Source organism: Tympanuchus pallidicinctus, unplaced genomic scaffold (genome assembly GCF_026119805.1).
Source record: "Tympanuchus pallidicinctus isolate F22 unplaced genomic scaffold, pur_lepc_1.0 scaffold7, whole genome shotgun sequence".
NCBI classification, from domain to species: Eukaryota; Metazoa; Chordata; class Aves; order Galliformes; family Phasianidae; genus Tympanuchus; species Tympanuchus pallidicinctus.
Window position 1 is genome coordinate 23,298,381 of NW_026294791.1, and position 429,868 is coordinate 23,728,248.

A 429,868-nucleotide genomic window follows, 5' to 3' on the forward strand; every position below is an offset into this window, starting at 1 on the left:
CTATTGATTGAATCCATTGAGTGTGAAGGGCTTTTGCAGGCTAACAGCTCAGAGCACTGTTGTCTCATCCCAGCAAGCAGGCGCTGGCTCCATGAGCTTCTTAGGAAATGAGCAGCCCACTGCAGAGCCCCCAACACCTCCAGTGCTTTGTTACGACAACTTGCCAAGTTTTAAATGTTGCTGTTGTTGTCATGGAGATGACTACATCTAATTTTGTTTTTAATTAAAGAAAACCTGCAGAGGTTTAGAGTATGTGCTCCAGGCTCACAGGGAGTGCAGAGTAGCCAGATGCTCACAATCAAGATGACAGTCTTCAGTTCTTCTAAAAGAAGATTATTTCTTCATGAGGAGGTTTCCAAGAAAGTCAGTCAGTTGCTGTTGGCCAGGATGCCCCAGTCTATCAGACTCATGCTGCTGTAACACTGCCATCCACGGCAATTCACAGAATCCATCTCTGGACAAGGCTTTGGTATGCTTGGATTAAATTTCAGAAGGCAAGTAACAGTTTGTCAAAGAAGCAAATGAAATGTAGCTTTCTTGGCTCCTGCAGTTAATGTCTCTCTTGGTAGGGCCATGCTCTCTGCAGTCAGGTTTACTTGAAATTGCTGCTGCACAAACACCTCTGTCCTCAAACTGTTGTTAACTGCCATCCTAAACCTTTGCATTTACCAACTGCTGGTGCATCTCAGATTTAGCATAGCCCTGACTCCATTTTGAATATGCAGTATCCAGGCTAACAGTGACAAAATGGAGTGTGTATAGGAGTTGTTTCATCTCAGGCACAGCACGTGAGGCTGAGGAGGCAGCTGTCCCTTGTCAGTGGCCCAAGGAGGCACCAGTGATCTGGTGGTTCGTTAGGCTAATGCGACTGGGGCAAGGTAGCCTTGGAGTTTTTTTTTTTTGAGCCTGGACTTATGACTACAAGAAAGTATAGTTTCTGCTAGACCCATTCACCAAGAGTGAAATGTTTTCTAAAAAAATACTCTTCTCAAATCCAGACTCTTAAACAGCTTTGTGTTAGGAAAGTGCAAACATCGCTTATCCAGTTATGATTCCATGTGGCAATGGGCACTGATTATCATGGCTCCGGGCAATAAGGGAGCTAGAAACACATGGAGGAACAGAGAAGCAGCGTCTCTCTGTTGCTACCCCAACAAGGCTTCATCTCAGATCCTGAGAAGGACTCGGGGTGATCCAGAGGCTGTGCTCTTACCTTCACTGGAGCTCTCTGCTTGTTTGGAGCTGCTGTCCCAGTGCTGCTTGGTGCACAGCAATCCACATGCTGGGACATTCAGGTTCCCTGCTCTGATGTGGAATGGTCATGTCCAGGAGGAGGAAGAGACACTGCCTCAAGCTGATGGAGACCTGTTGGGCAAGTGGAGGCCAGCTGTGGCTTGTGGTGTCTGTGCCATGGTCACCTCAACCACAGCTGAAACCCAATGGGCTTATCTCTGGCAGTTTAAAGTTACTTGCATTTGGGCCAGATCCCTGGGCTTTGTTTGATCCAGCACACCATACCTTCCTTGCTCCAGGCAGGATGCAGGATTTGTCTTGTACAGCTTGCTGCAAGCAGTTTTACCTCCTTAAGTTGCCACAGGCCTCTTTGCTCTGCCCAGCTCCTTCAGCCCTGCACACTTTACCAACACTGCTGGAATAAATGGCTGCAATAAATATGTCCTTATGCCTGAGATCAGAATATGTTGTACAGAACACAACGATTTCAACTTACTGTTCAACTCATCAGTATAATTACATGCCCTTTTAGCACTTGCTACCTGAGTGTACAGCTCTCTGGTTTGGCCAAACAAAGAAATAGGTCCATCTTGGTTTGCATGCGACTGGATCACCAACAAGCAACTCTAAAGAGTTAAACATTAGTTTGCACCACAAAAAAGTGCAGTTCCTTTATCTAAAGTTGCCATTCCCAAGTCCACTGAGATACAGTATCTCAGCAGGACATTTTCTTTTGATTTGAATCTGGCCCAAATGCAAGTAACTGTACACTGACCAGGGCTAAGCTGTGCTCCTGGGGGAGTCGCTGACACGTGCCGTCTGCAATCTCCATCTACAGCATCTGCAGCAGGGAAAGGCAAGCGTCAGCCACCCACAGCAGGCACAACAGGCTGTCAGGGGCCTCTGTCCCTCCTCCTCGTGGGAGCACAGCATCTGGGAAGCCTGGAAACAGTGAAGCTTTAGTCTTTGAAGGTAAGATCTTTTTATCTCTTCAGTTCCCACTCTAATCACTAGGCTTTTCTCTGCACATCATATAGGTTCATGCTGTGAGGAGGCCACAGCAGCAGAGTGAGCAGGAAACCAAAACTGGCTTTTGGTCTGAAATCATCCTTTAAGAAAACCTAGGATGCATAATGCCACCAGCTGGGGTACAGCACCCTCCATCTTCACCAGCTACACTCAGAGCATATGCCAGTGCAGAATGAAAACAGCACAGGGTTGAGCAGCTTCTTTAAAAAGTCACCCCGTGAGCTGATACCAAAGCATGTGCCAAAGTTTTCCAGCACAAAAGCTCCTGCACTCATCACCAATGCCTTCTGTACCCAGCAGACTTTAAGAAGAGCTACTTGAAAACCATGAAGTTCAGAGTCCCATCTCCAACAGTATTTTTAATAAATACTTCTGAAGAATGTAACCATTTCTGTAAACGATTTAACACTATAAAACACCCCTAAAAGAGAACTTTGTGCCTTACAGCACTGATGCCGGCTGGCAGACAGGAAAGCAGCAACGCTTTCTGGGTTGCTGTAGATAATAAGGCTCTAGAATTAAAATATCAGCCACTTTCTACCTGTTCCCCTCTCAGGACCTTGCCATACTATAGAGGTAAAGCAGTGAGTGTTGCCCCCAGGCCAGAACAAATTCTTCAACAACCCAGAAAGAAGAACAAAAAAAAAAAAAAAGTAGCTTGTGAAATTCAATCTGGTCCCATTCCCTCTTACCTGGGAGGTGAAGCAAGGCCAGAACCTCTTGCCTCTTGAACAGCCTGCCGGCTACAAATGCCACTTTCTGTACTCCTGAACTCTGCTGAGGGCTTTTCAGCTACTATCTGATGACAGCAAATTCCACTGATGAGAGATGCAGCAAGGTAAATCAGCCCCAACTAAGCAGTGTCAGACCTGGCTTGAATCTGAGCACAGTCTGTGTGTTGTCAGGCTCCTTCTACACATGATACAAATCTCCTCTGCTCGTCTGCTCCCAGAGCGGCCCTGCAGCAGCTTGCTCTCACTGTAACCTTCCTACTATAAAAAATGTTTTGTTCATACCTTTCAAAGAACAGGCTGGAATCCTGATGCTGCACTGTACCTCCAGTTCATGTCTGTGCAGTTCCCTCTGATTTATCAGTATTGTTTGTGAGATATCCCTTCACTGTTTTCATGTGAGAAAAAAAATAAATCAATAAAAACATCAATTTTAAACTTTTTAAAGACTTATTCTTTATATACTTCTCTAGCACCTAAGACAAGAACATCTTCTGAATATTATATTAAATTCCAGATTTTATCTTCCACTCAACACCACTGGGTCAAACTTACTTGAAATCCAGAGGGAACTACTTACAGATACTTGAGCTCAGATGGTCTAGTGAGGTTAGCTTGCAGAGAATTCAGAGGTTTAGCTTGAAAAAAGTGGTCAGAGCAGCTGCAATGTGTTTACAATTGTGCAGATTCATCAGTGGAGAGACTGCTACAACCTTCTTAGGTTTTTCACTCAGCACAGAGTCAGGGGCTGCTGGTGCATTAGACATCTTACAGGAGCCTTTTGCAATCTCTGCTGTTCAGAAAGTTGGAAGTTCTTCCTGCTGATGCTAAGTCAAAGGCATTTACAAGAACAGTCATGGTGGTCAATGAATTCAGATACAGTGACGGAATCCCAGCAGCACATCCCTCCCTCCAACACCTTGGATGTGGGGGGTCTCCCAGGAGCTGAGGCTTCATGGAGCATTAATGGCTCCTTTTGAGAAAGAGTAGATAGACCCTTCCATTGAAAAACAGCACACATTCATTTTGTAGCCAGAACTTTTATTTTCTTTATATCCAAGCTTATCATTGACATCTGAAAATAAAATCTTTCATTTACAAATGGACTAGTGCAAATTAAAGATAAATTTGGACAAAGAGAAGACAGACTGCATGTAACAACAACAACAAAGTGTGTGTTAGGCTGATCTTCCTGGAACGGCTGGAGGAGGTCGCCTAGGAAAAAGACAAAAAATAACCCAAAATTCGTGGGGAGGGGAAGAAGAGATTTAAAACAAAAGCTCAAGATACAATAAAATGACTCATATACAAAATTATCTTAATAAAATGAGTTAAGAGGAAAAGGCACAGAACATGCACAGTGAGGAAAAGAGCAAGAACGAGATCAGGATCAGCTGGCTATCAGCACAGCCTCAGCTTTCATCCTCACCGCTTCCCATCTGACATCCTGGCGCCAGAGAGCTGGGACAGTCACACTGAACAATCACACTGGACAATCGCATCGCAAGTGCGTTGCTGCTCAGAGGCTTTCTAATTTTCTTGGAGGAAATAATATCCTCCAAAAGAGCCTTTCCCCAGCCAGCCTTAAAATTTGCACTGCTATATGCTTCAAACGCTGTTCTCACTTCTACAAGTGAGATTCTGATGAAATCAGGAGTGATAAAACAAGATGGATCTATGCGCTCGTGTATCTGGAGGGGGGGGGGGGGGGGGGATTGCTCATTGCTCAGGAAGTTAGAAGCTTGGGTGATGGCACTGCTGTGAATCTGCTGCCAAAATGAGCAGGAGTGACCCCTGGCAGCGGGTGCCTCAGTGCCTCGGTTGGAGGAGAGTGGCTGCTCATCCCATTTCCAGCATACAGCACCTGTGTGTTGCTGGCCAGCATGCCAGGAAGCAGCTCACACAGCAGTATGTAACATAACGCAGGCAGAGACATGCACGTGACGTGGCTGTTTACCAAAGGAGGCTGCACAGACTGCCTATGACAAAAAAAAGGTTCCCAAATTTGCTGTGAGTACAATGGGGACGTGAGTGCTTTGCTCATCCCACCTCTTGTTCCCTCTTTCCCAAAACTTGAAGAGCAGCACGGTGATGGTTTGTTGGGAAATGCCCCCTGCTGTCATGCTGTTATAACTGTGCCATGCAGATCATCTCTGAGCACCAATTTCACTTACTTGGCTCACACTAACCTAAAGGAGGAACTGAGTAATCAAGGCATTTTGAGGCAGCTGCATGTGCACATACAACCGCTCTGGGGGGAAATCCTTTCCAGGCAGGACATGTCCACATGCACAGTTTTACTCCAACTCCTGAGAAGTTGCTCTGGCCCTGCACTCAGCTTTCAATCTCCCCCCAGACACACTTTTCCCAGCAATGAAACAAACAGCATGCACTGCCTGACAAACATTCACTTAGCAAAATACCCCTGCAGCTCTGCAAGCCCCTAGCAGGGCTGCATGCTGAAAGCTTCCCATGGGCTGCTTCTCTTCTGTCTGCCCCTTCCACGACATGTGTATGATCTGAGCTGCAGCACACACCTCTCTGGTCAATCCTCACCGCAGTCCCAACAGAGGCAGGGTGCAGAGTGCCAGATTGGAGATCGCTCATGCGCATCAGAAAGTAATAATAAAAGCCCATCAAGAGTTACAGTTTATTTCAGGTTCAGAAATGCAGCATAACATGTTTACAACAGGTGTATGCAATGCTCAGTAATGACCATGGTTTCGAGAACCGACTGGCTGTGCTCAAAGATCAACACCAGATACCATTTACAGACTACGAAACCAAAGGCAGATGTTTTGGTTCATATGAAGCAGGGTATTAACGTACAGAGCAAAATTCAGTAAGAAATCAAGCGTTTGCTTCTTACAAAAAGAAGTCATTGTTTACACCATCCTGGAAAAGTAAAGAGACAGGAAGTAAAGCAAACGGCCAGCAAGACGGGACAAATCATATATCAAGCAAGAGTGGAGGACTGTCTGGACGGGAGGAGCCATCGGCATCAGCTCGCCTGCAGACAAAGCAAGAGGAGAGACAGGCAGAGTAACATTCATTTACACAAGGGAGTTGTTCTGCAAGAGCCTGGGGGAGGAGGTTCAATGCCACCGTGGGAGGAGGTGTGCCATGAGCACACCAAGGAGTCGATGCCTCCCCAGTGCCACATGTGCAAAATTGGTCTGCTTAGAATTCAGGAGGTTTGGACTATTTTAAGACAGAAAGACAGAACTAGGCAGTAATCTTAATATGCTGTACACATCATGTAGTGTAGCTGTCTGCAATACAGAGTATAATATTTTCTACGTTATACTTCAACATGAAATGCTATAACCTCTAAAGTACCTCCTTTAATATAATTACCTACTTTTATGAGGCTTACTCAGAAAGTGCAATGAGATCGGCAATAAAACAAACATACATCAACTATGTACAAAAGCCTTTTCTTCAAACATACAATCATTTTAATCCTAACACAAGATCCCTGGACATTAAAGGCCAAGAGCTATTTACAGTGTGAGCAAGCTCCTCAGCTGCTGGTCAGCCATATGAAGGTGAGGTGGAATGTGTTCTCTGGGCACAGGCCCAGGCTTAGCCTCCATGCAGAACTAGATAAGCACCTTCCTGCAGCTTTGCTGCCTTCGTCATCCAGCTCACTAAGCTTGCAAACCCTGCTGTTGCTTAACGGGAGTCTCCACTGCTCCCTGGCAATCTTCCCTTTGCCTGAGGGTATCAAACAAATGGAGAGCAACCCGTGCTTCTCTGTTATGGGAGCCCAGGCTCAGCTGTCCCTGGGTAAGGGTACCTGCAGAGGGGCCGGGGCCAGTCCCAGCCAGCCGGTCCCCCTAGCAGATCCCTGAGAATATACTGGTGAGCTCTTCCTCCTGTCCTTCAGGCACAGAGCAAGCTACTGCCAACTTGCTCCTCTGAGAACAAGGGATGGGAGAGACACAGCTTACCAGAATCAGGAGCCAGCAGGACAAACAAACACATTCCAGGCACTGTACAGCACGAGGAAAATGGGTCAAAGCTAGGGAGGAGAGTATGTAGTCAATTGCAAGTGGCAATTTCTTGGGAAGCAATTAGCATGTTTCCTAGGAACGATTCTTTATAGTTTATTCTAAAAAGTGTATATGCAATACATTCGAGGTGAATTCATCAATCCATGGATCTGTGCTCAACACCAGTTATTAGCTTACACGTCTCAAAGCTCTGTATTTCAGGAGCAGGTTCCTATTTAGATGTGATGGAGATGTAGAGGATGGGAAGGCTGCGCAGCCTCAAATGAGCTCAAAACTGCGTGCAGAATGCACTGCTGCTGACACTGGGGCCACTGCACTGAGCTGTGCTATTTCCTTACTCTTGACAGAAAGGGTCATCAAAGTAAATTAAGGAGTCTCAAGTACAGAAGATTTAAGCACACCTTTTTAAGTCAAAACCTACATCATTTAATTGAGGCTCCTAACTTACCGGCATTGCCACCCTCATCTTCCAAGCAATTACACCAGTCTGAGTCATCCCTTCTCTTTCCACAGAACAAATGGGAGAGCTTGGACAACTCAGCCAAGTGCTTAGGATAAAGTGGGATGAACACAGCCCATGGGCTCGCCGTAGCACTGAACGAATACCAACATCTGGGATTAAGGTGACTTTCTGTGGCTGAGGTGGAACAATGCGGTTGACTTTACAACCTTTTCATCCTTGAAAGCTGATTCTGTGTGCTCCGCGTGGAGGATCTAAGCCTACTCCCCAAACAAACAGCAGCCATTTAAGCAATCTTCTGAGCTCACCGAGATGCCGGTGCTCTGACAAGTTTCCCCGTGCTTCAGATGTTGACCTCAGCTCCCCAGGTGTGTGTCACAAGTGTGTGGTTGACAGGAAATTAAAGTCAGGCTAGCATACAAATCACGATGCTTTCCCGAACTCGTTTCTCTTCTACAAGCAGAAACACGATTTGCTTTGGTAGTGAACGTAACTGTTATTCAATCAGCGGCCTGGGAATATTTAATGGGCAAAATCCCCACTGGTTGTGGCTCCTTGATTGGATTCTTCCTAACCACGGGGCTGCAGCATACTGGAGCCCTACATACAGCTTCAATAAGTGAATTTATTAGACTGATTATAGCGGGGGACTTTGAAACCACCAATCGCTTTGCCTAGGGATCTGTAACCATAATTGCAATAACAGCAATTAATATTTTCTGACTACACAAGGCCAACTTCATCTCTGTTTTAATCCTGTCAACTCAAGAAGTTTTAAATTACAGGGGTGTTGCTGAGCTTAAGTGTTTAAAGTTAAGGAACGCAGTTAAGACAAAAGGTTTTTTATATTACATTAATACACAGTGTAAAACAGGCAGAGAACTTCTGAAAGTGAACATCTGCTAAAAAAAATGCATGGCCAGGATGCACAGCTGAGCATTTCTCAGCACCTTTTTGGATACAATGACTCCTAATCTGAAGTGAGTAGAATGTCAAGAGACACAAAGGGAAAATACTTAGTGGACGTTGTGGAACTTTATCGACTGGTGTGAGCAAATATCTCAAACCCAAATGGGATCCCTTGGAAAGCCCAGATGCAGATCTAGGCCATAGCTCTGAACTGGCTCCCACAGTGGGCCCATGTACAGCTGTGCATATATTTATACATATATACATCTCTCAGTTCTCTGGACCCTTCCACGCAGCATATATATACATATCACATGCTCTCACTTACACACAAGGCTTCACATGAGTTCAGTGGGAGGACCGATGTGAGTGAGCGCTACCAGAGGACAAAGCAAGCTGGCACAGCCTGCTCTGTCACACACTGGCTCTTCAAAATGCCCTTCTCAAATCTTTGCTGCAGGGTGAGCCAGCTCCACAGCTTACAAGCCGGGGTGCTGCAGCCTGCTCCTTACCTGCCACCCAACCAGCTCTGCTATCAGTCAGCAGAGGGGAAGGAAAGTGAAGCACACACTGTCTCACACACATCCTTCTAGTTTAGCAATATTCCTTATAAACTTAGCTGCAGATCAGAAAAAATGATAGGAGAAGCAGCGTTCCAGCAAACTCCTTGCAAGAGAGATGAAAGCGTGAGGCCTTCAGAAGAGCTTGATAAGAAACCACGCTTTTCTCTGCCCAGTTTAGCCATTAACATAGAAAGTGGGCACAACTGTAAAACACCACGTGACAGAAAACATGAAAGGTACAAATAAAAGCAAGATTTCGGCAGGTAAGAGAAAAAGCAGCAGCTAAAATCAACACGTGCACAAACACAGACTCAAGTCTTCCTTTGACTGTATAGGATTGTGAGCACGGGTGCCTGGGTGAACACGTGTGTCAGTACATTAGCTAACATCAGCTACTGCAGAAGGAAAAGTCAAGACAGCACAGACCTTCCCAAAACATTTGAGAGCTCATAAACAATGCAGAATGGACAGAGATATATCAGTAAAATTGGTTACTTGCCTATGGACGTCCATACATGCGACTATACATTGGTTATTGCAACAGTTATCAAGCAGTTTGCTTCCACATATTTGGTTAACAATGAGTGGCATGCCAGAAACTTCATTTAGTCTAACAGGGATGAATCTAATGGACGAATTACAGTGGGCCGAGTAGGTGAGGGGGGTGGTCTTCGACTGGAGAAAAAGAGAGAAGAAACAGTAAGCACAAACATTAAGAGCAAACTCTGCACCTTTCGTGGTTGCTACATGAACCTGCACATGCACCCAAACACAACCATTTCCATGTATACTGGCACCCACAAGGAAGAAAGCAAAGGGTTTGCAGCATGCATACCGTGGATCAGTTCCCTCATGTATTTGACAGCTCTCTTCTCCAGCTCACAGACTGCTTAACCTCTGAACACAGCCACTCTCTTCTGCCAGGGAAATCAGCAGTGGATGATCATTATTCCTATTTTCTCAGGGGTCATCCCAGCCTGGCCAGCCACAGAATGGATTTATGGGCACATGTGAGGGTCGTCAGATGCCTTCACAAAAGCAGCCTGCAGTGACTTCTGCCACTGTATGCAGAAGAAAAATCTGTGGCTTCTTACACAGTTGGTCTTACTGGGACCACAGCACAGAGAAGTGGTGGCACAGAACTGGTTCTCCTCCAGTCTGTTAAAGGGGACACACAGACCCTACTAAAGTTGCAGATAGCTTATCTTTGGTCACAACGCAACTGCCTTTTGCATTTCTGCTTATATTTAGGGTACACAATCCACATCAGCATGGCATGGAAATAAATCAGGTTATTTCCTGATTGTTAGGTGGAGTGTTTTTGTAAATATTCCTTTTCCCCTGGGCTCAAACAGCCCTCTGCCATGCAGAGCCTTGCTGAGAGGTACGTACCTGTTTGGCCTTTAGCTCCAGCACTGGTTCAGACACCTCTGCCTGGTGCTGCCTTGTTCTCTATCTCCTTGCTACTCTGCTCCCTCAGTAGCTATTCAGCTCTCTCCAGCAGCAATCTACTGCTCCAGTTTATTCCATGCCATCTCTTAGCACAGTGTTTTTGCCCCCTAGTTACTTGAATGGGAGGTACAAATGCTCTCTCTGTTCCTTAATCTGACAGAGATCATCATAAGAGCATATATCTGAGCTTGTGATCTGAACAAAGGAAGCCAAGGGCTCTTCAATTCTAATCCAGCTTTGGCAGACTCTATCAACGACCCTAACAAACCACAGAGCCCTCTCCTACTCCGTCCTCTACCTGTCAAAGTAGGAACTGCCTGTCTCTGAAGAATATTACAAAGAAAATTTGTCTCGTTCTGTTAAATAAAATTAAATAGAAGATGAAAAGAATACAACAATGTGTTAATCTTCTTTGAACTGGAACATAATACACAAGACAAATTTACACTTGACCAAAAAAAAAAATCTTGTTTGGCTTAAAGTGCATCTTGTATGACAATATTCTCTTTTGGTGAAGAAATGAGAATTTTAATCCCTAACATGCAACAAACAGAACGCATGCCAACCAAGGCGTTCAAGTAAATCAGCAAGCTAAAACAAAATAGGCAAAATATAATTTCTTCATGGTGTATTTTTCTTACAGAAAAATGTTACTGTCTTAACTATTGTTCCTTGTGTTGCTCCAGTGTAGGTCTTCTGGACCCATTTCCAAAATTTGTAGTTTCATAAAGAACCACTTCTAAGGCTCTGTGTTTCTGCTGGGTTGCATTAAATTATTCCTTTGTTGAAATGCCTCACATTGCATTGTTTAGCGCTTACTGAAAACATCATATCATGTGTATACAATTTACAAACAAGGGAAAATGCATACAGCTGTCTTCATATCAAATTTAAAAGTTACAAGCCAAAGCATGCATTTTAATATGAGGTTGAATGCAGCACAATGAGTTCAAATAATGTAATTTAGTCAAATTGCTGTTTAGCCCAGCTGGATCAGAAACTGGAGGGCACAAGGGGAGGTTATCCTGGATTTAATCACCCAAACCAAACCTGAATCAAAATCAGGCCTGAGCCCTCTTTTCTCCTTGACCCAGGGCTGCTGCTGCACTTGGACAATTATTTTTTATTTTCCTTCAAGCCCAATCCAAAACTGCTCAGGAAAATACAGGGATGCAGTGAGGCACAGGCAGACCTCCTCAGCCCCATTCCTCTCCTCCATCCCATAATGGTGCTGCCTTGCTCCATGGGCAGTGCAGCTGCTCAGAGCTTCCTTCTGGCTCCACGATCACACTATGGCTGGGGGAGCGGGATGTGCCCTCTGCAAGTCAGAAGCACCCTCCAGAGGAGGCAGATATGTCATAGAATAGAGTCATGGAATCATGAGGATGGAAAAGACCACTAAGATCACCTAGTCCAACCATCTGCCCACCCGCACCATGCCCACTGCCCATGTCCCTCAGTGCTACATCTCCGTGGCTCTTGAACACCTCTAGGGACAGTGACCCCACCACCTTCCTGGGTAGCCTTTGGGAAGAGGCAAGGCTTGGGGAGACCTGCAAAAGCACCGTTCAGTCTCCTGGGCGCATGCCTGTCATGCAACAAGATGGGCCAAGGACCACTGCCTCAGGCATGGCCCAGCACAGAGCTGCAGCTTGGGAAGAGACCTGGCCTTCATTAGCCACCAGCATGCAGTCATGATGGCATGAGCTGGAGCTCAGGGCAGAAAGTGAGGGAACGGACAAGCCCAGAAATTGTCTGTCTCTAGATTTCCCTACCAAGGTGACAAGCCACTACACGACCATTTTTTACTCTGGAAGCACAATTCAGACCTCTTTTTCTCCTTCTAAAAGAGAAATCAACCCCAGGCTGAAGGAGAAGCCTACCCCCATGCCTGTCTCTCCCTGCATCACAGCTGGATGTGCTGGCTGCGATGGAGCAGTGCAGAGCCTGGCACCCAAACTGCCACCCCGGGATAATGGAGCAGGCACCTCCAAAAGCACAGATCTGAGGAAGGCTGGCTTGGCTTTGGCACAGCTGCTTTCCGAGCCTGAAGTCGAGCAAAGGTTAAATAAATGTGTACTGCCAGTCTCTTCAAATGGCAGCCGTGCAGAGGCCGGCAAGCAGAGCAGCAGAGGGAGCTGCAGCCTGCCTGTGGCCGTGCAGCTGGGGCAGCCGCAGCACAGCAAGCCCCCGCAGGTCCGGCTGCACTGGCTGCCATGGCAGCGAGGAAATATGTGACTAAGCCGTATTAAATGTTTAGTCTGGAGCCAAAAGATGAGACACGGAGAGACAGCACAGAGCACATTTTCTCTGTGTTATCAGAGCGATTCCATCAGCAGCACCAAGCTGCTCCTCCTAGGCTGCAAGGGGCTGCTCTGGATTCATAGAAAGCTCTGTCTTATAAAAACTGCACTTCTGCACTAATTCCTGTTTGCTTATTGTCTCAAGCATTTTCACTGTGTGTTGCAGTTGTGGGGCCGAGTCCCACTGCTCAGCCCCTCAGCCCCTTTATCACTCTGCTATTTGCCTTCTTTTTTTCTTCTTCTTTTTTTTTTTTTTCTTTTCCCCTTTATTTTTAGGGTAAAAAAAAAAAACGAAAAACAAAACGGGAAACAGTGTTTGTAAAAGTTAGTGCTAAAGGGGCAGGGGATCATAGGTCCCTAGGGTTGAGTAAACGAGTCTGCAGAAAGAATCAGTTCTTCTAACTAGCACACATTAAGCAGACATAAAGAATTTACCAATGAAAATTGTGGACTAAGTATGTATTTAATAACTCCCTGATGTTGCTGCAGAAACTCCTCCTTTGAAGAACTCAGTGGGATTTTGAACGGAGGATAACTCTTACCCCCATGCAAAAACTTTTTTAAAAGGAAAAGTTTTCTATTTATTTTTAACCTAAGCAGCACACCCCGTTTTTTTTTGATTTAGAGAGAAGTCCCCAAAAGCTTCAGCTAGGCAAGTACAGAGCGAATGAAACTAAGTAAAGCAAGTCTAGACTTAAAATGCGATCAGAAACATATGGGAGCTCTTCAAACATTTGCCTTCTGCAGAGTGCTATCACTCCCCACACAGAGTCCACAAAATATGCTTTCAGTAAAGCAGAGCTGTAATTACCATGGGAGGCCCCGTTCTCAGAAGATGGCTTCTCTTCTCGGAGCACAGCTAGCATGCTTCTAAATAAAAGGCTTGCGTTTCCACTTACGTTTCACATTCTTGTTTGCTTGTGACCACCAGAGAACACTTGCGGAAGGCATGCACATAACTGTATTTTATGATACATTCCTATAGATCTGAAGCTGTAAACAAAAGTCCATTATTCTCTCCCTTTTCCTCGATCTCAGTTTCCCTATAACGCAGGCCCCTTGGAGTACCCCGTGATGTGATATTCATTGTTTTTGCAGAATCTAACAAGAAAACAGTCTTAAAAAATCTCTAAATGGCTCTAGGTCTGACTGAAGGCAGATTTTAATTGAGGTGACAATAAAAATCTGGATGTGAGTCACTCCAGAACAGAAAAGTGGCTTATTTCAGGTGAGAGATAAATATCAAATCTCATTGATGTGATTATTCAGAGGTACACGTAGCCTGTTTCCGAGGCCTGTCCTTGGGAGAGTAACGGTGCCTTGACTCATCTGACTTCTAGATGACTTTCTCAGTTTCAGTAAGATTCCAAAAGACCCACACAACTTCGGCCCTGCTTTTCCCAATTCTTCTATCAATCTATCTTTATACATTCCATCTTGACCTTCACCAGCTTCTGCATTTGGCAGAAAATCCAAACAGAAGTGAAAGGGCTGTAGTTTAGCAGGGGGTTGGACTAGATGATCTCCAGAGATCCCTTCCAGTCCCTCCACTTCTGTCATTCTGTGTAGCCATGATGGCTGAAGAATAGAGGCGAGATACGGTTTGCAGGTCTGACGAGCTTGTCTAATGTCTGTGCTTACTTAACACTCTTCCTGGCCTGTAGCAGAAGCAGCATGGCTGCTCTGGAGACTCCAGAACATCAGCTCAGGAGTCAGATCTTGAGTAGAAGCAGGAAGATCATGAAGAGGAAAGCAACTTAATACCAGTGACAGGTCACAGGAAAATAGGAAAAGCAGAAAAAGGATGAAAGTAAGAGTGGTTCAGCAGAGCCATAGACAAAAATGGGTAAGAGATGTTATGGGAGAAATGAGAAACAGCCCTCAGTGGTGATGAAAGGGGAAAGTAGTGGAGGAACGCTTGCTTGTAATGGTCCCTTACCTCAACACTATGGTCCAAGAGACTGAAAGTTTCTCTCATCTGTTTCTCTACTGAAAACTGTTGTTTTCCGTATTGAACACGAAACATTGCTAGTCAGCATGCCAACAGGATTCTTCTTGGAGGGCAAGTCAGGAATGGAAGAACTGAGATGCATAGCATGCGACTGCCAGGTTCTGAAGCAGCCCTCCAATAGAACATGTATGTATCAGGCTCCACGAACATAGAGAGCATGCTGTATTGCCAATACTTGCACTATTTCACTATTTCAGATGACCCAAACAATATTCTGTCAGTGGAGTTTTTGTGTTTAGTATGATCAAGTTAAAGTAGTTAGATCAAGTGTTTTTATCTGATGCCTATTTCTCTTCAGTGAAAGAATAAAAAACAGCAAATGGGAAGGATGTGTCCTTCCACTAGACAGCATAAAGCAGCAATCTAAATCTCCTTCAATGCAAATGCTAGCACTGTTTCAAAGCATTAAGATTACTGTGGTTCCAAAGCATGTGATTTTATATAATGTGGATATTCCTTTCAGAGGCAAAGAGGTCAAAATATGATACTCCACGAGATTAATTTCTTTGCAAATCAAACTGGGTTTTCTGTATGACCATCACAAATTAACATCTATCACAGACATAAACTTGTCTGTATGTTTAAGAGAATGCTGCATTTTGAAATTAGTCATTTTAGGGAATTAACGTGTCATATGGAAAAAAACAGCTTGAAAACACAAAAAAAATAATTCAATGGAGCAACCAAAAAAGACTATTATTCTAAACAGTGTGTTCTTATTTGCCCTTCAGCAGGGAACACGACAAGTTTGCAAGCTTGCTAAACATTAGAGGAGGTCTGTCCCAACCCTTTGGAAATCCAAGGTCAGAAAAGGATCAAAAATCCATGAGGAAGAAGAGAGATTTAGGAATTCTTAGTGATACATTCTGAATGCTGCTCTTCCTCTGTCCATCTGCAGCAGATGATGACAACAGAAGGGTCACAAAATCTGGAGGAGGAACATATGATCTTTATGTAGTAGCTCCAATCTTGTGTACTGGTCTGTGTTCAGCTGTACTGTCCCATGTCAGTGTAAATCATGTATGAAGTCTTTGAAGGCCGCAGCTACTTCTGCTCACTCTGTTCTTTCTTCCTACTCACACTCCATCCTCCTTTCCCAGTTTGTCTGTCTCTTCTCTACTTACCTTAAAGGCAAGAAAGGGAACAAGCATTGTGGCTATTACGTCTAGCTGGACTAGCACCTCTTCTTGTCCACGATGACAACAACTAACATTATCCATATCAACCTTGCTAATGCAGCCATTGAGTGCCCTGTTTTTCAGTAATGATCCAATACAGCTTGTGGGCACAGGAAAGTTTCAAAATGCCTGCAGGTTCAGGAAGTTCAAATCATCACTACTTTCTTTTTAAAAGTACGTCACACATTTTCTCTTGCAGCATAAGGAAGGCTAGGAATGTACTACTGTTCAATCCACTCTTTCAAATACGGCCAAAAATTTCCTGTTAAACACCCTTGCTTTAATCCTATATAACCTTCATGTTGTTAAATTACTCTTTTATGAGACTGAATAAATAACTGAGACCAGAGCACATCTTTGGATTCCTGTCTGTATTTCTGGCAAACAGCATTTGCTATTGTTTGACTCTACTTTCCTTTTTCAAGTTGAGAGATGCTAAAAATAAAAACCACTTCCTTTTATTGATAGTATATTGATAGAGAAAAGGCTAAGGAGGCAAAAACAAAAAGCAAACAAGCAAAAAATTACTGAAAATACCTAACTATAAAATTAGTCATTCATGCAGTTCACCAGCTGACAATCCCAAAGCTGCAGCTGTATTTTGGTTGGGGACTGCAGTCACAATATCATTTTTATCCTAGAATGACTTCTAACAACTCTCTTTAGGTTACTTATTTCTCTGTCTACCTCTCTCCTGCATAATTTTTCATTACCCTTCTCCATCACACGGGACTGGTCAACGCTAAGAGTAATGAAGAGCCATTTCAGCTGATCCAGTTATAGCTGAATTGCAAAAGTAACTCACAATGGTCCCAAATGAAGTGGCTCTCTCCTGATTCACCTGATTTTAAAAACAATTTTTGTTGAATAAGTTTTTTGGAGCAAGTAGCTCAGGAACAATACTAAAGACAATCAAAACTACCTGAGTTACAAAAAGCAGATTAAACCTAAAAGCCATGTAGAACAAGCAACTCTTCACACATTTGTTCAGCTGTCCTAGTGCATTGCCAACCACAGCACATAATAAAATTCCAGCACCACTGAACGTGCAAAGTGGAGAGCCTTTGGCTGATGAAGGGAGATGCTGATGGAAGTGAGATTCAGAGGCAGCAGATGTAGCACCTAGGCTGCAGTGTCTGCCATCCCATGAATTTCGTTATAGCTGGTCTTCAGGACAGTCATCTGCAGGAGGAGCACACGGAGGAAGGTGGTGAACAAAAGGCTTTTGCAAGTCTAGGAGTCAGCCGTCCTCTTAGGGTGAGCAATTGCTGCAGCTCCTGGAGCAAACTCAGGGACACTCCTGCCTCTGACGGCGTTAAGTACAGGCTGCTGAAGAGTCTCTTCTGCCCATTTCTGCTTCAGATTTCTCGCAAGAACAGTATTGAAGAAATATAATGAAACCACAGGAGTTGTTATATTGTGATATGTCACAGGTTTTTAAAAGGTTCTGCATCCCACTTTCTGGCCAACCCCTCCAATGTTTATCCTCATTCAAAACATTACTTCTTTCATTGATTCTATTAAGAATGAAGCTGCCAGGTGACCATATTCCTCAATTTTTTTTTGCCACGTGGTATGGCTACCATAAGCAGTGTAGCTAGAATTTCTAGAGGTTGTCACGGCCACTAACACCAAGCTGCTGTTAGAAAAAATTGCCAGATATTGCATTTTATGGTTTGAAAACAGGATGAAAAGCTTTAAAAGAAGACAGAAATACAAGGAGCGGGAGACAGATTTACTAAGGTGCCAGGGAAGGGATAAGTTGGAAAGAAACCAACAAAAGACAGTGAGAAGGAAAGGGGGGAATATGTGGGGAATGGAGACAAATGTTCTAGGCAGGAAACCAAGAGAGGGGAGAAGGTGAAAAAAGAAGTAGACAGGATGGTCAAGAAAGGGACAGCAAGAGACGTGTAGAAAAAAGGAAAAACAAAATAGTGATAAAGGAGTCAGTGGAGGAGGGGGGGAAAAGCAGAGTTACTTTCCAACAGATAAAGGGAAATATAATCTCCAGCTGGAAGCAGCCAGTAGCTGAGTCTATTCCTGGGTGTGCCTTTCAACAAGAACTGTAATTGAGAATGGTAACAAATAGCACAGGGATGTCTTCCCATAGGGGAGAAATCCCAGAAAGAATAACTGATATTCTTGTAAGTCTTGTGATCTGGGGCTCTTTGGACAGGCAGAGTTGGAAACCTACTGACTACAGAAGAGCAATGTTCCCTCCTGTGATGGGCTCTGGCTTTGCATCACCCATGTAGCTGTAATATTCTTCTGACCACAGATGTGAAATGCAGAACTGAAGTAGTTATGTTTTGACTTCCATTTTCCCTTTAAATTCAGCAGAATTTTGAAATCCCTCAGATAACAGTTTTGCCCCTTTGCTTACAAGAAACATTCCTAATTACCAATTATGTCTTGTGAATCATCTTCACTGAAGGTACATTCAGAGAGAACAAACAGATTCTACTGTAAAACAAAGCTGTACTCTTCTTTGTGAGTATTCAGACTAAGATCATCCAAATCAGCATGCAGTAACTTTAAAGCTAGCACCTATTCACCCTGCCATAAGAGTCTGAAGCAATGGCTATTTGATTATTATTTATATTCCATTAAAAAAATAGTGGTAAGTTTTTAGAGCTGCAAGAGGAAGATGCCCAGACTAACGTAGGCTAAACCATCTGGCCTTATCTGCGGATGCATTATGACAGACTTTAATAAGAGGATTTGCATGCAGTTTTTGCAGTGGATCCTCTTGTTGTTCAACACACAGTGTTGGATGTTAACGCTAAATGTTTTGAAAGAACACTAATTCATAAAATCCGTCACAGAAAAGTGACTTAGTGGCTGATGTTTGGCGATTGAAGAGCTGAGTTCAGAGCCTGCAAACCAGGAAATGTTCGGCAGTGATACTTTCTGCAGTGCTTCTGGCTTTGTCTGGAATTGTCTGACTGCAATTACTATCAAGTATAAGCACTTTTTTAATTCTGGATTGGCAGAAGTACATAACGATGGCTAACAATGCAGATTAGCTACGAACACAACTGGTCATATAATTAGCCTTAGTGAAACAATAAAACATAGGTGGATGGTAGCATCTTCTGTGTTGGTTGGCTGTGGATTGATGTAAATTGTATGAAGACAGCTGAAAGAGGAGGCAGGGAGATTATGGGACCACTGCTGAATGGCATGAGATGAATTATGAATTCTCTCTCTGCTCTGCTTGCCTCACGTGTAAAGATTATCCTCAACCCCAGGGGTTGTGCACCAGCAGCCCTGAGCACAAGTCACAGGTGCTTGAAAGTATGTATATTCCTGCCTGTTTGAATGGACACTGAAGCCTTTCAGCTCCTCTGTTTAACCAGGTCCACATAAGACAGGGTTTGAATGGCAAAGTGAGTCTTAATCTTTGGCTCTTTGTTGGGGAAGCCTTCATGAAGCCATAGGGGCACTGCCGAGCACAAGACAGAGGGGAAAGGGGAGCACCTTCCAACCCTCACTGACACCAGGGGCCCTGCTGCCAGGAGAAAAACATTTCCAATTCAGTTGTTCTCCCTGTGGCAAAGCTGAGATTCCCGTTCAGGACATTTAAAAGCCATAAATCAAAGCATCCCACAGTAGAACTAAATTGATCAAGATCAGGCTTCCCAAAGAGGCAGGCAAACACACATCACGGTAACTAAAGAGGCTCCGGTGCCTGCTTCAAGCAGTCCTACCAAAGTGAGTGCACAGCTGCATTTTCTTTCAAAATACTACTGCAGCCTTTTAAGAGAGAGAGGGAATAATCTCAATTCTGGCAGCAGAGAATATTTCACAAATCATATATGCTTTGGCATCAAGCCCTTAACAAAGCCAGGGGCCTTTACTCACAGGCTTTGCTGGGAGAGATCCACCCACCTCAAGTGGGATTAATTAAAAGAGGCATGTATCATGCAAATAGTTTCTGTTTCCTTACAGAAATATTCAGAGCACATAACCCGAAACAGCTTTAGAATCAGAGCGAAGCAAGGAAGAAAATTATTTCCTGCTCCCCTAACCGCTTTCCTTTCCCTGTACAGTATGCAAAGAATAGTGAGAAAATGCAGAAAGCTCACAGTTTCTGGACAATTCCTTTGAATAAATGCTAATAAAAGCTGAAAGGGAAGGGGGGGGAGTGTGGTTTTATTTTTTTAAAAGGCATAGGCAATACCTCACTATAAAGTAGCAAACTCTCCAAACTAAATGTGTGTTCAGCCCCTCATTGGAACAGGATGGTTCCAATCTTACTCCTGGAAGCGACCTTTTATCTTAAAGTGGAACACAAGAAAAATAGAATGCTACTTCTTTGTGTGTCAGGATTTTCAGCTCCATGTGATAGTGACGGGGCTGCAACCAACCAACCTATGGAAAGCTGGATGCTAACCTATTCCCTGGATGTGACAGATCCCAACACTTGAAGAAACAACACAGCAGCAAACAGCGGCAGCACAATCAGAGCATGGAGCCTCAGCTCAGAAAGAAATTATGGAGAAAGGTGAGGTTTCCTCAAGAACTCTTCCTCAAAATGATTTCTTTTTCCTTTTAATATCTCAGACCCATTTTCTGAATCAATCTCCTATGATCCTGCGAAGGCTGTGATTGAAACCAGACCAAGCGTAGCAGAAATTCCAGGGCTCAAAAGGACTTTTAATAGGCACAGGAGCCTGCCACACTGTCCCCCTCAGGTGATTTCCCCTGCAGCCCCTTCCCTGGGATTTCCTCTCCCGGAGTTTAGTCAGCAGGAGAAACCTGAAGTTTCAGCAGAACGGCAAACCCTTCCTGCATTCCTTAGCATCTGAGAATTTTAAGTCTGAGGCTTTCATAGCTCTAAAAAAAGGGGACTAGGATCCAGTCCAGAAGATGTGTATTGCAGATATTTTTTTCCACAAAAATGTCAGGCACTCGTACATTCAATTATGCATCCAGCTACAGCATTTTAAAAGCACTGACCTCCTTTATCAGGCCCTGCTTCGCCTGCCACCAGTGGCTGTCATAAACTGAGTTGTTCACAGGCTGCTTATCCCAAGTGTCTGTGAGCTTGGAAATTCCTTTCTGGTCTCCATCCCACCTATCACTTCGGCATCAAAAAGATGGTCATCAGACATGCTCTTGGCAAGCCACCTCAGGAAAGCAATGCTCATGCAGAATCACAGCCAGGCTGGACAAAGGACACATGCTGTTCTCAAGGCAAGGTGAGAGACACTGGAGAGCTATGGTTCTTCCCAGTAGGACAACTGATGAAACGCTGGACCTCCTGTCCACATCTGGTACATCATCTGTCCACCTATGGCACAGTGGGAACACCCCTGCCAGTGCCCTTCAAGCTCTCCCAGCGGGGAACCTGGGCTTCTTTCTTTCCAGTGTGAAGTTTAGTACCCAGAAATGGTGTTTCTCCCTAATGCAAGCTATGGAGTATCCACTGAGACGAAAGAATGACTTTCGTGATTAGGCAGTGCAACTCCTTTTTCATAGAAAATAGATAAAAATGCTTCATTGATTTGATATACCCTCTTTAACTGATTTATTTTTCATATTATAATGGTCATAATGATATATAAGTGCTCAACTTCAGAAGTAGCAATCACCCTCCAACAGCGTGATATGCATCTCCATACTGTATAATATATAAATGGTGATGTTAGAAAAACTGGGCATCACATTCAAGTTGCTGACAGCTACCACTGATCTCACTTATTCAAAAGAAAGTATTCAATATTTTTTCTCCAAAGGCAGGTTACGGTTTTATTTTCCATTACTATTTCTAAAATTAAGAATGTACACATTTTCTTTTTGTTTCTGTTTAAGTAGGTTTTTTTGTTTGCTTTTCTCCAAACTGTGACTAAGCCTAATATAACAGTTAATTTATTAAAATTGGAGAAAGATCTTTGTTCCAGCATGGCCTAATGTGCCCATGCCTCTCGTAATTGGGGAAGTTACTGAAGCTGTAGGAGTTAGAGCCTTTCATATATGAGTGATTAAGTGTGTTATGTCATAGTGAAAATAAATACTAAGGACAAGTTTTTCATATAACTTATATTAAAAAGTGGTTAATGCCACACAGAATTATAACATATGAAAAGCTACTTTTAAAAGTACTGATAACTGCAAAGTTGTCAGAAGGAAACAATGTGATCATTAAAATCCTGTTCCTTAACTAAGCATGTTGTGCTGTGTGACCTACACTGTTAGACAGCTGCAAACTGTTTTCAACTGGCTGTAAATTATTTGCCTTGTGGAATAAAAATCAGATTCCCATCAGTTTGTTCCACTGATTCTACAAGGCCTTGCTCTTGTTCTCTCCCCAAAGAGCTGTTACTTCCTTCAGTGAGCACTCAAAATGGTGAAAGTGAGCTATTTGTTGCACCACTGCCCATGTTCTGGTGGAGGTCTAGAGGACTTGACTCTGTGAACAACGCCTGTGATCATGATAGCACGTAACCACAACAGGGGCTTTTAATGTAATATAATCTAGTTTCTTCGAACTGACTGACAAGAAAATGCTTTCTGCCACAAATACAAGAATCTTTCCAAAAAGTCTTATTTGTGCTAGAAATCGGTTCCTCACAACACCTTTGACTCTCTGCAGGGAACACACGGTTGTGTTCTGTTACTGGACTCACTCAACAACAGTGCTTGACTTTCCTGGGTCGTGCAGCATCTGTCTGTTATGCTACGGGAAGAGAACCATGCCCACCACCAGGAAGCTGAGACATCTTACCTTGGGACACTGGGAGGAGCCCGCGTCGGCCGGGATGGAACTTGGGGAGGTCCTCCATGGGCTTCACCACCACTTGAAAATGGTGGCAACGGTCCTGGGCGGAACGGGACTGGGGGAGCCCCTGACTGAGGGCCTGGAGATGGGATTGCAGGAGCAGGTCCTCGGCCAGATAAAGGTCTGGTTGGGGGATTATTTAATGTAGGCCTCCTCTGAGTTGAGGGACTTGGAGGAGGTGATCTAGTGAAATACCAGAGATTGAAGATGTTTGCTACAGTGCGAATATTTATTTAAAAAAAAAAAAAAAGTTAAAATATTTTTTTTTCTTTGCACCCCCTTTGCTGCCAGTTTCAGACCTATATGTATACCTAACATATACCATTCCCATAGACAGCACGCTCTGAGATAGAAAAAATGGAAATACAGTCAAGGAGCTAATATGTAATGGATTGAAATGCTAGAATTCTAACAGTGTTGTATGAAAAGGATTTGCTAGGACATGCAGCCTGAAGGACTGAAGTTTAATAAAAGCTTGCAAGAAAAAGCCCTGTGAATACACAGTTGGGGTTAGATTGCAGAGACAGGTGGGATTTCTTCAGTAAAGGAATCAAAACAGTATTTGGTGGCAGAAGTGGCTGCTATTTGAAGCATCAGACAAGCTGTAAATCCAACATAAAGTATTCTAGCAGACAAATGTCTTGTCTGGTGTTTATATGCATACCCATAGAATGTGTATATGTGGAAAAAGGTTTTTAAAAAATAAACATGTAAATGGGGACATGCAGCATGCATGCAGGTTCGCATCTGCTCTGGAGCACAGTATCTGGATTTCTCGATTTGGCCTCCAGCTAGTGTAACATGGTAGCACACAAAGCTCCTGGCACTTTAGGTAAAATGCAGCTCACTGAAACTAGAACTAGAAGCAGATTTTTCTCCTAGCCGGGCTTAAACAGAATACAGGATGCTGGGAAAAAGGCTGATGGCTTTACTAGAAAGAGCTCATGCGTGTGTCTGTCTTGAGTCAGGTATTCTAAGCAGCATGCAAGAAAATAAATCCGCATGTTCTTTATCTTAATGTACTCTAAGCAGCTCAAAATAGCATCTAAATAATACCAAGATGTCTGATTTCCCTCACAAGTGTCATTAAGACCTGCCTAAAACACAGGTAAGAAGGGAGGTGCCAATTCTAATAACGTCTGCCAGTCCTAAATTTCATTGCAAAGCAAATGAAGAACCTCACCTGCGGGCCTGCTGAAGCCAAGAGTCATCTACAGGAGGTGGTGCAGGGGTTGACACAGTGCTAGTGCTGATATCGCCAATGATTGCTAGGGCTTCCTTTAGAGCTTGGTACATGCGGAGCATTTCATCTCGCCTCTGTGCCTGCTCAGCTGATTCCTCCATTAGAGTATTTTGGTCCTCAGAAGAATACAAGTGAGCCAGGAGCTCAGCGTTGATAAATTCTTTCACCTATTTCATTGCACAAAACAAATGCACAAATAAACAACAAGAAAAATCGAAAATAGAGCATTGAACAAGTACAGTGGGTGACCCACAGAACCAGGAGACAGACCTATCTAAATTGAAGCAGTTTTTCCCACTGCTTTGTTTACATTGAGTCTTGGTCGTGCAGCTTTTTGTTAGGTCTAGTGAGGGACTCAAAAATGCTGAACTCAGAATGATCTGATGGTGCAGCAGCCTGGGGGGGGAGCTGAGACCCAGGGAAAGGCTGGCATACAGCTGGGCAGAGCAGCTGGAAAGGGATGGACTGGACATTTTAGCAGCTGTCTGCACGTAGATGGGTTTAAAACAATTACAAAGCTACATTTTGAGATCGCTATTCACATCTGAGAATCAGACAGTTTTGTGCAGTCCCTCCACAATGAACTGTGGACTTTTTTTCTGTCTTGGAAACATCAGACATGGTTGGAGTTAACACTGGTCTTTGTCTCTAACACTTTACAGCATCTCTGTCAATTATTTTCTTAGCAATGATATACCTTGCTGTAAATGATGCTCTTCATCTCCAGCAATTTTGCCAGATTCTAAATATCCCATGCACACACATTCAAGCTGAAGGAAGAAGTCTCCAAGTAATCTAATTCAATATATTGATTTCGTGCTGTGCCTGCCCCAGTTATGGAAACCAGGGCCACAATAAGATAAAAAGCTAGAGGTGTTCTGATTAAATAAGACTTTGGTAAATAGACCAACTGCTGACCTACTAAATCCTTGATTTGAGCCTTTTGTCGCTGTTCTGATCTATGTCTCATTTGGTTTTTTTTTTGCTCTCTAAAGGGTTTGGAGTTGTTTTGAGCTGGAGATACTACTACTGGGAATACACTCCCAAGATTCTGATTACATAAACCTGAGTTCCATTTGCACATGGGTTTGTGCTAGTCAGCTACAATGATATAAATCCTGATGAGTCTATGGCAACGTTTGCATTCATATGAGGTCAGCTGTGCAAATTGTGCAGGACGGTGAGCAGAAGGTCAGGACAGATCTTACAGGGAAACAAACCCATATTGACTGAGCTTGGCTGTCATTTCCCATTCATAGATGATAAGAGATGCTCAAAGTCTTAGCAGAGCCTGCAAAACTTTTTCATGAGCCTCATGCTGTTTTCCAGTAGATGGTACTGATCAAGAGCCAGAGTACACTACTTTCCTCATGATTGCCAAAGACTCCACATTAAAAACAGATATCACAGTTAAACAGCATCACATTCTACTTGATGAAATGAGCATTTTAATGGCAACACTTCAAAAAAAAAAAAAAAAAAAAGAAGTCCTAAAATTAGATTAAGGCCAGAGCTGATTGTAAAAGCATTGCTAAACCGCAAGTATCTCTTGGGAAAAAAATAAAAAAATCCTGTGATGTTTATCATGAGATCCCTGCCTGCCACAAGCACAAACTCAAGAAACTCGCTGCACTCTTCTGAAAAGGAAGACTACTGTATTAAGACTGGTTCTTGAATCAGCCTCCTTCCTTTACTAGATAGAGGAAGGCCTTCCTAAATAGCCACTTTCTCTGGCTTGGGAAAGGAAGAGAAAGTGACACTTTATGAGCCTTTGCCTTTTTATAAAACAGAAACATTCACCACAATGTTTTAAAATGTTTTCCCTTACAGACTTCAAACCAACAGTCAAAGCTGAATCACAGCCAGCATCCAGAACACCCATACTGCAAAGCCTGCCCTGTCCCTCTAGAATGGGGTAAGATGGGCTTGCAAAGAACTCTGATTTATCAGTGGGCAGACTGCAAGCAGCAGAAAAGCCTCAGAAAATTAATTCCTTAAGGTTGGTAGTAACAAGAACTCCTGAGTTTTCCTGCTCAGCTGAGATGAATATTAGCACTGGTATAGAGCATGTATTATCTACTCCAAGACCACCCCTCTTGAATAATCTGCAATACCTAGGCATCAAGAACTAATGGTGAGAACTCTGAAATGTGTGTTTTGTTTGTGCATGTTTGAATTTCTAATGGTAACTCAATGCAATTCCATGCGCTGAATGTATTTTCTTTTAGGGTAATCAACATCCACCCCTAAGGGAAGAATAAGGGATGCATTTGGAATACAACAATCTAAGTTTAGGCCTCAAAACATGCTTAGGGATATCATCTAATTATTTGCTGTATGTTGAGTTTGAATTTGATACTTCCTCTGAATTGAAAGTGCTCATTTACAGGCCCACAAAGTGGAAAGGAAGTTCTAGGAGGACTTGGGAGGTAACAATTGTCATGGAAACAAATTCCTTGGGATCAATCTGTTTCCAGACTTTTGAAGGCAATAGAAAGTACAGACTATTATCAGCCAGAGGAAGAGAAGATATTTTCTCTTAACTCCAAGTGAGTAGGTTGGACTCCTGAAGGCTCCAAGGAGCACACGCACTACTTAATGGGACCCACCTTCCCTCACAGCTGCACTTCTTTCCAGGTCTTTGAACAACTTTTTGACCTGCTTTAGCAATCTTAATTCAAGCATTCCTTTCTCTTTTTAATAGCTCTGCTTTTTGAAAAATTCCTATTTCAGTTATTATATTTAATGTGGTATTTACTGCCTATGCTGCAAAGAAAAAAAAGTGCATTAAAGTTTTCAGTCTCGTTCTTTACAGTCTTTTAAAAACTTTTGACTCTTTGCCATGAATTTAAATTCTAGGATTGAGGCTTGGTTGTCAGATCACTAGCAAGTCCAAACACAGCTATGGACTATGAGGTCAACTGAAAGGTGGATGATGTGGTAAGTATGCTGTTTCTATGTGCCACTGTCAGCCAGCATGGCAGGTTTCTACCAATGTAACAGTTGATGAGATTGCAAGTACAAAATCTTCTGAGTAAAGCAAGCACTTCTGAGACCCTTAAACTATTCCATATGAGGAGGTGAGTGGCAGAAAATTTAATGTAAACTTTCAAAAGGAGCTGCTCACCAACTCTGCAGTTCATGAAATGAGAGCTGAAAAACAGCCCTTTTAAAAGGCACTGAAGTTGTGCTAAGTGGAAGAAGCAAGTTGCTAGCTATGACCTGGAAAGAGCCGAGGGAATACGCTCACCTTATAAATTCTAGACCACGTCAGATTTCAGGTGGAGAAAAAAAATAGGCAGCTCCATTGTTCCCGTGCTCTTCTGCAAAAACTCACCCATGACTGGAACATAATTTGGAGTCTGACTTCCCTAAACTTACAAGAATTCAACAGAGTATCTCTTGTCCTCTTGCAAAAATTCTACTCATATTGTCTTTCCCTGGAACTGCCAATGAAATTTCCTGTCCAGCCACCTACCTCTCAGGTGAAACACAAATTCTACAGGGCTAATGAAATTCATCAGCGTAAAAACAGAGGTGACTTCAAGTCGAGAGAAAATTCCTTTCTTACCAGATTTGTGTAACAACACACTTGTATTTGTAACAACTGATTGGCAAAGGTACTACCCATAACTAACAGGAACTGTGCGCTCCACGTTAATTCTTATGGCAGCAACGGCTCTAATAGCCAGCTCAGTTCAACAAGGTCCATTCAGTACTCTGCCAAAAAGGAAAGGCTGAGATTCTAGCACAGTGGAAAAACAATGATATTTCAAAGCCATTTCTTTAATCAAATAATCTTCAGATCTAAGAAGGACACACACGATAAATCAAACAACCACATCTGCTTATCTAAACAACGGTGTCCAAAGCTTCTAGATTTATTCCTTGAAAATGGTATTCAGAAAATATAAAGAAACCCAAATAAAATAAGAACTGCTTTAAGAAACTGTGACAAAGGACTACTGAAACTGAGACTGAAAATCAAGGAAGCACTGCTCCACTCCTCTCACAGACTGCCTAGATGGAGCTCCCAACCCCCTTTTCCCTGCTAAATCAATAACAGGGCAGAAAAAAAAGGATCTTTAATTTACCTTTAAATAATAACATATTCTGATTAAGACATGAATTCCATCTTCAGCATGCTGGAATTAGCACTCAGGGCACTGTGCCAACTTTCAGAAGGCTGCGGGACTTTGTGCTACTGAAGAAGAAAGGAGTATTTTGTTTTGGAGCGTGACATTTATGGGATCGTGTTCTTCTCCTCAGTTTGTACTGTTGTTGCTGTCTGTTCAAGAGGTATGTTTGTACATGTGCAAGAGATTTAACAGACGTTGAAGTAGTCTAGAATCGTGGCTGTTACTTACATTATTGATCATAAGGTGCATGATTGTTTTCGGTATCAAATCTCGGATACATTTGTTGATAATAGACATGTAGGAATCCACCAGATTTCGAATTGTCTCCACCTGTCTCTCCAACTGGGGGTCCATTGAAAAATTGTCCGCTTGGCCATTCTCATCATTTTCAGTCTGCATGGAAGAAGAAAGGAAAAATCAAATATTTCAGATTACAGCAAACTGGAAATATACTGGGGGGAAAAAATAGACTTACAACGTAGTAAACCAGTAACGCAACTCACACAAAGAATGTCTGGAGGTTTTCAGGTGAAGAGGTATGAAGGTAAATGAAACCCCAAGATACTATTTCAGATCACCGGTTGCAATATTTAATGTCAAATCTTTTGCCATCCAGATCCTGCCTGCCTGACTCATGCAGCGCTGTAAGTCTGGATATTGAATTTTACCCTCTTATGGGGACAAAACTTCCTTGTTACCCAAAGCTGACTCAATTGTGACAAATTCTGCATTTCAGTCTCAGACTTGTTAGATGTGAATAGCACCTATCTAAACAAAGGATTTTTTATGATGGATAACAGCAAAAACATCATTGGTTCCAATGCTCATAACATAAGCTGGTTTATATATTAGAGATCTCTTTTCCATTGGACAGAAAAAAACCTTCTTTGTATGTAAATAGGTGACCTAATTAAAGAAAATACAAGGAATTTTAACTGGAAGCTAAAAGGTATGCACTTTGCTTTGGTCTGGCCTGCACAAACCCAAGAAAACTGAGCAATAAAAAGAACAATATCCCTTTGACAAAAATCACACTGCTTTCTGAGGCTCAAAGACGCCAAAAGAAAGGAATTTCAACCTGTGAAGTAAAAGGGCAATGTCCTTTCCACAGACTCTGACACATAATAGTTCTCCCTGAAAACTAAGACAGCGAGCACTTCAGCCATGCTAGCATGAACTAAAATCCAAACCTGTTCTGTGGATAGCATGAGGAAACAGTAATTACTTGCAAAAACTAATAAACTATAATAGAAACTAGTTATATACCAGCCAGATATCACTACCAGCACAATTCCATTGACAACATAGCACTGAGCTAAACTTTGCACATCAGCAGTCCTTTACAGACTCCTCGATCAGTTGCAATTGGTAGCCAACCTGTTAGCAAAAGCCCATTGGAGCTGGAAAGAGGCCTCTCCTTGCACAAAATGCTGAGCCACAATTACCCTGAACCTGATTTGGAATACTTTGTTGTGTATACCAACTACAGTTTGTCCATGTATTCTTACTTCTGCTGCTGCTGGTTTATTTTTTTCTTTCTCCTTGTTTAAAAGATAGATTACAGTAAGATTCTTAGCTTGCTAAGCAGCGAAGTGACAGATGTTTATCATTATCCTCATCAAGAGAATGTAAAGTGAAAATAGTAATTAGTCTCTGATCTTAAAGTCAAAGAGTGATACGTCTGCAAACATTTAACCTTTTATATACAGGCACACAGGTGATATTTACAGAGAGTGAGTAATACTTCAGGAGTCCATGTCTTGTTTGAAACTGTAATGGAGCTGATTTTATACTGTTGATTTGTTTTCTCTAAAAATTAGAAAGTAATTTACTTTTTAATAAATTACCTTCAGTAATTTATTACAAAAGCTCTTGACCATAGCATTCCTACTGACCGGCCATCCCAACTGAAGGCTTTTCGTGCCAGCAAGCACTTTGATGCAAGTGTTGGCATCACACCCCACACCATGGAGATGTTTGCTTCTAGCAGCTTTCCCTGTTACTGCAGTGCACCTATAAATGTCATCAGGCTTTTCTCAGTGCCAAGAGCAGCACTTGAGAACAAGGGTGCTTGTTAATGCTGGGCATCATAACAAGATAGAAGTGATGGACACACCACATTCCATTTTCATTCCATTCTGTCAGAATGGTTGGGTTTGTGCTAGAGCATCACGGTGACTCTAACTCCAGCTCCAGACACCCTTCAGCCCACTGCACGCCATCTGCATTCTGAAAAAGCATTCTCAAGTCTCCGAGTAACAGCAGTGTTTTGCACACACTGCACAGCATGCTGGCAGAAGCTGGAATGTAGGCCAAGAGGTGTCAGCATACTGAGCAGAAAAGGAAGAAGCCTAGAAATGGGTTTCTGTGCCTCTATTCCCAAGGGTCAGGGCAGCCACCATCCCCTTTCAGTGCTCATCACCCACAACTTGTTAATCCCAATGGCAAAGCTTTAGGTGCCAGCATCAACACAACTATAGTCATTTTAGGAGCTTTTTGAAGCCTACAGCAAAGAAACGATGGAATAAATGAGAGCTAAAAATCAAGTAAAGAAAATGAGATTCGCCCATGGAAAGTGAAATTGAATATCAGATGAAAATACACAAAGCTAGATATAAGAAATAGGAGAAAAAATACATAGAAGAAGGTAACGTGGAAACCAGGATGCTGCTTTCATTTACACATAGAACACATTGCCACAGAGAGTAAAGAGACAGTCCTTCCTTTCAAAGTTCTCCATATTTGAAGGAATGAAAATAATCTCTCTTCCTTCAGCTCTGCAGAAGGTCTCACCTTTCATAAGCTGCCTTACGATCCTTGCAGGACAAGCTGGCAGTGAAACACCAAATACACAGCATTGCTACTGTATTACAACCACTCTTCTGTACTAAAAACGTATTAGGATTAATTAAAGCGTCACACAAGAGATAACTGAAAACTGCATGTGAAATTCAAACCCCTTAAGTTTGTGGGAATTTTACTGTTAGCTGCAGTGGGAAAAGGATTTCACCCTACGGATGCATTTTGACCAGAAAAGTTATCAGTCTTCTCTAGACTGTAAACTCCTTGGTGCAAGAGTAAAGATTTAATGTGGTGCAAAGGGAAGGAGGCACGAGTAATTACACGCAATCCAAAAAAAGGAACAGTACCTCAGAACAACAGGATAATTTTTCTGATTGGGGGAATTATAAGACTGTTGAAGAGTGTCTCCAGAAATATCCAAGAGAGCTAATTCCTTCTGAAATTCACAGTAAAGCAGGGCAATACACTGAAAACAGTCCTGAGCTGGCCACACAGAGAGCAATACTTCTAATTTCCATGATTTCATTACATTCAGGGCAGCTGCCAGCATATTTAAGAATGTCTTGTATAACATTCCTGATGTCAGTTCCAAGAAGGAGCATTTGTCTAGCATTTTCATTAGAACAGTGTATCAACCAATTTTGTGTAATCAAAAAGGCATTCAATTAAAAATGACTGAGGGGAAGCAGATTTGAAGGTGACTGATGAAAGGGTAAAATCCAAAGCAGCAGCAAAGCAATAGTCCGCGTGCTACAAAATGAATCCATGGCTGCTGTGAGAAACCAATCATTTAAAAACAACTTTCATATCTTTCATTTACAGATGCAAGCTCATAACAACAACCACCTGAAAAGGAATTATTCCCTCCAGTTCATATTTATGTTTGAATTCACAACTGCTGAACACATAATCTGCTTTTATCTTCTCTTGTCCAAGCAGGATTTTTCTTTAATGCAGCACCACTCAGAAAGTTGCATTTGTCCTAAAGCCCCCTGCTTTCTCTCAAGTCTTTTCAACTGATTCTTGATATTCTCTCTTTGGTGCCTGTCTGATGCTGTATATGCAATGTAGCTAATATGCCCTCAGCTGCACACAGCGTGGCTTTTGCCAGAGGACTTCTGAAACCACATGACAGCTTCACGCAGGGAGGTTTTCTTACTGGAAGGAACCACAAGTAAATGACAATACATTGCTGTTGTGTATGTACAACAAAGCAAGCAGCAGAAAAAGAACATTTCCTGGGTAGCTTGGAAGCTGTCCTTTCCCCTCAGAGAGGGTAACTGCCACTCTCTTCATGCTTTCAGCATCTCCTGACTGTGAGTCGCTGCTGCCTTTCCTGAGCCACCCACAGGCTGCCCCTTTCAGCAGCGCTGCCTTCATTTGCAGCCCCGCGCTGCTCCGCACGCAGCTTATGATCCAGGTTTCCCTTGCACCTGGTCTGTCTCACTTCACACCCATGCAGAAGATTGCCAGTTCAATTTGATTCAGAAGCATTTAACTATCTGGATTAGTTTAAACAATCGTCTACTTGGATTCTTCTTTGTGGTTGCAGACATTGTATAGCACAGACCACGAGCTAAAACGTTCTGCTGAATCCACATACTGGTCCCCAGATATTTACATAACTTTAATGATCCCAAACGTTCAAAATCTACACTAGGCTCTCCCTGCCTCCTTTAATCAAGAATCTGATTTGAAACCATGAGACTGAAAGGAATGATGTATTACCAGACACATCCGGCGTAACTTTTGTCTTCTAGTTTGCAAGCCTTTAGGGTAGTTTTTGCAAACTTCAGCCATTTTTCAGCTTAGTGCAGCTGAAGGAAGTTCTTCTAGACTTAAAACCAAGAGGCAGAGAATGAAGGCAGGTCTCCTCCTGGTAAGACTGTGAAACAAAGCACTTGACAAAAAGACACAAGGAACAACCAACGAGGATGTCGAGTAATCACATCAAGTCGGTCCAATTTCCTTTTAGAGCAGAGATTTGGATCTTATGGGCATAAAGCCAGATGCCACATATTTCAGACTTCGGCAAAGCTTTTTGACACCATTATGATGTTTTCATAAAAGGAAGTGTGCTCCCTTTGCAATTACTGGATTGGGTGCACATTTCCATAGAAAAGCTGTCAGTGGCTCGCTGTCAAACTGGAAAAGTTTATAAAGGGCACTTCATATGGGATGTGTTAGTTAATGTGGTTATTAATGCTTTAATGCTCAGGATGGTGGGTTACAGCCTATGCTTATTACACTTACAGATGAGAAGAAACTTGAGGGAATGCAAATATGTTAGATGACAGGACCAGAATTCACAATGATCTAGAGAAACAGTTTAAAATCTAAATGAAACCCATTATGAATAGAAAATATTTGACTTAGGAATAAATCAGTTATAAACACACAGCATGAGAATGGCCACTTAAGTAGCTCTTCCGCAGAAAGGGAACTGCATCTGCAGCGGAACATAAACAGAATATTAGTCAACAATGTCCTGCTATTATGAAATCAGTACAAGAATTATATATCCAAGTTCATTTGTTACAATATCAGAAATTTGCGGCACATTTTAAGAGTGGTTGGAGGAAACAGAGGAGCAGAAATCCTGCTTTGAGGCAGGGGAAAGAGCTGGACAACCTCTTGCAGCCCTTCCATTGGGTGACACTGGGTGCAAAGCAGCATGAAATTATGAGCTGGCAACGCTGCAACAGGAAAGAGCTTTTCTGACAATACAAAAAAGCAACAGCGGTATCTTCTACTCTACTGTTTGTTCTTTACAAAAACCGAGTAAATAAAAAACAAAAAGCTAAAGCATCGCCACAAATAGTAATCTCCCCTCAAAGAATCTGTGCTCCAATTTCACCATTTGCTGCCATGTACATCGCTAACACAAAGAACTTTTACATAACCCTCCCTGCACTGCAAGTTTTGAGTCCGGGCCAACAGCTGCCTCATGCCTTTCAGAACAGGCTGCTGGACAAGCAAAAGCAGAAAGAGGCTGGCATAAGGAAAACAGCACCTTTGTTTATAAAACAAATACTACTTTGGAATTTGCAAACTTTTCAGTCAAAGAATTTCCTTGTCATAACAACAGATGAAGTGCCTCATATTTATGGGAGCACATTAGAAAAGAAATACATAGATGGGAGATATCATTGATGTAGCATTTGCCATTATTTTAGTGCAGAAGAAGGTCAATGGACTTGGTGAAGTCTCAAATGGCAGCAAGTTACCCAGGAACTCAAATCATGATAAAGACTCCAAATGTGATGATCAGCTCAGAAGATGTAACTGTGCTTTTGTAACATGGCACATGAAGCAAACTCCAAAGACAATAGCCTAAAGCAGCACTGGACTTATCTGTAAAGAGAGCAGAATCAAGAGAGGTTGCTGTTGGAGGATGCAATCAATGGGTGCAGGCATCAGCCAGATATGAAGATTAGGGTTGTTGGTAGTAGTTTGTAGTTCCGCCCAGAACAGAAACAAATAGAAGTCCTGCAGCTTCTACCAGAGAAGATGGCACTTACAGCACTGATCAGAGGAGTAGTAAGAGTCCTCATAAAGACTGAAATTAACACCTTGCCATCCACCTTCATTATATTTTCCTCCTTACCAAAACTGTTCTTAAATGACTGTTCCCCAAACGTTGGCAGAAATGATTGATACTCAGGACTTTTGCTTAGCAGTATCCATGCAACACAGGATGACTAACAAAGCTTTCCTTGTTCCAGCAACAGTGCATCAGCTTTGGCTGGAGGACTGCACTACCTCATGGGGTTAGAAAAAGGCACAGTAAGTGTGCAGTGTGTGGATGGTGCATTGGTAAGGGCAAATCTTGAAAAATATTTTGCCCCAAATTATGCATTTAAAACATAGTTTATGACCTCTTGTGCCTGTATAGAAGAGTTGTGTGCTTTTCACAAATGTGGTCATTGTAGAGGTAGAAGAGAGAACAATAAGAATAAAAACCACAATTTTATTCCTAGATCTTGTACCGAGTGCCTATTCCGTGGTCTTCCTTCATTTCTCCCAGCTTTCCAGGCTGGTTTAAATGAATCTGCATACAGAGAGAAGCAGGGCAGAATGTATATCTCCTTGCACCCTGGAAGGGAAGGACTTGGGGGAGGCCTCGCAGTGGAGGAGCTCTGTACAGCATCCAATGCAGGGACCCTATAAATTACAGCCTCGCCTTTCATTTTTAGCTGATCTAATGCAATGTGTCACCTAGAACTGCACTTTTTTCCATAATTGATGATGTCTAGGAAAATATTCTGAAACTCCCCACTGATAAGCACCTAGACAAAATTGTTTCCTCTCTGAGAGTTTCCTCTCTGAGAGGCAAAAGAGGATGTTGAACTGTTCTCACCCCCATGTCCCCCGAGTCATGAGAAGTACCAGAGCTGTCTCCTGGGCCAGACTAAGCCCTGCTTCACCACAAACCCAGTGCAGTACCGACAAATGATCTCCATAGTAAATGATGCAAATAAGAAATGTCAGCATGTTCCAAAATTCCTCACTTAATCTTATTGCCAGTTGTATAGTCTGGATAATCAGTAAATAAATTTCTCTAACTTTGCTCAAATCCTTGGGGGCTGAAAACACAGAGAGTGCTTTCTAATTCATTCTCATTAACCTTCCCAGCTCTAAACAAAGCTATTTCCTACTTTTCTTAGCGTCTGATTTTTCCAACTGGCCTCTGCAACACCTGAGTTAGCGGCAATGATTTCTCACTTGTGATTTCTGTTTTGAGCTGGTATTGTTCTTTCTCCTCACACATATGCTTGCTGGAATAGCACGAATCAGCAAGATTTAAAACCTCTCATTCTCAAGTTTGAAGCCCCTAAAGGGAAATTGCAGTTGTGATGCCAAGGAACACAGTCGTACGTTATTTGACTTTTCCTCAGCCAGGCTGACAGCAGAGGGGGGAGGGAGGGAGGAAGGAAAGGGGAAGAGAGAGGAAGATGGCATTTTAATAGCACCCACACTGATTTCACACAGTTGGATCACTGTGCTCCAGAGCAGCACCATTTCCTTTCCCCTTTGCCTTGCATTCAGTCAATATTACTAAGCCAGACTCTATGGGAAGGATTCTCAATCTTTTTCTCCCAGAATAGACCACATCTTAGTAGGGAAATCTGTCAAGTAGACACCTCCCTCCCAGGCTAGCTGGCTAGCCCAGCTATTACCCCTCGTTTGTACAGACTATTACCAGCTGAGGCTTTGCACAGACCACCCCACCCGAATCCCAGATGTGACTAAATGGGTCAACATTCCTGCCATGACAAGATGGATTATCCCCTGTTTCTCACCCCAAGTTTCATAGTCTCTGTAGAATCCACACTAATTGGCCATCTGAAAAAAATAATAACCAAGAGCAGGTACGTATTTAATCTAATTGAGCAAGTGAACGTACAAGAAGAACCAGAATCTTACGCGGATAATCTACCTTTCCCACATATTAGTCAGATGTTAGCCAGAGGCATCTTGGCCAAAGTTCTGCTCGAAAGATTCAGATTGGCAACTTGGGTCCTAGGAATGGGTTTTCCATAAGCGCCCTGTCAGGCAAAGTCACAGTGGTCTGAGTCCTGGCACATGCTGTTATGCCAGTAGGGCACTGCTGATTCCCACCATGTAAACTCCCCATTTAAGAAGTCTAACTTTGAAAGTGAAAATTTGAGCTGCAGCATTCCTGTGGCAGAACTGCCTCACAGCAGAACAGGAGAGGAATCTGAAAACACAGAGAGCTTTATTGAAGTGTAACAAATATCGCTCAACAAAAGAAATTCACCCATAAAGGAGCACTTGGGTTTCATACGACAGGAACAGAAACTGAACATTACTGGGCAAAATTACTCTCAAGAGAAGAACAGATCTGTGAGCAACTATGCTGCTACCTATAACCCTAGATCAAATTAAATTTGGTACTGCTTTTTGGCGTGGCTTCCATTTTGTATAAATAGACCCAAACCTTTCTTAGTATTCTACAAAACTAGTAGAAAGTGAAAGATTCTTTTTCTTTCTTCCGAAAAAAAAATCAAATTGTGTTTAAGAGCCAGTGAGATTCTGAACAAATACTTCACAAGATCATGCTCTTGTTGGCAAAAAACAACAAGCTGTAAAGTTTAAACCTGAAATCAGTTTGATTTTCTCTATTTGGTGAAATTTCAGGGCACCGGAGATAGCACCTTGCCCCGAGGGCCAAGCGCACACAGGATGGAGCTGATCAGTACAACGGAGACCATCTGCATTTACTGGTGCTACAACGACCTTCTGCCAGTCAGCTTTGCAGTGACCTGTAGCATGCTGATCAGCAACAAAAGGTACAGTAAAACCACCTGACTTCTCTGACTGTTTGGCTCCTGCACTGCACCATGCACGCAAGGAACCCTGTCCCTGTGGCAGCACAATGAAAAGGCAGACTTCCTTCAGACATGGCGCAGTCGCTCACACTCGCACACATACATTAGAAATTCTTTTGTCAAGAGGTAAAAAAGCTGCCACAACACGAGGGCTCTCCTCTCCCTGTTCAGAGGGTTGCTGGCTGCTGAGCAGAGATGGGCAGTCCAACCAGTGGTTTATCACATCACCCCTATATCTAAACAACTTGCAATACAGCTATAGACAAAGTTTCACTCTTCTTCCCCCATGGTTCTATTTTAAAATGTTTTCTGCAGTAAAATTACTGTGAGACAGCTAAATCCAAGGGCGGGCGAGGAACTCGAACCCATGGCCTTCTGGCTTAGAGGTGAGACTATTCCAAACGGAGCCAAAGTGACACACACACAATACGCTTTCAAGGTTTTTCGAGAGCTCTGTCATGATTTAAAAACACTGAGTCTTTGTGGTACAAACCACAGCACAGGAAAGAACTGGGGCTCCCTTTTTACTGCTAATTTTAGCTGATGAATTGTTTATAATCTCCTGCAAAATACATACGGCCTTATTCTGCCTTAAGCGAGGAGGGAACAGCCTTTCAAAACTGATTCTTAATTATAGCATTCCCCAGTGCAGGATGGAATGGAGTCAGGTTCCAAAATTGTGTCAGAGTATATGAAGTGATAAAATGAGGATGGGTGAGCTATTTTTAAACACACACAAAGACTTTGAGGTCAAAATCCCTGAATTTATAGCCTTACAGCCATATTGAGGCTCATGGGTTATTAAGACCTGCATGGTGAGACTCAAGCAGCAATTTATTTGAGACACTCTCTGGCTTCAGCACATGTGCTCCCTACCGGTGTGCTGCCAAAGTGGGGCCCCCCAGGGAGCAGCCTTTAAGCACAGATATATTCCCATGTCCACAGGTACTTGGGAGACAAAGGGGATCAGATGCTTCCCTAGCAGTGTACCCCCTCCTCTTCCTCTCTTTTCCCAGGACATTTTGCAAGCCAGAGGCCTGTGCTTCCAGATGGGCAGGAAGCAAGCGGGTCAGAGATAACTTGAGGAACATGAGACAAAAGCACAGGATTTTTCCTTACTCTACCCAGCCTGGAAAGCTAGAACAGCCTGGCCCCACTGACATCCCCTCCTCACAAGCATTACCTGGGGAGGAAGTGCTGCTGCCTTTGCCCCACAGGCTTCTCAGCACTGCCAAGTGATGCTCCTGATCCCAGTCTGACTCGTAGGAGCACTTGGCTATGGAAAAGCTGTTGCCCCCTATACATACATTGGTTTCTTTTCGATCACAGTCCATATACACCATGTCATTTTAGTAAAGGACAAAAGCTACCATTGAGGACAAACAAACAGGACAGAATTTTCATGCTTTACAAGTCAAAATAGAAACAGCTCTGAGGCCCTCTTCCCTACCCTTCGTGACAGTCTACAAAGCTTTTGCAGTGTCTTCCTCTGGAAGGTGCAACTCATCTTGAGGCCCAAGCAGAGGCAGTAAAGATATCAGGGTTCCAAGGACACAGCAAAATAATGTGCACCACTTACACTGTTCATTTTGTAAATGAAGAAAGGCTTTACAGGAAGCTGTGGCAAAGTGGTGAGCAAAAGAGATGTATTATTTTTGGAAAAGACCAGACGGAGGTTTGGAGCATCAGAGAAAAACAAAAGGCTTTAAGAGCCACTTTCAAGTGAGTACATCCACTTGTCCAAGTTGTGCAGCTGCATTCATCTAAGTATCACCTAAACTTGCCTTTTTTTTCTTTTTTTTTTTTTTTTCCATTTGGACTTCCAGCTAGTGGCTGAACATAAAATTCTAATGAATTGTAGATGGCCAATGTGAAAATAAAAACATTAGTCAAAACTTAATTTTTTTCTTATGGATTACTGCTTATGGATTTGTAAAGCAATAAAAACCACAGTGTTCACCAAACTAAAGCCTAGTAATGAAAAAAAAAGGTTTAGTACAAAAGGACCTAGTGAGCCTTTTAAAAAAGAATCTAGTATTACTGGTTCTGTTAGTAATTCATGTACCCTTAGGTGCTGATCAAAAAGGACCTTCTGAAGTAGAATCTGTATTATTAGAAGACTATGATGCACATATTAGCTTCAGAGGTTCTCCCACTTGGAGCAACACTGAAGGGATTCGTGCTCCTTTACTTAAGGAATACCTGCATCTTTTTTACAAATCCATGGATCTATACCATCCTGTAAGCATTAAAGACTCATTCATTCCTGTCCTCCTGAAAACCTTTGCCACATCAAAGTGATGCACTCTGAGGTACTTTTGCTCCTATAGCAAAGGACGTCATTCGTATTTCCCCACAGATGCTCATTATTTATTTGAGAATTGTTACCTTCAGGAATTTGGCCTCATTTATCTCCAGCTGAAGTCACTAGGCATCTTCCTCCTGAACTCCACCAGCATTTAATCAGACTACAACAAGGGCTTCCTTACGCTGCAGGAAAGGCAAAACCATTTTTAAAGCTTTTCCTATAGGTGCCCTTCTTAAGTTTGATTTCCAGGAATACAGAATTCCTTAACTCTGCTCTGCACCACAAATCATCCTGCAGCTACATCCTGTACAACTGCATACAACTCTGCTCTCAGAGAAGCCCTTGGAACAATTCCCACCAAGTTTAATAGTTACGTCCTATTCCCCCCCAGTTCCTAACTAAGGTTAATTTCTTCTCTCCCACTATAAACAGAAATCAGCAGGTAAAAAAGTTTTGTCTAATGTGGCACCAAGGCTGTGGAATTTACTCCCATGTGAGAATGGCACAATAAAGTCATTTGTTTAAAAGTAAATTGAAAACATTCCAGTCCTCTCAGGCTTACCACTATTAGCTTTAGTTTCTGCACAGCACTGTAGAATGTCTGGCATCAAAGGCACTTTGTACACTGCACTGTATTGGACACTGTTAGTGGACCATTAATCACTGCAAACAAAGACCCATGCAAACACAGAAAAAGTACTGGTTTTTCACATGAAAAGGTTGACAACACAGTTTTCTAGATACTATGCATTTTAAGATGTGAGGTGTTGACAAGGCATCCTAAAGGGTGCAGATTTTTCAATTGATAATTACATATTCCAAATTAAACAACTCTCATTTGTGCCTAATAGTCTCTAGAATTAGAGAGAAACGTATCTCAGCATAAATTAGCACCTTTAAATTCACAGATGTCTATAAACTCACATGCTTCATTAAACCCCCACACAGATAACATGCATACGTGCACAGGTAATGGTTATGGGTAAGAAAACCTTCAAGGATATGAACTCGTAAACCATGGTTGAAGAAAGCAAAGGCTTATATGAAACATGCATTAATGGAAAAAATAGCCTGAGGGAATATGCTTGCATGTTTGGAAGTGCTGGAAGAAGAATCGGAATGCAATCAGTTCCTATAGAAATGCAAAAATCTGAGAGAAAACCAGTTCATGGCCGGGCAAGAAGCAAATAAGGAAAGCCCATGGTCTGGAACCACAGGCTGTACTTCAGGGTGCAACTTACTGATGAGATCAAAGGAAAAAAATGCTGCTATATCACAAGAGTGTGAATTACTGCGTTCAGCTCCTCATCATTGCCATAGGCAGTTTCTTCCCATCCACAGCAAGAGAAAATCTGAGTCAGCAGCCCCAAAGATTGTTATATATCATGAAGATTTCCATTGAGTTTCTCAAAGCAAAGTATTTTGTCTCTCAAGGAGAAAAGCTATTGTATTCTTTTACCAACTGTCCCAGGTGAAACACAATCCACAGTGCAAGGAAATACAGGTCTAAGTGTAATGGCTGCAAAGCTTTGGAACATAATTTTAAAGACAGGCATACCAAAATAAACAAATAAACAAACAAGCAAGACATCAGACTCAGTCAGTCAACTGATGTTTTGGAAATTTTACAGGTCTTAGTTTCAGTAGAGTTATAAGTGATATCTTTAGAAGACTGGTCATTGAGTTTGTTAGGATGGGTATTAATGAAAAGAATGGTAGTCATAAAGTAACAGATAGGTACACGGCAGCATGGCGGGAACAACTAGCAGCCTTAAAGGGTTTCATCATCAAAGTGTCCAACAGATAGTCCAGCTGGAAGAAAATAGCATGAACTTGCCAGGTAATGTTGTTTCTGCCCATAACACAAGACTGAGGTACTGTCAGTACAGTGAACAATAGAAAGGTGTCCTGCAGGACACGGTAATGTCAAGGACTGGAAAAACAGAAGCAGGATTAAATACAAGTTACACAATGGCAGACTAATGACAGCTGCTGTGCTGGACTGAGGTTCATCAGCTAGCAGTAATAAAAGAAATCCCGAGCACCTTTAACAAAGCATCAGGCAATTCTAAGGCAATACTATCACACGGCCACAAAAAGGCTGAATGCGTTTGCCTCTGTTATGAGCAATGCAGGTCCAAGAATGGAAACATCTTTTTTTACAGTACAGGTGTTATCATCTCCAGATCACTGAGGGAGGAGGTTATATGCCATCTGGTGAAAGATAACATTCTATATTTCCCTTGATTCCAGAGATGCTGCATACTTCACTAATAGTCAAATGAAACTGAGTGGCCAGAACAACAGGATTTTATTGCAATTGCACCGAAGCTGCTTTTCAGCATCTATAGGATAGAGCACTGCAGTTTTCAAGAGGGCTAGACAGTTAAATTGAAATATTTCTGCATCTTATATGAACTGTATAGCCTTTTTCCTTCCTCCCTCACAGGGTTCTTGTCCATGTTCCAAAGCATGCTCCCTGGTCTCAGAGCTGGAACAGGCTCTGCATCAGCACTCCCATTAAGCCGGAGAGTATATCTGGGAGGAAAGAGTGAGGATATTTGATTAGTGGTCTCGGAAAATTCCCAGGTACACACTGATCATCCCAAAGCTGCTCCTGCTGCTCACGGAGCCTGGGAAAAGATGAATGTGGCCTTTGGAAAAGACCTCTCTTAAAAACCCACTGGGCATGGAGATTGTTTTTTGATCACTTCCTTCAGGGAGGGCTGGAGAATGACTGCATGTTCCACAGGTCTGTGAAGAGTGATTTAGAGAGCCTGATGAGACTAGAGGAGAGAAATGGTATAAGAAAACAATTTCTGCCCTTCCGGGAATGATTTTTTTTCCATTATTGTCTCAAAACTGGAATATCAGTCCTGCGTATCTTCACCTTCTTCTTCACGTGGAGGAGAGGGACCAGGCTGTAAGAAAGAGTGATCTGAATGGCAAAAGGAGCAAACAAACTGTCACTGCCAGTACAACAAGCTGGTCCCACAGGCTGACTTGGCACCTTCTGTCACCCTTCCTAAGCCTTAATCCAATTTGGTAAGAGCACATGTTGTTTGTGAGAAAAGAGCAGACTGCTGAGAAGGCAGCTAAACAGCTGATGAAAGATACTGATGCTACCATTACCATATAGGTTGCTGGTTACAGCTTTCTTGCAATGGAGAGGGGGAGGAAAAACTTCATGTGAGACCCTAAAATTAACTTTTGAATTACTAAAAGCACATTGGGCTAAGCCTTCAGTAATGAGCATCAGGTATGATGCAATCAACACATCAACAGCTAACCTCGTGTAGCAGAAGGATGCCTTAGAGTTATCAAATGACACGCTGGAGAATCTGCTACTCCAACTAACTCTCTGTATGTGTCAGGAGAACTTTTGGGGTGTTTATCAGAAGGGGAATAGTAGAAAGGGGTGAGACAGAGGTGAACTCCTTAAAATATAATTTATTTTCTGGCTACCTTCCTTTCGTAAGGGGAAAAAAAAAGTTCAGCTTAAATTACAGGCATGCAGGCAAGCTCTTTCAGCCCCAGAAATTCATCCTACATGTTGATTAATAGTCAAACTATTACAGCTTTAACATGAAAAATGGGAAAGGCTTCAACTGAAGACTGCCTGTAGCTAATGATGCAGTGGAATGAACGTTTTCGTTCCAGCTAAACCATTCCTGTTCCTGTAAAAATAAAGAAATCCAATCCTGGCATATGAAAAAGACTCAAAGAACTATGCATGTTTATTGGCCTAAAATAATGCCATGCACGTATGGGATATTTTACCTGTTCAATGAAACATATGAAATTGCATACATGTACACACAGAATATACATAGCTGAAGTGAGACAGATATCTATAGTGGGTGCAGAGTGCAGAAGACAAGTTGGTAACCATAACCTGGAATTTCTCTGTAGGCGCTTCACAGAGCTAATAGATTTTAACGTAGCTCCTGTCTCAGGCTAAAAAAATTAAAATGCAATAACCAAAACACCGCAAGGAAGTGCAGTGGGCTGTATAGAATCTGCCTGGCAAGGCAGCCTGACACACGCAGGACTTGCTTGGAGATCTCCCTGCGGTTCAGCCCCTGGCGCCATCAGTTGGGCTCAAAATCAAAAGCAGTGGAAGGAGGTAATTAAAAGTGACTCTACACCGCTCTCCTGGCAAAAGACGACTCCACTGCAGCCACTGAAGGAGGGTGGGAAAGGATTCAGGGGTATGTAAGAGAAGGCATGTGTCTCTCCAGCTTTAGTGATTTCCATTATGGAAAAGCAGCACTTTCCAGCTTTTAACCTTTACGCCGCTGAAGTCAAACATCAACTTTTTGTTTTAATTTCAGCATGTAAAAGACAAACTCCAGTTTGGCTAATGTCAACAGCATGCTCTCCCTAAGCTGTAAGTAAGGTGCGGAGCTGAAAAAGCCCTACAAGGCAAAAAGCTGAGAAGCAAAATGATAGAGAAGCAGCGATTGCCACCAGCACTTCCACTGGCTGACTTGGCCCAGTGATTCTCAAGGCTATGGGACACAGGGTGAAGGGAAAGGCCAGGAGGTTCAAACCATGCTGTTGGCTGCAGGAACATCCATTAAAAGAAATTAAGAGCAAAGTCAGACCCCAGAAGGAGCAGAAGACACTGTGTTCCAACTCTAACCAGCTGAAGGAAAGTTTATATAAAAACAATCCCTTGGTCAGTGAGTCATGAGGAAAGAATTCCTAAGCTTTCTTCAGGGAAACCCCAGTAAATAACATGTCTAAAAACACATGAAGATGGTGTTGTCTGTTTCCTTACGATACTTGGTCTACATGATAAAACCTTTGGCAGCAAAACAACCTACCGAGAACAGATCTCTTTGGGAAACCCAAAAACCAGTAAGAACTGCTGTGGCTCCTTGCAAAGCCTGTCTCTCTTCTAGCTCTTGTATGAGTTGTCTAATGCAAACTGGGAAGAAACATGAAAAGAATGCTTTTCCTTACAGCTTTGGAGAGTGCTTCTCCGTCGATTGCATGCAGTCGTACTCTCAAGATACATAGATGCCTGGATTTCAGTACATTCTGCATCTAAGTGCTTTGGACCGAAATATCTTGCTGTACTACGCCCAAAGAAACTGAATGAAAAGCTCTCTGCATGCACAGCCTGTCTGGAATATGTTATCAGACACGCAGCAGGCTGTGCAAGAAATAGTACTCTAGCAAAAGAAAGGCTGGATGGCTGGATTTCAATTCCAATGTAAAACTTCTTTGGCTATGCGCATTTTTTCATCTTTTTTTTTTTTTTTTTTTTTCTTTCTTCTTTTTTAATTATCACAACATTTTAGAAGCATGTTACGTGTTTTTAAGCATATCTTCCAGCAAAGAGATTTTAAAGTAACCTAACGTAGGCTCAGAAAAATAAGAGATTGCAGTGGTTTCCAGACAAATGATCAGAGCTGAACACTGTGCCGCCTGAATTTGGACTGACTAAAAACTACTGTTGGAGATTCCAGGTAGGAATATTAACTAAAGCACATATATTCTGTGTCAAGCAGAGCTCACACTCTGTAGCAACGCTTCTTAATTGTTGCAGATGCCCAGGACAGACTCATTTTACCTCTCCCCTTAAGGAGTTTTTAGCTTATTGAGTGTGAATGTGAACGTTTTGGTTTGCACTGGAAGCTTCGCCTGCCCAACGTAAAATTCCTTTATGGATTTTATTTCAGGTTATGCTGCTCCCATATTTTCAGCTGCTATAGATCCATAGCAGACTCCAGAAGTTTTCCAGGATATAGCCAGAAACTTGTCAAGAAAAAAAAAAGGAAGGTTGGAAGCATTACAGGGTAATTCCCAAGGGGCTGTGGAGTTACCATAGTAAAAGAGTGTTTTTACCAAAATGCACAGAAACAAAAGAGGTAGCTTCACTGATATTTGAATTGTAATTTTCCATGCTTTGAATGAATAGGGCATTTGTGACCATCTTTCAGGTACCTGTGACTAACTGTAAACTCTGGGAGATAGCTTAATACTCCTCTGTGTGAAGAAATACATGATGAAAAATATTGCTTAAAAGCTGTGAAGGATCAGCCTAAAGGCTATCGGTACTGACAAAGCACAAGCTTTGCACAGAGAAAATGCAGACGCACGATAAAAGGAACTCTTGAAAATAGGAGCATCTTTTAGTCCCGTTAAACCAGTCCATCATCCAAAAGATGAAGCCAGAAAGAGCACAGGTGGAAAGAACTTTTTCTCAAAACTCACAGAAGTGGGATAGGTGACACTGAGAAGTGCTGCATCCTTTCATCTTACATGGAGCGGCAGCGCTCCTGAGCCTCACCAGAGAAAAGATGTGTATTTAAGTGCTTCATCGTAATCTGAATTCTGTTGCTTAACTGTCACGGTGCTGGTAGACAATTAATCAGGAACCTTAACAATTACACACAGGTATCAACAGTCAAGAGATCCAGACACAGAAGGAAGAACCACAGATTATTCTGGACACAGATGCCTGGAAATACATGCAGTTCCCCAGTGGGGCATCATCCAAAAAGATCTGAATTGCGACAGGAAAATGTTGGCACTTGTACACGTAAAGCAAATACATCCAGCATATCTGAGCAAACACACCAAACCTCTCAGGATGCGCACACACACACACGCACACACACACCCTCTTGACTCAGGTAAAATCGTTTCAAACAATTCCCCACAGTTTTTCATTCTACTCTTCATTAAACCAGCAAAAGGATGAAGAGTCTCATACACACCTGGGTTAGTTAATAACAATTACTGACTTTAAAGACTTCAACAAGTGACCTAACAAAACTGCTTGAGCAAATTTCCAGTCTTACTTTAAGCTGAGATGCTTCTGGTTCCCCAGCTAAGGGGACACTCAAATTAACTGAAATCAAATTAGGATTAATCCATCATTGTTGATTCTTAAATTCATCACTGTATATGCAGATGATATAGGAGTGAGGTATTTTTAAAGAGCAAAGACGAAGATGTTTTGCCAAACCTGCTCCAAACACCAGAAATAGTGCCTTCTTAGGCTTGAAGAGACAAGTCCTGTAGAAAGAAATTATGCTGCTGCTCTACAGAATTCCTTAATCATATAATAATCCTAAAGCCCGCATCGCCTGCTAGTCAGACCAGTGACAAACAGGTAGTTTGTTCTGAGACTATCAATTTCCACAGATCTCAATGGCTAGTGACAAACCTCTAACCCAAAATGCAGACAGGACAATGTTCAGTAATTATCCACTGATTCTCTCCTGTCATTCTTTGACTGTAAGCTTTACAAGCCAGGAACCACGTTTTTATTTTACATTTGTAAAATGGGATCTGGGTCCACAACTGCAGCTTCTAGACAAATAGTATCTATTCACAATATTAACAACAGCTGCTGGAGAGGCATCATGCTGTGACTTACAAAAGAAACTGTACGAATAAGATGGAACTAAATAAGAGAAATGCAACATGGGGCAGAAATCACAGTCCCAGTTGGACAACACCAGGACTGGTTCTAGGAAAGGAGGATTTTAGCAGAACACTCACCAGACTACAGTAAGCAGGGAAAAAAACAGCATTCCACTAAAAACATACAGGATGAAGCAGAAGACGCTCAGTCACAGCAGATGAAATGCTAACCCTCCAGACATTGATGGGAGCTTTACAATTGACTTCATCATGCCCAGTTTTCACTCATGTTCCAGTCTTTTTGCTACCAATGCTGGTTGCAGTTTAATTGTTTCTGAGCATATGCATCCACTCATTGGTTTTTATTCTACACAGCAGTATATAACAGAAACCATAAAGAAAAAGAGTTATGTTTTCAAACTCTTGGAGATGACAAGTGTCCTAAAGCAATGGCCCATGATTTCCATCATACCAAGGGCAAGACACTGTTGAGGACTGCACACAATGCTGCATTTTGCTCTTGGTTAACTTCCTAAGCTTTAACACTGAAACTAGCAGTGAGCCCTGAATTGGAAGCCATTGATCCAGAAGAAAAGAAACCCGACAGATAAAGGTAAGCTATGCATTCGAGGTTGCTTGCTGGTGTCCTTGTTCATAGAGTCAGATCATTCCCTGGGTTGAAGCCCTCAGCTGAGGAGCAGCGGGTACAGAGCCCCTGCTCACTGAACAGCTCAAGAGAATACTGTGACAAATAAAGATGACTGAAAAGTTTCATTTTCTGCTAATGAAAAGGTCCAACGCAGCCCAACACCTTGTGTAACAGCTTGTGGGAACTTTCTGTCTACGCATCACAGAGCTTTCATCCAGCCAGATAATTTCACATACGTCATTTGAACTGAGTGCAATATTCAGTGATGTATTATTCTCTCTTTGAATTATAAGTAATTTGACTTGAAAATGTTAGGTTTAAAAAGAATGAGAGAAGGTAAAGGTGAACCAAGTAAAATCATTTGTTTCTCCACTTTGGGACCAGGAACAACAGTAGGTAAGGCACCAAAGTGGAAGAGAACCACAAATCAAATACCACAAGTGTCCACAGCCAGCTTTTCCTAGGGTCAAAACTCAGTTCTCCAGAATCAGCACAGTTAGAATAGCAAATGTTCTCCAAATCCACCAAACTAGGAAGGACAGAGAACACACTGGTCAATGAAAGGCCACAATGGAACTGGGACACAGGTGCAGGAGGGGTGACCACAGAACAGGAACAAATGACATCATGAGTGCTGTGAGGAAAGAATGAAATTTCAGAACAGGGAATTTCACACCCAAAGCATCGTGTGAAATTGACTCCATGCGGACAGTAATTATAACCCTACCTCCACCAAAAGAAAGGTAGGGTAAGCTAAACAAATCCAGGATAAAACCATGCATCAGAATAGACATTGCATGTCTTTGCTTTTGTCCAAAACAGAATGAGAAAAAAACAGCATTCAGTTTCTCTTAATGGTCTTGTTTTCTCTTACAAGTGAGAGAAAAAGAAGGATCTGGCTGTTTACCAGCTGCCCTCCACCCTCCTGTCCAATGACTACATTTCCTGCTACACTGTAAATGCTATGGAAGTGACTCCGGTGACATTTTTGGCAGAAAAAACTCACATTTTTATTTAGACCCAATTACTTTTTTTAAAAACCGCTACTCAGGAGTAGTTTTTTGTGCAGGAACTGACTTGGAGAACAACAAAAGAAATTGCTCAAGTCTTGTGGTATCTGAGTGCGTTTCCCTCTCTATTCAGTTTTGCACATGGGTGACATGGTGGAGCTGCACTAAAGGGGTTTGGAGGCAACGCGACCTTCCAGCTATGGCTGTCCTGAGACCAGGGGGCACAGACACCCAGCCTGCAGTCTCAAGGATCTCTGTAGGTCTGAGTAGTGCAGCAGAGCCCAGAAGCACCCTCCTGTGCCAGCCAACTCTTAGCACTCATTGACCAGTTCTAGGAAAGGATCTGCAGGAGTTGGCTTTCTTTACTGTCTTCCCCAGGGCAGATCTCCCTCTCTTTTCAATAGCAATTCATGTCCAGAACATGGCTGACACTCCATGCTCCATCATCTGAAACTTCACAGCCAGAAAGTTTTCACCTTTCAGTACAGCTTCAATAAAATCCTTCATTAGAGTGGAAGTGGTGCAAAAATGAGCTGCACCATAAAAAATGAGAATTTAAAAATATTTTCAAGGTGCAGGTGTCTCATGGAAAGCAAAGAGCCCACCACGAAGACATTGCAAACATAATAATAATAATAAAAAAATCTGCTCCATTCTAAATTTCCTGGAGCTTGCTTAATGTCAGCAGGTTTGTTTAATAGCAGAAATGTAAAACTGTGACAGCTATTGAACGGCTGACCCCTGACACAGGCAGTTACCAGTTTGCTGGGACTGGTTCTGAAATCCTTCAGTTAGCAAGGCTGCATCTTGTTACAGTCAGAGCAACTGATGCAATGCTCTGGATCACTTTCTCCCTTGTACGTTTTTAACTCTCTTGTGCCAACAATTATTTTACTCTTAGAGAATATAAAAGAGGGCTGCTCTGTGTTTCAGGGAACAGGAGTGCCTCTAGGTTTGGTTTGAAGTAGTAAATACTTAGAAGGATGATTTTTATGGAGGGGTGTTTTTGCATTCATGAAAGCGTAAGGCAGCACGGAAGGCACTGACAAACAGCCATTTCCTTTCCTCCCTCTGCTTTGGACTGCTGCTGACCCTGTGGGGACGCGCATGCACGCACTGCTCTGCTCCGTCACGCCGTCACTTCATTGTAAAACTCAATTCATCTGTTTGAAGCAATGACTGAAGCACCGTCTATAAAATTATGGCATTTTTCCCGCTTTAAAAAGTATTATAACACTTCTTTCATTTGAAAGTTATTTTTAAACCTCCTTGGCCTGAAGCCAATTTTAGTCATAACTGAAGTGGATTCTTCTTTTCCTAGAATTCAGTGCCTTCCTTTCCTAGAATATAGTTGTCTGGGTGTTGTTTTTTTAAGTTAAAAAAAAACAAACCAACAAAAACAAAACAGTAAATGCACAGTTTTCATTTCCATCTACGCTGCTTTCCCTCTGACACATCAGCACAAGTTGCTGTTCAGCCTGCTGCTACACAACAAACACAAGCGAGTCCTTACTTTTTTTAGCTTAGGACCTTAAATTGAACACCACCCTCAGCAGTCTGGGAGCAGAGGCACCGACTCTCAGTTTGAGCCTGGCTGGGAACATTACTATGGCCAGAGTCAGAGCGTGATTTGCAGGTAAGTGCAGACACTTCAGAAACACAGCTGGATTTGGTAAAACAAGCATCACAGCCCTGTGCAAAGATGCACGTGGCTTCTGGTGCAGTACCTGCGTAGAAACGTCAATAGCCAGGCATGAAATAGATGAACTGAGAGAGCTGCTGTCATACACTTAGGTAGGATGAGTACCCTGACTTCACTCACTCTAAGTTCCCACTTTCCAGGGCTGTCTCGAGAGGGAGTAGGACATCTGGTCTTCTTAATGAAGTAGCTGATCTGGAATCTGGGTTCGGTATAACTACTCCCATTCCTTTTCCCCTCCCCCTCCCAAAAAAAGAGACTGAAACTAAGCAATTAATATGTCACCAAGAAGTATTTTAAGCAATAACATGCAAACTGACCTGGCAGGGACATTATTTTCCTTTTCTTTTCAAAGGAAATTCTGTTTTTCTCAGGAGAAAATTCAAACTAAATTTTACTAAGTGACTTTGTATTCGGTGAATGCTCGTATGCTCAGTGTTATCCACACTGAGACAATTCCACTAACCAAGATGCAAATTTTGTGTGTGTGTTTTATTTTTGCTAGCTCAGCCTATGGGGTTTGGGATGAGAATTTCAGTAGGACACAGCACCTAGTAAATCTTCTAACCTAACAATGTTGGGCACATACAGAAAACCGCCTATGTGAGAATTTTGTAGGCTTTGTTGCTGTTGTTATTTTCAAACAGCAGGATCTGGAGGGCCGGTGTTTTTTGCTTTTGTTTTTAAACAACAAGAGTGATGAAAATGCACGGGGGAGGAAGCGAGTTCACAAAGATGGATTAAGACACTGAGTCAGTGTCTTCAGCATCTGGACCGAAGCTACAAGCAGCTTCCCAGCGCTCTGTGCAGCTTGGCACAACGCTCCTCTCATCCTGCTTCTGCACAGGACTGCAGAGCAGAGTTCAGTTTTAACTTTAGTAAGATGTGGCTTGCCAACATGTGCTTGCTGAATGAGGTAGGTCTCCATTACCTCATTCTAAACGACCCCTTTTACAGATCTTTGAACAAAGCTTTGAAGATATATTTATTTTTAACCATGTGAGAAATCTCACTTACAGTAATGATTGTGCAACAATAAAAAGTAAAAATAACAATGATTAGTAGTCCACTGATGACCATAAACCCTTTTCTTTTCCCTCCCCCTGCTTTTTCTTAGGACCTCATTACTCCAATGTTTATTTTTACTTTGCAAATTGAAGAGGCAAAGCTAAGGGCAGTACCCATTCAGGTTGTGTGGGCGGTTAGGGAATCTTTCCACATGACATGAGACAGTGTGAAAGCCCTAGCAGGTAATAATAATAGGAATTTTAAAGCCTTGCTAGGTACCCAAGTAAATCCATACCAGGACAGTAAGGAAGGATTCTGCAGGTTTGAAAACCCCGGGATCTACATTCTGCAGCTCCTCCTTTCTCCCAGCCACATCTCAGACTCTCTTACTGCCTCTCAGGTGCACCCACTTCATTTTCCATACAACTAGGTACAGAAGTCTCAAGATGTCTGCGGGCTTTGAGCCACTACAGGCAGCTGCAGTTAGTTCTGCCTGCCTGACTGGGATTCATAACCTCCTAAAATCATACAATCATAGAATGGCTTGGGCTGCAAGGGACCTTTAAGATCATCTAGCTCCAGCTCCCTGAGCATGAGCAACTCGTGTGAAAGAAGGGAGGGGACACAGATGAGGATTCAATGATCCTCACCAGGATCTGGGTTCCAAGAGAAAGATGAGGATGGCTGTCATGGAGATTTGTTTTGGAATTACCTTCTGGCTGACATCCCAAGGCCAATGGGGGAATTTCTGCGAACGTACAGCAAAAGTCACCCATTGCTCACAGCATAAGGAAAGCTAACAGATCCAACAAGCCTCAAATCTCACAGGTTTCTCCTATACCTGCTTAAATCTATCCTATCTTTTGCTAGCAACTGAACTCCCCGTCAGACACTACTACTGGTCCTCCCTCCCTGGAGGTGCCCCACAGCTCAGGTCACTGGAGAACAGTGCTTGTCCACATGCATCCTGACCCCTGTTTCTGGCAGCACCAACAGATCTCTGGTGCCCCATCTCACTTGACAGAGCATCTACAGTCTAACTCCTCTCATCAGGAGATCAGCTCAGTACCCAGCATAGCAGCAAAGCCTTAAGTCAGCATATCGTAAAGCAACATTATAAACATTACCTTGATATTTCAGTGTACACAGTTAACATTTACATTTCACACCAACTCCTGCATACAGTCCCTCTCTCTATGCCATCAATTCTTAACCCTTCACCACCCAACAGGCAAGCCAATAAAACACAACATTTTTGGTGCTTCTGAGCCCAGTTACCGTGGAGACTGCAGCAGACAAAAAGTGATAAAAATATCAAAATTAAAAGCAGACAAATTCCCACATCTTCAGACAATTTTAAGTGCACCTGGGTCTTTCCCAAATAGCCAAGAAATGTTAGAAGCTCACAGTGAGATACTACACGCAATATTTCAAGGGACAGTTTCAACATTTGCTATGAAGCATCCTTTGATGCTCCAGATACATCCTCCTAAGGGTTAATGTGTCAAAACAGGAAAGAAAAAAAATGCAAAAGCCGTGTAAATTCTTTCTGTAGCATGACAAAATCTCTTTGCATCATGTTCCAAAGTGTGAGATGTGAAATTTTCATTCTTAAGTAAAAATGGTAGAAAAAGTACAAACCCTGGGAACTACTTAATTATTAGTTTATCAGATCAGCATCAGCAAAACTATCTTTTTATGTGTTGCTCAGTTTTAAAAACCTACCATGCATATTTCAGTTCTCCCTCTCTACACCCCACACCCTTCTGCTGCTGTCCAGCTGGAACACATCAAGGGTCTAGAAGCCAAGTCAAATGTTGACCCCACCCTCCTCCATCCATTTTAAGGCACCTTCAAAGCCACTACACTGATCTAGTTCAGCTTAGCCAACAACGCCAGCAAATCTGTTATTTAAGACTTTAGTGCCGGGTTTTTATAACTGCCCATTAATACAAGCTTTGATGTATGGTCAAAAAATCCATCTGTAATGAGTTTCATCAGACTGTAGCAACCTTTCCTCAGAAGGTCTTTATTACTATACCTTCATAATCTTCGGACCCAATACTGTTTTATAGTATCATTCTCACTGAACTGCCTTAAAAAACAACACTTGGCATCATTTAACATATCACCTTCTGCAAAATTAAAATACAAAGATCTGTTCATAGTTTCATAGAAGACATTTTTGTACCTACGTTTCCTCTTAGAAAGAAGCTAGGAGTTTCCTCTTAGGAGTATGCAGGCAACAATTGTGTGAAAGAGAAGATAAAGTGATTTTTATGACAAAACCCTTGAGTCAGGATACAAAAGGATTTTGTAAAAGCACAAAGAACTTACTCTGTTGTTCCCCTTTGCAGGATGCAGCAGGGAGGGAAGAGGAAAAAAGAAATATTAGATACATATATTTTACATACATTCAGTCTAACTTGTGCAGTTCTGGAAGTAGCTCAAACCAAATGAACTGACTCAAAGTACATTCACAGAATCCTTTAGTCAGGCAGCTTCCTGAGGAGCACAGGACATTCACGAAGGATCTGAAATGGCCAGCGAAGCTGTAAATTCACACTGCTTTTCAAAATTTCCTCTCTACGCAAACTTTCAGATTCTACTTTTGCTTCCTCCAGTGTAAATTAGGAGCAGCTCCAGGGAAGTCGGTGGACACTAAAACAAGGGTGAGGGAAACGAGGCTCAAAATGATCTAGGGATGGGACCAAAGCCAGAGGGATTTTCGTGCATCGCTAATACTGAGCTTCCAGTACGCAAAGCAACCACTAAATATGTCTGCTTACCCTTTCATGACAGCCACTCCCTGCAAGATGCCAATGAATGGAAAGTTTCACGATCCAATGCTTTTAAAAAGCAAATATTGTACGTTTAGACTAGTAATGAAAGTAAGGAGGAGATGGCATTAGGGAAAGGGGAACGGGAATGGATGGTTGGTGCCAGCCAGGTAAAGTGTGCTGAACAGCTTACGATGAACATCTGTGCTTTCTTTTCTTTTCTTTTAATTACAAGTTTTGCCATGAGCTGGCATGAACAGTGTATATTATCCAGTGGGAAGCTGGCCAAAATAAAAACCAGCCGAGTTGAGAAATACAGTCTGGAAAGGTTAGTCACAAAGTTGTAGCCATTTTTTAGAAAAGGAGGTTTGGACGCCTCAATACAGAAACCCAGCAGTAAAGTCAGCTGGTAAATGGATATCCTGTTTCAAAGTGAACTGGCCACAGTGTGATTTATATCAAGCAAGCTGCCTTGCATATGGGTTGGAATACTAAAAACACTGATTCATTGCTATCTGGGTGGCTGTCGAAGCTCACGTCCTGAGAAACGCAAATCTCTGGGGAGGGAGGTGACCTGGAAAAGTCCAAAAGAATTCAGGGGCTCAAAGAAAAACTCTGAAGGGTGGTTAAAGATAGCTAACAAGTGAATGAATACGTGAACGTACATCTGCACACACTGAGGGATGGAGAACACAGGCAAAAGGAAGCAAGAAGATGGAGGAACGGGGTGTTAGATGGTTTAATGAGTTTTGTTTAGGCACAAAAACAAAATGTCAACAACCTTAGACTTTGCTTAGGGTATTAAAGTACTACTTCATAGCAGTAGTGGTAAGTACCAAGCCCCATTACCACTGTCATCATTCAATTTTAAGTAGTACTACTAGAAAAACAACAGAAAAACAAATATTCTTAGTTGAGAGATTTGCTCCTGGTGAGAACTTGAAGCAAATCTCTTTAATTCAGTGACAAATTCCTACTATTCCTTTCATTGCAGAAGTAAACCAAGTAGGGGCCAATGCGTTGGGCTTTATATCAGCATTCCCGTATGCGAGCAGCAGAGCTGTTAATGAAAGCACACAGCTTAACTTCAGATTCCAGGCTGTGCACACTCCTCTGGCAGTTACAGAAAGCAGGCCAGCCTCACCACTGCAGCACTCCAGGTTTACAGCACTATTAATCTATTTTTCATTTCTAAGCAGCAATTTTTCTACTTCTGGTGCCAAAGTCTTGGATATTCAAAGTTACCAGCTGCAACTTGCACATGAAAAAGAATGAGAAGGTCATCCTGTGAAGGGGCTGGGGTACCTCTTTGCATTTTTAACTGTGGGACTGCTAAGCTGTTAAGAAAGACTGAAGCAAACACAACTTGCTGCCATTTCCTAACAGCATTTCTTGCATGAAAATGAGGTCTCTCAATCTTTGAAGAAGAGTAAAAGACTGGTGGGCATCTCAAAAACTATTTTATGTTGCCAGGCAAAAGTGCAGAACTGAGGAGTGTGCATATGATTATAATGAAAATTCTGTCGAAGTTCCCAATGTGCCCTGAGTGCTGTAGCTTTTGCTTTACAAAATACAGAACTTTAACTGCAGGCTTTCATTACACATTTGAACCTACAGTCGTAGTTGTAGTAGGAAGAAAATACTCTGCAAGATTAGAGTAGCATGAAGGATCCTTCCTGCACAGTTTGATGAGCTACAGCATGAATTTCAAACTGGAGGGTTTGGAACAACAATATTCACTCTTTTTTTGTGATGTAAAGGTGATTCCAGCCCAGACAACAACTGAGTTTTGACTGCCTCCTAACTTTGTCTTTTAAAGACGACTTTCAATCTTGTTTCTGAGATTCCTTCAACAGACAAACTTTAAAAAAAAAAAAGGTTCTTCAGAAAACCTATTTTGAATATAAAATATTTTTAGGGAGATAGGAAAAACAAAGAGACAGAACATAAGTTTAGAAATCCAGCCAGTGTGCCTTTTTTATCAATAAAGGATCAGGTATATGAAGAATATGGCAAACATGGCAGATTCGATTGGCTGGTTTGACACCATAACCTGAGCAAAAAGTCAAAACGATGCAGTATTTTGAAAGTAGGAATTTCTTAGATAACCTCTTATAACTAATCCTTGTAACATGACTTCTGGTAGTCCTAGATAAGAGCTAGGGGACAGGCACCCTACTGGAAAGTCATTAAGAATATTTAAAAAAGAGTGCCAGATATTTGGTAGGTCTCCTGCTGAATTTGTGTCTGACCTATTAAAAAAAAAAACAACACTGTTATTATAATCACTGGTCATTTCTACAATAACTGGAGAATCCCACAGTTCAAGTATTCTGATTTGGCTTTTGCTGGTAGCCTCGACAGTGTTTACACAGAGTACAGGGAGCGTTTCCTGTGCGTGTAAATAGCAGCAGGAAGAGATGGAGAGAGGATTATAGAGGAAGATGTACAGGTATCACAAAAATAAGGGAAGTATGAGGAAGACGATGAAAATGGAAGACATCACAAGACCCTGGGCTCAAGGGACCTGCCCTTGTCATGGAAAACAAGCAGGAATAGGAACAAATTCCACCAAAGTCAAAGCATTATTTCTCAGAATAGATTCTCCTCTGAAGGTATCCATGCGAAAATTACTCTAGAAAGATGAGCTATGCATCAGAGAGTCTTTAGTGAATACTGAAAGAATTTAGTGAATATTGAAATACTGAAGAATTTGTCAATTCAAACTAGTCAAGCACAGAGCACAGGGCAAAACAAAAAAAAGAAGAAAACCCCAATACTGATTGAATCCCATGGAAGCTCTGACACGACTGAGAAAAAGTTGTGGTTACTGTAGGTTTGTCATGGGTAATAAAGGCCTTTTAAAATTGAAACCTTAACTGTAAAACAGAGTAGCCATAATCTGAATGGTCTTAAAGCAGCCTCACTGCTCAGTGCCAAGGTTTTGTTCTGATGCTGCAGGCCTCTGATGCTCCAGTGCCTCACCAGGGCCTCAGCTACGCAGGCACTTGAGGGAGCTGGACTTCAGGAGCTGAGCCAACTCCCTCGTCCCAGACTTATGTAAATGACAAAACACAAAATGACAATGTCCAAAAAGTACAAAATGGTAGTTGGGCATATTCCATTTCCCAGCATTTTCCTTTTTTTGTCTTTTCTGTTTAATTTAGAGGCTGTTTTTCTTGCTGTTTCCTGTTCAATTTGCTTCACATGATTAACACAGTAAAACTGTGTTTGGAAAGGTTTAGCATGTGTTCCATGCACAAAAACATGCAATGATTCAGTAAAATAAATACACGTGATTGCCTCAAATGCTTCTGTCAGTTCTGTAATACAGAGCTTGCAGGAATAAGCTTATTTTCTTTAGAAGATATTCATAGAAGCAATGAAGCACAGAAAACCTCACTTTGCTGAATGCTTTTACTAAACTGTTCCAATGAATGACATTTTGGAACTTTCTTTTTTTTTTGAATTGATGTCTGACACACAAATTAACTGTAAAGTATTTCATTATGAATATTAACCAATTACTTCATCAGGCTACAATGAAAAGGCTACAATTTCTTGAGATATCTGCGGATGTTCTGTTCTCCCAAGTGATGCAATTGGTTTTCTGACTCAAAAAGAGCAGCTACTGAAACCGAGTGAGCTGTAGAACTTACTGAGGATTTATCAGGATAGACACCGGCTCGTAGCAGAGATGCCTTCCAGCTATCCACCTCTTCTTGGGAGTCACAGGCTAGTTCAAGGAAACGGTAATCCTTGTAAACATTCCTAGGACAGAGAGCAGCACACTGTAAAACCAGAATTTTACTTCTTTGTATCACGCACACAGCATATTAACAAAAAATCCTTTGGGATCAGAAATAACTTGGTAATTGTTTCGGACAATGGCGTTTATGAGACAGGTGCTTGTTTAATAATTACATGGAGTACTTAAAAATATCTTACAATGCTACAACACAGCTCTGGAAATAACAATTATCTGAAAGTGCTGTGAAACTGCTTCAAATCAATTTTCCAGCTTTTGCTTCCAAAATGAGGCACATTTAGGAAAAGTAAAACTGTTGTGATACAGAGGACAAACACAGAAGACATTCCAACAAAGCTGTATTTTGAAGCTGATTGCTGCTGTAACCAATAAATATCAGAATAACTAAGGATGCAACTTTTTCCCATGCTAGATCCTTTTGACTTTCAGACACCATCAGTAAAATGGGAAAAAATACAATGACAATTAGAATTTTTTAAGAATTCCTCTAAAGTCTGCCACAATCATACGAAAACTAGGATGTGTTTAAATAATACCTACTGCAGGTAATTAATGGAACTAGATAAATATAAGCATTAGGAATAGGGAATCACATAATGGAAGAAAAGAGAAAGAAGGAAAAATACATTATATGTAGGAAGGTGGTACTTGTAAATTCTCCAATAAATAGAGCAGATTTTCCCCTTACGGTTTAGCCATTAGTTTCCGAATTCACAGTCTATATACCGACCAGATTTGCTATAAATTTGTCAGCCAACAGTCTTTTTAGGAAAGGCCACAAGCTTTGCAGACAAAGGTTATGAAACCACATTTTGCCAGATCTTAAAAGCTGCACAGGAATCGATCTTCCATTGCAACCAGACTGTTTTCTTTCCTTAGCAAGCTATGCAGAGGGGGGAGCGAAGGGCAGCAAGGAGGACTCAGAGAGATTATTCAAGCTTCAAAGAGAGCTTCAAAGAGACAAGGGGTTCTTATAGCTCCGTTATGCAACAAAAGATGTGATTCCTGCCACATATTTTGAGGAAAAAAAGAGTGAACACCTTATAGAACTTGGAGATTATTATTATCATCACTGCCCGGACAGGTTTCTGTAGCATTCAGGAGCTGGTGGGATTTCACCTTCATGCTTCTGGAATACACCTGAAGATGTACTGCTGACTCAAACCAAGGACAGCCTCAGGCACATCTGCCAGGCAGGGCAGCATGCCTGCATTTCCCTCCTAGGACAACCAGACAGCGCACAAAGAGGCAGAGAGGCACTAAAGGTCACATCCCACAGCTTGGACACAGCCACTGGCAGAAGGAATGATTGAAAGCTCTACGTATCTTTTATTGATTAGAAATTTGAAATCAAACCATTTACTTCTTTGGCTCTAAATGCACTTATTCTGCCTTAATGCAAAGAATGGCCTGGACAACCTCTTCAGATTCCGTTACCTTGAAGTGATGATAAAACACTTGAATCTTAATTGATCTGTGGAACTCTGAGTCAAGATTTACAGAATAAAAGACTGAATGAAAACAAACAAAAAAAGATCAATACGGAATCACTAAAGAAAAATTAATTTTTCTTAATGTCTTAATGTCTTAATTTATTGTTAGGAGAAACGTCTACTGAGATAAGTTTTTTGGCTGAGATAACTAAGCAGCTATAAGGAAAAGGAAGGAAAATGAAGAGAAAGGGAAGCTAAAATGGTAACAGGATAGCCTCAGAATACTAAAAATAACAATAGAATACATAAAGACTGTAAAATATAGTGATAGGGAAGTTCCAAAAATACTTATCTGCAAGAGCAAGACAACATGACACCAGCTTATGAAAACATTTTTTCAGGATTGTCATGACATATATTAAACTTCTTGGCATTTTGTGACTTGCTACAGCAAGCATAGCTGTGTGAGAGGGAATTTTAGCTGACTGCTTTGAACAGATGGGAGCTGGCAGTCCTGCACTCCCTGTCATCATATGAAGAGCCTTCCTAGGCGTAGGGACACCCGATGAGCAAGATTCTGGGTGCCTCTGACCCTCTGAGGCCTCTCACTGCAATATGTGAGTGCTCCATGACCACTACAGAAGAACACAGGTTTCTGCTTCACAGAGTAAATGAGGAGCTAAAGGGCACACAAAGCTTGCCTCAGTGCGGGTAAACAGACAGTGCCTCCCAAAACAGCCTCCTTGCCCTTAGACTTCTTTGTCTTTCTCTTCCAGAAAGGCTGACAGGCACAGGAGCATTTCAAAGGAAAAAAAAAAAGCCAAAGCAACTCCTGAAGAGAGCTTGTCCTTTTACTAGCAGAATCTTACCAAAAAAACCCATACCATTAACATGTTTTACTCATTAGGAATCCACTGGCATCTCATGGAAAGCTGTAAAAACATTCTTGAAAACAATTCAAATTTTCTGTTTTGTTCTCTCTTCTACTTTTAAAAATTGCTAAAGATAATGGCACAGAAACAGTTACTACTCAATCCTTACCTACTTGTTCCATATGGAATACAATGAGATCATGCTCTCATTGTCATCTCCATAGCAGCTACATACTTTAAAGAGTGATATAATACAGGATACCAAGAAGAAAAAAGGAACTCTCAAAAATACAAGTTTTGTTGATATTCAGGCAAGTTTAAGGGACTGCAGAAACAAACAGATGCAATACAATAAATGCGAATATGCCTAGCAGTAAAATTTGCATGCCACATTTCCCTTGGACATTTAACATTTTTTAAGTTTGAGCACTCAAACAAGGGAGCTGTGTGCAAAGCTGCATGCATGTACCACATCTAACTATACTGCTTCCTTCTGCAGAGTTCATAACTAAATATCCTGTGTAGTACTTGAAAATAGATCCCAAGAGGGAAAAATATAAAAGATTACAATTTATTATCTGCAGGTTTTGTCACACTCCAAATACACACACCTCAGGATGTGCACTGCAGACAAATCAAAGCACTGCTTCTGGTGATGAGCAGCCAATTGGACTAAAGGTGCCCAAACCAAACGCAGTGCTCCAAGTAAGGCTGCACGGTGGCCTTAACCCCTTTAGCTCCTCCCACTGCAGAAGAGTCCTAGCAAGAAAAGGCAGTAACGGATTACGAGATCTGAAAGCATTCCATAGGAAACAGAGTAGTGGCAGTAAGGCTGGAAAGTGAGTCCAGTGGTGAGTTACTGAGATTCCTGTCCCACCAGTCCTAGCCTAGGCTTGTCAGCACTGCTCAGGGAGGGTTCCATTGCCTATGCAACAGCAGAGCTATAGGAACCAGGCCCAACAGTGGAATAATGGAGGGCTGAAAATCACAAAGAACTTTCTGGATACCTGCTGTAGTGGAGGCAATAGGCAATACCAACAGAGTTCCACAGCAGCTGCGCACCAACACTGCTTGCTATCCGAACAAGTGCTGTATCTCAAGACATGTAGCAGTTCTTGCAACTCCTTAACACCAAGATAAGGTTAAATATTTATCTCCAACAAGCTTGGAAAGATGTTAAAGGTAACCAGTCTATACACATTACAAATCCTGTTGATATGCATGCATATAAATAAATGCATATCCACACACTAACTGTATGCACAGACAGCTTTCAGACTGAGTTGGATCTGGAACATTTCAGTAGACAAAGCTGTACTGTATGTGCAGGTGTTGGGTTTTTTTGCTTTTTCTTTCTTTTTTTTTTTTCTTTCTTTTTTTTTTTTTTTTTGAGAGAGAAAATACAAACCAAGATTAAATGCAAAAGCATTTGTTCTTCCCCATAAACCTTCCTACTGATTTATAGTAGGAGACAGAACAGGAATTAGAGAATGAGAATATTACTGAAATTTTAGGATTGTGCCTATAGGACAATTTATCTCTAATCTTGCAAAGAACACAAAGCACACATAACTTAAACAGTGACACTGAAGCAGTGAAAGCAACTCATAGGCTGACAGGTCAAGGACTGTCCTCCTTTACAGGGATTTGAAACACCTGAAATGACTGTTGGTGAATTTCTCATCTTTTTAGGAGGATGCAAGCAAAATTTAAAATCAACACAAAATCTGGAACCAAATGCAATCTGGCCCAATTTTATTTCACAATAAATGCAAAAGAATGAATTCTGAGGTATCTTTGATTGAAAATGAGCTTCATACTTAGTGACTTAAAATAAGGAGAAAATAACAGAATCCAGATACACCAAACACGCATGCACAACAAAGATAACCTCGAATAAAACTCCACAGATATCCTTTGCTTATTCAGTCTGCAGCTCCACTGGCTATATTCTGCTTCTCTGACCTACTCTTAGTTTGCTATTTTAAACACTTGCAATTCCACAACGTCTGGTTTGACTATATGCACGATTTTTCTTATAAGAAAGCTCTACTAAAGGCTCTGTAAATCATATATTTTAAAGAAACTGACCATCTGCTATGAGTTAACTGCAATGACTAACATTTTCTATCAAGGCATGCCATTTCAGATCAGTACAATGTGAACGTTAATTAAAATTAATTACACATGTCTCTGAAGACATTTTTCTTAATATCCAGAAAAGCCAAAGAGACAATCTCTGAGACAATGTTGAGAAATAACAGCACTTAAGGATTTTGCCGTTAACTCATATAAGTGATCTCCCAGAAGTATAGGGATGTCTTCAAGTTTACACACCCAAATACAGACACAAATGAACTTAAGGTGAAAATGAATTGAGAGATGCTGATTAGCATATAGCCAATCCTGAACAACCAAGTGTCTCAATTTCTATATGAAAACCAGAAGAGAAATGTAGCCATGAAGGGCAACATCTGTGTGGTAAAAGTAAATGGCACAAAAATACTCTGTAACTCCATAGATAAGAAGGCTCAGTTACTGTTGTGATAGGTGATGAAAGGCTGATTTGGAACCTGCCTTGAGGGCCACACAGATACAAAAGGAGCTCCCAGTTGTCAGAGCCCACCACGTACCTCTGCTTCCACAGATGTGGCAGTGATGCACTTTCTGGGTCACACTGAGCAAGGAAGGAGAACTTGTCCTGCAAGCTGAGTCCAGTTTACCAGCCATGACTTGGCCATGCTTACAGCACCTGTCTGTCTGGTAGAAGATCCTACACAATCCTTCAGGGAATTTTCTTGGAGTGTAACTCACATATAAGATATGAGTTTGCCATTCAAGTTTCTTTCCCTGAGAGTTCCCTTTTGCTCCTTAATGCTGGTTTTAGACCACCTATCTCCCATTCTATAATATAAATGTTGTGCAAAGAATTCTTGTCAGTAAAGGCAACAATGAAATATTCCAGAATTATTATTATTATTATTAATGGAATGTAGTTGGGGCACAAAGACTAGCTATTCTTTGAGTTTGTATATTTTCCCCATTCTTAGACACTGTACTCACCAGCAGCTTATAGTTTGTTTACAAATCCCAGCAGCTTTTTTTTTTTTTCTGGGTTACATTTAGATATGTATTTTTTAATTAAATAGATTTTATTTCTTCCTTTTCTAACAGAGAGAGCTGTGAATAGTTTACAGTCTAGTTCTTCCTGAGGCTTAGTTTTCTTAGCAATTCAAAAACAGTAACTAACATATATCTCATCTTAGGCTTTCTCCTTCAGCCTGGCTTCCATCCAACAGCTCCTCTGACCCGGTCTCCTTTCACTAGTTGCCTTTATTTTGGCTGTTTCCCAATTTCCCCTATATATGGATTGCAGTTAACCACTTGTTGTTTGTAAGAAAGAATTCAGTACTTAAGGTTCTAATGCATCTGGAGTCTTAGAGAAGAATTATGCTCCATTCCTTTTTAGAGCAAAACTTAGCCAACAACAGGCACCCAAAATAAAAGGTGTTGTACCTTTCACTTATCAAACATCGCATTCTTTCATGGGTCCTACAAGGTAACGTCGTTTCCTGGGCACTACAACTCCTGACAGTAAGAGCGTGCTCAGGAGACAACAGCTCTATTTCTAGCCCTGTTGTGTCCCTTCCACATTTTCTTTTGATGACTCTCCCCTTTGCATTCATCTGTTTCTCAGATTAAGTATTTACTTCTCCAATAAAACCGCCCCAGACAGTCAGCTCTCATGCAGAGCTGTTAGCTCTGTCACACTGCTTCACAATTACTGAGGAGCAATTAAGTCGCAGGAAACTATTCTGCTGAAGATAAATAAAACAATGGCTTAATAATTGAATTCATTTTCTCACATCCCCCTGCTATACAGAACCATAGAAAGGTGACTGATAAGTGACTACAGATCCTGAAGGGAGGCACAGTTAAAACTATGGTTCTTGTCCCAAACCTCCGTACTTAAAAATGCAAATTGGTAAATTTTTATGAGAAATGCACGAGAATGGGCAAAGGATTTGAACTGAAATCCTAGAAGGAAAGTAAATTTCCCGGGATGGGAAGAATTTGTTTGTTCTTGAACTCTGTCCAAGAGTCTCACACATCCATCAGTTTTGACGGTGAAGGTGAATCTACATGAGCACATGCAGTGACAAAATCTTCTCCATTCTTAGCTCTGCTTCATAAAGTTAATCAGTACTACGTCTACACAACAACTTTGCTAGCACTTCATCTCTTCATACCAAGAGGGAAAGCCTTATCTTGCCTTGTGTTTTCACGAGAATCAAAAGCTGGCTCCAATCCTTGAGCTCCATCCCTATGGGAATACTGGGCAGAACTCACAAGCAGCACCATGGTGTACCTCACTGCATAGTGAGGACTAGCCAGAACTCAAGTTCTTCATAACATTTTTTAATAATCACTGTTTTCAGAGCACAATTACACTTACTATCACTCTGCTTCTCATAAGAGCGAGCAGAAGCGCTCAATTTCACATTACGTTTGACAGCAAAACTGCATTCATTAGTATTGATATACAGAATGGTTCTTTTCAAGTACTTTGAATACACTTGATCTCTTTTCCAGTCTAAAAGACTTGCTAACAGCTTGCTGTGGAGATAGAAGGAAAGGAGAAAAGGATGGTCAACATAAAATAGCAGTCTCCTTCTTGAGAGCCTGAGACACGCACTGCTCAATCCTGCAACCCCACTTCAGTTGCTTGCACGTAGATTTGCATAGACAGACACTGCCCCAAACGATCCGGGAGTCAAAGGACGCTTTCTCTGATGTACTTGGCTCTTAGTGCTGCTAAGGTAAGTGAACTAGAGAAGCCCATCTACAAAGGTCTTCAATGACCTCTATAAATTAAGTGCGCGCACTCAAAAACTTTGAATAAATCATTAAGTTTGCTGAAAAGCGTAACTGTAACCCTCCCACAAACCTGTTACTTAAGCAACACTCCATTTCACACCAAGAGTTTCCTTTTTAAAAAAAATATATATATATTTTTTTTAACTTTTAATTAGAAAGTAACGAGAAAAGAATTTAATTATTTCACAATGCTGGCTTTTCATAGCTGCACAATTATGTACATTTCATGAGAATTTATCTTCACTGTGAAATCAATCGTCACAGTCTCCATTTACTATACATTACCAAGTCACATTTGATTCCTGTCACAGAACTGTTGACTTCTGCAGTAAATCAAAATGACAAATACTGTTAAGTTTCCTTCTGCCTCTATCCCCTCAACTCCTAACTCAAGACGGTTTTTCCTGCTACGCAGTGAAATGAGCATTTTCCTGGTAACTGTATTTCAGAACTGGAAAGGTTTTCATAAATGGAAAAAATGCAATGCATAATCCAGGAAACTATTGAAATGTACAGTATCAGAAACATATGGCTGTAGCAAAATACCTATGCAATGAGGGGCTGGAAATGAAAATGAGAACAAGCTGATTAAAATTCTTCTCCTAAACAGATATTCCTTGAAAATTAAAATATTTTAGTAGGACATTCAAAAAACTCACAAAATCAAGGGAAAAAAAAAAAACACCCCACAGATTATGGAAAAAGGAGATTTGGAATAATCTCCATGCTATCGTCAGTCGCTCTGGAGCAGATGATTTTGCCTTTGTTCTTTAATGATCCACATCTTAAACAGTAAAATGTTTCCATAACAAGAACCCTCAGTGGGCAAACTCAGAAAACTGATTTCTTTCCCAATTACAAGGTTTTAGAAAGAAAGTAGAAACTAAGCTAATCATTACATTAATTTTGACAAAGCAAGCAATATTTGGTGCCCTCTATACTCAGGAAGCAGATCAACGTAGTAGCATAAAATAAAACAACAGAAAGACTCCTCATTTCAACAGATTTTTACCATTTTTTTGTTTCAGTTTCCCCAGGAAACTGGGAAGGGAACACGGGCCCCAGCTGAGTGCTGGATCGCTTTGCTCAACTTGCAGTATCCCTACTTCTGCTGAAACAATCTATGAATGTAGGAGACACTGCAAAGCAAACTGATACTCAACTTGTTTTGACTGATTTGTGCCAGGAGGCAAATTTTTGTAAATATGAAAAAAATCAGTTGCTTCACAATAACAGAGGGGCTGCTGTTCTAATTAGAATTCAATAAACGTTTCTTCAAGAACAAGTTCTGCCTCCTTTTAAGTTGGAGGAGTGTCTTTGTAAACAGCCACTCCCAAGACAGTTATTCTGTGGTCTTATCATCATGCTGTCACGTCTCAACATGCCCATACAGACACACGGGTGTTTTTAGAGCAGCCTGCTGATGCTGGAGGCTCTACTCGCAGCCCAAATGGGCACGGTTGTCACAGACATGGCAAGCATTTTAGACATCTGACTTTGAGATCTTTGCTGTCTGGTGTGCGTGAAGATCCAGTGAAAATGCAAATGTGCAAATAATGCTCAAAGAAATCCCAAAATTGCCAAAGGAAATGCATGCTTACCTTGGATTTTCATGGCAGTTCAGTGATTGATATTTAAGATGATGAAAGCATTCAAATGTTAGTCAAGCAAAGGAGAAACAATGAGGCTAAACTTAACAGATTTCTCATGGAAGGCTGACATCAACCCACCATGACAGCCATCCTTCCTGACGAAAGTATGTGCAGTGATGGGACAATGGACAAATCACACAGCTACAGTAGAAAATCATAATTACATTAACTTCCAGCATCTGAAGAGAAAAGATGAAAAGTTTTGCAAAGTTTTTTTCTGTGCTCCAGAAATGCTTGCTGAGAATAAGATTTCAGAGACATACTTTCAAAGGACATCTCTTGGCAAACAATGTCCACATGTGGGCTAGCTGAGATGTCAGCAAATGTAGGCAAAGCCTCCTTGGGGCAGTTCAGAGTGAGACTCACATTGCGTCCTCATGTTTCTGGAGCCAGCAGAAACTTGACAGCCCAGAAATCCTGTGCTTTGCTTTTGCTTTGCACAAGGGAGGGACACTTGTAGCTTCTGAAAGAACTATTTCTAGCCAGTTCAGGAGCAACAACAGCTGGCTCTGCAGGGAGCCACATCCAGCCCTCATCATCTTGAACATCTGATTGAATTGCCTAGCTTTAGTGGCTGGGGGGGGTAGATGTGAAGAGACTCAGCAGAAAAGAAGAAAACAATGGCACTGATGAATACTACCTCTAAAAGACATTCTACTTATTTTCCTGAAGAAGAAACTACAGAACTTGCATTTCATTGGCTGCAGTGCAATTCCACTGATCTAACTACAAATGCAGTAATAAATCAGTAAATAAATTAACAAAAATGCAGGTCATTTATATGCCTTTAAGTGTTCTCATGTTTTCCTGGCTTAGTTGTGCAGTTATCTGAATTGGCTCTGCCCCCTCGGTGGGCTTCCTCAGAGTGACCAATCCCTCAAATCAGAGGACAGAGTCTGAAAGAAAAGTCTGAGGCAAAACACTACAAAGCAAAGATTCCAGTGAATTGAGAATGCAGAGGATTTGTTCTCCATTCAGCTGTATTTAAACCCAAACAAACAATAAAACGATGCTCAAGAATACAGACAAGCAAGTTTTTCCACTGGAGAAAGTGGAAAGCAATGACGCGTTGGTGATTTACACCAGTTGAATCTGGTCACAAGGTACAGAAGTCATGAATGTTTTGGTAAGCCTAGGAGACTGCCAAACAAAACAAAAATAGGATCAGGAGATGATTATTCAGCCATGCAGAAAAACTAAATGACGAATCACGGAGCATTTCACCCCATGAGTGGCCAGGAGAACGGACACTAACCTTTCAACCCATCATTATGCAACAGCAAAAAAGCAGATGAATCGAGAGTATCAACATTTTGTTCACTCAACACAGTGGAAATAGCAGAACTGCACTCCCAGTTGTTAAAATGCTCAGTCAGATACACCTTTATGCAATTATCTGCAGAAAAGCACATTCTCTTACCTCTGCTCCGTGTTAAACAATGCAAAGATATGTTTGCTAGACATGAAGCTCTTTTCAACATCACGCACTTTCAAGTTGTCCAGAGGAAGCATGTACTTCTTCTCTTTTTCCTAGGAAAAAACAGATCAAAACAGCACTGTGTAAGAAGACTCAAAGAAGTCTGACACCAACATGCTCTGATCAGTCAGCGGTATCTTCAGTACTTTTATTATAAGAGTATATCTAAAATCAAAATGGCTCGTTATCTTTCACAGATATAACTGCAAGAGAAATGAAATGTCAGTTCCAGTTGTTTTTCTCTGATCCTATTGAAATGTTTCCTAACAAAACCAAAGTAATCCACCAGAAATAAATAAGCATCTACATTTATTCTTCTCCCTTCCTCTGAATTCTAAGAAGACACAGATTTGACTAAAAGGAATCTAATCAATACAGAACACTCCTGCCGTGTCTGTGCAGCGACTGGAGTAAGCTGTGATATAAAATTAATCTATTTGGAAGTACTATTATCAGATTTTTTTGGCTGGCATTTGATGCTTCCTGGATAAAATTTCTTTCCACTAGTCAAGCATATCAAATCACAGAAAATCAAATATATACATTGCACATAAACAAAACTGGACTCCACTCTAACCAGCTCAGTGTCCATACAACAGACATTATCTACTCTCTCTTGCTGTTGTGAACTATTCTCTTATTTATTCTCTCATGTATCGCACTCTCATTAGCAGCACAGTCTCATTTACAGCACAGTTGGTACAATTTCTAGGTTGTAAGTTTCTGGCTTCGTCCACTCTAAATTAAGGACTAGTAACACCGACAAGCTAATTTATGATGCCTCAACAAAAGGGTCCTAAGATTGCGAACCATTCCTGTTGTGTTTAGCTTCATTGAAGTCCTGCTACTGATAGAGAAACCAGGGCAGAACTCTCTGTTCTTCTCTGCTAATACAGTTCATGCTAAGTAGATGTCATTTAAAGACATCTTGCAAAACAAGAGGGACATCACCTGCATCAGAACATTTATGCCCTGAAACTTGTGCATCAGAGCATTTATGCCCTAAAACTTGTGCAGTGAATACCAGATGATCTTCTCCTGAACTTAGCTATTCAACAACCCCATGGAAGAAGTTCAGTTAATAACCAAAGGAATAAAGCTGAGGATTCCTTTACAGTTCCCTGCCCGGCATCACAAACTAAGACAGTCTGAAAATGACCATCATTAGAACTAACTGTGAAATCTTGTACCCATTGCACTTGCTGAAGAGGACTGAACAGGACGCTGCTTGGTAAGAAACATTCATGTGGTTTATTGTACCATGAAACAGAGTAAAAGGACCAAATTCAGCTAGCAATTGTTTTTAATTTGTACAAATTCCCTTGTCACTTCCATAAGTAATACACAAAAGTAACTTCCATGCAAAGAACTGGAAGAAGTTCTAGCTGTTCTGCAGTGTGTGAGCTGGGAGGGCAGAAGCAATAACACTTGGCTAAGCTTCAGCAGATTGCAAAACTAAACTGGATGGGAATGTATCTACAAGTGAAACTGTAAAAATATTATAGTGATGTGTCCAGCAATGGCTCACTTTCCTAGACAGCTTTATAACAGGCCTCAGTAGAGGAAAAATGCATATTTCAAAGGCCCTTCTGGTAAAGCTTGGCTACTACTGTTTTGTCAAATCCAGAGTGGAAGTATTACATAAAAGTTATCTGATGCATTTTCAAACTGTCTAGATCAGCCATCTTAGAAAGTGTACCCAGCTAAATATGTAAAGGTCACATACAGCATATTCTACACTCTCCCATCTAATGAGTATTCTAATGAAAGACCCTTTAGGTCTGTCAGTCTAAGCTACTTATCAGAGGTAACCTGTGAATTAAAGATAAATTATAGCTTTCAATTGAAACCTGGACTAAATTGTAACATAAGGGGTGAGGTGCTGGAACTGGCTGCCCAGAGAGGCTGTGGATGCCCTGACCCTGGAGGGGCTCAAGGCCAGGCTGGATGGGGCCCTAGGTAATCTGATTGGGTTGGAACTGGATGATCCTTGAGGTCACTTCCAACCCAAACTGTTCTATGATTCTATGAATCATTTATGATTCCATTACCAGAAATGTGAATGCTTCAGATGAAGAGCTTGTTTAGACAGACGCTATTTACTGATAAACCAAGCAACAGATGAGTAAAAATAGCACCCGATGAAAAAACTACACCAAGATTCTGATTGTCTATTCAGAAGTAGGAAAGTTTTGTAAATGTTTGGTGCCAAACTGTGAGAAAGTGTTTGTTCTGTAGCCACCAGGAAAAAGGAAATGCCTATTGAAGGCTAAGAAGTGGTTGGTATTTATTTACATGGCCTTCTACCCACATGCTGAGACAGAGCAGTTTCCAAGAAAGGGAAATCATAGGGTGCCTGCGCCTGGAATTCTAACAGAGACAGCATGTCACACATGAGAGATCAGACCTAAATGTTGCCTAATTCCAGGAGAGAAGTATTACTGCAATATTCAGGCATGGCAGCAAAACTCAAAGCTTTTTTTTTTTTTTCCTAAACAAGAAGAAATATATCCGTATAAGACTGTGTGTGAGCTAATTTAACATAAGATGAATATAACAACATTTCAGCCTCAGCTCAGTTAATACTGTATTACAGCAGGGCAAAAAGTCTCCAGCCAGGACTGTATCTGTGCGTGTTTCTTGTCTTGAGAAGCTGACAGCACAGAAAATAGGGAATGTATGAAGCCTGGGAGGAATGGGGCTAGGCACACTTCTACAAGTGACGACATGCACATAGCTGTGGGTCCAGTTTGTCCCCTCAGCATTTGTTCTTCTTTATTTATAGATTTTTATTTTTACAATGGAGCAGAGAACTTAAGCATGACATGAGGGGAAAAATGAAGTGTAACGTGAAGGGAAAAACCAGCACATGCTGATCTCATGTACAGACTTTGCTTCTCTTTTTCCTATACAGTGTAGAGGAGCAGAGGGAAAAAGTGGGAGGCAGCACAGCGCATTCCTGTCTCTCTGACATAAAAGAAATGCCCATAATGCACCTTAGAAAAACAAACCAACCTGCAAGCCTGCAAGGCCTTCCGACCCTTGAGACCATGTTTCACCACCCGTGGGCATAAGTAGCACTCATGTCCTTAATGGACTGGTTCTCTCCTGCACTCTGACAGGCAAATAGGCTGCCAGGAACTGACAGCATGATGTAAATATGCCATATTACAACTGGCCCTTCCTTCTCCAGTGTTTAAATGTACTAAAAATAAATACTGCTGAAGTCCAAGATGGCACAAGGGATTGAAAAAATACAAAAGCAGCTCCCCTCCCCCAGCAATGTTTCAGCCAGTACTTCCCATCCAATGAACTTCATTTTCTTTCAGCCAGAGGCAGAAATGATGTAAAACTACATTCCCCCTCGTCTCTGCTTTTGCAGCTTTGTAGGTTCTGTCAGACCAGCAGAAGAAACCTTGGACGCAATTTCATCTAAGTGGCTTTTTCAAAGAGATTGTTTACTTCCTCATCTTCCAGTTATCAAAGTGGATTCTCATTTCTCACTTCAGGATGGTTACTGTACAACAACATGCAGGACAAACTGCGCTCCCTGTTTTACATCCTGAGGAACAGAAGCAGAATTCACAGGACAGGTCACATACACGATGCTCAGGTTGTGAGATACGTTTTAGTCTGAACGTTGGCCTAACACCTTCAGTTATGTCACTGGGAATTAAGCCAGTTTGCTGACCCCTTAATGCTTTTTGGAATGCCAGTGACACCAAGACCTGTCTACACTACCTGGGAGGACTGCAAGTCCAATGAAATCAGACTCTCAAGTGGAAGTGCAGACAACACTGGCAAAGCCTGATGAGAGCTATTTTACAGCAAGGTTTATTCTGTACGTTTTGTCCTGAAAGCACAGCTCTCGAGAATTATTACTGCAATTGCACACTGACAGCAAGTACAAGGTATCCATGAAAGACAACTGTCAAAACTGTTATGCATGATGAGGCAAAACAGTGACTTAAACTCATAAACTGAGGAAGGACAGATATGAATGAAGGTCTGTGAGCAGCCGACAAAAAGGCCAGCACTTGTATTTCTGAAGCAGGTTTCCCCACCAGCACGGCACTGCTCTCTGCATTAAGTTCACCATCAGCACCTCATGCCTAATGCTAACCTGACCTCGTGATCATCGTCTTTAGGAGCAGCTGGTGATGGCAGGCCATGATTAAGGCATCCTTCAAGCAGGGTGCTAATGCAGTTCACCTGAACACCAAGGCCAAGCAACCATTCGGCGAAGCAGTTAAGCAGCAGAGGCACAAAATAACAGCTAAACGATGTCCTAGAGCACTGTACTCTTGGTTAGCTGGATCGTTACCCCAGCTTTGCAGACAGGAACAAGCACAAGAAGTGGTGGCTTGTGAACCTGCTGTACCAGGGTGATTTGTATTAGAGAAAGAATACGAACAAGAAAGTGTGAGGAAATGCTGGTGAAGTGTGCTGAAAATACACCCCCGTATCTCTGGAAAAGGCACAGACTTATTTACATCTATGGGAGATGCATGCATTGCCAATACAGAATAGAGCACTCTGAGGGATTTGATAAAAATGCAGACTAAAAGTTTCAAAGCAACTTTCATAGAATTTAAATCTATTTCCAGGAGTTACCCGTAATCTAACTATATCCAAAAGCATTTTACTGTCCTTTTATTTCAGCTTATTTTTCTCAGTTTAGAAAGCCACAATGCATCTTCACAACAGTCTTTGCTTGATCACACTTGGCTTTAAAGCATGCTCTGAAAAAATGAAGCATAAGATACTTGCAAATTACTCCAAACCCTTGTAGAAAAACGAGGCAAATAATTTTGTTACAGACAACTCATTGGAATTCAAGCCTGGGTACAGCTGTAGGAAACATAACTGAAGTGTCTATAAAACAAAGAAGGAACTGCTTTAACAGAAGAGCAGTGCATCCATAAGCATTCAACCGCTGTCACAAAAAGCATAGCAAAAGAATACTTAGTGAATTGCAGATGACAAAACCGTGTTCCTTCTACCTATGCACTCCTCCCTGCAGCCTTCCACCACCAGCCCCTACATGGCCTTAGCTATCGATGATAAAGCACTGACATCAAGAACTTCTCCAAGATTTTCTGTCCTTTGACCACTGAAACCAGATCAGTTTTAACCACCATGCAGATCATCTTTTCCAAGAAAGAACCACATACTTAACAGCATTTTTGACACAGACAGCTGACTTCTGTTGAATAAAAGGATGTGTTTTTTTTTTAATTTCCTGTTGCAGTTGCTGAGAGTTTGCCACCATAGATCCTAATTCTTCAATGATGTCAGTCGCCCAGGCATCAAGAAGCACTATCATATATATACAAATGATCCCCTAAGTGCTCAAGCAAAAGTTTTCAGGCAAAAAATAAAAAACAGCTTGAGTATCTCCTCCCTTCCCACCCTCCCTCCCCCAAACCCCCCAGTCTCTGCAGGCAGGCAGGCAGGCAGGCAGACTGTTCCCCTGCCCGCTCTGCTGGCAGTGTGTGCCTAGGGACTCTCTACCTTTACTACACCATCATGGATGTACCTTATGCAGAAAGCAGTATTGTCACATCTATCTATATTGACAAGGATAACTGAGTATTAGAAAACTTTCACATACAGATATATACATAATCAAGTATTAACAGTGATGTAGAAGAACCATCATATAACGTTTATAAGAACCAACTTGAGGAAAATGCTGGAGAATAAATTGAGAACTCCAGACCGAAAATCTCAAAACAAAAACATGAGTAAGGCTTAGGATGATAACCCAGACTGACAGAAGGAAGAAGCACAGAGCACAGAAAAGCACAAATACCAGATCTTGTGCTTCTTGAGTGTTACAAGACTTTATCCTCTGCCACGTCAGACCTGAAAGCACAGCTCAACAGGGGAGATCTGATGGTAGAATTGTTTGATTTCAGATTTGAGATGTTCTTTTTACATTTTGCATTTGTAATATTTTTAGGCAACCGTGAGCATTCCTGGCACTTCTGATTTTAAGGCAATCTATTCTAAACTCTTCTTTATACATCCCCTTATTTTTCTCAGTCTTTTGGTGCCTTCTCCCACAAGGTGCTATTAAAGAAAATAATAATCAAGTGATTTGTTTCATATCTGGTGTTCCTTCGGAATTCAGCTATGGTATTACTCATGATGCTGATGTGCAAGCAGCCCTTAGACTGGTCTTGTCATTCACATCACAGTATGACATTTATTTCCCACAGAGTACTTTTCTCAATAAGAACCTGTATTATATTTTTTTCTGTCACTTTCCTTCTGCTCAAACTCCTTCAGGAATGGAACCATAAGACTTCACAGCTCTGTATTTGAAATACTTCATCCTTTTGAGAAATGGTCACTGCTGCCTTTCTGGGAAGAGTTCACTGTTTGCTACTTCTCAAGGCCTCACAGAATTGCCTGTCAGCTATTCTTTAATAATACATTTCTCACTCTTGTGCTTTACCTTATCTTGCCTATTTTCCCAGTAGCTGCAGAGAGCACAGCAAGATGTGAGTATACAGCACAAAGCAAACACCAGATCAAGCGACTGCACCTCCACTTCTCTCTGCCAGATCCTCTCAAAAGTTACTAATTTGAACCAATAACACCAGGAGACATTTGCATGGTGTTCAAAAGAAACCTTTGTGAAACTCTTATCAGCAGAGGATCACAACCTCTTGACCCAAATGAGGCACAGATAGTGAGCCAGTTTCTGGGTGATAAGGATTGCTGGGTGATCCTGCGTGCTCTGTCTCCTCCAGCCCTTTTCCTACCAACCTGAGCTCGCCTGCAGGGTGAGTATCTCGCTGTCCTCAGGGATCATAAGCCCCAGCCCAGGTTGCAGTGCAGCAAGACACTGAAAGCCTTCTCCTGCAGCCCAGCCACACTGCTAGCATAGTACAACCATCCTCCCTGCAGCCTAATTCCCAGCTCTAGAGCTCTTCTGCCATTCTTCTCATCCCTCCCCTTGTCTCTTATGGCAGGTAACTGCATCCCTTTGTATTGATGCAGACCTTAAACAGCTGGATCAAAAATAAAAATTCCAGTTATTTCATTGGTACTCCCTGTGCCTTTGCACAATCACTGCATCCAGCACAAGTATAACAGTTTTGGGAATACGGAACAACTTCAACATGATTCAAGATTGCTGCTCTTCAGAAGAAGAGTTTGTTATCACAGGTGGAAGGTCTTTTACTGGTCTGTGCTGGGTGATCTGCTCTGAGTAAAAGGATCAATCCAAGAAAGCTCCTGATGAAGAGGAAATCTCTGTTTAGCTCCTATTAGTTAGAATCTTGAAAGGTCATTTTGAATTTGGGAAATCTTGTCTGGGAAAGAAGCCAGCTCTGCTCTGAAGTGGTGCTGGCATTTAAAATTGAGAGGAAGCCCCGACTGATGAACCAGTTAACAGTCTGGAAAAATTCTGCTTGGATGTGTCTAGTGACTGCTCAGAAGGGGGGTGGGGAAGACTATTCTGACCTTTCTATCCCTTGTAATGAAGCCTGCTTATGACAGCTTGTTTTTCTCTACTGGTGCTCAAGTTTGTATTTTTCTCTCCTCATCTACTGCAGACCATCCATCAATCACTTTGTGCTTTGGGGGAGCAATAGCACAGGCTGGAGGCATTGCTGCAGCATGGCAGAGGGCACAGTGACAAGGACGTACCAGTGACTGACTGTGAGATCTGACTTTTCTGTTGAGTAAGGCTTTCCATTCATACAGTTTAAAGTTTTGCTAGCATGTGTGTACATACATATACGTCTTTTCTTCTTTACAGAATAAACATAATTCTTGAAAGCTGTTCTCGTTAAAAAGATGTGATGTTCATATGTCAGTTTTGAAGAGCGACCATCTAAGCGAGTAACCTCTCCAGGTCCAATGATCTCTTGCACTAGGAATATGAAGTTAACACTTAAGAAACCCCAAACAACAAAAGTTCATCTGCATTTTCAGCTTCTTTAGCCCCCTCAGGTTGCACATGAAGAGAGCCCTTCAAGCCTCCTGAAATTCTCTCTGGGTATATGAAGAAGATATACCTTTGCTATAGTACCCTTTTTTTCCAGTGGGATTTCATTTGTTAAAACTGCTTCTGGCTTTTGAATGCATTTCAGTTTCTTTAAAATGAATTCAATTGAAGCTCTGGCTCAGGAGGCCAACATATACTTTCCTCAGGTACCAGCTGAAATATCCAAGACAAAGACAGCTTCCAGATCCTTTGCATGCACATAGGCACACAGGCATTTGTGCACACATACGTGAAAAGAATTCCTATCAAACAATAAATATTCAATAACATAATTATGTAAAAAAATAGTAAAAATAATTAAGCAGGATTTTCCTGAGGCAACGCATCTGTCTCCGCTGGACTCCTGAAGATGCAACAAAATACACACACATGCAAATGAGCTCATGGCATTTGTGCTGCCCTGCTTGCTTGTTATCACTAAAAGCTTTCAGACAGTAATCAATTTCACTGCGGTGGAGATTACTGCAAAATGCATTAAGAAGTTCACGCCTGTGGCAATGGTCACTGAAAATATTTTGGAAAGTATCCCAGAAGTATAAGACTTTTTCCAGACATCCGAGAGAAACTCTGGTATGACAGAGCTTCTGGTGTCAGGCCTTCTCCCCCACCGCTCCTCCTTTTTCTTCTTTCTCCTCCCTCTCCACCTTTTTTTTAATTCTCTCTTTTATAGCAGCATTTTCAGAAGCTACATTTCAGCTTCTCTCTCCCTTTTTCATTCTTTTTTATTATTTTTTTTAAATAAAGCAAACCAAGATACTTGGGTCATGGAAAACTAACTTCTGAGACACAACTGTCTGAAGATATCTCCTGCTTTGCTCCATGCAAAATGCAGAAGTGCAACTGGCTTCTTAATTTCATCAAAGAAGTCACTGAATGATAACAAAAGAGTGAGGAGACCACATTCTTATTCCTCTGTTACAACGCTTATTTTATTTGATTTTTTAACTAGCTCTGGGACTATTTCTATATTAGATACACAAAGGAAAGGAATACATCATATTTTAGAATTCAAAAAAAAGATATCCCAAAATAATTATATTGATGTGCAAGAAAATCTCTGTCCTTTTAAATTACTTTCTGTTAGACTGAAGCCTCTTCAAAAAGAGTCGTCAGGAAACTAACCCAGACAGAAATTCTCTTGAAGTGCAGAGCCAAATTGTTCCTCAAACTGACCTTAAGTTGTCTTTGACTGTAACTGTCCACAGACAGAGTTCTCAACATCATCTGGCCCAGCAGGAACTCGAACGCGAGAGGGGACTGCAGACTTTCCCATAGCAAACACCGAACAATAGCTGAACTCTGAGAAAGGAACCTGACACACACAGGCATGGGAACATGAAAAAAAGGTTGGTAGAGCATCCAAGATGTTGTGAAAATATCACACTTGCCCAATTAAGAGCTAGAGGAGAGCAGCAGAGGAAACAACATCAAAGCATTCCTTAAAGTTGCTGTCATTAAAAAAAAACAAACAGCAAAAACACACAACTGGAAGGTTGTGGAAGGCATTATGTCAGAGCCCACTACCAGGATGTATGCAAGTACACAAGAGCTGGGCATACAGTGATGGTTTTGAAACTGCAGATTCCATACATTAAAAGCTAAGTCCCAGAGCTGCTCACCTACAACAAATTCCTTCCTGATAACACACGTTGTTTTCATACATGGGAAAGTGTGTACAGTGAAGGCAACAACACGCTGCTAGCTGTTCTGATTGTGCTCAGAACACAGAGAACAGGACCTGTTCCACTATCACCATAAGGGAAAGTATGTGGAGCGTTCAGTGCATCTGAGTAACACAACTGAGAAGTAAGCACAACTCCTACAGCAATGGCTGCACGCTCCCTTTAAATACCGTGGCAGACGGTGAATTGAGACAGAACTCAGCAGGAGGTACCAAGCCTGGAAATGCCTACAGCAGCACCTCTGGAAGGAAGGAGGCTTCCTCCAGCAGAAATAGCCATAACTGCTCAGCTGTCATCGCTGCCCTTCTGTGTGACTGCAGAACACATTTATTGACAGATCGTCTTTGTCAATTCCGTACCTGCTCACCTTTGTGCCCTTGCTGAAACAGAGTGACAAGATAATATCCGAACACCAGATTTGAGAGCTGTCAAATACTTGGCACTGAAAGCAGTTCCCTGGAGGCTCAGCTATGCAGTCCTGAGCAGACAATACTTGTGTCCAGCAACAGACTGTCCAAAGCTGTACTTTGCAGCCAGGCAGAACAGCATGCATAGCTAAGAAGCAGGCTAAGAAACATAGAAACTTTAACTTGAAGCAAATTGTCAGCCCTGTGGTATTAATTTCACTTCATTGGAGGTGACAGCTTGAGGTTTCTGTTGTAAGAGGCTGAAGGAGCACCGCTATAGCCAAGGGATGAGAGTGGGAGGGCTGACACTGCACAGGGCGAGAGGCTCCCCAGGAAGGTGGGCTGCTGAGGAGGCAACCTGTGACACTTCTGGCTGCCAGATTCATTTCCACCAGAGCAGCCACAAAAGCTCGGTCAACCAGAGACTTCGTCATCACTGCTGCAAGCAACACTGTGCATCTCAGTGTCTCAGCAGCTGGGAGAAGGAGGAATTTCCCTTGCTTCTGGATGGTTCACAACATCTTCAGTAACTGCCAGATTAACACTCTTGCAGTTGCATCTTTTTACCATCTCAAAATGACACCGTTATCTATCATCAAAATTAGTTTTAATTGTTTTTCTACTTTTTTCAGGATTGAATTCCTACAGCCAAGCATTACTCTGAATCATATCAAACACCATTTGCTTAGGGAGGAGAAAAGAATATTCCATGGTGCAGACTAGAAGTTGCGTTGACATGTAAACACCTGCATCCACTTAATCATCTCTGTTAGGATACTGGCAGCTCGACTCCCCAAGAACACAATTAATGAGCAAAATAATTTTAAGGACTATCATCATCACATTAAAAATGTGCAACTTGCAGCTTGGGTAGATACTGTTGTATTGATGTTAACAAAACAGATTCTAAAAACTCAATAAGGAATAGGTCAGCTTTTGCACCAGCAGAGCTGCCTATGGGTGCTTAACGCCAGCTGTCTCAAAGAGCCTACGAAACATGCAGCGTCTTCAAGAATCCCCAGCAGCTTCAGAACAATAATTAAGGTCAGTGCAAGAGTAGCGACTTCACTGCAAACACAGAAATACAGTTAAAACGGTGTGCTGAAAGCTGACACAAGTCGACAAGAACAATGAATCTCCATAGCATACGGTTGCATTACAGATGAGATAGATAATGTCTCTGCTTTTCTAGAAGAAGGAGAATTATTTATTTGGAAAGACAGCACTTCCTCGAGAATGTAGGTCTTCATCAGTGCTGGGAGACAATGGTGTAAATCATCAATACCCTGGCCTTAAACTTGCAGGACACAATTGTATTTGTAAACAAACACTCCGAAGCACATCACTAATTCTGCATCACACTGACATGCAGCGCTGAATTCCCAGACAGTCAGTCAAAGTTCCGGGCAGGAAACCAAATTCCATGATTTTCTTTCTTTAAACACCATGTCAAAACACTCCGATTGCTTGTTCCTTGTGCTTTGAAAGATATACTCCATTACTCCTTAATGTCGTAAGCTTTTTACAGACACTGCAACCAACAAGGAACTGCTGCTGGAAAAAAATACATTACAGCTCTTTTTTAACACTGACATACTGAAACTGTTTCAACATGAAAGAGGCAAAAAAAAAACCAAGTTAAAAGGAGATACCTTCTTTACAAATATCAGTACAAACTGAAATTTCAGCAAGGAGTCCATAATTGAAATAAACTATCAAGTAGTAACACCCCCCTCCCCCCAGCTGATTCTCTTTCAGATATAAAATAATCTTAGCACCCATTTTGCAAACTGATTTCATACTCCCCAAGTCTTAGGGGCATAAACCATCTCATTAGCAATCAATGAGGAATCAGTGTGTGAAATCTACAGAGACGACCTTGTAATGTGCTCTAATGTAATGAAGAGCAACACTGAAAACAGACGTTTGTTCACTCATTTTGTTTTCAAGACACTCAGAGATACAAAGCAGGGAGGACGGCTCACTGCAAAGCCATTCATGCTACAAACTTATTTAGAAAATGAAAATAAAAAGCAATACAACAAAAAAATGCAAATCAAAGAAAAATTCTCCCTTCCATCAGCCAAAAGCCTCAAATGTACTGAAACAAAATGTTGAAGTGAAACGTTCATTAAAAGCATTCCAAGTCATCCTGAATTAAACATCCAATTAAGCAATGTGATTTTCTGTAATCCATTTTCTTTAAGTTTACATTACCCAAATTTAATGCATATTTTAATTATTTTCTCAATTCATTCATTTTGCTGAAATAACATTTTACTCCCCTATGAGAATTTCCCTTAGGTTATTAAAACTACATTGTCTAACAGCCTAAATTTGTTTTAAATGTCTAATAACACATTACACAGAAATAGTTTGAAATAATGAGGCTTTTATACTAACAAATTACCAAACTATATAATGACCAGTCATTCACAGCAAAAAGTACACAACAATAGATGTAATTAAAAAAGAACTACAGAACCATTGCCATTACTCAAAGGAAAAAAAAAAAAACAAACTCAAAAAAAAAGAACCCACCACAACCTGGGCACTATCAACCTGGAAATGTTACAGTGAGAAGTAGTCATACTCCCTAATGGGAAGAGAACACTTCAAATACATTTCAACACACCTTAAGACTGCAGTTTGGAATGAGGAGGGAGACAACCTATTTCAGGCAGGGGAAAAGTGCACTTCAGTCTAATAATACAAAACATAGGTTTTAAAACCCAATTAATTTGGCAGCCTTTACAGGTGAACCTGAATGTGCCTTGCTTTTCTTACGTTCGCTTCCATTTCCACACTCACCCCCACGTCTACTTCTGAGCGTATTTTGCTCAGGAGGTAGAAGATTACTGATACTCAGAGAATGTTTCGGTCACAGGTTGTACACGGCCAAAGCCATGACTTCTATAGGGACAAATTCTGCAGGGAAAGCACTGCCTGCACAGGGACTGACACTGCACTGTGACTGCACTCTTTCAAGGCTACCTCCTTCTTCAAGGTAAGTGAAGATGGAATGCAGTGCCTTGCAGTATTTTCAGGAGACAGAAACAAAATCCCAGACTCCATCTGAGCACTGGGACACATGACCGTGTTGTAGAGGTCTCCACAAGAGACCTCCAAGAATTTTCCTGTAAGAATTTTTCTTACACTCACTGAAAAGGAGAAAGAAGTTTTATGCCATCAGGCACACACCCCTGGATCAAAAATGACTGCAGTCTAGTTACCACTGTAGGCAAAATTCTCTGAGCTTAAACAATGCAGTTAAAAAGATCTGCATGAGTCTATTCCTAGAATTGTAACATGGTCTCAGGAGCTTAATGAAGATATTTCTAATTAATTTGAATTAACCTATGCATTCTCAGCTTACCCTGCAGTCAAAGGAAAATCCTCACCACCCCCCACACACGGGCATCTTTACAGAGATGGCACTGCTTATAAAGAAGTTACATTACAACTCCTGTTTCTCACTTACTCACTACTAAAAAGGGAGGAAGGGGTGCTGGGGAGAAGAATACAGGGAGGACAATCTTAAAGCAGTTCAGACCATTACAGAGATGAAACTGAGAGTGTAGAAATATCTGCTGATAAGTACAGCATGTGGGGACCTCAACAAGAGGCTGTCGAGAAGAGAGTAAAGTCAGGAAGTTGTTATAGAAGAAACTAGGATGCAGGTATCTAAAACATCAGTGGAATGACTGGCACATGGAATAAATAGGGGAGGATAAAAATCTCAATACAGAATCCAAATTACGACTTAATTGATCTAACAGAGACCTGGTGCAGTAATTCACATAATATGGCACTTTGACATCTCTTCATATTCTTTGTTCAGGCAGTCAGACAGAAACTACCTGGGAAGGCATCACCTTCGTTATCAAGAACAAATGTACCATGTGGGGCTTACACTAAACATGGGAAGAGATATTCTGAGTGTTTTGGGGACAACTAAAGAACAAAAAGTGTGCATCACCATCACCTGGACTTTCAGCCATCACTATAATGATTTCCAGTACAGGACTTAATGATTATGAGGTATCTTAATTAAAGGAAAGAAATCAAGGAAGAATCTGACACTCCACTTGGTTGAGTGGGAAGCCAGTTAATAGACACTGCTGAGACACCTCCAATATTCAGTCCTTCCTTCCCGTTCATCTTCACTAAAAAGACTAAGAAATAATAAAAATGATTAAGGCCAGAATTAGAGAAATAAATTAGGTAAAGAAAGTGAAGCACTAATATATACGGCTACGTTCAACACACATATGTCCCACACACTCTCAAGTGCCTCCATTTTGAATCAACAGTTTAAAGACATAAGAAGAAAATCTCAGCAACTGATGTGTAAACCTCTTATCTAAATTACCTGAAATAAACAGAAAAACACATCTGAGTTAAAAGCACAACCATTCCTTGGAATTAAGCCTGCTCTTACTCTGCTATTTATACTGCTTGTATAGCATCTTTGCTGTACAAGACAACATGTAACTCTTCATTGAAAACACAGCCAAACCTAGCTTCACAAATGTTTCCTTTTTAAGCACATTCTCTGCTTTGCCTCAGTGCAGAGGATTTTGCACACTCCAGGCCTGCATGCCCTAGCTCCTCCTCTGCAGAACTGCCGTTTGAAAGTGTCAGCTCCCAAGCTGTGCTGACCGGGAAGGTGCTGGGAACAAGCAGTGCTTAACACTGAGGGATGGGCTCCAACTGCAGAACTAGACAGCTTCATTTAGTAGAAGTGGTGCATCAGTGCATATCTGAAATACCAGAACAAACCAAACCTGGAGATACGGAGCACCTGCTCTCCACCACACCATGGCAAGTCCTGATGAGCAAGAGACTCAATCCACAGGGACACCTCCTTTGTTCACAGAGGAGGTAGACATCTGGTTCTGCTCCAAGAACGAAGGGATCAAGACTGGGAAATAACACATCACACATCCCATTATCCCCTCCTGGCTGGGTTCCAGCCCCATGCAGGAGTCATCTTTCCCTCTTGGTAGAGGAGGGTGTTGTCCAGTAACCTCAGTGGCAAATCATTTACAGAAAAGCATTATTTCATGCAACTTAAATGAAAGCTATAGGAAAATATGCACTGTATACAGCAAAGAAGATCATTACAAAAATACCAGAGAACTTAAAATTTAAGGTTTCACATAGCTTGTGCCAATAAAATGTTGCTTATCCTCAAATTAAGCTTGCTATATAAACTATCCCTGAACTGCTGAGATAAATCTTTTCATAAGCAAGGAGAAATGCGACCATAAATGTCTTAAGTCCTTGTTCACATTTTGACCTCAACTGCCTAACGGCACTTGTTCTGCTCCCACAGTCTGGAACGCCCTCCCACAAAGCACCCATGTGTGATCTTCAGAGGCTATTTTTGAAAAGCATAATAAAAAGGCATTTCTTCCTTGAGTCTCTGCTGTTAGAAATACAGCTTATTGACCATCTCATCTCTGTGGATGTTTACGCTTTCTGTACTTTTTCATGCAGATGGGGCTTGGGATTTCCTATATGTGGTTACTAATTACGAAAATCCAACTGAAAATGTATAGTTATTAACAACAAGACAAAGGAGGAAGCAGCCTTCTCTTTACATGAGGATTACCCATCCTCACAGCGAAAAAAAGAAAATATTATTTCCATGAGGTTCACTGCAAATTTATTACAGCAATTAAACTGTCCAGTGAATGGCTGCATGCATCAACTAATTTCCGGATTCAAAACCATGTGTAAAAACCATCTTTTGTTTAATTTGATTATTCTAACATGAGTAGAGTATGTAGAAATAGATATTTTGGCAACCAGTTGCTAATGAGCTTTCCTAACTCTCTAAAGCTGTTCCTGCAATGCTTTTCCTATAGTATTTAGGGGGGAAAAAAAAAATGCTAGTGAATAGTAAGTGATTAAAATCATTGCTCTTACTGCAGCAGGACACATCGACTCTCTTTTAAGAAGAAGAGATATTTAAACAGGCTTAATTAACCTCTTCTTCATGAGAATCCAATCTCTTGCAGGCCATTACTTCAGTCTTCTGTATTTTAGCTGTACAGGAAAGGGTTAGTAAGCCCATCTACAGCAAACCGCCCATTGCCATACTCCACCCATTAGGGGACTTCTAAGGCTAGCAAAAATGTGCAGTATTTTTAACCCAGTGTTGAGCATTACTATGCCCAACAGCATTAAAACTGACATTCAAATGCTCAAGCAACATTTAGGTTTTGCCCTTCTGCACTGCATAATAGATTAAGTGCCCTCTATAAACATCAGCTATTAAATTGAACTCTTGGAAGATGCAGAATATTTTATAGATGAGATAGTTTTTGCAATCAAAGGGAGATGACTGTGCTGTTTTAATTTAAACCAAACCAAAACACAACTGCAGTCAGTAGTGTAAGGCTCTAGCTATCGCTCCAAGCACCCAGCTATATTTTGAAGCTTTATAATTAGTTTTCTGTGTTTGTGAATATTGTATGCTCCAGCATAAACAAAAGATGAAATCAAACAAGTGAGTGACTTTTGCATTTCCTCTGTGAAAGCTGATAAACAGCAGTTTATTTAAACAAAGCACATACTGAAGCTATGGACTCCATGGATGCCAAGCATCCCTGAGGCTAAGAATTCGCAGTGATTGCAGGAATCCTTTCCTATGGACAAGCACAGAAAAGAGCAATTAATGCAAAGAAAAGAGGCCTTCCTAGTGCCAGGGAGAGAGCCAAATGCTACCCAAATGTCTGCTCTGGGGACTGGGTGTAAATTTCTTCCATTAGATTTAGATCCTCTACACGGTAAAGTCTACAGCATATGGCATTTCCTGCCTTCTCATACAAATGTGCAGACAAAACACTGATCTGATTCAGGATAGGAATTGCTACATTTCAAAGTACTGTCAAATACACAGTGGCTAAAGCAGAGTTGTGTTATTTTTTTCTTCCTAGGTTTTTCAAAAGATTTGTTTGAATCCAGCAGATAACAAATAACAGATAACTCAATAACTGATTGAAATCTGAAGGTGTCCTTGGCAATACCTCCTCATGGCCTCCTCACCAACAATGTGATAAACAATGAGTATGAACTGAATGAGTTTTTAGGAGTTCATCCTACGTTTTAGTTACAAGACTATTGCAAAATGTTCAAAACCATTACCCTGACTTCTCGTTTGTTAGCTTGATAATTAAGAGGCGGTACAGAAGTAGGAAACCTGAAGGAAAAATTTTAGATAAGCAAATAGCGCATTAGATAAGCTCAGGATTAGCACATGGGGTTTATCTCAAGATATAAAAGCTGCTCGTATCCCATGAAAGTGATTTTCCATTTTTAGGACCTTTATCGATTGCTAAGGATAGCCCAGAATTTAGATAAAAAGCAGTAAAGAAGAGATGCTGTGTCCAGTCCATAATACCATCTCATACAGCGTTTACCCCCACACTTCTAAATCACACAAGAACATTCCCATTTGTACAACTCTTCTTTTCAGATGCCCTACCGATTTCTCTCTACAGCAAGTGGGTCAAAACTCCAAAGCTGGAGGGATTGGGTGAAAGGCTTCTCCTGTGCAGAGCGCAGGAACCTTCGTGACAACAAACAGCCTGACATATTAATCTGTTTTCTGATTCTCTTCCTAATACTTTTTGCTCTGGTTCATACGCTTTGCTTCAAGTGCCACTGCAATAATTTCTTTGTCACAGTTCATAGAAAATAGCTTCCAAAATCAAGATTTAACAGGCTAGTGAGATGGTCATTCACCCAGACAGCTTAAAAGAGCAATTAGCAATGCCTCAGCCAAAAAAATGCCACGCTTATTGGTTCTATTACTTGTGGTTAATAAGGGATGTCTCAGTAGAAGTCATTATATTCTGATTAAAAGTAAAAACGTGCAACACGTTGCATGAGACAGACAGAAGACGCAAGTAGAAGAAGGTCTGAGAAATTCAGGTAATTTCCATATACTGCTGAATTCAAGACTGGACAAAAGATCATTATCAACACCTCCATTACATTTGCCCAGTTACATTTTCTGCAGGTTGAATCCTGTCCAAGAAGCACCACAGTGTCCTGCTGGTTAGGAGACCAATGCGAGGCACAGTCCCATGGCCTGCCATCAGACCTGCCCTTGGAAAGGTAGCAGTTTGCTATGCAGAAGCCCCGGAAAACCAAAACAGACTCCCATTGTTTCCACACAGCATTTTGCCTGGTTCTTTCTGAGGAAATGTTGCTGCGTCAAGAACTTGCACACAGCAAAGATGCTGCAAAACACAATCCACTTCTGAACAGCAAACCATACAGAACTGGCTCCTCTATGGACTGCAGGTAAAGACACTAACATCAGAAATCCTTTGTCAGACTGACCAGTACTGGAGCAGAGGACCCAGCATCATCTGGGTTAAGGACACAAAAGAACACGATGCAGGAAGCCTAGCCAAGTTCTCTTTAGCCAGTGGTTACCATCCTGCGCAGGGCAGCACTGAATGCAAATACTGAGTCTAAATCTGGAAGTAGGACAGATCTGTTTCCAATGGCTGCACCAAGACTTGAGAGCTCTGAGCTTCAACAAGTTTCCCAGCACAGGTACCTTGCAGATGTGAGAGCAGTGCTTTCAGTTCCAGAATGGTTGTAAGCTCACTCAACAAGAGGTGTTACAGGATAAAGCCCAGCTGCCAGTGCCCCCGGTGTAGCACTAAACAAATCTCAGGTGTACTCCGACGTACACCTTCAGCCACTCTGCGAAGAACAAGCCACCAAACATGCAAGTCAGCTCCCAGAAATCCAGTTCAGTTGCCTTTTGAATGTCACCTGATTCTCCAAAACAGCAGCAGGAGACTCCAACAACACTAAATATTGTGAATAAAGTGGACAAAATATTCTGTAGCTAGATCAGCTTATAGGCATAAGAAACCACTGCACTCTGGTCTGTATGAAGTGCTTCCATCAACTGAAGTCACAGAGACCAACAGATCACTAAAGAGCAGAAATACTACCGTACCTACTGGTGATGCAGCTTTGTTCAGCAGTTCCACAGCTCAACACTAGAGGCGCCGAATCCCATGAGAAGGAGCATACAATAGACCTTCAAAAAGGATTCAATAATCACTATGGTATGCATGAACCATGAGAGGATCCAACAGCACTGTAGAATCTGGGCTGACTCCAAGCTGTGTGCAATAATTATTAACAAGCGTTTTGGGCAGCATCTTGAAGGTTTGTTTTTGGACATTGCAACTGAAGTTAGTTCTTTAAGTCACATGGGACTCGCTACTATAACCAGGTGGTTATGATTTGCAGGACTTTCACAACACTTGCTCCTTTTGCTGCTTTTTTCCTCCTCTGCTTCAGGTTCACACCAAGTTTTTGGATGGTTGTGTTTTGTTTGTTCATTTTCCTCAGTTTTATGTTTAATAGTATGAAATAAACTAGCCACTTTTTTTTTTTTAAACCTGGTTTCTAATCGAAGCTAAACACCACAGCCCAATGCAAGACTCAAAGCATTCTAAATCTTTGTCAAAGTAGGCCAAAATGTAGTGAACTAATGGTAGAAGTAGGTGACAAGTTTATGTGATTAATCACCAATGTGTGCTTGTTAACGAAAAAACAAAACAAAACAAAAAAAAGGCTAAAAAGATGCTTAAAGATCTTTTGGAGGCCATTTATACTGGTAAAATAAAAGATGTGAATTTCTCCAGCTGAAAGTACAATATAGAGGGTGGAGCAGTCGAACAGATACCTCTTGTGAATAATGTGGTTGGAAGTGATTATATGTTCTGTTAAAGCAGCTGTGGAAAGCACAAAGCACTGGTGTCCCTGCCTGAGCAGGGTGGATGGACCAGAAGACTTCCAGAGGTCCCTCCCAGCCTCTACCATTTGGTGATTCTGTGAAAGAAAGCAAACTGGAAAGAAAGCACAATACCTGGGTGCTGCCACAAAAAATGGAAACCCCTCTATTTGAGTGCTCTAAGGGTTTTATCCAAATTTGTGACCACAAAGTGAAACCAAATCGAAGGGCTTCTACCTCTCAAAGTTTTGACATGTTTTTTGTTGCTGTTTGTTTTTGCAAATCTCTTCTGTTTTTATCATCCAAAGTAGTGTCAGAAAGTCACTCTTCCTGTAAAAGAAGGTATGAAAACAAGAGAAATGCTTTTACACGCAGCTGTAATTCTGGATATGAGCATGGGCACAATTAACAAGAACAGCTATATAGAGACAGCTTACCTCCAACATTTTAAAACACACAGATTGGATTTCCCCCCTTCTTTTCAAACAGTATTCAGCAGCTGAGCTTTCCGGGCTCCAAGGAGGCTAAGCTGGGTAAACTCAGCCAACCACAAGGTTGAAAATATAGCAGACGTATCATAAAAATTTAGTAATGCTTTTAAACTACTTCTCACCTCACTGGTTTGAAGGTGGTGCGGTACTGTTATACAATATGTGCTGTTGCCCAGGCAACCCCATCTCACCTCAACAGCTGCTGCAACTTCAGTGAATCAACATGACGAGCTGTGGCAACCTTGAATTTTATTTTATTTTTTTTTTGTTAAAGAGTCTTTCCAACTATAAAGCATTTGCAGATGAACCTCTGGGGCTCTTTATCCGAGGGCTATTGCTATTTCTCGAAAATACTTTTTGCTTTATTCTAGTGGAAACATTTTGATGCTAAGTTCAAAAACATATTCTGTTAAATCAGATTTGTGTCTGGCAATTTTATACCTGGAGTAAAAACATTATCATGCCTCTGTGCTCATTCAGTTTAAGTGCAAGAATTTTATATCTCTGGCAACAATAAGAGCCTTCCTGAACTGCTTAGCATGTCTTTTTCCATTAGGGAAAAAAAAACAAATCAACAAAAAAACAAACAACAAAAACCCACCAAACTCCTTGAAGCAGAAAAAGCCTAAGTTCTATCCCATCCCTTCAACAGGAGCCAAACTGTAATATTGCTTCAACTCCATTTTAAGCAGAGCTAAAATGAAGGTTGAAATCCAAAACAAGATGTTGTGAAAAGAAAGCGGCACAGAGTGCTTCTGTGATAAAGGCTTTTTTGGAGGGAGGTGGCTAGAGCCTCGTGGTCCAAACCCCAAAGGTTTTTTGTTTTGTTTTGTTTTTATTTTCATGCCCTTGGATTCAGAGATATTGCTGTGTGAGCAAGCACTAGAAAAAGAATCTGAACATTACAAGTCTTCCCCGCAGTAAGTATCAATTGCTGCTTTTAAGAAGATTTGGTGCTATTTCTTTCTTTTTCTCAACCTATTTGGGTATAGAACCAAAGTAAACATAAGACAGTAGAGCAAGTCTGAGAGGGTGTTTTGTGAAACGCTGCCAACGTCTCTGCTATTTTAATTTGGGGAGGAAAATAAGCGTTATAAAATGTCTAGGAAAAGTTTGTGCTGAGAAAGCACATAAGCATTTAAAGGTGGGCAATACAATTTATTACAGAGAAATAACAGAGTGAATTAAAATAATGAGGAGATCGATAGATTTTTAATCAACAAAACAGTGAAGCTGATCTTTTTTCCACTCCAGACTTTTCTCCTTCCCTTCTACTTTTCCTCTCTTCCCAGCCCCACTGCAGCCACTGCTCTGTCAGAAAGCACACAGCGGTGGTGACAGGAAAGACGTTGGACTTCAGAGCCTGCACGGCTATAGTCCTCCTTCACTGACAGTCAGGGATTTAACTACATCTGTGCAATCCTGGCTCCTATTCCAATCTGCAAACACGACACTGATAGGAACGTTTCTTTCTCAGCGAAATAAAGTCTCTCTCTACAAAACTCTTTCAACTGCCCCTTCTGTGCCTTCACCACAAAGTACCCTGCTACGCAACAAACGCCTTCTGCTTCTCAAAAAATTTGCAGTGTGCAGTGTGCACGCTCATTTGGTCCTCATGATTCCCTTTTTCTATCCCGCAGCTCAAATACGTGTAGCAAGAGCTCCAGTGGTAATGCTGAAAGTGGCAAAGAATCTGTTAAATGCAACGACACAAAGAGAGTTAAAAAACAAAACAAAACAAAACACAAGGAGCAAAGAATGTACCTAATTACCACTAATCCTGCCTATTAGATTTCATTCAGACACCACAACTTCTTTCAAATAACCCCAGTTTATTTTTGAAAAAAAATTCCTTTCTTCAGACAGGATATGGGGGAGGAGTCAGTCGGTGATGTTTTACACATGCACATCTGGATACAGTCCAATTATTCCCCTTATACATTCCTCCAGTTGTTTTCATTTTGCTCCATGCTCTGGCATTCATAAATTTGTGAGATTAATTGTGTGTGAGCGTCTGCAGTCTTGGATCTGGGCACGAGTTTAGCAGCAACGCAGCTAGAAGTCAACATTAAAGAGAGCTTCAGCTCAGAAAGTACAGTTTACATCCATACATCTTTGGTACTGTAAGAATTGAAGCAACCATCATCCTTACCACATGCGGCAAATTGGTAAGATTAATTCAATCTAAACTAAGCTACATTACAGCAGCTAGTTTGAGCCTCCTGGAGCCATTCAGTTTTGCAAAAGAAGGGTGTTTTTTCTGTGTATGACTTCATTTGTCTTTGAGAACGACAAGAGGTCACAAAGAACAGAGGCACCCTCCAGCCCGCACGGGTTCCAGGCGATGGAGCAGACTGTGCCACTCTGGCTGCTAACAGGGTCCCCAGAGCTGGCAAATCCAGCAATGTGGGAAATCCCCATATGAAAGGTATTCCCATGCGAAGCTCGGATTCCTTGCTGCTTTAACTTGCTATTTACAGCCCTCAGCAAACGCAGACAGGAAGGTTGTGACTGAAGCTCTGCTGTTCGCTGGCTATTCTAGGCTGCTAGAACAGCCCCCTTTGGGGCCAAAGGCAAGTGAGCTTAAACCAATCACCAGAACAGGGAGAGCAAGGGGGCTAAACACAGCTTCTCCTCTCCTGGGGCCAAGCCTTCAATTTACTGATGTTTTGTATTTTATGTGCAATTTACTAACTAAAACCACCTGTTTCCTCAAGCTCTCTGCAATTTATTGTTTTGCAAAATCAGTTTCACATTACACTTCTGATCAGTGCCGTTCCACATGAGAGCTACAGAACGTAGGTGATGTATTAAAAAGCAAAGGGTCGAAGGCCAAGAATCTACCCACTTCACTGCAAGTTTTCCACCCCCAAAACAGGGCTATCTATGCACAAATCCCTCTCGCACTGCCATGGCACAGTCACATCTGTGTTATGCTGTCAAGGCAGCAGGGTGACGAGCGAGCTGAGCTGTGCCCAGTTCACAAAGCTTTCCCCAAAGCAGTTAGTTGCTAGTGGGAATATTTGGATAGCTATAGGTTGTTCTGGGGTTGGCTTTTCTTCCGTGCGAGACGGCTGCTACTCTTATGAACAAGTATCCATCAGGTTTGACAGGCTATTTACTGAAGATAAATTGAACCGATAACTTGTTACAACCACCTATTCTTTTCCAAAAATCCTGCTGTACTGTAAAAGACTCAAAATGGGCACATCATTCTGAATATAGGAGATAACAGAACTCTGGAATATTTTAACTCCCTCACATTTCCTATTATTAATCCATCTTGTGGATTTCCTCTCAAATCTGTGCTGTTTGTAGAAGGCTCTTGATAAAACATGGCAGAATAAAAGCATTCCTTGAGCCAGGAGCTTTTTTAGTTTCTTGGTTTTTTTCCTTTTCTCCATCACATGAAATTGTTCCACTTTTCTTGACCCAGAAGGAAAACAGATTGAGTTTGGCATTCCTCATGCCCCAAATACCTGAATCTAGCAATTGACCCCCTCTGCACAGAGACAATTTTCTTCTCTTGCCAGCCACCACGGTTAATCCCTACAACTCCTTTGGCAATGATTTGCATTGCAATGCTGAAGCAAGAAGGCCCGAAATGCAGGCAGTGTGCTTACAGTTGCAGTGGGTCAATCGGCAGGGCAAGTGTGTCTCATGTCCCCAGCATCGCACTGCTTGTGCCTACAGCGGCTCATGCTGTGTTACTTGAGAACTGGGCCAGCTGGGAAGTTCAGCCCCTCACCCTGAACTTCCATCATTAGAGCTGCATCCAACCTTAACAGTTGCGTACTGTATTTGAGCCTTTTCCTCCCTAAAGTCAGGAAATCGTACCTAAAACCAACAAATGCTGCAATTTAAATGAAATCCTTTCAACATCGAGTACCTGAGAGCCAGGGAATGTCAGATTTATGGCTGCACATACAGCTTGGTTTCCACTCCCCATGCGGATGCATTGTGATTAAGTATCTAATTACGTGATTGCATACTACTTTTCTCTGGGATTCCTGCCTCATTCAGTGCGCAGAAAGCACATACAAGAGCGGAGAATTATATTTGCACAAACAACCATAAATCCAGCATTTCCTAGCTTCTGAGTACTTCACTTTGCAAAGAACGTTCCCTTCACGTAGATTTTTGTTTGCGCTATTTGTACAGCTCACACCTACAGAGCACTGCAACATTATTGCATTCTCTTGAGCCCGTAATGGATTGCTGAGCCCCTCTCATTTTACGGATGTAACATTTTCAAAAACTCATTTCATGCCTGCACTATCATGCTTATAAAAGTCATATTTTCCAGACAATAGAGGCAGTATAAAAATTAAAACAAGCTGTACCCTGATTGGCCAAGCTGTCTGAATTTTTCTCTTTCTTCCTAACAATGAACTGTATTCTCTGAGCTCTGAGTAAACAATTAAGAAGGGTGGGGGTGGAGGACAACCTGTAGTAAACAGTGTTTGAATTGCACTCTTAGAAAAATAAAATAGGGAAAAAGTAATAAGTAAAGTAAACCCGGACCTCCTAATGGAGACTGATGTGCAACTGATGATGAAGGAAGGTGCTTTCTAGTAAACAACGAGAAGATCTGTGCTACAGAAGAGAGCACAAATCTTATTAAACAGAACTTAAAAGGATAACAGAAAGTTCCTTATGCATTTCCAGAAACATCTCTCCAAAGGGAGCAGCTTTTATCCCTAGGTAAGATTATCTGAGCATCCGCTCGCCTCCACTATCAGTAGAGATGCAGCACATAATGCAGTTGCTGCCTCAGCAGGTGGCACTGGATTAATACAGATTCAATACTTCATAGTCCTCAAACAGAATTCTTAAGAAAAGCTATTAGCAAAATGTGGTTCTGCTTTGAAAAACAAACAACATGATTTGGAGGGTTCCCATGTCACTGGGTCTCACTGATCCTACTTTGAGAGCTCTTGAAGGAAAACCCTCCCAGCTCAGCGTGGGATCTCTGCCACATCTCCAGATCAGTGCGCATCTTGCAGCCTCAGGTACTCACCCACATTCAGCTCCTTTAACTGTGAGGGCATTTGTACCAGGTGGAAGCAAACAATATAGCAAACTACTGCTTCTACTTTAAGTTGGTTAGGCACAGTAGGGCAGTGAGCAGAAGAAAACAGTGAATATCTGCCTACATCTAGTTGCTTTTCATACCATTCAGCATTCACAGGAATTCTTAAACTTTCCCTTTGACACTGGGAAGAGGCTGGGAAAGACTTCAGCAAATTTGAGTTATTCCACAGAACAGACCAAACATTTCAGGTAAATTGCAGCTGTCATTTCTATTGGAAACAGATAGTCAGGTCTCCAGTACTGCAATGCATTCTGGAATTTCCATAACAGTTTACAAGCAGTCTTAATAGAGATGGAAACCAGAATGCAGCACTTTTAGGTAAAATGTCACTGTATAATACAAGCAGTATGGAAGCAGGTCTAGATTCCTGTTCATACACATAACCATGCTTCAGCAATGGCCACAATACATATTGCCTATGCTGAAAAGTACAAACAGGGCCATTCATTGTCAGCAATCACATGAGATGATTGTAGAATGAGAAAGTAGGGTTCTTTCCCCATATGAACACTAGAGCAACATCTTTGAATCACAATAAATAAATATTGTTCAGAAAAAAATTACCAAACCAGGTTGAATAGCAAGTAATGAACAGAAAGGAAGAGTGTCTTAAGGCTAGCTTGTATTTCCCCTGTAAGAGCATTCAGACAGTGTCCTTCACACACCCAAACCAGACTGAGGTAAACATCTTCAGGTACAACAGACACATGATTTGGCCATCTGTACTTCAACATAAGAGAGAACTAGCATCCATTTCTAAGAAGCCACCTTGCTAAGACTGCAGTTATTAATGGAATATCAACTTCTTCATTTCTTAATTAGCTAACAAGGTCTCCAGGCATAGCTACTGCAACCCTTGGGTGCTCTTCCAGAGTCTAACACTGGCGTTTGTGTCACAAAGCCTTGGAGAGACTAAATGCTGTGAGCAAATTTAATTTTTACCATTACCCATATGACTATCACGTGGAGATTTCCGGGAGGTTGTCTATATTATTCAGGGACCTCTTGGTCTGCTGGAAGCAAGATCTCTGTCTCATCACACAGTGAATTACAAGAGACAGTGCAAAATTTCATCGTAGTACCTATCTTCTAACAGCATATATTAAATCTTGCAGTGCCACCTGACATGGGACAGCCTCCTCCGTGCTGTGTGCTCCCTTCTCCAATCTCCTTCCACCTGATAGCATTCACTCTGCATCTTTTAGTGGTTTTTCATCTGCTGTACTGGCACAGGCTCCACTTTTCCTTTCTTCACAAATGCATCCCAAGGCCCACAGAAGAACCTGGAGATTATCCACAAGATGAAGTTAATTCGGTAACATTTACTTTCATGAGACACATTGAAAAACTTTAATTGCCTCCTCCAGGGATCTGGAAAAATTCTTGGAAGAATTTTCTAAGTGTGTTTACAAGCGCTTCTGAAAACATTTAGATTTATAAATAGCTTATCAAATCCAGTTTTCCTAAGGAAAAAAGAGAACTGAATTCCCTTTCTAGGGAAAGAAACAAACCTTCGTAGGAACGTCTTCACACTTGCAGGTGAATCTGTGTAGATAGAGGTGAAAAAATTCTGTTTAGGTATGTTTGAGGGTTTCCTAGGGATGTCCCTGAACACAGACTGGTGTTACTTCTAACTTTCATTTATCCCTTTATCACATGTAACACTGTCATTGCAAATCAAGTCACAAATTATCTCAGGTAATATGGCTGAACCGAGCAAAGAAATGCAACATAGTTGTGACAACTATATGAATGAGTTGTGGTTAATCTCACCAAAGATCAGTGATGAAGCTTTCTGTTTTCACTATTGATTTAGTCAAAAAAATCCATAGATAGGAGCAGAGCTACGCTAGAATGAATCACCAACACCCTCATAAACATATGAAGAGTGTACTATGGTGTGAAATATCAGATTCTGCACAGAAGACTATAAATTGGGCATTTGTTTAATAGCTCTCCCTGATGTTACCTTCAGATACCATAAAGTAAGGCCTCATTTCTGACTTTCTGGCTCTGGAGAATGTTTTTCTTTCATTATATTCACATACCCTATGTAAAAGGAATTTACCATTAGTTTTCTGGCCTTCACCAGACGTCTTTATTAATTATTTTAAAATGCTGAAATTACGATAGGGAGTGAAGATAAACATAATATCTATGCAGAATGATCTTCTGGGCTGCAGATGCAATTAGGTGAATGAACCGGACATGACTTCCACAGACTCCTCTCCTAGAGGATGTTCTTTCCAAATCCAACCTGATACTACAAGGTCTCAAGTTATGACAGCTTGGCTACAAACTAACAGTCTGTATTATCAGTTGAGTGCAAAGCAACAAAATAAAAGAAAACTGAAAAAGAGGTCTCTGGCAGAATACCCGAGTGCATTGCAAGTAGACACAGCACCAAGTAGACCAAAGCCCTGAGAGAAGCATTTTTTGTTTAGAGTTGTCATTCCCTTATTCAGATTAATCTTCCGGTAACTCCAACTCATTTGAGAAAATCCACACCTATTTGGAAGTTTTTGGAGTTTTTTTCCCCTTGTAAATCATCATAGTTTGGGACATATTCATATTTGTGCTTGGGTTTTTACCTCCATGCAGAGTGCCACATACTGACTATTAACCCCATCAAACATATGGACGAGATATCTATGGAGAGAATAGAAAGTTTGTAAAAAATGACAAGGTTTTTGGGGGGTAGACTTTGGGAAGTGGAGTGATATCACGAGAAAGGAGATAGAGGTAAAATAACAGTAAAGGTTAATTAAGGCAAGAGCTTCAGTGTGCCACTGAAGTTTCTGATATGACTGAAATATACTGGACACTGAGAAATACAGAAACAGGTGGGACTAGAATGGCTCTGAGCAAGAAGGGGACTGGATGCAGAAAGAACTGCAGTATTACACCTCCTAGAATTAGGAGGCTGCAGTCTGTAGATACGACAGACAAAGAGAGGAAGTTGCCGGGGGGATGAATTGAAGGGCCCTGAGAGGACTGAGAATCAATTCAAGAGACTCCTTGGGAGATGCAACAGATGATACATTTTCAAAAACGCATGTTCAAATATATGGCCTCAGGGCCATGTGACAAAGGAGACCCCACTGAAATCCCAATTTGAATCCAATTCATCGTAGTCCAAAGCAATTCCAGCCAAATTTCACAGGCATAAGGATACAGAAACTCTAGCTGGCAGGTTATATTCCAGAAAGAGTCTGCATCTAAACATTATCTTTCTGCAAATCCCCCATTGCATACCTAACCAGCATCTCTTGCAGAGCTTCAAACATTCCCTACTACCTGTTTCAGTCACTATTTCACCGCAGCTCCAGACAAGCACTTCGCTTCATGGTCTGAGCTGAAGGTTTTACAGAAAAGAGAGAGACTCCAAAGCAGAAAGAATTTGTTCAAGACCACACAACAAATAGGCAACAAACAAGGGCAAAAATCTTCATCTCCTTTTTGCTCCAAACATACAGTTATTCCCAACATTGTCACTACAAATACATTTATTTCCTCTAAGCATTTTCAACACCAGCGAATTATAAAGCATCTTTCCTGAGATTCTGCTTTTCCAGTATCTTCTTTTGCAGAACGTCTCAATATCATTGTGCTTCTAAATCCCCAAGTCTATACTACAGTGAATACAGAAGCTTGTGAAACAAACACAACAATCCCCATGATTTCCTCATCATACGAAGCACTGTATGTACACACACAAACAAGCAGAAGTTCAGCTTCAGAACAAGAGCTTTACACTCCATAGGACAAGAGCTTCTCTTTGGAGTACCATCTGCTATTACAACTGATTTATACACTGACTTTTCCAACTTGCTTTGAGATGGCTCATTCAGAACAAGCTGATCTGAAGGGCTGATGATGTTGCTGGGAGGATGGATGCAGTCACAGGGCGAGCTGTGCAACATATCCAACAGTCTGATACAGTCATCCTATTTAAAGTAATTCTATACTGCCTTTATGTATTAGTAGCTCTCTCCTAACACTGATGAACTCACGTATCTATTTTCAGTTCCTAAACTAGGATTCTATTACAGATGCACAGTGTTTTCTTTTTTAAAGTGAGGGCTAATGATGTAATAAACAGACTGTAACCTGCAGTCATTAAATATTCACATCACAGTGAGATTTACTCCAGCTCACTGTCTTCTGCAGGAAATTTTCTACCATCCCTTTTCTGAAAGATCAAAACACGACTGGATATGGAATGGAATGCGCACCATCTTTCAACCTAACAGAGGCTTCTAAAACAGCAGCATACTGACTGTATGTAATGATGCCCCTGGTGAATCCTCATAGTGAAGAAGGGAGGGACAGCACAAAGAAGGGTTTTTTTTTTAAATGCCCATGACTGTTCTCCCCAGTCAGGGCAGTTCAATGTCAACACCACCAAGTACGCCAAATATGAAGTTTCAAAACAGGGGCTTGAATCAAGAACGAAAGCTAAAAGAACGCCACAAATATTTCTCAACAGGTGGAAAGTATATAAATAAAATTTCAGATAATTCAAATACATTCAAACAGCTAAATTTTCCACAGAAAAACATGTTTCTCTCTAACTAACTGGAAAGCTTCAGACCAAAGACAGCATTATGATTTATCCAACCTGAAAAACAAAATATTTCCCTTTCCCTCCAAAATTAATTTAACTTCTAAAAGCAAATGATATTTTGTGAAACAAAACACAAGCCAAATGTTAGTGTTATTTGCAGTAACCGTTTCTGTCATAGCAGGATCCAAGTGCCATAACTTAGATTTGCAGCTTTTAGACTCAGATTTGGATGCACACAGAGGCAATGGATACTTTGATGTGTGTACAGCTTACAGACACAAGCAGAGAGCATGGAGGGGACTGAGATATGCCAGGAAATATATTTCAAAAGGATTCACATCACTTCGTTAGTTCATTTGGATTTTTGAGGGATGAAATATGTTTACAAATTATTCTATTGTGATTCAAATGAGAACTTACACATTTTGTCAATAAGACGCAGGGATACAATGATTATGTCTTCTGCCCACTCATCACCTTAGCACTACATAAAGATCTGTCCTTTTCTCCTTCTTTTTTTAAAGGAAAACACACACAGTTTGCTAGAAAGCTTTGTCTACACCAATTCCAAATTACACTGTACCTCCTCTCACAGGACAGGAGTGTCAGTGCATTTCTACAACTGATTGAATTCTAGAATGAATATACCTATAAATATACCTCATCAACACCTTCCCCAGAAGAATAAAGGAGAACAACACTCTCTCCTATTTAATGTCAACAAAAAAAGGCAAGAATTCAGAACTACGTTCCCCTGAATTACAGTTCCATTTCTTTTCCCGTTTGGAATTTGAATACTCCGAGAGAACCCGTGAGCGGTGTGACACTGACAGGACTGTAAAAGCATTTAATAGCTTCTCTGACTTGCTCTTTGGTTATGCCATTGTGTGCCTTCAGGTCTTTGTTGTTAATTAAATCAAACCAGATTTCTACCAACAGCGTGACAGCAGCGTCATCAGCACGCAATCTGCTGAGGCTTTCTCAAAGTCCCCCTCATTACTTTTGCAAGTTCAGTGGCTCTTTGTGCAGCCCTTGACTGCGTAAAAGATGCACTACCTTTTATTCAGTGCATTCCTCGTGCTCAGAAGCTATTTTCACGTTCTTATTGTAGTTCCACAAAAATACTGAACGTCTGCTTAAAGAGCAACAGAACGTGGTCTTTCAGCCTTCATCCATGCATTTGACAGGAGGTACAGAAAAAACTTGTGAGTGTTCCTTTCTGATAGTCTTGTTATTTTTCAAGCAAATTTAGACAACGTTTTCCTGGGAAATCTAAAGCAACTGCATGTAAGGATCGTTCTCCCTTGCTTCATTTTCACTGTCACCCTGACCAAATGAAAGAGATTCATTCCTTACCATGCTGTTTACATTTCTGGGTAGCACTTTCAGCAGCCTGAAATCACTGCACAAATGGAGGTGTTTACCACTCCCACACACGTACTGCTGAGCACCTGGCAATTCCGACCCAACTTCTCCATCCCGCACAGCTTCCAAAAGATGCAGAGAATCTTTCAGCCATCTCAGTCTTTCATTCACAGACAGGACTTGAAGTACAGCACATCCAATATGTTAAAATATTCAACTTTTTAGAAGAGCTGTATGCTGGTTTATTTGTCCTTCTTTTCCCAGGCTGTGTGCAAAATCACAGGACTACCTTGGCGTTAAGGGCTCTCAGCAAACTTTTTAAAAGTGAACTTTCCTAGCTTTCAAAGCTAGGAAAAAAAAAACCAACCCAAACTCTGAGACTGAGTAAATCCACTGGACTGCTTTCAGAGATGGTGAAATTTTCCATAACTCCACACTGGATTGAGGATTTTTTTTTTTAAACAATACTAGAAACTACTAAATTTGCATTCGGAGCTAAAATGAAGAGTTCATAAAAGCATCTATTCTGTGCCACCAGAATGGCACGGCTCTATTAATGCAGCAACATTGCAGTTCTTGCAGTTGATTCAATGCACTAACACTTAGAACAACAGACGTTCCAGCATATTATATATAAATTGTCTCATTCCTACAGAATCCTAGGCACAATTATAGTACCGGTCAAACATTTCTTTCTTGAGTTTTAAAAAATGCATTGCCTTTTATTTTAAGCTCTATACTATTCATCTAGCAGTTTGTTTCTTTCTCCTACCAGCAAAAAAATATAATACAGGAAAAGATTTAAATGAAAAACAGATCTGTGTAGTGGATTGCATATGGTTTCCATTTTCCTTCATGCAGTTTCATAGACAGTCAACTCAGAAATCCCTCCCACAAATCCAGATTTGAAATCTACTTTCAGAATTTTGTCAGCACAGGAGTTAGGAGACAACTCTCAGTGCATGAAAATGCTGTGATACATCTTTGCTTCATCTTGTTAGGGTAAACTTTTCCTAAAAAGCATCACTGGATGTGCCTAACAAACCAGTATGTGTCCATGCTGACCTGCTGTAGAGTTCTCTGTTTCCTGGCATACTATGTTTGTGTCCACACCACACAGCTTATTGCATTTTATGCCTGTTCACAACACACAGAGTTTTCCAGCGCTAACAACTTTATACCTAGTTGACATGCTCAGTACTATACTAAATCCAGCCAATAAATACTACTTCTGCCAAGAAGACTCCAGAACTATTACATTCCATCAGCTTCCCTAGCTGATTTCAACAATTATTTACAAGGTCCTTCTGACTTTGTTTACATAAAATGCATCTTTTCCTCCTATTTCTCATAGCCAGTACTAATCTTCTTCTCTCATGTTTTCAGCAATTCCTGATGACATATGAATACCAAAGTAAGCGTGCCATGTTTCTATCAGACACCACAGGAGGTTTACAAAAGCAGTAAACTCCTGGCTTCCCTAGACACTCCCAGGGGCTTACATGTCAGTGGAAGAGTAGGAAGGATAAGCTGCTGATTGTCAGCTGCTGTTGTTGTTGCCATCAGCTAACAATTGTTTGGATTTCCTCCTCTTTAGAGAGCAGCTCTGAGGGGGTCTTGGATGGGATGCAAAAATGAAACAGAAGACCTTGGAGCACCTTTCTTTTTTCCCCTTCAAGGTAAAAGTCCAAGTAGGAGAGCATGCATGTGGAGAAAGCAATGTTTTCAATAAGCATGATTTGGTTAGCAGATCGGAATGACACAGCACAGGTCCCTGAAAATGCAAGACACTTCAATGCTGTGCACATGCAGATAAGAAGAATTCTAGCAAGACCTCAGAAAACATAAAAATTAATGCTGCGTCTTAGAGAAAATGTTTGTCAGCCAGGAAGATGCGTTCATCCCTTGGTTGCAGACATCACCTTTGTTTAAAATTAGAACTTGTCACTTTATGCCTGTTCAGAAAAACACAAACATGACCTGTTACGGTGCTCTGCTTTTAATGGATACTTGCTGACTGATAATTCTCTGGTACGTAAAAAAAGAAAGCTAAGGAAGTTTTTCTGATTCTATGTCTCCTACACTAGAAAATGAAAAACATACTTAGGGAAAGAAGCAGTCAGTAGAAAACTTGCTCACATGCTCAAAAATCTAGTAAGACACCTGTTATCCCCATACGAGTCTATAGTTGTGTTCAAGCTAGCGCTTGATCCTGCCATTCTTAACTATTGACCCAGAGACCAGACCAGGTCAGGCTGCTGAAAAAGCAGCACATTTCTGAGGTCTGAGGTAACAACTTCCAATCCCTAAATCTTCAGGTGAAATTTGCTTCCAAAAAAGTCTAACTGGAATGAACAAACTTTTCCATCACTAATTCCCTTCTACTATGATTACTTCTCCCCACACTTTCTCCCCTAATCAGCTTAAGTTGCTTAACTTCCCAAATAAAAATTATCAATTTGCTTTCAGAGGATTCTCAGACACCTGGCAATTCTTTTCAATTTGCTCACTATTAGTGTTACACCTACCATCAAATATTTTCTTTTTGTCTACCAATTTTGAGTAAAAATCCAGCAATCTCCAGTTCCAAGAATGATATACGTTCCTCCGTGGAGGAAAGTTAGGGGTTAACCTAGGACCTGTCCCCAGTATTTTTCAGCCAGTCCTGGTCTATGAGAGATGCAACCTGAATCTTCTTGTGCACAAGTATGTGACACAGCTCCTTGATACTCTTCACTTTGCTAAGGTCACTGTAAATTGATTTCTGGAACAGAATGAAGAAAGCTGTAATTGCACCAGGTGCTTTGCTTACAAATGAATGCAGCAGACAGGACAACGTCTTCTGATTTCTTCGATGTAACCATAAATATATGGGTAAGACACATTATAGGCCATATAACACATTTCATAACAATTAAAAATCTTGTTCAATTAATGCAAAGAAGAGCACAGAGAATTAACCTACTGCATGGTAATGTTATACTATGAAGTCCACTATTTTTTATACCATGATCAGTTAGGTAAGATTTTTCAGCAAGAAAGATGCTGAGCTCAATCAGTCTCCTAAAACCTACTTGGCTTGCAGAACTTTTCAGACGTGTACTTCAGCATTCATAATACCTCAGGGACCCTATACTCATCATGTTCTCAGATCTCTCCTGAATTTATCCACTAAACTGTTTCTCAGGTCTCACCCCATATACACTGTAATTATGAAAGACATATCAGTACCCATAAAACATTGCTGCCTTTTCTGCATACTCTGCGTTATCTGTAAGGGAATGTTTTGGTTTAGTGTTTAACCAGAAATGCTTTTCTCAGGCTTTAGGAAAAGATACATTGACTAAACATACCATGTAGCAGGAGTAAAAGACCATACAGTCTGTAGGGGCCTTTGGTTCTCATGAGGCATCTGAGTTTTTAACCAGTGTCTGATTACTTTCCTTTTTCTCCACACATGAGAGAAGGTTCAGGAGGGAATCTAAAGCAGAGTTATCTACTTCATCCTTAAATTTTAGGCAATCTTCAGAACTTGCTAAGATTCACCTACCGGGTGAACATCAGTACAACAACAAAAGAAACCACTTCAGCTATGTGAAATGTGAGCAAAGATGCACACAAGTTTATCTTGTAAAAAAAAATATTCTATTACAGCACTACCTGAGAGGTTTGTGTTGTCATTTTGGTTTGTTTTAAATCATGATCAGATCCTCAAGAGATTAAGCACTATACATAAAAGGTTCAATTGAAGCTGTTTGCTCGCTTAGGATGAAGCATTCAGTTTGCACAGCAGAGAGGGTAATTCTACATGTACAGCTTCCCAAGCAAAAGGAAGGCCTGGAGTGAAGCTGTGGAGACTGTCACAAAAGGAACAGATCAGTATACAATGAAGGTTCCTACCTGTGAGAGAGAACAGCACATGGATAAGCAAAGGAAAACCGTGAAAGGAGAGAGAAGGGTCCCAATAGACCCCACAGGAAAAAGACATTGAAGTAGAAAGTGGGACTTCAAAGAAAGAATTCCTACTCCATTTTCAGGTTTTGATATTGTAACCGGTTAATCAGAGAGTAATAAGGGAAAAAAAACCTCAACTTTTTGATCTCTGAAGAGTGTTATGTCAAGGGGCTTCAGTTTAGGTGTTTGTCATGAGCACACCACAACAAAAGGACACTTTCACAAAAGGACCTGTGATAAAGAAGGCCTTCTCCTTGCTTGTCGAACATTTAGAAATATCCACCCACCTGACCAACACAATAGGCAGTGGCTCACAGGCTTCTAGAATGCAGCTCCTCTCAACTGCCAAGAGGACATCAGTGAAGCCACAATAAACACCCATTTACTGGTATAGAAGAGATAGAAAGATAGAAAATGTTAACACCTCAGTTTTATCAGGATTATAAATGATAAATCATACCTTAGTTCACTGACAAGCAAAACCAAACAGTTGCAGACAAGCAGGGCGCTACTTATTGTTGGCAATGGAAGCTCAAATGACTCGTAAAAAAATCCCATTCTTTTAAATTGGAAAATCAAGGGGAGTAACAATGAGCTATTTGGAAACCTTTCATCTTAGGAGACACTCAGACAAAGAGCAACTCCAAATATCAGGGATATTGAAGTAAAACACAAGGACTTTGTGTTGATACATTAACTCCTCTGTTTCGCACAGATGCTTCTGCTATGCAGGTACCCTTGAGATGTTACATGGAGAGGAGCAGTAGAGCTCCCTGAGGCTCTTTGACAGTCACCTCTTCTTAGAATGCACATCTCGGCACCACACCAGTGATTGATTCCTATATTCAGCCTCGGGAAAGGAACTCAATTTCACATTCAAGAGTGTGATTCATTATTGTTAAGACTTTATCAAAAGCAAGACAACCTAAGAAAAAAATTATATTATGAACAGAAGTTTTGGCAAGACAAAGACGACACTTCATGCAGCAGTTAATATAAAGAGAGGATAACAGTTCTGCCAAAGACAATAAATACTAGAAGAAATGTCTCTCAGTTTTAGAGGCCCTGAGCAATATTGCTGGTGTTCATTTTAAGATCTGCTTCTACAACACAATTCCCTAGAGACTGTTCTGAAATGTGAAAAAGATGCATGTTTTTGTTTTGGGCTCATTCACAATGCTGGCATTACAAACCACAGCCTTGAAGTGAGGTGAGAGCTAATATCACTTTGCCACTAATTTCTTTCAACTGCATCCTTCTCTTTCTTGATCTCCCTTCTCCACCGCTAAAAATTTCTCCAGGCACTGCTATCAAAAATACGCTCAAGTAATAAATCATCTGTCTGCTCTCACGTGACTGGTATTCATTAGAGTCAAAGATCTCCAAGATCTGCCCCCAGAGGGTATTATGTTTCTGAAGCAAGAAATAGCTGCAACACAAAATTTTGCCAGGAAAGAAAGAAAGACAGAAAAAAACAACAACACAAAAGTAACAACAAACTGCCTCTCAGTTGGGCAGCAGAAAGAATGTTCATAAAAATATGTTTGAGGGGTAAATCAAACCCCAAATTCTAATGAGACAAAACCAACAGTCTAAACACAACAGGGCAAAGTATTTAACGCAGGATTTTTAACTAGAAATTTCTGTGAAGTATATACTTTTTTTTGGGCCATCTCAGCAGTTCTATTTGCAAAAAGCTTTCTCTTCTTTTTATGGAAAAGAATAAAATAAAAAAAAAAGAGCCAACCACGAAAACCGTGGCAAGTTTATCCATGATGTACCTTTGCTTTTGCTAGGTAATAAGTAACACCCACCTACACTCACAGAGATGCTTTGTTCCCTTTATCATCCAGTTATTTTGCTTTACTGAATACTACAATCACTTCGCAACTGAAGTGACATCTTCTCTGAGACACAATGATCTTTAAGTGATGTGGTGACCTGAGTGAATCACTTGAGTCTGAGTGGGGAGAACGAACACTTCTCTCAGCTGCACATCTGGGTTTTATAAAGGGTCCAACAGCTTAAAACTAATGTGCTGCAGGGCTAAAACAAAGTCTGAGAAGATCACAGCAGGCGAGAAAGAAGACAGTGTTAATCCAGGGCATATCATGCTCTCCACCACTACTCTGAAAATTAACTTAGCTCAGCTAATTTTGCATCTCCACTAATTGTGTGTTGTGTATGAGTAAGCAGTGACTCAGGAAATGTCAAAGCTATTCCATATCCTGTCCTTTTCCTGAAGAAAAACATGACAGGCACAGAGGACACCTCCCCAATAAGGCCGCAACAATTCAACGAGGCAGATATTTATTTTAGCAAGAACGAAATAACCTTTATGCAAACTAAACGCTGCCATTCAGACATTACAATCACTTGTTACCGCTGTGCTGAATTTACACAGCTCCCTAAAAACAATTTGCTGCCCAAATCCCAGGCCAGATGTTCAGTTACATGGCTACACACAAAAATGAAGCTGGAAAATACACAGGGAACACAAAGTCACTCAAACATAAGCATTCCTTATCTATGGTACTCCAATTATTTTCAAACATTTCTGATTATACATTAGTAAAATTTGACCACTGTCTCTAAGGCAATAAAGATACTGAACAATACAAGACTATAAAACGACACATCATAACCAGGGTGAAAATAACCGGACTGCTAATGAGGGAAAAAGGAAAACAAATGAAGTGGCATCAGTATTGAACCTCTCATTACTGTTCACTTCCTCAATACACAAGGGTGGATGCTGATGCTAGCTAACTACAAGTACCCAACTCATTGGCACAGAGCTGTCCCCTGCTCACTGAAGACACAAGGAACACAAGCTCCGAAACTGTTAGGTGCCCAAAGTACAGGGACTGACCTCCTCCACCTTCATTTTCTCCCCTTTCATGTCTTTCTTGCAAACTCCTGCAAAGATGGAGGCAAAGCCCAGGCAGAGCAGACAGAGGAGAAAGGAAAACAGCACAACAGAGAAGGTGGAAAAGCGAATATGTTGTGGTATCCTAGGTAGGTGTCTGGTGAAGAGAGAAAGCAGGCCAGAGGGAACAAGTGAAAAAGAGGTCAGAGAAGGGAAAAGGACCAGGAACTTGGTGTTTAGGGGCTTTACTCACAGAGCTCCCCAACAGAGGCGGAAGCTTATCCAGAATACACAGATCTGGACTGAAGTGATTTATAAAAGAACAAACCACTACCTGCAACACCAAGGGCAGACCCTTCAGAAAACTGAGCAGCACTTAGAGATGAGAGATGTGGCTCCTAACAGTAATGCAGTCTTCCTACAGGGGCCTCTATCAAAGGGATTTTTCAGTTAGTACTTGGAAACTGCTGTCAACCTTGTACTTTTTTTTGTCGTGTCACAAAGCTCCAATCAACTGATCAGGCTGATCAGGCAACAAGGTTAAGGTGCAAAACGAGCAACACACTTCTTCATTCTTTCTCATAGCCATGGACACAGTTACCTGCAAGCACAGATCATTCCTATGTGCATTTGCCAGAAGTAACAAAATTGCTAGGGAGCACATTTATTAAAAATAAAAACAAACGAGTGCATCAAGTTGCAGTGAAGCATTAATAAACAGCAGGAGTGCAAGACTACATTAGACTCTGCCCTGATGTCAGCGATATCAGTTCATCAATGGGTGACAAATGCTGACAAAGCAAGTCTCAGACATACTCTCCTGACATGAAGATGCTTCCTCAGCCCTCAGCTGTCCTCTCCCTACATTATTACTAATTGCCATTTTACAAATACGTGGTATTAAATCTGGTGACCCCTGAGAGTATGTGGTTGTATGCTGGTTTGGAGTTCTTTGTTGTTTTTGTTTTTTGCTTTGTTTTAATGAAAAAGCCTACCTGTTCTGTTCCCTATGTTCTATGCCTACCTGTTTCTCAGCCTCTTAAGGCATGATTTAGCTTCTTGAGTGCTGAAAAGGGTTAATCTTTCCTGCTGGATGTGCAAGAACTTCAGAACAAATTATGACAGACAACTTTCTTTTGCAGAATGATTTCAAAAATAACTATGTTCAATTGTCTGCTATTATTCAACTAATTTATCAGCTGCAGACATCCAGCTTACTGTTCTGTAGTTCCCTGGATCATATCTAGAGCTTCTGAAAACTAAAGATACAAAATTTACAATTGTCCAGACACTTGCTACGATAATTTTTTAATGTAAAAACTTGTGTTAGCAGCAGTTCAACTACTTCTCCAGTGTAAATACAGCCCAGAAAGCTTTACAAACAAGAAGCATGTAGGTCCCATGCTATCTATGCACCAAGATCATTTAAAAGAAGCCTGTCCTGCTCAGCATGAAGAGGAACTGTAATGCAGTCCTGCCAGTAAAAGGAAATAATCCAGCAGAAGTGCTGCTATTTTCTTTTTCATGATGGTCTTCCAAGTAAGCATCAATGAAGAAGAAAGAAGCTGGACTTTGCAAAATCCTTAGTTTCATCAAAGTTAAAATAGAATAAAAATAATAAAAGAATATTTTAGGCTTGTGGAAAAGAATTTGATCACTGGGCTGAATTCATGGGCATGTCAGAAATGTCAGAATGATAACACACCCACGAAAAACGAAAACCTATCCTCACGTTTGGAAGGCACTTATGATGAGCTCTGGTAACAACTTATTACTGACAGAAACTCTCTGAGTCAAGGTTACTGCAGCCATGAAAGCGACCTGATACTTCAGTACTACAGCTAAGCAAAAACCTTAGAAGTGTATCCATTTTGTCAAATGCACTTTTAAAACCAACAGGATAGCTGGGAAGCCATTCAACAGAAGATTTTAAATATTTCAGGTATCACATGTTATCAGAATGAATCGAAATGTCTATTTCTTTTTGGGCCTACAGCCTTCCAAATAGAGATCAAGTGAAAAAGGAGGGGCTGGATCTAAATGCTTAACAGAGATGTGCGTAACAAGCCAAGCAGAATCTATGAAGGAAAAAAGAAACATACCTAAGAGGTCTGAATGGCTTTGCACTGTATTAGAAGCTCTCCCTGATAAGGCTTTAGCATCCTTCTGGGCACACAGAACAAGCCCCAAACCCCTGTTCATGTACTCCATTCCTCCAGAGCTCAGCTTTTGCCAGGAAAGAAGCTTAGAGGGAGAAAATTTCCAGGCTGCAGTGCAATGAGCCATTCTGCTTCTATTTAACTATCTCGTGAAAAATTCACAGACTAATGCTGCGGCAGTCAGCAGCAAAATTCAGAATGTCACATTCCTCAGATCCTAAGCCTGCTTGGGTCTTTAATGCACTGCCTCTTGTTTTGTTCAGAATCTCTGCAACCCCCACCGCAGGGACTGAGGTGTCAGACCACCTCTCCTTCTCCTGGTACACAAAGGATCCCTGGTCTTTTCCTGACAGCGCAACCATTTCTTGCTCTTCATCTCTGATGGTTCCTCACTGCAGAAAACCTGACCCACTATACTTAGGGTCCCATTTACAGAAGTCTCTCATTACTCACTCTTTCCCAAATCATATTCTTCTGCAGCAAGGTAAGTGCTAAATGGTTATACAATAAGAAGGCTGGCTCCTGCAAGTGCTGTGATATGTAGACAAGGAGCCCTCTGGACTTGTCCACAGTGTTTCCTATTTTGTTTGTATTAACAGCCTTACCTCTAAAAGCTCTCATGCGTCAGTTCACTTTCTCTTATACACCTGTCTAAGAAAGTCAAACACTGCACCTTAGGCCTCCTTTTATAGCATTTCCAAAACTTCACCTTGGCTAATTAAAAAAATCTCGCTACTGCTTGGATGCACATCAGCCTACCGTGATCCAAATGGTGGAACTGGACGCACAATCTGAGATAGACAACACTTGGCATGCTACCATAACAAAACAGCTGCAGGTCACTTTTCCTTCTCATTGGCTGGAGTCTCTGAAACCACCTTCCCTGATGTTCAAGTTCATTGTGTTAACGCTCTCTGAAGTTAGAGCTCTGCAACCTGCCCTGTGTGTGCCTCTAGAAGCTATGGCTCTCAGAGCATCTGCCATCACCTACAAAGGACAGCAGAACTCACAGCACACATTTAGATTTATGTATGTAGTTCTTTCCAAAGCTGTTCAGGAAGTTGGTGGATATCTACCTTTCAGAACGAAGTCCCAGTGCTCAAACTTCCAGGCAGAAAAAGAGCTACTGGCACATATCCTATATAAAGGAGCACATCGAGCACATATCCTATATAAAGTCACCTCCAGTTATGACTTTGGAAGAGCTTACCCGGTTAAATATCCCTTAGTTTCAGACTACAAGCTAAGCCAGGTTAAAAATTAAAAAAAAAAAAAAAAAAAAAAAAGAAAAAAGGTATGACACTTAGAATCAACAGGAGAACTAGCAAAGCAAAAAAAAAAAAAAGTCTACAGGAGAGAACGGACAGATGCCTGTGGGGAGAATATCTTAAAATCTACGGTAAAGTCATACTTGGCAAAATTCAATAGATCTGGTAAACATCAAAGATAAAATTTAGCAGGATAATTCCACCAAGCACCATTAAAAGAAAAATGGGACCAGCAGGGTTACCAGTGAAAAACAATGCCAGGCCTAATAGCACTGATCTACCAGAAGCAATTTATTATGACACCAGAAATAGCTATTTTCACAGTGGATGCTTGAAATGAAAACTTTAAAGCTTCTTTAAGTCTTGAGCTATAGCAAAGTATTCAGCCAGCCAGCCAAAATAGCTGAAGGGAAATAGGAAGGCCACATGTGGAACTAATTACTCATGTAGAGGCTATGACAAAGAACATTTCTCCAGACTTTTCATGGGGGCTTCACTTTCAGGAAGTAACTCTAATTACTGTTCAAGTCTCGGCAGCCTGCATGCCGCTGACAGTTCCAAGAAAAAATGAACCTATTTGCCCTTTTCTTGGTCTGAAATGCCAAAATATAAAAGCGCGACTGGAGGCATTAAAAAGAAACAAAATAAGCATTGGCTTATTGCAGCAGATTCTCGAGCTGAATTCTTTTTATAAATTCAGTTTTTCAGCCTGCAGAAAACAGCAAATTCTGCCTACATTAACTCGCTCTCCGTTGGCTGCAGCAGAACTGTACATCTTGACTTTTTACAGCTTTTCCATACTGGGGCCCACTTCCTGCCCGGTTGAAGAAAAAAATCTGGCCTGAAGATGAAATGACTGCTTAACATTACACTAAAACATCTGGTACCATTTTATACACAGACCCATGTCTGAGAGCAGGCAATTCTAGCGGTCTCACCAGCGGCACAGTGCATACCCAAACCTCCCTAGGGTGACATCATCCCATATATGGACTCTCAGGCCCAGCCCTCCCCCTTTTCCTGGTCCTAAATTCATTGCCAGATCCCCAGTCTGCTGCAAATGTGCCACGTCAAGACTGGAAATCACAGCACTTCAGTGTGTTTCAGTGAGTGCTGCAGAGTGTGAGGGAGAGCCGAGCACAACCCGTGATGCAGGAAGGCAGTTTTTCCCAAAGACTAAAAGAGGATTTAAAATAAATAAATAGAAGCGTCCGGAGATCCTGCTCCGTCGCCCCAGTGTTCAGACTACCTGTTCAGGACAATGCTGTTGTACAGTAGTCTGCACATTGGTTAGACTGGGCAAGGGAAAGCAGCGACATGGACTATTGGGGACGCCAGTTGCTCTTGCCAAGGAGAAGACAGTTATTGCTCCTTTCAGATCTCATATACAGTATTTTTCTTCACAGGTTTTGCACACTAGGGAATAAGAAACGCTAAGGGACACTGTGAAAAAGGAGGACTGCAGAATAATGCGGGGAAGACATTCTGGTAAGGCCTACTTTGGAAGAACACCTGGCCTATGACCTGGCAAACCTAGGTGACTCCCCCCCCCTTCCTCCAGTCATCACTGCAAGAAAGATGGAGCTCTGATGATTTACTAAAACCTATGCAAGAAATGAGAGAGGTATACTACCTAGACGTGTACTGCTTAGAGAAGTGTACAAGAGCATAGTTGAAGTTCGGTCATTTCCTTTTTTATTTTTTTTTTTTTAAATTTAAAATAAAGTTTATTTTTGCCCACAAACTAAAAAGGTAAATTTAATATTTTTTTACTCGTAGCAATCAGTATAAATATCTAAGGAGTATATTGTTTTCTTTTAATGCAGAAGAGGCTTGCTAGAAATATGTATTCCGAATAGCTCTTGTTATGAACTATTGATCTGAAGATCAATTTTAAGAAAATACTTGCTCTTAAAGTAATAAAGTAATATAAATGAATGCATGAATATTATTTAAAATTATTGTAAAATATATTATGTCGCTGTTGGGAGAACTGTACTTTGATTTTCTATGCAACTGAAACTTCTTTGCAAGTAACCTATGCTCTATGTACTAATGAAAACTGGGAGGGTTGCCATAGGGAATGTATGACTACTCCGTGCTTGGCTTCTGCCATGTAGCATACAAAATATTTGATTGTTAAGGAAAAATTACCTCTGAAAGCGCAGGATGTAATGGGGAAAAGTAATCCAAATCAATCAATAAATAAAACAGAACAAACAGCTTTCCACCCCATACCTGCCTGGCTATTGCTTGTAAGTGACCAACACCGATTGATTGTTGCCGCTGATGAATAGCTTGCTTTGCTGATATTTCTTCTAACATTCTAACATCTTCTAACAAAATGATAAGTTACTTTGTCCTAAATCCCACTGATAGAAATGGAATTTGTAAACGAATGCAGAAGTTTGCTTTGGTGAATTTCCAGCTGTCCTGGTAGGGGAAAAAAACCCTCAGGCTGAATGAAATCCCCACGGACAGAATAATACAAAAAGTCTGGGCTGCAATCTGATACCAGCTGAACTCCAGAGTCAGCTCCCCTAAAGTTAACACTAGTAACAAACTACTGCAACCAGAAAAAAAAAAATCCCATCTATATGGTGCTCATTATGGCCAGGAAGGCTTGCAATAGCTGTACTATAAAAAGAATTAGCAGAAATATGCAGCCATTAGTATAATAAGCAGGCAATTATGCAGAATGCGTGTTATATTCCAAACAGCCTTGATGCTGTACAATTAAAAAAAAATACGTATATTATTATTACCTTTCTCACTGCTCCTTCAATAATCAATAGAAGTCCTTTTGGGAACGCGGCCATGTAGCATTAGTGTGACTGTGCCTATACTGCTTGTCTTTCAGCCTGCAAAGCGACAGCTAGCACTGCCATTTCCCTTACCCTCCCAAAAAAGCTTATGCATTTTGACTTAAAGAATGATTACTTCTTTTAATTGCAGATGTACTTCCAGGTTGCTCACCCTCTCTTCCCTTATTTCACCAAAGATTATCTTCAGTGTTAAATTAGTGAGTTTTAATCCATATGTAGTCCGAAGGAATTTTTACCCTCGTTCTACTTTAAAGTGAAATTACAAGCAAGATAAATGTAGTCATTAATAGCAAAGCTGAAGAAATAGGCACAAATTAAAGGAATGGCATGAGAGTCAGGCTTGCTTTAATATTTCTCAATCTTTAAGCTTGATTGCTGTTTTAGGCATAAAAAAATCTGAGAAGTTTTATGACTTTGTCACAGCGGTAGAAAAATGGCTTTCAAATTGCATTAAGAAACTTGCTCTGTTACACTTTCAGGGGAAACGCTCACAAGTATGTTTCCTATCTATTGCATATTTGCATATCCACTTTTTGTTTGTTTGAGAATTCTGATCTAGAAATTAAGAAAGTAGCGTTAACAGGCCGTGTGCGAAACCCCGTTAGAGACAGCTGTTAGAGATAGCTTACATGATTGTGGGCTAAATAAGCAAAGAGCACCAATACATACAGAACGAGTATTTCTCTTATCTCTAGTCTGCCATTTGCATTAATCTTTATTTTAAATGGCCTTTCTGGATTTAGGAAGCGATTCCCCTCCCATACACCCATGACTGCTCAAAGTTACATTTTTAGCCTGCAGGGCTGAGAGCTAGGAGGCCCCTTGGCTTGGGGCTTGGGAAGGGGGGGCTGTGCACAAAGCAGCCGATACGGGAAGAAAGCCTGTATTGTTAGCGATGAATAAGGAAGTATATCTACTTCGACTCAGCAATCAAAACATTTCCAAAGTGAATTAAGTGATTCTCTGCTTCTTCAAACGGCTCTGTTTTAGCTAGGAAAAGTTCTAGCTGATTATAATCAGAAAAGACTTCCAAAGTTATAAAATAGAGGTTTTAAATAGGCATGACAATAAACACAAGGCAGCCGTATACAATTTTTTCATGAGCAGAAAAAATCATTACTATTTGCAAAGACTATATGTATATACAAGCATATATATATATGAGAGCAAGTTTCAATACGTAATTAATCACAGAGATCTGTGTGCAACCAGAGAGGTACCAAAGCTTAAATCTGTAGTAGGAGTTAAAGGATACAGCTCACGTTATCATACAATGCTCAAAACTAAGAAAAGCAGATGTGGACAGTTGAAGAGATCAGGGATTCAATATAATGAACTTTTGTCTTTATCTTTTAGTACAACCAAAAAAAATTAAATAGGGAAGAGGAAAAAGTATTTAAAACTTTTTCTATATGTATATTTTTTTTAAGAAGAAAAAAAAAAAAGGAGAGTGGGAAGCCACTGAACCCTACAAAATTACAGAGCAAGCGAGCATCCAGGGGCAAAAAACCACTTTAACAAATGGCATTTGACATTTCTCAGCCTTGTCTTTAAGTCGCTCGTTGCCTTCTGCACTACAGTCAGCAGCACTCTGTAATGCGGCTGCATGTCAGGAAGGATGCAGCTCTGCTCCCCACGCTCCTTGCCCCCCTCCCTGCACCATCACTGCATGTCCACAGGCGCTGCTCAGACCACCCAGGTGCCATCGCTGGGTGCAAAACAGGACGGCCCAAAGAGCCAAATACTGGCAAACAGTTCCGAACTCATCAATAGAGAGTTAAGTGATGATTACCTTGACATCAAAAGATGCTGAGCAGGCTGGAAGATGGAAAAAAATGTAAATCTTAGGCTGGGTAGGGTTGGGTTTTTTTTCCTCCTTCTTTGTCATTATTATTTATTTAGTTCTTATCAAGGACGTAAGTCAACAACTACTTGCAGAAGGCTTTCCTTCCCAAACTGCACTTCATTTTAACAAAATCTAATTAAAATAATGTTAAGGATCAGGTTAAACCTAGAAAAGGACAGGAAAACTGTAGAGTTCAGAATGAAACTTTCCTGAATAATGCTATTGTGCTTCTGTGCTGCATTTTATGCTGCATTGCAAAACGGTATCTAAAAATAACAGCCTTCCTCGATCACAGCTGGAGAGAACATAATTCTCAATTTGATTTCCAAACTACCTATATTTAAAGCCAAATCCTTCCTATATGTTCCTGTAAAAATAACACTGGAAATCATAGCATTTTGTTACGAATACTGTAAAATACTCTTAAGCCCTTTCCTGACCTAATGAATGAACCAGACAGAGCACACAGACGTTTAGCCCTTTTGTCAAGCCAACTAGAATCCAACTTTTAAGAATATCTGCTTTTCAATGAGAATCAAGTGGAGGCAGAGCAGTACCACGAGCAATCCCAATTCTCTGAAGGCAAAATGAATGTGCCCCAGTTACAACAAGTACAGCCGTTTGCTGATTGCTTGATGAATTCTCCTTATGCACAGTTATTAGAAAGACCGCACAGCCTTTCATTTATAACTCCTACTCACGAATTCCCTGATAGCTGCTAATAGGAAACCTATTAATTACAATGCATGTTTTTGTTTTTCCAGTCTTTTTTAAAAACTATTGTTTGCCAATGATTTTACCGTACAACTCTTCCAAAGATCCACAGCACAGAAACTGAGACCTAATTTTCTCCCAAACCACTGATTTATTTGACAACTCAACTCAGACGTTATATATAAAACAAGCAGTTTGCTATACGTGCTTTAAAAGTACTTTTCACTTGTCACTTTTTGCATTAGAATTACCAGGTGGGCAGGGAGGTGTGCTGTGCCATATTAGCGCCCAGACTTATTTCTCGAGTTCTAAGTAAAATTTTAAGCAAGTATATTATAAAACTAAAGGGAGAACATTTAATGACTTGGAATTAATCTATTGTGCCTAAATTAGCTAGTCATGCTTTATGTTTGTTTATGTTTTTAAGATACATTACTTCATTTTGCTAGTTTTGAGGAAAATAGATATATTTTATGTAATCTAGGTCCTTAATTTGTATCATTCTTGCATATTAGCTAAAGTGTCTTTAATTTTAAATCAAAATAATTATTACTGCTAAATCGACACACTAATTACATATTAATTTATTATTGGACTATCCACACCATCAGCCCTTTGGTAAATGCACCCCTTTTGCAATCAGCTCTCAGACCTGAGCTTCAGTGCTCCTCTTCTAAGTGGGATATACTTAGCACTGGTTTGAAGGCTTGCTGCTTACCTATGGAGGCACTAGTGAGCAACAGGGATATAAGAACACCGTTACAAAACAGAATTATTCCATCTGTATAAAAAAGTGATACAACTATTTACCTCCTACTTCTTTTATATGTCTATGTGTTTATACTTTCTGAAACAATGCCTCAACACATAAATGTCATTGAAAAATTGGATTACATTTACTGTGTGTATTTTCTATATAGTGAAGCATCACATCTTGTAATGTAAATGATACTACTTGCTTTTTTTTTTTTTATAATATTGATCTGAAAAACTGACTGAAGCTCAACAAATTTGTTTTCTAACAAATTATGGATTTTGAGAGAGAGCTAAATTGAAATAATATGCAAAGCAAAATACTAAAGTGATATGATCGTGGTAATGGGACAGCTCGCACATATTGCCATAATGGATATAAAATGCAACTGGTTTTCTTTCCAGTACATCACCCTTAACTGGGTAAATGTGCAAGTTGTTGTCTCCATTTGTACAGGAAGATTTTTATTTATTTTTAACATGCAAGATTATTGTACTTATCTGCTCCTAGAAAATATGTACTGTGTAAACATATCCTTTATCTTGAACTTCAGTATTTCTGTGCTTCCAAGAAGAGTCAAACCATCTGGTTATGTTACCACGTGTGAGTGCAATATGCAGGCAGACTCCTGCATGAGTTGCATATAAAATAAATTACGGTAATTACGGTTTCAATTATTTTTTTTTTAAAGACTGTTCCACGTGTTGAACTCGTATCTGATCCATGTCAGCACAATGCCAACTGATGTACTGAAATGCTTATTTTACTGAATAAAATCAAATTACGTTCTTGTCCTACAGCTCGCAATGCTTTAAAGTTTAATTCTGTTTTGTGTGCTCCCCCCAACAAAGTCCCCCAAAGCGGATGGGTACAAAGCGATCCCCACCAGCGGTGATGGCTCCAAGGGACTGGCTGGACGGAGTTGTCATGTGTCTGCCTGTCTACACTTGCTGTGCAGAACATCCTCTCACCTGTACAGCAGGCACAGACAGGCAGTCACATGACAACCCAGCCTGAGTGACAGCCGGCTCTGACACCCCAGAGCATCTTCAGCAAGAGCTGCAGCCACGAGTCGCTCTGGATCTCAGATGGTCGGTCAGTAACCAAGCCGCGTCCTGCAACCCACCTAGAGTCAAACCAACAGTGCCTATAAAATACAATAAAACCCACTGCTGAAATTTTTACTGTGCTTTCTATAGTACTCTTTTCCTAGTTGTTCTCATTAACTCGCTAATGACAGGTTTTATTTACGTGCAGCTCTGTGGCACCACAGTAAATGGGAGGAGAGAGTTCTCAGCCATAAAACCCGAGCAACTCGCGCTCTTAGATTGCTGCTGTGCAGAACCACAAGTGTTGCTGTTAGCCATACAAGTGAGCGCAGCTTGCTGTGTGGCAAGTCAATCCTAGAAACACACACAATGTCAGAGCCCAAAGGAACTTCTCCCCTTTTTGCTCTCTTACCCCCCTCTCTTATTATCTCCCTCTCAAACCTTACTGAATTTTACAATTGGGAATAAACTGAAATTACAACACAGGCTGCATCTATCACCAGATACAACCCTTTGCTATTGAAGGAAAAAGGAAATATTTGATTTGAAAATCAGAATTAAAAAGATTTTTCAAATTAACAAAAATTTCACATTTCTAGAAGTTCTTATCCTAGCCCCAGCATGGCATCCTTTGGTCTCCACTGAGGCTCTGAGTGCTTTGGAAAGAATAATAAATTAAGTTCTCTGACCATGCCCTGTAAAATGCAGCATTGCTTTACCGACGGTGTCCTCCTGGTTATGGCCGAGCTTTTGAGCCACTGGAACAACTTTCCACATTCCCAAAGCCTGTATTGTCCCAGTGTAGAAATTGCTAATTCCAAAACTTCAGATTTGCAGGCTGGCTTTTAAGTGAATCTTAGCACAAAATGATACAGCTTTTTGTGTGAAAGCAGTAACAACTGAGAGCTGAAATGATTTCAAATGGATGTGTGTGTATACATATTATATATATATTTGTAGGAGATGCATCTTGTAAGTCTTCAGCTAATATTACATAGAGTACTTCACTAAAGAAAACTGCATTTGTGAGCTATATGAACGTGCTAATTTTGCACTTATTTACAACAGTCTCAAAGCAGTACACAACATTTTCCACGCTTAATCTTGAGTTCATGGAAAAGCACAAAGTCGCAGTCATGCAACAATTTTATGAACACAAGCAACTGTGTGCAGGGCCAGAAACTAATTCAGATAAGTGTACACATACTAATAGCATAACCACTGTACCCACGGTGATCCATAACTACAGGATTGAAAAGAACTCTTAGGCACTGATTCTCATCTCATCTAGCACTAAAATCCCCTTGCATGTTTGAACAGCAGCAAAACCACATCAATAACTATTGGTCCCTTTTTTTTTTTGTTTGTTTTTTTTTTCCAATTTTGATACCATGCAACAAATTTTGAAATGCTTTACTTCAAAACGCATTCCACTGTACTCTCTGCTCCAAAAGCCACAGCTTACAAGTAGAAGAAATAATTTGCATCCTCCTAATGGCACTAGCAATTACTCGTGTTGAGAGAGCGATTTTCATCTCCGAGTAAATTCCAGACTACACAGAACAGGCTCAGCTTACACCAGAGGGGGTACACAGCCCCAGAGGTCCCAACAAACGCTGTGGCTTTGTGAAGCACATTGTCAGAGCTCTCTGGTGCACAGAAGCTGCAGCCGTCCTCGCTCAGGGGTAGAGGCACAGGGGGAATGAACTCACTGCTGTGCTTGGGAGAACAAAGGGGAGAGCAGAGCTGCATCTCCCCCAGAAGTAAGGAGATGCTCCCACTGCCAGGGAGGAGCCCCAGCAGGGACACGAGGGACCTGAACTCCCTGTGACCTCTCTGAACACACACCCGTGCAGCGCCGGGCACAAGGCAGACACGTAAACATCAGTATCACTTCACACGTCGCTGAGCACCACATATCTTCCTGGGGTGGAGACTCAGCAGCATGCAGCCTTTTCTATAATGATCCGAGAACAGGATGTGACAACTACCAAACAGAGCTGAAAGTAAGGAGAACATTTTAAGGACACTAAATATAATTACACAAATTGGAATTCAGCCAGGAGAGCAAATATTTGCTGCTTTATTTTCAGAAGCCAGTAGTCTTGTTTCTGAAACAAGCCCCCGGTCTGTTGATTAACCAAATGGTCAAGAGGTGGCTTTGACTGTTTTTACAAAGCGTCTAAAACAGACCTCACTAATTTCTGAGTCCTACTGGGAAAGGCTCTGAAATAAAAGAAACCCAACATAACTTTGTGAACTATTCCACAAACAGAATAATCAAATTATGCAGCAAATTTGTACTCAACAGGGAACTTCTTCCACCCCCAAAATGTGGAATACTGTGCAGTTAATGGGCTGCTCGGGGAGGTGGTGGAGTCTCCTCCCCTGGAGGTGTTCAAGAAGCATCTAGATGTTGTACTGAGGGACATGGTTTAGTGGAAATATCGGTGATGGGTGGATGGTTGGACTGGATGATCTTGGAGGCCTTTTCCAACCTTGATGATTCTATGATTCTGTTACCTTCTCTTACTATCATAAGAGATTCCTAGTGATCGCCCATATCAGCCTGAATGAACTCCACGTATTTCCACGACTCTCAAGCACACCTGGTTGGCAACTAAGAAACTTTAAAAAAAATTAAAATATACACGTGGAAATCAGACAGTGGCCAATTCTCTCCACATGCTGTTCTAAGATTCCCAAGTGACTATCTCTAGCACACTACACAAACAAACCAGTTATTTTCAAGTTGCATAGCAAAGGGCATTCCATAAATATTTGGAGGAATTTTTATGTTTCCCACTAAACAAAGATAAGACAAAAAAAACAACATCAAAACTACCACAGAAGTTGCCACATCACATCTTAGATGCTTCTCCAAGTGCTTGAGATGGAAAATAGAAGGGATGTAGATTTCAGCACATCACTTACCTGTAGTCAGTTACCTGTACCTAGTCTAAGACAGTAAGTTCTTCAAGGCAGGTCAGAAACAAAGACAAGTTTTCACATTCATAAAGGCAACTTCAGTTTGTTTTTTTTTAATTACACAATTAATTATAATTTAATGATCATAGAATTAAATTTCCTGTTTCCACCTAGCACATCCCTGACTGAAAATTTAATCATTTTCTTGTTATAGTATGTACATTCAAATTCCTATACACCTTAAACAAAGGGGTAAGGGGCATAACCTTCAAGGTTCAACTAATTTGTCCATCAATCCTACCATCTACCTAAGATTTCAAAATGGCAATAGACAGAGGGAAAACTCTCTGCTGACCATCATGATTTCCACCATCAACAGTATTACTGGAGTAACTATTACTCAAAACATTCACTAAAATTCCCTCTTTACCTGTGCCCAATTTTCCAACGATAATTAGAAAAAAAAACAGCGTACAGAATAATCCCATTTAAACCTTTAACACAACAAAGTAACAACAGAACTGCTTTTGAGTTTTGGATAGAGGATATTATTGCTAACATTGTTGGAAAAAAAAAAAAAAAAAAAAAAAAAGCCCAAGCAGAACAGATCAGCAAAAGTTGGTTCCCAAATTTGCCTAACAACATATTCATATTTCATAAAGTAAGGAACATAAACATCTTGTTTATCATAGAACTACTTTTTTCAGACTTAAAGATTTTTTAACAGGGGGCCTTTTCTGGCTTTCCAGTAGCAAATGTGAACACCCACTGCATTTGGCTACAGAACACCACAGTCAGGCTTATCAGCTTCTCAGAACATGAAGCCAGACAACAATTATTATCACTAAATAAACTGCTGTAGTTACTTCTAGGAGTAACTGTAACCAAACAATTTATGATCAACTTACAGTAGACATATAAGAGCAGCCCAAACAAACACATAAAAATAAACAGACCACTCCAAAATGGGCTTTTTCTATTTTAGATCTATCTGTGAAACCACAGGAAGAGAAGTTTAAAGAGTAAATAAATAAATAAAAGCAAAACAAAATAAACCCATCACAACACCCTATATTTGTCACCAACATTTTGATGGAAGTCTTAGAAGGTCAGCATTCTTCATAAATCAAAACCAAGAATTTAAAACAACTCAGGTGAAACCTTAAATCGTTCATTCAGATCAGTACGTATTAATTTCATATTTTAAGGTGATTTCAGAAGACTGAATGAATATTGTTTTTCTAGTAGACATCATTTTTTCATTTCTTACCTCATCATCTTTATACCAAGACAGGCTTTCTGCAGTTAGAACGAACCAGTATTCCTTGGATCCTCCTTTCATGATGCCAATATTGTTGATGGTCAGCCAGCCCTTCCGGATGACCTGTGCAGAGGTGCAGTCAGGCACAAGTTAAGTTCATTATTCATTTAACATAATTCTGTCGCTGCATTCATACTTTTAAATGAAGAATTGTTAAATAAAACAAGAATAAATACATTTTTTTAGCCCAGTAAACTCAAAACAGTGTTTTTCAAGTTCCTGACTTTCAAAAAGTCAAAAAGCTGGAGAAAGAAGAAAACCTAAAGATTATCTTGTATTTACAGCAAGTACAAATGAACTAAGGGTAATGCAAACTTTTATTTCTTTGCTGCATAACAGCACAGAGTCGAAGTCCATTAAACTTCACATATGATTATACTGACAGTTCTAGGAACAGCACCTTCTCTCTGGAGAAGCACACAGCTTCTGGTGTGCATGGGGAACATTCAGAAGCTGAAAGATTTTTCTGCAGTCCATGGTCCTCTTTCTCCAAAATTCAATAGAATGTGATAAGGACAGGAACATGAGAGCTGTTCTCCTCTTGTAAGGTAAAAGAGGAGAAAAAGAAAAAACTAACAAAGCAAAAATGGCGATTGAAGAAATGCATAAAGGAGAACTTGCAGAAAACATACAACTTGAAGACGGAAAAACAGAGGAGAAAGCAGACCTGTAAGTACTAAGGCCAGGAGGCCATCTTATATAGAGAGAAAGGGACAAAAGAAAACTGGAGAGGAACGAGAACTCTAGAGATGAATCAGAAGAGAGACCAGTGATGAGAACTCGTTTATGCATCATACAGACGGAAACTTTTAATTTTATTGGAACATTTATTTTCTTCTGTTATATACATGAATAAATAAATGTTTCTTCCTATCGGACTTTAAATAAGCAAATAGAACTCCTCTCATAGGTACAGGCAACCTCAGACCATTCTGTTCTTCCTGTCAGAAAACCCTTTCCTTGCCTATGAGACACTGAGATGGAAAGAAAAAAATGCTTAGAAAAGCCTTCCAGAATTCCCTCAGCAAGTCCCACAAGTGTGGGACTGTGTGATCAAACCTAAGGTTCCTCCTGTTCTACGGGAAAGGTAAAAATGCAACATTCCTTTCATAGAACTTGACTAAGAAGTCCAATATCAACAGTCAGTCCAAGAAAAACATTCAGTGTCGATCATCTACTCCTTGACATACATGAAGTTTTAGGGTCAGAATTCCCTTCCATTCAGCATGGCACTGAGCAGTTTGGGCACTGCACTGCGCAAAGGAACAAACCGAGTAGGAAAGATATTAGAAGTTGCATCAAACTGGTAAACAGATTGGTACTGCACATATTGAGAGCATCAGGTTTTTTGGCCTGAGTGCAACTTAAAGGAGCCACGCTGATAAGAATTTGATTACCCACCAAATCTTCATTTTACTTTGTGCTGCTTAATGAAGTGAAGTTTTAACAGAGAACAAGTAACGTGAATATATCCAAACAAGCGTACTGGCCTTCATGTATCTCCCACAGATTAAGTTGTAGAACCAATCTACTTTATTATTAATTTATTTTCACTGAACTACATAAATGCAGCTTTGTGGAAGAAATTTTAGGCAAAATTTAGTCAAATAGGGATTTCTAATTACCTGAGCTTTGCCTCTCAACAAAGTGAGCTATACCTGTACCTCACAGCAAATGCTCAAAGGCAGTTAACCTCATGTTATGCTCACTTAAGGAGATAGGACAGGATGCCATTGAACCATGCAGTCCACAACTTAACGTGCTGTTTTGCTTCCAGTGTAGAACATGTCGCTTATGGGAAGCACAAACAGCCAAGGCCAGCACAGTACTACAAATTGTTCTGGATACAAATCTTAGAGAGGGTAAATGATTTAAAGACAGATACCACAGTAGGAATAGAAGGGTGGTTTCCAGAAGTAAACTGGTGAGAACGTCTGAGAAGCAGGATTAAACCCCTTACAGGTAATGGATGAGACATAATAATCTACATATTCCAACCAATGCTTTCACTCATCATAAAAGACAGACTTTGTAGAATGTTAAGATAGTCAGTTTTTCCTCATTTTGATAAAAAATTTGCAACAGAGGTCTCAGCGCAGACTAAGCTAAGGTTTTAAAGTCTAACCTATACAAGACATTTAAATAGTAAATGAAGCTTTTAATACTTCCTTCCTATAAATATAAAGACTGTCTCAATAGCTCCAGAAGACCCCCCTGCTCCAGTCTGACACATTTCACTATCACTGAGTGTGAACAGAAACAAGCTGACTTGCTAGTACAAACATTGGGTGCTGTCTTGTAAACAAAAGAACTTGACAGTTACTTCCTCAAGAATCCTGTGTGCTGATGATTAGGCACACAATGTGACACGAGGAGCAGGGCACCAAGCTATAGCAATACCTCGGGCACATGTTTGTAGAGAGCAAATTGCTACATCTTTTAATGCATAACTCTCCTGAAAAACAGGGTACTGACTTCTGATCTCTACAGCAAAACATAATTACAAAAAATACTTGAAAGCAGTTTCAGGGTACATCATGGCAGAGAATATGATCTCGGTGCACTATAACATCCAAAGAGCAACAGTGGAACCTTATGTTCTTTTCACTGAATTGTTCACTGAATTTCCCATATACTTTATTTTTAAACAAAAAATAGCTACACTTTCAAAATACTCAGTATCAATGTTGGGGTCAGGGGAGAGGGAAATGTCAGATCAAGGTGTAAATGCAAAACAAAGTGACTTTAAGCAATGCACTTTTAATTTCCAGAAGAGCTGAGTTCCACCTTACACTCAGCAAATTTCTCAGAAGATAAACCGAGCTGTATTTTAGAGGTGTCCTCCCTCCCCTTTGCTGCAATTGGCAGCAAAGGCTTTCAAAAAGATTTTTGAAGTTAAGAACTCCAATTTGTGTCTGCTTTATTTGTTTTCGGTCACTTTAGCTATTTTGTACAGTACTCAACTACTCGGCATGGAAAATGAACGTTGCGTTTTTCACTATTGTTTTCTCAGTTCATCTTCTGGTTGGTTTGGATTTAGGAGATCCACTTGAATAGTCTGTGTTGATTTCTAAATGTCACTCTGCACAAACCGGATAGTCACAATGTGATTTACAAGCCTCAGGAAGGTGAAAAATGTGAGTATTGCCAGAAGCTAGCAAAGACGATATTCTGACCGGTAGTCAGACTCCATGTACAGGATGAACAAGAGATGACACAGTTCCTTCCTTCAGAGTCCTGATATCTAATCTGGGTGTCTGAAAGATGAAGCTTAGAGGGCACAAATGCACATGAACAAGCCAGAAGGAAGTCGCTTTCTGACAGCTCTGCTGCATGAAATCCAAATCACGTCTGTGCTTATATGCCACCATTTCAGGGCTAAAGAGGAAAACAGGATTTTACACACTAAGTGCTTTTTAGGGATTGCTGTTTGACTTGCTCATTCCATTAAATCAAAAAAGATACTTGTGAAAGAAATACAGAAGAGACTCAGTAAGCATTCCTCTTATTTCAAAAGAAGTATTTCAAAGACGATTTAAAGCAAGACAGGGAAAATTGGCTGAGCAGACAGAAATACAAGTGTGAAAATCTTGAGCCTGCCTACAGCAACGTTACAACACAGCATTTTGTTGAATTAACATAGTCTTCTACTGAAGTTAAGAAACGTAACTCCATTGAAATACCTCTGAATGCATAACACCAGACCCAACACAGCTCCACTTCATCTTGTAATTGCTGTGACACAGCATGCATTACCAAGTAACAAGCACACTGAGGAAGAAAACAAACTGCAGGAACTAGTGAGGCATCCTTACGAGCTATTGATCCTTCAGCTTCAACTATGAAGATTCTTGCGCTACAATCAGTACTGCTGTGCTAATGCAGTATTTTGCTGTAATTTGCTAAATTACAGAATATAAACACATTGTGCATTTTGTCTGTGTCCAGCAACAGAAAGCATCTTGAAATGACATCATTTCCCTGAGATCACTGCACAATATACCACATTACTTTCAGAAGAAAGGAAAAGATGGCAGTGACCAAGTCCACACCTCCAATTTAAAGAAAACTGTAGTGTGTACTAACACCCAGCAGTAGAAAACTGAAATATGCTTCCAAATGTCAAATCAACCACAATAATAATCTAAAAGTAAGTATCAGTAAGCATCATTTCGAACAGTACAACCCTACTCCTGATAAGGTGAAAACTCAACAGCAGCATGACTTGTTCAAGGATATTTCAAAGTTTAGCATTATGCTACTGTTCATGAGCTCCACTTCTAGAATCCCTCACATAAACATTGGCATGTCTTAACAGAACTGCTTCGTCAGGACTTTCTGAGACCACCTCACTGAGCAGGGTACACGTCTCCACTTCCATCCAGTTGCTGTAAAAAAAGATCTGTAAATATGCTTCTTCTTGGGACATTCAAGGTAACATGATTCAAGTGCATCTGAAGAGAAGACTATGTTAATTAAAAATAATTTTCCTAAAAAAAAAAAGAAACAGGAAAAAAGATACTGCTAGTGCAAAAAGCTACTTATTAGCACAATAGCTGAGGCCAGGGTCTGAACGCTACTTGCATTCAGAGAAAGTGAATCGGATTATGGGCGTCTTGCTGGAAACGAGGTGGGTCAAACAAAACCTTTATAGCCAAACCCCCGAGTCACTACACTGACATTAATCTCCTCCTCCACTTACATGGGCAACTTGGAGAACAGTAGCAGAAACACAAAACAGAATTTTTATACAGGTGAAATTTAATCCTCTGTAATTGGAGCGGTTTGCATTCTCACACACAGCGATCTTGACTGGGCACATGGATCACAACATCCTCATCTTCTGAAGTTTATCAGGAAGGGAAGTTCTCAACAAAAGCAAATCTCAACATACATAATACAACAGCTAAGCGCGGACCAGCCTCCAGGATCCGGATCTTGTTAGTGTGTTGTGCAAAACTAAGCATTATATTGATTATTTCAAGCAAATTAGAAGACAAACTAACCTGTGGCTTAAAAAGAAACTTTGTGGAGTCAGGTCAAAACCTCAGGCGGTAGCAAAGAAAAGAAAAAACAAGAGAGGCCAAAGATTGAGCATGAGAGGATAAATTAGTAGCAGGAGAAAAAGGAGCAAAAACATGTTAAGAGGAATTGGCATCGCATTCTTTGCCTAAAATACAACATTGCCCAACATATTTCTGAGATGCATGAAGACAGTCAATAGCTATTTACATCATACCAGTTCAAAGCACATCACAAAAAAGAAAAGCAATGTGATTGCAAACAAGCACTCCAAAAATGCAGGAAAACTGAATGATCTTGATTCCCCTGACAGATTCAATTCCACTGCCGTCAGGATCAGTGCTGCTCAGCCCTTTTTTTTCCTTTACTAAACTCTTTAGTCATACAATTTAAAGATATGGCCCCAAACTGGAAAAATGTGTATGTTTGCAGCATAGATATCAGATAATGCACACGGTAGAAATTTACTTCTTACACCTAAACATCACTGAACCAGAAATACCTTGTTATAAAATTGCCTGCTGTTTCGGCAATTAATTCTGATTAGTAATATTAAATGCATTCACATTTTTATTTATTCATGAGATGGAAGGAGTAGAAAGGAATCTGTCCGTCATATACTGATCCTTTTGGAGCTTTGAGAAGAATACTGAAGAGGCTTTAGATATTTTTATTTCTTCTATTGGAGGTAATTACTTTATGTAAACCAACAATGCCAGTAATAGTACCTGTAACCATAAACAGCATGTTCATTTCCACAACAGCTAAATTGTTTTTGATTACCAAAAACTATTATTCACCCACCCTTTCAAAAAATAAAATTGAAAAGGTTTACTATAAATAGAGGCACTCACACAAGATAAACACTGCTTTCCAATTATATAATAAACATCAGTTAGTCATTTTAGTTTGAAAAACTTGGTAAACTATAAAAATATTAATTTTATTCAACATTTTCTATAGCATTTTGAGTTATGCTAGGTTCATACTTGTAACAGCACGTTAGTGGCAGTTAAGTGATGAACTGCAATTATACTTCATTGAGGAAGGGTTACAAACAAAATAGCTCAACATGAAGTAGTTTAGTAGCAAGTATTAAAAAAAAAACTCAGTGAGTTAGAGACAAACTTTTCTTCTGAGAAGCTAAATGAAAAAGCAACAATAAAGCTTACAGAACTTAGCTCGTACAATTTGCCTTGAAGGCGGTAGATTGGTTCCCTGAAACAGCAAATTGCAAAAGTGAAGTTTTATTTCAGAAACATTTCTCATTGTTTTCAACTCCAAACAATTAACTTACAAACATCTGCTTATTATCTTTAAAATAAAAGGTTCAGCAAAGCCCTTTATACCAATGAGTAACTGAGTTGCAGTGTACAATTTACAACTCCCAGCTTCATCTCCACTTCTTTAAAGAGAGAACATTCACTTAATTAAAAAATCATTCATTTCATTTGTGTATTTTTGAAGAGTCAGATAACTGGCTGATTTTCCTTTTATGGGACACTCCATAGTGATGACAGTTGTTGTGTTTGACACATGTTCCGGCACAGCTAGATAAGAAGGAAATCTCTCCTCAGAGGGGAGAGGCAAGTCTTTGAAGCTTTTTCAGCATTTAGACCTTTCAACTTTTTTCATTTTAGTCCAAACCATACATTACAGCAGAAATGTCACTCACACCGCTCAGGCTCTGGGGGAGCATCACATTCAAGAACTTAATGGAGTAATTTTGACCAATGTCTTAATAAAATAGCTTCCAATTTCTTGGTGTGAGAAGGAGACTGGCTTTCCATCTCCAAAAAGACGGCTGAGTCAATCCTATAACCTCCTATTTATGACAGCACAGATAGAGACTTTCTGAAACCTCAGGTTTAGTACTTGAGGGATCTATATTCAGTGGTCACACATGAGAACTTCAGCCTTACACCTTTGACCACATTGCTCACAAAACCATCAGGAAGATGGTCAATGTGGGTAATTATTTATACTGAATCTGATTGGCTTTTTTTAGTAGAATTTACAGAAACCCATTAAAGTGTGTACTATTTCTACAATACTTCCTTTTCTTTTTTTTTTTTTCCCTGCTCAAGACTTTGCAAAACACTCAAAGCAAGCAGAAATGCTCAGCAGCATTTTCATTATTTTAATTTGACATTAAACTAGGAGTGATCCTGTGAAGTACCAAGTACCCCTGGCCTACACAAGAGCACAGAAGCAAAGCTTAGCAGCACTTCGCACCTTGCAGAATCAATTCCATATCGTTATCAGATAAAAACAAAAAGCCAACTGGTTTTATGAAGGAGTCTCAGTGAAAACACTAATTTGACTGAGATCAGCACTTATTTTTTGTTTGGGTCGAAAGAAAATGACAGTACGCAGTCAACAGTTTCAAGAAGTTAACTGAAAATTTTCAGAGGTAAGGGCAAATCTGTTTTTGCTTGCTGAATTGCCCCTTTGCTGCTATTAAGCTGTGAGCACGTGAGAACAAGAAAAAAACTGAGTGACAAAGAACACACAAGCAAGTACTCACCAATTTTTTGGATTCTGAAATTCACAAGCTTGCAGTTAATGGAAAAATGCATTTGTGTGTAACATGAAAGACTCAATGCATTAAATGACGTGGGAGGGGAAGCACTAACCAGAAGGGCAAGCAGTAGCACGTTTTTAAATAAGTAATGATGGTAACAATGAAATTCAGGTGGCTCTGAAAACTTCAGTAAAAGAAGGAGATGATAATGCATTTTATGTGTTTCATGCAGAAATGGTAAATTATAGATCCACAAAAAAATAAATGCAGCCAAGTACACCAGACAGCTTGGATTAACTTGCACATGCCATTATCCATTCTCTGTTAAGGTGCCTACCTGATTTCCCACTGCACTTTTGTTAACCTGACTGCTTCTTTGTTGGGCACTAAGGAAAGCAGAGGAAAAAAGTTATGCTGAAGAAACTCAAAAACTAAACCAGTTCCTGAGCAGTAGATTATAGCAATAATAGTTACTTTTGATTCCAGCACATAAAGCCAGTGTAACAAAGAAACACAGCAAAATCATTGCATATAGGTGCATCTTTCACTGTGTTTTTTTCCTCTTTTACACTTCCACCTACTTCGTTTTATAGGAATATTTGCCTGCTTAGCACAGAAGAGAGATGCACAAATAACCCCTACCAATCACCTCCTTTGCAACAACGTTCTACTTACAACGGTAAAAGTTACTAAAAACAGAGAGATTACGGCTCATCTGGGTAACTTTGGAAATGCTAGCTTCAATAAATATTAAAAAAAGACAAAAAATAATAATAATAAAAAAAGAGTTATTTCTGTTATTTAGAGCACTACAACAAAATCCTCCCCTGCTGGAGACTTCTTAATAGCTTTGTCTTGACAGTTTGTTTTGAATATTGTTCTAATATTTATATGCACTTTGAGGGTGTAAATTTAACCAATGGACAAAGCTGCCATGAAGTTGGTTCAAAAACCTGGAACCTTGTAAGAACAGAACACATTTAAAATTATAACATTTAAAATATTTTTCTTAATTCTTGGACTCTGGTAATCCCAGTTCCTGAAACAAAACACATTCCTTTCCCAAATACACAAGTTGTTATTAATTTTAAAAGCCTTTGCATTATGCAGCTTCTACATGGTAGGCCATACAACTGCAATATTGCTGGAAATAGGAAATAGATGTTCTAACAGTAGGCTTCTGCTGCTTTACCACCAGAGCAGCCACTGGTGACAGCAAGTTTTTTTTGGATTACGTTATACTATTTCAGCAGGCATTGATTAAGTGACAGGAAAAAAAAAGCACAGATTTAGATAGCTATAACATTATTCTGAAAGAGTAAGAAAGATAGATGTGCTTAGATCACAACTGAAGTTCCCAAGGCTGAAATCATTTTATGCAGAGATACCAATCCAAAGAATTGCTGGAGCATCATAACTCAGTTCTGTCCCAACTCTGATCATGCCTTAGGGCCATAATCTATCAAACCAGCAATCCACACACTGTCAGAGAGAATATCCAGAGTGATGTATCTGTTTGCTGGGCTTAGTTCTCAATATTTTTGGTCAAACAGCAGTTCATGTTTCCTATGCATCATCATAACTTTGGTGCACAAATTGTGATTAAACAACCAGGATATAGAAAACAGAGCAATAACTCAGATCTGACCAGTTGTCTGAGAAGCACAATACATCTTTACAAAACTTAACTGCCATTCTTACAGTGATCATTGCTGGTTTTTCTCTTTCGGTTCATTGTCTTATGAAAGACAATTAAATAGACAACTAATGTCATACTAAGAAATCCACATCTTTTAGCAGTAGTCCATCTACTGTTCTAAATACAAATTACTCTTCATGCAGATTGAAGCACGTAGTTATGTTAGAGTTACACAAACTGGAAACAAACCCAATCCCTGCATTTTACCAGTCATTCCCCACTTAAATGAGACAAGTATTAATATTCTAAGATTTTCCCAAAATGAATACATTTCTTCGCAATTACGTAAAGTTGTTCTAAATATTGGCACTCTTAAAACTTTCTGAAGCCAATTCACATCACGCTGTAACCACCCCAAACCCTGCAATGCTGCACAACAGTGTGAAATGCCTTGAGCTCTCGTTCATATGAAGAAGGTTCACTGGACTTAGGCTTGTGAAATAATACAGTCACAGGAGACAGCTGGTTAGAAGACTCAGCAATCAAAAGGAAACAGTAGGAAATCTGAGGAAGCTACACTTCAGGATGTTTAGATACTGCAGAAGTTTGCATGCTCCCCCCAGAATGATTTCATTTTCAAGTTTTAGCATAATTGCTAAAACAACAATATGATTATAGATTAAAATGTGTATTTTCTACCGTTCAGGTCATAAGTAAATATTACACATTAAATTTCTCTTAATTAACCAAGTCTTCTCTTCCAGTTGATCACAAGTCAACAAAAATAACTTGCCTAGTCATCAATTTCAACTCCTATACAGACTTGCTTAAACTTATAGTTATTAGTAAAACTGTCTAGAGCCATTTGTTATCCGCTCATGTCCCTCACAAAGGGGCTGGGAATTTCCAGATCTCAGTTGGCTAAAGAGGAAGAAGCTTTGCTGAGAATCTGGACACTGCAACTATTTGGAAAAGGATGTAGCAGTGAGGTCCACAGACTGAACTACAGGCCCTAAAAACAGCATCCATGAGCAGGATTTTTCCAGGAAAGAGGCATGAAGCAGCTCCAAATATACCTGGCATTCCAGAATCCAGGGCCATAAATAGGAGGCTCCAATCTGACATAAGGAAACATCTTTTACAGTGAGGAGAGAGTCAACTGGGATAGATTGCACAGAGAACCTGGAGAATCTGTTTTTTTTTTTCCCCTGGACATTTTCAGGACAAATCCCTGAGCAAACTGGTCTGAACTCAGCATTGTTTCTCTATGTGATTTCCCAAGGTCACAACACACCATTACTATGTAACGGGGTGTTTTCAGCAGGCTTTTTCCTGTCAGAAGAGGATGAAGTGAAGCAAATAGCAGGCAGGTTGTTGTCTTGACCTCTAGAAGGCCAGCTACCATTCCTACAACATCCTGTCATTTGTCAAAAGAACTGATAAAGATATCCAGGACCTGAAAACAATATCAGAGAAAGTTGTTCAAGCTAAACACAAACAGTGCCTCACTTTGCCTTTTCCATTCTCAACTTTTTGAATTCTGTATTATAGCTTCAAGACACGCTGTCCACGTTGTAGACCTTCCTTTTCAGTACTAAGTAGAATAGGCCATAATATAACATGTACAGTGCTGCCAAACTTAGTTTCCAGCACCACATGTAGATGAAACCCATTATGATTCCAAACACTGTTATAGAAAATGAATAAGACTGAAGAAACATTTATTTGTCAAAGTATGGAGACATCTTTAACATTTTTACAAGTGTCAAGGAGATGGTATGAAGTCTCTGACAAAAAAAAAAAAAAAGACTGGCTGGGAGCTGAGGGAGAACATTTTGGAGAATATTCTCACAATCTTTTCAATTAAGAGGAGAATGTCAAAGCAGGCTCTGGAAGTTATTCTGCTATTATTCTCTACAGCCAAACAGCAGGCACACTTCTGACACTTAAATTCAGTGATATGTTTAACTCCAAGCAAAACTGTTTTACACAGAATCACAGCTCCCAAAACAAGCATTAGCAACAAGGAGAGTCCACAATAACATACATTTCTGTGTCCTTAAAATGGATACATCAACAGCTTTGTCAATGCCTCCTCTTAAAAATCGATGCGATTCCCAACCAAGATAAAATCCTCAGTGAAATCAGATTTGTGAACTAGGGTAAAGAATCCACTACAAGCATATATTGAAAAAGAGCATCCTCCTGCATGACTGGGATTTTGCAGCTTCCATCCCCATTGTCACAGCATGACATATGTTGAACTCATTTAAATTAAGAAAAAAAACCCACTCTTCCAGTGTCTTTATAGAATCTATATGTACATACTTTGCAAAGCCAATGAAGTCTTCATGGTTGGTGTTGATGTAAGAAACCTGGATATCAATCAGCAGCAGCACCTATTAGGGGAGACAGCAGACCAAAAAAAAAAAAAAAAAAAAAAAAAGGTGAGGTTGAAGAGTGAGACTGAGAAAAACTGAGAAAAAGAAACCTTCATTTTTCTCCATATTCTCTCAATATTTCTTACATAACTGTTCGAGCAAAAGTTTTCTAAGTCATACCACTTCTGTTCATATACTTGGTTATAAGATAGATTACAGGAAAGCTTAACACTTCCCTCTGCTGTTCTTTTTCCCCCCTTCTGATAGACATAATTTTCACCAACTTGCATTTGCTCAGCTCCTTAAGACCAACTATCTGTTGTCAACAAGAGCTTAATAATATGCAACAAGTTTTTGCAAGCTAGGTCTAATCCTGTCTACTTGGACCGTTTCAGTCAAGCCAGCAAGGAACCTTACAATATCAGGGCATCGTTTGCTTTAGGTACCTCACGCAGAAGTGATACATAAGCTAGAACTGTGACAGGAAATGTACAGTCCAGGGACTAAGCAGCCATTCTGATGCAGACGCCATGCACAAGTGATAAGTTCGTCAATGAAATAATGAAACAAGTGATCTGTGAAAGAGCAAAATTTCAACTTACTACTTGCTAGTCCTTTTAGATGCAAATTTGAATCAAACTTGATAATCTACCCAGGCAAAGAGTTTAATAAGGCATAGGAGAAAGCTCAATTCCACCCTTGGACAGCTTCTTGAACAGATATGAGACTGAAGGGAACCATGACTGTACTTTCCCTTCATCTTTCCAGACTTCCGTTTATCAGCAGGAAGTTAAGAGGAAACATTGCTATCACAGAAGTCCCAACACTTCACATAGGACCTTGCTGAACACAAAAGAGGAAGCCTTTAGTGTCTTCTGCTCCCTCCCATCCAGAGCTTCACAACCAGGGCTAACAATTTAAATTGCATAATTACCCACTGTCCACACTGATGCCTTTGAGGTGTCAGCTTCTCAGTAAATGCCATTTTCAGACTGAAAGGACAACACTTGGGACGGATAAGCCTCAGCAGTGAAAATGAAGTATGAGTTTTACTTTTATAAAATACTGACATAATGACCACTTCATTAGAATACCAGGCTCTCTTAACAAAGAAGTCCCATCTATTTTTTTTCCCCAAGAGACCCTAACATCCACATGCTTTACTGTGTTCTATCAAGGCATCACAATACTGTGCTTATGAGCAAGACTTAAGCACTACGAATAACTCCACCTGGATCCTTTCATACTCCTCAAACTGTAGAGTTATTTCTGCACAGCTCTACAAATGTAGTATCACTCTTGAACTCCCCATCATTTCTAACAAACATGTAATGCCTCACGCTGTGCAAAAGATAGTGGGGATTTCAGTCTAGCTCTTACCTTCCAAAAATAACCTCTCTAGAATTTTGATTTAATTGTGATAAGCTGCTAACAGCATAAATAATGATGTGGCTGTGAATAACGTATTTGACAAACTCTTGTCTTATACAGAAAGATGGTATTTTGTACATTGTTCTGGGAAATTGCCAGGTGTAAGCACATAATGAAGAATGGGAGGGAAAAAAAAGAGAGACTACTTATTCTAAGCATCTTCTTCCAAATTTTGAAGAAACCAAATGAGTCAACTAGAACACTCAGCAAGCTTATGCCCACTATGTTCTTAGAAGTTATTTAAGACTTCACTTAAATTGTTCTGTGATTGTAAAGAAGCAGAATATGCTGCACAGCTTACTATCTTGCATGTGGAGAGAACTAGTCAGAGCCGAGAACTAAGGAGCTCTGCTCAATGCTTCTTCCCCAGTTATACTTCCTGTCACACTCTGCACTCCCCAGACAACAATTCCATTTCCATCTTCGGTAAATTTTCTCATATGTAGTCCAAGCCTTAAAGTTTCCTGGATTTGGAATGCTTAACTGGGTGACAAATATTTTAAAAACATTTCTCTGCATTTTATTCATTTATTTTTTTCTATACTTCAAGGAAAACTATACTCAGAAAAGCTATATATCCATGAACCTGAATGGTACTGATTAACGAACTCTCAAAACCAAGTTTAAAATATCACAACTAGAAATGACCAACCTAATAGCAATCCCTGTCTTTTAGAAGAAGTTAAAAGTAGGGACTTTTTCTTTCTGATTTTAGAGATCACTTTCTAATCTTCACATTGGAGATACTACCTTTCAAAGCACACAATAGCATTCAAAGGTCAGTTCCAGTGGCTCTAACCTATGCACCTCAGCAAGTCTGTCAACATGGCCAGGGACAGACAGGGCCAAATTGCTCAGCTCTGTGCACTGTGGTACAGGAACAAGCTATCGCTATTTTAAGCCAACACTGCCATTGAGGCCCAGTATCCTTAAGTCATATCTTGAGCTCACTGGATTAAAAGGTGCTGTCACCCAGAGGCTGCTTGCCCAGTCAAATAATGCTGTTTCTGAGCCATTAAGCCCTGGGATAAAGAGGAAAGTTGCATTACCCTGAATGCAATTCTGGAGCTGGACCATGCCCAGCCAGCTCATAAAACAATCAGGAGATCATCCTACCCAACTCACAACCACAGCACTGATACAACAGCACCTCTTCTTTATCATCAGTATTCTTAAGAGAAAAAAGGAGGAGTAAATGAGAAGAAACTTTGAGCACTTAGAGAAGCGTATCTGGGTTCCACTTTCAGATTAAACAGAAAACAGCATTAGAGATTGTATGAAGATGCCAACTGTCCTGAGTTAATCTATGATAATGATTAACTCCTTTTTTATTTTATAGTAATTCCCAGAAATATATGCCCAGATTTTCATCAAGAGGGACAGAAGAATTACAGTCATTGTGTCTAAATAAAACAAACAGATAGTAATTTCTTTCATCACCTTTTCATCCTCTCTTACCTCTCTGTGAAAGGAACACATTCATTTCCAAGAAGTACACAAAAAGCACAATGAGGAGGAAGATGATGAACCTATAACGAAGGACTCAGATCCTCACCATAAAGCAGAGGAATAAAAGGCTTATTCTAAATTAGGTTGTTTAGCTGTTACTAGGGAAGACAAAATCATTAAGAATCAGGACATCAGCCTACCTCTCGGGTCCACAGGCACTGACAGGGAGGATGTCTGATGCTGGAGCTGTACTGCCAGTACCTTTGCTTGCCATTTCTACTTATCTTGAAAGACCAGATTAGGATTTTCTGTAACAATTTAGTCTCTTCTGTCAAAGCTTAGTGGTAGAAGAGCAATTTCTAACCTATTCTCAACTGTGTAGCCTGCTGCTACAAAAAACATCTTTTGTTATTTTACTTTATGTGTAATAACTTCCTTCCTCCATACATTTCCCTGAACACTGAACTCCTGTGTATTCTCACCTGATCCTTGGTCTTCTCTTCTCTTTCACGAATGTAGCCAGCAACAATTCTTTCTGTTTCCTCACATAATCTTGGATAGGTTGCCAACTGAAAAGCAAAAATACTAAAAATTCATATCTGCAGGATAGCTTCAATAACATGTAAACAAAGGAACTTCAACTTTCTTTCTTGGAGGAAAGCAAGTATTATAAATGGTTTGGTGAATGTAAGCCTCCCTTGCTATTAATAGTGATCTTCCAGAGAAACCGTAGGGATGTAAACCCTTGGACTTTTTTTCGGTGTTTTTGCTCTATAGAACAATGAGGAGGAAAAGAATTGTTTGGAATATAAAAGTAACTGCATCACTGAAATCTAAACATTCACAAGAATCCAACCAATCTCGCTCAGAGGTGTGGGAAGACTCTCACTGCAGATCTGGGATAATAGGTTAGAAAGGCCAGTCTTACAACGTAGCACTTCACTCTTAACTAACTGCATATCCTTTGAATACATCCCACATCTGACACAAAGCTCCACAGAAAATAATGGGAAGGCATTAGGTAAAGGTTGTCTTTCTCAACATACAGATTCTGAATGGACATGTACAAGAACTCTGCAACAAAGCTTCAGCAGCTAAAACAAAAATCCATTTCAAGAAGAAATCATACTTCTACCTGGCTCTTCAGAAGTCACATAACTTTGAGAAATGAACTTCCATGATGAGTTATCTTATCTCCTTGACCGTTATCACAAGATGGACAACAAAATATTAATAATTTTTTAAACCGGTTGGTACGTTTGCCTCTAAGTTGTTCACTTATCCTGCTTAGCTACTCTAACTTACAGTAGCTGCAGTATTACCTATAAGATGGATGTTTGAATAGTTCAAAAAAAAAAAAAAAAAAAAAAAAACACCAACCCAAACTAAAAAGAAAAAAGCAAAACGAAAGCTTGTACATGACACTTGAACATTGAGCACACTCTAAAAGATGTGATATGCGGCAAGTGTGCTTACTCATGAAAAAGTGAGCAGGGTAGAGCTCATACTACCAACTGACAAATTTATCAGCCTTGAAGAGACATCTCTACGCTTTGCTCTTGTTCTGTGTGTAATTCCAGAACAGCATTCTCAGTATTTTCCAAGTTTCTTGTTCTTTAAAGGCTCCACCTTGTGGCAACACGTTACATCTTTACATCTCAATAACGGTACTTTAAGACGTGATCAATAAAATGCAGAAGCAATCGCAGCCAACAACAAGAAAGAATCTGCACAATTAACTCAAACAATATCCTCCAAATTCAGCTCAAAATATTGTGAATCCTTTCCGCACTTCCCTACAATCTTCACCAAAGGATGAGCAACCTGCCCTGTTTTAAGAAATCCTTCATTTATCTCCTCATTGGTACAAAAAGTTGTGTTGTTCAGAGGGATGCAAAGAACAAGCCAGGATGTTTTTCAACAATTTCAGTACATCAGTACTCACATCCCAGACCTACTCGAGGACTTGCTACTTTTGGCTGTTATTTTCATTATTACTTTGTTTGGAGTTTGACAGAAGTTGTAACTATTTAGAGTCTTACTCTTCAGATAAAATAACAATATCTTTTATAATACCATAAAATGCAAGAAAGACTTTGTGTTAACTACTATAAAAATTACATTCTACTTACATTACCAGACCTACTTGCAAGTTACCTTTTTAGTGCACTTCTTGACAGTGTTGATTAACTCCTGCATCACTAGATCCACACTTTTTAAGCAAGGTCCTTTCAGCTTCACTATCTGCTTTTTAACAATAGCTTCAAATGCCATATCTGGAGTAAATAAACCTGTTCTGTGGACATGAAAGAATATGTAAGATAGTAATACAAACATCACACAAGGAAGTTTATTTCTTTTTAAACCTGATTGCTCATCTGCCTTTTCAGAAACTTGCAGCTGAATTACAACAGTATCCCTACACAAACTGCCTTCCATTGAACTAAATTAGCTCGTTTCTCTTTAAAAACTGTTACAGTATTGCAAGAATATGTAAGTTTAAGCATGCTATATTTCTTGAAGATGACTATGAGAACTCTAAAAAGTATTGGAATAATATTGTGAAGCTTCTTCAGCAGTGCACCAAACCTGAGAGAGGAATGGCAGCAGTAGTGCTCTTGTACAGCCAATGGCATAACAAACCAATAAGATTTACACAGATGTATTTTCCCTCTTCAGTCACAACAGTAAAGATGGTTTTATTACTCAGGGTCCTATGAAGAGAAATTCAGTTTGTCACTGCAGCATATAGGAACCTTATATGGACAGGTACCTTGTAGAACCAGTTCTAAACTAACAGCCCTTCCTTCTCTTTCAAACACTACTTGCAAGATTTAGCTCAATACAACATAAGTTATATTAAAAAAAAGACACAAACTATAAAGACGTCCTGAACTATTAGTTTGTCACCGCAAGTTTTTCTTCAAGATCTTGCCACCAATAAGGCAAAATTCTTGAAAAAGCTTTCACAGTAAACACTGCATTTTCAGGAGATGCAGCGTGCCAGAGTGCTGTCCATTCAAATGGAAAGCCAGAGATGGAGCACAGCAAGGAATGTTTAACTTCCAGCTTTGATGGTTTCTTCATCAAAAATGGTCAGAAGTCATCTTCCTATGCTAGATAACACAAACCTTAATAGTGAGATGTCCATCAGAATCTGAGATGAATTGTCACTGATTTAAGAAGAACAAAGCTGCCAGCACTACACAGAGTGCTAGAACAGCCTTGTGAGCTTTGATTTCTTTGATTTCTAAGTGCCTTGCACCAAAAGATGAACCCCCATCAGGTAACTGAGACAAGCAACAATCTCAAAGAAGGGAAGGAAATTCTATGCCATTAGATTGTTTGAGGTAACATGCTGCTTTCAGATTTTGGTACATAATGCTGCAATGAAGAAGCTGGAGAACTTCTTTTAACCCTAAATAAAAAGTCTTTTGTTCAGCTTACAGTAGCTGATATTGCATTACAATATGTTTGTAGATTATGACATTCCCTAGAAAGGTTCTATGTTATTCCTGAAGGACCCCTCGCAGCGCCAGTTAACCTACATGGTAATTTCTCACATCCTTCACATCTATCTTATAAGACTTCTCCATCTCTAAATGTGGAGATGCAGGAATTAATTTTATCTAATCAGTGAAGTAAGAACAGAGAAGAGCGGAGTTGCAAGCCTTCATCTGTCAGAAACAAGGAGACATTATGAATTTCCACAATTTATCCACAGCTAAAAATTTACGAGCCACTATTGATGCATGTCACATTTAGATTCTTTGTCTCCTCTTGCTTTATGCAGTTACGTTTGTGAAAGCTACAATGGATTCGGCTCTATCACCACTACTTGATGCACAAATGTTAACAAAAACTTTGCTTCCTTAAAGTAGGCAGCTAGAATTACTTCTGGCACCAATTCTGAAGTAAAAAGGCAGAAAAGCTCACGTGATAGCTCTTCAGTAAAGAAAACTATGACCTTGACAAGGCATCCCAAAATGGATAGGATGAGTAAGCCTAAAGGATGGGCAGAAAATGTCTGAGGTGAGGTCTATTTAGTATCTGGACACATTTACCATTGCAGCATACCAGGAAAAAGCCAATGATATCATGAAGAGAGGTACAGATTAAGCCATGTGCAAATACTATTGAGTGCTACAGCATTTATTTGAGAGTTTCTTTGTGTGCTTTGTAGGTATTAACTGTCGAGCAAATCTCCCGCTTACATTTTTGGCCACTGAATGACTGCATTTAAGAGACATCCTTTGAAGAAGAGCTTCACTCAGCTGTGACAGTCTCAACATTCCTAAATCCCAGCAGTACTTTCAATCCACTGATATGTCAAGTTCCAGACAGCCTCATAGCTAGCCTTTGAACTTATGCTTTCATTGTGCTTTCTACAGGTTTCTGACATGTCTGTAGTGAGTGTGTGCGCAAAATTGCATTGCTTCATAGCTTTATACCATTTTCTGAAAGGAAAAAAGTCTTCCTTACACTCTAGACTGATTTACCTAGTAAGGTGACTAAGTAATAGCAGAAAAGGGAGAGCTAAAAATTTCTCCCCCGTGAATGTATAGTTACAATCAGTTACACCAATTCCAACAGCTTTATACAGTAGAAAGCTTACGTTATATTGAAAATCATAGTTATACATTCCAGCTGGCGGTACCAGGAAATAAAAGTAAATGATTTTCTCTATAAAATAATTTTCCAAGATTTTCAAGTAAACTGAACATCTCCAGGCAAACCAGCTGATCAGCTCAAAATAGCTACCCGAAAAAGAGAGGTATGAAGGAGTAGAAGAAACATCAGCTATTGGAAGCAGTGCATTAAAAATGTAGTCTAGCAATCAACAATCAGCACATCCACAGATTAAGATGACCTGTGATCAGCCTTGAAAATGCAATGTGATCAGCCTTGAAAAGAGGGTGCACTTGCCTGATACCATGTATGTTCTTGATTGCATAACTTATTTCTCTCCGCAGCTCTTTCTCATTGAACTCCATCTAAAGGAACAAAAACATTTGAGATCACATTAGGGGAAGCTTTGAAGTGAAATAGAAAATATTACTTTTTTCCAGTATAATTGGAAGACAGGCAAGCTCAACTAATGTAACATTAATCTTTAATCATGCTGAACAAAAGGTAAGTATTATGAAATGTTTTAACACTAAGGCTACAAGCAACAGTTAGGACTGCTAGAAATTATGCACCCTTCTATTCCCAATATATCAAACAGCTGAAATGATCTTGCAGCACATTCCAAAAGAGACAATAGTTGGTGGATAAAGCCAGAAACAACATTTTAAAGACACTATTTATTTATCTATTTTTAAGTCTGGTTTCATGAAGTGGTACAACTTACACCATCATGTTCTCTGCTTATCCTTGTATAATCAATAAATGTACAGATGTTATAATTATGAAATATACCAGAGAGTTTAGCTAAGCAGTTATTATACCAAAAGAGAATAGATACAATGCTTGCCCGTACCCTGGGCTCGCTACAAAACTTCAGAGGACAGAAGAGATCCAGAGATCTTCTCCAGAAGAGATCCTTCCCCACTGGCAGTCAGCTGTTAAATGGGGTCTAGGAGAGGTGGAGCCTGGCTCCACCCCTTCCAGCAGCATTGCTGCTTCACCTGTGCTCCCATGGCTGACTCATTGCTCGCCTCCGAAGTTCAGGTCTTGATTCAGCAGTTCCCATACAATCCTCAATTTCCCATCTTACTGTTTTTCAACCAAATTTAAGAGAGGAATGAATGGTCTCGGAGTTACGAACCCTTTCTTCACGTTTCTCAAAAGCAAACTAGCTGAACAATATTTTAGTATTGTCACAAGTGAAAGGCTCACTATGTAATCCCAACTGTAGCTCGTTCTCTTGAAGTGCTAGTTGGCACAGCATATTTAAACCTCAGAACTAGCTAAAACCTGTGTGATTCTCACTCAGCTGAAAGCTAAGCCATTATCGAGGCAGCCATACATAAAATACAAGGAAACTTAGGAAAAGCGTCAAAGAGAGCAGACTGGAAATACAGCAGGACTCACGGAGAGGGGAAGCTAGGATCACTGAAGTGAAAGAAAAGGTGAAAGAACACAACATGAATTCAGTTGACCACTTCTTAGTTCACAGACCACTGTAGTTTATTCTGTCACTCAGAAGGTGGGTAAGCAAGAGATGTATCAGGAGGAAAAAAAAAGTTCTCTAAACACCAAATTTGAACTTGTTCCACTCCCTCTCCCCTTTCCACTATGAAAACATGGGACAGAAAATCAGTTTTGTCTTATGCTCTGAAAAAAGCAAGAAAATAACCTGCAAAATGTACATGTTTCATTTGTGTAGCTTTAACAGGTACTAGCTACTTGAACACAGCAACTGAAATTTGCCAATGGTAGTTGTTTCTTTTCCCCACCTAACCAGAAAGAAAATGCCATTAGTGAGAAAAAAATAAAAAGCATGAAAAATAATAGGAGCTGGGACTATAATTACATTCATATTGCCATACTTCAGAATCTTCATTGTATCTCAGTACCCATAACTAGAAATGAAGCTAAATGTCTCAATAATCACGTAATGAAATTTCTTCTACAGTAAAGATCATGTTCCTCACATCAAGCTTTATCTTTGCTTTAGTACTTTTGGTATTGAAATAGGAATACATAAATAAGACAAAAAGTAACATCACCAATATGGATAAATACCTTCACTAGTTCGAAAGGGAAACGTTCATGGAAAATACGATTGATTTTGGCACCACCTGAAAGTTCTAGTGTATCGACCTGATCTCCTGATCCTTCAATTCTTTTTTCAAAGTCCACTGAAAACTGCTGTACCATCCTAAATTTCAAAGAGATGGAAAAAGATTAACTTAAGCACTTCAACTATCAACTATTAGTTCAGCACTATTGACCAATTAAAATGGGTTTGGGAATTGACAAAAGTGTCTACAACAATTAATTCACCCAAGCTGCCTATCCAGGGTGCTATACTTGTAAATCCATTCCTACATACATACACACCCCCCCACATTTTTTCCTCATAGGATGTAGCTCCACATACTACTTTCCTTTTTTCTTAAATGTTGTGTTTAAAAATAATAACAACAGCTTATTAAACCATATGTTAAAGTCAGCTTCAAATATATCAGGGCACCAGGCTTCATTTCTATTCCACTGTAATTGCTCTCGCTATTTATCACATTCATTTATTTACTAGAAAGAAAAATACTAGCAATTCCTTTGAATTCTTTTTTCCTTTAGAAAACAGTACTGTAGCAGAATATGCTTGAGATGCTCACAGACCGAACGAGTCACAACTTCATATATATACTTCTATCAGCTTAATGACCAATAATACAGACTAACAAAAATAAAAATACCCACGTTGTACTCTCATAGAAGAGTCCCAGGCTCTGTTCCCAGGTTTTCCTCTCAATCAAAACATCTTAAGTTATGAGGGACAGAATTACATCTACTCTTTTGACACAGTTGTTACAAAAAGCAAGGAGTAAATCAAAGTCTGTGGCTGAATCAATGAAGTCTTGATAGTTCAGGTGACCATTTTCCTTTCTGAATTTCAGCACTGGCCTCAGTTGCTGTTCATGTGTCCCAAAACAACAGAGATATGACTTTGTACTCACCAAACTTGAATATTTTCCTTGTCCACAAGAACATGCTTAACTGCTTTCTGAAGACAAACCATCTTTTAGAATCAGCTCCTTCATAAGGAGCTCTGTAACTTTGCTGCATACCACACAAAGGACTACCATCAAAGATTAATTTTGATCTTGCCACTTGCAAGTTCTTTTGGATGGCCAAGTTTTCATATCTTATTAAAAAAAAAAACACGAACATTTCCTATTCTCCTTTTATGCTTCTCATCTTACAGAACTCTAACACAACCTCCTCCCTTTGCTTGAGGGCATCTTTTTGACAGGCTGTAGAATGAGTCCTGCAATCTAAAGCAGTTTCTTACCTTAACATCATGTATGTTACTCATCTTTGTACCTTTCCCTGCTCTGCCTTTTCTCTTTCTATGATTGCTAATGCTAATTTAGGGAAACCCTTGCTGAAATATTCAAGTGTTCTGGAACACCAAACACAACATTTTTCAGAGCTTGAATAAAGCATCTTTTTCCATATCCTAACATTTAAACACACGGGGAAAAAAAAAAAAGTCAAGCAAAACAAACCAAACCAAACCTATAGACAAATGGAAAGCAGATAAAAGACAACACTCACTGCAACAAGGCTTTTGTTTTTCTGGTTGGATCTTCTGGTCTGAAGTTTTTGTATACCTCTACTTCATGTTCTATAGAAAGCAGCTGGCTCTGAAGTTTGCTCCTGAAGGCTGGCAGGGTATCCCGAATATGATTGGTAAGTTGCTAAAAAGCAAATAGAAGTCCTTTTATACTGTTACTAAAGATGAAAGCAAGAGCATAGCTATTTCCTTCTGGCTGCCAAACATATCAGTGTAGCCTGTGCTAGCTTACTAGTGTAATTCCTCTTGATCTTTGAAGCAATGGAGACAGTTCAAGAACACCACAACACCCCTTTCATGTACACATTATATGGAGGCTGGAAAAACTTCTTGACTTTTTCACTCAGTATGGCCTGATATGACATAGTTGTTTAGCTATATGCTAAGAAGTTATTTTAATTTGAAATGGACTCTCACAATAACTCAGCATTTTGTTGCCAACATCCATTTCACTGATTCTGAGCATCCAAAACCACTTGCGAACAGTGACAGAAGGCAGTATAGGCATACAGAGTATCTACTTAGCACTCTCACTACTCACAAAACTGACTTTCACAACACTTCTACTTCGTTGTATGCAGAACACTAAAGAGATTTAGCCCTCTTACAGCACTTCTTTAAAAATATGTATTTTTTAAAAATCTTGATATAAAGCATTATCACTGAAGAATGTTGGCTTTCATTCATGAAAATATACCTAAAAATACTGGAAAATAAACTGGAGTAGAAAAAGTCTTAGAAAAGCTCTTATCTCAGTTACTTCTGCCCATGTATGTTGTAATGTGTATGTACAATACTGCCAACTGTCCAATGAGCCTCTCATGCATTGTATCCATTCCTTGATTTAAACTAAAATGGACTTTTTTCACTATACCTTCCCAGTCACACAATGATAAATAAAGAATGTCAAATACCAAAGTAGGAAAACTGAGCCCCAAAGTTGTTCAGAAGGCCTGAAAGGCACATTACCAAACGCTGGGGTTTCCCTGGAGCACCACCTTGTGGACGCAGAATAATTTAAATACTACCCGGTACCACAAACACTCATGTATTAATAACCTGGGGACAATTCTTGCATACAACCTCTCATGTAATATTCTACATACAGTAATAGCAACAGAAGACCAACAATTCATACTGAAATAGATAAACTAAAAGGAAAAGAAGGTCAAAAATGTTACTAGTATATAAACTCAACGACATATAAGACAGTTTCAAGGAATATGAAAACTCAGTTGGTTTAGTTTCAAAACTAAGACACGAAGTATTAATCTTTCAGTGCATTTAAACAGACAAAACATCCCAAACACACACAAACCTGTAGGATGCAAGCAAGTTCTTGCATTCTGTTGAAGAATGTTTTTCTAAGGCACAAATAAATAGCATTCGCATTCTTTCTGAACAAGCCCAGAGTATACCTTAACCTGGTTGTAAAGATACGCAGCTGCAAAGTCAGTGCAGCAAGAAATTAGCAGGCCAACCATGTGGTCTACTTATCCAATATGCCCTGTGCTGTTTCCAGCTGCTATCCAAAATTGACAAAGCCAGGCTGACCTCGCCTCTGTCTATTCCAAACCTATAGCAGCAATTCAGCAATGAACTGGAGAAAATACTATCAACTCCAGATTTTAGGAATGTCAAAAGCACTGGTTGGCTGATAAAACTTAGTTTCTAAGTAACAGTAATAATACCAATGAAATTTTAAAAAATAAATAAATCATAGCATCATCAGTAAATTTAGGGGGCAGGCAGGGTTTGGTCTTGCCCTTTTTGAATTTGTTGAGACTCATTATCATCAGGGTCACATACGATTCAAGCTAAGGCTGGCATTACCAATGGACACAGTGGTGACAAGAATTACATATTTCTGCAATTGTGCAGCAGGCAGCATATTGACTAGGACAGTAAGCTACAAGTTTCTTCTCCAGGTATCTGGTAGAATAGAAGACCCCTATTTCCTGCTGAAGAAAGCTGCAATCTGATGAGTTTGGGCATGAACACTTAGAAACAGACCAAAGGTTTGGGCAAAACTAAAGGCAGTGTGAACCAAGTCCTCCTGTGTTTGTCATTTATATCATTAGTGTACTGTATGTGTTTCTACTAAAAACTACATCAAAGCATAGATTTTCAGGTTAAAGTACACATATGCAGGGAACCTTCAGGACACATCATATCTCAAAACATCCCTCTCCTCCCCTCTTCCCCCCACAGATTGCCAGAATCGATTTCTAAGAGTCGTGTTAAACTGGAAGAAATGTGATAATTACAGAATAGTGTACTTGGAGAAACACCAAGGAAGAGAGAATTTTACTTTTTGTACATTCATATTCAGTATTCAAGAGAATAGGGAAGTGCAGAACTGTTAGTACAAGTCATAAACAGCATTATTATCAGGTAAATTAAAAACAACAAAAGTTCTGCACACATCTAAGTAAGAGCGAATTTATCCTGAGCATGAAAAGCGGTAGGGAGAAGATATAAGAGTACCCTGATATTGGAAGATGTTAGGATCCCAGTGCTCCAAGGTTACTTAGAATTGTCACCCTTGTTTTCCATCTCTTGTGACTACACTTCCAGTTTTGTAGATTGAGCGCACACAATTCTGCTTTGCTGGAGCAAAAGAATTTTTGCAAGGAATGCCAAGTCCTCCCCAAGGCAGCAGAGAACATCTTGTACTCTTTCATGGCCAAAACCAGCTTGCTTCTACACAGTCTCCCTCAGAGTTACTCTGTTCACCCACACAGCACACAGGCCAGCTTGAAAGAAGACTGTAGGTTACAACTATGTGCTGCTGTGCACGGCCCCAAAGGAAAAAAAGGAAGTCTATTGAATGGCTCTGTACCCCTCCAGTATCTTCATAAGGATTTGGGGGGTATGTGCACATTATTTTACTGCATCTGTAATTAATATTACAGCTTAAATTGCAGCTTTAAGTAATACAGACAGAGCTAAGAGAAGCTACTCTAGATTATTACAAACTAATAAAGTGGAATAAAATATTACAGAATTCCCGAAGTTGGAAAACTGCATAGTCAAAGAGTACCATTATTAGCTTGTGTCTGGATGCATGAGGTACCAATCTGAGTAAGTTTTTGAGTGAGAAATAAAAAATACAGTCATGATTTTCTTGGAACAAAAATCAAGATTGAATATTATGTTATCAACGATGGAAATTTCTGCAATTAGCAATCTTAATTATTGTAGGTTTATGAATACTGACAAGTGCCTACAAATTAGGTTCCCTATATCCCACGGCACATTTCTGTTATTTTTAACATGCTACTTTGTTAATTACACTGTAAAAATTAAAAGGCAGAAAAGAATAAATAAGGTTCATTTTAGTGAAGATTTTATATCAAAGCTGTCTCCACAAAGAACTCAGGTTTTACCTGGTTTAGAACTTTCTGAAGATACGGCGTTCCCATCCGATCTGCCATGTGCCTGTATGCTGGGTGGGAAAGAAAGAATTTCCTTTCTGCTAGAAGAGCTGCCTTTATGTCCTTCTTCCCATCAATGTCCTTTTGGCTTCTGTTCACAACACCAATATAACCTGAAACAATCCCAGCCCAATGGGCATGTTAATGCAGGTATTCTCTACACAACTGGATTCATATTAAATTGAACTATGTTGCCTCAATTCAAACAAAGGTTTCTAATTCAGGTATTTCTTTTTTTACAACATCATTTACAAGCACTGCAAATGAACTTAACATCCAATTTGTTCATTCTGTTTATGTGAAATAGATGCACTTCTTTTTACGTTACTAATTCAAGCGTACAAATATCTGAAACTTCAGTGCACTCCAAAGAAGTCACTTCAAATAAAAACAAAATCAAAGTAACAAAAAAGAACAACAAAAAGAAGACCCAACAAGCCTGGGTAAGTAAACAATACAGCACTAAGAAAATACAGGAAAAATGAGTAATTTCTCCATGTCTGCTGGAGGAATACGTTCACAACTTCTTTGCTGTGCTCATATACTGAAAGGAGATGGTGGTCTCATAAGCCAAGTATGACTAGAAACAAAATTATTGCTACTGTTAACAGTGAAAGTGACTGTAACAGTAGCTGTTGGAACAATCAAATAGAAAACTTCCACAAGAGGTCAAAACCAGGTTAACAGCAAGATTACCGAAGCGCTGGTGCTGGCTTCTGTCATACGTAAGAAAAAAGACTCTTTTGTTGAAAGAGACAGCAACCTGGCACAGAAAAAGAAAACTGGCTAATAAATAACGCTGACATTTCTTGTTTCCTCGGGAATAAGCAGCATATTTTCCAGGTCCAGGATAAATTATTTTACTTATAGGATATTTTTAGCACATCCCCTTTCTGTGTTTGCTGAATGGAATATAATAAAAGCTAGGAACTCATCAGGTCCAGGATAACCCTTCATTCATCTCCAGAACTCTCAAACACTGCTGTTACCAAAACCAAGGAACAGAGGCAAAGGAACATTTTTACCTCTACGAAGAGGAAGTAGTTTATTTTCTAGAACATCTCTTGCATCTGTTCCTTCATCCATCAGATCCAATTTTGTGATCACACCAATGGTTCTAAGGCCTAATCAAGTCAGAGATGGGAAAAAAAAACAAAAGTGAAAAAATCATTTATTTGGAAAAAAAACAAATTATGTCCTACAGTTCCATAGTGATTATTAACAATGTGATCATCTCAGATTTATCACACAACAACCACCACAGTTGCAAGTAAGGGCATGATTGGAAATGAAGAGGTCATCATTGGCAGTGCTGAAATGTATTCCTCAAATTTGTTTAAAGAGGCTCAATGGCTACTTTTAATCATGCTTACCTTGAGGGTCTACTTCTTTAGCTAACTTCAGAGCATCTGAGTTGGCCAGATCCGTGTTAGCTGGAGTCACGGCCAATATCAAACAGTTTTCTCGAGAGATGAACTGCATTATCATGTCTCTTATCTGCTGCTCGATATCTGGAGGCTGATCTCCTACTGGCACTTTAGTGATTCCCGGTAAGTCAATAAGAGTCAGGCTTAGTACTGCATGGAGAACACAAAACCACAACACTGGTTAGCAGGCCAGACACATCTAAAGAGATCTATACAGGTACGGCTGTAGACAGATTTTAGTCACATAAAATCTTATACAAAGCTTATATACTTCCAAAAGCAGTTATCAGTGGTTCAAATAAAACACCTGACAGTCTGAAAAGCGTATTTGTTACTGTAGTTGCTTCCCTACTGCTCCTTCATTTGGATTTAAGAGTATTACTCGATATTTTAAACATTACAACTGGTGTAGGCAAATGTTACTTATATGGAATATCACTGAAGTCTCTTAGGCAAATGAATATGGCTTTCTGAGCTTTTTCCATTAGCTGTAGCACAGTTAACAGGCCATTCATATTTCATACTTCAATCCACAGACCACCTAGAAGCATCAGCTTGTTCAACTACTACTGCAACAGAATATCCTTCAGACAAAGGAGAAAATTAGGATTCCTAGAAAGGAAATACTTTTGGTGCCTGTCCAATACAGATAATAGTTGCTACACTAAAAGACTGATCCATAAAACAAATTAAGAGCATTAGGTAGAAAACTTTCACATTCTCCTGGTGTCAGCACGTTCAGGAAGCTTGCTGTGAGGCAGAGCATTTAGTTCAGTTACTCTCCTGTTTGCTGCGCCATGTCTGCGTAGCAGCAACAGGGCTCAGGAGCACACACTTAGAGCCAAGGCATATCAAAGGGAGGACCAGCATCTCTTTAATTACCTCTCCTCTTATTTTAATCCTTATGTCCTTTGATTCACAATCAAGGCATCAGATGAGGTGGTTAGATAAATGCCTGATCCAGGCACACCACTTTTCCCCTACATGCAGACTGAACTCAACGCAAAACATTTCCTCTAGATTGCCTTCATTAAATAGAGCAGATGGCAACCAGAGAACAGAACTTTCATCTATGCTGGGGATCTATAACATAATGCAGCTTTAAACATCAGCATTGTCCAAGTATGTTCTTAGTGACAAGGAATAAGAAACATCCAACAGGACAAAGAGATATAATGACTTTCTAGATCATTGATCTAAGAAATCCATATGGGTGGAGGCAAGAAGGGTTTTTCCACTTCATCTGCTACCTCCTATGTCTCTTTACCAAAGAGACTGGTGAGCTCCTAATAGTATATGTGCTGCAGGAAGGATTGGCTTCTCCCTGATGTAGAGGGGGAATATTTTAAAATCATGAGAAGATTAAATAGGATAGAGTCCGTGTTCTGCCCAACTCTAGAAGTAACAGCTCTCTGCAGTAGAGTGGTTTCATAATGCAGCAGATGCTGAATTTCCTTACACAGGTATATCCACTTCTGGTGGAAATCTTTGCATCCCAGAAGACTGCTAATCAATAAACAGACAGAGCTCAGTAATATATTACATCACAGGAATATACAGTTGAATGATCTCACTTACCATGTGGAGAATATATTCTTAAATTAATAGGAATTGAAGAAATCCCTTTGTTCACTCCTGTTATTCTATCTGTTTCTACTTCAATTTCCTGACGAACTTCATCAAAATCTGTAAACTTTCTTCCTTTGCAGTGTAGAAATTCAGCATACTCTGTGAAGAATATCAATAGCATGTCTGTATTTCACAAGTTCATAACAGGCTTCACTATTTTCAAGCCCCTAGGTACTCTTCACACGAGGATACACAAAAGCATGTCATCACGTATATCAAGAAAACATTCCATATGAGCACATGCAGTTAATACGATGGCACAGGTGAAAGAGTTTGTTAAAGAAGTCAGGTTGACTGAATATGATTTACTGCTTTTATCATTAGCATTTCTTCTTTCGAAACAACCTGAAAGATTCAGATAAATACCACATACGTCTACAGAGTAAAGAACTGGTTTGAACTCAGATTCTGACTTTTCATGCAATTACTTTTGCTCATAATACATCACTGAACTGAAGAAAAGTTATTCAAGTTCCATATCACAAAAGATAGCCATTTGTTTTCAAAAACTAACAGCACTTGTTTCAGATGATCTTAGCAAGGGAGTTTTCTACATTTTTACAAGTTGATAATGAAAATAAGAGCACTTAAAACACTTCAGTGTTTTCAAATACAACTCCTCACTAAAGACTTCCCATAGTCTAAATCCAAACCATGCTTTAACAGTTTGTAAAAGCTTCTACAGGTGTAGCTGTGATTTCACTGAAGTGGCAAAACTCCACTCATCATGCAGCTTGTCCTCTTAGCCTACAAGGGTATCAAGTAGGAATTGTTTTGCTATCAGACATTGACTCCAACATGACACTAGGTCCCTGTTTTCACACTTGCATCCAAACACTGCTTCTACTCTTTGGATTCCTCAGGATTTCCTGCCCTCATGGTGTACAGCCAAAGGCACACCTCAGGATTTTGAAAGTGGAGTTTCATCCTTCAAAAGAAGATAAACATAGAAGTTGCTGAAAGCTGTGACAAACACTAATGAGGACAGATATGAGCTCACATCCTGTTCCTACAGGGTCTAAGCAGTAGGATGAAGAAAGGACAAAAGATGGAGAAAGACAAAAGACTGCAAGTTCAAGTCAGTTTTGTTCTGCAGTCAAAGCCTGATCTCACAGTTCAATTTTGGTACTTCTTCTGCAGGAAACATTTCTGATAGAAATGCCTTGAACACCAGGAAATTGCTTGAGCTGCTGCTGTTTGAGCAGCAGCAGATCAGAGAGTGCAAATGGATAGATGGCTTTATCTGTCACAACTAAGTCCGTCCCGCAGGTTTCCCTTATATCATTTTACTACCGTGGCTGACCGCGTTGTTAAAAAAATGAAATAGTCAAAACTAGATGTAAAACCATAACAGTAGTAAAAGCAAACCAACAGCCAAAAACAGCAAGAAGTGGGCAAACAGCAAACATCACCTCACTGCCCCACACTGCCATAAACTCCCTGGGATTCAAAGTGTGAGGGACAGGGAAACCCATCCTTGCTGAGACAAAAACAATGCTTCTCATCCTAAGAATAAGAGAGCACTTCATCTTACTTTTCACGACTTAAGAACTCCAGAGCATAGGATAATGACAATCAATATTTTTCTGTATACTTAATATTCAAGTATTTATTAAAAAAAATAAAATAACAACCAACAAGGAATATTCAAATACTGCAAAGTGAGAGAGAAGATATTACACTTGTAACACTTGTTATTGCAAAGATGGGAAATAGGTACCTACTGAAAATAAGAGCTGACAAGTGGTTCCTATTTTGTCTGAGTGCTCCTGGGACAAAACAAACCGCATTCTTCCCATCTACAGTTTTTAAACTGGTGGCTCATCATATTTTCTCAGCAAAAGATTTCAAAATTGAACCAAAAACTTTGTGCTTATTTACAATCAGATGGCTGGCTCAGCTCAAAGAAGCTTTTCTCTTTCTTCCACATGACATTTAATAACAGGACAAGTCCCAGTCTGAAAGGCTTCAAGGTAATCCAAGTGAAAAAGCTGACTACCTTTCAGCTATGTTAATATTTCTCTTTCTCATATATTCCTCTTTCTCATTCCCCTCAGAGCCATCTGTGGTCCCATTAGTTCTGAAGGAAGAGGCTTTACAACTGCGCATAACCTGTGGAGCCGCACAGCCTACAGAATAAAAATCCAGATGAACAAGCAGTGCTTTGTTCTGGGCCTCTCAGCCCCTCGCCTGTCCTTGGCAGTGATGCCCTCAGCCTGGATGAACACACGCTTTAATGCAAGCCTCAGTTTTTAACCTTCACACACAGAGGAACAGATTAACACTTAAACTTCTTGTGGGAACAGACACAGAGTTGGACAGAAGGCATGATCCTGCCTGACACTCAGCGTTCAGTGATGTGTTTTCTGTATAAAGCTGGAGTTACATCAAGAGAAGGAATAAGAAAAAGAAACAACCATCATCTTCACATGTATCATACTTTTCAAAATTATCTATAAATAAACAGTATCATTTAAAGCAGTTTGGATAACATGGAACAAAGAAGCTACCATCACACAGCTCTCTATGGCATCCAGCTACAAGTGTCACAACAGGTTATCATTTCTCTTCAATTTTGATTCATTTGGACAAGATGTGCAAACGGGTGTTATGGGATAATATTTTGCAGAAGACTTCTCATTTTTCCTCTATGTTATTTCCCCAAGGACTTCTGTGAGTTCATCCAGCACAGCAATGCACTGTTACAAACAACAAACAGCTATTGCTGTTTCCAGACCACTCATTCACTGTGCTGAGCTCTTCCACAGGCCAGCTATAGAAAGCCAAGTTAGGTAAGCCATGCGACAAGATAAGAAACAGGTCTTAGAAATACATTAAAGGTTTCTGGAAAACGCCCCTGATGTGCATCAGTCTGAACCCACACCACAGTCTGATAAAGCCCTAAAAGGTTACCCTAACAGAACAACCTCGTAGAGCTCAGGAATTTACCAGTGAGACGAGACAGAAATTCAGTTCCTCCAGGTCTGATTTCAGCAAGAATTATTCCCATGGTATCTCAGAGGAGCAAACACTCCAGCTTGGAGTTTTCAAAGAAAGATGATGCAGGAAATCAGAGGTCTACAGCAAACATTTTAAATACACCTTGTGAGAGGGAATACCTTCTGTGCCCATGGTTTCTATCTTCCAAATCCTTTAGGGAGAAAATCTCACCCGAAAATGACATTTCTGCTAGCTTCAGCTAACAGTCCACCAGCCTCAGGGCACTTTCAAAGAAGTGATTTAAAAACACAGAACCAGACTTCACAAGTTAAAGCCCATCACCTTTTCTTTGATGATGGACCAGCTTTTTCTGAACAAAATAAATGCAGTTGATCCATTTAGACTTTAAAAAATCGTTCAATATTTTTTAATAGGAGAGAGAGAGGCAGTACCAAAAACCCTTGTTGTCTCATCCAATCTACAATTCCTTTTAATTCTCCGTTGCTCTAGCTTTGTTGACATGATGAAGATAAAATTCAGGTCTTCCCTGCTAACCTTCAAACAGCAAGTCTACAAGAAGTACAAGAGTTTTCTGAAGTGGTATTCCTGTTGACGCACAGAACTACAAGAATATCATAGCCAAAGAGCTTAAAAACATTGGAAACAGCATAGATTTGACCAGCATAAAATACCAGGTCATAGACTTAGGAACCAATTAAATGCTTTAATTATTATTTATTATTAATGGTAAACACTCATATAGGGGGAGGAAAAGTAAGTATGCTATTCACTGAAATAGTCTGGTGCATCCTTGACAGTTTTTGCTTCTAGGAAACAAGAGAGACATCTCTGTTCCTTCAACCTTGCTCTAGAGCTTATGCTTTCTATGCAACTTGTTTTTAAGACTGTATTGCTGTTAATGTACCTTGCACAACATTTACTTCTCTGTTTTACAAGAGCATGACATCAGTGGTTTGTGTTCTGTCAGTGATCAAATGTGAATGCTACTGCAGGTCTACTCAGGTTACTGCAGACAGACAGACAGACAGACACACACACACACACACACACACACACACCAGTCAGAGAGGCAGAGGAGGCCTGCAGCCTCGCACTAACGGCGCTCTCCTTAGAGCTTATTAGCCCTGTTCGGATGGCGGGTCTTTCACGGCCCCATTCCTGCTGAGGAAATCTGTGAGATCATTTGTATTAAGTGAATTAAGCAGCCTACGTTCTTTTAACAATTTTTTCCATTTTCTCCTATGGATGTTTTTTGCCACCAGATGGCAATAAAAGATGGATGCGCCTAAGGAATGAAGCCTCGTAACACTTCAATGCAAGGGCACTTGCATTAAAGCTCAGCAACTTCAAAAGGAAAGAGCATCTGCAAGATTTGAGAAAAAATCCACAACATTTTTGAACCCTACGGTGATTTACATTCCACTTAATGTTCTAATTGGCAGAACTGAAACAAATGTGGGCACTGTACATGTGGAGCGTTCATCTAAAAACGTCCAGCTCAGTAACACTTCTCAAAATCTGTTAGCCTGACATTTTTCTTTAGCAGAGAAATCAAAGGACCGACCATGAAAGAAATTCAAAGCTGCTCAAAAAACAGTTATCAAAATGAGGAAAACAACCCTCCTCCACAGTATTTTAACATTTAAACAGCCAATTCACACAGAGAGCAAAGCATTTCTAACAAATGTAAGACCTACAGCAATAGCCTCACCCAAAACCAGAGAACATCTTTTAGCTGTTGTTACTGTTTAAAAAGCACAGTAGCCAGTCTCAAGGAACCTAGATAATTACTTCACCATCACAAGCAGGAGAGAACATATCAGAAAGAAGAACAGATTGCCTAAAGTCATAGGGATGCTGCAATAAAATTATGTTTACAAAATAGGTTTTGATGTATAAATGAAGGCACACCAAGCGAATGGAAGAAAATCTTAAGCCTTCCCTTAAGGAATGCTGGCAACAGAGAACAAATCACTGTAAGTTAGCATGCTTATCAGTAAAGTTTGCAGACAGAAGAGTTGAAATGAAAGCAAGGTACCTGATACAGACTTCAGTTATACTTCTCCTAGAAGGCTGAACACTAACACAGCCCTTATAGCTCCTGTCCCAGCTCATACTGCGTGCTAATAATTACATCCTAAAGACACACACAGAGAAATACTTCCAGGAGCACAACTATAGGAGTCTGTAGTTGCATCCTTCCTCCTGAAGAGGAATCACAAGTAAGGGAGGAGAGCAGCACTCAACTCATTGGTAACTGCTGAAACACCACAACTGTTTAGTATTCAAACCAAATGCTTTCTGGTCAGATCAAATGAGCTTCCTGTTTCTTATGAAGCAGCAGTCAAGTGCTTGAAGAGCCAGCACATCTTTTGTCTGGTTTGGATATCAGACTCACAAAGTCAACTGCCCTCACAACCAACTTCTCACCCAGGAGAAGGGAGATGGAGTCACTCCAACAAACAGCACCTGAATGCCTGGGCTCATTTAGCACAATTGTCCTGTTTGCCCTGCAAAAACCCAAAGCTCATCAGCAGAGCAGCTGCCAGCTAACAGCACCACATCTCTGCCTTCTAAAAACTCAGTGAAGTGGGTCCTCTCCAGTGGGACTGTTTTCTCTCCTATATTCCCTACTCTGAGTTCCTTCAAAGCCTAGCAGCAAAGCACCCGGGAGAAAGAGTCCTGGTTCACCTGGCACTGAAGATTCCCAATGCTGCATAACTGCCCAGGGTTGAGTGCAGTGACCGCACACCATCAAGCTGCATCTGGATCGTTCCGCACGCTCAGTGTAAGATGGGAGCTCTCAGTTGTGATTTCTATGTGGCAAACAAAGCTGCATTAGCAGTATTTGTTTATTACAGAACAATGACTTCATGCTGTTTGGCTCAATTTCAGAAAAACCTCATATACGCCATCTTTCTTCAACAGTAGGGATACAAGAGAATTATAAATATGAGATGAAAACTAAGCATACAGCACTGTGATCCCACCTTCAGGACTGCGGATGAACGGCTTTAGGACAAGCAATGAGTACCAAATTCTGACTACCAGAAGAGAACCACCTTGGAGACTCAAATACTTACAGGATGAAGATCTTTTTCTTCTCCTGTAGCTGGTGCAGTGGTTTATTGAATGCAGAACACATTTACTGTTTCATCTGTAATGCAGCTGGGCAGTTCCAAGAAGAAATTCAAGCGGACTCAAGAAGAGCCCCAAGTAGTACAGAGAAGAACAAGAGAGTCGTTTGCAGTACTATACAATCATTTTTAACATCCATGCTATGATTTATCCCATGGTACCAGGTACTTCTCTCATTATCAGAGTCAAAGGAAAACAGGCACAACTACTCACGGCTGTCATGTCAGCTGTGATAATTAAAACCAGTCTTTGCCTCCAAGATTTCAGCAGAGTACAGTGCTTGCATGGATATGGAAATGCAAATGGCACAAAGCCACATGTAGCAAAAAATGTTACTGTGATTAGAGGAAGTCAACAGATCACAGCAAAATAGCTTTGCACTAATTACACGGAAATTTCTAAAAAGACACAGACAAACTCCTAAAGCACCATCTCATATGAGATACGTTTCTTAGTACTGGTTTGTCTCACGTTACCGCTTGCATATTCTCATTTTTAAGGCCCAAAGACACCAGCTCTTTACCCAGACACACCAGATCCTTTCAGATGTTGGAGATCCCTAGCAATGTCTCCCTGCTGTACCCTTCCATGATGTCTCCAAGCCTAAGAGTGAGCAACCAAAGTTCCCCCTTACTTGAGCGTGCGCAAATGCCTCAGCTGGCAACCTTCAACCCTTAGCGCCACAACTGAAAGCCAGAGGAAGCCTTAACCTTAACCTTAACCATCAGACCAATTCATCTTTCAAAAGGATCTTCAGACAGTTGAAAACACTTCTAAAATACCCTGCAGTCAACTCTGCATGCTTATATGTTACAGCACATAGTATATAGAAAGTGTTCTGTTCCCCTCCCTAGAATATTACAAGGTTAAGAATAGCTATTTTTAAGAGGTGAGAAAGGTTCTAGGATTAGAAAGCAGTTAAGCTTGCTACAGTAGCAGAAACCTGATAATATCCTCTAACTACTTTCTGTAACAGCTTAGACAATAATTACAAACTTGATAAAAATCAGTCCAGCATCTGCTTCCTGTGAGAGAACACCGTGCTTCTCTGCGTAGTTTATTTTCTCTTTTAAATCAGTTCTGAAAGATTAAAGCAGCTCCAAATACCTTTTTCTTTTAAAATTCCCACCAAAATCACCAAAATCAAATAATGAAACACAGTTTAAAGCAAGTAACAAAATAATCAAAGCCCGTGTATTCAAAGGTGCTGACATCTGGTCCCAAACAAGAAATACACAGCATTTCCTAAAGGGATAAATATGTCCTAGCAGCTAGGAAACAATACGCGAGGCAGAAGCTTATTGCTTCAGAGTTGTTGTTTTTAAGCTGTAATGGAAAAACTACTTCACAGCAGAACAGGCATTCAGACAAAGCTGTAGATGCAGCTAAGGCTGGAAACATTACATGAATACATTAATAGGGAAAATATCGGGAAGAAGAGAAATCCTTTCATTGACCTTAACCAGAGAGAAAACAATGATTTTACAAAACAAGGCAATAGAGATCAGGCAGGGTATGCTTAGGATGGATGTCAAGGAAGATTTAACCACCTTACAGTGTAAGAGTTTGCTTCCTTTTTTTCTTATGTCCCCACAATTCAGCCATTCTGTTAGGAATGCCAGCACAGAGCTTGATTCTTTTCTTTCTTCTGCTCCTACATGGTGCGGGAAAAACTACATCATGATTTTTCACATTTGGTCCTTATTCATGTTTCAGCATTTTTATCAGGGCCCTGAAGCCAGGCATGCAGATTTGACAAGTGTTCATACTTCTAACCTAAATGAACTTGATCTTCTACTATGTATAAAACACTACAAGTACACATTACATACTTTAAATCCCTGAGGTATAAGTTGGGCATACAGAAATACTAGATTCTACAATCTTTCCTTTCACTTTCATAGTATATATGAAAACTAAAGAAAATTTCTTAGAGGTATTGAAATCATGAACGTGTTTTACAAGCAGTAAGCCAGAGAAAAATTTAGAGTGCAGGCAGACTGAAGCCTACCTTCCTGCTGAATGACATAGGGACATTTTAGAGAAAAAATGCACCCAAAAACTTAATTACATCTCACACATAGAGACAGACCCAAGTCCTGCAGTTTCAACTTTGTTTCTTCCCCAGCTTCACAGTGTATCACAATTTAAAGAGAATTTCTTCTTAAATCCTACTTTGGATATAATCTCTTTTCACTCGTTTCAGAAGATGTCAACAGAAAACCAGTGATTTTATTGCTTATGTTGTTTAGCATGGAAAAAAAAAAAAAAAAAGAGAGAGAAAAACAGGAAACAGGTTTTAAACATGCCAGAGAATGGAGATACTTGACAGCAGATGCCACGTCACTTGGAAGAGTCCCAAGTGGTGAGTTCTGATGAAAGGTCCCAATATCTCACACAGCTCAGTGGTATACATGCAGTATTTTCATTTTTGACCAGACAAATACACAGGAGCCTCATTCTCACAAAGTCTACCTTCTGCTCTACTTAGTGCAGTGAGTCCAACCTAAAAAGACAAGTCATGAAAACAAGCTGCATGAAACCAAATCCGTGTGCACTGGAGCAAGGGTCGAAGACAGAAGTACCTTAATCTTGATGTGTTATAACTAATACAACTGCAGAGCTCATTAAGCAACGCAACATCAAAATTAACTTGTGAATCAATTTGCCTGTAATAACTCTTTTCTCCTCTGCCACAAGTTTGATCTTGGATCAAATTGACTATGTTCTCTAGGATTGAGGTTGCATTATTTTACCAGACAGGACAATGAGCTTAGGTGGCCTTGAGCATGCAATTCTGAAGCAGCTGGCCCTTGTTCCAGGCAGTGCAGTTGCACCTTTCTTTGCATTGATTAATTTTCCTGGATTTTTAATTTCCTCCTGCCAAAGTACACAACAGCATTTTGTCCAGGCAGCGAACTCAGAAGAAAGAGAGGTTACCTGTTTTGGCAGTGACAAGCTGTAACACCAATGGTCGTCTTGTTACAATCCCAGAACCTCGTGGAAGAAAATCCCTAGAAACATGAATAAAACAGAAGTCACAACCCAGAAAGGACTGTCCAGTTACATAAGGTATTGAACTAATTTGGAACCTTTGAGCTGCAATGGAAGTGGAGGGTTGCTGTACGCAAACTGTAATACGAATTTGGGCTGTTCATTTTGATTAGAGATAGCAATAGATCAACAGACAAATATGTAGCAAACATTAATTACCAATTCTATTTCCTCACAATCATCATATAGAACACCTTACAATTCACAATGCAGACAGAGGACCTGAAGCCATGCCCACATTTCCTGGGGTCTCTAAATAAACATGTCCCCATCCTATACTCCACTTGAAGATGCACAGAGAATAGAGTCATACAAATACACACTCTTTAAAGCAAAGATAATGCAAAAAGCATTACATGTACTGATCTGTACCTGCTGTGATGTTTTGCAACACTTGAGACAGCAGAAGGATCAAAGAAGTAGCTTAAAGGGATATCAAAGGTTTCAAAAGGTCTGTTACAACTTCCTTACCTCCTGAGAGATGCCTGTCTCACAGCCAAGTGCCAGCTACTGATATATTCTTGTGGTAAAGATGAGAACATTTTAAGAAAAACATATTCCTTTTTCTTTATGTACTGAAGTCACAGTAACCCAGGGTGTAGAGAACACCTACCAAGATGATAATTTCAGACTTGAATTCTTTAATCTTTTTTTCTCCATTAAGAAGCCAAAAGGAATCACTATTCAGGACAAGCTGACCAGTCAGAACAAACCGGGGCAGTCTGCAACACCATACAAGGCCCTGAAATCCCTCTTGAGAGAGTTAAAGGTTAAAAATACTGATCAGTTTTCAGACTAAGCACATCCAGAGATAAAGAACACTGCACTCACACAATTCCTAGTTGTATAACACTGACCTTCCATCAGCAGCAAAATTACAAAGAAGCATATGCCAACAACCTTCACTCTCTTTCCATGCTCACAGTAGGCTGCATTTGATAACCCTCTCTAACTGTAACAACAGACTGCATTCGGTAACCCTTCCTACTGTGGAAGTTAAACAAGTTAAAGATATCTTCAAGTTAAACTACAAGCTAAACCATATCTTCTTTTTTAAGGAAAAGCAACATAGTACTACCTTCCAACTCCAGCAATAGGGGAATCACATGAAGTGCTGTAGTACTGCTCCTGCAGAAATCCTGCTTTGAAACCTACAGGACAGGATGCAGGTGCTTCCCCATCCCCTCAATTTAGAGAGCATTCTCCACAGGGTTTGTTAGCAGAGCAGAAAAAAAACAACCAGCAATGTATTAAGAATGGCCCCAAACCCCCACTTTCCCTCAAAACATCTGCAAAATACAATGTTTCTTAAAAGCAAAAAAGAGGCAGCAAATACTACAGGACTGAAGACAGCCAAGACACAAAGGTCTCGTCAGACCAACAGATGATGCCCCTTAACATCCTGCTGTGCCCTTAACACTGAAGCAGAGGGCAGTTTGCAGATAGCTGCTTTTCCCAGCCTTCTGCCTACAGATCTTGGCAGAACAATCCCATCACAGGTGAAGCCTGTGATGAAAAGAAAAGAAAGAAATTTTTCTGTGGTTTCAGAAATTCATCCAGGAAATCAAAGATGTTCCTGAGAACGTGTGGGTGAAGACACCAGCAAGGGAGAGAACAGGGTGCTCTGTGGGGCGAGCCATGAGCACCTCAGTGCGCAAATGCAAGAATGGATTAAAATGACAAGGTGCAGGAAACAAGAATAAAACTGGGAACAAAAGCTTTTTCCTTTAAAAGACAGGCATCCCACCACAAGAATCGAGCTACCTTTACACCTCTATTCTCATTGTTTTCAGCAGAAGCTCCTCTGCTGGCAGCACATATGCCAGCTCAGCAGCAGCTCTGCTCTGACGTGACACTTTGCAGACCGGCAGCACAATGTGACCGTTCGCCCAAAACAACTGAGATATCAGCAGCCAAGCATTCAAGAGCATCACCTCAGTAACTCAGCAGCCTTAGAACATACTCATCTGTTGGAATATCGTCAAATATTTTTAAGGACAACTATTATTTTTATGGCCAAGTAGTTTTTACCGTAAATGCTTTACAATTACTCACGTCTTGCTGCACAACTGTACTGTCTTCAGCATCTATTACTGTTCATTTCCAATATCAGAGAACAGGACAAGCATATCTACTAAAACTTTTATTTAATGAGCAAGGGTAACAGATATTAGTCTGAATTTGACTTGCTAAAGGACAGGTGCCATAAACCGATGTCACAGGATGCAAAGCCTGTTCCTAAATGGCCATATCAGTACATTATTGGTTCACAATGACACAACACTTTGAGGTCTGGTCTTTCCAGCAGTAGTTCACTGTTGAGTAAAAACAAAGTTCCCATCTCTGTCTCTCTGACTAATGCTCAAGGAACAAATGAGCTGAAACTGGACGATTCATTAATGGGAAGGATCCCACACGAGAGATGGGATCACCCTTGTATATGTTCAGAAAGAGCTGAAGCCACAGCACAGTGCTGCAAAGCAAACTAGGCAGGACTCTGCTCAATGAGCTTGTCTGGTTACAAAGCAGGACTACAGCTCACAAAGAAAAACATATATCAAAATACAAAGCAAAACAGGTATTATGTGGTACAGGGGGCTCTCCAGGTCAGAGAATGGTTTTCATTTAGCAGCTCTCTGGCATACTAGCAGCAGTCATTATATCAAAGGAAAAAAATGCAAGAAAGCCCCCAGGCTGCGCAACACAAGGTGAAGACTGATGATGCATCACCACTTCAAACTTGATTGTCATTTCAAAAGAACAACTTCAGTCCGTTCTACTCTGGCAGTGCGGTACTGTGCAACGCCCTGCACTTCGACAAGTGGTCAGTACTGTACAGGGTAAGTGCTGAGCTCACACTGATAGCAATACAGCGAATTCCTACAAAACACAAGGGGGATTCAGGAAACCAAAGGATGAAGGAAAATGACAATTATTAGACCTTTATTGCCAAGGTTTGCCAGAACTACAACGCAGCTTTAATTGCAATAGGAAGCAATCAGGTCAGAAGTCAACAGTTTTCCTGGGCAGTTCTCCAGCACACATTCATTGTTCCACACAGCTCCAGCCGGGCACTCCAGGAGCACTGGTCTCTCACTCCAGGAAGGCAGCACTTGATGGTGAACACCAACATATGAGCACATGCCAAGCACCTCCTGTGTCTGCAACAAACATGCGTTGCACTGCAGTACCACCAATTGCTTTCATTTTCTGGCATTTATCACATTTTAGCCTTGAAGCACAGTGCTTCACAACACAACAACAAAGCATGGCCCAGTGGAACACTACTGGAGACCCATTAATAACTTAGCATCTTTCCTCAGGCTCACTTTTTCAAATCCACAAACCAAACCCAGTTAATTTATAACTAAAGAACTCTTAATGCTAAAAGTGTCCATCTGAAGACCTGCACTGGACATCGCTGTATTTATTGTTCCCCAGTGGCTTTGGAAGCACAGCTCCCCTGCCCTTCAAACAGCACTACAAACAGTACAGGGAAACCTTTCAAGTTCTACAAGCTGCAAGGCAGTTCCTCTGTTGTGCTTTGGCATTCTGAACCACAAGCCACTCTTATTCGGTAATTGAGCAGCATACATCACTTTCACCTCACACGGGTATTTGGCTATATGTGTTCTTCCTCATTAACTCAAAGTCCAGAGACCAATTCTTCTTATCAGCAACCACTTGATCCCTCACCTCCTCTCATTAGTTACAGAACAGTAAATGCTCTTCTGTTTTGGCCTGTCTGTCAATCAAGGGAATCTCCCACAGCGTCATTCAATGATGCAAAATCTCAGCCTAACTTAATGGGGCTTACATAAAGATGTGCAGAATAATTAAGCCTCCTTATTGAAGAACAATGACACCTACCTGCTAGGCAGGCTAAATGCATTAAGAGGCCGCGGACATGTAATGACCTTGGCTGTAATAGTTCTTACAGATTTATAGCAGTCCTTGCAGGGACTTTTTGTAAACCACACAGCATAGATGCTGCCATCTCTACCAGCACACTTCAGGGCTTAGTTAGGGATCTCTTAAGTATGTTTGTAGCAGGCATTCTCTCAAGGTAAGCTGAGAAATCAGTTACATTGCTGCATCGAGATGCACTCCAACACCCAGGAGCAGAAACCACACACTGCAGCCCACGCAACTCAGGAGTCAGATTCTGGGATCCCAGCCCCCGTGGTGAAGTTTTCCATTAAACATAACTGGACAGAAGGTACCGACTATCACATTATCCCAACATCATGTTTTGACAGCAATGAGAGTACCTTACATTGCAGTTCTGCACAGAAAAAGACAAGCTTGTTCACAGTAGCAAATAAAAAGAACTACTTAAAAATATAATCTACTACGTAACAAAATGTTGTGAAGCCTCAGTAGTGTTCATAGGGGCTGAAAATTTGCCATACTCAGCTATGAAAAGTTGCCAGGCAAACACACGCGAGCGCTGAGCTGAACAGTGCTCTGTTTGCAGTGATTATGCCGGGCTGTGGGCTGGCTGTATGAACAGATCAGGAAGCTGCCACTGTGCAGTCTCGTAGACAAGGCACTGTATGCTCGATGCATCTGTCCTCCCTGGCAGACATCCAAAACTTTGCTGCATCATCCTAATTCCATTTGTGAAAATGCCCCTTTTCCTCTCTCTTTTAAGATTCAACAAAAGCTCCCGCTATTTCCTGCCCAGTGGTGCTCTCCATCAATTCCAAGCCGGGGGGCGGGGGGAGAAACCACAGAACAAACAAAACCCCAGCAATTCTTAGAATTTCATGTTGAAAAGAGTAAAGCAGACCTCTCAGGACAACCGTATTCTCCCTAATCAGATGTGCCTGCTTTTAGGAAAAGGTTCATTTACATATGCTGTTAGTGCATGAAAGCCCATCCATTCTCAGGACGCATACTAATGCAGTGAGATTTGGTATTTCAATACAAGAAATGAACAGCAAACGTTCCTTCCTCACCTCAAATTGTTGTCAGTGCATAAACACGAGTTGTCGGGCTGCTTTTCTTTTTTTGAACTTATAGCTGCCAAACACTATTAACTATGCTGTTGGCTGTTGTTTCTTTTTCTTCTAAAGAAATATTTGAGGAAGATTTTCCTCTACCACAAAATCAGACAAACAAAAACGTGCTGGCTGTGAGGACCAGGCAGCAGGCGATGTGCTCCCAGCTGCATGAAGCTACCTACTTTGTAAGGGCACACATTTAGCACACAACTCACCTCTGGATCACCTCGTCATGACAAAACTCTTGGATACTGCAAATCTCAGTGTGGTCATCAAAATTCAGACAAAACAAGCTCCGGTCTTTCCTCCCAAATCGGCGCACTGATCTCAGACACATCAACACTGAGCCATTAAGCAGAGGTACAGAATGCAATCAGCTACGATGTATCACAAAAACCAAGGGCAAAACCTCTGACTCTCCAGATACACTGTGACAGTGCATTTCTCTCTTTTGTGATGAACGTGTGAAAACGTGAAGCTAACTGTCTTTGCACTAGACAAACCATCAAAGATCCTTCTGCAAAGCTGAAACGTATCTAAATTCAGTTTTTCTGCTCTTTCCAAAAACATATGGAGGGAGAACACAAAGGAAACTGTAGCATAAACTGAATTTATAGTCAGAAAAACAACGGTAAGAGATGGTAGTGGGGAGCAACTTCCCAGAAACGATGTGCTCTGGGGACCTTCTGTCCACCTGAGCCAAAGAACAGGTGAGCACATCAGAGCACAACACTGCCTCTATGGCTGATGTTACAAGTGCCTTCAGCAGTTCCCAGCTCAGCTGGAAGAGCCTGCAGGTACCTTCCAGTTGTTCTTGTGCTTGCCACAGAGCCCTGCCTGTTCTCTGCAGGTGAATCTACACGCAGGTCATGTTAGTGCATCCCACATAAATGAGCACAACTGAATACACATGTAGATTTGTAGGCAACTACATAGGAAGCAAGGTACCAAGTGCTTAAGAGGAATCCAGCTTTGATTTTATCAGCTGTGAAAGCAGAAATCTAGCTGTGTTACAGCAAGTAGTAGAACTCCTACATCTTTGAAGGATAGAAGCTTGCACAGAAGTTAGGGGATGCAGAAATACTCTGCTAGGTATTGATTTAAGCATGACTTTCTCAAACAAATTACAAAAGCTGACATTATCGCTAGATGCCTTGGTTGAAAACTTCTCTTATCTCCAGCTACAGTCTCCTTTGCATCCCAGAGGCTATCACAGACAACAGTACTTGGCAGTACATCAAAGCCCAGCATGCAGTTAAATGGGATTTGCTCCTCTCAAGTTCAATAATGCTGCCTTGTTCGTCTTACTGCAACTTGCTGAAGAAAAAAGATGCAAGGTCACACTTAAATAATGCTCGCTTCCTCTCTCAGCATATTTACACTGCAGACACACAGCATTAAAGAGCCTCCCTGTAAGTCTCTGCACATGAGGACAGTGAGCAAGGGGAGTTCACAGTCACCAGAAGGCCTTGCTTTGTCATGCACTGCTTAAAAAAAACAGAGAAAGCAAAAATGGATTCTGCCCCTCAGTGCTTGCAATCTAGGCAGAGGTTATGCAGGAAATGTGTGAATCCTTCAGAAAAAGATCAGTTTGTTCCATGATTAACAGACGGATGCCAAAGCACAATGTGATCTCTCTGAAGGACTAAACGGAACACTGGCAAGGGGCCCTTCAGAACCCTGCTACATCTCAGCTACTGCAAGCAGAACCCAATGTCCTGCTTTAGTGTCATATGGTATCTAAAGCAGCCATCCCACGAAGCAGAAAAATGTGTCAGAGCAAGCTTTAGACTACAGTTGCAGTTATTCCATACAGAGATAAAGATTATAAGCTCACATTTTCCTTTAAAAATAGATGGAAGTTAAAAATAAATTAATTTTTTAAAAATCCAAATCATAAACCTACCTCCAGAGTAGAGACTTGAGGCACGTGCGTGAGGATACAGGCGTGGGTAACACTTAAAAAGGCATGAGGTCACACCATAGACCAGAGGCAAAGAAAAGCACAGCATCCTCCTGTAACCTGTAGCAGTTCACTCCCTATGCCTGCAGGTGCACATGCAAACAATCACACTGCTAACATGCATTTATCTATCTATTTGTGTATTAAGACCATGCATATCTCCCAGGTACACTTTTCAGCAGAAGTAAGAATTACTGATTAGCATCTCTGTAAAGCACTTGATAAGCTGAACTTAAACACCAGGATGTGAGCCAGGGTTCCCAATGCTCTGCCCCATTACTGAGCACAGCTTCTCTTAAAAACAGACTAAATGTGTTAATAACAAAATTTAAGTGCCAGAAATAAGAGACATGGATCCTCAACTCATATTTAAAAGCAAATTCTTACCTTACATATGAGAAAACTGATTAGCATCTTTGTTTGCACATCTGTTTTAACTGCACATTTATTTTACTTGGCACATACCAATTCTCAGGACCTGGGATAAAACTGAACATTCAATTCACATTAGATTTTTATTTAAGGACAAAACTAGGCCATCTACATCACTTCTAAATACCACGTTTGTTTAACAACCTTTACATCTATAAAAGAATTTGGGGAAGGAACCAAAAAGAGCCACTGTCTCATTTGCTACTGTTTCCATTTAATGGAATCCCCAGAAACAATCCTTGCTTTCAGCACACCAGAGTGTTTTGATAGCTACACTAATACCATCAATGCAGCCGTACAATGGCTTAATTAGTCAGGAAAAGGAGGGGTTGCTTCTCATTTCCAGAAGGTCCTTAAGATTAAAAAAAGAACGCAGAGCACCGCGGAGATGCCTGCATCTCCTGCCGCTTGGCTTTTCTGTGCCTGTTTCATGTAAGAGGTGAATTTCCTGCAAAAAGAAGTGCTTCTGTCAATGACAGAAAAGTGAAAGAATAAAATATCTGCAGCCGTGTAAGCCATCTCCCCAGGATGCCTGCTGGGAGAAACGCTCTGCTCCAGTGGCTGGATTGAAGCCCCCTTCTCTTCCCTTAATGCCTCAGCATTTCACATTCACCATCAAAAGGCACAGGAATGAGCTGAGCACACGAAGAACGGCAATGCAAAAGGCAGAAAGTGGTACACATTTCATAACAAATAGCTGCACACGGCGTAGGGGCCCTAAGATTATCCAAAGCGACTGAGATCAAAAAGCTGCAAAGCTGTATGACAAAAGCAGACCTCGGGCTCTTCAAATGAAAGCAGTTGTGTGACTGTGACTGACAGGCTCACAATCAGGACTTCACGTCTCTTATAAAACAATTATTCGGCCACATCCATTTTATATTACATTAGGCAGGGAAGGAAGTAAAGAGCTTTCAGCTTTGAAATCTAATTATTAATTCCTCACTATCTGTAAGAATTAAATGAGGCTCTGATGAAAATCTGGAGAAAGAGGCCCTGACAAGATAAGCAAAGGTGCAGATGGCAAGCGATCTTGGAAGCCCATCTTGACAATGTGAAATAAGAGGGAAACTCTCAACCCGGATACAATTCCCAAGAATTGCTTCCTGATCCTAATTTCCATATAAATAACCTTGTTATCACCCAAAGCAAGTCGCTTAACAAGCACAAACAACACATCAGGTCACAATCCTGTACCCTGCTCCCACTGAGGGGCTGGAGCTTGGATTCCCTTTGTGCTTCTCAGGCTCTCTCCCACCAGCTTGGCTTTAAGCACTGCCCCAGCACTATATGGGCACATTTGCTTTTGTTGCACAGAAGCAGGCAGTATGAACATTTGTTCTTCCTCTACTCTTCAGACAATACCATTTCCTCCAACGAGCACCACTAGCTCCAGTTAGGAGCACGTGAAGGACTAACGTGAGTGTAAATGCTGCTGTCCTCTGCTGTTCTCCTGAGTCTCTTATTTTCATCCCAACATAACATCCAAGGACTTCAGAGTTCCTTACGTACCAAAAAAAGGAAGATCTCATTGCACACAGAGGAGAAATAAACGATGAGTAAACTCTCTAAATACGTGAAAGGATGTGAACCCAAATAGCAACAATAATTGCTGTACTGGGAGCCTTGATGCTGCCCTGCTGTAGCCTTGTCCCAAACCAATCTCAAGGAAATGGATGGCTCTGGCTGTCACACAATTCCTGCAGAGGCAAACACACCGAACTCTGCTGCATGCAAGCACTGAGGTCAGTCAGACCTGTGAGATATTAACCAGATGCTTGAAATGCAGAGTAAGGCTGCATAAGGAAAATGCAACTCCAAAACCACCTGCAAGCAAGTAAATGTTTTCTCTATGTATGGGAAAATAAAGTCATCTTTAAGTCCTTCACAAGATCACAAGCAAAGGGCTCTGAAACCAGCACGTCAGCCCAGTGGCTGCAGGCTGCTGAGAAAAAACAACCTGCTCCTAAAGTTCAGAACCCTACCAACCCCTGTGCCCTCCTGCCACCAACTGCAGCCACTCTTGAGAGAGCTTCTCAGCTGTCTCTCTAAAGGCTAAGATTTCAAAACCCACTAACGATAACAGTTCACATGATGAAAAAAATAATGCACGAGAGCTAAAGCTCAAACATCAGAGTGATGCTGGACTGCTCTATTTTGATGACAATTTCTATGAGAATTGTGTTACTATTACTGTTTGCACTGTGGCTGAGCACATCATAGGCAATGCACCACAAACAAAAATAAATGAGCACAGCACGTCTCTACAATGGCATGCTACCTTAATCAGCCATATTAAGACACACACAGATACAATAAACTTGTTTTCCAGATAAGAGCTTTATTATCATGGAAATACTGGAATTTTCTAACTAAAAACTGCATCTTACCTGCTGATCTGCCAACCAGAAATGCTCTCCAGTCTCACAGATACTTGCCCATCTGGTTCTGAGGGTTCACAATCAAGTTCTCACAGCTTAGCAAGTAACTGCACATCTGCTGACCACACGTGCTCACCCAGCACGGAGAAAAGGTAAGAGTAAAACATATCTATTTAAACCTCATGGAAATAGGTTTGAAGTAAGGCTTTTTGATATTTACTTTTGCAAAAGCTTACAGGTATGGAGGTACAACAGATTGGGTGATTCTGGTCTCTGAATGTTACTGCACAGGACTACAACACGAGCAAGGTTGAAATACTCCAGACTGCAGCACGACAGAAACACCCCCCAGTGCTTCATAGGCTGCTGTGAACTCCTCTTGGAAGAGTCTGGCAGTGCCCGCAGGGTGCACAGCAAGCAACTGCGCAGGTGAAAAAGGTCACTGTCCTTAGCTTTGCTTCCTAATTCTTGCTAGATGGCCTATTCAGTGCAGTATGTTCCAGCCTCCTTTCAGATGGGACAAGGCAGCACCAACTTTTCACTTTCACCTTTTGCTCTGGCCGGGCTTGGACTCAATGACCCTTAGGGGTCCCTTTCAATTCAGGATATTCTGTGATACTGCGACTCCTGGGTTGGTGAGCAGGAGCACGCTGCACTCACACAAGCTCTGCCTGCAGCTCACGCGAAGCAGAGCCCTCTGGCAGGGCAGCAGTGAGAAGCAGCTCCCAGTACCAAGCAGCAGCTCATCCTTCCAGCAGCACAGCGAGACTCAGAGGCAGCCGGCAGCCCACAGCCATCATCACACCGACCTTTGCTCTCAGGCAGGTGTCAGCGCAGACGAGGCTTCGTGACAGGGACCAGAACCTCCTCGTTCCCCACAAACACACAGAGGCCTTTCCTCTCCGCCATAACGCCTCGCTTGAGGAGCCCGCATGCCCAGCGCAGCAGAAACCCGGGAGCGGCACAAGGAGTTCCCGCTCACCGCGTTCGTAAGCGGCGCCCGCCGGCCGCACCGCCAGCCTTTCAGCCGACGCGGGCATCGAGCGCGTTCCCGCCGGGGAAACCCCCAGCCTGGAACCTGGAACCGCGACGACCGCTTCGCCCCACACAACCTGCCGGGGCGGCGCCGCGGGGGGCGCGCGAAGAGGCGACCGTTAGCGACCGTTGGGAGGGGCGCGCGCAGCCGCTGAGGGGACGGGAGGGCTGGGGAGAGGGCGGCCGCCGTCTCACCTGGAGACGCAGTTCTCCAGCACAGAGCTCTTGCCGGCGCTCTGCCCTCCCACCACCGCGATCTGCGGCAGGTCGAGCAGGCAGTTCTGGCCCAGCGCCGCGAAGGCGTCCTGCAGCCGGTTGACGAGCGGGATGAGCCCCTCCATCCCGCCGCCGCCGACTCCTCCGCCCGCCGCCTCCGCTGACAGGTAACGGCCGGCGCACTGCGCATGCGCGTCCGCTCCCGGCTGGTAGGCGGGCCCTCTGCTTAGGGGCCCCGCCCCCGCCCCGCGAGGACCCGCCCCCCAGCCGGTGGCGGGAACCTGCGGACAGCCCGCGTGCCCGGCTCCGTGCGATGAGCGCCGCGGGGAGAAGCGTGTTCCGTCGGGCTGGGTGGTTATGAGGTGTAACGTTACCCCATAGTGCAGTTGGAGGAGAACCTCGGGTTTGGGAACAGGCTGCCTTCGTATCGCAGAGGGAAAGAAGTGCAGTGGGTTCAGGGTGAGTTGTGTGGTGAGGCCAAGCTGGAGGTACAGCAAATAACAATGAGATTTAGCTGCGATGACTGGCAGCCGTCACAACACAGAGACGTTCCAGACAAGGCTGCGGAGCCCTGCAGTGACGGAAGCGATCCTCTGTGCTAAGCCAGACACGGGCTTGCTCAGCACGAATAGCAAAACAACGGGGAGCATCCAAGCGCTGACAGGCGCTGACGGTCTGGAGTGCGATCAAAACATCTTGGCTGGACCTCACAGTGAGCATAAGAAGTGAATCCCTTCAGTGGGCCTGCTTCTAGCCGGGGGTACAGACAGACAGCTATGGACGGAGTCACAGAAGGAGCTGAGCCCAGCACAAGGCCTGGAGCCATCCTTGCATACAGCTGGGGCTGAGGGCACACTGCCAGCACGGACACAACCCTTCAGCTTCATGAAGACCTCAGCTCATCATGAAGCCCGTCTCCATGCAAAGGGTAAGGTAAGAGCTGAACTTGTCCTCATGGCAAGGGAAGACGCTGCCTGGTATCCAAGGAGGAAGAATTGTGTTTATCTCGGGCTAAAGAGGTATTATTACTCTGTCTCTGCCCTTCTGGGAAAAGCCTTGTGTTCCTTTCTATCTAGATGAAGCCTGGGGTTATTGGCATAATTATGCCAATTAACAGCATGATTTTTTTTTTCACGCTCCCGCCTGAGCAGCCTGTGCCAGGAGGCAACAGAAGAGCTTTTTGGCCTTCTTCCAGCCAATGGGTTCTTACTGGGAGTCAGGAACAACAGCATCACATTTTGGCAAAACCCTCCAAGCACAAGCGTAGGCACGTTTCCCATCACTTCTGAAATCATTACAGTCAGGAAAGGATCAGCCTGGCACCAGGCCCCCCTCAGTGCAAGAGAAACAAGCACTGGATATGGCAGGATCCCTGGGGGCAACGCTGTGCTACCCTGAAACTGGTAACCTGGGGACCTGTCCTTTCCCGTAGCTTTTATGTCTTTGTTTCCTTCCTCTTGTTAAAAATAAATGAGAAAACATCAATTACTAGAAAAAGATTAAATTATTCCCTGAAGTCCGTGAAGTTTCCACTGTTTCTGGCTAAGCTGACCATGCCCACCCTGTGATTCCATCACTTAGAAAAATCTGCCCTCTCCCAGAACAGAGGCAGTCAGAATGTAACTTTCCCACTTCCTCGCAAAAGCACAAACATTTGCATGATGTATGCACATGCTATGCCAAGGATACATGTTTTCTAACAGCTCAAGATGCCAGCAAAGGAAAGAGAAGGCACCTCCAGGTCTCTGTTTTTCTGAGGAGCACAAGGCTTCAGTGCCCCACACTGGTTCTCACTTCCTTTTGTCCTACATTGTGCTCAGGAAGGAGATGAGACCTTCATGGCCCCAGCTCTCCCAGCATGGTGGGAAGGGAGGTGGCACCTCTGGATGTCACCAGCTCCAGCACTACCTGCTCAGGTCCCCAGGTTCACAGAGCTGGCAGGAGCCTCCAGTGCATTTCAGATCAAGTCTATGGATAGCAAGTATGTCCTGCCCTAGCTTATAGCAAAATAAATGGGAAGAAAAGCCTGGTTTCAGAGCACAGCTGTCGCTGTTTCTTACCCACTAACAGCTCTTCCAAACCAGGCAGCGTGACGTTAAAATGGGACTTTCAGTTCAGGTCCCCAGGCTGCTTTATAAATGCACGCCAGCGCAATTCTCTTCACGGAGAACAGGGTTATATAGGAGCTGCCACAGAGGAGACGCAGATGCCTGCAATGAGCAGCCAGGCACACTCCCCCCGCCAGCAGAGCGCAGCCAAGGTTGCATCCTCCCCCGGGCCACATTCAGAAGAGGCACGCTCCTTCATGCATGATTTTCCCATCTCTCCAGGGACCTTCCTCGCACTCTCCTTGACTCAGCTCCAAACCCAAGGTCTTACGGAGCTTTTCATACAGCTGATCTGCATGAAGCAGGAGGCGTGGGGTTGGCGCCTGTGCTGCAAGGGGAGCTCCCAGGTTTCCACTACTGCCTGGCTCTGCAGGTTTGCAGCACTGGCATTACCATGCCAGCCAGCATCACGTGGTGCATCTGCCAGCGAAGACAGCTTAGAAAGGAGATCCTCAGGCTGCAAATAGACTGAAAGTACAAGAAAGGCTGTGCTGCACTGCAGCCGGCACAGAGGTTTCCCTGCAGCCTCCCACTGAGGGCACCTGGGAAGCAGCAGCAGCCCCTCGCTGCAGCTCAACAGCACACCTCCTGCATCCTCAGCCAGCAGAGCCAGGCTCGCTGTACATAGTTCTGGAGGAAATCAGCTCAGGATGAGCCCCCAGTAGCCAGGGCTGGCTGCAGACTCAGGGCTGAGCCATGCCCCAATTTACACAGTGTTTTCTTTTTGTGCTGGGAAATCAAGAAAGGAAAGATGTCAGCATCTCCAAGACCATCAGAGTTGCTAAGTGACAGAAGCGCTTGCTTCTAGCTCCCCTGTTTACAATATGCCCATGCTGTAAAGGAAGGAAGTGAAGAGTAAAGGATGCAAACATAGTATACTGCCAAAACACTCAGCAAAACAGCTGCCAAAAATATACGTTATCTACCCCCTTTTTGCTGCCCTGAGATAGAATTTCTACCGATCAATTACTCGGCTTTCACCTACAGAGAATTTCAGGTAATTGCAGCACTCATTAGATATTTGCTGGTTTTCTAACTGAAATATATTTCTTGACCAACACTGCAGGGCTGTCAGTGACTGCAAGGACAGCTGCAACGGACTGAGGTCTCATCACCACTTTCTTCCCAATAGATGCCTTTTGTTTTTCCAACAGGATGTGGCATTACACAGCAATTAGGAAACGCAGCAGAAATGCAGAACTGGACAAAGGAGGGATGAACGCACGCTTTGTGCGAGCTGCCGGAGAAGAAATGAAATGGTTTAGATAAAATAAAGGGCATGCACGCTAATCTGTGTCATTGGAATTATGTTGAGGATTGGAAACAGAGTTAAAAATAGACTGAATGCAGCACTGCTGATAAGAGTTGAGAAATTTGCCGTCACTGAGCTGGATGGATAATAGACATCCTTCAAAAAAAAAAAGTGCTAATGACTAAAGAGATTTAGAGGAGAACCGTGCAGGGCGGACAGACTGCTGCACAAGCTGTGTTCCAGCCTTGCCCCTGCCAGTGACCAGCGACTGCGTGCAGCCCCGGGCAGAGCACAAAGCAGCACAGAGCTGTCACAGCTTATCTGTCTGCAGCGGCGAGCTGGCCAGCCCAAATCTGAGCGCTGACACTCACGAGCGCTCTGAGTGCCTGGGGAGGATCAAAAGCACTTTGCAAAAAAAAAAAAAAAAAAGAAAAAAAAAAAGCATCTGCACAGAAGCAGGCCAGCCAAAGGAGAAAGTAGGGCACTGACTTGTCCCGCTACGTGAAGGAGAATAATGCAGAGAGCAACGGACGTGAGATCTAAGCAACTCCCTGCACAGCCTCGCAGGAGCTGGCATGCCCCAGAGCAGCAGGGGCATCACCCACCAAATGGACTGCAGTGTCCCATCACTGCTAGCAAGAAATAAACCTGGTGGAGCACTGTGAACCTCAAGAGCGGTCCTGAGCTTTATTCTCACAGCACTCAGCCCATCTATACACATCTGCTACCAGCCTCGGGGCAGAGCTGGGGGTTTGCAGAGATGCCAACAAGCAGAGCTCCTGGAGGTGTGGAAGAATATGGGAAAGAAGCAGAGCTGGAAGGGAAGAGGATGGTCAGAGTGACATTTAACCACAACGGGAAAGCAGTGGGGATAGATGCAAACACACAGCCCTGCCAACCCTGGAGCACCTTCTTCCCCTCGCCACCCCAACACTGTCCTGCGGGCAGTGCAGCTCCCTGCTCTCCCAGCTCTGCTTTATGCAAAGAGCAGAGCCTCAGCACTCCAGGAGGCACGCTGGGCTCCCTCCTGCTATAGGAAGCCCTCTTCCATGCCAGATGCATCCTTCAGGCAGGCATCAGGCCAGCACTGGCTCCCTGCAGGGTCAACAATGTCCCAGCTGCAGCACCATGCAGGCACTCCTTTTGCTCAAGTGACATCAGGCACCTCTCAGAGGATGGTGATGGCCTGCAGCATGTCTGCCAGCGCATACGAACTGTCCCAAGAGTGCCCCAACTGCTGCATTGACCCCTCCAGTGCCTGGGCAAGCACTGTGAGCTCCACAGGGTCCCGCCGGCTCTTGGGGTTCGGCTGGCAGAACAAGATCTCATTGACCTCCTCATCGATGCGGCGTGCATAGAGCAGGGGAAAAACTTCCCTGAGGGTGGCCAGGACAGACTCCTTCAGCTGAGCATCACGGCACACCAGGTTGAGCACAAAGACCCCTGCAGTAGAGAAAGAGGCATTCAGGACAGTGCCACCCATGAGCCTGGCATCCTGCACAGGCCTCCATGCACACCCACTCTCTACACAAACAGCTGTATCAGTACCACTGGTGCTACCAGCTCCATCTCACACGCAGCTTTGGGCAGCACAACGAGTGCCCTTGGCCCAGCTCCATGTCACTGGGAGCTGGGATTTGCTGGGAAAGGCAGCTGCCACACATCAGTCACAGCAGCACAGCCACTGCTTTCCAGGATGAGGAACCCACCACCCAGACCCTGTCCAGGACCAACCAGCCCAGCCCTGGCTCTTGCAAGCGCACCGCCACCAGAGCCCACCTCATACCTTCTGGCTTGAGAATGGTTTTAACTTTCTCCAGGAAGGGCTTCTCCACGAATGCCAGAGGTGGACAGCTCATTCCCACTGTGAGGTCTTTACTGTCCACATCAAACATGATGGCATCATACTGAGCTGGGGCTGCAAGAAGGAACACGGACTCATTATTCCATGGCACAGGGATGAGCCACACTGGGTGGGGAAGCAGCAAATATAGTGGCCAGGCTCCCCCCTCTGCCACTTCCAGCTGCTTCTTCTGACAGCACCTTCTGGACTGGGGAAAGACAGCAAATAGAAGGTCTCCTGCACACACACTGACAAGGACAAGTCTGCTTGCTGCAGGGACCTGTCAAGGTTGGAGCTTGTGATACATGGCATGAGGTGCTGGAGAAACATGGGGAACACCATCCCACAACATGGCTGCTGTGGAGGGACAGGATAGCACAGGGAGAGGCAAGAGGTAGAGTTGGAAACCAGTAGGAGGGCAGGACAGGAAATAGAATTAAAGCTCTGCAAGACAGTACCTTCAGCTGCAAGCTTGGCCACGTGGTCCAGGCCATCAGCAATGTGCACCTGCATCCGGTCGTCCTGGGAGAAGCCAAACCAGCGCGTGGCCACCTCCAGCATGGAGGGGTCAATCTCCACTACAGCCACACGGGCCTGCGGGAAGTAGTCATGGACGAAGAGGGGCAGGCTGCCGCCACCAAGTCCCACCACCAGCACTGCAACTGGGGCTCCTGCCAGGGGACAGAGCCCAGGTGAGCTGCCAGGACTGCCACACTCCCTCTGCCCATCACATCCCGCCTGCCCCAAGCTGCTTCTGGCTTCACAGGCTGAAAAACCCTTCCCACCTCATCACCTGGCAGGGGGTCAGAGCTGCCCAGTAGGCAGAGCCCTGCCACCATGGCCTTGTGGTGCTCACAGCACAGGTAGCTCTTGTCAATTGCCATAAGAGGCTCCGCAGGGCAAGGCTTCTTCTTGTCTTTCTTCCGTTTCTTCTGGCCTGAAAGAGAGAAGGCTGGAGCCAGGGGTACTTTCTGGGGACTGACCACCCCAAACCCAAGTCCCACCAGCAACGCAGAGAGCAAAACCCCATCCACATCTGCACTGAGACAAGATAGACAGGCCCCAGCGTGACTCTTCATCTTCTTCCTCACATTCATCTCACTCCCTACCACCCAAAGTCACCCTCGCTCCTGCCCTGTCCCTAACCATCTCCTCAGCATACCTGGGGGAGGTGCAGGGGCCAGGAGCCGGGCCTCCGACTGCACTACGTTCCTGTTGCTGAGGAAGACGAGGCGACGGAAGTAGCACGCATCGTTCCCCTTGACGTCCTCCACGACAAACTCCCCACTCAGGGGGCTGGTGCCACAGTGCCATACTTTCCGCACCCCAATGTCCCCTCCCACAGACAGGAAGGGCACCTGCAGGGAGGACAGAGACTCGTGGCATCTAGGCTATAGGGACTGTGTCTGGAGGGGTAGGATGAAGCTGACATATCTGGAGAGCAGCAGGATGAGCTGTACGCAGTGCACAGGACACTGGGCTCATCCTGATCTATGTTGGGGTACAGCAAGCCAGCACATGAAGGCCTTTTACAAGAAGGGCTTTATGCAAGAAAGAAAAGACAGAAGAGATGGAAGAAGTTAAAGGTGGAAAGATTGAGCTAGATGCTCTCTAGTTTTTGGCATGGCCTTTATTTTTTGTGTGTGTGTGTTTGGCATTCTGGGGTTGGCCCGGGCAATGGGAAAGACAGAAAGCCAAGTGAATGAGCTCACCTGTTGCCGGGCAGGGAGGCCCGGCGGGGCCAGCTCCATCACCTTCCCCGACAGCTCTGCCTGGATGCTGGCCATGCCCTCGTAGTGCTGCTCCCTGTGCAGGGCCACGGTGACCAGGCGCCCAAAGCCCGCGCTGGCAGCCAGCTGCCTCCGCCCTTCCTCCGTCCCAAAGAGCCACTCGGTTTCTCTGCCCTGCGGGACTGCAGATGGGGGATGCAGTCAGGAGAGCCCCAGTCAGGTGCTGGCCCCTGCACAACCACTCTGGAGAGGAACTGTAGGGTACAGAGATTTCACAAGGAGGCAGCACTGCCTTATGCCTTATGCCTAGAGCAAGGCTGCATAATCAGTGATCAAAAGGACCTTTCTCAAATTGGGCAGGCTTGTGTAGGAGCCATATCTCATGGTAAAGGGGTGTCCAATAGCCCCAAAACTTATCTGCGGTTTGTGCTGAGCCTCAGGCTCTGCAGACACACAGGAAGCTAACAAGGCTTCTGGCAGAGCTTGACAAATCTCTGTGAGTAAAACCCCAACCAAACCACACAGGGACAGATGATTTCCCTCTTCAGCTCCAATTCCAGCAGACCAGGACCACTGCTGCTATAGCAGCTCCCGGAGTTTGTCTCTTTGCAGGCAGGAAAGGCTGTACTCACTGATGAAGATGGCGAAGCGATTGTCACGGGAAAGTTTCACCGCAGGGCTGTCGACTACATGCAGTGTGTAGCGGGGCCTCCCACTGGCTTTATCGCACAGATCCAGGGAAAGCTGCTCCCCACAGGGGGCTTTGCTGACCTGGCTGCAGAGCAGGGCGTAGTGCTGCCTGTCTTTCACCGCCTCCACCAGCCGCTCTGTGCTCTCCAATCGCAGTGGCTTGTCCTGCTCCTCGGAGCAGATCTCCAGGATCTGCAGAGCAGAGCCAGGGATCTTCCTGAACTTTGTCATGACGTAGACAAAGACTGGCAGGACAAACTGCTGCTTGTCCCCGCTGGAGGCCACTTCATGAACACGCACTACCCAGCCCTCCTGGGAGAAGTATTCCACTGCTTTCTTCAGCACATGGGCTTGAGCCAAGGAGACGCAGAGGTAGCGCCCTCCCACCTGCAGGACCCGGCTGATCTCAGCAAACATCCTGTCCACCTTAGCCAGAGTGACCTCCTCATCATCGGTGAGTATGGCATCCAGCGTGCCTTTGTCGAGGGCCACTTGGAAGTGGGCATCCGGGAAGTCCATGTGAAGCATGTCCATCTGCAGGTACCTCATCTTTGGCCTCTTGCTCGTGCTCCGCTCCTGCATCTGACGGATCACAGCGTCGCTGATGTCAATGTTCACAATGTCCTCACACATCCCTGTGTCATACATCTGCTCGCTCAGCTCCGAGTTCCCACAGCCGACCACAAGAACCTGGGAAGCGGGACAAGAGGAGCAGTGATGGTGAGGGTGCCCTGCATACACATCTCAAAACGTTTCACAGTGCAACAATGGGACATTAACCAGGAGCCCTCAGCAAGAACCACATCCATAGCACCTCCAGATACTCCCCATGGCCCTAACAATCATTCCATAAAGGTACGTGGGCACAGAAGCAACGTGCCTACATTGCCTCACTTGGGGATTATCTGGATGATTTAACACCATAGTGGAACAACATCTGGTATCTTCTGATTTCTTGCTACAGCACACTGTAAACATATTTCTTGTGCCAAGGCCTGACAGCTGAGTATGGAGCACTGTGTTGCAAGGCAGGGGAGGGGGGGGGGGGGGGGAGAATGACAAACAAAGCTCAGATGTGGAGAGCAACCCGGGCGGAACCGGGGGATCGGCAGAGTGCGATAAGAAGCACGCCAAACTGGGAGAGGAGAACCGGGCCTCACCTTGTCGCGGGGCCGCACGTACTTGAGCAGCACAGGGCACAGCTCCGGGAACGCCCCGTACCACTCGAAGGGCCGCTGCCCGCGCTGTCGGAAGAACCGGTCCCAATACCGCGCGGAGCCGAACTCCCTGGGGCTGCGGGGCAGCAGCTCCATGGCCCCGGTTCGGCCGTTCGGTTCGATCCGAGGCCGGTCCCGAACACGTGTTCCCGTACCGCGCCCCCACTGACGGCATCCGAGCGCGCAGCGCTCCCATTGAGCGCAGCGTCCGCGCCGCTGATTGGCTGCTGCCCCCGCTCCGGCTGCTTCCTATTGGCTTCCGCTCAAGAAGGGCGGTACTTCCCGCATCGGTGGCGCCGCGCCGAACGCCCGTTCTCCCGGCCCGGAGAGGCGGGCGGCTACAGGCGAACAGGCGGCTCCGGCTCTGATGTTTTCATCGGCAGAACCTGCGTGAAGATGGTGGAAGGCCTCGAACGTAACAGCGCCTGCAAGCCTCCCGCGAGGCACAAACATACAATGATCTCAGCACCTTAATTAACGTGCACCTGGGTTCTACAGGCATTTCTGAAGCAACACAAATAGGGAAGAAAAAAAACCAAACAGTATTCGTGGCTACACAGTGAACAATTTTAATATAAGCATGTGACCGAACTGAGACCTTGCAGGGATGTATATGAAAAGTAGAGCATCCAGTGTCTGCGGGCACGGAGATGCTAGCTGGGATTGGAGGGGGCCTCTGTTGGGTTGCTCTGAAGGAAGAAGGCAGAGAGCTCGCTCAGCGCACGGTACCGGTGTGAGATTGAGTTCTTTACAGCCTTGGGCAGCTCAGCGTAGCTGGAGTGGGAAGAAACCAAAGCAGTCCTCAGCAGATGAGTTGCTGCAACATGTCCCCAACACCTCCCCTTTGCCTTGCTTTGCTGCCCAACCACAGTGGGGATGTTAGCAGTGATACATGTTGGCAAAATCAAGGACTCCCATGCTGATGCTGGGTTTCTTTGTAACCCTATTTAGACCCAGAACAGTGTCTTCACGTTGCCAGCACTGCTTGTATGCAGAAACAATGTACAGAAACAAACACAGCCCCAATCCCTTCCTTTTCTTAAAATTCCCATGAAGTGCTGTAGGTAAAAAGCCACTTACGTCTGGTCATAGCCATCAGGCTGAAAGCAGGGATCCCAGCCAAAATCTCGAGGACCTCTGGGCTCAACAATTACCCCCTGCCATGAAAAAGCCAAAGAGCCCTGTAAGTCGTAACTCAGCACTGCTGGTGCAGTCACATCTGAAACACAAGCTGCAAAGTGGCACTCAGAAAGCCACAGTTGTGGCCACCCACCAAAGACTTGATGCTGCCCTAATTTCTCAGCACTCCCCCAAAACATGACCAAAATTAGCAGTGCCAAAGTCAGTGCTCCTCAGGGTGCTGTTTGCTGGCAGCCCCTTCACTAACCTCCACACCTCCCAGACCGAGAGAACTAACAATTGCAATCCAAGCAGTTACCTCACTCACTGACACTGTCCTTGACAGAGCCAATGCTATTACAAAATACACATTACAACCCCACCTACATGTGTCTGGCCCTTGAACAGCTTCACGGGCTCCTCTGGGTTTCCAGTACTGAATGCAAAGGTGCAAAGAGCATAGGCAGATTTGTCCTCAAATCCAGCCAGCAGCTTGTATAGGCCTGAGCAACACAGAGAGGATCCTGGTGTCAGTGTGATTCCAGGAGAGCACAAGACACCCACCTAGAGACGGATCAAGGGAGTGCTCTGCATTCACATGGACGAGGGAGAGGAAGAACCACAGGCATAACAAAGCTAAGCTGAACCCATGCTTTCGGCTGAAGCCCTCCTATCCCTGAGCCGCATTAATTTGGGAGCAGAAACAAAGAAGTGCATTGCCTCAGAATGACTAAAGCCCCGTGTCAATCACAGTGATTAACACTCCTGCTGATGATGCCAGTATAGAAGCCAGAGATCACAGGTCTTCCAGGTTACCTCTGTGAAAGGCAATTCCCACACACCCTGCCACCAGCCCGCGGGGGCAGAAGTCTGGGAACCCAGCAACGCAAGGATGATGCCAAAGCTCCTGGGGGAAACAACATCCAGTGAGGAAGGGAGCAGAACAGTCTAAGAGAGAGAGCACAAAGGGACAGAGCTGGACAAAGGAACCAGCAATGAAGCAGGCAGCCAGGTGGGGGAGCACACTCAGCAGCACACAGCACAGGCAAGGATTCCCATGGCACATTTGTGCGTGGCAGCCCAAGCCTGGAAAGAACAGTTACATGCAGACAGTGCTATAAGAGGCAGTACCTTCTGGCTTCAGCTTTTCCAGGAACCATTTTCTGAAGGGGGAAAAAAAGGAGGAAAGACAAATTTTTGCTGATATTACTCAGAAACACAACCATCCTTGAAGCACTGTTGCCTATGTTTTCACAGCTCTCTGAATCCATATTAAATGTACTGTCAAATCACCTCATTCTAGGCTATTTACAAATGAAAACAAACTTAGTTCTTAAATTAAATGGGACACAGGGACATGGGAATGGGAAAACAATGGTGGGGTATTTAATCTTAACTTCTGTGCAAATAACCCAGTTCTCACGAGCATGAACAAGCTAAAATACATTTCTTGATTCCACTCGTTCACATTTTACACTCATTTGTAGTGCACACTGCTTTTATGACTCTGATTAGCTTAGCAGAGAGTTTGAAAAAGTTAATCACAACAGAAGATAATCCTAGGAACTAAGAACGTACATTAATAGAAGAAATACACAGCAATGTAACAATCCTGTACCAACAGGATCAAAACAGGCCCTTATGAGAATCTAAGGGACACTCACATAAGAGCACTCCTGACACACCTGGTGTCTCAGAGCTTGGTGTGGAGCTCCCAAGCTGCAAGAGCAGGCACCCAAGACTGGGAACATGAGGCAACAGTTCAGATCTGTCTCTCCTGTCCTGTACAGTGCATTACAGCACTCCTCATGTCCTGCCCACAGGATGCAGAATTAAACAGAGGACACAGAGCACCTCCCTGACTCTACTACCTCTGGTGCATGGACTGTTCCCTGTGAAGCTCATCCTGCCAAGCTGTATTCCTCGCTCTAGGAGGAGAAAAGCAAGGCAGGTTCCCATCTACTTACATGTATGGTCCTGGAAGTCCCCCCAGGGCATTGAAGCACAAGCAGGTGTCCTCTATTATAACAGGCCCCCGAATCTGCAGCAAAAGCAATATCATGCCTCAAGGAAGGTACTACCAGACTCATTTCCCTACTCAGTGCTGGTCTCATGCACCCTAGATAACAAGAACAACTCAGCAGCAATCAAAGCCCTCCCTTCAGTGTCAGCCCTCACCACACAGCCCACTGCGTCCCCAGCAGGGGCTGAGCGATGGCAGGGAGGTCCTCCCACACAACAAAATGAGCAGAGCTGCACAGCCCTGGCCCTAACGGAGCAGTGGAAGTGCCCAGCACGAGCTCCAACAGGTGGAAAATTCCGCAGCCCACAGCCGCCAGGGCCGCACTGAGGGACACGTCGCGTCTGCTCGTTGCTGTGGGGACGAGAGACCATGGGGGCGGCAGCAGTGCTGTCTAAGGGCAGCGCCTGCCCGCGGAGGAAGGACACGGCAGCGGCGAGGGCCGCAGCCAGGCCCCGCCCTCCCCAAACAGCCGAAGCGAACCGGGAGGCGCTGACCTGCCGGGCGGCCTCACGGCACTTCTGCACGGAGATCTCGTCCGGCTCCCCCTGGTACTCGGGCACTGGGGAAACACACGGGCAGTCGCTGAAGAGGAGGCGGCCGGGCCGCGCCGCGTCGTCCCCCCCCCCTCCCCCCACCAACTTACGGTCAATTTTCTTCGCCACCAACGTGTACGGAGAGGAGTCCCCGAGGATCTGAGTGACCTACGGGAGGCAAGGGGGAAGCACGGCCTTCAGCCCCACCTCCGATCCCGCTCTCCGGCCTCCGCTCGGGCCCGCGGGCCCCAAGGCCGCTCATCGCCAGGCGACCGCCCCCCACCTCCTCCAGCTTCTTAGCGTTGCCCGTCACGAACACCACGCTCCTCCGCACCGGTGCCGCCATGCCGACCCACGCCTGCGCGCTGAGCAGCCAATCACCAGCCGTGGCGCCGTGACCCTCGGTAGCACCCGGCCAATGGGAACGGCCGAGCCTCCGCGGGCAGGCGCGTTGCTTTTCCGGGTACGCGTGCGCGGGATCGCGCGAAGCGATCTCGCGTGATCTGCCTCGTCGCCATGGAGACCGGTGTCTCCGCTGCCGCTTCGGCGCCCCCGGCCGGGTCGCGCTCCGCCCCGGGCCCCCTCAGATCGGCGCCGGGCCACGGATGCGGGAGGCGGGGACGGCGCCCAGCTCTCCCTGCCCTGTTTTCCCCGAAGCCATGGAGATGATGGAGCTGGGCCCTGGGCTGCGCTCCACGCCTTGCTGTTTACTCCAAGCTCTGGCAAGCCTGCGAGCTTGGTGCGACTGCAGATTTCCTGCGTGGGAACGAGCAGATTTCATCCTTCTGAACACACCTGCGGGAGCAGCTGGCCCGTCGTAAAAACAGGGTCAAAGGATGCTCCCTTGTGGGTCCTATCTTTTAATTTGTAGAAAAACAAAACAAATCCTACCCAGATGCATCACAGAGCTCTGTGTTGGCTGTAACCCTGGGAGAGGAGCTGAGCCCTACAGAAATCACAGAATGGCCTGGATTGACAAGGACCACAGCGATCATCTAATTTCAACCCCCTGCTCTGTGCAGGGTCGCCAGCCACCAGACCAGGCTGCACAGAGCCACCTTCAGCCTGGGCTTGAATACCGCCAGGGATGGGGCATCCAGAACCTCCTTGGGCAACCTGTTCCAGTGCATCACCACCCTCTGTGTGAAAAACTTCCTAATATCTAACCTAAACCTCCTCTGTCTCAGTTTAAGACCATTCCCCCTTGTTCTATCACTATCCACCCTTGCAAACAGCCGTTCCCCCTCGTGTTCATACGCTCCCTTCAAGTACTGGAAGGTCACAACGAGGTCTCCCCGGAGCCTTCTTTTCTCCAAGCTAAACAAGCCCAGTTCCCTCAACCCTTTTCATAGGTGAGGTGCTCCAGCCCTCTGATTGTCTTACTGGCCATCCAGAGCCCTAACACTCAATGCCCAAAAGGCATAAGAGAGTACTGCCCTGTCCTGCCCATACGCAGGATCCCAGGATGTCACTGCAGAACCCGGCACCCCTCCTCGCACACTGCTGTCCCTGAAACTCCATTTTACAAAGGACTTCACAAGGGAGAACTTTCTCTTCCTGTAAGAGCAGAGCCAGGAGCACAGAAGCCTGTCCCTCCTGCTTCAGCACAGCAGCCATCCATTTCTGCAGCCTCCTATCCATAGGCGCAGGGACCCTCACGTCCCACTACACAGGTCCCACTGGCAAGCCTGGAGGGAGCAGCAGCCCTGCAGGAGGAATGGGTCCCACCAACAAGCCTGGGAAGGAGAAGCAGCTCTGCAGGAGGATCATAAAGCACCAGCCAAGGCACACCACTCCCTGTGAAAACCAATCGCGTGGAAAACAGCAGCTAATGAGAAGATCTGGGCAAAAAAGAAATGGATAAAACAGACACTATGCTTGGGTGGAGTTATTTTTGTTGTGAAATCTTCTTCATAACATCTCCTAAGTGAAAACCAAGCCCAAAGCATGCAGGCAGCTTCTTCCCATCCCTGCTGGGAATAATAGCCCTTCCCTATTACTGCAGCTCTCCCTGCAGTCAGGCCCTGGCAGGACAATAAAGACCAAGGCGGTGTTATGGAGAACAAGGAGGACTGCTCCATAACATAGCTGAGACTAGATACTGTAATGGCCTTTTCAGCCTTGAAAAGCAATAAACTGCTTGATAAATTTTGTCACTGTCAACAGAACTGTTATTTGCTGTTGACTCAGTTTTCCAGCAAGAGACAGTCTCTTGAGAAGGTTTGTGCTTAGGATGACCCTGCTGCTCAGGGTCTTGAACCTAAAACACCATCCTGGCAAACCAAAGGAGAGTAGAGTGCTGAGGTCCTTGGCAGCTTTCTCTGCCCAACATCTTCCGTACAAACACTTATACCCCAACGTTCTGCATGAGACTGCAAAACCACCTGGCCAGAACTGAAGCAAGCCAGCTTTCCAGGTGCCCTGGGGGCACCTGCTTCAGTTCCATTGCTATCGGAGGATGAACACAGGAGGAGGGTGTAAGGCTCCTTCTCTGTGGATCTAGGTCAGCAGAAAATGCATCTGCACCTTTCTGTGGCAGCTTATTGCTGTGACCTGGCTAAGGACAACTATTCTCAGAGCAGTACGCTCATGCTCACAGGGATCATTTAATGCAAACTGGAAACTCTTTCTATGGACAGGCTGCTGGCAGATATCCACCAAACCCAGCAAGGACAGAGCTCTTCACAGATGGCTTTGTCGTTCTTGCAGTTCACATCCATCTTTGCCACTCCAAAGCAATACCTGCACCACGCAGGGAATAGAGTCCCCAGGGAGCCAAGCTGTAGCTGTTCCTTGGTTCAGTGGAGCAGGCAAGAGAGAAGGATGTAGCAGAAGCTCCTAGGTTTGGCAGCTAGTAGCAATTATTTAATACAGCAGGATCACCAAGAGGCCTTCATGCAACCAGCATAACCAGCACCCATTTACCAAGGTCCAGCTCAGGATGGATGTGAAGTCCTGACACATTCTTGCAGCATCTAGGTCCTTCTGTAAGTAGCAGCAGCACGTGCAAGATGAGTCCTAAAGAGAATGCCAGAGGTGCCAATAGGGCCTTCAACAGTAAAACCTGCCCCTCACAGGCAGCAAAAGAGCAGGCAAAGCATAGTCATAACATGGGCTCACAGTGCTGCTTCTCACTTTCCAGCTGGCAGGAAAAGGCCCCCAATACTCCAGTGAGTCTTGCAGCCCTGCTGAATACAGACAAAATCCCCCTTCATCTACCCTCTCAATCTTTTGCAGCTGGAAAGCAGCCAAAGGCATAGCCTGGGTGATTTTTACCTCTTCCATTGAATGTATGGTTTTGCCCTCAGGATCTAAAAAACGTGGCAACGCGTTAGGAGGAAAAACCCAGCTTGGCTTTCTGATTCCCACCTGGAGTGAACAAGGCACACAAAAGGGAAAAGCACTATTTATACACAAGCAGAGTAAGTAGAGCTTGTAATCACATCTAGCACTCCAGCCTGCTGTGCTCACTTCTAATCCTCTTCTCTGCATGGAGCAGCACCACCACTCAGGTGGAAACTGTGCATGAGGTCCTGGGGGCAGGTCCATAAGGGAAGGCTGGGTGGTGGCATAAGAAATTCTCGGGGGCACTATTTCCCCTTCTGCCCCAGTAAAATTCCTTCAGACACAGACTAGGAAGGACAATGTTCCTCTCGTCAGCAGAAAAGAAACAGCACAAGAACCAGGAGAGTGAGAAAAAACAGGAGAGTGATTTCAGCTGAAGTTCTAGGCTCAGTGCAGGAAGGAACTAGGGTCACAAGATAAAGTGCAGACAGAAATGCCATCAGTGCCTGAGACCAAGCTGCAGTCAAACAGAAGGGGACTCATGGCTCTTGTGCCAAAACAGTCCTACCTGTGGATGGAGGACATTCACTCCCATTTAGTCCAGCACTACAGCCCACACCACACCAAATTGCCAGGCTTGGACACAGCCCCTGCCCCACTCGGTTGCAAGGAAACAAAACAAGCTGGCATTCACAACCACCACCACTGACAGCACCAAGGTGAAGGGCTCTCACTATAAAGTGGGCTTGGTTTATTCTGGGCCGATATAAGGACAGTTGCCATCTTCCCGCTGCGTCTTGTATCACTGGGATAACAGAGAGCTGGCCTTTACATGCTTCTTCCTTCTGGTTATGAAAACACCAACACAGCTCCGTTCCTGGGGATTCCCAGCAGTTGAGAGAAGGCAAGTGCAGTAACTTCACATGTACAGTCAAAAATAGGTTTACTGGAATGTCTTTAGTCACATCTGTAAGCAGCAATACTGAAAACACTGAGCTTGTGCATTCCCATGGATTGTAAAACTTAACTATTATTTTTTTTCTTTTGTAACATGAGAAAAACAATACCCTTACAGTTCTCCACAGAAGGGTCGGTCTCCTGGAACATAATGGTGTGTTTCCCTAGATATTCTTCTCCTCCTTCACCCCGATGAAAAGACAGAGTCCCCTCTGCCTTCCACAGCAGGAAGCAAGGAACTGCTCAAATTTGAAGTATTTTTACAACTCAACCATATATACAGATAAACCGCAGTGGCAAGTAGATGGCTCCAAATCAGAGACTCAGCATTCCACAAAGCAGGCAGTTTGGGAAATGGATCTTCTGTTATAAAAGTCTGGCAGCAGGAGCAGGTACTTGACCAAAGAAAAAAAAATAAAATAAGAAAGGGTCAGTTGGCAGTTCTCAAAATGCTCTGTTAGAACTGGCTACTTGCCGCCGCTGCCTCCTTGCTCCTTGGAGAAAAACAACTTTAAAGCTATATACAGATATCTCACTTAAGTTACACAGCAGTTTGTTTATCTCACAGCCAGCTCCACCGAAGCCTCCAGCTGACCCACCATCAGGTATGGTACTTCAGGACTATGGGTACTGGAAAACAAAACACAAACAGGCTCTCAGCCAAACACCTTCACGTGCAACAGTGACACTGATAGAGAGAAAACCCCTCATCCCTGCGGTGACAAACACCAAGCAGCCACAAGGGAAAGTGTGTCTTCAAGCTCGAGCCAATGCAAGCAGCTGCCAGCACACATGCTAGACAACATTTCCTGCCACCTTCATCTCCTTCCAGCTTCCCAAAATTAAACCAGATGGGATTTTCCATCAGTCTCTCTTTGCTGCCAGCTCTGCTTCTCCTGCTCCTAGCTGTGCATCAGCAGGACAACAGGCCATGAGGATTTTGCTGGAGGGCAGCACAAGAACTGTTACAGAGATGCCTCCAACAACAGTCAGCGGGAGGAAAACCCTCCAGACCCAGTGGCACAGAAAAGCTGCACTACTGTGCAGGGCTGCCTGAACCCCTGGGGCATGTCCTTTAGCACGCAGAGTGCTGAATTACTTCCCATCCCCCATCTCCAGAAGAAACATGCTCTCGTTATTACCTGTTACGTAGAAAATGAAGCAGCCTGGCTCCTTTAGGAAGGAGCACTTTCTGGAAGCAGGCCTATTGCAAAACGGCTGATAGACATGGAGAGGTGTTTGGAAGACACTGCTCTGGTCTGAAACCTTTCTACCTACTCTTACCAGCCACACAGCCTTGGCATTGACCTGTGCCAACCCTCTATCAGTACAGTGTTGGCAACAGCCCATACGACTTGGCTTGAGCTTGCTCCTCTGCATGTACATTTAAGCTTTGAAGAAGAGAAGCACGGTGCGGGCTACAGACACCAGTTATAACTACTGAATAGAGTGAAGCCCAATGGGAGGAACTCAGATGCTCTGCCCTGAGGGACAACAGCAACAGTGTCACTCAGTGTGCAGTGCAATGAGAATTTCAGTGCTAGAATGAATGGGGTGACCTGGAGCTACTCACTGATGATCACGAGCAGGAGGACGATGGCCACCAGCGCTATGATTGCTTTCATCTGCAAGAGGAGCACAGACACGTGTTACATGTGGCACCCTGTGCAGCTCCTGCATCTTTTCAGCTAGAAAAATGCTTAAACTCTTTTTTCCACCAGTACCTACTTTCAAGCAGCCAGAAACTTCTCATGACAAATTTCTGCTGAGAAATATGTCTGGAAATTGCTGTACACAAACTTAGCAGAAAGCCCCAATATGATGCCTTCCTGACTCTGCAGAGAAGGGATGCCTTGGCCTGGACAGATCAGTCTCCATCAGAAGAAATAGGGAGAGGGAGCCAATTCAAAGCTCAGATGCTCTCCCTTGCAGAGCACAAGCAGCCAGCTCAGGAGGGAGAATGGCTTCAAATCATCTTGCCAGGATCACCACATCCTTCCTCATCTCACACAGCCAGCATCCAGCCTGGCTAACTGAATCCAAGATCCCTAGGGAGCAAGCATGAGATACCTCCAGATGGCTCCTATACCAGCTGCACCACCTCCATGTGTGCCTCCAAGGCACTCAAGCTTGCACTGTTCACACTATTACAACAAACCAACAGGACAGGCAGTTTCTCTCTAGCTTAAATTGCTCCCTTGTGGCACTCCTGGCACACAAACTGACTCTGTTGTTTGGCCCAGAGGCTAAAGGACCTGTGTGAAGAAAATCATTCCAGTTCTTGCTCACCTTGCAGCCTCGCCACCACATCTGCCTTCGAAGCTGTTTGGCTCTGTTGCTAAATGCTGTTGCATTGTCTGATAAACTCTCTGTTGAAGGAAAAAATAGAGGCAGTTCAGTAGTGCACACAGTCTATCACTCATCCCACAAACCCCACTTAGTTTCAAGCAGCAAACTTGGCAATAAGGGAGAAGACCAACTGCAGTGTGATTCCACATAGCCACAGGGGATGCCAACAGGACGCCCCTTGCCAGGGAGCACACAGACCTGTGGTTCTACTGAGCCCCCTTTGTCCTGGCTGCCCTCTGAGGAAAGGAATTCATTTTGCAAGCCAGCAAGCAGCAGATGGCCGAAGTGCTCAGGGCTGACATGATGCAGACCAACCTACATTAGATTGAAGGACCAACTAGGTCACAGCATCCAAATGCCTCCAAACTAAAGCCTGGGTATTTCCAAGCCTAAATCTTTTCCAAGGCTGACTTCACATCACTGCAGTGACAACACACTGGGCTATGCTGAGCACAGGGGTAAACCTGGGTGGCTGAGCACCAGCTGGATGCTGAGTATGCAAAAGGAGCCCAACGGGCAGCTGCAGTGGGAGAGGAGGGACTGATTCCCAAGGGGTGGTTAGAGCCTTACACAAAGGCTGCTGAGCAACCAACCTGTTCAAATATAGAACCATGACACAACCACACCAGGGTGAGGTACCAGTGGGTGATCTACAGACATCAGTAAGCATGGGCTGGGGCTGTGCAGGACAGCAGTAGAAGGTGGAAAGTAGAACCTGGAGGCATAAAGCTAGCTCTGCAGCCCAAGGCCGGGAAACCACTCCCAAGCAGAAAAGACATACAAGCCTATCTCTGTCACTGGATACTTTCTGAGCTGAAATCAGATAACCTGGTCCAGCTGTGAGGAAGAGGTGCAGGGAAAGGGATAAGACAGCAGAGCATTTATCATCACACCTGATTTATCCTGCAGGTCATCCAGCCGCTCGCCTCTTTCAATCACCTTTGTGATGTTCTCCTGCATAACATCGATGACTTCATCCACCTGGTTCTGGACACTAGAGCAGAGCAAAGCAAAAGCAGCATGAGCAGCAGCAAGCACACCCCATCAGCTGCACAGTGCAGCACCAGCCCTCACTCTGAGCTGCACGTGATGGGGTCTGGGGAGCTCTGGTAAAAATCGAAGGGGACAACAGCGGAGGGAGGCCGATGGGATGCTGAGAAAATTGAGAGGCATGGCACTGTGTGGGGTGGATGTCTGGCAATCCCAGACAGTGCAGAGGAATGCAAGGGGCTCTAAGAGAGTCTTAGGAAGTCAGCACAAGTGGGGTACCTTCCCATCGGGGGCAGGCATAGCAATGCAAACACATGATGTGTGTGGCAACCACCTTCACAAGTACTCATCTGTCTGTGAATTTAAACTATACAGCTTCAGTGCAGAGCTGGAACATCAAAATGCTCTGCAGTTGGACTGGTGGAAACCCTGCAGCTAGAAAAGACACTGTGGGTGGGTGCCTCTGCTGTAGAGGAGTTCACATCAAAGAGGGGAAAAAATAGAAAAAATAATCACACCTTATCTTTGTAGACTTTACAGAACTCAGCACTGCACCTTTGCTAAATCACTTGGATCGGAATCAAAGCAAGATATGCTCCCCTGCCCAGAAACTGAGCTGCTAAATGAAACCCACTCTGGCAGGGGCATCGACAGGACAGAAAAGAAATGGCTGACGTGAACTGAACCAACTCATTACAATCCATCTTCTCACAGTTACACAACTCGTGGGTAGTCCTTTCAGTGAACGGTAGCCTAAATCGTACCCGCGGGGTTATTATAAATGCATTTATTCACTCCATAAAAAAGCCACACTGGTGAGAGAGAAAAATTCTGCCGGTGGAAAAATACTGCTGCAGTCCGGTTTGTATTTTGGAGCTGATACACTTGTATTTTCCTGGAGACAGAAATAAAAGACTTCTCGGGGCCCTGGGGAGACAATAGGGTACGTCGGAGACATACCGATCCCACAGAGTAAGAGGGAACAGCAATGTCTTGGAGGCAACCCCACGCACAAGGCAACAAAACAGAAATAGCTCCAGATCACTCGCTCTGCACCAAGTCTTACATTCCACTCTTCAAGCTACGCTGATTTTAAAATATTTCAATACTTGAAAAATATTAGAAACACACTGAGTGTTCACCACTGGCAGCTCTTCCCTTTGAGGACACTACCACTTCAGCATTTGCACCCATGCTCCCCAAGCGACCCTCCTTCCTCTTTGGGTCACTGCAAACTGTCTCCTCCCCACCTGCATCTTTCAGATATCAAAATTCTAAGGCATTATTTGCCAAAGCAGAGTGGATTTTTTATGATTATTTATTTTCTTGTTTTATTTACAGCAGCAGCAGACTCAACACTTAAAGATCAATTGCACGGCATCTAGTCCCAGAGCACCTGGTAAGAAAAGAACAGCATAATGTGCACCACGGCCTGGAGAAATGGGGCCAAAGGAGATCCAGAGCAGCATGCCCAAGGCTGGGGCCCTGCAGAACAAGGAGCAGGGCCCCGTTCCTGAGCCCTGGCCAAAGTTCTATCTAAATAGAAGCTGCTGTGTCTCTAATTAAAAGGCATTGAGTTCTGGTTCACACTGACCTAATTCTCTTGTCTCCCTAGCAGCTATGTGCCTCTCACCGAGGAGATGTATGCACTGAGATGCACACACAAGGAACAGCTACAACACACCACAGCAGCTTCAATGGAAAGGCATACGTTCACTTATCCTTCCAAAAACAGGCAAGGAAAGTCACTAAAATATATGAAAGCTTCACACACACAAAGCTCCACGGAGCTGCAAACAGCAGTATGAAGGGGCTTCATGCCTTAGCACTGCAGGTCAGGCTTCGCTGTGCCTCTGCACTGCAGCTTCTACAGTTGGAACAGGCAGGGGAACCCTCTAAAGCCAATTTCTGACTCATCAGCCCTCACACAGCATATGCTGGATTTCAAAAGCACACCTAAGAAATTTATTGTACTCAGGATGCCATAGGAAAGGAACCTGCCTTCCCCACGCTGTCTATCCCTGCATCCACCTAATGGGGAAGGCAGGTTCCTTTCCTATGGCGTGCAGCAGCAGCTCCTGCCTTTCATTAGGAGCTTCCTACCTGGAGGAAAAAGGCACAGAAAATTCCCAGCCCTTTCCCAGCAGAACCCTGTCCTGAGCCTATCCCAACCCACCACTCATTCTGAAAGGTGAGCAGCAAGTGTGCACAGGTGGCACCGAGCACGTGGGCAGGAAGCTCATGTCACAGTGTCCAGCCCAAACAGGGATTCACAACCCTGCATTCCTCTTTTGGAGCAGTGGGTGATGAGATAGGAAGCACGTTCTGCAAGGGAATTTCTTCCCCTTGGCACAACCACAACAGACAAGTCCCAGCTCAGAGCTGTAAGCAACTTTGACAGAGCCTGGGGTGAGAGAGGGAAGAAGAAACATCTGCTACCCCAAGCAAGCCAACTTGGCAAAAACTGAGGATTTAAACATCAGATTCACAAGCAGAAGACTACGTTCTTAGTATGTAAATATTTCTGAAAACATTTACTGGATTCAAAATAGAGAGATTTCCTCTCACAACAGATTTGTAGGCAAACTGTCCTGCTACAACCAGCAAGCAGGAGCACACCAGGGCTCGGTGCAGCGTAGTGCCACCTGTGCCCCACAGCCTGCACGGTGCAACACAAGTACTGCTGCACTGCCAGGGCACCCAGAGGTATTTCAGGCAAAGTAGGGCAGAGGTCTGTAAGCTAAACCACCCTACTGTGCCCAGCATTTAAAGAGGTCCAGGGGGCTCCTCAGCATCCCACCTCTTTTGACCTGAGGTGCTGGAGAACTGCTGCGTGCCTGTGTCTGCCACAGCCCTGCTATGCTGCTAGCAGAAGTAAGACGTTTCACAGATGGGGAATGGAGAGACAGAGAAATCAAGGCCTAAACTTCCATAGATATATATAGTTTTCCCTCATGGAAAGCACATGTTTGAGCACCCTGATACTGTCAGAAATCTGATGCAAGAGAAAAGCCAGGGAAAAAACAGGAAGGGATTGTAGCAGAGAATGAAACTTTGATCTCCAGGGTCCCACACAGTGCCTCAACCACCAGCAGCCCATTCCTGCTTTCCACAGTCTCCCACCTATCATCAAAACAAGAAAAGCCTCTCCACGAAGGGGCTGAAAGATGCACAACCTATGCATCAATTCACATTAGTTTGGCACGCCTGAGGTTGGAAACTTAAGTCACATCAATTGGAAAATATTTTCTTGTTTTATTTGGCAAGAAAGAACAAATTGCCTAATGTGAAGCATATTTCCCATTCAGGATCTGTTGAGTTTTGACACATTTCATATATTTAATTCCTGCTAGATTTCCAATAGAAATAAAGTAGACTAGACATCTGCCAGCAAGACAAAAGCACAAAGTATTTCACATGGCCCTTCCAACCAATGACTGCCAATATGCTTTTAACAAGGACAGCAAGTGCACGCTGTCAGAGCAGCAGGAAGAGATCCACCAGTACTCAGCTGGGTTCAGACTCTACTTGTGCTCAGCCTCGTCCAGCGTGGGAAGCAGCAGCCTTTCCATTGTGGACACACCGAGTTAGCTACTGAAAAACTCTCTAGGCCAGTTGTGGCGACTGAACAACAGTGCTGCATTCTTCAGGCATCGTAAACAGGCCATGCACACACCACAGGATGGGCTGCTCAAGGCTACTTGTTGTCTCTAAGGTGGCTGTTTACAGCCAGCATGACACACGTCTATTTTCCACCCCAGGCAACACGATGGTATTAAGAGTGTTGTGTACTTTGGTGCAAATTATACCTGAACATCCCCCTGTCATGGCTGTAACCCCAGAAAAAGGCAACAGGACCAGTCAGTGCAGGCAGGGCAGAGGCAGGAGGCGGTGCTCAGCAAAGCACAGCTGCCCACACATCTCTGCTGTCCTCAGCGTGGGGTGTCAGCACAGAACTGCATCACAAATGGCTGCTTCCAAGTTGCTCCTTCAACACAGCTGTGAGGAACAAAGTGGTTGATGCCTCTTTGAAGCCTTGAAAGGAGGCATGACAACAATACCTTCAAAGCAAAGTCTGCATTATGGAATGGGTCTACAGCACATCCATCTACCATCTACCATCTATCTATGAGAGCCAGGCCCAGGAAAGCTCCTGCCAACTGTTGCCATCAGGCCAATCCCCAGATTCTTCTCTCTCCAGGAAGTAACACTGGGCTGGTAGCCAGACAGAGCCTCTGGGGTGCAGTCCCTGAGCCAGAGATGCTGGTAACCCCTGTCAGCACAATGAGAAAACTACAGGGACCACAACCTAGCTCCTAGTGAAGCCCATGAGCACTCCTTCCCCTACAAGGTTTGCAATGCCCCCCAACACATCCTTCTGCAGCCAAGCCAGGTTCGAGGGTCTCTGCTGCCAGACTCTCCACACTGACCCATGTCCCTTCATTGCCAAGGACACTAGGTAAAGTTTCCAGTCTTGCCCATCACATTCAACACGTTCTCCACCATTGCTCCCATGATTCCATTACTTTTTCCACTGCCCAGTCCTGTATCCAGTTTCATTTTACACACATCTTCACACCTCATTCCCTCCAGCAACGTACAGCTCCAGTCACTCTGGCTTTGCCCAACTATGCCTCAGCTCTCCAAACACTCAAAAATTCCTCCTTAAAAATGTCTTTTCCTTGTAGTGTTTCAGTAGCAACACAACCCTGCTTTTCCCCTTCCACTGAAGAAAGAAACAAACAGGCATTAATTCATTCAGCACAAGGGCTGGTTTGATCAGAAACTCAAGAATAAACTACACAACAAGAAGCTGCTGCATACTGCAAGATACTACCACACGATGCAATAAACACTGATGAGAACAGAAGATAGATACTAACAGATAGTACACGCTCTAGATACTGGAGCTTAGATGTAGCCACTTGTGATCCCAAAGGACATATCCTATATCAGCTTCAACAGACAAGCAGCCTTGTGCCACTGTGTATGTTGTGATGTGACTGGTGCCCAGCTATAAACCCACCAGCTCGTAGGTGAATCTTTCTCCTTCCTCTTCACAGCTGCAGTGCTCACCTTCACCTCCCTGCTTTCTGAAAGCTCCCATGGCTCTTCTGCCTCACCAATGCAGTGGGAAGGGAAGAACTCATGTCCCTCTCTGCCACGCAGGGAAGAAGGAAGTCAATCTGCAATTTCCCTCTGGCAGAGGAGGATAAAGAGGCCGACATCAACTCCCCTTCCATACCCTTTATAGAGCTGACACCACTCACAGCTATCATCCTCACTCACTTCAGACCAGCGCAGCACCACACAAGGAAGGCTGCATCCACACTGCCTTCCTGCAACAACCTGAGCACCTCTACCAGCAGCATCCTGATGCCCCAGAGGGAGCACAGGCCTGCTGAAAACAAAGAACGCAGCAGCCAACCCACCATCTCCTGCGTAACCCAAGTGCACTTTGCCTCTCAAGATAATGCAGCTGTTATGGGGGATAGCGTCAAAAGACTTACTGAAGTCCAGTTCAGAGAAGGCCAAAGAAAGACAAGGAAGGTCAGAAACTGAATAAAGAGGGTCAGAAAATGGAATAGTGTGTAGCAATTCCAAAGAAGATCCCAAAACACACCACCACCATCTCAGTCATACTGCTCTCCAGTGACCGTGAATGAACCGTAGGGGCAGAGAACATGAACAGAAGGAGCCAAGATGAATTTTATTAGCTGCCCATTTCCACGTAAAGATAAAAACAACAACAAAACAACAACCCCTACCCACATGTTTGTGCTAACAAACCCCGCCAAACCAACCTGCTTAGACCTAAATAACTTCGCTTTTTGGACTGAAAAGATCCATTTGCCTCCTTTGGTTAGGAATTTCAATTCAAATCCACAAACTCCTAAAATATCATTATTAAATCACTTCACTGTGGGCTTGTAAAACTCAGAGTTCTCCCTAATTAAGTCTCAACTAGAAGAGCCTATTTTACACTAGCTCCCAATGACTCATCTCAGAGATGCACTGCCTGCTTCCTGGCATGAAAAAAACATTCCTAATGAAGAGTAACTCCAAGGCTATAAACAAAACAACCCAACTGATCAATGCGTGGTCATCAGTCTGACTTCTGCCTTTGTGGAGGCCAGCAAAGGCAACAACACAGCACAAAACAGGGCCTGTAAGTACCCTGTCCTTCCCATTAAGTATCACCATCACTTCCCTTTTAGGAAAGAGCAGAGCTAATCAGAGCCCAGAACAAGCATCACCCAGGAAATGACTCACTTGGAGGATTCAGTGTTCCTCCCTTCCTCTTGCCCTGTTATAGCCAATAATCCTGCTCCAGCTGTAAAGGGTTCCTGTTTCTCCAGCTGCTTCAACTCCACTGAGTCACTGCTCATCTCCAGGTCACCTCTACCACATTATCACTAAAATATAGCATGCCCTTTGGAAATTCCACCATGCTGCTGTGATAAAGTTCTACCCCTCTGCTGCTATTAAAGCACAATTCCTTGATAACTTGACACAAACGCGATTTTCCTTATCTATGGACAGGTGGGATGTGAAATTACAATCAGGTGAAACAAAGCACAAGCCACATTCCTGTTCAGAACTACAGAAAAATACCCTGTTAGCAGAGCAGCGGGAGTTTGTAATGTCAGCATAAAGTATTACTTGAACGACACAGAGGAACACGAACTTACTGCCTGATCTTGTCATTTCTGGGTCCAAATCTTGGTCCGGAAGGCCCTCTCCTGCAATAGAAAAAGACATGAATTATGATAGCAGATGCAATGAAACATGCATTTAAATCAAAGACCTAAGATACACAATAGGGAACCAGTATTTTCTGGTTCTCTTGCCTCCCACCCATTCCTCTCATGTCCCTCAACATATGGAGCACCACAGTTTCCTACAGGTCACATTTCTTCTTTCAAGGCTCTGGGAAATCGCAGAATGGCCAGGGTTGGAAGGGACCTCAAGGATCATGAAGCTCCAACCCCCCTGCCACATGCAGGGCACCAGCCTCCCCATTTCATACTAGACCAGGCTGCCAAGGGCCCCATCCAACCTGGCCTTGAACACCTCAGGGATGGGGCATCCACAACCTCTCTGGGCAGCTGTTCCAGCACCTCACCACTGTCATGGTAAAGAACTTCCTCCTGACATCCAATCTAAATCTCCCCTCCCTCAACTTAAAACCATTTCCCCTCGTCCTGCAGTTATCTGCCGTTTCAAAGAGTTGACTCCCCTCCTGTTTGTAGGCTCCCTTTAGGTACTGAAAGGCTGCAATGAGGTCACCCCGCAGCCTTCTCTTCTCCAGGCTGAACAAGCCCAGCTCCCTCAGCCTGTCTTTGCAGGGGAGCTGCTCCAGTCCCCTGATCATCTTCGTGGCCCTCCTCTGGACCTTCTCCATCAGCTCTCTGTAACCTCAAAGGAAATAAGGGTGCAAGCTCCCACCTATTTGGCAGGGAGCAACTCTTGGTATTTGGCCCTACCAGTCTTAGTGTTTTAGGCAGCTAGAACATCATATGCCCTACATCTGTTCAGAAACTCACAAGAAAAAGTCTTCCTCTTCATCTGAATCCTCCTCTAAAAGGTTCCTCTGTGAAAAAAGAAAAGCACCATCAACATCCGCCATTTCACACGACCTTCCAGACTTCAAGACACCACCAGCATCTTCTAAGCACAGGGCACTGGTGAGGCCCCTCGTGAGAATACCAGTGCTACTTTTCGGATAGCTGTGCTGTTTCCCCCCTGCAGAGATGCCTCCATGCAGTCAGAGCACCCAGGAGGCGTTTGCCAGCTCTGCAAAGCACAGACCGATGTCCTGAACCACAGCCGGGCAACACTTACAGCACCGTTCATAAACCAAAGTGCATTTCTACCAACTGGTCTGTTTGTGCAGGTTCAGATCCTGACCCCGTGTGCCAGTAACGCACCCTACGACACAGCAGCAGGCAGCACTGCAACACAGCGGGCAGAATCCACACCCGGGCCAGCTACGGAAGCGCTCTGGGCCCAAGGGGTGACGCGCGGTGCCATGCCGTGACCAACCGCCCCGCGCATCGCAGGCACGCGGTAACACGGGCCTACCACCGACTGCGGTGACAGCAGACATAAGGAGCACCGCGCGGCAGCACCCGGCCAGCCCTGCGCGGCACGCCGCGCTTCGGCCCTTCCGCCCGCAGGCTGAGCCGAAGCTGCAGGCGCCGCGGAGCGCGGCGAGCCCGGCCGCACTCACCCGCTCGCTCTTCACCGAGCCCGTCACCTCGTCGTCGTTCAGGTGCCGCTTGAACTTGGGCGGCATGATCCCCGCCGGCGGAGGGGGCCGGGAGGAGCGCCTGGAGGACGAGCACGGCCCCTCAGCGGGCTGCGCGCCGGGCCGGCGGCAAATGGCCGCCGCGACGGGAACCGGGCTGCGCCATCGACCGCTCTGCGCTCCGCAGAGAGCCGAGCGATCCACCGCGGGCGGGAGGGGCGTGGCCTGCGGTCGTGGGCGCGGCCTGCGGTCGTGGGCGCGGCCTGCGGGATGCCCGCCGACGGGGTCCCGGGAGCGCTGCCCGGCTGGCCGCGTGCGGCCCCACCCCGCGCCCAACTGCACCCAACGTTCCGCAGCGGGGAAATTTCCACCTCCCGGCCCCGGCTCGTTCCCCCTCGGCGCTTCTCCACCTGCTTTTTCTTCCCCCTCTCCAACTCACAAAAGCGCGCTGTGGGACCCCCGTGCCCGGCAGCCGCGCGGCCCCGAGCTGACGATGGGCGCCGGCAGGAGCGGCGCCGCCACGGGGGGCGGTGCGGGGAGCGGCCCCGGTGCCTGGGAATGGCGCGGCGCGGAGCCCCCCCGTACGGCGCCCGGGGTCCCCCGGGGGTCCCCGCCGCCCCGGCCCCGGTCTCGCCTCCCCGCCGCAGCCCTGGCACGCGGCCGCGCAAATATTTTGGCGTCGGCCACCGCACGCTGCCGGAGCTTTGCCAGCGGGCGGCACGGGGGGAGCGCGGGGATCTGGAAGGTTCCCGCGGCCCTATAAAGGCGGGCGAGCAGCGCGGGGCGGTGAGAGGGACCATGCCGGGTGCTTGGCTGCCGCTGCTGCTGGCGGGGGGCCTCGCCCTGAGCGCTAGCGGGGACCCCGCGGCCCTGCTGCGGCGCGGCAACGATGCCAGTGGGCGATGTACCTACAGCTTCACGGTAGCCAGCCCCGGCGAGGCCAGCTGCCCCGAGGCTGGCGGCGTAGCCCAGCTGCGCGAGGAGCTGGCCGCGCTCACCGCCCGTCTGAACCGCCTGGAGGGAGCGGGAGGTTTGGGGGGCTCGGGGCCGAGGGGGGCTGATGTGAGTGGCGTGTGGTCTCGAGGCCCTCAGCGAGCGGCCCCGGGGGGCTGCGAGGAGCTGCAGCGGGCCAAGGAGCGGCTGGAGGAGGAGAAGGGGAGGTTGGAGAGGGAGAAAGAGGAGCTGGGCCGGCGGCTGGAGAGCAGCGCCCAGGAGATCGCCCGGCTCAGAGCCACCCGCTGCCCCTCCGGCACAGGCGGGGTGCCTGGCCGCGACGCTCCGCGCTCTGCCAGCAAAGGTCAGTGCTGGGGGATGGGAATCTGTGGGCATCCCTTCCTCACCCCAAATCCTACATCCTCCCCACGCCATCGGGTCCCTTTGTCCCCCCCCTCCACCCTGCAGCCCGTGCTCCCACCTGGGGCATCTGCTTTCGCCCCTTAGAACAGTGCCCACCCACTGTAAGGAACAGCGCCTGGCCTGGGGACCCCCAGACCCTCTTCCCATCTCCATACCTGGGCTGTTGGCTGGTCACCTCTGCGTGGGGAGGAACACATGAATCTGGGGTCCCTGGGAGTCCATCCAAGGGAAATAAAACTCCTGGGGAGGGAACGACGCGGTCGGCAGTGTCCTTCAGCCCTGGGTCACCGATGTGCCCCAGCTCGGGGCACCAGGCTCCTGAGAAAGACGTTAGCATTTTTGGGGGATGGGGGCTCGGTGCTGGGGTTCACCTGGCTGCCTGGACCCCCCGCAGCCTCCAGGTGGGAACCGGAGCCCCTCAGCTACCAGGAGCTGAAGTCGGAGAGGACGGAGCTCCCTGCATCTCGGCTGCTGGAGGAGACGGCGCTCGGCCGCCCGCGAGCTGAGGACTCGGGTACAGCCCTGGGACTGGGCTGGGGGGCCTTGGGGCAGTGGTGTGGGGAATCGCAGGGGAATCGGGGAGAACTGGGGCTGGGGGAGCCCCGGGGTTCCGCGTGACCACGGCCCTAATGCATCCCTCCTGCTGTCACCACAGGCTGCGGCGAGCTGGCATGGGTGGGGGAGCCGGTGGTGCTGGGCCGGGCCGACACCATTGCCGGCAAATACGGGGTGTGGATGAAGGACCCCGAGCCCGTGGCGCCCTTCACGCGGGAGACCACATGGCGCGTGGACACGGTGGGCACGGAGGTGCGCCAGCTCTTCCAGTACGAGGCGGCCGAGCAGCTGGCCCGTGGCTATCCTGCCAAGGTGCACGTCCTGCCACGGCCCCTGGAGAGCACCGGGGCTGTCGTCTATCGTGGCGGGCTCTTCTTCCAGCCGCGCCGCTCCCGCGCGCTGGCTCGCTACGACCTGCGGGCTGAGGCCATCTCTGCCGAGCGGGAGCTGCCTGGTGCTGGCTACCATGGGCAGTATCCCTACTCGTGGGGTGGCTACACTGACATCGACCTGGCGGTGGATGAGACCGGGCTGTGGGTGGTGTACAGTACCGAGAAGGCCAAGGGAGCCATCGTCCTCTCCAAGCTGGACCCTGAGACGCTGGAGATCCGGCGCACCTGGGAGACCAACATCCGCAAGCAGTCGGTGGCCAACTCCTTCATCATCTGCGGGACTCTGTACACTGTCAGTAGCTACTCTGCACCCAATGCCACCGTCAACTTTGCCTACGACACGACCACCAGTACCAGCCGCAGCCTCAGCATCCCCTTCGAGAACCGCTTCCAGTACCTCAGCATGGTGGACTACAACCCGGCGGAGCGGCGGCTCTTTGCCTGGGACAGCTACAACATGGTGGCCTACCCTGTGCGCCTTGCCCACGCCTGAGCGCCGACCAGCCCCCGGCCTCCTGCTGACGCCTCCTGCGAAGAAATCCCTTTGTGCTCCATGAAACAAAGCGCTTCTCCAGGGCTGAGCTGTGCCGGTGGACACGTCCCTGTCTGGCCTTTGTGGGTCTGAGTGGGTGCTGGTGGTTCCCAACCCTGCTCCAGCATCCTCCCAGCCCAGAGCTGGGAGCGGGCAGGGCTCATATGGGCAGGCTGCTGGCTGCCTTCCTGCTGGGACAGTCGGACTGGTGAGGGGGCACCTTCAGCCATGCTGGCCCTCTGTTGCCCAGGAGCCCCTGCACTGCCCCTATCCCATCTGGCCTCGTCTCACCTCGCCTTGCCAGCAGCTCTCCCATGCTGCTTTCAGAGCCCACACTTATCACTATTTATTGTAGAAAGGCTGTAGGAGGCTTGCTACCCCCTCAACTTGGGGAGACACTCCAATAAATGCTGCAGTACTAAATCAGAACAAATGTCTGAGTTTCAACTGCTAACCAAGCTGGAGATTTGCTTAATAAATGTATCATTACAAGGTACAGGGGGCAAGTTTGGGACTGGTGGGGGGCAGGTTTGGGGGACGGGAGTGTGCCGTGTTCTGTCCTTGCTGAGCAGTGCTGGTCATCTGCTGCCACCCCCAGGGTGGGGGACAAGAGCACGGTCCCATTCTAGAATGGCAGTGGACAAGGGGATGCCACAGGCACCAAGGCAACGTGACTCCTACAACCAGGCAGCGCACACATCCTGCAATGCCGGTGAGTGCGGAGGGCTGGGGGCCAAAGCACCTGGCAAAACACCTGGGGTGGAGGGCTCTGCCTTAAAGGCCCCACAAGGGATGGGATACATCCCAACAAGTGTCAGCACTTGCTGCCCCTCTGGCTGCAGGCAGGCTCCTGGAGGCTCTGAGTGCCCTTTTCCTCCCGCAGGCCTGCAGTGGGGCTGGGGCATAGCAGAACAGTGCAGGCAAAGGTGTCCCCCTGGCAGTGATGTGCCCACGTCATCACCATGATGAAGCCTGGAAGTAGCTCAGAGTCCCGTGACCTGCAGCAAGCCTCTGTCGCGTTGAGATGCCTCAGCTCCCTCTGCATGGTGTCCAAGCCTGGGGAGGCCATATCCTGCAGCTCCCGCCACCTCTGTGCCACCCCAGGGCTGGCAGCCACTTCACTGCAGGACTACGGCGAGGTGGACAGGCAGCACATCCCCCCACTCTCCGTCAGCTACGCCATCTTCTCCAGGGATGAGGAGCCAGACCTTCAGAAGGAGCCGGGAGCCTCCACTGCCCCCTCCATGGAGCCCGAGTGCTTTGAGGCCTGCAACACCTGCGTGCTGTGGAACACCCGGCTCCATACACAGACCTGCATCGAGGAGCAGCCCACCGCCACCCTGAGAGAAGCCGAGCCCAGGGCTGAGGCCTTCCCGTGGCTCCCAACAGCGCAGTGCAACAACTCTGCCATCGACCGCAGCCCCATGCCTGCCCTGCACACCTGCTGGGCGCTGTATGAGGGCCGAGAGCTGGGCCAGCAGGGTGAGGGGATGCAGTATAGGCACAGCTGCCAGCAATAAACTTCAGTCCATCACAGCACTCCTGGCCTTGGGAACTGCTGTCCGCACCTCTAGGGCAGCCCTCTGCCTCACTCTGAAACCCATCCTGGGGATGAATGGCCTGATGGAGATAGAACTGAGGTGGAAGGGACCCTTAAAGGCCTTAAAGGCCATCAGGTCCCACTCCCCTGTGATGAACGGGGACACCCACAGCTCCATCAGGTGCTCAGAGCCCATCCAGCCTGACTTTGGCTGTCTGCAGGGACGGGACACCACTCGATGTCCCCAAAGCTGAGGTGAGAGGCATTGCAGGAGCTCAGGACCACAGAGTTGGGGTGGAGGGGCCCATGTGTGCTTGCTCCTCCCCACTGGGATGAAGGGACGGTTTGTTCCCATGCGCTGTGGAGCTCAGGGAACAGCACAAGGAGCAGACGGACCGAGCCCAGGAATTCAGGCCTCCCATTCCATGCCAGCACCGGGGGCTTTTCAGGCTGGGAAGTCCGTCATTTAATTGACTAAGAAAATAAATGAAGACGAGCCAAGGTACACAGGATTTCCAGAAAGCCGGGCTTGAGCTGAGCAGCAGTAAATACACAGATTGACTTAGCACGCTATTCAAAGCAAGCACAGAGATTCCCTCCCCTCCCAAAGCCCAGTAGAAAGATTGAGCTGAGCAGAGCTGCTGGCTCCGGCCCCACTCACACCAACCCCTCTGCTCCTGTCTTTCGGAACAGGACATGTCCTAATTAAAAAAACAGCGAGTTCTCCAAATGAAATAGCTTCCCAATTCATGGGACTTCCAATGCAATTGATCCTGACAGCCAGAGAACCCTAGAGCTGAGATTACACACCAAACCCCACTCCAAGACAAAAAGCCCAGAAGGGAATCTCTGCATGCTTCACCTGCCCTCAAAGGCAAGGATGGAGGGCCCAGGCTATTTTGGAAAGCATACATGAAAACAGCACGCTGAACTCCCCAATGTTTTTTGATTAGGTTCCAACAGAAATACTGTCCTTGTTCTGCTCAGCAGCATCAAAAAGTTTATCACGTTCCCACTGCTGATTTGGGGAAATCGAACTGGTTTTTCCAGTGGCTTTATCAGAGAACTGAAGATTAATTTCTTCAGAATTCCCCTGAAATACAATAGCTCAGTGAACTACTTTCCCAGCTTTAGAGTCCCTCCAAAACGAGCCAGCAGGAAACAGGCACTCATTTCTCCCACCTTCTTCCTTATCTTCCCAAGTGCTTACTATAGCTGTGCTTGTCCTTCGCCCATAAAAGCAGCACTTTATCTGCAGTGTTACCTACTCAGGAGTTACTTCTGCACATGGCTCCGGCTGCAGCTTACAGCACCTTGATACAATCCATCACTGAAAGCCCCTGGAAGAACTGACACAGCAGGACAGACTGCTGCGCTGCCCCCAAAGCACAGCCCCAGCCTGCCGCCCCTCACCCAATAGCAGCACGGCTCTTTCCCGTGTCTGCCCTTTGGAGATAGAGCTAACCAGCTCCTTTTCTCAGGGCAGGATTGTTTCTGTGCCCTGAGGCAGAAATGGGGAAAAAAGGCACCGGACTCTGCTATGCACAGTGTACCATCTGGTGGCCAGCAGGGAGCAACTGCCTTCCCCTGATACTGCGCCTCCAGCTACTCTGCTCAGGGATGCCCTGCAGCTGAAGGGCTGCTAAGGTGTTCAGCCCCTCACTAACACCTGTGCTTCACATAAAGGTCAGTAATTGGATGGTGTGAACTGGTGGGTGCGTTTGGTGCTTGGCCGTTTTGTTTCCTTCTGGCCCCGCAGCAGTGGGAAGCTCCCTGCTTCCTTGGGAGCACTTCCCCTGCAGGAAAGGGGCACATCTTGCTTTCAGCACCAGCTGAGGTGAGAACAGCCAGCTGGCTAAATCCAGGTCTCCTATGACAAGCAGATCTTCTCCAAGCAAAGCATCACGAGTCTCTACCACTGAGCAGCTCACCAGCGACGCCACGTCCTGCAGATGCAAACAGCAGGCTCCTTGCAGAGCTCCACGGAAGCCACGCCACCTGAGATCTTCACTGGAGAGCAGGATCAGGAGCAGTAAGAGCAGAAGGAAGCCACCCAAAGAGCCGTTTCAAACTCAGTTTCTCTCTGGCCCTTCTGCTTTCCCAAGCTGCAGAATGCACTCTTCGCCTGGCATGTGACGTTTGGGCTCTCTCCTCGCATCCTGCAGCACTTTGCTAATCATGAGATTACCAGGATACTTTATTTAGAGAATACTTTATTAGTTTCTGTAATCAAACCCATGTAAATAAGACCGTACATATTTTTAATACAGTGCGTTACCCCTGTACAAATGGAAAAAAAATTAAGTTTAACATTTCTAGACCAATATGGCTGTTAATTTCTGTACAATGCCAACTCACACTACAAGTGGGATACTTTTTTTTTTTTTCCTGAAGTTGACATCACAGCTAAAGTTTCCAAAAATTCAAATTATATATATATTTATATAAAAAGATAACCAAGAGCAATTCACTAGGCATCAATAGCAGCAACAGCCTCTCCAGCTTCTGCAGTCATCTGAACAAAATTATACACATTAGACTTTCAACTCACTCTTCTTCCAAAAAAAAAAAAAAGTAACAAAAAAAATCCCAGAAAAAAACCAGCAAGTTCTGCTACTGATGTGGTACCTGGTGCTTTTTATTAGCTTTTCAATCATTGTCTGGAAAAAAACCTCTAGAATAACATTATTAAAAACAGCTCCAGTATAGCACAGTCACTACTACATATCATAAGCAGGTACAGGATATCTTACATTCACAGAAGTATCATACAGTACTGTCCTACAGCTATAATACTAGAGGATACAATTAAAAAGGCATTATCTGACTTGATTCTACGTTCCAGCACACTGTGGGCAGGGAAATGGTGAGACGCAGCTCCGATATAAAGAATGCACCTTTTAGATAAGATTCTCTTTAATCCAACAAGGTTTCTTTTATTCTTGTGGCACAGCTCTAAGTGCTCATCGCTGTATACAGACATAAGCTGGAAACCGTTTAAAGATCACTCGCTTCATATAAAGATAGCTGGACAGAGGTGAACAGAGTAACTGGGACTATTGATGCAATTAACCTTTCAACTCCAGAGGTGAACAACTGAGGGAGTGGGTGTAGAGAACACAGGTGGCCAAGTAGCATTTTCATATTGTGATCTAAATACAGTATATTGTCATCCAAGAAGCAGCAGCCAGCAAAGCACTGCCTTCAGAGGGAATTCAACACTGCCACGTTAGCCTTTGTGCGACGTTACACGTCACACAGTAAAGGTGATTCTGCCAGCTATGTGAATTCCTCTGTTTAGTACAACACGGGAGCTTCTCTAGTCACTACAAACTTAATGCACGTTACTTGGCCCAGCACCATTTTCAGATCTGCATGTTCTCATACTCATGAGTTTATAAAAAGATAAATAGCAGCTGAAGATCAGAAGAAAGTAAGAGTATTCATCTCGTCAGCTAGGAACATGCCTCCCCAACCGCCTTCCTCCTCGCTGTGCTGTTTCTCAGCTTTCAGGCTGGGAAGCAGTCAGGTGTGTAAGCCAAAACATGCGCACACGTGTAAAACGTGCACACTATCGAAAGCGGTCTTCATGCTGTCACAGGAAATAATAAGCCCAAAGAGCCTAGAAGCTTGGCTGGATACACAGCAGTTTAAACTCATAACTGCTGACAGCTTTTATGTCCCTTTATGCAGTTAAGAGCCCTGCAGGGAGAGAGGACTGCTGTCTCATCCTTGGGGCTACAAATTCATGCTGCTGCCGCCATCTCCCCCATCTTTCCCTCTCCCCTCCCACCTCCAAGGAAATACAGCCTCTAAGATTTTGTTTCTTCAGTTTTGATTGCCTGAGGTTTGATTGGTCCAGTTCTAACAGGCTTTGTTGCTGCAGGAGGTGCGGGGGCAGGCTTCTCCTCTGCTTTGTCCTGGCAGACTCCTGAAGAGTCAGCAATTGCCTCGGAGGGTTTGCTCCCATTCTCATCCACTTTCTGCGCTTTGCCTCCTATTGGTTTGCTCTGCTGCTGCTCAGAAAAGAATCTCTGGGTGGACTGAAGTACCTCTGCTCTCTGCTTTGCCTTAAGAAAGGGAGAAAATACATTTACTGAAGAGATGGGTACAGGAATAAAAGCGACTTCACAAAAGTAATTCCTAAATGAAAGGACTGACCACCTGGCCAGGCTTTGCCAGAAGGGCAGTGTCAATCCAGTTCCTTCCTACATACCAACACATGGGCAACCAGGGCACCTGGCTCCTCAGCAGCAGTGTAACATTGTGCCTCGGCTTCCCTTGCTCTTCATAATCCTCACATCCACAAGAGAGAACCAAGAACAAGTTTCAATCATTATCTCACATCTTTTTATGTTGCTAACTAGCATTACAGAGCCCAAAAGTACAAACAGCCCTGAAAGAGTACAAACAAACTGAAGTTTCATTGCACAGTGTCAGACGGGCAGAACACATCCGAGCTCCAACACTACCCAGCCACACAAGCACTGAGGGTTACACCAGCTGTCCTTCATCCAGTCCCTGCGCTCAGGAAGCTCAGAGCACGGGGCGGGGGGAGAGAAGCAGAGTCTCTGAGCAGCCAAATTTTCCCCCTGCTGCTCTGGACACAGATTTCGGAGCCTACAATGCCAATGCAACTGAACCTGCCTCAAATCTGTGCTACATGTAGCTGAAGCTGTACCTGCTTCCAACTCAAAGCAGGTTCTCATCCTGGGAAGCACAAACCATCGCCTGGCTTTCTCCAAATCCCTCCTGATCCCACCAGAAACCTCAACTTGCACTTGTTAAGTTCAGCCTTCATGATCAAGTGTTAAAGCTGCAGTCTTACGCTGGACCTTCCACATGTCAGTGAAGAGCTGTGCACACAAACAAAAGAAGCTGTGCTTCACAAACCAAGAACTTGGCTCTCCTCTCCATCCCAGACTTGCTTAAAGCAGGAGCTGCGCTATCAGTTAAACCTTCCGGAAGCAGTTAAATGCCTTTTTAAAATAAGACCTATTTTATACAAGGAACCCCAACCACAACACAGACAACCAAAATCCATGTACCTCTCCGTATTTTAAGTATTTTACAGAAAATTGGAGAGAAAAAATAGCCAAAGACCAGAACATGAGGTCCTGGTTTTGATAATGTCTAGTTGCTTCAAGTAGCCAAACCAGTAACAGAATAGAAAACAGACCTGTGAACTCCGGCATGCTAAACTGCAACTACAGTCTGGTTTTACTGAAGCCAGACAGACACCTGAAATCCTTTGTGCAATTTCAGATATCCCCTGAGGTTAAGGCTAAAAAGCTGGATGATTTGATCGCAGGCAACCAAGTGTGACAAAATAACTTACATTCTTCTGAACAGCACTTGCAAGGAGATTCAGAAAGCCAGGACTGCATGTCTGTATTTGCTATGACAGGTTAGATCCAGTTTGCAATACAGACTCAAGACAATACCCTGAAAACATCATTTGTTAGGTTTCCAAGTGGCATCAACTGGTGGTAGAAAAATTCTAGATATTTGGCCTATTTAAAGGGGGACAACCAACTCCTACAACCAGATGTCACCAGAAAAAGCATCCTCTTTTACTTTATACCTCCCCACATGAGTTGTGGCCAATGACAGCACGTAAGGGAGCTCCTTGGCACCATCCATCCACATAAGCAGCTTATTCTGCACAATACAGGTAGATGAGCCAAGCGTACAGTACCTCTATGCAGAACCCTTGTACTGCAGTCTCTGCCTTGTAAGAAGAGCTTGCCTTACCCTTAAGGGTCCCAAAGCACTCTAACAAGATACATGACTCATTGCCTACTACCAAAACACAGCCACCTCTTCTGCAGAGCGTACCACATCACTGCATTCTGTCAGAGAGACTTACCACAGACACTGCAACTCACCAGGAAAAGAATTAGCAGAATAAGCTAGAAGCAAGGCTGGCTGGGACAGGAGGGTTCATCCCAGTGCTCAGAGCTGGGGGAGATGTGAAATGACAGCTAGCACTCGAGTTCACGGGCTTCATCGCTCGTTCAAAAATCCAGTTGTCAGATTGCCTTGGGCAGCGGCAGCTGCTTCACAGCCACTCACCACAGGACCACTTGAGAAAGGAAGCTCCCTAATCATTTTTTTAGTCTCAAGTTCTTATTAATAGAAAAACGAAAACAAAACAAGGTTTAGAAAAGGTCTATGTTCAGCTATTGGAGGCCCGGCTACTGGCTTGTGCCCCAGAGGCATCTGAATTAAGACATGATTTGCAGACACATTCCTGCCCTACAAGCCGTCAAGACTGAACTGGTGTTAGCAGCACTGCAGTTCAAATACTAACCTTCATGTCTTGTTCAGCCTTCATCGCAGCCTGGGCCTGACTGCCTCTGGCTCCAGACACTGATCCACAAAGACCTCTGGCCACATGCGGTAAGCGAGGGTGGCTCATAAGGCCTGTGATCATCTGAGACGGCATCTGACTATGCAGTACTATTGGCAGCCTCTGAACAGGCGCTGGGAAGGTGTTAGTATATGGGGCTCTTACCAATGGAGGGAGCAGGTTAGGCTGAGAGAGGATCTAAGTGGGGGAAAAACAACAAAAAGAGACATTTAACAATTAGAAAACTGCCAACTAGATTGCACGTTGGCATCATCTTATAGGGGAAAAAAAACAACGCCTGCTCTGCTGTCAAAGTGACAGGCTTTTATGTTGAGAGGCCATGCTTAAATTCCAGGACAAAACAGCACTACAGTGCTGCTGTGCCTTCAAGTTTTACTGACAACTTAGACATTGTAAATAATAAGGAAGAAGACTCAGGCAAGGCGGTGGTGAAGTCACTAGAGAAATGCAGTGCTGAAAAGCCCAGGTAGTTTCTGCTAGTTGCAATCCAAAAAAAAAAAAAAATCAAACCTTAAGCTCTGCAGACACTCAAATGTTAAAGCCTGAAGAGAAACATCCTACATTTTAACAGAGGCTATGTCTCCCTAGCAGCCTGGCTACAGTCACCCACAAGTGGGACGCAGCACCCTTGTAAAGCTGCGCTCCCTGGAAAGCCAGCACAAGAACTGACCTCATTCACAGCTACTGACAGATTCCTTGGCACGCACAGAACTCTCCAATTAAACCCACCACAAAATCTGCACTACTAGTTAGCAAGACCAGAAGGTGTTTTTGCCTTGATCTTGAAATCAGTTTCTTTACACTTTTTTTTTTTTTTTTTTTTTTTTTGAAGGATTTCATTGTGCATCTCCCTGTGATAAAACCTGAAGAAACAGAGCACAGTTGAGAAGTCACTGAGTTACACAGGGCAAGATTTGCCTGCAGGAAGCCACCAGCTGCCTACCTGTGGTGCAAACTGTGCAGGAAATGGCTGGGTCATTCTCACAGCAGCAGCTGCTGACTGGAACTGCTTCTGGTAGACAATGCTGTTCATTTTATTGGACTGATTGTTAGGACTTGTAGAACTGGCCCTGAAGAAAAACAACAGTTAGAATCACAGTGCTCTCAAACAAAGCATGTTTCTATCATTAGCTACAACTTAAAAGACAGCCTGGAGTAGGGAAAATCTCTTATAGAAACTAGTATCAGATTTTTCTGGATGTACTTGCAATCCAAACTGAAACAAACCCACAACTTAAGGCTATTAAGAATACAAAGAGAAAACATAAGAGAAATTTTTAAGATTTGGAAAGGCTATAGGGTAATATCTATATGAAAGACCTCTCCTCAAAGTACTACCACACAAGTTCTAACAAAGCATGTACTCTTCCCCATCTCTGCTAACTTCTGCTACCCCTTCACACTGCTTTGGGGCTCTGAGCTTGTCACAACAGGCATTAAACTGCAATGTGCAGCTGCTTCCACTCTGACCTGCTGGCAAATGTTTTAAAGATGCATTTGAGCAAATTTCCAGAGTTCTACAGAAATTGCTCTCTTCGTGTTTTATTTGGCTGTGAGTCCCTCCATTATAACTTCTAAGATGCGAGGAATCACCACGAATTAAATAAAGCTTGAAAGATTACTGGGGGAAGGGCACTCAACACTTTCCTCAGAGGAGGAAAGAGTGAACAGCTTTCTTCAAAAATGGAGGCTGACTTGCAGAGAGCTCTCATGCAGAGGGAGTGGGCAAAACACAACGTGAATCGAGCAGCAGGACAACAGTGACAAGGAAGGCAGCTACACTCAGCCCACACAACATTTCACAGACTTGGGACTTTTGAGCTCTGTTATGTTTTCCTGCATCTTCCCAGTACCTCCACACTTAACGCCAAAGCTTACGGTACATCCTGCTTCAGCTGCATCCCACAGATTCTACATGAGACATTTCTACAAGACACAGACCATTGTCTTCCTCACTCCTTTTTTTCATATGTGAAATGTTGCAGGCAAGAATTCAGGACTGCATGCAGGAGTTCAAACTAATTCCTGCTTCACTAGAAAAGCCTGGATGCTTTCAGCCTGCTGCACTGAAAGTCAGTGAAATATAGTTACCACGCATGAGAGTGCAGTTTTCAAGAACAAAACTACCTTGCTCCAAAGTTCCATTTTTAAGTTCCTTCAGCCCACTCAACTTCACACACAAGCTTTTCAGCAAGTTCACTAAGAGGTACATTCTGCATATGAGAATTTAATCCATTTTGTCAATTAACCAAGTTAACCTGCCAACTACTTAATTTCAATCATGAGGAGCTTAGGAAACAAAGATGCAGAATCTATAACAGAACTGCTGCAAGAACTGCTGCTCAGGTGCTCTTAGTTTTGTTTCTTAAACTTTCAACACTGCAGTTATTATTACGCTCAGGGAAGTTAAACAGTCTTGATAGTTTTACTCCAAAGTACATCTTTCTCTGCCCAGTTCTGTCTGTTAGGTCATTTTTAGTTCATTTCTTTAAAAATATTTTGGAATTAAATGGAACTAATGTCTTATTTCAAAGCTTTATTTTTCTGGCTAAATGCAGTGGGGATCTGATGACATACACCTTAAGAGCATGCTCCTTTTAAGCTCAGATTAAACACTGCATTTTGCATTAGTAGCCCCTCATCCCACGCTTTTCAAAGCTGGCTGCTCATGTATGACTAGGCAAATTTTCCAGATCTGATTTCAAGAATTTGGAACTTGAAAAGAAATTTACCGGAAGGGACTGGATGTTGGAGTAGTACTTCTGCCAGACACTGGTGGCGTTCCAGGTTTAACATCAATACCACCTCCAAATGCCTTCAGTTCCATTTCTGATATCTGAAAAGCACAGCAATTAATGTCCCAATTCAATAAAAGAAAAACTTGTCGTTTGAACTTTTCTTTCCCACCTCAGAAAACACAGGAAAATATTTAGCAACAATTCTGCAAAACGCTGAAAGGAAGAGCTGAATAAAATAAGCACGTTCTAGAAAACAAGCAAAAAAAAATTCAGAAGCACAGCAAAGAAGTCCTTCACATTGAAAATCCTCAGACTATAAATGGAGCAATGAACCTTGCATGTTATCTTGCAGATACAGTCAACAGAATAAATTAGTCTCTGGAACAGCATCCTTCCACACACACCTATAAAGCATAATAACAACAGTAAGTCAAATGTAAATGAGTTTTGTTTTCATTTGGCTACCTTTAGCAGGAATATGATGGAACTCCTAACATGGCAGCAAAGGCACCTAAGGGAAAATCCCACCATCCCACCTTAGCCTCCTCATTTCTTGCTGAAACAATAGTGACTGCCCCCTGAAATCCAGGCCACAAGCTCTAAGTATTTCAAGCATAGCTCTAGAGCTAGATGACTTCCTGCTCCAGGGAAAGACCTTACTACACCTGCCAGAAAGCTTGGCTGTGTTCATTGTACTGCACAGTGTTACAGTGCCACCTGAAAGCGTCACAAGTGTGTGGTGCTGTGCACTATCCAAAAATCCCATGTGCCTGCAAATCTGAAATTGCATCTAAGAGACCTCATGATTGAATGGCAGCTCTTCACATCTCTCTTTACTAGCAACTGCCATAGAGGCTCCACACAAAGGAGAAAATTCCCTTGTAGTATTCAAGTTTCCAGCACTGTTTCAGGGTTATCTCCTTGCTAGAGCTGTCACTTGAGGCAAGTTTTCTTTTGCTGTGAGACCAACCTTTGCACACTATGTTCTGTGTTCTCATAGCACCTTATGGTGCTATTCATAAAAGCAGAACCTCAGAGAGCATTAGAATTTAGTCCTATTTTAAGGTCACAGCTAATACAAAGTCCACCGAAGTCCCTAAAACTCCAGTCCGTTACATCAGGAAGAGCAGTTTCCATGCCATTCGCTCTTAGATTCACACCGAAGAGCAGAAGAGATTTTAATGTCCTTACAAAAGTAGAAGGGATAACTTCCCGTCTCTAGAATTATCTACACACACATACACAAGCTTCTCCAGAGGTTTTTCACCACAGCTACCTGGCAGGAATTCTCTGGGATACTTATCTACACAGAGAACGGGACAGTATTAATAAGGATTACATCTACCCTGTTAGAGCAACAGGTACACGATAGAATAAATTCATGCAGCAGGTGGCAGCATTACAATCCAATCAATACATTGCCAGTTCAGAAGCACAAACAACTCAGTTTGCTCCAGTATTAGATTAGAAACAAACATTGACAGATAGAAGCATGTCCAGAACAAAAAACCAGCTCTGACACTGTGATGATGCTTTAACAATTCCTTCTGTACAGTTTTCTGGTGCCCTACATGAAGTATTCTACTAGCCCACAAAGCCATTATCAAAGTTTTCCTGCAGTGCAATTTGTCTAGTTGCAAGCCAACCACAAATGAAACTCATCTAAGCTTTCACAAGATGCACACAGTCACTAAGGGACTAATCATGGCTGGCTTCCCTGTTTTCCCCTCTCTAACTTTTAAGGTCAAGGTATGTTTTTTAAATGCAAGTGTCATCACAGGTTGCCATGCTGGCTCTACAGAATAGCAAATAGCCATGCTTCATATTAATTTTTATACTGCAGATTTATCCATACAAATACCTTTCCAGTCGCAGCTATCATGCTGTGCTGAGTTCCTGCTGGGATTAATCCTCTGAAAGGCTGGGTTACTTGTGCTGGTCTGCTTAGATTTTGAGCCTGTGCTTGAGGTGGTGTGTGCTGTAGTGGTGGTTGTAAAGACTGGGGTAGGGCAATAAGTGGCTGTGCTGTGGATCCAAAGTTAGGCAAAGAAAGTTGTGATCCTGGTAAAGGTACTGTTACCTGGGGGAAAAAAGAAGTATAGAATCACTGTGACATATACACATCATTTAACTTCCTTTACCAGTTCTGTGATTTCAGTTACATACAGGGCAAATGGCTTAATCTCTTATGGAATCAGAGTAGTTTGGGCTGGAAGGGATCTTAAAGATCAGTGGATAAGCATGTGAGAATATCACAGTGACCTGATGGGCAGGAATAATTGCATTTAGTAGTTTGACCACCAGTCTCAAATCTGAAAAGAATATATTGTGTGACTACTAGACTATGCATGATATGATATCTCCAGATGTGAAAGCGAGGCTCTGCTCCGAATGATAAAAAAAATTTCAAGTATAGACAGTCATAGTTGAACACAGTAAAACATGAACATTTCCAGAAGGTCCTTAAAACTATGCTCCATTTTTCAAGACGAGACCCAATTTTTCAATATGCTTTTCTAGACATCTGTTTTGGTAACTTCTTGTGTATTAAGGAGCCTACTATAGCTTTCCTCCCCACCTCCCCCCCCCCCTTCTCTCCAAAGCCACTTAAAAATCAAAATTTGAACAAGAAGATAAAAGCCAATAGACAGCATGCTGTAAATATGACTATACCTGCACAAAGCAAATTAACAGATCTTTCACAAAAGAATTCCACATATTTTACAAATCTCCTGACGCACGTTACTGACCTGGTTGTCTTATTTTGCTTGTTTGATCATTCATCTGCCCACTTCTCAGTTATTTTCTATATTTGATCTCTGACATGTGGCAGATCTGACTTTTCAACTCAGTGAAACTTGGGTGTTAACAACCGGGCTGCACGAAGCCCTCTGCAGTTTACTCTGCTCTTTCCACCAATATTTGAACCCAAGAAGGCAGCACATGCCTCAGCCAGTTAGCAACAGCATTGTGCAAACTACATCTTTGCTTGTCACTGGAAGGTGAACTATTTAAGAGGAGACCATAGACAAACTACCACGAGGAACTTGCAGGTCATTCAGCTTCTCAGTAACTCAATTTTGCAGTGCTGCTGCAGTAACTCCCCGCAGCTATCAGTTTTTAATTCTTGCAGTTCAGAAGAATTAATGATTCTCTGAAACCTCCTTTCCCATAACCTACCCAAACCATCACCAACAACATGCTTTTAAGAAGAATACAATTTAGGAAATTTACCATGCCATAGTTTACCTGCTGGAGAGCACTGGGAGACTGGGCAGTGTTGTAGAAATTGCTCTGGCCAGGCTGTTGAACTTGCCCAGAATACAGATTTGAAGCCTGGGTGAGTGTAGCTCTGGCCTAGGAAGAGTGAAAAACAACATTAAGAATACTTAATTCCAATAAACTTAGTAATACTTAATATAATGATTAAGAAAATACTTAACTCTTAAAACTGAAATAGCGTGACACAGTAGTACAGTAGAAAGAACAGGACAGAATTATGAAAACCTGAATGTTTCAGATTGTAATAAAGCTCTTATTTGCAAATGATGGAATAGTCCTTTGCCACCTACAACAAATGAAACCAGACCAAGAGCTCCAATAGCAACACAAGTGCAAGGATTCCTGTATTCTGGAGAACAATCCTCAATTAAGAGATAATGTACATTTATGAAATTAAAAGAACATTATCTTCCAAGTGTCTGAAGTTTTCTGCCACCTACAACCATCACTATTACAGAAGTAGGCAATACTTCATTATTGCTTTTTTTTTTTTTTTTAAATCAAATGCTGCAAAAGTTTTTCATTTTTGATATTTCCTACCTGTAGAATGTGTGTATCAAGAAGCTGAGAGCCTCCCAGTCCTGAAGCTTGACCAAGCTGATGTTCATATAGGATTGGAATAGGTTGTGTATTAGAAGTCTGCTGAAATGCCAGGCTTGACTGCGCCTTTGCAAGTTCCTGGTGTTGTACTGTTGGGAAGTTGTGTAAGGCTGTACCAGACAGAACTACTGGTGATGGCTGAGACAAACCACTTTGCATAAAAGCTTGCTGGGACCTGCAACAGATTGGAGCATTATGTATAAAAACTAAGAGTTCAACAACGATCCACCAGAAATTTAAAGTCACGAGTTATATTGTTTAAGCACAATTAGAAAACTTGACTGGCCAAATTTTTACTAGAGAAAGATTTGTTTTTATTCTGCAGGTAGCAAAATAAGAGATACTAAAGACCGCATGAAAATAATCAGGCTTTTTTTTATTTATACCCATATACACACAATGCTGAAGTATTTTTTCATAATTTGACCAAACTGTAATATACACTAACTACTGGTTATTAGTTCATGCACTATAAGGTAGGTCAGTGTGAAAGTACCACGTTAGCAGCCCCACTCAGTCATAAAGCAAATTGCTTTTGTACTCTCGACTTCATAGGTCTCCAAAATCTGACCTGTAATACTTACAAGTTAAGTTACTGGATGTTGACAATTGTAGTTTCCAAATGAATGCTCTGGCTTCAAAATTGGAACACAAATAGACACCAAAGCCTTTAATTTTAACCAAATTGCTTTGTCGTCACCATAGGAAAGTTGCAGTTTAAAAAACAAAGGCCAAAAGCAAGGAACAGCAAAGCACTGCAACAGAGAGGTGGTTTTAGTCCACCAGGAAGTATTTCTTCAAACTCCTCCCTTAAGTCAGCTGAATAGCCACCTTCACATTGGAGAATCAAATAAGAGCTTTGAAAGTTGCTTAAACTTATCTCAAAGGACAGTGTTTTCCATGTAAAAATGCCTTTCACCAAGAACTTGGTTGATATGTACTAGCATAGCACTAGCCCTATTAACCTGGTATGTGCTTGCTTGCCTTACAGAACATCCAGGTTAGTTCCAGTCTGTATCTTAAGTTACACACCATTCTTATAGCTGTACAATTTAATTGTAAGCATTGGAAAAAAAAAAAACAAAACTTTCCTAAATTGAATGCAAATACTGTTGTCAAAGTAGAGGCATTTTCATGTGTTTTAAATATTCATCTACCTACATAGTTATTTATCCATTTTAAACCAGTAACCCCTGTAGCTCATCCTTCTCTGTGTCTTTAAAGATGTGGGGAAGGTATTAGTTCCCTCAGATAGCACACCCCAAAACTCCATCAATATTGGGTGTGTGAATGACTAGAACAGGCAGAAGCATTTATTTAATCTGGACTGCATGCCAGACTGATTGTGTTTCTGCAGCTAGCCAATTGCTCGCAACCATTTTTGTCAGCTTTGGAAGGACAAACAATATTTGGTCTGATTCACCCAGTACAAAAAGCACTTGGTACACAGGATAGAGAGAGATTAAAGGTTAAAGGGATTCAAGATACACATGTGAGATTCCTCTATGTCTACTTAGTTTGGCTTCGGCTTTCTACATCACAAGCAACAGACTTTTCTACACGCAGGCAAAAATCTCTCATTACTTTCACCAAAAAAACTTTCTCCAAGTGAAACTAACCAAGCTTGTCAGAGTACCACTGTGAATAAGTTTTGATGGGAACAACATGGAAGCTTTGGAACAGTTTACAGTGAAAAATTGTATGCAGATTTATATGCAGACAAATCCAATGCCATCTGAGACACACTGATCTTCTGATTGACTTCTGTAGCAAACAGAAAACATTTATTCTAAAATGTGATCTGCTATCCCCAATGCATCTGGGGTTACCTATGGAGTTCAAATTAAGATTTCAAAGTTTGTTTCTAGATTCCAATGCTGGTTTAATCAGCAAATAAACAAAATGCTGAGTTAGAGGCTCAGACTTCTCTCCCCTCCCACCACCACTTTTTTTTTAAAATTATTTAAGACTGATTATGTTTTCAGCTTTTTAGCCTGATTCCCTCAAGGTACAAATATCACTGATAACTTCTGAATCCAAAATTTCACAGCTCCACTTGTACATGCCAACCAGCTAATCTGCGAATGGAGTTCTCATGTGGATCAACAGATTAAAGATTTTGGGAGGGAAAGACAGAAAGATAGAGTAGCCACTGAACACAGAATATATCTGCAAGGATGCGGGTTCTATGAATTCCACCACCTAAAAAGCAAATAAATTCACACGTGCTACTTACCTGTAAGGTTGTAAAGAAGAGTTGAACAACTCTTGGGCTTGTGACACAGCTGGTGCTGCTCCTAAACTCAGCTGAGCTTGGTGCTGCCCTTGCAGAGGTGCATAGATGGGGATGGGGATCTGCTGTACTGAAGCAGGCTGCATAAAGAAGAAGCCATTAAATTGAATAAACCTGCCTTAACATGATCATACAGGCACCTTGTGAATACGTGCACTCACATTAAGTACAGCGTGAGAGCTTTTTATGACAATTGTTTTGAACGGAGAGGAGCAGGAGAGATTGAATACCATCCACAGGCAGCAGTATGAAGAAGTAAAAGTAGGTGTGATTTTGTTTCTTGTGGAATCTTCCCACTCTTGCCTGCCCCTATGTGCCCATCAGCAGAGCTAGGATGGAGGAGAAAGTAAGACAAAAAATCCCAAATACCTGAGAAAGTCCTGGTTGAAAGCCTTGCTGTTGGGCCAAAGAAGGCGGTGCCAGACGAGCATGTTGGGTGTTGAACAGGTGACTTGTATCCATATAAAAAGCTGGAATTTGGGCTGCAGTACCTCAAGAGGAGAAATACAATTAGTATCAACTTCCAAGCATTCCCTTGCTAGACAAATTTTCACCAAGAGTTAGAGATGCAGTTACTGTCTGTACTTCCCTGCTGGATGTTGTGTTGAGGGACATGGTTTAGTGGGAGCTACTGGGGACAGGTGAACGGTTGGACTGGATGATCTTTTAGGTCTTTTCCAACCTTGGTAATTCTATGATTCTATGATTCCCAGTACAACTACCAGAGTTTGAATGCAGCAGCTGGATGCATAAGTGTATAATAAGAAGTTTCTTTGGTGTCAATTCACCCCTATTAGAATCTATCAGTTTTGCATACCCGTAATATTCTTTGGGGACAAAACAGATTCCGGCAGAAAGAGGCATTTTAATGAAGGCAGAGAAAGAACATGCTTCATGTAATTTAGGTTAACTATATGTAGAATTTTCTTTGAAGAAAAAAATGCCATTACCATAAACTACTGTGGCACCTTGTTAAAATCACCAACTAAGTCATTCTTTGTCTTAAATAGTGATTTAAAATTCTGGAACAGAAAAGTGGTATATCAAAGAGCAAGAAACTCACTTTCCTCACTAAGCTAACAACATAGCATTATTGATATGACTTGCATATGTAGCTTAAAATAATTAGTGAATATCTGCTTATAAAAGCTTCTCCATCGTTCTGCCTTTACTACAGATAAATTCAGAATGAAATTCAATTCTCAAGCTTCAGAATGCCAAAAAAGCAGACACGTGGTTTCTCAGTCAAACACCATTACCTGCTGCAGACTGAGACACATAGACCTGGGGACTCTGCTGTTGCTGGGCAATGAGGGATGGCATGCAGCTCAGCTGGGAAAAGTGACTTGCAGAAGCTAGGCTGCTTGTCTGCAATTGCTGTGGTTTCACTTTACATATATTGGGAGGGTCCGAGGTGCTTGCAGTCTTTGTACTCAGTGAAGAGGTCGTGTATGTTCCAGCTCCTAGAAGGAGAGAAGCAAGTGGTGTATCATCAACCAGTTGAAGACACTCCAAAGCCTCCTCTCTTTCAGTGCTCAGAGTTTTTGGTATAGCTATGCAAGCACAGCCACTATCAGTAATGAAAACCACAATCTACTGCAGCTATTTCCATCACTGTAAGGCAGATGGAGAATAGAAAGAACAATTCTATTAGGTTCACTACAGGAAGAGCTACAACAATAGTACTTCTCCCTTCTCAAGCACAGGAGAACGTAAAAATATCAAGGTAGTTATCTCAGTCAATAATACTACAGTGTACTGTGATTGTGCCTCAAGACCCAAAAGCCTGGCTCCAAAAAAGGTCTCTTTAATCCGCTGAGGTTTTGACATATATTCTAACGCTCCTAGGCGTGAAGACTTAATCGGAAGTAGCATCTCTTGGTTCTGACAAACAAGGATGGGAACAAGCACTGTTCATGAAGAACAGTTGGGCATTTGCTCTCCCTAATGCAAGGGAGGCTCGGTATCAGCTGTTGAAGCCTTGGCTCTAAAAGTAAACTGCAAATGAAATTAATGCTGCAACTAGCTGGATGAAGAGTTTGCTGGAAGGTAAACCTGCTTGCTGGAACTGAGTGGCTGCCAGAACTGACATCTGTTCCAAAAAAATCCCACTTGCCTCCCTTCACTCAGATAAACAAAATGAAACTAACATGTCAGCCAACAGAAGCTTACATCCTCTTTCAAGTCCTTATATGTAGCATAAGCAGAAAGATGTCTTTTCAGTATTCTTTTTAGCTGACTGAAGTGCAATAGGGGAAGGATCTCTTTGTTAATTAGAGGTATCTGGGAAACTACTGTTCAGATATGACATTTCACACCTGCACAAAATTTGTCAGCTCTGTACTAAACACGTCTCTACAGGGAACCTAACTTTTTAGAACACAAAACAAAGGGCAATATAGCAGTACATTGCAATCTTAACACCCAGTACCTGATAGTGAAGTTGTTGGTGTAACAGAAGCCACAGGAATAGGAGGCATTGATGCACTAGAGAAAGAGCTGTAAGTACCACTGCTTGGCACTGCGTTGCTGCTGCTGCTGTTGCTGCTGCTGCCACCAGCTATGGGAGATGCTGCTGAGGTCACTGGTGAACTCTTCTCCCCCATGTTTGGGGAATTCTCCCATGCTTTGCGTGCAGACTCCATCTATTTAAAAAGAAAACAAATCTCCTTATCTATTAGGAAATTCAGCCAGTCCAACAGCCTTCCTCTTTTAACAGTTATTTTTAGTTCAAAAGGCAACTCAGGCTTCATGCGAGCCTCTTAAAAAAAATTGCCGTAATCGTGCAACTCTGTTCATGCAAAAAGCATACGGCCTGAAGTTGGAGCTTCTTTTCTGTTCCAACTGCACACGTGCACAGTTCATCTTAATGCTGAGTACTCAAAAGACAGTTCATTCACACTAATCTGGCTTACTTTTATTTGACATGGAGAGCAAATGACACAGGAAGCAAAAGAAGAGTACAAAAGAATCCAAGTATTTCCAGGAAGACTTTTTCTTTTAAGTTAATTGGACCTTTTAAACAAAGTAGCTCCTTGCTCTCTTGCTAACTCATATATTTTGAGTGACCACCAAATCTAATATACATTTTAGAAAACCCAAGAGCACCCAAGAGCACATTTCCAAATCAGCTGCTGTTCAAAATGCTATCAAAGCTGACACAGCCTGTGCATACTGCTCTACGTTAAAGCTAAAGATGCTTCACGTTCCTCCTCCTTCAGTGCGTTTCATTACTGCACAGCAAGTTAAAACTGCAATCTACAATTTTTAGACACAATCCTCTTCCACCAAAAGTGAGAAGAACTACTGTTCCACTGTAGTCAACAACAATCTCATCATTGCTAGAACAAGTTCATAAGGCTGTATCTTTGAATTCAGACACTTCTAAGGGATTACTGAAAACATTTGTGTTCAGACTGCATCCAGAAATTCAAACGCTCAAAGTCCACAGACTTCTCTCTACAACTGAGGACAGCCAGAGGTTGAAGTGGAAAGACTGTGTGCACAGTTGGATGCCAGAGGCTAAAATCCCTGATCTATAGGACTCTAAGCTTCTCAAGGCCAGATGCTGTATTTAAAGGTTTTTGTAAAGGTTCAAATACAGCCCCAGCAGCCTGGCTGCCTGGATCAGTAGAGTGCCCTAACTGGGATTTGCAGCCTCTGAAAGTCACGCTTTCAACCACCCTGCATAAAACACATTAGGAGGAGCCTGGACAGGCCAAAGGGAACTTGGATTATTTGGCTAGATGCTTCAAAAGTGATAAAAAAAGCAAAGCAGTACACAAAAAAAAGTGGCTAACACAACTGATACACAACCATAAAGTAGCTACAGCTCTGTATTCTTCAAGAGTAAAAGGGGAGAGAAAGAAACTTCGTTGCACCTCAAACAATTTGAAGATAGGCGACTTATCTATTTTCCTTCCTGAGACTGTCACTAAACTTATGTTTAGTTCCCCCATTATAACACTGTCCTCCAAACTGGTTCCCATTCTTGCAGATAGGACAAAAATAAAGATTTATTATAAATCTGCTGGAAAGGATTTTGCATAAGGTGGAACACCACTGCACTGGTACTATGAGAAAATGAGGAAAGTGCTTGTAGATATCTGAATGGAGAATGCATCTACTACATTCATCATGTTTCATGATGCCCTGAAGAAACTAGTGACAACAAGAGCAGGAGTCTACACACCGAATTTTGTCTTCCAAACCTAGACACTACCATGGTTTCTCAAGTCATTCCATATCTCTACCAATTTGCTACAAATGGCATTTAACAGAGATCTGAGCCTTGCTTTTAAAGAGCTCCTCAACAACCTCTGGATGGAAGAGACATTGACATGCATGTATCCACGCAGCACCATCTAGAGACCAGACGTGAAGAAGGAAGTAGCTCTAAATTGAGAGAGACTTGGGAAGGTGTTGCAATTTTGCTTACTGCTCAGCCATGGGAAGGGGAGAGCACAGGCTGAAGACCCTGGCTGCTCGAGGCGGCTTCTTCACGGTTCACCCACTGGGGCCTCAACATGAATTAAAAATCCAGTACTTACTACCTACAAACTTAACTGGAGACAAATATGTATACACACATGCTTCTCTATGCCAAAGTTTAGGTGACAGACAAAAGAAATTCAAAGGATGCCAGATTCCAGACTCAGGTGACTACACAGGAATTTTATGTTGAACTCTGGAACATGGAAGCAGGCCAAGCAGTTCAGTTTGAGATGACTGTGGCTTTCTTCTGCTCATTTTCTGAACTAGAAATAGCCACATCAGGTAAGTCCTTTGAGGACTATTGCCTCAGTAAAGGTGTAAAGTTGTGCAAAGGTGTAAAGTACAATTGGTGTAAGGAAAAATTTCTCAATCTCTCTCAGACTAGCACCTTTTGCACCTACTCTTGCAGAATGATACAAAGTACTGGGAGCAGGTGTGGCTGGAGAAAGGAGGCAGAGCCCGGAGACTTTGCTCTAAGGCAGGGAAGGAAATGCTTTGTTTTCTGTTGCTCTTAATGAGCTCTTTAAAAGCAAGGATGATACGAAATAAGGTAAGAAAGAGCAGCTTTGCCCTGAGTCAGAAAGCCTTTTGTGGAAGTGATAGCCTCAGTGCACACCTCAAATCAAGCTTGCTGCCTTCAGCATTTGGAAGAAGGATATAGCGTTCCAGCAACTGGAACAGAGAACACAGAAACAGAGTTGTTTCCAAACATCCTTCCATTCAGATTTTAATCACTGTACTTCAAGGTAGTGTTAAAACATGGATCTTCAATGTATTCTGTTACTACACATCCAAGATTTATCATCCACTGCGAAATGAATCAAATCACTGACACCAGAACTACAGAACAAGAAACTGCAGGATGAGATAAACAAACAAACGCTGTAGTCTGCTCTGTGGCTGAGCAGTGTCATGTTCCTTGTGGTTTCATGCTGTGGTAACAATCCTACCTTATTACATGTGGATTGGATGTCCAGTTGCTAAACAGTTAGAGACTGCTACTTCAGAAAAATGCTTTCAGGCGCCAGAAAGTCAGATTATGGTAATTTGTTACACAAGAATGCAACTGAAAATCAGAGTTGTTAATTTACTTGTCCCTCCTCAAGCCCTCTCCCCATTTTGCTGGCCCAAGTGTCTATGATGTTATATTTTTTTCTCCCCAGGAAAAAAGTGTTAACAAAAGAAAAGCAAAGACAACAAGAGATCATTAATAACTATCATCCATAGAGAGTATGAGCAAGCAGCTGTCAAACCATGCCAGCAAGACTGAAGTCTCACCAGGACTGACAAATAACTTTCTCCAGTGTTAGTTCTGCATCCAATCCCTAGCTTCAAGTGTTTGGTTTTTTTTTTTTAAAGTAAATTACAGAAACTAATTTCAAACATCACTCTCAATACTAGAAGTAGGAACACCGTTTCTACTAGTTCAATCACCTGCAGTCACAACAGCAAAGCAGATCTCACACACCAAAAAGACCAAACAACTTCTAAAGGTACAGTAGCAAAATAGAGACCAATACTATGTTAGTGAGTTATACAATACACACAATCCAAAGTCCATCAAAATGGCAAAATGCCACTCAAAATATTCTATGCACTTGCTCTACACTGAAGAGCAGAAAACAGCAGAATATTTATTACACAAAGCATGTTCTGACTAGCTAATAGAGCTGCCTTTCAGAGTCACCAGCACTCCACCCTACTTTGTATTTTTTGGAACTTCAGCCATCCAACTCAAAACACAGTATCACTGCACCAAAATCTTACTGCTAAGAAAATCAAGCTTGGCTTACCAAGCAACTCCTTGCAGCCTTTAATATCCAGCTAAGCAACTTGCCACATACAAAAAAAAAAAAAAAAAAAAAAACCTTAAAAAAATCAGTCAGATTCTGATGGTTTGTCATGAACACAATGGTACAATGCTAAAATGCTAGGATCCTTTTTCAGGGCAGTGGGAGCCAAGACTGGTTGATGCCAAGTGTTAATGCAAAATGGGGTTAGAGATTTAGAATTTAAATGCATCCTTTAATAGTCTGGTGTTTCAGCCATCCGTTTATATGCAGAAGCAAGTCAGCAGAGGAAACAAAGGAAGGCTCTAAAAAAAGGTTTACCAGCAAGTTCTCCATTAACTTTCCCCTGCATGCAAGAAAACAACCCTTAGAGGGATGTGGTACATACCTTGAGGGTGAGGTCGACGGTAGCGGGAGAAACTGGAGTTAGGCTGGAGCTCTGTTGAAGAGTCTCCCTCCTAGGGAGGGGAAGGGTGTGGGGCAGGGGCACCTGAAAGGCAGGCAACACACATCACATTCTAACTACGTCTATTATGAAAGCCCCAGAAAAAGCAAAGCTCAAGCTTTATTCAGTGAGCTACAACTTTGTCAAGGCTTGAGCATTTGGCAGGGAGATTTTGATAAAATAAGGTGAAAATATGGTAGGTGGGAAAAGGTCATTCAGCAGGTGCTGAGATGCTTCTCAACTCTCTTTAATAAAAAGAGGCTGAAGACTGGGGTTCTGAAGGGTCCGTGTCTTCTGCATAAACAAATACCAATTTTCTGCTGTGGGATATACTTTGAAGTACCATTTTACTTTACTGATATGCAAAAATTCTTCCCAAGCCAAGTTTGGCCCATTCTGTACCAATACAGTACATGGGGTATAGTGACCTCTTGAGTTCTGAGATGCAGTTTCTGCAAAGAGGAAGCTATAAACCTTCAGAGTCACAGGACCATGAAACAAACCAAAACAGATTTGCCATCCAGTAGCTGAATACAGATATCTTCTCTTTCAAAAGATTAAAGATGTCAAACCTAGGGAAATAAAGTTGACAAAAGGCTATTTCTATCTTTACTGCAGAAAATGCTGATGATTTCCTTGATATTCTAAATAGAATGTACCAAAAATAATGCAGTGGCCAGTCTACTCCTTTCTGACTAGTTCTTTCTCTATCTTTCTCCTCTCACAGAGCACAGCTAACAGAATTCCAACCACTGAAGAAATAGGGCTAATCCAAAAGATACAGATACTGAAGCTTTGAAGCAGGTGATACCACAGATCCTTTGTGGCCAGGATCCTGTGCTGCAAGTCCAACTCCAACATGCCACACTGGAGCACACACTACCACCATTTACACAAAAGTAGCCAGTTTTCTACACTAACCACCAAAGGCACAAACCACAACAACACCAGAAAATCCAACAGAAGAGTAAGCTTAGCCAATATTGCTTCAAAACTGCATTAAAGGATGCTGCAGTAAGCTGAAAAGCATTTCACGAGACATCAGCAAAAACCTGAGACACTACTGCATGAATTCTTCCCTCCCCCAACCAGCAAGTGACTGAACACTGAGCTAATTATACTTCTGCTACTCAAACAAAAATAACAAGATCCATGTTTCCAACCCGGTATCCCAGCAAACTCGAGACAAACTTGACTCCACAACATAATCCAGTTGGTCTTCTCAATCAGAACACCACACACACAATCAGAATCACTGGCTTTGTGAGGACTGCAGACATTACATCTCTACTGAATACATGAAATCCTGCTGCACGCTTTCAAAAGCCATTAAGCTGCTCTCTTTGCATATGGTCACTGATTTCGGGCTACAGTTCAAAACCGCTTTCTTTTTAGAAGCCTTTCTTCAAACCTACAGACCTTTGCACCAGGTTCAAAGCCCAGCTGCTGCTGAGAGTGCATTCATTATACTTTTCTTTGTATATTTTAGAATTGTCCCTAGAAACATTTTCACACTTAGTCTGCTCTGCAGGTCATTGAAAAACAAGGAAATATCTGAAGAATTCCAGAACAGACACTAATTGAAACAACAACTGTCCTTCAGAGGAAGATCACGGGGTAGTGCAGCTAGTCAACATGAAGAAACTCTAGTGACTTGTTAACTGAAGGCAGTATTTTGTGCTTTAAGGAAGTGTGAAAAATTTTCTTGTCTTCAAAGTCGATTCACTGCAATAGACTTACGTTCGTCACCAAAGTCTCCTCCATTTTTGTACTGCTAGTAGCCACTGTGTTAGGATGAGAAGGTGTAGTGTAGTCTGTTACAGACTCCTGTGAAGAAAAATAATTCCATTAAAATATCTCCCTTACCTAAATCCGATTTTAAGTTTCTTGGAAAAAGGTCAGCCTTTCCACAGGAAGAAACCTCACCATTCAGCAGGTTAGAATTTGATCTCCCAAAGATATATTTTTTTCTTGGAAGGCACATCCTTGTTCAGCAATCCTTGTTGCTGAACTGCTATTGAAGAACTATTTTGGGTAAACTACAGTTTGTCCCATGATCTCAGAAGCATGACTTAAGTCAAAATACAGTCTTTAAAGCAAGGATACAGAGTGATGTCACGTCTGGGTATTGAACACACGGAACTGTGGGGGCAAAGGCACTCATTGGTCACTCAAGATGCTTTAGCTGTTTGTAAGCACTTTTTGTCCAATTCATTCAAAAAGTGAAATCACATTAGCTGAAACCTTCCTGTAGCTTTAAACAAGCAGGAATACCTTGGGTAGATCTGTAACAAGCAAGGCCTTCCAGTTAAAAAAAAGACAGAACAATTTTCCTTAAGTCCTGTCTTAAACTTAGTGCCCCTGGACAGCTCATGTTTGCTTCCTAATTTCTGCACTGGGCAGTAATATCAAGAAATAAAAGGGCTGGAAGCACAAGCCCACCCAAAGGCTTTTCTTGTAGCTCATTTATCCTCACAGTTAGGTAAGCCACAACACGCTCCATGAATCAAACTCACTCTCCTGGACTTAACTGTAGTCAGTGACTACTGCAGCTGCAGGTCTAAGCTCCCTGCTGAAAACATGTAATTGATGGCACTGCCAGCTCTCTGGAGAATGACCTACAATGAACAAAAAGGGACTGGCACCTCTCTGAAACAAAATTTAGCATTGTTTTTAGTCTTCCTCACTGGATGTTTAAATCTGAGTGTATTCCAGACAAACAAGTGGTGTAAGAACTGTAAGACTATCAGATAAATGGTGTGACCAAACACTCCCAAATTAGCCAAGATTCATTAATTCACTAGCAAATACTGAAAGCCCAGAATAGGTTCCACCATTTTTACAGAACCAAACACCAAGAAGTAACTGAAGCATAAATTAGCTGTTGACAAGTGTTTGGACTTGCCAACGCAATGCCTCTGAAAGCACCAAAGAGATGATACTTGTTTAATTCAGCCATACTCCACCAGTATGATGATAAACTATGAAAAACTATATATTGAATTCACTGCTAAAGACTGTGACAGTATCTCCTAAGATATTAATTGAAGCATTAAGATACTAATCAGCAAGTGACAAAGAGCCATCCTTAAGGATAAGTTTATTTTGGTAAAAGACCAGGACAAAGAGCCCTATACTATAAGGGCTAGGATGTGCACACATGAATTTACGATGGAGACAGAAAGAACCTGCTTCACCACGTAGTTCTTCTCCTCACTTGTTGAATTGGTGGGATATAATACAATCTCATATAATCTTACACAGGATATAGGTTATATACGTAGAACAAAGCAAGCACACAAAGCTGCTTTAATCACAAGATCCTTTTAATGAAGTGTAACTGAATGGCTCCTTGTTTTTTAAAGATGCTTTATCATATAAGATCCTTTATCACAGGAAGTTTTAAAGATAACATTACCAAAATGCCTTCAAGGCTAAGACCTGAGTTTTACATGGTCTCGGCACTACAGCTCGTCACAAAAGAAATTAAATCAAAGTTTTTGCTATCTTCCCAACTTTGGATAATTTTGCAGCATAGAAATTCTTAACTCCCAAGAGAATGTAAAACAAAAAGCCCTAACACATCCACTGTGGTGCCCTCAGAAGTGGGTGTGCAATGCTGAACAGCCCTATAAAAATAAGTTACGTGCTAAACGTGCAGAGAAGACAGCACTTTAGTTGTAAGAACAGCACTGATGATATCATGGGTTGGTTAACCATCACCTTTCATTTACTGATAGGAAAAAGTCTAGGAGTCTTTTACATACAGATACCATATGCTTTTGTAGTTCAATTACAGTGAATCTTCTGAACAACTGTTTTAGTGAATAAACCAACTGAATGCTTTGCTATAAATTAATAACTGTAATAACAGCATCAGCAGTAGGTACTGAAGTTATCTACAGGGTATTTACATCTGAACAAAAAACAGGTTACCTTTTCATAACTGTTTAATTTGCTCAAAAGAGCTCACAAAACCTAAAGTGACTTTATGAACAGAAGGATACAGCAGACCTCAGAGCTCACCTAGCTACTGCAAAGGAGCAAGGGCCCTCAAATAATTAACGTGCTGAACGTTTGATTTATTCCTGAGATACGGAATTAATTCAAACCAGAGTGCTTGTGTCAATACTGAACCATTTCAGAAATTACTTCTATATAAAGCATGCCTCCTTTTTGATATCACCTCTGCAACATACCGCTTTTATCACCCATTCATCCAAAGCTTTGTTGCCATTTCCACTAGGTACTGATCACCGCTGTGATCAGAAATCTTCCAAACTTTACTTGGGGGTGTTCAAATGGAAGAAAGCTAAAGACGTCCTACCTGATTCAGAGACTTACGCAAGAAATTGCTTTTCACTCCAAAAATACTACCAAGCTCAAGAGAAACAGCTGAAAGTGCTTCAGAACATCACAGCGATACATTCCTGATAAACAGCTCATCAGTACAAGGTGATCGACATTCACAGTTTGAGGCAGAACAGTCCTGTCTGATTAAATATATATGATCTCATTAAAGGGCTTGTTCTGGTATGGATGGGATACTTCTACAAAGTCTCTGCTTTTGAGGAAAGACAGCTAAGCTTGACTTTCATAAACATTCAAATCAACAAATACACTGAAGGAAGTGCACCTTGCTGCAACCTGAGCAGTAGCTTCCCAAAAAGGATGGCAGTGTTCAAAGAAATCATTTTAGTTTGCTAAAAATTAAACATTTGACATTCGAACAACAGATTAAAAATGACATGGCTTCTTTCCTCATTAATGAGCAAAGACAATGTTACAGACAGGAAAAAGCAGCCGCAATACTAACCAGCACAGGAACCCCAAGACTAGGACAGTAAGTATTTAAAACCATTTCAGAAGTACCAAGACTGGTTTATTTCTGTGCAGTCCAGGTGAAATTTATCTTCCCTGATAGATCTGCAGGCAGATTCAATTTCCATAGAAGTTAATACAAAATATGACCGCTTGTTCCCTAGAAAACTTACTACTGATGCCCATGGAACTCTACATGACAAAGGAATTCAAAAGCAAATCTGGAACTGCTGGAAGTGTTTTAAGGCCTATTTACACCATACATTAAATGCTTCTAGAAGAAGCCACTTCAAACAATGAAGAAATTGTTGGAAATTGGCATGTCCAGCACAAACTTTCCATTTTCCTTTCAATTTGATCTTCCCTTTAGAAGAGGTTTGGCACTTCAATAATGTGGTAGTTCAAAGAACACAGGCAACCTGTTTTTAACTAGGGCCAGAAAGGCACAAAATACAGACTTCCCTTTTGAAGATCTCATTCTTTTAAAATACGTGTATACATATACATGTATACATGGTACCAATTTACTTCAGCAGAGCTACCAGCAAGTTAGTCTAGTGATCAAAGATGTCTACTCTACAGGATTAGAAGAGGAGTTTCTCCTTGAGTGCAAGTCAAAGAAGTTTGAGAGATGGTGAGAAAGTACGTGGCACACAAAGAACAGCCTCCTTAGCAAACACTTGAACAGGTTAATGTTTATGGTTCTGCACTTCTGATTCTGTGCACAAAAGAAGAGCACCTCGTTCAGTTCTGGTGTCAACACAAACCATTCACATCTACTACCAAAGACGAAAACTGCTAGGAAGGATGAAAAATCCCAGTACTTTATTTTCACACATTTGTCATTCCACTCAAAATCAAATTTGCAGCTAACAGCTGGGAACCATTTCTCCCTTAACATTTGCTCTGCAACAAGATTTCATCACAACAGCATCTTCTGCTTGTATGATAGCTTGACAAGTACCTGCTAGGACTGCTCCCCACCACCCCAGCAACAGGTTTAAACAAAAAAACTGATCTGCATTTCAGATTCTTCAACTATTAGTGAAACTTCTGCAGATGAATGGCTTTCCTGAGAGGTGTCTGAATGTTTCTGCTTAAGATTAGAAAGACAGATTGAGACAGCACGCAACAAACTTGAGTCTAAACTCACAGAACTGTTTTGCAAACTTTCCAATTATCAAAGCAGGTGTAACTACTGAACTAGCACCAACTCAATCCTGCATAGCTTCTCTCCATTTAAGAACACTCACAGTTCTTGCCTTAGACATGTAACTGACAGAAGAGAAGACAGCCCCCACATGGGCCATTATGCAAACAGGAGAGTCTGTCCATGGGTGTTTTTCAATGATTCAGTGCTTTTGGCACATAACAGCCAAGAACTCAGCTACAGACCAGTGAAGGCTAACAGTAAGTCACCATCTCACTGGAAGGCAAGGGAGTTCCATGCTGACAACTGCAACGAGTCCTGAATTCTGCAAGTGAATGTACCTTGACTATATCCCAAGCCTGATACACAGAACCTTTAGGTAAACTGACTGAGCCTTATGCAATGCTTTAGCATCTTCCTAGCTTAGAGATTTCAACTCCACTCCCCCTCTTCAACCTTCTCAGAACACTTAACTCACAGCTTCAGGACATCCATGCTCTCAAACAACCACTGGGCATGCTCCTTTTCTGTAGCTCTCTGTTGAAAGTCAAGCTCTCATCTTGCGTATACCAGAAACACATTCAAGACATGAGTTCACACAATCTGTATCAAGCTCTAGTGCCACTCTCCACAAAAAGTAAAGGCTCTGAATAGTTCTCACGCTCATAAGGCAGTGGAAGACTTTACAACTTTCCAAGCTGATCTCTGCAACGACTGTGACAGCACATCTCCATACCACTTCCAGAGAACTATTTAAGTTCAAGCAGTAACCATTTGTTTCAAATCTGCTAATCAGCAAGCTCTGCTGTCCAGATCACTACAACCAGCAGGCAACAAAATTTAATCACATCACTGTGGCATTATTTTATATATAGTGCTCTATAATATTTCAACATTTTTCTTACCTTTGTGCTTGTTCCGAACTCTGGAGCAGACACGGATATCATTGTTCCTATTTCCGTACTCAGTTCACTTGTCGCTTTGGTTTCCTTTGCAGTGACAGGTTCCGGACTTCTCACAGAGGTGGGAGATGACTTCTCCTGTCCCTCAGGCTCTCCCTGTTGGGCATCCTTCACTTTCCTGTTCTTTAAAGAACGCTCTTTCCCAATAGGACCGGGTTTATACTCTTTGTTTTCTACTGGACTCAAGTCTGGAAGCTAAGTTAGTGTTAACTTGTCAGTTATGTCTTCCCCCCCACAGCTTACCCATAAAACAATATTTAACATGCTTAGAACAAGTTTGTTTAAATCTAACAAAGCTTTCCTCAAAGCTAAGCATTTTCTAATAAGTAAATCAATCAAGATTAAATTAGTGGCAAGCGTTCAAAATGCATCCACTCTGGACATTAAGAATTTAAACACTGTTGCCAAGTGAGACATATCATATGAACTACAGCTAAAATAAAACATAATTAAAACCTACAGCAGACTTTTCTTATAAGTACAGAAAAGTAAGGAAGCCACAAGACTTCATGTCCACACAACTTGTTCCTATTTTTAGAGAATTCTGATTTTACAGGGTTCCAGGAGATTAGAAAACTAGAAAAGGACTCCCTTCATATGTTGATGCCTCAGTGTTGGCAGCGTTTTTTTCCTAATGACTGAGCACAAAAAGGATATCCAGAAAAAAAAACAAAAAAAAAACCAAAAAAACAACCCACCACATTCATGCATTGCCTTATATTGTGGAGACTATGGCTGGAGTAGCTGCTATAATTCAGCAGTTCCTTTTTGTACAGCTGAATTAAAGAATGAAGGCCCCAGGGAACATGAATGTTCTGTTTAAAGAGGCATATCCTTCCTGGCTCAGCCCACCTTACTACAGAGCACAAAAATTCTTTAAAGGCAGTTTCTGAAATCCTATTGCTTGAGCTTTGATAGTGGAAAACCAGAAGCTGGTGGTATGTCTCTACAAACATGAACCATCTGTTTCACAAATGGACGAAGGCCTTTTGTATTAAAATGCCTTTGGGGATGAAATTTTCCCAATGTATTTAGTACCCTCAGGAGGCCAGTACAGACTGGAAAATGTCTTTAGAGGGAAAGACAAAAGCACCTTGGAAGTGAGTGCCTAAGCTCTGCAACACAGCAATCAGGATCATCAAACCCACCTCACCCTAAATACCTTTTCTTGTAATAGTTAACAGAAGAAGTTCCTCCAGACAATTTCAGGTCACATTCTGAGAGGTTAAATGGCTTTGTTTCAATTACAGTCCTCTCGTTGCCTGTAGACATTGAACAAGCTAATATCTGGGTGACCAGACTGGTAGATGACAGAAAGGCTATTGATGTAGTCTACCTAGACTTCAGCAAAGCCTTTGACACAGTCCCTCACAGGCTTCTTCTGGGGAAACTGGCTGCCCATGGTCTGGACAGGTATACACTCCTTTAGGTAACAAACTGGCTAGAGGGCTGTGCCCAATGGGTAAGTGGTGAATGGAGTTAAGTCCAGCTGGCAACCTGTTTCAAGTGGTGTTCCCCAGGGCTCGGAACTGGGGCCCATCTTGTATAATATCTTCATTGATGACCTAGATGAGAGGACTGAGTGTACCCTCAGTAAATTTGCAGATGACACCAAGCTGGGAGGTGGTATCAATCTGCCTGAGGGTAGGGAGGCCCTTCAGAGGGATTTAGATAAGCTGGATCTCTGGGCTGAGGTTCAACAAGGCCAAGCGTCAGGTCCTGCGCTTTGGCCGCAACAACGCCATACAGCGTTACAGGCTTGGGGATGAGTGGCTGGATGATTGCGAAAAGGAAAGGGACCTGGAGGTGCTGGCTGATGCTCAGCTGAACATGAGCCGACAGTGTGCCCAGGTGGCCAAGAGGGCCAACGGCATCCTGGCCTGCATTAGAAATAGTGTGGCCAGCAGGAGCAGGGAGGTGATCATCCCCCTCTACTCAGCACTGGTGAGGCCGCACCTCGAGTACTGTGTTCAGTTTTGGGCCCCTCACTACAGAAAAGACACTGAGACCCTGGAACATGTCCAGAGAAGGGCAACAAAACTGGTGAGGGGTCTGGAGCACAAGGAGCAGCTGAGGGAGCTGGGATTGTTCAGTCTGAAAAAGAGGAGGTTCAAGGGAGACCTCATTGCACTCTACAACTTCTTGAAGGGAGGTTGTGGTGAAGAGGAATTTGGCCTCTTCTCCCAGGCAACAAACAGGATCCAGGGAAATGGCTGCAAGTTGTACCAGAGGAGGTTTAGGTTAGACAAGAGGAAAAACTTTTTCTCTCAGAGAGTGGTCAGGCACTGGAATGGCTGCCCAGAGAGGTGATGTAATCACTGTCCCTGGCAGTGTTTAAGAGGCATCTGGATGAGGAGCTGGGAGATATGGTTTAGTGCTTGTGGTAGCAGTGGTAATGAGAAGACTGTTGGACTAAATGATCTCGTAGGTCATTTCCAACTTTGTGATTCTGGGCTTCATTGTGCATACCATCGTGATGGGGGGGTGCATAGGATTTTTTTTTTTCCCATTCCTCCTCTTCATCAGAAAGGTTGAAGGATTGCAACTCTCATATAGAAAAGCTCATCAAAACGGTCATCTCCAATGAGTTTACCATTTAGTTGCACATGTCTTTCAACAAAACCTTCAGGAGTCTTCAGTTATAACCAAGCAGGAAAAAAAAAAAAAATCTCTACATGGAAAATGGACAATTTTAGGAGGAGTTTCATATCCAAATGATTTCATTGGGGGCACTTCTAGGCTTGACACTGGTTACTGAACATGCTGTGCTACTACGACTCACCAGCATGATTAGCTACTATACACTTCTCTGTTGTAAGGGTTTTATATTCTGCAATGAAAACCATCAACTGCAGCAGAGTTACTAAGTGCCTCAATAAATTCACAATGCGTGTAACTGCAATTTTAGATTTCAAGAGTTTTTTGGAAAAAAAAAAAAAAGCACCTGTGTTCTAGAAAGACAAAAAGGGCTTTAAGTACATCAGGACTGCTGCCAAATCTCAGACAAGAGAAACTGAATTAACTGGTTTAGTAACTTATGAGCAAAGCATATCTGTCCGAGCTACCTCTTCCTTCAAGTGAGCGCTAGCAATGCAGAGATAAGTACACACTGGAGGAGAAAACAACAAGAAATTAAGTTCCATTAACCTGAAAGATCACTAAGTGTAATCTGAATGACAGTAGTCATTCAGACTCCGTGTGAGAGGTAACAATGGAAGTACAAACTGATTGTGGTTAACTTGAAGCTCTAAATCTCCTGAGAAAAATGAGAAACGTATTTTAATTAACTTAAGTTTGATTACCTACTCACTCTTCCCAGATTAATTAAAGAAAAAAGTTAATTTTCTAGATGTCTGTGCTTTTGAGACTTCTTAGCAGTGGGCTCTAACATTCTTCCCTTTTCTCCAAACACTTCTTCCCCTGCAACTTGATTCTTGGTAATCCTAGGTACAAAACTAAGCAAGGCACCATGTGTCAATGGCTACAGACGGCGGTGTGGGGGAGAAAGGCAGACATGGCTGCAGGAAGAAGTGAAATTGCAGACGTAAGACAGAAATAGCCTGCCTTCAAGACAACCTGAGCAAAATAAGCACAGGTGTACACAAAAATTAAAAACAAAAACACCCTACAAAATCCATACTCCTCCAGCAAAGCTAACAGATTCACAACTCCATCTTTATTGCAGCTACATCTGTTGCTACAAATGGAGTCAGTGGATCAACTCTTGCCTTAGGATGCTGTGTACTTACACTTCTTTAAGTGAATTCCCCATCTTATTTTTTGTCTTATGTTATTATTTTAGGAAATACAAACGTGGAATGCAATTTCTATAGGTCTAGTCCTATTTAAGTTAGCATTCCATTTTTCAATCAATTATTTGCAACATCTTTTTGACTAATCTTTCTTTTCAAGTTTTAAAAGTATGATGTTTTACCTTTTGTGCTTTGATGGGTCCAGCCCGAGGCTGTTTCTGTCTTTGCTCTTTTGGTTCTGGTAGCTTGTCAGTCGACTTCTCAGAAAGTACAGGGCCAACTTCATTATCACTACCACTGGAAGCAGGGGCTCCAAACTGAATAGTTTCTATACCAAGCTCGACTCCACCTTCTTGCCCAGGCTTTGCTCCCTATTTAAAAAGCAAGCATTTAACACATTTCAAAAGACTTCTATCAGTGCACTGCCATTAGTTAACAAAAGACCATAAAGTATACTGGAAGTTGAATGCTACAAGCACACTTCTACCTTCTGCCAGCAAAAGCATTATTCATGATTGCAATAAACTTGCAAGTAGTAAACAACATATGAAAGCACACTGGTTTCTTCTCAGCTTCCTACTGCTTATAAGAGCTCAGGGGGGAGGAAAGTAGTAGTAGTGAAGAAATGTATAAATGAAATTGTCAAAAAGATGTGGTACTGAAAAGGAAAGAGAAATACAATATTAAAAAAGTCTAGATTCAAGTTCATATTATTCTCCTGAAACTTCAAAATTAGCATTCAAGAAAAAACAAAGACTTAAAAAGATTCACAGAACTCTTTATGCCATCCGAAATGGCATAAGGTAAGAGACGGCATCCTATTTCTGTCTGCATTACTAAGCTGGACACAAGCATTCACAAACTAGACAATATTTCAGCTTAAAAATATACACTGAACAGCAGCTATCAATAAAATCCGTGAAATCTGAGATTTGATTCATAAAGAACTGTTTTGCAGTTAATAAAAGCATTAGCCTGCATCATCCTGTACTACCTCCCTACCTCATGAAATTCTGCACACACCAGTTTATGTATGGCCACACCTGAATAATTGGCACCCAATCTTCACAATAAACAATTTGAGTAAGCTTCTTTCCCCTTCATCCTTACCTCTGGAGATGTAGCTGATCCAAAAGATGTCAAAGGTTTGTTCCAAGCACTCACTGAAGGCGGCTGAGGTGGACTAATAGGTCCCACTGACAAGTAAGGAGAGAGTTAAAAGCAAAACACCACCAAAAAAACCTAAGTTGCTAAATGCATTTGACTACAGCTACCAACTGATTGAGAAAAATTAGACCACAGATGTGTCCATTAACCAAGTTCTGGTTCAGAAGTTATTAGTGTACCCAGGAGTTAGCAATATGATTCATATTTAGCTGTTTTTTAAAGGGTTGATCATCACATTTGGAAGCTTGACCAAGCCCAACAAAACAGATTTCTGAAGGGAGTAATATCCTTATTTTGCATAAGCAGACTATGCTAACAACATAAAATACTGAGTAATGTCACACTGCAAAAGTCTTTTGAGTCTTTTGAAGTATTCATAGGTTTAAACATTACACTGTTGCCCTCTATTCCCTTTGCAAAATACACTTGCATGTGTAAATGTAAGAGCTGAGAGTCAGTGTTCTCTAACTACAATTCCTGCCCCTCTTACGCACAAAAAGAATCCAGAAAACAGTACTTACATTTTTTGGAGATGTCATTCAGAACTGCGGTAGGAGGCACCTTGTTTTCCCATAGTTCAGTTCCCAGACCATTGTGAGCCTGGGCGTTCTGCAAGACTTTGCCTGATACCGTGAATTCTGTGCTGGCTGCTGCCCCTCCTGCAGCCTGATTTTGAGGCTGAACAGAAGCTGGTGGCTGACCTGGAGTCTGTGCTGCACATGGAGTCTGTGCCTGAGCTTGTGCCTGCTGCGCAGCTGCAGCTGCTGCCTGCTGCTGCTTTTTGGCAAACCTGGGTGGAAGTTTGGAATTTTGACCTCGACCTTTTTCACTCGATCCTTTTTTGGTCCAAACCTGCAAGCGAAAGTAAATTTTCACTCTTGCAGCTGGCAGCCTAAACAGAAAGTACTGAATCCTAAGATGTTTAAGTGAAAGTTAATTTAATCTACTAATTCCGAACTCAAAATTAATACAACTATCTAGTTACATTTAACAGGTGAAAATATAGCTTCCTGAAGACACTGGAGATCTCATAACATTCCCAGTATTGCAAGGAGCTTCTTCCCACCACAAACGCCAGGTACAAATGCTGTGTCTTGTACCTGCACTGTTTGCTCCTCCTTCTTTCTGCGCTCTTCATCCTGCAAGCGTTTCTGTTGTTTCTTTGACACCACTTCAGTGAAGCCGTCATCATTCAAGTTAGACTGAGAGTCTTCAACTACTGTCACTTCAGGGTGATCATCAATGATCACAACGCCTATTGAAATAGGAAAGGTGCCAATGTTGCTGTTTTAACAGCTTCAGATGCAGTGCACAACAAAATACATTAAGAATGAACTGCTTTAGGTAGAAACAACTTCCCAATAAGCAGACACAGACGATGGGCCCTGATAAAAGCTGAGGCTTTGCTTGCTAAGTGCATTGCAGGTGAACTAGGACTGAATATTTATTAAGTGAAAAAGTTAATTAAGCATGACAAAAGTAGCAATTCTGAAATATACAATTATTCACACATTTTAAAAAATCGTCGTCTTTTGTACGCTTTCAAACCCCCAGCAATCTATCATCTACCCAGCAATCAAACATCTATCCAGACAAGCTGAAGGGTGACAAGCTCTTGTTCGCATGGTATCTTATCAATACATACTTGCATAATTATTAAGATCAAATTGAGACAAAGCATCCACTTTTTCCTTAGGCTTTTTTGGACCAGCTTTAGGTTCTTCTCTCTTTTTGCCACTTGCATCCTTGGTACTCTTCTGCCCTGCTGCATTAACACCTCCTTCTTCCTGATGCAAAGAGTTGTTGTTGCTGGGCTCAACACCAGGCACGCTTGCTGTCTGGTCTTCAAATGGCCTATATTAGAAAAAAAATTATATTAAGGAAATTAACATCCACAGAGCTTAGGAAGGAAGCAGCTAGCAAAATGCAAATCACATTATAGGGTCGAGAGTGTTTAATGTGCAACTTCTTGGTAGGCTCCAGACATTTACTTTCAGCTCCTCAGTGAGCAGAAACTGAACAGAAAAAGCTGTTTTGGTAACACATCCAATGCACTGCTGTCAGAAGTATTCATAGGAAAAAAAAGTGCGTGATTTTAAGATGAACACTGCCTCACTCTATGTAGTTAGACACACCACAACTCAACAGGTTCGCAGTTCAAAACTCTAGTAAAGCGTTCTGCAGAGAAACAAACAAGCACACACAAAAATGGAAGCTTACAGTATGAAATGTTTCACAGGCTCCCTTGCCAGAAGCTCTCTGCAGCCATCAGAGTCAGAGACTTGAAACATTCTGGCTTTGCTGTGGAACCTGGAAAACCCAGCCTTCGTTTCAAAATCATATTTAACTGATTTATCAAAGAAAGCCTTAGTATTTTTAATTCAGAGATTAGAGCACTGAATTTAAGTCTTTAAGTCCAAGCAAAATGTGAAGTTAATATACAGCAACCTACAAGAACAAGAAAGGTAGGAAATCAATGAAGAAAGAATGACTTGCTCTGCTTCCCACCTATTAATTACTGTGCACTGTGGCTACAAAACAGTGGGAAAACAGTAACACTAGATAATTATCAAATTCTAATCAAATTTAACATATAGAGAAACAAAATTTATTCTCAGTGGCAAGCATGTCTCAGCATGCTTTTCTGTTAGACAATTAACCTAGAAATACAATAGGTCAAATGAAATGCAGCTATGTATGTATTAAACTGCAAAAGCATTCACATTAAGCCTTCAGCTTGCACCCAGATCTTGGAAAACATACCCGACTGAGAAAATGCATCATTTTTTTTTAATTAGGCTAATTAACGCTATGCATACATGTAAGAATACTGTGCAATTCAGTCAATTTTCTGGATTATACACACAAACAAAAAAACCAGAAAGCATAGAGATATTGGTGCATGTGGTTACCTTGCACTTGTCTACCAGTCACAACAAATCTAAAGCAATTATTAATGACTTTGAACCACAACAGGACAACACATGACCACAGCTATGCCTGCCTCCTAACCGAAGCTGGTACTCACCCTCTTTTTCCACTTCTGGGCGGAGGACCACTGCGCCTCTCACTCCTAGGCCCTGAGAAGGTCCTCCCTGGTTTGGCTGGCCCACTGTTACCACGTCTGTTTTGACGGTCTATTCCAGGCCTCTGACTAGAGAAACTTCTCTTGGCTATTTCCCTTTTTGGAACTCCAGTGTTTTCTCCTGCTTTTGCAGCCACCTGAGCTGCTATATCTGCTGTTTTCTTCTCATCCCTCTCACGCCTCTCATTAAAATCGCTGCTTTCTGAGGCCGTTTCCCACTCCTCATTTGCCTGGTCTGAAGAATTCTGATTGGACAAGTCTGGTGTCTTACTTCCTGAAACATCCAGAGCAGTATTGGAGGGCTCAGTAACCGCATTAGTGACTGCAGCAGCAGTTGATGAGCCAGTTACTGCCTCATTTATCTTTGATGCAGCCTCTCTCTCTTTTAGGCGCCTGAAGCGTGGTGGCTTATCTTGCCTTGGAGGCCGAGCAGGTCTTTGTCTTCGTGGTCTCTCTCTCGTTGGATCAAACTTCCTCTCAAATTTTGGAGGTCTTTTATCAACTGGTATAGGACCATAGTGCTCATTTCTCCTTGGCGGCTCCCCATCTTCTGGTTTAATAATCTCTGCTTGCCTGGGGTTCCACTGATTGTCTCTGTAAGCTGGCCTCCTTATTGTGGATGGTCGTGGAGGACGCCCACCAGGATCCCTTCCACCACGTCTGTACATTCCCCCTCTACCTCGTCTGGAAGGTTCTCCTTTAGGAAGAAACCCTGGCTTAGGTTTATTCTCATCATCTCTCATGTATGTTTTTTCCAGAGATCTGTTGTCCACTCTGATATTGTTTTCAGGTTTGAATGACAGCGGCTTTGTAGGTTTCTTGCCATCAGCTCTCTCTTCTCTTTTTGGGTGTTTGCCTTTGATGAGACTGTCTTTGTCTGAAAGCAGAGTGTCACTTGCACTTTCATGGACCTCGCTGTCAGAATCAGTCTCTGAACCATGCTGTCGTCGTCGTTTTGGAATCACTTCAAAGTCTGAACTCTCACTGCGAGTTTCACTCTCTTCCCTTTGTCTAACAGGCCCAGAAGGCACATGCTCTGTTCTAGGCTTAGTATCTCTGTAGTGTGGATACTCCCTGTTATGGCCCCTACTGCCCCGACCACGTCCTCCGTAAGAACCCCTGTAGCTACGACCTCTAGAATAATACTCCCCACGACCTCTGCCTCTGTACCCTTGATCTGGGAACCAGTCTCTGTCCCTCGCCTCTTTCCAGTATGTCCTAGGTGGTAAGCCAGGCTCTCTTTTTACTGGTCTGGTTTCTAAGCGTGGTTTCTCTATAACTTCTTTGTTAACTACCTTCTCCGTCTGCTTTTCTTCCTTCACTGTGGTAACTGGCTGCTGTGCTTGTGGCTGCTGCTGTGCTACAGGCTGAGTTGGTGGTTGCTGCAGTATTGCAGGGGGAAGCTGTGGAACAGCGGGCTGTGCAGCTGGTAGCTGCTGCGAGACTGGAGGAGTGGGTGGCTGAACTGGAACTTTAGCTGCAGTCTCAGTCTGAGTGCTCTCTGGGCTCGCTGGTGTTGGAGCAGCATCCTGGACTACCTTCTTAGCTAGAAGAGCACTGCTAGAGGTGGATGTCTCTGGCTCAGTCTGAGGCACTGGCCCTTGTGGTACTTCCTTTTTGTCGCTTTTTTCAGCCTTGGTTGGTTTTTCACTACCTATCTTTTCTCCTTCCTTCTCCTTCCTCTGTTCACGCTCTTCTCTCTGTTCACGCTCTTCTTTCATATCTCTAAGCACAGGTTTTTTAATAGGACCTGATCTTCTTATTGGTCTATCACTGCCTTCCTCTCTCCTGCCATAACCAGGCCTAGGACCCCACCTTGTTTCAGACTTAGGTTTAAATGTTTTCTCAAGTTTAGGTCCTTCAGATGTTCTATTATTGATCAAAACTTCTTTTTTTGGCTTAATCTCAATTCTCTCAATTGTCTCCTTTGACTCAATAGGCCTGCTACTTATTTTAGAGATATTTGCTGTTGTCTCGATCCTCTGTTCTTCTGATTTTAGAGAATGACTTGAGCCATGGGAAATGCTTCTCTTTAATGAAGAATGACTTTCCCCAACAGGCATGAGTTCTTCTGCAGAGCTGCGTGAAACATTCTCATCAATTCCTTCAAAATTAACTTTAGTGTTAGATGTGTCAGTTTGGAGAGGTTGGGCATCTTCCAAAGGCCTGCTTGGGAACTTTTGTACTTCCACCTCTCCTGGTTCTCTGAAAAAGTCTGGCTTTGGATGAGAGTCCAGCTGGTTGTGTTCTACAGGATAAGCTGCAGCGGGAACAGCAACCCGTTCTTGCTCCAAGCGTGCCTCAGATCTAAGAAACAACAATTAAGAATATTATGGGGGAGGGATAAAGTTCTCATTCATAAACATTTACTTGAATGACTTTCTGTTTGTATGAAGGATTTCTGTCAGATTCAGGAAACAACGTATCAATTTTCACAGTGGCTGCCAGTTTTATAGGTATTTATTTTATGCCACTTTGGTTAAAAATTCAGTGTCAAACGTACAGTCTGTTTTAGGAATCCATTCACATTAATGGCTATATGTGCATTTTAAACAGAACCTTCAGGTTAGCAGGCTGTCAGCAGGTATTACACAGGAAATGCTACAGGAAAAAAAGCAGGGGAGGGGTACTTGAAAGAAGCCCAAGGCAACTATCTTAGTTTATACTGCTTGTTTATACACATCACTTCTGAAACCGATGTGCACCAGGCAGAAGCTCACTAATATGGGGAAGATGGAGAGCAGATGAAGGATAGTATACAACCCTGCAGCAACATTCTAGAAAACTGAAAATTCGTAGTATTATCACAGTCACCATTCATCAAATCAGGTTAAGGATCCTAAACAATGGGTAAATTGTTTTTCTATGCCCTACTGTGCAGCAGGCATGTCTTGTTTATACAACAGTGCCAAGTACGTTCCCTCCAGTCACAACTCCTTTTAAAGTTTCGTGTGAAAAGCAGCATTAACTTTGTCCGAATTTACAGTTTAAACCATCTTTTACAATACAAATTACAGAGCTGAATGTGTAAGCAGGTTTGGCTCAGTAGTGACAGGCATGAAAGGGTACGTAACTCAGGCTTACCTCAAACTGTCAGGCTCTTCTAACACTTTGGGAGGAGAACTAGCTTGCTGAGGTTCCGCGTGGGGGTATGGATCTGACCCCCACATTATGCGGGGCTCTGACAAAGGAACAGCATGCTCTCTTGCTGAGCGAGCTATATGTTCAAATGAATCTGAGCTGGTTGCTGATCCTTCCAGCTGGTCTCTTCTCATCAGTGGTTTGGGAGGCATAATTCCTGTTACAAGTTTAAGTTCAACAGCTGAATTAGCAAAGAGACTTAGCTCATGAAATACAAAGTATATCAGCAGGTCCAGATAAGCCCTTTTCTCTGTCCTCCTACATTTCCTCTGTACCTTCTCTTACTGGAACCAAATGTCTCTTCACTGTCAATTGACCCCAAAATGATTAAGTCATATCCACCACCAGTGCCCTCAGTACCAACAAATGCAAAAGCTGTCTGTTTCCACCGTAACAAAAGAACAAGGCCTGTAAACCTGCAAGCGTGAGAATGAAGATTCTGCTCTAAAATATGAATGGCAAAAAGCAAGATGAATGTACATACAAGGTGGTCTTTGGCACTGTTATTAAGACTCTAGGTCCTATTTTGTAAACATTTTAAAAGCAGCACTATGGTTATCATCAGTTTTGCTTAGGTTACCAATTCCTCAATTCAGTCTCTACATTCCTTTTGAGAGATGCATTCCCTTGTGTCCTGCTCCTTCTGCTCAGTGGTCTCCCCACTACGTTATCTGCCAGTCTGGTGTTATTTATGCACATCAGCTTTTCTACTCTCAAATCAAATAGCTATTCCAAAAGTTTAAAAGGACTTTTTAGTGCCAAGAACTTGAAAACAGGAATTGAACAAGACTCCAGAGATGCTAGTATGTAAGATAAAAACAACAACATCTCATTTTTTATTTAAAATAATTGAAGTAATACCAAGAGCTAATACATAATGGAAGATGAACCATAAATATACTGTTTTTATAGCATAACAATCTAACTCATGCCAACTATGATAACCGTAAGCAAGTAAGGCTTATGTTGACATTTTGAATACAGTCTTGCTATCAGTAACTTGCCTGTGATACAGGAGAAAGCTCTGATTTTACTATGTAGACAAGATACACATTGATGCATGACTGTCTCTACCTAACAAAAGCATTCCAACACACTTAGTCTCAAATGATACTAATCTTTCAAAAAAAAAAATAAAAATAAAAAAAGCTCTTTTACTATATATAATGTGGTTAAGAAAAGACATCTATTTCAAGCCCAAGAAAGTTCGACAGTCAGAAGAGTTGCCAGATTTTACCTGGATGAATAGGAGGCATATCCATTGCAGGCCTTCCTGACATCATTCGTGGGTCCATGTAAGACTGCATCATAAGCCACCGTGGATCAAAACCCATTGAAGCCAAATGCTGTGGATGTGGTTGCATTGGTTGGTAAAGAGGTCTATGCTGGGGAGGAGGGACAGGGCCACTAGAAGGCTGTGAGGGAGCAGACTGTGGAATTACACCTTGTTGCTGTTGCTGCCACTGCTGCTGTTTCATTTGCTCCTGAGTAATAGAAAATAGCATTATAGGACTTTACATTAAGATGAAGACTTGAGCAGAATTAAAATAACCCTTGGAAACAAGGATTGCAGTCACCTCTGGGATACTAAACATTTTGAAAATTCATCACAAACAAACCAGAATAAACGAGGAGAAAAAGGGGAGGAGATGGGAGAAGACTGTACAATTTAAAATAGCTATAGTTTTGCTAGTGTTCAGCTGAGATACAGAACAATCTATACTTTGTTCATGCTGTGACCAGTGCTCTTCAGACCATAGAAACCTGAATGCAGAATACATTTGCGAGTGCCACAGCCTTTAACGTAAAGCTGAAGAAAGAATGATCGTCAGATCTCTCTGATTGCACAAGTATCCACAGGGTAATGCTCTACTTCTGGTAACTGATGCCAAAAGCAGCCAGTTTTAGAAGCCTCTCTTGTCTTCTGTTCACTTGTGTACTTTGCAAGTGATGGGAGGTGCTCCCTACAAAACCAATTCAGCCAATACAATATTACAGAAGCTGGAAACCAATAACTTAGATTTCCTCCGCCCCTAAATAGTCACATTCTTACTCAGAGTGAAGCAGAAGACATTGCGTTATTCTTCCTTTTAGCAAACAAGTTGGTTACCTGCTGCCTCTGAAATCTCGGTGGTAATGATTTCTGGAACTGTTTAGAATAGCCTGAGGAAACAGCAGGACGAGGTTGAGATCCTGATTCTGGTTCGCTCTCATGAGTCACCTGTGAAATCTCTTTTTCATTCCGACCACTGTCTTGTCGGGTAAAGACTGCTTGATCTTCTGAAAAAACAAATGCAGGAGAAAAGAGTGTATTTTAAAGCTAGTCATTTCACATTAACCAGAGTGTCAGATAAGAGATATCTTTCTAAAATGAAAACAAGCTTGCTTTCTCTAACCTCACAGTTCTAGTTTCCAGAACACACACAGACTAAAAGAACAGAATTTCAAAACATTATTTCCCAGAGTTCCCTTTAAACTCAAATAATCATAAATGATTGCTCAGTTCATGCTGCAACTATTGTGCGATTTAAGAAGCACTACTGTTTTAAATTTTAATAAATTTCTTTATGAACCAAAGTTCAATTTTACAATCATTTGTACTCACTTAAGGGATGACACCAAGGTATAAAGAATAGTCTATCAGAGGCACTCAAGCTCTACTACAAAAAAATGCATGAAGTATAAACATGTGCTCTGTGTCTACTTCTCTAGGCTTGCTTAAAAAACAGAATAACTTAAATAATTTACATTGTTTTTTGACAATATGAATCACTGACTCTCTTATAGCAAGAAAAAAAGTCTTTTACTTTTTCTGTATTCTTTCATGTTCTGCTTAAGTTACAGAACTCAATATTTCCTTTAACACTTTGATGAGTTGGCCAGACAGGTCTAGCTCAAATGACAGAGTCAGCAGCTGTAGTGTGCCAGGGAAACACATGATCTAGATGCAGAGTTAATCAGGTATGGCAATTAGACTGCTAGATTACTACTACGCTCTGTGGCTCAGCTGCAAGAGAGACAACTCCTACTTGCATGTAAGCATACCTTTTTCTTCCTTGTTATTCCTGCTTTCACTTTCTTGTTTTTCTACCACAGGCGTTACCACAGGTTCTACAGGCTCAGGAGCTTCATGTACTGGTTTCTCCTCTTCTTTCTCCTTCTCCTTCTCTTTTTCTTCCTTCTCTCTCTCATTTTCTTTCTCTTTTTCCCTTTCTTGTTCTTTTGCTTTCTCCAGTTTTTCTTTTTCTTCTTTTTCCCTTTCCCGCTCCCTCTCCTTTTCTTTTTCCCTTTCCCTCTCCCTCTCCTTTTCTCTCTCCCGCTCTCTCTCCCGTTCCCTCTCCCTCTCCCTTTCCCTTTCTCTCTCCCTTTCCCTTTCCCTCTCCCTTTCTCTCTCTTTCAGAGGGTCTTCACGGGAGGGTTTTGTCATACAGCCAAATTTCTCATTTAACCGTTTCAGCTTTTCTGCACAAGCTGCTTTTCTTTGTTCTTCCATTCTTCTTTCTTCCTCTTCGCGGCGCTTACGGGCTCGCTCAACCGCAGCAGATATCTCTGACTGCTGTCTTCTCCTCTGTTTCCAGATTTCATCTTCATCTGGTACTGGTTTAGGAGGAAAGGGTCCCTGCCTTCCAGGTCCTAGCTGGCGATCAGGAGGAGGAGGATGCTGTAGTATTAAAATCAGTGAGTCAGCAATGGCATGATTACATAAAACAAACTAGCTGAAATACAACATTTTAATTGTCTGCCTACTGATGTATTTGGATGACATTTTTACAAAGTAAGGCTTGAAAGACACCTTCCATGCAACCTTAAGTCAAAGTAGAAGTAAAGATTCAGTTGAGTTCGTGTCACTTCTTACTGCTGCTAATGCAAAGTGACAAACACCTTTTAGATTTGATTACAGTTTGCTCTGACAGATCTCTACGAAAAGTCCAAGTAGACCATGAAACTCAAGATTATCTTAGGATAATCAAGATTTTAATGAGCACTGCTGAAAATTGTTAAGCAGCTACTACCTACACATTTCACTCAGAACTTCACTTCCTTGTCTACCTGGGCATGCAGCCAACATTAAGCCACACTCAGCCCTTAAACACCTTCCTCATGTCCCTCCCCTCTCTAGTCCCAGGTAAGGCTAGATTATCAAAAGCTCTTGAAGTTCACATGCATTTCACAAGCCACTTTCAAGACTTACACAATTTACACAATCAATTAGCAGCGTGGCTGTGTTGAGGTCTCACTCTCATCAGCCCCAGGTACTACAGTCACACTGTTACAGAAAAAGGCTCACCCTATGTGAAGCATTGTTACTTTTCCAAGTTTAATTCCCTCCATCACAGCATTAAGGAATTTAACTCAAGAAAATAAGGACAATTCTGATCTTTCTTACCGGCGGTAGAATAGATTTGGGATGAAGAGGAGGACCACCTCTTTCATGTATAGAGGGCTGTGCTGGACCCCGATCCTATTGGATCAAGCACAATACCAGAGTAAATAGTTTGTAACAGGAGCAAGGCTGGTAATTTTTAGGTTTACTTTTTCTTACGACATTAAAATACTATAATCTAGTGAACTACATTGCATAGGATACAGATTAGCACACAAAGAGGGCAAGAACATCTTCATTGCAGCTGAACAATTACTTAAAAGCACCCAGATTTTGCATTTAGTTTACTGCAATGTTTTTCTTCAGATTCAGTACAGCATCAAACCTCGGAAAATGACACAATCTCTCTACAGAGAAAAAGAGCAAGAAAAACAAATTCGGGATCCCCCATCTTCATTGTTACTGGTGACAGGAAATTTTCACTCAACGCCAATGGCAGCTTTTCATGGGGAAAAAATACCCCAGCAAGCTGAAGCAGGCATAAGCTGAGATGGCTGCTATTCTACTGCAGGATAATCCAAAAACCAAAATGGCTGAACTGATGCATTCCAAGACATCTAGAGAGAAATCTATCTACCTGAGAAGAAACAAGTTGACACGCTACTGCAAAGCTGTACTGAAGAAAACCAGGTCATGATTTACAAAAAAAAAAATGAAAACAAGGAGAGTGTGAGTCAACATGGCACTATTTTTCTCTGTGCCTCTACAAAAAATGATGGACACCAGAATGGTTTTATTCACTGTTACAGCAATGGACAGACAAAATAATTAAGTTAAAACCTGTCAATTGAGTAACAGTAAGCGACATAAGAGTTCTCCTCTCTTACAACTGTGGATTAGAACACACTAGAAAAAGACATTTTTATTTGGGAACAGAAGCTAAGCAACATCCCGTCACTTATTACAGCTCAGATAAGCAGTAGATAATGCTTTTACTCATGTTCATAACCCTTAATCCACCTGAAGCAGAAGAAGCAGAGTGGGATCTCCCCTGACAAGACTCTTGCCAGAAGAACTAAAGAGAAAAAAACACAAACCTGATCAAGCTGAGAACTTTTGCCATAAGATCCTTTGGTTGCTGCTGCAGAAGCCTGGGTGGCAGACTTAGCATTAGTCTGTTCTTCTGCTTCTTTCTGGGCATCAGGGCTCTGAGAATCTTTTGATGGCGTTTGTTCGTCACTGTGCAAAAAGATGAGAAAAGTAGGAGTATTCCATACAGCTCTTTGGTGATTTATCTTCTATCCTCAAAATCTCTAAGCAAGAGTGAAAGATTCTCACAAGAAAAATCACTTGTATTTCATGCCTCACAGGCTGCAGACAGTTACAGGGTTTAACGCAGTACTTAAATACTGAAGTACTTCACACAAATACTTCATTCACGTTTCCCAAAAGCTAAGCATTTTGGGAAGTGTGTAGCATTCACACACAACTAGCAGCTCCAACTCACCCACTTTCCTTCTCTTTTTGACTACTTCCTTGCTCATCATCATCACTGAAATTCAACTGCTCAGTGTAATCCACTTCACTCTGAGCACCTGACACACAAGCAGATATTCAATTAATCCTTCAGAAAAATTAAATATACAAAGAAAAGAAATCATTAATCTGAGGTTCTTACCTGCCCAGCCTTCATCAGCCTCAGCATCTAAGTTATCAAATTTATCAAGTTCTTTAAGTTCACTAGCACTAAGAATGGATGGGCGCTCAATCGGCTCTGAACACCACGAAGGAGGTCCTCTTCCCCTTGGCCCCCTACAAGAGAAAGAGAAACAATGGCCACCATCACTATTTTTTTTTTCAGCAAAATGACTAAACAGAAGCTCAAGTTGCATGACACGTGCTGCTTCCTCACATCAGTACAAATGTTATACATCACACACGAGACCACCACAGTTCAAATAATTACTGCCACACCACCACAAAGGAAAATTATTTTTAAAAAGGATTAGAGTTCTACTGTAATCGAAGAGCAGTACAGATGTGAACCGGAAATGAACTACTTTCATTGTGACATTGGAGCAACAGTCTTTTTACAGATAAAGTGCTGCTCAGAATGATAGAGGTGTCCCTTTCTCCTGCTTTTCCCATTAAAAAGCCCCATAACATGCAAGATTCTCCTAGTTTTGCAGCTGAGATGTCAAACACTGTACAGCCACTATATAACTACTCCACACAAGCCGAAGTTATAAGACTAACCAGTGACAGCACATGGCTGTAATCAAGACAATCAGTGCAATGCTCTTTTCTTCTTTTTAATTTTTCCCCTTTACAGGGGGATGCAGAGTTCATAATCACAGAACAAGAACACTTGTATCTTACCTACTAGGCTCAGAATTCGGAAACCTTGTTGGGCCTTGTATGGAAGGAGGATATGCCATTCTAGGATACTGATTAAACATCTAAGGAAAGTTTAAAACAGAAGCCATTTGTTAAAAATATCACTGTATCAGACATACTCAGAACAGTGGAATCATAATGGAATTAAAGCAAGGCTCTTTACTCAAAACAGTCTGCTCTAATGATGGTCTGTGTGACCATCAGGCCACAAAGGTGGAACGATCACCTCTGTACTCAGCAACGTGACACACTGAAGCTTAGCACAGGAGTGACAACATGGAGCCACATCCTTTGAGGAGCTTGTTGTGATCCTACGCTTCTTACTAAACTACTAAGCATTCCATGGAGGGAGGATAAAAAAGGCATAAGGGAATCACAGTAGCCAATAACCAATCCCTGCTGCTTACAACTCTGTGTAACCACTACTCACGTAAGGCGGCATCATTGCCCTGTACTGAGACGAGATGGGCGGCTGCTGCTGGCCATTCATCTTGGGCTGTGGGATCTGTGGTAAGCGTGCATCCCTCTTCTCTGCTGCCTTCTGGCCATCACTTTGCTCTGCTGGAGTAGCATTGCCATCTTCCTGCCCAAGAGCCTTAGCTTCTTGATCTGTTGGAGAATTGGGTGAATTGTTATTACAATTTTCTCTCCAACTAGCAGCATCTACACAGGCAGAGCCAGTAGAAGAAAAGACGACCACACTAGATCTTCCTAGGCGGTTTCCAGTGACACAGCTATCTGTGCAGATGGACATTCGCTACTAAGAAAATAGAGGTTGTTTTCTAATCCTCTTCAGCTCTACATCCAGCTGTGATCCCAAAGGGTAAGAGTTAAATTTATAGACAGCTCTAGCTGCTTTTCTCTACCTTCTAAAACACCATGCTATTTAGGAAAGATGCTGATCACAGCACAAGATAGAAAACAGCTTTAAGTGAGCTAGTGCTGATTTGACACACAGATGCTGCCAATGGAAAGATCAAACTTCGACGAGGAGTATCACAGACTTCTCAAGCAGCTCATAATGACATATCTGTGTGTTACATTTCAAGTATTCAGATACTGGCTTGCATCTCTGATAAAGGATGGAATAGAAATGATGAGGGTTGTATTTCATCGGTTATAAGGATAGTTCTTGAATATACATTCTAGTTGTCATGGCATCTAGCAGGTGGAAGAAAACACCAATAATGTGCAACAAACGCTCCTCAGAGCACCAGCCTGGGCAAATATGAAGTGAGCTGTAGGATACAATTAAACATCTGTTTTCCACACCAGGAACAAATATAGCAGAAAAGGAACCAAACACAAAAATCTTTATAACAAGCTCTTACACAACAAAACCATATAACAGAGAAGAAAGTTACAAGATTTTCAGGTAGGACAACTGTTTGTAGGTGTTTATTTATTGCAGAAGTGAATCCTTAAAGTAGTATTAATACACCTATTTTGTATGGGAGCAAATATGCATTCCACACAACTGCGTGCAATTTCACTAAAAGTTCTACCATATACTTACTTTGTGGCCTCAAGCTGGGTCCATGGCCCTCTTCAGATGCATCTTTCTCTTTGCCAGACTTTTCTTGATCCCCAGCTGCCGGCAGACTGGGAAACTCTTGCTGGAAATAACTATTTATTGGAAGAGCTGGACCTACAAAATAAGATATTCACAGTCATAAATCTTCTGTAATCAAAGCAGTTCAGAAAGTGCTCCTATAAGCCTGATCATCCTTAAAAATGAAGCATAAAGTCATTAATTTAATGGCAATAGAATTTGCAAACCAAGAGCAAACCTCATAAAATGTTTATATTTATTAGTAAAGCTGCTGAATGGCTACATGGACTATAAGGTAAACAAAACAAAAAAAAAAAAGCAGTTCAAAAAAACCCCAGCCTCAATTACATACTTTTTGTTTTTTTTAAGCCAGCAAGCTAAAAACTTCTATCATCTCTGATCCATGAAAGAGCCATGGATCATAGCAGTAAGAATACAGCATGAAAGACAGGGATCTTGTTTTGCTTTTTGATTTTTTAAGGGTTAAATGTTAAGCACAGGATAAACTCCTCTCTTTTCACTTTCTTTGTAACTTGATGACAACAAATACCACAACAATTACCTCTGTGCCCACAGATCAGCTTAAAAGCTTTCAATCTTCCAACTTCATCTACTACAGGTCATGTTAATTTGTTTTTTGTTACTGGGCATTAGATATTTCATGCTCACAAGCAGCCACATCCAGCAGTTTAAGGCGACTGAAAACCACAGCCACACTAAGCAAATGGCCTGCCAGGCCAGAGAACCATTTTGGAGACCGGGAAGGAGGTAAAAGTTTCATGAATCTTGAAACATGTTCTCTGCTCAAGCTTACGCAGCAACAATGTTTCAGTTGCAAAACAATAGTATCCTCAATTATCAGTCTAACAGCATCTAAGCTATCAGCCTGAAACAGACCCATCTTCAGTTGCTGAAGATTTCAAATGTAATATGGTGGTTATTAACTCCCAACTCCTAACCAAAGTGAGCCAAAGAAATACACATTCCCCATCAGGTTTGGCAGTTGTTTTTTTTTTTTTTTTCCCTGCATGGTTATCAATAGCATCAGGACAGGACTTAGTTTCTCCTCACTCAGCTGATGCCTTATTCAAGGAGCAAGAGGCAGCTGGCTGAATGACTGCTGGAAAGTGTACAGGGCATCTGGAAGAAGTACAAGTTCCACCAGCCAACTGCAGATTGGGAAAGTATGAACACAACAGGTGTATCCCAAGCTTCAAACTAAGGATGATAGCAAGCAGCTGAAGCTGGTTCACATTCTGTATTTCTTCTGGAAACAGCAAACCCACTACTGCATTAATTGAATGAAATGAGGATGCCATCTGGGTTTGGCACACAAGCTGCCATGGTAACCATAAAATAATTAGCTAAATGCATTCTGAAACCATTGAGCTGAATCATCCTGTGTCACATCAGAGATGATCTAATCAGCTTATGCAGAAAGGTTGATGCAAAATGATCTGCATTCCAGTGTTAACTCCCTTTTTTTTTTTTTAAATCTCTTATTATACAACACTCCTGCAAGAGCTTTATGGAAAAGAGTTTCTATATCTGAGAATGAAGGAAGCACTGAGCACTACACAGGAGAGCAAGAAATGTAGGATATAGAATTGCCATTTCTAACACTTGCAGCAAGAAATGGCAAAGTCATTAGATATGTGATGTTAACAAACTCCAAATACAGTCTTATAAGCTACCTCCATATAATTTCCATTTTACTATTCTGAGATATCTGCAGAGAGCTGACTTTTTCCAGCAACGAAGCCAAAATTCTCTTTTTTCAGTCACAGAAAGCTTGCAAGTCTTCAATTTAAGGAATAAAACACATCATATGCTATTTTCCATAATGGCAACATGGAAATTTTAAGTAATCTCTACGAACAATTTTTAAGCTCTGCTGAAGATTCAATTTGATCTCACACCTGTCATGGAAACACTCAACCTGAGATCCACAATGGAAACTGTGTGTAAGGACTGAGAACAGTTATGTAAAACAAACAACCAAATACACCCTTAATGCTTCTCCTGAGCAAAAAAACCCCAAACTTACTTGAACATTACCACTTTGAAAACAAAATCATCTACAAAATAAAAGGGAAAGTATTGTGGTAGCACACATTGAAACAGAAATGAGACCACACACACTCTGCATAAAATGATCCCAACTCAGGACCAAATTGACCACTAACTGTTTATGGTTCTTACGCAAAAAATTGTAGCTGTTACAGTAAGTGGCTGAGATTTTCCTCTCTCTAGAACAGCCACGTTCAAGACCTTATGCTCTGATCATTATTTCTGTGGCAATTAAAGAAAAAAAAAAAAAAAGAAAGGCTATGCAGGTCATTCAAAAGGCAGTCAGACAGGACTACCACTCTTACAGGCTACAAAAGCTGCTTCCACAGCATTCTTAGTCCCCGCTGTTCCGCTCAGGACTCAAAAGGCTGCTGGGTCTGAATGCTGTGAGAAGCAGCATTCCCAGCCCGCTAGGCTGGTCAAAAACCTCTGCACCTTTAAAATCACTTACCATCTTGCCCACCTGGCTTGGTGTTGGCCCACGATTTGGCAACAGGAGCTGCTTCTGGAGGAGCAGGAACAGCAGGTTTTGGCTGCGTCTGCGGCACCTCTGGCTGTCTGGAGTTAGAGGGAAAGCACTCATGAATGCAAGACTGTCAGGATTACTACTGTAAACAAGTGAATGAGAGGAGATAACTATGCAGCTAAAGAGCCAATAACTCCTCTGCAAAAAAAAGCATTTTCTATACATAAAACGAGCTGTTACAGTAAAGTTAAAATTGGAATAAATTAAATTAGCTAATTCTTTCGAAAGATTTCTCAAAGAAGAGAGGAATGAATGAAAACGAAGGGGCAGAAAATGCAGTCAGTCGTGAATAGAATTATAACTTTCTAAGCAGCTTATCAGACCATCTGAAACCAATTTACAACCATGGAAGGGAATAATTCTGAGTAATGCTCCTGGGCTGGGTATAAAAAGCACTTTAAGAAAAGATCACCATGAATGGGGGGAAAGACAAGTACGTATGTCAGAAATTACTACGTACAGGAACTGATAAGGCCTGAGAAACCATGAAAAAATTTATGGGCACCAGGAATCAGAACGGGAAAATTTACCTTTATGAAGATCAAATGCAGTCTGAGACATTTAAAATAATTCTGTCTTTCTGTCCAATCTAAAAAGTGACTGCATTCTAAGGGAAGATATTTTTAATCTGGACATTTCTGAAACCTGCATATATAAATAACTGAAGACTCCAAAGCATCAGAGTCTGCAAGACCTCCAGCTCCCTAGCATCTTTTTTTTTTTTTTGTCCTCCAGAGGGGAAGTCTAACAGTCTGGAACCACTTTATTAACCCAGTGAAGAGAACCAGTGAAAAACAGGCTGGAATTTTTATTTATTTATTTTTAAGTTTGCACCACAGACCTTGAGGATTATTTTGCTTCCTATAAAGGATAACAGCAACTTGCCATCCACAAACAGCCTTCTCTGAAAACAACAGATTCTGTAGTTCTCTCTACAAACGTTACACACTTAGCCTCTTAAACAGCAGCTAAATTCCACTGCATAATGTTTCAAAAAACAAGTGTAAATGCTTCAAATAATCTGAGTAATCATGCAGTGGTCAGCCCAAAGCACTATACAGTGCCACTGCTAGCAGGAATATGTGCTAGATAAGGACAGAATGGCAGATGCCAACATCTGGAAGGACAAAACAACTTGGGTCATTCTATCATTAAAAAAAATAAATGTATTTCATTGTACTTGCAGAAGCATACACTGACTGACATAGACTCCTATATTGAACAGGCAAATGCAACTACTGTTACTTGCCTAACTGGCCATTCAGTGACAATTTGGAATAGCAATGAAGTACACACAGGAAGCAACTCCTGTGAACTCCAAAGCAGTGATACAATAGGAAAAAAAAAAAAAAAAAAAAAAAAAAAGATTTATACTTGAAGTAAGCATTTAAACATTTATAAAAACATTGAAAATTGGGGAATTATAGCAGTTGAAGATGAGGGACAGCTATTTAGTTAGAAACACAATCAACTACTGGAACATACTTCTAGCAGATGTAGCAGGCAATGGAAAGGTGCAGATGGAAGTGTGTTTTTATTAAAGAAGCCATTGAGCTCAACACCCAACTTAACTAGATCAAATGGAAATGACCTCTGGGGCACAGGAACTACCATACAAAACACTGGGCAGAATATTGTAGATTTGCAGTTTCACTAACCTAAGATAAAAGCTAAACATTAAAGTGAACCCTTGAAGTCTAAGTTTTTCACAGAGATGTTAAAATTGACATCTAGATGTAGAGAAGTATATGGGACGAAATAAAGTAACAGCACAAAGGGGAAGAAAATCTTCAGTCATCTCTTGCTTACACAGGAGTAGATGACAACACAGCAGCATCACCACAAGAAGCAGCAAAGCCCCATCAAGTCATGAAGGCATCAGCTGCAGCCTTTAACTAACCACAACCACAGTTAGCTGCATTTCTACCAAGCAAATGGATCGATATCGAGCAAAGAGACTGCTGATACTTCTTCTTGCATCTTTAAATTAGTGCCTCTATTTCAAATCTTTTCCAGAACAAATCGTACGTCAAAGAATAAACACTTAAAAGCCACTTCCACTTCTGTGGTGTGAAGCACATCCTATTTTAAGCTTTCATGACAATAAATTTTGCTTTAAAACTTTTTCTAATTGTATTATTGGAACACTTAAGTCTATTTTCTTCAGAGGTTGCTGTCAGATGTCCCTCACAAGTATGAAACAAACTCAGCTGATGACTTGTACTGAGAACAGGCAATTAAACTGCATGCAATATACAGCAGTGAGCCAGCACTATTCCCATGCCTGTTTTGTTTGTATCACATATCTGGGCAGCATGAAACAATATTGTGAAGTCTGTAGCAGAAAACTTCCGTGAGAAGCCTCTGGAATTTATGGCATACTAATCAAACCAATTGAAGTGCACGTAGTTTGAACAGATAGGAAAAGTAGAAGAGTCAAACTAATATATACAAAATTAAGAGTTTTTAAGCTTTTCCCAACATACATCTGGAAAACCACACTAAAATCAAACAGGTTTTTTGTATACACACAAATTGTCAGGTTAAAATTAAACTTAGCTGCCATGTTCTCAAGGATTTCTCTTAGCTTCGTAAGGATTTTAAAGTGATTACACCAATTTTTACAAGAACATACCACAGGATTTCATGTAAGAAGCCACCAAGACTTAAAGAAAAGGTAGCCATATCAGGTGCCCTCTTACATCAGATTTATAAACATACTGCCTTCAACCTAAGTGGCATTTTTGTTATTTTCTTTTTCTTGCTGTTCTTTCTCTCCCATTCCCCCAACAGCAAGATTATTCCTTACAAAAATTAATAATGTTAATTTTTGAGGTGCTATTTCCCCTCTAGTACCTCTCTTGAAGACTTCTAAGCCTAACCAGTTCCTTCCCACTTCCTATCCTCTGCAAGTTTTGGAAAACTTGAGAGAAATGTTACAGCCAAACAACCCTGATTTCATTGGTCACTTACTTCTCTTCTTCGTGCTGTTCTTGTTTTGAAGCCCATCCTGTGCCGTCCTTAGGCACAATGTTCACATTGGGATCGTTGCCTTTGTTTTCTGCTTTGAGACTAGGGAGGTTAGCTGGGGGAGGCATCCTCCTTGAAATAGCAACTTTTCCAAGACTCTGTAATCCATGGCGTGTGGCAACTGCATGCCAGAACAGAAAGTGCAAGTTAGCAGTGCTGATTAGCAGGCAGAGTTCCTGCAAAGCTGCACAAATCAGTGAAAATGCTTGTTAAAAAAAAAAAAAAGAAAATCTAAGAATATAAGAACTAGAATTTCCCTTTTCTTTTAATTAAACAATGAAAAAATTGAATTATAAAAACTTGATTCAGGAGAACTTGAGTGCTTTGAATACTGAGTCACTATGGTTAACTTATTCCAGAAGCAAAAAAGCAAGTCAGTTCACTCTGCCATTGTGCTCAATGTTCTCTCACAGAACGTTGGAGAAGACATTTTAGGTATGACATCGACGCCTTGCTACTTTCAGGACATGGTTGTCAACCATTATTTTCTTGCTCTTCTGAGAAGTTTATCATGCTTTAATGGGTCCAGCAATACCCACACAGGATCATCTCATTTTTTCTGCCAGTCCCAGTTGGCAGATGCTGCTCATACAAAAGCATTCCTACACAGTTTGTTTACTCCAGATCACAATTACGAAAGCAGTATGAAGCCAACACACAGCACTGGACATTCAACCACCAATTTATAAGTTCAGATGAACAAGATTCTCTGCTAAGTATGTTCTATAATCACAAGCATTTCATTTTCAACCTCTGAACATCACATTACAGTAAACTTAAGGAGCCAATGTATACACTAAAGATCTCAAAATATACTCAAATGACATAAGTGCTGTTTTCTTCAGAAATACACCAAAAAGCACAGCTGGGGGATGGTGCGTCATACACTGATAACAGATGGAAACTGCAGCCATAAAACTGTTATTTACTTGCATGCTACTGAACTGAAAATGCTGTTGTTCCCTGAACTTGAAGTTTACAGGTAACCAGCAAGTGGAATCAAAACTGTTTTTCCACAATCCTTCCAGTTAGCTGTTATATAAAGCAGCTTAAAAGCCTTGCTGTGGTTAACGATCGTACTGCCCTCCTAATTAGCTGTACAACAGTGAAGATGAAAAGAAACACATAAACGAAATCAGTTTAATTTACCTGTGGTTTTCTGAGTTTCCAGTGACTTTCCCTTGTAAGTATTAAAGAGACTGAGCGTTGCATACTTGGTTTTTCCATCCTTTGCTTTTGTACTCTGGCCTGACTTTTCCGACATGTCGATGGAAACTCATCGAGTCTGGTACCGCCCGCTCACTCCTCTAATCAGCCTGAAAACAACAACACCAGAAGAATAAATCAACTTGAATGTAAGCCAGGACTTAAAACAGTGGTCATAAAATGAAACTTTACAGCATATTTAATACTATTACGCATTACTTCATTTAAGCAAACTGCAGATGCATTAGAATATAGTAGACCGAGGAACAGCTTACATTATGAAACAATATGCCATCACAAAATCAGGAGGGTCAGCATTCGAACAGCATCAAACTCTGAAAATGTTAAGTATTGTCTATAATCTCAATTTATAACCAAAAAAAAACCAAACAACAACAACAACAAAAAAACAAGCAGAGTTTCCATCAGCAACCAGTTTCCCACTGGGGGAGCACGATGACCTCATCCCCTCCTGCAGCCAAGTGCTCAGATAGCACAAACTGCAACACATTATTTCTGGAATTTACTTTTTCCAATTAAAACCACCATAAACTCAGCAGCTAGAGAAGTGAAATACAACCAAATCTGAAGCTTATCAAAACTAGAAATATGATACGTTCAGACATATAGCAAGTAATTCTTTGAACTAAAAGCTATGCTATTCTTGCAACTGTGAATCACAGGGCTGCTAGAGAAGGCCTTCTCTCCTCCCTTCTTCCCCTACAGTAGCAGATCTTGAGAAGAACCACCCAGTAATTATCACTGATGTTTCTCTTGTTCTTAGAAGGAACTTGCCAGAGTTTCTGCTCACCATCAGCTAGGAACACAAATGAGCATTCGTAAATGGACTAGACAATAATATTCTGTTTAAATTTTAACACTACTGGAAAAATAAAAAACAAAAACAACACTACAGCCACTAGAATAACCATTTTTCACACACTCCCACTTCGATTCCAGAAGCTATAGGCGCTCAAATACTCTTGCATTTCACTCTAGGACCAGCCAGCAAGAAGCAAGACAGAGCTGTCCAATCTGCTCAAACTCCTCAGTGATCAACCAACTTCATGGTCAAACTCACAGTCTCAAAAGACCTTCAGGAGAAACTCAATTTGCACGTAAGGCACTCGCGTATTATGAAGAGACTGCACAGATAAATAGCTGAAATAGAATACTTAGTTGGTCATGATGACATAAACCAATGGCAAAAGATCAAGGAAGTCTCATATAGGATAACATTCCCACCCTGCCCTGCCTTCTACCTCCGTTTACAAGCCACCAACAAGAAGATGAAGAAATGGAGATGTGAACAGCCTTAGCGTGGTGTTCGGCTTCAGCAGGACTTGGGCCAAATGCTATTCCATTAGAGCACGTGCAGACTCCTACAAAGGGGACAGTCTTCAGCTTCATACTGGGCCACACGTGGTTATGGAAATGCATTTTGCACTCTCACAAGGAGGAAGCAACTCCCAGATTTGTTTTTTGCTAGACTGGTCAGCATCCTCCTACCATCCAGAAACTTGAAAAACAATAGAACTATTTAAAATTGCACGTTCCTCAGGGATCTGCTTTGCAGGAAGTAGATGAAGCACTGCAAACAGTCTTCTTTCAAACCAGGCCAGTTAATACATTCACACTTAAGTGAATTTAAATCTGATACTGGTTGACAGACAAGATATACTGGTAAAATTAGACTTTAGAGCAGGTATTTAAGTGAAGGGTGACAAACATTCCCTTTGAAAGGCCTCTGTCTCTTTACAAGCATATCTTCCATGTCATATACTGAATTAGCACCCTAGTGCCATCTAATTACAGTTATAAGTGTCTGGTTCCAAGCCATATAATAAAGCCAGATGAAATAAAATTCCAGCCCATGTCCCTGTCCAAGTTCTGTGCCTTTTCACTCCAGCTTCACTTGTACCTACTGCATTCTTATACAGGAAAATCACAATCATTCCCTCTTTAGTACCATCTATAAGACACTTGTACATACAATTATGCTTTTGGTTGGCAAGCACCAGACTCGCTAACTGATACTAAATTTTCCCTAGTATTGATATATTTTTTAATACCAGTAAGGTAGTGGTGAGTTTGAACTCTGTTAATCAAAGCTTTAAAAGCAAGAGCACGACAACAGCTGTACAGCTCTGAACAGCAGCAACATAAAAAAAAACACTTCCAAGAATGAAATCATTACCATGACAGCAAACAGAAGGACAGGCAGCAGTGCAAGCAAAACCAGCAGCTGGCAGGGCTTAGTGCACTATGAACAAACTTACGCAAATCAGTGACTGATTTTTAAGGACTACAGTTACTCCGTGGATAATTAAAGGAGGGCCAGTGCTCCCAAACTCTGGAGCAAAGATTACCCTTTGGACACTTAGTAACGTTACCAAATAACACAACTGACCTTTGCTGTAGCCTTAAGATCTGCATATTAAAATTATTACTGTAATTTCTGTATGAGTCTTTTTTCAGACTGCAATCCACTGACTTATTTAGATCCTGCAGTGACCTCAAGCACACGTACAGAAATCAGCACAGTAAGCAGCCATCATTACATTCAGAACTCCTGATTTCCTGAAACCCACTATTAAGGAACATTTTCTCCTGCCCTCTGAGATATTTACAGTCAGTAGAATAACAAATTGAATGCAGTATGTGTTCTCAGGGACTGTGACTGCAGAACCCTATTTCTAAAACATTAACAGAAAACAAACAGCAAAATTTCCCACTCCACACAGACCTTTTCCACCAAGCTCCTCATTCTCCTCATCACTTCAGATTCCCCCCAAATTAGTTGTTTGGAATAATGATGATTCACATCTCTGTACATTTGATAAAGTTTTTGATAAGGATAAACTGCATATCAGGAACAATCTTATTTCCACTTTGGGAAAGTGTTCTTCTGTGATTAAACAAGGAAGAGAAGATTTCTGAGGTCACTTTTCTAGGAGTGGAATGGTAAGGAGTTTAAAACATCTCGCATCATAACTCAGCAGCAGCTGTTGCCTGGTTTCCTTCTCTCTCTTCTACCACATCCACGTCAGTGTTTTATTGTTTTATTACACACATGCACAAAAAAAAAAAAAAAAAACCGTTTCACAAAATTCCATTTGAATACAGAAAAGCATTTTGCCTAAGTTGTGACATTTTGTTATCTCTGGAAAAAGGGAACAGAGCTATGTAAAGCTTCAAGTAAAAAGTTCCTGGCAAAATGTAGATCAACTCTTACTACTGCCGTGGGAAATAACTTCATTTTCTTTGTTATAGGCTCCAGAGGAACCTGTTTCTGTACATATCTGAGGCACAACGCACACCATTCCTCAGTTTTGAAAGATTACTATTCTCTCTATTTCCCAGGCATCCCATTCTAGCTGAGGTAAGCACAGGTGGCTGCATGAAAACATCTCAACTGTACTTTATACAATCCACTTGTAAACTTCTAAGCAAAGTCTTTTTTGTTTCTTGTTTGTTTTGGTTGTTGTTTCAACAAAAGCATAACATGGCAAAAGACCTCCTTAGCTTTATTTTTTTAAATTACACTTATCTTTTACACAGTCCAATCAGCTTAGGATATCCTCCTCAGTTCAGCCTTCATGCATTCAGTCACTTACAGCAGGCTATTCGTACCTAAACTTTACATAATTTAGAAGTTTCAAAAATGTTAACTACACAGCAGCATCATTCCCACATTCCCTGTTTAACTCAGAGTAGCTCATCCCATCGCTTCAACTCCAAAGATGTATTTTGGCTGAACTGGAGAGGATGAGCTGCAATGACATAAGATGAGGCACATAATTCAAGACAAACCTGCTGTGTATTTCCTAGGAACTGAAATTCTCAGTGCCTCAAATAACCATCTGTGAAGTGGGAAACTTTAAAAAGACAACAAAAAAACCAACGTGATATGAAAGTTTTTTCATAACCAGGACACATTAGCACCTCTCAAACCAGAAAACAAGAAACAAATCCACAAAGACATTTCATAACATCTTACCCTAATTTTAAGCACACTAAAAAGTAGTTAAAGAGCAAAAAGCCTCACGTACAAATTTGTCATCACATACAAATTTTGAATCTGTTTTTAACTCCACTTTCTTTTTCAGAATAGCTCTATTTTGGGCACACTAAAGAATGTGATTCTTCTAAGTTTTGAAACTAAAAAAAAAAAACAATGGAAAAAAAAACAACAGAGCTTTCTTGCCATATGCTGAATGGATATTGAGAAGCAGATTTCCCAAATTCAGTGTTACTAATTTTGAAAAAGCATTCCTGATATCTCAATAAGGTTTGCACTTGATACCCCAGATAACATGACATCAGAAACTTCAGCTAGAAAGAAAGGATTTCATTTCAAGGCAGTTGCCTCACAAGAGTAAAACCCAAGCATTATCCACAAGTAGACAGTAAGTTTTGAATATTTACAGGCTATCCTAAAAAACAGTCACCACCATCGTGTAGAGCAAAGTCAAATCAATTCAAAACAGGACAACAAAGCATGCTGGATTCCATGCAACCAGGAACCTAAGAAAGCTTTCCTTGTGCCTTATCCATAGCATATTATGTAAAAGGATCATATTATTTTACAAATGAACACTGTTGTGTAATTAGCGATGATATGGTTTTGCACAAAAAGAAGGTTGCACACAAATGATGAATGGTACTGCAACTAAACATACCGACTTCACCTCTCTGACATACAACACGTTAATGAACACCACACATTCTCTAGAAACCCCTTATTGCTGCCCTTATACTTACAACTTTCTAGTGCCCAAAGCATCATTCTGGGACTACAGTTTGCAGGAGCAATTTCTATTAAAAAAAAAAAACAACACAGCAATATAGTGGGATAAATGGCCAGAACAAAGAACTCCTTATAGCTTCAGCATCAGGCAGCTTGAAATGACAAGAAAATAAGCCACAAAACCTCCCTAATAACCTGAGTAGCAAAACGCTCTGTCAAATCAAAGCATCTAATAGAACAGTCTCTGAGGTCAGGATTTTTTTTTTTAAAAGGATATTTTGCAGCAGCAATCACTGTCAAGTAGATCATTGTTAAGCAGGCTGAAAATTACTGTAAGGATTTCAGGGACTTTCAAGCTTCTATTTAATGTGCTTCAGACAAACTACATAGATCTGTTATCTACTACTACAGCAGCTCTGCAGACCTTCAGAGAGTTCTAGGTAGATCTCATTACAACCCACTCTTGAACATCCAGATTAAATTTTATGTATTTTGAAAGCCAGGTGAATAATTCCATCCTCACTTCTCTTCCACACATCTAGATTTTGGGCTCCCTGGTTTTCAATCAAGCCTGAAGAGTGCACAACATAAGGGTCACAAGAGTTAGTGTCCAAGTACAAAAGAAAAGCCTTTAAATACCATCTCTTCTGCACCCACCATCCCTGAGGAAGAACTGCAGCACAGGTCAATCTCCTAAGCACTGGGCACGCTGGAGAGAAGTACTGCAAATGACCCTCAAATGGAAAAATCAAGGAGTTGTTCTCCTTAGAACCAAAGCATTCTGTAAGATGAAGTTGAAACCAAACAGGCTTTGCTTCAAATTACTTGCCTTCTAAGCCTATTAATGTTTTGGGGAGAAAAAAAAGACCAAAACAAGCTATGAGCTGGGTGGAAAACAGTCCATGACAGCAGACAGTCACTTGAGGACATCACCCCATCTTATGCATCTTATAAAAATGCAGTCTGCAGACGCCAGAAAGGAGCATCCACAAATATGCCTGCATCAGTTTTGAGGCAAAGATCTACATTTTAAAACAGAGCTACTACAACAAGCAACGAAAACCAAAATGAGCCACTTACAAAAACCGCATGCAATAACCAAGTGTTCTGCAAATCGTGTGTTAGTTCAAACTAGAGATCTGTAGAGCAAGTAAAACTTCTGCAGCCTTAAACTGCAGGGCAGCTTGTTGAACAGTCTTGTGAGAAACAGCGTCACCTTGAACATGGCCTTACAACAGCACAGCTTGCAACAAGCCACAAGTATGAAGGGAACTTTCATTAGGCTCTCTCAAATATAAGATGGCACTAGCAGAAGTGACTAACACTTTTTAAAATACACTGTCAGGACACATCCTGCAGCAGAGAAAGGCTAGAAGGGATTCAAACAAAATTATTTCTACTTCTTTTTTTCAGAGTATTCTCGAGAACAAAAGGAAAAATGAGTTAAGAGAGCTGGCTGGAGTCAAAAGACAAAGATAGAAATGATGGAAGCCATGCAAACTCCCAGTCTGTCTCTGTTCACAGATCTGAATAAATATTTAACAGTATGTGCATGAACAACTCACTTAATAAAACTGTCAGAGCCACATCAAATATTTCCATGTATCACCTGGCTATTTTGTTTAGCTAAGGTAATTAATAATACTTGTACTCTTCATGAACTCTTCTCCTTCTGAATTTTACCCAGGGCATGGAGAGTTCATGGTCTTGCCCCCTCATGGGCAGAATGGTGCCAGTACAGCTGCTTAAGATAGCTGGGAAAAGAAAGGAAAAGGGACAGTTTTCATTTTGTTTAGTTTAGGATAATTTTGTGCATGTTCAAAGTTCAAAGAATGAAGCTGTTCATTATTTTAACAAACACTATCTAAATATTACTTAAAGCAATACTATTACCTTTGGGTTTCAGTATTTTCAATAATTACATCGCTTTTTTTCTGTGTTAATATAAGATGCTGTTCATAAGCACAATACTTTCTAAAAGGAAGGAGATAATGTGAAGAGGTGCTAAAAAATGAATGCAACCATTCTCATGACCAAAATCCTGAAGTTAAGCATCTCACTAAAAATTTATTCAGATTTTACCTATTCTACATACAGAATCACAGAATGGCCAGAGTTGGAAGGGACCTCAAGGATCATGAAGCTCCAATCCCCCACCACACACAGGGCCACCAGCCTCCCCATTTCATACTAGACCAGGCTGCCCAGGGCCCCATCCAACCTGGTCTAGGACAGCACCTCCAGGAACTGGGCATCCCCAGCCTCTCTGGGCAGCTGTTCCAGCACCTCACCACTGCCATGGTAAAGAACTTCCTCCTGACATCCAATCTAAATCTCCCCTCCCTCAACTTAAAACCATTTCCCCTCGTCCTGCAGTTATCTGCCCTTTCAAAGAGTTGACTCCCCTTGTTTCTAGGCTCCCTTGAGGTACTGAAAGGCTGCAATGAGGTCACCCCACAGCCTTCTTTTCTCCAGGCTGAACAAGCCCAGCTCCCTCAGCCTGTCTTTGCAGGGGAGCTGCTCCAGTCCCCTGATCATCTTCATGGCCCTCCTCTGGACCCTCTCCAACAGCTCTCTGTCTTTCTTGTACTGGTGGCTCCAGATCTGGACACAGTACTCCAGAAGATTTAATACTAATATAAAATTAAATTTCTGCTTAAATTTCACATGAAAGCCATGATCTTCCAAATACCTTTAGGCATCTAATTTCTACTGACCATAATAGGAAGTGAGTTCTTACATGAACAGAATGAAGACTTCAGATCTCACCCTATGAATCAAACTAGCTCAGACTGTCCAGTAACTTCTTGTGTTTCCCTGTTCCCATTCCCGAAACATACCAGCAGCCAGCAACTTACACTTTGTAGCTCCTAAGGAAAAAGGAGGCTGTTGGGAGGTAGCATTGCCACTTGGCAGAGAACAAACACCACAAGGAAGAAGGCAGCAGCAAAATCCCCAAAGAATGGGACTCCTAAGAGAGCAATTGATGCTCCCAAGCAACAGGCAGAGAGGGGACCCTGGAGCACAAAGCCCTGCTCACCAGCAGCAGTATGGGTGGTTTAAAACCAGCAAGGAAACATCTTCTCAGAGTAACACTCCTCTGTCTCTCCACTGAAGTTCTCACTCTTTCTGGTCTATGTGCTGATCTATTTAAATTCTCTATATAGGAAAAAAAATAGATTTCTATTTTAAAGACACATGTACAATTTTTTTTTTTTTTTTTAAGTGAGTTCAAGTACCATATCAACAACATCACATAAATAAATAAATAAATGTCACATCCTCAACCCAAATAGAGGATAAACTTAGAACTCCAAAGCTCTCACTCTTGTCACGTCTAAAACTATTTCCAGAACTTCTAAACGCAGCAAAGGTAATTCTTACACTTACTTGAAATTAAATAATGACAAAGGCTACAAAATCAGGACCTACATTTTTTCCAAAAATTCTACTCTTAGACTTCCAATCACACCTTCCTGTTTCCCCACTCAAGCAATATCAGCAGCACAACTCAAGTAAAAATGAAAACGATTAATAAGTACTGCATTAATACCAGTTCTCCTACAAGCACCACTTTTCCAAATTACCAAAGTACATTTAAGCAGCTTCTCTTGCCAGAAGGTTATTTCAAGAGATTCCAGCGAAGACTGACAGCGCGTGCCACACGTAAGCCAGAACCAGCACAGCATGCAGCTCAGGCACTAACACCACTAAGCTATTCTTGCCTCTTTCTGATAAACCTCAAACATAAATTAGAATAATCTAAATGCTCTGCAGGATTACCAAATATATTCTAACGAAGAATGTACGTTTCTGTAAATCTAAGATCCAAAATCTCTTTCGTGTTCAACTTTAAGGCAAGCTACTGTGCTCCTAATTAGCCTGACTAACCTTCACAAATCTTTCTTTCTCTGCCACTAAGTGTTAGAGCACGTTTTTTGTGAGACATATTTCTGCTTCCACAGTTTCACGCAGTTTGCTAAGGAACTTTTTCAAACTGTAAATTTTTAATTGCAGCAGGGCTTCTGAAGTGCTGGAAGGGAGCCAGGACCAGGAAAAAAAAAAAAATGTAAGACCAGCTTCTATACAATTAAGGAGAACATCATAATGAGATGCATTCTCATTACTTCTGGGAACAGAACAATGCGAGCGCTTTCACCCAACTAGCTTTTCAACTCATAGATGCCAAATAAGATTTTTATTTTCAAGATTTTCAAGAGTTTATTAAAGAAATTTCCATTATTTAAGAAGAATGAGAATACTTCAAAGCCCTTGAACTGATTTGCTGACTATATGAGAAAAAGATAAGTGAACAAAATAAGACAAATTCTTGCAGAAACGATCCATATACCTGCTATTAAAGAACAGCACTCAAGTAGTAGTTAAGCAGGCAGCAAGTTTCACTCAATAAAGAGAATGAACACAACCTGTCTCACCTATCAGTTATTTTTAATTGAAAAACAAAGTTAAACTGTACACTAGGCTTCTCACAAACTAATCCAGGTCAGTTTATTCTGACCACAGCTGCTTTCTGTAAAGGCATCTGTTAATGTTTAAGATCACAACGGTCTGTTAAATTACAACAGCACTTAACATGCTGTCACAAGTACCACTTTGTTTCTTGCTCAACTACAGCACAGCATCCAGCAGAAGCCTGGGAAGGCAGAACTCCTGGCATGCCCATTGTCCTGAGGCATAGCAAAGGCAACATGGGGAGTCTCCTTCTCAGTGGCACCCCAAGCAGCACTGTTCTGCTTGCTGAGAACAGCATGTCTGATAACAGAGGAACAAAGGGGAAGCCCACGTCTGATCTGCTGGAGAAGCAATGCTGCTGATGATAGACAGCCATCCCTGTGATTATTCAAACGAGTGCTGAAAGCACTCAGATGCTCAGTCCCACTCTGCTTAAATTTCAATGTATGGAAAACCACAAAGGTTAAGCAAAACCGGTGATATTGGTGGGTTTGAGGATCCATTTGCAAGAATAATTTAAAAAATCTGCCTGCACCCTACAGTAAAAAGGTACGAACAAGTACTCTACACGTCACTGGATTCCTTCACATTTCTAAACGTACACAGAAGCAAGGCATGGTTTTGTTCCAGCTGCACTTCAGCAGCTCTGACTCCAGATGCAGACTTAACAGCATGCAGGATGCGTTCCTGTGCAGACGCCCGGCTGGGATAAGTTACCTGAAACAAGAGCCGGGCTGCACAAGGGTCAGCTCCTTAAGTCAGCCACAGTGTCAGGTGCAAAATATCTCCTTTTAGGATGCTGGTGAAACATAATCTCAATAGGTACGTGACAACAGACCAGATTCTCTAAACTTCCACCTAAATGAGTGGAAGTAGAAGCCCTTTTAAGTCACCCATCTCTCTCCCACTCCCTCTTCTCCCTTCGATCTAACGCTCTTACTGCAAGCACCCCTGTGCTTTCTTACAGACTCTGAATCAACGCCATTTAAACCCGTGGCACTTTTGCCTCTCCAGTATGCCTCAACTATTGCCTAGGTTCAAATGAGAAAATCTTTGTGGTGATTTCTAAAAGCTGAGACCTCCTACATATTTCCTACCCTTCCCACTCACTGAACAGACAGCAGAATAGGGCAGGATAGATAAAATACAAAAGTAAAGCCAAGTTGTTCCTTGCTGTGGATAATCCAGACTAAAAATCTTTTCTTCCAGATGTCAATTTCTTCCCCCTTTGATACAATTTCCAAGTCCAACTGTAACAATTAACATTTTTCTATAGAGGAAGAAACACTTTTCAGTTTCAGTGTTGCTCTCAAGGAACCACAGTTCACTTGCAGCAGTGAATTTATTTCTCTCAACACCTTTAAAACCCCCTGACACCAGCTGAAAATAAGTAAAAATTTGCCAGTTTTTAAGCAGAACGTTTTTTCAGTGTCTCCATCCACAAATCAATTTTAAGTAACAGATCATTACATTTAAGGCTCCTTACTTCAGAAATCAATAAGATGCTTTGAAACAGTGTTCAGGCAAAGTATTATGGTCATGAACTCTTGCAGAATATTTTATAAGTGCACAAGAACTACAGTGGGGCTAAATCTTGACCATTTTTATTTCTCACCAGAATACATGTGCCATAACGAATTTCTCTTCTCTAGCTACTAATTCCAACATATTTCCCTTCACATTCTCAAGTACCTTTGTTACTGAAGATGGCAACCTCAAGATGGAAGGAAACTCATTAACAGTAGGAATCTGCAGAACATAAAATTTTATACAGAGCTCTGTACATCCTTAGCATGATGAAAAACAGTTCAGTAACAGTTACTCTAGTCAGTAAACCTGTCTTAAGCTTTTTGTCACAACCCTTAAAAATTCCCACCTTCTTTAATACTCCAAATCTGTGCTGCCTGTAATTCCCACCATACTTCTAAATTGATTTATATAGCTAAAACCACAATCTCTCCCCTGTATTAGGAAATGTTACATCTTACTTGTCTTTAAGACAGTGTAAGACAAGTTCCCACTGTGACAGCCAGAGTCAGGGATGCCAAATGCTCACAGATTACCACTCTCCATCACCAATAAAGAACTTTACTCCTGTGCATAGAAATGTAGAATCTGCTCCTTCACAAGCCTTGGGCTGGTCCAGTTCATTACCATGCAGCCTCTTATGCCCATCATCGCTGCTTATGTGGTGGTTGCTGACGACATGCTAATTTCTTTAAGCAGAAACCATCTCCATCCTGTATCTAAAGCAATGCTCGTTATGTAAGAGAAGCAACTGTGAAAATCACACCAATGACTGGACAATGCTGCTTAATTAAGGGTCAGCTTCAGCTCTCTGCTTTAGACCACATTCGTTACTGAAAAATAAAAATGATGAGCTAAATTAGAAAATATTAGAAAAGTCTTGTCAGCATACCTAATTTATGTATAGGACTTTCATCATTACAGAATTGATTTAAGTATGAAAGCTAACTTTCATCTGTCCAATTACACCAGATTAAGCCAAATATTTTCAGTTTCTCTTGGTTCTTTGTTTACCAAAAACAACGGACACAATCTCTTGATGCTCTGCTTTTAAAAGCAGTCAAGAAATCTCAGTACACTGTCAAAACCACAGTTAAAAAACTATGATGAATCCACAGCTAAGTGCATACTACAGTTTTGTCCATGCTTGATACATGGCATAAAAAACATTTTCTAACCACGGTGAATCCAGTAAATTAATCACATAGCCATACCATGAGAAAAAGGCAAGCTTCTCTTCATAGAATGCATTCTTCCTGCAGAGTATTTATTCTTAATTGCAAAAGAAAATTTGTTACTGCAGAATATTTTTGATGTACACACAAACACACATTCTGATACACTTGCAAAGGAAGCACAAGCTGTTTTTAACAGTATTATAAAACAAGACCTGTAAACACAGAAATTTAGTTTTAGCCAAATGAAAGCATCAGTGCACTGATCCCCAGACAGCAAGGTCTCTCAGTGGGATAGATGGTTACTTTGAAAAGGAAGAAACACCCAAGTCCTGTATCTTATCAAGTCTTAAGCTGAGAGAAATACCACTGGCTTCTGAAACAAAGTTACTCTTCTGGAAGGATGAAGACTCCTGCAGACTCCTTGGCTGAAGATTGAAAGCAGTTAAATAAGGTGAAAAAAGAAAGACAGCTCACAAATGTCTCATTTGAAAATAAGAAGCCATATGTATGCACATACTGTTTAAATGCACATCTATAATTTTAAAAGCTTACAAGCTAAAAATCGGGAAATATGAAGGTCATGTGCTTACAGAAACATTAATACTAAAAATAAACTGAAATTGCCTGTGTGATTGAATGAGGACAGCCTGAAACTGTTTGCTTTTCTAAGCAGAGAAGTTTGATGTTTGCTAACAGAAGCAAACAGTGGCAAAAAATGGGCAACCTAGCCACTGCAGTTTTACTACAGAAATCCATTTGGTTGCTCAGAGCATGCTGAGCTACAACTTACATCCCAGCTACCTAAACATGGAGTAACTCTGCTCTGTCACTGAGAAGTCAGTTGTACACTGAATTAAAGAGATATTTAAGATCATCTTCTCTCAGCTACCCAACACCAGGTGGTCCAATACTTTCACAGCTGATGTACCCAAATGTAAAATGCAGTAATTTCTGTCTCTGGCATTGCAAATCTCTGAAAACGTAGCTCAAGTTATCTTCAAAAACACATCAGTTAAAAATTACCACTATCATACTTGAGATAGAAGATACACAATGCAATTCTGCACTCTAATTCAATCATTAATCAAGATGTTATCAGATACAGGAAAACAATACAATGATACAAAGCTTCTCACTCTAATACAGGGCAATCTGTAATAGTCTAGTTCATTACTGTTTAGTTAGAATGTTATGTAATGGCTGAGGTATTTGTAATAAAAACAGTCTATTTCTGTTAGCCTGTTCTTCCTAGACATAAAAGCTGTCTTCATCTGATTTTTATTAGGACTTCATCTTCCTCTGCTCTTTATGCATTTCTTTTTCCAAGACTTCTGTCCACCCCATCTGCATTCCACAAACACGAGCACACTGTATTATCTCCCCAGCCTCCTCACACCAATCTCAGCATTTCTTTTTACACCTGCTTTCACCCATGGAAAGTTTCCACAAGGTTTTGTGAAACCCAGTCCTGAAAAAAAAAACCAAACACCCACCAACAACCCACAAACGAGGGCATGAAACTGAGCGAAGAAAAAATTCACTACCGAAGATGAACAACTGGTTCTACCAGTAAAATACCACTTGTGGTCCCGTCATCACAGGCCCAGCATCCATCCCCAACTAGTGCAAAGGTGCTGCATTTTCAGGGCGGAGGTTTTCTTCCCCCTTCATGTCCTCCATTACTACAATTGGCCTCTGCCCCATTCTTCCTTCAATAACTACAGGAACATCTGTCTTCCTCACTCCCACCTCCAATGAATCACAGAATGCCCTGGGCTGAAAAGGACCACAATGAACATGTAGTTTCAACCTCCTGCTATACGCAGGGTTGCCAACCACCAGTCCAGGCTGCCCAGAGCCACATCCTTGAATGCCTCCAGGGATGGAGCATCCACAACCTCCTTGGGCAACCTGTTCCAGTGCATCACCACCCTCTGTGTGAAAAACTTCCTCCTAATATCTAATCTAAACCTCCCTTGTCTCAGTTTAAAACCATACCCCCTTGTCCTATCACTGTCCAAAATGCACTATACAAGGGTTTGTTCCTTTGCAAGAGTACACGGTGCATGGGTTTAATCCTCCTGTGAGAGCTACCTTTTCCTTTCTGTTTCCACATCTAAGCCTCTTATCCACATCACCCTTATATGGTATTTAGGCTGTTCTCCACCCTCTCTCCACTTTCCCATCACTCCCACAGCTGACTAGGCAAATACGTCAGACTAAGGGGCTTGCACTTTGTGTAACCCAGGACGCCTGGCACAAGTCAACCCACCAACACATCCACTGCTTTGCCTTACATTCTTTCATTTTATTAATCTAAAAAATCCATTCAGACAAGAACAAAACCTGAATGAGAGCTCTCTCATCTTTTGATGAAAGCACCATCTTTTCCCTCTTCTTTGTGGGTCATTTAACCTTCCCTGGTAGACTAGAGGATTTGAGAAAGACAGACCTAAAGAAAGTGCATTCCATAAATCTGTACCATCAAACAAGGACTCCAGCAATAAGGAAGTTACAGCTGTAAACAGATGCAACAATTTGTAAAGGTTTTTCTACAGAAAATTAGGGCTCCTAAATCTAAACAAAAGTAAAGAAACTACAGGTTGATATTCATAAAATATCTGCAGAAGAAGACTAGCCAAGATTACACACATTTTACAAGCTAATACTTACCAAAGCAAGGCCTAATGTAGAAAATACATATATAGAACGGTGGTGTTCCAGGTGACAGGAACCAGTCCTGGTGGCTGTACACAAACACTGGCCTATGCCACTTCCCAATTCAGCTCACATGGCCACCTTTTATTAACACACCTGCATCACAGCAGCCATAACCTCACACACTGAGCCCAATACTGAGAGACAAAACGCCTCTCCATTGAACTCTAAGTTTAGCTCTCTAAACTTAAAGGTTCTTTAGTCCCAGGGAAGACCCTGGAGAAGGGTCCCAATATTAATTATGAAGAAAAATTCTCTGGGTTTTATGATTCAAAGGAATTTGAGAACCATTCATCTCCTGGCACTCAGTATTATAAGGCCATCCTTTCGTTTCTTCCTGATGGACAGATGAGATCATGTCCCATTTCCTCCCCCATTAAAATGCAGTTTCTTGTCCAAGCACAGCTCTTAAGGCTAGACAATGGGTAGGCCTGATATCCCACAGCAGAAGAAACAAATCGATTGAAGAAAAAACAACACTCCTTCTGCTTGAAATAATCCTTATTTCTACTAGTACACTCAGTTGACTCCAGTAACCAAAGAACGATAACAAAAAACAGCCCTTTTCCAATGAGAAAGGGTTCAAGACCTTTTACAAAGGGACATGCTTACAAAACGCATGCCCAAGACACAAAAGGGAAAGAAACCACACAGCATTCACTACAACTCCCAGCACCAGGCTCTCATGCATGCTCTGATTCCTCCATAAAGAGGGCCTGAGCTGGAAACTAGCCTCAAAATTTCAATCTGTATCTGTATGTGATGGCTCCCGTTGCAGACCACCTACCTGAATTTTAGCCATGTCATCTCAGCCTATGATTTAATCGCTAAGCCCCCTCCCAGCCCTCTCCACCCCACTCCAACAAACCTCATTCCTGAGAGCAGAAGCCACAATACCTTTCCCAAAGGCGCTTCACTCACATCTAAGAGACATAACCCAGCAGCAGCCTTTTACTGTGCATCTCCAGAACTGTGGATGGACATTTCAGAGTTAGAAAATCAAGCCGCACAGCGTGCAGCAGGAAAAAAAAAACTCCCCCCGGGGGATCTCGGGAGGAAGAATCAGTGCCACAAAGAGAACACGAACGCCGGGAATCTCCCTAGAGAGGGACAGAGACGTTCAGAGAGAAAGGGAAGGAATAGAACCGAAGGTAGAAATTAAGAAAGGGGTGGGAAACGGGGAAGAAGGATGAGAAACGGGGAGCCGTGGATCGGGAAGCGGCCCCGCAGCCCAGCCGTGGGGCGAGGCCCGGCGCCTTGCCCGCTGCGGGGCGCGGCCGGCCGCAGACGGCGATGCGCTGCGTTGCGGCCCAGCAGCGCGGCCCGCCGCAGGCCAGGGCGCCCTGCCGCCTCCCTTCTTCCCTCCTTCCTTCCCGCTCTCTCCCTCTCCTCCACCCGGCCGCGGCCCCGCGCGCACCCCGCTCCCCGCCAGGCCGCTCAACACCGCCGCCAGGCCGGCCGGAAGCCGCCCCCGCCCGAGGCCATGCGGCGCAGGCCGCTCTCCCGCTCCTCCCGGCACCGGTTTCTCATCGCCGGCCGGCGAGGAGCCGCGGGAGAAGGGAAGCAGTCGCTCTCACCTGGCGCGCAGCGCGGCGGGCCGGCGTTCCGGCCTCCCCCCCACCCCACGCTCCCCGGGGCTCCCGGATTCGGCGAGGCCGCTACCGCTCCCGGCGCCGCGACGCCGCGCCTCAGCCGCTTCCACACAGGGGCCAAGATGGCGGGCGGCCAAGCCGGCGCCAACGACGTCTGACCTCACCGCGCCGCGCGCGCGCGCCACCCCTCGCGCCGCCACTCACGTGACCCCACGCCGTGCCGCAGTCCGGGAGGCGCGCGGAGCCCGCGAGCGCCCCCTAGCGGTCGGAAGTGGCGGCTTCCCCCAGCGGGAGGCGTGGCTCGCGCGCCCTCTGCTCTCCCGAGCCCTTGTCTGTGCGCGGGGTGGGCTGGCGCCGGGCCGTGGCCCAAAGCTGTGAGTCCCCCTCGCCTTTCCCCAACCCCCATCGCCGATTAGTCAACGCATTACTAAAAACGTGGACTCCCACCATGCGTAGCACCGTTAGAAGCTCGCTGAGGTTTATTTCCGGCTAGCCCCTCCCAGAAGTTTCCATATGAACACAACTGCTGTTCCCAAATCCGCAGTGCTGAGGAGGCCCGTGCCATTCGGCCTCATCCCCAACCTCCCCACAGTCTTGTCCTGCTGCATTTCAACCACAGATAGCGTCAGAGATACCACCCACACTGAGTGAGATCCCACACTCTGGACCCACAGACACCTCCCTGTTGGCACGGCACGGCACCGTCTTTGTAGGGTCTCTTCTAGAACATAAGTCGTGCCCGGGGAGCCCACCCCAGCTTGGGATATTTGGAGAGGAGGAACCCTACCACCAGTGCTGTAGGCAGGGCGAGGAGGCCCAGCCAGCGCCAGGAGCGTGAGGAGGCGCTGTCCTCCAACACCCGAGTTCTCAAAGGTTTCAAGACCCGCTGCCACTGTGTCAAGATGGCAGCCCTAGCCCCGCTCCACTGCCCCCGTCCCATCAGGCGGTACTGGTAGGATGTGCAGGGCCCGAAGAAGACAGCCAGGGCCAGCCGAGGGTCGGTCAGGAGCAGCCGCAGCACGCTGGGCTTCACACCGGCACACGAAGCAATCTCACTGGTGTAACTAATGAAATTCAACATCAAGTTCCGCTTCTCAGGCACATCCCTTCCATGGGCATAAAATCAATACAGAAAATCAAATAGCATGTTATGTTCCCACCTTGGGTCACTGCTCTGGGCTCACAAAAGCCACCATGTTGCAAGGAACACAAGCTGGCTGAGCTCCCTCAGGCTGCCCTGCTGTAGGGTGACATGAAGGGACCTAAGAGCACCCAAAGAACCTTTATGCAGGGTTATCAACAGCTGGCCTAGCACAAGAAAGAGGCTCTGTCTCCATAACCTGCTTGTGGTCTCTGAAACACAACCCACAGAGTGGCCTGAGCTAGGAAACTGCCCCTAAGCTCCAGTGGGCTTTGGGGATGGGATGTGGCCTTCAGCCCACGCTGCCCGTTTCCTAGACTGGGGAGGGAGAAGCCACGAGATGGCACCCTCTGTCTAGAGGAAAACAAAGCTCCACGCAGAGGTGCTGTGAGAGAGGGTGGGTTGTGCAGGACCCACAGAGGGACCTGCAGGTTATGGGTGCTGTGCTGCTTCCTCCCCACATCGCTGAGGGTTTGCTTCATCCCAGAGCTCAGCATGGATCAGCAGAAAGGGTTTGGCAAGAGAGAGGTCCAACTTTTCTCAGCTTGATTTGCTTATGAAGTGCAAAGGCATATCACACTATGCCCACACTATGAGCCCAAGTACAGGAGCATCACACACCTTTTGACTGGCAGCTGTTTTTTCGAGACTTCAGCCATCATCTTGCTGCTGGGAGGGAGTTTGTATGCGCCTGAGAAGAGTAAAGAGACCAGAAGTCATGCAGAGACCTATGAGCAGAGCAGTTAGTAGTCATTCTTCCCATTCCATGCTCCCAGTACCTTCACCAAAAGCATGCGGTGATGCCCAGCATGGTCCCAAGAGCAGCAAGTAGACCTGTCCTCCCTCCTCAGCACCTCCCCTATCCCTGCAGTCCCTCTCTCACCTGCAAAGACTCCTGTCACCCAGCGAGCCTGGATTTCTGCTCCCACCATCACGGAGCCAGTCAGCTGGACCAAACCGATGACAGCTAGCGTTGGCCTTTCCAGCTGGGGTGGGAAGACACATTTATATAGGGTATGATTACTTTTGAGTTGGTTGCAAATTGACTCTTCAAGAAAGGAAAATGAAAAATTGTAGCCTGTGGCAAAGATCACCACATCGATGTTCTCTTCAGTTGTTCCATCTTCAAAAATGGCTGAAGTTTCGGTGAACTCCTTCACATTTGATTTCAGCACAATGGTTCCAGAGAGCATGCAAATTGGCAGCGCTTCATTGATAATGAATTTAAAATTGGAACTTTCGCATGGAGAAAAAAAGGAGAGAAATGTTAGCATCCAAGGGAGATGCAATATGTCTTTTGTGGCCTTTCCTAAGAAAGCGGTGCTTACGAGGGATGTGAGGGGTGTGTGCCTCGGGTTTGGATCTCTGCCCCCTGTGGCTTGATTAACCATTGCAAAACACCCTGATGTGGGGTGGAGTTGATACTAGGACATGGACAATATTGAGTTCCCAGAACCCAACAGGACTGCAAACAGGCACCAAGAGTGTGAAGCCATACTAAATGCATTATCAATGGAAAAAAAAATCCTCTCTGATGGTTTGCTATTCTGCAAATATCCTTTGAAATGAAAGATGATTTCACACTATTAAAAATACATTCTAACAAAAAAAAACCAAAACAAAACAAAACCAGAACAACCACCTTTTAGCAGAAGCCAAGCCGTAGATCTCATGGTTAAACCATGAATTCATCTTCCAAATCTTGATCCTTTTCATGATGGCTGATGGGAGAAGCCATTCAAGAAAGTGATTAAAGCGCGTGGTGTTGAGCATGTCCCAGGGTAAGCCATCGTTTGCCACCCGGCTGAACACCCACGTGCTGCTCCTGGCACTGAGAAATACCTGGCAGAGAAGGCAGACCTGAGGGCCTCGTGCCCAGAAGCCTGACTTCCATTTTTGCCTGATGTAGCAAATCCCAACTCCCGTGCTTGTGAGCAAGGTCCCAATGAAGGCATCTGGTGTCCAGATGAACCAACCAGTTCATGGCGGGCTTTTGCAAAGTTCCCAGATAGTCCAAATTCTCCAGAAATTGCAAAGCTCATTCAATTGGCCTCAATTTAAGGCTTGTTTGTTGAGAAACCCAATGGGCAAGTGAGAGGAAATGCTTGGGGAGCAAAACTGTGAGTTTCTGTGGGTACTGAGAGGTGAAGATAGAGCTGTACTTGCAAGATGGACAGAGAGAAGAAATCAAAGGTGTGCAACATAGCTGCTAACAGCGGTGCAGCAGTCTCATATTTCTGTTCAAGAAGGTGCTTTAGCATCTTCTGTGTGCTTGCAGAAAGTTTTGGGGAGGTATATGGGAACAGGAAGAGCTTGGCTGTGTGTCGGTAAAGTGGAAAAGCAGTGATGAAGCCTCGCTCAGAGAGTGAGTGGTTGAAGGGAAGGCAAGTGCCTAACGCCAGGAAGCGGTTTGTCAAGAACCACGCAAAGGAAAGGGAAACGTGTCCCTGTGGTGGGTCTTGCTAACCTTGGCTTTGAGAGAAACTCTGGTTTTAACCTCCCTCCTGCTTGTCCCATCTCCCACCCACCGTGATGCTGTACCTTTGCAGCAACATGACTCATATCCACAGCAATATCACAGGCAGTGTTCCCAAGTCCAATCACGAGGACCCGCTTTCCCTGGAAAGCAGCTGCATCTCTGTATTCCAGGCTGTGAAAGTACTGACCTCTGAAGCGGGTCTCAATACCTGTGCAGAGGGTGAGGAACATCTCCTATCACCACAGATTTGCACCGACTTGATGCCAAACCCGGTCATGCTGCTTTGCAGCCAAGCCCAGTGCTGCAAAGCCCACAGAACTCTCAGCTCCACCAGTAGTGGCGATGCTTTCACCTTCTCCCACCTTTCTGAGTAACCTTGTCATGATCCTGCTCAGAAAATCCTCATGGAACAGCACTGTTGCATCTTCATGAGGTGGTTTATCCATTTCTGGATATGCTCGCATCCATTTTCACGGGGCAAGAGTCACAGGTGCCCTGGCTGGTGAGCCTTGTGGAGCAGAGGAACAACCCCAGCCCACCCCACTGCAGAGGCAGGACTCACCTGGGAAAGAAGCCAACGGCAGGTGGGGCTTCTGAAAGATTCCTGCGCAGACCATGACAGCATCAAAGATGTGCGACTCCTGGATGCCCTCTGTCTCAGTGATCACATCCCACTGGCCTGAGGTGGCAAAATCCGGGCGCTTCCTCACACTGATAACTGTTGTCTTGAAAAGCCCAATAACGCAAGGATCAGAGACTGTGCTGTGTTTCAGAAAGGTGCTGTTCACAAAGGGCTGGGGCTGCTAGGCCTTCGGGTACCTTTCAGGTATGAACTGCAAAAATAAACCTACACCTTCCCCCCACATGGGGCACAGCATGGGGGGCACAAGGCAGTCCATGCTCAAGCAGCCTCACTTAAAAGATAGAGCCAAAAAGGCTGCATTGAGGATGCCCAGAGCGTGCAGGGCTTGTGGACTTCACACCCTTCATTGTCCCGTCCCACCCATTTGATGGCAGCTCCTGCAGCCCCTCAGGCCGTCCTGCTTTTGGTCCCAGCTCACCTTGAAGCGGATGTGCCTCAGGAGCTGGAAGTGCCGAGCGTACATGCGGAAATACTCCAAGAAGAGGCTGTGAGGAAGGAAAGAGGGGAAATCCTCCGGGAAGGGGAAGTCACTGAAGCAGGACATCTCCTTGGAGGTATTGCTGATGATGGAGCGGTACACGCTGAGCCTCCCGCAGTCTGCATTGTCCTGTGAGAAACGAGCAGGGCTGTTGTGGGAGCACAGGGGAAGGAGAAAACCAAGCAGAGCTCACTCACTGCAAAGCGCCACAGCCCCCCGATGTCCTCGCTTCTCTCAAAGCAGGTGGGCTCCAAACCCTCATCCAGGCAGCACTTGGTGGCCACCAGCCCGCTGATCCCTGCCCCGATTACAGCCACTCGGTGCACCATGGTGTCCTGTTGGCAGCGAGGGGAGCACAGAGAGTGACCGACAAGGAAACGAGGAGTGCAGAATCAGCAAAAACACAGCACTTTTCCTCCCACCCCCATGGCTTGTTTTTGTGCTTTTGTATTTAATTTCCATTAAATAGGAAAGAAAAAGGCTTTAGGAAAAAAACTGCCAAGATGCCTGATGGGATGGGGGCATGGAGCAGCGATTCAGAAGTAGCGCAGTGTTGTGAAAGTGCTGCTTGCATTACAAAACATGCAAGGCGAGAAAGCCAGGCGGGGCAGGGCTCAGGGGAGGAAGTGCAAGCTCAGCTGTGTAAACTGAGCTACGCTGAAACCAGCATAATCAGAGAAATGAAAAGAATGAGTCTGTGCAAACTCTGACTAGATAACAAGCATTTCTCCTGCAGTCTCAAGAAAGATTCATTTATAACTTACTTTCAACCAATTTTACAATCGAAGATTAAGTTAACTTAAATAGGAGCTGGAAAATAGTGCAGAAATCCAGAGAAAATCACCTGGGAGAAGCAAGGAACTCGAATACACCCACAGATGCTCTCATCCAGCTGCAGCTCTGTGCCACAGGAACAGGTGCAAACCCCATATAGCAAAGTGAGTGTGCCTTTAAGCCAGTCACCACTCCATCTCCATAAAGCCCCCAAACTCACCCGCCCCGATACCAGTCCTGCTGGCCAGCTGTCTCGACAACACACAAAACGCAGCCAGAAAGGAATTCAGAGCAAGCTTTCACTGTGCCTTTTCTCCTTAGGGCTCATCCGATCTTTTCTTGGAGCTTCTCCAAGCATGGATTTAAGGGCGAAGTGGAATTCTGCCTGGCCCTGCTCACAGGACTGCTGCACCACTGACCTTTATACCCATGCTCATTCCACTGCCGGTGCTTGAAAGCGTGCACAGCAAAGACATGGACCTTAATCCCCAAGGCAGCATGCTTGCTTGCAGGGACTCCCACTCATGACACTGGCGTCGTGTCTGTGTCTGAGGACCCCTGCATCCTGCCCCATCACTGGGCACCTGTGGGGCAATGGGCCACCAGGCTCCCTATGCCTGCCTGCTGGCTTGGGGGGGTATGGACTACTGAATGCTGCACATAAAATCTCCACAAATAGAGGTCACCCACTGTCACTGGAGGAGGTGCTGGGGCCACATGCCTTGGTTGGCTGCAAGGTGCTGTCTCAGTGAGTGAAGACATCCCCACGTGCCCCACTACTGCCACCAGTAGGAGATGCGGGGGCCAAGGAAGGTGGAGAAGGACAGACAGGGTTGGTCAGAAGCAGTATATTGGACTTGGTGCCAATGAAAGCGGCAAGGTTTTCCACGTACACCCTATAGTCAGTTTTGAGGATTTTGTCAAAGGACAGCTCAAACCTTAATGAGTTGGAGGAATGAGTCTGGGTTGGCAGAGGAAATGGAGGTCAGATGCTCTGCGTCTTCACTGCTGTTGTGTCCCAAAAATTGGATCACTCTTAGGAAAGGCACTGGGGAGGCTGCTTCTTTGCCCAAATCTTGCCTACCACAGCTTATGCAGAGTGATCCTGGCTCTGGTACACCTTCCTCACATGCAGCAGTCACCCACGAGTTGCACCTGAGCTTCCTCTGCACCCTGGTGTACCTTTTCCAAATGATCTTATTAAAATAGGATTTTTCGTTCTTGTTTGGTTGTGGTGTTTCATTTTTTGTTTTTTTTTTTTAAGTTTATTTTTAACTAGTTTTGCCTTTGCCCTCCCCAGAGACATCACGTGCTATGTGAGAAAGGCAGCAGCACCCTCTAGCTTCCTCTCAAACTCATTTCCACTGTATACTGCAGGAAGGCACAGTGACTCAGAAGTTTGCTTCCAGCTCACCTGCCCAGCAGAATGCACAGCTTCTCCCACTACAATATATAAATATATAAAACATACTGTAATACATAATATATACAATATATAAAATAACCACATTGCACAGTTCTGTTAGATAGTAATTATTCTGATTCATATCCATCCTCTGTTTTGCTTTTCTACATCTTTCTTCCTTTAGCGATCCAGGTGAAGCACAGATTAATATAACATACTCAGTCTTGCCCCATTAATTTCCCAGTAATACTCAGCCTTTAATTTGACCTCTTGGCAGCCTCCATGCCCCTTGCTGAGGCCTTCAGACAGCAGTTCACTGTGATTCAGATCTCTGTGCTGAGAGGTGAGATAATTTGTGTGTACAGCTTTTTTTTCTTTTAATTCTGCTGAATTAATTTGCATGTATTACCATTAATTTCTCTGCCATTTTGTCTCAGGATCATGGCAAATTCCCCAGCTCCCCAAGCAAGCTTCAGTCTCAGCTACCTTGAATCAATACATTCCCACCCTCAACACGCAAAATATCAGTGTCAAACCACAGGTTATATCAGCTAAGCACAAGCAAATAAATAAGTGGCTGGATGCAGACATTTATAGTTTCCAGCCTCTGCTATAGATGCAGGGAGCAGCACATGCTTCTCTCTATCATCTTCTCTTTTATTCCTTCTCCATCACAGAATGTGGAGGCAGCTGACAGAAGGGAAACAGATGAGAGCATCTTGGGGGATTTAACTTCTAAGGGGGAGGGATGCATGGTCTCATTCTGCAATAGTAAATGGGGGAAGCCTTTGCCCAGGGGGACAGGGGAGTCTCATTACTTGTATTTAGCTCAGCAATGCTCGTCCTGCCAAAGCACGCTGAGATGAATTCACCTCCACCCTTTCCTCTCCTCTGGTGTTCACTGGGGACAAATCACCTATCCTTAAAGAAGCACCAAGTCCTGCCAAGATGGATCCTCCAGAGTTCCTTCAAGACTCACATATACGCACCTGAATTTCCGTATTCATCTCTGTGCTCTGAAATATTTGAGAGGCAAGATGTGCCCAGCTTGAAAGCATTTTAGTACAGGAGAGCCAGTGTAGAAGGCTACGTTATCAACGAGCTCCTCTTCAGAGCAGTTCTGGAAGACAATTGAGTTGTCCTTCAACAGTACCTCCAGCACAGAATCATTGTGGTTTGAAAAGACCACTGAGATCGCTGAGTCCAACCCCAACCTGCCTCCAGCATGCCCACTGGCCTTCCCTCAGTACCACACTTCACAGTTCTTGAATATCTCCAGGAATGGTGATCACACCTCTTCCCTTGGCAGCCCATTCCTGTGCCCAAGCACCCTTTCCAAAAAGAAGTTTTTCCTAATATCCAACCTGAACCTCCACTGGTACAATTTGAGAACATCGTATTTCATTTTCCCCATTGGTGGTGGTGCCTCCATGGCCACACAGCTGACCTCCACCCTGATGTTCTGTCCCGAATTGCCCACGCCAACCACAAGGAGAAGATTCCCCTTAAATCTACTGGGCTGTCTGTACTGCTGGCTAGGAAAGTACCAGCCTTAATTACTTGAGCACCTGTTACTTCTACAGGGACAAGTTCTGCAGGAACAATCCAGGTGGCAAGAGAAAAGAGCTGCAATTGATGGCCAGTGGAAACTCAGGGAGGCCCAGCCCTCCATCCCTCATACACAGAATTGGTGTTTCCCTCCCAAACTGAGATCTTTCACATCTCTGCACAGCAGACAAACCTTTCATTCCCTTTACCTGGACTCTTAATTTACAAACTAGACGAACATTTAAAGCCATTTAATCTTCTCTCTCTCTTTTTTTTTTCTCCTCAATAAAGAAATCCACCCCCTTTCTGCGTGCCAGCCAGGCTGCTCATAAAGCCCTGCAGTTGCCCTGGAAACTCTCTTTATGAGTCTGCAGCTCAGGGACAAACCACTGCCAATTTTTCTTGCAATCACGTTTGAACTACCCCTCTTTATTGGCCTTGCAAATATTTGTGTCTAATCTTTGGAGCTCTGCCACTTCCTTTCTTAGAAAAACATTGTCAAACATACATGACTGCTCCAAGCCCATGCATCCTGTCTGCTGCCCCCAGAACAGACGCCACCAGCTTTGGTACCACTGCAGCTGTAACACTGCAGCTTTAGAGATGCTTTGCTTCTGCCTCCCAAAGCCTTCCTGCTGGGGAAGTTCAAGACAGACAAATGGATGGCTGTAGGATTGCTGCAAGCCGCAGTTTGATCTCAGCATGGTCACCAACCTAGTGGCACACTGGCCAAGTGGCACCAGCTCCTCCACTCTAGGACATGCTTCTAGCTGCTGGGGGACAGTGGCACTTTGGGGAGACAGTGGCACACAAGGGGACAAATAGTCAGCAGCAAGTAGCTTTCAGCAGAAAAGTGGGTTTGGACAAATTCCTTTGTAACACTGCATTTCCTATGAACAATTTCAGCTTTCAGTAAGAACTTCAAAACTCTTGGCTTTCCAAGTTCTAAATGAAAACTGGACTTTGTCAAGTTATAGAAAAAAACTACAAGCATAGGCAGTTTATTTATTCACTACTTTTTTTTTTTTTCTCCTGCCTTGCATGTCAGGAGTTAACTTGCATGACAAACATTTCAGCTATGCATAGCTTTTCATTCCCTACTCTATAGAAGAGAAGCCAGAGATAACACCCAGGACTCCATGCCCCTGCTTGCCCCATGGCAAGAACTGCCCTGCTCCCATCCTTTCCCTATAGCAGCTAACCCCAAAAACAATGGGGGGAAGCAAAGTGTTCAACTCACTGCTCAGAAGGGCTCAAAACACTAGGGAGCCATGGATATTTCTAGCTATCCCCTTACCTCCCAGCAGCACACTCACTGCTGCAGGTGAAGCAGCCCCACCTCAATTTATAGGGAACACATGGTGCTACTGTGGGACTGGCTGCACTCATAGTGGTTACATAACCTGGGTTTGCTGTGGCACCTGGGATCTGGCACCAGGCCACCTGGGTGGTGGTGACCACCATGGATAATGGTCAAAGGGATTGTGGTGGTAGGAAGGACTGGTATGATCCAGAGGCATCCCAAGCTTGTTTGGGTGGTGGTGCCCAGCAAACTTGGAGAAGGTGAAGTAGCCACCAGCACAGCAAGGTCCTAAAGGCACAAAAAAGTGGAAATACTCTCCAAAATATCAATGTAACACATAGCACCATGCAGACATCTCCCAGGGGTGAATTATCATGGAGATTAGGGAGATAGAGTGGCTTGGGATGCAGCTACTTAATGTATTTAGGAGAGACTAGAAAAGAAAACATTAAACCCCTGCAGATGGGTGTGTGGGTACACAGAGGTCATGCAGGACTGTGACTTTAGGACAGCTATGGTTTAAGAAGAGACTATGAGTGTTTCTGCCCTGCCCCTCTCCCACCCATTCAAGATCTTGCACCTGCAGAAGTGTTTGCTAGGACTTTGCAAGAGAACATTGCGAATCCACAAGGGAAAACATGTTGTTCACATACTTCTTGTTCCCTGGATTCCCCAGCCTGGATTTTCAGCTGCTTTCTGTCAGTGGGACATCACTGTCCAGGCTCTGCATACTGAAAGGAGAAGGCCAGGAGAAACCAAACCATCCTATACAGGCTTCTTGTTCTCTCATTGAGGCATTTTAGATGCTTCCTGGCACCAAGCAGAAGGATGAAATCCCATTCCCCTATTGCCCAGGGTGGGGAGGCTGCAGGAGTGGTGGGGACAGAGGAGGCTGTGTGCAGCTGCTGGTAGCAACATGCCCCTATTTTTTAGAGCTGGATTTTGGCCCTGAAAAATTTTGCTGAATTACTTGTGCATTGAGGCAGGAGGGATGTCCCTGGGATCAAAAGGCAACTTTCCTGCTAAAAACACAAACAACAAAACCCACTATCCCAAGCAGGAGGGGCTGCTTTCCTATTTACTCTGTGCTGAGAGCAGTGAAGAAGACCCCAAAGCAAGCAGCAGCAAACACCAGCAGCACATTTTTGTTTCTTCTTATCAAAACCAGGTATGTTTAGTACCTTGAGCTCTCACAAGAGATGCCAGAGAAGAGACCCAAGGGATGTGCCAGGGCAGGCATGGGCTTGTGAGGACAAGTGCTTTACTCCAACACACCTGGCAAAATTTAACCTGGTTTAATAAGAAGTTCTATGTTTTCCACGTGTGCAGGCTGTGGACTTTGTCATGGTGAAGCCATTGTCCTCGTTAAACCTGCTGCCTCCCATTGTGTCAGTGGAGGCAGAAAAGAGGCTGCCCTTAGCTTCTTGGGTTTGGAGGTTTCTATCTGCACAGTGAAATGTTTCCATCAGGTGATGACTTAAAAATCTTCACAAGATCAGACCTGCTGGATGCATGCTCTCTCCCTTGTTCACCATGGCCTTGTACCAGGACACAAAGCAGACCCCAGCCACAAAGCACCTTCCTACCTCTACCACAGTCCTGAAGTGTTTTTAAGAATTCTGTCAACACAGTTGGTCACATTCTGTAAACACTGACCCTCCTCCTGAGCTAGGTGTTTAAATACTTTCAATTCCTACAAGTACTTCAAGAGCACCTCAAGCACAGGTATGCTGTGCTTGACATTCCCAAACTGTGACATAGAGACACAGCAATGCTCCCCATCCTACAGGGATGAGCTTTTGCACCACCTCAGCCCCAACCCCATCCAACCTGTTGTGTTGATTCCCAGAATGAAGTTCTGGGAAAGGACAAAAACCTGAACATTAGTCAACCTGCTGCTCTCTGTGCACTCGAGTCATAGAACCACTGTGATTGGAAAAGACCTCTAACACCTCTTCCAACCCCAACCCAGTTCCACCATGTCCACTGCCCACATCCCTCAGGGCCACACCTCCACAGTTCCTGAGCACCTCCAGGGACAGCGATCTCACCACCTCCCATGGCAGGCTGTTGCAAATTTCCACAGCAGAGCAAGGCTATCAGCTAACTGCATTTCGAGAGATTCAAAGACATTTTGCAATATCACCTCTAGATCAGTTTAAAGGTCAGCTTCCTTAAATTGATAGAGGAGCTCAAGGCTTTGCTTGCTAATTGGCTGAAGAAGATGCGGGGCACTCACAGGTGGTTCTAGTGCCATAGGGCTGCACTGCATGTTAGGAAGAAAAGAGCATGGGACCTCCGGTTTCTTGTATACAAAGTAGATCTGGAAACAGCACCAGAGGTGAGCTGGCAATGCCTTCTCCTGAGGTTGTTTTGACCCAAGTACTATCCCTAGGATAGTAGAATCCTCAGTCTGGCCACCCCACGTCTTCATTTGCTAAAATAATGCTGACTTTGCTGAGCTTCCTTGTAAAGTGCAATTCTCACCCTTGCTGGAAGTTTCCCACAGGCTTGGTTTTTGGTGGGTATTTTTTCAATTTGTCTGAGAGGAATATCACCCAGTTGTAGGGTTGCTTTCTGCAGCTTCAGGGCAGAATTATAGGAGGTACTTGAGGTTGGGCCCACCAGCACAAGGTATTCCCGCTGCAGCCTCCTACAGCCTGTCCAGCTCCAGACACGCCATCTGCCCCCTGAGATGCTGTTCTCCATCTCCCAGCCCTCCTGCAACTCTCCGCCCAGCTCCCAGCCCCATCCACCCCCTCCTTACATCAGCCTCCAAGCCTCTTTCCCTCAGTTTTTATGCAGGCTCTCAAGGCATAACCTCACCTCACCCAATGTACTGAGGGGGAAATCCACCCAACCTACAGCAGGAGACACACAAAAACTGTTGCTGGTTGCATCTCGAAAGGATAAGCCAGGCTGAGCCTGCTGGACTTCAGACCTGTCTGGGCACAGGGTTTTAAATCTGTTTGCTATGAGCAAACCTAGCAGAGAGTAAATAACAGGTCAGGGAAGACTGAAGCCAAGACTCATCTCTTCTGACCAGGGATCAGCTACACTACAACCTGCACTCAGAATCACCTAGAAAGTGGGATATGGCCATAGTCCTCATGATGAAACCACTAGTCCATCTTTTTGCTCATCAAGAGTGCATTCAGATGTTTTATACCAGGTTCCACCCTAGAGTGAAGTTTTGTGCCCATAGAGATGTCATAACCAACTCTTACTTTCTACGTACAGCAATAAGCAAAGAGTAAGGGCTGTCTGGAATTCACACCTGAATGAGTAATTGCTTTTATTATCTGTAGCAGTTAAAGTATTTTGCTGTTAACACTCAAGTTAAAGTAATTTCCCACATCAAGCCCAATGCCTGGCTCAGCTTGCAGCCCAGAGCATGTATTGATCACAAAATGCAATAAAATTCACGATGCTAAATGAAGAGCAAAAACTTTTCCTCTCATCTGAAATGAGAAGTGTATCCACATTTCAGCTGAGACAGAACTGATTTTTCCTTCACAGTATCTGGTATGATGCTGCGTTTTGGCTTCAGGGGGGAGCCATCATTGATTACTCAGCAATGCTTTAGCTGTTGCTGAGCAGCACTGCATAGAGCCAAGGATATTTTTGTTCTCAGCTTCTTACTGTCCTGGCTAAGGGGCTGGAAACAAGGAGGTGGGCAGGGATAGAATAAGGACAGCTGACCTCAAATAGCCAAAGGAATAACCCATACTATTTGGCATCATGGAAGGCAGAGGTTGGCCGGTGGGGAAATTGCTCATGCCTCACTTGTTTTATGTATATATTCATTTGTACACATACATGTATAAAATAATTATAACTATAATCCTTTTTTTCCTTTCTGTCTTTGTAAACACTTTGTAAAGTTTTTATCACAACCCCTGAGTTACATGTTGTGTTTGTTTGGTTTTCTTTTTTCCCCAGTTCTCTTCCCCATCCCACTGAGGAAGGGAGGAGTGAGTGGTGGCGCAAAATGCCAGCTGAAAAACCCTTTTTAGAGCAAACTGTTGATGGCTCCAGAAGCACCACAGGTGGTTACTGCTTCTATACACATCAAATAATCCATCACGCAATGAGCAGAGAAAGAGTAGAAGCTGGTATCAAATGAAACATTGGGCACATCTCTGCTCTGCTAAAGCCACATTAGCAGGTTGGGATGTCACCTAGCCCAGGCACCTCTCACACCTCAGAAGTGCAGGCAAGCCAATTTAGCCCAGAGCATACATTTTACACCAAAACATTTAATGAACAGGCAAACATGTTATCTCCATTCCTCCACTATAGAAAAAAAAAAAACTGTAGGAAAAGTTGGAATTGAAGCCACATCTGAGAAAGGTCCCAAATTCACAAGGCACCAGGGTTACACTGATTTGTATAGCTGTATATTATATATAGGGGAGCTCTTGAAGAATTATCTGGGCAGGGAGTAAGGGAGGAGCACAGACAATGGCCAGCAGGAAGTATCCTGCACACAGAAGCCACTTGGTAAGCCTGCAGCCCTCCCCATCCCCCTACCAGTAGAGCACAGTGAGGAGGAGGAGAAGAGGGAGGAAGAGCATCCCCAGCACCAGCAGGCTGGGGAGTGTAGTGGTAGCAGGGGGGGCTTCACGTGTCCTTGTGGCCTTCAGTGTCCGGTCCCACTGAGTGAAGATGGCTTTCCTGGCTCCACTCCACTTCCCTGGCCCTGTCAGGCGGAACTGGTAGGGGGTGCAGGGGCCAAAGAAGACCTTGAGGGCCAGTAGTGGGTCTGTCAGCAGGAGCTTGAGTACGTTAGGCTTCGCACCGATGTCTGAGGTCAACTCATTCATGTAGGTGATGTAATCAGTCTGCAGCGTGTCACTTCTCCCGAACCTTTGATAGAAAGGTAGAGGAAGAGAGAGACTGCTTTAGATCTTCTCCTTATTGCTCTCAACATGACATTTTGTGTTCTTGTTGCTTGAGGAGACCCTGTAACAGCAACGAGGATGGGCAGGGAGGAAATCCTCCTTAAATTTAGACATATTCAGTGCACTGTCCAAATAGCACAGGGATTTGGCAGAGAACACAGACAGCTTTCTGTGCTCGGCAGCAGTCTTTTCCCACGACATTAAGGCAAGGGCTGGGAATTCTGCTCTCCCACAAAGCCTTGAGAAGGGGGATGATGTCAGTCTAGGGAAGGTGGCACTTGTTCCTGCCATCCCCTAAAACTGGAGAGCACTTGGGGCATGGCCGCACATCACTGCTGCTGGTGGTGAAGGAGTCTGGCTGCCCTTGCAGCTCTGTGCTTTGGAACTTCCTGCAGTGCAACAGTTTCTAAAAACAACATAAAACATTGCTTGGGCCATATTCAGCTTTGACCATATTGATATTTGTCAAGTATTGCTTCACTATAATACGAGACACGTGCAAATAGGAGGGTAAACAAGACCTTTGTGTACTTTATGAAACAAAAAAAAAATGTTACTGAAGAATGAGGGAATGCTCTGTTTTCGCTAGGGCCTCACTTTCTGTGCAAGTAAGAAATGTTTTTTTTCAGACCAATAACACTCTACAAATGCTGCAAAGCAGCATTTTCAGATGGGAAATCTTACCATTATAGATTTTCTGCACAGATTCGCCCAATTCAACAGCCCTGAGGCAGTTGGAAACCTGAGAACTGACACAAAGGAAACTGGGTAGGACCTTCCTGTGTTGGTCCCTGTGAGTTTGCTCATCTGGGACATGAACAGAGTAGTTCAGAAGGGTCTCCTTGCAAGGAACTTGCCCCTGCTGCAGCCCTCCCCATGCACACATCCATCCCACCCAGGCTAAGATGACAGCAAGTCTTTTCCTCTTCCTTCCTGGGCAGTGTCCTATGAGTACACCTACCATTTGATCTTATTCCTCTTCATCTGCTCTATGTCCTCCAGCATCTCATTGACCGAGGGGAGCTTGCAGAGCCCTGGAAGAGCAGGAAGAGTGTCAAAGGGTGGGATGCCCATGAGATCCCTCCTGCAGCAGGTGGGGTTTGTAGGGGTCAACTGAATCCTTGGGCATTTTTCTCTTCCCTTTGGTGTCAAGATCTGAGTTTGGATCAAATTTGGGCATTGGGGTTGTAATAAAACAGGTTGCCCTCTCCTTTAGGATGCGTGGTGATGCCCAGGTAGCTGTCCCACCACAGGGACCTCAATGACATCTGCAGCTGGTCAATAAGTGACTTATTCCCCATGGTGCAAGGCAGCCCATCCCAAGGAGAACCAGTTACTGGTATTTCCAGCACTCATGCACTGCCCTCGTTTTTAGTTTGAACCTGTATATTGCTGATGGGAAATGCTTCTTCCCATTTAGGGACCTTAGCTCATTCACCTACCCTGAAACACCTTGACCGCCCAGCGGCACTGCACATCTGCTGTCGGGATGGCGGATCCAAAGGACTGGACCAACCCAATGACTGCCATGGTTGGCTTCTCTAGCTGAGGAGGAACAATGCATTTGTAGAGGTTAATCTCCTTGTTCCTGCTTTCGATGATGGATTCATCCTCCATGAAAGGAAAGGAGTGAGAGTAGCCAGTGGCAAAGATAACCACATCGAGGTCATCCTGCACAGTCCCATCTTGAAACAAGACTGACTTTTCTCTGAATTCCTTCACATTTGGCTTTATCAGCACCACACCACAGGTGATGCGGCTCAGGATGTCATCATTCAACACCGGTTCCCTGCGGGATGCTCTGCAAGGAAAAAGTCTGAGTTAGCCCCTGCTGCTGGCCCTGGACAGGCTAGATTCCACTCTGCCCGGGACCTGCACTTATGGTGGCCTTGAGAACAGATGGCTTCATGCTTACCCATCCACCGGCATTAGGCCAAAGTCCTCATGTTTGTACTGCTGGTTCATGCCCCTGACATAAAGCCAGTCACTGACTGCCTTGGGGAGAAAGTTGTCCAGCCACGTCCAGAAGCGGGTGATGAGCAGCATGTCCCAGGGGTAGCCAAAGTTCCAGACACGGCTCATCACCCAGGAGCCACTTCGGGAGCTCAGGTAAACCTGGGGGATGATGAGACAGGGGTGAGCCACCCCTGTGGTGGCCACTAGCTCCAACCAGCCCTAGTTCAGGTCTCCATACCTGTGAGGCCACAGTGCTGAGCTCCACAGCAATGTCACAGCCAGAGTTGCCCAAGCCAATCACCAGCACCTTCTTCCCTCTGAATTTTTCTGGCTCCTTGTACTCTCGGCTGTGTAAGTAGGAGCCTTTAAACTTCTCTATCCCTGGGAGCAGGAAGACAAAAAGGGATAAGTCATCAGTGAAGAAGTGTGTCTGTGTTAACCTTGGCTGCTCCCACTCCTGCAAGCATTGCCAGAGCATGTTTGGGAGTTGTTCACAGCAGAGGGATGCTGCAAACCTGCAGAAAGGTTTTGTCTCTGGATTCATTCAATATTTAAACGGGGAGGAGCATGAGAGAACAGGATAACTTTGTGTGGTGTTTGTGTTCCTTAAAGGTATAACCCAGCATCACCCTGAGACATCAGACCAGCCACGGTCCATCTGCTTGGTGTGCCTTTGTGCCTTTGCACCAGTGATAGGAAAACTTGAATTTTTAAAACAGAAGGTGACGAAGGACACAGTGGGAGTTTTCCCAGCCAGCATCCCAAGACTTCACCTCCTCCAAACAGACCCTCAGCACCAAATACTTCTCATCACAGGAAGTTCTCCCACTGCTGATCCTGTAAGCAGAGGCAAAGTTTGCGCACAGCATTTGTACTAGAGACCATGGAAAAATGCCAAAAGAAGTGCTTTAAGAAACCCTTTAGTGAAGAAACTTCTATTAAATGGAAACACCCTGCAATAATTTTTCCAGGAAACATTAGCACTGCCTCCAGTAAAAATGCCCCTGCTTTGACATGGTTTGGATACAGTCTTTTGTCTAAAAAAAAAAAAAAAAAGTTTTGATCTCCTGAACAGAGCTCACCCCTAACACCAATCTTTGATGCTGGAAAAAGAAAAAAAACATCCAGCTTTTGAATGTAGAGTGCACACCTGGCTGTGTGATGCTGAATCAAGTTCATTTAGTTTACCTGGGAAGTGGGCAAGAGGGAGGTTTGGGTAGACATGGTGTCCAGTGCAAACCATAACAGCATCGAAAACCGCTGCCTCTTCCTTCCCGTCTCTCCGTGTAACCACCTCCCACTGCCCCGTAGCGCTGAAGTCAGGGCGCTTCCTTATCTTGGTGACTGTGGTCTTAAAGGAAAGGGATAAAGGTGTAGAAAGCACTCCAGGAGACCCACTGCAGCCAGGCATGCTCTGTCCTTGTCCCCACCAGACACAATGTCACAGACCTGGCAATTATTTTGGATGGAGAAAACCCACCGGCATCCTCCCATTCCATGTGATTTTCCATCCCAGTAGTAATGGTTTCTCCATATTGGTTGTTTATTTGACACAACCCAACCAGAAGCTGGTGAGACCCAATTTAACAAAACTAGCAAGCTTCTTCCCCAGGATGTCTATCCCAGGATTTTCTTTGAGACACAGCAGCAATGTCCATCCCACCTACCTTAAAGCGGATGTGTTGGAGAAGGTCAAAATGCTGTGCGTAGTCACGGATGTACTTATGGAGCCTTGCGTTGTGTATATAGTTGGGGTAGTCATCAGGGAAGGGGAAGTCAGGGTAGCACATCATCTCCTTGCAGGAATTGGTGAAGACAGTGCGGTAGATGCTAGCTCTGCCTTCCTCTGGCTTTTCCTGGAGGGAAAGGAGAGGACTTTGGTTAGAGGGGTCAGTTATGGACACCCCAGAAAGTCATAAGCCACAGGCAAGAAAATGCTAAGCTAGTCTGGATATAACCTCACTCAATGTCATGACTGCTAGGAGAATCTCAGTTTTGGAGACCTGAACCACAATATCTGGCTCTCAGAGCAATGTCTTCACCCACCTCCTCCAATGCTTTCTATGCCCTCCTTTCCTGGCCATGTAATTCCCAGCCTATCCTTCCACTCAGTTTCACCAACCAAACCTAGAAACGAGGCCACTGAGCACCCCAGAGGGTCATCCCTAGCCCACTGCTTACCTTTCTCATATGCTCACAGGCTTTGTGGGCTCATCCTGAAGAGCCATATACAGTACATCCCTGTTATAACCTCAGAGTCCTCTACTCAGTATAATATCTTCTGCATTTACCTTATAGAAAGATCAGCTCTGTTGATGTCTGTGCCCAGCTTTGCGCAAATGCACAGCTGCTATTTTCAACTTCAGGCCTTGCTTCTTATAAACATCACTTGCAGAGTTCAAAGTGATATTTCCATCTGCTTAGCTGGAGCACACAGGGGACATTGCAGACTTATTGCTCAAAAGGGAAAAAAAATCCAGGTAACATCAGCAGCTAAGAAAAATACTTTGTCCTAAATCTGCTCTGCCTCTGGCCTGCGGGCCAACAATCTTGTGACACAGCAAGGATCACATCCCTGCCAAACTCTCAGATGTCCTGTGTACAAGATGATCCAGCACTGTTGTCTGGACACCAGCGTATTCAGAGCAGCTGCTGACTCTTCTGGCTGGGATTTACATCCCCAGCTTTGCCCAGGTGGTATTAGGGGAGTGGACGCACCTGCAGCAAGGGGACAGCAAATTTTGGGTGACCACCTCACTGCAGGTTCACCTGCTCAGTAAGCAGAATGGAGCAGATGTGCAACATTTACCACATCTTTAATAAGCCACAGAGGTAATTAATAAAACAGTGTTTCACCCATGCAGAACTGCCACAAAACTTTGTCTTTTCTGCTGCAAAAGTTTGGTTAAAAAATACACCCAAGGGAGCTTGAAGGAAACTGAAGAACAGAAGGTTATTTGCATCAGAACAAAAGAAAAGAAGAAAGAAAAAGAAAAGGAAGAAAGCCCCACCAAATTCTAAGTGTTTTATTACTCTTGTCAAAATAAGAGTCTCACTGGGGCTGGAGGTGTCCGTGTTCCAGCTGATTCTAGAATCAGCAAGCCCAGATCAGTATCTCGCTGAAATTACTCTGTACAGCGCTTTTGCATTCCAAAAATATTCTGGGTTGAAAATTAAACCAACTCCTCAGCTTTCTAGTGATAGAATGTGTGGGCGACCCCAGGCAGAGCCCATAGGAACACCCCAAAGCCATCAAGTATAGTAACCAACTGACCCCTATGAGTGCAAATGTGCCCCGAGGGGCCGTGAGGAGAGCATTCTCCAGGCACTTAAGAGCTGATTAGCCATTGCCCAGAGCTAACCTGATGTCTTCACCCCTCTACCGTGAGTTTTAACGTGATCATTTCCTCCACTTGAGCGGCTCTCGCAGCCACTACTCCCCAAACTCTCCCCTAGCCCCAGGCTGCCAGAAGAGCACACAGCCCAAGCCCCTCACCGTGTAGCGCCAGAGCCCCCCGATGTCCTCACTCTGCTCGAAGCAGACGGGCTCCAGCCCCTCTTCCAGGCAGCACTTGATGGCTGCCAACCCGCTGATGCCTGCGCCCACCACAGCCACACGTCGCACCATGGTGTCCTGCGGGTGGGAGAGAGGCTGTCACAGTGCCATGTTGTGATCCTAGGCCGTCTGGCCCCATGCAACACCTGGAGCTTTTTCATCTGTCCTCGCTTACCTGTGCAGCCTGCGGTGCCTCAGAGCTTGGAGTGGGAGCTGTGGGAGGAGAGGATCTGTGGCTTTGAGGCGTTTCCTACCAAGAAAAAAGCTTTTATCTGGCACAGCATGGGAGGCAGGGCCAGAGCCCTGCAGCAGTTTGGATGGCTGCCTTCTGTTGGGTGGACTTTAGCAGTCCCACAGCTGCAACACGAGGAGCTGCGGGCTCAGAGCTCTTGAGTTAGGAAATCAGTACTTTGGGCTGGAATTACTTCCAAGCAAGAGGTCAAGGACACAAGCAGCTCCCCCCAGCACCTCTGCAAGGCTGCATGGCAACATCCAAATCACTGAGAGCAGATGAGGCTCTGGAAAGGCTGCACAACAAGTTCTGAGTTCAGTTCTGGGCCGGCCCCTCACTACAAAAAAAGACATCAAGGCCCTGGAGTGTGTCCAGAGAAGAGGAGCTCAGGGATGGAGAAGAGGGGACACCTTACTGCTTACGCAAAATGCCTAAAAGGAGGCTGTGGTGAGATGGGGGTTGGCCCCTGCTCCTGGGTAACAGCAATAGGATGGGAAGTGATGGTCTCAGGTTGTGTCAGATAAGACATTTTAGTGGAACCACGTATGTATTTTGATACGTAATCTTTTGTTGATAGGGTAATTCTATTTTTTTTTTCTTTCCAGAATATAAAGTGCTTAAAATAGCAAAGATTGAAGTAATTAGCTTTTTAAAACTGTTTGTTTTTAATATACATATCTGGGCATTTAAGAACCATAAAGGTAGGAAGTGACCTCTGGAAATCCCCCCATCTGATCCTCCAGTCCAACTGCCATGTTAAGGCATGTTCCCAGAGCAGGTTGCCCAGAAAAGCATCCAGGTGGATTTTGAATATCTCCATATCAGGAAACTCCACAATATCTGTGAGCAGCTTGCTCCAGTGCTCTGTGGGTTAAGTAGGAATACAGAAGCTTTAAAACATCTGAGGTCAAGAGCTTTACTATACTAATATAATAAGAAAATTCTTGATTTTCTATTTTTCCCTGTAGGCTTTTTGGAGGAGATACTCTGCAAGAAAAAGTTATTTACAGCTAAGATACTATGTTATTTTTGTACAAAGGATAAGGATGTTGTTATCTATCACTGCATAAAAACAAATTCTTTGGGCTACTGTTACAATTCAGAATCATCTGCATGCATCTAAACTGGCAAAGGAAGATCGACAAAGATACAAAATCTTAAGGTCTTCAGCACTCACTATACAATCTGCATTCAGAAAATGGAGAACACACAAAGTTCAAGAGAAAATTAGAGCAGCTTTAGTGCTCCAGAAGTATTTCAGAAAATGGCAATCTTCAAAACTGGCTAAAGGAAAGAGCTGCCCTTGTCATTCAGTCTTGGCATAGGACTCACAGAGAGATGAAACAGTTTTAAGCATAGCATTATCAAGATTCAGGCTTGGTACAGGTGTCAGATAGCTAGGTGTATTTACCAGGAATACAGGACACAAATAGTGACCATTCAGCAGTATTACAGAGCTTATAAATCAGGAAAAAATGAGAGATAACTATTTGCAAAAGTGTGCAGCAGTAGTAGTTCTCCAAGCTGTTTCTAGAGGCAAGAAAGCACATATACTATACAGGCAAACAAAAGCAGCTTGTGTTGTTCATTCACTGTGGAAAATGAGAAAAACAAATTTTTACTATTAAAAAAACCCTGTCACTTTATTGCAGTCACATATGAGAAAATACCAACAGGTAAAAATATACGAAGAGATGAAAAACACCGCTTCTGTAATTCAAGCTTGGTATAGGGCAAATGTCACTTCTGAAAAAGCAGCCTCATCTTTCCAGAAGCATCTGGCTGCCATTGTCCTTCAGACTGCCTACAGAGGAAGGAAAGCTAGGAAAGCAGCTCACATATTGAGATCTGTGATTAAAAATTCAGTCACGTTTCCATGCTTATGTCATCCGAAAGAGATTTTAAAAATTGAGAAATGCTACAGTGAAAATTCAAGCTTATGTAAAAATGAGACAAGCTTGTAGGTATTACCATGCCTTAAGGGAAGCACCACTTTATGTCCAGTAAAGGTATCAGTCTCGTAGATGTGCTCTTCAACTTAAGGAAGATTACAGGAAACTGAAGGGAGATTGCATAAGAATTCAAGCTGCAGTTTGAGGCTATCTTGTCAAGAAGCAAATAAAAAGGTGAAGGAAGACTGCAGTATTTCTCCAGGCACAGTATCGAATGAGGAGGATCAGGGCACATTATTTAATTATCTACTGTTGTCATTCAAAAACACTTCTGCCTCTGACAGAATTGCCTGTGGTATGCACAGAAGTTCCTGCAAGTTAAAAAACCAGCAGCGTGCATACAGGCAGTCTACAGGGATCATAAAGCACGCAAAGAGCTTAAGCTTGAACATTGAGCTGCTGTCAAAACTCAAACAGCTTTTAGAGCTCATGCTGTAAGAGAAAAACAGAACTTGCAAGACTAGTAAAGGCAAAGTCTGACCTTCCTAAAGATAAGAGCAGTCGTGCTTACTTTACAAGCAGCTTTTCACAGTTACCAGGTTCAAAAGCAAATTCAAAGACAACGTGCTGCTGCAGCTGCAATACAATCTGCCTTCAGAAAATTCATGGCTCTGGAAATGCTCAGACTTGTGAACCATGCTGCGCTCACTATCCAAAGGTGTTACAGAGCCAGCATCATAAGCCAAAAACAATGGCAGGAGTACGCTGAGTTGTGGAACTGTGTAGTACATACTTCAGCAAGAAAAAAGATTCAAAAGAAGCACAACCTTGCAACAATTCCTCAGTCCTATTACAGAATGCATGTCAATCAATTAAAATTTAAAAAACTAAGGCAATCCACTCTAGCGATTCAGAGATACTTTACAGCTTACTTTATTAAAAAAAAAACAACAGCATGCACTTTAGATAAAGACAAAGGCAGCTGTGCTAGTCTTGCAGTCTGCATGCTGAAGGATGACTGTGAGGAAACAGCAGAGTGAATTAAGCAAAGCTGCGACAACAATACAAGCAGCCTTCAAATCGGACCTAGTGAAAAAGGACAGTTTAATATACATACATGGGCATTAGGGAATCATAGAGGTAGGAAGCGACATCTGGAGATTCCCTGGTCTGATCCTCCAGTACAACTAGCAAGACTGGAGATACGTGCCACAAGGAAGATTAGGTCTTTTCTTCAGATGGCTGTGCAACATAGAAAACTCGCCCAACTTAAAAGAGCAGCTATTACATTACAAGCCTATTACTTAATGCACAAAGCTAAATCACAGCATGTGAGCTATAAAAATAGCAACTGTTGTCTTACAGCAGCAGTACCAATCCCACCTGATTGTAAAACACCACAGAATGATATATTTAAAAACCCAGGAAAAAAACTATTATTGCGCAGGCTACAGTCAGAAGATTCATTGTAAAGAAGATGTTCCAGCAAATTGAAGAACAAACAATAAAAATTCAGGTACTTATATATGTTTAGGATGTCGTTTGTTGTTCGCTGTTTACTTGTTTTGGAAAACTGCTACTATTTCAAAGGATTTTGAAATCCTGCCAAAATCAATTGTACAATAAAATCTTATGTCCTTGTCTACTTTGCCGTTCCATTGACATTGTTCTTTGTACAGCTCTGAATCTTACCCATGTTAAGGTATTTCTCACTCTGACCAAGTTTTGTGTAGTTGTTTATATCTCACAGTTACATTGGCCTGCCAGCGTGGAAAGGTGTGGGAAGGAGAGAGAGTGTGCTGACTTGAAAATTGGCTCGTGATTTCCCAGGGCCTGAGAGATCATGCGTGACTGTAGGAGACCTTAAAAAAAAAATTTGTTTTTCTAAGCTACAAGATTATGATGGAACAAAGGGTTCTTATAAGGATGACTTATAGAAAATCTGACCTGCTATATTAAGGGAGGTAATTTTGTGAGATTTCTTACCGTCGTGTCATCAACTCATAATAGTGTGCATCTCATCCAGCTGAACAGTGTTCATCACAGCATCTCCCTGAAATGTTGTTCTGCCGTGCCTAGGAATTGCATTTTCTTAGAGCACAGTCAAGAAAACCAAACCAATAACCTCCTGCTCTCTGTTACCAGACAGAAGTTCTAGATGTATTCCATGTTTTGACACACTGAAAAGCAAACACTGAAAATTCAGCTGTTGAGTGTTGATGTTAAAGATTCCTGAGAAGCAGCATTCATGGTCTTTTTGTATTCCCTTCTATTTCCTGATAAATGTATATCAGTGTCACCGAAGTGCTCTGCTTAGAGGGTGAAACAGAAACACTGTACCCAAAAAACTGAATGTAGTTTCTCAAAGTTATCTTGCCTAGGCTTTATGAGCAGAACAAAGACCATCACTACTAAAGTTTCACTCATTTCTAGCAACCACGTTTCCTTCACAGCATAAAAGTGCAAAGGGTGGAAAAGAAGTACATTTAAAGTAAGCGGGCAAGTCCAATGAAAAGTATTTAATCAGCACTAAGATGAGACTTTCTGGTCCTTCTAAAGTGTTCCTGAAGTAACTGTAAAGCCAACCTACATGACTGTAATAGCAGCTTCCAGGTCAACAGATGATGTGTGTGCATGTCTACAAGCATGACGATGAAGTAATGAAAATGGAAGCAATTCTCAAATGAGAGCTGAGAGCAGGAAACTCAATGCTTACGTTTATAAGCTAATCTTTTAAGTGTAATTATTACACTGTAATTTACAAAATTTAAAATCGGTACTAATTGTTGATAGCGATTTGCTTGTTTGGATGTAAAGCTGTGAAAGATTAGTGTGATACTTTCTTTTCCTTTTGCATTTCATTTTTGCTATTTTAAGCCTGTTGGTGCCCTGCTTAGACGAGCAATAAGAGAAAAGTCTCTCTCATGCACAGAGTCAAACACAATCTGCCTAATTTTAGTTATGAACTTCAAAATGCAGCTATCCGAGCAAAGAAGGGAAATTAAAACAGGTTTCTTAACTATTTGTTATGAGCAGGCATGTTAGTGAAGTTCCGTTTACAGGGTCAGTTTAATTAGGATATGGAACACAAGCGTCTAGGCACTACGATACCACAAAGAAGCTCATTCTCATTTTATATAGTCCCAAAATCAACAGATGCTAATTGAAACAAATCAAGGAAGTGATGGTAGTACATATAAGTGCACTCAGATTCCTAGCCTGACCGATAATGGTCAGATTTACAAAAACATTTGTAATACTTCAAGCATAACAAGGACAGGTACAAAACCCTGTGCTGCATATTCTGGATCCACTATTTTGACTGCGGCATAGGCAAGATTCACAAGATAGGCGTAGGCGAAATACGTCGTGCCTCTTGTCGTCAATGTTGTCAGCACTGTTATTTCTGTAGCAACAACATGCTGGCCTTACACCCACCTCTTGCTAGAAGCATAACAGACAACACCTGTGAAGATAGTCTTCTGATCACCCATCACATTCAGATCGCAAGGAGGAAAACCACCCTTATGAATGAGAAGCAAAGTGGCACTCTGCCTCTCCTTTACCGACTTTGAGCCAGCCACCTCAGCAGCCAGATTAGCTCAGCACTTTTGATGGGCTTTTGACCACTGAGGTCAAAAAATGTCTAAAAATCACATTGCTTATGTATCCATTATCACAAATATATGAACCTAGGTACAGCCACGCTCTTCCTCTCTATACTTCTTTCGCCCTCAATCTAAGCACAGCTCAGATTTCCTGAGGTAGTAGCAAGAACAGAGCCTGTTATCTTGCGTGTCCCAAGACAACCTGAGGTTAAACTACTCCAATAGCCCGTGTCATTAAGCACTTAATAAAAATGAGTAATGGAGCGCTTGCTGCTAGAAACAGAGGGATGCACTTTTTCATTCAGTAACACAGTGTTCTGATTTTAAAAAATCAACGAGCAGAAACTGAACAGCAAAGTTCTGTTACCATTAAGCGAGGTATTCTTTATAGGCAAGGCTGGGGCAGCATCGCGATAACTCTCCGAGAATGCTCTGCCAGTCGATGGTTCTGAAATGGGTTGTATTTCCACATTCATTACCTTCCCACATTCATTAACCTACCCACCCCAGTGACCGTCGAACAGGCATGGCCTTATTTTGTGATCTTTGATGTCATCTGGTGTCCTAGCATTGCGACAGTCCGTCCTCAGTCCTCAGTGGTTGTTTGTCTGTTTAATCAATTATTCGGGGCAAAATTCAATTTAAAAAAGCTCTTGCTTGAGCTAATGACTATAAATGATTATTTTATATGTACATTAACAAAAAAAAACCCTCATAACTTGTCTTGTTTATTTTTTAATTAAATTTAAATGAGTATGGATTATACAAAAGATGCTTTTCGACTCACCTTTCGCATGCAATTAATCATAACTCAAAGTTCAGTTCCTCCTTTCTTCTTATCATCTGACCATCAGAAAAGCAACGTGAGGTGCACTTTCCAAGAGTCCAGCAAAAGGCTCTTTCAAAGAAATACCAAGTCCTCTCGCAGTGTACTTCAGCTAGCTCAACGACTGGAAGTTTGTTGTGTCATTGACTGGAATATGCTGCTGTTCCTAAGGCAGCAACAGCTCACACAAATAATTGTAAGCCCTGTGCTGTTATGCTATTTGTCTCCCAGAGCAATTCCCTGTATGTTCGTGTAAATGGAAGCCTTTTGCAAGCTGCAAGACGACCTGTCACTGAACCTGCTTCTTCTCCCAGAGCACACTGCAATGTGTCACACAGTCTCGGCGGGATCTCTGCTGATGGCTGTGAAAATACATCCGTAAAAACATACAATAAGAACATTTGCAGTTCTACAATTATAAATAATATAAATGAGTGCAGTCTAACTCTCAGGATTTAAACCTAAGAATGAAACTGCTACGTAGTTTACGTGCATTTCATCGCTGTAGGCTTTTCATAGTGCCTGTGTCCAACTAAAATCTCACAGAAAGTCTTCCTACCAAATTATAGGGCATAGGAACATAACCAGAGCAATGCAGCACAGAAGTGTTTGCAAAGCTCTCCTTCTAATCCACCGGTCTGTCATTTTCTGGCACATATCATTCAGCCATTTGGCCATTGGTCACATTGCAGCTCTGGTATTTCCACCGCCATCTTTAGTCATGTTTTCTCTGAGATCAAAAGGTTTAACAAACGTTCTTTTGCTGGTTGGTTTTTGAGGTTTTGGTTTTTTTTTTTTTTTTTTTTTTTTTTTTTTTTTTTTTTTTTTGGACGAGGGGCGAGGGAAAGCACATGAAGCACGTGGCAGGGGTCTCTCCAAACCGTCCCGGCCGGGGCGTTCTCTGGAAGCGTCACTCTGTCATTCCATTTGCGTCAAATGCTAAGCGATCCGTTTGAATCGGGTACGATTATTTAACTTGTTAACGATCCCAACAACGAGGAGAGAAGGAGAAGCGCGTAACAAACTGTAATCTGAAGCGTAAATTCAGTCAGTAATTCAGATCTGGAGCCCACGTGTCGAGCTGTCAGAGCCCCGGGCCGGCCCTAACGAGACCCAGCCTCGCTAACTAGCGCCAGGTGCCGCGGGGCCGCGCCTCGTCGGGAGCTCGGGGGCAGAGCCCGCCTCAAAGCCGCTTAAGGTCCGCCGGAGGCGGCTGGGATTCACGAGGAGGTTCGCGGAGATCCTCAGCTGCGGGAGATGGAGCGGGTTGTGTTTCTTCATCCTGCTGTAACGCTTCTGGGGCTGAAAAGCAACGCGAGGGGTGGCTTTTAAAAGGAAGCCTTGGGATTCTGTTTAACGTTCGGTGTTGTTGCTTCGTTTTGTTTCAGGCTGTAGCGAGACCTCGCGCAGTAAGGATCAGCCCAACATGTGCGCAATTCCGGAGGTAACGAGACAGCGGAGGGGGGAGCCGTCCGATGTTCTCACCGCTGTTTTTAGGACCGGTGTAGGGCTGCCGCCGGGCTCTCCCGGCTTTTCGGAGCCGGAGTACCGTCACTGCCCGGTTTCCATCTCATTTCCATCTCAAACCCCCGGGGTTTGTCTGCGGGCGCTTCGGATCCTCCCGCCGTCATCGGTGGGAGCGAGCGAGACGGGGCCGTATTGTTCAGCCTGTGCGCTGCTGGAGGTGAGAATCAGCACGAATGGCTGCTAAGACTGAAGTCTGTCTTGCAGGTGGAGAGTCGCAGCGGAGCCCTTCGTTGGCCCCAGCCGGCGAGCGTTCGGGGTCCCAGGTAAGCGCTCTGTGCTCGGGGTTTGCATAGGGCTGCAGCTTAGAGTGCCAGCGAGTAGGATGGGACCGCGCGTGTCCTTCCTTTCCCCCAGTGCTTTATAACTTCAGGAGCACCATCTCGTGCCCTTTATGGAGATACAGCGGGACAGCTTGCGTGACTGCAGTGCCGCTGCGGATGGCGATGTGCTTTTTAGGCAAGACAGATCGGTGGCGGAGCCCCGATTCGCGTTACAGAGCGGGACGAGGAAGCAGGTAAGACCTTCGTGCAGCTGGCCGTGGCTGCTTCTCGGCTCTGCAGGTCGAGAAGGATGGGAAGTCTGTGGTCTGGCAGAGGGCGATGAAGATGATGGGGCGCCAGAAGCGTCTCCTTTCCGAGGAATGGATGAGAGACTGACGGGTGCTCGGTGTCCTCCTCCGGGAATGAGATGATCTCTGCAGAGCCCTTTATAATCCCTGTTCAATCCTTAAGCTCTGTGGTTCTGATATTGCTGCAGGGTGAGGTGTGGGGCTGTTTCACAGTATCAGTGACCTAAATAGACAGATGGCTACAAAGGAGTTAGGTTGATGCTCCTGGTGACTTTTACCAACTACTGCTAGGAAAAAAGTCTACTAGGAAACTAAAAAAAAATTGAAATGCTTAGGAGTCTTCCTTTCCTGAGATCTAGAATAAGGCCAAAACAGTCAATGTTTTCAATGCGGTAAATGATCTCCTTGTGGGGATGAGGTTTTACTTGCATTTAAGGTAATGCCTTGTAATGTGCACCAAATTGAATTACTGGGCATGCAACATTAAAAATTTTACATTTTAAAATTGGTAAAATTAGGCCTCCCTTTTAAGAGGTGTCTTTCACTTCATTTGTCTTGTTGCTGAAGCAAAGCTGTGTAGGAGGACTCGAGCTACTCTGTGCTTGTTGCAAGGTATGCCCCAAAAATGCTGGTAGCAACAGTGTTTGCTTCTGTGTGCTTCTGGGAAGCAGGTGATGATGCATCCATTTTACAGATCAATTACCAGCTCAGTGCAGTTGTTTGGAAAGAGTGTTTCTGCTAAAAGTAGAAGTGCTCTGCTTTACATGTAGCAGTAAGTATGCCAAGGAATATCTGTACTAAAATGAAAGAGTTACAACTTAGTAAGCTGAAGTTTCTCGGGTGGAGTGGATACCTGTCTTCAACTTAAACTTAAAAAGAATCCTTACTGCAAATAAAGGGATGCACCAGCATTTCTGTGCTTTGGACTTACTTCCTTGCTGCTAACATGAGCTTATTTGTCTTGAGGAATAAGAAAGAGGAGATGAGTTACCTCTTCTGTGATCAGCCAGTTAGTGCTTCATGTTCTGGAAAAGATTCAGAAGCCAGACCTAAATCAAGAAAAAATTCTAGATTATCTGCTTCAAAACCACAATTCATCAGACTTACTTTACTCACTGACTGAAGACACAGAGTATGCTTCCAGTATCTTCTAACAGCTGAATTTCTGAATAGCAGCATTTCTTGAATTTGGTAGAGCATTCCAAGCTTGAAGGCAGGTGTGCATCCTGAAAGCAGAAAGGCAGTGAGTGTCTCACAATAAAAAAAAACACTCTGGTTTCCTTTCTTTAAGATTAGCTCACTGAGAATTCTCTGGTTTCTTGCTCAGTAACTCCAACTAGTGCATTGTGATCAAAGTCTTTGTGTCAAATCTCAGTGAGTTAGTTTCTGCAAACCTTCATCCTACACTGAGGATAAACTCTAATGCAAACAACAAATGTCCTATTCTGCATTTACTTTTTTACCAAAAGAAAAGCAACTGTATTTGGATTTTACCTTTGCATTAAACGTATGTCTAGGCTCTCTGAGTGTGTTCCTCCATCAGTGAATAGTCAAAAGGATTTCCTTTGAAATCCTTTTAAGACAAATCATATATAGAAGCCCTAATTCTTAATTTGTGGGTTGGGTGACAAAGAACATCATCTTTGTTTATACTGAGCACTGATCCCTAATCACAGAGCACGTGAGGGAGGAAGCTCTGACCTTTTCCATTTTCCATATTCAAGTGTGGTAATCATGCACGTAATCATCTCACTTGTGTATTGACTTGAGTAACCACACAGAAGATAAATCCTTCCCTGCAAGCATACGGCATGCATGACAAACTATGGTGGTTTTTTTTCCATTTGAAAAGCAATAAAAATAAACTGTACAATGACAGTGTAGGTTTCTTAAACTTCTTTACGTGCTTCTGTGGTTCATAGGTTCTGAACTACTTGACCCAACAAGAACCAGGGGTAAGAAGGAAGAAAAGTGAGGAAACAGCAAGGGTTCAGATGTGATCTCACAAACCTTACTGCTTACACTGTAAGCTGTTTAGATGACCAGGCCACGCTGGCCTCAGAGAAGTTGGCAGAACTGCTTATCCTTCTAACCATGTTTCCTAAGAGACAAGATCCCACAGACTTGGTGAGCCTAGCAAAAAAGCACAAGAATGGGTCAATTGACTCCTGAGGAAGAAAAATGAGCCTGCTGCGTGGCACTGCTGGGGAAACAGCCAGGCTGACATGCTTTTTGTTATAGTTTTAAATGGATAAAACTGATAAAGTAAGATGGTCAAACAAGAGTACCTTCATGAAGTCACTGTCTGACTTGCTGAACCCTTATCTCAGTTATTTATGGTGAGTTATGATATCGGATCTGAGGTTTTACATATAAAAGCTGCAGGCACAATTTGCTTGATTCCAAAATGGGGCAGTTATCTACTTCACAAAAGACATTTAATTGCTGTATCCTTAACAAGAAACTGGCTTCCAGCTGAGTGCCAGTCATGAGTTTGCAATGGCAATTTTTTTTACCCTCCAACTCAGAACTCAGTGTGCTTTGCTTTACTTACCTTTCTAAAAAAAAAACAAAAACACACAAAAAAACACTAGGGAAAATCCTTTTTTTGCGGCCCAGAATGCTAACACCACACTACATTCTCTTAGTTTTAATTACCCCTCAGAAGAGCCATGCCTTTAAGAAGGCCTGTCTGCTAAAACCAAGAATTTCAGAAGTTTTTTTAGAATTCTCCTTTAAGATTTTTCAGGGATCACAAGGCTAAAGTTTTTTTCCCTATCAAATGGCTTTGCTTAGAATTAAACGGATGTTTTCCTGTGACACTGTGAATAACCATGTGCTCAGATAAGCATTTATTTAACAACACTGCCCTGCTGTCATCACCCTGTATGGTTTCTTTACTCTGCAAACCAGTTACCACATTGTCCAGGCAGAATTTATTGCTTTGCAGGAACAAAGTGAAGTTTTAGCTTTTAAGAAGAGTACGAATTGCTTAGAAATAAATAATCAATTGGGAAAAGAAAAATCTAAACGTAACTGAAAAGACAATCTAATGCCTAGCAGCCCAGGCATTAACTACCACAGAGACGTTTCAGCTCCTTACTTTCCCACTTGTTTTTGCAGAACATTTGAGCTCTTGTATTTTCCCATTCAGTAACCTTAAACAATAAATTGCTTAAGTTCTCCACGTGGTGCAAAACAGCCCAGGTAGCAGATGTTTTTTGTCATCCTCAGACCAGTACAATAATGATTCCACATGTATATCTGATAGGATCAGAACTTCTATTCACATCATCCTCTCCACAACCGCCCAGATAACTTTATGAATGGGCGAATGGCCAACTAGGGAATGATGGGAGCTAAGAATTTTACCTGCTGAGAGGAAAAAAAAAAAAAAAGAAATCAAACTGTTTCAGTGGGGTGCTAAAATTCATGTATTTACTTGTCCTCACTCCCTTTGTCTCCATTGCAGAAGCAAACCTCTGCATCTGTCCTCCAGTTTCACAGAAGACAAGAAGACTGAAGTGAGTGCTTTGAATGTGGTTTTCCAAATGTTGAATCACCATATTAGCCAATTTCTCTCTTGAGCTAAAGAGAGTCAGATCTACATTTTTCCCCTGTCTAGAAGAATTCCTCATCCACATTGCAGGTAACTTTTAGGAATTTCAACCAAGTGGCAAAAGTATTCACCTTCGGAGAACAATTCCTACTCTTTGAAGTGTCCTTAATGAGGTGTTCAAGTACAAACCCTAGTCCCTGTAAGGTGCAAAGCCTGTTGGATGAGGCCATGCAGGGTTCGGGTACCAGCACACTTATCTGTCAAGACTTGATACTGAATGAAACAGATTCTCCTGAAAGGAGAGAGCTGCTCCTCTGAGCGATTGTTTCTGAACAGCATATAGAATCGTGAATACAATAAACAACAACAAAATAACACTAAGTAGAAAATGAGTTCCAATACTAAAAGCCCCATCATTATGAAATCTACGGAAAAAAATAAGACCTAACTCTCTCCTTGGCTCTTCTTTTCCCACGCCAATAGGAATAAAGTCAGCCGAGCAGTATTATTTCAGACAGGTTCCATTTCTGCAACATTTTCTATGCTTCACAGCTTTCAGTTACTCAGGCAGAGGAGGCTAACTATGAAATTATTACATAAAATAAAGCAGTCCATGTAAAGAAGAAAAAAATATATATATTCGCAAATGCTGAGATAGAAAGAAGCATATGAGGAACTCTTTAACGATGCCTTTCTGAGAGCACTACAGTTCTCCCGTTCCCAGCATTAGAAACCAAGCAGAGGAGGCATGAGACCAGTGTATGACAGAGCAGTGACCTGCTGGGGAAAAAAACAAGGCAAAAGAAGGAAAGTGTAACAGCTGAGGAAATAGGGACATGTAACCTGGGAAGAATATACGGATGCTTTCCAGACATGCAAAGATGAGTAAACCAACACACAGATGAAACTGAACTTGGCAGGAGACTTAAAAAATAACAAAGAGCAATTTCTACAGACACGCTGGTCAGAAGACAAAGGCCAAGGGAAGCGTACTGCCTCTGATAAGTGAGAAGTGAGAAGTGGGAATGACAGACATAGGGAAGGTGCTCAGCGAGTCCTTCAGCCCAATCTTTGATGGCAGTCAGGCTTTCCATATTTCTTGTGTCCCTAAACCTCTAGATGGGGAATGGCGGAGCAAAATCACTCCCGCTGTAAGAGAGGAGTGAGTCTGAGACCACCTGAAAAGACTTAATGAGTACGAGTCTATGGGGTGTGATAACATGCACTCCAGGGTCCTGAGGGGACTGATGATACAACTGCTGTGCCCCTCTCCATTGTATTTGATGGCTGTCAGGCAAGTCCCTGGTGACTGGAAGAACATCACAGCAAAGTGGATGAATGCCGAACTGTAACCTCGATAAAGAACCATTGCCTATGTCACGTCCAAATGGACTGACACAACCAGGGTGGTATCCTGCACAGCTCTCTATTTTCTAGGCATCTCCTTATCAAGAGCAACTTGATTTTACAAGCTGCAAGAAAGAGCTCGCTGACAGATCCCAGAGACTTGGGCTCAGTCAATTCAGACACATTCTCCTTCACATGCCCACAGTAAACACGTAGGGAGGGTTCACGATTTCTCACTGCCTACAATACTGTGCAGCACAGGTACTTTTCCAGAAGAGAAGCCTACAATGCAGCACTCACCACTAACATTCAACCCACAATGAACTACTCCTTTTCTTTGGCTTTACTCTAATCTTTACACAACAATATTAAAAACAAAAAAATTCAAAACGCTGCCACAGAAAGTTACCTGATACATGCCCCCATAGTTTTCGATGTCTCCACTTCCAGAATGAGATTTGCCACCATAGAAATCCCAGGCAGAGTTAGGCACAGCAGGAAACCCTCTGTTCCCTGTGTTGAATAGCTCCCACAGGTGGCTGAGCCACCACAGATCCACATGCGTGATTGACACATAAGTACAAATCTGGAAAAGTAGTGGTTGCATTTCAGTATGCATTGTGATGCTGTCGAAGCAACAGCCAGAGCTTTACTGCACTGCTGTTAATTTGACTTTTTAATCCCTCTCCCTTTATGCTCCATTTAACCCTGCTTTGAGAATAGGAGCAGTAAATTTGTACCACTGAAACTGCCTTTCTGTGTTGCTAGAATGGGATGATAATAGCAGAGTGGCAAAGTCTTTGGCTAAAGCACATGAGAATGAACCCAAATGCAACAGCCACAAATGTAGAAGGCAAGGAAAAGAGCTGCTCAGCTTTAGAAGGCCACAGGTAGGGAGGGATCACTGGAAATAGATGCCCTTACCTCCACTGCCAACCCTTAAATGAGGTCTGGGAAGGGGGGGATCCTGGCTCCACCCCTTCTGGTCACTCAGGTTTCATTGCATACACCTGAGCATCCCTTGGTTGGCCCTGCCTTCCCACCAGGTGCTCAATCACTGCTTTAGGCTGTGACTTAGCATTTCCTCTACACCTTCTCAGTGTATCAATTACAGATTTTCTAGGCACTTTCTCCAACATTGTTGCTTCTGGTCACCTTGACTCTGAACTCCTTTTCACTGTCCTAGACAGTGGTTTAAGAAAAAGTCAGTATGTTAGATAAGAATATTGATTCATTTCCATTCTGAATTGCATTTAAAGCTATTTTGTTTATTTTCTCTCAGCACAGCTGTGAGCTTTTTCTCATTTTCCTCCTCAGTTTTCCTACTGTGATCAGTACTGTATTATTACAGCCTGGGCAGTATAAGCATTAGATATAATGTTTTACCAGTGCCTCTGATTTCAGCACATACACTCATGGGCAAGCAAACTCATTTCTTGCTTACTAATGCAGCTAAAGAACATTTTACTATTGACGTTAGATCTGTACAAAAGAAAAGTTATTTGTGGAGAAAGTAATAAATACTTATTGCAATAACGTTTATGAATTAATCACAGCTTCTTCTTGTTAAAAAAAAAATATCAAGAGTTCAACTTATATCAATTCAATTTTCTTACAGAAGAAAAAAAAACACGCTGTGATGCAGTACAAATCGAACTTGAAATTCCCTGGGTGTCTGCATAAATTTCAGATTTATATAGTGGAATTTTGTATCACAAATTAGCATTTGTCAGGTTATTTCAGCAGACGGAGGAAAAGAGCAGCCACCCCCAGCTCTCCTGCAGTGCTTACCAGGCCACATGGGAAAAGGGTTCCGCCTCATCGTTAGCGTGCAAGTGAAAGAAATAATTTGTACTTTTCCAAGGATTCTTAGGGATTCCCATTAGTCTGTGGTGCATCATGTGACCGTCACAAACAAACAGTCAAGGAGTGGAAGAAGTCCTGTCCACCGTTTACTAAACCTGTGACACTGAAGAAACCCATGCAGACTTTCAGATGTACAAAGAAGTCTTGAGTACGTATTTGCTCATTATAAAAAAAACAGCTTCTGAGTCGATCATCAATATGATTAATAACACAGTAAGCACCTGGTTATTTCTTTTATGCAAGTCAGGTGTTATTTAGCATGTTTAGTGAAGTCAGATTTGAATTTAATGCACCGAGCTGGTTGGAAAGACATGAAACGCGTAAAAGTAGTGATCAGAGTTCACTTCTAAGGTTTCCTTTTTCCATTTAAGAAAACTTCATTAACATTTTTCTTATCACATGTGATGGAAAAATACGGCAAATACTTTTTACTTACTTAACTAGGAAGGAATAAGAAAAAGAATGGAATGCTTTTGCACATCCTTGTTCCTAACAGCTTAAAATCGAGGCTCATTCATCTGCTTTCAACAAACAGTACAGAATGCCAGTAAAAACAACTCATTTAATTTAATTAATCTAACTTTTTTAGACAACAGCGTTGTTCCATTTTGCTTTGCTTAAAAGAAAGGTGGATGGCTGTGCTACGGAACCTAAGGACAAGAAAGAGCAGTGGCTACATGGTTACACTCTCATTAATATTAGGGCCTCCAGAATGAATTAGAGATAGAATGCAAAGGAGTGTGCGGGAGGGAATTTTTTATTTCTTCTTGCTGCGGCCAGGGTAAATAGTAACCTGATAATAGAATGCCCTTTAAACTTGGAACTAAAGAGGTTCTAACGGGGAGAATGGTCAACAGGTTTAAATTATTCCATTCAGTTTGTCGCCTAGCTTTACTGCTGTGTAAAACAAAAATACAGTTTTCGGTGAAGTAACTTGAGTTACAAAACACTCTGGGCATTACAGCGCTTATGAATAGCACTGAAAATTCAGTTATCATTTACAGAAGTGATAGTCAGGGAGTTTTTGAAGATGATGGAAACTACTGATGGGGTCAGTACTGAAAATGAGATTTAAAATCTGCCTTTTCTTCCTAGTTATGATGAATTCAGGCACTCTTTGCAGAAGATAAAAACACTGAATTCTTCTGCTGATAAATATGCATCGAATCTGGAACATGGAGATTAAGTTTCTAAGGCGGAGTATCTTTCATATCTTGACCAAGAATAAAGACTGCTTTTAAATATAGTTTTGTTGCAAGATGGCTGATAATCATGGATCAATTGTTGCTGCTTATCTGAGCTACAGATTCACTCGTACACTTGAAAGCTGTATAATGGAAAGGTCCAGATTTCTTTTCAGAAGAGTTTTCTCGGGAAATGTATCTGAGCTACTTTGGGGCTTTACACAAATGGAAATTTGCCCTCCTACACATTAGGTATGCTGGCACATCTCAGTAATTGAGCTGTTCTGGCTAACCATTGAGCACAAGAGCAGAAGTGAAAAGGTGCCTGCAGAAGTTAGCCTCAGATGGTGTTTCACATTTCCTATCCCTGTTTTCAGTACTGACTGAAATTCCTGGGTCTGTCTAGAATGCATCCTGCTTGAACTGAGACTTCTGTTCTTAACCTCCATTCCTTCAGCAAGTTGTCTTCTGTATTACCTCCTGCTGGTTTGCCATGCTGAATGAGCAGCTATTGCATAGCTAATTCTTGATACCGTTTCCACTTCACTTCGGTCTGTGCATCAGAATGGTTTTTAAGTAGAAGGTGCTCGTGCGTACAGCTTCTGGGCTACAGAGAGTCAAATAAACGTGCCCTGCATCCATTTTGACCATTTTGTTCATAGTAGGAAGTTTAATTCCGCAGGTTGTATTTCTGTGAACTTAAAGAACATAGGCAGATATTTTCGATATGTCAGTGTGTGTTATAAGTCTGTTCACGCCAAGGATGAGGTTTAGTAAAAAAATACAGTATGATAGCGTTAGAATAATACTTTCTTCTTTAACAGTGACAGCCAAATACACCAGCTTTGACCTTGTAAGCAGCATTTCATTCCCTTTCTGTTTTTAAACAAACACATTCTTAGATGGGATGAGAGTTTTACTGAGAAATACACGTGTTGTGTCTTTGCAGAAAAACTTTGTGATTTGCCACTTGTAGAAGATGGAAGGATTACCCCATGTTATTACAATTTCAAAGGTTGCTTTTTCCTTATGCATAAAGGAAAAAACCTTTCCTATTCTTGCGTGGCTGGTTATACAACTGAAACCAGGACTCAGTACAGAAGAATAACTTGTACAGAAAAAGGATGGTCTCCAGTGCCACAATGCTACAGTGAGTTCGCTTCTTTATTTCATTATTGCTTCTAGCAGAAAACTGTTTTAGCTCAATTTCCTTCAGCATAGAGGGACAAAAGGTGCAGAACAGTAGGGATAAAAATGTGTAAACTAGGTCAAGGTGAAATCCATTATGTTTATTCATACATCGAATTGTTTTATGCTAGTATATGTTCTAAGGACTCTTACCACATACGCTCTTTAAGAATTCCAAGAAAGCTGCCCAGTGTAACTGAACTTGGGAAAAATAATTGACATTTTAGTTACAGATGTGCATCTGAGCCTCTTTAGCTCCAGAGACATATTCCATGGTACTACCGTCTGCTCAATGATTGCGGGAGCATTTCAATAAAACAAGAAAATGAAATTGGATGGAAATAATTTAAAAACCCCACTTTCTTGCCTATCAGGAAAAATACTACATCAATTATTTCTTCCTAACCAAACTGTCTCTTTTCATTTAGAAAAATGCAATCAGCCTCTTCTGGAACATGGCATTTTTTACAGTACAGAAACGTACTTCAAAATACACGAGAAACTACAGCACAAATGTAATCAAGGCTGCCGAGCTCCCAGAGGTGGTACTGAAGATACAGTACAATGTCAATTAGGTGGATGGTCTTCCCAAACAACCTGTACTAAGAAAGTTGGTAGGATTGTTTCTTTCCTTCTCATTTCATATATGTTCATAAAATTCCGCTGTCCTTCCCGTACCTGTAAGGTCAAAATGCCTTTGTTAGGCTATTTGAATATTCCTGAAATAAGTCCTCTGCTGTACCTCATGCGATGAAGTTGTCAGATGTTTCATGCTGTTGTTTTGTGAATTGGTATAGATAAAACTGTGGAGTCAGTACAGGTGAGATAATTTTGTTTCAAATTAACTCATTTCTATTCAAGCTTTGCACCCAAATGAACACTAGAAAACCTATGTAAACTGTTGCATTTTTAATTGTTCATAGTTTTCAAAGACTGCTTCAGATACAATCACTTTAAAGGGAAATGTTAGATAAGTAAGCTTAAAGGAAAAAGGGAAACCAACAATATTATTGATTTAAGTCATGCTAAGTACCTGAGTTACATCATGGCAACTACTTCACAACCCAGCGAGAGCTCCGAGTGAATGAAGTGCTGCTGTATAAATGGGATGAGGGATACCACACTGCAGGAGGAAACACTACACAAGAGGCAGTTTGTCTCGCGTGTAGACGGTCCCTTACTGCAAACTGCTCCAGCACGTGAATGAATTCTCTTTGAAATGTGACATAGTCTACAACCGAATAAAAAATTTGTAACTTTTATAAACTATTGGGATAAAAAAGCTTTTATTTTTTTTTTTTTTTTTTTTTTTTTCCCTAGAAATAACCTGCTCCTCAAGATTTCTTCTCATTCTGTTGCTGTCATTGCATTCAAAGTTATGCATTTGTTTTTCTACCAGACCTTCAGCTCTGGCTGAAGCTGGGGGGGAGGGAAGGGTCCCCTTTGGCAACAATAAATGGCAGATGAATGTCATTTATAAGGCTGTGAAGATGAGCACATAAAGTAAATAATAATGCACTGCAGTAGCCTATTGCGTTGCACTGAGTGTGCTGGCAGTGCTTTTCCTGCATCTGTATAAGGTTTTGCAACAAGAGGCTTCACCAAAGTTGAAAAACAAACAAACAAACAAACAAACAACACACTCTTCTTCTCAATATGAACATCTGAAATACACTGTCTACCTCTCTCTCATTCCCACAGTCCAGACAACTAAATGGAACCTCTCCTCAATATGGAGCACCAGTTCTTGCCCCAGGACACTTCTCTGCCTTATATGATCCATGGTCCTCTGACACAGAGACCAAGTGAGAGCACCTCTGTCAAATCTGTATATTGAATGGCTTAAAGCTCAATTTCTTTTCTTTTTTTTCCCTTTTTTTCTTTCTTTCTTTCTTTTTTTTTTTTTTTGTTTTTTAATAGTCTAAACAGAAGCTTTAATAGTTTCTTGCTACTCTCAATGGATTTATCTTGCACAGTGGTACTTGCACCCTACACCAGAGCCCTACTGTTCTAGTGGACCTTCAGCATTGATTCATCCCAGTCTTCAGCTGAAAGATTCCTTTTTCTCCAAGTTCCTGCGACTAAAGATCTGTGTGTGCAAAGGCAGTCAGCAGGCCTTTGTTCTCTTGAGATCTTATTCCAAGAAATTATGTCCAATTATTTGGTAATGAAGTGACTAAAGCAAGGCTTTAGCTGTCCTGTAATTTCCCTTAGCAGCAAAAGCAACAACAGGAAAATCAGGTACTACTCACTTGGTTTATTTTCTTAGAATTCAACTCATGTTTATATCCCACGTGAATACCGAGACAGACAGACTCCATGAACAGTACACAAATGCAGTGTATTGCTTTGGTTCATTTTCATGAGCTTGGCTGAATTAATTAGGTGAAGTTAAAGAAAAATCTCTGTGTTGAAGGCATTTCAAGGTCAAAGAATCATCCCTTGCTGCACCGAGCTGCGTGTGCTGCACAAACTGCCTTTCAAAAAATTCTTAGGAAAGTGAACTTCAAGAAAAATGTGCATATCTTCTACAAAGCTCTGTCAAGTAGGGCAGTAAACCCCTCCCCAACAAGCAATACACCAATGCCACATAAACACGTTAGCTGTTCCTATCCATCAGCTGCAATACGGCACCACTGGATCAATTACAAAAAAAAATAAAGCACTGAGAGTCTCAGATCCATCAAGACAGCAACGCAAGCTCACCAAAAAATGAAAAGGATGGCTCATTCCAGGATGTGGACAAAAGTAAAGTAAGCACACTCACCTTTATGGATACATCTTGGAGTAGGTGACCAGCCACTCTCTGTGCACATAATTTCACCATCCTCATTGTCAGTACGGTAATTTGTATTGCAGAAATATTTAGCTCTTTCACCTCTGTAATAGCTTTTCCAATTATTTTGGATAATACCATTTTTCAGATACCTGACATCACATATTTCTAAAGAAGAAAAGTAAGTACATTTAACCACAGTAATAAAAACAGCCAAAACTGTACTAAAATAACTCTTAGGAAGAGAGTTACCAAAAAAGCCTCCTACTATCTTTGTGTCTATCCCCAAAAGACATCAGTGTTCAAACCTGAATCACAGCCTTCCACTGCCTTGTAATCATTGTATCCCCAAAACAGGAGTTTCATAAAGCACTAAGAACTGGCCTAGTAAACTGAAGTCCTTACTGTAGTTAATAAGCAAGGCTGGCTGACTTCACTGCCTCCAGTGTCATGTACAAGGACTCTGGTATGCTCTGCTAAGTCTCTCAAATTTTGATGTGTGTGCTGAGACACATAAGGCATTTGATCCCAGGCAGTTTTATATCTCTGTGCAAGTGCATCAGCCACTCAAACCAGCTCTGGAGAATTTATCAACAGTTAAGCATGCTGTCCCTACAGCATCCTGTATCCCAAAACCTAGAAACATGGAAGGAATGTTGAGGCTGTGTTATTGAAGTAACTGATTGTCTACACTGAGCACAGCTCTGCTCATTCCCTGCATTGATCTCCTTTCCACTGAGGACAGCAGGAGAAAAATTGACCTTCAGTTGATCCTTCAGGTTCTATATAGATAGGTAGAAACTGCACTGTGACCAAAGATCTGGGTTATGAGAGAAGTCCTCAGTTCTCTGGTTTAAATTTGTTTCCCATAGTTGAATGATTAATTCAGTGCATCTGGATCTCTTATTGCAGACATTCTTCCTCTCAGGTTCAGGTTGAATATTAGAAAAAAACTTCTCAGAAAGGGTGATGGTGCATTAGAACAGGCAGACCAGAGAGGTGGTGTGTGATTCTATGATTTCCCATTGCCTCAAATTTGACTCATGTCTAATAAATGTCTTTTTTTTTTCAGAAGTCATCTCTGCAAAAGGACAAAACACAGGCGAACATAAAGAAGTTTGTTTGCAAGCCCAAATCCAGCTCTGTGCTCTCCATCTTTTCCTCACTGAAAGTGCATCCATCAATTTCTGGCCTCTGCTTCAAATAAAATAGAATGGAGAATGCCAGCAAAATGGTTGAGCAACCAACCAACTAACCAGATCAAAAAAAGAAATAATTAATTTTTCCACTGTCTGAGAAATTGGTTTGGGTTTCAAGGGGACAGTTATGGAGTCATGGTTAAGTGGACGTAATGCACATAATCTGCCAAGCTGGCTTTTTGGATTCCCCCCCAGAAGAGATGTGGCTCTTCCTTTTGAGTCCAGAAGGACATAATCTGGAGGAGGACGACTTCTGCAAATGAAGACATTTGTTAGAAAGAGACACCTGGGACCAAAGAGAGGATGGCAGTGCCTGCCTGGCATGAGGACAGCAGAGAGAGGGCAGCAGGAGTGTAGGAGGAGTCAATCATTACCCAGTGACACAGCTGCCAAGCATCAGGAACAAAAAGGTCAAGGACCTCTTGATTCATCATTTCCCCAGTGCCACTGTCCTAAAAATGAAGATCTTGGATATCTTCCATTTTTCCTCTCCAGAAAGGGAAAACAAAGATATGGGAAGGCAGAGGAAGAGAGAGAAGTTAAGGTGCGCAGAAGTCTGTAAAAACATAACAAAAATCTTAACTTTTCTAATGGCACCAAAGGTAGCTCTGCCCAGCATCTGCAGACTCCTATTTGATTTTTTAACAGGCGTTACAGGAAAGAAGCAGCAGAGAGGAGCTCTCAACCTCCAGAAGAGCAACAGCAGATGGGAAAAAAGTAATCTCACAGAAACCTACGTTTCCAGCTCAACTAACAGTGTGCAGCTTAGGCTGGAAGAGGACTTGAGCAGGAACTGTGCTGCAGCTGAGGTGTAAGAGCTGAAGGATGAACATCAACAGATGGGCAGGTCCAAAAGGATGCTCTATGCCCATTGGGGAGCTGCTGGGAAGCACACAACCCATTGAAACCACAAAGCTATGGATGGGTTCCTAGTGCTGCTGGCAGCAAGAGAGGAGCAAAGCTTCCAGAGGCACTGCGGCTGCCTTGCAGGGCCCCTCTCGTCCCTCAGCCCTCACTCTTTGAAGCACAGCCCCATTGTTTGCCTGTCTTTGAAGTGCCAAATGGGAAACATCCCAGCAGTCCTGCGTGTGGGGACAATAAATCGGCAGCTGGCATCGCATTGAGGCGGGAGGCAATGGGCAGCACCCACCTCCCATTTGCACTAATTGCATCCCTCTTGTTTTTGGAGGAATGGTTAATGACACATTTTTCATTTCCTTCTCTGCATCCCTCCTCTTCATTATTGTTTGTGAGCAAAATCCTTCCAGGAAAGGGCTGCAAGACGTTGTCTTGCTCTATCCATTAGCTGAAATCCAAGGCATCTCTTCTTAACTTTCCCCTCTCAGTCCTGGGACAGCTCCTGTTCAGAAGACCCTAGGACCTTTTCTCTTCTGCAAGTGCAACCCAAAGCACTCCAGACAGGGCCAAAGCCCCTCAGAAGTCCATGAAATCTTTTCCAGGTATAGCTGCGTCAGTTTCAAATACAATCCTCCATGGTAAAAGCTCTCCTCTAACCCCCACACCACCACCCAGCATTGGAGCTGGATGCCCTGCGGACCACCTCCTTGTCTTCACCAGTAACTACCCATTAGCAGATTCTCTGTTCTTCTTAACTTTATCTCCTGCCCACATGTTATTTTCCAGGGGTGCTGTCTGGATGTAGGCAGGATCCTCAGAGCACTGAGGAATGGCTGAGACCCTCAGGTGAAAACTTATCCACTCCATCATCTCTCACACCCAACTTCCATCACCACTGCAGCTGTCAGAGGCTGTCCAGCTCAGAGCTGCAGGATGAATGTCCAAAGGTACCTGGCTCTTTGGATGAGATTGTTCTTTTCTTGAGCAACCACCTGGCAAAAATGGGTTCCAATGTTTACCTGGCTTCTGTGTTACTTTAATGCTTACACAACCTGGGAGGAGGAGCGGAGGACTCAGGGACGTGCCTTTGTTATTGCATGAGTAAAACCCTGCTTCTGTCAGTGACACAAAGGAGACTGCTGCCACCCTTATAACAGCTGCTAAGGCCAGAGGCAACATGGTTATGGGCAACCCATTTGGTTTGTTCCATGTATGGGAAGAGAAGTGGTAGCTGCCCCATCCCTGGAGGTGTCAAGGCCGGAGCCCCATCACTCAATGGGGGTCCAGACAGTCTGATTTGGTGGGGGGCATCCAGCCCATGGCAGGGGGTTGGAACTGGGTGATCTTTGATGCCCCTTCCAACCCAAGCCATTCTATGATTCATCCTAAACTCCAGCTTCACTTTTTGCAGACTACTGTGGCCAAGGAAGAACAAACCCAGTCCTCGTGCACAGAACCAGACACCACAGGTCAAATCTCAGCAAAAAACACTTTGTCACCAAGCCTGCCTGAAACAGCTTTTGTGGATTTAACCACTGCATAATTCCTGCTAATTAACCATATCCCTTTTGTCCTCAGGAGAGACATACCTGTACAGAAGACATCTGGTTCAGCCAGTCTGGAGCAGGATGGCAGCAACCAACTCCTATACCTTACCCTCACCCCACCTGCCCCAGCAGCACAGATAAGTAGAGCCAAAAGGATGAGGTGGTGCCAACAGGAGAGGGGCTCTTGCAAGCTGGACACTTCCAGCTGCTTTCCCCAAAGCAAAGCAGGACATTTGCTCATACCCTCAATGCTTGGCTGTCCCAGGGCATTGCACAAGACCCCTTTTCTCTTTGTGGATTGCAGCTGCTCCCCAGCAGCAAGGAATCAAATTGCCTCATTATGGTTTTAAGATTGCTAATTGCCAGTTACAGGAAACCCAGCCATAGAAGACAATGTCTCTCTCTAGTCCCTGAAAGACAACACCGGCCCTGGGGATGATCTCTGGGTGCAGCAGCCCATACACACAGCACTGAGTGGGTGATTTTTCCTGGCTTCTCCTCCTTGTGCATAGATTTGTGATGACATGGTAATTCATGAGGCATCAGCCTCAGTGAGAGCTGAAGAAGCCCACTTGCACCCTGGTTTTTACATCCATTCTCACATAACAACTGGCTCTGCTCTTTTGGGATGCTGAACCACCGCTGTTCCACAGGGCCAGCCTGGAGGAGCTGCCTCAGCCCGAACTTCTGGCCTGGTTTTGTTTGCCCTGCAGATTGCTTTCTTCACACTGTATTTGATTACCTGCCATATATCTGTGGGAGATATCACCTTTTATAACTTACTCATATCACGTATTCAGGATTAACGCAGCTACTGCTAGAACACCCTTAAGCTTGTGTTCTTCATCCTGTTTACTTTACAGGCAACCCATATATGTTCCCCATGCTCCGCTCCTGGGCAGTGCTGGAGATCAGACTGGTTTAGAAGTGAAACCACCCAACTCCTCATTGTGCACAATGAATGGCTTTGAGCAGCAGAATAAGTCACACAGCCCCTTCTTCTTTAAGACCCACACTCCTCTGTGTGCCAATTGCATGCCTCAAGCACTCCCTGTGCACAGATCAATGGGCAATCCCAGTGAGCCCACCCTGAGCTGCAGATAGCTCAGACTGATCTACCTTTGTGCTGTAGTGATATTACTAAATCATATTTTTATTGCTGTCATATTGGTAAAAAAAATATGCACTTCAGTACAACCATTAACCACAATTACCACTCATTTGCACAGAATCTGAAACTAGATGTACATTTGCTCTTCTGCTATCAACCGATAAATCTCAAGTGCACGTGGACCAGACAGCAAGGCAAGCAATCACTTCGCCTGTAGCTACTTTTAGTTGTCCCAGCAAAGAGCTTTGCAAACAGCATTTTCTCCATTTTTGTTGGCTGGTGGGTGCCCCGTCACGGCAGACAGCCACGGTCAGCCTGGATGGGGCTCTGAGCACCCGATGGAGCTGTAGGTATCCCTGTTCACTGCAGGGAAGTTGGACTAGATGACTTTTAAGGGCTCCTTCCAACTCAAACAGTTCTATGATCCTGGAGCCCACAGCTTGTCCTTGGGCTCTGACCATTTGTAATCTCCTAGCCATGTAAATCCTTTATGGGGCATTGGCCCTGGTGTCTGCTCAGAGCTCCCCTGTGCAGTTTGCCTCTCCTCCAGGACAATGGGCATTCGGATTAAAATATCTGTTAGCTTGCTGAATTTTTTACTCTCCCCTGGGCTCTGGAGTCCAAGTAGTGCAGAATTGTTTTGCAGCTTCATGCAGCTCTTTATGGGTCTGTGAGCATTCAGGCTTGGCAGGATCCAGTACGGTGCCAGCTAGCCTAAATTCAGCAGTACTCCAGCCTTGAGGCTTGAGGAAGAGGCTCTTGGAAGCATCCTACCTGCACAGAGAAAAAAACAAAAAACCTACACCCTAAGGCCATAAGAAAGGCATTAAATTGAACACACCCTACACAAAATTCAGCATGGGCAGAGCTCAGAAAAGGGATGCTGCACAGCTCTGAGCTCCTGAGCGCGAAGATACGGGCCCAGGTGGGGCTGCTTGGGGGAACAGAGGTCTATAAAAGCCCCAACATCCACCCATGCCGATAGGCGTGTTTGTTCCTTAGGCTTAGGTTTGTTCCTTAGGGACCGGCATCCCCCACCCGCATCCACCGCCGGCAGCGGTCCGCGGACGCTTAGCGCCGCCTGACGGTACGGGGTGAGCCGCACAGCGCAGCGGGGCGGGGGCGGGCTGAGCTCGCGGAGATGTTTCTGCCGTGATTCAAGTTCATTAGCTCCGATGATGCCTCCGAAGGGAAACGTTCCTCCTTTCGATTCCAGCCGACTTGGACCCCAGCCTGTTTTTCATAAGGGCCGGTAAATGCAAACAGATAGGGCTCTTCCATTGGAAACAGGCGGCGTGAGACATAATTAAAGAAGTATGCACTGGCGTTTCAAAGAACCGTTTTCAATTACTGCTATTTCGAGAGTATGAAGGGGAATTATTTTAAACAAGACCGCCTCAGAAACAGATGATGTTTGTCATTAGTTTTGAAATAATATTTGATTATGGGACCGAGGTTTTCATTTGCCAGATCTCCCTTACATGGGCACAATGGAGCTGATGCACTATGGTGTGGGAGCAGGAGTCCAGGTCCTAGGGTCCTTTTCCCATAGGAAATGTCCTCCTTCTCCCATTGCCCATTTTTCAGTTATAGGATCATTCAGATTGAAAAAGAGCACTAAAAAGAGCACTAGGATTACCAAGGCCAACTCCAATCCCCCCAACATCATGCCCACTGACCACATCCCTCAGTGCCACATCTCCACTGTTCCTGAACACCTCCACAGATGGTGACCCCACTGCATTCCACACCGACACCCATAGGTTCAGCACCACATTACCCAGCAGCTTGAGGTCAATGAACCTCTCTCTCCAAGCTTCCTTTGGCCACATGCAAAGTGGGCACATCCACGTTCCCTTTCATCTTCTGGATTCTTCCAGCACTTCAGTCACTGGGGCACCTGGGAGACCCCAAAGCCTTCACGAGGTCAGCAGCATGGGAATTGCCTGGCCATGGAGGAGGGCTCTCCACTGACATCTGCCCTGCGAGCTTGTGAGGCTAGAGCAGCAGAAATGCTGGTCCTCGACAGACCATGAGAAATCATTTCCTTGCGCTATTTACAGCAGCCAAGGACATTTTTTCCTTCTGGAAACACCGCAAGGAGGACGTTTCTCATGGCTACTGAGAAAGGGGAGGGTCTGCTCTGGGGAATAGTGTGAGCTGGGGCAGCACCACAGTACATCAAAGTGAGCCCAGGAGGCCAAACCCAGTATTTCGCTGCTCCTGTGTCAGAGTGCAGCATTGCTGGTGTCAGCACAGGCTCTCGTATGTAGGATGAGCATCAGCAGGCTGCAGGGACATCCAGCAAGTGGAGGCATCAACAGACAGCTCCTGTCCATGTTCCTGGGCCCACAGCTATTCCCAAATCCATGGCTGCTGGACCCGAGGTGCACATGATGGCTTACCTGTCTCACCGAAGGTCAGATGATTCCTGCAGATGATGTGCTCACCTGGTGGAGCTGGACATGGGTGGTAATGCCTCCTTTTCCATGCATGGATTTTACAGGGGCTGTAAGTGGTGGGTAAGTCAACATTTTCTCACTGAGTCACCATTGCCATTCCCAGTGCAGTTTCCCACTCCTGCTGCCCACTTCGAGGCATGCAGGGGCCCAGGCCCTTTCTCCCCACCTCCACTCCCATCCCCTTTCCCAGCTCCATCACTATTACCACCCCCAATCCCATCCCACCACTCCCCTTCAGCCTTTGGTGACATAGAGCTATGGCTCCACCACTGGCCTATGGCCTCCCAGGTCCAGGTATGAGCAGAACACTGTGATGATCCAGCAGATCCTCCCTTTCCACACCCACCTCCCTCCCTTCTTACACCACAGTACCTCAGAAAGGGACCATCCACCTGCATCACCGTCAGACACCATCCTTTGGCATGGTCCCAAGCTAATCCTGGTGCTTTCCAACCACTTGTAAGACCATGACAACACCACCAGCCCTGATTTCTGCTTGCCTCCTGCCTCCATGAGCCTGCAGAAAGCATCCCGCAGAGAGCAGCCACTGTGTCAAAGAGCAGAAGGGTTTCAGCTTTGGCCAAGCTCTGGCAGGTTCCCAAAGCTGGGAAGGAGAAAAGAGTTATGAAAACACTCATCAGAAGGCAGTGAGAAATTAGATGTAGGTCACTTGAACTTCAGCCCCGAGAAAAGGGGTCAAGCCCACGGGGTAAAGCACAGCTGGATGGGAAGAAGCCAGCAGAGTTTTGGAGGAGAAATGGCTTGATCTGTTAATTTGCTGACATTCCCCAGGCTGGGCTTTTCCTCCGCTCGGGGATGCAGGTCCAGCCTCACGTGCACACAACGAGATGTGGATAATGCCTCAGGGATGGGGTCTGGCCCAGGTGACTGGGACCATACATCTGCTGCGAGAAAGCCACAATGCAGTGTGATTCTCCTTTTAACACACATTTTGGGGATCGTGTGATGCTTTTCTTACCATTTGAAGACATTTAAAAGAGCACAGGGCCTTGCTTTCACATCCTCTAAATCTGAGTGAACAAGCCTGAAATTTGTATTAACACTGACATCAAAAAACATGACTTGCAAAATTAACTTAGTGCAGTTCTACCAATGAAGTTCTTTCCTTCTCGTTTGCACGCATTTACCAGTAATTATTGCAAACACCAGTTCCAGCACCTCCACTGCTGCCCCTTGCCTAACCTCAGGCAGCTCTTCACAGATGCCAAACCTCCAATTTCAAAAGCAATTTGTACTTGAGAACAATTATCTCCCAAGAACAACAACCTTTGCTTTGGGCACTTTGTATATTGCAATTTTTAAATTGCTGCTACTCAGCAGTCTGAAAATTTAGTGGAGAGCTGGAGAACATAACTTCATCTGATTTCTGTCTGTAGGGAAGAGCTGAAACCAGGCATAAGGGTTGCAGTGAGGCTGGAGATCGGAGCTGGGGAGGAGCTACCGAGATATAGAATCATAGAATCATGGAATCACCAAGGTTGGAAAAGACCTAAAAGATCATCCAGTCCAACCATTCACCTATTCCCAATAGCTCCCACTAAACCATGTCCCTCAATACAACATCCAGCCTTTCCTTGAACACCCCCAGGCTCGGTGATTCCACCACCTCCCTGGGCAGTCCATTCCAGTGCCTGACCACCCTTTCTGAAAAGTAAGACTTCCTCATGTCCAGCCTGAATCTCCCCTGCCGTAGCTTGAAGCCATTCCCCCTGGTCCTATCACTAATGACACGAGAGAAAGGCCGACCCCCAGCTCACTACAGCCTCCCTTCAGGAAGTTATAGAGAGCAATGAGGTCTCCCTTGAGCCTCCTCTTCTCCAGGCTGAACATTCCCAGCTCCTTCAGCCTCTCCTCATATGGCCTGTGTTCCAGACCCCTCACCAGCTTTGTTGCCAAGTAGATGTTGCTTTAGCCATGAGCTGAAAGAGGCAAAGGGGAGCAAATCCTCTGTGCCAGCCCAAAGTATGGCTCAGCCATTCAGATGTACAATTATAGAACCAGCTTGGTTAGAAAAAACCTTCAAGATCATTGACTCCAATCACTGACTTGACCTACAGAGTCCTGTCAGCAACCCAAATCCCTTAGTGCCATGCCCTCACATCTGGGGACACAAGATAGAACTTCCCTCTGAAGAGCCCAAGACCCTCTACAGAACAGAGGAACCACAAGGAGCAGGTGACCCTTGGAAAGCACAGGGCAGGGCCAGATACCCAGATCTCCAGCCAGCTAGGTGGTGGAGGCTCTCCAAAGACGGCATCCCTTGGATGCTGCATTCAGGGCCGTGGAAAGCCAAGAGACACATTCAGCCTCCCTCTGCTTCCAACTTCATCTTGCCCTGGAAGGCTTTGCAACCTTGCTCCTTCTGGGAGATTTATAGCTTGGCCCCACAGCTGCACTCAGTTCAGAGTTTACATAAACGTTGGGCAAAGTCCATCGCTGACATTTCACGCCATCAAGGACTGTAACAGCTGCTGAAACAGCCAAATCATAGGGGTTCATGCCCTGGAGAGAAGGGGCTTTAAATCTTCCCCTGCCCAGCCACTGACCTCATGTCATTGGGCTGCTCCAGCTGCCTGCAGGGCTGATTCATTCTCCTGCAGGGAGATTTCCCTGGGCAGTAGCACAGAGGCTCAGCTCAGGCACCACCAGCCCAAGATGCTGCCACCATGATGGAGGCTCCAAGGGATGGAGCACAATCACAGCCTCACCTGCACTTCAGGAAGCAAAGAATACCCTTCAATGTAAGAAAAAGCAGAGCCTGAGAATCAAGGAGATTCCTGCACATTGCTGTTCCCTGATGCTCAGGACAGAGACAGAAGCCATAGAACCTGTTTATGACTTGTACAAACATGATGAATGGCTGCTCCGAAAGCATTTCAGATGGGCTGCTCTTTGTCTGCATCTTCATAAGCTGATGTTTGGGAATAGTTAAAGAGCTGTCTTGACTTGGTTAACTTGATAGCCACAATGTTTCACCAAGCTGATGCAGGATTTATGTCTCAATCAGGCGATAATGTTTGGTAAGCATTTGGTTTTGGTGGAGATTTACGTCCTATCAGAGATCTGACAGATTTACATGTGTGTCAGAGGTAGAGTTTCAAGAGGAGCCTACTGTGAAACACTGAGCATAGGGTCTTACTGCCAGAGGGCAAGTCCCTGTGGACACTGTGTCCTGGCCCCCGCTGTTGCATTGCCCTGCTAATGTTTTCAAGTAATAAAATGAAACAAAGTCTAAGGGAGCTGCCTGGTGACAGAAAGCATTTGCAATGTGGTTCTCTTCCTCCATCTTTTTGATGAGAACCCATCACAATCCAGCCTCAGGAGGGAGGTGATGCCCATCTCCTTCTCTTGTTCCAGCAGAGCTGCAACTGAGAGGAAATATCCCTGTGATGCAAGCAATGGCCACAACAGCGTTATGCTTCAAGCAGGTACATCAGCATCTTGAACACCTACAGGTATGGCCAAAAAGTAGCTGGAGCTGATGCCTGGTTTTTGATTGATGGTTCTGAGCATGCTTTGGCACTGGAAGGAACCAGAGGTCCCCACATCACTGATTTGGCATGCTGAGCTTCAAATCCTGGCTCCTTCTCCATGGTGTTCATCATTAATGTGGGAATCGCTATTAATCAGCAAGTGCTCATTTCCTCATTACTCACCCATAACGGGACACGGCCAGCGTGCCGGCACCTTCAAGCAGTGGTTGTTTAATGACTCGTACCTTGAAGGCATCCCAGGAAAAACAAGCACGAGCAGAGTCACTCGGTGTCAAATAAACCACACATTTTAGAATTTGCTGAAACAGTGACGTTTAAGTGCATAAAAGTTCTGGAGGGGGTCATCAGATTTCAGATTTCGTTGCACAAGGTAGCATTTGGCCAGGACAAACAAAGACTTGGTTTGTTTTTTTTTTTTTCCTCTTCTACTTTAAACAGCTTCCTCCAATCCTTTCTTTGGAAAAGGAGGAAAGGTAAAATGTGGCAAGAAGGGTGCAGGGGAAACAGCTTTTCAGCCACATTGTGCAAACTCCTCCTTTCCCAACAAACAATACTAGGGACAGGAGCCCCACAACAGTAGCTGGGCAGAGGGACACAAGGGCTTGTCTCAGTCCCAAAGCATTGCAGACCCTTCCTCAGCTCCCCCCAGCACCTACCTCCTGTCCATGCCCTTCTCTTCCTTTTTCTTCATCACTTTTGCTGCCCCTGGGGAGTCTGTATTACCTGTTCACATTTAGTGGAAAACATGGCACATGCAGTAGCTGGATGGGGGAGCAGAGCCTGGACCCACCACTGCTCTCCTGACTAGAGATACTCAAAACCTGGATGTTTTCCTGCTCAATCTACTGTAGAGAACCTGCTTTAGCAGGGATTTGGGCTTAGTGATCTCCAGAGGTCCCTTTCAGCCCCTACACCTACAGCTGTATCTCAAGAATATAGCTGCGTGCATTAGCACAGAGCAAACAAATATCAGTTGCATGTGTACAGCACATGCAACACGCATTTCCCAAATGATTTTGGGCACAGGAACCTTCCTGCTCCTGTACAGCCCACGCTTCTCTCTGTTTGCTTCAATAAACTCAACACATGTGATGAAATCGACTTACACGCATGCAGCAACGCCGTCTTCGAAGAGAAAATCTGCAGAATGAGCCATCCTCAGGCATGCAGCCTGTGGGGCTGTGCAGGTGGGGACACACATAGCTGCATGGAGACATCTGTGATTGTCCCCCGTGTGTCACTCCTGCCCCACGTGGGGGCTGGAGGTTGAGATCTGCATGAAAGTGCTGCCAGGGCTCCTATCCAACAGAAGGAGTGTGAGTGTTCTGGCACAGTTAGAGGTTTAGGATGCGTTTTTTTAATTAGGAAAATAATAACTTTGCTGACTTTTCTATTCTGGTCTTGTTCTGCTCTCGTTAACTGCTCTTTTTGTATCAAGCAGCACCCTAGCCCAGGCTCAAGCCCTTATGACTGCTGATGGGAAGCATTTTGTTTCGTAACAGTGGTCTCAGCCAGCAGAGCACATGAGAACATTTTTTCATGAACATGAAAGATGCTATTTTAGAAACTGTTCTCCCCCATGTTTATGGTGCTTAGAGATGCGCCAGCTCAAACACTTTGCAGCCACGTGCACCATTTAACCCACTGGGGCCAGGCAATGGGGCGTGCAGAGTGTCCATGTGCCAGATGTGTAGTGGCTGTCCCCTTGATATGTTGGATTCCTGCTGCTTATTCATTTACAGCTTAACAGTCTTTCCTCCTCTTTTGGCATCCTTTATCCTCAACGGGAAGGTCCTTCTCTTTCCTGATGAGCAGACCTCATGCTCACTGCTTTTTCCACCTTGTTTCCTTTGTGGTTACAAAGCCCCATTCAGCATTGTGATTTCACGTCTTCGTATCTCCCCAGAAACCAGGCCTGCTGAGGGCAGCTTCAACACAAGGCTCCAGGTAGGTCTTAAAGCTCCCATACAGTGCTGGGGATGCCACAAACCCAACAGCATTAAGGCAGCAGGAGGGTTCCAGCAAAAGCTCCACTGAGATCACTATCCACCATGTCCAACAAAAATACACACTCCCCTGTCACAGAGCTAAGCGGAGTCACCCAGAGTTATGATTTCCTTTCAGCAGATATTTCATCTTCAGGCTGTCACTTTCGCTCAGGCCATGATTAAAACAATAAACCCCAGAGAAGCCACCCTGCTCCCCGTCAACAGCTGCTTCTCCTCGCTGCAAGCCATTCATCACCAAGAGGAGAGAGGGGAAATTAAAGACAGATTATTATTATTATTATCTATAATTTGAGGCTGCCACGCTGGGTGAGTGAGCTCTCCTTGGTGAAGCCTGAGGTGGATCTGTTGGTGTGAGGGATGTGCCACATGCCAAGCACCTTCAGCAAGTCATCAACCTGGGTGGATTACTGCTGCTTACCTCTGAAATCCTTCTTGGCCATTTGTGTTAGATCCAAAACTTCATCTTGAGGAAAAAAACGCCCAGTAAGTGAACCACTTTGACTACCAATGTGGTCCTCAACATCCTAACCCAACCCATTCTTCTTCATCTCTGCCATGTCTTAGCTAGGATGGCAGCACGAGACCTTCATGGCCCTAAACAAACTGGGTTATGAGGATGAAGTGGGAACCTGGTTGTCCTCTGAGCCTGCAATCACAGAATCATAAAGATTGGAAAAGATCATCAGGTCCAACCATCCACTTACCAACAATATTGCCCACTGTTTGCGTCCCTCAGTGTCACATTCCCATGGTTCTTGAGCACCTCCAGGGACAGTGATACCACCACCACCTCCCTGGGAAACCTGTGCCAATCCACCACCACTCTTTTTGAGAAGAGATGTTTTCTAATATCCAACCTGAGCCTCCCCTGGCACAACTTAAAGCCATCCTCATCCTATTGCTATTACCTGGGAAAAGAAGTCAAACCCCACCTCACCACAAAACGTCCACGTGCCATTATGTAGACATGAAGAACCATCCAGCCAGTCTGACTGCAGGGCTCATGAAGGAGATACCTACAACTGTCTGCTTGAGAGATGCTGAAGAAAAGAGCCTTCATCCTGCCAAGTTCTGGACAGAAAACATCCTGCTCAGATGTCTCACTTGAGCCATGGTGACGTGTGGCTGTGGCAGACACATAGCAGCTTTCCTGGGAGTTTATTTTTCAAAGGCTCAGTGTGTTCCATTTCAGTACGGCTGGAAAATCTATTGTGTCAGTGCCCCGGCCATGCCTGTGCATACTTGCATTTTCATTACAGTATTTTTAGAGATTTCCACTCCTCGGCCTGATTTGGGAAGAAGTCAAAAATGTGAAATCTTGGACACTACCACAGGAAAAGAAACTCAATTTTTCAGTCAGCATTAGATACAGCCCTCAGACGTGGTGATGGATGTGCTGCCAGCCTGGAGAGCTGCACTCACTCCAAAGATAAGGGCCTGATGTGTCCCAGGAGGACTCTGTCCCCCAAGGAGCTGCTCCCAGCCCATCCTGCCCAAAAGCCACCCCGAAGCCCAGCGGTGCTAAGGAGCAATGCCAGCAACATGGTTTGACTGCCTGTGCACTGAAAACTCACCTACTTCTAATCTGGTTGCATTTCGGGCAGATAGAACCAGCCTTTCTGTCCACTTCCATTGCACATGGTGCACTTTGGGGTGAAAACCTCCTGGACCAACAGCTGCAGCCGGAAACCTATTGAGCACATTTATCTAGTGACATCCTGTAAGAGCAAAGCTCTACTCAGCTTTCCTCCATCAGGTTGATGTTTCAAACATTTCCACACACCCAGTAGCACTGAGTAAAGCAACAGCCTAGATTCTCACTAAAGGGTGCCTCAGTCCATGGGCCTCACCTCTAGCCAAGCATCTCATGTCAGATGAAGGTCAGCCCAACACTCTGTGACGAGGCCATGAGGGGTGGATGTACTGGGATCCCAATGAGAGGTCATGTTGAGCTGAGCTCTGCTGGTGTTTCTCCCGAAAGCAGGGTCCCACATCTTGCTGAGGAGCTCAAACAACTCCAGCCCTGTGGCTGGTTTGGAAGCTACGCCATTTGCAACTCTGTTTCTTTTGATAACCAGACAATCACGTGCTAGGAGCTGATGTTATCATTTCAGTATCAAGGAGCAGCTTAGCTCAAGGCAGGTTAACTGCAGATGCTCAGCAGGTACCTGCCCTCTTTAGAGGGTTCCCAGACATCAGTTGCTCCAAACTTTCAGCCCAGTTGCCTTAATTCAGTAGTTAGGAGTCCATCACAGGGAAGCAGGAAGGTAGCCAATACACACTCAGGAATCCCCCCAATAACTGCTGTATCCCTAAAACACAACTCACTAACTCCAACCAAGCCTGATACCTTTCCCCACAAAGAAAAAAGCTCCTCCTTAGCACCTGCCCACTCCTATTTTAACAGCTGACTCTACTAATTAGCCCTCATTAGCCTCTGTGCCCCTCCTTTGTTTGGCAGTGAAGTCTCTTCCCTATTGAGGTGATCCCATTTTGTCCCCCAACCCAGGTAGTGAGACCAAGCACTTTTCCTCTTCTGGTTTCCTTACCTCCCACCCTCCTTGCCAGCCCCCCAGCCCCACCATAACAATGCCCAAGCTTTAGCCTCACCACACTCAGGGATCTTCCCATCACCAGCCCACGCTGTGGGACCTCAGGGCAGTAACACGTCACACGTGGGGCAGCTGATGGGGACTGGGGAGCTTTTCCCCCACCTTTTATTGAAAATCATTTCTATTCTAGTGCAAACACTGTACATTTTACATCACAAAGCCAGAGATAATTTACAGGATCTGCTTCCATCTGGGAGTCCCTTCCATGGCATCATGTGTCAAACCCCCCGAGCTTCATCCATCATCCATGCCATGACTGCAAATCCCATTCACAGAGAATCGGTGCCTGTTCCTGTGTCGGGAAGGGGGTAAGGCTGAGAAATCAGTGCTTGTACAGAACAGGCAAGTGTGACTCAAGATCATTTTTTCCCCTGAACCGTACTAAAATATGGCAATAATGGGGGTAACCATGGCAACGTCCTTGGAGCTGCAACCAAACGCCTCCTAAAACCCCACAGCACTCCATGCCTTCAGGACAAGGCTCTGAATTTGCAAATCTATTTACACAATTCAGTAACATACAGATAAAATGTACATGATGGTAACATTTGGCTTGACAGATGATACTGCATGTTGGCTGAGGCCATTGGCGACTGAGTACAAACAAAACCTGCCCATTGATCCAGCTGCACTTGTTTAGCAGCAGATACATGCGAACAAAGCACTACTGATATTATGTGAACCCCTTTGTGTAAACATCCTAGCATGGGCCTTGAGATGTGTTTCTCTGTCCAGGAATGAGTAACACTGGTGGGGTGCAGCAGAGGGCAGAAAGGCAAGGAGGGGGTGAGCCAGGCACTGGGCAGACAGCTGAGGAGCTGCCTGTTGAACCAGCCCCTTTTCCTTCTGATGTTGCAGGACACAGTTTTCAATCATGGCTCTGTTTGTGTAGGCACAGGAACCAAGAGTTTCTAAATGAAGGCTGAGATTTCCAATAGCATAACCTGGTCCCAGGAGCTGGAACTGCATACTTGTGATAGAAATAGTTTGGTTTAGAAATGCCAGCTCCTCTCACTATAGAAGGCCAAAAAAAAAAAAAAAAAAAGATCAAAACAGAACATCAGGGATTTCTTAAAATCCCTGTTCAGTCTTGCTTTCTTTGCTTTGTGTTCTGTTCTGTATAGCTTTAAGTTCTGATCACACTTGCATTTCTTCTTTTGTCAAAAAGGAAGAAAAAAAAGTCCACAAGCAATCACACATGCAATCACCAGCACAACTTACACCAGTTTGGATTTAGGGCTTTGTTTCCAGCGTAGCTCAAATACCTTGTCTGGACTTCCATTCATACTCAGCCAGTATAAATTTCACCTTCACTTTAAAGAGATTTGTTTCTCATTTCCTGTAATGTGCTATTTTAGACTACCCTGTGGCAGACATCTGCACGTGCCCAAGGCAGCAAACACCAAGATGGAGACCTAAGGAGTATCCCTCATGGCCGAGCTTCATTCTCCTCCCCACATCCCTGTGTGGACCACAGATAAGCTCTGCTGAATTCAGTAGGGCAACTCCAGGGTTAGCATGGGACATGTCTCTTAGAGAAGCACTATTTGCCATAATTAAGCCCCTTCCTCACCCAAGGTTTCCAAGAGGCAGGCACAACAAGCAACACGAAAGATCCTAAGATCTTTGCTTGCATGGAAGACACACCTTTTGGGTTGCATCTCCTCTGCTTTTCAAGGAGAGAAGGAAATAAGGTTCTAATTGGCTCTTCAGATGAGGGAGGGCAGGTGGGAAGAGTAAAGGAGAGTGGTGAAGGCTATAGGGCAGGTGGTAATGACAGGTCTGTGTGTTCTCCCTGCTGAGACATTACCCATCCTCTGAGGGATTGGTGGAAACTTTCCACCGGATGTCCCTGTGCGTTCCCAGTCACACGAACCTACCTAGTCAGTTAGATGACAAGATCCTCATCTTATTCCATCAGGATGCAAATACCCAAGAGAAAAATCTGCATAGAATTGTGGCTTCCCTCCTGCCCCACTGCTGTGGGGTTTACCATGGGAGGAGGAGAGCCACTGTGAGTGCTGCAGGAGGCTGTGGGGAAGGGCTCTGACAAGGGTGAGAGATGTTGTGGCTGGAATCTCAACGCACGGCTCCAGGAACCTGGATGCAGCACAAACATCCCAAGCATTTTCAATGGATTTTATTTCGTTTAATAAAAAACACCAACCAAGCTTGCATGTATATCTTATATATATAAATATATACAGTATATATAAAACAAATGCATCTGGACAACGCCTCTCCCTGTGGCACAAGCCGTAAGGCATGGAAAGGAGTGTCCTAACAGTCCTATTCTTGGCACTACAGAGCAAACCCTTCTCCATCCTCCCCCCACTCACAAACACACATTGGCTTTTCTCTCTTCTTTGGCTTTTCGAGGCGCTGACAACGTGTGTGAAGCCCACAGAGATCTTCCTTGTGTCGTGGTCCAGGCAACCTGGCAAGGATGCTCCCAGCCCATTACGCCAATGGGCTTCTTGCAGTCAACATCAACAGCATTGCCTCTGGGGAACAAGGGATGTGGGAGGGGACGGAAGGTCAGGTGGATACAACGGAAAGCAGTGACCAAACAATTTCTTCTTCTAGGGTGAGCTGGGGTGGGGGAGCAAGCTTTGCACCTCAGCGCGGTGTTGGGTGGGAAGCAGCCGCGGGCTGAGATCAGCGAAGGTTTCTTTTTGCAGTCCCATACAAAAATGGAAAACAACAAGGGTGAGACTGTCCTTAACTGAAGAAGCTCATAGTATATTGAGCAGAAGCAATAAACCTGACAATAACAAGAAAAAAAATGGTGGCATTATCCCAAAAGGAAGGAGGAACCTTGTCACTCGAGCGGTTCAGTTTGCTCCCGCTTTGGTCCCAATATTCAGTTCTGGGTTGGGGTTGGCTTTTTTTTTTTTTCCTTTTTTCTTTTTTTAATATTTTTTAATATATATATATTTTTTATTTCAGCACAGAAGTTGCAAAGCAGGACGGGTGTTGTCGTATTTTCTCCTTCTGCGAAGCAGCTGCCTCCAGTCATTAATTGACTGTGGGCACTTGATTCCTCTGTAAACTATATTCTTTTGCCTTCAGTCTCAGGTTGGCAATACTGTTGGCCATATTCATGCCCTGCGCCGGGCTGGCGTTGGTACACGTGGTGGAGTAGGTGGCCATGGCACTGCAGGGTGGGGGAGAAAGAGAGAAACACTGGGTCACAGCGAGGTCCCTGCACTGCGGCACAATTCTGCATTACTGAGGTTAAACCCTGGGGTTTCCATCCCTGTGGGATGCGATTCTTACATGAGCATGGGATTGTCACAGCCCTTCACAGAACACCCTCGGAAATCTCTGCGCTGCAGCCCACTTGCTGAGGGACAGCCAAGGCCAGAGTTGTTCAAGGCAAGAGGAAATTTTCCACTTCCTATTCACTAACCCAAGAGATTTGCAATGAGGTCAGGGTGCCCGGCCTGCCAACTAGACCATTGTCCTTAAAGCTATTCCCACTGGAAGCAATGTCCTTTTGATGAGACCAAGTTTTGTTTTTACTGCTTGAGAAAACACGTCACTTCTGAAACACATGTTACTTCAAAGAAGCGCTCCGGGAAAAACCCATTTCAACAGTTGTGATGCCTGTAGGTTGCAGAATCTTGGAAGGCAAAATTCCACATTTTTTTTCCCTCAAAACTTCAGCTGATCCTATAGAACAAGCCTTAAAGGCTGAGAGGAAAAAAACAAAACAAAACACATTTTTGCTGCTTTCAAATCACGTATTTGTTCGTGAAAAACAGTACTTTTGGCAGCAGAGGCTGAACAAAGATGTCAGAGTCCTTTCTTATCCTACAAAAAATTCGCAAGTCTGCTTTCCAGACCACTAGAAAACTTCTTTAACTCATGCGTCCCAGGCTTCTGCAAAAAGAACCCATCCCAAAAGCCACCAAACTATCTGATGTGGTGCATTTCTTTATGGGGGTCCACAAATAAACACCAAGTGAACCAGAGATGCCAATTTAATACGGTCAGTGCATTTAGGAGGAAACTCCAAGTAGTGTTGGTGGTGCTCAGCCTACCAAATCTCCTTCCTGGGTAGCTCATGTCTGGGAAATATTCTCCTCTACCCATAGAACCATGGAATCATAGAATCTTGAAGGTTGGAAAAGTCCTCTGAGATCATTTAGACCAACCATTGACCCATCCCATCATGCCCATGGACTCCCTCAGTGCCACATCTCCACGGTTCTTGAACACCTCCAGGGATGCTGATCCCCACACCTCCTTTCTTTCCAGCACCAACTTCCATGACCGGAAGAATTTTTGCAACAGCAAAGCTTCCCAGAGGTCCATGAGGTTTGCTGCATACACAGATGCAAGCTGTGGCTGCATGCTCATCCCAATGCACTGGCACAGCCTTAGACACCATGGGGCACACCTCCCAGCAGTTTAAACCCAATTCAGCACTGCCTGAATTCTCCGACTGCCAGAAGATCCAGATCAGTGCTATTGGAAGGTCCCACCTTAGGTGATATTTCTCATTTTATAAACAGGGAAAAGAACTTCAGGGAGGAATGCTACATCTGCATGGAAACAGAACAGCTCACACCCATGGAAATGATACTGAGGGCCATGGATATACAACTGCTTACAACCTTTAAACAGCACAAAACCTCTTGCAGGAGAGAAAACACTGAAGACACTTCCAGAGTTTCCAACATGGAGGTAAGACACTGAAATACACGTATTAAAGCACACCTTTTGTTCCTATATTCCTCTAGAACAACCCAAGACATGTCAGCCCCTCCAGCAGCCCTGAGGGCAGGAACTGTGGGGTGAGCTGCTGAGTCCCCGCATACCCCTGGGGCTCAGGGATGCTCTAGTTCTTCCATGAACTTCCATCAGCTCCTTCCCCGTGTCCACCTCTGAACTGCTGACCATCCTCTGCCTCGTACTGCAGCAGCAGTAAGAGGAGGCCTATGCTGCTTGGGGCTTCCTAAGATGTATGGAAAGCTGGTAGGCACACAGCAGCCTTTCCCACAGGTACATCTTCCCTTAGCTTAGTGCTGGAAGAAATGAGGAGAGGCAGAAGGATGCTCCAGCTTAGATAAAAGAGGAATTTTCAGCCTCGGGTGAAAACCGTCCCCATTCTTTTGCTGACATTCATAAATTTGGCTGTATTTATGACTGCTCCACTATCTCCCTTATTGAGACTCAGGTTTCCTCCTCTCCTCCCTCTCCCACAAGATTATTATTATTTTTTTTGGCATCCAAAAACCGTATGTAGCTGCTGCCCAAGTCCTGCCTACAACTCCGAGGAGCCTCCTGCTCCCCAAAGGCCTGGGGGAAATTGCTGCTGGCCCATGAAAACCCTGCTAAAGCAAAAATTCACAGAAATACTCTCCTTTAGCAAGTTACTCCATCAGGAGCAGCACACGCAAAGGCTTCTCTTAACACTGCTCTGCTTTGAGCAGTTGTTCTAGAGACTCTCCAAGGTCTAAAGGTTGATATCACCCTGAAGTCCCCCCATTGCTCAGTCCAGATGCAGAAGCCAGGCTTTGTCCTCTCCTCAGCTGCCTATTTTCATGAAACACGGAGGAACATCATGTTTCTGAGTCCCAAAATCCTCCTTTCAAATACGGTTTTCAATGGACCACAGAGTCAAAGGTTGTTGGAGTGGGAAGTGCAGGCTGACAGCATGACTGCTAGTCTTGTTTTCTTAGGAACGTACGCTAAAATATGTCTAACCAAAACATTTCAGCTTCAAAAAATAATAGTATCTACTTGGCTATCTATGCAACACAGATCTGCAAATAGCTTTGGTTGACCTGTAGCAGAATGTATTTGGAGAATAAACACACTGATTGAAAACTTGTCCCAGATCTAACAGTAAAAACAGCACCGGCCACGCAGCTCTCAGTCCTATCTTGAAGCAGCTGTGAATCAGAGGCTGCTGGGGCAGCCCGAGGAGGTGGGGAGGGGGCAGAGGGCCATGCAAACACTCTGCACGGCTGTTTTTTCACCAAACGTCCAATATTTTAATAACCCTACCAAGTTCAAAGCTTTTATGAGGCTCTGACAGCCTGGCCCAGGTGCCCATTAAAATGAATATGACTCAAATGATGCCCGGCAGAATTAGAAAGTGGGGGAACAGAAAGTGTCTAAAGGGTCACGACCACCTCATGCTGGGGAAACAAAGTGCTCTGTTCCTCTGCCAATGCCAGCCACCCCACTGCAGGGGCAGTGGGAGAAGACAGCCTGTCCTAGTTTGGTGTGTTAGTGGGAATGGCCGCAAGCTGCAAATGCCTTTGGCTGAAATGCTTTGGCTATAAACGAGAGGAAGAAGTCAAGACATTGGGAAAGTGTCGTCTTCTCACCATGGAAAGGCACTGCCAGGTCTGGATCTCATCTCAGGGGGAAAAAAAATTTCCCAAGACTCTCCCTTCTCCCTTGCTCTACTTGTTTGCACACCCCTGATGTGCTGGGCTTCCCCTTGCCCAGAACAGCCCCTGACAGCCCTTCCCCATGTACCCCTGAAGTTACCTTTGCAGGGTCTTCTCCTAGAAGCCGTTATGAAGCCCCTCGTGTAAACAACATCTTGGGAGGGACGATCTATTTTTAAAAGTGTGAGAGGTAGAAATGAGCCACAAGTGTTCAGCAGAGATCTGGTGCTGTGACCAGAGCAGACTTAGCAGGGTGGGGAAGGACTTGTGCTTCTCTCCCCTAAGCTCGCCACCCAAACTCCTCCCTAGGATGCAATGCCTCACAGAGGAAAAGCTTTAACCTCTAATGGGGGATTTGCCAGTCAGTAGTCCTCAAATAAAATCCAGAGGATAAGGACCATTTCTAAGACCAAACCGGTGGTCATCAGAAGCATCTTTTGCAGTTTCTGCAGTAGATGAACCTAAGATTTGTTCTTCTGGAGCTACTGGGTGGGCAAGGGTGACCCCATGGCACAGAAACAACAAACTATCAAGGAAGCAAAATGTTTCCAGACCTCACTGTGCAAACAATGTTTGGGGTGCACAAAGGAGGTCAAGGCGGCTAAGGAAGAAAGGACCTGGGTTCAGTGTAACTCCTACAAGCCAGTGGGAAGCTGGCTGTGACAAAGCCAGGTGAACAGAAAGAAATTCAGCCAAGGGCTACAAGAACTTGACCAACAATGAGGTCACTATCCTAAAAAACACCCACCAACCTCATTTTTACTTGCCTGCAAGTCAGCTGGCTCCCCACAAACCAACATATCCAGTGGATCTTGCATCCACAGTTCCCATCAGGTTGTGGAGAGGACAGAAGAGAACAGGGAGACCTGTGATGTGTGTGGACATCCCAGTTCCATTGAGCAGATCAGGGCTGACACATGCATTTCTTTACCACCACTCCTTAAGCAATGCTAGCCATGGGAGATGGACGTTGAACCCCAGTCTGCCACCCAAAAATACCGGGTCCTGACTGCAGGCAAACCACAGTACAGCAGTACAGCTCATTCAGATACGTGCTTGTGCTCTAGCTACTAGAGAGCAACCACTCCATGCTGACAACTCTGGGGAGGGTTGGGAGCGATATGCCTGGGATGAGTTCCCACTACTTACTGCCATGGGACAGCCACAAAAATCCTTCTCCTGGTCACTGCATGGTGACTCAGTCTCCCTAAGTGCTCTGCCATAACTTCTCCTGGCTATGCGCCCCATGGAAATATTTCCTCCTTGCTTCAAATTAGATGCACAAGAGAAGTGAGTGTTACCCCTTCTGCTTCCATGTACTCCTACCTGATCATAAACAGCCCGTTAGAGCTATTGAAAACAAATGCACTTAAGGGCCATGTTCAGGCTGCTCTGAATCATGCCAGCAACTGGGCAGCCCCAGAGGGGTTACTGACTCACCTGTAAGGCGAAGCGGTACCCCAGGAGAGATAGTCGGTGGGTCTTGGAGCTGGGCGAGGTACTATGGGCTGCTCCACGGCGGTGACGTCCCCTGAGTAGGATTTGAGCAGAGAAGCATTCTTGCTGGCCAGCATGGCCCTCTCATTCCGGCGAAACTTGGCTCTCCGGTTCTGGAACCACACCTGGGATGGGAAGCACACAGACCAACCACCCATCACAACCAGCACTGCTGCAGTGCTCGCTCCTTCACCACACCACCCCAGCCCTGCTGGGCAAGATGGGACCCTGCAAAAGCAAGTTCTCTATCACTGGAAACTCTAATGCAAAACAATCTGTAAGTCCGCTCTGGTAGAGCTCTTGTGTAATAGATTGACTCATCATGGCCCTTGTTCTGTGCTGTATAACCCACCATGTTCCCCAGTGCGCCTTCACCTTCAGGAGATGCAGACTTGCAAGCTAAATGCTGAGCAGCTCAAATTGACATCAGCAACCTGAGCACAGCACATTCAGCATCCTAACCGTCAAAAGGCTCTATGAATACATCTGTATGAGTAGGTGGCAAGTACGGAGGCAGATCAGGCCTGGCAGCCTTCCTCAAGACATGGCATCCTTGGGACTGACACATGAGATAACCCAAGATTTGGTGACCTTACTGTCCCATGTGGACTTCAATGATATCTACTGCCATACTGAATGGCCCAATGATGTCAGCTAGGTGAGGTTTGCCTACATACAGGCTGTGAGAATTACCTGAACTCTGGCTTCAGTGAGGTTGACTCTGCGTGCAAGGTCTTCCCGTACAAAAGCATCAGGGTAGTGTGTCCTCTCAAAGACCCTCTCTAGTGCCTGGAGCTGGCTGCTGTTGAAGGTAGTCCTGTTCCTTCTCTGCTTTCTTTTCTTCTTCTCTTCTGAATTCAGCTGATCATCTAGGAGAGACAATTGGAGATATGAAAGGCTAGAAGTTTCAGAGTCCATAGCAATGTTGTGATCTGAATGTTAAGAAGTACCAGAGCGGACAATAGTTCCAGCATGCCATTATTCTCACTGTTTTGCCATCTCCAAAACATCCTTTCATTTGCCAGCTAGGCATGCTCAGAGGTTGCCCTTGGGGATCAGCTGCTTCAGGAAGGTCTGACATCAATTCCTGTCTACTTTGGAGAAAGATTCTCCTCCTCCACTCTCTTGCCCTCATCTGACTTGTATGCATCTTTATATGCACAGATTTCACACGCTGCTCTTTACCCCAGCATCCCTGAGAGCACTCCTTCCAGAAGACATTTATCGTAAATGGAGAATCTACACATGCCCACAGACCCAGTTTGCCTCCCTACCCCATTCTGACAACACCAGAGACTTTTCTGAATATGAAAAATCATAAACTGCTCCTCTCTGGGCTTCTAATTCCCAAGGAATGCCCTTAGAGAAATGAAATAGATCTCTCAGGGGTAAGTACAAATCCCATGCCTGCTTTGACTGGGACACAGCATACTCATCTCTATGTAAGGAAAAATAAGGAGCCAGCTACTACTCTGGGACTGACTATAGCCAAGGCAGTGCCACTCTCTGTAAGCCACTCTGTTTGGCTTAAACAAGAACTGCACTTGCACCCAGATAAGAGACATTGGTTTGAGCAGAGTTGGGGAGATGTTAACAAAGAGGTGTCAGGGCTAAAAAAGAAACAAATACAAAAGCCAGTTTTACTTGTATGCTCATAGGCCCTTTGCCTTGCACTTGTCCATCTTTAAGTGCCCCAGTCCCTACATTTCAAGACTCAACATGTGATGGGCCCCACCAAAACCAGCACATTTCTATGCTGCCAAGCACATCGCGTGGGCAGTGGTGGAGAGGTCCTGTTGTCTCATGTAGGGGAACAGTAGCTAAATCTGGGAGGACCACAGCCAATATCTGGATGAACACGTGTTAAAATACATCAATTATTGTACCTACAAAACACATAAGTGAGTTACACTTGATGTTAATTAATATGCACCTGGGCCCAGATGACAGTGCCACCACTCAGTGTCCAAGGGCTTAAATCACGCTATGCGGTTGCAGAATAACCCACCAAACATCATTCCTTTTGCCATACAGAAATGTGACAGCTCCCCTCATCTTCCCATTCTCGAGAGGGTATGTAAGGCACAGAGAGATGCTGACAGGGAAATTAAAGTCCACAGCTATTGTCCTCACCACCTGTTTGTGCTGCTTTTCACAGCCTGGTTACAGTTCACATCTGGTTACAGTTACCGCACCTGAACGCCTTTGGAACAGCGCCTATCCATTTGGGAACAAGAGGACATTCCTCTTAAATTAAAGGAGCTTTTCCAAATTCCTGCAGGTTTACAGCCCTTCCATCCCCTCTCCAGCAACCTGACAATTCCCACCAGGCTCCTCTTCAGCCTGGGGATTCCTGGGTGCAGAAATACACCACAGCTCTCTAGTACCTGAGAGGAAGCGTTTGGAGATGAGGCAGGAGGGGACTTGCAATCTGATGTGCAAAGAAAAGAAATACATGTAGGAATCCTGAGAAAGCTCCAGAGAGACCTCATTACAGCCTTCCAGAACTTGAAGGGAGCTTACAAGCAGGAAGGGGATTGACTTTACATTGTCTGACAGTGGTGGACAAGGGAAATGGCTTTAAACCAAAAGAGAGGAGATTTAGACTAGATGTTGGAGAAATGTTTCATTCAGAGAGCAGCGAGGTGCTGGCACTGCTGTCCAGAGCTATGGGTGCCCAAGACCATGGATGGGTCCTGGGCAGCCTGAGCTGGGGAGCAGCCAGCCCACAGTGGGGGAATAGAGGGGGGAGGGTCTGGGGGGACTTTGAGGTCCCTTCTGACCAAAGGCATTCTATGTTTCTATGATTCTACGCAGTTCATCACATCTCAAGATGTGGAAAGAGAAACTGGGAAGCAGAGGGACAGAATCAAACTGGTGCTCGTGCAGAGCATTGTGCATATTTCCACTTGTAGGGTCTGCACACAGCAGGGGAAAGGAAGCCCTGCAACTTCCACCTCAGAGTGCTCATCCAAAGAGGCTCCACAGGTGAGTACTGGCACAGTTGTGCACCATGCAACTCAGCAAACAGAGAACCAACCTTGGGGCACAATCACCTCTTCAAATGGCACAAATGCTGCAAGTTCAGCTGCTATCGAAGTCAATGTCAACATGGACATTGTTCTTCCTTCTGAGCTCCCCATTCAATTCTCCTTTTGGATCTTAACCCTGTGTATGCAGACCAGATGAACAAATCTCTGAAAGCCTTGGGAACTTCCTGGGAGTCCGCCAGGCTTTTCAAGATCCTCTCCAGCCCAGAAGACACCCAGTGGAAGGCTCTTAGGGCTGCCTGGCCATTGCTCAGATCCTGCGTGATGCTTCCATACAAGGAAACGTGAGCACAGCGCCCTGAGGGACAAGAAGTAAGCAAGCCAAAGGCTGTCCAAGGCTGGGGAACAAAAAACCCTCCTGCCAAACACGTTAACACCACTTGCCTGGTTTCCTCCCGGAGCAAAGCGAGACAGTGGTGATTCACAGCTCACCTCCTAACCGCTGGGCTGAGCGGCGGAAGGATGCCGGCATTACCACAGTGACTCAGGGCCAGATCACCTCCAGCCCTGGCTGGCATCAGGCAGGGACGTGAGTCATTGTCCCGGCACCAAGCAGCCGAGCTCAGCCTGCACAGTGGGCTGCAGCTTTGAGGTCTCCCTTTGCTGCACATCTGAAACAACGCAGCACAGCTGGATCCAAGCGATGTGGGCAGGAGGAAAAAAACTACAGAACAGCCGTGTGAGCCCAGAGCTGGGCTGACAATCAGCCCTGCTGGAACTCCTTGTCGCGTTGATATGCCATAGGACAACTAAAAACTGCTAACGAGGGAATGCAGACACTAAACCCCATGGGTCTGCAAATGTCACCTTGCTCACAGCATTTAAGGCAGCCTTTGACATGTTGACAGAGTATATATATATATTTTTTTTTTTACACCAGTCACAGAAACATAGAATTGCTCAAGTTGGAAAAGACCTTCAAGTATTGCTTTTCCTTATCAGGAAGGAGCCCTGACAAATGGTACCCCTAAATTATGTTGACAGCACCAATGCCTGGAGTCAGCAGAAACAGAAAGAAGAGGAAACAAGCTCTAAAGTTCTTGAGATGGGTCAGGAGCCTTTCATCAACATTCTTTTAATCAGAAATATTACAAACAGCGTTCTTCAAAGCCCTGCTTCTCGCAAGTGAGGCCCCTGAGGAGAACGAGATGCACGCTCCTCTGCTCTGGAACCAGCGCTGGATATTCTGAGAAGTTCCTTTCCAAATCCCAGTGTTTCACACTGCACTGGGGGGATTTTGTTTCCTGTTTCCATATACGTGTTTTTCCTGTACGAGCTCTACGTTCATGCACTACTTAAAAATCCAAACGCACTTCTAGGACGCTCCAGAGCACTTCTAACTGCTCCCAAATAACACAGTGTCCTATCCTTTCCTCCTCACTCATCACGTCTTGCCGTGCAACAGGGCAGAACCGCTGTCTTCATGTCAGGGACAGTCACTGGAGTATCATCAGATGGGTCTGTTGGGATGTCACATTGAAAATATAACAAACTATAAACCAAACCAGAGCTCCGAACTGAATATCTACATGTAACTTACAAGAGCAGTATTTTTTCCAACAGTACGTGCAACCGCGACAAATTTTGGATTTCCAGTTTGTAGGAATGCCTGTACATACTTGCTTTCATTCCAGGTCGGAATAAAAACAAATTTCCAGATGGGGTTTACATTGCGTGGGCAGTTTTGAAAAGTTTTGACCGGTTCTATGAAGTCTTGAAGCAGAGGTTAGAGAGCATGTATCAGATCTGAACTGAAAGTCAACAATTGGGTCTCATTAAACAAGAGACTGAGATGTCCAGCCGCAAATCACTTACAGTAAAGCTGGGCAGATCTGTCATATTGGTTATATAAACTGTAAACCAAGGAAGGATTCCAGGAAAAAAAAAGGAATCACGCTGTAATCATTGCCTGAAAAACAAGAAGTTACCACCAGAGATTGAATACGGATTAAAGAAAACCAAAACAAATCTATTCCATGGGAGAAAACAAAGCTAGAAACTAAAAACCCAGCAACTGATAACTCCTCAAAGGTCAAAAAAAATCCCGCAAGCCAAAAAAAAATGAAGGTTTTACTTGGAGTAGTAGGGGAGAAAGAAAAATAGAGAACAGAAGGGAGAGGAAAAATCTTTTGCTTGGGATTGAAGTTGAATTTTAAGACCTTCGCAGGCACACTTTGCAATTTTATCCACTCTGCTTTGCTTTCGGTTCGTTACATTCATCCAAAATACTGTCATTCCTAGTGTACAGGAATCAACACAAGAAAAAGAAGGGGAAAAAAAGAGCTGGAAAGGTTTAATCAAAGCTAATTCTCCTTTTGTAGCTCCAGTGTCCCAACAGATGTCCATGGGACAGTGACACGGGTGCGAGATGCATCACTCCTACATAAGACCTCAAATTATTTCAGTTACACAGAAAATTGCAGTATGTGAAGCTGTCTTGTTTGGATCACCAGGAACACAGGAATGAGAAGAGGAAAAAAAAGAAAATAATAGAAAGAAACAGATGCTGCATTTTTTTAAAAACGTCTTCGGATTTGATTATCTCATGAACTAGTCAAGTTCACCTCCTTCACAAGGAAAAAAATGGCTATTTTGTGAACAGGGTGTGGGACTTCAGAAAGGCAATATTGAATTTTTCACATCAAAATTCAGTTTTAATATAAAATAGAAAAGTGTGTGCATTTCCAGCGTTACCCAGGGGACGACAGCAGTTCCTCTCCGAAGTGTCTGCAATGTGGAACTTATCAGGGTAATTTCTAGCTGACCGCATACAAACAATTACATATCATTACAGAGCTGTGAATAGCTCTTGCATGGATTGCGTGCCTCCAGACTCCCAGCTCTGCTTGCAGGCTGGGAACTTGCTGAGGTGCTGCACAGCCCTTCACCAGGGCACTACAAGCCCAATCCCAGCTGGAAGACAGCACTCCTCTTTGGGATAGTTTCAGCTCCGGTGCTCTGCCTCTCATCCAGAGGGGATCTCAGAGCCCATATGTTGTGCCATCTGCAGTTGCGTGCCCATAGGATGTCCCTTCTCCCCATGTCAGTGCTCCTGTTTGCTGGACTTGGTAGCAGCAGTGAAGTTGAACAAAAAAATTGCAGTTGCGACCCAATGGGAATCCAGACATTCTTCCTAGAAAGGCAAACGATGTTAAGCGCTTATTACTGGGAAACAATATTTGCGGGGGAGGAAGTATACATCCTTCTCCAGGATTTGGTACAAAGCCACTGAGAGTCCCCCTAGATCCCAGAGACAAGCCTGAGTTCTGCTCTAACAGCTCTGCTTTGATATTTGCTAGGGTTTTCCTCCTGGGCATCCTACAGCTCAAGGCTTAGCCCAGCTCCTCTAACAAGCCTTCCCGCCGGGTCTTGGGGTCAGAGTGTTCCCATAATACAATAAGCACTGTATGGATCTCATAAGCTCCAAGGCACAGTATGTTATGTGTTTGGAATTCCTCGTATGCTTTTATACTTTGTTTTACATATTGTAATTTTTATATGCATTACCACATTGATCCTTGGAAAATTAATTTAAAAAAAAAAAAAAAAAAAAAAAGAAAGATAATCAAAAGCAAACACATAGTTTAAAAGCCTGCCAGCGGCAAATCATGTTCTGTGAGACTGCACTTTGTAACTGACAAAGAGACCAAACCACCAGACTGTGGCCGGGATCCAGCAGGGTGAGTTTACCAGGCAGGGTGGGGATAGGATCCAGCAGGGCTGCGGACTCCCGAGCCCCTCGTTAGGGCAGCCCAATGCCGCAGGCACACTGGACCTGAGACAGAGGAGCAGAAATGCAATCGCGTGGATGCTTCAGCCAAACCCCACTGCCATACCCAAGGCACGGAACCCATGGCACCCTGAAGAGGCTGTGCCTCCCCAGTGAGTTGGGGCAGCTTGACCTTCATAGCTCCTGTCTCATTTTGGGGTCAGAGCTGGAATGGGTGCCTTGGGCAGGGCTGAATATGAAGTCATGCCTTTGCAAGGTCAGGGTATGGCTTCCAACGCCCACATCCTCTTCCCATCAGCTCCCCTTCCCATGCCATGTGTCCTGATGTTTCAACTTAGAAACGGCACTCATGCAGCCAAGATCAAACTTCCCAACCTCCGCCCTACTCCGTCGGTATTTTCTCATTTCCAAAGCCCCTCCCTGTCCTAGTTCATTCCAGATAACATCCGTCTTTCCGTCTCCCCAGCACCCTTTCTTGGCCTTTCTGAAGAAGCTCAGAAGCCTGTCTACGTATAACCAGGTATCTCTGCCTCTTTAAAACTCAGCGTGCACATGGGGTACATCCACACACACACAGCTACAGAGAACACTCCTCTTAAAAGTCCAACCTGCTCTTACACACCGACCACATACCCATCCAGGACTTTCAGGCAGGAGCAACCCAGCACCAATGTCCACATCCTCCTGGTCATCATCAACTGTCTCCAAGGCAGTGGCAATAAGCTGCCACCGGAGCCTGGCAGGGCCAGGTTATTCAGTTGCTTTCTGCACACATCCCATCACAGAAGGCTCCATATGGTCACAAGCTGTAGACACATGGCATTATTTCCACCTACTGGATTTACCTAGAGTTTCCTCTCTCAGTTAATGGGATGTACTGGAGCCAGGAGCACAAGGGTGGTTGCACCAGCCTTTCTGGATGGCACATCCCAGGGTTTTTTTTTTCCAAGACCCTTCCAAGCCCTGAAAGTAGTCCTCCTTCTCCTGATGGCCATGGGTTCAGCACGTGTTTTTACTCATTCAAGTGACTGTAGAAGCCATGAAGAGGGGGCCCTGCAGCCCACCTCAAACCACTCCCCCCATCCAGCACCTACCCAAACTCTGGGCAATAGTGCTTTTATTACTGATTTTCTCTTATATTTAAAAAAAAAAAAAAAAAAAAATTTAAAAAAAAAATGTGGCAAAAAGTCCCAATGAACTTCAACCACTGACACTTTCTAATGGGGAAAGTTAAAGCAGATACATGGATTAAGAAAAAAGCTTTTGCCAAGGCAGGGAAGAGCTGCTTTGGGGGTATTTTTTTATTCTTTTTTCAGACCATAGACGGATTACAAATGAGCTAACAGGCATTCTGGGCAGACAACTCATTTCCAAATGCTCCAGCCATTGCAAGAGTCTGCAAACATTACCAGGGCCCAGCAACCCACACCGGCAAAGCTTGACTCGGGCTCACCTGCCCAATGAGCATCTGAGCATGCTGGGACCCCGCTGTGCTGAGCAGTGCCATTATCACACAGCCCTACCTCAGCAGGGTCTGGAAATTCACTTGGATGTGGGCTTTGTATGTACGACCCGTGCGAGCAGACAATAACCTGTGGGATGCATGCCAGCTGGCCCTAGTGGTGCACAGAAAAGCTGTTCTCAATGGATATTTCATCTGTTTGTCATCCAGACATGCAGACCTTTGAGCTGCATGGCAGAGCAGGCTCCAGCTCATCTCGCCTGGCGGCCAGGGCCACTGGTGGAGCCCAGAGCACCAACAAGAAGGGAAGGCGCAGAGCATGGTGAGAATGCGGAAACCAGCTCCCCAAAGGCTGTGCTCCCCTTTCATTAGCATCCAAGAACAAATGGGTTTTGACCAGATCAGGCCACCAAGTAACATGCAAATCAGAGCGGAGCCGCTGCAGAGCTCCACTCAGAAATCCAGATTTTGACCACTAATGCATTTTATGGGTCCCTCTTGATCACGACTGGAAAAACGATGACATAAGAGGTCCAGAAATAACAGAACTTGAGCCTGGCTGTCAGCATCCAGCCCACCTGCCTCTTCCGAGCATCCCGACAGGGAACGCATTCCTCGGGTGGGGATAAAGGGCCTTTATATCCCACACTGCTCAAGAAGGCAAAACCTTTGGAGCACTTAGGGCCATTTTGGAGTGTAACTTATCTGACACAGCAGCATTCTGCAGAACAGGACCACAGAGAGGATGCTCCAAGGGCTCCCATGAGCCCCGTGCCCCTCTCTGTGCCATGCCAAGAAAAACCGGGCTGTGCCCCGCCGCCATCCCCAGCCCCTTCTGGGCAGGGAATGCATTTTACATTAGCTAATAAATTGCTACATCTTATGTTTCCTAGCCTGCTGGAATGATGAATATTTCGGAATGTGTTTTGAATGGTTCCTTGCCAGAGTCAAACAATCATCTAGAGATTTTAAATCAAAAGGCTGAAAAATGGAAACCTCTGTCTGTCCACAAAGTTCACTGCATTTTGAAAAGCCCAACTCCCAACAGAGGAGGCACAATGATTGTTGTCAGAGCTCCTGCGAATTGGGGCAAATGAGTGATGTGCTGGAAACCGTGTTCCCTAACATGGACTAATAACCTTTGCCTCCAGGTGATGAATATATTAGCAGGTTTTTGCCTATTGCTGCCCTTCATCAGGCTGCAAAGTCAGATATGCTAACCTTGAGGATCAGACGATTTAGGGAAGCTGTATGGAAACACAGGATATTTCTGCCATAAATTGCTGCTCTCAGCCTGCTGCAGGGCTAGCAGATAAATGCTGCTTTTCTAGCCTAATTTAACACAATTTAAAGGCTTTTAAAGATTCTAGATAATTAATTGCGTCTACTTTTTTACTTACACTACAGCCAGCCTCATGCCTACCTAGAATAGGAATAACTCACTCAAAATAAGACTCGATAGCCCACCCAAAGGGGCACACAATTAACACAATCATTTACACAACACAACAATTAATGCACCCATACTGCGTCCCACCTCCTGCTCCAGCCTCTGCATCCCATTGCTGCGGTAGCACAGGTCACTGCACACTGGATTGGCCATCTGCAACTATGGCTGAACAAGCTTAGCACTACCCCCATGCAGTGAGATGTGGTCTCCGTTGATAAAGTAGAGCAGGACACGGCCGTGTCTCATTGGAGCAGTCAGAGCTGGAGTGGGTCCAGGAAATAAGCTTCCCTCTCCCCCGTGGAGATGGGCTGTCTAGACACACTGGCAAAGCTGTGAAGTCAAATTTGCAAGGCTGCATCCTTGTATACAGTGTGTTAAAGACACAAGTTCCTGTCCCCTGGCCTGTTAGCATCAGTGTTTTTTCATACTCCCTCATGTCAGTCATGTACAGCAACGCCAATTACTTTTACTGAGAAATTCTTAAACAGAATTCTTTCCCCTAGAAAAAATATTTTTTTCGATCAACCCACTGGCAAAACCATTTGCTGGTTATTTTGCTATGCTTATTTTTGCTAACAATTAACGTAAAAATAAAATAAGTCTAGTAGAAAGCATTCTTAAGCCAAAAAACATCAGAATTCATATATAAATTGCAATGGAAGCCTGAAAAAAAAAAGTTATCTGACTAATAAAAAAATATTGAACAAAACCACTGGGAGTCAGGCGATGTTTTCCATGCCCTCAGGGCCCCACTCAACATGGCACTTAAGGGCAGGCTGAAGACCATCCCCCTCCAGTCTCCCAACAATAATGGGATGAGGGCTTCTGTTCCATGCTGGAGCCCTCCTGAAATCAGTAAATGACTTTCAGCCAGACAAGTTCTTGAAGGTCATTAGAGTATGTTAAACAGATCTCTTCATCGCCGGAGGCCCTTGCAATGAGCTAGAGAAACACGTGTTGGAACTGCACCTCCATTTCCTCCCTTGCTTTGCCTCCCCCATCCATTTAGACATCCTGCTCTCTGAGGACACACTCTGGCGCTTCACTCACAGCACTTAATGGGGTGTGGACAACAAGGAAGTCACTTCAAACTAAACCAGAAATAGGTCATATTGCAATTGTGATCACAATCATAATTAAAACTACTTTGGGCACATTGTGTAAACATACACAGCAGCTCACCGTCTGGATGCAAACAAGCAGGAGTGGGATGGGCTTCCCACTCTGCTCCACCAACTACATCCCTCAAGAGGGCTTCTGAAGCCATCCCACCCCGAGGCAAGAAAGCTCAGCTGCTCCCAGAAATCTCAAGAGCCTTTGACTTCACTTGGGCAATCTCCACCCAGTTGCAGGAATAAACACATCAGTCCATGGCTTCCTCCTCATGCAGCTCTCCATACGGCTCCTGGAAATAGGCACTGGGATGAAGGCCACAGATCAGGCCATCTCCTGCCAGACCAGGTCCCAGCCTCGTGCTGAAAATGAGATGGGACTGGTTGTGTGGAGCGTAACAAAGATTAGAGCATCCAAAGAGCTACGGATCCAGCTCAGAGAGAGCTAACACAGAATGGTCTGATCCTGCAATAGGTCCTCTTTTTCTTGTAAATGCAGCTCATTAAATGTTTGCTGGAAAAACAGAAAAGCATTTTCCACTGAGAAGGGGACATCCAAGAAAAGCCCTTTTGGACATAAATTGGCAAAAGGCTGCCGAGCATTTATCTTCGGCATAGAATGTGCTCTGTCAGGAGGGCTGTAACTAACAATATGCTGAAAAACATGCCACAGACTTCCACTGTATTTTATTTGGCGCAAAGGGGTTATTCCTCAGCACAAAGTATTTGCAACTGGCATTGGTTAAACAAGAAATTACAACCTTCAAAAGATCCATTTAGCGTCGGCTGCAAAAGTACGGAATTTGCCATCGGCTTCGATGACAACAGACTGTGCTCCATAAAACACCATGAAGATGCCTGGCTACGATGCTCAGTGCAAGCTGCCAGTTCAGCAGGGCTCCAGGAGCTTCCTGCCCCTGCTCAGGAGGATGCCACCAGTTTTAGGACAGTGATATCTCTGTCCCCAAACCTCATGCAGTTGCTGACTTCAGCCACCAGGCTCAAGGCACTGCGAGCTGATTTCCACGAGAACCAGCAAAGCCAATGGAGAAATGGCTCTGGTCAGGCTAGGAAGAATCTCTAATCCATAGCTCAAGTCAACAGCACAGACAGATCCAAGGATGTGGAACTGAATTAATGGGTCATCCGGTCACCATGTGGCACCCGGGGTAGGAAGGGGGGAGTGTCATTACCTCCAGCAGCTGCCCCTGGTGCTGCCAAGTGGCATCCCAGGACAGGAGATGGCCACATGTCCCCATCCCCACCTCTCCATGCAGAGGAAGAAGCTCTGCCAGCAAACTCCCCAGACCCCACATCTTTTTCCATTCCTATTTGCAAGGAAACCTCAGAGGCCTTCCTGGTGTTTGCTTTGCACCTTGCCTTTGCGGGGTGCACATACTAAAGGGAGAAGGTGACTGCCCCCCAGCAGCCTAGTGCTATCTTGAATTGGCCCAGAGAAAGTAACAGAGCCTCTGGGTTCAAAATGAGTCCTCACATCAGCTGTCAAAAGTGAACTCTGCACAGTTCAACCTAACTCAGTGCTCTTGCTGCAAGCCCAGTGCTCACTCAGTGAGCTGTGAAGTGCTCTGCAGGAACTTTACTGCTTCCTTCCCCAGCCTGAGCGCAGCTACAGCAGACATACAAAGACAGGGTTTTACTGGGCAAAAACCCTTAGTTTACCTTGCTCTGGCAGGGTATTTAGCCATTCATCAAATTTCAGCATGAGAAGGGAAAATGAAAGCTTTTGCACTGTTGCTGCCCAGCACTATGGTGTCTGCAGCCTTCAGATTAACCCTTGCTCCCATGCTTCTTCCAACTAGGAGCTTTCACTTGGCTTGAGATGAAGTACAGCCTGCAAGCCTGCTCTGGGCCGGGATGGAGGAGCTGGCCTCAGTTGGCTCCAGGTGCCACCCAGCATCGCTCATATGGGAAAGAAATGCTCACAACACAACCAGCCTAAAAGTTCATGGGCAGAAAGCTGGATGCTCCCAGGATCTGCAACCTAAATAGGTAAATAAAAGAATGAAGAGTCATGATCAAGCAAAGACACACAGATCTGGAAAGTGTACTTGGGTCTCACTGTACCAGCATGGCACGATTAAGTGACAGCCCTCCCATAAAGCATTTCTGACCGATTCTGGAGCCCTCTCCTCCCTTTTCTTCAGACAAAAAATCATTCAGATTTTCTCTCCCGGCACACACTTGCAAGCCAGTATTGCCTAATGATTGCACTGAAATCCTATCCAGCATTTGATGGGAAGAAATGCATCAAGCTGCACGCCTCCCACTGCCATGCGCTTGCACCGGAGCGAGCGCCAGCAGAATGCCAAGGAGACAGAGACTGCTCCCTGCACAGACACTGCTTTTACTCTGCAGATAGTTTAAGTGCCCCTGATGAATAGACATGCTTTCATGAATCAAAAGCAAGAGGAAAAAAAAAACAAAAAACCAACAAAAGTCATCACATAAATTAAATCCAAGAAATATTTTGACCAAATCTGCTCCCAGCATTAGGAGGACTCTGAGAGCAGCAGATGAAAAGCTCCTATTAAGTTGGAGAATTCATCTCCTCATCCCTGCTGAAGGATGGATGGGTTGCTAAAACAAATATTACATTTCATTCTGGCTTACAGCACTCTGATCTTGCACCGCACGAACAGGGGAGGCAAAATGCTCCCAATGATCGTCATTCACACGCAGATGAATTCAGGCCTTCCTTCTTGACAGAGCTGCCATGATACACACGGGTTTCTCCCACAGACTTCTCTGCTGCTTGGATATTTGTTCTGCACTAATCCTGGCAGTTTTAATGGACCTATTACCCTGGCATGGAGTAACAAAACACTAAATCACAGAATTGTAGGGGTTGGAAGGTACCTCTGGAGACCATCCAGTTCAACCCCCCTGCTAAAGCAGGTTGCCTACAGTAGGTTGCACAGGAAAACGCCCATGCAGGTCTTGAATGTCTCCAGAGAAGACTCCACGACCTCCCTGGGTAGCCTGTTCCAGGGCTCTGTCACCCTCAAAGCAAAGAAGTTCTTTCTTGTGTTCAGCTGTGTTCCACTTTGTGGCCGTTGCCCCTCGTCCTGTTGCTAGGCACCACCAAAAAGAGCCTGGCCCCATTCACCTGATGTCCACCACAGAGATATTGGTAAACAGTGATCAGATCCCCATTCTGTTTTCTGCAGGCTGAACAGCCCCAGGTTTCCCAGCCTCTCAAACCATCTCCCCCTTCTTGGGCACAGGCTGCATCTTTCCCTCATTATAGCTTACAGCCCAAGTCTGAATCCCAACATCTCTTTCCATTCTGGGATACCCCCACAGCTCTTGCTCACAGCAACACTCCAAATGATGGGTGCCTAACCGATCCCAACCACCTGCAGAGCTGCACCACTGGCACTGCCTGGAATGGCCAGGCTGTCCCAAAACAGTGCAGAACCCCTGCAACGACCCCTGGCACATGAGACCTCCCTGCTCCATGCCATGCCACAGAAAGACCTGTCATCCCCATCTTCATGAAGACATGAAGAATGAACAAGGCTGTGGGACCCAGTGCAGACAAGCCACTTTCAAAACAAAAATCTATAATAATTTAAAGAAAAAGCAGGAAAAGCTGTCAGAAAACCCCACTGAAGACCTCTAGCCTCTCTCTGCTCTCCCTACCCGCTGCTCCCAGTCCTGGCTGAGCTCAAGGCAGGCTATGCCTTGCCACATCAGAGTGACACAAGCCAAAAAAGGGCCTCAGCCCTTTGAAGCAGCCACAACACGGGACATCCTCTCCATGGAGATGCACTGTGTGAGCATTCCTGTAGGCTCGGACCAGTAGATGGCACCAGAATAACAGCAAAGCCCGTCTGGTTCTGCAATTACCAGCAACAACATCCCTGAATGCAGACTGGGCAGTGGTACCAGCTCCTGCTGGGTGGGCATTTTCCCCTAGGACAGACCTCCTTTTGCACACACAGGGCACCCTGAAGATCTGTGAGAAACTCAGAGACTTTCCAACTCTTCACACCCAGGACTTACTTAGGAACTCTGTCCAGTAACATTTTAAGAGGAGTTAGATTATTTTGACCTTTCCCCTCTCCCTAATATCAATTATACCCCAGTGAAGTGCAATTCCTCCAAACTATCTTCCGAACCATTTCTCAGCACGTTTTACCTACTGGTCCTTTTAGGAACACATTTGGAAACAGCAGCGCCTGAATCCTCCTTGGCCAACAGCACACAACTCTGAGCATTGGGCAACACCTACTGGGTTGGGATGGCCCCGGCCCCTGCAGGCTGGAGGGATGGATGGTAGGGCAGAGGGTGAGGCTGAGCACTGTGAACACTGCCCAACCACCCACCTCTCCACTGCTCTTTGGTAATTCCTGGTTTCGGTGAGCTCCTCCTTGGCTGGCAACAAGTAAACACAAAATGGAGGGAAGTGGGCAGCAAGGGATGGCTCGCTGCTATCACTGCTGTCACCACTGCTTCTTGTGCTCAGTGCCAGCCCTGTGCAGCTGTCTCTGACCCTTCCAGGGAGCTCAGAGCCCCTCTGTCCCTAGATGATACTGAGTGTGCTTATCCCCCATCCCATTGATTAGATTTGCAGCTCTCCCTGTTTTCCTCATTTTACCCAAAGCCAACTGTGTTGTGATTATGAGATGCTACTCACACAGACTCTCCAACTTGGCCAGGAACACCAGAAATCTTCTGCAACCGCCTATTTTCTTCAGAGCCTCAGTCAAGTCTAAAGAGGTCCCAAAATACAAAATCAAGTTAGGCCCTTTCCACGCCTGATCTTCACTCTTTGTGGCTCTGCAGAGGTTTCCCTATCTCTGCTATTTGTAACAGTGGGATTTTGGAGAGGGGATTGTCCTACAAACAAGCGTGGCAGCTGCTTCACATAAGGGCTCGAGTTACAATCAGCGATGAGGACACATTCTTTCTTTTGTTTCTCACTATGTTTTGCTCCAAACCTGTAAACAGTTTTGCACCGCGTGGATCTGCGTTCTCCATCTGGTCCTGTGATCTGATTTCCTGGCAGGAATACCCCTGACATGGAATCACACAGGAATGCTGCAGCACATCCCTCCATCTCCCAGCCAGAACAGAGCTGCTTGGCCCACTGGGGTCTGCGACCCAGCCACAGCATCTCACCCAGTTACCCAATTGCAAGACCAGTAACATGCATCTTCCAAAAGGCCTTCCAGGCCTTTGTGGCTTGAGAAGCTAACACTCCTTTCTACTTAGTTCTAGTGACTACATCACATTGTAAAAAAAAAAAAAAAAAAGAAAAAGTATTTTCTGCCTCCTCTGAATGCTTGTCTGGCTTTTGCTCACAGCCCCTGGCTTGTTCTATCTTCTCCTGATGGAAAACAAAGAACTCTTCCTAGAGAGTCACGGAAAGGGATTCAAACCCAACATTGCAAGCGTCTGGAATGGCTCTTGTCAACACACTTGAATGAGAGGGAAAGGGATATGTAACACAAGCAAAAGCCAGCAGAGATGGGGAAACCCAGCGGAGAGCAAAGCCTTACCGAGGCAGCCTGTGGCCAGAGAGGCTGGGGCATGGGAAGCCCAGCACTGAGAGGAAGCCACGGCTCTGCACACAGTCCTGGAATGAACACTGCAACTTTGTTGACCAGCACAGGCAGAGCACCAGGCTAAGAACATGGGTGGTTGCCTGCTGAAATCCCCAGTATCACTGTAACGTGGGCAGGGACATCCAAGAGACCCTAGGGCAGGATCAGCTATATGATATTCACTCCTTCAGACATCTGTCTTCAGCAGATCTTCATCTGGAGTCTCCACAGAATCCTCCCATCATCTCTCCCAGAGCTTCCTTACCCCAACTAACTAGGGCTGGGAGGACCTTTCCAGCTGCAATATAAGTACATGCACCTGAAGATCAGTCTATACCCGCCTTGAATGTATTTGAAGGGTGTTCTCCTGTCATCTTCTGCCCTCGAGCACTGCTTTCCTTCTAGACCATGGGTTCTGCATCTCTCCTTACTGCTTTCTATCTCTGGGCTTTTCACTTAGTTGGTGCCTCTGACACTCAGCGAGCACAAGTGGAGCCAAGCACATGAGGACACCCCATAAGTGAAGCAGAACATGATACGAGGGGATAAAAAACATCTGTCTTACTTCACAAAGATGCAGCTCTTGCATTGAGTCTGATGATTCACAAAGGGCACAGAGCCACAGCACTCCATACACCAGATTCATACTCCCCTATAGAGGCAGCAGGTTGATAGCTCCCTCACTGCCTTACACGGCACCGTGCCTTAAGGCTTGGGCCATGGCTTGGAGGAGACATCTGCTCCATAAGCCTCACAGAGAAACAAGAGTGATTATTTTCCTTTGGGGCGAGTGCCAATCCCTGGCTAGGAGCCACTGGTGTGGATGGGACCAATCCATCTTGCTGGGCATCACAACCAGACCTCATCCCATGTACCATGATGCGCACCCTGCGCCACACGGAGGAAGGGTTCACACTGAACAAGCCAATAGTCAGCGACGTGGGGTTTCTGCATTCTTCTCCAGGCCCCTCGTTTTCCTGAGGGGAATGCCTCAGAAAACCCAGTGGGGAGGAAGAGGAATTCACAGTTCCCTTCCAAAGAGCAGTCTTTTGTTTGTTTGATCATTTTTTTTAAATGATCAAGTAACTTGTGAATACAATTTCTGATGATTCTCACATCCTCCCAGCTGGAGAACGGTTCATGAACAGGCTCCAAACTCTGTAAATGAGCTTGTTAGTCATAAGCCTTCAAACAGGCTTGATAAACAACTTTCAGCCCGCAGGATATTCATCAACCATTCTGTCTGCTTGGTCTCCTGACACTAATTTATTATTTACAGTGAGAGATCCCTCTCCTAAATCACAGGTGATTGTTTCTCTTCACTGATTAGCTGTTTCTTTGTGGGATTTTTTTTTTTTTTTTTTTTAAAGGAGAAACAATGAAAACTAAATCACAAACAAGCAACGCATAGCAAACTCTTATTCCGGAGCAATTCCCTTCGTTTCCATGAGACACATCAGTGTCCAAACGAAACAAACTGTAAGCAAAGATCTTTTTGGCCCAACCATCCAGACCAGGCAATAGCCAAGAAAAAGAGCGTGAACATCCCTGCGGGCTGCTGGGAATTTCTGTTGGATACTGGGTGCTCCTTGCATCCTCTTGGCCCAACCATCTCATGGTGTTCAGCAGACCTGAGCTCGAGGAGTGAGGTGGGTTCAGATGTAGGCAGGCTCAAAACAGGCTCCCTGCAGGAATCCTCGCTGGAAGTTGCTCTGGTTCATGAAAAAGGATCTCCTTATAGCTAATCAGCTAATTAAAAAGGAAGGTGGTCAACTGCAGAGATGGAAGGAAATTAACTAACAACCATCTGGGGAGGAGATGCGGAGGGAAGAGAATATTCCCAAATCATTGATAAAGCCAAGCTCTTATATACCACCTATCCCACAGATCTCAAAGCCCCTTATTAAGGAGTTGGGATCATGACCCACTTCTATGGGTAGGGAAACTGAGCACAACCAGTTGAACTTGGCCAAGATACCGCAGCAAGAACACAGGAAAAAGGCATAAATGCTGCACTAAGGAATTTTGGAGCAATAAAAAACTGGGCCACATCTACCGACACTGAGGAAGAAGAATCACACCAAAAACCATTTTCTATTTAGATTTTGGGTGCAAGTGCAGTACCAGCACAAAATCTGTACCTTACAAACCCCACCCCAAGCAGAGCAGCCCCATGCAGCCTGGGTTGTGCACAGAACAGACCAACAGCCTCCCTGAAGTGCTGTCTTTCATTTGAGCACAAAATCCAGACCTGTGGTTCCACCACCTTAGGTCCCCAGAGTGCAGAATCCCATCAGCATTCAGGTGAAGGAAGTAGGATGCAGAGATCAGTTCCAGCCCTGTCCTGAAAGCTTTTGTTTCTCTCTCACTGCAAAATCTCTGCCACCTTTGCTCACCTATCCTCAAGCACTTTGGAACAGACAGGCTGCACTACCAGCCTGGGTGTGGAGATGGACTTCCCAGAGCCAAATTGAGCAAGCACGCTTAGGGAAGAGACACAGAACATCCACCAACTCCTTCTAGCACTGTCAACATGAGAGCGACCCATCCCAAGAAAGGACTTGACGCTGGGTTCACAAACCTCTGTGCTGCTCCCTTCATGGGAGAGAGTCACCAAGGTGCCATGCAGAACCGTTACAGCCCAGCACCTCTCCTCACCCAAGTCTGACCCATCCCCGCAGAATCCTGTCTGCTAAGCTGAAGCTGAGAAGCAGCAGCTCTTCAAAAGCTGCAAGCACAATTCTTTTTCCTAAATACGGGTCATATTAGTGATGCTTCCAAAAAGCAGATGATTTCCAGAAGCGCTGAGCAGGTCTTTACAGCTTCACCAGCTCACCACCCTCAAACACAATGGAAATAAGAGCAAAGCACAGACTAGCATAGCTCCCCATGGGCTAAAAAACCTCCTTGATCATGACTGGTCTGGCATCTACATGGACTACAAGACAGGGCTGGGAGCAGCCTGGACCCTTCCCCACAAAATCAAGGCACTTTGTTCCCAGTGCTGCCGCTCTCCTCAGATCAGGATGCCACGTTCCCTTTCCACGCTGGAAATTTCATCTTGCCCCCAGACACACAGGGCCAAGGATAGATTTGCTTTTCCTTTGGTCAAGGAGGCCACCGGAGAGCTGGTGAGCTCCTTGTCCCTGGGTCCTGACGAATTCCAGCTCTCCGTGCAAAAGCAGTTGTGCTGCCTGAGCAGCCTGTGGCAATGAGGAGAGGGCCTCGGGCAGAGAGCGAGTGGCTCTTTGGACACCCGCCCTGCCCAACAGCCTTGCTGACTGACTGCAGTTTCTCCTGTCAGAAAATGCCTCCAGCCAGAAAACGGGGAAAATTTAGGTGGAATATAACTGTACACCACGATAGGATGTATTGACTTGTTAACAGCACAGCTGGCTCCCCTCACCTCTCTGCTCTCCTTCCCTTCCAGGAACACACGGCACCACGAGGTCCCGGGCACAGCAAATCCAGACTGTCTGGGACAGTGCTCTAAGCTATAACCTTTCCTTAGCCTCTGCAGTGAGAGAGGCGCCCAGAAAGCTACGTAAGCTGAAATAGATGAAGGCTGGCTTGCTCATCATGCTTTCCTCCCGGCTTCGGCCCTGCAGACGCCAGGCGTTCCGCTGCAGGAGGCCATCCCAGCTCCAGCACCGCTCCCAGCCCAGCCAGCGTCCTCCGGATGCTCTCATTCCGGGGAAATTTGTCTCTGAGTAACGCTGCAGTGGTCCCAGCGGACGTGGAGTAAGCTCCATCCCCACATCAGGGCGCCTTCCATGGGGGCCCAGCAGAAAGTGCAGGAAGAGAAATGATACCTTCTGTGGCTGTGGTAGAGCAGAGGCAGGCAGGAAGGGAAATGGCAGGACAGGCACATGTCACATACCGATGTACCAAGGGACAGCCAGCCAACTGAGGTGCTGGAGGACTTCAGAGCCCTGGCTGTCACAACATGGAGTGACAAAGCACAAACCCCTGCACACCCAGCAGAGCGGGTGGCAATGGGGTCTACATTCATAGGCTTCAAGCCATAGAGTCTGTAACATAGTGCTGTTCAGAAGGACTTTTCTGCACGGCCAGTGAGAGGTTGAATTCATACTCCTGCCCCTCAGGGGAGCATCATTGCGACTGAGGGTATTTCAGAGATGGCAGCTCTCTCAGCTCCAGACATCACATCGCACATACACCAACCACGCAATGCACCATCCTTCAAAGAACCAGACCTACGCTCTGTGCTCCACCACCCATGCACAGGTTGAAACCTCTGTGATCTGAGCGTAAAGCCACAAGGACAGTCCAGACAAAGCCAGAACAGAGCCCTGGACAGCAGCTCCTCTGCCACGCCGTGGGGATTCTCACTTTGCTGCAGAGAAAGGGAGCAGGGTGGGGAACCAAAAGGCAGTGATTCATCCTCCCCAAAACAGAGGCCCGAGGCTGGGATATTGTGACACTTGATCATACTCGTGATGTGCTTCATTATGCAACGGAGGCCCAGCAGGAGCGCAGCTCCCTCAGGGCTACTTCATACAGGTTTCCAAAACAATTAAATATACCATAAACAACTTGTGACCGAGAATAAACACCTATAATCTCATCAAGCCATTCTGGTGATCTCAAAAACCATGGGAGTATATTCAGCCACCAGGGGGGAAAAAAAAAAAAAAAAAAAAAAAAAGGAGAAAAAAAGGAGAAAAAAAGGAAAGACCATTGCCTTGAAGGAATTATGGCCATGTAATTCTGTGCCTGCCTTGTCAGAGCACTCAGCTTTAAAGCCTGCCAGCTCCTCCTGCTCACGCAGTGTCCATGCTCTCTCTCAGCCCAGGCTCCCTACCATCACTATTTGGGTACGCGTTGCACCAGTGCCAAAATGCACAAGGATGGTGCCCCTGAGTACAGACAGCAGCACCTCATCCCTCCACAGGGATATTTATTCCACCGGCCTCAAAAAAAGGTTTTTTTTTCCGCATGACTCCAGGCTGCTGGTCAAGCCTCTAAACGCTAATACTCATCAATTGGCATAGGCATAAGCAGACCGTTGAATCGCATGCTATGACCTGTGAGTAAGGACTGCCCAAATTAACCCTGAGATAATATTTTCCCATGCAACTGTTTTATACACCACCAAAAAAACAGAAAACGGAGCAGTTAACAGTGGAAACTCAGCACAGATGACAGAAAGCTGATGTTCGTTCAAAGCCTGCTGGAAGTTTAGATCAAACCTTTAAGCTTCTTTTTTACGAGATGTTTCAAAATCTCATTTTCATGGCACTGTTTTCATTACGTCAGGGGGGGGGGGGGGAATTAAAACAAAAAGAAGTAAAAACTTTCAGCGAAATCTTTTTCAAATTAAGGAGTTGGAAGCGTTCGCGGATGGGCTGCAAACACAAACGCCATCAGCAAATTAGGAGACCATGAGAACCAGGAAGTAAATCTGATTGCGATAAAACAAAGTGAAACGCACAAATAAAAGCCTGGTTTTGTCCATCTAAAGGAGGGCAGTGCAATCAGCACCCTCAGACACACTCAGCTCCCTCCTTCACATTCACATAGCTTTCCACCCCTCTGTTAAAAACAGTAAATTGCCCATTTTTGTCCATTCTTTGCTTTCGTTTCATTTTTCTTCAGGACTCTGCTTGTGACAGAGTTGCACTCCTGTCTCTTGTAGGCAGCCAGAAGACAGAGAAATCTACATGAAAAAAAAAAAAAAAAAAAAAGCTTTTCCAATTTCAAATCACAGCATTCAAGGATGCAAGAAAAAATATCAAACAGCAGGCAATGCTTAACCAAATAATCACACACCAACCGGCCTGAGAGCAAAATGACAAAGCAGGCAGGCTCTAGGATGCCCGCCGCACTGCTGGTGTGCACAAAGATCAGTCTTGCAAGAAGCAGCAAGCTGCTCTGTTTCTTTCAGGCAAACGGCCCAAAGGAGTGCCTCAAAAGGAGCACCCATCCCCAGTTTTTGCATGAGTGGATGGGAGGGGAGGGCTGGGTTTGGGATACTCGTTCCTGGTGGCACCGTGGATGGATGCTCAGCGCTGTTGCGTGGTTCAGGCTTCACTTCGTTCATTTGCGAGGTGAACTCCTGCCTCCAGCCCGTTCTTTGCCTATCTCAGTCTGAGCAGCTTCTAGGAATGAGGGCTGCATTTCACAAAAGAAACAGCCCTTTAGAGCTTCAAGAGAAAGCAAGTTTGTAAAAAACCCCACAGCCCTGCTGCTTTCTCCCCATATACCTCGGCAGCGCCCGAACCGCTCTTCCTATTACAAAGCAATGGCAGAGCTCTTCTGCTCCTTACAATATTCCGAACAGTTTTGGGGTTTTTTTTTTTGTTTGTTTGTTTTTTTGTTTTTTTGTTTTTTTTACACAGGGTGGGGAGGCACCACGACACCAGATCAGCAAGAAAAGGAGAAACAATTCAAGAAAAGGAGAAACAATTCAACATACACACAAATCATTTTCTCTTCCTGCAGCACCTGCACCTGCTTTAATTAAAAAGGGGTGATTAACAGCACAAACAGCAGCTGCGCATCCTGCAACTCGGGGTCCTGCCTGCAGCCGGCAATGAGACACGGAGGCAGAGGGCAGGAGCCCAGTTGGCGATGGAATCATTCCTGCCCTTGTTCATCCCTGCATCCCCATACCCAGCGAGCTGCCTAAGCACAACCCATCCCCAGCAGCCCGACGTGGGCTGGAAGAGAAGCACAGCCCCAGGCTGCCACCCCATTGTATCCAAGAAAAATTAAGGGACAGTAATAACCCCAACATGCAGAAGCTGAGCATGTCCTGGATCAAAATGGGGTTTATTCATTCCTCACGAGAGAACTGAGAGCACAACCAATTTTTCTTCTGCTGCTCGCTCTCCACACTGTTTTACGAGCCGTCAACAGTCACACTCAAACAAACAAACCAAAAAAAAAAAAAAAAAAAAAAAAAGCAGATGGCAAACATGCCATCTCCAAAACAAACTGTTAGCTCCGCAGCCCCATGCTTGGAGGACTCATCCTGCTCAGGACCACGAGCTCTGGGAACCCACCATCGGGCTCCTGCCACCACCAAAGGGCACTGCATCCCTTCGCTGGGAAGCCCTGGGAGCCCTCCCTACTGAACTGGGATGGCGTTTTCATCCCAGCTTCAGTTGGTCTCAATGCAAACCTTGCTAGCAAACACGGTGCAGCCGTATCTTTCGGGTGGTTTTACAGTGAAGAGGAACTCAACTCCCAGCTGCAGGGCAGTGGCACGGATGCTCACCATCCAGCTTTTCAGGTTTGCGGAGCTGCAATTTGAACTCGACGCAGCGATGGTTTTGCAGCACCACTGATGAAATCCTGTTACACACTGACAGCTCTCCCCACACGTATTACGATCTGAGCTATTCCCAGAGATGCCGTTTTCCCTTCTTTTCCAACAGGAAAAATGTTTTCCCCTCAACCCCTTCACAATGTATTAATGGTAATGTAGTTCCCCCAGCCCCACAAGTCTGGATAAAACTTTGTTATCTCTGTGTCACCCAGCACTTTGGTTCGCTGCTGCAGGTCGGGGCAAAACACAACAGCAGGCCAGCCGACTTTCCTCCAGATTAGAAGAACATTTTCAGTACGCTGCAGACATCCCACAATATCTCCAAGCAGCTTTTCCCTTCTCATCCTCCGTAACACAGAATAACAGAGCTCGGCGTTGGCTGTTCTGCTGAACCAGCTCTCATTCTGCACCGTGCTCTCACACAGCCCTTTCTTGCACACACAGCAGAACACTCTGCAGGTGGGGAAACTGAGGCACGGATCACACTGGGGCTACTAAACACATCAATGAAACAGCCACGCAGCCCAGATGACAGCCCTGCCCAAGGAGACAGAGAGGATTTATCCACGCTATTCTTTTCGTCTTGCTTTAAAATACTTCTGAAACTTCCTAATTCGCTGCAACAGCATCCAAGCTTTTACGGCATCTGGAGAATCCCCGATTGACTTCGAGAGGCAGTTTGCCCCCTGCTTGGCATTGCTGGATGGGCAGCATATCCCTGGACTGGGATATGGAGTGTTCAACGTTCTGAGAGCAACGTGGGCAGCAGGGGAATGCAGCCTCTCTGCTCCGGGCTGAGCTCAGCAGCGGGAAGCACCACGAGCAACCCGGGGCCCAGTTAAATACCATCAACGAAACGGGGGCATCAACGAAACGGGGGCAAAAAGGAGGAAAAAAAGAGCTGTTGGCAGAACTCGTTGCTTATGTCGGGGGCCGCCCGGCCGCAGCCTGGCAGGACAGGAGTCGAACCACAGGACAACGGCGATCGCTGCCGCCCTGACCCACTGAACGCACACTTTTAGGGCCAGAAATGCGTTTTGCCGGCTCTCAGGAAGGGACGTTTTTAAAGCGGTTTTCCAGCGGCGCTCGATTCGCTCCTGTCCCCGCCGCAAAGGAAAAGCCGCCCCGGGACGCTGCCTCTCCGCCAGACAGAAGCGGTCACCGCAGTGAAGCCCGGGGGCGGGGGGGGGGGGTCTCACGTTGGGGAAACGCCGTTTTTTGGGTGCGTTACCCCTTCGTCAGCCCCGCCCGGGGAAGCCGAGAGAAGCCGTGTCGGGGCGGCGGGGGGGGCTGCGGGCCGGCTCCTAGCACCCAGCGGAAAGTCAGCGATGGGCCGGGGGGGCACAAGGGGAGGGTTCCCTACAGCCGGGGATGGGTGGCGGTGCCGCTGGCCCGGTCCGTGTTAGCACCGTGACGGTGCCGCGCGTTTATATACGGCGGCTGCCAGCGAGAGGCAAAAAAACAAAACAAAGCAAAACAAAAAACAAAAAAAAACAGCAAACAAACCGAAAACCAAAAAGGAACGAAAACCGTGATTTTCGTTTTTCCTTTCTCGTTCTTTTCGCCTCTCGCTGGCGGCCCGGCCGATCTCGCTGGCAGAGGGGGGAGTTCTCACCGGGAGCTCTCGGAAGGGATCCCTTGTCCTCGGCTGCGCTCCGCTCCCAGCAGCGGCTGCCGCCTGACCGGACCCACAACGAAAACCGCGTCCAGGGCGCATTTCTAACCGAAACGAGGAGGGGAAAGACAGAGGGACTTGCACACCTACCTCACCCCAGTCCTCCGCGGCTCTCCCGTAGCACAGCGCTGCGCTTGGAAAATACCGCGCAAGCCTGTGCGCATTCGCCGCTGCCCTACTGCGGCCCTTTAGGACGGGCTGCCCTGCCCCATCCCCTGCCCCGCGCCTGAGGGCTGCAGGGGCCCGCAGCAGGCGGCTCGGCGAGAAGCAGGGCTCGACGAGAAACGAGGCTCGGCAAGGAGGCTGCTCCGTTTTCCGACCACGCACGGAACCACGGAGCTGCGCGCAGAGCTCCAAGCTGCGGCCGGCTCCGACGGGACGGGCGATGAATGGACAGATAGACGGGTAAAGGATGGATGGACGGAAGCACGGATGGAGAGATGGATGGACGGAGGGAGAGAGGAAGGAATGATGGATGCTCTGCCCCGACCCCGTCCCGCTCAGCCCCGCGTTCAGCCCCGACCCTGCCGCGCCGCTCCCCAGTTCTGCTCGGTTCCCCAAGCGGCGGCGGGCTGTCCCCGCACTTACTGTCCTGCTGCGGAGTGTCGCTACCGCTCGTCAGCCCGGGGGACTCCAACAAGCTCCTGCCGGGCTCGCCGCCGCCCTCGTCCCCCTGCGCGGCCACCATGTCTCCCGCCTCCTCCAGGTCCAGCAGGTGACTCACGGAAAAGTTCTTCTTGGCTTGTAAATTGTCCAGGCCGGCAGGGCCGTCGAGGCGGGCTGGCAGCAGGGCCTGCCTCTCCATGGCGTGGGCATAGCTGGACGCCATGGTGCCGAGCGGGGGCTTTTCTGCCCTCGCCCCCCCGGCGCCCACCGCCCCCGCTCCCCCCCCAGCCGCCGGCCCTTCGAGGGGGGAAGCGCACGGCCCGAGGGCGGGGGGAACGGGGACCCGACGGCGGTGGGGCGGCTAGAAGGAAAGCCCAAAGGAGAGCGGCTAGGGCCGGCCTTAAAACATGCCGGAGGGAAGAGAGAGGCCGGCTCGGGGCGCCGGGAGCTGCCGCTGGCCGGGAGGAGAACGATGGCTGTGGGGCGGCTGGGGCGGGTGCGCCCCGTCCCTCCGCCTCCCCGCCCGGCCGCTCCGCTCCCCTCCCCTCCCTCCTTCTCCTCCCTCCGCCCCTCCGGGCCGCACTTCAAACGGCGGGGGCGGCCCGCCGGGTACCCGTGGAGGGCGGCCCTGCCGGGACGTGGCACCGGAGCGGGGCCCCCCACCCCCGGCCGGGATGAGTGGCGGCTGCGGGGGGCACCGGGCAGAAGAAGACGGGGGAGAAGCGGCTCTCAGTCCTCTTTAGAGGATGCGAGGGTGGGGGGTATGGTCAGCGGGAAAAGGGTGGGTACGGCCCTTGGGGGAGCAGAAAGAAAGGGTGAAAATGAGAAATACAGTTGAAAGAGTAATAGGAATGGGAGAGAGAGGGGGGAAAAAAAGTAGAGGGGAAGAAAAAGTGCAACAAAACGAAGGAACTAGGCAGGCGAGAAGTAGCAAAAGAAGAAAAAAAAGCAAAATAAAAGCAGAAAAAAAAAAAAAAAAAAGCCAACAACAGTCAGACCAAAAAGCAAAAGAGACTGAAAGATAGGAGGACCCTCAGAGCTCTGCAGCCAGTGAGCCAAGGTCCCAGCAGGTCCTGGTGACGCAGACAAGCAGAAGGACAGGCAGTGCTCAGCCTTTACAGCAGGGCCCGAGGGCAGCCTGGTGGGTGCAGAGAGGGGTGCTGGCACGCTTCACCAGGCCCCCAAGACCCCACATCCCAATAGCTGCAGCATGGGATCGGCGCTGCCACAGCCAGCCCAGAATTTCCATCCCCCCTGATCTGGGGAAAGAACATTTGATGCCATCAAAGGGCTCCAGATTGAAAACAGATGTGCTTCCCCGAGCCTCTCCATGCATTTAATTAAGGCTCAGGCATGGAGGAGACAGTTTCATCATTAGTTTGCTTTCAGGCCCCCAGTCCCAGTTTACCCTTTGCTGTCTCAAAGACCCAAATGAGTGTGGCAGGGCTCTGTTGTGCTCAGCTTGGGGCAGAGCAAGGCTGCCCAGAGCAGACAGTGGGGCTGTCTGCTGTGCACATATGTGTGGGTATACTCACACCTAAAATACTGCATGTGCATCTTTGTGCCAACAGCAGTGCCTCACTGCATACTAGTGTGTCCCTTTTTGGGATGGGTATTAATATAATGGACCACTTCTCAGGCAGCTTTACCCTCTTTCTTCTCATTCTAATCAGTTTTGCAGCTGACCTGACAGCTATGCTGGGGAACCTGAACCACATCCATCCCCTTTGCACTGGTGTAATGCTGCAATGGGATGATATTAGCACAGTGGCAAAGTCTTTGACTACAGCAAATGAGAATGAGCCCAAATGCAGCAGCCACAGTTACAGAAATGAAAGAAAAGAGCTGCTTACTTTTGGAAGGCCTCAGGTATGCAGGGATCTCCAGCAAGAGATGCCCACACCTCCACTGCCAATCCTTCAGTAAGGTCTCAGAAGGGATGGATCCTGGCTCCATACCTTCTGGTCACTCAAGTTCATTGCACACACCTGAGCTCCCCTGGGTTGGCCCTGCCTTTCCACCAGGTGCTCAATCACTGCTTCAGGCTGTGACTCAGCATTTCTGCTACAACTGGGGAGAGATTACTCTGACCCCCAGGCAGCCCCAGCAGAAGCCACAGAACGTGAAAGAGCAACTCTCGGTGCTTCCTTCATTGATATTCTCACAGATATCCAAGGAAAGAAGCATCTCCATTTATTTTTCACATGTTCCTCTGCTCAAGGGCATCCCTCAAACAAACGTTTCTTGGCTTCAGGATTTGGGAACCCAACCCAGTACCAGCAGGTGCCCTGGAGTGATGATAAGTGAAAGCATGTTGGTACTCCATGAGTGCTCCCCATAAACACATCCTCCACAGAAGAGTGACACAGACATAGCAGCAGCTCAGAACCAGGATTAGTGCATTCTGCTCCAGAAGCTTTCATCTATGGGAAGAAATCCCACTAGGAGATGGAAGGGTGCTCTGTGTATACTCAGTGTAGCAGGGCATCCTATTATACTGGCCATCAAGCAAAGCTTGAGGGAATGGGTATGACAGGAGAAAGCACCTTCTGACGTGCAGGAAATAGGTTGCACTCAGCCCCAGTTCTAGTTTAGCTTCTTAGCTCCACTTCTATGTTTGGGGATGCCAAGCAGCTGGAGGGCTTGAGGCACATCTTTTTGTGGCCTATGAGACCAGGCTTTCAAAGAGCCCACCTGAGGCTACTTTGGCCAGCTGTATTATGTCTGTGTTCAGAGCCTGGCACGGATCATAACCCGGATAAGATCAGACAGGCAGGAAGCATTTCCCTACCAGACTCATCTTGTGATAGACCAAAGCAGCCCCAGAAAACCACAAGCAAAAGACAAACAATCAGAGAGATGAGGATGGGGAGTGGATGAAGGACATGTTCTGAGCTCCTGGGTGAGCTATTGCAAATCTCACACTGCTATTACAATAGGAGTAGGATCACCTCCACAGGACGAGCATAAAAACTTGCCCTCATCAGCCATTTCATTTAACTTGATTCAAAGTTTAAGATTGGCACCTGTGAGTGCTCAAGGAAATCACCTCTGTGTCCCTCTCCAGGAGAAGAAGATAAGGTATTTGCTACCAACTCAGACGCTTCAGTTTCATCCTTTCTGAGTGTCCAACGGCCAGGTGTCATGCACTTTTTCTGGATAAATAGGCATGAGCCACACTGCTGTCTGCTGAGAACTCAGCACATCTGATCTTATTGTCAGATGGGGAAACTGGTGCACAGGCAGTTTGTCCTTGGCAGCAGACCCAAAGAGAGGTGATAGGATACCACAGTTCTCATAACCTCAACTGGGTTCTCATAGCCCCAGATGGGTCCCATGCTCACCACCCAGAGCCTTGCCTAAAAACCTGTCTTCCTACCTTGTAGCCACCTCAAAGGACGTAAGGCAGAACCAAATGCTATGACTTTCTTCCCTCTCTTCCCAGTTGCATATCAAGAAGGAGAGTCTCTAACTCAAGCATCCATCCTAATTCCTGCAGTTTCCCGTGAAACCCAGCACCTGGCAGTTCCTGTGGCTCTCAGCTCCAATAATATGGGCTATCCAAGTGTGGTATAAACCTTCAGAAATGTTTCCTTCACTTTTGCACGTGTCCAAGCAGGGATTTCCCAGCACTTACAGCCATAACCTTGGTTAAAGTTCTCAAGCAGACAAGCAGCTGGAACATACCAGGACCAAAATATACAATGCCATTTATTACTGCTCCGCAGTCCTTAGCCTTGACTGTACAAGGTGCTCAGCTGCTGTGAAGCATGCAGGTGTCCTCAGTGCAGCTCTCCTGTTGTTGAGATGGGTGACTGAGCAGGCAGGAGGCTGCAACAATGTTTGTTCCTCTTCTACTGACAGCCACTCTGCAGAGAGGTTTCCCTGAGATAGACCTTCCCCCCAGAAAATTCAGCTCCCTACAGGCAAGCCAATGAGAGACATCACATCAGGGCAGCTCTCTGCCCCTGAGCCTTTTTGGGCTGCAGCCACATGGTTCCATCCTATTCCATTGCATCCCATCCTATCCCATGCCATGCCATGCCATGCCATGCCATGCCATGCCATGCCATGCCATGCCATGCCATGCCATCCCATCCCATCCCATCCCATCCCCAGCAATATCTCCAGTGCTGGGCTCTCCTCTGCCAATACCCCAGTTCTGAGGAGCCAAAGACAGCTCTGCAGCTACAAAACCTTCTTTGCAGCTCTGTTCAGGGCTGGATGAGAACAAGGCTGAGCTGGGAACAAAGGGCACCTGCACAGGGACATGTGTATGTGTATCGCCTTACACGTGTGTGTGCACACATTGCCAGCCTGGAGGCAGCCCTCTCTCCTACAGACCCACAGACTTCTGCTACACACTTGGGTCAAATCTACCTCTTTTCCTCCTCTCCTGCCCATGCAGAGCTGCATTATTAGATCTGTGGGGACCAGGTAGTCGATGGTCATTTTAAGCCGTAAACTCAACATCACGGTTTCTTTTAATCCCAAACATCTTGATATCATCTGGAAATGCCATGAGCAGTTTATAATTAGGGTTTAGCATGCAGATTAATACCAGCAGCTCCAGGGTGAACAGACCATCAGAGTCTAATCAAAGCTTAAGTGGGGCAGCAATTTAAAACCAAGATTTATTATTCCTCTGCATAATATTTTGAATCAGGGGCTGAGTTCACATCACACACAATCATTCCTGGAAGCACTATCACATCTCCAGCTAGACCGAGGTGGCTTGTTACTGGTGCACAGTGGTGATAACCATCAGGCTTTTGGAACTTGCTTAGGGATCGCAACATTGGCACTGCACACGATTTAGGTGCAGAAACACCTGGGCTGGTGTTTCCACCGGCAGGGCTCTTTGCTTTGTAAAATCTGCCCTGCCCAAACCTCCCATAGCCTGTTTGAGATGAGGCCCTGCCCTTGTCATTTAGAAAGCTGAAAAGGATGAGGGGGCAGGCAGAGTAGAGATTTGCTCACTGGTTTGTCTGTACAACACTCCATTTTCAGATTTCAAGGCAGACTGAGCTTCAACTGCTGCCACCTCACTTTCAGCAGAGATGACAAGCAAATCTACCAGCTGGAGATAGAGAGAACTCATTTCCTATTTTTCTTCTGTAAGCTTTCCAACAAGTGGAAGAGAGGCTGGGAGGGAGGGAACCCCCTCATCTCTGGCCTGCAAGGACTGTGGATCTGAGCTGGAGATAGCTCTTCACGCCGTGCCTTTGCCCTTCCTAGGGTTGCCAGCAATGAGAACAACACAGTGCACCACAGCAGTGTGAGCAGGCAGTGGTCTTTTCAGATTGTCCACCCAACCCACATGGCTACGCTGGGGCACTGAGATGGCCACCAGTTAAACAGGGCATGCTAAACTGGGCTGAGCTGAGCGTTCCCAGGGGCTCAGTGGAACTGGCTGCAGAGCTCCCTGCAGAAGGAGCCATGGGTTTGGATAAGCCAGGCGTTTAAGCGGGGTTTTATTACCAGGCAGGGTAACAAAAGCACTCAGAGGTCACCCGGGAACTTTAATCAGCACCAAGGGTCACTGGATACCTGGCCTAGCTGGGCTGAGGGCAGGGCCCAGGGCACTCAAATAAATAAATAGATGTATTGAAACCACCTCCGCTCTTCCAAACCATCGCCTCTCCCTCTCTCCCCCTCTCCATGCACATTCTAAAGATCCGCACTCTTTACAGTCAGACGCTCGAATGGCCCTCATTTCCCCAGCAGAAACTCCGAGATCTCCTGCAAATTTAGCAAAGACCTTTATCCACAAACTTTTCTTTCTTTTTGGTAAATCCCTCGCTGCTGGAGATGAAAGTTCAGACTGCTGCGCTGCTCTCGGGCTGGATATCAGATATCCCTAACCCCGCAGAGAGAAAGCGTCCCACCAGCTTCTCTCCCCTGCAGGAAAAAAAAGAAAAAAAGCCTCCCACAATCAGAGTCTGGGCAGACAAATTGGCACCACTCTTTTCTGCTTTTCTGCCTCCTGGAAGAGGACTAACCCTTCGGAGCACAATCACAACTCACAAATATTTGTGGGTATTATATTGCAAGAGGGGGGAAAAAATGCAAAGGAAGGTAACTGTTAAAAGCTTAGTCCCTCTCCCGTGGAAAGCAGCTTTATGCATGCCCATAAATCTCCTTTGTAAGTGGTCATTAAAATTGCATCTTGTTTAATTTTTTTTTTTTTAATCTCGTTTAAACACTTTTTCTCATCTTGCAAACGAATGATGTCACTGGCATTCAGTAATGAGCTGAAAACAGTCAGCTTTCTCTTGTTTGGGGGTCTCTCTCCAAAAGCAAATGTTTCAATACCAGCCTGGTAATCCAGCCAAATACTTCAGCATGTGCTTAACAACAACTTGCATTTAAGTTCCTCAGGGACATCTGTCCACACTCATCTTCACGCACAGATGACGTGTTTAAAATGAGGGCTGCACTCAATCTCTTGGAGAATGAGGTTTCCTAGAACTGATTACTGAGCTGTTGAATTTCTTATTCCTTGGACAAAGTGATCAAAAATGCAGTAGGAACCCCAAAATTGCTGTACGTGGGTTCCCTGATAGTGGCCGATCTCCTCCCTCCTTCTGAAGCCTTGCGAGCCTTGAGATGGACGTCCTCAGGGTTTCCCGCACCTATTCTTTGTGCCCACTCCTCTCCAGATGCCACCAAACAGGATCGCCACCAGCCTGCTCTGCCCTTCGCTTCTCACACGTGCCTTTGAACCTTGTTTGCTTTTTGGGTGCGTGGCTGAGGTCTTTCAGTTGCTTTTTAATTATTATTATTATTAATATTTTATTGGAAACTATTCTAATGAAGCAGAAGCAAAACCAAAGAGCAGATGGCGCAAAGGAGGGGAAAATAAAAGCAAAACTTGAAAATGAATAATTGGCGTGGTTTTAATTAAAAAGCCATTAACTGTTTCGGGGTGAAGAGCGTGATTTTGACACCGTCTGAACCCGGGCAAGAGCACGTTGAGCTCTTCTCCATGCTGCGGGTTAACAAAATGGGAAATAAATACACCCCAGCCACTTGGAAAACTAAACCATCTTTAGGGCTCAGCTGTAAACTTTCTTCAGCAATTTATTAGAGCTCCAGAAAACACTTGTTGAGTAGCCTTGGCCTGTAATAAATATCAGTCCTTGTTTGTTTGTTTTTGCAATGGGAACAAAACCACATCTTTTTCTTTCTAAAGTGGATAATTTAATTACATGGCAAGAAACACATTCATTGTCCAGAATGCTCGGAGAAGATCGCCGCGAAACTTGCTGCTCAGCCAAGAGGGGGACAGAGCCACTGATAGCACAGCACTGTCAGGGGAGGCTTTCCTGTTGGCACTTGTGCTTCTTCTGGAGGTGATGGTGGCCCTGGGACTGCCACCACCAACTGCAGGAGGAGACAGGGTCACAGCTCAAGGGAACTTGAGCATCGGAGGGGCAAGGCAAACATGAAGAGGAAGGTAAAAAAGAGAACAGGGAGCTTGATGATCTTTCTGGTCCCTTCCAACCCAAGCCATTCTGTGATTCTGTAACGGGTAAGGAAACTGATCTGGAGCCCTCTGTCCTCAGCCAGATGTCTGCACTTCTGTCTTCATCATGCGGATGGGCAATGAATATTCTATGAGAAATATAGATCACAAGATTTCTCACATTTCTATGAGAAATATAGATCATCCTTCTCCCTTGCTCAATAAAGAAATCTGACGGTTGTCAAAACACAGACCCTCATTCCTCCAAGCTCTTCTTGAGCAGCACCATCAGAGTGCTGAGGTGATTAAAGCCCTGCTCAGCCCTGCCATAGGAAGAGAAGGAGCACTCAGCTAGCTCCTGCAAAGACAGCAGCTCCAACCCGAGGCAGTGTTACCTGGTTTGTGGCCAATCAAGTAGAAATCAACCATTCCTGTCCACATAGCTACATCATGCCGTTAAACAGCCAAAGCCTCTTCCCTTACATGTCTCAGAGGGAGATGAATTCCATATGGCTTGCAGAGAGAGCATGGGCTAGGGTGGAAGGAAGGACAGAAACAGCATTTCTCCAGGACAGAAGACAATGGAAACGTTTCCACTGATTCCAATAGGTTCTGAATTGGCGGCTGCAACCAATTTGCCTTCTAAATGGACTTCCATATGCCTAAAAAGTCCCACAAGCACTGGAATTTGTTACAGAACAAACCTGTGCTTTATTACTCTCCTCCCTGACTCCAAGCATTTCTCCCTTTACATTCCTTGGTCGGCCATTGCTGGGGTTCACTTTTGAGAAAGATATCAACATTTACAGCAAAATTTTCCATGAAACAGAGACAAGTGTCCCTCTCTGTCCCCAGCATGTTCCATTTTCCCCTTCTCCACAAAGAGCTGCAATTTTATTTTGCCCTCTTTGTGACTGGCACCTTTAATGGCTTTTCTATTTTCTTCTTTCATCATAAAACAAAACCCTGGGTGGAGTACACCTTTCATCAAAATCAGTTTTGTAAGGAAAGAGAGTCACTTCCCATAACATCTGTTCTACATGCTATGCTTACAGAGATTTAGGAGCCTATGTACCATTTTCAAAAGCAGTCTAGGCACTAAATGGGGCATAGGCACAAAGTTTCCTATCTTTATCCCAGTAATATCAACAAAGGTTCAGCACTTAGATACTCTTTATCTTATCCTGAGGATTCAAAGAAAGCCAGGCTTTCTACAGTGCATTGAAAACAGGGCTTAAGATCAATTGAATTTCTAAAACCTAACAGAATTTTTAGAACTTTCTCCTGATACTATATGGAAATGGCCAAAACAATCACAGTCTTCAAAATCGTCTACCAAGTGAAAATAATTTCTATGGCCTTGCAAGAATGAAAACCCAGGAAGACAGTTTCAAAGCAGCTCCTCCAAGGAACATCCCATCCCTAAGGCACTATTTAATTCACAACTTTAAGGAGCTTTTAAATTTTCAGAGTATATTTTTCATCAATTTAGCTTAAGTGTGTTGTTTCAATACGAAATCTCAAATGCTTGGATTTCTTCTTCCTTTCCTTGAAGCTGATACGAATTCACAATCATTTTCCAGCTGACCTGAAGCACAATCTCCAGCAGATGAATAATCTGCCTAAAAAAAAAAGAAGGCAATTGTCCTGTTTTAAGAATGAGGAAAAAAACCCATCTGTGATTACAAGGGCTCAGACTGAATGATGATTGAGTATTTGCCCCGATGATAGAGAACGAGCAATAAATTTTGCTTGCTACTTTACATATATATTTATACGTATCTGAAATATATACACACGCACATGCACACAGCTCTTTCCTCCCAACATGAATGTTTTCAACACAGAAGAAGTAAAGAGAAGAGATTTAGTGCTGATTAGAACAAAAGTCGCACTGTACCTTACAGATTTCAGCATGTCTCATTAAAACCGGGCTTGAAATATACATATCCTTTAATAAATAAAGCTTAAGGTACATAAACACTGCAGCGGATATAAATTATTTTAACCAAAGTATGTAGGGGAAAAAAAAAAAAATTACTGGAACACCACGATCCAGAGCATTTTACAGTAAATTGGACTTCATCAGCGGTTTTGCATTTTTATTTGATTTTGGAGTTCCTCCACTAAAGCTGTAAGTTTTGTAGAGTTTATTTCACACCTTGTAATTTAAAACGTTACACTCCATCGAAATGCCTCTCCAAAAAAATAATAAAATAAAAAAAAAAGGACCCGAGTAATTAACGTCTTCGGGCTCAACGTTTGTTATATCCCACTAGTGTGAAAATTCATAAAAATAAGACGTGGGATTAGGAGCTTAGCAGCCTCACACATTTGCAGAGCTGCTGCATTGGCAGATCCCCCTCCGCCCTTTCAGAGCAGAGCGCTCTGCTGGCTGCGCGCGGTTGTTTGGTTGGATCATCGCGGCCATCATTATGGAGTGCCTGAAAGGAAACCTCACGTCTTGTGCTCCTTTTTGTTCTTGGAAGCGGATCGATAGAAGGGGATGGGGCTATTTCAGCCCTTGCTCTTGTATTTTCTTTGTTTGGTGTCAGGATGTGCATGAACTCCTGATGGAGACAATGGGAATTTTGGCTACGCGCAGCAAGGGGACTCAGGATCCCCTTGGAAAGGAAGCAGGGCTGGGACTTTGATTACCCACAGCTGAATTGCCTCCTTCATAAGGATGGCCTGGGTTCTCCTCCCTGGTTCCAAGGAGTTGGAACAGCTCCGGGCTCAGTCACAGGCTCTGTTCTGCTCTCGACAGATTCACAGATACAGCGGGTGAATTTGTGCAGTAACTTTGACCAGAGCTTCACTTTGGAGGGACATAAACCATTCCCAAAGTTGGGTTGAATCGGACAAACACCTTTTGCCAAAAAAACAAACAAAACCAACAACCCTAATACAGGAGGCTCTTTTTTAAACTTCAAAACATTTCATTCCAAAGTGTTTTCAAAGGAAAGAGGTTGACTTCACGTAGGTGTTTCTGAAACGAGCCTTTTGGAGGTTTTATTGAAAAACCTGACTAGAAAAAAAAAGTAAGTGTAAAACAGAACATTGCGTTTCAGATCAAACACCATGTCCTAGATTGACTCACTATTCCTGCTTTTTTTTTTTTTTTTTTTCTTTCTTTCTTCCTGTCTATGTTGGTTTGAAACAAAGTGAATTGCTTCTTTCCCTTGTCCTTCCCCCCAAGTATCTGAACATGACCATGGTACAAAGCATCTTTCATCCACTGAAGTTGCAATCATTCACTCCAGGACATGGCAAGCCAGAAACATTAAGGAGTAGATGAACACATCTCTCCCTGCAGCTCTGGTTATTCAGTTTCCTTCTAAAGTCGGCAATTGCTATTGTGCAGAAGCCTGTTCCAGATCTGAGTTAATCGTTCCTCAATAGCAATGGTGAGAACTTCCAGCCCAAGATCAAGCCATACTCTGTGCTTTCCAACTTCCACTCATAGAGATCTGAAGTGAGGAGAATGAAATCTGCAACAGAACATACTCTTGGGCAGAGGAAATGACTGCACATTGCTGTTGTCATCATGGCACGTGGCTGTGTGAAGGAAAAACTTTGTCCAAGAGATCAACTACAGCATCTGCCCTGGGAATGAAGTTGTCAGCAGCAGCTGGGAGAAACGCTTTTGGCATTCAAGTATTTTGCTGCTTTCTGATGTTTAAGGTCATATTCAGATTACCTTTCTGCCAACTGCTTTCTGGCTGTAAGATCACCCACATAGGGAAGGGCTTTTTGAGAAGATCTCGAAAGAATCTCCAAACTTGATCTGGAGGCTGTCTTGCAACTCTAGAGGGCTGTTCTGCACTTAGAGCAAAGCACCTCTGCAGTAAAGGACGAGCGGCTGCTAAGCAGACATCAGGGCATCTCAGATGGGTGGAAACCAGGAGATCTCTCAGAAAAGTTACCCTTCAGCTTGATGGAGAAATCTGTCATCACGTACTCTGGCTGGCAAAGAAGTGATAAAATCACAGCTTTGGGACATGGAGCGGTTCTCTCAAATTTAAATCAGATGGAAAGAGAGACAACTTGTTTTCAAAAGTAGCTTGGCTCTCTGCAAGGATGATGAGTCTTCTCATTTCTCTGTAGTTGCAAATCAAGCATGCTTAGTGGTTTGAACATAACACTGAACAACCAGCATACTTTCATTATGAACGTTTGGTGCATTGCAGCTCTGTGCACCCATGAGCACAACAATGAGGAAACCTGGTGCTGTTGTCCATGCGTGTGTGCAATGATTCAGAGCTCTACTTGCTCTGAAGCTATCTGCATGAGTTGACGCACAAGCATGAAGATGAGTCACAGATGGCTTGATCAGTGCTGGAAACTCAGTGCAGATCTGAATGGGTTTTGGATGCTTCCCACCATGCATGCTTCGCTTTCTGCCTCACTGCAGAGCCTGCTGTGCAAATGCTCTAAAGGTTAACATGGAGAAATGGTTGTGCTTTGGAGAAGAGAAAGAACTGTTCTCTTCAAACTCAGTTAATGGGGCAAGAAGACTCAGGTTTAAATTGCAGCAATGCAGATTCAAGTTAGACTTTGAGGTAAACTGCTCAAAGACACATTGTCCATCACCACAGTTGGACAATTATCTGACAGGAAGAATGGATGTACATGTGGTTATCAGCTAGAGGACATCTAAAGATCTTTTCCTGACTTTGTGATTCTACAACAGGAGGTCACCCTACTTGGCACCTCAATCTTGCCTGGCATTGAAGGTGCACCCTGAGAAAACATAGTCTACCAGTCAAGTGCACACACGGCGATTACTGAAGGAGCAATCTAAGAAATCACTGTAACACTAATGCAATCAGAATTCACATTTCTTCATGGAAGCACCCCCATAAGTGGCACGTATAACAACTACACAAGACACAAGGAAGTTTTATTTGATGGCACCCAGGAGAGGATTAAAATTGCTGTGAATTTATGCAGCAAACACTGATGCAGTATATACCCCTCTGCCTCACCAAATTTATCCTCTGACTTGTTAGAGGGTAACTTCAGTCTAACAGAATTTATGCCAGATGGGATATCATATGTCTTCCGGCAGTCAATGTACAAGATGAAGCCAATATAAATACTGTGTGGCATGTTCTAGCTAATTCAACACAAAGCAACAGTGTGCACACACCTGATCTGGATCATATTTGTCCTGTCAGGTAATTTTATAAGACACGGAATGAGTGTTAATGATGTGGGAATCCTAACCCCATCTATCGCCCTCTCAGATGCTTGGCTGACAAGCCTCCACCCAGTGTTTCCTGCTTAAAAAAAAAATAAAGAACAACAAACTTCATGCCAGTTGAAGCTCACATGCACCCTTCACAGATACTAATGAAGTCCCAAGAAGTTATTCCTGATGAATTTTCCCACTCTCAAGCAATCAAACTGTATGTTCAAACCTAATTTGTAGGGAAAGGGATTTATGCCTTTTGGCAGAGACGCACGAAACAACACTGATGCTCAGCACCATTACATAGAACTATATAATAGAATAGTCCCAGCCAATAGCACTGAGCAGCAGATGAGCCCTTGCTCTTGGTCTCACACAAAGGCAAAGATGTTGCATGCCTGTAACCCAGCTAGGAGAGCAGCACTGAATTCCCCTGCCCTTCAGAATGGATGTTGGACCTTACCCGAAACACCTCAACAGTCCTGGCATGCATAAGAAGCCAAGCCCAATTCTCCTCCCTCTCCAACCCATGTCCCCAGTTCTGTGGGATGTTTGTCCCTGCATTTCACCTCTCTGCTGTGCCCTCATTCTCCGGAGAGGGAAAAAGCCCTAAGTGGATGAAGGGAAACCAGGGTGCAAGAGACCCTGAGAAAATTTCCCTAGAGATATTCAAGGTCAGGCTGCAAAATGCCTTGGGCATCCTGATCTAGCTGTGGTGTCTCCGTTCATTGCAGCAGAGTTTAACTAGATGGCTTTCAGCTAGGGGCTGAGGTCCCTTTGAACTCTAAGGGGTCTATGATAAAATCTCTCAACTTGAGGCTAGATGACATTGAAAGAGCGAAGAGGAAAGGAAAAATTAGAGCATGAGGACTTCTCAGCCTTACCTTATGCTGCTGATAGCAAGGCTACACCTAAAGAAACGACTTGTTTCTTCTGGTTGGAGCGACTACAGAGGAACGAGTAACAGGCTTCCATCTGGGCTTTGCCAATGACTGCTTCAGCACTGATGATAAGAAGCAACCTCATTAGAAAATGAGGAGGCACAAACTTAGCAGAGGAGTCTGGGCAGCTATTGCCAGCGTCTCTCTTCTATCTTCATAGATTTATAACTACAATAGGTGGGAAAAGGAAAGTGAAGAAACCCAAAAGGTGAAGAAAACCCATCAGCTGTTCTTCAGGTCCAAAAGAGAAGCAGGAATCTTCAAGGCCAAGCAGGAGTGGGAAACAAAAGCTCTGAGTTGAATTAGTCATAAACAAATCTGTCCTGTAAGAGAAGCCAAATTTCTACCTTGCATGGATTCCTGGTGCTCTGGTGTGCAGCTGAGCCCCTGCAGTCCACAGGCTGGATGTTTTAGTGCCTAGCTCTTTTTAACTGGCACATGTTAAGAGCTTTGAATTAACAGGTGCATAAAAACTGTCAAAAAACACTTAGCTCTCAAGACAGTCTGTCGGTTGTATTAAAAATATGGTTTTTATGTAACCACATTCTCTCAACACTTGCTGGGTATTACAGCATGGGAAAGTCACTTGCCCTTTTCAAATGAAAGTAGCAATCTTTACACTCTCCCACTGAAGAAGAAAAAGGAGGGAAAAAAAAAAAATAGAGAGAGAGAGAGAGAGGAAAAGCCTACAATTCCTCTGATCTTGTAAAGGAATTTCCACCTTTGGTGGGGACAGCAAGAGATTTCTTCCAGTAAAATAGGACTGGCCTAAAGATCCAGAGTAGAAGTCAGCCTCCCAGAAGGTCAAAAAGCCAATGCCTCGCAGCCTTACTGAGCTGGAACTGGGGTACTTCTGACAACTGAATGGAGGATGTCTCACTCTCTGTCTGAGGAGATGTTATCTGCTAAAATCAAATAAACAACAAAGATAACAGAGCCTCAGAGCTAAAAAAACAACAAACCCAAAAAACAACACTACTTGTGCCCAAGTTTCAAAGAGGTTTTGAAATGGTTTTAGTTCTCATTCTCTCCTTAGTCGCCAGTTCTGAATATCTGGGATCCCCAAAACAAAAGCATCAGGTTTCCAGAGTAGAGACACTTGTAAGATACAGGTCTAGAGAATTTACAGAACTCTCAAAAGCATTTGTGAAATCACTTCCCTTTTAAATATGTGGCAAATATATTAAAGTGGGCTTTGGATTAAAGTTTTATTGCCTCTTGATAAAAGCCATTTGCACCTTTGATGTGTTTGTGGATTGCAGCCATCCCAAATGCCTTCTCCAGGCCTCACCCCCATCAGGAAGTCTCCTCTTGGCTCTCTCCGGGGTTGCCCAGATGGGTTATCATATGTCACCTCTCCAGAGGTAACCAACTCAAAACAGCCTCCCTCTGGGGTCACAGATATGGTAAGCGAAAGATTTCTGAGAGCAAGGGTGTAACAGTGAAAAACAGGTAGCCTGAAAGCCTGGGAGTGGGAAGAACAGTGGGAATCTGGGCTGCTGAAGCTGCCTCTGAGTTTAATTCTATTGAGTATTAATTCTGTGAATCAAAGTATTTGCAGTACCACCATGCACTCACCCACCTTCTGCTCAGATCTGGTTAGATGCCTAGCTTGCAGGACAGACGGATCCAGAAAGTTTCTCAGCAGCTGCTGGAAAGAGAAAGCAAAACAGGTTGAAGGAGAAAACCTGGTGGATTGGGAAGGTTTGAGTAATAAAAAACTCCAGCGTTGTGAGCAATATGGACAGAGGAGACAGACTAGGCACTGGAAAGCAAAACTTGATTCCCCTGTACGAAAAGTAGATTTAGCTTTGTGGATGCCAAGGCCAGAAGGAAGCATCATAAGTGTCCAAGCATGATATCCTGCAAATTCCAAGTCAAAGAAATCATCCTCCTACAGCTTCTCAGGTTCTGAAAGGGAGAGCATCACCCCCAAAAGACTCACAGAGGGTCTGTGTCATTGACAATACCAGATTGCTGAGCAAGGCCAGGAGTAAGAGCCTGCTTGCTTGGCAGTGCTGGCTTTCTGCAGACCTGGTTAGCATCAGTGAGGCTGACGGACACTCCACAGTAGGTAGGAGGGGATGCAGTAGGATGTCACGAAGAAAAGTACATGGCTAAATATTTTGATTTGAGGAGTGCAGAAAAGAAAACACGTGGTATTTTAGCAGACATTAAAGAAAAAAAAAAGATCTGGATGCAAGAAGAAAATCCTGCAGAGAACCAGGCCTGACGTTTTAAACAGCTGCAAGATGTTCTTCTTGGAGAATCAGAGAAGCACGCTAGAAAAATGTTGGAATGGACCTAGTTCTTTATGAGCACATCCTTATGCCAAACAATATTATCTTCTTTGCCATGAAACTAAGCACCAAGATGTGGGACCAGCTGCAGCTCATGTGATAGTGAAGACAGAGACACAACCTCTAGGACACCACCAGCATGGAACTTGCACAATCAGCAATAAGAGTCAACAGTTAAGCAGCTACAGAACTCACCAAAACGTGATGCGGGGATTTGGGTATTACTGAGAAACCTAATCCAGATCCAAATTGGAAAACTTTTTAAAAAAAGATGATGTCTGAATTCTATTAACCCATCCTTGGGAGAGAAGAGCTGTCTGTACTGGAAAAGTCATTCGAGCCTACAAAGGCATGACTGTTTCACTCTAGCTCATGTTGCAAACACTGAGAATACTGAGCACAGGCTCACAGCATGGGTCTGCAGAGAGCTTACAGACCTTGTTGCCCAAAATGACAATCTGGGGGACAGCCAGCTTGTGACTCTTCAGTCATACCATATGCAGCCAAACATTTCTAGTTGGATACCCCTTGCTGGGCTGATGGCTCATCACCTCCTGGGGATGGATAGCCCAAGGGGTTACACTTCTTGCACAGTGGGAAAAAGAAAAAAGAAAAAAAAAAAAAAGGAGGCAAGATAGCATGGCTTGCTCAAGTATCTGCAGGATACCTAGCTCCATGTCTTGGAGGAATCATACCAACAGCAAGCTGCTGTTACCCCTTGCCTAGGCTCTCCAAAACATCCACAGATCAGAGCAAAGACCCATTGCTGCTCACTGAGGAAAGAAATGCTAGAGAGACACTCAAAGGGTCAGATTCAGCACTGATGACATGAGAGGATTGCACCAGACAATCACCTGTTCAAATGCATCACCAGCACTGCTAACTGCTTCAGCAAAGAGCAAGGATTTCTGCCTATGGAAATCACTCCTCAGTTCCACCTCTATTACACAAAGCAATCAAGGTTGGTTTGGGTGTTTTTCAGCTCCACCTCTCAGGAAGCCCATTGCTTCAGGCCATGCTCGGGCTGGGTGAACAGCATTCTGCTCCTTTATTCAGCTATCTTTGCACATCCTCCCCCCCACTCTGCAAGATGCAAGAGACTGAAGAGGTATCCTTAGCACTGCAGCTCTCACCTGGATTTTTTTATATCCACTCCAATGGGATTTCAAGGCACAAAACAAGTCCTAGGGTTTAATTGTTTTCTGTGAGGAAACTCCAAGTGTTTCCATGGATGCCTGCTCAGAGGGATCCCAGCACTCCACCCAAGCAGGGCTGAAATGTGCCAGCAGAGCACCCATCCCCTTTCCATTATCCATCAATCTCTGGAAAGCAGCACAGTTCTTCCACGGTGTAGGCCTGGAAAGGGAGTTATGGCTTGGAGAACACAAAGTGCTTTCCAGTTCTGGGTATCACTCTGAAAGGCATCTCTGCTGCTGTTACATTTTCTGCGCTTGTGCCTCCAATCATTGTTTCCTACTCAACAGGACAGTGCCTCCCCTCTCTGAAGGATGACGCCACATAGATCTCACTAAGACCAATTTCTCCTAGTTATCACTTCTCACACACAAGTGCCAGGTATAAGAACCAGCACAGACACTAAAACCTACTGCTTGGCTCTGGCAGCGTGGAAAAATAAAATCACCAGCAGATCAGCCAAATAACCAGGTGGGAGCAGTAAGGACAGAGGCAGGAGAGACAAGGTACTAAACCTGCCCAATGCTCCCAAGCGCCTCGTTATATTGATTTATGTTTAGCTAATTGAGAAAATGACTCTAACTACACAATCCAGGCCCTAATTCAGAAAGGCCCAAGCTTTTTAGTGTCTCTACCTGCATCTTAAAAGGCATGATTTAAACCCTGCAACTAACAGGCTGCCAAAGGCAAGGATTTGAAGGATCTGATGTTCTGTCATGCCCAGGGGGTGAGGCTTGGCTAACCTCTCTTGTTACTTGGTCTTTCCCCACTGACGTACAGGTTCGCTGCTGGGACATAAATCAGGGTAAATGATGAAGGAAACCAGTCTCGTGCCCCATCAAAGGAGCCAACACTCGCTTTAATAGGACCATGCAGACAGGCCTAAATAGGGCACTTAACAAGCATGTGGTTTCCATTATACCAGCCCACCTCTCTACGCCCTGCCTGCATTGCCACTGGCAAAAGCCTTTGTCCCTTGTACCCACACCTGCCTATATGCACAGAGTTAGAAAAGGGACTGTGATACAATACCAAAGTGTCAAACATACAATTTCTGGGCTGAATCAGGCCTGCAGAAAAAATTTATCTAGCTCTCAACCACAGTATGAACCTTTACACACAGCAATGGCATGCCTTAGAGGAGAGCACAGAAATGTCTCAGCTCTTATTATCCCAAGCCTCCATGTCTATACAGAATCAGAATCGTACTGAACTAAGACCAAGAGCTACTCACAGATCCCACACAAGGCGAGCCTGATAAAGTAACAGGTCTCAGGCTGGGACAATCCATATCATCAGGGTTTTCATTCAAGTTTGAACCTTTGCAGAGAATGGAAAGTCTAAAGATCCTACAGTCCTAAGAAAAAACGCAAAGCAGTGGGTGCCAGCACAGAGGGCAATTTGGAAGTGCTCTATCCCTATCTCTGGATCTAGAACTTCTGAATAGGGTGACTTTCCTATCAGCAATCCCACCTAGCATGTTCTTGATACTGCTAGTCAGGAAAAGCAGTACACCAACTACTCTTGCTAGTCTATCCTAGTCTGTCCTTATTCTCTTTAGGTGGGATATGGACTCAAAGCAAAGACTTCAGAATGTTGCAGAAGGTATTAGGGAGAAACATGGCCGACTGAGAACTTAAATCTCCACCAGACAGCTATTCTAAGATGAAGCCTCTCAAGAGCTCAACTTAACTGGTTGGATATACAATCAAACCGGGGGCTGTCCAAGTGCTTTACACCACACACTAGATATCCATAGGAACCCTAGACTGCTGGAGTTAATGCTATTTTGTCTGAGCTGTGACCATCTGTGCTCACTTAAACATTTCTTGATAGAGGAAGGAGCATTAATCCCAACATCCTGGCCAAACTGCAACATGAGCAATTATATTGTACTCCTTTAACACTCTCACAGTAGCATACATTGGTGTTTTCTACTTCTTCCCGTAGTGGAAATTCTGTAGCCCAACACAGAAATGGCTGCACTGCCACAGGAGAAACCAAATCCCCTGTGCTGAGCCCTACAGTGGTACTGTCAGGTATCACTCCATTTTCCCTGCCATGATGTTCAACCCCAGCACGTTTCATATTCAGATTTCCACCTGACCTCACTTAAAACTGACCCTCACTTAAAAATCTGCCTACCTGCTCTTGGCTTCATCTGAATTTTGCAGTTCTCCACTTTTCTGAAGAGGTGCAACACGCTGAGTGGACGGTGCACCTGCCTTTGATGCATTCTAACAACAGCAGAGCCAAACATAATAAAACATGTTGACCGCTACTAAGGTAGAAAAGGCTTTTGTTTGGAGAGCTTCAACTCCAACCGTTGTGTTTTCTTCAAGGAAAAAAAAAACAAGAAAAAAAAACCATCTCCTCTGTTGCACCAAAATCATCTCCTGGCATTTCTGACCAGCACACATGTTGTTACAATTATGACTGGACTGCTTGGCTCCGGCATAGGGGGAATGTTAAACCGGCACACTGGCACCCATCAAAACATTTGCAAATTTCCAAAGTGGAACTGACACCATGGTAGTGGTTTATATCACACGTCAGAGAAAGGCTTCATAACTCAGATCAAACAATTTAACTCTTCGGCTTCCTGCCTAGAGAGAGCAACCAAATGCTAGGCTGCCTATTGTTATTTCATGTGGCCGCTTCATATGGCGTGCAGCCAGTTGACTTCATTTTGCAAGCTCAGAAGTTAAATACAGAGAGAACTGGCCAGAACTTCGATGAGAGACTAGTGAGAGAACAGAAACTGCTGATTCTAACAATAACATTTTCCCAAGAGGCAGAAACACCAGCACTATCAGCATGGTACATGAGAATTTTCCATCTTCTAAGCCTTTCTAATGGACATAAGCTTACTCCGTTTCAGAAAACTCATGTTCCTGAGTAGTTATCAGAAAGATCTTTGGATTTCCAGCTTTCCACCTTTTTTGGTTTGAGGCATTCAGACAATAACCATATTGGTAATAACAACAAGGTGCAATCAGTAGGTCTATTTCAATACGTAGGCATAGCAGAGACCCACAAATTATAAGCCAAAGTGTATGCATTTGTACCTTGTAAACACCATTGCAATTCAAATCTTGTCAGATGCTCCTCTTTATGCCCCTTGATGAGCTGAATATAACTGTAATGAGGAACAGACTTACCCAGTAAGACTTAGGATTCTCTCGAGGAGCAACTAGGGACAGCTGCAAAGGATGGAAACAAGAACAGTACAATTAAATTATTATTGCACTTACCAGTAACCAGCTTTGAAAACCATAATCAGGTTGCTACAAGCTGCTCTGCAATTGCAGACAGGGCAAAGGAAGTCTGTCACTATTTTTTTTCAAAATGCAATCAAATACTTGGTTGTTAGGCCAACTTTTTTTTTTCAGCAAAATATCAGAGAAAGAAGTCTATCAGCAACACAGCAGTGTTTCCTGTGCATCTCAAAGGTTGTTTTAGGCTTTCCCAACTTTAATCAGTCCTAATCATGAGAGTTTTCTCTAGAAATATTTATCCTCCTTTCCCCTGTGTATGGGAGGCACCAGAAGCGATTTTTCACTGCTGTCTCAGACCACAGACAGAAGACAAAACTCCTGCCAAGTTGTATCCTGCCATGTCTTTGCCCCATACATTTTCATACATTGGAACGGCCTTCTTCAAGGTTTTACTTTCACACAGAGGAAACTTGCCAAGGGACGTATCTGATTCTGTCATTTATCACCTCCTGTGGAAAAACAGCCTTGGATATGGGTATTAGTATCAGATATCAAAACTGAAAGCAAACACACCACGTAGAAGATGCACCGATTTATTAATAGAATAAAAATGAAATGTAGTGACATAGTTGTTTCCACTGTTAAAGCCATAGAGACAATTAGTGTCCCATTTATACACTTGATGGCATCACTCAGTAACTCATTCATAAACTCTGACATGTTCAGGTCAGGTATTACAGAAAACATTGCCACAGTGAAAGCAGCTTTCCTCTGTTACAAAGTGGATAGCTACAGCGTCCCCAAGGTTTGCAGCTGCATCAGTCTCTACTGGAGGCTTTCACATGTCCTCTGTTTTAATTCCTGAGACTTTCTCCACCTGGAAGAGTTTTCTAAAGCCTTTCAACAGCAACAGAGGGAAATAGCTCAACTTCTTGTGGGGTACAAACCCACTCTTCAGGCAACAGAATGCATTGATCATTACAGGAAAATGGGCTCCATTCCAATATGCTGTGGGAATTATTCATTGCAAGGTCCCTGCTGATTATTAGCATTTTGAGGCAACAGTGATAGAGGAAAATGTTTGTAATGGAATACTTTTAATCATAATTCTGTTTTCTTTGTTTCTACTTCTGCATCATACATTCTGCCATGTCTTAAATTGTCACCCATTATTTTTCTTAAATCATAGCAGCTGTGAGTTCATAGACAATTCATTATCAGTATGGAGCTTTGTGTGATATAGCACTATCTGAAAGAAATAGGAAGCAATACGTAGGAAATATTACAATTAACTTTGCAATTTCTCCCAATATACAATTATCCCTTAAATCAGGTACAGGAAACAGTATAAGCTATGAAGATAATTAAAATATAGTTTCACTGGATTAAAACCGTTGAAAACTTATCCCTTATGGATGCAAAGGAAGATAAAAATCATATTGCATCTGTCAGGGGACAGAATGTGTCTAGAAACAGAGTAAGTGGCAAAGCCTTCTGCTGTAGATATGTATCTCTTGCACACTGTTTGGAACAGGTATCTGTGATACAGCTATGCAGAAAAGCCCTTGGAAAAAACCCTACTGTTTGCTTCCAAGTGTCATATGTGGAAGGTACAACAACCCATGAGGAGCTGGGCATTAGAATTTGAACCTAAGAGAACAGAATGATAAGGACAGATGGTGATCTCCAAAAGAGATCTTCCTCAAAAAGAATTTAAAAAAAAATCCTCTAAAATGAAGTGCATATTACTGGCACCGCAGAAGCCCAGAGATAACATACAGCCCACAAGCCTGCAGAGAGTATCACATCCATAACCAGCTGGCTGAAAGTAGTAGTCATGTAGCAGAGCAAGCTGGGGAGTCTCCTGTAGTCACATTTACTGCCTGAGTCTGGTTGTCCATATCAGAGAGGGATTTGGTACCGGAGTTTTCAGACAGCACCAACTGTTCAGAGAGAGCAGGAGAAGCAGCAGCGTGGTTAGCATGCTCACTCTCCTTTGTTGTAACAGTGGGAGCTGAGTTTTCTTTAGCTGTCCCAGCACGATTGTGTGACTGGCTGGCTTGTCTCCCTGCTTCTGCCTCCTGCTGCTGCAGCATCCGCTCCACCTCTATCTCAAGTTCCAGATTTTCCTCATCTGCCTCCACTTCCAGCTGCTGCATTAACTCCTCCAGCTTCCTGGCCTTGCGGAGCTCGTTCTGCTGGATGATCGTGCACAGGTGCTCTGTGAGGTGCTCCTTGATCTCTGTCTTGTGTTGGAGGTCCAGCTTGGCTGCCACGTACTCCGACTCAGCCTTATCGTACCGCTTCCTGCAAAATCAGCATCATTTCTCGTGGGTTAGATCTCAAAGCACTTTGCAATCTGCCACACGGACAGACACTTTAAGCATCCCTGAAATGCATTATGCCAGCTGTTTCATGATATGCTGCTACCCTAGTTTAAAGGGGGGGGGAGGAAACAAGTACAAATGCTTTAAGCCATCTTCTTTTCACACATTGGCCTCCATTGCTCCTACATTGCAAGAGTTAATTTGCTTGTCTGAAATACAGAGATTGAATTGCAAGCAAGCATTTTTACCGCCAGTTTTAAGAGATGCAACACTAGCAGGAGAAAGAAACCCTCAGAAGTTGTAATGTTTTCACACTTCAAATGAACAACTATCCAGCAAACTGCAACACTGTAAAGCAGTTTTGAGTTTTTCTAGTCCAACCCTCAGCACAACGGATACAGATGCTAGGAGGGTGCTATACATACTTGCACTTGGATCTGATCGAGATGCAGACTCTTCTGGCCACCCAGATACACATTCTGAAAGTCACGAACTCCACAGATCAACATAGCATCTGACATCAATAGTGATCACAACTTTTGTGTGGCAACAGATGTAGAATTTCATTGCAAGCATTCCCCCAGGACATACCTCCTGCCAATCTGTGTTTCCTGTCATGGCAAATATAGCCAAAAGGAAATATTCCAAATATTTATTGAGGTCGACGTATCCCGGATATGCAGCACTTTAATGGTTGGTGTCCATTTTAGTGATGCATCTTGAAACTGTATATTAATTCAGCTTAATTATTAGAGAGAGAAATGCAATCTTGCTCATCAGGAATGAGAACAAAACAAGAAGGTCAAGATTTTCCTGGGTCAGGTATCCAAAATGGAAGAGCCAACACTATGCTGGAAGCTTCTGCACGGTCAAACATTTGGGCCAAAATCACATATCTTCTCCACACCATAATTATTAAAATTCCATTCCACAGTGACTGTCAGATGCCATCAACCACATGCTCAGAATTATTTAACACTGCACTTCTTGACCCAGTGAAAAAGATTGGGTTTTAGCCCAAAAATAGAAGCCAAGGACTGAAAAAATTGCTTTCAAAACCACCACTTAAAAGTAAATCAGCTTTGGCTCATAATGTACAAAAACTACAGCACTGTAATTATGTAACTCACGCTTCCAAATCTCTCCCTCACAAAAAGATTTTACTAAGTCCATCAAAATCACTGTTTCAGAATTTCATCTCCTTTGTCCAACCAATAACCCCTCTGTTACCCTCACTATAAACTGCTTTCCAAAAGCTGGAGCTGACTGTTACATTCTCTTTTGCTATTAAGCATTTCAAAGAGACACGTTATTAGAAGATTTGGATAAGGACATTTGTAAGAGTGTTTAGCAGTTTCAGAAAGCAGAGTTAAGCCAAAAATACAATGAAATGTTTCCCTCTCGAGGATAAGAAATTCAGCATCCATACACACTCAGCTACTGAAACTGCAGTTAACCTTAGATATTTCAAATGATAATCATGCAACCCGAATCCTTATTTTTTTAAGCTACTACTGGTATTTTTTGAAGACTAATTACCACACTTATTAGCCTGTGGTAGACATACAGCAGAATTCTTAGGTGGAAATAGACATTTCACACATTGAATCCTGAACCAAAAACCTCAACCAAACATTTCCATTTTATTCAACGACTACATAAACATGCTGATGTTTATCTACTGATGTTGTGGTTTACCCACAGCTAAAAGGGTGTTCCGATTAATTTCTTGCACTTAAGGAACTCATCAGAACCAGAGTGATTAAAGGCACATTGTGAAAGGGGAAAGCTTACTTTTTCCTCCCATTTTTCATCCCAGTTCCAAAAACACTTCAGCAGAATTCTGTTTTAAGCTTAATTGGTCCCATAGATTCTAGCAGGACCAGACCTGTCATCAAAAGTCAAGTTTCCCTGAAAGGAAACTTAGGATTTTTGGAAAAGATCTCTTTTCCCTAAGAAGAAACAATAAAGCAGGGCTTAAGGACAACGGCACAGTTAAAGCAGTAAGTATGCCTCACAACAGCACGAAGCTGGAAGGCATAGTCTGCAGTCAGAAAACAAACTTCAGTTTCCAGATTTCCAGGGGAAAACGAGGAAACAGAAAGCACGCTTTTACCTCAAGGTTTCTAAGCAGACAGTCTGAGGGGCTTTACTTATGCATTATTACAGCGACCTCACTCCATTACTGCTTCAGTGAGTAGAAACAATATTTGCTCCCTCTACTCAGGAAAGGCTGTTCCCTCCTCCTCCCTGCCTGGCACTTACCGGGCATAGGAGTAGTCCAGGCTGGCTTGGTCAATGCGGTTGCGCAGGATGCCGATGTCAGCAGACACCATGTCATCTAAAGCTTGTAACTCCTTCTGAATCCTTTTTAGCTTCACTGTTTCAGCTTGAGTTCTTTTGGATCTGCAAAAAGGAAGATGTTCTCTTTTTCTTTGCGAGCCTCTTTTCTTGACATAATGGGCTTCATTACATTTGCAAAGCAACTACTGTCTTTATGAGCTACTCAGAAGGCTACTCCTTTATGGTTTCAGACTTCTGATCTTACTTAATATCCACAGGGATCTAAAATGTCTGCTATTAAAGGACTACATCAAAATTACGTAATGACTATACTGAAAGTACCTAAAATGGATTGTGTTTCTTCACTGAGGAAACCCACAAGTAGTTGCTGTATCTAAGCAGCTCTCAGCATAAGGAAACAGGAAAAGACCTGGAGGGTGAGTAAGAGGGGGAAGGGTATTCAGTCCTACAAACATCCCCTTTCAAAGAAGTCCAGCTAGAAGGGGCCAAAAAGCCACCTAACCTACGCTTGATTTCCCTGTTGTAAAACCATTCCCAAAAGTCCTGGCCAAATCCCAGTGAAGTCAATGGAAAGTTTTAGCTCAAACACAAAGGACTGCAACCAAGCCTTATGCAACCTTTTTCAGCTCAGCCTGTTCATTCCCTAGTTCTGAAAACTGAACGTTGCTAAGGGCAGCAGGCTTCAATGGACTTCTCTCTCAGGCAAATAAGCAACTTGCAACAAGATTTTACACCAGGTCACTTTGCAACTGTCATTCTTCCTCAACAGCAAAATTGTGCTTTTCAGCCACTGCTTTACTCCAGAACATGGGTAGGAAGTGGCACCACCTCTCATTTGACCAGCTGATGCAGGTGAACAGAAGCAGACATCTTTCAGTGCTACTTAGAGCCTGAAGACCTTTAAATCTCAGCTGTAGCTCCTTGTCCACTATCTTCCATGTCTTCCTCCCTCTCCTTATGCCAGCCTGGTGGCATTGCCTCACAGTGACTCTGACCACAGTTACTTGTTACTTAGAAAAGGCAAAAAAACCCCAAAATCTTCAGAACGTCAAAGAGAATCTTCTGCACAGTACTGATATTAATTCATCTTTACTACTCAAGAGCTTCAATGGGCAGAACATGACACTTTCCTGGGAGAGGACTGTGAGCCAGAAAGCTGCGCATCACCTTCCCTGATTCAGTACTATCAACTGCTCCAACATTCTTCCTCACAAACCTTGCCTGACTTGCAGTTTTACCTATGTTGCTGGACAACACTATTTTCAAGTCTGGTCACTGGAAAAACAAGAGCTAACAACTCTAAGAACACATGAATTTCTATGTATTTTAATCAGCCAAGTGTAAAAAACTTCTTAAAGCTTGATAGTTTTTTCCTTTCAACACTTTTCACATATTAGTAAGTCAAACTCAAAATGCTTAATCACTCGTGGCAAACATGTAATCACAGGGAACTGTCTGTCACAGCTGCTAATTTGTGGAGCAGCACGTGGAAAGCAAAGAGAGGGGGAAAGAAGGAGATTTTAAAAGAAGATATGTAATTGGTTGCAGATTGAAAGGAACCTCTTTCTCAGCCCACACTGCAGCACAGGCCCTTACCTCTCAGCAATAGCTTTGGCCAGAAGTGCCTTCTTGCGTTTATTCTTCTCTTCTATCAGCCGTTGCTCTTGCTGGAGGATCTCCCACCGTGATTTTTCCTGCCTGCTCATTGACAAGAAGATCAAAATTGATAGCAAGTTCAATTCGCTCCCTGTCCTCCACACAACACCGATAATAAACATCATGTTTCCTGGAGCAAACTCCAAATAGGCTGAAGGAACAACAAACAGTTTTCTGCAAGAAGTCACTGAGACCAATAAACATTTTCAGACGCAATGTGCTGATCAGAACACGAATCGTCACATGCAAACACGCTGCTGGCTCCACGACTGCTGGAAGAAAGAGCCTTCAACACTTCCTCAGAGTTGGATAAGATTTTTCACATAAAGGTTGTGCTTTACCACTGGGTCGAAGCAGTTCCAGTCTTCTTACTAGCTGCTATGAGTTATCTGTTCAGTTTGCTAATGCAGCCTCTTTTTTTGAAAGTGCTTTTTCTTATCAGACAGACAATCTGTCTGCTTTATAACAGAGCACTCAGACAATTAAACGGATGGAAAGAAGAGCTGATAAAAATTACAATGAAATTGATTAATGAGGAAAACGGGATTTTCCTTTTATCACTGTGGAAAGCGTTACATTGATTCCATTTCCTAGGCCACCACAACTACTGAGAGATATAACATCCCAGAGAACGGAAGACAAGGTTCTTGGTGAGAGGGGACAACCTGTGTGAACACAATTGGGTAGGATTAAGGGGAAACAAAACCTGCTTTGTTGCTTTTCCATCCTGCTTTTCCATCCTTCACGCCTTCTGAGAAGTCTCTGTTCCAAGGTCAGTTTAACAATGCCAAAGTAATTCAGCTATGTTTATTTTAAAAACCATTCCTGCACAAGAATATCTCTTCAGACTTCTCACCATTCTATTCCTAAGACCACATACCGAGAAAATGTTGGACAAGATTTAAATTGGACTGCACAGGCTTGAATAACTTCAGCAGATTCGTGGGTGGTTGTGGCACCTAGATGTTATTTGCTCCCTACCTTCTCTGCTATGCTTCAACTACCTTCCACACACAGAAAATGTATTTTTCACCACCAGCGGGAAGGAGCTGAACAGTCAGTACACCCACTGAGCACAGGAATAATTGGGTACTGCTCTGTCAAGTGCAGCTATTCTCATGAAGAGACTGCTCTCTGCAGCTGGGTGATCCCAGCCAGGTGACTGCACAGCCAGCAGCTGCTGCCCCTCATGATGTATCTGTGAGAAACAGGACATCCTGCCACTGCTCTTGGAACTGGACAGAGTCCTCTCCAATGGGAAGCACCTTTGGTCCCCTCTAAAATCCTACAGGCACTTTTATCCAGGCAAGAGAACCATATGCAGAACTGTGTGCACTCAAGGAAAAAAAACCTCACACTTGGATACAGGCAGGAAAAAAAAAGCACAAAGCAGGTAAAACCAAGTTATTTCATATTAAAAATGCCTGCCCTCTCTTACATTTAGACAACAGCTTCTTTCTATAGGCTACTGTATGTATTCTGGATGATGAACAAAGTAACTGCCTCATACAGTCAGACTCCCAGCTGCATTCCATACTTTTTCCTTCCTCTCTCATAGTATCGCTCTGATGCTTTGGGGAGAGACAGACACCCCAATATGGGCTGATAAAGAGTGAGAACTCGAATTGTGAAAGACAGAGAATTCTTTAAAATGGAAATTTTTATCTCCTTAACAGGAGATATTAATAAATCTACAGTAATATTGTAATTTCTGTAACTCTGTGTTCCCATTCACAATATATCTACTTTCAAAAGGTACAGCTACTTTCTGTTGTGGATGCTGGCTTGTCTATGCAACACGATCCAGATGAGATTAGGTCTTCACAAATCACTGAGGCAGACCTCCTCGATTCACAGTCCCACTGCTATAGGAAATTATTCAGGCAGTCATGGTGCTTTTCTGCATGGATTAAATGACATAATTTGGTACTGAATCAGGTCTAACCCAACTGACTAGAGATGAAAAGCAAAGGCTCAAAGCAGAGGAAGAAAACATTCTCTCTCAAACCTCCCTGTTAGATAAAGGAAAGTTCAACATTCAATTTCGCTTTACGGTAAAACAAAAGAATAAATCCATACAGAATAAAACCATCCCCCAATTTTACCAACTTACTAACAATTCCACTTTCTTTTTTTCCACTGTAATGCTTGTCTTTGGAGTGAGGTTCCGGGCACTGTCACTACCATCACAAGGACCTGCTGGCCTCGCCTCCTTCTGCTGATCTTTGCTGTCATGTTGCCTTTGCTCTGCTAAAGGACGATGTGATGCTGGCACGGGCTGCTGAGGATTACAAGGTTTATGTTTTGGTGCAGACAGCAACTGCTCAGGAGGAACAGAGGCTGCTCCACCCTGCAGCCCCAGCTTCTGGCATTGCTGCTGGAGAGCTTTTTCTCGCTGCAGTTGCTTCCAATTCTTATTTGCAGGGTGGGGACGACGCGGCTGCTCCAGCGGTTCAGATAAATCTATCAATGGATGAGGGGGAGAAAGAGAATTAAAAGCAGGCCTTAAAAACAAACATGGACTGTAAACTGGCTACACTGGGGCAAAACCAACCTAAGGACAAGACACGTCTGGGTACCAAGGAAAAGCATCCTGAAGAAAATCTAGGAGCCTGGAAACGTTCTGTTGGTCTAGGAATCGGGGGTTTTAGGGGATGCGAGCATCCGAAAACGAGAGGAGGGAGGAAAAAGGGATTGGCAGTGGGGGACTAAAGGAAGAACTTCGGGGAGGAGCAGAGGCGAGTCCAGGGGAGAGCCAGATGTAGGGCCAAGGGAGGTCCGGTGGGCAGCTCGGGCTTTATAAAGTGAGGGATACTGAAAAACAAGGCGAAGACGGGCAGAGAGGTGCACGAGCGGGCCGGAGGACAGGCAGGCAGGCGTAGGCACAAGAGATCGGGCTGAGGGCATGGCTAGGAGCGCGAGGGCCTGCTGGCTGCACCGCACCGCGCCCGGCACGCCGCTCCCCGGTGCCCGGCCTCGAGCTCGGCCGCACTCCGTACCTCGCTGCAGGCGCCGCAGCTCCTCCTGCGTGAAACCGGCCCAGCCCTCGGCACCGGCCATGGCGCTTCCTCCTTCCGCTCACGGGGCACCGCGCCACGCAAGCCCCGAGGCTGCCCCGCCGCCGCCGCACCGCTCGAGCAGGCGAACGCTGCGGACAGGCCCGACCGGCAGCGTGCGGCTTCCATGGCGACGCGGCGGGGGCTTCGCGTTCCCATGGCGACGCGGTGGCACAAGATGGCGGCCTGAAGGGATGCGAGAAGCGGGCAGCGGAGGGCAGGGCCGGGGCCCCGTCTGCGGGGCTCCTTAATAAAGCAGCGTTAAAGCAGCAACGCCACGACACCCCGGCCATTTATAGATAGCAGTTAGGCTGTCTTAGTGAGGTATTTTTCTCTGCAGCATCTCAGAATTGTGTTTGTAGGGGCACAGAAAACACATCCCTGGGCCCTGTGCAGTAAGGGAGGTGTGAGCCCGGGCACTGTTCTCCACCAAATAATTGCCGAGACCCAACCTACACAAAGTAATAAAAAAATAGGAGATTGAACGTGAGAAATGATTATTTCAGTGCTAACAAAGTCGCGCATCCCTTTCTGGGAGGGATGGGCTCCTGATGTAGCAACATTCTCTCTCTAGCCATGACAGCATGCATGTTTTCCAGCCAGCCCAAACTCTAGCCGCTACTTGAAGCCTACCACAGGTCTTGCAGATGAACCTACCTGCCTTTGGGAGAACATCAGGTAGAACACACAAGCCTCAGGTTTAGCTAAAGCAGTCCAGTGGGCTGGAGGCTTAAATACATCATCAGCAATAAAAGGGGGATGTTTTTCAGTGCCTAACAACATCCCTTGTGGTTTCCAATCTGTGAGGGATTAGTCAAGCTCTGAAGAATTGCTGTCTCCTAGAACAAATTCATTATTTGATGGCCACGCATGAGTTCACAATTTATTGCGGCAGCACTTCTAACTGCTCCTGCATGACTAACACATCCCATAAATAGCAACCCTACTCAGAGGAGGTGGAGTCCTGGACTGTCACTTGCAGGCAGGTTTCAAACATTTCTGCTGGGATTTGGCCTTTGGGGAGCAGACACACCACTATTTTTCACCAGCAGCTTGGTTGTGGGCCAGGGTGAAACAGAGACATGGCAGACATCCATTGGAGAAGAAGCAGAGCACATTTATCTCCATTCTGTCATAGACATCATGGGGTCTGTTCATGGTCATCACCAACCAGGGCTTGAAGCTGCAGGATGGCCCCTCGGGCTGGATTACTGCTTGCTCTGGGAAACTTTACCAAGCACAGAAGAGATCGAATGAGAACTGTAATCTTGCCTTGACTCGCATGCTCTCAAAAGCCAGGAAGCCCAGATAGCAGAACCAGGTATCAACTGGAATTTTACGATGCATTAGTGTTGGCCAGCCTTGCAGGACACTTAATTCCCTCATAGATGCCTGTACTGGAGTCAGGAATCTAAATCTGTCTTGATACCTAAATCCCTGCCATGGACTGTGCCGAAACCACAGGTACCAACTGAACGAGCCTCATGAAGCACTAACTCCAGACCTCATTCCTGAACTTTAGTTCTTTCTTCTCTTCCAAGTTTCAGCGCCGCAAACAAAAATGAAGCACCATATTCTCTTTATTGCAGCAGATATTCCAGGCATAAAACTCCCATGTGTTTTATAGAAGAAGTATAAAGACTTTTGAGTTGTTAACTACAATGCTATAGGCAAAGCAGCAATCAGCTTTAACAGTTTCCATCAGCCAAAGGTTTAATTACCAGCAGTTGGGCCAGCCTTCTCCAGGAACAATTATAACCTAGTGAAGTCATTTCACAGGGCATTTACCAGCAGCAGATTCAGAAAATGGAGGCTGTTCATGTTCCCTGGCTGGTTAAAGGCCTGTGAGCTTAACATGAAACTAATGTTTGACACCTATGAAAAAGTATTTTCTAAGCAAACACAGGTTGGATAAGGCTGAATGAAGAGAAAATAGAAACCTTATTTTCCATTCCCACTTTGGGAAAGAGATGACGGACAACCCAAACAATACTGGGAAAAAAAAAAACCAATAACCTAAACCTTCCTTTTACATCCAGGGCCAGATTAGACTTCTGTATCATTTTGAGATTCAAGGGCTGCTACCTCATGAGCAGACCTGGTTATGTCCGTACCTTCTGTGTCTGTTTTATATTGCCTCTTTAGCCTGCTGTCTTCTGAAGCAGCAAGTAGCATGAGATCACATTTTTTTTTCTTCTGAGATTCCCAGATCATGATGGACATGTCATCACAGACCAGCAACTTTGACTCTGTAGGGCAGGCCTCAGGGTCAGACCTCAGGGTCAGTCCTTAGCTGACATTTCAACCCAGGATGGACACAATTTGTACCAGGACCTTACTGACACTGGTTTAGTTCAAACTGCAGTTTTGTTTTTCAGAGCCAAATCACCATGTCCAGCCAAACCAGATCAATGTGTGAGCAAGGAGCAAGCCCAGCCTTTTGAGAATTAATTTCTCCTTTAAAGGATGCTTTTCACATTCATGCTATGGAAGTTTCTTCTGCTGATTTCAGCTGTGCTATCCAGGAAGGTTCTGAACCTGAGATAAATAATTAATGCAAGTAATTAACTTCTCAGCATGGCACTGAAAACAAGAGTGCAGTTGAGGCCCTCCTCCTCTGCAGCTTGGTGAAGGCAGCTAGGATTTTCCCATAGTCCAACAGACTGTGGATTAGATTGCTGAGAGCATAGCATCAACACTGATCTCCACGTTCAGCTTTTTTTTTCCTGGCTAAATACCCCCAAGGACTCTCCATTAAGGAGCACCAGACTCAGAAACCAAGGTGGAAATCAGCCTCGCTGAGCCCTCGGCCCTGATCCAAACCAGCATGCAAGCCTGTGCTTAACCTCAGCCATGTGCTTGAGCCACAGCCTTTAACCAAGCCTCACCAGGGCAGTGCCAAGATGCCTGGCTCAGCACCAACATACCCTAATCCTGCATTGGGAACTTGGAGCTCAGCACGTGGCAGGATAATCACTGTATTACAGGATCTCAACTCCGGGATAGGCTAACAGAGGTGCTGCATGCCCTGTTCTGCCTTGGCCTCATCTTCCCAGCATTTGTTCTCATACACTGGAATCAAATGAGCACCATCACTTCTGGCACTACAGCAGTCTTGGTTTTTTGGAATTTCTTAGAGGGAAACAGAAACCCACTTATCTAAAGAGCTAACAGGTGAGAAAACTACACTGGAAGACTGCTTCTTAAACCATAGAAACCAGTGGTTTTCAACATCATTTGATTTGTGGATCTTTATACATTTTGTTGTGAAGAAGTACACTTTTACATGGGAAGTTTAAGGCCACGACCTCGTCTCCTCTGAGCCACTATTCATAGAGCCCTCAGGGGCAATCCTGTGACCCCTACTGCTTGAAACCACAGCTATTTTACTTTACAAGGGCCAAGTTTTACTTCTCAAATCTCAGTGAAGAGGGGGCAGGTACTCCCAGGTTTTTCCTCTCCTTGCTGCAGGGCTATGAGGAGAGTAGCTCTAGACCAAAGGAAAGCCCTGGAGCAGCCGGGGCATGGGACGTGAAGATGGCGTGGGGATGTAGAAGTCTCCAATGCATTCTACTTTTAACCTTTGTTTTTTCTCCTTAAGAAAAGTCCTATTTTCAAAAAATAAAATCCAAACTGAAAGAAAGCTTAGTATGCAATAAGCTTTTTAAATTATTACTTATATGTGTATATATATATATTACAAATTCCTACATATACTTCTTGGTAAATTAAAATTCATCCTGAATGTAAATTTACCAAAGATTATAAACGTTCCACTTTGGATTGCAAAGCCAGAGCTGAATAGTGAAAGAAGTGGAACACTATAGCAATTATTGCTATATATTTTCATACTGCTGAAGAAATATTTTTGCAGCTAATAACTTTTTAAAAGTATCTAAGTATCTCTTAATGTCTCTAAATGAATACTTTTTAAAAACCATGTTAAATATTTCATGATGTTTCTTTAATTTTCCTAATTGTATTGCTCAGTGGATGTCATAATTCAAACACTTGTATAGAAAAATTAGAACGCAGTTGCTTTAACTACTTGTGTTAAAAATTGTAAACTTAATTGTCAAAACAATTGATAAAATTAGAGATCTGAAGAGAAAATTGTGAAATGTTTGTTAGTTTTGGCATAGAATGAGTTATTAGAACCACTACACTAAAAAAATTGAATTCCATGAAACAGACTGATTGTTGTTACATGCCCAAGCGAACAAACTGCCGTTGTTTAGTCTCCATGGGAGACAATTACAGGGAAGAAGACATGATAGTAGCTTTTAAATATATAAAATGCAGCTCTAAAGAAGTCTGGGGTGGATAAGTGGAGAAGAAAGCTGGATGTGAGGAAGCACTTCCCAGCACATAGGGCAGCAAAATGTTAAAAATCGGCTTCAGAAGAGCACAGGGTCTCCACCACCAGATATTTTTAAGAATAAACATCTGTCGAGAGGACAGAGCAGAGGTCAGTGCAGTCCTGGGATAACAAGATGTGGTTTTCAGTGGTTTCAGATGTGTGGATCTCCACACAAGCTCTAGAGATGCAGATCCATAGATGCCCCATGGGTCCAGGCATCCAGGCTGCTGTACAAGAATTTTGACCTCTCTATGCTGAATGACTGTTGCCAGCCCCTTGGAAATTTGTCTTGTTCCCATGACCAGGATGCTTCCCACACCATTCCCACCTCCTCCTTCAGCTGTCACAACCTCATCACTCCACTCACAGACACGGCTGTGCCATCCCTGGTGGCAGCCAGCTTTGCAAAAGTCAGCATGGGAAATCATCCTCTTCTAGTGAGAAGACAGAAGGATGGATGATTGCCAAACCCAGAGCCAGCAGTAGACCCTTATATGATGTGAAAACCACCCCAAATACCCCTCAGTGTCCTCTGACTACTTGCAGAATGCCCACTCATGACCAACAAATCCAAAATGAGTTGGGGCCACTTCAGGTATCTCCTTCCAGTTACATGACCTGGAGATGCTCTCTCCTCACCTCTCTTAATTTGAAAAGAACTTGGGAGTTACAGAACTCCCAGTTGCAGGTAAGGTGGTGGTAGCCCTCAGGGAGCAATGTGGGATCCTGCTCCCATCCTGCTGTACCCCCACAAGATACTGGTGTACATAGATGTAGCAATTAATCAGCTTGCACTGCTTTGGCTCATTTTTGGCCTATGGGGCTGAAAGAACACTCAAACGAACAGCTCCATCCAAGGTTTGGGTACTTCCCCAGACCCTAGCAAAAAAGGATTGAGGATGCCAGCTAAGATTACATGCCCAATGCCAAGCCTTGATGGTTTCTCCATAGCCAGCTCAAAGGAAAAGGAAAAACAACCCAAAAAAAACAACAGAAAAAAAAAAAAAAAGCTCATGATCATCAGTGAGGAACTGCCATTTATGAGATGGGATTTTGAAGAAAGTCTTTAAAGGACTGAAGAACTGCAGAGAGCTTGGTTCTTACCAAGGCTCTAGCAGGTAACTTCCTTTTATGACTTTGGAGCTCCTCCAAGGCAGGAGCTGCCTTCCAAAATGTTCTGATAGAAGCTGCTTCACAGCAGTTTCTCCAAGGGAAGGGTTTTCTTCAGTTAAGTTCTGGCACAACTGCAGGCCTGACTGACACCCCCAAGGCTTACCAGGGCCACATATGTTAATGAAGATTTCCATATCTTCATTAGTTAGCATCAACTGCAAGTTCTGAGCCTGAGCTATAAAGACTGTAAATAAGCAGGCTGAAGGCCAGGGAAGCTTAGCAGCTCTTTGATGAGGAATCCAAGATCTCTGGAGAGAGATCTGTACCACGCCCTGGCTGTGAACATGGATGTCACAGATCTCAGCTAGCAATAAATTATCAGTTCAGTAAGGAATGCTCCAATTAAAATAGGGGCAACCAAAATTAGACCCTTTACTACTGCAGCAGTAAGGTGAAAACAAGGATGATGGGTTTCTTCTGGTTGCCAAAGTAAAAGCATTGGTGGAAAATCCTAGTTTTGGAGCCAAGGTGAAGACGAAGTATTTTTAGTACAATCAGAAGAACTCATTTCATTTTGGGTCAAGGAGAAACATTCTGCCTGACCAGTAACAAAATACTCTGGTTTGCTTGGAGACTATTTAATCTTTTAAAAAGTCAAACTAAAACCCACAATTTCTTCTTTTCAATTAAGACCCATCTGAAAAATGAAGAAAACCTGTCTTTAAACTCAGCGATCTTCAGTAAAGCAAACAGCTTCAGCCTGAGAATGCTGATGTGAAGCATTTTTGATATTTAAGGAAGGCAAAACAATAGACGTCCTTTCCTTCTCATTGACTGACTCCAGTCCAGAGATGGGGGTTATTTTAGTTGCCTTCCTTTTCCCAGGAGATTTCATTTTTTAAACTCATGTAACACTCTCTTCTAATTCAGTTTGAAGTACAAATGGCCAGACTCAGTAAGGCATGAGAACATGGTTGAGCTGCCAGTTTGCACAAATATCAGGCAAAACAGTTCCATTTCCCCCTCCTCTCTCCCCCCCCCCCCTCCCCCTTTGCATTTTGGATTTCCTTTGAAATGATACCTGGACTTCAGAGGAAGCATGGGGTCCTCAGGACCAGCCACCCCTCAAACACACACAGCAAAACCATCCAAGCCCACATGCTCTGCCATGTAACCTGCACACCACAAAAATTCAGATGCCATCTTCAGTCCTGCAAAATATTAAGCCAGGCATTTAAGATTCACCCAATGATTAAGCATGAGCAGCTTGTAATCGTTTCCAGATTCCTCTCCTAGCAGGAGGAAAGGCTCCGCAATTCCTGTCTGCGTGCTCAGTGTAGCAATGCACTCCCAAACAGACTGAAGATGAGTTGAAGAGGACAAACTGATACCCTGAGCTTTGCAGCTGAGATCAAGCCAGCATTACCTTTTAATCCAACATGATTAGCTTAGAAAAGCAGGATTATTTAGCCAGCATGCATCAGGGTACTTCCACATCATCTCTGTAGCAACACCTGTGCACCAGCAACTAGAAACCCCCTTACATACACATGTTGAGATTCAGTCTGCATTTTTTCATCTGGCTTGGGAGCATTAAATGAAGATCAACTGTTGGAATCAGCCTCGTTTAGGGAAGTAGACTGTCTGTGCTCACAGACAGGACCTTTGTCCTCCAGGTTTTATAGAAAGCCCCCAAGATTGCAGCATTTCTGCAGAAGCTGCAGTGTAACCCAGGGAGCATCTGGATCCCCTCCCTTCATGCCAATTCAGCAATATATTTTCCCCCAGACTGCTTGGCCATGAAAAAAAAAAAAAAAAGATCTGAAAACTTGCTCAAGGCTTCAAAACCCTCAGCAGCCCCAACCTGAAAGCAAACTCCGGTCTCCCCACTGCCTTTGAACACAGTGGGGATCTGCTCCAGCAGGTTAGCTCTCGGGGGCCACGTTGCTCCCTGCAGCTAAACCAGACGACATGTGAAATGGCAAGTACCTCTTAATTTTTATTATTTTTAAACAGGATAGTTTAAGGACTATGTTTTTATTATTATTATTACGATTTTACTGGCAAATTTAGTGTGCTGCCTTCCCTCCTTAATGAAGGGAACCAAGGGCTGGTGCTCAGCTTCTGCTTTCTAGAAGCAGTCCCTGCAAACCTATTGTGAATAACCATAATCTCACCTCCCCAGAGCAAGAAAGCAGTTTTCATCAGCTCAAGCCATTTTTTCTTTTCTTGCCTCTTTACCTTCACGTTTTCTCCAAGGTTCCATTTATCTCCAAGCCCATGTCTGAGACATGGGCCTATGGCTTGCACCATCCCTTCATATGCAAAAAGAGATGGGTCCTGTTCCAGGATGGAAACCTGGATGCATCCCCAAGGAGATCATCTCTGATCAAGGGAGAGGGGTTCATCACAGTCATCCATCACCTCCTTAGCCTGTCTCTTTGAGGAGGTGGGAAAAGAACATCAGCACAGAAGGGCAGAGACTATCCATTGGACTTGTGCAATCATCCAGTTTTACTGAGATTTCCCCTCTGCAGGCTGAGCTGTCTGCTCCCTCCAAGCACCATCACCCATGGGAAAACCACACCACAGGAACGAGGGGCAGGGTTTCAAAGTCAGGACAGATTTGCCCCTCACCACTAATTCGCAGCCTCCCCCATGGGCTGTTGCAGCATGAAAGCCATTAACATTTAAAAATACTTGCAGGAATGGGAACGGGGAAAAAAAAAATGGTATTTGCAGAGGCCCACTCCTCAGCACACTTTCATGTGTGCCAAAGTTTGTTGGCATGGCTCTGAGTTTGATAGGGAACATCTGGGCTGCTGTTACTGCCTGGATGCTGGCTGAGGGCAGCAAACAAAGGGGGTTTGTGCAGGAATGGTTGAGGAGGGGGCGGTTCGGAGGCAAAACAAGAATACGCAGAGGAGAAAGCCAAATGTACACCCCAGTTTTTTTCCAAGGAGATACGAGCCTCCCCTTCCTTCTTTTTCTCCCCAGAGCACGCTGCAGCTACAATAGCATGCAAGGCTCTAATGTAGCTCAGTACCCCACTACCTGTGATCAAGTCAACTGCCTAAGGAAATGCTTGGGAGCTCCAAAGAGTGGACATGCACATCAGGACTGCCACCTGGAGCTAGATTTCCAGTCCTTCCACCTCTGGGGCCCCTCAAAGCCACTCCAGAGAAGGTAGTTGGGAAGGGCATAAGACAAGCATCCTTCTTGCTTTCTCTTGCTGTGCCTCTGCAGTTCCACTCTTCCTGGCCTGGGAAGCCTTTGGGAAAGATCTGCTGTCATTCTGGATGATTTTGGACCTTGCAGCAGAGGTTCATTAGCATCTTTAACTTCAGAGACCCACGCGAAGAAAAGTCATACCTGTAGGACCTTGATGTTGGAGGCTGTGAAGGATGCTGAATTTTGACAGTACCCAAGGTAGGGGAGCTTTTCCCATGCTGTTACTGGCTCAGCACCTGCTTGACTGGATTTGTCCCTGGAACAACATAGAAGAGCACAGTGAGAGATCAGCATGGTTCATTTGCCTCTTGGCCACAGGTTGCCAATGGGATCCAGCTGAATAGCTGCCAATGCAGTGGGCTGGTGGGAAAATGCTTCTTGCAGGCAAGGGGAGCTCAAACACTTGTTTCATCTTGGAAAAGGTTGGCACGCATATCCAAATTGTCCAAACATTTGGCTTCTGTATTTCCATCACTGACACATCTCAAAGTTCCTAATTGAAAAGATCTTTTCTCTGCATGGTTAGGCTGCTAACAGAAGGGAAAAAAAAAATAAAATCAAAACAGGAAGCTTGAAATTATCAAAGAAAAATATTTTTATTGACCTAGAAATTTCTTACCCTTCTTTTTTTTGTTTGTACGTTTTTCAGTACTCTTCATCTCCATGAGAGAAATACTGTCAGTTTCTCAAACATGCCGACAGAAGGAAAAAGTTATTAACTACCAACATCTATTTTTAACCTGAGCTCACCAGTCACATCTCTTAGATGGTAGCTGGACTCCCTTGAGGCTCCACCATTGAGTTTATCAACGCTTTGAAGCCAGAGAAGATTTTAGTGGGTGGGACATTCCCCAGCTCTATGCTAACAGAGTCAGATCAGCAGCTGTTACAGATAGGTAAGAGCTGAGAGCATCTCTGAAGAGTTTGTGTTCAGGAAACATTTAGATGTTGTGCTGATGGACAAGGTTTAGTGGGGAATATTGGTGATAGGTGGATGGTTGGATGGGATGATCTTGGAGATCTTTTCCAGCCTTGATGATGCTATGATTCTACAACTGCCTCACCAGTTTCTGAAGCCAGTTTCTGGCATCGCATGCCTCTGTCATCCATCTACCATTGAAAATAAACTGTTCATTTCTTTCTCCCCATCACTTCCATAACTCAAAGGATGAGATGGATTTTTCTGAATGCTTCCAAGAAGTTTGCCACCAGGCAAGGACCAGGCATGCAAAACTTTCAACCTGAGACATGAATGTTTGCAAAAGTTATTAGCTTATGAAAACAGCTCTAATGGAAACTGTTTTACTGCCATCATTTTAACGCTCCGAACAGAGCCTGCTGCAATATATAACATTATCAAGTGCCTGTCAGCATTTAATAGAAGCCATAATTAACTGCTGTGGAAGAACACGGCAAAAATTTATTTTTAGGAAAACTTCTGGGAGCTGCATAATTCTGGCCTTATTTCTTTTTTATAATCCCTCTCTACATGAGCCTTAATAAAGTTCATAGGACAGAGCGAATACAAGACACAAGCGTGTATCTCGTGGTATTAGCGATAGGATTTTCTTTTCTGTTAAACTACATAATCCAGAAACAACAGCAACGTTTGCTTTGGGATCTGGCCAGGCACTCAGCTCTGGATTCAGCCTTCCTGGCTGGTGCAATCCTGACCTTCTCATTTCCATTGGCCAAAGGTGCTCACAGCCAGGACTTAGTTGTCCCCATTTCAGGGTGTCCACCTCCTGGTGCTTTGTTCCCCAAATCAATGCAACCAAAGAAACTCAGACAAGTGTGTCAAGCCTGGCTCTCCCCCATTCTAGCAACCCTGTGCCCAAAATCCACTTTATCCCCCCAGCTCTGCAGGCTGGCAGGCCACTTCCATGTCTCCCGATAGCCCAACAGCTGTTCTCTGTCCCTTCAGAGATTAGTTTGTTTTCCTAATGCAATTACCGCCACGTGGCTCTGCTTTCTGCACAGATCAAGCCTGGATAGAGATAAAGAAGTGATAAGACTGCCTGCTGCTGCTGACCATGCTGTCCGTGGAGACACAAGCTGAGCCTGTCCTATGGGCATGCTGGGACTGCAGGGTCCCTGCTGCCCCAAGATCCACAAAACCTCAGCACCACTGGGCCAACATCTGGCTGAACACCCACCTGCCTGCAGCCAGGGCACCTCCTGCACTCAGCCCAAGCCTACCCCACGAATATGTTGGTCAACAGCATCCTCTGTGCCAAGCATCCTACAGGCACAGGACCTAAGGGACACAGCTAGAGGACACGATGGGGATGGGTTGATAGCTGGACTAGATGATCTCAGCGGCCTTTTTCCAACCTTAACGATTCCATGACCCGGCCCTGGTGCTTTCCATCACCTCCTGACATCCCCTCATTGTCCCCAGCCCACATGTGCACAGTGGCAGTGAGCCCATGGCACCGCAGGGCACGCCGGGAGGAGACACCCAGAGCTGCACTGCCTGCAGGAGACGCGCATCCTCGCCAGATGTCTCTCATAAAGCTGCAAGTACTTTATTTTAATAATAAGTCTTAATGTATTCATTAAAGGCTCCCAGTGACCTGGGATGAATTTCCCCGCTATTGTAAAGGGCTGTGGGAATCTGGAAACCGCTGCATTACAGTTAATAACTTTAATTTTACAAGGCCCAAAATAGACAACTGAAAAAATACACAAACTCACTGTTTCCAATTAAGAAGGGATTTCTTCTAATTCCTCTGCCACCGGCACTCTTGTTTAGCAAACAGCATCGGCCGACATTCAGCCATAGGCAAGGGGAATGCACTGAGCATCCAGCACTTCATCTGCAAGATGCAAGGAAGACGACATGAACTCTCCTCCCCATCTTTGGTCAGTGACAGCAAACCCACACTGGGAGAGCCAAGGGCAAACCTTAGTGCCTGCTTAGCCCCAGTGGGTACTGAAACACAGGAAGACTTCCAACCATCCTCTCCCTGCTCCATCCTAGGAGGGCTCCAACACCCACTGATATTTGAGGTTGGGCACACATCAGGTTTTAGGGCCAGGAAGGAATACTCCCCCCAGATCAGTTTACATTGTGTTTATTTTGTCTGTCTCTCCCTTCCTCTGTAGGAACAACAGATAGATGGGAGTCCAGAGGAAAAAAGATGGGAACAGAAAACAAAACTGTTTTTCCTGATTTTGTTTAATTTTTGGCAATGTAACAGTTTGCAGCCCAAATCTTTTAACTTCCAGTATGACTCCTTTTTGCTTTCCAGTTAAAAACAGTTCTCCAAGAAGATGAGAGATGCTCTGTATGGAAATCTATTCAGCACAAGCCAAGCATTCTGGAGAGGAAAAGGGAATTTGCAAGTTCTTGCTTGGTGCCGCTGCTGCTGCCCATGCACTGCTGTGAGCAGGACTGAGCTCCCGTAGCAGCAGGCTCACTTCTCCAACCAAATCCATAGTGGTGAAAAGTGATTTTCTTATTCCTCAAACCCACATTTCCCCATAAACACAGCAGCTCTGGAAGCTGGGGATGGGGCACTGGGGCAGCCCTTCATCAGTCGCAGGCATACTGAAAGCATCACTGCAGCATTGAGGAATGTGGACAGGCCCATCCATAGCTCTCTTTGAATGCACTGCAAAGAGAATATTTGCTCCTTGGTTTAAAGCCATCTGAATGCCTAGAGATAAGCCCTAGCCACCAGCTGATACCAGAGCTTATACTTGTGCTCACAAGAGTTTGAATAGGAAAGATGCTCCTTGAGCACACCCCCAGCCTCCCACCTGGGATCAGTCAGAGATATTTAAACAAAAGTGCCTAAAACCCATAGAAGTCAAACCTATCATGCAAACAAACAGCTCCCAGTCAAAATCTACCATCTCCACACGTCAGCGATGGAGTGTCTCACAACAACTTCAGGAGGTTGAAACCTCCACAATAGCAGTTCAGACCCAACGATTTCTCAGTTCAAAGCAACTTCCAATAATAAATAACAAAAATAAAATCAGAAAACTTATTTATGAAAATCTGCCTGGCTTGTGCTGACTGTCAAAAATGAAAAAATGCTCAAATTTCAGTCTCCAGCTGCAAAATCTTGGGTTTAAATAAATGATAATAAATAAATGATTTTCAGGTTTAAGACAAAGATTAACGAAAACTCAGAGAACCAACTCTTGCTTTTGCTAACAACAACCACACTCAGATTTCCATCAAGTCCAGCTCCAAAGACCACGAAGGGAACTGAGCAGCAGATGTGAAGACAGGCAGGAACAGCAGTGACTGGAACTCAATAGCCAGGCACCCCCGGCTCGCCTCCAGGGTTTAAGGTACTTCCCCGCAATTTGGGTGAAAGCAGCAGCCCTGGGGTGCCAGCTGCCCTGCCCAGCAGCACCACGCAGGCTGCAGGCGAGCATGGCTGCTGCCTCCCCATCTGGAGCCCATGTACGGCAAGTGGCAAGATTTATGTCGTGCTGAAGCATTCCACAGTTTTGAGCACAGAAATGATTGAACTCCAGATGTTAACAAGATGCAGGACCCTTTTTATTATTATTATTAAAAATGTGATTTCTTGTTTCGCTCATGACAAAGCCCATCAGATTAACTTATTAGGAGTGGAAATGCCATCAGGCTGGTGATGAGCGAGGACAGCTCTGGCTGCCTGGTAGCTCTGCCCAGTGCAGTGGTGCCCCCATCCACTGCAGTGTAACGGAGACAATGCTCAAGGAAAGCCCTCAGCCCGCAAAGGTTCTGCTCCTCCAGCAGCGGGAACCTGCCTGTTGTCATCTCAGCTCCTATGGATGGGATGCTGTGCAGGATCAGGGATGCTGTGCTGCAACAACCCAGCTCCCATGCTCCAATTCCCTTCAGAGAGAGTATCGCCAATGCCATTTCCCATTGGAAAGGAACCAACTCCCCCAATATTCCCACAGGCACTGCCGGGAGCATCCCTCGCACAGCCAACATCTGCATCCCAGAGCAGGGCTGGGAGCTGTTGTATTGTCACCATGTTATCACAGCAACTTGATCGCACGCTCACAGCACACGCGTCTTTGCGCCAGGAGATCAAACAGGTATGGGATGGCCCCGCGCCACACTGTCACCAAGCACTGCCCCACACTAAAAATAAATCCACCCAAAGGGAAGCCAGAAACAGAGCTCAGCATCTTGCCACCCTCCAGGCCACGAGTTGTGCCTTGCTTGGGGGCCATCTCCTTCCTAGCGTCACCACATGCCAGGTAAGCTCCAACCCTGCTGGCCCTCCTGGTTCTTCCCCTGATCCTGGATTTGCATCCCTACTGAAACAAGCACAGGGAAGGTATGGGATGCCCCAAGCCCCTCTGCTCATCCCGATGCACGTAGGTCAGATCTGAAAGCACACGTTGGGGGTGAAGCCCCTACTTATCCCCCCAGAGTGCTAGGAGATGATCATTTCCATTTGCTGAACCATATCCAAAACAAAATGAGTCTTTCTTTTTATACAGCCCAATGTAAGTCATCCTTTAGTGCTCCCAGGTGCTCTATATCCAAAGCACATTGCTCCCCAAGCAGTCCTCAGGAGCTGCACCACTGCCATCCCATGCATGAGTGGAGCAGAGACCAAAGAGCTCCAGCACCACAGCTTATCCACAGGCAGAAGGCAGGCCCATCCCATGTGGATATACAGCTAGACCAGTGGCACAAGTTTTTACTCCCTCCACAACTTGAAGTGTAACTCAATCTACTCAACTGGAAATAGAACTTATATTGCATCCTGAATCCTTTCAAGCTCCTTTTCATAAAGCCAACATTCTGATTCAACAAGCTTCCAAATAAGACTGCTCTCAGGGTGCAATCCTCCACCAGCCCCCATGCAGAGCAGCAGAAGTGACACCGTACCTAACAGCCCCACAGCTTCCCCTTAGGGGCAATCCAAGCACCACTTTCTGGACAATGCCATGGGGACAGCAGAATGAGGACATCTCCCCACCCATAGGCTTTCAGCATCTGCAGCCTTAGGGAAAAAGCTCCCAAACCATACAGTATTGGGTGAGTTCAGGTGGTTTGCTGGATACTGGGGTTTCTTGGTGCCCGAGATAAGTAAGAAGAAAGGCACTGAGCAGAATCAGCAATGTGGAAGAATTCAGTTATTAAATAGAAGGTCACATTTTGCAATATAGAACCATGGAATCATTAAGGTTGGACCTTTTCTAATCTATCCTCACTGACCATGTCCCTCAGTGCCACATCTTCACTGTTCTTGAACACCCCCAAGGACAGTGACTCCATATGAAACCCACTGTGCTTTTAGCCATATAAGTGCATCAAAGAGGATGGTACTTGGAGACCCTTTGCTCAGTTCAGTCAGAGAGAAAAGCACTGCACAGTAGCTTATACAAGGAGATTGCAGTTAAAAATGGGCTTCATTCAATAATTGTCAGCATTTGTTGTAACAGTAATCAGTAACAGTTAATATAACTTGAAGTAAATACCAGATTGCCATTTAATAGTGCTAATACATAACCTATAAAACATGTTTGTGTAATTACACTGATAAGTTTCCAATCAGCAGTGAATAAAGTCTGTCCACAAAGCCTTACACAAAGCTTTAAAAGTCACCTATTGAAAGACGAATTTGCAGAGCACCTTTGTGAGCAGGGAGAGCAGCGTGGCACTGATGGATAGAATAATGGGCTCCATCCTTCCCCAGCCCCCGCCCTGCTGCCACCCTCTGTTGATGCAACCCAGGATACTGTTGGCCTTCCAGGCTGCAAGAGCACACTACTGGCTCACATCCAGCTTTTCATCCACCAGGACCCCCAAGCCCATTTCCCAGTCTGTACATGTACCTACAATTGCCCTGACAGAAGCTCAGTTCCTTGCACTTGGCCTTGTTGAACCTCATTAGAGTCCAAAATGCCTTCAAATGTGAAAAATATACAGATTCTTCACTCATTAAAACATTGCATTTTTTAAAAAGCAGCACTCAAATGGGTGAGGCCACATGGTGAGAAATGAGGCTCCCCTCTGGCTCCATCGCAACCTCCCCAATCTACACCAGGCATGCTTTGGGGCAGCAGCTGATCTTCACAGCCCCTTCCTGGGCTGTGGATGGACCAACAACAAAGCATCCCGCAGGAGGCACCTGGGCAGTCTGGCATTTCTCAGCACCTCTACTTTCCAAAAACTTCCTTCCTGAACTTGGTAGGCTGGAGTGGAGTAGCCAGTAAACAAATGGGGCATAAAACAGTGAGCACTCACAGTTTAGTATCCAGCTGTACACTGACACAATTGGAGTCATCTGTGATTAATTAGAAAATATAAACACTCACAACAGAACTTTGGTTCCTATACTCAGCGAGACATTAATGGGCTTTTCTTCAGCCAGAAAATTCTCATTATGGTGATAAATTATTAGCCTTTTTCCTGAAGCAGCGTGAAAGCGTTACAATGGAAAAATGACAAAAGGAGAAACATACCCATTTTTGGCAACACTGGCAGGGAGGAGGACGGGTATGATGGAGCCGGAGCCTGCCTCAGCCACAAAGCCCCAGGGCTTCTCAGCTGGCTGCTATCACTGCTCAGCATCCCCCAGGCTAAGGCTGAAAACTGCCTGAGATGACAAGACTGCCTAGTCTGTAATGGGATGGAGGCCATAGGTGGAGGTTCTCAAGCTGTCACAGCCCATGGAGGTGGGACAGGATGCTTCCATGTGCATCCCTGCCTAGGCAACATGGCACCTTCCCCAGCATCGCTCCATCCACATGTAAGGTCACACATCCATGAGGTTAGTAGAAACTAGGAAGGAGCTGCTGTGGTTTGGCTCCTGGAGGCATCTGGAGAAGTGGGATCATCCCTCACCCTGAGAACAGGTTTGGGAAATTCATGGGAATGACTTTTCTTGTGGATTATCCTGGCACTAGTGGGGCTGGGTAGGGCCAGAGGTGAGTGATGTGGGGCCATAAAGGACAGAGTATCACAACACTGTGGTCACCAACCTGCTCCAGCCTCAATCCCCCCAGCCACGTTCAGCCCTCAGGAGGGTTCAGCATCCTCAATACCAAACATTTTGGGGGTACTCTCCATGTGCAGTCCAACCCAACGCCAGCCATCCCAATACACCAACCAAACCCTTCCTTTAGCTCTGAGCCCATTTCCCCTAGGACATCCCACCTGCAGTCCCCAGTCCCGCCTGCTAAATCACAGAGCATTTAATGGGTCTGACTCAGGCCTTCATGCAAAGGAAGAGAACAAATGACTGCTGGGGGAGATATGGTTTGCATCATTTAATCACCATTTACAATAAAACGCTGCAGCGGCTCTGCGGAGGGTAAGACAGCAGAGTTCAGCAGATTTTATCAATAACATCGCAGGATTCCTACTGCGTGGCTAAGAGAGTTGCCATGGTTATTATGACAGATTTACTATCATTGTAACTTAATTCACCATAATAAGTATCTGCATAGTTATTATTGTTTTACAATGATAACTATAATTCAACCGCAGCTTTATGACTAAATTTGTAACATCACTACGATGTTCTGGGAAGAATTGAAAGCAGGACAATTCACATGCTTTCTCAGAATATATAAAGAAAAAGAAATTCTAGTTGGTTCCTTTTTCTCTCCTTTTTGATCGCTTCTTTGAGAACAATTTCTGTGGTTTGGTTACTGTCGGTTTGGGACAGGGTGCTCTGTCGGAATCAATGCACAGAGATAGCTGAAAAATAGGATTTTTCCACTGCAAAATTGATCCTGGGAAAAAAAATCCCCAAAGTGTTTCAACATAAAGCTGCTAAAAAATTCCTGAGTGCTGCCAGTTGGGAAACAAATACAAAGCGCTGGCAAGGCGAATAAAAATCATCAGGTTTAATTCAAAAGGAATGACCAGATCATCAAAAAACGACCCGGGTAATCAGTGGAAACAAAGCACTGCTGGAAAAATAAATAAGGCCTAGGAGACAGCTTCAGACAAATTTTAGGGCAGGGAGCGGGCTCGCTCCAAGCAGGATCTCTGCAACACTGCCCATATCCCTTGGTGACAAGTCACACCTGGGCTGGGGCCCACAAAATGGAAAGGAGAAATGGAATAGAATCATAGAGGTTGGAAAGACCTCTAGGAATATCAGGTCCAACCTCAGCCCATCTCCACCATGCCCACAACCCTCAGTGCCACATCTCCATGATTCTTGAACATCTCTGGAACAGTGACCTCACCACCTCCCTGGGCAGTCTCTGCAAACACACAACCACTCTGAGAAATGTTCCTAATACTCAACCTGAACATTCTCTGGCCCAACTTGAGGCCATCATTCATTAAATGAGCGTGAGATGGTGTCAGCAACCCCAGCCTCGTGTCCTGCACCCTGCCAACAAAACTTTCCCCACCTCCAGGCTCCTTCCCTCCTTGGAGAAAGGGCCCCCCGCACTGCAGCAGGTCCCTCTTAACTCCATGCACACAACCAAGGACTCAAAGCCTTGTTGGGTTCCCACATCTTTTACTTTTTGGGCGATTTTGGCCTCTTCCCCAGTTGTTATCCCAGTTTGACCACATTTCCCTGGTCCTCAATCCTCAATCAATGGGATGATTCTTGGTGGGATGGTATGGGACAATTACTTGACCTTAAGAGTCTTTTCCAACCAAAATGATTCTATTTTGTTCAGATGTCAGGAAGATCTCCATGCAAAGCAAGGCTAGGCATTGCAATGGGCTTCCCAGGGCAGCAATGGAGTCCCCATCCGTGGAGGTATTTAGAGAGATGTGGATGTGGAACTGACCCACTGCTCAGTGACAGACTTGTAGTGTTAAGCTGATGGTTCACCCAATGATCTTAAGCCCTTCTCCAACCTGAATCACTGTGATTCTCTAATTATAATCCCACACCACAAAGCTCCAAACCTGAGGGTTTCAGAAGTCCCTGCTGCCTGGGGAGACCCAAAGCAACCCAATAAGCAGAAGAAGCAATGGCCCCAAGGCCAACCACTCACATGCCTGCCCTGCCAGCAGCACTGCATGTTCGCCCAGGCTTACATCACCTCTCTCTCCCCCTCACCCCCCACCTCCTGCTCCTGCAGCTGATATATGAGATCAGATATAGGAAAATCTACTCATAAAATTAATGGAGGCTGCATGAACTCGCAGATCATAAACTCAGAGGGGTTTGCAGCTTGCTTTTCAGGGAGGGGGGAGGGTACAGAGGCAATTTAGCAGTGAGGACTAATTCACAGCAGCTGTCCTATCACACCCCACACCCCTAGGCTTGGGGAGATTTAGGGAAATACAGCACTGAAGACCAGAGGTGCTGGAGCTGGCACCCGCTGCGCCCCGCACACTGAGGCTCTGCTCCCAGCCCAGGGCTGGTGGCCAACCATGCTCAGTGACAGCCTCCTGCTGCAGCATCAATCACTGGCAGTGCAGGCCAAGGCATGAGCAGCTCTATCCCCTGCCATGTGGCCATGGAGATAACACACTGTTCAGGCTGGGGGCTGTGGGTAGGCACAGGGTGAGGAGGAGCTGTGCTGTGGCCTGGTAAGATGGATCCAACACGTCTAGCAGAGAACGCCATGCAAAGGACAAGGAGCTCCTCTAGCCCAGCCCACGAGCCTCTACCTGGAATCCTCTAATAAGGGATATTTTGGAGCCAAGACTTCAAAACAGATTTCCCAGTAGCACATTATGCCCTATCCAGGGTCTCCAATTGAAGAGCAATGGCTGTCCCAAAGCTATTCCCTCCACATTGCTCTGTGGCAGCTGGTCCAGGTTCTTAGGCAGAAGCACCCTGTGCCCAGCAGCTCCTCCCTGGGAGGAGCTTGAGAACTCCTCTCTGCCCAGAGGAGACATGCATAGGCATGGTGAATGACCCATCACACCCATTTCACACACCTGCCCAAGGCAGCAGCTCAGTGGGGAAGAGGATGCAGCCCTTCCTTATGGCAGCATCCTGCCATAAAGAAGACATGAAGACTATTCAGTCACCAAGACCTCTCTGAGCCACCAGCTTCAGGATTGAAAACTAGCTGCCCCCTCCATCCCTGAATCAGACTCTTGGCCTGTCCCTGCTCAGGTTCTCTCTCAATGCCAAGGGCAGCTTTTACTCTGTTCCATCAGAAACCATCTTGGCACCCAGCAGCTCCAGCATCCATGACTCAGAGCCCCACCCTAACCTCAAGGCTCCACTGACTCAGAGGCAGGAACAAGCCCCAGCCTCTTTCAAGTGGTTTGGAGCTTCAGCCAAAGCATCCACCCAAAGGGAGCTGAGCATCACATGCACCAAGCGAGCACAAACTGTCCTCCTTCAGACTCCCCTCATAGACACCCCAAGCATCGTTCCCCTTCACATACCTACTTCCCAGCAACGGTGTCCCAAAACTTCTCCAAGCAAGGCAACATGAAATAACCTCTACACTCCCCAAGATGGAAACTCCCCTTCCTCCTCTCCTCATCCTCCTCCATATCCTGCTGCTGATGGTACTGAGGAGAGGGTAAACTATGTTGCCTTCCCTTTTACAGGACCCAATGTTCCCCAGGTGGCTCCATCAGCTCAGGTAAGTTCTGTTGCTGGCTTACCTGCGGCCAGAGCTTCCTTCACTCCCCATGTGGAGGTGGTTCTCCACGGGTGACAAGGAGCAGGAGGGACAGGGCTAGCTCTGAACTGCTGTTTGAATAGACAGAAGACAGGGGTTGCTGTCCTCCCCACATAGGATCCATAAGGTCTGAGACATGTTCTTCGAACCATCACCATCCACATTGCCTCTCAGCTCTGGACAGCAGTGCAGCCGATGGGGAGACATCTGTTCCCCATCCAGCCAGCAGTGTCTTCCTGATCTGCCTCTTAAAAATTACAAGGCAATTTGGAGTTTCTATTTTGTACTTTCGATTTGCCCAAACACCTGAAACATGAGCTCTCAATCCAGGATCAAAGGCTCTCTCTGGAGCAACACAGACGGCTATATCCACTGCCATATTTATGCATGATTAGGAACGCCTGCATTGGAGAGGGGATTTGGCATGGATGCATGTGCTGCAAAGTCCTGAAACTCCATCCCCTCTGGAGCAGGGGAAGTCCTGTAGGGTCAGGGCTGGTGCCAGCTCCCTGGGGTGACACCTGAGAGGGAGGTGGTCCTTCTGTGTCATTTGTCTCCCCTCTCCATACAGGACCTGGACCTACTGCTGGCTGGGATCTGACCTGTATGCCTTGTTCCACTTGTGGGGAGTTGCAGTGTGGATGCAACCCTGGTGCTCTGATGTGGGAGATAGTGAGGATTACACTAGGTCAAGCAAAGGGTTAATGATAATGAACAAGTACATTAATGAGCTGGAGAGGTTATGGGCTGAGACCGTTCCCTGTGAGTTCAGACCACTTGAACAGGGCAGGGGGACCCTGCTCAGGATCTGGGGCTTTTCTGAATTCTGCTTCTCCCAAGGATTAAGTGCTTCAGAGGAGCAGGATGTGATCTTCATTATCATTCCTTATCTTCATCTTCATTCCTTACGGGAATGGTAGGCAGGGCATGTTGTTTATGGGAGAGCCAGCAATAAAGTCAAGAGGATATAAAGACACCTGCCCTTACACAGGTAGCAGAACAGAACAGCCACACATGTCAGACACTGGTGCCTTTCCCTTCCTCTCTCCTCCTTTCAGACTAATTTGAAGCACCGGGAAATGCAATAAAATGCCAGATGCCTCTTCCTTATGAACATAATCAATTTTGGATAACATGTAATGAATCAGCTGAAGTCAAGGTTAGCAGCCCAAGGCTGAGATACCCTTAACTCTGCCCTTTTAGGTGGGAACCTGGTGCCTCCCTCTGGGCCAGCATAAGGTTAGTTTCCATCATGCCAATATGTAAACCAGTTCCATGCACTTTTATTAAAGCTGTCTAAAGATGCATGCAAAGCAATCCTAACTTCTTGTGAAATTTGTTGGATATTTTTTGCCACAGTTTCCCTTGGTGCTGAGGGACTTCTGGAGCAGAGCTGAGATGAAGCACCTACAAGCTCTGCAGATCCCGGCATGCTCCCTCCCCAGAGTTTCAGGAGTTTTACACCAGGAATGAACTGGGAAGAAATTTTGCCACAAATATTTTCAGCAAATTATGAAGGCTAGAAAAACGCAGATTTCAGTTCTACTGAGAAGTTTCTGTTTTGACAGATGTTTTAAGTTTTTTTTTTTTTAAGATTTTTATTTCTTATTGAAAATAAAGGAGGTCTTGAAGCCAAAGACTGGGCCAAGACAAAAACTTTGAAAAACATCTAAGCAAAATGTTTCCCTACTCACCGTGTTCTCATTTCAACAATTTGGGGAATGGGAAAAAATTCACAGAATTTCACCTTCCCCGAATCCATCCTGTTCAGCCAGAAAATCACAGAATCATAAAGTCAGTATGGTTGGAAAAGACCACTAAGATCATCCAGTCCAACCAGCAACCCGTCCCAACCATGCCCACTAACATGTTCTGGCTGAGAAACGCCCTTTGTGCCCCGTTGAGCCTGGCTCCTTTGAATGCTGTGGAAGCTATGGAACCCCCACTTCCAGCATGCCAGTGTGGTTTCCACGTCAGTCAGCTGAAAACAGCCCTCCAGGAGGTCAGACATTTTGCAAAGCCTGAAGGCTGCCAACGTAAAGGCAGAGTAGACAATGGGTGTCCATGCCCATGTCCCACCGAAGACAAAATACCACCACTGCCCATCTCATCCCTGGCTGTATCCTGCACCCCCAGCTTGTTGCAGGGGTTTGAGGACCCCAAATAATTCCAGAGGCCTTGGACATGTAGCAAAACCTTGCAAGCAGCTCCGGCTCGGCAGCGCAGCACACGTGCTGGCAAGAGGAAGCATTTAAAAAACCGCTGCTGGGAACCGCGCGGTGCTATCCACTGGGTAGCTGCTTTCCTTCAACGGGCCATAAAAATCCCATTTGGAAATGCAATTGCCTTGCTCCCCTCCTGCACCACGCTGCTCTTTCAAGGGAGCCCGCTTAGCGCATTAAAGCACGCGCGGAAAGGACTGGGATCTGCTGAACCTTAAAACAATTATTATTTTTCGCAAGCCACGCTCCTTCCAAAACTAACATTATTCTAAGATGCAGGTAACATGTGACACGTTTTCTTTTTCTCTCCAAAATACAACACCCTTCTCTTCTTCTATCCCTCCTTCCCAAATATCAATCATCAGCAAAGACAAGGCAAATGAACTTTTAATCAATAACAGCTACTGTTTCTTGTACCGGGACTGTTTATGATTTAAAAGCAGAAAAAAAAATTAAATCAATCCTGATGTGAACATTTTCCCACTTGGAAAAACAGCCCAATCCTATATGAAAAGGTTGAGTTTTTTATATGTTTTTAGAAGGTTTAAAAGCTAAATTAATTTTAAATTGTTTTTACATATCTTGCCTATAGACAGAACCACATCACATGATGAGGAAGGGTGGTCCACGGTTTATTAATGTTCCCAGTAAGTGCTTTAGCACCAGTCTGTCTGCTGTACGCACATTCAATACCATTGCTGTCTAAGCATCGGGCCGGCTCTAACCGCACACAGCACGGCGCGGCCGTCCCGGCGCTGGAGCTGGCGGTCTGTCCCCTTTCCACCCAGCCCAGGTACAGCATTTTGTGGTATGTCTGCAGGCAGCGTCCAGCAAGGAACTCAGCCTAAATCCTGTTTTTTGTCAAGAAGGGACCAAGAATGAGACCGGTTTGACACTAAATAGATGTCTCAAACCAACAAATGAAGAAGCGGGTTATTCCTGGACCAAGGGAGTCTTTGAAAGCTCCCATGGATGATGGGATTCCAACATAATTTTCTGGATCTGAGCCTTGGTACCTTAAAAAAGTGCAAGGCTGCAGGTAGGAGCTCCTAATTTCATTTCTATTGTAGCAAAGGCTTGAACAATCAGGAGATGGAGTTCATTTCAATCTTCATACACCAAAGCTCAACTGGTAATGTGCTGGCTCCAGCACAAGGTTATGTGAACATGAACATCTGGTGCTTGATCTGTGGGTGGCAACCAACCCACGGCACGGGGTTTGGACTAGATGGCCTTAGAGGTCCTTTCCAACCCAACCATTCTATGAAACCTGAACACAAGTGGTACATGAAAAGGCACCTACTGGATTTTATCTGAACCCCAAATGGGTTCATTTTGACCCCTTACAACAATAGCATGTCCTGCTGACCCATCTGAGTGCCCACCAGAAAAAGCAACCCCCTCCTTCTCCCCTACCTTCCCTAGCACAGCCTGGTGTCTGGACACTTCTGGGAATCCCAGTGCTTCTTATCTTCAAGCACTGAGGTTTGGAACATGCCATTGCCTTGTCCCATAAGTGACACACCACTGTGACTGACCCCTGTGCCAAACTTTGGGACAGAGAGTGAAGCCTCTTTACAGAAGGATGGAGGAGCAGCCCAGGAGCTACCAGGTCCAGGTGCAAGGACAGGATCCAGGCAGATGCCATGTGCGTGGCCTCTCTGAAAGCTGCGGCAGGACGATTCATGGGAGAGGCTGCTCTGTAGATGGCCGAGGGGAAGCGGCTCTGACACACATTCCTCAGGCTCTCTGAGTCATCAGCTGGGGACGTCCCAGATGGAGAAAGCTGGATGTGGCCAGGCTGGCCTTGGGCAAGCATTGTCGTAGCTAATGTCCCTTCCCACTGGCTCCATGCTGGGATGTCGGACAGGGTGCAAGAATGGAGATCTTGGCAGGAAAAGGTTCTTGGTCTCTCCATCTCCCCGTGAACACATTTCCCCCTGCCTTACTAAGCATTGCTCCTCTGCCACCACCCTTACTCAGTCCTCTGTCCCCACGTTCCCTTCCTGAAACACTGAGGATGTCAAGTCTGACATTTCCCTCGCCACCATGGGATCAGTGGCTGAATCAGAGCCTGGACACCATTTCCTCAATTCCCTTTCCCATGAGGCCTTTGATCCCCCATAATCATGTCATGCTCTACTGTCCACCTTGGCTCTCGTACCACCATCCCCAGAGCCAATGCAAACACCTTCCAGTTGTGCACTGAGGTGAATATCCACTTCAGAGCTGTTCTTCTGAAGGAGAAGAAACATCAGGCAGCTTTTTAGGATCAGAACAGAAGAGAATAGACTAGATGTTTCTCCACTTACAATTTTGCCAGACTTTAACCGGGCTCCAATTTTCCACACTGGGTTTCTGCCTCTGGCCATGTTTTGTTTTGTATTTGTCAAAAATTTCCATGACTCCATTTCCACCAGCCCTTTGAACAAGGTTTAGGGAGGTCTTTATTTTTTTTTTTCTTATGCCCATGTTAAAACATTATTACAACCATTTTACTGAGAAGCAGCGCTGCCTGGAGGCTTGGCAAGAAGTGTCCCCTGAGTGAAGAGATGGGCCTTTCTCCATCCTTGTGACAGCAGCCAAAGTCGGTCAGATCACGAGCCTCCGAAATAGCAGGGGTTGGCTGGAGTTTGGCAGATTGATGGAGCAAAAAGCCCATCTGCACTGAGTGCCCTCCATCTTTGAGTAGGCTTCAGGCAGTGGTTTCACAACACCACACCAGCCAACTGCGTAAACAGAGAATGCAGCTTAAATATAGCGCTGGCCTTGAGGAACAACCAGTGCTGAAAGAGAAGAGCATCTCACACAAATAAACAAGGGTCCCGCAGAGCTCGAGCCTTTGGACCAAGGTCAACAGAGGGAATTTGTGATCAGGAAAATTATTGAACCTAAAAACTGCACATGAGTTCTCAGATATGGATTTTGTCTGATGGGAAGCACTAATTCAATTGGACTTGACCCATCTGTGGCTTTGGGTTGAGTTCAGCAGATCCTAAATCCAAACAGTCGCAACAGGAGAACAGAGGAGGAGACGGGGAATTGAGAAGGCCAAACCGAAACACTTTGTTTGGGGTAGATCAATTAACCTGAAATCCCTTTTTGTTTGTCTCACTGGGAAGATGGATGGGTTCTGCTGACTTGGCAGGACCTTTTCTTCTTTCAGTGCTTTGGCTCCCCTGGTAGAACAAAAAACCCCACAGTTATTCAGATGTGCGATCCAGGTAGCCTCAGCTCCTGAAGCAATTGGGGTGGGAGCCCCAGCCAGGCCCTGCATCCTACAGACCGCCCAGGCTCCGACCAGTTTGAGTTGCCAGTATTGCCAGGGCTCCAAATTGGAATTGCCTGACGATGCCAAACAAAGAGGAAGAAACAGGCAAAAACAGCAACGGTAGAGAAAGCAACCCCCCAAAAAAACCCTTGGTTTAGGACTCCAGGAAAACTGAAAGAGGAAGAAAAATACCTGCTTTGAGGAAAAGGGGTTGGGAGCTGTGCTCACTTCCCCAGAGCCAGTGTTGATCAGAACTGTCCTAGCTCCAACTGTACAAAAGAAATCCCACTGAAGTTGGTGTTTGACAGCCAGTGTGCAGGCAGGAATACGCCTCTGCTCTGCTGGAGATGTTGTGAGGTGGCCAGAGAGTAGGAAAAACCAATGGGTAAAACAGCTGCAGCCATACAACACCCAGCAGCAGGGTCATGTCTTGCCTTTAGAGGAGATTAAATTTAAGATCCGTCAACCCCAACGGCGTCGAGGTCAATTTTCTTCCTCCTCATTGATGGGGAACAAATTTGAAGCCCTGAGGTGTCATTCCTGCATGTCATTCCTGCTTTGAGTTTTTCCCTTCCTTTAGCCTAATAGACCTGTTCCCTTCCTGAAGACGATCATTTTTCAGCCAAACATGTGGCCATTTGCATTCCTGACTGATAGAGCACACAGCTTGCAAGGGAAAGGGAATTTCGTGCCGTGTCCTGCTGACCCCACCAATGCACCATTCACCCATACGTTCATGGCCATCCCACCCGCCCTCACTAATGAAACCACTGAGGGTCAAACCCTTACTCAGGGGAAGGGGCTGTCCCTGGGGAGATGCTGCAGAGCTGCATTGGTCACCATCTGCCTACCCAACTTTCCATGTGTTTGGAGCAGACCTTGTGCAAAGTCAAACATCTGAAAGCTCCCAGGCTAAGATGCACTATGCACAACCTGAGCTACTGCATTCTTTAGCTTCTCCATGCTCTGCAGGATCAGGAATTCTCTTTTCTAAACCAGGGAACTGTAGGCTGTATCCCACCAGCTTGTCAAGATGCCTCAAGGTACTCCTGCCATGAATAAGGACAGACATTCATAAGTGCTCAGCATTTATCAACAGAGTAAGGTTTTCTGAAAGGGAGGGTCTCTAACACTCAAGGAAAACATTTTGGACTCCAGAAAGCATACTAGGTAGAAAACAGCATACATAGGATAGTTGGGGTCTCAGCTTCCATGGGTGTTCATCCTGGCATTTCAGCCCATGCAAGCATCTGATTGTAAATACCGCTGTTGTGGAAACTTGGCTGGAGGGAACAGGCAGAATGTCACACACCCAAAGCTGAGATGATCATTATCATGACCTGAAAGAGTAAACGGGCATGATTGGGAACAGCTGCATATGAATTGATATGTATGTGGGGCAGCTCTGGGAAGGACACAAGCACAATGCTTGACATCACAGGTTCCTTTCTGCTGGCTGAGAAATCCCATTTCTCACAAGCCCAGGAGGATGGCAGAGCTGCACTGCTCTGAGGCTTCCAGCACTGCATGGTGGCCAAACATTCGAACTGTAGAAGATCCTGCATGCATCTGGGTCAAAGCATGTCCTGTTGAAGGGAGTCATCCTGGCCAAGAGATCCAAGCTGTGTCTTGATGAGATTATCCCAGAACGCTTCCCAAATCTTAGGTCTGGAGGCATGCTTTGGCTGTGTCCCAGCTCTGCGTTGGGTACGTACCAGCAACCCCAGAGCCTCAGTTTGCACACAAAGGGAACCCAGATGGGTGTGCTGGCACTCTGCAACGGTTCCCTGCTCCTCAGGGAGCAGAACACAAGGTCTGGCACACAGCTCAAAGGAGCTAGACACCTAGAGGTGTCCCATTCCTCTCCCAATTCCCCTTTTGCTCAGCAATGATCAACCCGGATTTTATAGCCTCCTGCAAGGTCCCCTGAAGAACAACCCCATCACACAACATCTTCAACTTTACAATGGACCCAGTAAATCCCATCCCAACTGCACTGGTTTTGTACTGGGACAACTTCCCTCCCCTTCCCCCCCCCACTTTTTTTTTTCTCAATTGAAATACCCTGCAAATGTAAGCCAAGCACTGTGCAAAAACCTATGTGGGCTGCGTCACCTTGTCCTTTAAGGTGGCTGTCCCATCACAAACTGTGAAAGCATGTATTTTCTGCAAACTCCCATGATTGACTCCCATGCTGTGAGTCCACATGTACGACAAGGACTTTCCTTACAATCAGTCTTTCTGGACCCACGTCCTGCCAAACACAGCTTGTTCCCCTGGGTCACCTTGTTTACTGCTGTATTAGCTCAGGGTTAGATATTTTTCCAGTTCCCTGGAACATCCCCAGAGTTCCCAGATTTGTTTAAAAATCAACACTAATGGTTCAGAGAGCTCTCGGGCCAATTCATTTACCCTTTGATGCAAGATATCTGATCCTGCAGAATGTCTAACTTTAATCACTGCCGTTTAACACATGGCTTCGTCACCAACAGACTACGGAGTATTTCATTATCTCCGTAAAGCACGAGTGTGTCATCCTACTTCTTTCCAAAGAGAAAATAAACGTTGAACAAATCACTTTTCTACACGCAGGCTGAATATTTTCCTCATCTTGTCTGGGATCTCATTATAGGATTTGGCTTCTCTCGGTACAGTGTAACAATTTCTTATTATCATTAACCCTAGCGGCAACAGATTTTCCACTCCTGCCTTTGGGTCCCCTTTCCAGGTGTCTGCATACACTCATTGATCTCTGCCCACTGCAGATTTCTCACATTTATTAACCATCGCCATTAAACCCTTAACATTAAACCATGAACACGCATGCACATTGGTGCCACGTATTTATGCCCGCACTTATCTCAGCATATACATACGTTAAACCTTCGGTAATGCTGTTCCACCTTCTCACTTAGCTGGGACTTGTTTATGTAAAGCAGTGCTGAGGCTCCCAGAATAGCAGCTATCTGAGAGCATCTCACAAAACAGCCTTAAACGCTTCCCCATTATCAGCTGTTCTACATTTTTTTGTTTGTTTAAACAATTCTTTCCACTCCTAATTTTGCTTCTAACTATTTCCAGCCTAGGGAAGTTGTTCTCGTTCCAGAGCTAGGGTCTAGATCTGGGTACCTCTGTGCTTTTAAAATCTGGTCCCCTGTTGCATATAAATAGTAGTGGTCAGAGCTCATGCATGGTGTCATGCTTGCTGGCACGCTGACAGCCTGGGGATAGGTTACGCAGTCCCTGCCCATCACCAGGCTGGAGAGATGCAAGTCCAAAAGGCAGAAGAAGCTGTGATTTGCGGAGGGATGCAACCCTCCTCGCTCCCAGGCTCAACAAGAGGGGGAAAAGCCACTAGGGACCGAAGACAGCTTTCATCAATTGAGATGTTTTATTTTGTGTTGCCTTTTTTTTTTTTCTTCTTTTTTTTTTTCTTTTTTTCTTAAACATCCTTTGTTTTCTAACAATAAATCATAACCCGAGGCAAAAGCCTTTAAAAGGACTGGGCATGGAGTCTGCTTCCCTTCCCGGGCTGGCGAGGCCGGCCACCAGCTGACAGCAGCCATCCATCTGCAGCTCGGCCATCCATCCATCTTCAGCCGTCAGCACGCCAGGACCCCGCACCCCAGCCCTGCCCCCAGCACCAAAGCTGTAACCCTAATGAAGGCAGCAGCATCTCCTCCAAACAGAGCGGTGCTGGGAAATCCAGCCACGGCTGAACCTTCCCACGTAGTTTCTGAAATACCAACTCGGTTTTATTATTATTTTTTCTCCACTGGTGGCTATTCCTACCTCCTGTTGTTTACTGCCCAGGCTTCCAGGTTTGCTTTTTCACATCCGTGCTGCCAGCAGTCAGCAGTTTATGGTGGCGCCTACGTCTTCTGTTTACCTTCTTATTATTGTTCCCCAAAGATGCTCCATTAAAGCCCTCTTAACTGCTCTACCTCGTTGTTATCTGGAATACTGATTGCTCTCCCAAGGAGATGGAGGTGGTCCAACTTCTGTGCTCCCTCCGAAAGCATTGATGAAGCTTTGTGAGCTGTAACACCTCTGCTTTACCCCTTCATTACACTTTTTGCCCCTTGGTGGTCTCCCTCCCCGTCTGCTTTTGCTTCCAAGAGGCATGGGACCTTGCAGCTGAACATCTGAACTTTCCACTCTTTCTCTTCCCTCCTGAGGTCCCTCAAGTTGTTGCTGATCTGAGAAGCATTTTATGAGGCAATTTCACTCATGCCAAATGTGTCATAAGTGATGAATCCCTGCCTGCAGCCAGCCAAATGCCGCTCAGCCGTGCAGTGATGTGAGCTGTGCCAGAGCCAGGCAGACCGCATGCAGGCCTGCTGCTTTGCTGTCCCCTCCTCTGTCACAGGCGAGGCCTGTCAGCCACCACTCATCAGGATCCAACTCAACATAGGTCACTGGGGAGGGTTTCAGTGGTCTTGATGCTAATTCAGGGTTAAGAGGTGGTCAAGAGCCACATGTTGGTGTCTGACAACTCTTCCACTAGCACAGACCCATGCCTTCTGCCCATAACTTAGGTCTTCATGCAGCAAGGGTAAAATCTACTCAAAACTAGCTGCCAGACACAAGATACATGGTTTGGGTCACTAAGCGGGGACACCTTCTTCAAAAAGTGTCCCTAGTCATGGAATCATAGAATCACAGAATTGTTTGAGTTGGAAGGAAGCATTAAAGGCCATCTGATCCAACCTCCCTGCAGTTAACAGGGAAATCTAAAGCTCCATCAGGTGTTCAGAGCCCCGTCCTGCCTGACATTGGCTCCCTGCAGAGACAGGGCACCACCACCTCCCTGGGCAACCGGTGCCAGTGCCTCACCATCCTTATTGCAAAAAATTTCCTTCTTCTATCTAGTCTATATCTTCCCTGTCCAACGCTACCATGGCCTGCCCGTTCCACAGCCAAGGATCTTCCCTCCCTGAAATGGGAACGTCCCCTGCCAGTCCAGCTTCCTTTGGGGCTGGACGTGATGCTGGGGTCACAGAGCACCTGGCTGGGGCAGGCATTTCACAGCTGAGGGTGAAGGAGGTGAAGACTTCTGAAGGAAAGGGAAAATCCTCCAGCCTGGATGCCCCTTTGTTCCTAATTGTGCAGTGGTGCTCAGGTGACGGGGCAGGGAGGGATAAGTACAGCAGGGTCCTGACACGGAACTGCCTGCAGTCAACGTTCCAGCCCCTCTCAAAATATCCCAGAGCACTCGGCTTCACCTCCGATTAAGTCCAGTTGCCCAGGCTGGCATGTACCCGTACACGAGCTAAATGAGAACCACCCGTCCCACCGCCGTCCGCCTGGCCCTCCTCCTCCTCCTCTCCCGCACAGGTTCATTAAGGCCTTCCCCAGTGAAAACAGGCTGTGTTTCAGGGGGACTGCCGAAGCGTTTGATATTTTCCACTCTGCGTGTCAAGGGCATTTACAGTCGGCGTCAGGCTGTTCCGTCAGTCTGAGGGAAGCACTTTGAAGTGTTTGTGGTAGAGGCCACATGTGCAGTCAAGATGTGCTCCCCAGCCTCTCGACTGCCTCTGCATTCCCAGCACCATGTGACAATGAACAACATGGCTTAACCCTTTCGCGCTGCGAGAGGCTCTTGCTCAGAGCCTGTTTCACTTCTTGGCGGCATCCACAGGCAAGCAAGAAGAGCAACACAGCTTGGACAAGCATGGTATGGGTCACAAAGGGAGTCTGATGGAGATACAAGGTCTCAAAGTTTCTGCTCTAAGTTGATGCTAATCCCCACTCATGCCTGGAGAGCTGCCAGAGGCCCTGCTTGGATGCAGCACTTAGAATCATAGAATCATTAAGGCTGGAAAGACTGCTAAGATCATCTAGTCCTACTTGACTTGTCACAAGCATTGCTGGGGCCAGCTCCCACCCTCACTGCTCCTTGCAATGGGCTCCAAGCTATACCCGAGAAGCCGCACGGAATGAATCCCAGTGGTGGTGACACACCAGGAATGCCCACAATGACATCGCTGCCTGTCCTCCGGCGTGATGGATGGCACACGATGAATGTCAGCCGGCTCCTCCCGAGCAGTGTGCGGGGTGAGCAGTGGCAGCCAGCTCGCAGTGGCGCTTTGTGGAGCTCTCCATGGGGCAGCGGTCACAAATGACTCAGATTTGTTTGTACCGGGCTCGCACAGTAGTCATGTAGTGCTCAGCCACCGCCGTGGGCTCTACATTATTTTCATATGCCCAGAGTGCCCCAGAGAGGGACTACTTTTAAAATGAAGCAGGAGGATCAGCAAGCAGAGCTGCCCTTTGGGGGAAGCAGAATAACAGCTCCCAGGCCACTCTTCAGCTCCCTAAGGGGGCAGAGTAAGGAAATTAAAGACATGTGGCATCAAGCGATGCTTCTTTGGTGCTGGAGACCCCCATCCCCAGCTCCTCACAGTCCCTGGGCAGGAGCTGTGAGGGCAACAGTACTGGCAGGTGGATCTCGCACCTTTTGGCAGGAACACCTGGCTGGTTGCTCATGCCTATAGAAGCCCCACGAGATATGTTCAACCTCCACTGCCACGCAAGCCTGCTTGTGCCGGGGGCTGAGCTGCAACCTCCAAGGGGTGGTTTTAATTCTGAGCAGACTCCCAGTTTGATCTGCACAGCCCAGACCCACTGCAGTGATAAAAAGGACGTGGCAGGCAACGGGGAAAGAAAGAGAGTGGTGGGAAAGGCAGGAGCCTTTCTGTGCAAGCTCAGAGCTCAGCAGCTATGATCTTAGAGGACAGACACGAACTGTGGAGATGCACATCCCACTCTTTGCTGCTGCCTTGAGATGGCCGTGGATTTTGGAAGCCAAGACCTGAGCTCAAGACTTGACTCCATATGCCCACGGTAGTGGCTGCAGGAGCATTGCTGTTCAGGTGGCAGGGATTCAGCATGGGAAGGCTGCTCCAGCAGCTGCAGCGTTAGTGTGTGGCACACAACAGAATCATCGTTCTTCATCATTGAATTGCAGAGGGTAGAGGCCTGAGGGAAGGGTGCCACTGTGCAGGCTCTCATTTGGCAGGGAAAAGAAGTCTTCTGGGCTGCAGCTTCCTAGAAAAGCTGAAGCCAAAGCATTATCAAATGTGACTGCCCTCTCCTGCTTCCATGAGAGCTGCCTTTCTGCAATTAATTTGGAAGCCTTTGCCTTCCACCTTGCTGTGGCCATGCATGGGAGGGAAGGGGCTTCAGTGCCAGGAAGCCAAAACAAAGCCAAAACAGGGAAAGTGGGAAGGGCTGGATGGGGCAGTTTTCGAGCCAGTTTCCTAAGGAGACAACACCAAGGAACAACCCAAGGAAACAATGCCAAGGGAAACAACTATCTGCTCCTTACCGGTTTTGAACTAGTTGCCCACTTTTGATTTGGTCACAAAGGCAGGCACCTCAGCAGCAGTAAGTTAATGACAATAAAATACCCTTGCAGGGGAGACAGATCCAACCCGGGGGCCCAAGCAAAGGGAAGACAAATAACCTCACTTTTATTAGACACCAGGAGGTAGACGCAGCAAAGCTGGTTTCATTGATTTCACAGACCCACTTGCTTTTATAGCTCTGTTTCAGTGTAGAGAGGAGGCCAAGTTTCAAAACCAACTCAAAAGGTGTGGATTAGGCCTTGCTGTACCACTCTCACTCCTGTTCTAAGCTCCTCCAGACAGGACTCAGAGTCTGCCAAGAGCTGCCTGGGTCACACTCACCTAAACCCAACGGAAGGCACAGCATCGTGTGAGCTGGAGCGTAATGCCTATGAGACCTATGAGGTTTGTCTGCTTCAGGGATCTTTCTGGTTAGGCTCTTTTTTTGTTTCTGCTGGAATTGATGCACGGGGTAGAAATCAGTCTTTTAGAGTTCTTTTCTTTCCTCAGCCACTCCCAGAGGCCCAGCTCTGCTCTGCTGTCCAACTCAAGGCACTGAGGGTGGGCAGATTTCTTTCTACCCTGCATTCCACGTGAGACAAGTTTGCTACAACTGAATGTGCCACAGGCTCAGCTTTCCATCCAAGGACATTCGGGCTTGGGTCAGGAATGAGAACAGCTTCCTCTTTTGTGCTTGTGACATGCCAAACCCGAATTGCAGCCCGAAAGGTGCTCAGAGATGTAGCCTGACCTTCTGGTCCATTGCACAAGGTGTATTAAGGGCAACATTTCACCCTTGTGTAAACCCTTTAGTCAGAGAGTCACAAAGTGCTTTGCAGAAGTTTGCTTATTAATCCTCATCATGGCCCTGGGAAAAAATAAGAGACACAGGGGAATCCCCTCAATTGCTATAGAGAGGGGGCACTTTCTGGGGTAGAGCAGAGCTTACAACAGATGAGAACAGTGCTGCTCAACATAACACACCGGCCAGGAAAGAAACGAAAGGAATTAAAACCGTGGTGAACAAGGGGACATTTAGGCAGGAATGGTGTGATTAATCACACTGAAACTTGGCAAAGACAATGGGGAAAGGCGCCATGTGATTTCCATCAGGCTCTGCTCAGAGCCCAGTGTGAAGATACCCCATGAGAAGGGGCTGGGAGATGCAATCAGGGCTCGGTGCAGGGGGAAGAGCTGAGCAGAACCTCCAGAAGCAGCAGGCTGGGTGGGGATGTGGGGCACAGCCCCACTGCTGCCTGTTTGCCTGGGTGGTGCCAGAGAACAGCACCCAAAGTGGGTGGCAGCTGTGAGGTTCTCGTTCCCTGTGCTGTAGGGACACTCAGTCTCTAACCACAGGACACCACTGGCATCTCCTGCTTCTATCTCACACCCAAGGTGCTTTAAACCATTCCCACTGCTGAAAGCCCATTGCTTCAAGCAGACTGGGCCTGCTTGCTTCCCTGCAGCTCCATCTCCTTGTGCAACCTCTGTGCCTCGGGCTGCCTGCAACCCTTTAAAGCTTTCCTCAAGAAAAGTCCTCAGCTCAGTCATGCACCCAGTGAGCTGTACCTGCAAGACAGCACAAAACCAGAGGCAGGACATGGCTGCGTAACCCTCACTACTAGCAAACCGCAAGGCAGTTCACAAGTAACCCAGAAACTCTGCTCTGCAAAATAGAATCCAAAGCACAGTGCACAGTTGCAAGATGCACACTGCCTGATCCCTCACAGTCGTCCCAGATGACAATACTGGCACGGAAGAAAAGGTCACTCAGAGCTCATTTTCGCTCCAAGATTTCATGAGATGTGAATGTGCCCATCTTTCAATTCTAACAAGACTCCTTTCAGAGTAAATTACACAAGATCGAAGGAAACCAGGAGCAACTGGGGACGCTTTGCACACACATATTGTTTTACATATGCTGCCAAATTAGATGGCAGTGCTTCTCACACACCCTACACAGCTCTAGATTATAGCAGGAAGTGGAGGGTGACGTTATATAACTCGAATAAAGCAAGGGCTCACAGCCTTTCTTCTCTGGGCATAGATAACTCCAGAAATTCTCATTGCCAGCATCATACCTCCATCCTGGCCACATACCACTCGGAGGTGGCTTTTATATCTTCATTGCACTGAAGTATTTTATCCCACTACAGTTTATTATTCTTTTATAGACTGAAGGGCTTCAGCCTAATCTTTCAACAAACAAAAGGAATCTTTCAACATTTCGATGCTGTTGTAATTGGCTCCAAAATAGCACCCTCAGAGCCACATTTCTTAATCTTCTCAAGTCCAAGGATTAACCTTTTTCAGAAAAAAAATAAAATAAAAATCCAAAGACCAACTTGTATATTTTTCATATATTAATTCAAATAAACAAAAGACTAAAATTTGAAAGTTAATCTATAGTAGCTTTTCTTTTCTCCCATTTAAATTGTGTGCTT

At 44.0% G+C, this 429,868-nt stretch overlaps 10 protein-coding genes and 3 long non-coding RNA genes across 44 annotated transcripts; 2 read left to right on the plus strand and 11 right to left on the minus strand.

Annotated features, from left to right (window-relative positions):
- Positions 1 to 4,014: 4,014 nt before the first annotated feature.
- DNM3 (dynamin 3) lies at positions 4,015 to 170,786 on the minus strand. Of its 5 annotated transcripts, XM_052665622.1 has the most exons (22): positions 170,572 to 170,786; positions 159,446 to 159,519; positions 150,356 to 150,505; positions 148,724 to 148,927; positions 148,376 to 148,474; positions 147,303 to 147,463; positions 143,895 to 144,037; positions 142,356 to 142,491; positions 140,592 to 140,659; positions 137,823 to 137,961; positions 136,148 to 136,234; positions 132,733 to 132,803; positions 129,103 to 129,151; positions 127,430 to 127,459; positions 121,169 to 121,282; positions 68,068 to 68,177; positions 57,703 to 57,814; positions 28,280 to 28,444; positions 23,853 to 24,079; positions 22,616 to 22,852; positions 6,947 to 7,017; positions 4,015 to 4,208 (listed from the first exon to the last, which is right to left on the minus strand). In XM_052665622.1, exons 1-22 carry the CDS (start codon positions 170,715 to 170,717, stop codon positions 4,015 to 4,017), a joined length of 2,787 nt encoding a protein of 928 aa, XP_052521582.1. In that variant the 5' UTR covers positions 170,718 to 170,786. The 5 variants fall into 5 exon arrangements, with proteins under 5 accessions (XP_052521582.1, XP_052521583.1, XP_052521580.1 ...); XM_052665623.1 differs by lacking the exon at positions 127,430 to 127,459; XM_052665620.1 differs by lacking the exon at positions 6,947 to 7,017 and having other exon boundaries at positions 4,018 to 4,208; positions 170,572 to 170,785.
- LOC128072139 (uncharacterized) lies at positions 110,808 to 117,105 on the plus strand. Its single transcript, XR_008202148.1, has 2 exons — positions 110,808 to 110,888; positions 111,189 to 117,105. It is a non-coding gene; the product is annotated as an uncharacterized LOC128072139 (long non-coding RNA).
- Positions 170,787 to 173,720: 2,934 nt separating the features above from the next.
- On the minus strand, positions 173,721 to 179,872 carry METTL13 (methyltransferase 13, eEF1A lysine and N-terminal methyltransferase). Its single transcript, XM_052665624.1, has 8 exons — positions 179,376 to 179,872; positions 178,158 to 178,905; positions 177,508 to 177,707; positions 176,958 to 177,153; positions 176,589 to 176,732; positions 176,254 to 176,466; positions 175,739 to 175,870; positions 173,721 to 175,395 (listed from the first exon to the last, which is right to left on the minus strand). The coding sequence occupies exons 1-8, from the start codon at positions 179,526 to 179,528 to the stop codon at positions 175,121 to 175,123; spliced, it is 2,061 nt and encodes a 686-aa protein (XP_052521584.1). The 5' UTR covers positions 179,529 to 179,872; the 3' UTR covers positions 173,721 to 175,120.
- A 105-nt stretch (positions 179,873 to 179,977) lies between these two features.
- ITPA (inosine triphosphatase) lies at positions 179,978 to 183,523 on the minus strand. Of its 3 annotated transcripts, XM_052665630.1 has the most exons (8): positions 183,391 to 183,523; positions 183,218 to 183,275; positions 183,069 to 183,133; positions 182,519 to 182,592; positions 181,683 to 181,714; positions 180,939 to 181,054; positions 180,513 to 180,589; positions 179,978 to 180,206 (listed from the first exon to the last, which is right to left on the minus strand). In XM_052665630.1, exons 1-8 carry the CDS (start codon positions 183,451 to 183,453, stop codon positions 180,086 to 180,088), a joined length of 606 nt encoding a protein of 201 aa, XP_052521590.1. In that variant the 5' UTR covers positions 183,454 to 183,523; the 3' UTR covers positions 179,978 to 180,085. The 3 variants fall into 3 exon arrangements, with proteins under 3 accessions (XP_052521590.1, XP_052521589.1, XP_052521588.1); XM_052665629.1 differs by lacking the exon at positions 180,513 to 180,589 and having other exon boundaries at positions 180,090 to 180,206; XM_052665628.1 differs by lacking the exon at positions 179,978 to 180,206 and having other exon boundaries at positions 180,579 to 180,663.
- A 3,553-nt stretch (positions 183,524 to 187,076) lies between these two features.
- Positions 187,077 to 199,112, minus strand: VAMP4 (vesicle associated membrane protein 4). The gene is made up of 7 exons (XM_052665627.1): positions 198,922 to 199,112; positions 198,236 to 198,282; positions 197,381 to 197,431; positions 190,592 to 190,692; positions 189,639 to 189,718; positions 188,923 to 188,974; positions 187,077 to 187,979 (listed from the first exon to the last, which is right to left on the minus strand). Exons 1-7 carry the CDS (start codon positions 198,985 to 198,987, stop codon positions 187,951 to 187,953), a joined length of 426 nt encoding a protein of 141 aa, XP_052521587.1. The 5' UTR covers positions 198,988 to 199,112; the 3' UTR covers positions 187,077 to 187,950.
- Positions 199,113 to 199,194: 82 nt separating this feature from the next.
- Positions 199,195 to 202,207, plus strand: MYOC (myocilin). Its single transcript, XM_052665626.1, has 3 exons — positions 199,195 to 200,236; positions 200,690 to 200,809; positions 200,951 to 202,207. Exons 1-3 carry the CDS (start codon positions 199,210 to 199,212, stop codon positions 201,733 to 201,735), a joined length of 1,932 nt encoding a protein of 643 aa, XP_052521586.1. The 5' UTR covers positions 199,195 to 199,209; the 3' UTR covers positions 201,736 to 202,207.
- A 3,303-nt stretch (positions 202,208 to 205,510) lies between these two features.
- Positions 205,511 to 274,876, minus strand: PRRC2C (proline rich coiled-coil 2C). 15 transcript variants are annotated; one of them, XM_052665810.1, is made up of 36 exons: positions 274,736 to 274,876; positions 258,456 to 258,622; positions 257,250 to 257,427; positions 254,214 to 254,308; positions 251,645 to 251,776; positions 250,559 to 250,737; positions 250,111 to 250,190; positions 249,410 to 249,543; positions 249,239 to 249,326; positions 248,829 to 248,970; positions 247,795 to 247,869; positions 246,453 to 247,068; positions 245,518 to 245,687; positions 244,645 to 244,891; positions 243,351 to 243,564; positions 240,210 to 242,573; positions 239,402 to 239,491; positions 238,827 to 239,035; positions 238,282 to 238,436; positions 237,703 to 238,033; positions 237,125 to 237,210; positions 236,197 to 236,385; positions 232,206 to 232,457; positions 227,070 to 227,156; positions 225,273 to 225,374; positions 221,032 to 221,245; positions 219,860 to 220,063; positions 218,970 to 219,091; positions 218,544 to 218,680; positions 216,248 to 216,482; positions 215,660 to 215,782; positions 214,287 to 214,505; positions 212,420 to 212,523; positions 210,631 to 210,757; positions 209,628 to 209,864; positions 205,511 to 207,384 (listed from the first exon to the last, which is right to left on the minus strand). In XM_052665810.1, the coding sequence occupies exons 2-36, from the start codon at positions 258,568 to 258,570 to the stop codon at positions 207,127 to 207,129; spliced, it is 8,310 nt and encodes a 2,769-aa protein (XP_052521770.1). In that variant the 5' UTR covers positions 258,571 to 258,622; positions 274,736 to 274,876; the 3' UTR covers positions 205,511 to 207,126. The 15 variants fall into 15 exon arrangements, with proteins under 15 accessions (XP_052521770.1, XP_052521768.1, XP_052521773.1 ...); XM_052665808.1 differs by having other exon boundaries at positions 245,518 to 245,684; positions 254,202 to 254,308; XM_052665813.1 differs by having other exon boundaries at positions 215,675 to 215,782; positions 218,970 to 219,082; positions 254,202 to 254,308.
- A 330-nt stretch (positions 274,877 to 275,206) lies between these two features.
- On the minus strand, positions 275,207 to 280,885 carry LOC128072277 (dimethylaniline monooxygenase [N-oxide-forming] 2-like). 3 transcript variants are annotated; one of them, XM_052665903.1, is made up of 10 exons: positions 280,486 to 280,885; positions 279,689 to 279,826; positions 279,432 to 279,620; positions 278,933 to 279,095; positions 278,433 to 278,578; positions 277,534 to 277,733; positions 276,775 to 277,127; positions 276,513 to 276,582; positions 275,911 to 276,012; positions 275,701 to 275,814 (listed from the first exon to the last, which is right to left on the minus strand). In XM_052665903.1, the coding sequence occupies exons 2-9, from the start codon at positions 279,818 to 279,820 to the stop codon at positions 275,931 to 275,933; spliced, it is 1,335 nt and encodes a 444-aa protein (XP_052521863.1). In that variant the 5' UTR covers positions 279,821 to 279,826; positions 280,486 to 280,885; the 3' UTR covers positions 275,701 to 275,814; positions 275,911 to 275,930. The 3 variants fall into 3 exon arrangements, with proteins under 3 accessions (XP_052521862.1, XP_052521863.1, XP_052521864.1); XM_052665902.1 differs by lacking the exons at positions 275,911 to 276,012; positions 280,486 to 280,885 and adding an exon at positions 280,336 to 280,389 and having other exon boundaries at positions 275,207 to 275,856; XM_052665904.1 differs by lacking the exons at positions 275,701 to 275,814; positions 275,911 to 276,012 and having other exon boundaries at positions 276,019 to 276,582; positions 280,486 to 280,881.
- Positions 280,886 to 288,760: 7,875 nt separating this feature from the next.
- On the minus strand, positions 288,761 to 301,160 carry LOC128072278 (dimethylaniline monooxygenase [N-oxide-forming] 3-like). Of its 5 annotated transcripts, none has more exons than XM_052665909.1 (12): positions 301,037 to 301,160; positions 295,883 to 296,033; positions 295,406 to 295,502; positions 295,113 to 295,187; positions 294,878 to 295,015; positions 293,049 to 293,237; positions 292,570 to 292,732; positions 291,620 to 291,762; positions 291,341 to 291,540; positions 290,868 to 291,226; positions 290,387 to 290,459; positions 288,761 to 289,390 (listed from the first exon to the last, which is right to left on the minus strand). In XM_052665909.1, exons 1-12 carry the CDS (start codon positions 301,143 to 301,145, stop codon positions 289,051 to 289,053), a joined length of 2,037 nt encoding a protein of 678 aa, XP_052521869.1. In that variant the 5' UTR covers positions 301,146 to 301,160; the 3' UTR covers positions 288,761 to 289,050. The 5 variants fall into 5 exon arrangements, with proteins under 5 accessions (XP_052521869.1, XP_052521865.1, XP_052521867.1 ...); XM_052665905.1 differs by lacking the exons at positions 295,406 to 295,502; positions 295,883 to 296,033 and adding exons at positions 298,179 to 298,303; positions 298,754 to 298,923 and having other exon boundaries at positions 301,037 to 301,152; XM_052665907.1 differs by lacking the exons at positions 295,406 to 295,502; positions 295,883 to 296,033 and adding exons at positions 298,179 to 298,303; positions 298,754 to 298,923 and having other exon boundaries at positions 294,878 to 295,033; positions 301,037 to 301,152.
- A 3,275-nt stretch (positions 301,161 to 304,435) lies between these two features.
- Positions 304,436 to 309,368, minus strand: LOC128072280 (uncharacterized). 2 transcript variants are annotated; one of them, XR_008202191.1, is made up of 4 exons: positions 309,237 to 309,368; positions 308,906 to 309,082; positions 305,613 to 305,723; positions 304,436 to 304,816 (listed from the first exon to the last, which is right to left on the minus strand). It is a non-coding gene; the product is annotated as an uncharacterized LOC128072280 (long non-coding RNA). The 2 variants fall into 2 exon arrangements; XR_008202190.1 differs by lacking the exon at positions 305,613 to 305,723.
- A 3,452-nt stretch (positions 309,369 to 312,820) lies between these two features.
- Positions 312,821 to 317,188, minus strand: LOC128072281 (uncharacterized). Of its 3 annotated transcripts, XR_008202194.1 has the most exons (4): positions 317,084 to 317,188; positions 315,502 to 316,962; positions 313,768 to 313,965; positions 312,821 to 313,412 (listed from the first exon to the last, which is right to left on the minus strand). It is a non-coding gene; the product is annotated as an uncharacterized LOC128072281 (long non-coding RNA). The 3 variants fall into 3 exon arrangements; XR_008202192.1 differs by lacking the exon at positions 313,768 to 313,965; XR_008202193.1 differs by having other exon boundaries at positions 312,821 to 313,965.
- Positions 317,189 to 332,947: 15,759 nt separating this feature from the next.
- PRRX1 (paired related homeobox 1) lies at positions 332,948 to 365,177 on the minus strand. Of its 2 annotated transcripts, XM_052666683.1 has the most exons (5): positions 364,662 to 365,177; positions 339,424 to 339,599; positions 338,674 to 338,855; positions 337,334 to 337,402; positions 333,868 to 333,980 (listed from the first exon to the last, which is right to left on the minus strand). In XM_052666683.1, the coding sequence occupies exons 1-4, from the start codon at positions 364,900 to 364,902 to the stop codon at positions 337,351 to 337,353; spliced, it is 651 nt and encodes a 216-aa protein (XP_052522643.1). In that variant the 5' UTR covers positions 364,903 to 365,177; the 3' UTR covers positions 333,868 to 333,980; positions 337,334 to 337,350. The 2 variants fall into 2 exon arrangements, with proteins under 2 accessions (XP_052522642.1, XP_052522643.1); XM_052666682.1 differs by lacking the exon at positions 337,334 to 337,402 and having other exon boundaries at positions 332,948 to 333,980.
- Positions 365,178 to 385,571: 20,394 nt separating this feature from the next.
- On the minus strand, positions 385,572 to 394,409 carry GORAB (golgin, RAB6 interacting). 2 transcript variants are annotated; one of them, XM_052666559.1, is made up of 5 exons: positions 394,281 to 394,409; positions 393,399 to 393,744; positions 391,222 to 391,323; positions 389,587 to 389,727; positions 385,572 to 387,301 (listed from the first exon to the last, which is right to left on the minus strand). In XM_052666559.1, the coding sequence occupies exons 1-5, from the start codon at positions 394,339 to 394,341 to the stop codon at positions 386,830 to 386,832; spliced, it is 1,122 nt and encodes a 373-aa protein (XP_052522519.1). In that variant the 5' UTR covers positions 394,342 to 394,409; the 3' UTR covers positions 385,572 to 386,829. The 2 variants fall into 2 exon arrangements, with proteins under 2 accessions (XP_052522519.1, XP_052522520.1); XM_052666560.1 differs by having other exon boundaries at positions 387,178 to 387,297; positions 389,583 to 389,727.
- Between the last annotated feature and the right edge of the window lie 35,459 nt (positions 394,410 to 429,868).

What these genes read in the sequence shown, in the direction of transcription:
- LOC128072277 (XM_052665902.1), bottom strand. Translation starts at nt 279,820, where the DNA reads ATGGTGCACCGAGTGGCTGTAATCGGGGCAGGGATCAGCGGGCTGGTG. An exon ending in TGAGTCATGTTGCTGCAAAG is followed by an intron (nt 277,734 to 278,432) that starts GTACAGCATCAC and finishes CTTCTCTGCCAG; the next exon opens with GTATTTCTCAGTGCCAGGAG. An exon ending in GGCTTGGCTTCTGCTAAAAG is followed by an intron (nt 277,128 to 277,533) that starts GTGGTTGTTCTG and finishes TCCATGCGAAAG; the next exon opens with TTCCAATTTTAAATTCATTA.
- VAMP4 (XM_052665627.1), bottom strand. Translation starts at nt 198,987, where the DNA reads ATGCCGCCCAAGTTCAAGCGGCACCTGAACGACGACGAGGTGACGGGC. An exon ending in TGACCTGCAGGATAAATCAG is followed by an intron (nt 189,719 to 190,591) that starts GTGTGATGATAA and finishes TTCCTTCAACAG; the next exon opens with AGAGTTTATCAGACAATGCA. An exon ending in TGTGGTGGCGAGGCTGCAAG is followed by an intron (nt 188,975 to 189,638) that starts GTGAGCAAGAAC and finishes CTCCTCTTGCAG; the next exon opens with ATGAAAGCAATCATAGCGCT.
- DNM3 (XM_052665622.1), bottom strand. Translation starts at nt 170,717, where the DNA reads ATGGAGGGGCTCATCCCGCTCGTCAACCGGCTGCAGGACGCCTTCGCG. An exon ending in GCTTGTCACTGCCAAAACAG is followed by an intron (nt 150,506 to 159,445) that starts GTAACCTCTCTT and finishes TATTCTTCACAG; the next exon opens with AGTATGCTGAATTTCTACAC. An exon ending in GACTTCATTGGCTTTGCAAA is followed by an intron (nt 129,152 to 132,732) that starts GTATGTACATAT and finishes TGCTTTCCTTAG; the next exon opens with TGCCCAACAAAGAAGCAGTC.
- MYOC (XM_052665626.1), top strand. Translation starts at nt 199,210, where the DNA reads ATGCCCGCCGACGGGGTCCCGGGAGCGCTGCCCGGCTGGCCGCGTGCG. An exon ending in TCCGCGCTCTGCCAGCAAAG is followed by an intron (nt 200,237 to 200,689) that starts GTCAGTGCTGGG and finishes GACCCCCCGCAG; the next exon opens with CCTCCAGGTGGGAACCGGAG. An exon ending in CCCGCGAGCTGAGGACTCGG is followed by an intron (nt 200,810 to 200,950) that starts GTACAGCCCTGG and finishes CTGTCACCACAG; the next exon opens with GCTGCGGCGAGCTGGCATGG.
- PRRX1 (XM_052666682.1), bottom strand. Translation starts at nt 364,902, where the DNA reads ATGGCGTCCAGCTATGCCCACGCCATGGAGAGGCAGGCCCTGCTGCCA. An exon ending in TCACTGAAGCCAGAGTTCAG is followed by an intron (nt 338,856 to 339,423) that starts GTAATTCTCACA and finishes TTCCCATCCCAG; the next exon opens with GTGTGGTTCCAGAACCGGAG. An exon ending in GGTACCGCTTCGCCTTACAG is followed by an intron (nt 333,981 to 338,673) that starts GTGAGTCAGTAA and finishes CCCACCCTGCAG; the next exon opens with TGCCATGGCCACCTACTCCA.
- LOC128072278 (XM_052665909.1), bottom strand. Translation starts at nt 301,145, where the DNA reads ATGAATGTGGAAATACAACCCATTTCAGAACCATCGACTGGCAGAGCA. An exon ending in AAAGAATACCTCGCTTAATG is followed by an intron (nt 296,034 to 301,036) that starts GTAACAGAACTT and finishes CTTAACCCACAG; the next exon opens with AGCACTGGAGCAAGCTGCTC. An exon ending in TCAGCACTGTGGCCTCACAG is followed by an intron (nt 291,541 to 291,619) that starts GTATGGAGACCT and finishes ATCATCCCCCAG; the next exon opens with GTTTACCTGAGCTCCCGAAG.
- PRRC2C (XM_052665807.1), bottom strand. Translation starts at nt 258,570, where the DNA reads ATGTCGGAAAAGTCAGGCCAGAGTACAAAAGCAAAGGATGGAAAAACC. An exon ending in GAAGAGCCTGACAGTTTGAG is followed by an intron (nt 242,574 to 243,350) that starts GTAAGCCTGAGT and finishes GTTGTTTCTTAG; the next exon opens with ATCTGAGGCACGCTTGGAGC. An exon ending in AGGAGACTTTGGTGACGAAC is followed by an intron (nt 225,375 to 227,069) that starts GTAAGTCTATTG and finishes CCTGCCTTTCAG; the next exon opens with GTGCCCCTGCCCCACACCCT.
- METTL13 (XM_052665624.1), bottom strand. Translation starts at nt 179,528, where the DNA reads ATGGAGCTGCTGCCCCGCAGCCCCAGGGAGTTCGGCTCCGCGCGGTAT. An exon ending in ACGTGCGGCCCCGCGACAAG is followed by an intron (nt 178,906 to 179,375) that starts GTGAGGCCCGGT and finishes CCCGCTTCCCAG; the next exon opens with GTTCTTGTGGTCGGCTGTGG. An exon ending in GCCTCCCTGCCCGGCAACAG is followed by an intron (nt 177,154 to 177,507) that starts GTGAGCTCATTC and finishes TCCTCCCTGCAG; the next exon opens with GTGCCCTTCCTGTCTGTGGG.
- GORAB (XM_052666559.1), bottom strand. Translation starts at nt 394,341, where the DNA reads ATGGCCGGTGCCGAGGGCTGGGCCGGTTTCACGCAGGAGGAGCTGCGG. An exon ending in GCTGCGGCGCCTGCAGCGAG is followed by an intron (nt 393,745 to 394,280) that starts GTACGGAGTGCG and finishes ATCCATTGATAG; the next exon opens with ATTTATCTGAACCGCTGGAG. An exon ending in CTGGACTACTCCTATGCCCG is followed by an intron (nt 387,302 to 389,586) that starts GTAAGTGCCAGG and finishes CTGATTTTGCAG; the next exon opens with GAAGCGGTACGATAAGGCTG.
- ITPA (XM_052665630.1), bottom strand. Translation starts at nt 183,453, where the DNA reads ATGGCGGCACCGGTGCGGAGGAGCGTGGTGTTCGTGACGGGCAACGCT. An exon ending in GCCGTGAGGCCGCCCGGCAG is followed by an intron (nt 182,593 to 183,068) that starts GTCAGCGCCTCC and finishes CTTTTGCTGCAG; the next exon opens with ATTCGGGGGCCTGTTATAAT. An exon ending in TGTTCAAGGGCCAGACACAT is followed by an intron (nt 180,590 to 180,938) that starts GTAGGTGGGGTT and finishes TTTTCATGGCAG; the next exon opens with GGGGTAATTGTTGAGCCCAG.